The 576,716-nt window shown below is 40.9% G+C and overlaps 2 protein-coding genes and 2 long non-coding RNA genes across 16 annotated transcripts; 2 read left to right on the plus strand and 2 right to left on the minus strand.

Moving 5' to 3' along the window:
* The first annotated feature begins 1,787 nt into the window (after positions 1 to 1,787).
* LOC134348924 (uncharacterized) lies at positions 1,788 to 45,934 on the plus strand. The gene is made up of 3 exons (XR_010018523.1): positions 1,788 to 2,048; positions 42,382 to 43,238; positions 45,677 to 45,934. It is a non-coding gene; the product is annotated as an uncharacterized LOC134348924 (long non-coding RNA).
* A 141,982-nt stretch (positions 45,935 to 187,916) lies between these two features.
* Positions 187,917 to 239,866, minus strand: csnk1a1 (casein kinase 1, alpha 1). Of its 3 annotated transcripts, XM_063053489.1 has the most exons (11): positions 239,554 to 239,864; positions 239,302 to 239,408; positions 231,344 to 231,470; positions 228,377 to 228,475; positions 223,581 to 223,664; positions 207,377 to 207,516; positions 206,309 to 206,387; positions 205,143 to 205,217; positions 204,720 to 204,826; positions 203,285 to 203,433; positions 187,917 to 201,928 (listed from the first exon to the last, which is right to left on the minus strand). In XM_063053489.1, exons 1-11 carry the CDS (start codon positions 239,674 to 239,676, stop codon positions 201,921 to 201,923), a joined length of 1,098 nt encoding a protein of 365 aa, XP_062909559.1. In that variant the 5' UTR covers positions 239,677 to 239,864; the 3' UTR covers positions 187,917 to 201,920. The 3 variants fall into 3 exon arrangements, with proteins under 3 accessions (XP_062909559.1, XP_062909561.1, XP_062909560.1); XM_063053491.1 differs by lacking the exon at positions 223,581 to 223,664 and having other exon boundaries at positions 239,554 to 239,862; XM_063053490.1 differs by lacking the exon at positions 187,917 to 201,928 and having other exon boundaries at positions 203,280 to 203,433; positions 239,554 to 239,866.
* A 137-nt stretch (positions 239,867 to 240,003) lies between these two features.
* arhgef37 (Rho guanine nucleotide exchange factor (GEF) 37) lies at positions 240,004 to 440,104 on the plus strand. Of its 10 annotated transcripts, none has more exons than XM_063053480.1 (15): positions 240,004 to 240,166; positions 314,540 to 314,756; positions 316,580 to 316,773; positions 331,002 to 331,180; positions 336,869 to 336,992; positions 376,259 to 376,406; positions 387,726 to 387,925; positions 392,092 to 392,222; positions 398,015 to 398,119; positions 411,085 to 411,198; positions 415,541 to 415,870; positions 417,320 to 417,442; positions 419,198 to 419,384; positions 434,118 to 434,290; positions 437,534 to 440,093. In XM_063053480.1, exons 4-15 carry the CDS (start codon positions 331,013 to 331,015, stop codon positions 437,738 to 437,740), a joined length of 2,010 nt encoding a protein of 669 aa, XP_062909550.1. In that variant the 5' UTR covers positions 240,004 to 240,166; positions 314,540 to 314,756; positions 316,580 to 316,773; positions 331,002 to 331,012; the 3' UTR covers positions 437,741 to 440,093. The 10 variants fall into 10 exon arrangements, with proteins under 10 accessions (XP_062909550.1, XP_062909554.1, XP_062909557.1 ...); XM_063053484.1 differs by having other exon boundaries at positions 314,540 to 314,675; XM_063053487.1 differs by lacking the exon at positions 314,540 to 314,756.
* Positions 440,105 to 440,557: 453 nt separating this feature from the next.
* LOC134349337 (uncharacterized) lies at positions 440,558 to 469,728 on the minus strand. Of its 2 annotated transcripts, XR_010018648.1 has the most exons (4): positions 469,328 to 469,728; positions 461,026 to 461,123; positions 458,593 to 458,680; positions 449,513 to 450,314 (listed from the first exon to the last, which is right to left on the minus strand). It is a non-coding gene; the product is annotated as an uncharacterized LOC134349337 (long non-coding RNA). The 2 variants fall into 2 exon arrangements; XR_010018649.1 differs by lacking the exons at positions 449,513 to 450,314; positions 458,593 to 458,680 and adding an exon at positions 440,558 to 441,652.
* Between the last annotated feature and the right edge of the window lie 106,988 nt (positions 469,729 to 576,716).

The raw sequence follows: 576,716 nt of genomic DNA on the forward strand, positions 1-576,716 counted from the left end.
GCCCTGACTAATTATGAATCCATCAACCTCTGCCTTGATTCTGAGATACACCCTGCGGATGCGCTGGGACACATCATCAGTGATGTAACCTGGGGTCGTCAGGTGTTTCGGGTCTTTCAACATCATACACCCTGACCCAGGCGACCCAGCCCGGATTGATCAGACCCCAGCTTGTGTCCCAGCAGCACTGGCCCATGGATCACCCCTCCTGATCCATGGCCATCTGGAGGCTCTCTCAGCAGCCTCTGTGATGGTCCTGATAGCCCTCCTCTTGCCAGCCCCAGAGATGCCAAGTAGGGTGTAGACTCTGCAGAGTGAGTGGCCGGCAGAACCCCTGCACCCCACTTCGATGGGCTCGCAGCGAGCCCTCCAGCCTTGCCTCCAAGCACTGCTCCACCAGCTCCTGGTAACCTGGCCCACTTCTGCTCATTTTCCTCCTCAATGCGGTCCTCCCAGGGAACTGTCAACTCAATGAGGACAACCTGCTACGAGGACACTGAAGAAAGGACCACATCCGGCCTCAGTGAAGTTGTTGCTACATGGTCGGGAAACTTCAGCTGCCTCCCCGGGTCAACTTGAAGCAGCCCATCTGCTGCGGTGCTAAGCAGGCCCGATGATGACAGTAGTCTGGGCTGACGTAGGGTCTGTGCTCCAGCTCTGACAAAGGGGATGTTCTTCCTCTGACCACAATGTTTACTGGTGGTCATGGCCATTGCAATGCTCTCTGCCACTGCCTTCAACACCTGGTCATGACGCCACATAAAGACTTGGCTTCTACACCTGCCCATGACAAAGAATTCCACAGATTCACCACTCTTTGACTAAAGAAATTCCTCCTCATCTCCATTCTAAAAAGATGCCCCTCTGTTCTGAGTCTGTGTCCTTTGGTCTTAGATTCTCCCACCATAGGAAACATCCTCTTCACATCCACTCTATCAGATTTCGTTCTTAACACTCAGCATTAGATCTATAAAAAATTGAAATGAAATAATCTGACAGATGTCCAAAATCTCAGTTTGGGTTAAAGGTTATCATGTATCTGGACAGCAGTTTTAAAATGTGCAAATGTGAAAGGGCAAAGCAAGCCCGAATTACTCATTTCTCAGATATTTTCTCAAGCACAAGAATAACATTTGTGACATTGCTATTTAAAGAGATTGTCAATGCTGATTTCAAAGCATTTTCTTTGCTTTCCTATTATGTATAGTATACATTAAACTTTCAATTATAAAATAGCACTCCTGTAGCATCTAACATATGCAGCAGAGCTAGGGATTTCTGATTTGCCGTTATCTTCTAAACAAAGTCAGTTTCAGAAACTGTGGGTTTAAATCTGTTCCTCGTATGCATGTTGCACAAATAAAGTTTTATATATATATAATGAGAAAGTATTGTAACAAGAAAAGAACTATTTGGACTGTTTAAGATTCCAAAGCAAACTGGAATTCTATGTACTTGAGTAATTTAAAGCTTGCCAATCTGCTTTCCCTTTTTGTGGCTATAATCTCTAGATGCAGAGATTGTCCGCAGGGAGATGGAGGAAGTTAGTTGTTATAAACAATCTCTCAGGCAGTTCACTCATGTTCCCAGGCATAAAGCTGGCGCTAGTTACAGAGTCTCTCAATTTTAATGACTTCCACATGGATGAGGAGAGTCTCAAGCCAAGCCTACGATATCGTCAAAAACTCCAAATTTAGAAGAAACATGAAAATTGCCAAACACAGCTTCCTTAGTGGGTAAAAGAAGTCCTGTGCTGAACTGCCACAGGTCACAGCAGGGTACATATGACTTAGTGCAACCAATAGAATTCATTCAGTGCTCTGTCAGTTGTGGCATGTAGCAGTATTAACTCCTTTTCAGTTCATATAAGGTAATAGAAAAAGGTTTTCCAAAGGAAGCAGCACAGAAAACTATTCAAAAGGCCCACAACTAGAAATTTCTTGTGTTGTTTGGTTCTCAGCAACTGTATTTATATTCAGGAAGAGAGAAGTTCAGACTCTATCAACAGCTCCAACAGGTGTGATTCCAGAATGAAGCAACAGCAAGAGGTACGTACCGTTAATGCTTGTATTTGTTCTCTTGAAAGGAAATTTAAACTTTAATTATTAAAGCTTATAAGATATGCAAATTGCATTAATAATTTTAAACTACTTTTCTGAACATTATGCAAAAAATAGAGATTTTCTTTTCCTGCTTCTTTGGGATGATGCAATCTTACAATATGTCTACAGCAATATAACTCCGTCCTATTCAAATTTCACATACCCACAAGCTTTTATTGCAGTTTTTGTTCCAAGCCAATATAGAGTCATATTTTCCTCTGGTTTTGCACTTGAGAACTGCAAAAAAAAAAAAATTCTCTCTGATGATTCCCATCTGTTTTATGCATCACTTACACAAAGCAGAATTGCTTTTCTAAACCAAACCAGACAGACTATTGTACACTTTATTGCACAGCTTTATGTTATGATACTAGAGAGATTTAGATTTAAACCTACATCAAGCTCTGTCATAGTGTATAGGTTGACATGAAAATGTGCCTGAAATGTGGTAAAGTAACATTTTAGCTGAAATAGAATGGATGATTATTGCTAACTTTTATGCTAACAAAGAATGGAAAACACTGGGGTGGTTGTGTCTGGAACAGAATACTAATTCCAGATGCTTCCAGCTGTCTGCGGAAACAATTTCTGAATTTCAGCAAAGCCATTTAGCTTACTTTCTTATGTCAGTGAAAAACAATTTGTTTAATAAGTGTGATACCTTAATAGATACATGTCAGCTGATCCTTTAAAAGCAACTACATTTATTGCCAATATTTAAACTATGTTAAAATCAAATGGAAACAAAATAAGCAGCCCTGTTAGCAAACATCTCCAATCATACACATTGATCGCACATCTGAACATGGGTATCCTTAACTGAAAAATGAATTGATTTTCTGAGATTCATGAGCTGATGAAGGTGTAGATTACTGAATATACTCAATATGCACTTCCAGATCGAAGATTGTAATGATTATGTACTGGTCATAAATCTATTTGCAATCTGAATAACTATTATCTTTTTACTGTTTGCGTTTGAGTTAAATTTAATCACTTAAATTAAGCAACAAAACTATCCAGACTAATCTAGTTCTGGCTACCCAATCCTTTGTAACCAAGTTGTTCATTCTTCTATTGCCTCTGTTATACCAATCTTGCCTCAAATATGCCAAGCCAGTACAGATGGATAATGGCTATGGAGATTAAATGTTTAATACTTGCAGTTAAGACTGTATTAACAAAGGGATGCTTTTGGCATCTGGCATTGTCTTAAGCACAAGACATTTAAATCTCTCATTGCTTCTACTGGATGGGAATTTTGTAAAAATTGTTTTATTTCGGTTTGGAAATACCTACATAAATTGATTGATATCTAACTATCAGAAACCTCAAAAATAAACTCCAGAAGATGAAGGATAGACAAGGAGCATACCATTGAAGGCATTCACCTCAAATCCAAATGATAGTGCTTGTTTTTGACTAGGTGTACACTTTTTCAGATGGAATGTTAGGTAGAACTTACTACAGCATCAGATTATTTGTTTTTGTGGAAAGCAAAAATTTAGAACTACTAATTTGTTCAAAATGGAATATATAAAGATACGTGAGCTTAAGAAACAAGTCCACTTACAGAATATTCAGGCCTACTTCTCCACTGCTTAACTGATCAGCTACCTCAGTCTTACCTCTTTTCAGTGTCCAACATACAATGATCCCCTCTATTTACACAATGCTAACTCTCTCTCTCTATTGAATATATACAGACTCACAACATTAATATCCTTTTGAGTAAGAAAGTTTTAAAGACTCAAGACATTTTGACTGAAGAGATTTCTCCTTGTATAGGCTTTTAATTCTAAACTGATCCTAGACTCCCTGAGCCAGGGAACACAATCTTTGAGTGTCTGTGTGGTCAGGCTTCTTAAGAATGGTGTTTTTATATAAGAACACCCTTATTTTTCTGAACTCTAAGGAATAAAGACCTCATCAACTCAATCTCATATTTCAGGAACCTGTCTTGTCAACCTTCAGTGTTCTCGTTCTAGGACAAGATTATGTTTCCTTAAGTGAGCAATATATATTTGTACACAGTGTCATGTGTATGCTCTCACCAGAGTTCTATGTCATCGCCATGAGAATTCTTAACTCTATACCACAATCCTTTTATGATAGAAGGTAACATGACACTTAGTTTGTTAATTGCTGGAAGACGTTCAGGTTTGATTTAAGTTTAATTTCCTGATCTCTCATCAGAATCATATTTAATATCCCTGGCATATGTCGTGAAATTTGATAGCTTTATGGCAGCATTACGATGAAATATGTATATAATAAATAAATGTAGGGAGGAAAAAAACTGAACTACATTAAGTATATATACATCTATTAAATAGTGAAGTTAAAATAAGTGTTGCAAAATAACAGGAATAAAAAGTAGTGAGGTGGTGTTCATGGGTTTAATGTCCATTTAGAAATGGATGGCAGATTACAAATAATTAGATCATTGAAACAGTGGATTACATCACGTATCGCTTTGAAAGTTCTATCTGCCATATTCTTGATACATTCTTAATCATCTATATCATTCTGTGTTCTTCTCACAATAACAGCACTAAGGTACACATTCATACTCTGTTCACTTGTCTTTAAGAGGGTAACATACCGGCTGACTTTATAATAGCAGAGAGAGTAGGAATAAACATTATTCTTTTGGTTACAGTATGAAACTTCCCAGTTTTCAAAAACCCTTCAACTGACAAATAAGTAATCGATTTGTAGATATACGTGCTATTTCAAATCTGGTAACAATACTTACCATGCAACTAACTTATGGGAAAGACAACTGAAATAATTGTGCCTTTCCATGCAACTTTAAAGTGAAATAAACTTTCTCAAGTAATAAGTTAAAACAAGGAGAAATTGATACAAATTGGGTTTCTATCCTATCAGCTCAAAGATGACTGTACTATTATCTGTTTGAAATTCCTGCTAAAATTTTCATGCCAATCATTTCTCCTTTGCCACCAGCCCAAAACTACTGACTCCAGATCACTGAACACTTCAGTCCTGGCAAAGTCTTATCATTGCCTTCTCCAACCCACAGGGAATGTGGTCAGTCTATGTATCTGTACACCTAACTCATCTAAAGTAGGAATGAACATGTGATTTATTTTCGGTTATACACAAAACTAAGGAAAGTTAATGTTAATATAAAGTATATAGAAACAATTTTATAAATAATTTGAAGTAAAATAGAACCAGAGTGCTGGAAACATTCTGCAAGTCAGAGAGAAAGACTAATGATTGGTCAGAGCTGGGGAAAGTTACAGAGAAGATTGGGGAGGGGGGTATAGATGGGGCAAAGGGAATATATCTGAGAGGGTGAGATCAAGATTGCTGTGCTATCTCATATACAGTAGTTCATATTCATTTTCTCCCTCTCAAACTGTTCCTATTAACATATCTAGCAGAGATCTGTTCAACATATCTCCACTTCAATCCTGGTTTTACCCTATTCAAAGCCATCCTTTTTGTTCTATCCATCCTTCCCCACCTTCCTTGCAAATTAAAGCTAATTTTCTCTCTCCAGCTTTAATGAAGAGTCCTTGAACTGAAATGTTAATGCTATTTCTCTATCCACAGATGCTGTTTCACTTGATGAGTACTTATAGCACTTACTATATTTATTTCAGATTTCCTGCATTTCCAGTTCTGATTTTCTTTCCAAGAAAATGCATGTTTTCATGAGAATGAACTTGAATTATAATAGCTTTAATTACGTTTCCATGTTATGGAAGTACAGGATCATTGACATTATTTTGGAGGCAAGTATTAAGACAGTAAAAATCCCTGACTGCTATCTGTAGCTTCATATTGTTTTAAGGTTTAAATAAATAAACAATAAACATCTGCTGCACAGTCTAAAATACTTCATTTTCAAGAATGAAGCCAACATAGGGAAGTCAAATATTCCATTAGTGTACAACTTGTTTATGTCAGATGAAGTTATGAAGTTAGGAAACTTCAGACAACAACATACAATCTATACACAGTCCAAGAAGTTCCATCACTAAAATCCGTCATTAAACTACTGTTGTCAAACAATGAAATGAAACTGTAACATTTAAAGGAAGTTCAACATCGGGGCTCCTTATCTTTATCAAGCCTTTTTCTTTCTTTTGAATAAATCTAGCTTTGGAAAAGTCCAGACTGATTTGTAATTTTTAGCTTCAGTGGGAAATGAGCTGAATTCCAAAGAATGCTGTTGTAAAAGCAGGAAATGTGCTGGGAAACTGAAGAGGCCTCCTCCTGATTTAGTCTGATTCCTGTCTTGATGAATACAACAGATCAAACAGCAAGTTATACCTTAAAAGGCAATAGTTAGATCTATGTAGTAGTTTTGGTTTTATATGCCAGGCAATGTGTTTGAGCACAGATTAATTTGCCTTTCTCGGTTAATTATGATTTGTAATTACTAATCAAGTTCATTGACATTTTCCACATAAATTTAAATAAGTTTATTTTTCTCATAGATCTTACAATATCAATGTAGCCAGATGATAATATTAACAGTAAAACCTGCAAAAAGTGATAGGATTAAAAGAAATTTACCGACCTGAATATTTACTTGTTTTAATCATCTCATCTATTTAAGATAACTCTTTTTTTCTACCAATATTTTATTTGATGTTGAAAATGAGTAATAAATATCACCTCTAATAAATTTAAATTTTACAGACACTTTTTGATGGTTAGTATGTGGAATATTTATTGACTTATTCAAGAAGCATTTTATGCCTTCTCTCATTAAATTCTAAAACTTTGGTATCGACCTTGCTGATATGTTTTACTTTGAGAGGGTTAATTACAGGTTTAAGAATATTGGTCTGTGATCTAAAATCTATAGATTTTTAAAGTTGGTGCTAGATTATCTATTTGTACTTTGTGGCATTCTGATCTTGTAGGAGTAAGTACCAGAGATGGAGAATGACAATGTACAGCTGTGAGTGTTGGCCAATGATCAGCTCAAAATTCTACAGTCTCTTTCCAGTGAAACATTGACATGCAAGTGACCATATTTGGTGTCCTGTTGATGCTAACCATGCAACCCAATGGAACTACACACTAGCAGGGGCCAATATCATGGCTGTCTACCTCTAGTTAAAATCAGTCTGCAGTGCTTAAAGCTAGCCTGGCCATCTTAAAAAGCAGCAGAAGCTGGCATTAATATTAGAGGGGAATCTGATCCATGAAATACCATAAAGTGGCGTAACATGGGAAAGAAATGACTCCAAGATGTTAACTCATTTCTGTGACCTTGGTGGAAGAAATTGAAAGGAGGAATAAGATGAATGCACCTCCTTCCTTCCTTCCTCCCGTTACTACAATATACACTTACCCTCTGCCTTTAGGTGCCCCAACAGCAATCCAGCCGGGCAGCATGAGAACGGAAAGGGAGAGATGAAGAAGACATACTGACACTTGATTTTCACACTTGTAGGCATCAGCTCAGTTATTGATGTTTCATAGAGGAAAGTGTGGTGGTAGGGAGACCCTGGCCATGAGTAGTCTGCATCGAGGGGATGGGAAAGAATAGCTCCATCACACAGCACTAGAGTTCTGCAATGAGTACTTGCATGGTGCAAAGCACAGTAAGCACAATGTAATGTTTACATTGTGAAATCTCAGAAAGAACCTACATTCAGTCGTGAAGAGCATAGAGGTGTCTGACATGGATCCGATCACGATGCAAAATCAGAAGGATGAAGTTGTAGCTTTTGCCACAACACAAGCATCAGCCGCGAATGTGTCAGTGCTAATGTCGAAGCTCATTCTACATTCTTGCAAACTCTGACTTATACAAATGACTTACTGGTTCCTCAGCGGCATGTATTCCAACATTTTACTAAGGATTCTCTGGTGATGTTTTAGGAAAGAGGCAAGTTGCTGCCCTCCCACAGGGTAAACCTGGATATCCACCTCCATCAGTTCTTTGCCAGCTTCCTGCACATCAGCTGGGCCTGATAAGACAACCTTCACCCAGGTTGGGATGCTTGCAATCCATGTTCCAGGTCACATCTGTAGTCACGTGCACTTGGTCAGCAGCTTCCATTAATCTATGTTGCATTGAGATAGCACCGGTAATTATGGTTAGTAAAAAGGATGATTAGCATTGATAAAGACATCAGAAGGACATAAAAGGTTGCACAATGTTAATAAGTTGACTTTTATGTTGTGTTTGGCATGGTTAGATATATCAGTTTGGTTTAGAATGTCTATTTTCTCTTGCCCTTTGGTCCAGAGAGATGAACTTTGTGATGTTCAGCATTAGAGATGAGGGAAATTGCAGAACTCTGGTGAATGGGGAATTTGGACCTAGATCATGCCAATTATACAGTACATGTTAAATTGTTCATGATGGACTCTATACTTTGCCTCTATACTGTGCCGTTCACGCTGGTGACAAGAATTGAGTTGGCTGCTGGAAACCTTCACACCCTCTCGGTCAAGTACTGCAGGGCTCCTCCAGTCCAGTCCATGCAGCAAATCGATCAAATACATGATCACACGGCTTTCATTCTACACATGCTGAACAGGAGTATTTAACTTACACACTTGATTTGTCAGCCTTGACACCAGTCGGTTGCCCTTGTCCCCCAGCGGTCAACCTTCAGTTTGACAACTGCAACTGTCAGAGCTAGCTTCTACAGAACCAAAGACATAATTTGAGGTAATGACCTATAAAATTGACTGTCTATGGTCTTAAGATGTCACTTCTGGGACATGACAGAGTTGACAAGCTTTGCTCACTCATCACGCACGGAGTCAGCGGAACCCTGCATTGCACACATCTCATTATATCCACATAAAGCTGCTTTCTTTCTTCTCTTACTGGTTCTGGCACAAGGGGATAATTCGCAATTGTCTCTTTCAGGAAAAATAGCCTCATTGACCATGTTTACTCTGTAGCAGAAATTTAGTTGATGCATATTACAAATATCTCCAAATTTAGCTGTGACAGAGTCGAACGCATAAAATAAAAATCACTGTTATTGTTGCCTTTCAGTCCTTGCCCTGCTCCAAGAATAGAAGCTGGTGTCTATGAAAGATGGCCAGCTTCTGTGAAGATGTCCTTATTAAAGCAGAGTCGTTCTCTCTTACTATTCTTCCACGTAAGTTCAGAAAGAAGATTTCACTTAAGTTGCAGATAGTACATAGATTGGTGGTGCGGATGGCATAGATGATTGGCAAAGAATACAGTGGGATATAAACCAGTTGCAAATATGGGTGGAGAAATAGCAGATGCAGTTTAACCCGACAATTGTGAAGATTTGCACCTTATTAGGTCAAATACCGTAAAGAAACAGTGTGCTGTTAAGGGCAAGTCACTTAAGACTGTAAATGAGCAGAGGAATCTTGTGGTTCAAGTTCATTGTTCCCTGAATGTGGCTACGGGGGTTGATAGGGTGATTAAGAAGGTCTATGGCATGTTTGACTTTATTGGTCAAGGTGTGTTCGAAAGTCAGCAAGTTATGTCGCAGCTTTATACAACCCTAGTTAAGCTGCATCTGGAGTATTGCATACAGTTCTGGTCACCCCATTCTTAGGAAGGATTTTGAGGCCTTGGAGAGGGTGCTAAAGAGTTTTACTGGGATGCTGCCTGGATTAGAGGGCATATGCTATAAGGAGAGGTTGGACAAACTTGGGTTGTTTTCTCTGAGGGCAGCAGGGGCTGAAGGGAGGTTTGACAGAGTCTTATAACATTATGAGAGGCGTAGACAGAGTAGCCAGGCAGCATCTTTTTCCCAGGGTTGAAACATATAATACCAGAGAGCATGCATTTAAGATGAGGGAGGTCATTTTAAAGGAGACATGAAAGTCAAGTCTCTTACAGTTGGGTGTCTAGAAAGCGCTGACTGAGGTAGTGGTAGAGGCAGGTACATTAGGGCTTTTAAGAAGCATTTAGGTAGGCACATGAATGTGAGGAAAATGGAGGGATATGGACATCATGTAGGCAGAGGGGATCAGTTTAGTCGGACATTTGATTACTAATTTGTCTGGATTGTTACAACATTGTGAGCTGGAGGGCCTGTGCTGTACGTTTCTATGTTCTAATAGAGAAATCTATTTGGACATGATCTTCTCATCTCGTGCACCCTCCTTTTCCCCTTCTCTCACTTCCAGAAGTTTATACAACAGCACACCTTTTCTTATTACGCTCCTAGCTGCACTATTTCAACTGGAATGTCTACTAATTCCTTAATGTCTAGGGAAAAACTGGTTGTGCAGAACATTGGACGAGAGCAAAAGTTCCTTCAATGTCTGCCACACTATTCTTTATTGACTTTGTCAACTTGTTATAGTCGTATACAGTATAGACACTCGGAATGAGTTCAAGAAATCAAGTAGCAACCAACACGTAATTTGCCGAAAATTCCATGAACTGATGTCAGTGTAGCATCTTTCTTGTTGCTACTCCTGTATTTAGCTGTGCAAAGTGAAGCTGCTGTCTGGAAGCATTGCCATCAATCAATACTGTACACTGGTTTACAAGATGTTCTCCACTACCTGGTGATTGTGATGGTCTGTATTTGCACTATGGTTCCCTCATCATCAGAAACACAAGTTAGTACATGGACGATCAAATAAAAAATAAGAACAAATCCAAGTTCTTGCTGTATAATGAATATGTTTGCCAGGAAAATGAATATTGTTTTTCACAGAAAAACCTTGATTTAAAAAAAGACAAGTACCATTTTACTAACACTAGAGATTCCACAGATGCCAGAAACGCAGAGCAATACAAACAAAATGCTGGACGAACTCAACAGGTCAGGCAGCATCTTATTATTTAACATTTTATGTTGGAATTAATCTTGTATGGAAGCAAATGCCTCAGCTTTGACAAAATACAAGTACCAAAACAATTTCTGCTATAAAAGGTTTTAAATTATGTTCTCGTGCGTTGAGAAATTTAAAAATGTTTGGGAAAAAGTAGCATTGCTAGCATAAACCTGTTCCATTTTCATATTTGAATTTGTTTTTAAACATATTTTCATTGGACTTTTGAATGATTAAGAAGAATGCACTATTGGTTCTGAAAAAGTAATGTTTCACTATTGAGCAAAATTTTATGCAATAAATGTATGGAGAAAACGACCCTATGACTTGCACAACTGCACACAGGGATTCATATCTGGTAACATTAAAGAAAATAATACTTTTTTGTGCAGCTTAATTTATGCTACTTATTAGTTCCTTATTTTTGAGAAATCTGTTGCATTTCACAGAACCTAAAAAGTCTTATTTTAACCATTCTAAAGACACAAAAACCCAATGAAAATTATGTAAAATTGTACATCTTCGACAGCACCAAAGATCAAGGTTGATTGCCACGGTTGATGAAACTTTCCCTGTAACATTCTTGGAAAAGTGAAAAGACTAGGCAAGCACAAAGAGTTAAATGCAGTTTATTAAAAACTAAAATAAAAATGCATAACTGAAGATGAATATTTCAAACTGTTGGCTCCTTGAGAATAATTCTGGTTAATGTTAGGATGAATGTTTTTAACTTAACTGGTTATACATTTGGTCCAGAACATAGTTACTTTACAATGTAAATCAAGAAAAAATCAACTGTAACCATCACCCTCATTTCCCACCCCTTAACTTATTGACATTGTCCAAGCACACTTCTAGTCTAACGAAGCTAATTTGAAAACATAGTATCACACATGAACCCTGTGTTCTATTCAACTTTCTCCGTACAGACTTCTTTTTTGCTCTTCACTGCACAGTTGCATGCAAAGGACAATTAATTTTAAACTGCAGTAAACTTTTTTCATATATAATGTTATATGTTTCATAGTGAGGGGTCCCGGAAGGGAACTCACATCCCTTGGTCATCTTGTTTTCAAGTATTACCAATCAGTATTGGCTGTACATTGTTTAAGACAAATCCTTTCACATAAAATGCTGCATGTTTAATTGTGAGGGGCTCTCTGAAGGAAAATCATATTCCTTGGTCTTAATCATTTTGTTTTGAAGAATTACCAACCAATGTTTGCTGTATATTATTTGGGACAAATTTCTACAGTTCTACATATTTCCATTATATAATTGGCTGATATTCAAACCTCACATTTGTAAATCAGTGAAAAATTAAGTTCCTTACTCCCCCATCCTCTCTAGTTTAACATTTATGGTTACTTCCATTGGCACTTTGAGGGAAAAACGGAATATAAAATGGTATACAATAGATTGTATTGGAACAAACAAGTTAAGCTTTGATTCAATGGATGCATGTATTGTAAATCCTTAAGCAAATCATTCCAATTACATGAGGACAAATAGCATCCTACTTTTGAAATTTCTCAAGTTCAGATTCAGTTTATTGTCATTCAACTGTACACAACTATACTGCCAAATGAAACAATGTTCCTTTGGACCATTGTTTCCAACACAGTGCATATAACTCACACACACAACACATATTACTACAAATAAATTAACAAATAATAAGGCGTATTTATGGCACAAGTTAAAAAGTAAAGAGTATAATGTTACTGGCACTTCATACGTGATGAAACCTGGGTGTTGGCGGGGAGTTCAGTAGCCTCACAGCTGAGTGGTAAAAGCTGTTTCTCATCCTAACAGTCCTTGCCCTAATGCTACATTACCTACCCTCTACAGTAGGGGGTCAAAGAGATTGTTGGAGGGATGGGTGAAATCATTGACAATGCTAAGGGCTGTGCATATGTAGTGCAACGGATAAATATCTCGGATGGGTGGAAGAGAGATGGGTCCCTCTAAAGAAATGGCTTCCTATTATTGTAAAAATGCAACTGATAAGCAAATACTTACATGTGCAAACATTAAAGCTTTGTTCCCCAAACCAAATCCAAAAGTACAAGTCTGCTCTATAATGTTATATCAAAAGCAAAGTAAATGAACTCTGCATGGTGGACTCAACCAAAACTAGTAAATGACACAACCTAGCAAATTAGTCAACATATGCCGTGATATTTTAGATGTATCCTTTCAATGCATTAAAGAAACTACTGACTGCTTACTGAATACAGGTGTCCCCCGCTTTACGAAAGTTTGCTTTACGCCACTTCGCTCTTAAGAAAGACCTACATTAGTACCTGTTTTCATTAACCAAAAGAAATCCGAAGAGGATTTTCACTTTTACGAAAAAAGGCGCCCGCTTTAAACTCGTGTTTACCCCGAGAAAGACTACCATGACCGTGAAGCATTGCGCAGGCAGGTGTGTGCACATGTGTGTACATGCCAATTTTTTTCTACACATCAGTTTTGGCTAAATCTTCCCGATTCTGATAAGTGAAACCACACTGTACATACATTATTTCTACTTTATATAGGCCGTGTATTTATCATATTGTTCCTGCTTTTATTATATGTTAGTGTTATTTTAGGTTTTATGTGCTATTTGGTATGATTTGGTAGGTTATTTTTTGGGTCTGGGAATGCTCAAAAATTTTTCCCATATAAATTAATGGTAATTGCTTCTTTGCTTTACGCCATTTCGGCTTACGAAAGGTTTCATAGGAACGCTCTACCTTCGGATAGTGGGGGAACCTGTATTCTCACCTATTTTTGCCTTGGCAGTTGAGTAGTGCCAGTTTCAAATGGCAACTTGAAGTGAAAGAGATTTTCACTTATTAATAAATTATTAGCATTAGGTCTGATCTTAACCAGAGGCAAAGGACAGGCAGGCAGAAGAATCCGTCTACACTGTTTAACATTGCAGTGTATCCTCAACTAACTTCGCACAGCTTGAGCAATTTTGTAAGGAAGAATGGGCTAATCTTGCTCCCTCTCCTTGTACAAAGCTAATAGAGACATATCCAAAAAGACTACTGGTTGTAGTAGCTGTGAGAGGTGGTTCAACCAAGTACTGAGCAAAGGGGGGATGAATACTGTTGAACTGCTGGCATCTCAGTCTTGCAGTTTAGGTTTTCAAGCTTTACAATTTTCTCTGTTTTTTTGGGCTCTACTGTGGAAAAGAAAGGAGCATGTGATCATTAAATAAATATTGATCAAAATCTCTGGTTGTAATACTTACTTATGTAAACAAAGGGTTGGAGGCTGAATACTTTTTCAAGGCACTTTGTATTAAGTATACAAGTTCAATCTTTTGGGATCCTTTCTGAAAAAAAAGCTCCAGCACTGGTGAAGTAACTTCACAATACATCAAGAAGTGTATCAAATATAGTTTGTTGGTTCACTCTTAGCGAATTATGTTTATTTGTAGCCAGATATATATAAAAGTCTGTTTTGCTTAACTGTGGACGATATCATTGATATATATTTTTCAGACAAACGTATCAGATGATCTTTTCAAAGCTTAACCATTAAAGGTTGTTGTAATTTTATTTTAATATTCCGTCAGCTGGGATGATTTCTTTGTATCTCTTCCCTTTCCAGATATCTTTAAGACAATGCTGATATTTAATATTGCAATAGCCCTTCAAATAAGAAGAGTTTTTTCTTTCATTTCCATAATAATTACCTTGATTCTTCTAACAATAGAATTTTATCTATAAATTCATCTCTTGACATTTGTATGAAACCTAATAGATAATAGTGACCACACATTCTAACTCTGTCTATAACACCCTTTTTTTGAAAACAATAGGATGGATTTCTGGGGCAAAGCACAATGAAATGATGCTGCTAGTTAGTGTACTTTTAAAACCTTGAAATCTAACAATTCTTTAACTGATATTGTACAAAATGAAAAAAGATACAACATTCTAGGTGCCAATATGTATTAATGTCTTTATGCTATAAATTATGCAAACTTTTCCTCCACTTTTCTGAGCTCCAATATCTTTCTAATAACACGTAACTACAGTATATCCAGTTCTGTACTAATCTTTTGCATTTGCATTAAATGAATTTGCCTGTAATCATTTACCATTTATCATTTCATGAAGTTACCTATCAGCATTTTCACCTTTAAATATTACTGATAAAAGGTCACTGATCAGAAACATTGTCTGTTTCTCTTTTAATAAACGCTGCCTGATCTGTTGAGCGTTTCCAGTACATTCTTCCTTTCGTTTTTGTTCTTTCCGTTGCATTTTTACTCTCACTTTTACCCATCTCTTTTTTCACTCTGCTACAAATTCTTCTATTTGGCAAGTATTTCCACTTGTTTTGATGTAGTGGCTTCACAATTATCTACATCAACACACATCTGACTACCTTGCTGACTTGCCAGTGACTCCCTGCAACCTTCTCCCTTTGTTCTTAAGTCTGCCCCACTATTTTTAAGGAAAGTTCTATATCTTTAGTTTTGATAATAAGTCTAAACCCATCATTCCTAGTATCGTCAGTCAACAATTCCAGGACACAACCTACCTAATATGGACAAATCATCGTTCTACACATAAAGCCACTTCTCTTTAATTTTCATGCATGAAACAACATCAAATTCTCTCTATAATCCATATATTCAATATTCAATGGCGTGTATGTACACATGATTAATATCTGTAATTTTCATGAAATGTAATAACTATTATTTTATAATGTAAAATATAAAATTAATGAAATGTCAAATTTAACCTCAGTAAAAAGACTTCAGCTTTTGATATCAGTAGGTCCAAATTGCAAAGGAATTCTGACCAATGTTCTTCACTTTTATCACCAGTGAACTATTTTCCAGCCACAAATCCAATTACTTCATGCAGATGTTGTCTTATATTATGGACTAAACTTGGAGTTCAAATAACAGACCATAGCTGGAATGGCTAGACTGAAACTGATACCCTACACATCTTAGTTCTTAGCAACTCTAGTGGGAAGAGTATTAAAAGTTGGGCTAAATTCCTTCTTTAAAATATCTGGGTTTTAGTAGCATTGTAGATATTTAATTTTCACCGGTAATGCAAAGATAAATCTGTAAGATATGTCAGGTAGTTCTCTTTCGAGAAGGTTTACTTTTATGCAAAACACTGGATATGCCAGTGTTACACATTTAGAAAGAAATATTCGCCTATTTATTCTTCAATGATGTGCTCTGTCTGTCTGTATTTTTGGCTGTACCGTAGATATAATTGGTAAATATAAGAGTTCAAATCCATATCAAACATCATTTGGTTTGATCACAAGATTTGTATGATCTGAAACTATGCTCAGTAGAAAAATATACTGTTCCCTTTTAAAGTTAACAAAAAAGAGCAGCTGCGTTCCAAATAGTTGACCTTCAAGTTCATGTAAATAATTTAGTTTAGAAAGATTTAAACCATCTGGTTTACTGCACTTATTCTCTAAAATTCTTTTCATAGCTGGTTATAGAGTTCTTGATCTGTGCATTTTAAAACTAATCCTAAAATTTTGAAGTTGTTGATTGTGATGCAATGCTTTTCTGAAATAGTTGGATAATTTTCTTCCAAGTTTTTATTGTGGATAGGCCTTTCAAAAACACTTAATAATCATTAGGTTATAGTAATTATTCTTTCACGAAAATTTAAAAAAAAATTGAAACCCTGGAAATCTTTGACTTGAAACTTTTATTTTATCCACAGATGCTGCCTGACCTGCTGAGCATTTTTGATTTTGTTTTTTAATTCTATCTTTACTTCATGTTGATTATCACATTTTATTTTGTTCTAATACCTATTAATTGCACTACACCTGTGGATGTTGAACTTAAATAAAGGACGTGTTACACTTTGGGAAGTCTAATGTAAGGGAAAGGTGTACCTCTTATTTCTTAGTTAATGGCAGAGTTTAACAGCATTGATATATAGAGAGATCTTAGAGTTCAAGTCCATAACCTGCTGAAAGTGGTCAACCAAATATTTAGGGCGGAAAAGGAGATGTAAGTCTTGTTACAGCTATATAAAACTTCGGAGTATTGTGTGAGGTTTTGGTTGCACCATTACAAGTGTGGAGTTTTTGGAAAGGATGCAGAAGTTGTTTATCAGGATTCTGCCTGGATCGGAGTATGTGAGCCACAAGGAAAGGTTGGATAATCTCGAGTTGTTTTCTCTGGAGCACTGGAGGTCCAGGGCAGACCTGATAGAAGTCTGTGAGATTAAGTGAGGCATAGATAGAGTAGCCAATCAGAATTATTCTCCTGGGCTAGAAATGTCAAGTACTGAAGAATGCAAGGCAATTTTTAAAAAAATACATAAGAGAGTGTTAGGTGCCTAGAACGGGCTGCTAAGGGGAGTGGTGGAAGTAGTTATGATGGTGGTGTTTAAGAAGCTTAGATAGGCACATGAAAATGTAAGGAATGGAGGGATATGAACCTTGTACCAGCAGAAGAGAATTAGTTTAATTCTGTATTGTGCTCAGCACAGACATTGTGGCCCAAAAGGCCTTTTCCTGTGCTATAGTCCTCTGTGTTCTATTTTTATAAGTTTACTTTGTTTTTAATCTAGAAATGAGGACTTACATGAAGGATTTTTACAGAATATATCCTTTTCTATCAACCCCTTCTCATCTTTATCTTTGTTTCATTATAAATTGCAGGGATGTAGCTCATATCACCAACTGGAAGCCCAGTGCACAAACTCACATAGTCCAATGCTTTCCAAGAAGGTTATTTTCTAAAATCCGCTTAACTGATTCTTAGTTATTTAACTAGTAATGAATGGGAAAATAAATAGACAAATTTTTTCGTCAGTTTAAAGAAAGAAATCTATTTAAATACCATTGTAAGTAACTAAAGTTGATAGAAATTGTTCAGGATATTCAAGAATACTACCACTGGCAGTTTTATTACTACAGTATAGAACAGAGGTTCCCAAACTTTTTATAGGCCATGGACCAATACTGTTAAGCAAGAGGTCCGTGGACCCTAGGTTGGGAACCTCTGGTGTAGACGGAAAAGAGAAAGCTTCCAAGGACATAGAGAAATATAAGAATAGAAAATATGTAGCAGCAATTATAATGGTAGAGCAATCAAGATTGCAAGATGGGGCACAGACTCACTGAGACTGCAAGTGCTTGAGATACACTACACTCTTGGCCAGTGACACTAAGTGACAGCCAATTGTCTACTAAACACCATCAGTTATACTGAAGGTCACCGAATCCATTAGTTTTTGTACTCTAGCTACTTCTCACATTTCTACATCGATCACTATAATATCAACCACTTTGTAAATGTGCAGTTGATTTTTTTTTGCAATTAAAGATTGGCATGACAAGATATATTTTAAGGTATTGATTGAATTATATTTTTTATGCTTAAATATACATATATAACTGACTTAACCATTCAGTACTGATCAATTGCCGATGCTGCATCCATTCTCAATTGTGAAGTTACAAAGGAGTAAAATAAAATGATAATATATCTCAGTCTAATTTTAAATGGCCTGTATCAGTGCAAGAACATTTTTACTGCAGTGTTTTAAATGATGGTATTTATATATAAGTCAATCAGCTGCTCTGTGAAAGGCCACATCGTCTCACAGTGAGTAAGGCTGAGTCATGGGAATAATACCCATATATGTCTAACTGTTTACCAAGCTGTAAGAGGTTAGCCATTATTGTGGGTTAGAATTAGAATTCCAATGAAAGATAAAAACAAGGCCATATAGGCAAATACAATGTACTATAAGGTATCTGGAGAAAAGTTAGCTATATGACAGTATCAGTAAGAAATTTACACATGAATATTTTTACCCAGGACTCATCCTCCATTGTGCCAGGTACCTCATTGCACCAGTATGCCATGTTTCAGATAAGAACATATTACTGTCATATGATGATATTTAGTATTCTTCTGAAACCAGGCCCTCAAAGATCTCCATTTAACTCAGGAGTTGACATCGTTATGTGAAGTTATTCACCATCTCGTCTCATTATGAAAAGTTATCTGTAAAGTCAAAGTCAAGTTCACAGGATATGTGTCAGGAAACGTAGAGGCTTGACCCAAACATAGAGCAGTGGATATGATTTAGCGGTGAGCAAACACTTTAATAATAAACTGCAAAATAACAAGACATGAGAGTCCACAAAACAAAAGAGTACAGATATTTAACACAACAAGGCATTAACATAACTAAAGGCCAGGAGCAACTGGTTGAAGCTGTCTGGTCCAATGGGTGATCAAGAGAGCTGGACTTAAATAGGCTACAGGTGATGTGGTGGAAACGAGTGGTTGGTGATTCTTGTTAGCTGGTTGGAGACTGGGAGGTGTCTGCCGGTGCAGGCCTGACAAACCCCTGCCCCTGTCCTATGGCCGGCACCCAAAAGCCCAAGATGATCTGGGTGAGCCGTTGGAATTCCTCTATATATTTTAGTTCCCAGATGAAAGTGGACCAAGGCCTCACTTCCATGCCATACTCTTCCTGGTCAATGAAGGACTGCATACCCGTCCACAATGATGGAAACTCACCGACTGGACAGTGGGCCACCTTCCACTATCCTAGGTTCTGGAGGTGAAGGGTTAGGTGGGTTGAGTGGTCCATGGATAACAGACTTGAGGCAGGACGTGTGGAAGGGAGATGTTCTCCTGAGGGACTGTGGCTGCTGGAGACAATAAGTAACTGGATTGATGCAATGGGAAGGAACAGATGATCTAGGGTGAGAGCTGGTGGGAGTCGGTGCGCAGTGGCAGATCTCAGATGGACAGTAAGAAGTGGTCCCTAGGCTGGAGTAATTAGCCTGGTGGCAGCAGGCATTGTTGGCAGCTAGGATGGCCCTTGGTGCCCTCTATGAAGCATTCTAGCAGCCCTGGCAGACGGGATCTCCACTGTTGGTTCCTCTGTGGGGAACAACAGGGGTTGTTAGCTATAAAGCACCTCACTGGTGACATACCCCTAGCTGCGGAGGTGTGCAGACTGTAGGATGGTTCAGCCCAGAGCAGATACTTTGTCCAAGTGGAAGGTTTGGAGGTGGCGATGCATCACAGAAACTTGCCCACTTGCTGATCGGCTCATTCTGATTGACCATTGGGTCTGCGGATGATAGCCAGAGGAGAAGCTCACTGAGATTTGGAGGAGAGAGCAGAAGGCTTGCCAGAGGCAGGAGATGGATTGTGGGCTTAACACAGCATCCTGAGGGAAACCATGGAAACCATGGAAACCATAGAAACCATGAATGTGAATTACATGTTGGAGAACCAGGTCCAGCATCTCAGCGGCTGATGGAAGTTTGGGGATGGCAATGAACTGGGCCACCACTGTCAGGGTCACCATGACCTTATTGGAAGGTAGTAAACCCATGATGAAATCCATGGCATTGAGGGACCAGTAGGCACCACATGAACCCAGATGGCTACTAGTTGGAGGAAATGGAGTAGACACACTGAGGACAGATAGCAACAAACTGACACACATCTACAATTGTGGTGGGCCACCAAAACTGGCATCACAGAAAATCCAAAGTCTATCTTGCACCTGGACGATGGGAGAGGTGTGGGGAGTGGGCCCACTGGAATGCCTCAAGGTGTATGGCCGCCAGCACGTACACTTAGTTGTCAGGTGTGCTGGCCGGAGCAGGCTCCTGTTGTAGAGCGCCTGGCGGATCTGACTGTCATGATCCCATTTGATTGGTGTGAGGATCTGCAAGGATGGTGTGATGGGCTGAGAGTTGATCTCCGTTTCAGCTGGGTCAAACTGTCATGACAGGGCACCTAAATTAGGGCTTTTGCAGCTGGACTGGAGGTGAAACTTAATTGCTCGAGGAAAAGGGCCCAGTGAGCCTGAGGTGGGTTCAGCTGGCGAGGCTGTTGAATGGATATGAGGATCTGGTGGTCAGTCCAGATCAGGAAGGGCTCAGTGTTCCCCGTCAGCCAATGTCTCCATTCTTCCAAGTCCCAATTAATGGTGAGTAGCTCCCTGTCTCCTACTCCATAATGGCACTGTATACAGTTGAACATGCATGAGAAGGTGGAACAAGGGGGTGTCCTCTTGTCCAGTCCTCACTGGGAAATGATGGCCCCAGCTCCCATGTCAGATGCATTACCACGAAAGTTCTGAAGGGGTTCGGTGGCAGAAAATGGAAGTGTCTCTTCAGCTCCTCGAAACCGTCGTCCATGGCATCCCTGAGGTATGCGACTAGGTGAGAGAGGTGAGAGGAGCAGTGATTTGGCTGTAGTTTCTGATGAAATGGTGGTAGAAGCTGGAGAAGCCCAAGCAGCGTTGTATCTATTTGAGGGAGTGCGGTCAGGGCCATTCAATGATGGCGTGCACATTCTCTGGGTCTATGGTTATGCCTGGGGTGAAAGGTCGTAACCCAGGAAAGAAATAACTGGGGTGAGCAACTGGCATTTCTCTGACTTGCAGAAGAGTTGGTTTTCAATGAGGTGTTGAAGGACTGAACAGACATGACAGAAATGGTCTTAGGGGTCCTTGGAGAAGGTAAGGATGTCATTGAGGTCGATGAATACATACCTATTGTACATAGCATTTCTCAGAGGATCTCGTGAATAAAGGCTTGGAAAATGCCTGGACAATTGGAAAGTCCAAAAGGCATCACCAAGTATTCGTTGTAGCCAGTGGTTGTCATGAGCACAGTCTTCCACTCATGCCCCTGGAGGATACAGATCAGGTTGTACATGCTCTGAATATCCAGTTTGATGAGTATTGGTCTTCACAGATTTTTTTGAACGCACTATCTATCAAGGCAGAGTTTAGCAGTTCTTAATGGTGGTTTTGTTGAGTCCATGGTGGTCGATGTAGGGACAGAGATCCCATCTTTCTTTTTAATAAAGAAAAATACTGCACTGTCTGGGTACTAGGATAGTTGAATAAAGCTGTACCGTAGTGCACCAGCAATTCATGGCTTGGGTCTAAGGAGGAGGCGGAGAGAACAAATGACCTCCGGGAGGGATGGTGCCCAGGAGGATGTCGATCATGTGGTCTGTGAGGCAGCAGCATGCTGGCGTCCCTATTACTGAGGGTGATGGCTGAGTCATGGTATTCCTGTGGGAGTTTGGTGAGGTTGAGGGTTTCCTCTGTCACCATGGATTTAAGGGGCGTGCGCCAACTGAAGTTGCAGGCAGGTGGGTCCCCGACTCTGCAGTGAACTGGGTGACCAGGTGAAGTGAGGGTCATGAGTGGAGAGCCTGGGGTAAGCCAAGATGAGGGGAGTGTTGGGTGAGTCGATAAGGAGGACTAGATGGATTCGTATGCTCATGTGCACAGGCCGTGTGCATGCTCAGACCATCCCAGACCCCATGGGACATCCATCCATGGCTGTGGTGCAGGAGGGGTGAGAGACAGGCTCAGTAAGGAGACCAAGACGCATATTTAGGTCCATAAATTTCCCTGTTGCACCACAATCCACCGGAGCTTCCTGTATGCATAGAGCCATGGAGGAAGACAGAGAGAGTGAGGCGGTCTATGGTGCCGGTACAAGGGCCAGGGGCAGCTTACCTGATAGAAGGATCCCCTTCTCTATCTGGTGGTGCTGTTTTTCTGGAAACAGTGGGCATTTGATGCGTGGGTGATTAGCTGCTCTGCAGTCAGCGCACAGAGTGTTTCTCCACCAATGATTACACTCTTGGGGTGGAGGGCATGGGGTTAAGAGAGCTCTCCCTAACTGCTTGGGTTCAGGGGGCATTGCTGATGAGGTTAGTGCAGCCTGAAATGGTTCTGGGAACAGAACTGGGGTTCAGGCTGGTGATTGGGAGGGTTGTTCCATAAGATGTTGTTTGTCCACACGGAGGGCCAAAATGATGAGACTTTGGAAGTCAGTGTGCATCTCCCGGGTAAATAGTTCATCGTTCAAGTGCTCTGAGAGGCCTGATGACAATAGATCAGCAGCACTTCCACCCTCCAACTGCACTCCAGGGCACCAAATTCCACAGTATAATTCAGCAACGAACTTCAGCCTTGATGCCAGCGATGTAACTGATTCACTGCCTCCCTTCCACTTCCCCGGTAGTCAATGGTGAATCCCTCATATTTACTGGTGGTTGGCCCAGGGCAGAGCTCGCCCAGCCAAGAAACAGATGATGAAAGGAATCTTGGCTCAGTCTGTAGAATACAAAGGTGACTGCAGTTCAAAATGCAAGACGCGCTGGGGCAAGAAATTTTTGAAAAGGGATCGTGGATCCATCAAAACATTCAGGCATCAGAATTTGGGGCCCTGACGGAGGAGATGGACTGGCGCGGGGTTGCTGTAACAAGACGGAGAGTTATTTGAGAGTGGCAAGCAGACAGTCATTGGTTTTATGTTGATTGTGGATCATGTGCTCATGTCAACTGTTGATTTCATTAAGGCAAGCAAACTCTGCTATGTCAATCACTGGTTCACCTATCCTGTCAGGAAATGTACAGAGGGCTTGACCCGAATGCAGCACAATGGAGATGATTTAGTGGTGAGAGGTCACTTTAATAATAAATTGCAAAATAGCAAGCCACAAGGGGCCACAAAACAAGCAAGCATGGATACTTAACATGACAAAGCAACAAGGTAACAGAATGCCTGGAGCAACTGGTTGAAGGTGGCCGGTTGAATAGGTGGACAAGGACAGTGAATGCGAGTTGGGTTTAAATAGGCTGCAGGTGATGAGTTGGAAACAAGTAGCGGTGACTTCTGTTAGTGGAATAGAGACTGGGAAGTGCCTACCTGTACAGGCCTGACAATATCATCATGGATGTTAATAATTTTAAAAGTTTTATAGATCCTTGGAATAGACTTAGTCTATAATATGATAAGCATTAATATGATATTTTATATTAACACTGGACATGTCCTGCTATTACAAACATCCGTTAATATATTTCATACAAAGACATATTAATGCAATATGTAACTTCTGAAGCAGAATATGTTCAATTGATAGATTCAGTCACACAGTTATACAGCATTGAATCAGGCCATTTGGTCATGTCAATGCTATCCAATGAGAATTTACCTTTATTAACCCCATCCTCCAGCACTTGGCTCAGGGCCTTCTATGCCAAGGAAATTTAAATGCTCACCTAGACACTTTTTAAATGTTGTCAGTGTTTCCATGACTTGCTCAAGAAATGTATTCAAGGTACTCACTAGCCTCTGGGTGATCAAGGTCCCCATCAGATCATCTCTACATCTTTTACCCCTTACTCAAAAGTTATTTCCTGGAGTTTCATGTACCATTAGCACATAAAATATTTCTTTAAATTCCAGTGTCATTCAATTCTCCTTCTTAAAAGTCAAAACTATCTTGTGTCATAGTATATACAGTATTAGTTTTTTGAAAACTGCTTTTCCCTGCTAGCCTTTAAACATCATAAACATCATCGGGATTAGCAATAGTGTAACTAATTTAGATTGTGAAAACTAAATTAGTTACACTATGCCTGACGAAGGGTCTCGTCCTGAAACGTCGACTGCACCTCTTCCTACAGATGCTGCTTGGCCTGCTGCGTTCACCAGCAACTTTGATGTGTGTTGCTTTAGTTTGTGAAAATCCCTGTTTGGGAAGCACTAGCTGTATTTTACAGAGCATCATGTTTTTGTAACGCAACTTGGATATTCCTGCTACTGTTTCTAATATTGCTTATTATATTAATGATAATATTTCACTGTATCAATGTTACTTGTTAATGAAATACACACATTCAAACACATTAGATATTGCTAATTTGTTGCATTATTTATGCCTTGGCATTTCTGTATCATGGAATTCCTGCCAGATGCCCACAGGACCTCCAGTGTGTCCTATATTGCTGACATTTTGCTTGTTTCAATTTGAGTTATTCTTCCTCAAAGAAATTGCACCTACCAATGTATCTTTGGCTGATGGTAAACTAAACTTCTCAGACTTGTTAATTTTCCTTGTGCTGTGGAATCATTAACAGGTTTTTCTACATTTACATCAGTTCAACATCAATTAAATGTGTAACAGGCACTAAAGAATTGTTACCATGTGTATGACATACTTGGTAGAATATGACTGCTGAGATAGAGTAAAATGAATTACAGCAAATCAGCAGCGTGTTTTACATCTCTCCTGATTTTTAGTGTTCAAGTATAATTGGCTTTCAACTATTTTCACAATTACACACTATTAATATCTGCCTTGCTTTATCTTCTGTTCCTTGAGAAAATTACATTTCCAGTTAACCCTACAGAAAAAAATATCAATGGTATCATGCTACCATGCAAGTCATCAAAAACAAACATTTCATTTGTCTTTGAAAAAGATCCATGGAAAATACTGAAGCCCTGGAATGGACAAAGAAATCTATGATTTTTTTGTTCTTTTGTCAGTTCCAAGGACTAAATAGAAACATAGAAACATAGAAAATAGGTGCAGGAGTAGGCCATTCGGCCCCTCGAGCCTGCACCGCCATTTATTATGATCATGGCTGATCATCCAACTCAGAACCCAGCCTTCCCTCCATACCCCCTGACCCCTGTAGCCACAAGGGCCATATCTAACTTCCTTTTAAACATAGCTAATGAACTGGCCTCAACAGTTTGCTGTGGCAGAGAATTCCACAGATTCACCACTCTCTGTGTGAAGAAGTTTTTCCTAACCTCGGTCCTAAAAGGCTTCCCCTCTATCCTCAAACTGTGACCCCTCGTTCTAGACCTCCCCAACATCGGGAACAATCTTCCTGCATCTAGCCTGTCCAATCCCTTTAGGATCTTATACGTTTCAATCAGATCCCCCCTCAATCTTCTAAATTCCAACGAGTACAAGCCCAGTTCATCCAGTCTTTCTTCATATGAAAGACCTGCCATCCCAGGAATCAATCTGGTGAACCTTCTTTGTACTCCCTCTATGGCAAAGATGTCTTTCCTCAGATTAGGGGACCAAAACTGCACACAATACTCCAGGTGTGGTCTCACCAAGGCCTTGTACAACTGCAGTAGTACCTCCCTGCTCCTGTACTCGAATCCTCTCGCTATAAATGCCAGCATACCGTTCGCCTTTTTCACCGCCTGCTGTACCTGCATGCCCACTTTCAATGACTGGTGTATAATGACACCCAGGTCTCGTTGCACCTCCCCTTTTCCTAATCGGCCACCATTCAGATAATAATCTGTTTTCCTATTTTTGCCACCAAAGTGGATAACTTCACATTTATCCACATTAAATTGCATCTGCCATGAGTTTGCCCACTCACCCAACCTATCCAAGTCACCCTGCATCCTCTTAGCATCCTCCTCACTGCTAACACTGCCACCCAGCTTCGTGTCATCCGCAAACTTGGAGATGCTGCATTTAATTCCCTCATCCAAGTCATTAATATATATTGTAAACAACTGGGGTCCCAGCACTGAGCCTTGCGGTACCCCACTAGTCACCGCCTGCCATTCTGAAAAGGTCCCGTTTATTCCCACTCTTTGCTTCCTGTCTGCTAACCAATTCTCCACCCACACTAATACCTTACCCCCAATACCGTGTGCTTTAAGTTTGCACACTAATCTCCTATCTCCTCTAAATATTTTCTAAGCAAACTGTTTGAATTCATTCAAAACTGCTCTGCATGCAGTCCAACAATTTCAAAGAAAACAGAGTTTAAATGGGAAAAAAATATTCAGAGGAAAGGTATTGTCTGATTGCATCAAAAAAACTTTTCAAAATCAGACTGAGTTCTGTAAGTTTAACATGTTGTATGTTTTGCAAGTTGTGGTAATATAATTTATCCTTGTAAAAACCACAAATTCCTAGATCCTTTGGTAACTTTCCAATAACATGATTAAGGCACTCTGAATCATGGGTGCTAGAATCAGGCTTTTACCGTATATGGTACTGGTTTCTTACAGAGAATGGAAAATGTTATGGTATTTTTAGTTAACATTAAGCTTTGTATGAGATCATTAAATAATCTGCTTCGATATCAGAACCAGGTTCATTTTTATTGCATTTTTGTACAACTTGTCCATTTCTGTTGCAACATAGCATACACTGCATACTTAATAAACTAAGACTATAAAATGCTTTTCATCTTTTCTAATGAACATAAAAGAGAATTAAATGTGTTCTTTTACCAATTAAGGATATATAAACATAAGCGGCTCAGCCTTGTTCGGCAAAGTATTACTTAGAAGCAGACATGTATATTAAAAGACAAGACTGCCAATATAATTACTATTTAAGGAAGAGAAACTAAGGCTTGGAAAGAATTTGTAAATGAAAAGGAATTTGTTTATCTAGGATCAAGATTGAGTGCATTTTGATTTTGCTGTATCTGAATTGCATGTAGAACATATAATTGCAGTTTAATAAAATTAATTTCACAGTAAATTCCATGTGTAGATTTCAAGTTGGATGATTAACTTTGATTGGGAAACTATTAAATGAACACAATAAGTAACACATTTATTGAAAAAAGTTGAAGGCTTTGAACACAAACTATTTGGCTTAAAATTTGACTTTGTAATGTTCTGCGTTGGTATTAGTTTCAGACTAAAATACTTTACAGATGTTGCATAATAGAAAACATATTCTGCAAGCTACACAAAGTTTCAAGATTCAGTGGATGATTGGTTAAACTGTTAATAATTCTGGTATGTACCAAAGGAAGCTGGAGTCCCATGGACTCATATATGAACTACAATTTAAAAGAAAGAAGTTATTACTTATTGAATCTATCAAGAGAAAAAAAAACTCCCCAATCTTGGAATACAGAATGCTAACCACTGTACAGAGCAGTGGTTAAAGCATATAGAACTATGTAAGATCAAGTGCTCGAAAACTGTGATTTTTACAGATCTACGGGGATCATATACAGTAGAGCCGCAAAACACATGCGGTGATTACATTTTTTTACAAATTCTAACAACTTGTTTTCTACCTATCATTTATAAATATTATTAAGGCAAGTTCAAAACTATTTTTACTCAAAAGTTTTGAGCCATCTGCTCTGTACAGTGGTTATTGTGGATATCAATTGCTACCGTCAGTTTTAAGTAATTTTCTTGATATTGACTAAATATAGGATAAAATAGCCAGGCTCATATTTGAGATGCATTTGGATTCCTACACATATTAGAAATAAATCTCCACTTAGGATGCCAATTTAGACCTAGTAATACAGTCTCTGCTTGCTAAGATGCCTGATGTTGGACATATACTCGGAAATGGGATTAAGATTACTGATTTAGACATTTCTCTGTCTGATTGCAAGTACTGCACAAAGTGTGATTAGTATCTGCGCGTTACCTTTCACTCAGAGATATCCAAAGTGGGGTTTCAACCATCTATTCTAAGTTTGACATCATCTGAGGCAATATCTTTTTTTCCCTCTCAAAAGCCTAGCAATAAACGAACAAACTTCTTTCATGAAGATGTGATATTGTCTCAGCAGAATACATATATTTTCAGCAGAGCAGGAATTGTGGCAAAAGCTAGACAGGATGATAATTACACCATTCGGAGTTCTTCAGAAACAGCTGAGTGACATTCAAACAATTACTAAAAATGTGATACTAGTTGTCCACTTAGAAAACTGTTCCTACAATAGGCAAAAGTGCAACAAATTCTGAAAATCTGAAATTAAAAACAAAAGGTGCAGGAAATAGATTTAGCAGCATGTGTGTGTGTGTGTGTGTGTATATATATATTAGAGAGAGAGGGTGGAAGGAGGGAGGAGGGGAGAGGAGGAAAAGGGAGAAACAGTGATCTGAAACCTTAACTCTGCTTCTTTCTCCTCATTTGCTGCCTGAAGATGTCCAGAATGTTCTGTTTTAATGCCTTCAGAATTTCCCTTTATGTAAATACTGAAGATAGTGCAGGGATCCTGAAAGCTTGAAAGATGTTGAGTTAATGAAGAAGAAAGCAAATGGCAAAGACTCGGTTTTCATCCACACAATTAAGTGCTCTACAGACATTTCAACACAAAGAGGCAGAGAATTTTCAGATATTTCATCTCTAGAGAGTAAAATAAACTTTTATATTATTTACAACAAAAATGAACTTTGATCATTCATTATCTCAACATTTCTCCTTTCTCCTTTGGAATTCAAACCATAGATAAAAGTTGGAAAAATCTATTAATCCAACATTAAAAAATAGTGTTACAATAACAACAGCAAATGACATGTTCATCAAGACATGGTTCCTGCACACAGTTTACATATTGTAGCCCTGTTGGGTGTGTACAACCCATTTGCAATGATTCTGCAAAAGATCTTTAACAGTTTCCTCTAGGAAACAGGAATCCTAATTATCAGAGATGATTGCATTTAATTAGGAAACTTCACAATAATTGGCACATAATGACATATTATAGATAGTTTATCAGAAGCGAAAATGTATCTCCAAACATCCTTCCTGACAAACTGGGACTGGCATAAAAATCATACAGCATCTGAAAACCTAAAAGATAATTTTTAAACAAAGTATTCCCTTGTATATAAACATCCTGTGATCAACTCCCAGTGTCATGATTATTAAGAAAATTATTTCTAGATACTTTGTAGATATCTGAAATGTAGAGATGACAGAGACTTTCAAGTTCTATTGGTTAGATGTAAATATAACCAATACCTTCCCTGGTCCAACCCCATAGATGCTATGGTCTAGAAAGCACACTATCACACTAGTTGTGATCTTCAGAAGGCTAAGGAATTTCGACATATCTCCTATGACAGCTACCAGTTTCAACAGATGCACCATAGAAAACTTCCTATCAGGATGCACCACAGCTGGTTATGGCAACTGCTCAGCCGAAGACTGCCAGTGCAAGGGATCGCAGAGAGTTGTGAATGCAGCCCCAGTCTGTCACAAAAACCAGACTCCCTTCCATTAACTTTGTCTCAGGTAAGTAGCCAACATGATCAAAGCCCCCTCCTACTCCAGCCATTCTTCCTTCTGTCCATTTCCACCAGACAGAAGATACTAAAGCATATCATCAGATTCAAGGACAGCTTCCATCTATTGTTAAAAAAACTCTTGAATGGACAAATTGTATGATAAAGACAAATTCTTGAACTATCAGTCTAACTTGTTATGGCCCTTTCGCCTTATTTATCTAACTACAATGCACTTTCTCTGCAATTGTAATATTATATTCTTCAGTCTTCTATTGCTTTTTATTTTTAATTCTACCACGGTATAATTATATTTGAAATGATCTGTTTGAATGGCATATAAAGCAAAGATTTTCACTCATGTCTGTCCATAGGGTAATCCTGTAGCAGCTCGTAACAACGATGATCTTCTTTACTTTTGCAACGAATAATCAAAATATGCTGTTCTTTGGCTGTCTTGTAATAACTGATGAAATCTTTCCCAGGGAACAAAAGTTATCCAACTGAAAAAATATATTTAAATTGAAAATTCAAGACTCAAGGTTGTTTAATGCCATTTCCTGTACGTAGGTGTAAAGAGAACAAAATAATTGTTATTCTGCATCTGATGCAGCACAAAAAAAAGCCACAAAAGATAACATAATAATAATGTGTTGATTGTCCGTCCTTTCTGGTGATGATGTAACCTGCCCAGAAGGAGTTTTATAGTGCAGTTCCACTCTCTCCACCTCAAAAATCTAGGTCTACTGGTCTAAAAATCATCATGACTGGTGACTTCCTGAGCTGCAGTGGATAGTCGTGATACCTTCTGTACCTTGTCTTGCACTGCTCTCTCCTTGCGGCATTGCGGTACCACCTTCTTGGCCGTTGGACCTTGCAGGCAGATGAGCTGCCCCTGGGCGAAGCAGGACAGGCCCATCATCAGAGGTGCTACCCCTCCCTGGACACGGCATAAACCGCACACAACCCACACGGTAATAATAATAAAACACACAATAAATATAAAACAGTGCTGTGCATATGTCTTAGGAGTGGATATATAGCTAAGGTGCCTAAGACTTATGCACAGTACAGTAATAATTTTATATATTGCACTGTACTGCTTCCATAGAAAAAGATAAATTTCTTGACATATGCGAATGATGATAAACCTGATTCTGATATGCATCTCTATTGTGGACTGAGAGTGGGAAGGGGGCACGGAGAGGAGAATCGTGGTTGGGGAAAAGGGAAGGGAGAGGGAAAGGAGCTCAAATCACCAGAGAGACATTCTGTAATGATCAATAAACCAATTGTTCGGAATCAAATAACCTTGCTTGGTGTCTCAGAGCTGGTTTTGTCTGCACCCATGACACCACCCACACATGGCATTCCATCTCTGCCAACTGTCCCACACCTCTACCATAGTGCTCCGCCTCACCTTTACAAACAACCTTTGCTCCTGCCAGATTTACAAACTCGCTCTCCTCTCGAGATTGACAAATTGAGCACTCTGCAAAAGTTTTAGGCACACTATCTACATATATATGTGCCCAAGACTTTTGCACAGTACTGTGCATAAGAAAGCTTATATACATTGATTGATTGTGTGATGAATACATACTTCCATCATAAATGTACTTTGAAACTTTGAAAAAGAAGTGATTCTGGCACCTCTGTTTATATATCCTTGATAGCGGGTAGGCTGGTACCAGTGATGCCTTGGGCAATTTTGACTACTCACTATAGAACCTTCTTGTCTGCCACAGGACAGTTTCTGCATGAAGCAGTGATGCACTTGTTAGGATGCTCTCTACTACACATCTGTAGAATGACATGAGTATGGATGTGCAAGACCCAGCTCTCTTCAGCCTTCTCAGAAAGTAAAGGAGCTATTGAGCTTTCCTGACTGTGTAGGACGTCTTCTGGGACCATAAGAGGTTGTGTGTGAAGTGCACTCCCAGAAGTTTGAAGGCGCTTGCAGTTTCACTGCTGTGCTGCTGATGTAAGGGGGAGTGGGGGATGTGTGAGTGGTGTAAGTTCTCCTTTGTCTTAGTGAATAAAATTCATATTTCTTCCAATTGTTTGTGGCCTTTATCCAGATTCTTCTGAGGCAGACCTTTAAAATCAAGGATGGCATGGAGTTCTGTGTTCAGGAGAAGGCTGCTGAGGCAAATGTGGTCTTTCTACATTTTGAAGCTTGATGATTGAAATTGGGGTGATCTTACTTCTGGAATGGAGCTGACATTGGTTGACTAGTTTCCCACTTGTCCTGAAAAGATTGAGAAAGTTATTTGCCTTCTGGTGGTTAAAGTCAGGGCTTGCATACTATTGTGAATCTGGTGATAGATGGAAATGATTTTTTATGGGCAAATAAATCCAAAGACTTGCAATTAAAAAAAGAGGTTGTGTGGTACTGCTGCCTGCATTTCTCTTGGAGTTAAAATGTGATAAACCTCATTTCCATTGGGCCTCCAGATGAACTGAATCCCTACTGAGATTCAATGAGTAGGTGTTCACTAATTGGACAAGTGTAATTGAGCTGGACCATGGTAATGATTTATCCTGTGGCAGACAGCATTGAAATGACTCTGTAATTTCCATAATCTGATCTGTCTCCTCTTTTGAACGTGGTTATAATTCAAGTCCCCAGGCATGTCTTCCTCTTCCTAGATGTGAGAAATTTATGACTGAAGTTCCTTTTCATTGATAGGATTCTGTTGCCAAGTCCTTATTGCTAGTCGATGGTTATTTTAAAATTTTCTCAGTCAGGTTGATGGTGAGACCAACTTTTTCTCTGTGGAAAGAAGTCAAGGGATTTCATCTCAGATGAGGAATTCTTTGAAGTGTTCGTTCCAGAATGCATGAACTGCCATCTTGTTTTTGATAAGTTTATCTTTTTTCTTGGCACTCTTGAGGCTTTGACTGATGGTATTAACACCACTAAAGATTCCATACACGTTATGGTTATCAGCAAGTTGATGGATCTCTTGTGCTGTCTCCATCCAGCACCTGTAATTCAGGTCATGGGATTTCATCTGCCTTCAGGTGCCTATAGAGTTGCTTCTTGGAGGATATTCCATTCTGCCTGGTAAGAGATTGGAAGGATCTCTATGTCACAAGTACTGGATTCTCTCCGATTTGGTGCTGAAATAGCTGCATTTTCTCATGTGAAAATTAGTACTCCGTTCGTCACCTTTAATCATGGCAGAGATGTCTAAAATTGGGGAGCATAGGTTTATGGTAAGGGGAAAAATATTTGCGGGCATCTGAGGAGGAACTTCATTTACCCAGAGGACAGCAAATGGAAATTACTACCTGGGGGGTTAAAGGCAGGTACTTGCAAAATTTAAGTATCAAAGCACTTCAATTACTGGGACATAGAATACATTGGATAAACTGCAAGAAAATGGATTAAAACAGATGAGTATTTGATGGTTAACTTGGATATAGTGAGCCAAAGAGCCTTATTCTGTGCTGCATAACTCCTAAACTCTAATGGTGAAGGTTTCAATGATCCTTCAGATGAGCTTCACATGGGTAGCAACCAAATGGAGACTCGAAGCATTTGAATTACCTTGAAGTTCACCATAATTAAGACCTTCGAAGAGGCTCTTGGCTTCTCCACCAGAAAGCACCAAAACTGGTTCGAAAAGAAAGTTAAGGAGACCCTGGGGCTAAATAACCAAAAATGCGAGCACTCTTGACTAGATGCTCTTTGCTTTATCTGCGTACTGTTCTCAACACAACAAAGATATGACACATCCCAGCCCACTTATTACAGACAGAATGCACAAATTAACTGTGGGAAAGTAGGAAAGATGTCTGGAATTGGAGACTGGAATAAAGAATAACATGAACTCTTGAGCAGTTCGAAAGTAAAGCATTTCCTTTCATGGTATTGAAATTTACTATGTCTGGGTTTATATATGAAAAAGGGGTTGGCCTTCACTGACAGCTGCTGCTCTTTCTCACTGCAGATGGTTTACAAATGCTTAGTCCCATAAATCTCAACAAATGTTCCAGATAAATTACCTTCCTCTCTGTCTTTTAAAAGTTCAAAAGAAATTGATGTGCTTTTTCTCATAACAGTCAATTTTACAATTCAAGAAGTATGTGTTAGGAAAATTTTTTTTTCAATGCGCCTGATACACATCTTACTCAATTTTCATAATATAAATAAAGGATCTGTTGTAATACTCTACTGCTCTCTAATTTTTCTCCTTTTCTTTATGACTTTGGGAGAAAAGGTTACCATTCTTTTACCCTCGAGCTTAGCTCACAAATGAGATGGTTGTCATCAGTTTGCTGCATATATTTTGTGAGTTATTTTTTTGGATTCATACTAGGCTGTTGCATTCACATGAAAAGATACGAAATGTATTAGGAAGGCTTCTTCTTCAATCTACATGCCTTTATTTGCTATGACATGTAAAATCTCAGGTATACATATGCAATAAAAGCAGAGTGCCTCATCAAACTTGTATGACCAAAGCCATCACAATATCTTAGCTTTATTTCCTTGACACATTGTACTAACAGCATCTATATAATTTTGACAATCATTCATAGTCTTTCCTGGCTTGAGCCTCATGTCCCAGTAGGAACACCTGCACAATTCTCTTAAAAATGTAGCATAACTCCAGCTTTTTTCTGCATAACCACTGAAGTACTGATGCCTATAAAACACTGTGCAACTTCCCTAATCAGACCAATATCAAATTAATAGCCTATTATTTTGTTATTTCACATCAAATGCTTTGAAATAACCTGTATGATTTTCAGTTTATTTGAAACTCAGAAGAAAATTTCCCTGGAAGGTTAATAATATTATTTTCCTCTCCTTTTCTTCTCCCCTGAGAGTGAGAATGACTTGCTTTGACTCAAGTTCCGAAGAGAGAAAATCTTACGATGTGTTTCAATTCTCTACATAGTGGTGGCTGCTGCACAAAAGCTACCATCAATTTTAAGGGACTGAGGTCTTGGTCTCGTTGTAAGGAGACCCAGGATGATAGGAGGCCAAGTTTTGCTGCATGGTCATAGTACATTCACACATACAGTACATAGGGGATACATGGTTGTAAATTCTTGCCTGAGTCCCTTTCTTTAGCACCCACCTCATGAAAATCATCCCTGCCATGTGTCAAGATCTATGCATTAAAAGGATAAGCTAAGAAGGCCAAATCACAGACCTATTTGTCTTAAATTCATTACACTTTCACTTACAGTGGATTCTGGTTATTTGAGCCATTCGTTAATCAGGACAGCCATTTATTTGGGACAACTCTTAAAGAACAAAAACTAATTAAGGAAATAGCTGGGATTCCCTTCATTTATTTGGGACTCTATGCCGCTTAATTGGGGCAGGAGACTGCTTCTGAACAGTTTCTAACTACATTCAGATGTGTGCACTTGTGTGGCTGTTAGACACTACAGCATGCCTGGAACAGTTTTAAAATAGCATCAGTTGCGTGTGCTTGTGTTCAGAAAGCAGTGATTTCTTTCACTGATAGCTGCCGAGAAATAAGCAGTAAGACAATGCAGAACTGCTTTTTACCTCTACTTCCCAATCCTGAAGAAGGGTCTTTAACCCAAGCATGATGCTTATTTTTCTTTCACAGATGTTGCCTCACGTGCTGAGTATTTCCAGCATCTTCTCCACATTTCAGATTTCCAGTACTACAGTCTTTTTTAGATTTGAATGTATTAATAGAACTTTTTTGTATATTTATTAGTATTAGGAACAATCATGCACACAATGGTCTATAAATCAGGAAAGTTAACTCGCCAATATTTGTTCAACTGAGAGCCCACCCCTGCATCCTCTCCAGATTTTTTACAATAAAATAAACAGTGTCTCATCATCCTTGGCTATTGTTCATCAATTCTGTGCAGTGGTACAGGAGAGGGGGAAGAAACAGGAATAAAACCTGAAAATGGTGCAAATACTTAGCCAGCCAAATCAGCAGGTGTGGAAAAAGGAGAAGCAGTAATTTTTTTTGATGTTCATAAAATAATTGAATAGTGCTCTTTTTACATGGATGGAACCAAGGATCTCTTTATGCGTATACTGTATATACTTAGGAGCCTGGAGTCACTGGCAAGGCTAGCATTCCATTACTAATCCTCTACTGTTCCTGAGAAAGTGATGGAAACTGATCTTGTAATGATGCAGTCCAGAAAAAGAGATTCTTACAGTGTTGAATAGAGAGTTCAAGGATTTAAACCCAGTTGTAAAGTTTGTAACTCTTTGCATGTAAGGTACACTCATTTTTATCGAATGATTCAAAGTAGTTATTAAAGATAACATCGAAGTGGCAGAATGGCAATAGATGGGCCTTCTTATGTTTAAAGTCACTGATGTGATGAATTACTCAGCTACATTATTTTGTTATTTCAGATACTGAATGTAAATACAGGAAAACTTTGATTACAGTTGAGATTCCAATGTGCCGGTTTCATGAAACACAGTTTATAGTTAAAATGACTGTCAGTCATCATGTATTTATATAATGAGCACGAGTACTTAGTGGCCAAGTAAAAATATGTGTAAAGAACAGTAATTTATTTAACACGTCTAGGTAAGACAAATGGCCTGATCTGTTAAAACACTCTGGCAGTAATTATATAAGTACAATATGTATCAAGTCCAGTCTGTCTATTTTACTTGCAAGCCTTTTTAGAAGAGCAAATATTTAACATCTGGGTTTGTGTGAATACAAAAGCACTGGAAAATTTAGGTGACTTACTCGAACAATAAGACTTTGCAACATATTTTAATATCAGAAGAGAAATATCTCATGCTAGCCGAAGAAGGAAACTATACACTGTAAACTGTAGATAAAAAGGATCGACCAGAGTGACTACTGCTGGTTTTCAAGTTAGCTACATCGAATAACCAGAGATGGATACAATAAGAAAGAAAAGGATTGAAGTTATTGACCATGGTCCAGGTTACAATTTCAAAACAACTATGTAGCTTATAATATTTAGGAGAAATGGATTTAGGGTTTTTAGATAAGATTGCAACAATTAGGTCATGCTATTAAAAGGTCATCTTGTAAGCTGGTCTTATGGCTTGAGATTGAAGAATAACCCTTAATAAATATGCAATGCCGTTAGTCGCCAAAAACCATCTGTTCCCCATTGACTCCTTTCTATTAGAAGGGCATGATTTGTCAGCAAGAAATTAAAAAGCTTAGCCTTTATTTGGAATATGCAATTGAGGTGAAGTGTCAAACAGATCAAGAAATATGACCGACACGTTGAAGGGCAACAAAAGTGACCTTTAATCACATAAGTGAAGCGTCAAACTGAACAAGAAATATGACGAACATGTTCTAGTACAATGAAGGCCAGCTTGAATCACAATGACATTCTAACATAAAAATGGCTCCAGGCATGTAATCATAATGTCAATTGATGTGGAACCCACATTTGACATTGTGACTGCAACACTGGATTTTGAAAACACAACTGAAAGTTATGCTGGGTCTTGATCTTGAAAACAGATGACAATAGAAGAAAGCAGGTTGGCTTGGGAGTGCCTTACCTGCACCATTGAAGATAATAGAAATACTGGGGCCAGAGCACCGAACACAAAATGCTGGATTTAAGCATTTATGGAGCCAATGGGACCAGATTGCTTATCATTTGGCATCTGAGTCTTCTGGCTTGTTTTTGATGACTGTCTATTTCCGATATCCAGCCAAAGTTGGAGAGGCAGATTACTTACTGCCACATCAGCCCTGACACTCTTCAATATTTCCAGCAATGAGTCTCATTAAGAACTGCTGCCTGAAACACTCCAACCTACTGGGATATCCTGCAATTAATTCCCATATTCCCTTATGATTCAAAGGGCTGCACTTGTGCCCATTGGCAGCACGCCAAGTCTGAGGACACTCCTACTAGTCCCATTCACCCGCCTATTATCACAGGACATTTTTCTTCACATGGTCACAACACCACTTTGATTTCTCTGCCACCCACCCATGCCAGGGGCAAATTCTAGCAGCTAGTTGGCCTGCCAGCGTGTCTTTAAGGGTGCAGGAGGAAACTGAAGAAAACCTATACAGGTAGAGGGAAAACGTGCAAAACCTCACAGAGACACCACCCAAAGGAGTTGGTTCTGGGTCAACAGTTTCCTAAGTATGTTTGCATGCAGTACAACACTGAGCTAAAAGACAGGAACCGCATTAGGCATTTTGTATAATGGTTTACATCCTCTCAGAAGGAAGGATAAACATTGCTTTAAATGTCAATATTTCCAAACAAGAAGAGATGCAGATTAGGGATTAGGAAAAGCAGTGTAGAATCAAAGAGTATTCGATATCCTTGAAACAAGAATGTAATTGATTGGCGATGCAAGTGGATTCAAAAGAAGAGATACAAACATTAAATGCTGGAGCTCAGTAGGTCAGGTAGCATCAATGGAAATGAATGAACAGCTGATGTTTCACACTGAGACCCTTCATCAGTACTAGAAAGGAAGGGGGAAGAAGCCAGAATAATAAAGTTGGGGGGTGGTAGTAAATCAAGCTGATGGGTGAAGCCTGGTGGGTGGTGGAGGGGTGAAGTAAGAAGCTCAAAGGTGATAGGTGAAAAAGGTAAGTAGCTTGAAAAGAAGAAATCTGATAGGAGAGGAGAGTGAGCCATGGGAGAAGAGGATGGAGAAGGGGCACCAGAGGGAGGTGATAGGCAGGTGAGGAGAAGATAAGTGAAGAGAAGAGGTAAGAAGGTGCCAAAGTGGAGAACTGAAAAAGAGGGAAGGTTGAGGGAGAAAAATTATTTGAAGTTGGAGAAATCAATGTTCATGCCATCAGCTTGGAGGCTACCCTCTCCTCCAACCTGAGAGTGGCTTCATCATGGCGGTAGAGAAGGCCATGGATCGACATGTCAAAATGGGAATGGGGATTGAAATTAAAATGGTTGGCCACCAGGAAATCCTGCTTTTTGCAGATAAAGTGAAGGTGCCCAACAAAGCAGTCCCCCAATCAATGTTGGATCTTACCAATGTAGAGGAGGCAGCATTGGGAGCACCGGATACTGTAAATGACCCCAACGGTTTCAAAGGTGAAGTGTTGCCTGAACTGAAAGGACTGTTTTGGGCCCTGAATGGAGGTAAATGGGCAGGTGGGCATTTCTGTTGCTTACAGGGATATATGTCAAGAGGGCAATTAGTGAGGAGGGATGAATGGACAAGTGAATCATGGAGGGAGCAATCCCTGAGGAAAGTGAAGAGTGGTTAGTAAAGATGTGTTTGGTGGTAGGGACTGTTGGAAGATGGCAGTAGTTTCTCAGAATAATCTGCTGAATGCAGTGGCACTTGAAGAGGTAGGTGAGGACAAAAGGAACACTATTCCTGTTAAGATGGTGGGAAGATGGGGTGAGGGTGGATGTTTGGGAAATGGAGGAGATGCCGGAGAGGGCAACAGCAATAGTGGAGCAAGGGAATCCCTGTTTCTGATGAAGGAAGACATCTCTGATACCCTGGGAACAGATGTGGCAGAGTTGAAGACATTGAGAAAAGGGAATGTCTATTTTCAGGAAATAAGGTGGGAAAAGGTAATGACAAGATAGCTGTGTGGGAGTTGGTAGGTTTATAAAATATAAGGGGTACACAGTTTGTCACCAGAAATGGAGACAGAGAGACTGAGAAAGGGGAAGAAGGTGTCAAAAATGCACCAAATGAATTTAAGGGCAGGATGGAAGTTGGAGGCAAATTTAATGAAATTTATGAGCTCAACATGGTTGCATGAAGCAGAACAAAGGCAGTCGTCAATGCATTGCAGAAAGAGTTGGGGAATATAAAGTTTTAGAGTCACAGAGTCATAGAACTCTACAGCACAGAAACGGACTCTTTAGCCCATCTAGTTCATGCTGAATCATAAATCTAACTAGAAGCATCGACCAACACCTAAACCATAGCCCCTCCATACCCTCCCATTAATGTACCTATCCAATCTTCTTTTCAATTTTAAAATCGAACCCCCATCCACCATTTGTGCTGGCAGCTCATCACGTGAAGAATGTCTCCCTCATGTTCCCCTTAAATATTTCACCTTTCACCCTTAATCCATGACCTCTAGCTCCAGTCTCACCCAACCTCAGCGGAAAAAGTCTGCTTGCATTTACCTTATCTATACCTCTCAAAATGTTGTATACCTCTCTCAAATATTCTTTTGATCTTCTACCTTCTAGGAAATAAAGTCCTAACCTATTCAACCCTTCCCTGTAACTCAGGTCTTCGATTCCCAGCAAAATTCTTGTAAATTTTCTCTGCACTCTTTCAATCTTTTTTACATCTTTCCAGTAGGTAGGTGAACAAAATTGCACGCAATACCCTAAATAAGGCCTTGCTAACATCTTATACAATTTCAACATAACATCCTAACTCCTGTGTTCAATACATAAGTTTATGAAGGCCAACGTACCAAAAGCTTTCTTCACGACCCTATCCACCCGTGATGCTACTTTCATGGAATTATGGATCTGTATTCCCATGTTCCCTCTGTTCTACCACACTCCTCAATGCCCTAATGCTCACCATGTAAGACCTACCCTGGTTGGTCTAAAGTGCAGCACCTAACACTTATGTGCATTTAATTTCATCTGCCATTTTTCAGCCTATTTTTCCAGTTGGTCTAGATCCCGCTGCAAGTTTTGATAGTCTCCCTCACTGTCCACAACGCCCCCAATCTTGCTGTCCGCAAATTTGTTGATCCAGTTTACCACATTATCATCCAGGTCATTGATATAGATGACCAACAACAAGCCCAGCACCGATCCCTGTGGCACAGAACTAGTCACAGGCCTCCAGTCAGAGAGGCAACCATCTACTACCACTCTCTGGATTCTTCCATGAATCCAATTTACTACCTCATTTTGAATGCCAAGCGAATTAACCTCCTTCACCAACCTCCCGTATGGGGCCTTGTCAAAGGCCTTGCTATAGACCATACATATTGCCTTGCCTCCATCAACTTTCCTGGTGACTTTCTCAAAAACTCTGTAAGATTGGTTAGACATGACTTAACATACGCAAAGCCATGTCGACTATCTCAAACCAGTCCCCGTCTATCTCAATACAGTGGATTTTGGTTAATTGGGACACATTTGTACCAGAACATTTTGGCCCAGTTAAGCTGTTGCCCAATTAGCCAACATTTTACAGAAATAGTTAAAAATATATAACAAGGAAAAACTGTAATTTAACTGAGTAACAAATTTTGTATTTATCTGAAATACAGAACAATCTAGAACACTGCCAATCCTGCTGATGGTTACTTGTCATATCTGACAAAGACAGTAAACCTGTGCAGGAGGGCTTTAAAGTGGAAAAACCATTGCACTGGTGTAGTTACACTCTCTCGACTTCGAAAGTCTGTCCAGTGGTATTAGTAGTCATCACAGTTGAGTTCTTCCTTATTTGCAATAGAAGACCATGACTTCTTCTGTGCCTCGTCGTGCCCTTCACTCTCCATAGCGCATTGCAAAACTTCCTTCCTGGCTGTTGGATCTCACTATAGATCTCTTCCAACCTGTCCACTGGAACTGACCTTACATCCAGAATTTCTTCTCAGTTTCATGTGATAAATCTCTGGTACAAAACACTTGCTTCAAAGAAAGAATATTTTGACATTGGAGAAAGAAAAAAGTGTCTTTAGTCAAAGGATAATATGTGTAGTGTTCATTGGTTCCTTGACAATGCAGTTTTCACTCAACTAACAGCTTACAACAGAACACACTTTATAGTATATGCTTCCAACTAACAGCAGCATCAGTTAGTTAACTCTGCCTACAGGTGAACTTATACCCATATATCCTACAGTGCATCTTCAAAATGCTTTACCTCAAAATATTTGAGTACATTCAAGATTAGGATTGATTTTTACTTCAAAAGAATTGGGGAAAGGCATAGGGTGGGAAAATGGAATTGGTGGAAAAATGTAGCCAAGATCTCATTAAATGACAAAGCTGTGACTTAATCACATTCCAACTTTGTATTTCTATGTCATGAGAATCGTATTCTTTCTATTTAGCTAAGAACTTGGGAAAAATACTTCTTAAGGGTTGACAACTTAGCTTAAACCATCTGGTCAACAAAATAGCTAACTCCTGGGAGAAATGCTAAATCTCACATGGGAAAAATGGTGCTTTGCTCCTGCAAGACAAAAAAAGATCATGACGCAGAAGTGTGGGAATGGAAGGGGAAAAGCTGCAGCACAACACTAAATAAGCAGAACTATGAATTTAAAAAAGGACATGAAAGGAGCAATATATATACTTGAAAAGGATTACCTATAGCTGTAACTCGTATGGTCACTTTTGTAACTGTGATTACTTGATTCATTATGATAGTTGAGGAATATTGAATTGCTCTGAAATATGGACGTTAGCAATCATCATATTATTTTCAGGATAATACATTGTTTTAGCATCTTTATATGTTATCAATATTAACCATAAATCAATTTTAATACTGACATTTATTCACTCCTAAATGCTTTAATTGATATAATTTAACTTTGAAATAATACTAATATTCAGTTGAAAAAGCTGAATCCCTTAACATGGCAAATTCAATTATTTTCCAACAAATTAAATATGCACTTAATTTCATTTAGAGTAGAAATTTAAGTGTTTTCCCTTTTGTTTCATGAAGGTGTGACCACCCACGATTGTGCACGATTGCACAAGGAGACAAGACATTCTCAGTGGACAGCCAACGCAAATACAAGGCGAAAGGTCATCAAATGTGAAACACTGGGACAAAATATCCGGCTAGATGCTAATTTCATTATTTCCACAAGTTGCTTTTGCTATTTTACATTTGAGCAGGAAGTAAAGTTTTGAAAATTTAATACCGGCCAGATTGCACTAGTGAATCACACTCATTGCCTCAGGGTTTTCTCCATTTGCTTGTTTGAATTGAAGGAGAACTATAAATTTAACATGCTATTTTTGTTTCAAATATTCAATCATTCACAAAGTGCTGGAGAAACAAAAGAAATCTTAATTGTGTAAAATGTTTTGGCCAAAAAGATCAGCAGAAAGGAGAAACAGTCTGAAAATTTTCCAATGAAAGGAAGATTTATGATTTATGCTTATTTTCTCTGAAAGGCACAAGTAAAAGCAATGCATTTTTTGTGGGACCCAAATAATTATTCGTGTTCCTCACTATCCAGGAAAAGATGACAAGAAAATTTAAAGGGCTTTCCCTGGGCTCCACGGTAGCATAGTGGTTAGCACAACATTGTTACAGCTCAGGGTGTCAGAGTTGAGAGTCATCAACAGTTATCTCACTCAACAGCAAAGGGCACAGGCCTCCACAGTGTGGGCTTCCAGAATGAACAATTAAACTTGAGGCCTGACATGTGAATCAGCCAGAGGTGCAGTGCTGCATCTCTGGTCAGTTGTGAGTCTGAGATGAAGCACTGTAGCTCTGGAGGATGGACACTGCAGCAATGGCCTTGAACGAAGAGCGGGACAGCAACACACAGCCTGGAGGGAATGTCATCTGTAAGTTTGCTTATTGCATCTATAAAAAGATAATTGATGAGTTTTCCTTCTTTTGAGGCAAACACTATAATATGTTTATTGTTGAATAATAAAATATATATTTAAAGTCATAACTTTTTCAAAGTAATCAGGTGAATTTTATTTACTAAAAGAAAATCTTACTGTAAAAGTTGAGTAGTAAAGACAAAATGCACATATGAAGATACAAAAGAAATTGTCTAACGACAGCTTAGATTTTCAGATTCTAAAAGCACTGTGAATTAGATAGTTTTGTACTAAGGAGGGAGGAGGTGCAGCTTTTCTTGTTACACACAAATTCATTAAAAATTATCTCAACAACAGCCAGACTTCATTTGTGCAAACCCATGGGAACGTACAAAATGTTTCTTATCAGGAGGTCATCTTCTCATGGTTCCGGATCTTTTCCTGTCCATAATTGTGCTTCTGCTGAGACTACAAGAACAAAGTTGTTGAACAAAAATGCAAGGGCAACATCACATTGTGCAGTTGTCTAGTGAAAAGTATATTAATACACATAATATTATGGCATATTGTGATTTCATGCTTAAAAACAGTCTTTTTTAACTTGAAAAGGGTGCCATTTGTTACTGTCACAAGGTATTAGTAATTGGCAGCAATTAATCCTCAATGTTATTCTTTCCGCACTGACATTAGATTGCATGTTTTTCATCTCTTTAATTGTTGGTATAATATTTCAGAATTCAAACATAATTGCAAGATTCTTATCCAATCAAGGGTATTAGTTAGAGACTTTAAGTAGGGAGAGTTCATGAGTAAATACTCAAAACTTTTGTGAGCCTCCTTTTGTGAGGGGGCAACTCCCAATCCATTTCCTGCCCCCCTTCCGTGAAACTAACTCTAAATTAACAATTCACAGAAGTACTTTCAGTAGAGTTTCAAGTAAGATAAAATATTTCAGTAATGCACAATGGTCTAGAATTCACCCCAGTGTGTAGGCTCTTATAAAACAGCAACTGCATGTTCTACTCTAATTCTGAAATTTGCTTCTGTCAACTTCCACAGAACCAAATTTCAGAAGCTTAATAGAAAGAGTAGCTACTACTATACCATGACTTTAGTTCTATCTAGCAGGGCATGTAATTGGACAAGGTTTTGTTTGAAAGAAAAAGCAAATTTAAGAAAGAATAGCTCTGATTTACAAATTTCTCATCAAAGTAGTTACATGTTTGAATTTGGTAAAATACAACTAGATAAGCAATAACAACAGCAATAGTAATAACAATATTTCCTATTTATACTCAGTTTCCAGTGTGCAAAACAAAGATGCAAATAAAATTATTCAATTGTTGCTTTTGTGATTTTATGTTAGAGTTAAGGCCATCAAAGAGAGTGCTGAGGGACCTACTGTAAGCTTTGGGTTCATATCAGTTGGCTTCAAGAGCAATTGTAAGTTCCCCAGGTTCAGTTCAAATTGGACCAGGCTGGCAGTTTGTACTTAAGGATTGGAGAACAAGTGCTAAAAGTTGGACATGTTGACAAGGCTGCTGTGAACCTTCATTAGTCAGCTGGAGAAATGCTGGAATTGTGTTCCAGCAGGATTCTAGACAACGGATACTTTAGATAGCTGGCAATTTGGTGACTTTGGTCCTCAGGCACATTTAATTTGTAGCTGAACATACTTTTAATTGGAAATAATCAAATTCAAATCTATATTTTATATCCACTACAGATCAGATTTTATAAAGGAAAATTAACTTGGATGAATGATATTCAAGTGAAAGCCATGGGTATTGATAATCTGAAATAGAAGTAGGATAGTTGGGAGAATTAAGCAGTTAACAGCAGCTGAATAAGACACTTTGAGTAATATCTTAGATGGAAGCAATTATAAGAAAACAAAACAATTATATTCTTTCAGGTGTTGATAGACTTACTGATCAGCACTGGGTTATTAATTTAAGGATAAGAAGGTATATTTCATGGAACAAGAATCCTAGGGAAGGAACTTTAGGAAATAAGAGCGACAAAATGGATATGCAATTCAATATGTTTGATTCATTCTCCTTAAAAATCCCTGTAAGAACTTTATTCTTATGCCTGATTTTCTGATCCAGTCAAGCCCACAGAAGTCCCAGAGAATTTTCTCCACATATTAGAGTGTAGAATTCAGTATAGCTCATAAAACATTTAAGAGGGCAATATATATCTCTTGCCTTAGAGTTCCCAATCATAAATAATTCAATATGAACCTAAAATCATTAATAGATTTTACAGAATCCCCAAAGCACAGCTTGCATATTATATCAGCATTAAGGTATAAATCTATCTTAAATAAGATTTGTTTATGTGCTTCCAAAATAAATCTACAAAGTACTTCCAGATATTTTGTTCTGTTGGTGATGAAAGAAGGAATATAACATAATATTTCTCTTGGGAATGTTTTTCTTTATCCACAGGCGTTCATTTCCGATCTTCCATTGACCTTCTCCTCAGGGTCCAGTTTTCCCAGGAATCCCTTCAATAATGATAAGGGGATTCCTGGAAATACTGTTCTTGGGGGCAAGGCTTGGCAGCTATACAATGAGGAGACCACCAAAACTGCGTTCATGAAAGCTCCTGGATTATTGTGGAAAAAATGAATCCTTTAAATTCTATTTGTGAGAACATTCCCCCAATGTGAATTCTTAATGTAATAAACATAAATTAAAACAAATTATGAATCACTAAAATCTTAGTGTCTGATTCTATTTTCAAAAATTCATATGCACAATATATTTATGTCAGCAGATTATTGATTTCCAGACAAATGGAAAATAATTATTTAATATGGACCATTAATTTTAAAATTCTAACCCATCCTTACCACAAGTCAACTAATGGAATTTGAAGAGGTAAAGTACTACCAGCCTCCATGCTGAAGAACACTTTGGGTGTAACATTTTGTGATTTCAAAGTGCTCAGGTGATAGCAGATTTAGAATGAACAATTTAATCTCTGTCAAATTGCTACCGCAGCCCTTATATCATACTGACATCATTTATATTCTGCTATTTATTCATTCACAGGACATGCAGGTCACTAAAGATGGTAGCATCCATTATTAATCTCTAATTGTCCTAAATTGAAACATTGACGGGTCTGGAGTCTATGGGTAAGACTTGAAGATTTCCATTCGAGAAGGACATTAATGAACTGAATGGGGTTTTAGGATATAGTACTATGCAAGAAGTCTTGTCATGCATATATATAGATAAGGTGCATAAGTGCTGTATTAGTCTACGTGGAGCAGAGACTAAATCTATTAGGAGCAAAGGCTGTTGGGAATGGAGAGGATGGAATGTTATTGGAGGAATTTGGGCCAGGTGACAGAGAAGCAGTGCCAGGAGTGGGGTGGGTGGGGGTTGTTGGCAGCTTGGATGCAGATGTACCCAGTCCTGAAACACCAGGCAAGGTCTCTTGATTCCAAACAACTGGTTTATTGATCATTACAGAATTTTTCTGTGATACTTCCTGCTCCCTCCACTCTCCTTTCCCCTTTTCCCAACCATGATTCCCCTTGCACTGCCTCCTTTCCACTCCCTGTCCACAATAGAGACCCATGTCAGAATCAGGTTTATCTTCACTCACATATGTCATGAAATTTGTATTTTTTGTGGCAGCAGTATAGTGCAATAAATAAAATTACTTCAATACTGTAGAAAAGTCTTCAGCACCCTAGCTATATATGTATATGTGCCTAAGACTTTTACACAGTAGTGTAGTTTCATAATTAATGAAGCCAATGTTAGATTTACTTCCAGATGGTTAATTACCCAAACTTAAATTTCTCAGGTAGCTTTAGAACTCATATATCTGAATCAATGATCCAAAACTCTGACATTGATTGGCTCACAATATTTTATACTTAAAATGTATTGAATTGATTTGACTTGAATTGAATTGACGTTATTTTTTCTTATATCCGCCACATACATGAGGAGTAAAAATCTTCACATTACGTCTCCATCTGAATGTGCAATATGCAATTATAGTAATTTGCAATAAGTAATATGTACAGGAAGACATATAACAGAACAGTCAATATAGCTTAGAAATACAATTGTGTCAGTGTGAGTTAATCAGTCTGAAAACCTGGTGGAAGGAGCTGTCTTGAAGCCTGTTGGTCCCGGATTTAATGCTGTGGTACTGTTTCCCGGATGGTAGCAGCTGGAACAGTTTGTGGTTGGGGTGACTCGGGTCCCCAATGATCCTTCTTTTTACGCATTTGACACTGTAAATGTCCTGAATCATGGGAAGTTCAGAACTACAGATGCACTGGGCTATCCGCACCACTCTCTGCAGAGTCCTGTGATTGAGGGGAGTACAGTTCCCATACCAGGCAGTGATGCATCAAGTCAGGATGCTCTCAATTGTGCCCCCGTAGAAGGTCCTTAGGATTTGGAGACTCATGCCAAACTTCTTCAGCCATCTGAGGGGAAAAAGGCGCTTCTGTGCTTTTTTTCACCAGACAGCCGGTATGTACAGACCACATGAGATCCTTGGTGATGTGTATACTGAGGAACCTGAAGCTGTTCACCCTCTCAACCCCAGATCCATTGATGTCAACAGGGATGAGCCTGTCTTCGTTCCTTCTGTAGTCCAGAACCAGCTCCTTTGTTTTTGCGACATTGAGGGAGAGGCTGTTTTCTCATGTCAGGGTGATGACTTCTCTGTAGGCTGCCTCATTTATATTTGAGATAAGGCCAATCAATGTAGTATCACCTGCAAATTTAATTAGCAGATTGGAGCTCAGGGTGGCGACACAGTCATGGGTGTACTGAGAGTAAAAGAGGCGGCTTAGGACACAGCCTTGGGGGGGCTCCTGTGTTGAGGGTCAGAGGGGCAGAACTGAGGGAGCCCACTCTTACCACCTGCCAGTGATCAGACAGGAAATCCAGGCTCTAACTGCATAATATATGTTGCAGAAGCACATGCAAATCAAGAATGGGGAATAATGACAAGGAAGTAACCACTTATCATTCACAAGACATAGAAAACAACAAAACCAGCGAAACATCAACCTGGATTTATATACTGTTGTTACTATAATGGAGTGTCTCTAAGATGTCGGTGTGACTATTGTTGAATATACAAACTGACACCCAGCAATTGGTGACGGAAGACTTGGTCAGGGTACAGGTTCCAAAGCCCACCTTAAACAGTGAGAAAGATGGCTTGGCTTAAGAAAGGAATTTTAGAGCTTCAGGGTCAAGGCGCTGAATGCACAGTCACTAAAGATGGAACACTTGAAATGAGAATAGGCGAGAGGCCAGAAATAGAATGCAAAGTTACCTGAGGGCTGCTGATAGTAACTTGCATAGTGACGGCAAGACAGTGAGGTGTGGGATTTGCAAACAAGGAGGAGAGTTACACAATGATGATGGATCCAGAGCGAATTTAGGACAGCAAAGTCAGAAGCACTGAGCACCAGTCGAAGCAGGAGCACCAAAATTTTAGATGAACTTAGTTAATGAAAAATGGAAGATGGGAAGATGAGAGGCAAGCCAAGAAAACTTTAGACTAATAGGCTGAAGGTTTCTAGTGGAGATGAGCCAAGGTTCCTGAAAAGTCCTGATCAAAGCTTTTTTTGAAAGAAATACCAAACCGATATAAGTTTTGAATTTAGGCTAAAATAATTATTAAAGCTTATTTTGGCTTTCAATTTCGACTTAACTGACAAAGGTAGTGATTTCTGAGATGACAATATTTTTCAATAAAATCACAAGGAATTATTTTTAAAAATACCTATGATCAGGTATGTCTTTGTAAAGGTTTTCCTTGGAAGCTTGTAATGCAAAAATGAATTAGTCTTTCAATTCAACATTCCATAAAACTAATGCTGGAAATGATCAGTAGGCAAGAATGCAGTAAGTGTCTGTGACACTTAAACCAGCATCTCCCAGCACTTTCAATTAAATCAGTAACATTATGGGCTGGGTCACAATGCATACCAGGATTTCCTGTTTGTAATCTGAAATTCGCTTGTGCATGGAAAATTATAGAGAATAACCGCCCAGCTCTTAGAATGCCCTGTTTCATTAAGAATCCTGAGTAGTATTCCAAGCACGTTGAAAAGAGCATCTTCAAAAAGAAAGCTTATATTGATTAATGGTATTAAAAACAGCCCACTTAAATGGAGTGTAGCCCACATTACATGCGGCAACAATGGGCTTATGAAAATATAATAGTAGAAAGAAACAATGGAACAATGAATAATTTTACTGTCTAAATCCACTGTGATCAAGATCACATTGATCCAACTTTACTGATCAGTCCCAAATCACAGAAAGAGGTGTGTAGTGTGGAGATTGGTTCAGCTGGTCACGCACTTACTTTTGAATCTGTGAAGATCGGAGCAAAAGTAATAAGGAAAGCAAGTGCTGAAGGAGTGCTGTACCGCTGGAGACAGAGTTGTTTCTCCAACTGTCAGGACAAAAGCTCCTCTTGCTCTGTTAGGTCTAAGTGGAAGTTCCCATGGTTACTGTTTGAAGATTGGTAAGAGATCCAGTGTCCTAAATAATAGAGCACAACAGTGCTTATATTAAAGAAAGTCAATTGGTCACTGCTTTTCCCACAACTTTCCTCTGGGTAATTGGCTGCATGTACCTCGATTGCAACAGTGACTGCTCTCCTTGTTGGAGGTGAAGAACTTTGAGAGCTTCTGAAAAGTGATGTGGAAGGAGCTAGATAATTGCAAGTTTCTTTCTGCATTGTATCCTCATACTTCCCTAAATCTATTTTATAAGTAAGTCTTTCACAAATTTTAATATAATAATGCATAAATTTGGTTGACATTCATGATCAATTTTTAGAATTGTTAATTCTAAATACTGCTGAGCTTCAACATTAGGATATCTGCCAAGAATGCTTTTATTTGTACTCAAATATTGTGTCAAGAATTGAAGAAATGCATTAAAACATATTCATGGAAATGTTTCTCTTGGAGACTTTGTGGTCTGACATATTGTCTGTAGGCTCAATGCCCAGAAATTCCATTTGAAACAATTAGTGGAATTAGTGGATCTAAAAGAAAATGCTTTCGGTATCAACATCAATATATTTCCTGATATTAACTTGGAAACAGGAAATCTGAGTATACTACAGGCCCTGTTGAATATAACAGCAGAAGCTGATTAATATTTTTCCTCCACTTTGCAACTACAGTCAGCAAGCTGAGTAACTGACTGGACTTCTGATAATAAACCTTCGTCACAGACCGAGGAGCAATGAGGAAGAAGGAAGAGAAGGGGAAGGATGTGGGAGTAGGAATGGAAGGATCAGGAGATGGGAGAGGCCCAAAATGGGAATAATTACAATGGCTTTGATGGGGAACTGAATCATTTTCTAACTATTTTCAGGAAAATGGGTGTCACTAACAATTACCTATGAGAGATATGTTCTTAATATACCGTAGTCCTTCTGGTAACAGTTCTGCCTCAGTATTGTTGCGAAGGAAGTCCCAGGATTCAGATGCAGTGATAATGATTAATAACAATAATATACAGTATTACAAATTTGGATGGTATGTGACTGAGAGGGGAACCTGCAGATGGTGGATTTCCATGGATTTGCTTCCATCCTTCCTGATTGTAGATGTCATGGGATTGGGCAGTGTTGTTTGAGCCGCCCAGGTGAGTGACCATAGTGCATTTCATCGGTGGTACACTCTGCAGCAAGGATGCATCACTAGTGAAAGAAATGAATGTTCAGGAATGGAAAGAAGGGAATCAATCAAATGAGCTGCTTTGTCCTGTATGGTGTTGATCTACTTGAGCATATTCAGGCAACTGGAAAATATTCTTGAATTTGTGCCTTGCAAGAGGATGAAAAGCCTTGGGAGTATTGGATGGTGGTGAATATTGGTAGCTCGAGTTGAGACTTTTCATGTTGCGATGTTTGCAGAGCTTGACAATTTGCTTGCACACGTTTCATTGTCATTCGAGTTGACATCCTCAGTGCGCAGTTGTTGGTTTTTCTCTCTGGGACACTGTGGAGCTTCTGGCACAGGCAAACACGAAGCAGGCATGAGTAGTTTTAGGAGTGTGGTTCTCTTCTGATGACTTTCTAAACCAACATATTGAAATAGACGCCATCTGCGAACCCCGAAGAGCCAAGGAAACACGAGCCTATAGAATTCAAGGTCAACTGAAGGGGTGGCTAGTCAGGACTGAGGTAAGTGAACGGTGGCCTACATAAGCACAAGCGCTCCCAGAGAAAAACATCAACTCACACTGAGGATGCCGCCTTGACTGCGAAACGTGAAACTGTGAAACGTCTGCAAGCTATTTGCCAGGCTCAGCAAAAACTGTAGCATCAAAGGCCTTGGGAGTGTCTGGAAGTCAGTCTTTCACCACAGGATACAGACTTTGACCTGCTCTTATCACCACAGTAATTTTGAGGCTGGCCAACAAGATTCCGGTCAATGGTGATAACCAGGATTTTGATGGCGTGGGGTTTTCAGCAATGGTAATCTTTTAATATCAAGAGTGACAGGCTATTGATCTATTCTCAGTTGTTGGAGATGGCCATTGCATGACACTTTGCTGATGCAAATTTCATTTGCTATTTATCAGTCCTTTTGCTTCATATTGATAGGGGCTTCTTTATTTACACTCATAGTGGAGGATTGGTGATGGAGTTTAGAAATATGGTAGCATAGTAGTTAGCACAACACTTTACAATACAGTACCACTGAACTGGGTTCAATTCCCACCATGGCTTACAAGGAGTTTGTATGTTCTTCCTATGACTGCGTGGGTTTCCTCCAGCTGCTCTGGTTTCTTCCCACAGTCCAAAGACATACTGGTTAGTAGGTTAATTGGTCAACATAAATTGTCCCGTGATTAGGTTAGGATTAAATTGGGGATTGTTGGGTGATGTGGGTCGAAGGACTGGAAAGGCCTGTTCTTCACTGTATAGCAACAAATAAGTAAATAAACAAACATTGTTTTAATTGCACAGGGTTTTGGCAAGGCCTCAGCTAGAATACTATGTGTGGTTTCCCTGTTCTTATTGAGAAAGGATACACTAATATTGGAAAACGTCCAGGAGACATTCCCTTGGCAAAGTGCTGGGATATGAGGGTTGCCTTAACCACAACCGCTAGAAAGATTGATTTGTACTCTTTTAGAAGAATGAGAGGCAAGCTTATTAAAAGATATAAAATCCAAAGGGTACATGTAGAGATATTTTGCCAGTATCAGAATTTCAAATGAGATGATATAATCACTGGTAATCACTGTATAAGATAAAGGTGTTTGTCTTTTTTAAAAATGCCTCAGAATTTCTTCCTCCAGGGAGTGGTGAATTTCTGGAATTAATTAATTGGAGGACTGTGAGCCTGGATTATATGAGGTCTTTATTATGGAGGTATATTAATTTTTGAAGGATTGGGGAATTAAAATCAATGTTGAGTTGGCACAGGAAAGAGGGCGAGGCTGAGGAATCAGTTCTGATCAGAGTGAGTCGTGGGTATGCTAGGGGTTATGTTCTACTCCTACTTTGATGTTCTTGTATAATTTCAATATTTAAGAGACAAACCTACTTCCTGACACTGAAGTTGCTTCTCCCCTAGTTGGAATCAGGTTGGGGTTATGAGTGGAAGCTTTTAACTTATTTTGCATCCCATTAATTCATTCAACAGGGGTTTAAAACCTTCCACTGAGAATTATTCAGAATAAATTACTTTATTTTCCTCGTTTGTTTGCTGTTTAGAATAAAATGGAATCAGATTAATTGATGGCTGCAGTTAAATCGCTGCCCCATGTATCCACTTGTCAAGTTTAATCCAACTTTTAGTGATACAGTACCAGCCCCAAATTATTCTTCAATTTAATGGCACAAAGTGATTTGATTAGTGGGACTCGTTCATGCTCTTGTACACAGAGGATTTACCCCCCCCATTTGGATTTACGTACAGAAATTAACTTCGGGCAAAGGATGAGAATTAAAACCAGTGTGAATACTCGAAAATATTTAAGTGTCACAGCAATGAAAATGGCCGTCATATTCATTCATGTTACCACGTACTTAGAAACATAGAAACATAGAAAATAGGTGCAGGAGTAGGCCATTCGGCCCTTCGAGCCTGCACCACCATTTATTATGATCACGGCTGATCATCCAACTCAGAACCCAGCCTTCCCTCCATACCCCCTGACCCCCGTAGCCACAAGGGCCATATCTAACTCCCTCTTAAATATAGCCAATGAACTGGCCTCAACTGTTTCCTGTGGCAGAGAATTCCACAGATTCACCACTCTCTGTGTGAAGAAGTTTTTCCTAATCTCGGTCCTAAAAGGCTTCCCCTCTATCCTCAAACGGTGGCCCCTCATTTTGGACTTCCCCAACATTGGGAACAATCTTCCTGCATCTAGCCTGTCCAATCCCTTTAGGATCTTATACGTTTCAAAGTTATACGTTATGAGTTCTGCTTTTTGTTCAGATGCAGGAGGGTGAGGGCAGGGGGTGTAAGGCAGCAAGGTTGGAATGCAAATTTAAACTAAGTTTACAAAACTTGCAGAACATCTCCCATAGAAGTAATGTATAACTGTATGACAATTTTTTTGAATGGATATCATTCTTACCCTCGATGTTTTCTCCTTGGAGCAATGGAGGATGAGAGGTGACCTGATGGAGGTGTATAAGATGATGAGTGATATTGATCGTGTAGATAGTCAGAGGCTTTTCACCTGGGCTGGAATGGCTAGCGCAAGAGGGAAGAATTTTAAGGTGCTTGGAAGTAGGTACAGAGGAGATGTCAGGGGTAAGTTTTTTTATGCAGAGAGTGGGGAGTGCATGGAATGGGCTGCAGGTGACAGTGGTGGAGGCGGATATGACGGGGTCTTTTAAGAGACTCCTGGACAGGTACATGGAGCTCAGCAAAATAGAGGGCTATGGGTAACCCTAGGTAATTTCTAAGGTAAGGACATGCAACGGCACAGCTTTGTGGGCCGAAGGGCCTGTATTGTGCTGTAGGTTTTCTGTCTTTCTATGTATCATAATAGACTGACATTTAGAACTGGAAACTGGTCCATGTCATTTCATGTCAGCGTATGACTTTATGTTGACCTTGAGATTCCGGTTAATTTTCCATTTTTATGTACTTTTCAATAAAAATCTATATATTAAAGGAAGTGGAATATTTCTCCCTAATAGATAGATACTTTGTTGAGCCCAAAGGAAATTGCAATGTCACAGCAGCATTAGAAGAGCACAGATATACAAATATACAAAAATTAGAAGAGAAGCAAGAAAGAATAAAAAATGTTACCTCAAACAGTCTAACAGTCGAGGGTCATCTCTTCCCCAGCTATAGGCTGACTCATTAGAGAGCCTAATGGCTGAGTGTAAGAATGAATTCAAAAAGTGCTCTTTGGAGCAGTGCAGTTGTCTTAGTCTATTACTAAAAGCACTCCTTTTTTCAGCCAAGGTGGCACGCAGAGGGTGAGAAATATTGATCAGAATTGTAGGATTTTTCATAGGGTCCTTTGTTCTACCGCAGCCTCCATTGTGTCCTGTTTGATTCACGTAACAGAGTCAGCCTTTCTAATCAGTTTATTGAGCCTGTTGGCATCACTCATGTTGATGCTATTGCCCCAGCACACCACCATGTAGAAGATTGTACTCGTCACAACAAATTGGTAGAACATGTGAAGGAGAGGCCTGCAAAGGAGCTCAGTTTACTCAGGAAATATAGGTGACTCTGGTCCTTCTTGTACATAGTCTCTGTATTTATGCTCCACTCAAGTCCGTCATCCAGGTGCACCCCCAGGTACTGGTAGGTCCTCAACACATCTATGTCCTCACAATCAATTGTAACAGGGAGTAATGCAAGCTTAGTTTTCTTAAAGACCATCACTATCTCCTCTGCCTTCCTGATGTTGATCTGCAGATGGTTTAACTTGCAGTATTTGAGAAAGCCTTCCAGGGTCCTGTATTCATCCTCCCATCCTCCCTTTATACAACCGACTCTTACTGAGTCATCGGAGAATTTGTGCATATGGCATGATTCAGTGTTGCATCTAAAGTCTGAGGTATACAGGGTAAACAGGAAGAGAGATTGTGGGGCCCCAGTGCTGCTTATAGCCATGTCTGACACAGAGCTCCGAAGCCACACAAACTATCGTCTGCCAATCAGGTAGTCCATTATCTACAATACAATGGAAGTGCCAATCTGCATTGAACAGAGCTTGCTCCCCAGCAGTGAGGGCTATATGGTATTGAAGGCACTTGTGGTAAATTTGAGAAGTGACTATTATATTTTAATTCGAGTTTCTGAGACTGTATCTAATCTTAATGGCATGTTCCAAACTATCATAGTCTGCATTTTTATGTTTTATGGAGCAATCTGCTTCAGCAGAAAACATTTTAATGAAATGAATAACTTTTAACAAGAAACCAGTCTCAAGAGGGAGACAGAGTATGGCAGACTTTGCTGAGACTGAAAGACACTGAGCTGATAACGAATGCTACAATGGCATTTCATGAAGTTCTATTGCAAAAGTGAAAAATTGTTTAACCCTTCCCAGCACTTTTACTTGTCGGAGTGTAAGACCCCTAGTAAAGCCTTTAATTGCTTACAGAGCACATTGTATTGCTATTGGTCATCATTGATCATTTCCAAGTATGTGCTGTATTGAATGATCACGAAGTATAAGCAAGGAAATTGAGGTTTACGCAAAAGAGTGTTTTAATTAATAGACTATTAATCAGAAACACAAGGGCCGTCTCTCTCTCTCTCTCTCTAGCTCTGCGCCTTGAAAAAAAGCCATGAAAAAGACATCATCACGCACGCACGCACACTCAGATGCACACGCACAGATGCGCACACACAGAGTCTGCAAAAAAAAAATTCAGAAACACGAGTTCAAATCCTATTTGGCAGTTTAAAAATTAAAGAAATCTGGAATTAAATGGTCATGAGTAAATATTTGTAGAATGTCATCTGGTTCACCAATGTCCTGAGTAAGAGAACCTGCTACTCGGAACCTATCTGACACCAGACTCATCTACCCGGTTGGCTATTAACTGTGCTCTGAAATTGCCCAATATGACCAGAGTCACCTTTGATCAATCATGTGCCTGGAGTCAGAGTAGCTAGGGGAGGTCCTTAACGAATATTTTGTTTCAATATTCACCACTGACAAAGGTCTAGACAAATGTGAGGACAACGTAGAGCAGGCTAATATGCTGGAGTATGTCAACATTAAGAAAGGGGATAGATTAGACCCTCAGGCCAGACAGGATATACCTCAGGTTATTACAGGAAAAAATTGCTGTGCCTTTGGCAATGATCTTTGCATCCTCATTGGCATTATGAGTAGTACCAGACAACTGGAGGACGGGAAGTGTTATTCCTTTGATCAAAAATGTTAATATAGATAATCCTGGGACTTAAAAATCAGTGAGTCTTATGTCAATGGTGAACAACTGTGGGAGAGGTGGGCACACTATTGGAGAGGATTCTGAGAGACAGGATTCTAACCAATGACAATAGTCTGATTAGACATAGTCAGCAGGGCTTTGTTGGGGGGAGATCATGCCTCATGAGCCTGATTGAATTATCTAAGGAAGTGATGAAGCAAATTCATGAAGGTAAAGCGTAGATGTAGTGCATATAGATTTTAGTAAAGTGTTTGATAAGGTTCCCCACGGTAGGCTCACTCACAACATCAGTAAGCATGTGATCCAGAGAAGCTTTGCAGCAGGGATTCTGAATTGGCTTGCCACAGAAGGCAGAAGGTAGTAGCAGATGGAATGTATTCTCTCTGGAGGTTGGCGACCAGTGGTGACGCACAGGGTTTTGTTTTAGGACCACCGTTCTCTATGATATTGGTAAATGCCTTGGATGAGGAAGTGGAAGGATGGCTTCGTTCGGTGGGACTAGTGGAGGTCTGCAGATGGATGAAGGCTGTCAGAGTTGTGGTTAGTGAAAAAGGTTGCTATAGGTTAAATGGGACGTTGACAGAATGGAGAACTGTGCTGAGACGTGGCTGATGGGGTTCAGTCTGGATAAGTATGAAGTGATGCTCTTTAGAAGATTGAAAATGAAGGCAGAGTACAGAGTAAATGGTAGGATTCTTAGTGATATGGAGGAACAGAAGGATCTTGGGATCCATGTCCATAGCTGATAGGATGGTTGAAATGGAGTATGGTGTGTTTGCCTTCATTAGTCAAGGTCTGATTTCAGAGTCATGAAATAGGGACATTTAAGAGACTATTAGATAGACATAAGAATGAAATAAAAATAGAGGTTTATGCGGGAGGGAAGTGTTAGAATGATCTTGGAATAGGTTAAAAGGTTAGCACAACATTGTGGGCCAAAGGGCCTGTACTGTTCTATTTTCCAAGTCACAATCTCAGTGAATATAAAAGCTAGTAATGTTAATGATGTCTTTCTTTGTAACTTGCTATTACGTGTAAGCTGCAGGTTGTGTTCTCAGGAATGGGAAGATTTGCTCTTCAGTCACATGACTCACTTGTCAGTCTTATTTCTTTAGATGTCGAGTGATAAATTCCTCCTCACAGTTCAGAACTGTGAAGAAGGAAGTTAACATATTGGCCCACAGTTCGATGCTGGTGTGAAAATGAAGGCATCCATCACTGATTTCAGAAAGAGAGATGTTCACAAAGGTCCCACAAAGTTGGCTGTGGATGTGCCCTTTTCCAACATTAACCCCATTCTGGATCAACCAGTGAGAATCTCTATTGTCCAGCAATGATGATGCCATCAAGAAAGCTGAGAATGACCTCACTGAGGAATTTTCATAGACAGCCAAGTATGAAGTTAAAATCAATTAATTTTATGTAACACCTGAAGCACTTTACAGAGAGCACAATTAAAACTGTGATAAATACACAAGATTAAAGTCCAAATGAAACACTTACATTCGTACAGAGCACAAAATAATATAACAAAGAAACAGGCCCTTTAGCCATTGACAGCTTGACTTGTCATCAAAAGCTTTGACAAACTTCTGTAGATGCACAGTGGAGAGCATCCTGACTGGGTACATCATGGCCTGGTATGGAAATACCAATGCCCAAGAATAGAAAAGTCTACAAAATAGTAATGAATACAGCCCAGTCCATCACAGGAAAAACCCTCTCTACCATTAATCACATCTACAAAGAATGCTGCTACAAGAAAACAGAACCCATCATCAAGGACTCCACCATCCAAGCCATCCTCTCTTCTCACTGCTGCCATCAGTCAGGACACACAGGAGCCTTAGGTCCCACACCACCAGGCACAGGAACAGTTATAACCCCTCAACCATCAGGCTCTTGAACCTCAGAAGATAACTTCACTCAACTTCACTGGACCCATCACTGAAATGTTTCCACAACCTATGGACTCACTTACAAGGATTCTTCATCTCATGTTCTCCATATTTATTGCTTATTTATTTTTTTCTTTTTGTATTGGCACATTTTATTGTCGATTGCACACTATTTGAACACCCAAGTTGGTGTTGTCTTTCATTGATTCTATTATGGTTATTATTCTATTATGGAATTTATTGAATATGTTTAAAAGAAAATGAATCCTAGGGCTGTATATGCTGACATATGTGTACTTTGAACCTTGACCTTTGACATCTGATAGGGGGAGGAGACAGTGAAGTTGGAGCCAGCTAGAAGGGTGATTAGTGGGAAGGTGAAGGCTACCAGTGCTGGAATCTAATAAATCAGAACTGTAATAGTGGGAACCATAAGACAAAGTTGAAGGGAATAGGGAACCAAATAGCAGAAGTGCTTGATGGGTGAAATATGTCGATAACATTGCTGGAACCAGAGAGAGATGGGGATGAAAATATCTGATTGGAGCAGAGAGTGGCTGGGTGTGGACAAAACTAAGGGGACCAGACAATGTGGGATCGGGGGGGAAGTGACATACACTGAGCACAAGGACTATTTTGAGTTCAAAATTTCAATGTTGCAATTGCAAGCTGCAGTTCTCTGGTCTCCAGGTTAACGCATTATTCATACCAAAACTGATAAATGACATATTTTTCTGTTTACCCTCCAGCCCTCCAGTTAAATGGTTTGAACAACAAACATGCAACGAAACACACACACACACACACACACACACACACACACACACACACACACACACTTTGGAATTGAAAGAAAGGCTAAAAAAAACTAGAGTTCATTCAGGATTTAAAATCTTTAAGATCCAAAAATTTAAAAAGTAAATGTTTATAATATAGTTTCTCTACACAACATATCACAAAGTACTAAAAACTGACTAAAGACTTGTTAGTATTCAAAGCAAATATAAGGAACAAATGTGATGATGTTGTAAGCCATAAGTGACTGGGCAAGAGAGATGCAAGGATTTTCTCTGGCACATCTTTGATATCCTCTTGCCCACATTGTCTATCATCAATGCCTCTTTGCCCCGTCAAGTCTCTTGGAACTAAGGCAGCAGACCAACAGGATGGCAAGCTCACGTATTGACAGTTCCAAGGGATTCTATCCCATCACAGTGAAATTAAAACATACATTACAACAGCCAACACAGCTCTGCAGTAGCAAACAAGGTAGCATTTCTTTTTGGGTGCATATTGCATTAGCTCTCCAAAATGAAGCTTTAGTTCAGTCTTATGGAGAAACTCATGTCCATATTTTAAAGACAAAGTCTTCCATAAAACCATGCTATCCAGCAACTTTTCAGAAGACTGGAAGCAATTATTTATTTTTCCTTTACACTAACCTATACCTCTTCACATAATTGCTCATTAACCAGGTGTAATTTTCCTAATGCAGCTGAAAAAGAATAAAAACAGTAAAACTATGCTTACACTATTACCACGAAGAATAAATTTAAATGATTGAAAATGGACAACTTTCTAGTTTAAGTCATATCTTCCACTTGCTTGCAAAGTAAATGAAATACCTTTCATCTGCACTTGGAATTTTAGCAGCACTAACAAGTTATGTGTTTAATATTCTTCCCCAATTGTTTTTCAGTGGTTGCCATAGAGTCATAGACAGTACAGGACAGAAAAGTCCCTTTGGCCCATCTAGTCCAAGTCAAACTATTATTTAGTCCCATTGACCTGCACCTGGACCATACCCCCCATACCACTCTCATTCATGCACTTATCCAAACTTATCTTAAATGTTGAAATCAAATCTGCATCCGCCATTTCCACTGGCACCTTGTTCCACACTCTCACTACCATCTGAGTGAAGAAGTTTCCCCTCATAACCCAGTCTTTCAGATGAGGAGAGTCTGAGCCTACAGCTACTTACTGAATCATCTTTAAATTTTAAGAGTTACCTAATAACACCCTAGAAGCAAAAATAAATAACTTAACTGAGCTGCAAATAGCTGGAATTAGTGGAAACTTATTTATTAAATTGACGAATGCATTGAGAACCGACAGGCCCAGTTTCCGGCACAGTGCTTATGAGCAATATGAAAGGAGGCGGTAACTTGATTTGCACTTGAAATTCTTCATATCTTTTACATCCATTTGGCCAACATGGAAATAAAATTAAATAAAAAGAAATGTTTGCGTATGGTTTCATTTAGTGAAACCTAACATGAACATTTGAAGCATTCCAGCTGCCAAGTGAAGCAGATGTGCAGAAGATGCACTGAGATGATGAATACCCTCGAGAGTTAAAATAAACAATTCATAACATTTTTGATTTTAAGAAACAACTATAAATGTACCATGAAGAATAAATGAAGCAGACAGAAACAACACATTCTGCTCTAATTGACAATGTGCTAAGAATAATTTTATTCTCTCTAGTTCATGTTTTACAACTGAAAAACCATCATAGATTTCAAAGTACAAGAAAAATCCTCACTGCAAAATCCAATTTGCACATTAGTTCAAACACACAGCTTTTGTACTCACTTATTCAAAACTCACAAAAGCCACAAGTGCGGAGCTTTCACCTGTCCCTTCAATCTTGTTCCAATATTCATTAAGTTCTTTCTTATTTTCCTTAATTCAATTTTCCATTATATTATTCACAAACAAAAATGTAGCAAGCTCAGATTTTGAAATATTATTATAAAATGGCATTGAGTTGACTTTTCGTACTGGGGCGATGTGTAGAGTTTAGAAGGTAGTAACTTATACACCACAAAATGTAAACACAAAAGATTATGCAGCTGCTGGAAATCCAGAGCAACGCACACAAAATGCAGGAGGAGCACAACAGGTCACAAACCATCTATGGAGTAGAATAAACAGTCGATGTTTCAAGCCAAGGTCCTTCATCAGGACTGTAAAGGAAAGGGGAGGGAGCCAGAATAAGACGGTGGGGAGAGGGGAAGAAATACAAGTTGGCAGGCAAAAGAGAAATCAAGAGAGGTGGAAGGTGGGTGGGTGGGTGGGATGTGATAGGTGGAAAGTGCATAGGGCAGAAGAAGAAAGATTCTGATAGGAGAGAAGACTGGATCATGGGAGAAAGGCATCAGAAGTTGATAATGGCTAGGTGAGGAGAGAAGAGGTAAAAGAAAGATAGAAACGGGAATGGGAAAAGAGAAAAGGTGGATGTTAGGGAGGGGAATTACCAGAAGTTAGACATGTGCCAATGTTGATTTGCTATGAATGGAATAAATAGTGCTTCGAAACTTGACTCTGTTTTGTTTTAAACGTTATTGACATGAAACAAAGGGGAAAGAACTAAGATATTCTGAATCCCAGAAATGTGCTTTCCTAAAATATTAATTAATGACCATAGTTTAGGATTGCAGATTAAGGATAATATAACCAGAAAGGTTGCAACTACGAAAACAAACTCATAAATGTACTTGAGTCAAAGAGAAATGAGCTGAAGATTTGCAGAAATGTTTTTTTTTAAATCCTACAATCTAGAACTGAGCTGGCATTTCTTACTTCTTGTTACACATTTACACCCTTTGCACAAAGAGGTATTCAGTAACTTCCCCCAACTGCAATTTTATTGCCATAACCTCTTGTCCTGTACCCGCCCAGCATCAGCTTTTACCCGCATTGTCAATGATACACAGATTGGTCATTTTCTGTAACATGTGCCTGCTAACACCTTGGATGAATTATTGAAAGCTAGCATCTTTGAGATCAAGGATATATTTATTGTTCCTTTGTTCCTTCCCTATGATTTCAGATATTCATTTACTCAAAAAATGCTTCTGGGCACAAAGCTAATTCAGGTATGTTTTGACTGATCCATGAACCATTGTCAAACTGTGCAGAACAGTGGCAGAAAACACGGCAACAAGGTTAACTGTAGTTCCTCTGCTCCATTTTGGTTTTCAATATGCAGCAGAGTGGCAGAGAAAAACATTATCACATATAAACGCAGCCCAAATTCCAATGTTCACTCCCATTGCACTGAGGACACAAGAAAGGGGAATGCCATATGGGTATGCAGCAGAGAAAACCGGCACCCCTATAAGAGTTCTGTCCTTGTCCCCTTTTTCTTATGAATAACCCAGTCCACCGACAAAGACACAGTCTAGGATATAGGCATCCTGCATACTCTTTAAGTGACCTTCACGAGTAGCATCACTTCTGAATATTTGCATGAATTTGAAGTAATCTGATAAGGAGATTTTCTGTCACTACATCTTCAAAACAGCTACAGTTGGTGAAACCTTTATAAAGACTTACAGTTGTTCACTGAATAAATGTTACAAAACCTTTTAGTAATTAAAAGCACTATAGCAAAACACAAACAACTGTTGTTTACATTGTCGTTACCTGGTTACCTTTATACGCTTACAGCAATAAAACTCTATTAACAGGATCTATGAATCCTGGTGCTGGGTTTAATCTACCACGGGATATGTAATCACATAGCCCTGTATAAATACTAGAATCCAGGCATCGCTCAGCATGAACGATACTGACAGATTCACAGCTTGGAATCCATCAGCAAGTATGGGCCTTCCGTGTTTGTATACACATATAGTGAAGTCCAGATTTATATGGGGTAATCCCCACAGTTCATCATAAAGCTTTTGGCATTTTGGTAAGCAGACCATTGCTTCTTTACTTAAATAATTCAGTTCTGATGAAATACAGACACAGTTTGGAACCAATTAATGGAGGCTTTGATCCTGGAAAATGTTATGGGCAGTCTGTTGCAGAACATCTGCTCTAGAGCTGGCTTCATAACTGCTGGGAAAGTATACAATATCTTGAATGTCTTTTTTAATTCGCTCTTAACTTTTATAAAGCAATGATGTATGATCCTGCTCCTCAAACGCCTTTGATGGGGAAAAACTCCATTCCCCATTTAGCGTTTTAATTTTGTTTCCATCTCATCACATTAACTGCCATGATAGTTTTGTAAAATTAGTAAAAATCTAATATAATGTAATTATTAGGAAATTAATAGTGTACTTTTTCTGGTGCTTATTGACGAGTTTGATTTGATTCTGGCACGGTAGAGTTTTTGAAACTTTGCCAAAACCCTGTGGAGGAGAGGGAAGTGAGGAAGTAATAAAAACCAGGCACTCCGATCATTTCTGATCACTATTCTGCAATTCCCATAAACTGTTTACCACAGTGAACAATGTTAATTAATGGCCATAGTTTAGGACTGCAGATTAAGGATAATATAACCAGACAAGTTGCAGCTATGAAAACAAAGTCATAAACCTACTTGAGTCAAAGAGAAGTGAGCTGAAAATTTGCAGACGACAATTTTTTAAAAAAATCCTACAATCTTACATGCTTTGAATCACAGCCTCTCTTGCCTCGTTCTTTGGCAGACTGTGTTCATTGCATGAAGTGAATAATTTGAAACATTAGCAATTGATCACTGAGTAATTAGCTACTCTATCATGACCTACCACACATAAAATGCGGTAATCTTGCCAGGCACTTCACTCTGCCAACATTCTGGATGAAATTATTCCTTTTATGCAGGTTTTCTTTCTGCAGGGCGCCAATAACTAAAAGGATCACAGTCCAGCATTCTGACCCAACGGACACTGACATAATCAGCCCTGTGTAACTGCTACTAGGGTCTTTCACTGCTGCAATAACTATAGATGAAGTATTAGTGACATTGATATATTATTAGGGAATGTGTTGAATTGCATGCTATGCTGAATAAAAATGACATTTCTTGATTGTATTTTACTGGATAGATTCTGAAGAAAGTAAACTTTGGGAAATGGAGGTCAAAAAGAGTTTGCGAGATCTGGTAGCAGGAAATAGCTTTATGTTTAAGCACGTCAATACCGGACTAAAGACTCTGTCTCCAGCAACACCTCCCAAACAACCAGCGAAGCATTTGGATGATTCCACAGTATCTCACATACTGGTTTGATTTCTAGTCATGTCTTTTAAATGAAGAGTAAATAAAATTCAGGGAACAAGAGCAGATCCCAAAGTGGCTGCTCTGCTCTGTTCTACTGGTTTCTTGCAATTCTTCTCTTCCATTTTTTTTTTCCAGTGCTGATGTTCACTGCAGGTTTATATTTACGTTTACAAACTCCTGCTCTTCAGACGAAATACACCACTGTGCCAGTGGGTGTTGGACTTCTAACAAACAGACCTCAGAGAGTCAGGATGCACAACTGCTCCTCCTTCCCCACTGTCCTCAACACGGATGCCCCCAGGGCTGTGTGCTGAGCCCATTGCTGTACATTTTGCTCACACATGGCTGCACGACCAACACCCCGAGTAATCACATTGTGAGATTTGCAAATGACACATGATGAGATGGCCTATAGAGAGAAGGTAGAAGAGCTCAAGGCCTGGTACCAGGCAAATAGCCTCTTCCTCTGTGCCAGCAAGATAAAGGAGATTGTTATTGACTTCAGGAGTGTGGTAAACCATATATATATATGTTGTAACTGGGTTACCTGTCTGGACACGCCCCTCTGCTGAGTGCCCCTGTGGCTCCTCCCACAGATCCCTAAATTAAGGCGACTACGCCATTGCTCCTCCTTTCAGTCCAGGGGCAGACACTCAGCATGGTGGAGGTCACATTTTACTGCTAATAAAAGCCTTTCAGTATTTACTCTACTTCCAGTCTTTTGGAGTTATTGATGGTGCATCAGTTTTATTCGCAGTAATTTTAAAGCATGGAACGCACTCTGAGACCCGACAAGTTAGACCTTGACCCGCAAACACCTGAAGCTGGAAACACTTTCGAACTCTGGCTGGCTTGCTTCGAATCATACCTAGAGGAGATTCAAGTGACCGAGTCCACAGCAAAGCACAGAGTTCTCCTTTCCAGGGTCAGTCCACGGGTCTACTTGATGATCAGAGACCAGCCGAGCTACGGCGGCGTGATGAACACCCTCAAAAGACAATACCTGTGGCCGGTAAATACCGTCTATGCGCGACATCGCTTAGCGACGCGGGAGCAGTGGCTGGGAGAGTCAAGCGCTGAGTTTGTCCGGGCCCTACAGACACTCGTGCGGACCTGCGATTGCCGGGGGCTGAGGGCTGAACAGCATGCAGAGCTTCTAGTGAGAGACGCCTTCGTCACGGGGACCAGGTCAGTGTATATGCACCAGCGGCTGCTGGAACAAGCCGATGTTACCTTACGTTCGGCGATTGAGCTGGCCGACATGCTGGAGGCCGCTCTGCACAACACTGACGTTCTCCAGGCACACGATCTCCCAACGACCTCGTGGACGCCGCAGACCCCGCAACCCGCCGTTGAATCGACCACGGCTGCTGCTAGTGGCGAATCCATGAAGTGCTACTTCTGTGGACTCGAGAAGCACCCCCGGAAACGCTGCCCGGCCCGAGAAGCTACCTGCTTCAGCTGCGGAAAGAAGGGCCACTTCGCCAAGGCCTGTAAGTCCAAACCGCGAGTGGGATTGAGCAGTGCCGCGTGTGAGGCATGGGGGTCACTATCTTGCCTGCCACAATCTTGTTTTCACACCGCCACCACGTGCGAGACATGGGGGCGGCCATCTTGGTCGGCACCACCTCCCACTGCCTACAACCAACGGGTGCTCACAGGGCACCCCACCGCACCGGACCAAGACAGCGACCCAACCCTGGCCTCAGTGACCCTCAACCAAAGCGCTCCCCACCGGCTCACAAGATCAATGATGGACACGCTGGTGGAGAGGCGCAGGACAAGCTGCCTGTTTGACACAGGCAGCATGAGAGATTTATCCACCCGGACATGATGCAGCATTGCAGACTCGCAATACAGCCGGTAGGTCAGAGGGTAGCCATGGCTTCCGGGTAACATACAACAGACATCTGGGGGGGGGCGGGTGTGTAGTGACACTAGTGGTGCAGGGCACAGAATACCAAGACGTTACATTACTGGTCGTGCCTCAACTGTGTGCCCCTGTGCTATTGGGGCTCGACTTCCAGAGCCACCTGAAAAGCGTGACAATGAAGTATGACGGGCCCCTCCCACCAATCACTGTCATAAATCCCCTGTTTTGTAGAGATATGTCATGTACCCCGCTACTGACCACACACACACACCGACCCGTGCATCCCACCCAACATCATGCCAACTGCCACACTACCGACACCACTTGTGCCTCTCCACCCTCAAGATCCCTCCCCCACCACTGTTTTCCAACCTGACCCCTGACTGTAAACCTGTGGCAACTAAAGGCAGGAGGTACAGCGCGGGGGACAGAGCTTTCATTAAGTCGGAGGTGCAGCGGCTGCTCAGGGAGGGGGTCATTGAGGCAAGCACAAGTCCTTGGAGGGCGCAGGTGGTGGTTGTTCGGATCAGGGAGAAAAATAGGATGGTCATGGACTATAGCCAGACCGCCAATAGGTTCACGCAGCTCAACGCGTACCCTCTACTCTGCATCGCGGATATGGTCAATCAGATAGCACAGTACAAGGTGTACTCAACCATAGACCTAAAATCCGCTTACCATCAGCTCCCCATCCGCCAGGAGGACTGCCCTTACAGTGCCTTCGAGGCGGACGGCAGGCTTTATCACTTCCTGCGCGTCCCCTTCGGTGTCATGAATGGTGCGTCTGTCTTCCAGAGGGCAATGGACCGGATGGTGGACCAGTGCCAACCGAAGGCCACATTCCCATATCTGGATAACATCACCATCTGCGGTCACAACCTGCAGGATCATGACAACAACCTCCAAAAATTTCTCCAAGAGGCCAAAGCTTTCAATCTGACCTATAACAAGGACAAGTGTGTATTCAGGACCACCCAATTTGCTATCCTTGGGTGTGTCATGGAGAATGGAGTCATTGGCCCTGACCCCGACCGTATGCACCCCCTGTTGGAATTCCCTCTTCCCAACACCCTCAGAGCCCTCAAAAGGTGCCTGGGCTTCTTTTCATATTACGCCCAATGGGTCTCTAACTATGCAGACAAGGCCCACCCCCTGGTCAAGTCCACCACATTTCCCCTCTCAGCTGAGGCCCATGCAGCCTTCAGCTGCATTAAAGGAGACATTGCCAAAGCAGCAATGCATGGACGAGGCCATTCCCTTCCAAGTAGAGAGTGACGCCTCCGACTTCGCGCTGGCTGCTACCCTCAACCAGGCAGGAAGACCGGTGGCGTTCTTCTCCCGTACCCTTCAAGGCCCTGAAATTCGGCACTCTGCGGTAGAGAAAGAGGCCCAGGCCATAGTGGAAGCTATTAGGCACTGGAGGCACTATCTCGCCGGCAAAAAGTTCACCCTGCTGACTGACCAGCGCTCAGTCGCATTCATGTTTAATAACCAACAGCGGGGCAAAATCAAAAATGATAAGATTTTGAGGTGGAGAATCGAACTCTCCACCTACAACTATGACATCATGTACAGGCCTGGGAATCTCAACGAGGCCTCCAATGCCCTATCTCGGGGAACGTGCGCCAGCGCGCAGATTGACCGGCTATACGCCCTGCATGTAGATCTTTGCCACCCGGGGGTCACCCTGCTTTTCCACTTCGTGAAAGCCCAGACCCTGCCTTACTCCCTTGAGGAGATCAGGACGATGACCAGGGACTGCCAAGTCTACGCAGAGCGCAAACCGCACTTCTACCGAACCGAAAAGGCACAATTCATCAAGGCCACCCGCCCCTTTGAGCGATTGAGTGTTGACTTTAAGGGCCCCCTTCCCTCCACCAACCACAATGTGTACTTTCTTAACGTTATCGACGAGTACTCGCGGTTCCCCTTCGCCATCCTCAGCCCCGATACCACTACCACGTCAGTTATAAAAGCCCTGCGCAAATTCTTCACTCTGTTCGGATACCCATGCTATATCCACAGTGACAGAGGGTCCTCATTTATGAGTGACGAGCTGCGCCAATACCTACTGGCTAGGGGAATTGCAACTAGTAGGACCACGAGCTATAATCCCCGGGGGAATGGACAGGTGGAGAAGGAGAATGGCACAGTGTGGAAAGCCACACTCTTAGCCCTCAGATCAAAGGGACTGCCGGTCTCCCGCTGGCAGGAGGTCCTTCCCGAGGCACTCCACTCCATCCGCTCCCTGTTATGCATGGCCACCAATGCCACCCTTCATGAGCGGCTCTTTTCCTTTCCCAGAAAGTCGACCACTGGGACCACCCTACCAACTTGGCTGACATCTCCGGGGCCAGTGCTGCTCCGGAAACATGCGAGGAGCGATAATTACTCCCCGATGGTCGAGAGGGTTCACTTACTTCATGTGAACCCCCAGTATGCCTATGTGGTTTTACCTGAAGGGCGGGAGGACACGGTCTCCATCCGCCACCTGGCACCCGCAGGAGCACCAGTCCCCTACCCTGAACACTCCGTGGTGACTATTGACCCCATACCCACCAATGTATGTACCCACGGGACACCGCGCACTCCAAGCACTACACAGACACCACACGACACTCCCATAATGGGCGCAACGCACAAGCATGAGGAATTAACAACACCTAACATGCTGACACCTCAAGTCAGGCCGGAGCCAGCACAACCGCCATCGCCGGTGCTACGTAGATCACAGCGACGGACTCGACCGCCTGATAGACTTAACCTGCAAATATACTTCTTGTAAATATTGTCAGTCACTTCACCCCGCGGGACTCTTTTTAAAAAAAGAGGGGTAAATGTGGTAAACCATATATATATATATATATATATGTTGTAACTGGGTTACCTGTCTGGACACGCCCCTCTGCTGACTGCTCCTGTGGCTCCTCCCACAGACCCCTGAATAAAGGTGATTGTGCCATTGCTCCTCCTCTCAGTCCAGGGGCAGATACTCAGCATGGTGGAGGTCACATTTTACTGCTAATAAAAGCCTTTCAGTGTTTACTCTTCTTCCAGTCTTTTGGAGTAATTGGTAGTGCATCAAGGAGAACTCACACTACTCGCATACATAAGATCATAAGATGTTGGAGTAGAATTAGGCCATTTGGCCCATCAGGGTCTGCTCCACCATTTCATCATGGCTGATCCATTTCCCTCTCAGTCCCAATCTCCTGCCTTCTTCCCATTCTTTCTGTGCCCTGACTAATCAATAATCTACCAACCTCTGCCTTAAATATTCCCAGTGTCAAGTCAAGTCAAGTTTATTGTCATTTCAACCATAAGTATATTACACAGTAAAAATGAAACAACATTCCTCCAGGACCCTGGTCATGGCCTCTGCAGCCACTTATGGCAATGAATTGAACAGATCCACCACACTCTGGCTACAGAAATTCCTTCTCATATTTGTCCTAAATGGATATACATCAGAGGCTGTGTCCTCTGGTCTTAGACTCCCCCACCACAGGAAACATCATCTCTAAATCTACTATATCAAGGCCTTTCAACATTCAATACCATTTAATGAGATCGCCTCACATGCTTCTGAATTCAAGTGAGTATAGATCCAGAGCCATCATATGTTCTTCATATGATAAGCTTTTCAATCCCAGAATCATTTTCATCAATTTCCTTTGAACCCTTTCCAAAGTCAGCACTTTCTTAGATAAGGGGCACAAAACTTCTCACAGTACTCTAAATGAAGCCTCACCAGTGCTTTATAAAGCCTCAGTATTACACCCTTGCTTTTACATACTAATCCTCTTGAAATGAACGCTAACATTGCAAATGCTTTCTTCACCACTGACTCAATCTGCAAGTTAACCTAAATCCCTTTGCATCTCAGATTTTTGAATTTTCCCTCCATTTAGAAGATAATCTATGCTTTAAGTTCCTCTACCAAAATGCATCACCATACACATCCTGACACTATACTCCATCTGCCACTTCTTTGCCAATTCTTCTAATCTGTTTAAGTCCTCTGTAGACTTTCTGGTTCCTTAGCACTATCTACCCCTCCACCTATCTTCATATCATCTGCAAACTTGGCCACAAAGCCATCAATTCCATCATCCAAATCACTGACATATAATGTAAAAAGAAGTGGTCCCAACACAGACCCCTGTGGAACACCAATGGTCATTGGCAACCAACCAGAAAAGGCTTCCTTTATTCCCACTCTTTGCCTTCTGCCAACCAGCCAAAGTTCTATCCATGCTTGTATTTTTCTGTAATACCATGGGTTCTTGATAAGCAACCTCATGTGTGGCAACTTGTCAAAGACTTCTTGAAAATCCAAGTACACAACATCCACTGATTCTCCGTTGTCTATCCTGCTTGTCATTTCTTAAAGAATTCCAACAGATTTGTCAGATATGATTTTCCCCTTAAGGAAACCATGTTCACTTTGGTCTACTTAATCATGTGCCTCCAAATTCCCGAAACCACATCCTTAACAATTGACTGCAACATCTTCCCAACATGGAGGACAGATTAACTGGCCAATAGTTTCTTTCCTTCTGCCTCTCTCCCTTCTTGAGTGAATAACATTTACAACTTTCCAGTCTTCCGGAACCATTCCAGAATCTAGTGATTCTTGAAAAATCATTACTAATGCCTCCATAACCTCTTCAGCCACCTCTTTCAGATCTCTGGGGTGTACGCCATCTGGTCCAGGGGGCTTATCTACCCTCAGACCTTCCCAGGAACCTCCTCTTTGGTTATGATAACTTCACACACTTCATGGCCCTAAACCTGGAGTTTCCACCATACTCTCAGTGTCTTCCACAGTAAAAACTGACACAAAATACTTATTCAATTCTTCCACCTTTTCATTGTCCCACATTACTATCTCTCCAGCATAGTTTTCCAGTGGACTGAGATCCACATTCATCTCTCTTTTACATTTTATGTTTCTGAAGAAACTTTTGGTATCCTCTTTAATATTATTGGCCACTTCTGTTTCCCATCTTTACTTCCTTAATGACTTCTTTAGTTACCTTCTGTTGGTTTTTAAAAGTTTCCCAAACCTCTAGCTTCCCACTAATTTTTGCTCTATTATATGCCCTCTTTTTTGCTTTGATGTTGGCTTTGACTTCTCTTGTTAGCCACGGTTGTATTCCTTTAGAATACTTCTTTCACTTTGGGATGTATATATCCTGTGCCTTCCGAATTGTTTCCAAGAACTCCAGCCATTGCTGCTCTGCTGTCATCTCTGCCAGTGTTCTTTTCCATCAATTATGGCCAACTCCACTCTCATGCCTCTGTAATTCCCTTTACTCCACTGTAATACTGATACATCGGACTTAAGCTTCTTCTTCTTGAATTTCAGGGTGAATTCAATCATACTATGATCACTTGCCTCTAAGGGCTCTCTATCAATTATGCTTCATTGCAAAGCACCCAATCCAGAATAGCTGATCCCCTAGTGGGCTCAACCATGAGCTGCTCTAGAACGCCATCTTGTAGCACTCTAGAAATTCCCTCTTTTGGAATCCAGCACCAACCTGATTTTCCCAATCTACCCACATCAATAAGTCCCTCATGACTACTGTAACATTGCCTTTTTTGCATTCTAATTTGTAGGCCACATACTTACTACTGTCTGGGTGTCTGTATATAACTCCCATCAGGGTCTTTTTACCCTTGCAGTTACTTAGCTCTATCCACAATGATTCAACATCTCCCAACCTCGTGTCACCTCTATCTAATGATTTGATTTAATTTTTAACAGAGTAACACCTCCTTATCTGTCTTCCTGCCTGTCCTTTCAATATAATGTGTATCCTTGGACATTAAGCTCCCAGCTATAATCTTCTTCCAGCCATGATTCAGTGATGCCTACAACATCATACCTGCCAATATGTAACTGTGCTAGAAGCTCATCTACCTTATTCTGTATACTGCGCACGTTTAGGTACAGCCCCTTCAGTCCTGTATTCACCATTTTCAATTTTGTCCACCTTTTATATTGCAACTCATCCTGTTGACTGCAATTTTGCCCTATTAACAGCCTCTCCTCAGTACACATTGCCTCTGTTTGTAAACCAGATACCCCATCTTCAGCACTATTATCCACTTCTCTCATGATACTTCCTGCACTGAAATATAGGCAACTCAGGGCAACTTTTAGATTCCTATCTTTATGTGAGGTCTTAGCAACATCTGCATTCACAACTCCTCCACTAACTGTTCTGGAATTCTGATTCTCATCCCCCTGCAACTTTCAACCTTCCTGCTAGGATATTACCCCCCCCCCCCTTCAGTTCAGGTGCAAACTGTACAGGTTTCTGGTACAGGTCCCACCTACCTTGGAAGAGAGCCCAATGACCCAAAAATCTTGTGCCCTCCCTCCAACATTAATTCCTTAACCACTTATTAAACTATATAATCTTCCTAGTTCTGGTCTCAGTAGCACGTGGTACGGGTACCAATCCTGAGATCACAACCCTGGCAGTCCTGCCATTTAACTTAGCACCTAACTCCCTGAACTCCCTATGCAGAACCTCATCACTTGTCCTACCCACGTCATTGGTGCCTACATGGACCACGACTTCTGGCTGTTCACCCTCCCAATTAAGAATGCTGAGGACTCGATCAGATATATCCCTGACCCTGGCCCCCAGGAAGCAACATACCATCTGGGAATAAACATTCCCAGTTTATTGACAATAAACTGCACTGGTCAAAGAACACTGAGGCTGTCTACAAGAAGGGTCAGAGCCATCTCTATTTCCTGAGGAATCTGAGGTCCTTTAACATATGTCAGACAATGCTGAGGATGATCTATGAGTCTGTGGTGGCCAGTGCGGTCATGTTTGCTGTTGTGTGCTGGGGCAGCAGGCTGAGGGTAGCAGACACCAACAGAATTAACAAACTCATTCGTAAGGCCAGTGATGGTGTGGGGATGGAACTGGACTCTCTGACGGTGGTGTCTGAAAAGAGGATGCTGTCCAAGTTGCATGCCATCTTAGACAATGTCTCCCATCCACTACATAATGTACCGGTTGGGCACAGGAGTACATTCAGCCAGAGACTCATTCCACCGAGATGCAACACAGAGCGTCATAGGAAGTCATTCCTGCCTGTGGCCATCAAACTTTACAACTCCTCCCTTGGGGAGTCAGACACCCTGAGCCAATAAGGATAATTTCCTGGTAACGAAAACCAATTTCCCCCTGGATCAATAAAGTATGACTATGATTATGAATCTTGTTCTGGCCCACAGTCTAGTCCATTCACCTAATTAACTAAACCCCTTTTACCACAGCATGTCTCATCTCCTCCACCTTCCCTTCTGAGTCATAGGGGCAGACTCCGTGCCAGAGGTCCGACCACTCTGACTCTCATAGTCATGGTCATAGTCATACTTTATCGATCCCGGGGGAAATTGCTTTTCATTACAGTTGCACCATAAATAATAAATAGTAATAAAACCATAAATAGTTAAATAGTAATATTTAAATCATGCCAGGAAATAAGTCCAGGACCAGCCTATTGGCTCAAGGTGTCTGACCCTCCAGGGGAGGAGTTGTAAAGTTTGATGGCCACAGGCATGAATGACTTCCTATGATGCTCTGTGTTGCATCTCGGTGGAATGAGTCTCTGGCTGAATGTAATCCTGTGCCCACCCAGTACATTGTGTAGTGGATGGGAGACATTGTCTAAGACGGCATGCAACTTGGACAGCATCCTCTTTTCAGACACCACCGTCAGAGAGTCCAGAGACTCCTCTGTTGGGTCATTCTCCCCCTACCAAAGTTATTGATGGAGATGGCCACAGGGGTACTCTGCACTGGCTCCTTAACCCCTTTCTCTTTCCTGACTGTCACCCATTTTCCTGTGCCCTGCACCTTGGGTGTAACTACCTCTCTATATGTCCTATCTATCACCCTTCAGCCTCCTGAATGATCTTGAGTTCATCTAGTTCCAGCTCCAGTTTCTTAATATGAATTGTTGGAAGCTGAAGCTGGATGCACTTTTCACAGTTGTAGCTGTCAGGGATTCTGGAGGTCTCTTTGCCTTCCCACATCCCACAAAAGGAGCATTCAACTATTCTACTGTCCTAGCTGAGCAGATATAAAGAAGGGAAGGAAAAAAAACTTAACCCAGAGCTTTTCTTTTCTTCAGCCATGATTCAGTGGTGTCCACAACGTCATACCTGTCAATCTGTAACTCTGCTGCAAGTTCATCTAAATTATTTTATATACTGCGTACATTCAAATATAATACTTTCATCACCCTTTTCAACTTTGTCCCCACTTTTACATTGTAACTCATCCTGTTGACTGCAATTTTGCCCTATCATCAGCCTGTCCTTGACAGCGTTCTCACTACATGCTGCCTCTGGTTATAAACCAACTTCCCCAACCTCAGCCCTATCACTCTGGTTCCCATCCTCCTGCCAAATTAGTTTAAACCCTCTCAAACAGGTCCTTCAAACTTGCCTGCAAAGTATTGTTTCCTCTCGGCTTCAGGTATTACCCATTCTTTTCATACAGGTTGTGCGTTCCCTAGAAAAGATCCCAATGATCCATAAATCTGAAACCCTGCATCCTTCACCAGTTCTTCAGCCAGGCATTCATTAGCCAAGTCGTCCTATTCTTACCTCACACCCTCCTCCCTTACATCGGAAGCACAGTAGAGGAAATTGCAGACAGTTTCAATCTCCTGAGCGTGCACATCTTGCACAGCCTCTCATGGTCCCAGAACACATCCTACTCAGTCTGGAAAGCTCACCAAACCCTCTGCTTTCTGAGGAGGCGGAGGTGAACTCGACTATGCACCTCTATTCTCACATCATGCAAAGGGAGCATCCTAATATCCCGCATCACAGTATCATACGGAAACTGTACTATGGCAACAGAAAGGCTCAACAATGGATAGTCAAAACAGCCCAACACATCAGCGGCACTGGAATACCTGCCTTCAAGGAAGAAAAGAAATTTTATATATATAGAAAGGTGCCAGAAAAGGGCCAAAAACATCATGGAAGATCCCACCCACATATTCCCATCAGGGAAGAGGCTAAACAGTATCCGTGTCAGGACCACCAGAATCAAAAACAGTTACTTTTCCCAAGCATTAAGGCTGTTCAATACCTCCACTTATTAATCCATGTCTCCAACCACCACTATTTTAACATTTCCTATCAGTCACCTTACGTACAGACATTTCTGTTCCTGGCTGGCATCACTTTATATCATACAACCAGTCTATGCACATAAGCTATCTTATGCATTAATATTTATTGTGTTTTTCTCAGTAGTATTGTGTTATTTATCTTATTGTGTTTTTTTTATCCAGAGTAACAATTATCTTGTTCTCCTTTACACTTATGTACAGGAAATGGCATTAAACAATCTTGAATCTTGAATGTTGAACCACAAATCTTGAAGAAGAAAATGTGCATCATTGTCGACTACCTTGTTGGCCATTGAGCACAGTATTAATATTGTTGATTCCGGTAAATCTTCCTTTTCTCTGCACAAGTAATAATCTTATTAGCAAAACTGAAATGGCAATAGTTACATGCCAACTAGTCCATCTATATAGAAACTTACAGCAGAAGAGAATATGAAAAAGGTTTTTTTTAGGCTTTTGGAAGAGTATCTAGCACCCCCTTCTGGAGAGAATAATTATATCAAGCTAGAATTAGTTTAAAAACATTCTCCTGAAAGTTTCTGTGCTAACAAAAATACAATGTTTCCAGATGCCCTGTGGTACGTTAAATAAGAAGTTATTTTTCATGCTTCAGTTTAAGTGCAGAATAAGAGCAAAACTTTTTTATTTCCCCTCCCCTTCCCACACAAAGACCATTATGATACAACTTGAGGTCCTTCTCATCCACTGTCCATATTTATATATTTTCAAGGTCAAAGGATAAATTGTGGCTTATTTCCACAAAGCATTCCCAGGATAAAATAATATAAACTCTTTTATTCACACTCATAAAGTGTAATTATCTGTGGTTTGCTTTAAGGTTATTATTCTTATCTGGATCCTATGTTGTCCCCCAACAAAATAGACGTACTCTCATTCAAGGCTTGACCCAGTCAGAATAAACATTCAAAGGTGCAGAAGTGAACCTAACTCTGAGGGGTATAGAGAGGCTGGATGAAGTGGGATGGGAGGGAGGTCATTACCCTTGGAGAGGCCCAAGACATTTCTAATTGAGATGAGGACAAGATATCAGAGGGTGATGGGGATCTGTGAAATTCTCTACAAATGAAGGAGGTGGAGGGCAAGAAACTTATCAAATTTAATGATGAGATGAATATCTATCGAGACATAAAAGGAATCGAGCAGGAAAAATGTTATTGAGATTCTGGCTCATGCTGATCATACTAAATGGGTAGATAGAGTGCAAAGGACTGAATAAATTCCTCCAATATTCTGTGGGTAGAAATTAATTTGCGTACTTATGCATGGAAAATTCCCTAGAAGGGCATTGTGCCAGGAGTTCCTTTCATACAGGTCCCATCAGGGAATGATTTGGCATACCCAATGCATTAGCACAAGGTTAGTGGTATAATTTGGAGTCACGCATAACTATAAGTGGCACCCAAACCAAGGTAAATAAACATACGCTTGACAATATCTAGGGATATTAAAGTGATTGTCGTCAATCATAAATGACGTTGCAAGTTACTGCACTATGCTGGTTATAAAGGATCCCTCCCAAAGGATGTAAGTAATTGTTAATTTTTTAAGAAACACATAAATGGGGCTGTTTCTCTCTGAGACTTTTTCTGTGCATGACATGACATTATAATATATCAGGACCAATATATTATTAAAAATACATTGCATAACAATTGAAGTCACAGTTGCAAAACCAGCATCTTTTGGGTATATGCACGAACTATGCAATCAACGGTTTCATTGCAAACAATGTACCCAATAGCATTAATTATAATTAACAAACATTTCAGTCTTAGACTGCTTAAACACACACACACAATGATAATGAATGTCTAGGCCAAAATGCTTGGTGCACTGAAAATCAAGAACAAGCATGAGGTTTTAAGAATGCACTTTAAGGTTTCGTCTGTGTAATTAGGAAAGAGAGCAGATAAGAATAAACAGGAGAAAATACACATAAACTGCTGGAGGAATTCAGTAGGCCAGGCAGCATCTATGGAAAAGAGTAAACAGTCGACGTTTCAGGCTGAGACCCTTCATCAGAACTGGAGAAGAAAGATGAGAAGTCAGGATAAGAAGGTGGTGGAGGGAGGAAGAAATACAAGTTAGTAGGTGATAGGTGAAACCGAGAGGGGGGAGGGGTGGGGTGAAGTAAAGAGATAGCAAGTTGATTTGTGAAAAAAATAAAGGGCTGGAGAAGGGGGAATCTGATAGGAGAGGACAGAAGACCATGGAAGAAAGGAAAGGGGAGGAGCACCAGAGGGAGGAGATGGGCTGGTAAAGAGATAAGGTGAAAGAGGGAAATGGGAATGGGTAATGGTGAAGGGGGGAGGCATTACCAGAAGTTTGAGAAATCAATCATGCCATCAGGTTGGAGGCTATCCAAAATGTCATCCCTTTCTCTCAATTCCTCTATCTCCACTGCATCTACTCTCAGGATGAGGCTTTTCATTCCAGAACTAAGGAGATGTCCTCCATCTTCAAAGAAAGAGACTTCCCTTCCTCCACCATCAATGTTGCCCTCAACCTCTTTCATTTCATGCATGTCTGTCCTTACCCCATCCACCGACCACTCCAGCAGGGATAGGGTCCCTCTTGTCCTCACCTACCACATCTCCAATGGGATCCCACAAACAAGCACATCCTTCCCTCCCCCCACAACTTTCTGCATTCCGCAGGGATCACTTCCTATGTGAGTCCCTTGTCCATTTGTCCTTCCCCACTGATTTCCCTCCCGGCATTTATCCTTGCAAGCAGAACAAGTGCTACACCTGCCTCTACACCTCCTCCTTCACTACTATTCAGGGCCCCAAACAGTCCTTCCAGGTGAGGCATCTCTTCACTTATGAGTCTGCTGGGGTCATATACTGTATCCAGTGCTCCAGGTGTGGCCTCGTGTATATTGGTGAGACACAATGTAGATTGGGAGAGTGCTTCACCAAGCACCTACACTCCATCCACCAGAAAAAGTGGGATCTCCCAGTGGTCACCCATCTCAATTCTATTTTCCATCCCCATTCTGACATTTCAGTCCCCTCACTTCCCTTTCTTCCATGGCCTTCTGTCCTTTCCTATCAGATTCTCCCTTCTCCAGCCATTTATCTCTTTCACCAATTGACTTCCCAGCTCTTTACTTCAGCCCTCCCCCTTTCCCGATTTCACCTACCACCTACTACCTTGCATCACCCAGCTTCTTACTCTGACTTCTCATCTTTTCTCTCCACTCCTAATGAAGTGTCTTGGCCCAAAACGTCGACTGTTCGCTCTTTTCCTTAGATGCCGCCTGGCCTGCTGAGCTCCTCCAGCATTTTGTGTGCAGATTAGAATAAATTTACATCAGTCAACCCTATAGTGTTGTCATTGGAATGGGCCTTGATGCTTAAATTTCAGTTTTATAAACATAACTAAAACAAAATGCTAATAGGTATGTTATATGCAAATCCCCATTGCAATCCTGACCCAGATTTGCAGTCAGTGGCAAAGCAATGTGCCTGTTGCTAGCCTTGAAGAAAGGTCCTCGTAATAGTCAAGAGATCTCTGTGATGCGTAGGTCATCTTTACAGCACTCAACTTAAGCACTGCTGGTGGTCAAGCTGGCTGAGTAGACAATTAATTATTATTTTTAACTTTAATGCCACATGTTTCATTTATCCGACAGGATATTATTTCATTGTGCCTTTACACAATTCTTCATTAGCAGTAATTCAGCAATGCCAACAATATGAGAAACAGAACTGTTTCATCACATAAGACACAAATTAAATGAATCTAACTCCAAGTGAGTGACCAGTTTTAACCCATTACTCTCCAGCAACCAGTTCTTGTGCCATTCATCCTAGTAACATTAATAACATTTAAAACCTTACATGAAATTTTAACTAACACTGCAAAGAAGGCAAATGCACAGGATTTTGCAGTTATGGCCAGGAAGTAAACCAAATGCTATTAATACTGTATTTCGCTGACTTTATTGCCTGTATTAAGCCAGATTAAAATGCGCAGTGAAATCAAGAACTTTCATCAATTTACATTGACACGGGAATGGAATCTGATTATTTTCACGTTATAATACTCAAGTACAAATTTAAAGTAAGTGCAATACTATTAATACTCCCCTCAACCCCATGTCCTCCCTTCCTCACATGTCTAATCTCACGCCTTTCCCCCTACCCCCAACCCCTGGTATTACCCTTGTCATCACCTACCAACCCACAAGCCTCCACATCCAGCACATCATTCTCTGCAACTTGCAACTTCCCTCATCTCGAACTGCATCCTACCACCAGGCACATCTTTCCTTCCCCTACCCCACCACATCTCCCTCTGCTCCCTGCAGAGATCGGTCTTCATGTGACTTCCTTGTCTACTCATCCCTTCCTAGCACTTATTCCTATAACTATGACAAGTGCTACACCTGCCCCTATAACTCCTCGCTCACCACCGTTTAAGGCCCCGAACAGTTCTTCCAGGTGAGGTGGTGCTTCACCTGTGAGTCTGTCAGTGTCGTTTATTGTATCCAGTGCTCCTGGTGAGCCCTCCTCTACATCGATGAGACCCGACACAGGTTGGGCGAAAGCTCATCGTGCACCTTCGTAACAACCAGGACCTCCTGGTGGGAATGGAAAGTTAAACTTATATCTCCTATTTAAATTCAATTTCCTGTTTCCACAGCAACATGTCTGTCCACGGTCTCCCCTTCTGCCACCATGAGGCCAAGCGCTGGTTCAAGGAGCAAAACCTCATATTTTATCTCGGTAGTCTCCATCCTGATAGCATGAATATCAATTTCTCTAATTTCCAGTAGCCACTCCTTTCTCCTCCCCCTTTTTAGTTTATCCCACCCTGTTGACCCTCTCACCGATTCTCTGCTCTCTGCCCTTATGTCCTGCCCATCACCTGCCTCATTTTTGTTTGTTAGCCTAGATGATGAATATCAGGTACTGTAGTTAGTTGCAACATGCCCCATCTCCAATCTGTTACTAACAAATATCAGCACATTGCTTCTGTAACAATATTAAGAAATCAGGATAGTAGGTTAATTATGATACTGAGTCTAATATTCAGTCTTCTTTTCAGATCAGTGAAGAAAACCTGAAACTAGTAATTAAAATGTGGTACACTTCCATAGACAAACTATATAACTCAGTGTTCATGTTGTATGGCCCAGTGTATTTGAGAACAAGGAACATCTGATGATACTTCATTTTAATTTTATAAAGTAGGCCTAACTATTATTCAAGTATTCCCCTTAATGTACACATCACAAGTATACTTCGGAATGCAGTATCGTTCGTTGTATCTCATAAAAAATGGAATATAACTTTCAGCTAATCCTCAATGTTTGATTTTCTGTGCCAGGTGTATTAACTTACAAATCTCAGCTGTATATTCTGGTATAAGAATATGAAATAAATTACAATGCCTGGAATTATTTATTTCATAGTAATCAATATTTCATAATACTGATTTCTGTAGGACGTGCTCATTTTTGTAAAGTTTATATGAGACATGCTCCATACAACGAATTCTCCCAGTTTCATTCCAAATGCCATTCCTCTGTCTAACATGACAATATTGAGGCTGCTGCAAATCCAGTTCCAGAGTTTAGGCCTGTCAGTCTCCAAAGCCTTCTAGATATTTGCAGAGTCATCCCCAAAAGGCAGCAAAACAATGAGTCCTATTAACCAGCTGTGCTACCTGGGTGACTGCATTCATATTTAATCTGTGCCTTGTCCCATTGCTATATATGTACTGCATGAACAACCTCAAGGAGGAAGACAATTAAATAACCATAGGACCACTAGAAGTAATATTTGAAACTCCATGAAGCATTAACCTGCAGGTTCCATCAGAGTGTTTTTAATATTTGTTTTGTATTAATAGTTCACCTGGACTATTACCTGTTCACTTATCCTGTTTCAAAGACACAGCTCAAACACCATCCATAAATTCTGATGTTGGCAGGATATCAGATGGCAACAAGGAAGCGTACAAGAGTAAGATAGATCAGCTGGTGGAGTGGTATCACAGCATCAATCTTGCACTCACCACCTGGAAGAGCAAGGAACTGTTTGTGGACTGCAGGAAGGGGGAAAAGGATCGGGAGGACACACACCAGTCCTCAAGAAGAAGGAATGCCAGAAGCTCTACTTTGTTCGGAGTTTGACGAGATTTGGAATGTCACCAACTTTCTACAGTGGAGAGCATCCTGACTGATTGCTTCACAGTCTGGTATGGAGATTCCAGTGCACAGGATTGCAAGAGGCTGCAGTGGGTTGTACACTCAACCTGTTTCATCATGGGCACAGCTGTCTGCCATTGACAACATCGTCGAGAGGCAGTGCCTCAAAAAGTCAGCATCCATCGGTAAAGACTCGCGCTATCTGCGACATGCCCTCTGAACATTATTTTCATTGGGGAGTAGGTTCAGGAACCTGAAAACCAATACTCAAAGTTTTCAGAACAGAGGAGGAGGAGCTTGATGTCTTGAGACAAATTAGGTTCGATGAGTCCCCAAGGCCTGCTATGTCCCTTCAGACTTTGTGGGAGGCGAGTGCATCTTTGACCACAGATGACATGCCAGCGGATTGGAGGAGAGCTAATGTTGTTCAAGGAAAGCTCTAAGAATAAGCCAATAAATCATAGACCAGTGAGTCTAACATCAGTAGGCCTGTAATTACAGAGACTGGTGCTGGCTCTATTGTCATTTGTCACCTATATCAATGCGATAGAATGATAATGTGGATCAGTAAGCTTTTGGATGACACTAAGATTGGGGCCTAGTGGATAGTGAGGAAGACTATCAAAGTTTGCAGCCGGATGTGGACTAGCTGGGAAAATGGGCTGGAAAGTGGGAGGAGGGAGGAGAAGATGGCACCGCGACACAGCGTGCGCGGCCGTTCCGAATGAATATCGTATGTGTAACTAGGGGGCCATGCACAATCCGGATTTGATGGAGACAGCCGTAAGAAGCACGGAGGAACACCTGGAGTAACTTCTGAAATACCTGCTTCGCTGTCGCTGCTACTGTGCGATCGAGAATCTCTGGAGACGAAGCCCCAAATCCTCGGCTTTGCCTATTGCCTGTTGCCAGGGCTGGGGTCGAAGCGCTCGGCAGAGATGGTGCTCGGTGCTCGGTGTCGGAGAGCTGGTCAGAGGCTCAGAGTTTTCCGATGGACTTGGAGTCGGACTGTGGTCAGATGCTTCCAGTATGCTGCATCGGCAAGTTTGCAGCACTGGAGGTTTACCGTCTGCGTGAGATGATGGGATTTTCGAGAGACTTTAAAACTTTTACTGTGCCATGGTCTGTTCTTATCAAATTACGGTATTGCTTTGCACTGTTGTAACTATATGTTATAATTATGTGGTTTTTGTTAGTTTTTAAGTCGGTTTGTCATGTGTTTTCGTGATATCATTCTGGAAAAACATTATATCATTTCTTAATGCATGCATTACTAAATGACAATAAAAGAGGACTGCATGTCCTCATAATCCAATCTAAAGATGGCATATCGATTTTAATGCAGACAAATGTGAGGTGTTGAACTTTGGGAGGACAAACCAGGGTAGAATTTTCACAGTGAACAGAATGGCACTGAGGAGTGTGGTAGAACAGATGAATCTGAGAAAATGGATTTAGAATTCCTTGAAAGTGACAGAGACATAATATAAATATTTTTATTCTTCTTGTGTGTGAAGGATGTAAGAAATAAAGTAAATTCAATTCAATTCATTTCAATTCAATCACAGTTAGATAGGATAGTAAAGAGAGCTTTTGGCACATTGCCTTTATAAATCAGAGTATTGAGTACAGGAGTTAGTTGAGATTTTACATTGAAATGAAGTAAGGTGGTGGTGAGGGCAAATTTGAAGTATTGTGTGCAGTTCTAGTCACCTACGTACACAAGATGTTTCAATAAGACTTAAAAACTAGAGAGAAAATTTACAAGGCAGTTGCCAGGACTTGAGGACCTGAGATATTGGGAAAGGTTGAATAGACTAGATCTTTATTCACTGAAGCATAGGAGAATGAGGGGAGATTTGATAGAGGTATACAAAATTATGAGGAGTATAAAAAAGGCAAATGCAAGCAGGGTTTTTCCATTGAGGTTGGGTGAGACTACAACTGGAAGTCATAGGTTAAGGTGAAAGGGGAGATATTTAAGGAGAACCTGTGAGGACACTTCTTCACTTAGAAGGTGGCGTAAATGTGGAATGAGCTGACAGCAGAAGTCATGATTCTGGGTTTGATTGCAACACTTAAGAGAAGTTTGACTAAGTACATGAATGGGAGGGGTATGGAGGTCTGTGTCAGTGGGACTAGGCAGATAACAGTTCAGAACAGACCAGGGCATACCTATGTGCTGTGGTGCTCTATTGCACCCCGGAGAACTCTATGATCTATGATCTTCTTCCCCTCTGCCATCGGGTTTCTGAACGGTCCATAAACCCATGGCCACTACCTCATTATTAGTCTTTTGAGCTACTTATTGTAATTTCTTGTCATTTTTATGACTTGCACTGTACTAGTGCCTTAAACAATAGATTTCACAGCATATGTCAAGGAAAATAAACTTGATTCTGATTCTGATTCTCATTCAATATCATCACTTAAAAGAACAACAGAAGTTTCTGCAGTGCTGTTCAGGAGGGTTTTAGTTAGTTTGACAGGGGAATGGGAAACAGAGCACCAGGGCAGTATGTGAGCAAGATGTAAGCATCATATGCAGTAAGTCTGTAATGAAGGACAGGCAGGAGCAAGGGAATAGAGTAAGGTTGATGAACTTAGGGATGGACATGGGTAAGGCCCTAAATAAGAAATTTACATCAATATTTACCAAGGAGACAGATGTGTGGTTAGTGGGATCAGTGTGGAGCATTTTGAGATTAAGAATGAGGTAGTGTTTTGTCTCTTTAGCAACATTCCCAAGGACTAATAAAACATAGCCCAGGCTATTGAGAGAGACAAGGTCTTGACTAAAATCTTCATGACCTCTCTAGTTACAGAGGAAGGGCAAATAGCTAATGTTGTGCCATTATTTACAAAAGTAACTAAAGATTATCCTGGTAACTACAGACTGGTCAGTCTCCCATCATTGTTTGGGACGCTGCTGGAGGGATTTTTTAGGGAAACAATTGTGAGCATTTGCAGAACCATTACCCAATTAAGGACCATCATCTTGGCTTTTTATAGGGCAAGCCATGTCTTACTAACTTTACTGAGGTATTGAGGAGGTGATAAAAGTGATTGATGAGGATAGAACTGTGGATGTTGTCTACAAGGATTTCAGGAAAGTGTTTGCTAATCCCACATGGTATGCTCATTGAGAAAATGCATGGGATCCATGCTGAACTGGACATTTAGATTCATAATTGGCTTCATTGTAAAAGACAGAGGGTAGTGGTCAACGGGATTTATTCTGGCTCAAATTCTAGGTTAGTTGCAGATATGTGCAGAGAAATGACAGATGAGTTTAATCCAAGTGTGAAATGTTGCAGTTTGGGAGATCAAATGAGAAGTTACAACACGCAGTCAATGGTAGGACCCTTACCAGCATTGATTTACAAATGGATCTTGGAGTACAATTACATAGCTCCCTGAAAGTGGCTGCACAAGTTGATAGGGTAGTAAGGAAGGTGTCTCACAAACTTGCCTTTATTAGCTAAGGCATTCAGTTTAAGAGTCGGGAAGGTATGTTGCAGATTTACGAAACTCAGATTAGGCTACATCTCGACTATTGCATTCAGCTCTGGTCATCCCATCATAGGATGGATGTGGATGCTTTTGTGAGATGCAGAAGAGGTTTACCAGGAATAATAATTGGATTAGAAAGCATGTACTAGACAAGAAGTTGGACAAATATCAGTTATTTTCTCTGGAGCAACAGAGGCTGAGTGTAAACTGAAGATAAATTTAAAGTTGAAAATAATTTTATTATCAAAGTTCACATATATTACCATTTTCTACCCTGAACTTTATTTTCTTGCAGGAATTCACAGCAGATACAAGGACACACAATAGATGAAAAACAAAGACAGATAAAAGACCAATGTGCAAAAGGCAGAGTATTAGTTTTTGTTTAGTAATACTCATGAGAAGCTCTCTTAAACATTTCTGAATGGAAATGCATTTTATTGGTTTTGCTTTCCACATATATAGTGATATTTTGTTCCGTGCTCAGTGCCACATAAGCAAATAAGGAAGAAACTTACATTAATTTAATTTTTTTCATGATTTCAGGATATTCAAAGGACTATGTGGTGCTTTTGCCAAATGCAGGGAATTTATGAAATGTTCCAGACAGCACTAAACATTCCCACTGACAGCAATGGAAAAAATTACCAATCATTGTAATTGTGGTTTACTGGTTTGCTATCCTTTTCTTTTGAATTGTACAATTGGATTTTTATTGCCCAACAAGAGAGAACACAAAAAAAAATAGTCTTATCACATAGCATACAACTAACTAGAGAATAATTCTCAAAAATGCCCAAATATCCATCTTTAATCTTAGGTAAATCCCTGATTCCATTAATGCAAGCTGAATTTAGAAGTGTGTTTCAACCATAAATACAAATTAAAAGTTTTGGAAAAATAAAACATGTTCTTAGGCACCAGAGATTCTGCAGATGCTGAAAGTCTCAAGCAGAACACACAAAACATTGGAAAAACTCACCTATGGAGGAGAATGAACAGTCAATATTTTGAGCCGAGACTTTTCAATCAATCAGCACTGGAAAAGAGAAGGCAGAAGCCAGAATGATGGGGTGGGGAGAGGGGAAGCAGTGCAAACTTACAGGACATAGACAAGGCCAGCAGAGAGGGAAGGTGGGAGGGTGGATGAAGAAGCTGAGAGGTGATAGTTGGAAGAAGTAAAGGGCTGAAGGAAAAGGACTCTAATAGGAAAGGACAGTGGACCATGGAAGAAATGGAAGGAAAAGTGGAACCAGAGGGAGGTGATGGGCAGGTGAAGAGAAGTGAAGGGGTAACCAATATGAGGAATGGAAAAAAGAGAGAAGGAGGGAGGGAAATTAATGGAAGGTAGAGAAGTTGATGTTCATGCCATCAGGTTGGAGGCTATCCAGATGGAGTACAAGGTATAGAAACATAGAAACATAGAAAATAGGTGCAGGAGTAGGCCATTCGGCCCTTCGAGCCTGCACCGCCATTTATTATGATCATGGCTGATCATCCAACTCAGAACCCCACCCCAGCCTTCCCTCCATACCCCCTGACCCCCGTAGCCACAAGGGCCATATCTAACTCCCTCTTAAATATAGCCAATGAACTGGCCTCAACTGTTTCCTGTGGCAGAGAATTCCACAGATTCACCACTCTCTGTGTGAAGAAGTTTTTCCTAATCTCGGTCTTAAAAGGCTTCCCCACTATCCTCAAACTGTGACCCCTCGTTCTGGACTTGCCCAACATCGGGAGCAATCTTCCTACATCTAGCCTGTCCAATCTCTTTAGGATTTTATACGTTTCAATCAGATCCCCCCTCATTCTTCTAAATTCCAACGAGTACAAGCCCAGTTCATCCAGTCTTTCTTCATATGAAAGTCCTGCCATCCCAGGAATCAATCTGGTGAACCTTCTTTGTACTCCCTCTATGGCAAGGATGTCTTTCCTCAGATTAGGGGACCAAAACTGCACACAATACTCCAAGTGTGGTCTCACCAAGGACTTGTACAACTGCAGTAGTACCTCCCTGCTCCTGTACTCGAATCCTCTTGCTATAAATGCCAGCATACCATTCGCCTTTTTCACCGCCTGCTGTACCTGCATGCCCACTTTCAATGACTGGTGTATAATGACACCCAGGTCTCGTTGCACCTCCCCTTTTCCTAATCGGCCACCATTCAGATAATAATCTGTTTTCCTATTTTTGCCACCAAAGTGGATAACTTCACATTTATCCACATTAAATTGCATCTGCCATGAATTTGCCCACTCACCCAACCTATCCAAGTCACCCTGCATCCTCTTAGCATCCTCCTCACTGCTAACACTGCCACCCAGCTTCGTGTCATCCGCAAACTTGGAGATGCTGCATTTAATTCCCTCATCCAAGTCATTAATATATATTGTAAACAACTGAGGTCCCAGCGCTGAGCCTTGCGGTACCCCACTAGTCACCGCCTGCCATTCTGAAAAGGTCCCGTTTATTCCCACTCTTTGCTTCCTGTCTGCTAACCAATTCTCCATCCACATCAATACCTTACCCCCAATACCGTGTGCTTTAAGTTTGCACACCAATCTCCTGTGTGGGACCTTGTCAAAAGCCTTTTGAAAATCCAAATATACCACATCCACTGCTTCTCCCCTATCCACTCTACTAGTTACATCCTCAAAAAATTCTATGAGATTCGTCAGACATGATTTTCCTTTCACAAATCCATGCTGACTTTGACCGATGATTTCACCGCCTTCCAAATGTGCTGTTATCACATCTTTGATAACTGACTCCAGCAGTTTCCCCACCACCGACGTTAGGCTAACCGGTCTATAATTCCCTGGTTTCTCTCTCCCTCCTTTTTTAAAAAGTGGGGTTACATTAGCCACCCTCCAATCCTCAGAAACTAGTCCAGAATATAACGAGTTTTGAAAAATTATCACTAATGCATCCACTAATTCTTGGGCTACTTCCTTAAGCACTCTAGGATGCAGACCATCTGGCCCTGGGGATTTATCTGCCTTCAATCCCTTCAATTTACCTAACACCACTTCCCTACTAATATGTATTTCACTCAGTTCCTCCATCTCACTGGACCCTCTGTCCCCTACTATTTCTGGAAGATTATTTATGTCCTCCTTAGTGAAGACAGAACCAAAGTAATTATTCAATTGGTCTGCTATGTCCTTACTCCCCATAATCAATTCACCTGTTTCTGTCTGTAGGGGACCTACATTTGTCTTTACCAGTCTTTTCCTTTTTACATATCTATAAAAGCTTTTACAGTCCGTTTTTATGTTCCCTGCCAGTTTTCTCTCATAATCTTTTTTCCCCTTCCTAATTAAGCCCTTTGTCCTCCTCTGCTGAACTCTGAATTTCTCCCAGTCCTCAGGTGAGCCACTTCCTCTGGCTAATTTGTATGCTTCTTCTTTGGAATTGATACTATCCCTAATTTCTCTTGTCAGCCACGGGTGCACTACCTTCCTTGATTTATTCTTTTGTCAAACTGGGATGAACAATTGTTGTAGTTCATCCATGCAACCTTTAAATGCTTCCCATTGCATATCCACTGTCAATCCTTCAAGTGTCATTTGCCTGTCTATCTTAGCTAGTTCACGTCTCATACCTTCAAAGTTACCCCTCTTTAAGTTCAGAACCTTTGTTTCTGAATTAACTATGTCACTCTCCATCTTAATGAAGAATTCCACCATATTATGGTCACTCTTACCCAAGGGGCCTCTCACGACAAGATCGCAAATTAACCCTTCCTCATTGCTCAAAACCCAGTCCAGAATAGCCTGCTCTCTAGTTGGTTCCTTGACGTGTTGGTTCAAAAAGCCATCCCGCATACATTCCAAGAAATCCTCTTCCTCAGCACCTTTACCAATTTGGTTCACCCAATCTACATGTAGATTGAAGTCACCCATTCCAACTGCTGTTCCTTTATTGCACACATTTCTAATTTCCTGTTTAATACCATCTCCGACCTCACTACTACTGTTAGGTGGCCTGTACACAACTCCCACCAGCGTCTTCTGCCCCTTAGTGTTACGCAACTCTACCTATATCGATTCCACATCTTCCCGGCTTATGTCCTTCCTTTCTATTGCGTTAATCTCTTCTTTAACCAGCAACGCCACCCCACCTCCCCTTCCTTCATGTCTATCCCTCCTGAATATTGAATATCCCTGAACGTTGAGCTCCCATCCTTGGTCACCCTGGAGCCATGTCTCTGTGATCCCAACTATATCATAATCATTAATAACAATCTGCACTTTCAATTCATCCACCTTATTACGAATGCTCCTTGCATTGACTCACAAAGCCTTCAGACGCTCTTTTACGACTCTCTTAGCCCTTATACAATTATGTTGAAAAGTGGCCCTTTTTAATGCTTGCCCTGGATTTGTCGGCCTGCCACTTTTACTTTTCTCCTTAGTACTTTTTGCTTCTACCCTCACTTTTCACCCCTCTGTCTCTCTGCACTGGTTCCCATCCCCCTGTTGTGAACTAACCTCCTCACACCTAGCCTCTTTAATTTGATTCCCACCCCCCAACCATTCTAGTTTAAAGTCACCTCAGTAGCCCTCGCTAATCTCCCCGCCAGGATATTGGTCCCCCTAGGATTCAAGTGTAACCCGTCCTTTTTGTACAGGTCACACCTGCGCCAAAAGAGGTCCCAATGATCCAAAAACTTGAATCCCTGCCCCCTGCTCCAATCCCTCAGCCACGCATTTATCCTCCTTCAACCTGAGTTTGGCCTCATTGTGGCAATAGAGAAGGCCATGGACCGACGTGTTGGAAAGGGAATGGGAAGTCAAATTGAAATAAGTAGCCACCAGGAGGTTCTGCCTCTTGTGATGGACAGAGCAAAGATGTTCAGCAAATCAGCACCTCTAATCTGCATTAGGTATCACCGATGTAGAGGGGGCCACACCAGAAACACCGGATACAACTGGTTTTCTCGACAGATTAGCAGTTGAAGTGTTGCTTCACTTGGAAGGACTCTTCGGGGCCCTGAATGGTGGTGAGGGAGGAGATACAGGGGCAGGTGTAGTACTTCTCCCTGTCTGTTGGGATAAGTGATAGGGGGGAGATTGGCGGGGAGGGACAAGTAGACAACTGAGTGATGTAGACAGTGGTCCTTATGGAAAGTGGAGAGTGGAGGCGGCTGACGGAGGGGAAGATATGTTTATTGGTTGAATCCCATTGGAGATGGGAAGTTATGGAGAATGTATTGCTGGATATTCAGGATCGTGAGGTGGTAGGTAAGAACAAGGGAAACCCATTCCCTGTTATGATGGTTGGAGGATGGTGTGGGGGCGGATGTGTGGGGAATGGAGGAGATATGGGTGAGGGCATCATCAATGGTGGTGGAAAGAAAACTTTGACAGACGAGGATATCTCAGGTGTTCTAGAATGGAAAACACCATCCTGAAAACAATGTACAGGGAAAATATTTCATTTATACATCTGTAGTTAATACATCTCAAAATGCTTCACAGTGATGTAAGCAAAATAAATTGTATGTTCATTGCTGATTTCTGGCAGACATAAGTTTAACTTTGTAACATTGTTATATAACAACTTTACCTTGTTTATATTAAACAATATTGCAAAATAGTCTTTGTAGTGAATTTGTAAATCTGTCAGGATGTGCTGAGGAGCAAGTATGAAGCAGGAGTACCATGTGCTGCCTTTAGTTCATTGTTACATAATATTGTCAGGCCATGCCAGTGAGCTTTCCTTGCTTTCAGCATGCTATTTCTAAGATTAATGTATGTTTTGAACATATTAAAATATCTCAAAGATATTCAACATTTAAACATTAGCCTCTTTTGAAATTCTATTTTACAAAGGCATTTGTGCCTCTGATATTAACGTGTGAATCCATGCGTGTATTTTTTTAATTGAGCCTTGTCCATCTGCTGAGCTATATTTATTTTGCAAGAGTGTATTTAAGACCCATTGATGACCAGATTTAGTTGTAGCGTGTTATCTTTAATTAATATTCATGAATTCCATTACTAAATTCTACCACACAGATTCAGATCCCAGGAGAGTTTTCTTTGAGATCATTCAGATATAAATTTAAGAGACACAGAAGCCTGTCAGAATTATAAGCAGTCATCTCTGTATTACTGTAAATTCCACTGAAGTACTAATATTAGAGTTAATACCAGGGCAGATGGCCAAGCTCCTGAATGAATTGTTACCTTAAATGGAGTTATTCAAAGCTCTGTTCTGAATAAGGCAATTTCAATGTTCGTAAACAGTGTGAAAAGCAATCTATTAAATTTGAAGATACTTGTTCTCCAAGTACTAGATGAAAAGCAGATCAAACCTTTTACTGTATCTGTTTTAATGTCACCAAGGCTTCTGCTGGAAAACAAAACAGAGTAATCAAATCAGTCATAAATTTTAAGCCATATAACACATCAGAGATCTCACTTTATTTAATGTTAAGACATTTAATTATTCTCTCAACTCTCTCAAAGAAAATATGCTAGAACAAAATAACATGCTGTGTAAACATACACGTTAAAATCCACTGGAAACTATGCCAATATACACTTTTGCTTGGTCCAATAATCAATCATAATCAACTGGGCCTTTGTAAAAATTGAGCCCTGTGTTGGCAAGGAGAAGCAAGGGATACTACAACACAAGAGATGCTGGAAATCCATAGTAACGCAGACAAAAAGGAGGAGGAATTCAGCCAGTCAAGCAACATCTTTGGAAGGGAATAAACAGTCAATATTTCAGGCTGACATCCTTCATCAGGACTGCAAAGGAAGGGGGAAGAATCCAAAATAAGAAGATGGGGGAGGGGAAGGAGCACAAGCCAGAAGGTGATAGTGAAGCCAGCTGCATGGAGGGGGGGGGGGGTGAAGTGAGAAGCTGGGAAGTGATAGGTGGAAAAGGTAAAGGAATGAAGAAGAAGGAATATAATAGGAGAAGAGAGTGGACCATAGGAGAAAGGAAAGAAAAGGGGCACTAGGGGGAGATGATGTTCATGTCATCAGGTTGGAAGGTAACCAGACGAAATATGAGGTGTTGCTCCTCCAACCAGAGCGTGGCCTCATTGTGGCAGTAGAGAAAGCCACAAACTGACGTGTCAGGATGGGAATGGGGATTGGAATCAAAATGGCTGGTCATCTGGAAGCACTTCTTGTTGTGGATGGAGTGAAGATGCTCACAAAATTGTCCCCTAATCTATGTCTGGTAGCAGCAATGAAGAGGAGGCCACATCAGGAGTACCAGATACAGTAGAGGATCCTGACAGATTCACATGTGAGGTGTGGCTTCACCTGGCAGGACTGGTTATGGCCCTGAATGTAGGTGAGGAAGGAAGTGAACGTACATATAGAGCACTTCTTCCACTTGCAGGGAGAAGTGCTAGGAGGGAGATTAATGGGGAGGGACAAATGGACAAGTGAATACCAGCAAGAGAGAGCAATCCCTGCGGAAAGTGAAGAATGTGGAGGGGGAGATGTAAAATGTGTCGAGTGGTAGCAACCTGTTGCAGATGGCAGAAGGTGCAGAAAATGATGTGCTAGATGCAGAGGCTGATGGGAGGTGGGTAAGGACAAGGAGAACTATCACCTTTAAGGCAGTGGGAAGAGGGGATGTGGATGGATATCCAGGAAATGACAGAAATGCAGGACTAGGCAACCTCAATGCTGGAGGAAGGGAAACCCCGTTCTTTGAACTTAATTAATTTAAGTACTAATAAAAGTTTCAAAAACAAGCTATATACGTATTCCCATCCATTCACAAATATTTAATTTGACTTATTTAAAAAATAACTGCCAAACATTAAGATTTTTTTTCCTAATATCTAATTTTGTTTTCCTCCACATGGCTAACTTCCACTCAAACCTGATCATGACAGTTATATTTCTGATGTATTGACTTTGAGATACATCAAAGTTATAATAAAGGCACACCAGAAGTTATTTAAACTTATCCCCTCCAATCAGCCTATTCCTGTTTCAGATAATATGTCTCATTAACAATTCTTCATTCTGATTGGTTAAGAAGATACACTGTTGTTTCCTCTGTCACTTGGGTTCCAGAGCCCTACAGTTGACAGTTTATCGATCACAGGTAAGCTACAGCACAAAAAGAATATTTAAAGGTAAATGTGTGTATAATGCACAATTAACTGCCAGTGTTACCAGGGTATTTTGACTGAAATGGATAGGACTCTTTTTTCCATAGGACTTATGTTGCTTTGTATCTATTGTCTAATTGCAGCAACTCTGGAGAGAAAGCTATTAAAGCCAGATTTGCAGAACACAGCTATGAAGTATAATAGATCTCCTTAACACCTTTTAATTCCCTGCCCCTGACCACCTCATTTTCAACATGGATGTCCAGCCCATATACGCTTCTGTACCCTATCAAAAAGGCCTTTAAGCTCTCTGCTTCTTTCTCAACAAAAGAGCCAACTAGTTCCCTTCCACCACTACTTCATCCATCTAACAAAAATGGTCCTCACCCTCAACAATTTCCCCTTCAGTTCTTCCCACTTTCTCCAAACTCATGAGGTAACCATGAGCCTCAGGTCTGCTTTTTCATTGGCTACGTAGAACAGTCCATGTTCCAAGCCTTCTCCGATAATGCTCCCCAACTCACCCTGCACTACATTAATGACAACATTAGTGTTGCTTTGCTTCACCCATGCTGAGCTCGTTAAATTCCTCAACTTTTCCTCCAACGCCCGCCCTGCCCGTGGTCCATTTCTGACACTTTCCTCCCCCTTCTCAATCTCCTTATATACTGATATAATTTATCAATCTACTGATTCCCATGGCTATTTTGACTATACCTCTTCCCACCGTGTCTCCTGTAAAAATGCTAGTCCCCTTTCTCAGTTCTTCTTACTTCAAATAACAGGGTTTTTCCTTCCACTACCATAAATGCTGCCCTCACCTTCATCTTCTCCATTTACTGGCCATCAGCAGTCAGCCCATCTTCTCACTGTCTTAACAGAGATAGAGTTCCTCTTGTCCTCACCTACCACCTTATGAGCCTCCACATTCAACACATTATTCTCCACAATTTCTGCCATCTTCAATAGGATCCTATCAGCAAACACATCTTTACTCCCCCCCCACACTTTCTGTTTTCTGCAAGGATCACTCCCTCCATGATTCCCTTGTCCATTCGTCCCTCGCCACTAATCTCTCTCCTGCCACATACTCTTGAAAGTGAGAGAAATGTTATACATCCCCATTCACCTCCTCCCTTACCTGCACTCAAGGCACCAAATAGTCCTTCCAGTTGAGGTAACACCTCACTTGTAAATGTGTTGGGCTCATCTACTGTATCTGGTGTTCCAGGTGCTGCCTCCTTTATATTGGTGAAACACAACCTAAATTGGAGGACTGCTTTATCAAGCATATCCACTCCATCTGCCAAGCATGGAATTTCCCAGTGACCAGCAACTTTGATTTGTATCCCCATTCCCGTTCCAACATGTCCATCATGAAGCCACTCTCAGAGTGAAGGAGCAACATGTCATACTCCATCTGGTTAGTCTCCAACCTGATGGCATGAACATTGATTTCTCCTTCCAATAAAAAAAATTCCCACCCTCTTCGCTCTTCTGCTATCCCCCACCCTGACCTCTTACCTTTTCTCTTCACCTGCTTATCACCTCCCCCCGTGCCCCTCCTTTTTCCCTTTTTCCCATGGTCTACTCTTGTCTCTTATGAGATTCCTTCTTTTCCAGCCCTTTACCTTTCCCTCCCTCCTGACTTCATCTATCATCTTCTAGCTTGTCCTCCACTACCTCCACTAACCTTTTTTATTTTGGTGTCTTCCCACTTCCTTTCCAGTCCTGAAGGGGTTCTCAGCCCAAAATGTCAAGTGTTTATTCATTTCCATAGGTGCTACTTGACCTGCAGAATTGCTACATCTTTTCACGTGTGTTGCTCTGGATTTCCAGCGTCTGCAGAATCTCTTGTGTTTATGAAACTCAGTTAATAATCTGAATTTTTGGCGGGGGCGGATCAGATCACCTTAGCAGTGCTAGTAATGCTCATTATGGAAAGGCTATCAGATTGTCATTAATACCTCATCGGTTCTTCAGGAGAAGTAATCTGACATCTTTACCTGGTTGTGTCTAGAGATGCCTCCAGATCTGCCCTCTGTGTCATGGAGCCATATGTAAAGAGCATAAATACACACTTTGTCTCAGGCAGCCATTTTTACGCTAATCCTACTCCAACCCATTTTGTTTTACATCAAGTAGTTTCTCATCAAGTACCCTCCCTCCCCCAATTCTACCACTCGCCTGCACATTAGGAGTAACTTAGAGTAGCCAACTAACTTACCAACCCTCATATTTTTTAGATGTAGGAGGAAATGGAAACACCTTGCAGTCAGAGAGAAAATGTGGAATCTCCATACAAGCAGCATCAGAGCCAGGATTTAACACAGTCTGTTGAACTGTGAGGTAGCATATCTACTAGCTTTGCCATCATGCTCACTTTTACTGTCACTTAGTTGTCCCATTGTCATTACAGAGAAGAAATAAAACTGGATGGGGCATCAGGCACAATAAATTCACTCCTAGCCAGCTATCTTAAAAGGTCTTCCTCACAATACCTGGGGACTGCTCTCTAGGTTGGGTGAGTAATTCCACAAACAGTTCAACAAGTATTTGACATAATTGAAACTTACAGAGAGATTTCTCCGTCACAGTTCCTGGGTACATCATGGCCCACCAGCTGGACAGATGTAACAACACAGTATGATAAAAGCAGAAAGTAATTAACCTCAGCATTAACAACATTGACTCCAGACTTCCGTCTGATTATTTCTTAATGTTTTTCTTCTCATCCTCACATTGAAGAAGCATCTGAAGTACTCTGGATGGGAATCGTTAATGTCTATCACTACGAGTGGCTTGGTAACACCACTGCAGACTGAGCTGGGAAGTGCTGGAGGACTTTTGTGACAGATTGGTTATGAAGCAGGTCGTAAGTGAGCTAAGATGAGGGATGAATGTAAAGGTCTGGTTCTCACCAATCGAACTATGGCAGATACATTTGTCCAAGAAATTTACCACTGCACGGTCCACATGCAGGTCCTGCCTTCTCCTCAAGTACATCATCCATTGCCCACTGTACAGTGCGACACTATAAATGTACAAGTGTGAATAGATTTAAAGTAAATCTGATCACTCAAAAATGGGCATCCATATGGTGCTGTGGGTAATCAGCAGCAACAGATTTGAACACTGCTACAACTTGCAATCTCATGGTCTGCTATATCTCTCCCTCATCATTTCCATCTTGTTAAAAGATAACCCAGCTCCAAATAGGATTCTAGAAGGGTATTCTGGCTGCAGTGCCAAACACACCTGAAAGTGAAGAGATGTCAACTGAATGAGACTGCAATATAACGCTACCTGTATGTGCTAACTCTCAAAAACAGAATGCAGTAGATCTAAACTATCATACACCCACTGGGTTAATCCTGCCATATCTAGTCATGAATGGTGGTGCACAATTAAATAGCAAACACAAAGAGGAGGTTTCAAAAGTGTCCCCTTCCTCTCTAATGACTTGTCCAGCATGTGAGTGTTAAGGCATTCACAAGCTTGTTCAGCCAGATGGATGATCCATCTCAACTTCTCCCTGAGATGCCACCAACAGAAAATATCCCTCCAATATTTTAAAGGACTACTTAAAACATATGAATTTGTTTGAACAATGTCTGTTGAGCATTCTTATAATCAATTTCAGCAGAAATATTTCACTGTTTGCAATTTGTTCTTATCCATTTCAAGCCTGTGCTTCATTCCGTACCATTGCCATATAGGTTTTTATTCTCTTTTGAACCATTCCTGTGAATAACAGTGCCCAAAAAATCTAATTCCTCCAAGAATTTATTTTGTAGTCTTTTCCCAGTCCTCATGCGCTCCATTTAGCCACCTTCTACTCCCCTCCATTGTATTAGTGAAACCAAGAATTTTGCTCTTCATCAGACTATTTTTTGGAAAAGTTTACTTTGTCCTCCAAGAAATCAGCATGAATTTCCTTTTATTTGTAACATATTGTTTTTCAGTATTAATTCAACATTGTAAAGTCATTCAAAATATTCTTTCCTTTCTTTATTGCTCCTCAACTGGTCAACTATTTTGCATTTTACTTAAGAGTGAAATATTCATTAGTTGCCTTATTTTTAATAAAGCCTCAATATCTTGTTTCTCCTTTTCATTTATTTAAAGTAGAAGTCAACGTAAAATCCTTTGTGGCCAATATCAGATTTGACAAATCATTTTGGTTTCAGCAACGCTAAGAATAATTGCTGGTGCAATTCTATTTAAACAAGGACAATTTGAAGGAACTGACATCAGAAACAAGTATGACGATGTTATCAGGAGAAACATTTTTAATAGCAACAAGGAATGGATGTGTAACATCATCAAAAATGGCTCATTAATTAAAATCTTGCCAGAGTCCTGATTGGGTTGCCTTCACCATTCAAGATGCTGAAACATATACTTTTAAGTATCTTAACAAAGAGGGTATTTTAACAGTAAGAAAATCATTCAATATCTAAGTGCTGAAAGCAAAAAATACCTTGATGTTCTGGTCATCCAAAACATGGTAATGTAATCTGAAAGACTGTCAAAAATATGATAAAGTGGATATTTTACAGTGGGACTGACAGAATAGAAGGAACTTGCAATACAGTTGGCATTCATGGATGACCTGACAGAGTTATAACTACAATATATGAACTAATGGATTACTGGAAAGGTCTGAAGAGTTAATGAATTGTCAAGGAATAAACTTAAGCCAATAAGTATTAGAAATTCATCACTTAAGAGAAGCGTCTGCATCAGCTGATTTTTGTGGTTGGAGAGTGAAATATTCAGGCTGCTTTAGAAGCATTGAAATATGACAAATAGAGGCTATAGGATAAAGGTACAGTATGAAATCGTATATATAATAAGGGAAAACTAAAGAAGTGCAAGCACTTTATTGGACAAATGCAATTCATGTAGAAAATAAGCTTATCAGGAAGACATAAAGATATTTTTTTCAATTTGGCTTGCCACACTTTTTGGTGTCATAGAATTTTGAGAAAAGGGAGTAATTTTCTGCTTATAGTCAAGTTTGGGTGTCATAGTAAAGGAGTGGTTAGCGTGATGCTGCTAAAGCTTGGGGTGTCTAAGTTCAGAGTTCAATCCCTACGTCCTCTGTAGGGAGTCCGTATGTCCTCCCTGTAGAATATGTGTGTTTTCTCCAGGTGCTCAGGTTTCCCCTCAGTCCAAAGAAGTACTGGTTAGTAGGTTAATTGGTCATTGTAAATTGTCCTGTGATTAGTTTAGGTTTAAATCAGGGGTTTCTGGGTTAGAAGGACCTATTCTGTGCTGTATCTCTCAACTAAAAAAAAGTTATGCATATAAATTGCTCTATTGAAATGGATTTTTTGAAATGAATAGTTACAGTTGTTCCAGGAGCCAGATTTTCACTGGATCCTCTTTCACCATAATTTACTTGAAGAAAATGAAAATAATTGAGAGCGATTCTGGAATTAGTCAAATAGTATTGAGCATGATTATAGTGCCTGACATAAATTAGTAAAATGAAAGCAAGAACCTGTTGCAAGGAGCATGTTTCTTTACAAGTGTCATTACATCAGACATGATCTTTGATCAATAGGTTCTGTTAAAGAATATCTGTGATAAATTAGTAATTAACCTAAACCTGCCATGAGAGAGTTCTCAAAGTTCAGAATACAGGACCATGGAATGGCCAACTTGAAACACACAAACTGTAGGTTTTCTTTGGGAATTTGACATCAAAATCAGATCGCGAAGATTTTTTGGGCAATCATACATTGATGCTCCAGAAAATTAATCAATTAAAAATAGAAGGTTGAAAAGCAGGGGGCGAATCAGCCTGCAAAGTAACTAATTAAATCTGTTCATAGTTTGGATAGTCTCAGCTCTGCTCTGGTTAGAACAAGACTGGTGATCCCTAAGCAAACAAAAGACAAAGAAAACAAAAGATTAAACGTGAGTCGTAAAATGAGATCAGTGAGATATTTGTTGAGTTAGGGACTAGGGATTGGGAACTCGGAGAAAGTCTGGAGATGGAGGAAACACAAAGTGAATTAGATTGGAATTAAAGTTTACTAATATATTCAGAAAGTTATAATATACCCATGACCTGTTGGAGAGGCAACCTGACTTCATTAACTGCATCTTGTAGAAGTCTAAAATTCAACAGCAGCTAGAGTTTATATATTCATTCACAAACAAGAGAATGTCTTTTCTTTTTCTTTCTTTTCAAATCTTTTTATTGTTATATACAGGAAAAATAACATGAGTACATCGAAGTAACAACGTTTACAATGCCTCAAAAAAAATTATCTTAAAGATTGAAAACATTTTTGTGATAACAAAAAAAACCTACTAAGCAGAAAAGTGAGAAAAAAAAAGAACCCATTAGGTGTACAACCCCGGAGACATGCATCATACAAAAAGCTTCTAAAAATAAACATCAAACGGCCAGCAAGAAAAGAAAATATACTAAAAAACAATTTACAATTAGATGATGGAAAAATTATATCAATTAACTCAAATGATAATAACGAGCAAATGAGCCCCATCTTTTCTCAAAATCAAATGAAGGTTCAAAGGTTCGACTTCTACTTTTCTCCAAACTAAGACATAGCTTCACTTGAGAGAACCATTGTGACAAAGTGGGAGCTGATGTATCCTTCCACTTCAACAAAATGGCCCTCCAACAAGAGAATATCTGTAGATGCTGGGAATCCAAGCAACGCAAACAAAATGCTGGAGGAACTCAGCAGGCCAGGCAGCATCAGTGGAAAAGAGTATAGTTGACGTTTCGGGCCAAGAACCTTCATCAGGGTTGCTTTATATATTTGTTGTTCTTTTTGCTCCATAATATGCACGTAATTTAGTTTTACATTTTTAGTCAAAATAGAAAAGATTGATGCTAACTTTAGTTCCTTTTCAACTAGAATACATCCATAAGGAATATTCAATCGGAAACTGGATAAGTTTCACTTACTTTCCCAAGAGTTATACAAAATAAAAACCTCTGAGTATTCATCATCAGGAAATGTGAAAATGAGATACTTTTCTTGTTCAAACAACACCTGTCAAATGGTGAGCTAATCTGTATCTTAAACTCCATTCCATCCCAATAAGGAAACTACAATTGCTAAGAAAGCTGTACAATAATAGACACTAACCAGCTGCTCTTCCAAGTAGTTACTAATTTTAGTAGAAATGTCTAAGTGAGGCTTTTCTATTTATAACAGGAACTAAAATTAAGAATTCAAATAGCTTCAATTCAATTTAATTGTTGGTATAATTGTTCACTGTATAAATAAAAGAAAGCTTAGTTTTGAAATGTTGTTCATTATTTACATAACCAAATGAAGAATTCGTTGGCATGATGTATTGAAAATAATAAAGATCCTAAATTTGGAAAATCTTGGCTTTCATTGGGTTAAATACAAGCATTCTCAAACTTTACAACACCTTGTCTGAAAGTATATCATTGTTAATCTAATTCCTAAGCTAATAGGAATTTGATGAAAGGCAGAGTAAACTTCATGAAAGTCTTGTTAACTATTCTATTAAGCAACCTTGATATATACTTCAGTTAGCAGGAGATGATGCAAACCAGTAAAATTATTAGCAAATCTCTGCCCTTTAGATCAGAACTAATATATTGCGATACATCTCTATTATTAAGGCAATTTTCCCACACAATTTAGTATTATCAATACCAAGCAGATCTCTGGATAAATTAAAAAGCCAGTAGCCAATTTCAGTTGAATGCAGGGATATTGTATAGTTAAAGTGTAAAGACAAGTTCAATTAATGTTATGAATCATAGTCATAGAGCACTAGAGCATAGAAACAGGTCCTTTGACCCATCTAGGCTGTTGAACCATTAATCTGCCTAATCCCATTGACCTGCACCAGGACCAGAGACCTCCACACCACTTTCATCCATGTACCTTTCTAAATTTCTCTTAAATGTTGAAATTGACACTGCATTCACTACCTGCGCTGACAGCTTGTTCCACACTCTCACCCCCTCTGAGTGAAGAAGCTCCCCCTCTTGTTCCCTTTAGACATTTCACCTTTCGCTCTTAACCTCTGACCATTGGAAAAAGTCTGCCTGCATTTATCCTATCTATAATCACTCATAATTTTGTTTACCTCTATCAAATCTCTCAATCACCTATGTTCTAGGGAATGAAGTCCATGCCTCTTCAACCTTTTTCCTATAACTCAGATTCCTCAAGTACTGGCAACATCCTTGCATATTTTCACTGCAGTTTTTCCATCTTATTTACATTTTTCTTGTAGGTAGATGACCAAAACGGCACACAATGCTCCAAATTAGGCCTCAACAAAGTCTAAAACAATTTCAACATAACATCCCTACTCCTATACTAAATACTTCGACTTATGAGGGCAATGAGCCAAAAGCTTTCTTTACAAACCTATCTACTTGTGCTACCACTTTCAAAGAATTATGGACCTGTATACCCAAATCCCTCTGTTCTACCGCACTCCTCAGTGCCCTACCACTCAGCATGTAAGACCTACCCTAGCTGGTCCTCTAGAAGTGCAACACCTCACACTTGTCTGCATTAAGTTCCATCTGCCAGTTTTCAGTCTATTTTCCCAGGTGGTTCAGATTCTACTGCAAGCTTTGAAAGTCTTCGTCACTATCCACAACCTGCCCAATCAAAGAAACATAGAAGCATAGAAAATAGGTGCAGGAGTAGGCCATTCAGCCCTTCAAGCCTGCACCGCCATTCAATATGATCATGGCTGATCATCCAACTCAGAACCCTGTACCAGCCTTCCCTCCATACCCCCTGATCCCTTTAGCCACAAGGGCCATATCTAACTCCCTCTTAAATATAGCCAATGAACTGGCCTCAACTGTTTCTTGTGGCAGAGAATTCCACAGATTCACCACTCTCTGTGTGAAGAAATTTTTCCTAATCTCGGTCCTAAAAGGCTTCCCCTTTATCCTCAGACTGTGACCTCTCGTTCTGGACTTCCCCAACATCGGGAACAATCTTCCTGCATCTAGCCTGTCCAATCCCTTTAGGATTTTATACGTTTCAATAAGATCCCCCCTCAATCTTCTAAATTCCAATGAGTATAAGCCTAGTTGATCCAATCTTGGTGTCATCTGCAAATTTGCTGATCCATTTTACCCCATTGTTATCCAGATGACAAACAACAAAGTACCAGCTCCAATCCCTGTAGCACACCAGTAGTCACAGGCCTCCTGTCAGAGAGGCAACCATCCACAACCATTTTCTGGCTTCTTCTGCGAAGCTTATGTCTCATCCAGTTTACTACCTCATCTTGAATGCTATGTGACTGAACAATCTCCCATGCAAGACCTTGTCAAATGCCTTGCTAAAGTCCATGTAGGCAACATTTACTACCCTGCCTTCATCAACTTTCCTGGCAACTTCCTCAAAAAACTCTGTAAGATTGGATGGACATTTCTTATCACTCACAAAACCATGTTGACTATCCCTAGTCAGTCCCTGTCTATCCAAATATTTATATATCTGGTCTCTTAGCTTTAATAACTTTCCCACATCTGAGGTCAAGCTCACCGGCCTATAATTTCCTGCTTATTCTTAGAGCTTTTCTTAAACAACAAGATGACTTTAGATAATCTCCATCCTCCAGTACCTCGCTTATTGCTTAGCGAACACTTTGTCCGGCCCAGGAAATTTATCCACCCTAATTTTCCTCAAGACGCAAACACCTTCTCCTCTGTAATGAGAATGATCTGTCAGTACTGAAAGTCGTCAACCAAAGAGGAATTGTTGGAATTTCCTAACTCCAAAGACAATTAAGAATGTTTTCTGCTCAATCTGGACATAGTAGCCTTAATGCAAAAGCAAATGGGCACTCTTCACCAAACGGCATGATGTGTGAGATAACTGCCTCCACATCACAGGATGATGCGTCACAGGCCAACTGTATGGGTAATGACAGGTTGAAGTGCATGACTGCTTCAGATTATGACAAAACTGTTTTGGCTTTTTCACCACAATCTGTCAAGTGCCAGAGTGCTGATTTATTTAAAAGTTCATGAAGATCTTAATTGATTTACATTGTGTGATGATGGATCTTCTGTGATTGCCTTCAAATTTGATGGTGCCTAAGCCGTGAAGCCTTGAGTAGTTGATCACACGGCCCAAATATTCAATCAACGGTTGAAAGAACTCGTATTTTTTCTTCCAGACCCTTAGTCCATATTCCTTGAGTCTTTGTAATGTCACTTCCAAGTTTTGTAGGTGCTCATGCTCATTTTTCCCAGACAGCACTGCACCTGTCAACCTGAACAGGAACTGGTTCATTGTTTGCTGAAAAAGAGCAGGAATTGAGGGAATGTTAAACAGAAGTCTTCAGTACCTGAACATTCCTTTGTGAATCACTATGGTCAACGGTTCCTGTGACTGGCTCCACATGCATCTGCAAGTACAGTTGAAATAAGTCAATCTCGCTAAATTATTTGTCCTCCAGCTAGTCCTGCAAAAAGATCATCATTGAGGGGAAGTGGGTATTGCTCAGCCATAAGAACCAGGTTAATGGTTATCTTCAAGCCTCCACAAAGCCTTAAAGACCCATCCCTTTTTCGGACAGGGACCAGTGGAGTTGCCCATTTACTTACACACACTGGTTCTAATACACTACTCTGGTACAGTCTTTCCAATTCCGCTTCTACCTTTAGTGTGAGGGTGTACGGAACAGGTCTTGCCTTTAGGCATTTGGGTGTTGTATTGGGTTTATCGGCCATCTTAACAGTGATTCCTTCATACTGCCGAATTCTCTGTTGAATACGTCTGTGTGTCTCTTGTAGACCAGTACTGTTACCAGTCAAGTGCACTTTGTACCAGTTGAGTTTGAGCTCCTCCAACTATGAGCAGTCCAGGGGTGCTGGATAACTACCTTTGTCAACATACAGTGGAAGTTTCTTTCTCTGTTCATTAATCTACTCTGTAACATGTACTACTCCCCTCAGTGGAACAACCTCACCAGTGTAAGTCTTTAAAGTCAACCTTGCCCCTTCTGGGCTGAGATGCTATAATTTCTTCTTGTAAACTGTCTCTGTCACCATTGATACTGCAGCACCTGTGTCTACCTGTATCTTCACTGTAGCCCAATCTGAACATAAGAACATAAGAAATAGGAGCAGGAGTAGGCCATCCAGCCCATCGAGCCTGCCACGCCATACAATAAGATCATGGCTGATCTGTCCGTAAACTCAGCTCCACCTACCTGCCTTTTCCCCATAACCTTTAATTCCCTTACTATGTAAAAACCTATCTAACTGTTTCTTAAATATATTTAGTGAAGAAGCCTTAACTGCTTCCCTAGGCAGAGAATTCCACAGACTCACCACTCTCTGGGAAAAACAGCTTCTCCTCATCTCCGTCCTAAATCTTCTCCCCTGAATCTTGAGGCAATGTCCCCTAGTTTCCTTTTATATGCTCCATGTTGTTCATGTTTCTTTTTGTTTTTCCAAAAGTCATTTTTTTTTGTTTGTTTGTTTTTGGCTAATGGTGTATTTTTACTTTGTTCAATATATCCTTTTTTGCCACAGCTTTGGCACTCTACATCCTTTTTCCAGCACTCTGTTGCTGAATGCCCAGTCTTGCTACAATAGTAACACAGATGGCCAATAGGTGTCTTGTTCTTAAATCAGTAGAAACTTTATGAACTTGTGCTTAATAGCTGTGATTCTTTAGCTGCCATCTCCATAGACGCATGAATCACAATTGTCTTCTGTAATGTTAGCCTATCTTCTGTAAGCAAATATTTTTGAAGTGTGTCACTAAACAGACAAGCCTATCACATAACGTGTCATTCAGTGACTGCCAAAAAACAGTGTTCAGACAATTGCTTCAGCACTGCAACAAACTGAAATTGACTCGCCATCACCTTGATTCCTTTTATGAAATCTAAACCTCTCAGCAATAATCAAAGGTTTAGGTGAATAGTTGGCCTATAAGACTTTAACATAAGGCTTATCGCCAGGCTCAGCAGGTTGCACTGGACCGTTTAATAAATTAAACGTTTTTGCATACATCACAGTCAGAAAAGCTGGAGCATGAATATCATCTGATATTTGATTTGCCAGTGCAAAATATTCAGAGATTTCAGTATATGAACTCCATTGCTCTGCTGTTTTTTCATATGGCCCCATACTTCTAAACATTTTTGCCATTTCCAAACACAATCATGTTCTGGAAAAGTTAACTAGTCTTATCGGTGTCTCTCGCTCCCTCTATAAATTGTTTTATTTAAATATCCCATTTGTTGTAATGTGAGCATTATAAAAATAAATTAATACTAATTAGGATAATGGTAATATAGGAATACTCCCGCTAGTGGAAGCTGTTTGTAAAGAGAGACTGGTTCCGAGATTGGGGGCGGGGGGGGTTTACTTCCGTTTTCTTGTCCCGTGTGCACGTGTATAGCTTCTCTGCCATGCAGTACGGTTCAGTGAAAGCCTCTGCATGTAAATACCGGTTTTGCAGTCCCAGATAAAGTTGTTTCCTTTGGGCATGAAGCTGTCGAGTGGTCCTTTTCAAAGTAGAAGTTACCACACCATTCTCATTCTCTACCCTCAGATTTATCACTTCCTGTGGCGGTTTTCTTTTTCCTCACCCATATTACATCACGGTATACTGTCAGTGTTGAACATGGATTTTTTTTTCACTGAAGGAAGCTAAACAATAATTATCACAAGAGGATTTGCACCTTATCATTAGTTATTATTTTTGTGGTACTGGGGAGTGAGGTGGCTGTGAATAACACACACAAGACGGAAAACTGAGGAGCAAACATGCAGCTGTTTATTTTATTTGTAAGTCATTTACCCAGAACGCCTTCTCACCTTATGTCCAGTATGTAACACATAGGGACACTTGACAGCACAATACACATGAATACAGTACATAAATGTAAAAAAAAAACTTATTAGACACTTAATTAGAACCTCCACTTGTGCGTGCCCGAGCCTGTTGAGCCAAAGCCGGACCACTCTAGCACTGTCCACTCACACAATGGCTGCTCTACTTACGCTTTCTTTCATTATATTGGCTCAAGCAATGACTCGCTCCGATAAGGCTTGTTTTTAAATTGCTCTTGCCCTGCAAGATGTCGCTGTCTCATGCGCTACTTCAGACAGGAACAAAAATTACAGAGTTCACACTTCAGGCATGAGCATAGTACTCTCCATGATCAGTAAGTGCTGATGGAGCTCAAACTGATAAATAAACAGAAGTCAACATTCTTTTAATTGTTTATACCAAATGATATCACGCAGAGTGGAAGTAATCTGTATCATGCAACACACATAAAAGTTGCTGGTGAACGCAGCAGGCCAGGCAGCATCTCTAGGAAGAGGTACAGTTGACGCTTCGGGCCGAGACCCTTTGTCAGGACTAACTGAAAGAAGAGCTAGTATCTGTATCATGGTAATTCTTACATCCTCCAACACAACAATTTTATTAGCCATCTTACTTGATCTGTTTATCAAAAGTTTGTTACAGGAAAAGATTACAAAATATTTTAACACTAAGATTTATAGCAAACCAAATAACTAATGTTAAAAGGCAGAAAAACATAGAACATGTGGAGACTCACTCATACCATCTTGTGGTCAAATTTGCTTTTGACAATTGATGCAGGAAAATGTTAACATAAAAACTAATCTGGAATAGTATAAACATACTGCAGCTTGCTTAGAGAACTATTAAACAAAACTGTATTTTACATTTATTACTCAAATAGCAAACTCTGTTTCTTTAAGGTTTTTGTTTCCAAGTAATCAATAAGCTTATAATAATTAATGATCCCATCACAAAGGCATTTCACTTATGAAGAGGGGTTAGAAAAAGGAATGCCTGAGCTTTCAGTTTAATATTTGATGGAGTATAAAGTTACAAGTGCATGGACAGATTTTAGTAAAGAATGATTCTGTCTCCATCTGAATTTTTTTTTTTTTTTGCAGTCCAGAATCCATGACATTGTCAGGCAGTTCTGCCCCAAAGATTAATCTGAATCAGGTTTAATATCACTGATGTGAAATTTGTTGTTTTGCAGCAGCAGAACAGTGTAATATATAATAAAAAACTTTAAATTATGATATTGTAAATTACAATTAGAATAAAAAATATATAAAGTAAGTAGTATATACAAATGTATATATATAATGTAAATTAAATTGGTACAGAAAGAAAGAAGGAAAATTAGTGAGGTAGTGTACATGATTTCATTGTCCATTCAGAGGTCTGATGGTGGAGGGGAAGAAGCTGTTCCTAAAATGCTGAGAGTGTGTCTTCACACTCCTGTACCACCACCGTGATTTTGACAATGAGAAGAAGGCAGGTCTTGAGTGATGTGAGTCCTTAATGATGGGTGCTGCCTTTTTGAGGATTTTTGTTTTAGGAATTGTGCAGTTAAATAGAAATTGTGAAAAGAAAATGGATGTTAAAGTTAGCTCATGGGGTCTAGTAGCAGATCTCCCAGGCTCGAAATAGTGAAGTCTGTGGTAGATCACATGGATTTAACTGTTCATTTTAGTAGCCATTTGGCTTATTCTACTTGTTCTTCCATTGCATTGGATCATGGTTTATGATAGCAATCCATCACATAATTTAGTATTTCAAGTTCAAGTTTACTTTCAGATTTATTGCAATTTCAGCCGTATCTTTCACCTTGAAGGAGACTAGAGTTGAAACTGCAGGGGCCCTGGCAGAAATATTTAAAATGTCGCTGTCTACAGGTGAGGTGCCGGAGGATTGGAGAGTGGCTCATGTTGTTCCGTTGTTTAAAAAAGGATTGAAAAGTAATCCGGGAAATTATAGGCCGGTGAGTTTAACGTCGGTAGTAGGTAAGTTATTGGAGGGAGTACTAAGAGACAGAATCTACAAGCATTTGGATAGACGGGGGCTTATTAGGGAGAGTCAACATGGCTTTGTGCGTGGTAGGTCATGTTTGACCAATCTATTGGAGTTTTTCGAGGAGATTACCAGGAAGGTGGATGAAGGGAAGGCAGTGGATATTGTCTACATGGACTTCAGTAAGGCCGTTGACAAGGTCCCGCATGGGAGGTTAGTTAGGAAAATTCAGTCGCTAGGTATACATGGAGAAGTGGTAAATTGGATTAGACATTGGCTCAATGAAAGAAGCCAAAGAGTGGTAGTAGAGAATTGCTTCTCCGACTGGAGGCCTGTGACTAGTGGTGTGCCATAGGGATCAGTGCTGGGTCCATTGTTATTTGTCATCTATATCAATGATCTGGATGATAATGTGGTAAATTGGATCAGCAAATTTGCTGATGATACTAAGTTTGGAGGTGTAGTAGAGAGTGAGGAAGGTTTTCAGAGCCTGCAGAGGGACTTGGACCAGCTGGAAAAATGGACTGAAAAATGGCAGATGGAGTTTAATACAGACAAGTGTGAGGTATTGCACGTTAGAAGGACAAACCAAGGTAGAACATACTAAGTTAATGGTAAGGCACTGAGAAGTGCAGTGGAACAGAGGGATCTGGGAATACAGATACAAAATTCCCTAAAAGTGGCATCACAGGTAGATAGGGTCGTAAAGAGAGCTTTTGGTACATTGGCCTTTATTAATCAAAGTATTGAGTATAAGAGCTAGAATGTTATGATGAGATTGTATAAGGCATTGGTGAGGCCGAATCTGGAGTATTGTGTTCAGTTTTGGTCACCAAATTACAGGAAGGATATAAATAAGGTTGAAAGAGTGCAGAGAAGGTTTACAAGGATGTTGCCAGGACTTGAGAAGCTCAGTTACAGAGAAAGGTTGAATAGGTTAGGACTTTATTCCCTGGAGCATAGAAGAATGAGGGGAGATTTGATAGAGGTATATAAAATTATGATGGGTATAGATAGAGTGAATGCAAGCAGGCTTTTTCCACTGAGGCAAGGGGAGAAAGAAACCAGAGGACATGGGTTAAGGGTGAGGGGGGAAAAGTTTAAAGGGAACATTAGTGGGGGCTTCTTCACACAGAGAGTGGTGGGAGTATGGAATGAGCTGCCAGATGAGATGGTAAATGCGGGTTCTTTTTTAACATTTAAGAATAAATTGGACAGATACATGGATGGGAGGTATATGGAGGGATATGGTCCGTGTGCAGGTCAGTGGGATTAGGCAGAAAATGGTTCGGCACAGCCAAGAAGGGCCAAAAGGCCTGTTTCTGTGCTGTAGTTTCTATGGTTCTATGGTTCTATACATGTATACTGTCAAACAAAACAATGTTCTTCTGCTCCAAGGTGCACAATACAATACGCATAACTCACACACAACACCTAAAGTAATATTACCACAAATAAACTCACAAATAATAAGGTGCATTTTTGTCACAAGTTAAAAAATAAACAGTATAATGTTCCTGATGCTTCAAATGTAGTGAGACCTGGGTGGTGGCAAGGAGCTCAGTAGTCTCACGGCCTGTGGGAAGAAGCCGCTTCATATCCTGACAGCTCTTGTCCTAATGTTGCAGTACCTCCTGCATGATAGTAAGGAGTCAAGGAATCAGAATCAGAATCAGTTTAATATCACTGGCATATGTTGTGAAATCTGTTGCTTTTTGTTGCAACAGTATATGGCAATACAGAATATTAAAAACCTATAGATTCCATTATATATATATAAAATAATGCAAAAAGAGAGGAAAAGAAATAGTGACGGAGTGTTAATGGGTTCATTGTCCATTCAGACATCTGATGGTGGTGGGAAAGAAGCTGTTCCTAAGTTGATGAGTGTGCGTCTTCACACTCCTGTGTCTCCTCCCTGATGGTAGCAATGAGAAGAGGGCATGTCCTGAGTGATGGGTGTACTTATGATGGATGTCACCTTTTTGAGACCTTCTGTGAGGAAGTCCATTTGCAGATGAAGGTACAGGGGCCCATGTTTCGGAGCTTATTGATTAGAACTGAGGGTATGATTGTGCTGAATACTGAACTACAATCAACAAACAGCTGCCTGACATAGATGTTGCTAATATCTGTGTGATCCAAGGCCGAGAAGAGAGCCAGTGAGATTGCATCCTCTGTAGACTTATTATGGAGGTAGGCAAATTGCAGTGGGTCTAAGCCCTTGCTTATGCAAGAGTTGATTCTGGCCATTACCAACCTCTCATAATACTTCATCATAGTAGATATGAGTGCAACCAGGAAATAGTCATTAAGGCTGCTCACTCTGCTTTTTTGGGGCACTGGTATGATTGTCACTGATATGATTTCTGTTCAGAACTACTCCAGCTGAAGTCCACAGTCACTGCCATGCATAGTTCAGTAAGAAACATTGTTTTAAGACATTTAAGAACTTTATCGATACTCAAAATCAGCAGACCCCTGACTACAACTCAGGTTGTGAGTGAGTTCCCCTTTAAGAAAACGGAAGCATGGAAGGTGGTCTGGTCTACAAGTACAATTGAAACACAGAGACCTTGGACCCCTACTTCTGACTATCCTGCCAGCTAATGTACAGTTTCTGAAAAATAAAACTGAAGACCTCAGAACAAGATTGCAGTACCAGAGAGACATCAGGAACTGCTGTGTACTTTGCTTCATGGAAACATGGCTAACACACATCATTTACGATGGACAGCTGCAGCCTGATGGCTTCACCATTCTGCACAAAGACAGGACAGCTCAGTCTTTTAAATGTAGAGGAGGTGGAGTATGCTTTGTGATTAACTCATCATGGTGCACAGACGAGGTGATTCCGTCTTAATTCTACTTATCTGACCTGGAACATCCAGCAGTTAAATATCATCCATTTTATATGCTGAGGGAGTGGTGTGCATTCCACCTCTATTAAATAGTTAATTTAAAATAAATAGAGCAAAATAACAGAAATTTAAAAAATAGTGAGGTAGTGTTCATGGGTTCAATGTCCATTTATAAATCAGACGGCAGATGGGAAGGAGATGTTCCTGAATCACTGAGTGTGTACCTTTAGGCTTCTGTACCTCCTTCCTGATAGTAACAAAGAGAAGAGTGTATGCCCTGGGTGGTGGGGGTCCTTAATGATGGATGCCACCTTCCTGAGGCATCACTCCTTGAAAATGTCTTGGATACTACGGAGGCCGGTAACCATGATGGAGCTGACTAATTTTACAAGTTGCTGCAACTTATTTTGATTGTGTGCAGTAGCACCATTACCCTCCCCCCCACCCCCGCAGGGGACTGTCTTGTCTCCCTTTCTCTTCACCATTTACACCTCAGACTTCAACTACTGCACAGAGTCTTGTCATCTTCAGAAGTTTTCGGATGACTCTGTCATAGTTGGATGCATCAGCAAGGGAGATCATAGTCATAGTCATAGTCATAGTCATACTTTATTAATCCTGGGGGAAATTGGTTTTCGTTACAGTTGCTCCATAAATAATAACTAGTAATAGAACCATAAATAGTTAAATAGTAATATGTAAATTATGCCAGTAAATTATGAAATAAGTCCAGGACCAGCCTATTGGCTCAGGATGTCTGATCCTCCAAGGGAGGAGTTGTAAAGTTTGATAGCCACAAGCAGGAATGACTTCCTATGACACTCTGTGTTGCATCTCGGTGGAATGAGTCTCTGGCTGAATGTACTCCTGTGCCCAACCAGTACATTATGTAGTGGATGGGAGACATTGTCCAAGATGGCATGCAACTTAGACAGCATCCTCTTTTCAGACACCACCGTTAGAGAGTCCAGTTCCATCCCCATAACATCACTGGCCTTACGAATGAGTTTGTTGATTCTGTTGGTGTCTGCTACCCTCACCCTGCTGCCCCAGCACACAACAGCAAACATGATAGCATTGGCCACCACAGACTCATAGAACATCCTCAGCATCGTCCGGCAGATGTTAAAGGACCTCAGTTTCCTCAGGAAATAGAGACGGCTCTGGCCCTTCTTGTAGACAGCCTCACTGTTCTTTGACCAGTCCAGTTTATTGTCAATTCGTATCACCAGGTATTTGTAATCCTCCACCACGTCCACACTGACCCCCTGGATGGAAACAGGGGTCACCGGTACCTTAGCTCTCCTCAGGTCTATCACCAGCTCCTTAGTCTTTTTCACATTAAGCTGCAGATAATTCTGCTCACACCATGTGACAAAGTTTCCTACCGTAGCCCTGTACTCAGCCTCATCTTCCTTGCTGATGCATCCAACTATGGCAGAGTCATCCGAAAACTTCTGAAGGTGACAAGACTCTGTGCAGTAGTTGAAGTCCGAGTTGTAAATGGTGAAGAGAAAGGGAGACAAGACAGTCCCCTGTGGTGCCCCAGTGCTGCTGATCACTCTGTCGGACACACAGTGTTGCAAGCACACGTTCTGTGGTCTGCCAGTCAGGTAATCAAGAATCCATGACATCAGGGAAGCATCCACCTGCATCGCTGTCAGCTTCTCCCCCAGCAGAGCAGGGCGGATGTTGATGAACGCACTGGAGAAGTCAAAAAACATGACCCTCACAGTGCTTGCTGGCTTGTCCAGGTGGGCGTAGACACGGTTCAGCAGGAAAGACGATAGCATCCTCAACTCCTAGTCGGGGCTGGTAGGCAAACTGGAGGGGATCTAAGTGTGGCCTGACCATAGGCCGGAGCAGCTCCAGACCAAATCTCCCCAGGGTCATCATGATGTGGGAGGTCAATGTCACCGGTCTGTAGTCATTGAGGCTGCTGGGGCGCGGTGTCTTCGGCACAGGGACGAGGCAGGACGTCTTCCACAATACAGGAACCCTCCGGAGCCTCAGGCTTAGGTTGAATACATGGCGAAGTACTCCACATAGCTGAGGGGCACAGGCTTTGAGCACCCTGGTACTGACACCATCCGGTCCTGCAGCCTTGCTTGGGTTGAGACGTTTCAGCTGTCTTCTCACCTGTAGAGCTGTGAAACCCACCGTGGTGGTTTTGTGTGAGGAAGTGGTATAGTCATGAGAGCAGGGTGGGGGACTGTGAGGAGGGGTAGAAGGGGAAAGTGGAATATGTGTTGGTTGGGGGCCGACAACAGATGGCTCATGTGGGGGATGGGCAGGGGCAAACTGTCAAATCTGTTAAAGAACAGGTTAAGTTCATTGGCCCTGTCCACACTGCCTTCAGCTCCTCTGTTGCTAGTTTACCGGAACCCAGTGATGGTCCTCATCCCCCTACAGACCTCTCTCATGTTGTTCTGCTGGAGTTTCCACTCAAGCTTCCTCCTGTACCAGATGAGGCTGAGTACAGGGCTACGATAGGAAACTTTGTCACATGGTGTGAGCAGAATTATCTGCAGCTTAATGTAAAAAAGACTAAGGAGCTGGCGGTGGACCTGAGGAGAGCTAAGGTACCGGTGACCCCTGTTTCCAGCCAGGGGGTCAGTGTGGATATGGTGGAGGATTACAAATACCCGGGGATACGAATTGACAATAAACTGGACTGGTCAAAGAACACTGAGGCTGTCTACAAGAAGGGCCAGAGCCGTCTCTATTTCCTGAGGAGACTGAGGCCCTTTAACATCTGCCGGACGATGCTGAGGATGTTCTGCGAGTCTGTGGTGGCCAGTGCTATCGTATTTGCTGTTATGTGCTGGGGCAGCAGGCTGAGGATAGCAGACACCAGCAGAATAAACAAACTCATTCATAAGGCCAGTGATGTTGTGGGGATGGAACTGAACTCTCTGACAGTGGTGTCTGAAAAGAGGATGCGGTCCAAGTTGCATGCCATCTTGGACAATGTCTTCCATCCAAAACATGATGTACTGGTTGGGCACAGGAGTACATTCAGCCAGAGACTCATTCCATTGGGATGCAACACAGAGCGTCATAGGAAGTCATTCCTGCCTGTGGCCATCAAACTTTACAACTCCTCCCTTGGTGGGTCAGACACCCTGAGCCAATAGGCTGGTCCTGGACTTATTTCATAATTTACTGGCATAATTTACATATTACTATTTAACTATTTATGGTTCTATTACTAGTTATTATTTATGGTGCAACTGTAACGAAAACCAATTTTCCCCGGGATCAATAAAGTATGACTATGACTATACCAAACGATGATGCAACCAGTCAAAATACTCTGCATCACTGTCTGGTATGCAGGAGTATTGCATGAGATTTCCAGCATCTGCAGGACCTCTTGTGCCGATGTTGTAAATTAAGCAGCTGATTTGATCCTCTAAATGTTTCAATTGCCGTGAGAGATTACAATTAGTTTTATTTTCCATGTGCAAAAAAATGAACAGGAAATTTGGAACAAGGTGAAGCATTTCTTCCTTTGTCCTGAGCTCGCTGGTCATCTGCAAGTCCATAAGGCCATAAAACACAGGAGCAGAAACATGCCATTTGGTCCATTGAGTCTCCTTCGCCATTCAATCATGGCTGATCCTTTTCTCCACCACCCCCTCAACCCCAATCCCCGGCCTTCTCCCCGTAGGCTTTGATGCTGTGTGGAGAACCAATCCAGCTTTGCCTTAAAGAAGCAGGCAACAGAGTAGAGGGAGTCAGAGTAGGAGGGTTTAGGCTCAAAAGGGCTTCAGCGATAACCGGTCGAGGCGAGGTAAGTTATTGTGAAGAATAGGAATATGTACTGTACTGGGTGTCAGATGTGGGACGTCTGGAAGTCTGCGCTAGGTGCGTTGAGCTGCAGCTCCTTAGGGACCGGGTTAGGGAACTGGAGATGCAACTCGATGACCTTCATCTGGTCAGGGAAAGTGAGGAGGTGATAGAGAGGAGCTATAGGTAAATAGTCACACCAGGGCCTCGGGAGACAGGTAAGTGCATAACAGTCAGGAGAGTGAAGGGCAAGAGTCAGATACTAGAGAGTACCTCTGTGGCTGTCTCCTTTAACAATGTCCTCCTGTTTGAGTACCGTTGGGGTGGACAGCCTACCTGGGGAAAGCAACAGTGGCACGGAGTCTGACCCTGTGGCTCAGGAGGGTAGGGAAAGGAAGAGGATGACAGCAGTGATAGGGGACTCTATAGTTAAGGGGTCAGACAGGTGATTCTGTGGATGCAGGAAAGAAACGTGGATGGTAGTTTGCCTCCCAGGTGCCAGCGTCCGGGATGTTTCTGATCACTTCCACGATATCCTGAAGTGGGAAGTTGAACAGCCAGAGGCCGTGGTACATATTGCTACCAGCAACATAGGTAGGAAAAGGGAGGAGGTTCTGAAAACAGACTATAGGGAGGAAGTTGAGAAGCAGGACCTCAAAGGTAGTAATTTTGGAATTACGACGTGTGCCACATGACCATGAGTATAGGAATAGATTGAGGTGGACAATAAATGCATGGCTGAGGGATTGGAGCAGGGGTCAGGGCTTCAGATTTCTGGATCTTTGGGACTACTTTTAGGTCTGGCGTCAGCTGTACAAAAATGTCGGGTTGCACTTGAATCCCAGGGGGACCAATACCCTGGCAGGGAGGTTTGCTAAGGTTATTGGGGAGAGTTTAAACTAGAATTGCTGGGGGTGGGAACCGAACTGAAGAGACGGAGGAAGGGGAAGTTGGCTCACAAGTAGAGAAAGCTTGAAGACAGTGGGAGAGGGAGGATAGGCAGGTGATAGAGAAGGGATGCGCTCAGACTGATGATTGGACATGTGTCTATTTTAATGCAAGGAGTATCATGAACAAAGCGGATGTGCTTAGAGTGTGGGTTAGTACTTGGAGCCATGATGTTGTGGCCATTACAGAGACTTGATGGCTCAAGGCAGGAATGGCTACTTAGAGTGCCAGGCTTTAGATGTTTCAGAAAGGACAGGGAGGGAGGCAAAAGGGGAGGGGTTGTGGCACTGCTGATCAGAGATAGTGTCACGGCTACAGAAAAGGAGGAAGTCATGGAGGAATTGTCTACGGAGTCTCTGTGGGTGGAAGTTAAGAACAGGATGGGGTCAATAACTCTACTAGATGTTTTATTATGTAAATGTTTCTTCTTTTATGTTATTGCTCGGGTGAATGAAATGGCTTCTCTGTACTGTTAACTGCTGAGGGAGTGGTTCTCTATAGCAGCATGTCTGCGTTATAATCAATGATAACGGAACTTGTATTCATTTGCTAGCCAATTAGGATTGATGTTATTCTTTCTATCTGTGTGAAAGTCGTTAGTTTGCACAGGCTGGAGGGAGAAGGCGTGAGGAGGGTGAAGAGAGAAGATGTGGCTTGAGGAGACGGTTGCGGGAGCCCAGGGGTCAACGACGAGCGAAGGAGGATCAGTGAAAGGGAATCCGTGAGCTCCAACATTTGTGCACTGGACATGTTTATGAGATTATTGGCGCCTTTTATTTGTTTTCCTTTTCTTTTGTTTCTCCACTAACCCCACACTTAAATATAAAATCTGAATCGTTTAGCTGCACATTGTGGACTGAATGTTATTTTGGGGTACTGATGTTACACAGGGGACACAACACACAGCATCCACCCAAACCGGAGTGCTAAAGTTTGGCCGGGTAGGGAGTGCCACCCCTGAGATCATGTCACTCGGCAAAACGAGTCTTACGTATAAGCCTCCCAACAGTAACAGGGACATCGAGGAGCAGATAGAGAGACAGAATCTGGAAAGGTGTAATAATAACAGGGTTGTCATGGTGGGAGCAAAGGGTTTAGATGGCATGGAGTTTGTTATGTGTGTCAGGAGGGTTCCTGATGCAATACGTAGATAAGCCTACAAGAGGAGAGGCTGTACTTGATCTGGTATTGGGAAATGAACCTGGTCAGGTGTCAGATCTCTCAGTGGGAGAGCATTTTGCAGATAGTGATCACAATTCTATCTTCTTTACCATAGCATTGGAGAGGGATAGGAACAAATAAGTTAGGAAAGTGCTTAATTGAAGTAAAAGGAAATACAAAGTTATCAGGCAGGAACTTGGAAGTATAAATTGGAAACAGATTTTCTCAGGGAATTATACAGCAGAAAAGTGGCAAATGTTTGGGGGATATTTGCATGGCGTTCTGCGTAGGTATGTTCCAATTAGACAAGAAAAGGATGGTAAGGTACATGAACAAAGGCTGCCGAAAATCTAGTCAAGAGGAAAAGAAAAGCTTACAAAAGGTTCAAAAAACTAGGTAATGATAGAGATCTAGAAGATTATAAGGCTAGCAGGAAGGAGCTTAAGAATGAAATTAGGAGAGCCAGAAGCGGCAATGAGAAGGCCTTGGTGAGCAGGATTAAGGAAAACTCCAAGGCATTCTACAAGTATGTGAAGAGCAAGAGGCTAAGAAATGAGAGAATAGAACCAATCAAGTGTGACAGTGGAAAAGTGTGTATGGAACCGGAGGAGACAGCAGAGGTACTTAAAGAATGCCTTGCTTCAGTATTCACTACAGAAAAGGATCGCCAAGATTGTAGGGATGACTTACAGTGGACTAAAAAGCTTGAGCATATAGATATTAAGAACGCAGATGTGCTGGAGCCTTTGGAAAGCATCAAGTTGGATAATCCACCAGGACCGGATGAGATGTACCCCAGGCTACTGTGGGAGGAGAGGGAGGAGATTGCTGAGCCTCTGGCGATGATATTTGCATCTTCAATGGGGACGGGAGAGGTTCCGGAGGATTGAAGGGTTGCAGATGTTGTTCCCTTATTCAAGAAAGCGAGCAGAGATAGCCAGGAAATTATAGACAAGTGAGTCATACTTCAGTGGTTGGTAAGTTGATGGAAAAGATCCTGAGAGGCAGGAATTATGAACATTTGGAGATGCATAATATGATTCGGAATAGTCAGCATGGCTCTGTCAAAGGCAGGTCATGACTTACGAGCCTGACTGAATTTTTTGAGGATGTGACAAAACACATTGATGAAGATAGAGCAGTAGAAGTAGTGTATATGGATTTCAGCAAGGCATTTGATAAGGTACCCAATGGAGGGCTTATTGAGAAAGTAAGGAGGCATGGGACCTATGGGGACATTGCTTTGTGGATTGAGAATTGCCTTGCCCACAGAACGCAAAGAGTAGTTGTAGACGGGTCATATTCTGCAAGTGGTGTGCCTCAGAGATCTGTTCTGGGACCCCTTCTCTTCATGATTTTTATAAATGACCTGGATGAGGAAGTGGAGGGATGGGTTAGTAAATTTGCTGCTGACACAAAGGTTAGGGGTGTTGTGGATAGTGTGGAGGGCTGTCAGAGTTTGCAGCAGGACATTGATAGGATGCAAAACTGGGCTGAGAAGTGGCAGATGGAGTTCAACCCCCATAAGTGTGAAGTGGTTCATTTTGGTATGTCAAATATGATGGCAGAACATAGTATTAATGCTAAGACTCTTGGCAGTGTGGAGGATCAGAGGGATATTGGGGTCCAAGTCCATAGGACACTCAAAGCTGCTGCGCAGATTGACTTTGTGCTTAAGAAGGCATACAGTGCACTGGCTTTCATCAACCGTGGGATTGAGTTTAGAGCCGAGGTAATGTTGCAGCTATATAGGACGATGGTCTGTACTGTGGAGTACTGTGCTCAGTTCTGGTCACCTCACTACAGGAAGGGTGTGGAAATTATAGAACGGGTGCAGAGGAGATTTATAAGGATGTTGCCTGGATTGGGGAGCATGCCATATGAAAATAGGTTGAGTGAACTCGGCCTTTTCTCCTTGGAGCGACGGATGATGAGAGGTGACCTGATAGACATGTATAAGATGGTGGAGACATTGATCATGTGGATAATCAGAGGCTTTTTCCCAGGGCTGAAATGGCTAGCATGAGAAGGCACAGTTTAAGGTGCCTGGAAGTAGGTACAGAAGAGATATCAGGGGTAAGCTTTTTACGCAGAGAGTGGTGACTGTGTGGAATGGGCTGCTATTGACAGTGGTGGAAGTGGATATGATAGGGTCTTTTAAGAGACTCCTGGACAGGTATATGGAGCTTAGAAAAATAGAGGGCTATGGGTAACCCTAGGTAATTTCTCAGGTAAGGATATGTTCGGCACAGCTTTATGGGCCGAAGGGCCTGTATTTTGCTGTAGGTTTTCTTTGTTTCTATGTTTCCAACTGCCTCCTCAGGGTTCTCTTACTTTAAACTCCCTAATCACCTCCAGTTCATTACATAACACGCAATCCAGTATAGCTGATCCCCTAGTAGGCTCAACGACAAACTGCTCTAAAAAGCCACTCGCAGGCATTCAACAAACTCACTGTCTTGAGATCAATTACCAACTGATTTTCCCAATCGTCCTGCATGTTGAAATCTCCCATGACTATCCTGGCATTGCCTTTTTGACATGGCTTTTCTATTTCCCATTGTAATGTGTAGTGAACTTTCCAGTTACTGTTGGGAGGCCTGTATATAACAGCCATCAGGGTCCTTTTACCCTATAGTTTCTTAACTCAACCCACAAGGATTCAACATTCAACATCAGGTTAAATAACATGAGCTCAGCAGGCAGATCTCCCCAATGGAGAACTGCAAAATCTGTGGCAGTTCATATTGTCACTATGGACTGCTCGCCAAATTGGATCGTGTGGATGTTCTGTGGCTAGCGCTCTTCTGAGCGCAAGCCCCCACTTGGGAATTGCACAATTATGGAGTCATTAGCATGAAAGTAGACCATGTCCATGCCAGCCACCAGAACCCATCTATTCTAACCCCATTTCCCGCACTTGGAACCTGGCTTTCTACACCACAGTTTTTCTAATGCTCATCTAGATAACTTCATAGATGTGAGAATACATACTCACATTACTTCTCCTCAAATTATGTTGCAGTTTAAAAAACTTCGGTTAGACTGCACCTGGAATACTGCATTCAGTTCTGGACACCCGATTTCAGGAAGGATGCGGAGACTTTGGAGAGGGTGCAGAAGAGGAATACCAGAATGCTACCAGGATTAGAGTGGATATGCAATGAAGAGAGGTTGGACTTCCTCTGGAGCGACAGAGGCTGAGGGGAGAACCTGATCAAAGTTTATAAGATTGACAGGGTGATAGATAGAGTAGACGCCCAGTCTCTCTTCCTTGGGATCATAATGTGTCATACCAGAGGAAATGTATTTAGAGTGAGAGAGAAGTAAACCCAAAGGGGATGTACCTGATAAGAGTACTTAAACACAGAGAATGGTAGGAGCCCGGAATGTATTGCCAGGGATATCATCGGTGGTGCTCTGGTTTGGCAATTTTGCCAAACTCATATTCCTCTAACTTTAACACCTAATGGTCAAATACCATCCATTCTGTTTACCCAGGGAGTTCTTCTCCATAATCCTGATCACAGTTTACATACTGTACTATCAGCAGTCAACTATAATCACATGCTTCAGATACTGCATGATGCCATCTTCAAACGAGAAACAGTTCATCTTGAAGTATTTCAATTCATAGCTGGGGACTTCAGCTAGGCTTGTTTGGAGAAAATCTGCCCAATTACAATCGGTATATAACCTTTAGCACCAGAGGTCCCAACACACTAGACCACTGTTATACTAAGATAAGGAATGCCCACCATTCCATGCCTAGGCCGGATTTTGGTAAATCGGATCACTTGGCTGTCCTTCTCCTACCTGCATACAAGCAGAGGCTTAAGAGCAAAACCCAACAGATTAGGACAACAAAGAGGTGGTCACATGAGGCAGAGGAGTGGTTATGGGATTGCTTCAAGTCTGTGGACTGAGCTGTGTTTAAGGACTCATCTGTGGATCTGAATAAATACACCACAGTTCTCATGGACATTATTAAAACAGTTGTAGATGAGTGTATCCCCACAAAATCATTCAGAGTTGTTCCTAACAAGAAGCCCTGGATGAACCTTGAGATCAACAATCTGCTGAGGGCCAGATCAGAGGCATTAACGTCTGGTGACCAAGAAAGTTACAAGACATCCAGGGTATGATCTCTGGAAATCCATCTCACAGTCGAGGTGGCAGTTCTGGATTAAACTTGAATCAGTGAAGGTTGCTTGACAGTTATGGCAGGTCTTGAATAATACCACCTCTTATAAAGTTAAATCAGACCATAAGACCATAGGATATAGGAGCAGAATTAGGCCAGTCAAGTGACATAGTTGGTAACAGGGCTTCCCTTCCAGATGTGCTCGATGCCTTCTATGCTCATGTTGACCTTCAAAACATGGAGGAACCATCACAAACTCCTATTACTCCCAATGAACCTGTGATTCCAGTCTCTGAGGTCGAAGTGCGAGCAGCCTTCAGGAGGGTGAAGCCATGAAAAGCATCCGGCCTAGAGGGGTAACTGGCCAAAACTAAAAACCTGTGCTAATCAACTGGTTGGAGTCTTCACTAAGATCATTAACATCTCGCTTTGGCAGTCTGAAGTACCCACCTGCTTCAAGCAGGCTTCAGTTATACCAGTGCCTAAGAAGAATGTGGTAATCTGCATCAATGACTGTCATCTAGTAGCACTTACATCCACAGTGATGAATTGTTTTGAGAGGTTGGTGATGAAACATATCAACTCCTGCCTGAGAAACGACATGCAAATTGCCAACTGGAGCAACAATTCCACAGCAGGTGTCATCTCAGTGACTCTTCACTCAACCCTGAAACATCTGAATAGCAAAGATACATAAATCAGGATGCTCTTTATCAACTACAACTCACCATTCAATACCATCATCCCCTCAAAGCTAATCAATAAGCTTCAAGACCTTGGCCTCAATACCTCCTTGTGCAATTGTATCCTTGATTTCCTCACTTGCAGACCCCAGTCAGTTCGAATTGGCAACAACATCTCCATCAGCACAAGTGCACCACAAGGCTGTGTGCTTAGTCCTCTGCTCTCTTCACTGTACATTTATGATGTAGCTAAGCACAGCTCCAATGCCATATTCAAGTTTGATGGCAACACCACTGTTACAGGCCAAATCAAAGGAAATGATCAATCAGCATATAGAAAGAAGAATAAAAATTTGGTTAGTGGTGCCTTAACCTCTTACTCAATGTCAGCAAGACCAAGGAGCAGATTATTGACTTCAGGAGCAGTAAACCAGAGGTCCATGAGCAGGTCCTCATCAGAGGATCAGAGATGGAAACGGTCAGCAACTTTAAATGCCTTGGTGTTATTATTTCAAAGGACCTGTCCTGGGCCTCGCACATAAGTGCAATTATGAAGAAAGCACAGCAGCACCTCTACTTCCGTAGGAATTTGCAAAGATGTGTAGATCTATAGATGTGTAGTGGAGGGAATATTGACTGGCTGCATCACAGCCTGGCATGGAAACACCAATGCCCTTGAATGGAAAATCCTACAAAAAGTTCTGGATATGGCCCAGTCCATCATGGGTAAAGCCCTCCACATCATTGAGCACATTGACGCGAAGCATGGTCACAGGAAAGCAGCATCCATTATGAGGGACTCCCACTCCCAGGACATGCTGTCTTCACGCTACTGCCATCAGGAAGAAGGTACAGGAGCCACTAGGTTCAGGAACAGTTATTACCCCTCACCATCATTTATTTATGATTATTATTTATTTATTTTTGTATTGGCATAGTTTGTTGTCTTTTGCGCACTTGTTGAATGCCCAAATTAGTGTGATCTTTCATTGATTCTATTCTTCAGGTATAGATTTATTGAGTATGAAAATGAAACAGGGTTATATACGGTGACATATACATATGTGTTTTGATAATAAATTTACTTTGGCTTTGACTGTGTACTGTGCTAATACAGACATACCAATGCTCCAGCAAGTATCAATAAGTCTGTTAACAACACTGTAAAAGTGCTGTTACAACTATTTTGGTGATGGTATCCATGTTGGTGAGTGAAATATTAATATTCTTAAAGGAGAGATATGCTCTCAAACTCAAAATAGTGTCTTCATTTCATTGTACATCTGGACGGAGAAACAAAGATACGATATGTTGCACAAGAAAACAGAAGTGAGGGTTATTCCCTCCCAACATTGTCACAAGGATGAATGTTAATTCTGTAGGGATCTAGGGAGATGGACTGAGCAGAACTATATGCAGCAGCTTCCATTTGTTACACTCATATCCCATCACCTAAAAATAGCAATGAATGATATCCAGAGTTTTCCATTTTATCTATATTGTGAAACGCATGAAATTTAAAGACTCTGGAGGGAAGAAGGTGGTGGTGGGGCTATAGTTTGCAAAGAAAGAGAATTCAGCAATTGCTTTTTAAGGTCAGTATGACAGCATCGAGGAGAGCAAAAGTAGCTAACTTGGCAGCTGGGACAAAGAGTTGAGAGTTCAGTAAAATGCAAGTCTGAAGGAACAGGAAGAAGGCTCTATGAATAAGAGGACAGTTCAGAGAGGACAGCTAGGGCATTAGCAAAAAAAAAGTCAGAAAAAATACGTTTAGTAAATGACTTATAATACACAAAAGACTCCTGGAATTATATGTGCATCCCAGATAATCTTTGAATCATAAATAGACATTTGTTAGATGAGAGCCTGATGGCACTCACACAGATCTGGCACTTAAAGGGTAAACCAGTTAGAGTCTGTGTGCCTTGGTTGAATCCCCTGAATGAATATGCACATATACATGCATTACATAATAGACTGCTACAGGCCCACGTAGAACCACTCCACTATCTCATACAAGATTACATTTTGCTATGCACTGTCTGGTCAATTTAATTATCATGCTGCTGCAAGTGCTGCTACAATACCCACAGTGCCACTCAAGCACCACAATTAACATTATTGAAGCTGCTGGTAATCATCTTTAGTTGTCCAGGCACTCAAATCTAAAGCTATAGTCCTTTTTCATAAAAACAAATTGGCAACTATATGGACTATTAGAAGAATTTCCTGTATAGGAGATGTGAGGCAGCGTTAAACCACAGTACAGGCTTCAGAACTACTGATTTATTGAATGGATCATTATGATTTACAATGCTGTAAATGATGGTGGATGAGTTTTTTAGAAGCAGGCTGCTGCATAGTGTGCTGACAAAGAAGGAGGACATTCAGTCCATCAGCCTTAAAATCCAAAGGAACAATTTAAAAACCCTATAGTTTTAAAATAATTATCTGGATAAATCAGATGTGTGGGCATGATAGAGGCATCCGACTGGTAAGTTGCCTCCCAAGTGCTAGGGTCAGGTCAGGGGTGTCTTGGATCGGGTCCACGGTATTCTCAAGAGGGAGGGTGAGCAGCCAGAAGTAATGGTACACATGGGCATGAATGACATGGATAGGAAAGGTGAGACAATAGCTCCCCATGAATGAACCCAACAATGAACCTATCATCCAGGACATCTTTTGGATGTAGGAAGAAGGGAGAGAGGCAGAATAATGGAAATTATAGGGCAGTTATCCTGACCTCAGTGGTTAGGAAGATGGTGAAGTTGATTGTTAAGGATGTGGTTTCAGGGTACTTGGAGGCACTTGATAGAATAGGCCGTAGTCAGCATTATTTCCTCAAGGGAAAATCTTGCCTGATAAAGCTGTAGGAATTCTTTGAAGAAATAATCAGCACAATAGACGAAGGAGAATCAGTGGATGTTGTGTACTTGGATTTTCAGAAGGCCTTTGACAAGGTGCCACACATGAGGCTGCTTATGGTATGACAGGAAAGATACCAGCATGGATAAAGCAATGGCTGATTGGCAGGATGCAAAGAGTGAGAATAAAGGGAGTTTTCTCTGTCTGGATGCTGGGAATTAATGGCATCTTACAGCTGTCTGTGTTGAGATCACTTCTTTTTACCTTATATGTCAATCATTTGAATGATAGATTTAATGGCTTTGTGGCCAAGTTTGCAGATGATATGTAGATAAGTGAAGGGGAAGGTAGTGTTGAAAAAGTAGAGAGGCTATAGAAGAACTTAGACAAATTGGGAGAATGGGCAATGAATTGTCAGATGGAATATAGCGTCGGGAAATGTATGTTCATGCACTTTGGTAGAAGAAATAAAAGGATTGACTATTTTCTAAATGGAAAGAAAATTCAAAAGTCTGAGGTGCAAAGGGACTTGGGAGTTCTTGTGCAGGATTCCCTAAAGTTAGTCTGCAGGTTGAGTCGGTGGTGAGGAAGGCAAGTGCGAGGTTAGCATTAATTTTGAGAGGACTACAATAGAAAAGCAAGGATGTAATGTTAAAACGTTATAAAGCACTGGTGAAGCCTCACTTGGAGTATTGTGAGCATTCTGGGGTCCCTTACCTAACAAAGGATGTGTTGTCATTAGAGAGGGTTCAAAGGAGGTTCATGAAAATGATTCCAGGATTGAATAGCTTGTCAAATGAGGATCTTTTGATGGCCCTGGGCCTCTACTCACTGGAATTCAGAAGAATGAGGGTTGACCTATCAAATGTTGAAAGGCTTTGATAGAGTGGATGTGGAGAGGATGTTTCCTATGATGGGAGAGTCCAAGACCAAAGGATACAGCCTCAAAATAGAGAGGCATCCTTTTAGAACAGAAATGAGGAGGAATTTCTTTAACAAGAGTGTGGTGAATTTGTAGCATTTGTTGCCACAGGCAGCTGTGGAGACCAAGTCATTGGGTATATTTAAGGTAGAGGATAATAGATTCCTGATTAATCAGGACATAAATGATACAGGGAGAAGGCAGGAGATTGAGGTTAAGAAGTAAAATGGATCAGCTATAATGAATGGTGGAGCAGACTCCATGGGCCAAATGGCCTAATTTTGCTCCTATATCTTATGGTCTTCTGGACTTCATGCAAACAAAACTCTTTTTTAGGATCAGGAAGACTTAAACTGAGATTACAGTTTTGTATGCATTAAAAACTCAGTTATTCCTCTTTCATGCTCTCAAAATATTCTCTGCGCTTTATCTATATGGTTTAAAACAGTCAATTAATAGATAATGTTCTCATCATTTCATTCATTTTTGCAGATTACATTGGAAAGGACTGTAGCAGCACATTGTATTGAACAGGCTGAAGAAAGATTTGACAGTGGTGTACAACATACGATTGGTAAGTGGATGGAAGCTGTTACCATATAGTTCAAGGTCATGAGAAACATCTTTTAAATATTAGGCAATTAGTAAAGGAGGAGATGAAGCTTGAAATACTCTCCATCCTTGATTCATAAAAAGGGAATTGGCCAAACCTGCTGCTTCCTTTATCCACCCGAAACAAATGATTGGAGGAGAACATTTGCAGGTATTTATGAAAAGCAAAGCATTGGGCACAGGATGGGATGCACCCTTTTTGGTTAGATAACCTGTAAACATATTGATAGTTTAGGTTTACACCTGTAGGATAGCTGGGGTGATCTTGACCAGCCTCTGCTGAAGTATAAAATATATCCCAAAAGACACTCCCCTCCTTCAGAATGGAAGGAAGTAAAATAAAGAAGAAGATCGTTTTACTAATCCTTTCAGTCTGCTTGTACAGTATGGTCTAGTATTGCTCATTGTGAAGTATTTTTGATTCTGAAAGCTTCAATAATAGCCAACATACTCAATTACAAAAGAGCCGTTGTATCTTTAGATATTCCTAACTCTTGATTGTTTTGATTAATCTTGAAAGGATGCCAATAACTAAATGATATAAAATTTTAGTCCAGTTTCTTGGGAAAACAGGGTGTCTTGTCAGAATTAGAAGTGCAGTAAAAATTCAACCGCTGGAAAAAATTGTTAAAGAACTTGATCCATTAGGAAGTTGCTTTGGTGCCTATTATGTGGGTAAAAGTCACGAGCTTCATTTACTTTAAGCTGCTAAATCTGTTCACCTTATTCACTGGCAGCTTAGATTTGGGAGAAAGATGACGATCAACCATCAGTAATCTAACAGCCTATACTGCGCAAGTCAAGGTCCAGTTTGCTTGGATTCCTGTTAAGGCAGTTTTCATTATTGAAAGTGACACAAAGAATTGGTGTTGAAAAGTGTCCAACAATTTTAAATGCTGCATTGGAGACAATATAGTCAACCTAAAGAAAAGTGGAGAGCAGAATATCCCAAGACATAAATGGCATTAGTAGGAGCTGATGGACAAAGCAGATCACACCTGAGTCCTTGGTTGTACAGCTCGAACACCTAAGATCTTCATCTTCAAAGATCTGGTACAATGCATAATGCACCTGCTAAGCTTTGCAGTGCCTTTCTCCATACCCCAAGAATGAATGAAGAGCACCAGGATCTTATAATCACACAAAGATGATAGAGTTAGATTATTTTGTTGGGCTTGGTTACTCATTATTTATTACATTCACTACAAAACTTAAAAATCATACTTGAGACTATATATTCTCATGCAATGGATAATATAGGGTATTGTTAACACCCACAAATATATTGTGTCCATGAACGTAAAATCAGCCAACCAGCCAACTTTCAGAAATTATCAGCACTGCAGGAAAAAAATCTTTGATGCAGTTGAATAGCTTTTTGGAAAAACACTAAACAGCACTTTCGAATGCATTGCAAGGGGATTCACATTCTGGGAGATTGTTTTCTGCATTTTCACCTCCAGCCCTCCAGATGGCATCATTTCTCAGGTTTGCTGAGCAAGGAGCAACATTACAAGGAAGCAATTATTGGTGATGCCATTTTCTCATGATTAGGTGGATCACAAGTGAACTTTGTGGTTTCTGCTGAACAGCATTAAAAAGTGTACAGCTTGTTTTTAAAGTGTCAAACAATCTAAACTTTGTTTTAATCCTATTCAAGTGGAAAAGAACACAATTTGTTTACTGATGTTCTGGGTTTATTGTGAAAGGGCATGCAATTAAAAACAAAGTAGTAATGTTAATTTTTTTAGATTGTCAAGCAATTGAGCTTTGCTGCGGAGTTTGGAAAGCAAGCTTAACAGGTATTTCAAATCCCAATCTCCACCCTAGTGTTGAAGAATAAAACTGATGACTTAGTTCACCTGGGGCAGGCAGCATGAAAAGCACACACACCCTGCTTCTAAACTTGATGAAACTCACTGTGTGTGTCATTGTGAGCATAACAGACAAGTCAAAACAGGATCTCCACTCCCACTCACCTCATAAGACTTCAGTTTTCTTAATCAATACTCAGTGTTGGCAGACTTTAATGCACATCAGTGAAGAGCTTATTAATTAATTAATAAGCACAATAATAGGTCAGCAACAGGAAGTCTAAGTTTATATCTGCTGCATTTTAATTTTACCCATGTAAAACACTCTGAGGTTCCTCACATTTAAGTGAATTCAGTTGTTTGAATTGCTTGCCAAAGATACAGACACTTCATGAAATGAAAGGATTTTACCTCCACCAGTTACAGGATTCCCATGGAGAAGGGTAGCAACTTGACTTACTGTGAAATCTTTCTGAATGTATGTCAGACAATCCCACCCAAAAGAACACATCCACTTTCACAGCTTTAGGACATCCTAAAGTGCATCTTTGGCAATATTTTTAAGTGTAGTCAGTCAATAAGCTTTCAGGAAGCTTTCACAAAATAGCAATGGGAGAAATTAGTTTTAGAGATGCTGACTGAGTAAGAAATGTCAGTAAAGGTATTAAGGAGAATACCCCTAAACTTATTTTATGTAATGCCAAATGTGCTTACATTTACTCTTTAGACAGAATGCTAGTATCTTTGTTTAAAACTTGTTCAAAAGACAAAAACTTCAAATATGCAAGACTCAATACATTCAGTGTGATGGATATTTGTTTCCTAGGCCAAAGAGCCTCATGTTTCACCACAAAGGGCCTCATGCTACTAAACACAGCAGCTGCCGCTTGTAAGGTCAAACAGTTTCAAGTAAACTTACAACTAACATTGTTTAGCTTCTGCTTATAAATGGGAGTTGGTTTTCAGTTCTTAAAATATAAATGAAAAGTAGTAATCAGCTTGAAGTTAAAAAAAACACAGCTTTGCAAACAAGCTCTCTATGAAGCCACAGACACTGGCTCTTAGCATTCTGTCTAATTGCTACTCAAGAAGTGCAGTTTAAGACAATGGATCATTTAATTTGGCTTTTTTCAAAACAGACAAGCTGAATGAGTTGCTTAGTTCAAAGGTACTTGCAGATCAAATGGATAATATCATTTAGCAACACACATCAAAGTTGCTGGTGAACGCAGCAGGCCAGGCAGCATCTCTTGGAAGAGGTACAGTTGACGTTTCAGGCCGAGACCCTTCGTCAGGACTAACTGAAAGAAGAGCTAGTAAGAGATTTGAAAGTGGGAGGGGGAGGGGGAGATCCAAAATGATAGGAGAAGACAGGAGGGGGAGGGATGGAGCCAAGAGCTGGACAGTTGATTGGCAAAAGGGATATGAGAGGATCATGGGACAGGAGGCCCAGGGAGAATGAAAAGGGGGAGGGTGGGAAAACCCAGAGGATGGGCAAGGGGTATAGTGAGAAGGACAGAAGGAGAAAAAGGAGAGAGAGAGAGAAAGAATGTGTGTATATAAATAAACAATGGATGGGGTACGAGGGGGAGGTGGGGCATTAGCAGAAGTTTGAAAAGTCAATGTTCATGCCATCAGGTTGGAGGCTACCTAGATGAAATATAAGGAGTTGCTCCTCCAACCTGAGTGTGGTTTCATCTTTGCAGTAGAGGAGGCTATGGATAGACATATCAGAATGGGAATGGGATGTGGAATTAAAATGTGTGGCCACTGGGAGATCCTGCTTTCTCTGGCAGACAGAGCGTAAGTGTTCAGCGAAACGATCTCCCAGTCTGCGTTGGGTCTCGCCAATATATAGAAGGCCACATCGGGAGCGCCGGACACAGTATATCACCCCAGTCGACTCACAGGTGAAGTGTCGCCTCACCTGGAAGGACTGTCTGGGGCCCTGAATGGTGGTGAGGGAGGAAGTGTAAGGGCATGTGTAGCACTTGTTCCACTTACAAGGATAAGTGCCAGGAGGGAGATCAGTGGGGAGGGATGGGGGGGACGAATGGACAAGGGAGTCGCGTAGGGAGCGATCCCTGGGGAAAGCGGGGGGGAGGAGGGAAAGATATGCTTAGTAGTGGGATCCCGTTGGAGGTGGCGGAGTTATGGAGAATAATATGTTGGACCCGGAGGCTGGTGGGGTGGTAGGTGAGGACAAGGGGAACCATATTCCTAGTGGGGTGGCGGGAGGATGGAGTGAGAGTAGATGTGCGTGAAATGGGGGAGATGAATTTGAGAGCAGAGTTGATGGTGGAGGAAGGGAAGCCCCTTTCTTTAAAAAAGGAGGACATCTTTCCCTCCTCCCCCTCTGCTTTCTGCAGGGTTCACTCCCTATGCGACTCCCTTGTCCATTCGTCCCCCCCATCCCTCCCCACTGATCTAACTCCTGGAACTTATCCTTGTAAGCGGAACAAGTGCTACACATGCCCTTACACTTCCTCTCTTACCACCATTCAGGGCCCCAGACAGTCCTTCCAGGTGAGGTGACACTTCACCTGTGAGTCGGCTGGTGTGATATACTGTGTCCGGTGCTCCCGATGTGGCCTTCTATATATTGGCGAGACCCGACGGAGACTGGGAGATCGTTTCGCTGAACACCTACGCTCTGTCTGCCAGAGAAAGCAGGATCTCCCAGTGGCCACACATTTTAATTCCACGTCCCATTCCCATTCTGATATGTCTATCCACGGATTCCTCTACTGTAAATATGAAGCCACACTAAGGTTGGAGGAACAACACCTTATATTTCATCTGGGTAGCCTCCAACCTGATGGCATGAACATTGACTTTTCAAACTTCCGTTAATGCCCCACCTCCCCCTCATACTCCATCCATTATTTACTTATATACATACATTCTTTCTCTCTTTCTCCTTTTTCTCCCTCTGTCCCTCTCACTATACCCCTTGCCCATCCTCTGGGTTTTCCCACCCTCCCCCTTTTCATTCTCCCTGGGCCTCCTGTCCCATGATCCTCTCATATCCCTTTTGCCAATCAACTGTCCAGCTCTTGGCTCCATCCCTCCCCCTCCTGTCTTCTCCTATCATTTTGGATCTCACCCTCCCCCTCCCACTTTCAAATCTCTTACTAACTCTTCCTTCAGTTAGTCCTGACGAAGGGTCTCGCCTGAAATGTCGACTGTACCTCTTCCTAGAGATGCTGCCTGGCCTGCTGTGTTCACCAGCAACTTTGATGTGTGTTGCTTGAATTTCCAGCATCTGCAGAATTCCTCACGTTTGCATTTTTAAATATCATTTAGCATATCATTAACTGATTTGTTTATAGTTCAGAGTGTTATGTACTCATAGAAGTTAATTTTACAGCATTAATGGTGGGTAGTTGTTGTCTCTGTCTCCAAAAAGCTTTTAGACCTTTATATTAAAAGGGTATTTGAAAAAATATCATATGTGTCAAGTCATCCAAATAGCAGAAAAAAGGGGAAACATAGGGAGCAGTTCAAGCTGATTAGGAATGAGGTAAAGAACATTATGAAGAATGAAAGAAACATGGGGTGAACTAGAATCCATTACTCTGGTTTCAATTGCTGCAATGGACAAGTTATTCAACTGTGTCATTAGTACGGTATGTTTTCATAGAACTTGTATTTACTTGTATCTGTGTTTTGGAAATACTTTGTGCTTTGTGTTTTAGAAATATTTTGTAATTTGGAAATGCTTTTATAAGATAGAAACCTTCTGCGAGTTTTAAATGTATTTTAAAAAAATTGTTTGGATTTAAACATGTATCACTGAAAATAAATTAACTGTATATTAAACTACTTTGTTAGCTGGAAGTATCTTCTCCTTGGTAGGGAGAGGGGATGCACTGCTTGAATGGTAGGTATTGGCAGCCAAGCTCATCATGGAGAATAAGCAGGGAAGTGAACTAATCTTTGAACATTGGGTAGTTACAGTATAATCTCCCTTTAGTGAGAGTACTCATGTCTATTTATATCTGACTTCGTTTTAGTTTAGAACTTAGCAGTCAGCAAATCCAATGCCATCACATTAGCCAGTGGGTTCACAACAAAGTGAATTTTAGTGAAGATTTGGTCAAGCAAGGTGCACCATCACTTCTCTTAATCTTTCTTTCTGCGGTGACTCATTTTACCTCCAAGTTTCCTGCTGCAGAGTGGAGAAAATTAATGGGACCAATGAAAAACTATTCATACTACGTTACTTACATTCCATAACTAAGGTCATTCGAAATTCAGTCAGGGGTGTATGATGATACACCAAGCTCCATCATTGCCAACTTGTTTAGTTACTGAAGCACATTAAAGAATGGACATTACACCTAAAACTCCCTAAAACAAACTTCCTCTACCAACATGTCCCACAATTATCCTTACCTCAAAGCCATAAGACCAAAAGACTTAGGAGCAGAATTAGGCCATTCAGCCCATCAAGTCTGCTCTGCCATCCGATCTTGGCTAAATTTATTATTCCACTCAACTCAATTCTCCTGCCTTTTCACCATAACCTTTCACACCCTTACTAATCAGGAACTTATCAAACTCTGCTTTAATTATACCCAAATGTATTAGCCGCCACAGCTGTCTATGGCAATGAATTCCATAGATTCACCACCCCTCTAGCTAAAACTATATGGTAAAATCAGTCAGAGATATACCACAACTTTATTGGACTCCATTAGACCATAAGACAAAGGAGCAGAATTAGGCCATTTGGCCCATTGAGTCTGCGCTGCCATTTATTGGGCGGCATAGTAGTGCAGCAAGTACAATGATGCTATTTCAGCACCGATGGCCCAGGTTCAACTCCACTGCCATCTGTAAGGTGTTTGTACATTCTTTCCGTGACTGCATGAGTTTTCTCCAGGTGCTCTGGTTTCCTCCCACGTTCCAAAGATGTACAGGTTCATTGGTTAACTGGTCACATAGGCGTAAAAGGACACTGCAGGCTCATTGGTCCATAAAGGCCTGCTAGTGCTTTAAATAAATAAAAATAAACTTAAAAATTCCTCCTCATCCCCGTCCTAACAGAACATCCTTCTATTCTGAGGCTTTACTCTCTGATTCTAGGCTCTTTACCTCCCTGAAATATCCTCTCCACATCCACTCCATCGGCTGAGGCCTCCATCAGTCAGAGTCGACTATGGATGTTGTGTCCTTGCTGTCTAAATACGTAAGCCTGGATTATTCTCATAAACCTCCTCTGGACCCTCTCTAAAGCCAACACATCCTTCCTGCCACCTCTCAATGAAGGCAAACATTGATGAAGTTTATTGTCATCTTCAATACGTTAGCACAGCTGGTTGTCACTGGCGGAAAAACGCACTTGAGGATCAAGACTTCAAATGCAACAGACAGTTCAATACAAACTCAGCTGCCCTGTACTTTCCCAATGGAGTGGATTATTTACAGAGCTGCCTCAAACATTTGACTGTACCAGTAACCCCTCTCTCCCTGAGGCACTAAATAACTTCTATGCACACGTCGAGGCATGCAACACAACACCAGTCACAAATGCTAGCACCCTCCCTCCCACGTGAACAACAACTGTCTGTAACAGCAGCAGACGAGAGAAGGACTCTGCAGAGAGTCAATCCCCAGAAGGTGGCCGGGCCAGACACATCCCAGGCTGAGTATTCAGCAAGTGTGCATACCAGCTCACTGACATCTTCAAAGGTATCTTCAACACTTCATTCATCCAGACTGCTGTCCCCACATGCTTCAAATCAGCCACCCTTACCCCTGTACTAAAGAACTCTACACCCTCAGAACAAAATGACTACCACCCGGTAGCACTGATGCCAATCATCACAAAATGCATTGAATGGCTGATAATGGCACATATCAAATAATCTACTCCTGCCACATTGGACATTCAGCAGTTGTATGTTATGTGATATATATATATATTTATTATAATTGTGTGCTTTTTAAAATTTTTTTTCTGCATCGGATCTGAAGTAACAATTTTTTTGTTCTCCTTTACACATGTGTACAGGAGATGACAATAAACAATCGTGAATCAAAGCACTGAAGAGCTAAAACTAAAGCTGCCTCCACAAAATCCTCCAAATCTATTGGCAGAGAAAGTGAACCCGTGTCTACTCCCATCATTCAGGCCCTAATGACACTCAGTCAACTGCAGTGAGCAGGCCACATCCCTCACTTGCATGAGCAGACTCTATTTCAAGTTCTGTTACAGCCACGCATGCCCATCTGGATAGAGGAGCTGATTTAGTGATGCTCTTGAAGCTCTTTGGAAAAAGCTGAGCATTCCCACAGATGTGAAAATCCTTACAATACCACACCACTTTCTAAACTATCCTCTTTCCCTCCTCATCAAGAATCTTCCTTCCCACTTGCGATGGAATCCGCAGTTCACACAATGGCCTCGTCGACAACGTTAAGAGGGTAGAAGCAAGTCATTCTCGACCTAATGGACTGCCTCAGGTGAGACAAACTCACTGCTGCCATGGAATGCCAGTTGATATCATTTTTTTAAAGTTCCTAAAGCAGGACCAAAATTCTGTTAATTCAGTTCAAAGTATATCTAACTGTTCTTTGAACAATATGGAACATTGTCTCTGCATTTTCCAGAACTTCATCTAAAGAATCAGAATCAGAATCAGGTTTATTATCACCAGCATGTGACGAGAAATTTGTTAACTTAGCAGCAGCAGTTCAATGCAATACATAATCTAGCAGAAAAAGAAAAAATAATAACAAATAAAATAAAATATAATAATAAATAAACAAGTAAATCAATTGCGTGTATTGAATGGATTGTCTAAAATGTGCAAAAACAGAAATACTGTACATTTTTTTAAACATGAGGTAGTTTCCAAAGCTTCAAAGTCCATTCAGGAATCGGATGGCAGAGGGGAAGAAGCTGTTCCTGAATCGCTGAGTGTGTGCCTTCAGGCTTCTGTATCTCCTACCTGATGGTAACAGTGAGAAAAGGGCATGCCCTGGGTGCTGGAGGTCCTTAATAATGGATGCTGTCTTTCTGAGACACTGCTCCCTGAAGATGTCCCGGGTACTTTGTAAGCTAGTGCCCAAGATGGAGCTGACTAGATTTACAACCTTCTGCAGCTTCTTTCGGTCCTGTGCAGAAGTAATATACACAGCAGGAAAACATTTGGCGCATTGCTCTTTGGAAAAGCTGACTAATTAGCATAGTTCTAAAATTATTGGTTCAATGTTTTAACTTCTACAAATATAACTGTATCATTGTTTTTAATGCTATTAGTTATATTCACTTTCAGGATCTGGATATCAGCAACAAGGTGAAAATTTATTGCCCATCAAAATTTATTGCCCATCCCTAAATGTTGAGAGTGATCTGCTGCTTTGAACTCCTGTAATAACAATGATTTTTCTAAGTCGCATGACTTCAAACAAAGTTTGCAATATTAAGTTGATAACATGCACAAAGTAATCATTTGACGTGGCAGTTTCTGTTAGATTGCACTGTTGGGTGAATCAAATTGGTGATATTGTATTTCAAAACTGAAAAGGCAGGTTATGAGTGGAGCTCATTTTGCCTTGCTGTGAAAAGTTTCCCAGTTGTTTCTGCTCACAGAATCACACCAAGGTTCAGTTATAATTTATTTCAGAAGTTAATGGTGCACCAGCAGTCCTCAGTCCTGAATCGGTGTTGTCTTTCTAATCCAGGATGCCTTCTTTGTAAATTGATTGGAATTGGTCAAGTTAGGGAAATCATCAGAAAAAAATGGGTGTACCATATTAATCTCTTACATGACAGCCAATTTCCCATCAAAATACAGGACTTCCTGTACTGTAAGTGCCTGTGCCAAATCCATATCTAAACCAAAGAAAACAATTTCAAAAGCAAATTATGTTCAAGCAAATTAAAATTCTTTTGCAGACACAAGACAATGCAGATGCTAGTCCCTGGAACAATGAATAATCTGTTAGAGAAACACAACAGGTTGGGCAGCGTAAGACCATATGACATAGGAGCAGAATTAAGCCATTCCGCCATTCCATCACGGCTGATCCCGGATCCGATTCAACCCCATACACCTGCCTTCTCACCATTTCCTTTGATGCCCTGACAGATCAGGAAACGATGAACTTCCACCTTAAATATACTGTCAGACTTGGCCTCCACCGCGGTGTGCAGCAGAGCATTCCACATATTTACTACTTTCTGGCTAAAACAATTCCCCCTTACCTCCGTTCTAAAGTGTCACTCCTCAATTCTGAGGCTATGCCCTTTAGTTCTGGATACCCCCACCATAGTATCTGGAAGAAGGACAGGAATTGTTGACATTTCGGCTCGAAACATCAAACAGGATGGATGCAAAATTTTGGCCTGAGTGTTGACAATTCTCCTCCTCCCACACACGCTGCTCAACTTGTTGAGTTCCTCCAGCAAATTGTTTGTTGCTAAAGTCTTTTCACTCCATTTAAAAGCATCACCAGAAGTGGACATCAGTTACAGAATTGATAATGATATGGATCTAACTTACCCGGATGACATTTCGGCAGATAATGCACATTACCAAGTTTCAGAAGCTTGCAAAATCAACTATTTATTTGTGTGGTAAATCCCCAGAACCAGCTCACATTTACTTCTGGCTGCTATAGGAGGCAATGGAAAAGATTGCTGGGGCTCTGGCTGAGATTTTGAAATCTCTGACTGATGAAGGGTTCCGGCCTGAAACGTTGACTGATCATTTCCACAGATGCTGCACGACCTGCTGAGTTCCTCCAGCGTGTTGTGAGTGTTGCTTTGACCCCAGCATCTGCAGAGTATTTTGTGTTTCCTATACAGCTGTAACATTACCTCTCAGCTCTTAAACTCAATCCCACGGTTAATGAGGCCGATGCACCGTGTACATTCTTAACCACACAGTCAACCTGCACAGCAGGTTTGAGTGTCCTATGGACTCAGACCCCAAGATCTCTCTGATCCTCCACACTACCAAGAGTCTTACCATTAATAATATATTCTGCCATCATATTTGTCCTACAAAAATGAATCACCTCACACTTATCTGGGTTGAACTCCACCTGCCACTTCTCAATCCAGTTTTGCATCCTATCAATGTCTCCCTCTAACCTCTGATGGCCCTCCACACTATCCACAACACCCCAACCTTTGTGTCACCAGAAAATTTACTAACCCATCCCTTCACTTCCTCACCCAAGTCATTTATAATAATCATGAAGAGAAGGGGTCCCAGACCAGATCCCTGGTCACCGACCTCCATGCAGAATATGACCGGTCTACAACCACTTTTTGCCCTCTGTGGGTAAGCCAATTCTGGATCCACAAAGCAAGGTCACCTTGGACCCCATGCCTCCTTACTTTCTCAATAAGCCTTGTATGGGGTACCTTATCAAATGCCTTGCTGAAATTATTTTACACTACATCTAGATTGTTGTAAAAACTCTGAGGATTAATGATCACTTGGAAAGGCAGTGACTAATCAGAGATGGCCAGCATGGCTTGGTCAAAGGCTATCAAACCTGAATGAATTTTCTGAAGAGATATCAAAGTGCATTGATGAGGGCATGACAGATATGGTTTGTGCAGACTTCAGTAAAGCTTTGATTATGTCCCCTGTGGTTAGGACCCAGCAGATCCAGGGCAAGTTGGTAAATTGGATCCAAAATTGGCTTGTCAATAAGATGATTGATGATCATTTTGTGATTAGATTCTTCAGATTAGTCATGTCCCACAGGGAACAGTGTTGGGACCCTTGTTGTTGAAGGGTACAGAAAAAATTCACCAAAATGCTGCAGTCATCAGGAAAAACTGGACTCACATATGGTGGACTAGACGGTAAAAATAATATTTCTGTGATACATTTAACTTTCAGCCTTATGAATTCTATGCTCTCAATTATATCAAAAAATACATTTTATACAAGGGAAAGAAATGTATAAACAAATGTCTTCTATCCTACTGCCTGATTATGCAAGATAAGGTTAAAATGTAATTAAATTTGTGCAAAAATTTGGCCATTCTATCAAAATTTCAAGAACAATTTCTGATGGTAAAAATTCCATGCCAGTCCCTTCCACAATTGAGAGTTTTATTTTCAGTCTAATCTTATTGGGTTTGTCTTGCTTTCAGATTTTCTCTCAAATGGAAATCAGAAGAGAGATCCTGAGGTTCAGTGATGGGATAAGTAATTCATTTTGTTCTCATGGTGGTTAAAGGAGAACAGTATCATGAGTTCAAATGAAAAGATAGATGTTGCCTTGGTTCAATGTATCACACAACAAAAAGATATCGCTCAATACCACACCACTGCGTCAGTCCGGATTAAGTACTCACACTCCTGTAATTTTACTTCCGTCCTTATAACTATCTGACTCAGTGTTCAGGCTGCTACCTATTCATTTTCTAATTTAATCTGCTTTACTAATCTATTTAATCATGATCTACAATGCCAGTGTAAAGAAGGAAGAAATTGAGAAATTAAACATGGTAATTTTGCAGACACATGTCATAAAGCATTACAAGTTGTTGACCAATCTTCCTTATATACAGGTTGCCTTCAAGGGGCTTACTACTGCAGTATGAGTCATGTAGTACAACGGTACTGCAGTCTGAGTCACATGGCTTAAAAGCACCACAGATGAATTCATGATATGCAGTTGTAAATATCTCCTGTCAATGCCTAGTGTAAAAGCCAGTGAAGATATTGTTTATAAACGGGGAGGTTGCTACTCATATATTAGAAAGATTGGACTGTGTAATTGCACATACATATAGAAGCATTTTTCTAATTTGATACCAATGTTTGCAAACTGAATTTGAACTCAACGACCCTAATTGAACTGTATTTGGCCAGTCTTCCTGACCCACTGCTGTAACTGACTAAATCACTGGAGAAATTAGAGAAGTTGTACATACGAAAGTCTTTATTTATCACAATAAACAGGCATTCTCCTGAAAATACTCTCAGTAGGAGCTCACAAAACCAAATATACATCACATCTTTATACCCTTAAGATTAAAGGTAACACAGGTGATTCAATACAATCTCAATAGTTACAATGACATTGTTTATCACAATATTTTGGATTGACAATGCTTCCTTTGAATTACACATAAACAGTGGGGGACACCTCTGAATGTTCAAGCACCCATGTTGACACAAATAGTCTAAAGACTTCGGAAGACGGAGTGCCAGACGCCATGGTACACAGTAGACCAGCTATTGATTGCAACTATACCTATGACCATGTCTGACATGCTAAATGACAGTATCAGCCAGCTGCCAGCTTTCACTCATTCAAAATGGTGCAGATAACTTAGTCACATTGCCTGGTTTGATGCAAATCAATTAACATAACCCCATTAACGTTTGGCTGATGCAAACGTGATTCATCATCACCATTTTGTAAAGGTGTGCTTTTAACTTCTATTTATAATCTACAATAAGAACTGAAAACTGGTTCTCAACTGAATTAACATCTGCCATACTTACATAACTCCAAAATGCTCCCTAACACATCCTCCTCTTTGGCCCTGGACAGAAATCTGTCCTAGGAAGGCCAAACTTTAAGAAGGATCAAATTAAGAAGGGCAATGAATATGCCTTTTACTTTGGATCCCTTCCCCAGTTACTAACCTGCAATGTCCCCTTGTGTATTTACATCTACACTATCATCCCTAACTGGCTGTCTACAAGGCTAAGCAGAGATGGCATAAAATGCTCTAGAAATTTGATCACATCCTCTTTTTGGATATTTTTGTCTTCTCGGTTTCAATAGTCATTAAAATGCTGCTTTGTCATTCGTGTGCTTATTTCCTCCTTCCCTGCTGGCCCATTACAGTTTGATCACATCCTTATCTTCACCCCTTCATTCTCTGATAGCTAAAACTCAAAAGAGGCTATCAGTACTTATTCTGTGCATAGGGCACCAGCAGGGTAACTTTGTTTCAGGTTCATAGGCAACAACTAATACACCATGTCTGCATTCCCTCTATTTATTTTACAGCTACACAGATCAACCATTGGTTAGAGCAGGAAATTTTTACCTGGTGTGACACTTTAATTAGTGGATTACATTTACTATCACATAGTTAATTACAGGGCATTTCAAAATTATATTAAGATAACTTCAAAATTATATTAACATTTCAAAATTCTATTAACATTATATAAAAGAAAATCCCAGCTGCAATGCAGCAAAGACTATGTGCACAGAAGCATTTCAGTTACTGCACAGCCATACACCCGTTCACCTTAGAGAGAAGAGTGTTTCATGCTATGACAAAAGATTGACAGAATAATCGGACAACAAGTCTCTCAGACCCTTTGATAGATCTACAGGAAGGTTTTGGGTGGTTCCTATTTGAATAGCTGGAAGGACCACATCCCAGTGGCACCCTCTCCTAGATGTCCTTTCATTCGCTGACCCTACAGCTGAAAGGGCCCAGCACATTTGTGTTCACTGTCTATTCAGGCTGGGGAAGCTGACTTCAGACACTATGTGCAATTTCCTCTCTCGTAACCTGATGTCGGCCATAAACTCAGATCCCTCCCATCTACTTTCCCAATTTCTTTCGATTATGATCTATATTACTCATCATTTAACCAGCCTTCATTACAAATAACTGTTACCATTATATTTAACATGTTATCCACAGCTTGCTGTCCCACTCTCTCTCTATGTCTTCTGCATTCGCGTTCCTGTTCCTTTTCATTCACAGGTCTTCTTCAATCAGGGGGTTTTTAAGTTTCCTGTAATGAGATTGTTTTTGAGCTGATGCACTTGGTCTGCCTTCTTCCTCTTGCCCTATGGTCAGTAATGGTAAACTCTCATTTGCATTTTACTTGACACATGCTGGGCCTCAAGCACATTCTACATTTGCTTTCTAGGAGCAAAGAATGACCTGAAACCTGGCTACTTGTTTGCATTTTAATGAGACACATGCTGTGACTATATCTCAGCTTTACAAGGTTCTTTCCAAAAGAACTAAAGCTCAATCAGTGCATTGACAATCCCCGATACATATATTTTAACCTTATGAAACACTCTTGTTAAGTAAAGCAACATTTTGGATCACTCCCCAAGTGTTCCAATTTCTCTCCAAAAACAAGTTTCCACTTCACAATTTGAGCGTGTCCTTATATAATGTCAATTCACCAATTTTCCAAAATGCTAATTTCTTTCTAGATGTGGGAATCTCATATCCGGAATAGAGACACTCACATTTCCATCACCTTAACCTGGATTCCACATAGCCAGTTTGGAATCCGGGTCTCTCCTTCAATACCAATTTCAAAGCAAATAAGTAAATAGACACAAACATTAAACATAGATAGAACAAAAGAAAAATCTATGCGTACACTTTTCTTCCTTCTGATGCTTCACAAATAAACAGAAAAAAATTGAAATAAACATGTACAATAAACACATTCGAAAGTAAAAAGGAAAAGAAAAGATGGATGGATGGATGGGGCCCCCAAGCATGCACACACAATTCCTTAGAGACTTCTTAAGAAGACATCCTGCAAACTCACTTCACGTCATTTCCTCTTTGATTAATTCAAACATTCTCCCAATACAGATTTAACAAATACATGACAGACTTTGCACTCACTCACTCATACATCTCTCTCTCTCTTTCTCTCTCAAGTGAACTCATGTGGTCATACCTCACACAACATTTTTCAAATTCAAACCATTCCTGTTTTAGTTACATTCTCTCAAAGGCTGAATATTCATCAAAACATCTTAAACTGCACATTCACAACCACCTTCCAGAATTTTAGACCGTGAAGACTTTGAGACAAGTAATGCTGGAAATGATTGGTCATGGACAAGCAAAATTTAACCATCCCCACATCAACCAAAATTCCAACATCTGAGGTTTCTCAAATGCATATCTCTGATCTATAGAATTCTGATTATATGTCCTGTTTATAAGACCATAAGATATAGATGCAGAAGTAGGCCATTTGGCCCATGAAGTCTGCTCCATCATTCAATCATGGGTTGATCCAATACTTCCTGTCATCTCCATTCCCCTGCCTTCTTCCCATACCCTTTGATGCCCTGGCTAATCAAGAACCTAACTATCTCTGCCTTAAATGCACCCAATGACTTGGCTTCCACAGATGCTTGTGGCAACAAATTTCACAGATTTACCACCCTCTGACTGAAGCAATTTCTCTGCATATCTGCTCGAAATGGACATCCTTCAATCCTGAAGTCATGCCCTCTTGTCCTAAATTCCCCTACCATGGGAAATAACTTTACCACATCTAATCTGTTCAGGCCTTTTTACATTTGGAATGTTTCCATGAGATTCCGCGCCTCCCGTCCCTTTCTCCTGAACTCCAGGGAATACAGCCAAAGAGCTGCCAGACATTCCTCATATGCTAACCCTTTCATTCCTGGAATCTCTCTTGTGAATCTTCTCTGAACCCTCTCCAATGTCAGTATATCCTTTCTAAAATAAGGAGCCCAAAACTGCACACAATACTCCAAGTGTGGTCTCACAAGTGCCTGATAGACCCTCAACATCATATCCCTGCTCTTATATTCTATAACTCTAGAAATAAATGCGAACAATGCAGTCGCCTTCTGCAACACCCACTCAGCCTGATCTTACTGTCTTGGGTGACGTGTCCTGCTTTAGAACAACTTATGCTTGTAGGACCATTCTTTAGTCTAGACCCTTGCTTCCACTTATGTCTGGGATATGTGTGAGTGGGTTTTATATGGATCTACTCTAATTGGGTCTATTCTGACTGGTTCACAATCTTGTTTCTGTTCAACAATACCCCTGGGATCTCTTTGAGATAATCCAGAAACACCATCCTGGTTGCCATCCCTGATGATCAAGGCTGCTGTGGGCTAACCCTAACGTGTCCATGTTGAGGCTCAATTTTTCCTGCGCTCATTGTTTTCTCCTCTACACCTTTAAGATAAGTAGCCTCTCCAGCCATGGGCAAGGGTAGGTCAGTTATGCATTCTGAAGCCCCTTGTCCACTAACATATCACATTGCTGGTCTCCTATTAAAGCTCTTGTGTACATTTGTGGGTGACCAGTACTGGTAATGGGGGCTGCCAATAGCTGTTTGTCTGACTTGGATATTTTCTTTACTAGCTCTATAGCTGTCAATCTGGTCAGCGGTCAATGTGAGCAGAGAAGATTCTGCTGTGGTTTCTGCCTGTCTTGGTGGGTGGCCGTCACACCTTCTTTCTTTCTTTCTTGCAACATTGCGTCTAACAGTAGGCTGAGAGGGCACAGGTGTAATAAATCATTGTCTTTGCCCTTCTATGTCTGTTCTGGCAGTTCTTTGTTAGGTGCCTCTGTTAATATGCCCTGTGTCCTTGCAACAGCTATATCCACTACAGCCATATTACAATTTCTCTTTTGGTCTATTTCCACGGCCCATTAAACTATAATAGAGTAGGTGGATTTTGCAGTTATCCCCAAGTCTAAAACTTCCCAGTGGGCTGAACGCAACTGTTCCTTGAATATTTTCAGGAAGACTGGATCATCCCTCCCGAGATTGCCCAACCCTGAGTCTTCCTCATGGTGTTTTTATCCCGAGTAGTCCATGGCGGATTCATCAGTTCTGTGAATAACTAGCGTTTTCATTCCCCAGTGACTCTCACCTCCTCCTAGTCACTGCCTCACTTCCTGAACAAAGCGGATGAGCTTAGAGCATGGATCAGTACTTAGAGCTATGATGTTGTGGCCATTACAGAGACTAGGATGGCTCAGGGGCAGGGATGGTTACTTGGAGTGTCGAGCTTTAGAGGCTGCAGAAAGGACAGTGACGGAGGCAAAAGAGGTGGGGGTGTGGCACTGCTGATCAGAGATAGTGTCACAGCTGCAGAAAAGGAGGAAGTCGTGGAGGGATTGTCTACTGAGTCTCTGTGGGTGCAAGTTAGAAGCAGGAAGGGGTCAATAATTTGACTGGCTGTTCTTTATAGACCACCCAATAGTAACAGGGACATCGAGGAGCAGATATGGAGACAGATTCTGGAAAGGTGTAATAATAACAGGGTTGTTCTGGTGGGAGATTTTAACTTCCCAAATATTGATTGGCATCTCCCTAGAGCAAGGGGTTTAGATGTGGTAGAATTTGTTAAGTGTGTTCAGGAAGGTTTCCTGACACAATTTGTAGATAAGCCTACAAGAGGAGGGGCTGTACTTGATCTGGTATTGGGAAATGAACCTGGTCAGGTGTCAGGTCTCTCAGTGGAAGAGTTTTTTGGAGATAGTGATTGCAATTCTATCTCCTTTGCCATAATATTGGAGAGGGATAGGAACAGACGTTAGGAAAGCGTTTAAATGGAGTAAGGGGAAATATGAAGCTATCAGGTAGGAAGCATAAATTGGGAACAGCTGAAATGTGGCAAATGTTCAAGGGATATTTGCATGGTCAAGGACAAGAGGGCATATTTGCAAAAGGATAAGATGTGAGAGAATAGGACCGATCAAGTGTGACAGTTGAAAAGTGTGTATGGAACCGGAGGAGATAGCAGAGGTACTTAATGAATACTTTGCTGCAGTATTCACTACAGAAAAGGATCTTGGCCATTGGAGGGATGACTTGCAGTGGACTGAAAAGCTTGAGAATGTAGATATTAAGAAAGAGGATGTGCTGAAGCTTTTGGAAAGCATCAAGTTGGATAAGTCTCCGGGACCAGATGAAGTGTATCCCAGGCTACTGTGGGAGGTGAGGGAGAAGATTGCTGAGCCTTTGGCAATGATCTTTGCATCATCAATGGGGATGGGAGAGGTTCCAGAGGATTGGAGGGTAGTAGACATTGTTTCCTTATTCAAGAAAGGGAGTAGAGATAGCCCAGGAAATTATAGATCTGTGAGTCTTACTTCAGTGGTTGGTGAGTTGATGGAAAAGGTTCTGAGAGGCAGGATTTATGAACAGTTGGAGAGGTATAATATGATTATGAATAGTCAGCATGGCTTTGTCAAAGGCAGGTCGTGCCTTACGAACCTGATTGAATTTTTTGAGGATGTGACTAAACACTTTGATGATGGTAGAGCAGTAGATGTAGTGTATATGGATTTCAGCAAGGCATTTGATAATGTACCCCATGCAAGGCTTATTGAGAAAGTAAAGAGGCATGGGATCCAAGGGGACCTTGCTTTGTGGATCCAGAACTGGCTTGCCCACAGAAGGTAAAGAGTGGTTGTAGATGGGTCATATTCTGCATTGAATTTGGTGACCAGTGGTGTGCCTCAGGGATCTGTTCTGCGACCCCTTCTCTTCGTGATTTTTATAAATGACCTGGATGAGGAAGTGGAAGGATGGGTTAGTAAATTTGCAGATGATACAAAGGTTAGGGGTGCTATGGATAGTGTGGAAGGCTGTCAGATGTTACAACAGGACATCGATATGATGCAAAACTGGGCTGAGAAGTGGCAGATGGAGTTCAACCCAGATAAGTGTTTGGTGGTTCATTTTGGTGGGTCAAATATGATGGCAGAATATAGTATCAATGGTAAAACTCTTGGCAGTGTGGAGGATCAGAGGGATCTTGGGGTCTGAGTCCATAGGACACTCAAAGCTGCTGCGCAGGTTGACTCTGTGGTTAAGAAGGCATACGGTGCATTGGCCTTCATAAACCTTGGGATTGAATTTAAAAGCCGAGAGGTAATGTTACAGCTATATAGGACCCTGGTCAGGCCCCACTTGGAGTACTGTGTTCGTTTCTGGTCACCTCACTACAGAAAGGATTTGGAAACTATAGGAAACATGCAGAAGAGATTTACAAGGATGTTGCCTGGATTGGAGAGCATACCTTATGAGACTAGGTTGAGGGAACTCGGCCTTTTCTTCCTGGAGCGGCGGAGGATGAGAGGTGACCTGATAGAGGAGTATAAGATAACGAGAGGCATTGATCGTGTGGATAGTCAGAAGTTTTTTCCCTATACTGAAATGGCTAACATGAGAGGGCACAGTTTTAAGTTGCTTGGAAGTAGGTTCAGAAGAGATGTCAGGGGTAAGTTTTTACACAGAGAGTGGAATGGGCTGCCAGCGAATATGATAGGGTCTGATAAGAGACTCCTGGATAGGTACATGGATCTATGGGTAACCCCAGGTAATTTCTCAGGTAAGGACATGTTCGACGCAGCATCGTGGGCCAAAGGGCCTCGATTGTGCTCTAGGTTTTCTATGTTTCTATGTTTCCTTAAAGTGTCAATACCTCTTCTCATTGTAGGCATTAGTAGTCCATGTTCCATCCTGCAACCCTGTGGTCATATTATCCCTTACGTTTGTCTGGCCTTTCGCTTTAACCAATATGTGTTTATCTTTGCGGTGTATGTGGTGGACTTCAATCATTTCTTCTAACTTTCACCAAAATTCCACATTGCCTAAGTGAGGGCAGTTCAGATAGAATGTTCTGCTTTTCCCCTGGGGAGAAGGGCCTTTGGATGGTGGTGATGAGTGTGAGAGGCTGGCTGGAATCATTAGCATTTTGAGCTTGCCATAGCCTGGTGTCTATAGTTGCCATTCCACCAGACAGTACTGGATATAACCTCTTGACAGCATCTCAGTCTCGCACTTCCTTATTTACTTCATCATCTTCTTCAGCATTTATTCCCAAGGCTGTTACTCAAGAAACACCCACCTGCTGCATCTGTTCAGCCTAGTCTAGTAGATGGTCCCTTCTACAAAACCACAGAGACACACACACCACTACACTTTCACATCCACCTCTCCAACTCTGCCGTGTTCCTTGATACTTCACAACTCATAGACATTGCCCTAAGCAGATCTAAACAGGATGCATCATAGTCAGAAATGCTCAACCTCCTTAGACTGCTGAGGTTGCTAGCCATGTAATTTGGTCACAAACGTATCCTGGACAAGCCCCCCAACTGTTGTGACTGTGACTAAGTCACTGAAGAAACAGGACAAGTTGTAGATGCGAATATCATTATTTATCATGACAAACAAACATTCACCTGGAGGCATTCTCGGTAAAGGGTCATAAAATCAAAATAACATCACATTTTTATACCCCTAAGATCAAAGTTTACAGCAAGTGATTCAATACAATCACAATAGTTAAAATTAAATCGTTTACTTTGTAGTTGCGCTGATACACAACGAGTGAAAGCAACACATTGAGTTGAGCAGGGTCTGGTTGAACTGTTTACTGTTTCAATCCACGCATGCTTAAGTGCCTGCTCCCAGCATCTCCCACTCTTTGCGGGGCGAAAGTGACATCGGCTTCTCGCGGTTGCCGCTGGCTGCGGACTCGCCCGCGACTGCTGGAGCCGGTTCACTTGCTCTCCCCCCTCCCAAAACCAGAGCTAGGGGGTGCAGAGTCCACAGCCTGCACACTGTCAGTTCTTTTAGGTGGCCAGCCTCGTCGTCGTAGGGGTGGCACTGCAATCGGGCGTTCAAGGTCTAGATGCGCCGGTTTGAGACTGACAATGGTAAATTCTCTTCACGACCGCCGATGTTGAGAACGCAGGTCGTCCCATTATGGCGCACCACCTTGTAGGGTCCTTCGTATGGTCGCTGCAGGGGTGGTCTGTGCGTGCCTCGGCGAACGGAAACATACTTGCTCCGTTGTAGGTCCTTGGGCACGAAAGAGGGTGTTGTTCCGTGATGGGACATTGGGACTGGGGCAAGTGTTCCAAGCCGCTCCTGGAGTTTAGTTAGGACCGCCGTAGGTGTGCCCTCCTGGCCACAGGGTGCTGGCACAAGCTCACCGGGAACTGTGAGCGGGGCACCGTAAACCTGTTCGGCCGATGATGCGGCCAGGTCCTTCTTGGGTGCCGTGTGGATGCCAAGCAGCACCCAGGGGAGTTCGTTCACCCAGTCTGGCCCTTGGAGGTGCCATCAGAGCTGACTTCAAGTGCCTGTGGAAACGTTCCACCAGGCCGTTGGACTGCGGGTGGTAAGCAGTCGTTCGGTGGAGCTGGGTTCCGAGGAGTTGTACCAGCGCAGACCACAAAGCCGATGTGCACTGCACACCCCGGTTTGAAGTGACGTGGGCCGGGAGTCCGAACCGTGCCACCCAGGTGGTAATCAGGGCTCTGGCGCACGTCTCCGTGGCCGTGTCAGCGAGTGGGATAGCTTCCGGCCACCTCATGAACCTGTCCACCATGGTGAAAATGCATCCCGCTCCTCTCGAAACTGGCAGTGGGCCGACGATGTCCACGTGGACATGTTCAAACCTCCTATGTGTCGGCTGGAAGGGTTGCAGTGGGGCCCTCACGTGCCTCTGGATTTTGGAGGTTTTACAGTGTGTGTATGTCCTGGCCCAGTGCCCAACCTCCTTGCGTAGGCCATGTCACACAAACCTGTCTGCGATCAGCTGGATGGTCTCCCGGATGGAAGGGTGGGCTAAACCGTGCAAGGTGTCAAAAACGCGGTGCCTCCAAGCAGTTGGAACAATGGGTCGAGGTTGCCCGGTGGACACATCACAAAGGAGCTCATTACCTTCAGGCCCAATGGGTATGTCTTCGAGGCGGAGTCCTGAGACTGTGGTTCAGTATGCCAGCATCTCACTGTCCAGTTGTTGCGCCTTAGCTAACGCCGCATAATCCACCCCCAGAGACAGAGAGTGCACTGATTGGACGGAGGTGTGTGACAGCACGTTGTTCTTCCCGGAGATGTGCTTGACCATGGTGGTAAACTTCGAGATGTACGACAGGTGGCATTGCTGGCAACCTGACCATGGGTCTGACACTTCGGCAAACGCAAAAGTGAGGGGCTTGTGATCTGTGAAGACCGTGAACTCCCTCCCTTCCAGGAAATACCTGAAGTGCCAGATGGCAAGGTACAGGCCAGCAGCTCCCTATCAAAAGCGCTGTACTTAAGTTCCGGGGGTCGTAGGTGACAGCTGAAAAAAGCGAGCGGCTTCCACTGGCCTTCAATGAGCTGCTCAAGCACGCCGCCAACTGCCATGTTGGAGGCATCCACAGTGAGGGCAGTGGGGACGTCGACCCGGGGGTGTACCAGGAGCGTAGCGTTTGCTCGCATGTTCTTGGCTTGTTCAAAACCCGCCGTCACCTCCTCTGTCCAGGTGACTTCTTTGACCTTCCCAGACATCAAGCCGAAAAGAGGCCGCATGATCCGGGCCGCTGAGGGCAGGAAACGGTGATAAAGGTTAACCATCCCAACAAATTCCTGCAAGCCTTTAACAGTGCTGGGTCTGGCGAATTGGCGGATGGCTTCAACTTTTGCTGGCAGGGGCACAGCTCCATGGTGGTTGATCCGGTGTCCCAAGAAGTCGATGGCGGGTAGGCCGAACTGGCACTTGGCGGGGTTGATAGCCAGGCCGTAGTCGCTTCGGCTGCAGCAGAGCAGGCGTAGATGTGCCGGATGTTCCTGGGGGGAGTGGCTGGCGATAAGTATGTCATCCAGGTAGATGAACAGAAAGTCCAGATCTTGCCCTACTGCGTCCATCAGGCGTTGGAAAGTCTGCACTGCGTTTTTGAGCCCGAACGGCATCCTGAGGAATTCGAACAGGCCAAAGGGGGTAATGAGGGTCGTCTTAGGTACATCATCCGGGTGGACTGGGATCTGATGATACCCTCGGACCAGGTCAATCTTCAAAAAGGTGCAGGTTGGCCATAAAGTCCTGTATGTGCGGTACTGGACAGCGATCGGACGTGGTGGTGTCGTTCAGCCTCCAATAGTTGCCGCACGGTCTCCACCCTCCCGTGGACTTGGGCTCCATATGGAGTAGGGAGGCCCATGGGCTGTCGGAACGCCGCACAATCCCCATCTCCTCCATCTTGAATTCCTCCTTCGCGAGGCGGAGCTTGTCGGGCGGTAGCCTGCAGGCCCAGGCATGAAGGGGAGGTCCCTGTGTGGGGATTTGGTGCATCATGCCATGCTTGGGGTCTGTTGAGGAAAACTGCAGCGTGATGATAGATGGGAACTCCGATAACACTCTGGCAAACTCATTGTCGGAATAAGTGACGGAGTCCAGGTGCGGGGCCGGTAATCTGTCCTCACCGAGGGAGAAAGTCTGGAACATCTTCGCATTGACCAATCATCGTCCCTTCAAATCCACGAGCAGGCAGTGCATGCGGAGGAAGTCCGCACCCAGCAATGGCTGTGACACTGCAGCCAGCGTATGTATCCATGTAAAGCGGCTGGAACCGAACTGCAAGGGGATGGTTCTTGTGCCGAAGGTGCAGATGGTGCTGCTGTTAGCTGCCGTAAGTTCTGGTCCTGTTCTTCTAGTTCGGGTATCGTGGCTTGAGGGGGGTAGGACACTGATTTCTGCCCCCGTGTCCACTAGGAATCTACGACTGGAGTGCCTGTCCCAAACATAGAGGAGGCTATCATGGTAACCAGCCGCTGTATCCATCAGTGACGGCTGGTCATGGCATTTCCCTGGAACGAGCATGGCGGTTGGCAGCGGCAGGCCCGGGACCCCACCTTTGATGATAAAAACACCAAGACTCAGAAGTGGTGCCGTCCCTTGGCGTGGGTGTTACGTGCTCCGCTGCTGGGGTGTGGAAGGGCTGGACTTTTGGCCGTGCCGCAGCATTAATTTCGATGGTGGTTCCACCATTTCGTTTGGCATGCCAAAGCACGTTCGCGTGGGCAGCCACCCTGCGCAGGTCTCTGAAGTCTTCATCAGCTAGCAGGAGGCGGATGTCTTCTGGCATTTGCTCCAAGAAGATCTGTTCAAAAAGCAGGCAAGGCTTATGGCCGTCTGCCAGTGCTAGCATGTCGCTCATCAGGGCTGATGGTGCGCGGTCGCCCAGGCTGTCCATATGTAGTAATCGCGTGGCCGGTTCGTGGTGGGAGAGGCCAAACGTGTGGATTAACAGAGCCTTGAGTGCCTCATACCTGTCTATTGCTGGGGGCTGATGCAGAAAGTCGATAACGTGGCCCGCTGTCTCCTGGTCGAAGGCGCCCACCACGTAGTAATACCTGGTGGTGTCTGAGACAATTTGCCTGACCTGGAACTGGGCCTCTGCTTACTCGAACCAGACCAGGGGTTGAGTGATCCAGAAGGTTGGCAGTTTAAGGGAAACTGCATTCTGCAGAGCCGAGTCATTCATGCAGGGTCCAAATGCTGTTGGACCGTCGGGGTCATCAATGTAGTCGTGCTGATATGCAACAAGTGAAAGCAACACACTGAGTCGAGCAGGGTCTGGTTGAACTGTTTACTGTTTTAATCCACACGTGCTTAAGTGCCCGCTCCCAGCATCCCCTGCTCTTTGCCGGGCAGAAATGACGTCGGCTTCCGGGCCGAGGTCTGCCCCGCACTCAGAGCCCTCTCGGTTGCCGCTGGCTGCGGACTTGCCCGCGACTGCTGGAGCCGGTTTGCATGCCCCGTGGGCAAGCCACCACAACTTCAATGTTTGAGTTGACAATACGACCTTTGAATTACAGACTTACAGTGGGAGACACCTCTGAATGTTCATGTACCCCTGAAGAGAGCCAGACAGATGCTAGAGTACTCAATCGATCAGGTATTGATTGCAACTATACAGTATCTTTGACCACGTTTGATATGCTAAGTGAGAACATCAGCATGGTCTGCCAGCTAGAACACAGCCATGTGCCTGGTTTGATGCAAGCCAATTAACATAACACCATTGACTTAATGTTTGGTTGATGCATATGCAAACTTGATTCATAGTCACCAGTTTGCAAAGGAATGCTTTTAAATTTCAGGCGAGAACCCAAGATTAGTTTTCGTCTGAATTAACATCTCCCATATTCACAAAACTTTACGATACTCTGCCACTGCTACTTCTCTACCTCAGATGCAGATGTTCAATCCTACTGCCCATCTTTTACCTCGAAGATATCTTGTGAGGCGTAGAGAGGAGCCTGTTGAAGGCCTTTGCTTTGGATCAGCATGACAGCTCTTGATAGTTAGGAAACTGGATGTAGAGCTCTGTCCTAAACTGAGATTGTATTTTTTTTTAGAAAACTTTACAATAGATACAAATCATTAAATTTAAAATATTTAAACTATAGACCACATTTAAAACATGACACAACCAATGCATAATTCAAAAGTATAAATAATAAACAATCTCTTGCTGGGAATCCTGTTCAAGGCTAGATCTGAAGAATCCCAGCAACAGAGATTTACATTGTTGGACTACATTTAGAGTTGTACAGTGCAGAAACAGGGCCTTCAACCCACCACGTCTATGTCAATTTTCATACCAATCTATTCTAATCCATTTATGTAAATTTATATCCCTCTAGTCCTTTCAAGTATTTGTCCAGGTATCTCTTAAATCTCACCCACCGACCACCCCCCTCAGCTGGTTTCACCTATCATTTGCCAGCTTCTACTCCTTCCCCTCTCCCACCTTCTGACTCAGGCTTCTTTCCCTTTGCCTTCCAGTCTTGACGAAGGGTCCTGGCCTGAAACGTTGACTGTTTCTTCCTCCTCATAGATGCTGCCTGACCATCTGAGTTCCTCCGGCATTTTGTGTGTGTTGCTCATTCCAGATACGAACTGCACTTCGTAAGAAAGATTTACCCCTCAGAACCCTTTTAAAACGCCTCCCTCGTACATCAACATTTTTGCCCAGTTTTAGATAACCATACCTTGGGAAACAAATACTGGTTATCTACCCAATTTACTCCTCTCATAATCTTATACCTCTGTCATGTCAGCTCAGCTTTCTTTACTATAGGGTAAAAAGGCTCAGCCTACCCAATCTCCCCCAATATCTCAGGCTTTCCAATCCAGGCAATGTTTTTGAGACTCTTCTCTGCACCATCCCAAGCTAAGTCATGATTAAACTGCAGAGAGTGCAGAGGAGATCAATAAAGACGTTTCCTGGAAAAGTGTAACGATGAGGAAGGACTGGATAATCTTGGGTTAGTCTTTGAAATATATGAAGCTCTAGGGAGATGTAATTGTGATGTGTATAACATAAGGGGTGCACACAGAATAAATAGGAAGGATCTATTTTCTTTAATAAAAAAGTCCAAAATAAGGAGGAAAATAAAGTAATTTTTAGGGAGGGAATGAAGAAAATCTTTGCATCCTGAGCATGGTGGAGTTTGGGATTCACTGCTTGAATCAATGGTAGAGACAGAAATCTCATCATATTTAAATTGTATGTATACTTTACAAGCAAAGACCTTTTTTTAAAAAAAAATGTTCATTTACGGGATGGTGGGAGTCACCAGTTAAGCCAGCATTTGTTGTCCATCCCTAAGGCTGCAATGCTATCGCCTAAATATAGGAAACTGGGTAGATCCTGTTTGATTGGTTCAGGAAAAATGAGACAAGAGGCCCCTTGTATCTCAAGTTGTTTATAATTTCATGTTCTGTCACTCACAGATTCACAGTATAAGAAGATGAGAAAATGGGAACTGTAGTAAGCCAGTAGACGCCTCAATTGTGCTCAACAATTTAAACTTGGAAGAGTCGATGGGAATAGGCAGAGTAAGAGTTTGTCATGGACTAGGTGCACCAAAGGCCCTGTTTATGAGCTGTAGCATTCTATAGTGATCTTGGCTGACCTGCCCCAGGTCACATCTTTTCTCCTGTGCCTGTTCTCCTCGCTCTCAGTTTTCTGATCTTGATCTGTGATTATTTCCAATGACCAAACCTCCACATTCCTCTGAGATAGAGAAATCCAGAGACTCTCCACCCTCTGTGAGATGAAATTCCTGTATACGTCAGTGTTAAATGACCACCCCCTTATCTCATGACATATGTCGGTGATATGAAATCTAATTCTGATTCCTTATCTTGGAGCTATGTCCTTGTATTCAAGACCAATCACTAAAGGAAATATTTTAACATCTATCCTTTCATGTCCCCATGGGATTTTGTCTGGTTTGATAAGATTATCCATCCAGCAACGATATTTTCAAAGCAATTAAATTTTTCTCAAAATTCCCATGAAATGCATGACACATTTTGGCACAAAGGCACAACAAAAGAGTAAATCAGACAAGCAGACCTGGTGCTAAAAAAATAAAAGCATTATTGTAACTATCCAGAAAGACATCAAAGGGGCTTCATATTAGAAACGTCGAGAAGTCTAGCCACTCATTGAACCACATAAAATTTTATTATTATACGATTGTGATTAAGTAGGCTTAAAATGAATGTATTCACTTTATTTTAAACTCTGGGAACAATTTCTTTTGCTATAAAAGGAAAGCTTTGAGAAACAAATAGGATGTGTTGGAAACAAAACAGCAGGCCAGTCAATATCTGTGGAAAGAAAAACAGTCAATGTTAAGGGCTTATGACGCCTCTTCAGAATCGGGAAAGAGATACAAGTTAGTTGTCATCTGTACAGAATGTCTCACTGTTGGAGCAAATGAGCTAAAGATAAAATAACTGATAGAAAGGCTTCAGAGTTGTTGGGAGTATTTTGTGGCTTTATCAAGTGCTGAATTCAAAACGTTGCTAAAGTACAATGTATTGCATTCTGATTATGCACAGAAATTAATTTTTGATTTCAAAAAGGAGTTGGGAGAGGCTAGCCTGTAACAATTTGCATTAGGTGGTGACATAATCTCTCTTCCAATTTAACCTTCCTTTCCTGCACGCACTGATTCCTGGCTAGATTGTTCAAAGGTGAGTCAGGTTCCTGTGATTCTACACCCAGATATCCAGTATTTACAAATGAGCATGTACAGCAAACACTGCCACATTTGGCAATTCCATCCCTATCCTCACATGATTTACATACAAATTATCAGCAGGAGTAGGCCACCCGGCTTTCAACTCTGCTCTATTTCAATAATCTCATGACCAATCTGGTTGTAACCTCAACTCCATGTCTTCCCGGCTACCAGCTGACCTTTCACCGCCTTATCAAGAATCTCGCCATTTCTGCTTCAAATGTTTCCAAGGCTCTCTCTCCATTGCACTTGAGAAAAAGTTCAATTTACTCAGCTCTCTGAAGAAGCAAAGAGTCACCATTATCAATACACAAAGCCTTATTTTTACTGAGAATCCACAAAATGAAACATGTTCTCCATACCCATCCTGTCAACTTTTCAACGTCTCATAAAGGGCACTCCGGCTCTTCTAAATCCCAGTGGATTCAAGCCTAGCATGCCCGATTTTCCCTCTTAAGATAAATTCATAAGGTATCAGTTTGGTAAACCTGCTCTGAACTGCTTCCAACATACCTTTACTAGGGGAGGCTAATACTGGACGTGATATTCACAGATCTTACCATCGACCTGGATAATTGAACTTTCCTTAGCAATTATAGATAATTCATTAGAATTTTGAATTACTTGCTGAACCAAATTACGCACAAGGACAACTTATTCACTCTGCCTCAGAGTTCTGCAATCTCTTATTATTTGCATATATCTATTTTATTTTTCCTGTCAAAATAGACAATCTCATATTTTTCCATTTTATATTCCATATAAGTATGCCACTCCTTGAACCTATCAATGTTCCTTTGTCTCCTAATGTCCTCTTCACGACTAACTTTCCTACCTACATTTGCATCACCAAACTTAGAAACTGTATCTTTGATATCTTCCAAATCACTTCTATAAATTGTATATTGCTGAGTCCCCAACAACAATTGTGAGGCTCACCACTTGTTATATCTTGCCAATCAGAAAAAAGAAAACATTTATGCCTACTCTATTTCATGCCAGCCACACAATATTCTATCCACACCAATAATTCACCATGAACTTCCACGTAAATTTCCAAAACAATCTTAGATGGGACATCTTCTCAAACGTCTTCCAGAAATTCAAGTATCCACAAGATATGTTAGTTCTCCAAAGAATTCTTGTAAATTGGTGAAACATGATCCCCCTTTCTCAAAAGCATGTTGACTTCTTCAGTCAAAAACAAGAGATGCTGGAAAACAAGCAACACATACAAAATGGTGAAGGAACTGAGCAGGCCAAGCAGCATCTATGGAAAAGAGTTCAGTAGACATTTAGGGCTGAGACGCTTCAGCAGGACTAGAGAAAATAGGTGAGGATGAAAGGGTGAGGAGAGGGGAGGGAGAAACAAGATGAAAGTGGGAAGAGGGGAGGGGTGAAGTAAAGAGCTGGGAAGTTGATTAGTAAATGAGATACAAGGCTGCAGAAGGGAGCATCTGATAGGAGAGGACAGAAGACCATAGCAGAAAGAAAATGGAGAGAAGCACCAGAAGGAGGTGATAGGCAGGTAAGGATATAACGTGAAAGAGCGAAATGGGAATAGGGAATGGTGAAGGAGAGGGGTGGGGCCATTACTGGAAGTTCAAGAAAGCAACGTTCATAACATCTGTTTGGAAGCTACCCAGACGGTATATAAGGTAAACAACAGGAATTCTGCAGATGCTGGAAATTCAAGCAACTCACATAAAAGTTGCTGGTGAATGCAGCAGGCCAGGCAGCATCTCTAGGAAGAGGTACAGTCGATGTTTCAGGCTGAGACCCTTCGTCAGGACTAACTGAAGGAAGAGTGAGTAAGGGATTTGAAAGTTGGAGGGGGAGGGGGAGATCCAAAATGATAGGAGAAGACAGGAGGGGGAGGGATGGAGCCAAGAGCTGGACAGGTGATAGGCAAAAGGGATACGAGAGGATCATGGGACAGGAGGTCCGGGAAGAAAGACAAGGGGGGGGGACCCAAAGGATGGGCAAGGGGTATATTCAGAGGGACAGAGGGAGAAAAAGGAGAGAGAGAGAAAGAATGTGTGTATAAAAATAAATAACAGATGGGGTACGAGGGGGAGGTGGGGCATTAGCGGAAGTTAGAGAAGTCGATGTTCATGCCATCAGGTTGGAGGCTACCCAGACGGAATATAAGGTGTTGCTCCTCCAACCTGAGTGTGGCCTCATTGCAACAGTAGAGGAGGCCATACACTGACATATTGGAATGGGAATGGCAAGTGGAATTAAAATGAGTGGCCACAGAGAGATTCTGCTTTTTCTGGCAGACAGAATGTAGGTGCTTGGCAAAGCAATCTCCATCTCTCAATTTGCATCAGGTCTCCCTATTATCCAGGAAGCTTCCACCATCAACATTGCCCTCAACTACATCCTCCACTATCACTCTGCCCTCACCCACATCTCTTCCATTTTGCACACATCTGCCCTCACTCCATCTCCCCACCACCATACCAGGGAAAGGGGTCCTCTTGTCCTCACCTATCACCCTGTCAGTCTTCGCATCCAGCACATAGTTCTCCGTAACTTCTGCCTTCTCCAGCAGGGTCCCACCACCAAGTATATCTTCCCCTCCACCCCCCCCCACCCGCCACTTTCCGCTTTCCACAAGGACTGCTCACTATGCAACTCCCTTGTCCATTCATTTCTTCCCGCTAATCTTCCTCCTGGCACTTACCCTAGGCGATACACCTACCCCTACACCTTCTCCCTCACTATCATTCAGGGCCCGAAACAGTCCTTCCAGCTGAGGGGGCACTTCACCTGTGAGTCTGTTGGGGTCATCTACTGTATCCAGTCCTCCCAGTGTGGCCTCGCTGTATGTCGGTGAGATCCAACGCAGATCGGCTAGGCTCTGTGCAGGAAAAGTGGGATCTCCCTGTAGCCACCCATTTTAATTCCACTTTCCATTCCCATGCTGACATGTCCATCTATGGCCTCCTCCACTCTGACGATGAGGTTACACTCAGGTTGGAGGAGCAACACCTTATATTCTGTCTAGGTAGCCTCCAACCCGATGACATGAATATTGATTTATTGAACTTCCAGTAATGCCACCCCCCACCTCTCCTTCACCATTCCTTGCTCCCATTTCCCTCTCTCACCTTATCTCCTTCCCTGCCCATCACCTCCCTCTGGTGCTCCTCCCCCTTTTCTTTCTTCCATGGCCCCTCTCAGAAACCCCCTTTTCCAGCCCTGTATCTCTTTCACCACTCATCTTCCCAGCTCTTTACTTTACCCCTCCCCCCTGTCGCCCCCATTTCACCTCCAGCTTGTGATTCTTCCTCTCCCCCCGCCACACTTTCCTACTCTGTCTCCTCGTCTTTTTTCCCTGTCCTGATGAAGGGTCTCGGACTGAAATGTTGACTGCTCTCTTTTCCATAGATGCTGCCTTGCCTGCTGACTTCCTCCAGTATGTTGTGTGTGATCCTGGACCTTCTCAGATTATTTTTTCTCTAAGTTCCTTTCTATAGGATGTTAAAAATAGTATTTGACTTTTTCCCTATGGTAGGCTTTAAGCTAATTGACCTGGGGTTTCCTGCTTCCTGTCTTCTTCCCTTTGCAAACAAAGTAGCTGTTGTTCATTATTTGAAATGCTTGTACATTCAAATGTAAAGCCTTTTATATAACTAGCTTTATCTATTGAGTTATTCATAGACTTACAGGCTCTATACCTTCCTATCAAAGTTTGTTTGTCATTTTCCACTTATATTCATTTTTTTCCGGCTTTGCTTGCACTAATTTGATTGATTAACAGAAAGGCATGAGGAAATAGCAGGGAGAAATACGATTATATTTGTGTTCATATTTCTCCATTCTAGATGGCTTGGTTGCCTATATTACAGACCATATGACAAGTTCTCCAGAGGGGTCTCCCATCTGAACTAATATTACTTAATATTCAAGTAGAAATTGGCAAAGAGCATTCAATGGCTTTAAGCTTCACTATGCTTCCCTTAAATCAGTTTTCTACATCCTGACTTCTGACATTAATGCAGTAATGCCTCTGTTACTTGCCACCTCCTTTTCCACCAGATCAAAGGTCCCCTCACTATCTAGTTCACCATCTGTGAGTAATCTAATTTCTCTCACTTCTTTCAAAGGATCTAGCATCTCATCATCTAACTTTTCTATGAAACTGTTGACTACTCAACTAATTACTTTTAGGTTTTCAAGGGATATAAAAAAATAAGTTCTAAAATAAAATAGAACAAGGTGAACGAACATTCCTTCTGCCTATCATTTTTCCTAACCTCAACCAGCAGTCTTGATCTTGTATAAAGCGAGATCCAGAAAAAGCTCACCAGAATTGCCAGCTATTTCTCATGTCGTGCTCACATTTTTACCTGAATAAACAACAACGAAGATGTGAATGGAATTTTAACCTGTGACTGAATCAAGTTTCAGTGTACTTGTTTTAGGCTGGTGAAAACCAGGAAGGATCAGTTCCCACTCCCATTCAGATATGTCCATACATGGCCTCCTCTACTGCCATGATGAGGCTAAACTCAGGTTGGAGGAGCAACACCTCATATACCGTCTAGGTAGTCTCCAGCCCCTTGGTATGAACATAGAATTCTCCAACTTCCAGTAATTCCCTCCCCCTCCCTTCCCCTATCCCTATGTCACTCTGCCCCCTCCCCCAGCTACCTATCACCTCCCTCATGGTTCCGCCTCCTTCTACTACCCATTGCGTTTTCCCCTATTCTTTCCTCACCTTTCCTGCCTATCACCTCCCTGCCTCCCTTCCCCCACCCCTTTATCTTTCCCTTTACTGGTTTTTCACCTGGAACCTACCAGCCTTCTCCTTCCCACCCTCTTTATAGGGCCTCTGCCCCTTCCCTCTACAGTCCTGACGAAGAGTTCCGGCCCGAAACGTCGACCGATCTTTTCCATGGATGCTGCCCAACCTGCTGAGTTCCTCCAGCGTGTTGTGAGTGTTGCTTTGACCCCAGCATCTGCAGATTATTTTGTGTTCAGGATCAATTCTAAACCGCTGATGGGTCAATAAAAGAAAACAGGGTAAGTTACTATTTTATTAACAAGGATTGCTACAAAACAACAACTTTCATGACATAAGGCAGCGATAATAGATTCTGATTCTAAATGATTTAGTGCAAAGACAAAGTCTGACAGAAAATACCCTTACATACTGTTCGGGTCAAATTTGACCCATTTTGACATTTGACAGTAGTCAAAACACCCTAAATGCCATTTGTTAAAGCCAAAATGTGATGACTTTCCCTAAAATGACCCAAAATGTGCAAAAATGAAAAATTTTCGGCTTAAAAAAGTGGCATTTAGAGTGTTTTTACTGCTGTCAAATGTCAAAACGGGCCGAACAGTATATAAGGGTTAAGTAGAAAATGCTTGCTATGGACAAAATAAATCTCAATAAAATTAAGTTTAACTTTCTACTTTAGTATGTTTGAAGTGCAACATCAAGTACACGTCAAATAAATACACGCACAGGTGTCTTCGCTCTGTGGGCCACTTCTTCGGAACGAAGACCATCATCCTCAACCTCAAGGGATAGCCACAACAAGTAAGTTTGAAAACTTACTTTGAGATTTACAACGTATAGATGCAAACTTTTATCATCAGAATATCACCATTGAATTGAATTGAATGATCTTTATTGTCATTATACATAGGCACAATGAAACTCCGTTTGGCTTCCTCTCAGGCAATTAAATAAAGCAGTAGATTAAAAACAAGACAGTAATAGAAAAATTGTGGTAAATAGAAAAGTAACAGAAAATAAGTTGCAGCAGCACAAGAATATCACAGTAATGCACAAAGTGCCATTAGTGCAAGTATTTGAGTGCTTGTGTATGCTCACAGTTTCAGTCATTCTTCTTTGGGAGTGGTGTGATGGAGGCCACAGCTCTGGGATAGAAGCTGTTCCTCAGTCTATTTGTTCTGGCTTTTAGTGTCCTGAACCTTTTGCTGGATGGCAGCGGGTCAAACAGGGAGTGGCCGGGGTGTGTGGTGTTGAGGCAATTAATTACTCACTCTCAATGTAACTTGCAGGGCCTAACAAATGTGTGGGAACTGTGAGATAACTCATTGGCAGAAACCTCCTCAGACATAACTCGTACAACCAGTTTCTGACAATTAATCCACTTCTCAAATTGCATTCAAGACCTTTCACCCAGTAGCAACATACACCATTGTAACTTTCATAAAGATATGTTATCGAAAATTATGCTTTAAATCCAGAGATTTCAATAGCATTTACAACAAAGTGGCCCCTTGTCCTTAGAAACTACAATCTGGATATTACAAAACCAAATGGCAAGTTCATTATAAAGAAAACTCCCCACAAATTATTTGCCCGCAAAAGCTAAAACTCCATTCCATTTAAGCTGAACCAGTAGCAACAAGTTAAGTCCATGTAAGCTGTTCATTACTGATTCCACATAACAATCACAATTTAAACTAAAAAAAGTAGAAATTTAAACTCAGTTATGCACACACGAACAAATTTATGTTAGAGGAGTCAATTATATATGATGAAAAATATAACCTATAGACTTTGATAGCATGATTAAAATTACACATTTGCATAAACACTGGTATTGGACACTGCTGCTGAACCACATTAATAAGAAACATGATTGAATCCAGAGAAGAGACAAGTACATTATATTCAAGAATGCAAATTGAATGGAAAAGAGAATGGGCAGAAGAAAGGAGGTGGTGCAGCTTATATATTAAAGAGAAGAGACAAATTCAACTAAATAATAGTGATAAAAATAAAAAAGATGCTGCAGATGCTGAAAATAATGCTGACTAGCTGATTATATGATTAACATATAATCATAAATTTAGGGCATAAATGCATTCAGTAGGATGGATTGAAAGATGTTTACCATAACGCAACAAGTATCAAGAGCAAGGTTAATGAACTTAGAGCACGGATGAGTACAAGGAACTACGACATTGTGGCCATTACAGAGACTTGGCTGGTTAAAGAAATAGGAAGGGTGTGGAGAAGAGAATTTCAGCTTCACCCAAGCAAATACCAATCTGAGTCTCTACAGAAACCAAATGAGTTAAAACAGGCCAGCAATTCCAGCAGAATTTCCAGCAATTACAGAGCAAATAAAAACTTTATGCAGGGGACAAAAAGGTCAAAATATATGCAGTCACCTTATAGATGCAGTGCTTGGCGTCTCCTCATCTTCATCTCAGGTAGCCATGTTATGCAGATCTCCATTTGATCCAGTATTTGTTAACAATTTATGATCTACGTATACACATTGGAGCATCCCTTGGGACAATCTGACTATGGTGTGATTTGATGTCAAGATTACTAAAATTGACTTCTAAATTGTATCTCATAATCAGAACGTGCACTAGATCTAGTCTTGATTCCTCATATTAGCTGCCACACCTCTCTTTCTCCAGTAACCGTATTGTAAACATTCAGATAAAGATTAGCATTTGGCATATTTTGTTATGTCTGTTCCCATGGATTCTTTGCCTTAAATAGGTTCAGAAGTCAACTTAGGGAATTTCTCTATTCTCAGTCAGAGGTTTAGCTTCCCAAGGATTATGAAGTAAAGGACAAAAATCATACCACTGCCCAAGAAGAGCAGGGAGAGCTGCCTCAATGACTATCATCCAGTAGCACTCATGTCTACAGTGTTAAAGTACTTTGCAAGGCTGGTTATGGCTGGAATCAACTCCTGCCTAAGCAAGGATCTGGATTCACTGCAATAGCCTAATGGGCTACCGCGGATGTGATCTCATTGACTTTTAACGGGGCCTTGGATCACCTGCACAATACTAATACTTACATCAGGCTGCCGTTCATTGACTACAGCTCAGCATTTAACACAATCAATCCTATAGTTCTGATCAAAAAGCTCCAAAACCTAGACGTCTATACCTCCCTCTGCAACTGGATCCTCGACTGCCTCACAGGAAGTCCACAGTCAGTGCAAATCAGATAATCAACACTGGTGCACCTCGAGGGTGTGTGCTTAGCCCACTGCTCTACTCTTTCTGCACCCATGACTGTGCGGATAGGCAGAGCTCAAATACCATCTATAAATTTGCTGATGACACAACTCTTGATGGCAGAATTTCAGATGGTGATGAGGAGGCGTACAGGAGCGAGAGCATCAGCTGGGTGAGTGGTGCCACAGCAACAACCTTGCACTCAATGTCGGTAAGACCAAAGAATTGATTGTGGATTTCAGAAAGTGTAAGACGAGGGAACACATACCAGTCTTCATCAAGGGATCAGGAGTGGAAAGGGTGAGCAATTTCAAGTCCCTGTGTGACAACAACTTTGAGGATCTATCCTGGATCTATCAATGCCGTTACAAACAAGGCAATATTTCATTAGGAGTTTGAGGAGATTTGGTGTGTCACCAAAGACATTTGTAAATTTCTACAGAGGTATCGTGGAGAGCATTTTAACTGGCTGCATCACTGTCTGGTACGTAGGGAAGAGCGAGGGCACTGCACATGATGAAAATAAGCTGCACAAATTTGTAAACTCACTCAGCTCCATCATGGGCACTAGACCCCCCTCTCCCCTACCCCCCCCCCGCACCCCCATTCACGCAACAACAATGACAAATGCATGCTGTCTTGGATTTTTAAGGAAACTAGATTTCCAAACTTTTTAAGAAATATGGCATGCACCCAATTTATATTGAAGACCGTATGTGACTTGTGGAAGCATTAGGAAGCAAAGGCAACAATAGTGTAATCAATTATGCAATATGGAAAGTCAATATTTTTGTTAATTAGTAATCAAAACACTCTCACTGTGGGCAATATTTGGAAGTACGCAGGAAGTAAAGACATTAACTTGTGATAGTTTTGTAAAAGCAAAATGCGGTAAACCTGACTATCTGAAGCATAAAGAAAGCATGTACAGGGAGAGAACCAAGAATGGAAGCCAGGGCAGTGGTATGCTACTGCGACATGACATGGGAAGTCAGGGGTCCTCCAGTGTCCCTGATCACCACACCCATGAGAAGTGCATCCATTCTAACTGCTTCCTGACTGTGTTAGGGAACTAGAGCTAGAGCTGGAGCTGGATGACTGATGCAGCATTCAAGAGTTAATAGACATTCACACCTAAGTTGTGGGAAGTAGGTAACTTGGTGAGTGTTGGGAGAGGAAAAGGAAGTAGGTAGACAATGTACTGCATAATATACAAATTTACCACTTTGGATACTGTTGGGGGGGGGGGCAACCTACCAGGGAAGAGCAGCAGTGACCAGGTCTCTCACAATACGTCTGGCTCAGAAGGGAAGGGGAGAGCAGAGGAGAATGGTGATGATAGGGGATTCAGTAGTTAGGGGAAATGAAAGGAAATTCTATTGACATGATAGAGACTCCTGGTTGGTATGTTGCCTCCCAGGTCCCAGTGTCAGGGACATCGATATCGAGTACGCGTCATTCTTAAGGGGGAGGATGAGCAGCCAGAACTCGTGGTAGACATTGGCTCCAACGACATAGCTAGGAAATAAGATGAGGTGCTGAAGAGCAAGTACAGGGAGCTAAGGAGGAAGCTGAAAAGTTAGACATCAAGAGCAGTAATCTTCGGATTGCTGCCTCTCCCACATGCCAGTGAAGGTAAGAGTGGGATTTTATGGCAGATGAATGTGTGACTGCAGGCATTAAGATCTCAAGTTTGGGGATCATTAGGATCTTTTCTAGGGAAGGTACGACCTGTCTTGAAGGGATGGGTTACACCTGAACTCGAGAGGGACCAATGTCTTTGTGAGCAGATTTGCTCGAGCTGTTGGGTAGACTTAAAACTCGGGTGGCAGGGAGAGTAATAGGTAGATGGAGTATTTGGTGTAAAGTCAGATGCATTAAGTAGAAAGGCTGTGAGGAAGTATAGAGTGTGGATAGGGGAAGGATGCAGTCAGTTGGATAGACTGAAAGATGTTTTCCTTAATGCAACAAGTATCAAGAACAAGGATAATGAACTAACAGCATGGATCCGTACATGGAACTATGACATTGTGACCGCTACAGAGGCTTGGCTGTCACAAGAGCAGGGATGCCTACTGGATGTTCCAGGGTTTAGATTTTTCAATCTGGGGATTGAGATATAAGAGTGGGGGAGTGACATTGTTAATCAGGGATAATATCACTGCTGCAGAAAGAGAAGACCGTGGAAGGATTGTCTACTGAGTCAGTGTGGGTGAAAGTCAAAAGCAGGAAGGGAACATTCACTGTATTAGGAGTATTCTATGGACCACCAATAGTTACAGAGATACTGAGGAGCAGATCAGTGAACAGATTTTGGAAAGATAAAAAATTAACACGATTGTTATCATGGGTGACTTCAATTTCCCTAACATTGATTGGCACCTCCTTAGTACAAGATGTTTAGATGGGGGCAGAATTTGTTAGATGTGTCCACGAAGGATTGCAGACACAATATGTGGACAGGCTGACTAGAGGAGAGGCCATACAGAATCTAGTACTAGGCAATGAACCTTGTCAGGAAGAGACCTCTCAGTGACTGAGCGTTTTGGAGACCGTGACCACAACACCCTAACCTTTGCCATAGGCTTGGACACAGATAGTAGCAGAGAGTATGGGACAGATTTAATAGGGGAAAGGCTAATTATAATGTTAATAATCAGAACTTGGAATCATAAACTGGGAACAGATGTTCTCAGGGAAATGTACAACAGAAATGTGGAGGTGCATTGGGTTCTGAAAAAGTTTATCCCATTGAGGCAGGGAAAGGGCTATAGGGCGAAGGAACCATGGTTGACAAGTGTTGTGGAACATCTAGTCAAGAAGAAGAAGGAAGCATACTTAAGATTTAGGAAGCAAAGGTCAGACAGAGCTCTTGAGAGTTATAAAGAAGTCAGGAAGAAACTTAAGAAATTACTTAGAAGAGCTAGGAGAGGAAATGAGAATATATTGGCCAGTAGGAATAAGGAAAACCTCTGCATATTCTGCACATATGTGAAGAACAGTAGAAGGACTAGTGTGAGGGTAAAACCAATTAGGGATAAAAGAGGAAATGTGCCTGTAGTCAGAATAGGTAGGGGAGGTCCTTAAAGAACACTTTGCTTCAATGTTCACTAGTGAGAGGGATCGTGATGAATATAGGGTAGGCGTACAGCAGACTAATATACTGGACCATGTTGATGTTAAGAAAGAGGCAGTGTTGGAACTTTTGAAAAACATTAAGATAGATAAATCCCCAGGGCTGGACAAGATATACTCCAGGTTACGATGAGAAGCAACGGAAAAGATTGCTGCACCTTCGGCAATGCGTTTGCATCCTTACTGACCACAGTAATAGTATCAGAAGACTGGGAGATGGCAAATGTTATTCCTTTGTTCAAGAAAGATAATAGGAATAACTGGCAATTATAGATCAGTGTGTCTTACTTCAGTGGTGAACAAACTAATGGAGAGGATTGTTAGAGACAGGATTTAGGAGTATTTGCAGAAACATTGTCTGATTAGGGATAGTCTGCGTGGCTTTCTGCCTCTTCAGTCTGATCGACTTTTTTGAAAAAGTGATAAAACAAATTATGAATGTAGAGTGATGAATGTGGTGTATATGGATTTTATTAAGATGATTGACAAAGTTCACCATGGCAGTTTCCTTCAGAAAGTCAAGAGGCATGGGATCCAGGGAAACTTGGCTGCATGAATCTGGAATTGGCTTGCTCACAGAGGGCAGAGTGTAGTAGTAAATGGAGCATTTTTTGCCTGGACATCTATGACTAGTGGTGATCTAAGGGATATGTGGATAGTAACAAAGGTTGTCATAGGTTACAATGGGACATCGAAAGGATGCAGAACTGGGCTGAGAAGTGACAGATGGAGTTCAAACTGGAAAAGTGGTAAGTGATACACATTGCAAGGTTGAATTTCAAGGCAGAAAAGAAGGCAAAAGACAGGTTCTTGGCAGTCTGGAGGAACAGAGGGGTCTTGGGGGTCCACATTTATAGATCCTTCAAAGTTAGTGTGAAAGTTGATAGGGTGATTAAAAAGGCATATGGTATATTGGCCTTTATTAATTAAGGGAATTGAGTTCAAAATCCATGAGGTAATGTTGTAGTTCAGATAGACCACATTTGGAGTAATGTTCATTAAATCATTAAATGATCAAGAATCTTTCCTACAGATTCAGATAGTTTGTAAATTCAGCTGAAAGTGAAACTTTCAGTGATGGTTGCTGCATTATAGTAAATCTGTGGAAAGTTCAGAGAGAGTGCAGAGATTTATTAGGATGCTGTCTGGATTGGAGAGCATGTCAATGAGGAAGTTTTTCTGTGGGGTGAAGGAGGATGTGAGTCAAATTGATAGATGTGTACAAGATAAGAGGCACAGATAGAACGGATAGCTAGTGCCTTTTTTCCCCAGGGTGGGAATGGGCATTCTTTTAAGGTGATTGAAGGAAAGTACAGGGGAGATAAGTGGTAACACACTGCCTGGTGCGTAGGTAGAGACTGATATATTAGGGTGATTTAAAAGACTCTTAGATAGTCACATGGAGGAAAGAAAAATGAATGGCTATGTGGGGCACAGAAGTTGTAAGTCTTAGAATAGGTTAAAAGGTTGGTTGTATTGTTCCATGTCCCAGGTTTTTTTAAGTCATAAAATTATAGAAAACTACAGACAGAAACAGGATCTTCAGCCCATCTAGTCCATGCCAACCCATTTAAACTGCCTTGTCCCACCAATCTGCACCGGGAACATAGCCCTCCATGTCCCTCCCATCCATGTACCTATCCAAATTTCTCTTAAACATTGAAATCAAAATCACATCCCGCACTTGTGCAGGCAGCTCATTCCACACTCTCACCATCCTCTAAGTGAAGAATTTTCCCCTCATGTTCCCCTTAAACTTTTCACCTTTCACACTTAACTCATGACCTCTAGTTGTAGTCTCACCTCAGTGGAAAAAGCCTGCTTGCATTTACTCTTTCTATACCCCTCATAATTTTGTATACCTCTGTCATATCTCCCGTCAATCTCCTACGTTTTAGGGAATAAAGTTCTAATCCATTCAATCTTTCCTTATAACACAGATCCTCCAGTCCCAGCAACATCCTTCTAAATTTTCTCCAGGCACTTTCAATCTTATTTACATCTTTCCTGTAGGTAGGAGACCAAAACTGCACACAATACTCCAAATCAAGCTTCACCAACATCTTATACAACTTCAGTATAACATCCCAACTCCTCTACTCAATACTTTGACCTATGAAGGCCAATGTGCCAAAAGCTTTCTTTACGACCTTATCTACCTGTGACACCACTTTCAATGAATTACGGACCTGTATTTTCTGATCCCATTGTTCTATAGCACTCCTCAGTGTCCTACAGCGCACTATGTAAGACCTACCCTGGTTGGTCCTCCCAAAGTGTAATAGCGAACAGCTCACACTTGTCTGCATTACCATTTTTCTGCCAATTTTCCCTGCTGGTCCAGATCTCACTGCGTTCGATAAATCGATGTTAATGCTATTAGGTTGGAGGCTACCCAGACAGAATGTAAGTTTAGTTCCTTCACTCTGAGTGTAGCCTTATTGGACAGCAGAGGAGGCCGTGGATTGACAAATCAGAATGCAAATGGGAAGATTTTTCATGTTGTTTGTGAAGAGAGTCTAGGAATTAAGAAGTTTCAAAGGATGATACTTCTAGAATTAGTCCATTGGCATTTAAGTGCTTTGAGATAACCACATAATTCAAATTTTTCTTCATTACAAACAGCTCTTTGCTATCTTTATGCCAATGGCCCTTTGTTTCGCATCACACCAAATAGTTAACACTAACGTTGCTCTAAATGCTGATTTAAACCTGCATCAACTTGACGCCGTAGGTACGGCGTTGCCGCAAACCCTACGCAGAGCCTATGCGGATCCCTATGCTGTAGCCTGACGTGCACCTCTCCCAAAATGTGATTGCGCGTCAAGGGAACGCAGACCGCAACAACTGATTTTGGTCCGCCTGGTAGCATTGCATTTCCTCCTACGCTGCAATAGCTTCCCATTGGGCGACTGAAGGTCAGGGAAGGAACTCTGGCTGCAATGCTTTCCATAAAGCTATACAGACCTCCGAAATTATGGAGGACACATTTCACTTTTACGAAAAAAGACACTCGCTTTAAACTTGTTTACCCCAAGAAAGACTACCATGACCATGAAGCCTTGCGCGGGCAGGTGTGTGAACATGCGCGATGTGCCCGAATTGCAGAGAGGCGCAGACACACCAACGCACAAGTATTAATGCTGACAACGCACTTAAGGCCACTTGCGTAGGTTACGGCGTCGATTTGACTCAGAAGTATAAATCAGCTTTAAGTTCCTAACATCTTATCAGAAACCATAAGTGATTCATTTCACAATCAATATGCCATCAATTGAATCCTATTGACATACAACACTTTCCTGACCTGCTTCTATATTTAAGTGTGTATTCCTGAAATATAATATGATTGTAAAGTGATTCCTCATTCAGGAAAGTCTTCTGCTTGCCAACTTGATCATGTGCTGTCAAGACTAGCCCCATGACACTGGAAGTTTCAAAGAAATGTACTGCCTTTAATCTTACAAATACTCCAGACTAAACATTAATGCATAATGTGCATGGAAACAAAAGAAAGTACTGCAATAAATTTACATGCGTAGTAGAAAATTAGATGTTTTAGAGAGAAAAACTGAGGTGGGGAAATCAGAAGTGAAATTACTGGAAAGTTTCAAACTGGACCATTAAACACCTGCTAGCAATCATACCGGCAAAAATACTTACAAAACTAATAACATCAGCTGCCACTTTTGACACTGATTTCCAGAAATATTAGATCACCTTTTATGTTTACAGTTCCATATCTGTGTATGTACATTCGCTGAAAATTTCACAAATTTAATTATAATAATAACTTAACTAATTTACAAATTAAGAATTCTTCATTCAAACATGGGGAGTGGTTGCATTTGTGGGTGGAAGTTCATGTTTGGTAACTCTTTTGGAGCATTTCCATAGAGGTAACTAAGGAGATAGATGAAAGTCGGGCAGTGGATGCTGTCTATATGAACATTAGCAAGGCCTTTGACAATGTCGCATATGCAAGACTGATCTGGAAGGTTATGTCGCATGGAATTCGGGGGGAGCCGGCGAAGTGGATTCATAATTGGCTCAATGATAGAAAGCAAAGACTGATAGTTGAAGATCACTTCTCCTACTGAAAGGCCTGCGACTAATGGGGCACCCCAGAGAACCTGTGTTATTCATTATCATGAATATACATTGCACAATTAGCAAGTTTACTAATGATAATAAATTAGATAATCTTGTTGATTGTGAAGCAGTTTACAAAGATTTGCAAACAGATCTTGATCACTTAGGGAGATGGGTTGAGGAATAGCAAATAGATTTTAACACAGATAGAGGCAAGATGATGCACTTTACACTGTAAAACTGGGGTAGGACTTGGATAGTGACTAGTAAGGCTCTGACAACTGTTGTGGAACAAGTACTCAGTTTACTGAAAGTAGCTGGTAAAGAAAGCATTTAGCATGCTGGCCTTCATCAGTCAGGGCATCGACTTTAGGACTAGGGACATTATGTTCCAGTTATGTAAGTTGTTTATGATGCCACCCTTGGAGTATTGAGTACAGTTTTGGTTATCGAGTTATAGGAACTGAACTGTAGAGCTGGAGAGTGTGCAGGAGAGATTTGCAAGGATGTTGGATGGACATGAGGACCCAGGTTTTAGGAAGAGGTTTACAATGTTGGATATTTTTTCCGAGGAAAGAAGGAGAATAAGAATGTTTATAAAATTATGGTTATGGATAAGATGGATGGTTATAGTCTTTATCTCATGGTTTGGAGTCCAACTAGAGGGCTCAGATACAAAATAAGAGGGGTGAGATTTAAAGGAGACCTAAGACATAACTTTTTTAAGTAAAGGGTAGTGAATACCTAGAATGAGTTGCGAGAGGAAGTAGTTGAAGGAGGGATAACTGCAATATTTAAGGAGCATTTAAATAAGTACATGGAGGAGATGGACTTGAAGGGTTATGGGCAATGCAGCCAACTTGGACTAGAAGGGAGGATGCTGTGGTCAGCATTGCCCAGTCAGGCTAATGGACTTGTATTTGTGCTGTATTACTCCATGAAGAGGATTTAATACACACTGCTAACTGTTAAGAGAAGGCAGTGTTGAGTCACGGCAATACATGTTGGGAAGATACTGCCATGGGCAGTGAGTTGCATTAATGAAGGAGTTCTGAAATGTTTCTAAATCAGGAACGTTGAGCAACTAGTTATGGCATGGAAGGGGGCCATTGGGCCTGTCAAGTCCAGAACAGCTTTATGTGGCTGGTCCCCTTCTCCTGAACTCTCCCCACAGACATGCAAATTCTTTCCTTCCAGAGATTATCCAAGTCCATTGTGAACACCACAGCTGAATCTGTCTCCGCTACTAATCCTGCACCGCCCTCCAGATCCAAACCACTTGCTGATTAATACTGACCACTCTGCGGTCAATGTTGATTCTTTTCCCGATAGTGTGTCGGGACCCAAGGTGAGAGCCTATTTTGCTCATTCTCCGTGATGGTTGCTCCTCGACCGTGGCGCTGAGGTAATGAAGTCTCCCCAGTTGCAATGCTCTATGCCCAGTGATATGATGATTTGATATGCGAGGCTTTGGACCTACCCTAGGCTGCTCCAGTGTTCGGATTTGAAGTTTCAATTTGGTTCAGAATATTGTTTGCGTGATTTGTATTTTTTTTCTTTTTCTGAGCATCTAGTGTTGGTTTTCTTTTGGGTTCTTTCATGTTTCTTGTTTTGTGGTTATCTGTGATAAAACATATCTCAAGATTGTATAATTTATACATTCTTTGAAAATAAATGTATTTTGAATCTCTTTCATTATATGTCCTCTAGTTTCTAAGTCTTCTGCTGTGGCAAATTACTTGACCAGTACAATACTCATGGTACTAAATACCTCTGGTGTGTCCATTTTCAAAGAAAAACCATTGCTTCTCGAGTTTTCCACAAAAAAAAATCTCTCATTCTGATATCATTTGAATAAATCTCAAACACCCCTTAAAGCTTGCCCACCTTTTCAACTGGAACCAGATTCTGAGCTCCTGTCATGGCTGAATCACTATTTTATGACACTTCATCATGGCTCAATCACTCCACAATATTTATGTTTAGCAAATCCATGCCAGCTTATTTTCATCAATACATACTTGTCCAAGTGACTTCTATTTCTGCTGCTGTTTATTTCTAGGTTAAACTGATTTTTCTTGTAGAAAATGGATTTACTCCTGTATTCTTTTTGAACAAGATTTAAACATAATGCAATTTTGCCATCCTTAGGTACTGCAATTGAATGCAGATCTTTGGAAGATCACAGCCAGGACTTCTGCAATTTTCTTCATTACTTACTTCAGTGACTAATGATGCATTCTGCCTGGACCAGGTAACTCAACCTTTTTGAGTGCAGCTAGCTTTTCTAGATATTCTGTCTGATTTTAGTCCTTCCATAGACTTAGCACATTCCCTTGTTAAGCTTCAACAGATTTCTCCTTAGTAAAACCTAGTACATGTTAGTCATTTAGTACCTTAATCATGCCCTTTGCCTTCATGGGTATGTTTCCTTTAATGGTCTCTAGTCCGACTCACCTTTCCTCTTGCAATCCCTAATAGCATATTCTTGAATTGTCTTTTATGCTGTGACTTTTATCTTGTATTTCCCTTTTATCTTTCTTTAAACAGCTCATTCAGAACTCTTGTCACAATGTCTTCCCTTAATATATTTATTTAATTCTCTCAATCTCTCACCAGTGAGTTGTAGCTTTAAATTTCTACATCTCTCTTCTTGACAAGACTGTAGCTAAACATCTCCAACTTCTCCAGTTATGATTTTGACTGCCAAGTTTAGATTCCAGTTTATCTGAACCAGATCTTTTCTTGTCCATTTCAGTGGGATCTTTCTCTAAACAACATTTACCTCAGAGTTGTCCATTCCTTTGCACAGCACTTTATGTCATGCGCACCATTTCCTAAATGTTCCCCTACTGGTAATTGCTTTATTGACTTGGTTCATTCCCCATGACCTGCCCAAGGAATAACTGTTGGTGATATTACCATGCAGACAGTTTCCTTGTCCATCTCAGAGACAGAGTTCATGTATTCGCAAAATGCTGTCAGAAAATCTTTGGCAAGATGCCCCAGTTTATTTTGTGGAATGTACATCCTGTAACTACAATACGTCAGTGGTAAATTTCAGTAATTTTTTGGTCTAATTGGATTTTCTCAACTATTGTCGTTAGGCTTAAACAACTTAAAAGACTTAATTCCTCTCAGTCTTGATTGAGATGAATGGCAGAGCAGTCCCCGTAGCAGGACACATCTGGCGAGATTTTTCCAGGGGATTCCACATAGCAAGTGTTGGGTATTTGCTACAGCTGCAAATATTTGACCTGACTACAAGACTTGTGCACTTGTGCAGAAATTCTAAAGTTGCAAGCAGCTGCCAACATTCTCAATGGTTAGAAGTATTTCTCTACAAAATCCAGCCATGGAGCAGTTAAAAGTCAATTACATTTCTGTGGGTCTGACGTCATAGATAGGCCTGACTGGATAAGGTTTCTATTTCTAATGGGCATCAGAATTGTCCTTTAGACATATAATTTTAATTCATAATAAAACCTCGAAAGTGGAGACCTGCTTGCAAGAGGGACAGGAATGGATGCTTATTGTTCCAGGGTTTTGATGTCTTAAAAAAGATAAAGAAGGTTGAGACAGAGTGGGGAGTTGTACAATTGCATTCAGAGGTGAGATTATGGAGGGATATGGGTAGAACTGAAAATTAAGAAAGGCGCGATCACTCTGATGGGATTATATTGTAGACCCCTATCTCCCAAACCACCCAATAGCCACTGGGACATTGAGGAACAGATATGCAGGCAGATTAGGAATAGGTCTAAAAAGCAATAGGATTGTCGCAATTGATAATTTCTACTTCCCTAATATAAACTGGTACTTCCTTAGTGCAAGGTGTTTAAACAGGGCAAAATTTGTTAGGTGCATCATGGAGGGCTTCTTAAGTCAGTGGGTTGATTTTCAACAAGAGGAGGGGCCATACTGGACCTGGTGTTCGGTAATGAGCCTGGCCAGGTAACTGACCTTACCATGGAAGAAAAGTTTAGGAACAATGAGCACAACTCCTTAAGTTTTAAAATATATACCTATGGGAGAATAATAAACTGCAGCAGGGCAAATTACAAGAGTATTGGGCAGGAATTAAGGAGAGTTAATTGGGAACAGCTGTTGGGCAAGTCCACATCTGACAAGTAAAGCCCAACTACAGATTGCAGGATAGGCAGTTGACGTCAAGAGAGGAGATGAATTTACTCAAGGAAAAAAAACACATATGTAAGACTTAGGAAGCTAAGATCAATCAGACTTCTTGAAGAGTATAAAGAAGCCAGGAAAGAACTCACAAAGGGAATTAGAAAACCCGAACAGGGCCATGAAAAGTCCCCGGCAGGAGAATCTCAAGGCATTCTATTCTTATATCAATAGCAAGAGAATAACTAGGGAGTTAGGAGGACCACAAGGATGTAGGAGGGAACATGAGCTTGGAGGCAGGTGACATGAGTGAGGTCCTAAATTAAGTCATGGTATCAGTATTTACCAATGTAATGCCTTGGTTAAGATTTTTACTGCAATGCTGTAGGTATTTCATTTTAGCAGTTCTGAAAGAGCAGTCTGTTCTGTCTTTAGCATGTTTAGGTTTGAGCTAAACCTAGGGGGCTATGTTATTCAGGAATGTTGAAATAACCAATCAGGATGGTGGAACTGGGAGAAGGTTCCAGAGAATGCTGGACATAGAGGTTTTGGTGACGGACACTGGTGTGGGTCGAGGTCTTTTTGGCGGGAGCTGGGAGAAGACAGGAGGGAAGATGGCTGAGGATGCCATCCCTGTTGTACAAGGTGCTTCGTGAAGATGAATGGCTTCAAGGAGGAAGGACCAATACTCCTGTGGGGGAGTCCACTTGTTCGAGATGGATTTCGAGTGACATTCAGAAGGTGGTGTGAGCTTTCACACAATGGGTCCAGTGCGCGAGTTAACGACAACTTCAAGATGAGCTCCAAATTATATGCATATTTGGACTGCGTTAACTGTAATGGGCCCTTTTTATTTTTTTTCTTTTCCTACTGTTTGATAAAGCTGAAATTTTAACTACACTTTTTTATAATGATATGCAGTGTACTATCTGTTATTTCTTGCAACTGGACAGCATTTACACAGTATTCACTCGGATTGGAGTGCAGGTGGTCCAAACATCCTGGCTCTCCCAGTCTGGTGGGACCCAAGTCATATTGACCCTAGATGTACTGAGTTCAAGAAAGGTGGTTAAGACACAAAGTGGTGGTGCTTGGAATGTGATGCCAAAGATGGTGGAGACAAATGTGGTGGGAGTGATCAAGAGGCTCTTAGATAAGCACATGAATGGGAGGGAAATGGAAGGATATGGACATTGTGTAGTCAGAAAGGATCAGTTTAGTGGGGCATTTGATTACTGATTTAATTAGTTCAATACAACATTGAGGGCCAAAGGACCTGTCCCTGTGCTGTATTGTTCTCTGTTTTGTCATTTCTCCTTTCAACCTAATTTGCCTAGATGTACTGTATTATTAAAATATAGTCTCTCAGCTACCTAAAGCTATTTAAGCTCAAATTCAAACTCCTCCTTATCCACTTGCAAACCATTGCTTCAATTCCACCCAAAACATGGTTAAGGGGGTGGGTCCAGAAAACCAAATGGACTGAAAGCTTATGGGTAAAAACAAAACTTGGGGAATAAGAATCAAAGGCTAAGGAAGAAGTTGGAGGATCAGATGAGTGTCGTAGCTCTAGCATTTCCTACACAACCAAGAGCATCTGCTGCATGAAGAGAAAATGGTCCAGAGAGGAAAAAACTATAAAGGGATGAACACCACCTTTATATTCTGAGAAAATAGAGAAAGGTTTTTTTTAAAATACAAAATCAATGAGTGAACCTAATGAAAAGACGGACACAAATGAAGTCAACTTCAACTGTCTTATGCAACTCTTTCAGCAACTGTCTAAAGCATTGGCCAATCAAAATCCCCTACAAATCACAGAGTAGTGGATGTTGGCAGAGGATAACCAATCACAGCCCTTCCATTGAAAGTATCGGTTCCTTTAAAGGAAAAATATTCTCAGCACCATTGAGGTTATTCTGGAACTGCTAAGATATTTTAGGTCAGATATAATTGACTTGCCCATGCCTCGCATGTACTTTCCTGCAGCACACAATGTTTTTGCAGCCAGTCATGGTACTGATGGCCTTCATTCCAAAATCCTTCCAGGAATGCAAAACATTCCTTAAGAGTTATTTCACAAGGCCCAGCTGTTATGAGACGCACCTAACCACGCCAGCTTCCGGGGTTTAGACGCTCAAACTCCCTGGAGTATGGTTAACTAGCACGACTCCTTCAAGGTTTCAGGACCGTCCCGCTAATTGGCAATCATATTTTGGTGTCAACTTTAGTATTTAAGGAGCACCTGAACAGAGGTTCAGAGGTCAATTATAAATTCAAGTAGAAATATTGTCTGGCATTTTATTTTGTGCTCGGCTTTTGTTTCAGTTTGATACTGTGTCTCGATCCTTGCCTCAGGTATTCCAGCAGTTGAGAAATATTGTCTGGCATTTTATTTTGTGCTCGGTTCTCGTTTCAGTTTGATACTGTGTCTCGATCGTTGCCTCAGATACTCCAGCAGCTGGGTCCGAACCATCCTTCGTCAAAGTCTCTCATCACAGAGTGACTGAGCCAAAACATGGATCCAGCAGTTTCATCCACTGTGGCCAGGTACAGTGAGAGGCTTTCCAGACAGTGCCCGGAGATACAAAACCTCCAGGTCACAGTGTCAACTTTCGCAAGAAGGAAGCCAGAACCTGAGTCACTCGGGTGAACCTTTTGGTCACTCTGTGGAGCCAGTCCATCCTCTGACCCAGGAAATATTCAACGGTGACCGTGGCTTCCTCACCCAGTCCTCGTTAGTGTTTGAACCCCAGCCGTCCCAGTCCCCTTCAGAGCATCGAGGTGTGCATCCAGAACAAGGACCCCATACCAACCTCTTGGGTTCCTCCATCCTCTACCTGTTCTTGGCAGACCATGGGTGCAGATCTCCATGGACTTTGTCATGGGTCTTCTGCCTTCCAAGGGGAAGATCGTCACCATGGTAAATGTTGGTCAGTTTTCAAATCTCTGTAGTTTCATTGCCTTGGACAAACTACCATCTGCAGTGGAGACAGCTGAAATTTTCCTGGACTAGGTCTTCAGAATCCATGGTTTTCCAATGGACGTAGTCATGGATCATGGTCCTCAATTCACATCCTCTTTCTGGTGGTCATTCTGTAAACTGATTGAGATAACAGCAAGTCTCTTCTCTGGGTTTAACTCGCAGTCCAGTGGGTCAACCAAGATTTAGAACAAACCTTAAGATGCCTGGCGTCAGAAAGACCTGACGAATGGTGCAACCATTTGACGTGGGCAGTATTACAGTATTTGGCAGATGGGATGTTTTCATTCAAGTGCCAATTTGGGTATTCTCTGTCACTCTTCCCTGAGCAGGAGGCCAAGTATGAGGCTCCTGTGGCCAAAGATCTCATCCAATGCTGCAAGCAGTAATGGACAAGGGCAAGGGAGCTTTTACTGGCTTCTGCCCGGACAGTAGACCCCAAGGCTAATTGAAGAAGACAGGGACCTACCTTGCACCCTGGGCAATAGGTCTGGATATCTACTCATACTTGCCTCTCCTGGTGGAGTTTAGAAAGTTGGTGTCTAAGTTGCTCAGACCCTTCAAGGTTTTCAAAAAAGTAATCCCTTTGACTTATACCTTGCAGCTCCCCTAGACTCTGAAGATCAGTCTCACCCTCCACAACTCTAACTTAAAACCTGTCAGCACTAGCCCCTTTGCCCCACCCTTTAAGGGTTCAGGGCACCCCACCAATTGGCAATCATGTTTTGGCACCAACTTCGGTATTAAAGAAGCACATGAATGGAGGTTTAGTGCTCAGTCGTAAGCTCAACTAGAGATATTATCTAGCATTTTGCTTTGTGCTTGGTTCATACCGTGTCTTGATCCTTGCCTTGGACACTCCAGCGTTTTGGTCCTAACCATCCTTTCTCAAAGTCTCTCATCACATCAGCATCTCCTGCTGGCTTTTGATGGCTCACTGAATATTTCAATATTTTCAGAATACTATACTTCTGATATTCCACCATTTAAAAACCACCTAAAGACTAGTTTTAGGAATTACTAAAAAGTTGAATTTATTTTAAATTACATCAAATCATAAATTAATTAAAAGCCAGGTGCAAAGTACGCTCAGCTTCAATACATTTCAGAACTGGACTCGTCTGTCCTCCGGCAATCTTCCACTTCTCCACAGCAATCCACAGATACTGACATTAAAGGTGAGCTAAATATTAGGGCGACTATTCACATCAGGAAATAGTCCAGCCCATTGTCCAAATCACCTTTAAACATGATCTAAATCATTCATACCCATTTTCAAACAAAGAAAATGTTCTTCATGCAGATCTTGTGGGTCCCTCCAAATTGCCATTTCTACAAATTATTTAATTTGTAATTCTTCAATCTGTCCAGTTTCATTCTTTGAACTAATTCCAGGCCCTCATTTATTGGCTCCCTGGTATAGCTAGAAAACTCTTGAATGTATTGTTAAAAATGCTGTATCTTTTGCATTCACTATACCCCAATGAGCATTGGAGTATATTAAAAAAATCATCATTATCGTCTTTCCGTTTGTGCTCAACACTGAACAATCCTGAAACACACTCCTTGGCCTCCCAATCAGCAGGGATGGGTCTACAGATTGTACTCAGAAGCAATATGTTTCATTTAACCATTCATCTATTTTATTCCATATCAAACCAGCAAATTTTTTTCACCAAAATTTTAAAAAACTCACCTCTTTAATGTGAATCAAAAATAAACTTATATCTGAAATTAAATACATATGAAAATGTTGGAAACACTCAACAGCTCAGGGAGTATCTGTGGGAAGAGAAACAGTTGCTGTTTCAGGACAAAGTCCCCATCTATTTTGCATGAAAACACTAACTTGAAACAACTAGCAACCTCTTTTGACATGAAGGCAGGAAAAGCTACATGATCCATCCATGTACCTATCAATGCCCTTAACACATCTGCCTCCCATGCTTGGATTCTTGCATTGAAGCATTTGTAAGGACAGCTAATGGCTACGCAGAACCACAACACTGAAGTAGTTGGAATAAACATCCCAGGACAAGAATATAAACGTAATGTTGCTGCTGACAGGCTGAAATTTGGCTCCAGTATCATGTCCTCTCTTCTTTCCATGCAGTCCAATAGCTTTCTAAAGCAATATTAGGCTCCATGTTAAGGATTATTGGTGAAGGGGCAGACTGAAAGGTGGAAAAACTGTTTAAAAAATAAGATATTTGGCAGCATTGAGAAACAAGTCAGGGAATTGTGCATAAATGTTCAGCAGGAAGCAAGTAGTCATTATCGCAAAGCTGTCTATAAATTTAAAATTAACTTCAATTAAAGCTGCATATACAGCAAATACAAAGGCAATTTTTTCATCTTGACTGCTACTGTAAGTCAAGGAATCCACTGAATTTCTATATTGTTGACATGGCAGGGCGTGGGAAGATAACCAACCCAGTTATTGTTTTGCCTTCTGCCTGGTGCAGTAATATCATAAAGTAAGTAGATTTGTAAGAAATGCTGCCAGAATGAATCCATCCACACTTTTGAACAGGAAATGATTGACAAAGAAAGAAATGTATTGTAAGAATTAGAGAATAAATAGACTGATTTTGTAATTAACATTTAATTTATGTACAACTAAAATATAACATAGAAAGACTTCCAGCAAGTGTGAAAAATTCTGCCTTCAGGCTTTTTAACCCTGAAGGCAGAACTATACATTACAAGATGATACCAGTAATTTCATTTATGAAACAAGGTTAAAAGACTAAGTTGGGCAAGTCTGTGCTGGAAAAAGTCATGTAAACCTGTAAGGTTTTCAACATGAGAATTGCTATCGTTCATATCAAGACATCCAAAAAAAATTTGAAAATGAATTAAGTACAGTTTGTCAAACAGAAAAACGTTGACAAAAAGTTAAAATTCTTTTCAAGATGATATAAACAGTCTTTAAGAAAGAGGGAGGCGTTTCAAATACAGAGAGGTAATGTTGCAGCTATATAGGACCCTGGTCAGACCCCACTTGGAGTACTGTGCTCAATTCTGGTTGCCTCACTATAGAAAGGAAGGGGAAACAATAGAAAGGGTGCAGAGGAGATTCACAAGGATGTTGCCTGGATTGAATGAACTCAGCCTTTTCTCCTTGGAGCGACAGAGGATGAGACTTGATAGAGGTGTACAAAATAATAAGAGGCATTGCTTGTGTGGATAGTCAGAGGCTTTTCCCCCAGGCTGAATTGGCTAGCATGAAAGGGAATAGTTTTAAAGTGCTTGGAAGTAGGTACGGAGGTGGTGTCAGGGGTAAGTTTTTTTATGCAGAGAGTGGTGAGTGCGAGGAATGGGCTGCCGGCGGCGGTGGTGGAGGCGTAGATGATAGGGTCTTTTAAGAGACTCCTGGACGGCTACATGGAGCTTAGAAAAACAGAAGGCTAAAGCTTAGGTAGTTCTAAGACAGGGAAATGTTCGGCACAGCTTTGTGGGCTGAAGGGCCTGTATTGTGCTGTATGTTTTCTATGTTTCCATGTTACATGGAAGAATGCAAATTGGAGAATTAAAAATTTAAGGAAATTAACTGAATCAAGTTTTCCTCTGCAGCGATCCATGAAATATTTCAATACATTAATCCAGTTACAGAACCCTTTTAGGAATCACTTACAAATTGTGCAACCCATGCTTTGTTTAGATAGGAGTGATGTGGCTTACCTTATTTCATTACAAATGACCATTATACCATTATCTGAGGCCTCTCACCCCAAAAAGCAAACACTACATACAATAAGTATTTGGCTCAGATGCATATTCTATTTTTGGAGAGGCCTAGTTTCATATTACCACTTAGTGGTGAAGCTTGTTATTGATGTTGGAGTTCCTTCTCAGCAGTCTAACAGCTGTTCCCATAAAAGGATTTTTATCTCCAACAATCCACCAGCTCTACTTTCTGTATTTAAACAGCTCCATTATGCATCCCAGAGCTTCATGTTTTAATCTACTTGTTTCACACTGGGTTCTTCAAGTTTAGAGATACTATATAATTTTAAGTCTGTGGCTGAAATTGTGACTTTGAGAAGTATATCTCCACAAGATATCTCACAGAAGCAAAATCATGACAACCAAAACAGGAAACATCAAAAATTGTGACTATAAACCCAAAAGGATTTAGTTATAAAGAGTATTGAAATGGAGACAAAATAGATAATGGTTGATTTTTTTCCCCTCTCAACATCATTCCCCATAACCTTTGATGTACTTATTAATCAAGAACTTATCAACCTCCACTTTCAATATACCCAATGACTTGGTCCCCACATCCATTTGTGGCAATAAATTCCACAGATTCACCAAGCTCAAGTTAAAGAAATTCCTCCTCTTGTCTTTTCTACAGGGGAGTCCTTCTATTCTGATGCTGTGCTCTTGGCTTCTAGACTCCCCCACTAAAGGAAACCTCCTCTTTATATCCAGTCTATCTAGACCTTTCAACATTTTGTAGGTTTCAATATTTCGTATATTTTGAGATCGCATCCCCCCCACCACCCATTCTTCTAAACTCCAGTGAGTACAGTCCCTGAGTAATCATACATGCTCTGGATTATCCTCGTAAACCTCTTCTGGATCCTTTTCTTTCTTAGATGTGGAACCTAAAACTGTTCACAATACTCCAAATGGAGTCTGACCAATTTCTTATAAAGCCTCATTAGTATAACCTTGCTTTTGCATTCTAGTCTTCTTGAATTGGTTGCTAACATTGCATTTGCCTTCCTTATTACCAACCCATCCTGCAAGTTAACCTTTAGGGAATCCTGCACTAGGATTCCCTTTGCAGCTAAGATTTTTGAATTTTCTTCCTGTTTAGGAAATAGTCTCTGCCTCTTTTCCTTCTACAAAAGTGCATGACCATACTCTTTACAACATTGTATTCCATCTCAACCAACACATACAAAAATGCTGGTGAACGCAGCAGGCCAGGCAGCATCTATAAGAAGAGGGACAGTCGATGTTTCGGGTGGAGAACCTTTGTCAGGACTAACAGAATGAAGAGATAGTAAGAGATTTGAAAGTGAGATGGGGAGGGGGAGATCCAAAATGATAGGAGAAGACAGGAGGGGGAGGGATGGAGCCAAGAGCTGGAAAGTTGATTGGCAAAAGGGATATGAGGCTGGAGAAGGGAGAGGATCATGGGACAGGAGGGTTAGGAAGAGAGAAAGGGGGAAGGGGGAAGCCCAGAGGATGGGAAAGGAGTATAGTGAGAGGGACAGAGGGAGAAAAAAAGAGAAAGAAAAAAAAATGAATAATAAATAAATAAATAACAGATGGGGTACGAAGGGGAGGTGGGGCATTAACAGAAGTTAGAGAAGTCAATTTTCATGCCATTGGGTTGGAGGCTACCCAGACGGAATATAAGGTGTTGTTCCTCCAGCCTGAGAGTGGCTTCATCTTTACAGTAGAGGAGGCCGCGGATGGACATATCAGAATGGGAATGGGATGTGGAATTAAAATGTGTGGCCACTGGGAGATCCTGCTTTCTCTGGCGGACAGAGCATAGGTGTTCAGCGAAATGGTCTTCCAGGCTGCGTCGGGTCTTGCCAATATATAGAAGGCAGCACCGGACGCAGTATATCACACCAGCCGACTCACAGGTGAAGTGTCGCCTCACCTGGAAGGACTGTCTGGGGCCCTGAATGGTGGTAAGGGAGGAAGTGTAAGGGCATGGGTAGCACTTGTTTCGCTTACAAGGATAAGTGTCAGGAGGGAGATCGGTGGGGAAGGATGGGGGGGGACGGATGAATGGACAAGGGAGTCGCGTAGGGAATGATCCCTGTGGAAAGCAGGGGTGGCGGGGGGAGGGAAAGATGTGCTTCGTGGTGGGATCCCGTTGGAGATGGCGGAAGTTACGGAGAATATGTTGGATCCAGAGGCTGGTGGGGTGGTAGGTGAGGACAAGGGGAACCCTATTCCCAGTGGGGTGGTGGGAGGATGGGGGTGAGAGCAGATGTGTGTGAAATGGGGGAGATGCGTTTGAGAGCAGAGTTGAAGGTGGAGGAAGGAAAGCCCCTTTTTTTAAAAAAGGAGGACATATCCGTCATCCAAGAATGAAAAGCCTCATCCTGAGAGCAGATGCAGTGGAGACGGAGGAATTGTAAGAAGGGGATGGTATTTTTGCAAGAGACAGGGTGGGAAGAGGAATAGTCCAGGTAGCTGTGAGAGTCTGTAGGCTTATAGTAGACATCAGTAGGTAAACTGTCTCCAGAGATAGAGACAGAAAGATCAAGAAAGAGGAGGGAGTGTCAGAAATGGACCAGGTAAACTTGAGGGCAGGATGAAAGTTGAAGGCAAAGTTAATGAAGTCAATGAGCTCAGCAGGCGTACAGGAAGCAGCGCCAATGCAGTCATCGATGTAGCAGTAAAAGTGGGGGACAGATACCAATGTAGGCTTGGAACATGGATTGTTTCACAAAGCCAACAAAAAGGCAGGCATAGCTGCAGCCCATACGGGTGCCCACGGCTACACCTTTAGTTTGGAGGAAGTGGGAGGAGCCAAAGAGAAATTATTAAGAGTAGTGGTGGTAGAGGGGAACTGGTTAGGTCTGGAATCCAAAAAGAAACGGAGAGCTTTGAGACCTTCCTGGTGGGGGATGGAGGTATATAGGGACTGGACATCCATAGTGAAGATAAAGTGGTGGAGGCCAGGGAACTTAAAATCATCGAAAAAATTCAAAGCGTATTCCATCTGCCTGTTTTTTGTCCATTCTCCTAATCTGTAGGCTTCTTGGTTTTTCAACACCGCCTGCTCTACCACCTACTTTTGTATCATTGGCAAACTTGGAATAGAGGCAAAAGGAATTCTAGTGCTTTGAACAGGCCAGAGTTTTAAGGGCTAAAGCATTAGCAGAAATAGCATAAGGATATGAAATGTGACAAACATGGAATATACCCATAATGGGATAATTGATGTTAATTAAGTTCCAAATATTAAGCTAAGAATTTATATTTTAGATATGTCTGGAAATTGAAATAACAGATAAATAGTAAACCTGCACCATTTACAGGGGAGTAATTCACTGCTGTGGAAAAAAGATTGACTCAGTATAGCAGAAATCATAAATTATAATGCTGCATGCATTGATATGAACTGAAAAATCAGACTTCTCTCAGCACACTCTTAAAATTTTCAAACTGAAAATATTGCACAATTCCATTTTGAATATGGCTTCCATTGCTCTATAGCAATTAAGAAAACACTAATATTGTCTACAATTAATATACTGTATATTTCAGTCTGATATTTTCCTATAAGAATGAAAACAAAATGCTGTAACTGCTTAATGGGTCAGATAGCATCCATGTACTGAGAGAATCAATTATCTTTTCTGGTTGCAGACCCTTGACAAAAGGGAAAGTAGGTTATTCTTAATTTGAAGGGGAGGTGGAGAGTTATGATGGGCAGAGGTATGAGTTGCCATAGAAATTGTGGAATGGACAGGCTAATGGGCAGCAGCTTTAGGGGAAATGATTAAAGAGAGAGAATACAAACAAAGTACATCAAGCTTCAAAAATTACTCACCCATTAATGCACAAGAAGCATCAACACCATTAGTGGGTAGATCAATTTTTCCATAATAGGAACTTGCCCAAAAGTTTAGAATGAAGAGCTTTTATTTCTGTTGTACCAGCAGCCGTCTGCAGACTCTTCGTGTACAGAATGAACTGCATGATACAGTTGATTTTGGGCAGAAATTCAGTCTCGCTAGGAAGGCCTGATTATAGAAGATTTAAGAATGTAGATTCATAATTTATTGCAAGCTTATTTCCAAAAGCACCTTTCAGGGATGAGGTAAATGAAGAATCTCTGCACTTGACTGACTGCTTTTCACAAATGTCAGGACTGTTAGCTGAAGGTGAATTTCTCAGCAACTACACAAATGAATCACCCGCAGATGTTGATCCGGATGGCAGCATCTGCAGTCCCTTGTGTCTGCACTGAGGCATCTGCTTGCTGAACCTGCACCGAGAGTACATTCATTTGAATGGAGAAAAAGAACTGAGAAGAATATTAGATGATTTCAATTAGTTTTAACCATTTTGAAGTATGCAAGATTGGTTGCTTTTATTAGACTATTAAATAAATTACAAATTTAAATAATCAAAGTTTTTGGCAACAAACTACATTGGGAGCCATAGCTTAGCCAGACATCAGTTGGCTTCAGCTACGTCATGGGAAAAGCTTGTTCAGGTGCATCCATGTTATGGCATAATATTATGCAAGTCCTTGCTGCCACAGAGAGCCTGACTTTGAGGATCTGTATGGCTTGAAGGCACAATTTGTCTGTGTTGAATCAAGAAATATATTTACCACATAATGTAAGTTAGCAAAGACATAACTAAGAACAGGCAACATATTCTGGCCATGTACTTTAACCCTTGGAATGAATTTCAACATCTAATTTTAAAAGTTGTTGTTACTACTTAAGCATTTTGTTTAAATTTTGAAGTTTAAAAATGATTACTCCATCCCTGGTATTTTAAGACATGCCCACGTTCTGTGGTTACAAAACAAGTTGCCAACTTTGCGAGAAAGAGTAATTATATTTGCCAGTGAGATAGATACTCAGTTATGAAAAGTCTGCATGAGTCAATTGATTATGAATGATATACTTTTACGCAAGTATGTAGTACCAATTAAGGCTGGGATTGACTTTGGATTGCTATAGATCATGACACAGTTGAGTCACAGTATGTTCCACCCACATACTAAAATTATTTTAAAGTGACACCACCAGCATGATCCTTTCTCTAACAAGTAAGGTGGAATATAAGCTTTGAGCTTCAATGAGTTTAGATATTTTTCAAAATTAGTTTCCAGGTTGTTAAAATCACTTTTGTACTGGTAGTCCATATAGTTGTGTGCAATCATCATGATCTGCTGGTGAAGGACTATCATACTGATGATAGGAAGTCCCATCAAAAAAGAACAATTACACTCAAAAGTTAAATTCAGGCCAAATACGGTGTATGATCCCCTCAAGTACTATGCACAAAGGTAATTAACACATGGGTCAGGGAGTCATTCCTCAGCAATTCACACTGGTGTCTTTTGTGGATGAACAAGTCACTCACTGAAATACCTTTAGCAAGATAGTCAACGTTGAAATTGTTTAGCCAAATACAATTTGGTTACAGTTAAAAGTAAAAGTTATAGTGAAGAACCACATTAGTACAATACAATGTAAATGTATTGTTCCCTCATTCTGTCTTCAGTTACAAGAGAATCAGTCTTATCTATATTATACCACTTTTGCCAAAAAGGACACCATTTTAACAATGGATTTCCTGAATATGAGTTTTGGAAATATACAATGTAAGCATGTTAAATTTGCTAAGGTCGCCATATGTGACCCTGTAAAAACCGTCTGGTTTAACTGCAATTCATCTTTTAGTCAATAACTCCATTGGTCAAGAAAGATAGGAAACAATAAGTTTCTATGGAGTGCAACAGCTATCTAGATGATGCCACAAGTTAAAAAAATCTATATTTATCAAAATTACTAATTTTGTTTAAAATAAAATGTCACCTCATTCTGATGTTTGTTTAAGAGAGTTGGTATTGTGTAAACATTGTAACTGCAACCTTTGGGGAAAACTATGAGCACTTGCATCAAACTGACTAAATAAGACTAAAATGGGAATCAGTCATCTTTCATGTCATACTAAACAGTAAATTCTCTAGCGAAAATGTTCATTATCAGTGATCAGAAATTATTAAAAAACAAAATTAATTTCATTCATTTTTTTTATTAACACCACATCTGGTTTTCAATCACATTTGTCTGTGGAATGCATTGATCAGTGATGAAAACATTTCCTTTGTTCTATTCACCCCTCCTGCCACCTTCTCAGCAACTTAAAAATCATGTTTTGTTTAATATGTCTGCCAGTGTTGAAAAAGTCTTCATGCTGAAACATTAACAATTTCTCTGTTTACTCTCTGACCCAATGTGTTTCCAGCGGCTTCTATTATTTTAATTTTCCAATATGTGTAACTTTTCAGATATTTTTTAGAATATATTATGGGGCCTTGAAAACTGTTTATGATGTAAATTGAGGATGACAAGAAACAAAGTAGTCATTGTCCTTCATTAAAGTCCAAGACATTTCAATCCAGTTTTAAGGATCCTGTTTAAGTTCTATGATAAGAATGAAAATAGGAGAACTACAATAGCTGATAAACTTTTTGCAGTTGTGTTATTCCCTCGCTAGCTAGATTGATTTAAAAAAAGGCTGCTATAAGATTTGAAGTATATTTCTTCTGATTGTGCACGATGTTCTCCCAATTATGAGAAGTGTTAGTTAAGTGTGGCCTTCAGCTTTTCCTTGGGCAATGGATTTGTCACTTGTTTTGGAACTTTACTTAAGTATAGTACATGGCAGCATTACAGCTCAGGGTGTCAGGGATCAGAGTTCAATCCCAGTATCCTCTAAGGAGCTTGTATGTCCTCCCCAAGGAATGCATGGGTTTCACCCAGGTGCTCCTGCACCCTCTTCACAATCCAAAGACATACCAGTTAGTAGGTCAATTGGTCATTGCAAGTGGTCCTGTGGTGAGACCAGGGTTAAGCTGGTGGGTTGCTAATAGTAAGGCTCAGCGTCTATACCATGCTTTCTCTGAATAAAATAAAGTAAAAAATACACATTGGAGCAGAAGAGAGGCTCATCTGCAGGGATATATAATTTAACAGGAAAAGTGATCTTGCCAGTGAAAGTTGAAAGGGACCAAGGGTTAAGGGAGAAAGCAGGAACCAGGTTCTGAAATGAATAAATCAGTCATGATCTTGTTAAAATGACCAACTCTCAGTTTTCATTTCAGCTAATCCACATAGCATCTAATTATTGGTTCTGAAAAAAATGTGCATTTGGCTTTCCAGCTTAAGTGTGTACTAGAGATGGACATAAGCTTGAATCAATTAGATAGATATTTTATTGATCCCAAAGGAAATTACAGTGTCATAGTAGCATTACAAGTGCACAGATATACAGATATTAGAAGAGATGCAAGAATAAAAATGTTACCTTAAAGTAAAATGTACAAGATTTACAAGTCAAAGATGACAAGATTTCCAAGTTCACAGTAATAAGATGGTAGAACAAGAATTACTGTAATATTATACATTCACACTGTCCAGATAAGAAGTGATGGTAATATTGCACAGGATGTCCATGATAGCAGGGTGTAGTAAACAGAGGTTAATAACAGTCTAACAGGAGGGGGTCATCACTTCCCCAGCTATAGGTTGACTCATTATAGAGCCTAATGGCCCAGGGTAAGAATTACCTCATATAGCGCTCTTTGGAGTGCTGCAGTTGTCTTAGTCTATAACTAAGAGCGCTCCTCTGTTCAGCCAAGGTGGCATGCAGAGGGTGAGAAACATTGTCCAGAATTGCCAGGATTTCCTGTAGGGTCCTTTGTCCTAGCACACCTCCAGCATACACAGTTAGACTCCTATGAGAGAACCAGCAGTTCTAATCAGTTTATTGAGCCAGCTGGCATCACCCATGTTGATGCCATTGCCCCAGCACACCACCACATAGAAGATTGTACTGGTGACAACAGACTGGTAGAACATGTGAAGGAGAGGCCTGCATACTCCAGTCTCCTCAGGAAGTAGAGACGACTCTAGCCCTTCTTGTACACAGCCTGTACTGGTGTCATCCAGGTGCATGCTCAGGTACTCATAGGTCCTCACTACATCCACACCCTCACCCTGAATAGTAACAGGGAGCAGTACAGGCTTAACCTTCCTAAAATCCATCACCAACTCCTTTGTCTTACTGATGTTGAGTTACAGATAATTCAGCTTGCACCATTCACAAAGTCCTCCTCCTGTCCTCCCTTTATACACCCAAAGATTGCTGAGTCATCAGAGAACTTCTGCAGATGACATGACTCAGTGCTGTATCTAAAGTCTGAGGTATACAGGGTAAACAGCAAGTGAGCCAGTACAGTCCCCTGTGGGACTATGAAGGTTCCTCACCTGTCAACACTTAAGGTAAGATAGGAGGTATGGGCCACCTGAAATGTGAGCTTTCTCCACTGTTCAGTTAAATAACTTATAGAAACTTGGTCTTAATTTTGTGCCTTTTCCCCAAAACCCCTGTAGTCTAAGAACAGGGAAATTAGATGAAGCAATCCAATTTCAAAGTGAGTGTTATTTCAGATTAACATGCAACTCGTGCAACTGGGTTTTCCTCATACTTGGTGCAAAGACTGAAAAGCAGAAATTTTAGTCCCATGAATCTGAAAGGATTGAAGCATCATAAGTTTTTATTGTTCAATATTTGTCTGGTAGCAGACAATAAGACACTATGATCTCAGATCAATGGTTCATGTACATGCTATTGAGGTTTTCTGATTATCATTTAATCTATAGTTATTTTGCACTTAAAGGGGTTGTTGCAGGACTTTTCTCACTGCATCTCCCCACTTCAGATTTCACACACAACAAAGGCAGCATTCATTTTTTTACTAGTATTAGGTTCAAGTTATCAATGTCTGCTGTCATATCACATATATTTTAAATTAAGCACTACAATGGATTTTCAGTGCTGTTAATGTGGGATATCTGCACGTTAACATTGAAACATTTTTGGTAGAAATGTAGTGAATGATAAATAAGATAGGTTTAGTGTAATAACAGTGTTTGATGGATGGGGCAGAGTCAGAGGGCTATACATCTCTCTATGACTCATTGCTACAAAACCAATGAAATAAACAAGTTAATGTGAGCTTGAATTTAATTGCAGTTTAAAGAAATACTACAAGTTGAAGTAATTTAAATGGAGTCATATTCCAAGAAATATTCATTTTGCCACAGAGCTAAAAAAAGGAAAAATAAATGAAATACTCAAACTGTATATCCTGAAATCAACATCTCAACTTAAGAGGTATCTAAAGTTTAAAAAGCTATGTTTCGTACACTTTAACAATATTAGCAACTTAAAAGTCATTCACATCAACCACTTCTGCTAACTGTATTTTCTTCTCCATTAGCATGTAATTCTGAAGCTAAATATTAAAAAGCAGTGCAAAGTTCAATTCCATCTGAGCCCAGGTTGGTAAGAACTGCTTATTAATTAAGCCTACACCATGCCTCATTTATTTCAAATGGGCACCAAATTTGAATTTTGAGCAGGAAAGAAAAACAAACTGCTAGAGGAACATGGTAAGTCAGACAGGATCAGGATCCTGATGCAGGGTCTCAAACAAAACAAAACACCTCTTTGCGTCAAGAGTTGCTGTCCAACCTGCTGAGTTCCTTCAAGTTACTTTTTGCTCCAGATTACAGCATGTGCTGTCTCTCATGTTTCTTAGTCATTGACTTTGGTTTTTAAATTGTAATTGCAAATTTCATAAGTAATTCACTTTTCTTTACAGAATTGCTGTAAAAGGCATAGAAAGTGTCAAACGTATAATGCATAGTCCCCTGAAGCATTGTTGTAGGATTCAATCGGCTTCTTGCCTTCATCATTACAATAATAGTAGCAATTATCTGGATTCTGCCTGTACGGTAATTGAAGGAGACTCCTGCTTGGCTTCACCCCACACAACAATCAAATTGCTTCAAATAATTAAGTATTAAAATTGTCAGCAGATGTAATGTACATAAATGAATTTTTTGATTGGCAATATACAATTCTAGGCACAGAGGGTTACTGTTTGAAATTTGCTTTGAAGAGGATACTTGCATAATAGTTTCATCAGCAATTCAGCAAATGGCTTTGTCTGCACATAGTTCAGTCTGACGCTTCATCCTTTCTCAAACTTTGTAATGCAAATCAAGCAATAAAAGTAAACACAACAGTTACTACTCTGACTGGCTGTATTTTTGTCTGACAGTGCTGAAGAGCACTCAGCCCATTGTACTTGATCTAGGCCTTTGAAAGGTACACTAAATTAGTCCAACTTTCCCCATTTCATTAGCTTCCCTTCTTGCAACTTAGATTATTTTCTCAGAAACTGGTAAATAGAGGGGGTGGGAGAAGAGTGTTTACAAAATACAAAAATCCTTTTTATTTGGAAAACATCTAATTTTGGGCATGGCAACATAAACAACATGATCAGAGATAACCAATGCTTTCTAATGGTGGATGGTGTCATGAGATCTTAAATTTACAGCTGAACAAACTTAAGTTCATGATCTCATCTGACATAGCTGCTCTAACAATCCAGCATTGTTTCAGTATCGCACAATATCCTTCTCTAGCCCTTTTGAATAATCTGAGAGAATGTGTTCTTGCTTAATGTGACTACTTCTGCACAAGGAGAAACCATTCGGCCCAATGGGCCTACAGTATGTCTGCTCTAAATAGGGCAATCCCACCAGTCCCATTCATTGTCTCCATTTTCCTGTAGCTCTGCAACTTAATCTCTTACATACGCATCAGCTCTCCCATGATTCTTTTTGCCATTGAGGTAATTCATGGTAACTAATTAACCTATCTAGAGCATCCAAGGAATGTTGCAGGAAAGTGGAACATCCGGAAGAAACTCACACTGCTACAGGAAATGTACTAACTATACACAAACACCACCAGTGTCTGATCAGATGCAGTTCTAACTGTTGCACCATTACATTATCCATTTCATGTGCAGTGCCTATCAAAAGTATTCACCCCTTTCAAAATTTTCATGTTTTATTGTTTTACAAAATTGAATCACAGTGGATTTAATTTGGCTTTTTTGACACTGATCAATAGAAAAGGCCTCTTTTCTGCCAAAGTAAAAACAGATCTCTACAAAGTGATCTAAATTAATTACAAATATACAACACAAAATAATTAATTGCTTAAGTATTCATCCCCTTCAAGTCAGTATTTGGTAAATGCACCCTTGGCAGCAATTACAGCCTTGAGTCTGTGTGGATAGGTCTCTATCAGCTTTACACATCTCATCTGGACACTGCAATCCACCCCCAACCCCAATTGTTCTTTACAAAACTGCTCAAACTCTGTCGGATTGCATGGGGATTGTGAGTGAACAACCCTTTCCAAGTCCAGCCACAAACTCTCAATTGGATTGTGGTCTGGACCCTGACTTGGCCACTCCAAGACATTAACTTTGCTGTTTTTAAACCATTCCTATGTAGCACTGGCTTTATGCTTGGGGTCATTGTCTTGCTGGAAAACAAATCTTTTCGCAAGCTTCAGTTCTCTTGCAGACTGCATCAGGTTTTCTCCCAGGATTTCCCTGTAATTTGCTGCATTCATTTTACTCTATCTTCACAAGCCTTCCAGGGCCTGCTGCAATGAAGCAACCCCACAACATATTGCAGCCACCACACTACTTCTCAGTAGGGATGGTGTGTTTTTGATCATGTGAGGTGTTTGGCTTACACCTAAAAGCCAAAAAGTTCAATTTTGGTTTCATCAGATCAACGAACCTTCTTCCAGCTGACTTCAGTCTCCCACATGTCATCTAGCAAACTCTAGCTGAGATTTCATGTGAGTTGTTTTCAACAGTGGCTTTCTCTTTGGCACTCTCCCATATAAAGCTGTGACTGGTGAAGCAGCCGAGCAACAGTTGTTGTACGTGTATTCTCTCCCATCACAGCCACTGAAGCTTGTAATTTCTCCAGAGTTGTTATAGGTCTCTTGGTGGCCTGCCTTACTAGTGCCTTTCTTGCACAGTCACCCAGTTTTTAAGGATGTCTTGCAGATTTACAGCTGTGCCACATTCTTTCCATTTCTTGATGATTGACCTAACTGTACTCTAAGGGATATTCAGTGACTTGGAAATTTCCTTGTATCCATCTTCTGACTTCTTCTTTTCAAAAATCTTTTTGCGGATTTGCTTGGAGTGTTCCTTTGTCTTCATGGTGTAGTTTTTGCCAGGATATTGACTCACCAGCAGCTGGACCTTCCAGACACAGGCACTTTTTTACGACAATCAATTGACTGCACCAGTGATGATTTGGTGTGTAATATTAAGGGGAGGGGTGTGAATACTTATGCAATCAATTACTTTGTAGAAATCTGTTTGCACTTTGACACGTCTTTTTTTCTGTTGATCAGTGTCAAAAAAATCCGAATTAAATCCACTGTGATTCGATGTGGTAAAACAATAAAACATGAAAACTTCCAAGGTGGGTGAATATTTTTATTGACACCGTACATAACTACAAAGATTTACTCTTCCTCATTTAACATTTTTTCTCTCTACATGCTACATATCTGCAAAATTAGTTTTTTGAGTAATCAAGTTGAGCATATACACTCAGCTCTCATCATCAACCCATTTAGATCAGACTGATGTCATAGAATTGTCAGTTTAAGTAAAATCTAAAACCAGCAAGACTTTTCTTCAATCAAAAATGGGGAACACTGCAGTTTTCATCATTGATTTTTGCTATAAATTCAGTCTATGGTCATCCTTCCAGGCCAAGATACTGTCCTAAGCCATGGGAAAGTGCTTGTAAACTTGGCGCCATATGCAGCATAGAACTGAATTTTTACCATGCTTTATATGGCCACTTGCATCTCTTGCCATTGTCAGATGTGACCCAACCTTGGTAATTGATGCCGAAAGCCTGGCCCACCTGTCCAGGCCTCCACCCCTTCCTATTCACCCCTGAAACCCAAAACTCAACTAGTCAGGCTACTGAAATGCCCCTTTTGTGGCTGTCCTTAATTTGTTTGACACGTTATCCTTCGGATGATTATGATCTTTTCTCCTGTATTCACCATTACCGTATCTCTGTTTGCTGACTGTCTTGATCCTACAACACCATTTTAAAATCCTCAAAGCCACTTTATGATCTTAACTACTTACCCTCCTCCCCCACAACCGTATAGTGTCTCAACATAATCCAAATGGAGCCTTTTGCTCATCACTGGCAGTTGTGCCTCTGAGGTCTGAAATAATTCTGTACTCCACCAACTCTTCTCACCCCAAATCAAACATCTCCCACTTTCAAAGACTTCAAAATTGAATAAAATTCAAATTTAGCCTAGATATGGAAGGTTCAATTGAGCAAAGCAGCAAGTGTTGATATACATTGCAGACCTTTGGATGACCATTGGACAATGTTGGGTCGACATCCTGAACAAGGAAGTCCATTTGCACACATAATTAAAGCCTCTTCTTAAGGAATAGAGCTTTTGTGGTCTAAAGGTGCACTGGAAAATACTGGAGTGAAATAATGAGGAAATATAACACTGTAATATAAGTGAAGACTGGAATACAAAATGATTTGTTAACTTTGACAGTAAAAATGCAATACTAGACTAAATATTGACGCATAAATTTTAAATGTTTCAAGGATTAAGAAAATTACACACATCTTTGCAAGCCTCCAATTAGAACATTGAAAGACAAAGAATAAAAAGCATATGCTTCCAACAATAATGATTATGACGATTTCACCCTTTCTCAGTTCAGATATATTGGTACCATCTGTACCCCAAGAGAAATAGCTCAGCACATACTAGAAGTGGTGAATCAAGGCCTAATTTTGTCACTGCCTGAGTCTCCCAATGGCAAGGATTTAGAGTAATAGAAGGAAAAATACTTTTTACCATAAGCATTTGATGATTTAAAGGTTTGCCCAGATTAAGTACACCTGACTTTCACATAACCCATACATACGGTCAAATGTTTGGGAGACAGTGGAATGGATGTGCTGGCCACCAGGGCTGCAGCACCTGTTGTACATGGGAAGTCTCTTCACAGCTGCATTTTCTGACTTGTAAACTGTTCAGATTATGAGCAATTCACAGGAATAGAACCCAGTGTAACCTGGAGAGGGCCTATATCTGGAAAAATACAAGCAGAACCACATATTTCTATAAAAGTCAACGGATCCATTTGGATTGAAGATGATTTTGAGCCACATTACGTTTGGGTAAAAAAGGAAAATAGCTTGTATAGTATAATTAAACAGAGTTCAATAAAATGTCAGAGATTCCGTAATGCAGAAGTGAAGATTAGGGATACAAGGGGAAAATAAACTCTCACAAAGTGAACTTGAAAACATCTTTTGGAAACATATTTCTATGGCTACGAAACTCATTGTCTTGTCTATTTTAAATATTTTCAGTTTTTAGTTTTAACAATGATGGCTCTCTCCCTCCGAAGGGAAGATCACTTATTGCCCAACTTTAACAAAGGATGACTAGTTACTTTGCAAACTTTTATAAGTACAAATGGGCATACTGTAACCAAATGCATTTTTCAACAGTGAACTATTTCAGATATTAACAAGTGCAATACAGCTGATCTAGAGAATTAGCTGAAATGCTCTACACTTTAATGACAATAAATTTCATAAGGTCAAGAGATGGTTATTATAGCCTATTTGAAATTAAGAAAATTTTTGCTTTTTTGTATAACATTTGTATTTTACATATGAGGTTGCAAGTCATCTTACAATGTAGCAACTAATGTAAAATTTTTTAAGCTGTAAGTTTTCCAGATAAGCATTGCACTCCCTTCCACCAACCACTGCTCCTCATCCCACCCATTCATATCTTTCCAACAAAGCATTTTTTCTTTAAAGATTGACAAAACTAAATAATTTTATTTACACATCAATTAGGTCACCAGTACCAATTAAATTACACAAGATAGAGATGCCAGTTCTGTACAACTGATACTTATTAACTGAAAACTGCTTCAGATCTCCATCATGAAGAAGCTTTAAAGAAAAGAAGCCAGAAAACTCTAGCCTCAAGAATTAGGAACATAGCAAGTTAATTTGGGCCACAAATAGCTCACCATGTTCCCATTTCTGTAGAGTTTTGTCAAAACAAATAACAGCAGGATTACTCTATACTAGAAGAGCTACTTAATGTTTTCTAGCTTATCATTTGCAGAATTTGAATCTTAAAACTGCTGGAAATAAGATCAAGGGTCATTGCATTCCAGGTGTAAATGTTGGGCAAATCCAATTTCTTTGGCAAATGTATCAGAAGAAAAAAACTCTACACAATTATGGGCCAGAGCACAGAAAAAGTACCATCTAGCCTCCAGATCAGGATTACTTATAAAGTCCTTATGTTAATCAAGAGACTTAATTCAGCCTAAAAGAGCTGGCCAGCACAGTCAAGAGAAAAAGTATTCTTGGGTGTAAAATTTTCTACATTTGCCCTTCTAAATTTCCTGGCTCACTGAAGCTAGTAACTCTGATGTAGGATAAAGATTCCTGTTTGGGTGGGGAAGTGTCATAGTAGTATTGCAAATGGTGCAGCTGTCTCAGAACTCATGTCTCCAGTGCCATCTTGGTCGATTTTGCACATGGTGGGAACTAGAACAACCAGAGGAAATTACATGACAAATGTTCAGAATTCTATGGAGGTATCACTTAGTTCTAAAACAAGCTGTTTATTACAAACATATTAGCTACTGTACTACTGTAAGCCACCTTAACACAAGTGGATGGTAAGAGAATTGGGTTGAACAAGAATGAAAGACAGTTGGTTTAAGGAAATGTGGTGAAGAGTGGGGCAGGGTACTTAGTAAGCCTGATGGTATCCTACTGTGTACACCATAATGACATCTTGGGAATATAGCCAGTCAAGTAAAATATTACAGTTATTTCCAGATAATGCACTGGAATTACCATCAAGTTATTTCTATTCTACTAGAGGAATAAATGCTTACCACTTTAATGGAGCTATCCGAATCATCCACATGACTTAACTATACTAACTCTGCAATTCAAGCCAGAATCTGAATCAATGACTGCTGCTCTATCACACCTGGAATATCAGATATTTGATCTGCTTAAGTGAAAATATATATGAAAATACCTCATTAAATCATGGAGGATTTTGTTTTGTAAAACCGTTTATACTACAATTAGCATTTTGCTTCAGAGTATGATTTCTTCATTTTAGAGTACTGGATTATCATCAACTTTATCAACCTAACAAACAAAACAATCACGTTAAAATGTGCTGTTATGGCACTTTCAGAACAAAAAAAAACACTAATTCTGGATTAAACCTGGCTCCTTTAAAGTGATAAATTTACACAAGCTTTCAAGAGGTCATATAAAATGATAGTATTTACACTAATCTACATTATTAATCCAGTACTGCCATTCCTTCAAAATATTTTGGCTTAAAAATAAAATGCATTTATCTATGCTCTTCAAGCAAAAAAGTCAGAAAAAGCAGCAGTAAAACAACAGGACCAGTATTTTGGTTAACCTTTATAAGGGAAGACTTCCTGACATGTTACCTTGAAGCATCTTAATGTAACTTGCCCAATCACTCAATATTTGTTGAAAAGTGGATAATTTGCTGTTTTCTCACCTTACAATGCAGCTGTCATGTTCTGACCCTATCATTCTGGTCTCTTATCTGCTTGACACCTCTACACCTTACATCCTACATGACATAATTCCACCTAGTTTTGCATCATCAGGAAACCTGAAAATGTGACATTTGGCCTCTTCTGTCAATGATTAGCTGGGGCACAATTTGCAACCCTTGTGATACCCCAATAGTTAGAGCCTACTAAACTGAAAAGAATCCATTCATTTCAGCTTTGTCTAATAATCACTTCATGTCAATATATTATCTTTTAATTACTAACTGCTTCAATCTTGTTTATCAGCTGCTTATGTGGGACCACAAGCAAGCCTTCTGAAACTCCAAACACATTACATCCATGGATTAGACAGTAGGGAAATCAACCACATTCTCAAAGTACTTCAGAAATGAGTCAAATACATTTTTCCTTCATAAGTTTACTGGTTTTGCTCTAACCAATCTTTCATAAATATTCTATGACTTCAACTTTTACAAAGGCCAGAATCAGGTTTAGTATCACTGGCATGTTGTGAAATTTGTTATGCAGTCAGCAACTCCCCAATTTATCTCCCTTCTCTTGTAAACAGTGGGGTCATATTTGCCATTCTATTAAATTCTGGGGAAACCATTTGCAGTATTTCCTATCTTTATGGTCAGCTGTTTCAAAATTCTGGAATTGGCATTGACCAGGTTTTAGCGTACTCATTTTTTTTTAAACTTTTCTTCAGATTCTTATTCCCATTAGACTAGGTTCCCTGGTAGATTTTGGCAGTTTTTTTTGGGGGGGGCCTCACTTTGTGAAGACAAACTCAAAGTAGTTCATTCCCTTGCCATTTTATTATTCCCCATTTTGAAGTTGCTCATGCAAGATCCACATTTGCCTTCACTAGTCCTTTCCTTTAAGTGCTCTTGCAGTTCATTTTTGTAGTTTTCTGGATACAATCTTACTTTTTGTTTAAAATAAAAGAATTTCTTACCCGCTTTGCCGATCCCAACATGCTTTAAAGCCTCAGGTCTATTACTACTTCTGACAACTTCATAAGCCACTTCCTTGGAATTTGATGCAATGTTTAGTTTCGCCTGGCAGTCATGCTTGGATAAGTTGAAAATACAAGGACAGAACTAGATATGGTTCATGGGGAAAATACATTTAATCTAGTTTAATTCCAATGTGGATTTTTATTTCTAACTGATAGATTACTTTAAAATATAAGTAGTGAAATCTATGTATAAACCACCACAGGTTTTCATTAGATACAAATTAACATTTTAACTGCATTAAATTTCACATTTACACATTATATTACATTTCAACTATGCATTATCTTAGTAGGCATGTGGTTCAAGAAATGCATCCAAATACACATTCATTAATGCAGCTTCAGATTTCACTCTCTGTACAAACCTCAAGCTATTCAAAGCCAAAGTGGAGATCGAAAAGAGGTTGAAAATCAAAATCTGTATACATTTTCTAAAAATTGCAGGAATTCAGCAGTTTGCACAAAATGACGCACTATCATCTTTGATTATATGTTCATATTGTATCCATTGTTCTCAGAATTTTTTGTTGTCTGCCTTGTGTTTTGCCAAAGCTAGATGTGTATAATTCCTCTTCAGCTGGTCATTAGGTAATATTCACCGTATGAACCATGTGTACAGGTTATGATTTAAATTCTTTCATGTTAATTCAAAACAACTTGAATTTTATTTCAGAACTTTCAAATAGATGGAACAGAAGGAATACAGCCGTATCACACTTCAAAGATTGCATGCTGATTGGCAAACATTGCTGTCCCATCACTGGATGTCACAATATCCCGATATATACAGATATTTGATATAAAATCCATATAATTGAACTCTCACATTCTGAAAAACAATGATAAAAATAAGAACTAGAATAGAACAAAAGAAAAATGAATAAGAAAGCAGTAGCTTAGTCCTTCATGGACTATGATAAAAAAAAAGCAACTTTCCAGTATTACTATTAGATATTCAATACTTTAACAATTCATTGCACTGGCAAAAAAAAAAAGAAATCATGCCATCTTTTCTTAGATGTTATTTTGCATAGGACTCTGCACTTTTTAAAAAATATTCAATTGACAAAATGTCTTTCACTCTGGAGAGAGAATTGTATCCTTGGACACCAGCTACTTCCAAGTAGACATTTCAGCCACTGGTAAAATTCACTCCTGCCAGTCTATTATTAAGTTAATGAAAACAATTATCAAGAAATTAGTACAGGAAATTGGTGATAGTCTTGCATGTGTTTAACACCATGTGACCAATAGCACGTCACAGGTTTCTTTTACTTTTCACAGCTTTTGGTTAGAAAATTTAGGGAAATTTAAGCAGCAAAGAAATAATGGGCAAGTGTATTAAAAAGTATCCTCAACACAAATTTAACTTTGTGTGCATAGTGTTTTATAATAGTTTGTCTGATTCAAGAGGCAAAACAATTAATATTTTCAGCAACAGGCATGCATTTCTGATCACATCAACCTGCAGTCAAACTCAAGGGGCAAAATTAACTTTGTCTGCAGCGTTCAGTTGGAGCCAAACACATCAAGCTAATCACTGCTAATATTATTTTATACTACACTTCTTAATCTAGGTTAGGGTGTATTAAGCAGAAGCTTTGGTCAAGATTGGGAATAGACAAATCTCAAACAAGAGAATATGCTTTTGCAATTGTTATGCATACACATCTGAACATACGAACATAAAAGATAGGACTAATTTATTTAATGGGGAAGTTCTGGTTTGGACTTATTTTTCAAAAAGAGCTTGTCGTTATTTCACCAGGAAAATAATCATCCAGCTTCTTTTATACATTTTAGTGATTAAACAACTTAGAGCTGTATTTGAAGTATGCAGAATCAAAAATAACCATCAATTTTGTCTCCAGCAAGGAGCAATCAGTGTAGATTGTGCTTTAGCAGGGGAAACTCAAAATGAGGGTGCTTGCTCCCTGTAACAGAGAATTAAAAACAGAAGGACAAAGGCAATAATCTTCCTTCCAAATCTATTGCAAGAATAATATTTGGACAGATTATTGACAAATAAAAGTGCTATTTCATAGGCAGAAACCAAACCAATTCAAATTATGGTAACTGGATTATAGCGCATTTTGTTGGGGAATACAAACCTTGTACCTTTCTTATATATCTTGCATGATAAATTGTCAAAAATTAAGACTGGCCAGGTGATCAACAAGTAATTGTTTTTAATTTATTCTTACATGCTAAAAAGGAATAAATTACACTGTTAAAGTACTTCTAGCAATAAAAGATTTTAGCTGGGCCAGAATCACAGCCAGCAACAGTTGCCATTACTGCACTGTACACCTCGACTGCAAAACATGTTACTTATCATTCATTTTACCAAGACAAAAGTAAAAAAAAACCTCCAACACACTTTTAATATTTCAAAAGAAACTTCAATATTTAGCCACTGTTGAATACAATGGCATATGCTTAGTAGCTGCAGAGGCTCCATCATGGACACATTCTCTTTATAATAGGTTCACTGCAGTAAGACAAAGCTAATACCCCTGCAAATACAAAATATCCATTGTATTAATAAAAAAGAAAGGTACATCTGTCTACAAATCTAAAGCCATCTGTGAAGAAATGCAACATTTTAAAATAAACTGGCTGATGAAAGTTTAGTTTCTTTTAAAAAAGGTGAAAGGGTGAGAAGTTACAAAGCAAATAGGGAAGTTTAGCAGAGCATTACAAAATAACCCTATTCTTTTACACGAATCATATATTCTTATTCAGTTAACATGTAAACAAAAAAGCCAATATTCAAACACACTGTAAACCCCAAGTCAGAGTAGATGTGTACAGTGATTACAATGCTAACTAAGCCACAATTTCAGTCTTAAGTTGTTAGCTAAGCTTTGCGATGACTAAGCTTTTCTTTTAACCAAGTACAATATACTTAATGTGGAATTCTAGTTTTATCTAGTAGTCACTAGTTTTATCATTTCTTCACAAAAGATACCACTCTAGCACAAGACAGCAGGCAGAGTCCTTCCAACAGGAAACTTGGATTCTTTGGTTGCTATTGATTTACTACTGGCTGCAGGTGATTTAATAGAGAAATCCCAGCTTTAAGAGATTTACCATTTTTCTAGTTGGTAACAAGAGATTTGGAACACATTACAAGGGAGAAGATAGGTGAATGCAGTGCACCTTTCAAGTAAACGCTTGGGGCAAAATTCAGAGACTGCTTAAGGAGCAACTTCCATGTGCCACTATGAGACATCATTTAACTTCCAAGCAGTGCAGAAACAAAAAAATGAAGGAAAGATTGGCAAATTCACAACGTTAATTTTCTCTCCACTGTGTCAACCACATTCTTACATCCCATTTATTGAATAAAGAAAACTGTACACCAGCAAGTCTGCTTCAGTTGCTCTATTTTGAAAGATGAAACTGCGCTTTTCCAGGAATTAGTTTGATTAAAGGCTGCTACAGTTGCAGGTACAGTTTTTTTAATATGCTCTTCCCAGAGTCAGCTGTATCCAGTAGAGTTTAATTCACCAGTTTAAAGGTTGTCCACTGAACGGCTTGTACATGTGAAACAAAAACCAGAAGGGGAGTGACAAAAGGCAACCTGCTCTCACATGCTGCTTTGCTCCTTTGCTTCAACCTCGAGATCAGAAACCTGTTGAAAAAAGATTAGCCAATTAAGTGATGTATCTTTTAACTATTATATAACATAGTATTCAAAATGTTATGATGCTAAGATGCATCTGCAGTTACTGTTTTTACACTTTGGACTCACTTATACTCAATGTCATTCAGTAGGAAGTGTTCATTTAAGTATATACACCATATGACTTTAAATTATGCTCCATATACTTTTATCTGTGCAAAACTAAATGCTTTGGTGCAGAAGAACACAAGATAGAGCATAAGGAAGCTACTTGTCCCCTCAATCCTGCCCTGCTATTTATTATCATTGTTGATCAGCCACACGCCTCATTTTTTCTGCCAGCCGCTCATTACCTTTCAATTACTAGATCTTTCAAAATGTTTTTATTTACATCCTCTAAATAATTTCAACCATCTAACCAGAATGCAAATTCAAATTAAAGACAGAAACAGTGTGCCATATAGCAGGGGCCCCCAACCTTTTTTGCACCGTGGACCAGTTTAACGTTGACAAAATTCTTGCGGACCAGCCAACCGGGGGGGGGTTTCAAGTTCAACAGCGTGTGACAGGGAATGAGGAAAGGTGCAGCTGACTCATATCGTTTCATATCGCCTAATCATATCATTTCCTTGCGGCCCAGTGGTTGAGGACCACTGCCATATAGAAACCAGAGTAGAACATTGCTTCCATGCTCTACTTTATTTTTTTGCACACCGATCTGAAGTTAGGCCTTTCAAATTACAGTATAACAATGGATTAGCACCATTTCATTAGCAACTTTAAAGCAAAAGGATAGTCTGCACCAATTGTATGGATGGCATGACATTGTAGAGGTTAACATGATGCTTTATAGTGCCAACATTCATCAAACAGGGTTCAATTTGTATGTTCTCCCCATGACCACGTAGGTTTTCTCTGGGTGCTCCAGTTTCCTCCCACATCAAAGATTCACGATTAGGTCAGTGAGTCATGAGCATAGTATGTTGGTGCTAGAAGTGCTGTGACACTTTATTGGGATGTCCCTAGAACAACTCAAAGATCATCGACGCAACTGATGCATTCCACTCTATGCTTCGATATTTCCACACTGTAATAGCTTTTCCTATTCTTCTGAAGGCTCCATATTAAGTACACAAACTTAATCAAATTAAAAGCATTTCCGTGCAATGGAGGACTATAGTTAAATTAATCATACACATCCATTTCCAATCAACATAAAAGAATGAATCAGAGATTTGAGTGAGTGAAGCAGACATATTTGACTACCTGATTGATTTAACAAATGAACACTGTATGCAAGGTTTTTCAGTAAGCTGCATACATACAATTTTCTATATTACATGTCAAGTGGCTATAGTTACTAACCTTTCATGTTGCTTTTGGATTTTTCAGTTTGCTTGCCTGTGGGTGTTTGAGCCTGTTGCCCTTGGCCACTAGAAGAAGCTGCTTGTTGTGCTGCTTTTTGCTTCAACATTGTCCAGTCAAATGTATAGTCATACTGATGATTTAAGGTTCTAAATAAAGAATAAAAATTGCATGTTACGTCCTAAGAGACAAAATTTAAAATGTTATTTAAGTCATTTCCATACTTTGGGTGTTGATTACTAGATTCTGAAACATTGGTTTTTTTTTTGAAGTTAGTTCAACTCATTAATACATAAATGACCTCTGCCTCACCCATCTCTGCCCAGAAATGAACTAATACCTCTGCCGCTCTTCTACAAGCGCCAAATGTCATAACGATACAGCACTGAAACAGATGCTTCCACCTAACAAGTCTGTGCCAAACAACAACAAATTCTGCATTAATTCCAATTTACCCTCAGCAGTTCCGTAACGTGGCACATAATTGCACATATTACCATTTCTGATCTGACCTCTACATCCATACAATTGTACAGTATGAATGTTTGGCTGGGAGCTGAATTGAGACGTTATACATCTCAAGCTTAGATTCAGCAGGATTTCAAATAGGTGAAGTCCCTTAAAAGTATTCAGAATACTGATGAATAAACTTGAGATTTTTGGAGCGGTGAAACTAGTTCTTCAAAGGGCAAGAGATGGAAAGTGACCACAAGTGAGCTTACAGGATCAACTACTGAGGGAAAAGGCCAATTTGGAAGTGAAAAAGAACCAGGATAAATCATTTGTGGATAGCAGGAAGGGTTACCAAGTATCAGGATCAGCTGATACCAACAGAATAAAACAATGTTCAGAAACAGACATAATTGGATGGAAGACAAAGATAGGACCAAAAAGAATGAGTCATGTGCAAACACAACCCGAAAAAAAAATCACCTAAATGTCAGGTGATAGTGGCCACATGGGATTATGATGCAGTACTGATATTAAACATGGCTCAAAGGAAGTTTGGGAATTATACTCCTATTTATAGTTTTGAGGCAAGAACCCCACTGAAATATATAAAATTCTTTCAAATCTTGACAGAATAAATGCAAAACTGATCTCTCCTTTGGACAAGATGCCTCCTATCAAAAGTCAGGAATCAGCTATTCAGGAGATACTGAGCCTTTCAAATCTTGCAGCTACAAGACCTATGGAGTATGCATGGCTGAGTATATTCATTGCAAAGATTTATATTTTTAAGATATCAAGGGAATCTCGGAATATAACATTAGTGTAGAAAGTAGCACCAAGGTTAAAGATCAAGCACAATCTTTCTGAAAGTTGGAAAAAGCCCATGTTAATTTCTAAAATAAAGCACAAGAATTTTTCAGGTCAAGAATCAAATCTTACTGATTAGACATCTCAGAAAACAAATTATAGTTTCATAAGTCACCTGAAGAGAATGCGGAATAACTGTCGGAGATACATGTAATCTGGTGCTTCTTCAAAACGTAATCCACGACAGTAGTTCAGATACATTGCAAACTCAGCAGGGAATCCCTAATTAGGGAGAAAAGTCAAATGCATTTCTTTACTTAACATGAAACTCAGAATATACCCCTGAAAAATACTTTTAGTAAATGCTATTCATTAGTTTATTTTTGCTAGCCATCTGCTCTATAGTTATTGCATTACAAAGTCACCAGGAAGACATGAGTCAAAATATTTGCAAAATTGCACAATCACCCACCTCCATCAAATTTTCTAAAGGTTAAGTTGCTCTGATTAATGCACCAAATTAGATATGAGGCAGCTGCATGTAGTTAATATTTCAATGAATTAAACCAAATGTGAATAAAATATAATGAAAACATACCTTACACAAAACCTCAACTGGCGTGGACATCTTCTTCTCACTAATCTTTTCGTATTTCTGTTTCTTCGTGGCTGCCTGTTAAACAAGCATTTCATGACGGTTCAGCATGTGCATATATTGCAGAAGTTTATAAATTTTCAATAGAGAAATTAATGTGTACTTGAACGTTCTGTTTATTTTAGCACATTATTTAACTCCGTGATGCTAGTTTATCTTGGATATTAGGGGAGATTGCACAACGAAATGGAACAAGGAGCACATTCGAATATAACCCAAGTTCATAAAGTAAGGGAATTTTCAAGGGCTGAGCAGCCATAAATTAGAAAACATTGGAGATGCATATTACTGCCACTTCTATTAAGCAAATAACAGAGGGTACAAGGAAATAAGTAAGACAAGGTATAGGAATGTTTTGGATTGTGATTGCCAGAAAGACATATTTTGTCCACACGATTTAAAATTTTACACCCTTTCCCATATATAATGTTTATATATACATAGCTGTGGAAAATATGATCAAGTTTAAGGTAAATATCAGTGCAACATATGGAATTTCAAAAAACTATTCTTCAAATGATACATACTTAATTTTAATGGTCAAGTACTATTTAAGTAAATATATACAAGTCTATGCTGGAGGCTTCTGTTTACTTCTGCCAAGATATAGCACGATACTTTTGATATTCAAATACAAAGCACTCCAGCAGCATATTGTCTGGCAATGCATGAAAAAAAATTGCACCACAATAGCTTGGAAATGATGTGTGAAGCTACAATTTATCTTGAGATGTAAAAACTATACAGCAGGGAACAAGAATGTGAACTTAGTGAACCAATTTGACCCCTATATGGTCAACACTGCATCCCATGATGCTCAACATCTCAATACTTCTATATTGCTTCCTAAATAAGTACTCATGAGTTGCATTTTAATTTGCAACTTTGAGAAGCACATTTTTGTTTCACAAACTCAGAAGCACTTCTGCTGCTATAGGCAAAACACTATCTAAGTTATACTCACAAAAAAATTCTCTCATTCCCATCTACAGACTGAAAAGTTGATTACAAAATTTAACCCAAATGAGCAGATACTTAATTCAACTGATGCAATGTTAAGGCAGACTATGTTGCTACTGTATCACTACAAAAGGCCCCACTCAATTTACCTTCAGTCCTTGCCAAGGAAGGCTTGTCCTGTTGAAGTACATCAGTACATAGCCTAGTGATTCCATATCATCACGACGACTTGCAGGGAGGAAAAAAAATAGCAAAATCAAATATCTTACAAATATATAAAAAACTTTATTGCAGCAAAGGTCGAAATAAATTGCATCAACGTTTATAAAGCCTTTAACAATTACCATTTGTAGACACACCTCTTTTCGTGCCATCACATTTTTTTGTTTAAAGAGTAAAGATGCACATGTTAAACTGCACTTAGGAACCTCCATTTTCTGGAGACAATTTCTCAAAGAATTTTTAAATATACCTCGATTCTTTGAGCACATTCAAACACTGGAAAAGAAATTATGGAATAATAAAAACTACAAATTTAACCCATAATAATCTCTACCGTTATCACTATCTCAGCACATAGGCATTGAGGAAACATGTTTGTCATATTGTTTCCTCAATGCCTACCCATTCCACAGTTCTACTGTAACCCTTAAAATTAGAAAAAATTACGAACATCATTCAATCTATATTACCATCCCGTTTGGTATGGCTGCTCTTGCTTTCTTATCTCAGCACTGCTAAATGAGTGCACTTTGTTTGGTCTATGTCATAAATTTGAGCCAGGCTTCCGTACACAATGTTATATAGAGACTATATAGACCTTTGGATTACTTATGCTGTTAATGCTACCATTTCTCACTCTTCAACTACTGGCTAATGTTTTTGATTATTCACCTTTTAAAATAGCTTCTTGGGCTTGGTTTACTTTCTTTCAAGCCCAAATCTCTATTTCACTCAAGCTAATGAAATGTTTAAATGTGGCTTTACATTAAGTTTAACATGCAGAAACTGTACCTAGAGGTCAGGGTAAAGAGCAATTTACCGATGTAATTATTTCAAACTGAAGAAAATAAGGCAGCATTTGACGGAAAAATGCAACAACAACATGAGAAATTAGTTATTCAAATAAAGTTTTTCATTTTCAAGATCAGCTGTAAAAGCTGATAAGAAACATTGCAAATGAACATTAGATTTTAAGGTAATAAACAAACAGTTACCTCTGTTCGATACCTAGATGTGCATTGATGCTGGCATAACGGGCTGTCCCTGTAAGATTTTTGTCTTCTCTGTATGGTATATGTTGCCTTGTCCGATTGTCACGGTATTTTTTGGCCAAACCAAAGTCAATCAGAAACAGCTGTAATGTGAAGTACAAGATAAACACAGTATTAGTGCCGATGTTTGTAAAATCCCCAATCTATAAAGATTTAACCCTGTAAAACATCAAAAATCATCAGAAATACAGGCATACAAGCAGAAAATATTACAAAAAGACTTGGTGCTTAAAATTAATCTGATAAATTTTACACTTCACACAAACCACCACACACAACCTTTGATGGCTCTGCTCTTCTGCTACACAACTGCATCCCCAACCCAAACCACAGCCAGAAAGAGATGCAGCATGGAGACAGGCTGAATGAATCTGTGCTGACCATCAACCACCCACTTACACTCAACCCTGCAGTAATCCTGTCTTTTAAAAACTTCTCAGAACACGCACCCCCCCCACCCCGAGATTACCTACACAGTAGAGGTAATTTACAGCGGCCAATTAGCCAACCAACCCATGTGTCTCTGGGATGTGGGAGGAAACCAGAGCATCCAGAGAAAAATGTGTGAACTTCACACATACGGCAGGAAAGGTCAAGATTGAATCCATGTCTCTGCCGTTGTAAGGCAAAATACAAAGACTACTACTATAGAGGGCAGATAGAGGGATTTAGAGAAGGCTAGAAGTCAAGACTAGGGTTGGTGCTTCTGAAGCTGAAGCTATTTTAAGGTAAAAACAAGTTCTGGTACTCTGTAGTATACACATACCATTTTCAACGGTTCTTTCTTAAGTTCAAACACCGATATCTAATTAAAGTCCTCAAAGTAGCCATAATACTTATACATTAAGAGAAACATATATTCTAATAAACACCTCGAATTTAACTTTAATTTTGTATTGCATTCAAGATTATTGTAAACCTGGCAACACACATCAAAGTTGCTGGTGAACGCAGCAGGCCAAGCAGCATCTCTAGGAAGAGGTGCAGTCGACGTTTCAGGACGAAGGGTCTCGGCCTGAAACGTCGACTGCACCTCTTCCTACAGATGCTGCTTGGCCTGCTGCGTTCACCAGCAACTTTGATGTGTGTTGCTTGAATTTCCAGCATCTGCAGAATTCCTGTTGTTTTTGTTTTTATTGTAAACCTGAATCAGATTTCATAACAACACTCATACTTAAGATGGAAGAAATTGTGAACCCTTTGCAATTACCTGGTTTTCTGCATTAGTTACTCATAAACACAAACACATTCTACCTAAATTAATAGTACACAAACAAATGTACATTTCATGTCTTTATTGAACAGATTGTTTAATCACGGTCCAGCCTGGAAAAACTATGTGAACCCTTGTATTTAATAACTGGTAGAACCTCCTTTAGCAGCAATAACCTCTGCCAAACGTTTCCTGTAGCTACTACTGACCAGACTTGCACAATGCCAAGGAGGAACTTTAGACCATTCCTCAATATAAAACTCCTTGTTCATCAATATTTCTGGGATACCTTGCATGAACAGTGCTCTCAGGTCATGCCACAGCATTTCAATTGGGTTAAGGTTGGGACTATTCCAAAACACAACTTTATTCTTTTCAAACCATTCTGTTGTTGATTTACTCTTGTGTTCTGGATCATTGTCTTGTTGCATCATCCAGCTTATTTGAAGCTTCAGATGACAGACCACTACCTTGACATTCTCCTGTAAAAGGTCTTGATATAAATTTTGAATTTACTGCTCCCTTAATGATTGCAAGCTATCCAGGCCCTGAGCAGCAAAGCAGCCCCAAACCATGATGCTCCTTCCACCGTACTTCACAGCTGGGATGAGGTTTTGATGTTGGCGTGCAGTGCCCTTTCCCCTCCATACATAGCAGTGTGCATTTCTACCAAAAAGTTCAACTTTTGTATCATCTGTCCACAGAAAAATTGTCCTACGAGCATCATGGAACATCCAGACAGTCCTTTGCAAACTTAAGATGTGCAGCAAAATGTTTTTTTTTGGAGGGCAGTAGTTTCCTCTGTGTTGCCCACCCATAAACACCATTCTTGTTCAGTTTTTCTTATAGTAGACACACAAGAGACTATAGCAAGTTCTAGAGATTTCTGCAGGTCTTTTGCTGTTACCCTTGGGTTCTTTTTCAGCGTTGCACATTGTGCTCTTTGCAGGACACCCACTCCTAGGTAGAGTAGCAACAGTATTGAATTTCCTCGATTTGTAGGCAATTTCTATTGCTATGGACTGATGAACACTTGCGTCATTAGAAATGACTTTTAAGTCTTTTCCAGCTTCACGCATCTCTATAATTCTTCTTCAAAGGTCCTCTGAAAGCTGTTTCGATTGAGGCATGGTGCACACAAACAGATCTGTCTTGAGAAGAGCAGGCTCTGTCAGTAACCTGACTTTCTGTGCCTCTTTTTAAAAAAAAATATAAATAGGACAGGGCACCTCTACAACATCCCCCCCCCACCCCATTATACCATCAGGATTTAAAATTCATCTAAAATTCTGATGGTATAATGTAAAATCAGGAATTTCCGGATATTGTGTAAGCAAAATGTCCCTCATAGCTAGTTGACCAGGAAGATTAAGAAGCGTGGAATCCATGAATTGGCTTCCCACAGAGGACAGTGGGTAGTGGTAGAAGGGTGTTATTCTATTTGTAACTAATAGTGTTTGGAAGGATCAGAATTGCAACATCTACTATTTAAGGTTGGAAGGATTCAAAGTATATTTATTATCAAAGAACGTATAAATTATACAACCTTGAGATTTGTTTGCTTATAGGTAGCCATAAAGCAAGAAACCAAAAGATCCCAGTTTAAAGACCAATGTGCAAGAGAAAGGGGGTTAAAAAAAAACACAGATCATGCAAACAATTGAAACGAGCAACAGCATTCCGAACCAAACTGAGTCCTCAGATCCGAACCCTGAAGCAAGCCCAAAGCCTCAGTTATCAGTTTATCATATTAGTGGGCTCGGAGTACAGCAGCTGGGGCAGTCTTCATGGACTCAGTTTCATGGAGAGAGGAGTGATCACTGAAAGTGAACAAAATTGGTTCTCTCCTCTGATTCTTATCAGTCTATCTGGGCCAGCAGTTAAATTGACCAAACAATGGATCGTACCTCATAATGTACCCCAGGAATGTAGAGGGGTTGGCTACTAAGCTTGGAAACAAAAATCATTGCAGTTATGAGTGGAGAAATGGCAGATGGAGTTAACCTACGCAGGTGCAAGGTATTGCACTTGACAAAGTCAAACATAAAGGGAAAGTATATAGGTAATGGCAAGACCCTTAGCAGCAATGATTTAGAGATGCAACTTAGAGATGCAACTTAGGGTGCAACTTCATACATCCCTGAAATTGGCAATATAAACAGGTGGAGTGATAAAGGTGGCATATGGCATGCTGGTCTTCATGATAAGAGTACAAAGATCAGTATGTCATGTTCCAGTTGTATAAAACTTTGGTTAGGCAACACTTGAAGTATGGAAATATAGCATTCCTCCTGCACCCCCAACCCCCCCATGCTACTGTGGGAAGGATGAAGATTTGGAGAATGTTCAGAGGAGGCTTACCAGAATACTGCCTGGATTGGAAACTAGTAGGTATGGTTAGTTTTCTCTGGATCAGAGAATGAGAGGAAACATTGAAACATTGAAATGTAAAATATTGCTTCAAGGTTGCAGCAACAAAAAAAAATTACCTGTTTGACATGCTTGAAATACCTGTCCGTTCCTGTACCAAATACAGGAACTACTTATTTGGTTCAGATGTAAAGAATTCTTCCCCCAATGGAAAGGATATGATTACTGTACGGTCATAAAGCTACAAGAGGCAGAGATAGAGTAGAACCAGAATCTTTTTCCTTAGGATAGAAATGTTAAACACTGAATGGCACAGCTTTAAGAAGAGAGAAGGAAAATACAAGGGGATATGTGGGGCATTTTTGTGGTAGGTACATGCAACATCCTGCCAGGAGTGGCACTCGAGGTTTTCGATCTATTACATGAATATGAAGGGAATGGAGAGATATGTATCATGAAGACATTAGGTTAATTTGGTATCATCTTACATTACGGGTTGAAGGGTCCGTTCCTGTGCTATACTCGATACACTAAATAAATGTACAGCTACGTATCAGTACTCCCCCCCACCCTCCGCCAAATGATTTTCACCAATGGTTCAAAGCTTTAAAGTTCAGGCACAAAACAATGTTCTAGAGTTGTTTTATGTACATGCTTCCTGTTAATGGACTCAAAGCATGGAACACTAATCTACCATCAATGCATCTTTTCAGAAGCCACATATTCAGGCAATAGGCATCATCTATATTCTACTAAAACTCTCATGCTCTTGTCTGTCTGTGACCTCCAATTAGTGCAAGCGGTGCATTACAGCAGCACTTTTTTTGGCTAAATCGAATTAAAATGCGCTAACTTACAGAATGCAGGCAAAGTTCAGGGTTATATATTCGTATAAAATTGCTCATTTGCCAAAATAAACAGGTTCCCTTTTAACCCGAGACCCGATCTGCCATTATGGAAATCAGGACGCGACAGCCTGACGCATGTGCACAGCCAGCCTCAGCAGCAACACCTACCGGAGCAAAAGGGCAGGGCAGCTCTATTTCGAGGGGTCACATTCTGCTAATCACCATCAGCATGTACAGGATTGGGACAGATCTAACTGCCATCCATCAATAAGAGATAATTAAATCTTATTGTAATGACATACTTCGAGACACCCATAAAACCCTTTGCTGCAGTCAAAGGACAGCGGTGACTATATCACGTCCATTTAGGAGAGTGCCAACCACATCAAGAATAATCAGCATCCTTTGGTGTTACTGCTTCGTATCTTCTATCCAGCATTAGGGTAAAACAAATGATCAGCCTAATTATGCCACGTGGAAAGGGAAGGGGGACGTTATGGTCAAGAGATGACGCCAAACGTTGTCGGGAAGCAGCAAGGAGAGGGAGAGAACAAGAATCTGATGAGGCCAGGGCCGTACGACTCCAGGATCAAAGAGTCAGGACAAAAAAAGACAAGAGAAGAAGAGACAGAGGAGGAGAGGCATGCACGCCTCCAGGATCAGAGACAAACAACAAACAGCAGAAGAGATGAAGAGACAGGGGAATGAAAGGGCTGCATGTCTCCAGAATGACAACGAGAGGTACAAGGGTGGCAGAGCAACACTCACAACACGCTGGAGGAACTCAGCAGGTCAGGCAGCATCCGTAGAAATGATCAGTCAACGCTTTGGGCCAGAACCCTTCGTCAGGACTGAAAAGGGAGGAGGCAGAGGCCCTATAAAGGAGGTGGATGGGGGGGGGGGGGGGAAGAGAGTGGGAAGGAGAAGGCTGGTAGGTTCCAGGTGAAAAACCAGTAAGGGGAAAGATAAAGGGGTTGGGGAGGGCAAGTAGGGAGATGATAGGCAGGAAAGGTGAAGAAGGAATGGGGAAAGCACAATAGGTAGTAGGAGGAGGCAGAACCATGAGGGAGGTGATAGGCAGCTGGGGGAGGGGGCAGAGTGAAACAGGGATGGGGGTAAGGGAGCGGGAGGGAGTTACAGAAGTTGGAGAATTCAATGTTCATGCCCAGGGGCTGGAGACTACTCACGGTATATGAGGTGTTGCTCCTCCAACCTGAGTTTAGCGTCATCCTGGCAATAGAGGAGGCCATGTATGGACATATCTAAATGGGAGTGTGAAGTGGAGTTGCTGAAGTGGGTGGCAACTGGGAGATCCTGTCTGTTGTGGCGGACGGAATGGAGGTGCTCGACGAAGTGGTCCCCCAATCTGCGTCGGGTTTCACCGATGTAGAGGAGGCTGCACCAGGAGCACCGGATGCAATAGATCAGCGGTCCCCAAACACCGGGCCGCAAAGCATGTGCTACCAGACCGCAAGGAAACGATATGACTTGGCAATACGAGTCAGCTGCACCTTTCCTCATTCCCTGTCATGCCCACTGTTGAGCTTGAACACACGCGAGCTCATTATCTGCGCGTCATCCATGTCAGCGCGGGAAGGAGATCAACTCCTCCAGCTTGCAGATGACGGCAGGCTGAAAAGTATGTTTGACATAACATCTCTGCCGGCATTCTGGATCAAAGTCAAGGCTAAATATCCTGAGATAGCCAAGAAAGCACTGAAAACGTTGCTTCCATTGCCAACATATCTCTGCAATGAATGCAATGAGACCTAGCTTACGGACTAGACTGGACATAAGGAATCCCCTTCGAGTATCACTGTCTCCCGTCACCCTTCCATAGGACCGTGATGTTGCAGGTAAACAAGCCCAGGGCTCCCACTGATTCAGCGATATTGGTGCATTGCAATGATTTTATATGTTCATAAGGGGAAAATATGTGCTATGTGTTTAATATCCAATGTTACTTAAAATGTTATACTATTGACTTATATAACCATATAACAATTACAGCACAGAAACAGGCCATCTCTGCCCTTCTAGCCCGTGCTGAACGCTACTCTCACCTAGTCCCACCGACCTGAACTCAGCCCATAACCCTCCATTCCTTTCCTGTCTATATACCTATCCAGTTTTTCTTTAAATGATAATATCAAACCTGCCTCTACCACTTCTACTGCAAGTTCATTCAACACTTACTTCAAGCTCCCCTGTCCTCCCCTGATAATTGATTTATTGCTATATTCATGCCAGGAAAATATGCACTGTGTGTTTAATATTAAATTCGTTAGATAAACCCTTTTAGAAATGAAATTGAGTGTATTAGCCACTTATCCCCTATATTCCGGCCGTGATTAACACCACCCCCCCCCCGCCTGAACAGAATCTCCAAAAACGATTTGTAGAAAAAAAATCGGCACGTACACGCATGCGCACTGGTGCCCGCGTAAGGCTTCACGGTCATTGTAGTCTTTCTCGGGGAAAACCCAACGTATTTACTGCTACTCTTGTCCGTTGGCAACCCTCAACCCGCACCCCCCCCCCAACCCGGTCAGTCAGAATATTGTCAATATGAAACCGGTCCGCAGTGCAAAAAAGGTTGGGGACCCCTGCAATAGATGACTCCAACAGACTTGCAAGTGAAGTGTTGTCTCACCTGGAAGGACTGTTTGGGGCCCTGAATGGTGGCAAGAGAGGAGGTGTAGAGACAGGTGTAGCACCTACTCTTAAGGGATAAGTGCCGGGTGGGAGATCAGCAGGGAGGGACGTATGGACCAGGGAGTCGCGGACGGAACGATTACTGCGGAAAGTGGAGAGGGAAAGATGTGTTTAGCGGTGGGGTCCTGTTGAAGGTGGTGGAAGTTGCAGAGGATAATGTGCTGGATCTGGAGGCTGGTGGGGTGGTAGGTGAGGACAAGGGGAACTCTGTCCCTGTTGTGGTGACAGGAGGATGGGGTGAGGACCGAAGTGCGGGAAATGGAGGAGATGCGGGTGAGGGCATCATTGATGATGGCAGAAGGGAAACCATGATCCTTAAAGAAAGAGGACATTTGAGATGTCCTGGATGGCAAATGAGCCAGAAATGATGTCATCAAAAGTGTGCTTCGTTAAACGAGGAGGAGCTATATTTGCTTTGCTACTTGTCATTCTTCTTTAATAAACTGAGGTTACTACTTCAGTTTCCAAAGCAAAGCGATACCAATAGCATTCAGGAAAATTTAATGTTCATTCTGGTCACATCAGACGGCACTACCTTTCTCTCAAAGGGTGCCCCAACAGGTCACCCTGTTGTCTAGCTACTATCAAAATTTGCCATTAGCCATACAGCACTGCACTTCAATGCTTCAAGTATGCAGAATGAAACTTCAGCAAAGCAGACCCTTTGTTGAAGTGGAATGAAGATCACCTGTTACCATGCATGAAAAGTCCTCTCATTCCTTTTCCAAATATAGGAAGCATTCGTTTAGCTTCAGTTGTGAAATAGAATTCAGCCCCCACCCCCCTGGAGAGTGTATGAGTCTTGTATGGTCATTAATGCACAGCCTGGACTAGATCTGATATTAACCAATCATTGCTGCCTAATATTAAGCAGCATGAATTTTTGTTGAATCACATCTTTCTTTCTTTGACAGCAACGTTATCGAAGTGAGATTGCACTGTCGCACAAGACTGGATAATGCCTCAGCATTACGAAGCAGCATTAACAATAATTCCACACACCCAACACCACCTAAAGATTTAAGTTTGTATATTTAGTTTTAATCAAATTCCAGATGTTGTATAGGATAATATTAACAGCCATAAAATCTGAGCATATCAAGGACAAATTCCTAACTTCCACACTTGCATGACATCAGATTAAAGTTTTTCCAGTTGTCTTCTATATTTAACACTTACTTGTTTAAAATATGCTTAAGTTTCATTGATCTGAAAACATGCAAACTTGTTTCTGTCATCCTTTTGTATGCAGTTCAGTGATTAGACTAAACTGGAGCCAAAAAAATGCATTACATGTGCGTGTAAAGTGTACCTAGCAATGCCAGTCTGACAAGTTAACCAAGATATTTTAATCCATTTCACAAAGTTAACAACCCCATTGAACTATTATAAATGCTAGAATTTTTTTCTGATGAACGTCCAGATAATAATCAAGAGAATTATTTGTTCATCACATTATTGTATTTGGAATATAGTAATGAACAAATTAGATGCTACATTCCATGCACTAGCTGTGAATACCAGGAAAAGCCAAATGCAAGCAATTCTAGGTGGTGGATTATAGACTAATATCACAGATCTCTATTTTAGGCAATTTGACTGACCAGTCACACAAAAAAATTCCATGATAGCATCCAAAAACAAAAACCTGAATTGTTATTTCAGCCCCATCTATAAGACTACAATTTTGCATACATAAAGCACACACTGACATTAGCTTTATTTGAAAATAACATTCATATTTAAAGTAGCGTACCATACAAGCTTTCTGAATTATTAAATGAACATTGACAATTTACAACTTACTAATTCACAGTGGACAATGCACACAACTAATTTTAAATTTCTATGCTTTGATTTGAAACAAGAGGCATTTTACAATTGCAAATACTATGGTGGCACGTTTGCCTGGATTAGAGATTGATTTTGGGTTTCTTTTCCCAAGAGGACTAAAACTTTAAAACGGCAAGTTGATGCAAAGAAGCAGCTACATCTTTTTAGAAAAAGCATTCAAAGTCTCTTCAGATAGATATAGAAGAGTCTCTGGTTAAATTTCACTAAATCAAGCTTTCTCACAACTTATTTCATTTGCTACATGAACCTTACTGTACACTTAGTAACTCGCTCCCGCAGTATCTTGCCTTATCTGAATTTAAAAAAAATAAGCAGGGATTTAACATAAAAATGGCAACATACAATTTACTTTCCCAATTGGTTGTATTTATAGGATAACTTTCAGATTTGTTCACAAGGTCATCTAGTCCCTTCTGAATACAAACATCTTTCAATCTTTTGCTATCAGAGATCCATTTTCTATCTTTCCTTGTACTTCACCATAAAACTTTTCTACATTATAATCCATCTGCTAAGTCCACATCATTTACTTAGCCTGTCGATATCTCCTCTTCACCACCAAAATCACAATGCATCATCAGCACTCACTGTCACTCAGCAATGTTTCAACATCACGTCTGGACATCCAAATAATTTGTGGATTGCAAATACCTCGAGCCCTGATATTGGCCACTCCATAAATTACAGCTTTACAACCTGATTTTCTGTTCATTAATCAATTTCAATCTAACTAGTATATTTCTCTCAATCCCATATCTCCAACCTCATGTGGGGCTGTAAGGAAGGAACATTAATTTTAATTTTAAACAATTAAAATTAAAGTTCCTCAGTAATTGGTAAGTAAGAGCAACTGGAAAAAAACCCACAATATTTCTAACATATTAAGCAGCTTCTAGTTAATTGTGCCATTGGTTAATCAAGACAACCACATATTTAAGACAACTCTTAAAGAATACAAACGAATCAAGAAAAATTGCTGAGAGTGCCTTTGTTTATTTGGGACACTATGCTACTTAATTGAGACAGGAGACTGTTGCCGAATAGTTTCTAACTAGTGTCAGTTGTGTACATTTGTGTGGTTGCTAGACATTACACTATGCTTAGAGTGAGCAGTCTTTAAATAGTATCAGCTGCATGTGTTTGTGATCAAAAATCAGTGATTTTTTTTTCACTGAAAGTTGGCAAGAAATAAACATTAAGACAATTCAAAACTGTTTCAAGATTGACGCTTAGAGATGCCAGAAACAGCTGGGAGTGAGAATGAAGTAATTTCACTACTTAAGAACCAAGAATTTTAAGGTATTGACAATCATCTTGAACATTACAATGAAAATGAAGATTTGGAGGATGCAATCTTTCAATAGAATTGTACGGATATTCCATTATCTGCACTAGATGGCTACACTGATTTTGTTCACTGCATACAGTGCAAGAATTCCATCCATAACCATTAAGAACTAATACAGTTTTACAATACTGTAATACCATTGGTAGTGTTCCAACTTGTTCTGTATTTCATTTAAACACAAAACTTTTTATTCAGTTTTACTTTTTTAAAATATCTTTTCAAACTATTTCCATGAAACTTCTGCTAACTGGGTCAATATATACTGGCCCCGATGTGTCCCAATTAACCGGATCCACTGTATTGGAAAAATACCCATTGGCATATGATCTCTGAACAAGGAGAATAATACAGAATATTTGTTTACATTCTGGGCTAAAATATCTTTCAGCATTATTCTTTTTAATGTTAAAAGGTTATTCTTTCAAGTAATTCTTTCAACTAAGATATTAGCCATCAAATATTATGCTGTTCTTAGGAGGGTCTCTTAACTTCAAATGATTGAACTTCAAAGTATGAAGCATCTAGATATTCCTAGACACAATATTGTTTGCATGCATTGTCACACAGTGTGTATCCTTTAATTATAAATATCCTATGCAGCTACAGAATAGCTGAAGTACTGCATAATCAATGACAGGCCAGATCCCATCGATTGATCCTCAAATTTTGTTATTTTCTTTCAGATAGATGAAACCTGTCTGAAAGAAAATCAAAACTACAGATGCCGGAATGTGATACAAAAAGCACAAACCACTGAAAACAATCAAATAGCTGAGCAGATATGATGGGCTGAACACCCAAATTTTCCTCCTGTCTTATGGTCTGAACTCGACTGTCAATCTGACTTGTCAAGTGCTAAGGTCCCCCCCCCCCATCTATTTTAAGATTTCAATCAGCTTTTTAAAAATATATTTCTATTGGCTTCATCAGTTAGGACATCTGTATTTTCAAGTCTCAATTAAGTATCTTTATTATACTGGAATTAATATAATTAAAATACCCAGAAGGGGCATGGGAAAAATAAGATGACTGATTACAAGAAATAAGGGTTAAAAGTGCATTAAATCAAGAACAGGGCACTGAATCTTTAAACATCACCTATCTTTCTAAAAAGTGATATTCTGATACCAATGAATAATACACAAGTGGTATTTTTAATAGACAATCTATACCAACATAAATATGACACAAGTTAGGTTATTTGAAATTATTACTAATTGCTTCATTTAGGAGTACTGAAGTCTTCAATGTATGACAACTTAACATATCCAAATCTACTCTAACAGATTAAAGTTACATTATCACAGCATTTTAAATACTGCAATTTAACACTAACAAAAATACAGCTTATATATCCTCTTCAGTAATGCATTAACAAATGCTAAAGCTGTTAAAAGGTAACATACAAACAATAAAACCTATCTGATCATTATCCTTTTGAACAAGTCAAAAGGAACATGGACAGTGAAAAACAGAAGTCAAAATGTCTAGTAGATAAACGTTAAATTTAAGTTAAGACTATATTTAAGTTATAAACATATGACTAATCATGAATACGTAACTCATGCCCAAATGGAGTTGGAGCATTTTGTAAAAAATGCATTTCATCAACTCCCACCATCATCGTTTATATACTAGTTGAAACATGCTCAAAATTAAACAGTTTTGACAAATCTCCAGTTGGTAAAATGCAGTTCCAGGCAACAGGTAATTAAAGCTCACACTTCTGCATTTAAACCTCAAATGCTACACTAATATTTCATTTATCAGCAACAAACATATTAAACACAGGCTATTAAACTTTTCTACAGGGAGATTTCTTTCTCTCTGGTTTCCTGATGACCAATAGAACCTTTTCTTTTTCTACACTACACACTTGTTTTCCTGTCAAATGCCTGTTTTCATTGGAGATCTCAGTTCAAACTAATAAAAACCAAAGTAGAAGCAGCTAGTGGGCAAATTACCCAGAACAAACTAAAGTATTTAAGGCTGGAATTTGGCAATGAACATTCCACTTTATTGCCATAGATTGTCCCCAAATTGACTCTCCTCCCGCACCCATATTAAACTTGTAGGGGAGTGTCTAATCATTCCAGTTTCTAAAATCTCTGAGTTGGACAGCAAGACTCAAGCCCCAGTGTCAATTTGGCTTAAATCAGAACACTGCCGATTCCCACCCCTTTCAGAAGACAAAGTTAGGGCTTAGCTTCTTGTTAAATGTGTCTGATATTCAGAGACATACATGACACAGAAACGCATAAGACAAATTTCTTAGCAGGGTAACAAATATGTGATGTTGTCTGTATCCTTGTTTACCACAAATAAATCTAGAATACACTGCTGCATGCAAACTTGATGCAGACCCACTGTAAAATAAAATCTCATTCTTCATCTATACTGGTAAACAAAATTCAGCATTTCTGTAAGTAATTATCTTGATCCAATATTGTTTGGCCTTGATTATTTCTTTCCTAATTTGTGTTTAATGCTCAACTGTTTAATGCAACTTCAGTATGACCCCCTCACCTTCATTTTTTGCATATATGACACACCGTCTTGTACAAAAATACTCCATATTTTCTGAAATAATATCTTAAACTTGTTCCAAAAAAAAACACATACACATGTTCTATTCTTAGCAAATCTCTTCAAATGTTTGACATTACTACAAAACTGGCAACTCAACCCTACATTTCTATAAAGCCATGTGCTGCACTTACCAATCACTTCCATGATGGCTGGTTCAAACCCCCACTGAAGATCAACACTTCAATTTGCCATCCTGCCCTAACCCAACCTTTTCTTCTGCCAATTCTCACTGTGGAATCCTAACAAATCAGACTTCCAAGTCAGACATCTCCTACCTAGCTAGTTCTGAGAGCATCAATGCAAACATTCTGACAAATGTTCTTGTTTTCTCCTAACTAAAATTCTCCAGTAAAAGGCAGAATGAATGCACAGATATAGAAACATAGAAAATAGGTGCAGGAGTAGGCCATTCGGCCCTGCGAGCCTGCACTGCCATTTATTATGATCATGGCTGATCATCCAACTCAGAACCCAGCCTTCCCTCCATACCCCCTGACCCCCGTAGCCACAAGGGCCATAGCTAACTCCCTCTTAAACATAGCCAATGAACTGGCCTCAACAGTTTGCTGTGGCAGAGAATTCCACAGATTCACCACTCTCTGTGTGAAGAAGTTTTTCCTAATCTCGGTCCTAAAAGGCTTCCCCTCTATCCTCAAACTGTGACCCCTCGTTCTGGACCTCCCCAACATCGGGAACAATCTTCCCGCATCTAGCCTGTCCAATCCCTTTAGGATCTTATACGTTTCAATCAGATCCCCCCTCAATCTTCTAAATTCCAATGAGTACAAGCCCAGTTCATCCAGTCTTTCTTCATATGAAAGACCTGCCATCCCAGGAATCAATCTGGTGAACCTTCTTTGTACTCCCTCTATGGCAAAGATGTCTTTCCTCAGATTAGGGGACCAAAACTGCACACAATACTCCAGGTGTGGTCTCACCAAGGCCTTGTACAACTGCAGTAGTACCTCCCTGCTCCTGTACTCGAATCCTCTCGCTATAAATGCCAGCATATCGTTCGCCTTTTTCACCGCCTGCTGTACCTGCATGCCCACTTTCAATGACTGGTGTATAATGACACCCAGGTCTCGTTGCACCTCCCCTTTTCCTAATCGGCCACCATTCAGATAATATTCTGTTTTCCTATTTTTGCCACCAAAGTGGATAACTTCACATTTATCCACATTAAATTGCATCTGCCATGAGTTTGCCCACTCACCCAACCTATCCAAGTCACCCTGCATCCTCTTAGCATCCTCCTCACTGCTAACACTGCCACCCAGCTTCGTGTCATCCGCAAACTTGGAGATGCTGCATTTAATTCCCTCATCGATATCATTAATATATATTGTAAACAACTGGGGTCCCAGCACTGAGCCTTGCGGTACCCCACTAGTCACCGCCTGCCATTCTGAAAAGGTCCCGTTTATTCCCACTCTTTGCTTCCTGTCTACTAACCAATTCTCCACCCACACCAATACCTTACCCCCAATACCGTGTGCTTTAAGTTTGCACACTAATCTCCTGTGTGGGACCTTGTCAAAAGCCTTTTGAAAATCCAAATATACCACATCCACTGCTTCTCCCCTATCCACTCTGCTAGTTACATCCTCAAAAAATTCTATGAGATTCGTCAGACATGATTTTCCTTTCACAAATCCATGCTGACTTTGTCCGATCATTTCACCGCTTTCCAAATGTGCTGTTATCACATCCTTGATAACTGACTCCAGCAGTTTCCCCACCACCGACGTTAGGCTAACCGGCCTATAATTCCCCGGTTTCTCTCTCCCTCCTTTTTTAAAAAGTGGGGTTACATTAGCCACCCTCCAATCCTCAGGAACTAGTCCAGAATCTAACGCGTTTTGAAAAATTATCACTAATGCATCCACTATTTCTTGGGCTACCTCCTTAAGCACTCTAGGATGCAGACCATCTGGCCCTGGGGATTTATCTGCCTTCAATCCCTTCAATTTACCTAACACCACTTCCCTACTAATATGTATTTCACTCAGTTCCTCCATCTCACTGGACCCTCTGTCCCTTACTATTTCTGGAAGATTATTTATGTCCTCCTTAGTGAAGACAGAACCAAAGTAATTATTCAATTGGTCTGCCATGTCCTTGCTCCCCATAATCAATTCACCTGTTTCTGTCTGCAGGGGACCTACATTTGTCTTTATCAGTCTTTTCATTTTTACATATCTATAAAAGCTTTTACAGTCCGTTTTTATGTTCTCTGCCAGTTTTCTCTCATAATCTTTTTTCCCCTTCCTAATTAAGCCCTTTGTCCTCCTCTGCTGAACTCTGAATTTCTCCCAGTCCTCAGGTGAGCCACTTTCTCTGGCTAATTTGTATGCTACTTCTTTGGAATTGATACTATCCCTAATTTCTCTTGTCAGCCACGGGTGCACTACCTTCCTTGATTTATTCTTTTGCCAAACTGGGATGAACAATTGTTGTAGTTCATCCATGCAACCTTTAAATGCTTGCCATTGCATATCCACCGTCAATCCTTTAAGTGTCATTTGCCGGTCTATCTTAGCTAATTCACGTCTCATACCTTCAAAGTTACCCCTCTTTAAGTTCAGAACCTTTGTTTCTGAATTAACTATCTCACTGTCCATGTTAATGAAGAATTCCACCATATTATGGTCACTCTTACCCAAGGGGCCTCTCACGACAAGATCGCAAATTAACCCTTCCTCATTGCTCAAAACCCAGTCCAGAATAGCCTGCTCTCTAGTTGGTTCCTCGACATGTTGGTTCAAAAAACCATCCCGCATACATTCCAAGAAATCCTCTTCCTCAGCACCTTTACCAATTTGGTTCACCCAGTCTACATGTAGATTGAAGTCACCCATTATAACTGCTGTTCCTTTATTGCACACATTTCTAATTTCCTGTTTAATACCATCTCCGACCTCATTACTACTGTTAGGTGGCCTGTACACAACTCCCACCAGCGTCTTCTGCCCCTTATATTGAAGCATACAAGGTTACACAAAGCTGATAATACTACAGCTCAATTTTAATTGCACACCAGAGCTGGAAAAGAACGAGAAGAGCAATCGATAGTTAATAGAACAAGAAATTTTCAAGCAAGCAAACATGTTTACCATGTATGTCTGAATAATGCCAACATAGGTAGTGGTCTTAAATCTGATTGGAAAAATGAATTTGGGGTGGCTTGAGTAGGAGACAGTTTCAGACCTGATTTAATCCTGAGAAAGCTGGGTCGTGAGAAGGGCTAACAGTCATGCTTCTTTTCCTCTTCCCCACTGGAGATTCTAAACACTGAACAAATGAAGATTGTGGCAGTGCATGAACATTATTGCTGACATAGAAAGGCCAGCGCAGACAGGCAACACGGAGGCTTTTAAGAAGGGGTAGCCAAATGCCATCCATCTTCCCAACATCAGCTCTATCAATTTTGTGTTCAAATCTAAGCATTAAAAAAAAATCGAAACCACCACAGTGCTTTCAAAATGAAGTTAAAAGCATAGAAAAGCTTCTGGGATTGGTTTAAACACAATGGCTAATGAGGAGAGGGAGAAAGATCACATGGTTGCATTGGTTTAATCGTGTTAGGGTATAGCACAAATGGCAGTTAAAACTATGAGCACTGTGCTTATATCAGTACATTAGCTGACATTTGGCGAACTTAGTCAACTATGTCCCGTGGCCTTAGGTTATTAGCGTACAAAGCACCTAAACAAGGTCAAAATATGATCAATATCATGCAACTATATTAGGGCTGCAGATTTTGCAGACAATTCTGTACGTTCTGAAACTTGCAATCCTACCTAAGTTTTAATTACTTTGCTGCATCTCTAAGTTCAGAAAGCAATTTGAACGCAATGTTTTAATACAACCCCATGACATTCATAATGGCACTATGAATATAATAAATTACCAGCATACAGAAGAACCCATTTCATATAGAATTTAAAATTTCCAATGATAACAATGCTACATTAGTGCAAGGCCAAAATAGCATTGTGACTTATTAAAATGAAAATTCCTTCATATGCATTATGTAATGGATGACGTGTCCTTCAGTAAGGAAGAGGTAGAAGGCATTTAGGCAAAATAATGTTAAGTTTTTAATCATTAATATTGCATGCAACGCATGCTAAATTAGAATTTAAAAGAAATAACATTTCACTGGATTGAAGGTGTAAATTCCTCTCAATTAAACATTGATTTGATGCCATAATTTATAGCTCATACTTACAGAATTGTGTCTGCTCTTGCTTTAAATACAATTATTTTCACACAATTCTGAGCATAATGTTATGTCTACACAATATTTACAGTGCTTTTTGCTTATATTATCAATTCTCTCTACACATTTATTCATGCTTAGGAGATGAGCAAAGATTTTAAAACAGCATGACAACAGATTCTCTTGAATCAAATGCAAAGTTATCACTTAGTGCTGACCACTACAAATATTCTTACGAAAAGGATGCAAATATCTTTCTTCCTGTGCTTTGTAAATGCACTTTCGTCCACTTTTTCAAAAACACTAATTTTAACCTGGGACATTGCTCCCATGGGTAGTACTCTTCTAGTAAGACTTGTGCATCCATAAAGGGAATACCAGTTAATTCACTGGCAGCACCTCAAAAAGTCTTGTTCCAACACTCATCCTAAATCTGCATGTCCAGATATTCTTGGAGGGATCAAACAAAGAAACCTAGTATGATCTAGATTTTAAGGGAAACGCAATTCATGAAAATTAAACAAGGTAGAGAAATGAAAAAAGCTTTAAGAACAGTCAAGGTATAGGGCAATATTGTTAATTTATGGCTGTCTAGTTAACAAGATAGTGCAAATTTAATCTTGCAATAGAAAAATCAGAAGCCAGAAATCCAAGAATAATGCAAGTTAGTACTGTTATAAATATTTTTGTTATACCAGCTGGTGAATTGCATATTAGACATACAGTATGTATCAAACCCCGATTAATTTTTACACTCTGCTCAGAAGGTACGAATGCACTGTAATCTATTATGTAGAGCACAATGTATTATGCCAGTTTACTTACACCTGCTACTTATTAATAAAAGCATGGTCTTTACTGAAAGGAAGTCTGTCTGCCAGAACACAGTATAAACTTTTATACTGAGCTACCGCTTAGAATGAAGTACTTGCACTAATATTGTTGCAGTTAGAATAAATTAATACTCTTTGCAAGTATACCTTAAAAATAAGCAATGAGTCACACAATTCCAACGCCACAAATTCCATTTGACCCTTAGAAATTTTTAGGCAAAAGATATGTTGACAAAATCTACATACAAAACAAAACTTTGGAATCGTTCATTTAAGTGATACAAAATTATTTTGTCTTTCACCCTTCCTCATTCATTTTTAAATCTCTCAGAAACTGCAATCACATTCCCACAGTGATCGATTAACCACCAGTTCCTATAGCTGAATCATAGGGATTGCACCAAACACTCGTACATTTCCCAAAACCAGGAAGAAAAAATGTTAATGCATCCTTTTCACACAAATATGCAAAAAAACTTGGCAGAAAGATGCAAAACAGATCTTTGATCAGAAAAATGAACAAAGGAAAAAAAGTAATGGTTAGCAATTCTGCTGGTGATTACATTTTGTTAACAAGTATTACTGAGACATACAAAAAAAACAATGAAAATTTCGGCTTTAATCTCTGATCATTTTTGATTAATGTCAGAATGTGGGTAGACAGTGGGAGCAAAGACTCCCATAACTAGAGGATAAGGCAAAAAAAAAATCATGATTATCTACTATTATTCAGTAAGCCCTTCAGAAGAGGAGAATTCCAACATGGATGCATGAAGATAAAATAGGGGGTAGGGGAAATATGATGAACATTGTTTGCCACCACACTGTCCAGGATTACATGGAAACCTTCCCATTAAAGGTCTACCAATATCTACAAAACCGTTACCGTGGTACTGCTGATGACAATTGTTTTTAGAAGATATAAAATATTTCTAAAAATCTTTTTTTTTAAATGCCAAACAGACAGGAAAGGTCTCTATTAGAGAAGTGCAAAGACTTTGCATAATAAAAAAAATGCCTTTGAAGAGGCTGAAATAAAGAGAATGGTGCTTATTTCAGAGAGGAAAGCTTTTCTTGTGCAGACAATCTTCCTTTAAGGTTAAAGTTAATAGCCCCAAGTTGGCATTCATACAGGCAGACTGGTAAACACTTAAATGGGAATAGCAGCACCTAAAATGGGTGAGGTGGGGGAGGAGTACATGCTCTGGAGATATCATATCCAACTAGCAAAAAAGGAGTTTCTTTAAAAAAGGCTGTTTGGCACTCCAGAAGTTACATTACTGAAAACAGGTCCAAAATATCTTCAAATGCAGCATGCTTAATGTTGCCAATGCTGCCTGTCTGCTCAAGCTCAAAAATGACAAACTTCAATCAAGCACACAAACATAAAGGCTCAATTTTTTTTTCCGATGAAATAAAAGAGGAATTAACATCACAATTTATTCTAGTGCCAATAAACAGGCTTTTCAAGAATGATAAAAATTTACACATTTAACTTCTGGAACTTTCATACACAATTTAATTTTATCTAATATGAAAGCGGCAAGCAAGTACAACCATGTGAAATAAATGAACAGTTCGTCTAATTTACTTATCTGCTCTGATTTTGAGTTCCAATCTCAAAGAATTATCAGGAATGCATTAAATAAATAACTGGTGGTTAACATATAAAATCATACAGGCAATATCAATTAACTGCCATAAGCCACAAAAATGGAATTGAGATGTTTTGTTTAACAATTAGAGAAATATAAATAGAATACATCATAGATGCCATCATTCAAAAAGTCAAGAAGGATCTTAAACAAGTGGAGAAATGACAAATGAGAATTAATGCACGAAATGCAAAAGGTCTGAAATCAGATTGAGCCGGATCTTTTGCTGAATAGGAAAGTTAAGGTATCAGTGCAGCAAAAAAAAAGAAACATTGGAATAACGGCATGAGTCAGATTTAGTCAACACTGTTACTTTTTCTATAACTTTCTAATAATGCCCAAGCACCTAATAAGTCATTCTCTACCCTCACCCCCCACCCACATTTCCAAAAGGAAAAAAGTGGTTGGAGGGCAGATTATATAGTTCACTCTACAACTTAAAAATATGGGACTACCCATTGAAAAAAAGGACACGGGATACATTTCCACATGAGCATTTCTGACATAGAACTCAAGCACAGATGAAATGGAAGAGAGGCCAAGAAGAAACAATTATAATAAGGATGGTAAAATAATAAAAAAAAGACAATTAGTGGAAAAGCATAAAACTTGAATGGGTTTTAAATAGGCTGGTAAATGGAAATAAGTCCAACCAATAACTTTCTTCTACTAAAAACTGTTATTTATACTTCAAAAATCTGCAGATCACTTGATGCAAAAATTCATACATATAGGCAGGATCACTCAGCTGAATGTGGGACATAATTCAGCAACACAAAACCACTTTCAAAAATTAATGGCATTGGCCCTCTAATTGCAATTGTTTCTGTTCTAGTTCACTTTCTGTTGTTACATCAATTTTAAAACTACAATAAAAATTATAATGCAAGGGTACAGGGGAAAATGAAGAGAGGTACCTGTTCATTTATTTTACATGACCTATTGCAAACTGACCTTGAGATATAAGCTACTGAAAAAAGTTTATTCACTTTAAGAATGACCTTGTAATATCCAAATGATTTGTGCTTCCATTTAAATGACACTGGTAAGAAATAATTACATTTTAATTATTTTGGTTTTGAAGTTTGTATTTTAAATTTAACAACTTTCAGGTTCACATTTAAAAGTTCCAAAATTAAATGAAATGTGCTAATTTTCACAAAAAGAGCTATTTAATCTATTTAAAATGTTTCTTCTAAACAGTGAAGTCATTATAGCAATGAACTTCAGTGCAATTTTCTTTCTTCCTAAACTGTCCTTGATAACAATACATAGTTTAGAATGAATACTGACCTTATTACAATGACGTCCAATACCCATTAGAAAATTGTCCGGTTTGATATCTCTGTGAATAAAATTCTTTGTATGCACATACTCAATTCTGCTGATCATCTGAAAAACAAACAGATACAAATTTTCATACAAACAAAAAGTAATATGAGTAATATGAAACTCAAACTTCCTCATTCTCACTTGAGGAAATCATTAAAGTAACAACATTTTAATTAGCAAAACATGAATTACGATAACCTTGCCAACCTGTACTACAAGCATTTATTAAGCAAGCAGATATACAAACTATTGCTTAAGTATTCAACAGTAAGTATTTCTATATATTGGCTACTTTTGCTAAACGATCACTTTTGACATTTTTAAAGTTTTCAACTTGCATTAAAAAGCCTCCAGAAGGAAACAATGGCACAGGACAAACCAACTTCATGAGTTTAGAAAAATGAAGAGAGGTGTTATTAAAATGTATAAAACATTTGAAGTTGACAGGCTAGATCCTGAAAGTTGTTTCTCCTAGTTAAATCATCTACAATGAAGAGTTACAGGCTATCTGAAAAAGACTGAGATTAGGAATTTCTTCATTTGATTGTGAACCTTTGGAATTCTTCATCTCAGATGAGCAGAGATGCAAAGTCCCCCCCCACCCTTCCATAGACATGGTTAAACCCCAGTGATTCATACACACTAAAGAAATTGACCTTTTTGTCAGCTGTACTGAGATACAGTGAAAAGTTTTTATATGCATTTCATTTAGCACCAAAAAAGATCATTCCATATTGAAGTACAAGAGGAAAAAAAGCACAATGCAGAATAGAGCAACAGTTAGAGAAAGTGCCATGCATGTAGACAAATAAAATGCAAGAGCCATGAGAAAGTAGATTGCTTATGAATAAGATGAAATCTTGATCTCTCAATAAACCCTCGCTGACCAGTTAGTAAAAAGGCCAAAATCATTCCCACGAAAGCCATTTCCATTGTCATCAGCCCAAAACTGAAATTCCACATATGTGGAAATATTATTACAAAATAGTTTTACCTAGCTTCCACAAATGCAATTCAGTGTCAACATCAAAAACCTTGGACCTCCCTTACTAAGGTAACATCAGCACTTGAAAAGGCGGGTCAATGCAATAGCTTCGCCCCGATATTACTGAATGCTGAAGAGCCAAAAATTTTTCAATCCCACACCAACTCCTCTCAGCTTTGATAAAAGGTCATTGGTTCATTTATCAGCTGTTCAAGATTTTCAAACTAGAGCTTGAATTATCAGCACTCAATCTTTCCTCCAAAAGATAGAGCATTATTTCAATTATGATAGGTAATGCAGAACCTCAAGCTGCAACACAAAGTGCCAGAGGAACACAACAGGTCAGGCAGTATCTATGGAGGGAAATGGATAGTCATAGTCAGTGCTGCAGGTCGAGACCCTTATCTGATCCAGGTGAATACTCTTGACCCGAAATGCCAAATGTCCATCCCCTCCATAGATGCCGCCTGACCTGTTGAGTTCTTCCAGTGCTTTGCATTGACGCAGATCGCAGCATCTGTAGTCTCACGTCTCTATAATGGAAAAACTTTGTTCGGTCAGTAAATAGTGTTCACTTCAAGCCCTGCTATTTCATTTACTAAATCCAAACACAAGTGTCAACCTAAAAACAAACAGAATAGAATTCAACTACCACACATGCAAATTGGTTTATCAATCCCTAGTTCCAGCAACTTAACTACTGCCTCACTAGCACAGCACCATCTTTGAAATCTAACCCTAAAATTCAAGCAGCAACTGGTTGCGTCCTGTTACAGTCTATTCACAGCACAAACAGAACTGTTGGCTTTTACATACAAACCACAAACTAATCTATTAGAACATTCACTGGAAAATACAAACCCAACTCTTTGATAATGAAGAATATTCAGTCCAATAAATCCTTCACTACTTAAGCCAAAGCTGGCTTAATGTTTCTTTGAAAAAGATGCCAAAGTTGCAAGAATTAATTCTCATGTTTAGTAGATTCTGGTTAATGGGGACACATCAGGACCAGTACAATTTGGCCCAATTAAGTGGCCAATTAGCCAAAGTTTCATAGAAGTAGTTAAAAAGGTCAAAAAAAAAACAATCTATCATTCAACTGCATAACAAATTATATATTCAAATGAAATCAGAACAAATTAGAGTACTATAAAACAATATTAATTTCTAATAATTACCAATGGAAGAATTCATCCAGTGTATGTTGCCGCATACATAGCACATGCAACTCTTGCTTTTTAAGAGCCAGAGAAAATCTGGCAACATCTATGGAAAGGAGTAAACAGTTGATGATGACGAAGGGTCTCAGCCCGAAACTTTGACTGTTTACTCTTTTCCATGGATGCTGCCTGGCCTGCTGAGTTCCTCCAGCATTTTGTGCATGTTGCTATTTAAAAACTGTTCACTCCAAGTACAGTCTAGTGTCTAATGGCCACACAAGTGGCCGGCTGCATATGGCATTTCTGAACTAGAATCTGCAGTGAGCAAAACAATTCTGAATTGTCTGACTGCTTATTTCTCTCCAACTACAGTGACAAAAGTCACTGTTTTTTGAACACACATTCAATTAACCCCATTTAAAAACTACTCACTATCAGCACACAACTGTTCAGCAACAGTGTCCTGTTCCAATCAAGAGGCCTAGTGTCCCAAAAAATAATGAAGGGAATCCAGGCTATTTTCTCCATTGGTTTTTGGTTTTTTTTAAAAGAGTTGTCCCAAATAAGCGGCTGGCTAAATTAACCAGAATTCACTATATATTCTAATTACTACTAGAATAATAACATACAAGATCCATTCATCAATAACAAATATCCTGCCGAAGCTCTATCACTCAAATGAATGTCACACTATTCCAATGCATTGACTAAAGCTGTTACTAAACAGTTGTGTAGATCCACTTAGGAAGTATTGCACCTCCTCCCCACCATGGTTCTCACCTGATCAGCTAACATCAGAACAGTTTTCATCGTGAATCTGCGTGAACAGAAGTTAAAAAGATCTTCAAGGCTAGGTCCAAGCAAGTCCATGACTAGGACATTATAATCCTTTTCTTGTCCATACCACCTGCAAATAAAATAAAAATAATTCTCAGTGAACTTTACTTCTACATGCTGTGACATAACTATTCTGTACAATTTTTAAATAAAAAAAGTTAAAAAAATTATAATGTTCAGGGGATTTGACTACATACTCAATAAACATTATACAGCAACAGTTCACCGTTTGAAATAAGAATGTCAGTGTATTTGAAACCACATTAGAATTTGTACAATGCACAAGAGTAGCTATATCAACATAGTACTTCTAATAACGTTAACAGTATTTTAGTGTCTTACAAACTTGTAAATGAATACAAAACACTATTTTGCTCCCCCCATGGAAAAATAATTTCACAGCTCTAAATAGTAATTTATTCTTAAATAATGTGGTACCCACTGTGCAATGTTAAATATGTTGAGTAGTTTTAACCCTAAACTACAAATATTAAGGTCACAAATCATGTAAGTAACCACAGGCCATTCATTACAAGTGCAAACTATTCCAAGAAGATGCCAGAAAGTGTTATAGAAACATAGAAAATAGGTGCAGGAGTAGGCCATTCGGCCCTTCGAGCCTGCACTGCCATTTATTATGATCATGGCTGATCATCCAACTCAGAACCCCGCCCCAGCCTTCCCTCCATACCCCCTGACCCCCGTAGCCACAAGGGCCATATCTAACTCCCTCTTAAATATAGCCAATGAACTGGCCTCAACTGTTTCCTGTGGCAGAGAATTCCACAGATTCACCACTCTCTGTGTGAAGAAGTTTTTCCTAATCTCGGTCCTAAAAGGCTTCCCCTCTATCCTCAAACTGTGACCCCTCGTTCTGGACTTCCCCAACATCGGGAACAATCTTCCTGCATCTAGCCTGTCCAATCCCTTTAGGATTTTATACGTTTCAATCAGATCCCCCCTCAATCTTCTAAATTCCAACGAGTACAAGCCCAGTTCATCCAGTCTTTCTTCATATGAAAGTCCTGCCATCCCAGGAATCAATCTGGTGAACCTTCTTTGTACTCCCTCTATGGCAAGGATGTCTTTCCTCAGATTAGGGGACCAAAACTGCACACAATACTTGTTACGTACACATAGTACACTCAAAAATAACAGTTACAACTGGGAAAGAGAATTTCGAGTTGCAGTATACTCAGTTACAGGAATTGGGTTGAATTTCAGTTTAAACTGAATGAAAAGTTCATTTCATTAAAAGTGGAATCCATGTGCTTTGATATCCAAACCCAGTATCCATTAGGCAGTACATGACTTACCATACTAACTTCTAGTATGGAAAACGAAGACAAACATAACCCATTGAACACCAACCTTTTATTTCATACTCAGAATTATTTGACACAGGTCAAAGAATGCATCCGTCCTTGGAAGTGAAGATCCCTCTTCCCACATTTTGAAACTCTAAGGATATAAATACGTGCGTTTCTCTGGGTCCTCCAGTTTTCTCCCACAGTGCAGGGATGTACCAGGTGTCAACTGGTCATTGCAAATTGGCCTATGATTAGGTTAGGGTTAATTGAGTTTGTCGGGGGTTGTTGAGCAGGTTGCCTCGAAGGGCTGCAAGGGCCTACTCTATGATGTAACGCTGAGTAAATAAATTTTAAACATATTTCCAACAATTACCAAAAGGATTTTTTGCATGTACTAATGACAATCTGAGGATCTAATTAACAACCAGAAAGGACAAGCAAGCAAAGAACAAATTAAAGCAGTAGAGGCTACCTCAGTAAATATAAAGACAAGATTGGATTTTTTATGCATAAAAGGCAAATTAAGGGTTTTAGGGAAAAGGCAGGTTGGTGGAGTCCATGGCCAGATCAGCCTTTACCTTATTGATTGGCAGAACAGGCTCAATGGGGCAGACAGCCTACTCCTGCTTCTATTTCTGAAGTTCTTATGGTCTTAAACCGACAAAAATTAAATTTGCAAATTCTAATAGGATTTCTCAAAGGAGAGAATTTCAAATTAGAGGATTGAAAGACTGTTTCAGATATCGTTACTGCCTTGAAAAGTACAATTCCTCGATGAATTCTCACTAAAAATGATCAAGTGATGACCATAAGGTGCAGTGGTGTTAACAAATGGCTTGAGAATATTCACAAGCAGCCCATCAACATTTTTAGTTACAAGGAAAGAAATCACAGATGGTCTAACAGACAAAGCAAGATATTACATTGCCAAGCAACACACACAAAATGCTGGAGAAGCTCAGCAGGCCAGGCAGCATCTATGGAAAAGAGTACAGTCGACATTTGAGGTCAAGACCCTTGCTTGGGTCTTGGCCCAAAATATCGACTGTACTCTTTTACATATTGTGTGTGTTTGCAGCATTTTGTGTGTGTTGCTTGGATTTCCAGCATCTGCAGATTTTCTCGTTTGTGATTTGATATTACAGTGCCAGACAGAGTGCCCTATAGACTCGACAGAAACAACTACTAGGTACACTTTCTGTGTGCCAACCAATATCAGAACAGGCTTAGGAGAAATATTGGGAAATACATGGTAAAAGTGAATATTAACTGAGACAGCATTAGAAAAAGAGCCATTTCTGAAATGTTCAGGAGCTTTGTCAATCAGCACATTTCTATGAACAAGGAAGCATTGCTGGATTGAGTTCTATGGAATAAGGTGTGTCAATGAGGAAAAACTTTGGTAAGAGTTATTACTAGATCACAATTTAGATTAGACATGGAAAAGGTCCAGGAGTAATCTGGAATACGAGTAATTTTTCAGAATTGGATAAACTGATCTTTTGTGGTAAGAACAGAAATTAACCTGAATTACTCTTTAAAAAGCTGCCATCTACTTTATGAATCAAGTGGCTGTCTTCCACGTCTAAAAATTCTAGAAACAATATTAATCTGTCATTGTTCCAAACTACTGGCTTTTAAACAATGGCAACATTGTGCACAATTGATTTGAAGTCTGAAGCAACATAAAAGCAAAGTGACAACCCTTCAGTACCATGAAACAACTTAAGTTTGACAGGTCAAATCCAGAGATTGGAGTCAGGTTAAATTGGTAGTACTTGTATATTTGAAACAAAATTAAAACACCAATCACTCTATATTGGTATATCCAATTAATTTACATTTTGCTAGAACCCCCCCCCCACTTATTATAGTATTTAATCCATTACCATCAATCTTCACCACAGACTTATAGTGAAAAGACTCAAATGATGATATTGCATTTTCTAATCAGTTAGCCTATTTGATTGAAGGGTCTGCCATTGTACTTTCGCAGATTACCGACCTACATTGAATCTTACAAAGCCAGCTGCTCAGTATTTATGCATCTTACACAATACAATGATTCTCTCTATCAAAACTGCCATAAATTTCATGAGAAAGACACCTTTGGTGAAAAGTAAAAGTGCTTATTCAACTATCTTAGAAATTCCTACCAATACAGATAGATTTCTGTTCCACTAAACCAGAACCTATTGTTATTTTTCCCTCTCTTCCTTCAATACTGGCAGTCATATCACAAATGTGTGCACAAACCAGCTGCTACAAATGTGATGGCACCTACTTGCAAGTCACATTTAAACAGAGTTGACAATTCTTTCTTAGTCTAAAATCCTAACTCAGAGCAAATTTTTCAAATCAGCAGTTTCCTTTAGAAGAGACAGGTCATCAAATGACCCTCAGTCAGATGGTAAAGGAAATACAAATGCTAACTGTTTACTTTCCATCATTAGAATTACCACTGATCTGGGCCAATTTAAACAAATTCCACAGGAACATTCAATAATAAATGACAACCTTCCTCTACTTCCCACGTCCTCATCCAAGTTCCTCACCTAGTCATGTTAGATCAGTAACATGTTATAGTTGAATAAATCAAAATGACATCAAAACTTCAGGAAAACAAATACCACTTGGGAGACTACAAACTCCAAAGTAACAAAAATATAATTAAGTGTTGAAAGGATGCTTTCACTTTTTCCAAGTACCATTCATGCTTTTTGAGTCTATCCTAAAATATTTAATTCCAACCAAAATAATTCCCTAATTGAACAAGTTTGAACAAATCTGAACAAATCTTATAACAAAGTACAAACAACAGGAATTCTGCAGATGCTGGAAATTCAAGCAACACACATCAAAGTTGCTGGTGAACGCAGCAGGCCAGGCAGCATCTGTAGGAAGAGGTGCAGTCGACGTTTCAGGCCAAGACCCTTCGTCAGGACTAACTGAAGGAAGAGTGAGTAAGGGATTTGAAAGTTGGAGGGGGGGGGGGAGATCCAAAATGATAGAAGACAGGAGGGGGAGGGATAGAGCCAAGAGCTGGACAGGTGATGGGCAAAAGGGGATACGAGAGGATCATGGGACAGGAGGTCCGGGAAGAAAGACAAGGGGGGCGGGGGGCCCCAGAGGATGGGCAAGAGGTATATTCAGAGGGACAGAGGGAGAAAAAGGAGAGTGAGAGAAAGAATGTGTGCATAAAAATAAGTAACAGATGGGGTACGAGGGGGAGGTGGGGCCTTAGCAGAAGTTAGAGAAGTCGATGTTCATGCCATCAGGTTGGAGGCTACCCAGACAGAATATAAGGTGTTGTTCCTCCAACCTGAGTGTGGCTTCATCTTTACAGTAGAGGAGGCTGTGGATAGACATGTCAGAATGGGAATGGGATGTGGAATTAAAATGTGTGGCCACTGGGAGATCCTGCTTTCTCTGGCGGACAGAGCGTAGATGTTCAGCAAAGCGGTCTCCCAGTTCGCGTCGGGTCTCACCAATATATAAAAGGCCACATCGGGAGCACCGGACGCAGTACATCACCCCAGTCGACTCACAGGTGAAGTGTCACCTGTGAGTCGACTGGGGTGATATACTGTTCCTTACCACCATTCAGAGCCCCAAACAGTCCTTCCAGGTGAGGCAACACTTCACCTGTGAGTCGACTGGGGGAATATACTGCTCCCTTACCACCATTCAGGGCCCCAAACAGTCCTTCCAGGTGAGGCAACACTTCACCTGTGAGTCGACTGTGGTGATATACTGCGTCCGGTGCTCCCGATGTGGCCTTTTATATAATTGGTGAGACCCGACGCAGACTGGGAGATCGCTTTGCTGAACATCTACGCTCTGTCCGCCAGAGAAAGCAGGATCTCCCAGTGGCCACACATTTTAATTCCACATCCCATTCCCATTCTGACATGTCTATCCACGGCCTCCTCTACTGTAAAGATGAAGCCACACTCAGGTTGGAGGAACAACACCTCATATTCCGTCTGGGTAGCCTCCAACCTGATGGCATGAACATTGACTTCTCTAACTTCCGCTAAGGCCCCACCTCCCCCTCGTACCCCATCTGTTACTTATTTTTATGCACACATTCTTTGTCTCACTCTCCTTTTTCTCCCTCTGTCCCTCTGAATATACCTCTTGCCCATCATCTGGGTCCCCCCCCCACCTTGTCTTTCTTCCCGGACCTCCTGTCCCATGATACTCTCGTATCCCCTTTTGCCTATCACCTGTCCAGCTCTTGGCTCTATCCCTCCCCCTCCTGTCTTCTCCTATCATTTTGGATCTCCCGCTCCCCCTCCAACTTTCAAATCCCTTACTCACTCTTCCTTCTGTTAGTCCTGACGAAGGGTCTCGGCCTGAAACGTCGACTGCACCTCTTCCTACAGATGCTGCCTAGCCTGCTGCGTTCACCAGCAATTTTGATGTGTGTTGCTTATAACAAAGTACACAGCTTTTTATTCCAGCCCCCTGCAACAATGAAGGAACATAATAAACATAGAAAAATTGATCATTCAGCTTGATCGTAGAAAAATTGATCATTCAGCCGAGCAAGTTAATCCACTGGTTAACTGACTGGTTCATATTTAATTGGTAGAAGTTGCACTTCATTGATGTTCCAGATTTTTGTCAATGTTTGGGAACAATTTTCTGGTTTCACTCGAATTTCCTAACTGCATTTTACAATTATGCTGCTTGCTCAATGCCCTCAACACTTACATTTGAAATTAGATACATACTTTAGATTTTGCATTGAGAACTCAATATTCAATCTTCTGCACAAGCTCATTATTCCGTGCCCAATCACCATAGAATTCATTTTGATGTTTGATCACATTTTGTACTTGTTTTAGGTTATTTGGGCATTATTTTGCTTCATCATAGTTCTTGGAATCAAAGTAGGTCACAGTCACACCCAACACTGATTTTTTAAATCTTACCATATTTTAAAATTATCCAATTTAAAAATATAACTTTACCTTTAAATCATGGCCCTGGCTGGATAAACATTAGTCCCATAATAGCAATACACACAAATATAGTTCAACTTGGCATTACTACAGAAATCAATCCCCAAAATCAAATTGTTTTTTACTCCTTCCAAAGATCTTCTCTCAAAATAATGATAGGAAGTTATGAATTATGTACAGTCCACATAGCCCTTCAAGCTTCTCTGCCATAAGACATAACCAAACTGACTACAATCCCACCTACCCATAGCAACAGTGCTTAAAAAAAACTCCCTTTGCTTTTACTGCTGCTTAATGATGATTCCAAAGACTAGTTTTTCATTAATCATGGGAAAAACTGGTCAAAGCCATATGTGTTCACTTGCTCAGCACCATCTGAAAATTCTCACAGCTTACCAACTGATGTTAAACAGACAAGCCTCTCTCGATGTTCCACCTCCAGTTTAATAGCAAAATAATTTTCCAATCACACTTTATTTTCTTTTAACTTAGAAATTAAAATTTCTCTCATTAACGATTACAAGCGGGATCCTCCATTTTGAATTTCATTACTTTCTCTATTTTTAAACAAAATTAGATCCTCTAAAATCATTAAATTTTTAGATTTCCCAGAATTTTGGATTTTCTTCCTCAGATTTGAAAAGGCAAAACATAACAATATCTGACATTTTATAATTATCCACCTGCACTGCTACTGAATGAGTCCACCTCTTTCCCTTCCTTCAACCAACCCCAACGTCTCATTTCTTAAAAAAGCATGATACAACTCAAGATTCTGATTCAAAATTTTTGTACTGTTTTATACTATTCCGTTGTAATTTAGCAAGCACTTTATTCTTGATACTGCTTCTTACCTCATCTATTGACTTAAAAAGTGCACTTAGTTTCATTGTTCTTAAACAATAGTGAGGCACAGGTGAGCCATGCTAGTCCCTTAAACTTAGGCAAAAGTTGAACGGCATAGGAAAGACCTGCCAAGTTACAAATGAACCCCTGGTCTTTTCTCAATTCTGGCTGACATCGGTTATAAACGGGCATACTGATAGTCTCATTATTTCATAAATTTCTGACTACATAAAGAAATACAAAATCCTCGGGTGAAACTTGTTTCCAATCACGTCGATCCGCCATTTTATGACATGCCCGTACAAAACACAACAAAAGAGCAGCCATTCCACGAAGCCATTCCTATTGTATGCAAGAACACAATAAAAATCCTTGGGTATAGACATAAGTTTAGTGTCTAAAAATCACCTGCAATAAAAAAAAGTGTGATTTGTGATTGAGCGAAGTACAATGGAACAGAAATAAAGGACACCGTCAGTAGGCCATAGAGTGACTGCTTGAAGAGAAAGTGATTGGTAGAACGAAGTTTAGTCTTTATTTAAGAGCAAACAGTTCATTATACGCGATCAATTCGAGTAAAATTGAGTATGGGGGTGGGGGGAGAGGAGTGGGTGGAAAAATGAGGGACACAAATCAGTTTCCCAAAAGCCTTCAGATTCAGCTGAGGGAGGAGCGTGGGGGCAAAAGGGAGGGACCAGTTCGGCTCCAGCACAAACGCGAAGGGGTGGTGTGATGGGGAGCGGACACAGAAAACAAAGTTTTAACATGAACATACCGGATGTGCGGGATACCGACTCCTCCCTGCAAAATCTTGTACAGTTTACTCTCGTAGAGAAGCTGCGGATGCCTCGCTTTCTGTGATTCCAATTTCACGGCCACCTCCTAGAAACGTGATGGGAATGGGGAGGGGGGAGTGAGGGGAAGAAATGAAGGATGGAGGGTGGTGGGGAAAAAAAAGCTTCGTCAGCCGATGGAAGACAACGACAAGCGGACAGAGCGGCGATAAGGGGCGCAGAGGTGCACTCACCTCGCCGTTGGTGATGTTGATCGCCAGGTAGATATCCCCAAACGAGCCACTGCCGATCTTCCGGACCAGTTTGTATTTTCCACCGACGATAAATTCCGCTTTCGAACCACTGGCGCTGGCCATCCTCGGTCTTAGTTTCTCTCAACACAAAGACAGACGAAGCGCAAACATATAGAAGCCACCGAGATACGTCGCTTTCGCACTATAAATTATTCCGATCCGTTTCCTTTTGCCCCCCAGCCCGCCGTCTCTCCCTAATGCTCCATCTTATCACCGTCAAGTTCTTTCTTCTTTGCAAAGGCTTGTGGGGCGGGGAAACCTACGTCATCGCTTTTTACAATCATCATCTCGTTCTCGCGCTGGTTGCCATGGCGATGTGTCCGGCACCCCTCTCACGGTCATGACAATTGACAGTGACGTGAAGGGGGGGCGGAGCCATATGGCATTGTGGGTTATGTAGTCCGTAGTTCAACGGCGTGAAGACTATAAATTTCAGGAGGTCGGGCGATCGGTGCTTCTTAATATATTCGGAATGCAAAACCGCTGCAGCTTTTGGTGATTTGATTTAAGAGCGTTGGAAGTGGTCGGACGGCATCGTAAAAGAGAGGCAAAGGTGAATTTTTCATGTTAAAGGCCTTTCATCAGAATGGGCTAAGATCCAGTTTTGATTTTTTTTCCCACAAAGAAAAGGTGCACTCAGCTGTTTGGAAAGTGCAACTTGATCCTTTTTTTCACTGCGGCGTTTGTGATGATGTGATTAGTTCCACTCACCAGGCAAGCTAGAGATCAAGCAAGACATGATGGTTTCATTGAAAGGTGCTGCCTGATGTGTTGAGAGCAGGAACCTCGAAAGTACTCATCCTCTGAAGCTGATAGGAAGGGTTGAGGCCTTTTAATTTTTTTCAGAAATGTCTTAAAAATCAGGATGTTGTTAGAACAGGAGCAAAAGTAATAAATTAAGGGGTAATTCAAAGTTGTTAGAACGATGGTTGGTACAGCACAGTTTGTTATGAGCCTATATTCATTGCAGGTGCAGATACATGGGCCACAGTACGATAGTCTAATCTGACAGTTAAATACAGTACATGTTTACAGGACCTACGCAGGATCTCAGGATGTAAATAATGTCATCATTTATTTTATTTAGAATATGTAACTGCTCTTGAATTGCTGCAGCTATGTGTTAAAGGTCCTCACAGTAGATATTGGATAGAGTTTCCTAATTTGTCCCAACAATATTATTGATAACCCAAACCCAAACCAACTAAATCCGCATGGTGTGAACCCACTTGCAGGGTAATTTAAAGATGATGATATTCCAGGATACCAACTATCTTTATAATTCCAAGTGTCAGCAGATGTCAGTTGTAAGATACTATTGAAGAAACGTCCACATTTTGTAGCAATGTATCGTGTATTTGGTCCTGCACCCATTGTGCACCTGTAGTGAAGGAAATGAATGTGAAGTAGGTGGCTGATGTACCAATCAAAGAGAGTGCTTTATAATTTCCATTATGCTAGATCTGTATCAATTGGAGCAAGTGAAGTGTGTTGTTAAAGGGATCTGGTACATCAGGATTTAGGAATGGACTACTACATGATTTTTTTTCATCATATGATATGATTAAATAACTTTCAAACCTGATTATATGAAAGCTTTCTAGCTTTCTTCAATACGTAGTTTATGTCACCTGTTTCATTAGAACTATCAAAGGGTTTCAAACCTGAAATATTAATTTCTTCTCCCTTCCATATTCTCATACATCTTCCATCTTCTCATTGTTACCATCAGGAAGGAGGTACAGAAGCCTGAAGGCACGTACTCAGCAATTCAGGAACAGCTTCTTCCCCTCTGCCATCCGATTCCTAAATGGACATTGAGCCCATGAATACTACCTCACTTTTATTATTTCTGTTTTTGCACTATTTTAAATTTAATTATTTAATATACATACTGTAATTGATTTACTTTCTTTCTGTATTATTATGTATTGCATTGTACTGCTGCTGCTAAGTTAACAAATTTCACTTTTCATATTTGATATTAAACCTGATTCTGATTCGTATATGCTGCCTGTGCTGTTGAGTATTTCCAGCATGTTACTTTTTACCATTATAGCCTGCTTTGTGTCGCACAGAGTCAAGTTTCATGATATTTATTGGAGTTGTTGTCTCCAGGCAAATGAAGAGGATTCTATCATGTTTGTGATTTACCCCATAAATGTTGGAAAAGCTTTGAGTGAAAGGTTGTTCACTAAGTGGTACACAGTGTCGGTCGTGCTCTTGCAATGATGGCCATTATGTAGCTGATTTCAGACTTACAAGATGCGTTTAAGTGGGTGTTTTGCATAATATCTCATCCACACACTCTAAATGTTTGTTAATATATTAGTTCAGTGGCTGGGTTAAAGGTGCTCGAATACGTTAAGTGTGTGTGTGTTTTGAAGATGATCTCATGTCTCCCATTTACTGATCATTGACCCTTGCATCAGCATCCCCCACTTCCCCAGTTTTGCTCTGTGTATCAGGAAATTAAAAGTCTATCCAGAAAATTTCTGCATTAGTGGTAATAGACTGATACATCTGCCAGGTAATTAATAGGTCTAGCACCCTTTCATTAAACTAGCAATGGATTATTTCCTCTGGTTCAGTTCACATTAGGGGTTCCCATCCCGGGTCCATGTATTGCTCCATGGCATAAAAAAGTTTGGGAACCAGTGCTGTACATGTAATGAAAAGTCGCCTAATGATTTAAAGACAGTAACGATCCGAGACAAACCTCCTTTGAAAGGCATACATCAGGTCAGGGAATATCAGTAGTGAGACATAAGAAGAGTTAACATATCAGGTCTCTGACTCTTCTGACCATATGTAAACCTCAAGCTTATTTTGAAAATTTACCAGATTAAAGCATATTTCCAAATCCAAATATTAAAATTTGAGAAATTAATACAGTTTGAATATCAATATTTATCCAAAATGCTTAAGCCAAAAGTGTTTTAGATTTTTTTCAAATTTTGGAATATATAATGTGATGACTTGGGATTGTCACCATTGCCGATTCTGAATTTATGTGCTACTGGTAAGCTGCCTGTCTTTCACTTATTCATCACACGTATGTAATTAATGGTAAAAATTATTACATACCATTGATATTATCTGTGCAGGGTAACAAGAGCAGCACAGCAGCATCAGGAGAATACCTGAATCAGCTGTTGAACAGCAAACAACGGCTGGCTTTCAGTCTCCACCTTCAATGCTGTGTTTTGATTAAAAGGTTACAATACACAGTACACTGTACATTGTTTCCTCCAAACATAGCTGTGAGCATTTCTACCAAAAAGTTCAACTTTTGTCTCATTTGTTATAAGAATGTAAGAAACAGGAGCAGGAGTAGGCCATCTGGCCCATTGAGCCTGCTGTGTCATTCTATAAGATCATGGCCAATCTAACCATGGACTCGTCTCCACCTACTTGACTTTTCCGCATAACCCTTAATTCCCCTATGATGCAAAAATCTAACCAACCTTGTCTTAAATTTATTTACTGAAGTAGCTTCCACTGCTTCATTGGGCAGAGAATTCCACAGATTCACCACTCTCTGGAAAAAGCAGTTCCTCCTCCTCCTCATCCTTTATGTACTCCCCCAAATTTTGAGGCTATGTCCCCTAGATCGAGTCTCACCTACCTGTGGAAACAATTTTCCTGCCTCTATCTTATCTATCCCTTTCATAATTTTATATGTTTCTATAAGATCTCCTCTCATCCTTCTGAATTTCAGTGAGTACAGTCCCAGGCATCTCAATCTCTCCTCATAGTCTAACCCCCTCATCTCTGGAATCAACCTGCTGAACCTCCTCTGCACTGCCTCCATAGTCAGTATATCCTTTCTCCAGTAAGGAGACCAGAGCTGCATGCAGTACTCCAGATGTAGCCTCACCAGTGCCCTATACGGTTGCAGCATAACCCCCCTCCTCTTAAATTCAATCCCTCCAACAATGAAGGCCAACATTCCATTTGCCTTCTTGATAGCCCTCTGCACCTGCAAACCAACCTTTTGCAATTCATGCACAAGCGCTGCCAAGGTCTTCTGCAGAGCAGCTTGCTGCAATCTTTTACCATTTAACTAATAATCTGATCTTCCATTTTTCCTTCCAAAGTGGATGACCTCTCATTTACCAACATTGTACTCCATCTACCAGACCCTTGCCCGTTCAGTTAGCCTATCTATATTTTCACTTCCCAGAGATTCATTTTATTGCGAGCATTCACAGTAGAACAAAGAAATACCTAATTAATACCTAATGCCTAATAAATATCCAATATCTAATCTGAAACGTAAGTGGAAGCTCCTGGAAATAGTCAGCACATGATGCAAGGTCACCAACATGAAATTTTCTCTCTTTTGTATTTTCTCTCTTAACAGGTGCAGTTGACCTGCTGTGTGTTTCCAGATTGGTTCTATTTTTAATTTTTTTCTTCTCATACCTTTACTGAGACCTATTACATTTTTTGCACTGCCTGCTGGGTTTGATTGTAGCAGCTGAGTATAACATTTAGCCCTGGGTCTTACACAGGTAGATTTTTTTTAAAGGAAGAGAGAAAAAGGAGAATAATGTTATTTAAAAAACATAAAAGAAGCAAAATAATAATCTGAAATCTCAAATAAGATCAGGCTGTAACATTCTTTTCATTGTCACATAAGCCAACAAGCCAGATTGAAAATTAAGTGTGGACCTGAGGAGATTCTAAACTACTTGTAGAATAAAGGAGCAGTGGTCTGGATAATGTTCCTCATTAATCCTGAAAGAAAGAAAAACCTGGTTATTCATCTTGCTTTTCTGTTGTAGATCTTGTGTGTAAGGTTGTCTTACATTTGCCTCAAAATAGTAGTGATTACATAGCACAACTAATTGATGTTATCATAGAAACATAGAAACATAGAAAATAGGTGCAGGAGTAGGCCATTCGACCCTTCGAGCCTGCACCGCCATTTATTATGATCATGGCTGATCATCCAACTCAGAACCCCGCCCCAGCCTTCCCTCCATACCCCCTGACCCCTGTAGCCACAAGGGCCATATCTAACTTCCTTTTAAACATAGCTAATGAACTGGCCTCAACAGTTTGCTGTGGCAGAGAATTCCACAGATTCACCACTCTCTGTGTGAAGAAGTTTTTCCTAACCTCGGTCCTAAAAGGCTTCCCCTCTATCCTCAAACTGTGACCCCTCGTTCTAGACCTCCCCAACATCGGGAACAATCTTCCCGTATCTAGCCTGTCCAATCCCTTTAGGATCTTATACGTTTCAATCAGATCCCCCCTCAATCTTCTAAATTCCAACGAGTACAAGCCCAGTTCATCCAGTCTTTCTTCATATGAAAGACCTGCCATCCCAGGAATCAATCTGGTGAACCTTCTTTGTACTCCCTCTATGGCAAAGATGTATTTCCTCAGATTAGGGGACCAAAACTGCACACAATACTCCAGGTGTGGTCTCACCAAGGCCTTGTACAACTGCAGTAGTACCTCCCTGCTCCTGTACTCGAATCCTCTCGCTATAAATGCCAGCATACCGTTCGTCTTTTTCACCGCCTGCTGTACCTGCATGCCCACTTTCAATGACTGGTGTATAATGACACCCAGGTCTCGTTGCACCTCCCCTTTTCCTAATCGGCCACCATTCAGATAATAATCTGTTTTCCTATTTTTGCCACCAAAGTGGATAACTTCACATTTATCCACATTAAATTGCATCTGCCATGAATTTGCCCACTCACCCAACCTATCCAAGTCACCCTGCATCCTCTTAGCATCCTCCTCACTGCTAACACTGCCACCCAGCTTTGTGTCATCCGCAAACTTGGAGATGCTGCATTTAATTCCCTCATCCAAGTCATTAATATATATTGTAAACAACTGGGGTCCCAGCACTGAGCCTTGCGGTACCCCACTAGTCACCGCCTGCCATTCTGAAAAGGTCCCATTTATTCCCACTCTTTGCTTCCTGTCTGCTAACCAATTCTCCACCCACACCAATACCTTACCCCCAATACCGTGTGCTTTAAGTTTGCACACTAATCTCCTGTGTGGGACCTTGTCAAAAGCCTTTTGAAAATCCAAATATACCACATCCACTGGTTCTCCCCTATCCACTCTACTAGTTACATCCTCAAAAAATTCTATGAGATTCGTCAGACATGATTTTCCTTTCACAAATCCATGCTGACTTTGTCCGATCATTTCACCGCTTTCCAAATGTGCTGTTATCACATCCTTGATAACTGACTCCAGCAGTTTCCCCACCACTGACGTTAGGCTAACCGGCCTATAATTCCCCGGTTTCTCTCTCCCTCCTTTTTTAAAAAGTGGGGTTACATTAGCCATCCTCCAATCCTCAGGAACTAGTCCAGAATCTAACGAGTTTTGAAAAATTATCACTAATGCATCCACTATTTCTTGGGCCAATTCCTTAAGCACTCTGGGATGCAGACCATCTGGCCCTGGGGATTTATCTGCCTTCAATCCCTTCAATTTACCTAACACCACTTCCCTACTAACATGTATTTCGCTCAGTTCCTCCATCTCACTGGACCCTCTGTCCCTTACTATTTCTGGAAGATTATTTATGTCCTCCTTAGTGAAGACAGAACCAAAGTAATTATTCAATTGGTCTGCCATGTCCTTGCTCCCCATAATCAATTCACCTGTTTCTGTTTGCAGGGGACCTACATTTGTCTTTATCAGTCTTTTCCTTTTTACATATCTATAAAAGCTTTTACAGTCCGTTTTTATGTTCTCTGCCAGTTTTCTCTCATAATCTTTTTTCCCCTTCCTAATTAAGCCCTTTGTCCTCCTCTGCTGAACTCTGAATTTCTCCCAGTCCTCAGGTGAGCCACTTTCTCTGGCTAATTTGTATGCTACTTCTTTGGAATTGATACTATCCCTAATTTCTCTTGTCAGCCACGGGTGCACTACCTTCCTTGATTTATTCTTTTGCCAAACTGGGATGAACAATTGTTGTAGTTCATCCATGCAACCTTTAAATGCCTGCCATTGCATATCCACCGTCAATCCTTGAAGTGTCATTTGCCAGTCTATCTTAGCTAATTCACGTCTCATACCTTCAAAGTTACCCCTCTTTAAGTTCGGAACCTTTGTTTCTGAATTAACTACGTCACTCTCCATGTTAATGAAGAATTCCACCATATTATGGTCACTCTTACCCAAGGGGCCTCTCACGACAAGATCGCAAATTAACCCTTCCTCATTGCTCAAAACCCAGTCCAGAATAGCCTGCTCTCTAGTCGGTTCCTCGACATGTTGGTTCAAAAAACCATCCCGCATACATTCCAAGAAATCCTCTTCCTCAGCACCTTTACCAATTTGGTTCACCCAGTCTACATGTAGATTGAAGTCACCCATTATAACTGCTGTTCCTTTATTGCACACATTTCTAATTTCCTGTTTAATACCATCTCCGACCTCACTACTACTGTTAGGTGGCCTGTACACAACTCCCACCAGCGTCTTCTGCCCCTTAGTGTTACGCAGCTCTACCCATATCGATTCCACATCCAATGACACAATGAAGCGCTATGATTTTTTTTCTCATAAAAGGTGTAAAGTAAAACAGAGAAAGGGAAAGGACGAACATAGGAAATGCTGGAAATCAAAAATAAAAAGCACTAGGTACTGAGCATATTCAGTTGACCAGACAAGAGCTGGGGGAGTGAAATTGGGTACTTTGAAAAAACAGGGGGAGCAGCAATTCAGAGTAGGGAGGAATGAAATTAATTAGATGGGAAGTTTACTAATTTAGAAACAAACCCAATAACCGTAGTATAGCTATATATGATTTATCATAGGTGAATACGAGAATACACACAGGAACAGATTCCCTCGATGAAATATTGTAGTCACACTGCATGCCTGACATTTTTATTTCTGTTCTAACTATAATATTTGTAAGTAAGTTTTGTAAGTCTTGGAATTTCCAGCAGCTTAAGGGTGATACTGACTGCTTGCTCGAACAGATCATTACCTGTCCAGCGAATCTAAGGAATCTGAAAAGCTATCCCACAGCCCACCTACTTATCTAGTTTATATCCACAGCAATTGCTTAATCATACGATCATAAGACAAAGAAGCAGAATTAGGCCATTTGGCCCATTAAGTCTGCTCCACCATTCAATCATGGCTGATCTTGGTTTTCCCTCCTCAGCTTCACTCCCTGGGCTTCTCCCCTTAACCTTTGATGCTGTGTCCAATCAAGAACCTATCAATTTTTGCCATAAATATACCCAACAACCTGGCCTCTGCAGATGCCTATGGTAACAAATTCCACAAATTCATCACCCTCTGGCTGAAGAAATTTCTAAGCATCTTTTTTTTAAATGGGCACCCCTCTATCCTGAGGCTGTGTCCTCATCCTTTCCACATCTACTCTGTCTAGGCCTTTCAACATTCGAAAGGTTTTAATGAGATCCCCCCTTATCCTTCTAAATTCCAGTGGGTACAGACCCAGAGTTATCAACCGTTCCTGAAATGATAACTTTTTCATTCCTGGAATCATCCTTGTGAACATCCTCTAAACCCTTTCCAATGCCAGCACATCTTTTCTAAGATGAAGTGCCCAAAACTGTTCGCAATACTCAAGGTGAGGCCTCACCATTGCCTTATAAAGCCTCAGTATCACATCCCTGCTCTTGAGTTTCAGACCTCTTGAAATGAATGCTAACATTCATTTGCCTTCCTCACCATTAACCTTTAGGGTGCTCTGCACAAGGACTCCCAAGTACCTTTGCATCTCAGATTTTTAGATTTTCCTCCCAGTTTAGGAAGTAGTTTGCACATTTATTTCTACTACCAAAGTGCACGACCATGCTTTTGCCAACATTGCATTGCATTTGCCACTTTCTTGCCATTTCTCCTAATCTGTCCAAGTCTTTTTGCAGCCTTCCTGTTTCCTCAACACTACCTGCCCCTCTACCAATCTTCATATCAGCCGCAAACTTGGCAACAAAGCCATCTATTCCATCATCTAAATCATTGATATACAGCATAAAAAGAAGCGATCCCAACACCAAACCCTGTGGAACACCACTAGTCACTGGCAGCCAACCAGAAAAGGATCCTTCCATTCCCACTCGCTGATCCTACCCAATCAGCCAATGCACTAAACATGCCAGTAACTTTCTTGTAATACCATAGACTCTTAACTTGGTAAGCAGACTCAAGTGTGGCACCTTGTCAAAAGCCTTCTGAAAATCCAAATATACAACATCCACTGCACCCCTTTATTGATTCTACTTGTAATCTCCTCAAAGAATTCCAACAGGTTCATCAGGCATGACTTTCCTTTAAGGGAACCATGATGACCTTGTTCTATCTTGTCCTGTGTCACCAAATACTTCATAACCTCATCCTTAACAATTGACTCCAATATCTTCCCAACCACTGAGGTCAGGCTAACTGGACTATAATTTCCTTTCTACTGCCTTCCTTCTTTCTTAAAGAGTGGAATGATATTTACAAATTTCCAGTCTTCTGGCATCATGACACAGTCCAATGATTTTTGAAAGATCATTTTACTAATGCCTCCACAATCTCTACCGCTACCTCTTTCAGAACCCTAGGGTCCAGTTCATCTGGTCTGTGTGGCTGATGTACCCTTTGCTTTGGAGCTCCTTCTCCCTTGTAAGAGTAACTGCATTCAGTTCTCTTCCCCCACACACTTCAACATTTGGCTAGTGTCTTCCACAGTGAAGCCAGATGCAAAATACATATTTAGTTCAACTGCTATCTACTTGTCCCCGTTATTATTTCTCTGCCCTCATTTTCTAGCGTTTCTATATTCACTCTTGTCTCACTTTTATATTTTTACGTACTTGAAAAAACTTTTACTATCCACGTTGATATTGTTTGCTTGCTTTCCTATTTCATCTTTTCCCTCCTTATAATTCTTTTAGTTGCTCTCTGTAGGTTTTTAAAAGTTTCCTAATCCTCTATCTTTCTGCTAATTTTTGCTTTGTTGTAGGGCCTCTCTTTTGCTTTTACATTACCTCTGATTTCTTTTGTCAGCCACGATTGTACTATTTTGCCATTTGAGTATTCCTTCATTTTTGGAATACATCTGTCCTGTACGTTCCCCATCTTCCCAGAAATTCACACCATTGCTGCTCTGCTGCCATCCCTGCCAGCATTTCCATCCAATTTACTTTGTCCAACTCCTCTCTCATACCACTGTAATTTCCTTTACTCTACTAAACTGCTGCTATGTCATACTTTACTTTATCCCTATTAAATTTGAAGTTGAACTCAATCATGTTGTAACCACCGCCTCCTCAGCTCTCTAATCACATCTGGTTTATTACATTACACCCAATCCAGTATAGCTGATCCCCTGGTAGGCTGGACAACAAACTACACTAAAAAGCTATCTTGTAGGCATTCAACAAACACACTGTCTTGAGATCCATTATCAACCTGATTTTCCCAATCGACCTGCATGCTGATATCTTCCATGACTATTATAATATTGTCCTTTTGACACACCTTTTCTATTTCCCATTGTAATCTATGGTCCACATCCCAGCTACTGTTGGGAGGCCTGTATATAACCGCCATCAGGGTCCCTTTACCCTTGCAGTTTCTTAACTCAACCCACAAGGATTCAATATCTTCTGATCATATGTCACATCTTTCTACCAATTTCATGCCATTCTTTACCAGCAGAGCCAGACAACCACTTCTGCTTACCTTCCAATCCCTCTCATACAACGTGTAATTTTGGACATTCAGCTCCCAACTACAACCACCCTTCAGCCACGATTCCGTGATGGCCTCAACATCGTACCTGACAATCTGTAATAGTATAACAAGATCATCCACCTTATTTCTTATACTCTGTGCAATGAGATATAACACTTCGAGATCTGTATTTGCTACCCTTTTGCGTTCTGCATCCCTCGTGCATTGACAGACATCCCACCCTGCAAAAACTCATTTCAGGGAGGTAGCACCATCAATTTGCGGGAGACTTCCGGGAGAGATGGGATGCCTGCAATAGAGCAGCTCCTTAGGAGCCGGCCAGCTAGTCTAAATAACGTCAGCTATGCTAATGAACGAATGACACCTGTTAAACTCACCTCAACATGTCTTTTACAGTCTTAACCCACCATGGGCAATAGAAAACTTACTGTTGCAAACAGTGCAGCGAGCAACACTGTTGTTATTTTGACACCTGTTTGGCAGGGGTACCCTTTAGTGTAGTCTGGGGTGACGTACGTTTTATTTTTTTTTTGGAACACTCTGCCATGGCGCGCTCTCGCTCGCGCTCTCTCTCTCGTTGCTCGCGCGCTCTCAAGCGCTCTCGCTTGCTTTCTCTCTTGCTCTCTCGCACTCTCGCTTGCTTGCTGTCTCGCGCTCTCGCTTGCTTGCTCTCTCTCGCTTGCTTGCTCTCTCTCGCTTGATTTCTCTCTCGCTTGCTTGCTCTCGCTCTCTCTCTCATGCGCACGCTCTCTCTCGTGGTCGCTCTCGCGCTCTCTCTTGCTTTCTCTTGCTCGCTCTCAAAAAAATTGATCTCCGTGATTTTGTATATAATTTGCGGGCATCAGGGAGCCACTAATCATATGCGGGAGACTCCTGAACTTCCGGGAGAGATGGGATGTCTGCATTGATTCCCTGCTGGCTACAATTTTGTCCTATCATCTGCCTGCCCTTGCTGACAGTCTGACTGCACGCTATCTTTGCTTTTTTAGTATCCGTCCTATCCTGTGTCCCTTCACTCCAGTTCCCACTCCCCTGCCAAATTACTTTAAACCCTCCCCAAAAGTGTGAACATACCTGTGCACGAGAATATTGGTCCCCCTCGGGCTCAGATGTAATCTGTCACTTTTGTACAGGTCATACATCCCCCAGAAGAGATGCAATGATCCAAGAACCTGAAGCCCTGCTCCCCTGCACTAACTTCTCAGCCACCTATTAATCTGTTAAATCATCCTGTTTCTACCCTCACTGGCACTTGGCACTGAGAGCAATCCAGAAGTCACTACCCTAGATCCATCACCATTCAAAGCCTTCGCAATGTTCTTTATGACCTGGAAGCTTCCAGTGGCTTCCCTGAGGATATTTTATCCATACCGTGTGCCTCTCTCCCTTTGCACACCCGACCTACCAAAAATCGACAAGCATCTGCATCATTATTCACCACTCATCCCCTCCACAAACTCTGACTCTCACATGGCTCTCCTCTCTAATTCTCGACTGAGAATTGTATCAGACCTTTGTACCTATTAACCAGTTAATCTTTTGAGTCTGGGAAAATAATTCCAATGATAATTATTTCCTGTGCTCAATTGTGGCATGATCTGAGGAAAACCCGTAAGAACATAGGAGCAGAATTAGGCCATTTGACCCATTGACTCTGCTCTGACATTCCAACATGGCTTGTATATTATTCCTCTTATCCCTATTCTCTTGCCTTCTCTCCATAACCTTTGATACCTTGATTAATCAAGAGAATATCAACCTCTGCCTTAATTATACCCAATGACTTGGTCTGCACAACCATCTTGCCAATGTATACCACAAATTCACCACACTCCTGCTAAAGAAATTTTTCTTCATCTCTGTTCTGAATGGATGTTCTGAGGCTGTGCCCTCTGGTTCTAGACTCCCCTACCATAGGAAATATCATCTTCACATCACAATATCAATATTTGATAGGTTTCAATGGGAATCCCCCTCATTCTTCAAAACACCAGCAAGAGACATCAAATGCCCCTCATATAGTAAGCCTTTCATTCCTGGAATCATTCTCTTGAACCTCCTCTGCACTCTCTCCAATGCCAGCACATCTTTTTTTCGATAAAGGATCCAAAACTGCTCACAATACTCCAAGTGCGGTTTGATCAATGCCATATAAAGCCACAGCATTACATCCTTGCATCTGTATTCTAATTCTCTTGAAGTGAATGCTAACATTGCATTTGCCTTCCTTACCACCAACTCAACATGAAGATTAAACATTAGGAAATTCTGCACAAGGACTCCCAAGTCCCTTTGCACGTCTGATTTTTGAATATTCTCCCCATTTAGAAAATATTCCACACCTTTATACCAAAGTTCATGGCGATGCACTTCCCTGCACTATATTCCATCTGCCACCTCTTTGCCCATTCTCCCAATCTGTGTAAGTCCTTCTGCAGACTCCCTGCTTCCTCAACACTACCTGTCCCTCCCCTATCTTCATATCATCCACAAAGCCATCAATTCCTTCATTGAAATCATTGAGATATAACATGAAAAGCAGTCCCAACACTGACCCCTGCAGCACATCACTAATCACCAGCAACCAACCAGAAAAGGCCCCCTTTATTCACACTTTTCACCTCCTGCCAGTCAGCCAATCTTCTATCTATTCTAGAATCTTTCCTGTAACACCATGGGGCTCTTATCTTGTTAAAGAGCTTCATGTGCAGCACCTTGCCAAGGGCCTTCAGAGAATCCAAATAAGCAACATCCATCTCACTGTCCTCTGTCTATCCTCTAGGAATTATTTCCTCAAAGAATTCCAACAGATTTGTCAGGCAAGAATTCCCCTTAAGGAAACTTTGACTTTGGCCTTCTTTGTCACGTGCCTACAAGTACACCGAAGCCTCATCCTTCATAAAGACTCCAATGTCTTTCAAACCACTAACTGCCCTATAATTTTCTTCTGCCTCCCTCCCTTCTTAAAAAGTGGAGTGACATTTGCAATTTTCCAGTCCTCTGGAACCATTCCAGAATGTAGTAATTCTTGAAAGATCATTACTGGTGCCTCCACAACTCTTCAGCTCTTTCAGAATCCTAAGCTGTAGTTCATCTTGTCTAGGTGATTTATCTACCTTCAGACTTTTCAGCTTCCTAAGCAGCTTTTCCTGAGTAATAGCAATGCCACTTACTTCTGACCCCTGATACTCTTGCATTTCTGGCATTCTGCTAGTGTCTTCCACAGTGACAACTGACGCAAAATGCTTAAGTTCATGTGCCATTTCTATGTCTCCCAGTACTATAGTATCTATCTAGTATTGTTTTATAGCGATCTGATATCCACTCTCAGCTCTTTTACTCCTTATATATCTGAAAAAAAAATTTGGTATTCTCTTTTATATTATCGGTTAGCTTACATTCATATTTCATCTTTTCTCTCTTTATGGCTTTTTTAGTTGTCTTCTGTTGGTTTTCAAAATCTTCCAACCTTTCCTACTAATTTTTGATATATTATATGCCCCTCTTTTGATTTTATGATGTATTTACCTCCCCTTGTTAGATACGGTTGCCTCATCTTCCCTTTAGAATACTTCTTCACCTTTGCTCCCAGAAGCTCCAGCCATTGCTGTTCTACCGCCATCCCTGCTAATGTCCCCCTCCAGTCAACTTTTGCCAGCTCCTCTCTCAGGCCTCTGTAATTCCTTCACTCCACTGTATTACCGACACACCTGATTTTAGCTTCTCCTTCTCTAACTGCAAGGTGAATTCGTTCATATTATGATCACTTTCTCAGGATTCATTTACCTTAAGCTCCCTAATCAAACCTGGGTCAGTACATAACACCCAATTCAGAATTTCCATTCCTCTAGCGGGGTGAACCACAAACTGCTCTAAAAAGCCATCTTGTAGGCATTCTGCAAATTCCTTCTTATGATCCTGCACCAACCGGATTTTCCCAGTCTACCTGCATATTGAAATCCCTCATGACTATTGCATCATTGTCTTTTTTACATGCACTTTCTATCTTCCATTGTAATTTGTAGTCCACATCCTGGCTACTGTTTGGAGGCCCGTATGTAACTCCCATCAGGGTCCTTTTATTCTTGCAGTTTCATAACTCTACCCATTAGATTCTACATCTTCCAATCTTATGTCACCTCTTTCTAAGGATTTGGTTTCATTTTTACTAGCAGAGACACTCCACTCCTCTGTCTATGTGCCTTTCCTTCAATACAATGTGTATCCTTGGATGTTAAGTCCCAACTATGATCTTCTTTCAGCCAGGACTCAGCAATGCCTGCAACATTACCTGCCAATGTCTGACTGTGCTACAAGATCATCTACCTTATTCCATATACTGCATGCATTCAAATGTAACACCTTCCGTTGTGTATTCATCACCCTTTTCAATTTTGGCCCCCTATTACACTTTAACTCAACCAATGACTGCAATTTTGCCCTATCATCTGCCTGTTCTTCCTCACAGTCTCACTTTACATTGAGTTGTATACCAACTACTGCATCCTCAGCCCTATCACCCTGGATCCCAACCCACGCCAAATTAGTTTAAACCCTCCCCAATAGTTATAGCAAGGATATTGGTCCCCCTCAGGTTCAGCTGTAACCTGTCTTTTTGTACAGGCCAAAACTTCCCCTGAGGAGATCCCAATGATCCAGAAATCTGAAACTCTGCCCCCTGCTCCTATTCATTAGGCACACTTTCATCTGCCAAATCATCCTATTCTTACCCTCACTGGTACGTGGCACTGGAAACAATCCAGAAATAAATAGCTTGGTGGTCCTACTTTTCAGCTTTCTACCTAAATCCCTGTATTCTCTCCTCACGACTTCCTCCCTTTTCCCACCTATGTCATTGATACCACTATGTACCATGACTTCCGGCCGTTCACCCTTCCCCTGGAGAATACTATGGACCCATACAGCCCACACAATTGAGATTTTCAATTCCTTGACTGCTCACTTCTTTTCAACAAGTAAAATGGAATGTTTCAGGATAAGAAGTTTCCATAAGAACTCTAAACCTCTGAGAAAAATCTAGGTCTTACAGAACAAATGTAAGAAAGCAGCCTTTTCTACCTGTGTCAACTCCTTGCCCCATCCCCTTGCTCTTTATCAACCACCCTGAAATATATCCTATTGAAAGACAATTTCCATTTCGAAATACAGTATACAGCCTTATTAAACATGTACTTCTAATTTTAAAGTATATTGGCTGTTCAATTAAAAATTCTTTATACTCTTGTACATCAGGTAAAGCAGGTCACAACATCAAATATTATTATCTCTGGTTCTTTTGAACAGTTAGATATTGAATCAAAATGAGAAGTAAACTAAAATTAAAATAGACATTCATATTGTGAAAAAAAAACTGCATTATTGACTATTTTTCCTGAGGTTAAAGGACACAGGAAAATACAGCAATAGCTAGCAATCTTGTAAAGCAAAGGAAATTTTAATGATAGCAGAAGCAAGCATTCATAACTCCTCAATTGGTGCTGGAAGCAGAATCTTAGCAAAAACTAAAGGTAGATTTAGATAAATTGCTGATAAGCAATGTGATGAAAGATACTGTCAATTGACAGGAATGACAATTTGAGTCTAGAATCAGGTCATCTGTGATCTTATTAAATGGCAGAGAGGGCTTGAAGGTCCGGATAGCTTACTCTTGCTCTTAATTTGTATATTTGTAAGATCTTATTACAGAAATTCCTCTGGAAACACCCCTTTACCCAGCCACCTTCAAATGCTTTGTTAATAACATTTCCTCTTTCATGAACCAAAGCTCACAGTGGAGTACTTAACATTCAACTGGAATCAAAATACTGATTATATCCAGCAGCAAACCGTTGTTTTTAATATATCTGCCAATGGACTCTATATCCAATACTCTTCTGTTTTGACCTTATAATGTCAGCACATACAATTCACAGATTGTAGCAACTTTATGATTACTTCAGCAACACTCAGGGACTTCGCCTAGCAAAATTATGTCATGGGATGCAACAGCTTTGGTTTTCCACAAAGTTAAGCACAATCCTCATTTGGTCATACAGTATTTCTGCGTTACTGGCTGCTTAGTGGGTTCGTGGCTGAACTCTGCACAGAAATCCATAGCTTCAAAGCCCATTCTTGAGATGCGAACGTAAGTTTGGCTTCCATTCCTGTATAGCCTCCCATGGAACAAAGCAGTCACAAAACCATCGAGGTTTGTGGAGGTACTGAACACTAGCTTTGATTGAGGCTGCTTGGGATTGGAGATGATTTGAGAACTTGCACCCAGTTACTTGTTTAGCTGTTGTGGGAGTGAGACTTAGTTTTGGGGGGGGGGGGGTGCGTAGTTTGGATGATGGTTCAGGAATACAGTAGTTTGGTTAGATCAGTGATCAGATGAGGTCATGATCCAACAGAAAGTAGGGGAATTGAGGTCTGGGCAATTGGGATCAGGCCCAAGTATAAAAGAGTTAATACAATTGGGATGAAGGATGGCATCGTGGGCTGAGATCAGGAACTCCATCAGTAGCCTTAGCAAATGGGATGATCAGAGGAAATTTTAGAGATCAGAGAGTCAAGAAATTTAGGATAGGACCATTGTGGAACTGAATGGGGAAGTACAAGATAAAATCTGTGGTTGGGTACGTCAGTAACTGAGGGGTTGAGTCTGTTGAATAGAACGTAAGTGCAAGATTTTGGATCTCAGTCCTTCTTTGAACAAAGAAACAGTATTGTCTCAGGAGTGATCAATGAGATATGGTTGGCATTTAATGACGATTTAACGTGAAATCAAGTCAAATCCACAAATTTACTTCATATTGCAAATCATCCACCAAAATTTCTGGAGTGAAACAATGTCAGAAGAGAAGTTTTCATACTTCATGCTAAGATTTATTTTCAATGTCTTGGCTCATAAATAAATACTGCTATTGCAACCTGATTTCTGGGCCAATGTCAGGGAACACTTTGCATCTAGTTGCATCTAGTTTGTCAAGAAGGTTCAGTCACTGGGCATTCAAGATGAGATAGTAAAATTGGATTAGAAATTGACTTTGTTGGAGAAGCCAGAGAGTGGTAGTAGGTGGTTGCCTCTCTGACTGGAGGTCTGTGACTGGTGGTGTGCCGCAGGGATCAGGGCTGGGTCCTTTGTCGTAAATGAACTGAATGATAATATGTTTAACCAGATCAGCAAATTTGTGGATAACACCAAGATTGAGGGTGCAGTGGACAGTGAGGAAGGCTATCATGGCCTGCAGGGGGATCTGCATCAGCTGGAAAAATGGGTTGGAAAATGGCAGATGCTACTTAATGCAGACAAGTCCAAGGTTTTGCACTTTGGTAGGACCAACCAGGGTAGGTTTACACAGTGAACAGAAGGGCACTGAGGACTGTGATAGAATAAAGGGATTTGGAGATACAGGTCCAAAATTTGTTGAAAGTGGAACCACAGGTAGATGGGGTCATAAAGAAAGCTTTAGGCACATTGGCCTTCATAATCAGAGATGGGATGTTATATTGAAGTTGTATAAGACATTGGTGAGACCTAATTTGGAGTATTATGTGCAGTTTTGGTCACCTATCCACAGGAAGGATGTAAATAAGGTTGAAAGAGTACAGAGAAAATTCCAGGGATGTCCTCCTCTGGAGGACCTGAGTTATAAGGAAAGATTGAATAGGTTACGACTGTGTACCTTAAAACATAGAAGATGGAGAGGAGATTTGCTAGAGATTTGGACAGGTTGTTTGCAGGCAAAGATGTACTAGCTAAATCTTCAAAAGTGAAATTTTGGAAGTATTGAATTTGCATGTTACCGTCAGAATAAATGGCAACTATAACAGGTTTAGGGAACCTTGATTTTCAAGAAACAGTCCTGTCTGAATTCTATCAGCATGTTGACTTTGCTACCAGAGATGAGAATCATTAGATCTGATTTATACCAACATCCGGAGTACATATAACGCTCTTTCCTATCTTCACTTCGGTTTCTTTGACCACTAATTTGTTATGCTAATTTATGCATACCGACCACTGATTTAAATGAGTCAAACCAGTTCAAAGCGCAATAAAGACCAGAAGGAGCAAACTCATCATTAGTTACATTTTGAAAACACGGAACATGTTCAGGGAGGTGGCTACCTATGTAAATTACATTAATGTCGATGAATATGCAAGATCTGTGACTGGCTACATAGAGAAGTGCATTGAGGTCAACATCGTTATTCAACACATCTATGTGATGGCAAATTAGAAGTCGTGGCATGTCAGAGAGATCAGGATGTTGCTTTCTGATCGGGGGATAAAACACTCTCGGGTCAGCAAGAACTATGCTTTCTCATGCCATCAGGAAGACAGAATGGGATCATTCATGGAGAATATACAGCCATTTCTTTGACGCCAGAGACATGAGATGTATGTGGCGGGCATTCAGATCATAACAGACTATAAGTCCACCCTACGAGTCAGCAACAGTGATTCTTCTCTTCTTGATAGTCTGAATCTCTTTTATGTTTGTTTTGATACATGGAACAATGTGCCAGCAAGGAAGGCCTGTCTTCCCCTGAGGAGCAGATACTTTGGCCACAGCTGATGTGAGGAAGACCTTAGCCAGGGTCAACCTGTGTAAAGTTGCAGGGCCTGATAACGTATCTGGTAGGGTGCTGAGGGACTGCGCAGCCCAGTTAACAGAAATTCTAACATGCTTCTTCAACATCTCTCTGGAACAGTACGCTGTCCCCTTGGGCTTCAAGGCAGTCACCATCATCCCAGAGGGTGAATGTAACCTGCCTCAGAGATTACCATCCAGTGGCATTAACCACAACAATAATGAAGTGCTTGTGCCGGTGGGTAAGGATCACACTAAATCCCATCTTCCTGCTACATTGGACTTTGTCCAGTTCACTTTTCACTCAAGTTGATTGGCCCACTGATGATGCCATAGCACTCCACTCCAACCTGAACACCTGGAAAATGGTGCCTCATATGCCAGGATGCTGCTTATTGACTTCAGTTTGGCATTTAATATGATTATCCCTCAGAAGCTGGTGGGTAAACTGTCCTCTTTGGGTCTTAACACCTCTCCCTGTAACTGGATCATGGACCTTGGCAGAAAAGCCACAGTTAGTATGTTTTGGCAGAAGCATTTGAGCTCTGTCATGCTGATCTCCGGCACTCCTCAGGGCTGCAATCTCAGCCCATTGCTGTTCATACTGCTGATGCATGACTGCACTGCTCGATCCTGTTCAAACCAAATTATCAAGTTCACATATGACACAGCAGCGGCTGGCCTCATGAACGATGATGAGATGATGTATAGAGAGGAGGTAGAATGGTGCGATCGCAACGGCTTGATCCTCAATGTGATCAAGACCAAAGAGATGATTGAAGACCTTAGGAAGGTGCAGGCTCAATTTTCCTCACTGCGCATACACGGCTCCTCCATGGAGAGAGTTAGAAGTGCTAAGTTTCTGGAACTGCACATAACAGACAATCTTAACAGGTGCCTCAAAACCACCTCTTTGGTCAAGAAAGCACAGCAGCGTCTCCACTTCCTGATGAGATTGAGGTGAGTGAGTCTCCCCCCACCTCCATTTTAACCATATTTACAGGAGCACCATCAAGAGTATTCTGACCAGCTCCATCACCATCTGGCCCGGGAATTGCAAGGCATCAGAGCGCAAGTCCCTACAAAGGATTGCAAGGACCACTGAGAGTGTCATCAGGATCTCTCTGTCTCTCAACAGAGATTTATTATGAGTACTGTGCAAGCAGGGCTCTTAGCATTATCCCTCCAATCCATCCAGCAATCTCTTTAACCCCCTACCATCAGGCAGGGTTACCGTAGCACCAAGACAAGAACATTTAGGATGGGAAACAGCTTCTTCCTCCAGGACGCAAGACAACTGAGCTCCCTGCCACCACCCAGATCAAATCACGTATGAAGCGCCAGTAACATTATACTGTTTACTTTTTAAGTTGTGTCATATATGCACCTTATTATTTGTTAATTTATATTATGGTAATATTCTTTATGTGTTGTTTGTGAGTTATATGTCCTATGTTATACACCTTGGTCCAGAGGAATATTGTTTCGTTTGGCAGTATACATGTGTGTGGTTGAATGACAATAACCTGAGCTTGAACTTGAAGAGATATTGAGGTCCTGGTCAAGAAGAAGCAGGTATATAGCAGATATAAGTAGGAAGGAACAAATGAGCTACAGGAGTATAAAATGCAAGAAAATACTTAAGAAGGAAATCAGTAATGCTGAAAGAAGGCACGAGACAAGGTGAAGGAGACTCCCAAGGGATTCTGCAGATATATTAAGTGTAGAAGGATAGCAAGGGACAAAAATGGCCCTCTTGAAGATCAGAGTGGTCATCTATGCATGGAGCAAAAAAAAATGGGAGAAATCTGAAATGGATTTTATTGCTTCTGTATTTACATGGGAGACAGATACAGAGTCTATAGAAGTAAGGGAAAACAGCACTGAGCTCATAGACAGATTGCAGAGGAGGAGGTGTTCGCTACCTTGGGCTAGATTAGGGTGGATAAATCCCCAGGCACTAGCAAGGGACCCTTGAACTTTGTGGGAGGTTAGTGTGGAAATTGCAGGGGCCCTAACAGAGATAATTAAAATGTCCTAGCATCAGGTGAGATGCCAGAGGATAAGAGGATAGCTAATGTTGTTCTGTTGCTTAATAAAGGCTCTAAAATTAAGCTGGGAAATTTTAAGCTGGTGAGACTGACTTCAGTAGTGTGCAAGTTATTGGAAGGTATTCTAAGGGACCAGATAACGAGAGGCATTGATCGTGTAGACAGTCAGAGGCTTTTTCCCAGGGCTGAAATGGCTAGCATGAGAGGGCATAGTTTTCAGGTGCTAGGAAGTAGGTACAGAGGAGATGTCAGGGGTAAGTTTTTAACGCAGAGAGCAGTGAGTGTGTGGAATGGGCTGCCGGCGGCAGTGGTGGAGACAGAAATGATAGGGTCTTTTAAGAGACTCCTGGATGGATACATGGAACTTAGAAAAATAGAGGGCTATGGGTAAGCCTAGGTAGTTCTAAGGTAAGGACATGTTCGGCACAGTTTTGTGGGCTGAAGTGCCTGTTACCAATTTAATAGGTTTTTGAGGAAATTACCAGAAAAGTTGATGAAGGCAAGGCAGTGGGGCGGAGGGGGGGAGTTGATCAAGAGGGTTCGGTCACTTGGCAATCAGGATGAGGTAGCATACTGGATGAGACATTGGCCAGAGACCAGCAGTAGATGGTTGCCTCTTTGACTGGACACCTGTGATTGGTGATGCGCTGCAGGGATCAGTGCTGGATCCCTTGTAGTTTATCATCTATATCATCGATCTGGATGATAATGTAGTAAACTGGATCAGCAAATTTGTGGATGACATCAAAGATGGGTTCACATAGTGGACAGTGAGGAAGGCTATCAGTGAGGAAGGGATCTGGACCAGCTAGAAAAATGGGTTGAAAATGGCAGAGGCGGAAACGGTAGGGTCTTTTAGGGACTCCTGGATAGGTACATGGAGCTTAGAAAAATAGAGGGTTATGGTAACCCTAGGTAATTCTAAGGTAATGACGTGTTTGGCGCAGCTTTGTGGGCTGAAGGGCCTGTGTTGTGCTATAGGTTTTCTATGTTCTATGAAGAACTCTTAACAGATTTGTCAGGCAAGATTTCCCTTTACAGAAACCATGCTGACTTTGACTTATTTTATCATTAGTCTCCAAATACTCTGAAGCCTTGTCCTTAATAATGGACTCCAACACTTTCCAACCACTGAGGTTAGGCTAACGGGCCTGTAATTTCCTCTTTTTTTTGTCTTCCTCCCTTCCTAGAGTGGAGTGACATTTGCAATTTTCGAGTCCTCTGGCACCGTGCCAGAATCAAGTGATTCTTGAAAGATCAAGACCAATGCAGAGAGCTATTTCAAGAGCAAAGACACTATTCTGGGTGGAGTTGGAGGCGGCATTGGATGCAAGTCAACTCTGGCAGGGTTTGAGGACAAATGAAGACCAACATCATGAATGGTAGACGAGCTTAACGCTTTTTATGCCTGCTTTGAAAAGGGGAATACAACTACAATTGTGAGGATCTCTGCTGACACATAGTGACCCTGTGATCTCTGTCTCAGAGCCTGATGTCAGGCTGTCCTTCAGAAGGGTGAACCCTCGAAGGTAGCAGGCCATGATGGAGTACCCATTACGGCGGTGAAAACTTGTGCCAACCAAATGGCAGGTATATTCAAAGACATTTTCAACTTCTCACTGCTACAGTTGGAAGTTTTCACCTACTTAAAAGGGCAAAATCAGTGCCCAAGAAGAGGAGTATGAGCTGTCTTAATGACTATCATCCAGTAGCAATCTCAGCTATGATGATGAAATGCTTTGATAGGTTGATCATGGCTAGAATGAACTCCTGCCTCAACAAGGACCTGGACCCACTACGATTTACCTCTTGCCATAATAGGTCTATGGCAGACACAAATTCAATGGCTCTTCATGCGGCCTTAGATCAGCTGGACAATATGAACATCTATGTTAGGATGTTGTTCATTGACTATGGCTCAGTGTTTAACGCCATCATTCCTACAGTCCTGATTGAAAAGATAGAGAACCTGGGCCTCTGTACAACCCTCTGCAAATGGATCTTTGACTTCATAACCGGAAGACCACAATCTGTGCTGATTTATAATAACATCTTCTTGCTGACGATCAACACTGGCGCACCTCAGGGATGTGTGCTTAGCCCACTGCTGTACTCTGTACCAATGACTGTGTGGCTAGTCATAGGTCAAATGCCCTCTATAAATTTACTGATGATACAACCAGTGCAGAATCTTGGATGGAGATGAGAGGGTGTATAGGAGTGAGATATACCAGCTAGTTGAGTGGTGCCGCAGCAATAACCTTGCACTCAACATCAGTAAGACCAAAGAGCTGATTGTGGACTTCAGGAGGGTTATGATGAGGAAACATGAACCAATCCTCATAGAAGTGGATGAGTGAGCAATTTCAAGTTCCTGAGTGTCAATATCTCTGAGGATCTAACCTGGTCCAAACATATCAATGCAGCTATAAAAAAAACAGGACAGCAGCTATATTTCATTAGGAGTTTGAGGAGATTTGGTTTGTCACCCAAAACATTTGAAAACTTCTACAGACCATTCTGACAGGCTGCATCACTCTCTGGTATGGGCAGGACTACTGCACAGGATCATAAGAAGTGACAGAAAGTTGTAAAATTAGCTCCATCTTGGTTATTAGCCTCTGTAGTATTGAAGACACCTTCAAGGAGCAGTGCCTCAGGAAAGGGGCATCCATTATTAAGGACCCTCATCACCCCAGGACATGCCCTCGCCTCATTGTTACTATTAGGAAGGAGGTTCAGAAGCCTGAAGGCACACACTCAGTGATTCAGGAACAGCTCCTTCCCCTCTGCCATCTGATTTCTAAATGGACTTTGAGCCCATGACCACTACCTCACTTTTTTTTTTTGTTTTTGCACTTTTTAATTTAATTATTTAATATTTACTTTATTTATCCATATTTTTCTAGACTTATCATATATTTCATTGAACTGCTGCCGCTAAGTTGATAAATTTCACAACATATGCCGGTAATGTTAAACCTGATTCTGATTCTGATTCTTTGTTCCCTGGAGCATGGGAGAATGAGGGGAGCTTTGATAGTGATATATAAAATTATGAGGAGTATAGATAGGGTAAATGTAAGCAGCTTTTTCCACTGAGGTTAGGTGAGACTAAAACTAAAGGTCATGGGTTAAAAATGAAAGGTGAAATGTTTAAGGGGAACATGAGGGGGAACTTCTCCACTCAGAGGGTGGTGCAAGTGTGGAACGAGCTGCCACTGGAAGTGGAGAATATGGATTAGGTTTCAACATTTAAGAGAAATTTGGATAGGAAAGTGGATGGTAGGTCTATGGAGGTTTAGGTTCTGGATACAGGTCGATGGCACTAGGCAGATTGATAGTTAGGGATGGACCAGATGGACCAAAGGGCCTATTTCTGTGCTGTAGTGTTCAGTCACTCTATTCCAGAACATTTGAGATGTCCTCTTTTTTTTCCAGAAAGTGGTGTTGCCCTTCGATTACCATCAATGCCGCCCTCACTCACATTTCTTCCATTTTCCACACATCTGTGCTCACCCCGTCTTCCACCCCCCGCCTCGATTCAACAGGTAGAGAGTTCCCCTTGTCTTCACCTACCACCCCATGAGCCTCTGCATCCAGCACATCAGTCAGCATAGTTTCTGCCATCTCCAAATGGATTCTACCATTAGGGACATATTTCCTCCCCCACCCTCCTGCACTTCCCACAGGAATCGCTCTCTATGTTGACTTCCTTGTCCAATTGTCCCTCCCCAGAGTCTCTTTGCTGGCACTTATCTCTGTTACTGTGGAAAAAACATTACAACTACTAGTACAGCTCCTCTGTCACCACCATTCAGGGCCCTTCCAAATGAAGCAGTGGTTCATCAGAGTCTGTCACTATCATTTATTGTAGTCTCTTCTACAATGGTAAGATCTGATGCAGATTGGGGGACTGCTTGGTCGAGCACCTTCACTTTGTCAGCCTCACCAATCAGAATCTGCTAGTGACAACCGTTTTCATTTCACCTTCCCATTCCCACACCGACATGTCTGTACATGCCTTTCTCCACTGCCACCATGAGGCCAAACACAGACTGCAGGAGCAACACCTCATTTTTCACATTGCACACAAAATGCTGGAGGAACTCAGCTAGTCAGGCAGCATTTCTTAAGGGGAGTAACAGTCGACTTTCAGGGCCGAGAACCTTCATCAGGACTCGTATTCATCTGGGTAATCTCCAATCTGAAGACATTTACATTGATTTCTATAACTTCCAGCAAATACTCCTTTCTGTTCTCTCTTCTTCCCTCCTCCCCCAACTTTTTTTGTTTTTCCCCATTCTGGTGGCTCTCTCACCTCTTCTTCACTCCCTCATGACCTGCCTATCGTCTCTCTCTGGTTCCCCACCTCCTCCCTTTCATTCCATGGTCCATTGTCCTCTACTTTGGCTCTTTCCCTTTTCCACTTATCACCCTCAAATCTTCTCACATTACCCCCACCTCCCCTACTCACCCACTCTCTCCTCATCTGGTGTCACCTATCACCTGTCAGCTTGTGCTCCTTCACCTCCCCCCACAAGCTTATTCTGGCTTCTTCCCCCTATCTAGTCCTGGTAAAGGGTCACAGCCCAGAACATTGACTGTTTATTTTCCTCCATAGAGGTCCTGCTGAGTTCCTCCAGAATTGAACCTAGAATCTAGAATAGCACAGCAAAGTACAGGCCTTTTGGCCAATGATGTGCCCACTTATTAACCTACACCAAGATCAATCTAACAAAGGGGTCCCCAATCTTTTTTGCACCACGGACCGTTTTATTATTGACAATATTCTTGCAGACCGGCTGATCCCGGGGGTGGGTGGGGCGGGGGGGGGGGAGGGTTGCCAACGGACAAGAGTAGCAGTCAAATATGTTGTGTTTACCCTGAGAAAGACTACCATGACCATGAAGCCTTGCGTGTGTACCTGTGTGCGCATGCGTAACTTGCGTATGCGTGTATGTGCCGATTTTTTTCTACAAATCGTTTTCGGCGATTCTGTACGGGGGTGGTGTTAATCACGACTGGAATATAGGTGATAAGTGGCTAATACACTCAATTTCATTTCTAAAAGGGTTTATCTAACGAATTTAATATTAAACACACAGTGCATATTTTCCTCGCATGAATATAGTGATAAGTCAATTATCAGGGGAGAACAGGGGAACTTGAAGTAAGTGTTGAACAAAATTCCAGTAGAAGTGGTAGAGCCAGGTTCGATATTATCATTTAACAAAAAATTGGACAGGTATACGGGCAGGAAAGGAATGGAGGTTTATGGGCTGAGTGTATGTCAATGGGACTAGGTGAGAGTAGCGTTCGGCACGGACTAGAAGAGCAGAGGTGACTTGGTTCCATGCTGTAATTGTTATATGGTTATATAAGTCACTTATAAGTCAATAGCATAATAACATTTTAAGTAACGTTTGGATATTAGACACACAGCACATATTTTCCCCGTATGAACATATAAAATCATTGCAACACACCAATATCGCTGAATCAGTGGGAGCCCTGGGCTTGTTTCCCTGCAACAACACGGTGCCATCGAGGGGTGATGGGAGACAGCGATACTCGAAGGGGGTTCCTTATGTCCAGTCTATTCCGCAATTTAGTTTTTGTTGCATTCATTGCAGAGATATGTTGGAAATGGAAGCAACGTTTTCAGTGCTTTCGTAGCTATCTCAAGATATTTAGCCTTGACTTTGATCCAAAATGCCGGCAGAGATGTTATGTCAAACATACTTTTCAGCCTGTCGTCATTTGCTCAAGGAGTTGATCTTAATCCCGCGTTGACATTGATGACGCGTGGGTAATGACCTCGCGTGCGTTCAAGCTCAACAGTGGGCGTGACAGGGAATGAGGAAAGGTACAGCTGACTCATATCGCCAAATCATATCGTTTCCTCACGGCCTGGTAGCACATGCTTTGCGGCCCGGTACCAGTCCGCCGCCCGGTGGTTGGGGACCGCTGATCTAACAGTTTCCTGTCTCCCACATAAACATATCTAAGTGTCTCTTAAATATCCCTAATGTACCTGCCTCTATCACCACCCTGGCAGTGTGTTCCACTCTGTGTTTTTAAAAAACCTATTACTTCCCCCCCACCCTTTACTCTTCCCTCGATCACCTTAAAATTATGCCTTCTCATATTAGTCATTGCTATTCTTGGGAATAAGGCACCAGCTATCTACTCTATCTGTTTTTATCTTGTTATACACCTCTATCAAGTCACCTCAAAGATTCAAAAGATTCAAAGTAAATTTATTATCAAAGTATGTATGCAGTATACAACCTTGAGATTTGTCTTCCCACACACAGCCACGAAACAAAGGGAACCATGGGACCTGTTCAAAGAAAAAGCATCAAACCCCCAAGTGCAAAAAAAAACAAACCACGCCAACAGCAAAAACGAACGAAGAACCCAGAATATAAAACAACAAACCACAAAGTAATTGAAACAGCTCAGCAATTTGCAGTTCAGCTCAGATCAGTTCAATTTAGCGCTGTGTCGGTCGTTGACTGCAGGCTATTGCACCAGTCCACTGCGATCAGAAGCGCACAAAATGGCAAGAAAAAAGGAGCAAGCAGAAAGCAGAATCACTTGATAATATTATCTACAGTGTCCATTCCTCCACTCCGGCACCATCGAGCGAGAGGGAGAGGGTCTGCGTGGCCTCCAGGCCACACATTTCCCTCGATATCTCAACAGACTCCCTTGGAGACAGCAAAGCACCAGACTGCTCAATCACCATCAAAATGTAGATCACAGGCTCCAACAGTAGCAGAATCATGGTTGAAAGAAGCAGTAGGAAAAGAAGTGAAAGAAATAGTTTTGTGAACTGCCTGATAGATGGTCATATTGTTCACTGGTGCCATCTTCTTCAACCACCTCTCATCCTCCTTCACTTCAAAGTGAGAAGCTCTAGCTCACTCAACTTTTCCACAGAAGACATGCTTCTAATCCAGGTAGCAGCCTAATAAATTTCCTCGGCACCCTCTCGAAGGTTTCCAATCCTCCCTATAGTGATGTGTCCAGAACTGAACACGATCCTCCAAATGTGGTCAGAGTTTTATAAGAGCTGCAAAGTTACTCTGTGGCTCCTGAACTCAGTCCCATGCCATGCACATTCTTAACCACCTTGTCGAATTGCGTGGTAACTTTGAAGGATCTGTGGACGTGGGCCGCCAGATCCCTCTGTTCTTTAAAATTTCCAATGTCTGTAGGATCTCTTGTACCTTTAACAAACTTATTGTGACTCTCCTTGATTAATCTGTGGCTTTCCAAATGAAGGTCTTTTCTGCCCCTTAGAAATAAAGTTGTCAACCAAAGTTGACTATTAGCAGTCCTTCAACATTTTGTCCAGAGTAAATTGAAAAATTTAATCACAACCTTTACCAGGTAATAAGGTGGAATGCTAAGCTCCCAAATGCAAACCAATTCAACTCCCTTTCCCACTCACCTGTGTGTTGTTGGTCTCTTTCACTGGCAAATTAGAGGGAAAGTATCTCTTATTCAGCCTTAGCAGTCAACAATCCAGCAGTATAAACATTGAATTTTGGCTAACCTATACCTCCTCTTTCTTTCTTTTTTGTCTGATCTACTGAGGCCTTATTTCATGTCTCTTTCTTCAACCCTCAACTCCTAATCCCCTATAACCTTTTTCTTTCCTCTCCCCTACTTGGTTCCATTGCTCTATCATCCATATGCTCTTCCTAATTGGTTCCAAATTGTAAGTAAATTTATTATCAAAATACATAAACGTCACCATATACAACCCCGAGATTCGTCTTCTTGCGGGCATACTCAATAAATCCCTAATAGCATAATAACCATAATAGAATCAGTGAAAGACCACATCACATAGGTGTTAAACCAGTTTGCAAAAGACAATAATCATTGCTTTTCCTGCTTCTTCTTTCAAATATGATTCTGCTACTGTTGGAGCCTGTGATCTGCATTTTGAAGGTGTGCAAATACAAAAAGAAAGAAATAATAATAGATAAATGAGAAATAAATATCGAGAACATGAGACAAGGAGTCTCCTAACTGCTCCCTTCTCCCCAAAGTTCCCATCCTCCCCTTATCTGGTTTGACTCAACAATTCCCTTTCTTATCAGATTTCAGCTCTTTGATGCCTCCACTAATCACCTCATTATCTCCCTTCCCTATCTGCCTCCACCTGCTCATCTTGCAAAGTATTGATCCAAACCATTGACTACTCCTTTGCCTTCACAGGTTCTTATCAGAATCAGGTTTAATGTCACCAGCATATGTTGTGAAATTTGTTGTTTTACGGCAGAGTACGTTGCAGTACATAGTAATAAAAACGTTAAATCGCAATAAGTATATATAAAAATAAGTTAAGTAAGCAGTGCAAAAAGAGAGGGAAAAAGAGAAGGTGTCCCGGTGCTGGGGAGGCTAGTGCCCATGATGGAGGTGGCTGAGTTTACAACTTCCTGCAGCTTTTTCAGATCCTGTGCAGTGGTCCCACCATACCGGACAGTTATGCAACCAGTTAGAATGTTCTGCAGAAATTTGCAAGTGTGTTTGGTGACATACAAATTCTCCTCATACTCCTAATTAAAATATAGCTACTGTCGTGCCATCTTTGTATTTGCGTCAATATGTTGGACCCAGGATAGATCTTCAGAGATGTTGACACCCAGGAACTTGAAACTGCTCACTCTTTCCACTTCTGATCCCTCAATGAGGACTGGTTTTCGTTCCCTTGACTTTCCCTTCCTTGGTTTTACTGATGGCGAGCGCAAGATTATTGCTGCTACACCACTCAATCAGCTGATCTATCACACTCCTGTTTTGTCTGCCCCACTGATATTTCTAGCAGTTTGTTTTGTTTTTGCTTATTTTAAAGTCCTATTGCTATACTTCCTTTCTCCACTCTCCACAAGCGCCAAAATGCTGTAACAGATATTGTCTTCCTCAACACAACTTGTATGCTCACTACCTTTATGTAACCCCAAAAGTTAGTATTGAGAACTACCTCCTTGCTTGCAAATCTTTCCATTGGCTCGTCCATCCTATGTTAGTAACTGTGTGTTCCAGCACATGCTCACCATCAGAAAATTCTTCATTCATTGCCCCCACTCTTCTCCGATATAATCCAAGTTTTTAGCCACTCTGTCTCCATGTTCTGAGTTCTCTGCAGCAAAATTTCCATATCTCTCTTCAAATACTTTGTTAATACAATTCTTAACAATCTCTGCACCATGATCATAGCTGTATCACTTATTTGTCTTGCCTATGCTTTGTCTTTCTCCAGCAAATTATCGTCAGTCATCATTTTTTACTTGTGTGGTATTATATAACATTACATTTGAATTTATTTTTCCTCCTGGGTTGACATAACAACTGATTTGAGAGAAAAAAAAACAGCTTACTTAAGTTTCAGTCGAAACTAATGGCCTGGTTGAACTGATTTTCAAAATGTAATGTTTTAAATTGATCACTATAGTGAAGATTTCTACTGTAATTATTTGAACAAATTTGTAAAACTGTATGTTTATTATAATGGGAGTATTATACAATGCAGCAACAACAATCATGTTCCGTGTTCCATCTTGCTGCTTTATTCACTCCACACATTAATGTTCTTCTCAAGATTATGCAGGCTAGCTCCTAGATTTATATATTATAATTTTACTTAAATTAGTTTCAGTTGTTATCTTCTTATATTAAGTTGACCACATATTATGATAAATAATGCATAAGATTAGCATTAAAAGCAGAAAGTCAGAAAGTTATATATTCAAGCACCAATTCAGAAGCTCAAGTACATAATCCGTATGATTTGTCAATGTTATACTGAGAGATTTCATGCATTGTCAAAATGGTAGGCTTTCAGGTGCTTGCCTTCTCAGGAAGGCTGAAAAACCCATGGTTATATTTTTTTAAAAAGCAGGAGAGTTCTCACAGATATCCTGATCAACATACAGTTATATCCCATAATCTGGATGTTTTCAAACTTCTTTGGCTGTGCCCTGCTTTAGAGACTTTCTTTTCTCTCTGTTGTCATTCCATTGTAATCATAAACATTAAATAAAATCTACATGCAACAGACAAAAGAAATGCTGGTGAACACAGCAGGCCAGGCAGCATCTATAGGAAGAGGTACAGTCGATGTTTCGGGCCGAGACCCTTTGTCAGGACTAACTAAAAGAAGAGATAGAGATTTGAAAGTGGGGGGGGGGGGAGAGCTGAAATGATAGCAGAAGACAGGAGGGGGAGGGATGGAGCTAAGAGCTAGAAAGTTGATTGCCAAAAGGGATAAAAGGCTGGAGAAGGGAGAGGACTATGGGATGGGAGGCCCAGGGAGAAAGAAAGGGGAGGGGAGCCCAGAGGATGGGCAAGGAGTTATAGTGAGAGGGAGAGAGAGAGAGATAAAGATAAATAAGGGATGGGGTACGAAGGGGGAGGCAGGGCACCAACGGAAGCTAGAGAAGTTAATGCTCATGCCATCAGGCTGGAGGCTACCCAGACGGAATATAAGGTGTTGTTCCTCCAACCTGAGTGTGGCTCCATCTTGACAGTAGAGGAGGCCGTGGACAGACATATCAGAATGGGAATGGGACGTGGAACCAAAATGTGCGGCCACTGGGAGATCCTGCCCTCTCTGGTGGACAGAGCGTAGGTGTCCTGTGAAACGGTCTCCCAGCCTGCGTTGGGTCTTGCCAATATATAGAAGGCTGCACCGGGAGCACCAGACGCAGTATATCACCCCAGCCAACCTACAGGTGAAGTGTCGCCTCACCTGGAAGGACTGTCTGGGGCCCTGAATGGTGGTGAGGGAGGAAGTGTAAGGGCATATGTAGCACTTGTTCCGCTTACAAGGATAAGTGCCGGGAGGGAGATCGGTGGGAAGGGATGGAGAGGATGAATGGATAAGGGAATCGCGTAGGGAGTGATCCCTGTGGAAAGCAGAAAGGTGGGGGGGGGAGGGAAAGATGTGCATGGTGGTGGGATCCCGTTGAAGGTGGCGGAAGTTACGGAGAATAATATGTTGGACCCGGAGGCTGATGGGGTGGTAGGTGAGGACAAGGTGAACCCTATTCCTAATGGAGTGGCGGGAGGATGGTGTGAGAGCAGATGTGTGTGAAATGGGAGAGATGTCTTTGAGAGCAGAGTTGGTGGTGGAGGAAGGGAAGCCCCTTTCTTTAAAAAAGGACATCTCCTTCGTCCTGGAATGAAAAGCCTCATCCTGAGAGCAGATGCGGCAGAGACGGAGGAATTGCGAGAAGAGGATGGGATTTTTGCAAGAGACAGAGTGGGAAGAGGAATAGTCCAGGTAGCTGTGAGAGTCTGTAGGCTTATAGTAGACATCTATATGTTCACAGAACCACTCTCCTCATAACTCTGACTTAGCCTCCAGTTTGAAAATCTAGATTTTAATTATCATTGCCAAAACAAATTATTTGGTTGTTAATATGCTAGTGTTTGGAGGAATTCATATGCAAATTGATTGTCATGTTCCCATATTGCAATAGTGTCTTCACCTCAAGAGTGCCAAATTAAACATAAATAGGCTTAAAAAAGTTGGAATTATTTTTTATTTCCTTTTTGCATGTGCCTTCCTTAATAGTGTAGACTAGCCAGCTGAGATCCACAATTTACCACAAGGAAAATTAATGCCACCTTGAAATCCAAAGTACATTCACGGATGTTTATAAATATTTCTCTTTCAGTGAATTCTGTTATGGTAAATAAGTCTAACTCCATTCTTAATTTAATAATTTGTTGCTTATTTTACTTTGATCACAAAAGTGATTATCACTAATAGTCTTAATTGTATCTTTCCTTCTTTCTATAATCTATAAAGATTTTCATAGAATACCTTCATTTAATTTACATATGTCATTGTTACATTTATCCAGAATTCATTCCCAGGTTTCTGACCCAATCTAAGTGGTGCTTCATACAGGAAATTTCCAGCTCTTTTTGTTTTTCATTCAGATCAAACAGGCTAAGTGAAGTGGGATCAGATTGGGGCATTAAGGGTTGAGTCAAGGATCAAAGGCTAGAGTCATGAGTTGATTGGAGAGTTGGACAGGAAGGAAGGTCTTTTGCTGAAAGTGAAAGTTAACAGAGCAGTGGAACATTCTGTAGTTAAGGAAGACCACAGAATGAAGCTCTCAGGCTTTTTGGGGACCTGCTTATGGAGTAGAACTATTAAAGCTTTATTGTTAATTTCGCTCAATATGGGGTGCATCTCAGAACAGTGCCTCATAATTTTGCTGGAAAAGCTTTAAAGGGGCAGAATATAATTTGAGCACCACTATTTGAATAAACTGGCCTTTGGCAAACTATACACTTTCCATATCTGTAGAAAGAAATCTGTTAGTGTGGGTGATTTGTGTATCTGTCAGGAAAGCAACAAAAGAGGCTTTAGCAATCCTTTGAGAGTATTAAAACAGGATACTTCTCACTTTGGATATGGTCAGACCACATTTGGATTATTCTGAGCTGTTTTGGGTCCATATCTAAGAAAGGATGTCCTGGCATTGGAGAGGGTCCAGAGAAAGTTTACAAGAATGATCGTGGGAATGAAGTAGTTAATGTATGAGGGGTGCTTGATGGCTCTGGGCCTGTACTCACTGGGGTTTAGAGGCATGAAGCATTTCTGATTGAAACTTACTGAAAGACCTGGATAGAGTGGATGTGGAGAGAATATTTCTAATAGTGGGAGAGTCTAAGACCAGAGGGCACATCCTCAGAATAGGACATCCTTTTAGAAAAGAGATAAGAAGGAATTTCTTTCGTCAGTGGATGGTGAATCCATGGAATGCATTGCCACAGGCAGCTTTGAAGACCACATCACTGTGTGTATTTAAAGCGGAGGTTGATAGGTTCTTGATTGAAAGAACATCAAAGATTATGGGGAGAAGACGGGAGAACAGGGTACAGAGGGAAAATAAATCAGCCATGATTGAATGGTGGAGCAGTAATGATGGGTCGAAAGGTCTAATTCTACTCCTATGTCTTCTGGTCTTATTACTCAGAGAACTACACAATCCATTAGCGTAAGTAGGTTCACAAATTTCTGAAGCGACATAGTTTAAGCAGGAAATCAATGTGATTGTGTCCCATTCTGTTAATAACTAAGCTCAAAAATAACTATCACATGCGAACTTTTAAACCTATATTTACTTAAAAGCTGTTCTAAGCTGCCTTCACATAACTTCAAATTAAAATATTTCACATTACAGAGCTGCTATGGTCCTTAGGAAAATGCTTTCCTTGCAGTCAAAGAACATTTCATCTGCGACCTTGTCAGTAAATCATTACTGTAGAACTATATGTTGCTGAATAAGCCTTGTAGTTTCCATATAATCCTATCTAATAGTCATAAACAAATGAAATCATCCATTTGATACAATCATTATTTTAATTAAATTTCTTGACCCCTTCTGTCTCGATCATTAGTTCATTTAGTTTGTTAGCATTAGAAATCAATGATGCGTCACCACAATTTACTTGGCGTGTGAAGAATGATCAAGTATGTTGATTCCTAATGATTTTATACAGATTTATGATTATGAAAGAAAACCCTGGTAGCATATGGTGTCCTGATGAAGAGTCTCAGCTCAAAACATTACCTATTCATTTCCCTCCGTAGATGCTGCCTAACTTGCAGAGTTCCTCCAGTTTTTTGTGTGTTGATTCAGATTTACAGCATCTTCGGTCTCCCTCGTGTCACTGGTAACATTTTCTAACTGTTTCATTCTTTATGCTTCATATTTTCAATAGGCAGATAATAATTTGTTTTACTATCTGTGGTCCCTGTGTGTTTTTGTCAACTTGGATTTTAACAATTTGCACATTTCTTTTACCTTTTTTTGCTCGTCTATCTTGTATACCTTCAATGAATAAGAAAGTGAATTAATTCAAATTCTTCTTATTGTTTCCCCACAGAGCAAAACTATATTTGTTGCTATTGGTGTTATTGACCTGAAACATTAATTATAGTTTTCTTCCCATACTTGGTGTCTGACTTGCTGATTATTTCCAGCAATTTCTGTTTTTATTTGAAATTTCCAACACTTTCGGGTTCTGTTTTAATTTTTGGAGTAGGCCTTTTCAGTTGGAGATTAAAATTATCTGTGCTCTCAGTTTTCAGATTTTCCATCTGAAAGGCTGCTCCATAAGTGAAATGGTATGCTATTGATATGTACAGGCATGTGCTATCGTGCAACTTCATGCCTGCCTTTGTGGAATTTCTGGCCTCAAAGTATGAGAATGTTCACATAACTACTTCTATGAAAGTTTACTGTTTCAAGGTCAAACATGAAGAAATGAATCTTAGTACTGTTCTGAAATTAATCTATTTACACACATTAAATTATGGAATAGAGTTAAATATTTAATGATGCAAAATTCTTGGCATAAAGAGGACAATATTAAATTTTGTTTAAGGAAGTGAAGCAACAGTCCCCAAGCGACACACAACATGCTGCAAAAACTCAGCAGGTCTGGCAGCATCTATGGAAATGAATAACCAGTCGATGTTTTGGGCTGAGACCCTTTTTCAGGACTGGAAAGGAAGGGGGAAGGTAGCAGAATAAAAAGGTGGGGGCAAGGGAAGGAGGATAGCTGGAAGGTGATAGGTAAAGCCAGGTGGGTGGGAAAGGTCAAGGGTTGGAGAAGAAAGAATCTGATAGGGGAGGAGAGTGGACCATCAGAAAAAGGGAAGGAATGGGACCCAGGGAGAAGTAATGTGCGGGTGAGAAGAAATAAAAGGACAGAGTGGGGATTAGAGGTGGTGGTGGGGTGGGGGATAGAGCTTGTTTACTGGAAGAAGAAATTGACATTCATGCAACAATATTAATAACAGTACTTGTATGTTACATTTATATTGTTGATATAAAGTGATTGTGGTTTAATTTGTGATTGAGTGTGCAGCACAGTTTCCTTAGACATTCACTCCAGTGATATATCCAATGTTTTCATGAAATTACAGCATTTAGTATGGATAGCTTTCTGCTGGAGTATAAATTATGCATTAAAACTCAGATTGACTTTGAAAGGGAAGAGACATCATCAACCATCAGGAAGTTTAATTCTTGTTCACACAGCTGCAAGATCAAACCATGATTCCAGAATCAAACTGCAGATATAGTGTAACCATAACATTGCAAAACAATGAAGCTCCTTTTGACCACCCTTATAGTTGTAGTGTGAAAACACTATTAGGTTCACATAGTGACATTTCATTGTTTTGTTCAAAGACCCTTAAACTTGTGCCTTATAATATGGAAGAACTTGATATAGAGTTCAATCAGTAGCTTGCCAGTCTCCCAATGGTCAATGCAATATCCACATTTTCTTTTTAGTATGCTTCCAGTTAATACCTGCCGTCCAGCCTTATAAAAGAAGTATATATTACATTAAATCATACATAAGTGCTATCACTTGCAGGTTGATACCTCAGAGTTAATTTACAAGACATAATGCACAAAATGAGAAGTATTACACGACAATGAAAAAGGATCTGGTGCTTTCCTGGAGTATATGACAAATAAACTCTTCTCAGGCTTCCAGCTGGGTACAGGTATCGATTATAACTGTGTTTCAATGACAACTCTGCCATCTTCATCTTAGATGATGCCTGGGCATGTCTAGCTTACTGCTATCTTATACCCCTGTAGCCCTTTCCTCCTGATTGGTTAGTCTTCATCCAATCAGTTTTCCGCTGTGCCTCCTTGTTTACAATTGAATTCCAGTTCTTAAAGCGAGACCTTAATCTTTGTTAAAATTCATTCTCTCTAGTTTTATTTCAATAGCTTCCTTCACCGGGTGGTCCCAGAACTACTATGCTGCAGCAGTGGCTTTTGGGACTGCCCAGTAAAGGAAGCCATTGAAATAAAACGAGAAGAAAAGAATGAGAAGTTTCTTCATTACATGACAATGTTTGAAGGACTTTCACCACTTGCAGGTTAATAGCTCACAAACAGATCATCCAATCACATGAAACCTTCCATCAGCAGTGGTGAAAATCGCCACTCTTGTGACTAACCACAGTGAACTTTATCGCTGTAGTGTGCTAATAATGGACAGAATGATGTTAAGGATAATGGATAGGGTGCTAAACAAATGGACTGCATTTTTCTGGATGGTATTGAAAAAGTACTCATCAGAATCCAGCTGAAGTCTCATGCAGGGAAAGATATGAGGTGTCAGGATGATTGCACAGGTTATTCTGTGCTGTTACTGTACTGAAAACTCAGGACAAGTTACTCAGCACCTGAACTCCACAATCATCACCAGCACAGGAGCACCACAAGGCTGAGTACTTAGTCCCCTGCTCTACTCCCTTTATACTTATGACTGTAAGGCTAAGCACAACTCCAATACCATATTTAAGTTTGCTGACGACACTCCTGTCGTAGGCTGACTCAAAGGTGGTGATGACTCAGCATACATGAGGGAAATTGAAAATCTGTCTGAGCGGTGCCATAGCAACAACCTCTTACTCATTGTCAGCAAAACCAAGGAGGAGGGAACCAGAGATCCATGAATCAGTTTTCATCAGCAGTGAAGAGGATCAGCAACTTTCAATTCCTAGGTGTTACTATTTTGGAAGACCCAGCGCATAGGTGCAATTACAAAGCAAGCACACCAGCACCTCTGCTTCCTCAGGATTTTGAGGAGATTCGGCATGTCATCTAAAATTTTGTCAAACATCTGTAGATGCATGGTGGAGAGTATACTGACTGTTTGCATCATGGCCTGGTATGGAAGCACCAATGACTTTGAAAGGAAAGGCCTAGAAGTAGTGGATACAGTTCAGTCCATCACAGGTAAAAGCCTCTCCACCACTGAGCATATTTACAAGGAACACTGTTGCAGAAAAGCAATATCCATTATCAAGGACATCCCCCGCCCACCAGCCAGGTCATCCTGACTTCTTACTGCTACCATTAGGAAGGATGTACGGGAGTCTCAAGTTCCGCACCACCAGGCACCAGGTTCAGGGACGGTTATTACCACTCAATTATTAGGCTTTTGAACCAGAGGGGATAACTTCACTCACCAAGACACTGAACTGATTCCACACACTATGGACCCACTTTCAAAGACTCTCCAACTCATGTTCTCTATATTTATTATTTATTTTGGTATTTTTTCTTATACTTGTACAATTTTTTGTCTCTTGCACATTGCTTGTTTGTCCGTCTTTGTTGTGTGCAGTTTTTCTTTGATTCTATGTTGCTTTGTATTTACTGCGAATGTCTGCAAGAAAATGAATCTCAGGGTAGTAAATGGTGACATATATGTACTTTGATAATTTTCTTTGGACTTTGAACTGTATTTGTGGTTGCAATATTTGTGGTCATCCTATTTGAATTTCTGGTCAGTTGTATTGTCAGAATTTGATGATGGGGCTTAGTTCTTTACAAAGATACGTGGTTAGACTCTCATTTGTTGGAATAGTGATTACTTGGCACACCTGTGGTGTGATTGTTATCTGCTTCTTATCAGCCAATGCCTGAGTGCCATCTACGTCAAGGATGTTGAACCTATGGCACGTGTGCTTGGGATGGCATCTGGGAAAAAGATGTCAGCACATGGCACACAGTGCCACCTCTCAATTCTTTAAACCCCACTTATAATGGAAAAGATACATAATGACTTTCTTTCCTTCCAGAGGAAGCAGAAAGTGTTTTTTCACAACCGGAGAACAAGGAGGTGTTTTCACGGGAATTATCTCATGCCATCTTGATGCCAGTTAGATGATTGCGAGAGCATGTGACGTTGGATGATAGGTTTTGAATTCCTTGCCGACCTGGTGTGCACATCAGTATTTGAAAAGTAAACAGTTGGGTCAGTTGGCATTGGGTTTGCTCTGCTTATATTTAATCGTAACAGTAAATACTATACGTAGTTTACAACTTCCATGAATATTTATTTTTCAATTATATTTTTAAAAGATTAAAATATATGCTTAAAAACTATTAATATTAAAATGCTTAACTTATTTCAATCTGTCTATAAATTTGCTGATGACACGACTATTGTTGGCAGAATTTCATATGGTGACAAGGAGGTGTATAGGGGTGAGATAGATCAGCTGGTTGAGAGCTGTCACAACCACAACCTTGTACTCAATGTCAGTAAGACAAAAAAGTTAATTGACTTCAGGAAGGGGAAGTTGAGGGAACACACGTCCATCCTCATTGAGGGAACAGTAGTGGAAAGGGTGAGCATTTTCAAGTTCCTGGGTATCAGCATCTCTGAGGATCTATCCTGGGCCCAATACATAGATGCAATTACAACAGTGGCTATATTTCATTAGGAGTTTGAGGAGAATTGGCATGTCACCATAAACACTTGCAAATTTCTGCAGATGTACCATGGGGAGCATTCTAACTGGTTGCATCACAGGCTGATATAGAGGAGCCACAGTACAGGAACAGAAAAAGCTGCAGAACATTATAAACTCAGCTAGCTCCATCATGGGCACTAGCCTCTCCAGCATTCAGGACACCTTCAAAAGGCCATGTCTCAAAAATATGCCATCCATTGTTAAGGAGCCCCATGATACAGGACATGCCCTCTTCTCATTGCTACCATCAAGGAGGACATAGAGAAGCCTGAAGACACACACTCATTGTTTCAGGAACGGCTTCTTTCTCTCCGCTATATTATATCTGAATGAACTCGTTAACACTACCTCACTATTTTTTGTTCTCTTTTTGCACTATTTGCTTAATTTGATTTTTTTATATATATTTATTGTACTTTATAGCTGTACAATATTGTACTTTATTATGTATTGCAATGTACTACTGCTGCAAAACAACAAATTTTGCAACATATGCCAGAGATATTAAACCTGATTCTGATTATACTTCTATTAATAGGAAAACAAGAAACATACAATAATCTTGTTTTGCGTGAGATACAGTATGACTTCAGTCATCAGAGGAAGAGTTTGCCACCCACTAATGGGTGAAATCAAATTCTCATTAAGCTGGATGCCTTGAGGGAGGAATGCATTTTGTTATGGGCATGTGCCAGAGGTTCCAAAGATCCTTAGATTGTGTTTCACTGACCTGTTTTCTTAATGTTATCTCAATCTAATGAGGCCAAAGTGCACCCTAAGAGGCTGAAACCAATTATAGCTGAATTGCAAATGTTGAAGAATATCCAAAGATTTTCCAAAGAAGGTCATTGGCGATGGCTATACAACTCTAACCAAGGTGGCAGGAAAAAGAAAAGGTTCAGTCATTTCACTCAGTGAATGTTCAGAAGATCTGTTAAGTTGTTCACTAACCCAAGAGGGGTTCTGCAGATGCTGGAAATCCAGAGCAACACACACACAAAATGGTGAAGGAACTCATCAGGCCAGGCACACTTATGGAAGTGAATAAGCAGTCGATGTTTCCAGCCGAGACCCTTCTGACCATTCTCAGGTCCTGAAAAATGGTCTTCGTCCAAAATGTCAACTATTTATTCATTTCCATAGATGCTGCCTGACCTGCTGAGTTCCTCCAGCGTTTTGTGTGTGTGGTATGGTTTATTTATAGTTTTGTATTGTTAAGGTAACAACTGTAGCATGGGGTGTGAGATTTTTTTTATGTATGAAGCCTGTTTAGAGAACTGAATCTGCCATTTGCCAGAACAAGCGGGATCTCCCAGTGGCAACCCATTTTAATTTCACTTCCCATTCCTATTCCGATATGTCCATCCATCGCCTCCTCCACTGTCATGATGAGGCTACATTTAGGCTGGAGGAACAACACCTTGTATTCCGTTTGGGTAGCCTCCAACCTGATGGCATGAGCATCAATTTCTCAAACTTCTGGCAATGCCCTCTCCAACCCCATTCCCTTCTCCATTTCCCATCCTTTTTCCCTCTCTCACGTTTATCTCCTTGCCCGCCCATCACCTCCTTCTGGTGCTTCTTCCCCCTTTTTCTTTCTTCCATGGCCTTCTGTCTCTTTCACCAATCAAATTCCCAGCTCTTACTTCACTCCCCCCCCCGCCACCGTCCAAGTTCCACCTATCACCTTCTGTTTCTCTCTCCCCTCCTCCCACCTTTTAAAATCTACTCCGCAGCTTTTATTCTCCAGTCCTGTCAAAAGGTTTCGGCCCAAAACGTCGACTGTACTTTTTCCATAGATGCTGCCTGGCCTGAATTCTTCCAGCAGTTTGTGTGTGTTGCTCGGATTTCCAGCATCTGCAGATTTTCTTTTGTTTGTGATTGGAGAAAGCAGTGTGAGGTTGCTTTCAAAAAGGTAAAGAAATAATGTGTCAGACCCTGTATTCACACATTATGATCCACATCATCCTGTGAAGCTTGTCTGTGACGCCTTATGGTATAGGTGCAGTCATGACGCATGTGAAGGAAGTGAACGCCCCATAGCCTTTGCATCATGTTCCTTTACCACTGCAGAGAAAAATTACACATAAATTCAATCTGGTTTGGGATGTAAAACGTTTGAACCTGTGCTTGTATGGGAGAGTGTTTATCCTTGATGCTGACCATCAACAACTAATGTCCATTTCCAATCCACAGAAGGGTGTTCCACTCAGAGCAGCAGAATGAACGTAGAGATGGGTTTGGGTTCTGGTTCTTGGAGGACACATTTATAAGATTGAGTTCAAGAGTACTACTAATCTTGGAAATGATGATGGACTGTCCCATTTACCCTGGAAAAAGGAAATATCTGAAAAATTTATAAAAGTAGACACTCCTCTTGATGTATTCCCCCGAATGCAAATTAAAATTCTCCTTATTGTGACAGAGATTATTCAAAGGGAAACTGGAAAAGACCCCATACTGTTTCAGGTCTACGTGGCCACCCAAAATGGCTGGAATGTGCAACAGAAATCCCAGTTCCCCCATTTTTACCAGCTCCAGAATGAACTTGCCCTTGATGGAGGTTATCTGATGTGGGGATTGAGAACTGTTGTACCATCCAAGCTGAGAACTAAAGTGTTAGAGGAGCTACATGGTGATCAGCTAAGCATGGTGCAAATGTAACCATTGGCTTTCAGTTTTACCTGGTGGTCTGGAACAGATCAGCAGATCGAGCAGCTTACCATTCACTGTTCAGGATGCCAACATGTCCAGAGGATACCAAGAGCAGTGCCTCTTCATCCCTGGGAATGGCCTGCGACAGTGCGTAAAAAGAGCCTGAAGGATCATTGGAGACCTGAGTCACCCCTAATCACAAACTGTTCCAGCTGCTACCATCCGGGAAACAGTACTGCGGCATTAAAGCCCGGACCAACAGGCTCCGGGACAGCTTCTTCCACCAGACCATCAGACTGATTAATTCATGTTGACACAATTGTATTTCTAAGCTATATTCGACTGTTTTGTTGTATATCTTACTGTTTATACTATTAATTACAAACTACTATAATTTGCACATTGCACATTCAGATGGAGACATAACAAAGTTTTTTACTCGTCATGTATGCGAAGGATATAAAGTCAATTCAATTCAATTAATTCCCTTGGCAGAAAATTCACATCGATTTTGCTGGACAATTCATGGGCACAAATTTCTTGGGAGTAGCGGATGCAGCTACAAAGTGGCCAGACGTGTTCCCAATAGCCTTGACTACAGCGTCTCAGATTGCTGATTTGTTGCAAAGCATCTTCTCAAGGACTGGCGTTCCAGAACACTTAAGTCAGTAACAGTAGAGCACAGTTTGTTGCAGAACAGTTTCAATCATTCCTGAAAATGAATGGAATAAGGCATATTACATCTGCCCATATCACCCAGCTACAAATGGCTTGGTGGAAAGGTTTGTTCAGAGTCTAAAGAATGCACTGCGAGCAATGTCAGCAGAACACACTACACTGACACTGAATCAGAAACTCACTAATTCCCTACTTGTATATCACAATGCAGTGCACTCCACAACTAGCAACACACCAGCTATGCTGTTCCTGGGTCATCCCTTGCGTTCACGCTTGGATCTCCTCAAACCCAGTTTCAGAGTTATGCAGGACAAACAGCTGAGACTAACTGAAGGCTTTTTAATGTTTGATGTTTCACTCCTGGGTAAGCAGTCCTGGTGAGAGACGACAGAGGTGATCAAAAGTGGGTACTCGGAAAAGTTAAGGATAGAATTGGACCACTCTCCTACCCAGTGGATATTGCGTCTGATGTCATCGAGAGATGACACATCGACCAGTTGAGGAGAGCAGCGTCAATTATTAGGGAAGAAAGGTGGCTAGAGCTGTCAGAACCACTTGCTGAAGTCCCAGAATCAACTACTACAACCATCACAGAGGAGCCTCAGAACCTGAGATTGTTTCACAGTCACATGTCTCACCTGCCAAGCAGAGTGATCCCCGTTGTCAGGAAAGATGCGATCCCGCAAGAGTAAGAAAGCCTCCACAGTCACAGAATGGGACAATTTATAATTTACTATGTTGTGGGTGTCTGTATAGTAGTTGTATTATATAGTATGTTGTGTATATATTTGAGATGCATTGTAAATTGAGTTGGAGTTTATAGTCAAGCAGAGAGGAGTGTTGTGTATTGATATTTCAGTAACGTTTGAGTCATATTGTAAATATTGTTTGATTAAGCATTCTTGTTCATTTGAAAAATTCATTATGGTCATATGTATGAAGTACATGAGTAGCATACATCATCATACCACCACGCGACTCGTGTGCACCTCGCTTAAAGTAAAAATGAATTAAGATGTTTTCCTATGCTCCTGACCTTTTTTGCTTTCAATCCATTTAATGTTTTAGAATTCCAAAACATAATAGTTAAATCTAAAAACTATATATACAGTCAACTGCTGATGTAATTTTAAATATTAAGGATACTAATATGTGTAAATATGAATGTATCTTTTAAACTGTGCAGCATTTAATAATTTTTGACACGTTATATAAGCCACTGCTATAAGTTGAATAATATATGTAAAGGACTTTTCATTGGTAGTTCTATACTTTTTTGTTGAAGTACACATCATAATAGAGCTGATGGATCTTATAAAAACCCTCCCCAGTGATTTCCTTCCTGCAAGCAGAATTGCATTATCCTTTCATGATCCTTATCCTTGCAAGTGGAATAAGTGCTACACCTGCCCCTACACCTCCTCCCTCACTACCATTCAGGGCCCCAAACAGTCCTTCCAGGTGAGGCGACACTTCAACTGTGAGACTTGTTGGGGTCATCTACTGTATCCAGTGCTCCCAGTGTGTTGATAAGTGCGTTGATCCTGTATATTGATAGGACCCGACGTAGATTGGAGACCGTTTCGCTGAGCAGCTATGATCCCTCTGACAGAAAAAGCAGGATCTCTCAGTGGGCCATCCATTTCAATTCCACTTCCCATTCCTATTCTGATATGTCAGTCCATGGTCTCCTCTACTGCAGCGATGAGGCCACACTAAGGTTGGAGGAGCAATACCTTGTATTCCATCTGGGTAGTCTCCAACCTTATGGCATGAACATCGATTTCTCGAACTTCCAGTAATGTCCCTCCCCTTCACCATTCCCCATTCCCATTTCTCTCTCTCACCTGCCCACCACCTTCCTCTGGTGCTCCACCCCTTTCCCTTTCTTCCATGCTTTTCTACCCTCTCCTATCAGATTCCCCCTTCTCCAAGCCTTTGTCTGTTTCACCAATCGAATTCCCAGCTCTTTACTTCACCCCGCCCACCTCCCGGTTTCACCTATCACCTTTCACCTTGTATTTCTTTCTCCCCTCCCTCCACTTTCTTATTCTGACTTCTCAGCTTTTTTTCTCCAGTCCTGATGAAGGGTCTTGGCCCAAGAAATTGACTGTCTTCTCTTTTCCATAGATGCTGCCTAGCCTATTGTATCTGAGAGGTAGCTTTAAATATTATTTGATTTAGTTATACAAGTCTGCCCTCATGTGGCATTTAACTTTGTTGCACTCACATTTATCCAGTATTTCTTTATTTTCTATTTTATATGTGTGTTTTTGTGTAAGTAGGTGTATATGCACATATGCACTCCATTCATATGTGTTACATTTCGATAGAGAACATTGACCATTTATTGGTTTAATAAATATTCTTTCAATACTTCTAACATATTGATAAACAACACACACAAAATGCTGGTGGAACGCAGCAGGCCAGGCAGCATCTATAGGAGGAGGTACAGTCAACGTTTTGGGTTGAGACCCTTTGTCAGGAAGGGCTTAAAGGCAATACCCTAATCAAGTGCTTGACTGGTCAGTGGACATGACCAGGGCATTTGATGATACCAAACAATCTCTTTCTAATGCGACCCTACTGGCACACTCACGTCCCAATGCATCCATAGCCTTTACAACTGATGCCTCTGACTGTGCCGTGGGTGCTGTGCACTGATTGGAGGCATTTGGCAGCCAGTCACCTTCTTCAGTCATAAGCTCCATCCCCCCGAAAGGAAGTACAACGCGTTTGACCTTGAGCCTCCTGTTCTCTATCTGGTTGTCCGTCATTTTGGCTTTCCTTTAGAGGGTTGCAATTTCACAGCATTTGTTGAGCACAAACCACTCATGAACGTGATGAGTGAAATGTCAGACCTTTGGTCTGCACGGTAGCAATGCCACCTGGCCTACAAATCCGAGTTCACAATGGATATACAGTACAACATAACGAGGGGAAAAATAATGCCATGGCCAATTGCCTCTCATGGCCAGTCGTTGAAGCTATATACATAGGGCTTGATTATGCTGGCATGACTTCTGACAAGCTACGGACTCAGAGATTCCGGCTTACCAAATAGCAGCCACGGTCCTGAGGTTGGCTGACATTAAGTTTGGGGAAGCTGGGGTTTCTCTCCTGTGTGATGTCTCAACCAGACACAATCACCCCATCGTGCCTGCAATCTCGGGACGGACTGTTTTTGACTCCATACTTGGCCCCTCCCATCCGGGTTGGAAGGCACCACAGAAACTGGTTGGACAGAAAGTTTGTTTGGCACGGCCTCAGAAAGGACGTGCATGATTGGACAACACACATAAAAGTTGCTGGTGAACGCAGCAGGCCAGGCAGCATCTCCAGGAAGAGGTACAGTCGACATTTTGGGCCGAGACCCTTCATCAGGACTAACTGAAAGAAGAGCTAGTAAGAGATTTGAACGTGGGAGGGGGAGGGGGAGGGGGAGATCTGAAATGATTGGAGAAGACAGGAGGGGGAGGGATGGAGCTAAGAGCTGGACAGTTGATTGGCAAAAGGGATACAAGGCTGGAGAAGGGAGAGGATCATGGGACGGGAGGCCTAGGGAGAAAGAAAGAGGGAGGGGAGTACCAGAGGAAGATGTAGTGAGAGAGAAAAAAGAGAGAAAGAAAGGGAAAAAAATAATAAGGGATGGGGTAAGAAGGGGAGGAGGGGCATTAACGGAAGTTAGAGAAGTCAATGTTCATACCATCAGGTTGGAGGCTACCCAGACAGAATATAAGGTGTTATTCCTCCAACCTGAGTGTGGCTTCATCTTGACAGTAGAGGAGGCCGTGGGTACATATATCAGAATGGGAATGGGACGTGGAGTTAAAATGTGTGGCCACTGGGAGATCCTGCTTTCTCTGGCGGACAGAACATAGGTGTTCATCGAAACGGTCTCCCAGTCTGCGTCGGGTCTCGCCAATATATAGAAGGCTGCACCGGGAGCACCAGATGCAGTATATCACCCCAGCTGACTCACAGGTGAAGTGTTGCCTCACCTGGAAGGACCGTCTGGGGCCCTGAATGGTGGTGAGGGAGGAAGTGTAAGGGCATGTGTAGCACTTGTTCCGCTTACAAGGATAAGTGCCAGGAGGGAGATCGGTGGGAAGCAATTGGGGGGGACGAATGGACAAGGGAGTCGCGTAGGGAGCGATCCCTGCAGAAAACAGAAGGCGGGGGAGGAAAAGATGTGCTTGGTGGTGGGATCCCGTTGGAGGTGGTGGAAGTTACGGAGAATATATGTTGGACCTGGAGGCTAGTGGGGTGGTAGGTGAGGACAAGGGGAACCCTATTCCTAGTGGGGTGGTGGGAGGATGAGGTGAGAGCAGATGTGCGTGAAATGGGAGAGATGCGTCTGAGAGCAGAGTTGATGGTGGAGGAAGGAAAGCCCCTTTCTTTAAAAAAGGAGGACATCTCCTTTGTCCTGGAATGAAAAACCTCATCCTGAGAGCAGATGCGGTGGAGACAGAGGAATTGCGAGAAGGGGATAGCATTTTTGCAAGAGATAGGGTGGGAAGAGGACTAGGCCAGGTAGCTGTGAGAGTCCGTAGGCTTATAGTAGACATCAGTAGATAAGCTGTCTCCAGAGACAGAGACAGAAAGATCAAGAAAGGGGAGGGAGGTGTCGGAAATGGACCAGATAAATGTGAGGGCAGGGTGAAAGTTGGACCCAAAGTTAATGAAGTCAACGAGCTCAGCATGCATGCAGGAAGCAGTGCCAATGCAGTTGTTGATGTAGCAAAGGAAAAGTGGGGGACGGATACCAGTATAGGCTTGGAACATGGATTGTTCCACAAAGCCAACAAAAATATATTGATAAATATTGTTTACTTTAGTCATGGTTGTGTCAAAATGGTAGGATGCTAATTTCCTCCCATGATTTCATATAAAACACTTTTAACGATATAACAATTACAGCACGGAAACAGGCCATCTTGACTCTTGTAGTCCATGCCTGGTCCCACCGACCTGCACTCAGCCCATAACCCTCTGTTCTTTTCCTGTCCATATAGCTGTCCAATTTAACTTTAAACGACAACATCGAACTTGCCTCAACCAGTTCTGCCGGAAGCTCGTTCCACACAGCTACCACTCTCCGAGTAAAGAAGTTCCCCCTCATGTTACCCCTAAACATTTGCCTTTTAACTCTCAACTCATGTCCTCTTGTTTGAATCTCCCCCACTCTCAATAGAAAAAGCCTATCCATGTCAACTCTATCAATCCCCCTCATAATTTTAAATACCTCTATCAAGTCCCCCCTCAACCTTCTGTGCTCCAAAATATAAAGACCCAACTTGTTCAACTTTTCTCTGTAACTCAGGTGATGAAACCCAGGTAACATTCTAGTAAATCTTCTCTGTACTTTCTCTATTTTGTTGACATCTTTCCTATAATTCGGTGACCAAAACTGTACACAATACTCCAAATTTGGCCTCACCAATGCCTTGTACATTTCAACATTACATCCAAGCTCCTATACTCAATGCTCTGATTTATAAAGGCCAGCATACCAAAAGCTTTCTTCACCACCCTATCCACATGAGATTCCACCTTCAGGGAACTATGCACCATTATTCCTAGATCCCTCTGTTCTACTGCATTCTTCAGTGTCCTACCATTTACCATGTATGTCCTATTTTGATTAGTCCTACCAAAATGTAGCACCTCACATTTATCAGCATTAAACTCCATCTGCCACCTTTCAGCCCAGTCTTCTAACCGTCCTAAATCTCTCTGCAAGCTTTGAAAACCTACTTCATTATCCACAACTCCACCTGTCTTAGTATCATCTGCATACTTACTCATCCAATTTACCACCCCATCATCCAGATCATTAATGTATATGACAAACAACACTGGACCCAGTACAGATCCCTGAGGCACGACACTAGTCATCAGCCTCCAATCTGACAAACAGTTATCCACCACCACTCTCTGGCGTCTCCCATCCAGCCACTGCTGAATCCATTTTACTACTTCAATTTTAATACCTAACGATTGAACCTTCCTAACCAGCTTTCCGTGTGGAACCTTGTCAGAGGCCTTACTGAAGTCCACATAGATAACATCCACCACTTTACCCTCGTAAACTTTCCTAGTAACCTCTTCAAAAAATTCAATAAGGTTTGTCAAACATGACCTTCCACTGTTACGTACCCCGTAACTGGGTTGCCAAACCAGCAGAAATGGACCACTCAGTTGGAGTCTGGATTACTGGAACTAAGAAAGTTTTATTAAAGAAATAAGCAACACAGTACTCTAATAGTAAGGATATAAATGCAACAGGTTAGCAATGAATAAACACACATGTACACAGAACTGGGATAATAGGATCAATCAAGCTCTATCGCAGTCTAGGGGTAAATGACCAGTTTCAAGTGACACAAAGTTCAGTTCAATTGAGTTCAGTTCAGTTCGCAGTAATCACTGTTGTGCCGTTGGGCGGGGTAAAGGAGAGATAGCGAAAGCGAATGAATATTCAAAACGGATTCCACACAGACCTTCAGTATTCCTCGCAGTTAGCTTTCGGGCGAGTCCTTGGTAATGTCTTCTGAGGTCACCGACTGTGACCCCTCCATTCCAGACACGATCGTTCTTCAGCAGTGAACCCGGCACCCAGGCAAGGGCGGACACACACCAGGTTCCCGTCAACCGTATCTTTCCACCCTGTGCGTCTATGGCTGGTCCCGCGATCAGACCTCCAAAACTCCCACCGACTTTTGGGGGCACACCGCTTCCAGGGTCTCGTTACCTTGTGGTGTTGTGTGCGGTGTCTTAGCGAACCTGCCCCTTTTTATCCCCCTGCTGGGGTATCGCCTGTCCGTCACACTTCAAACAGTTCAGGGTTCAAAAGGAGCCGGTCTTGACAATATTCAGACCGGTGTCTCCTTCCGTTAAACTCTCTCATTTCTTCATTAACATTTCCAAATGCTGCTCCATTGTCTTACTTATCTCTCTCTCCTGAAGACAGGTGGCAGATCAACTGTTGATCCCACTGGTGCTAGCACAGGACAGTTAACATCTTAGTCTAGGTGTACTTTTGTAACCCTCTTTCGTCACACCACGCACAAATCCACGTTGACTGTTCCTAATCAGACCCTGTCTATCCAGATAATTATATGTACCATCTCTAAGAATACTTTCCATTAATTTACCCACCACTGATGTCAAACTCACAGGCCGATAATTGCCAGGTTTACTCTTAGAACCCTTTTTAAACAATAGAACAACATGAGCAATACGTCAATCCTCCGGCACCATCCCCATTTCGAATGACATTTGAAATATTTCTGTCAGAGCCCCTGCTATATCTGCACTAACTTCCCTCAAGGTCCTAGGGAATATCCTGTCAGGACCCGGAGACTTATCCACTTTTATATTCCTTAAAAGTTCCAGTACTTCCTCTTCTTTAATCATCATAGTTTCCATAACCTCCCTACCTGTTTCCCTTATTTTACACAATTCAATATCCTTCTCCTTAGTGAATACCGAAGAAAAGAAATTGTTCAGAATCTTCCCCATCTCTTTTGGCTCCATACATAGCTGTCCACTCTGATTCCCTAAGGGACCAATTTTATCCCTCAATATCCTTTTGCTATTAATATAATGGTAGAAACCCTTGAGATTTATTTTCACTTTACTTGCCAAAGCAACTTCATATCTTCTTTTAGCTTTTCTAATTTCTTTAAGATTCTTTTTACGTTCTTTATATTCCTGGAGCACCTTATTTACTCCAGGCTGCCTTTATTTATTGTAGATATCTCTCTTTACCATTGCTCTCTCGAACTTTTAACCTTTCCTTTCAACCTAACAGGAACATAAAGATTCTGTACTCTAAAAATTTCACCTTTAAATGACCTCCATTTCTCTATTACATTCTTCCCATAAAACAATTTGTCCCAATCCAATCCCTAATCATAATCTTAGATCCACAAAAACTGGTTTGCTTAGTGACAAGGACACAAAAAGTACTGCAGATGCTGGAAATCTAGAGCAACACTCAACTTGCTCTTGATTTCAGTCAATATTTTGAAGGGTGACAGGTAGAAAGAAATTAATTGTCATGGTGTAAGTGTGGAACAGTGTGAAACAGAAGCAGTAAGTTTCTATCAATTGCCATGCATTTTTGTATGGTTCTGCACAGAATAGGCTTGAGAGACTAGAGTGAGCTGCCTGCTTGTCTTTTCTTGGATCACCAACTTTATCCAGAAATTCTTGGAAAAATTAATTGTCAACTTAATGTCTTGTTTTAGCAAATAACATGACAAATGTATGTGTCTGCACACGTGTGTGTGTGTGTGTGTGTGTGTGTGTGTGTGTGTGTGTGTGTGTGTGTGTGTTATGTCTGTTGGATATTTGAACTACCAGAGAATCAAGGATTAATGACATCATCATCATCCTTGTGTGCCATGTTGTATGACGTGGGTGATCATGGTCTTTTGACCATGATTGTTCTTGGCAAATTTTTCTATGGAAATGGTTTTTTCCATTGCCGCCTTCTGGGCAGTGTCTTTACAAGACCTCAGCCATTATTGATACTATTCAGAGATTGTCTGCCTGGTCATATAACCAGGTCTTGTGATGTGCACCAGCTGTTCATACGACATCCACCACCTGTTCCTGTAGCTTCACTTGACACTGATCAGGGGGTTCAGCAGGTGCCCTTGTCTAAGGCTGACCTTCAAGCTAGTGGATTGAAGGAACGCCTTACACCTCCTTTGGTAGAGAAGTCTCTCCAGCCTGCCACCCAGGATTCTGGGCATTGAACAGAAAATTAGAATGAAGTACAGAGATCATATTAGCCATGATCTTTCTAAAGAACATCTGGCAGCTCTTGGGCTGTATTCCTGAAGTTCAGGAGAATGGTGGGGCGGGGGGGGGGGGAATCTCATAGAAACATTCCAAATGTTAAAAGGCCTGAACAGATTAGATATGGCAAAGTTATTCCCATGGCAAGGGAGTCTAAGACAAGAGGGCACGACTTCAGGATTGAAGGACGTCCATTTAGAACAGAGATGCGGAGAAATTACTTTAGTCAGAGGGTGGTAAATCTGTGAAATTTGTTGCCACGAGCGGCTGTGGAGGACAAGTCATTGGGTGCATTTAAGGCAGAGATAGATAGATTCTTGATTAGCCAGGGCATCAAAGGGTATGGGGAAAAGGCATACCCTGGCAGAGCAGACTTGATGGGGCGAATGGCCTACTTCTGCTCCTATATCTTATGGTCTTATGGTCTTATAATGGTTGAATAGTTGAGGAGGCCGTAGAAATTATATTATCTAAATGTTCTATTGCACATTTAAATAGAGCTGTGTAAAGAAATAAGCATTTTCCGATTTCTCATTCAGCTACAATCCACAATGTTTGAGGCATTGATTGTGTGTATAGTCAGAGGCGTTTTCCCCAGAGCTGAAATGGCTAGCATGAGAGGACACAGCTTTAAGGTGCTTGGAAGTAGGTACAGAGGAGATGTCAGGGGTAAGTTTTTTACGCAGAGAGTAGTGAGTGCGTGAAAAGGGCTGCTGGCGATGGTGGTGGAGGCGGATACGATAGGGTCTTTTAAGAGACCCCTGAACGGGTACATGGAGCTCAGAAAAATAGAGGGCTATGGGTGACTCCAGGTAATTTCTAAGGTAAGGACATGTTCAGCACAGCTTTGTGGGCTGAAGGGCCTGTACTGTGCTTAGGTTTTCAATGTTTCTATGTTACAATTGATCACAACTTTTAATATTTGTACCAAACAAGACATATACCATATTCTTAAAAATACTGGTACAGCTTGATTGTTTTGGCAGTGGGCTGATTTACTGTTCCAGCCACATAGGATTAATTGTGACCCCTGGAGATGCGCCTGAGTGAAGTGTTCAGATTCAAGCTTAAATAGTAAGTTCCTCACTGAGCAAAAAGCAAAATACCACCTTTTTTCATACACGTAGGAGTGACTAAAATGCTATGTTTGAAGGGCTATTTTCATGCTGGATAGAAGATAGGGAGTTAAAAGAGCCTTCCCTAGTAAAACCTCTACAAACCAGATGTGAGACTGAATACTGAGATAAGCTTAATTTCCGGGTTTATATTATCATATCCTGATTGAGCATCAAAGTGCGGTGCATGCCAAATTTCAAGTGTTGTTCTACTATTGTAGATGTGGCTCAAGAGCCAGGAAATCAGAAACAGAATTGGGTTTAATATCGTTAATATATGTCGTTAAATTTGCTGTTTTGTAGCTACAGTACAGTGCAAGATGATAAATAGTGCAAAAGAGGAATATTGAGTAGTTTTCATGGATTCATGGACTTTCTACTGGATGTCTCTGATAGACTGTTTTATAAAAGATAATTAAATGTGGAAATATGAAATTAGATTTGAATTTGAAACGTAAAGAAATACATTTCGGTTCCTTGTGATTAAGTGACTGCTGAGTACAGTTTGAAGATTTCTGAACATTTTATTTTATCCTCTGGGGCTTAGCTGAAAAAAAGGAACATTGATGAATATTGAAACAAACCACTGATCCTTGTCAATAACAATAGCTGTTAACTATTACCAGTATTGGCTGGTAGATAGTTGTATCTACCTATAACAAGATAGATGTAATGCTCACAGTCTCAAATGAAGGTCGGAAGCTATGAAGTCAATAAATCCTGTAGATTCTTAAAGTCATTCAAGTTTTAATCTGACATATTATTGCATCTTTCAGGCTTGTGACCCTGTGTCCTGCTTCGTACACTGATCAAGGTGACTGAGGATGGTGATTGTTGCAGGAGGTCACCAGTATTAAAATACTTTATACATTGTCAATTGTGCTCACAAGGCTGCCAAGTAGCAATTTAAAGATCCTGTCCTCTTTGCTGCAAAGAAACCTTTTTTTTCATGTTATCATTTATTAAGGATGCTTATTAAGTGACAATAGGATATGTTATGGAACATAACACACACTTTTAGCAATATGAATAGTAGTAATAATAGGGACAACTTTCCAAGTTATAAGAAAAAAATAATTGGGTGAAATGAATATTTTGCTGTTGATGCCTTCACTTTGAACACAAAGGAAAGCTAGAGGAATCTTATTAAAGCACTTAGTAATGAATATGATGGTTTCTTTTTACTTTAGTCTCTACTGGGAAAAAGGATCATTTGCTGTTGGGTTCAATTTAAATAGTATACTACTTCCAAGATCCAGTGTAATGCAATATGCATGAATTGCAGAGGGAGGAACTTAATTTTGTAATAACATAGGAATTATGGTACGTTAGCAAATGGATTCTTAATACATTTGTTTATTGGCATGCTGCCTCATATTTCTAGAGCAGCAAATATTATTTTTTGGAAAACACAGGTTAATGACACCTTCAGAGTAACTGAGGAAGTAATGTCAATGTATTGAGGACTTAAGTATTACCAGTTTTGTACTTTTGTGTTGAATTATTTATTATACATTGCTTTTGCACAGATGGCTATGACACTGCCTAACTTAACCTATAACTGGTTCGCAACATCAGGCTAAGTTGCAGGATAAGAATTTGATCTTCCATTATAGAACTCAGATGTTGTGTGGTTTTTGCTTGTTTTGCTGTGCAAGCTGAGCTATCATCTATCAGGCATTGCATTTTGGATGTATCAGCGTGGTCATGGGATGCTGGAACGAATGAACTCCAAGGAGCACCTGCTAGCATCTCTCATGTAGCTTAACACTACATATTTGCTTTATGGCCCATCAACCAGTTCACCAGGAATTTATTTATGTATTGTCATCAGTCTTCTCACTCTGGTTTTACGTAGCACCACACGTGTATAATGTTGCCCTCCAGAAGTGCTGAATGGCACTCTCATCTCTATTGTCTGGCTGCAAGTTATATCAAGTGATTCACCAAAGTCCATTTCCAATTACTGTCTATTGGAAGTTGTTTCATATTCATATGCATCTTTCTACCACATCTCACTCTCCTGCAACATGCTTACTTTCCATTTTTTCAAATTCTGATTATGTTTGCAGATAGCTTGAGAATTGGTAGAGTTGTGGAAAGTGAGGAAAGTTGTCAAAGGATACAACATAGTCTAGATTAGTTGGAAATTTGGCAGAGAAATGACAGATGGAGTTCAATCCAGACAAGTGAGAGGTGATGCATTTTGGAGGGCAAATGCAAGAGCAAAGTACTGTATACAGTAAATGGCAGGACCCATAGGAGAACTGATATACAGGGAGACCTTGTGGTGCAGTCCATAGTTTCATGAAAGTGACAATACAAGTAGATAGGAAGGTTAAGAAGTTGTATGCCATGCTTGCTTGCCTTCATCAGTGAGGATTTTGAATACAAAAATTACGAGGTCATCTGGCAGCTGTATGAAACTTCAATTACATTTGAAGTATTGTGTGCAGTTACTAAATTATAGGAAAGATGTGGGGACGCTGGAGAGAGTGCAGAGTGGTTCACCAGGATGTTGTATGGATAATCTGGTCTCCAATGGATATTATTCATTTATAGTAGTAATGTTAAAGATCATTAGGAATCTGGGTCAGCACAATTAAGGACAATTAAGCCACATAGACCGATCAGACACTACCTTGTTTTGGATTGGAGAATAGATAATAAAACTTCTGTGCATTGATATACTTGTTTAACCTCATGTTCCAAAGGGTATATAAAAATACTTTACTTTGTACTGTTAGTGAGTATTCTGGAGTTAGGGTATATAGCAAATGTCAATTTCAACACAACCAATCTTCAGATTTAAATGTGGATTGTAGGTTGAATTTAAAATGTAGTTCTGAACAATATTATTCCTGGAGTTACAGATTGGGGCTGATTGGAAACCAGGAAACACCCATTCACTTGATACCTGCATATGCCTGAATCCAAAAGGAGAGTCATTGCTAATTATTACTCAGTTTGGGTGCCTGGAGTGTGGCTATGAAGAAGGAGGTGTTTGAAAATTATCATCATCATCATCATCATCATCAGATGCCATGCCCAGTTTGAGCTTTGACTGCCATGGCCCACACACTCCTGTTTCGGGTCAAGTGGATCAGTTCATTGGTATTCGTTTCCAATTCTCTGGCTGCTGTCTCCATCATCATTTGTCTTTGTCTTCCTCTTGCTCTCTTCCCTTCAATCTTTCCCATAATTACCATGCATTCTAACTCCTCTTTCTAATCACATGTCCAATGAATTTACGTTGCCTTTTCATGATCACATACATTATTTCTCTTTTTGTGTTTGCTCTGTTTATGACATCCTCGTTTCTGGACTTATCTCTGTTGCAGCAGCTAATATAATACTTATCTGTTTAATCTGATTACACACTCATGCAAGTGTTTATTTTCGTCCGTTACAAGAAGCAGGGCAAAATGTGATTAGTTAAACATGACAGTTTTACAAAAGAAGAATTAGATATGACCAATTAATTTTAGAATGTTTAACTAGCAGGGTAGAAATGGAAAGAAAAGTAGAGGTGGTCTGTTAGAGTTACACATAGATTTGTCATTTAACGTGAGCAGGTGGATTAGGGGGCCAATATACAAGAATAGGTTGATGATTACTACATTAAAGTAATGTAGTACCTTAGAGAGGGGAGGAGAAGATGGCGGCGTGACGCAACGTGCGTGGCCGCTCGGAAATGATATTGGTATTTGTAAGTAGGTACCATGCACAACCCTGATTTGATGGGGACAGACGTGAGAAGCGTGGAGGAACATCTGGAGAAACTTCTGAAATCCCTACTTCGCTGCCGCTGCTACTGTGCGATCGAGAATCTCCAGAGGAGAAGGCCCTGAATCCTTGGCTTTGCCTATTGCCTGTTGCTGGGGCCGGGGTCGAAGCGCTCGGCAGAGATGGTGCTCAGTGCTTGGTGCTCGGTATCGGAGGGCTGGTCAGAGGCTCGAAATTTTCGGACGGACTCGAGAGTCGGCAGTGGTCGGGTGCTTCCAGGGTGCTGCATCGGCAAGTTTGCAGCGCTGGAGGTTCATGGCAGGGAGAATTTTTTTTCTTCTACCATCTGCGTGAGATGATGGGACTTTTGAGAGACTTTGAGACTTTTTTTTTACCGTGCCCATGGTCTGTTCTTTATCAAATTACAGTACTGTTTTGCACTGTTGTAACTATATGTTATAATTATGTGGTTTTTGTCAGTTTTTCAGTCTTGATTTGTCTTGTGTTTCTGTGATATCATTCTGGAGGAACATTGTATGATTTCTTAATGCATGCATTACTAAATGACAATAAAAGAGGACTGTGTGTCCTCATAATCTAATCTAATCCAGCAATTTACATTAACGAGTTTCCCCCGCCATCTGAAGGTAGAGCGTTCCTATGAAATGGTTCGTAAGCCGAAATGTCGTAAAGCGGAGAAGCAATTACCATTTATTTATATGGGAAAAATTTGAGAGCATTTGCAGACCCAAAAATAACCTACCAAATCATGCCAAATAACAGATAAAACCTAAAATAACAGTAACATATAGTAAAAGCAGGAATAATATGATAAATACACAGCCTATATAAAGTAGAAATACTTTTCCGCAATCATTACTGTACTGTTCTCCATAGTAAAAATCTCGTGCAAGCGCCGTCGGCAGAAAATCTCACACAGGCGCTGTTGGCAAAAACACGTCGCAAGCGCTCTCCAGTAACCTTTAAGCTATGAAGCTGCCAAATCATGCCAAATCATACCAAATAACACGTAAAAATACACAGCTGATGTAAAGTAGAAATAATGTATGTACAGTGTAGTATCACTTACCGGAATTGGTTCAGCGCCGAGCACACTGATGATGGTGTGTTAGACTGAGTCGTCGCAGGTTGGGTGGTGCAGTGGCCCCACCCTCCAGGCCACCGACAGATACCGTACCACAAAGCACGCAGGGGTGCAGCGGTAGCCGGGAGGCACCCAGCACATCTTTAAGAAAAAAGCTGAAACAAACATGCAAATTAATCAGGTGCCTCCCGGCACGTAATTGTCGGCCCAGATCAGTGCCGATTTCCGTTGCGTCGTCTCTGATCCTGGCCAACAATTACGTGTCGGGCAGCACCTAATTAATTAGCACGTTTATTTTGGCTTTTTTCTTAAAGATGTGCTGTGTGCCTCCCGACTACCGCTGCATTCTCCATGAATCGCGGGGTGGTGGGACACTGGGGTGTCATCTAGTCGTCTGTTTCCATTAGAGCAGGCAGCTCATCTTCTCCTATGACTGCCCACCTCGATGTCGAAGGTCGAGGTTCGTCGTCTGCTGTGACTGATGTGAAAGGCTTGCTTGACTGCTGAGCCTCGCGCATTTTTCTATCATACAGTTCTTTGTAAGGACTCAAACCATCCTGCAAATATCCCCTAAACCTATGTACCCTTTCAAAATTAAAGTCATACTTTATCATTGCAGCGAAAATCTCATGCAGTTGCTTCACGTTCAGTTCCTGGACGACTTCACTTTCGGTCCGTTCGCTACTGCATTCAGTTTCAATTGTTATCCTTTCCTCTTCCAATTGCATCAGCTCTTCATCCATCAGTTCTTGGTCATGGTTTGCCAAAACCTCTTCAACATCACGTTCGTCAGCTTCCACAAGCCAAACTCACTTTGCCCTTACTTCGTTCACCACGATCGAAACGCTTAATTATGTCTAGTTTTATGCTAAGTGTAACACCCTTACGAGCTCTTTTAGGCTTTTCCGATACCATAGAACTCATCTCGCAAACGGCTGCTCACAGGCACGCATTAAAGCAATGCCGGCGAGAATGCCGTTCCGAATCCGGGAAGAGGGCCTGCTCAGGGCACACGCTGATTTTTTCGCGCACTGATTTTCCCCGCGCGCTGCTTTTTTTTCGTAACAGTGAAAACACCTTCTGAAAGCGAAAACGGGGTACTAATGTAGGTCTTTCGTAACAGTGAGGTTTCATAAAGCGAACGTTCGAAAAGCGGGGGACACCTGTATACGAATGACCAATGAGAGGGCAAAATTCAAATAGCTAAGTTTTGTGATGATACAGTGATAAAAGGTAAATGAACTAGTGAAGAAAACAACAAGTTATGATAGATTAGTGACTGGTCAAAACGTTGACAGAATATGAGAAAATGGGAATTTATCCACTTCAGTATTAGTAATGGGGGGAAAAGACTTATTTTGGAAAGGCGGATGACTAGTAAAGGTTCTTAGAAGGATTTAAGTATACAGAACCATAAATTGTGTAATAATTAATTAGGAAAGCAAATGTATTTTTATGCTGTACTTTGATGCAAGGGAATTGGAGTGCAAGGATGTATAAAAAAAAGTTCTTCTGCAGCTATGTGAAAAGCCATGATGTAACCACACATGGAGCACTAGGTACTATTTGCTCACTTCACCTACGTCAAAATATACTTGCCAAGCAATAAAAATTTTGCAATGAGGATCTTAGTATCAGGAAGGATTGAATAAACTGGGTCCAAAGTTTTGCCGAGTTCAGGATAATCAATTATCATTGAAGCTTGGATTTTCTTTTTGATGGTTTGAAATGCAAGTACGGAGAGTGTTTTTCCCTTGGCCAGGGAGTCCATTCCAGGATGTGTACAAATATTTAGGATCAAGATGAAGAGAAATCTGTTCAATCTGTGGGATCTGCATCATGGGAACTCTGTACTTCACAATGTTGTAAATGTGCAGATAAAGAGTGTATTCAGGTTTGAGACTAACAGATTTTAAGATACTATGCAATATGTAGATAGGATAGGGAAGTGGAATCCATGCAACATGCAGACATCTTCTTATGAACGGCTCGAAGGCTACAAATTCTTATCTTTAATTACTTTTGTTTAATTCACGATTGAATTGCAAAATGAGAAATACAGATATAAATCCTTGGATTTTAAATATTAGTTGCCAATTAATGTTTCTATTAATTGGCAATAATAACTAAAATCATTGAAATCTAAATGTTCAGTTAAAGGAAAACAAATGGCAGCATCTATAACATATTGATGTGAATATTTCTACAGAATAATAAACCAATTGTGCTACTTAGTTCGTACTTCCAGCTTTGCACTGAGCGTGAAGATGTAGTGTAGCCTGAACACAATTAAATCAAAGATAGATAAATAGAGCAGGATATGCCATAAGTTGTTTAATTTTACACTGCCTCCATTTCAACTGTAGCTAGTGAAAATCAACTTATAAACGCCCCGGAAGCAGTCATATATGAATTAAATATTATCCAATATTGAACTAGTAGTAGCTTTGTGCAGTTTTATTAACAGCACTTACTGAGTTTTCTGTAGTCAGGCCACAACATGATATTGACAAGGTTATTTGAAACTGGCTACTCTACATCTCTCTCAACTGATATTCATCTTACACTAATATCTATTATCCTATGATAGATAATCTAAGACTGGAAGACAAAATATTAATATGTGATTAGAATCTAAAATGAAGAGGTTTGAATTTCCAGTCATAAAACACAAGAAAGAAGGTCATTTTACATTAAATGGGGAATTTTATTTTATCCTTATCCTAGTTTTTTTTGTTAGTAAAGGAAACCAGCCCACTTATTTGGTTTAAATTTTGATGGTGCGATTGAACATTTGTGTTAACATTATATTTTTGGAATCACATTGTGTTACAATACTTTGAAACAACTAAAAAGTTATTGGTGTTATTGCTTATTGATTTCAGCAAGTTTAGAGGATGCACTAAAATGCCTTAGATGAGGCATTCATTATTGGCTTAGAAGCAGAGGCAGGTTCCAATGATTTGTATAGCTTATATCATCAATATAGTTTTGAATAACAGTTTATGAGAATGCCAGTAGCAGCTTTTAATTCATAATTATTGACACCTTTTTTTGAAGATAAAAAATTTTAGTGCTGATGGTTATTTCTTTCCCTTAGTTTAAAAACAGGAAGTTGGCATTTTAACCAGGAGCCAGATTTCAATTTCTATAGCCTAACTCTTGTGTTGGAGCTGGAATTAATTTCTAATCCTACATTTACTGTTACATCCTCATTCAGTTCACAGACAAAATTGTTAAAAGCCCCACAGAAAGAAATGTTTTCTTAAGCCTATAACATAACTTGCTTCCTGGTATTTGGTACTTTGTAGATTTTTTTTTCATTAAAAAGACTATTGGAATTGTGTAATATACTAAATGGCCCAGACAGTTAAAACTATTTACGAGCCTTTGGAGGGGAATTCCATTTCAAGAAATTAGAATTTTTGTTAAACAGAAACCAGTAAAATCAACTTTGTAGCCACGCTAGTTAATATAGTACAGTCAATGAAGTCACCTGTCACCATTTCCCCTTAATATGTACAGGAATTTACAATTATTTGAGTTGGATATGATCTGCAATTGGACTAGATAGTTCTTTGCTATATTTAACTAAATAATACATACACAATGATACCTCAATTATCATTATATCAAATATCAAGTACCAAAGTAACTCAAGGATGTGTGCTTAGTCCACTGCTCTACCCTCTACAGTCATGATTTTATGGCTAGGCACAGCTCAAATGTCATCTATAAATTTGCCGATGATGCAATTATTGATGGCAGAATTTCAGATGATAATGAGAAGGTGTACAGGAGTGAGATGGATCAGTTGCTTGAGTGGTGTTGCAACAATAACATTGCATTCAACGTCAGTATGACCAAAGAATTGATTGTAGACTTCAGGAATGGGAAGTTGAGGGAACACATACAGTCCGCACTTAGGGATCAGCAGTGGAAAGGGTGAGCAGATCCAAATTCTTGGGTGTCAACATTTCTGAAAATCTACCCTGGACCTAACATATTGAGGCAATTACAAAGAAGGCACAACAGTGGAGATATTTCATTAGGAGTTTAAGATGGCTTGGTATATCACCAAAAACTCAAGCAAATTTCTGCAGACATACCATGGAGAGCATTCTGTCTGGTTGCATCACTGTGTCTGGTATGGAGAGGCCACTATACAGGATCAGGAAAAAGTAGCAGAAAGTTGGAAATTCAGCCATCTCCATCATGGGGTCTGGCCTCCCCAGCACTGAGAACATCTTCAAAATGCAATGCCTAAGAGGGCAGCATTCATCATTAAGGACCCCCATCACCCAAGACACGCTCTCTTCTCATTGCTACCACCAAGGATGTGGTACAGGTGCATGAAAACACACTCTCAGCATTTTAGGAACAGCTTCTTCCCCTCTGCCATGATATTTTTGAATGGACAACAAACCTATGTACATTAAATGACTATTTTTTTCTCACAATGCACCCAAAGAACGCCGGTGAACGCAGCAGGCCAGGCAGCATCTATAGGAAGAGATACAGTCGACGTTTCAGGCCGGGACCCTTCGCCAGGACTCACTGAAAGAAGAGATAGTAAGAGATTTGAAAGGGGGAGGGGGAGGGGGAGATCCAAAATGATAGGAGAAGACAGGAGGGGAGGGGTGGATCTAAGAGCTGGAAAGTTGATTGGCAAAGGGGATACTAGGCAGGAGAAGGGAGAGGATCATGGGACTGGAAGCCTGGGGAGAAAGAGAAGGGGGGAAGGGAGCCAGAGGGTGGAGAGCAGGCAAGGAGTTATAGTGAGAGGGACGGAGGGAGAAAAAAGAGAGAGAAAAAAAAATATTAAAAATATATTAAATAAATAAATAAGGGATGGGGTGTGAAGGGGAGGAGGGGCATTGACAGAAGTTAGAGAAGTCAATATTCATACCATCAGGTTGGAGGCTACCCAGACGGAATATAAGGTGTTCCTCCAACCTGAGTGTGGCTTCATCTTGACAGCAGAGAGGGCCGAGGATAGACATATCAGGAATGGGAATGGGACCTGGAATTCAGGATAGACATATCAGAATGGGAATGGGACGTGGAATTCAAAATTTTTTCTCTCCCTTTTTGCACCACATAATTGTGTTGGTGCGTGGCCAAGTGGTTAAGGTATTTGTCTAGTGATTTGAAGGTCACTAGCTCGAGCCTTGGCTGAGGCAGCGTGTGTGTCTCTGCGATGACACCGGTGTCCAAGCTGTATGGGTCCTAATGTCCTTCCCTTGGACAACATCGGTGGCGTGGAGAGGGGAGGCTTGCAGCATGGGCAACTGCTGGTCTTCCATACAACCTTGCCCAGGTCTGCGCCCTGGAAACTTTCCAAGGCACAAATCCATGGTCTCATGAGACTAATGGATGCCTATAGAAAAAAAATTATATTACAATAAGAACTTTTTTGTGTGTGTGTATTATGTGTTTTTATTATATGTTGTACTGTGCTGCTACAAAACAACAAGACTCATGACATATGCCAGTACTAGTAAAAAAAACAGATAATGCCTCATGCAAGTTACTTTGGTTAGAGAATTAATTATTTGCATAGGTGACTGACATGAAATCTTAATCAAACCCTGAAAGGACATGGCTTTTTCTTCTTCTTCTCTGTTACTGGTGTTGAATGCTACATGGAGTTTGTACCCAAACAGAGCAGCCATTTCTGGATGTTGAGGCCACTACAAATCTAGTATGTTGTCTTTTTCATGATTTTACTCATTCTATGATAATGGGAAAGGACACCTAAGGGTATATCTTCCAAAAAGATTAGGATCAGTACATCTTCCTTCTCAGCAAAAAGCTGAAAAATTGTGCTTGAATTTCTTTGGAACACCATTCATTTTCCAAAAATTTGCAACCTATTACACAGATTGTTCCCCTACTCAAGTAAGTGCTATCTACAATATTATTAATGATTGAATTCCCAGGTTCTAAATCACAATGGGAGAGACATAATTTACATCCATTTTGCCTTTCCAGATTTGGCAACCATTGGTTTAATACACGTTGTTTATCCTGGGTGTTATATGAAACAAAGATATCATACATTTATAATCCACCCTGTTGTCCCTTATGACTTCTGTCATAAATGATTTCTAACAATAGGTAGTATGTGTACACAACGTTCCTGTATCAAGCTTCAAGTTCCTTGGTGTCCACATTTCCGAGGATCTCACCTGGTCCCTGAACTCCTCCATCCTGATCAAAAAGGCGCAACAGCTCCTTTATTTCCTGCGAAGCATCAAGAAGGCTCACCTCTGTCCCAGGATACTGACGGACTTTTACCGCTGTACCATTGAGAGCATACTCACCAACTGCATCTCAGTGTGGTATGGCAATTGTCCCGTATCAGACCGCAAAGCACTCCAGTGTGTGGTGAAAACTGCCCAGCGGATTATCGGCACCCGATTGCCCACCATTGAGAACATCTACCATAAACGCTGCCTGGGCAGGGCGAAAAGCATTATCAGGGATACATCTCACCCTAACCATGGACTTTTTACTCTCCTCCCATCCAGCAGGTGCTACAGGAACCTTCGCTCCCGCACCAGCAGGCACAGGAAGAGTTTCTTCCCTGAGGCTGTGACACGGCTGAACCTCTCATCACAGCACTAAGCAGTATTACATCTGTATTGTACTGTCTCAGCATTTTTATATTTGTGTGCTGTAGCATTTTTCTTATTCGCAGTTATTTTGTAAGTAACACTATTCTTTGAGTTTCTGGTCAGAGGCTAAATACATTGGCTTTCTATCTCTACTCGACACAATGACAATAAAGTTGAATCTAATCTAATCTGCGAATATGATAGCTGAAACTTGCTATTATGGTTATTATAACTGTAAATGATTAAATGTTAAAGGTAAAGAACAAAGCAAGCATCAGAATTCAAAGTAATCAGCTTTTCTCCTTGAGATTGGGTAGGTATGCACACCTGAAGCAATCAAAGTATTTCACTTGGGTTTTAATGTTGGAAAGAGACCAATTTAGAAACCAGGAATTATGACACCCACACAGTAATGGGTTGTCTCTAAGATCCAAAAAAGTGAGAGTGTATATGGTTAACATAATTACCGACAACTCTCAGAAGTTGCAAATTGGTTAGCCTTGAATGAATTAGACCAACTTCTTTTAAGATGAAGTTCAATCAGGGCTGGCAAATGCTGAAACAGACTGGGACTAATGGATTTGAAGGGATTATTGCCCAGGTCAAGAAATATTTGGTGTATAATATAACTGAGGGTAATATTCCTTGCATAAAGTTCTTTCAAAGAATTTAAATCTTCTAAGAAATTTGAAGTAATTTTCTTTAGTCCAATCCTTGCCTGGCTGTGTATGGTGAGATGACACAAGAAGTAAACCAGCCTTGTCCTGCTTGTGTGAAGAAGCAGAGGAGAGATGGTTACCAAATAGTTGAAGTTCTGTCAAGAATTGAATCGCGGCTGAAGGATGGTTGTAGTTGGGAGCTGAATGTCCAAGGTTACACGTTATATCAGAGGGATAAGAAGGTAGACAGAGGGGGCGGTGTGGCTCTACTGGTAAAGAATGGCATCAAATCAGTAGAAAGATGTGACATAGGATTGGAAGATGTTGAATCCTTTTGGGTTGAGTTAAGAAACTGCAAGGGTAAAAGGATGTTGATGGCATTTATATACAGGCCTCCCAACAGTGGCTGGGAGATGGACCACAGGTTACAACAGGAAATAGAAAAGGCGAGTCAAAAGGGCAATGTTATGGTAGTCACGGGAGATTTAAAAATGCAGGTCAATATGAAAATCAGGCTGGTAATGGATCTCAAGAGAGTGAGTTTGTTGAATGCCTAAGAGATAGCTTTTTAAGGCAGTTTGTCATTGAGCCTACTAGGGGATCAGTTATACTTGTTTGGGTGTTATGTGATGAACCGGAGGCCATTAAAAGTTTAAGGTAAAAGAACCCTTAGGAACCAGTGATCACAATATGATTGTGTTCAACTTGAAACTTGATAGGGAGAAAGTAAAGTCTGATGTAGCATTATTTCAGCGGAGTAATGGAAATTACAGTGGTATGAGAGCGGTATGAGTGGCCAAAGTAAATTGGAAGGAGATGCTGGCAAGGATGTCAGCAAAGCAGCAATGGCTTGTGTTTCTGGGAAAAATGAGGAAGGTGCAGGCTGTATGTAGTCCAAAAATGAAGAAATACTCAAATGGTAAAATAGTACAACCGTGGCTGACAAAAGAAGGCAAAGCTATTGTAAAAGCAAAAGAAAGGGCATACAACAAAGCTGGAGGATTGGGAAGTTTTTAAAAACCTACAGAGAGCAACTAAAAAATCATTAGAAAGGAAAAGATGAAATATGAAAACAAGGTAGCAAATAATATCAAAGTGGATAATAAAAAATTTTTCAAGTATGTAAGAAATAAAACAGAAATGAGAGTGGATATAGGACCGTTAGAAAATGAGGCAGGGGAAATAATAACGGGGGACAAGGAGATGGCTGATGAACTAAATGAGTACTTTGCATCAGTAGTCACTGTGGAAGACACTAGTGGTATGCCTGATGCTGTAGTGTGTGAAGGAAGAGAAGTGGGTGCAGTTACTGTTACATGAGAGAAGGTGCTCAAAAAACTGGAAGACCTAAAAGTACCTAAGTCACCCAGACCAGAGGAACTAGGGTTTTGAAAGAGGTAGCATTACAGATTGTGGTGGCATTAGAAATGATCTTTCAAACGTCATTGGCATGGTGCCAGAGGACTGGAAAATTGCAAATGTCACTCCACTCTTTAAGAAAGGAGGAAGGCAGCAGAAAGGAAATTATAGACCAGTTTGCCTGACCTCAGTGGTTGAGAAGATGTTAGAGTCAATTGTTAAGGATGAAGTGATGGAGTACTTGGTGACACAGGACAAGGTAGTACAAAGTCAGCATGGTTTCCTTCAGGGAAAATCCTGCCTGATGAACCTGTTGGAATTCTTTGAGTAGATTACAAGTAGGATAGATAAAGGGGATGCAGTGAATGTTGTATATTTGGACTTTCAGAAGGCCTTTGACAAGGTGCCACACATGAGGCGGCTTACCAAGTTAAGAGCCCATGGTATAACAGGAAAGTTACTAATATGGTTAGAGCATTGGCTGATTGGTGGAAGGCAGCAAATGGGAATAAAAGGATCCTTTTCTGGTTGGCTGCTGATGACTAGTGGTGTTTTGCAGGGGTTGGTGTTGGGACCACTTCTTTTTATGCTGTATATAAATGATTTAGGTGATGGGATAGATGGCTTTGTTGCAATGTTTGCAGATGATACGAAGAGTGGTGGAGTGGCAGGTAGTCTTGGGGAAACAAGTAGGATGCAGAGGACTTAGACACAGTAGGAGAATGGGCAAGAAAGTGGCAAATGAAATACAATGTTGGAAAATGCATGGTCATGCACTTTGGTAGTAGAAATAAATGTGCGGACTATTTTCTAAACGGGGAGAAAATCCAAAAATCCAAGATGCAGAGGGACTTCAGAGTGTTTGTGCAGATCATGCTGAAGGTTAACTTGCAGGTTGAGTCAGTGGTGAGGAAGGCAAATGCCATGTTAGCATTCATTTCAAGAGGTCTAGAATACAAGAGCAAGGATGTGATGCTGAGGCTTTGTAAGGCACTGGTGAAGCCTCACTGAGTACTGTGAACAGTTTTGGATCCCTCATCTTAGAAAAGATGTGCTGGCATTGGAGAGGGTCCAGAGGAGGTTCACAAGGATGATTCCAGGAATAAAAGGGTTATCATACATGGATCGTTTGATGGATCTGGGTCTGTATTTACTGGAATTCAGATGGATATGGGGGGGATCTCATTGAAACCTTTCAAATGTTGAAAGGCCTAGACAGAGTAGATGTGGAAAGGATGTTTCCCATGGTGGGAGATTCTAGGACAAGAGGGCACACCCTCAGGATAGAGGGGCATCCATTTAAAACAGAGACACTTAGAAATTTCTTCAGCCAGAGGGTGGTGAATTTGTGAAACTTGTTACTGCAGGTATCTGTGGAGGCCAGGTCATTGGGTATATTTAAAACAAAAATTGATAGGTTCTTGATTGGACACAGCATCAAAAGTTAAGGGGAGAAGGCCGGGGAGTGGGGCTGAGGAGGGGAAAAAAAGATCAGCCATGATTGAATGGGCCAAATGGCCTAATTCTACTCCTTTGTCTTATGATTGTATGATTAAGCAATTGCTGTGGATATAAACTAGATAAGTAGGTGGGCTGTGGGATAGCTTTTCAGATTCATTAGATTCGCTGGACAGGTAGTGATCTGTTCGAACAAGCAATTAGTATCACCCTTTAGCTGCTAGAAATTCCAAGACTTACAAAAAGGATCTGCTAGGATTGAATAGTGGAGCAGACTTGATGGGCCAGATGGTCTAATTCTGCTCCTGTGTGTTTATGGTTTTATGGTCTAATTCAGCTCCTGAAAACACATTATGCCTCAGAATATCGGCTGTGAGTTTGCTTCAAATTAGATATCCTGTGAAAATTTCCCTCATTCAGATTGGAAATCTGATTATCAATCAAGTTAAGGTGCCGTAGATTCTGCAGACGGCTGAATGTGTGTTTCTCAATAGAATTCAGTTTGTTGCATCTGAGATTAAGAATGTACAACCTCTTCAAATCTGAATGGAAGTCTGCTATTGGAACAGATCATTGTTCCCTCACCATAGTTCCCTTAATTGAGAAGGCAAAAAAAAAGAAAATGAATGTGAGGTGTTTAGTATGTTCAGTGATAAATTTAATTGTTCTAAATTAAGGCACAAGGAAAACGTGTTAATATTTAAAGCTCAAGCTATTTCTTCTCAGATATAGGACTGTTAAGTTCTTATATAAATTGCAGACTTCCAGTAGGAGGGGATCTGTGGTCCTCAACTGCAAGTTATTTAGTTGAATACGTTTCAGTGAGTGACTGTTAGATTTGTAAGGAGTGCCAGCATCCTGTGATTGTTCATGAATCTCTCTTAAAGCTAACCTTTTACCCCTTTTTAAAACAATGTATCTTCAACGTGCAATACAAGCGATTCCTTAGCTTTTACATATGAAAGGTCCACGGAGACGAGGTTGGCAAGTACAGTACTGTCGATGTTGCATCGAAGACGACGGAAGGATTTTTTATAGATCCAGATCCCTGGGTTGTTGGTACATGAGAAATATTCTGCGTGGCAAAATCATTGTCTCTTAAATGTAGGTTTTCCAAACTTACAGCATTAAATATGACTTCCTTCTGCCATTCTATATAACCTGTTAGGGGTTAAATTAATTGTTTTTACATACACTAAGCTGACAAACGCTTCAGCATCAACCCTCTCAATAACATTATTGTTCAGTAAGAGAACGGTGAGTTTTCCTAAACCATCTAACAGGTGCCGTGATAATGTCAGTTACTGTAGCCAAGATTCAAGTCCAAATGTCTCCTGTGCAACATTATTAATACTGTTCTTTGGAGTATTCAATATTTGCAGTTGCATTACGCGCTTGAAGCTAGATTTATGCAGACTCACTATTCTGTTTTTAGATAAATCCAGGTTTTATATATTTTTCGTAATCTATTTTGAGACATTCATCTTGTAACATAAGACGTTTCAATTTCCAACGCGTACTTGGCAACCGTGAAGCGAGAAACTTATTACTCACTGTTCTAAATAATGACTTAAAGAAGCTAAAACTAGTTTAAGATTTTTAAAATGCACGGTTATTGCTTAAGAGCGAAGAAAGAATTTCTAATGAACTTTGGCATTTGGAAGGAAACCACACCCAACTTTTTCAATTTGTTAATGTTCCTTCCTGTCAAGTCTTACGTATTTAATGAATGAAGGAGATGTTAGACTTCAGATTCTGTGCCTTCAACACTCAACCAGTTATTGCTTGTAATTATAGGGAGCACAGAGAAAGCCTTAATATTAACATTTAAAAAAACATTTAATCTAGGTCAGTATCTCCCGAGTGAAGGTGATTTCCTTTAGTAAATTGTGCTCTGCCGTGTATGAATTCTTTTAATATGGGGCAGCTGATAAATACCAGTTAATGCAAGTACTTGACAAGGTAACAAGACTGATAACCATAGGAATTATTCTCACTATACACAGATACATGATTTTCACATATAGTGTTTGCATAGACACAAACATACTCACTGCTCCTTGCCACATCCCACTCTAGAAACCTAAGTATTTCTTTGGTTGAAGAGTGATGTGGTGTGCAGATCAAACTAATTTAAGAGCATCACTAGTATCCTGAACCATCCCATGGGTTTTGCTATTGAGGTTACAGGGAGAAAATGCAAACTCCACATATACAGCACCAGATTTGTAGATGCTATTTGTACATGTTCAATCTCTTTGTTTGGCCTTCTTTGCTAGAGGGACTGAATTCAAGAGCAGGGAGGTCATGCTGCAACTACACAGGGTACTGGTGAAGCCGCACCAGGAGTACTGTGTGCAGTTCTGGTCTCCATACTCGAGGAAGGATATACTGGCTTTGGAGGCAGTGCAGAGGAGGTTCACCAGGTTGATTCCAGGGATGAAGGGGTTAACCTATGAGGAGAGATTGAGTTGCCTGGGACTATACTCTCTGGAGTTCAGAAGAATGAGAGGGGATCTTATAGAAACATACAAAATTTTGAAAGGAATATACAAGATAGAAGTAGGAAACTTGTTTCCATTGGTAGATGAGACTAGAACTAGGGAACGTTGCCTCAAGATTTAGGGGAGAAGATTTAGGACAGAGATGAGGAGAAACTGTTTTTCCCAGAGAGTGGTGAATCTGTGGAATTCTCTGCCCAGGTAAGCGGTTGAGGCTTCCTCACTAAGTATATTTAAGAAACAGTTAGATAGTTTGTTTACATAGTAGGGGAATTATGGGTTATGGGGAAAAGGCAGGTAGATGGAGCTGAATTTACGGACCAATCAGCCATGAGCTTATTGAATGGCGGGGCAGGCTCGATGGGCCAGTTGGCCCACTCCTGCTCCTATTTCTTATGTTCTTATGTTTTGGGGTGCAAGCTGAATTAGAGTAGTGACACTAATTGACCTAATTTTCTTACTAAAGATCTAATCACATTACCAGAATAAGAGTCAGGTTTATTATCACTGACATACATCATGAAATTTGTTGTTTGTTTTGTGATAGCAGCACAGTGCACATAAAATACTATAAATTACAAAGTAAATAAATAGTGCAAATGAAGTAGTTCATGGGCTCATAGACCATGCAGAAATCTAATGGCAAAGCAGAAGAAGCCGTCTAAGTCCTTGAGTGTGGGTCTAAAGGCTTCTGTGCCTCTTCCCTAGTGCTATTCATGAGAAGAAGGCATGTGTCAGAAGGTGAGGGTCTTTAGTGATGGATGCCACCTTCTTGAGGCTCGCTTCTTTCAGGTGTCCTCTATGGTGGCAGGCTTGTCCCATGATGGAGCTGGCTGAATTCACAACCTTCTGTTGCCTCTTTCGATTCTGTGCATTGGAGCCTCCACACCTGATTGTAATGCAACCTGTCAGAATGGTCTTCACCATATATCTGTAGAAATATGCAGGAGTATTTAGTGACATATCAAATATCTTCAAACTTCAAATGAAGTACATGATTGCATCAATGTGATAGGCCAAGGATAGATCCTCAGACGTGACACTCAGGAGCTTGAAGCTGATCCACTGATGACCGCTCAATGAGGACTGACTTCACCTTCTTGAATCCAGAATCAACTTCTTAGTATCGTTGACACTATGAGTTTGTTGCAACATGCCTCAACCAGCTGATCTATCTTACTCTATACATCTCCTTGTCATGATCTTAGATTCAATCAACATCATTGTGTCATCAGCAAATTTATTGATGGTGTTTGAGCTGTGCTCAGCCATACAGTCATGAGAGTAGAGCAAAGGAGTAAGCACACATCCTTGCAGTGCACCTATGCTGAATGGCAGCAATGAGTAGATGTTACTTCCAGTCTACTCTGACTGTGTGTAACAATAAGGAAGTTGAGGATCCAGTTGCAGAGGGAAGTACAGAGGCCCAGTTTGGAGCCGGACATTTTGCAAGGGTTCACCCTCATTATGGATGTTCCGACGCTGGCCTCTGAGATAGAGATCACTGTGTCACTGGATGCTGTAGGGATATGCAAAGCTGTGGTGTTATCCTTTCTTTCAAAGCATACATAAAAGGCATTACGCTCATCATGGAGTGCTGCATCACTGCTATTTATGCTGTTAAGTTTCACTTAATAGGAAGTAATAGCATGTGAAGTCTGGCACAGCTGCTGTGCATCCATTATATCTTTAATTACATATAGGATTCCCTTTTTGCCTTGTGTAGGTCATACCTGGACTTGCAGAGTTCTGGATTGCTAATCTTGAACACCATAGATCTAACTCTCAGCAGGCTGAATCTCCTGGCTCCTTCAGGGCTTCTGGTTTCAGAAAAATCAATATGTTTTTATAGGGGGGCACTCATCCATGCAGGTCTTGAGGAAGTAGGTGATGGCTGTGACATGTTTATTCAGATCGGAAGATAAGTCCCTGAATATGGTCCAGATGACTGATTCAACTCTCCTCTGTCTCTGTCTATATGCTGGCAGAAGAAGTACAGTTGATCAGATTTGCCAAGCTACAAGAGGACATTGATGGTGGTATAATGTTGTGACTATGCATTCCCTGCAGATAGTCAGTGGAAATAACTAGTTAGGTCAAACATATCCCCATCTTGGAATCAAGGATGACATGGAATTATAGGATTGGAAGTATGCAGAAGATGGCCATTTGGCTTATCATGTCCATGCTAGGTCTCCAGTTTACCTTCCCATCCTTTGTAGCCTTGCAAAGTACAAGACCAGAAGATATAAGAGTAGAATCAGGCCATTTGGCTCTTTGAGTCTGCTTTTGATTTAGTCATCATTGTTTTATTTCTACTTCTCACAGTCCCATTCTCCCATTTTCTCCTTGTAACCCTTAACTCTCTCACCAATCAATCTCTTAAATGACCCAATGACACCATGGTGATGAGTTCCACAGATTCACCACCCTTTGGCTGCAGAAGTTCTTCCACATCTCAGTTCTAAAGGTATGTCCATTTATTGTGGAGCTGTGCCCTTGGATCCAGACTTTCCTACTAATGAAAACATCCTCGCCATGTCCAGTCTGTTCAGGCCTTTCAGTATTTGGTAGACTTCAATGAGATTCCTTCACTTTTCTTCTGAACTCCACTGGGTACAGGTCCAACCATCAAATGCTCCTGATACTCCAAGACTACCGGTCCAGATGGCCACAGTATGTGAAATTGCAGAGCTATGTATCAGATACTGTGGTTAGCAGCACAGGGGACATCTCAGGGGACTGTCCTGTCCCCCTTCCTGTTCACTGTCTACACCTTTGACTTCAGATACAACTCTGATTCCTGCCACCTGCAGAAGTTTTTGGATGATTCGGTAGTTATGGACTGTATCACCAAGGGTCAAGAGGCTAAGTATAGAGGAGTGATGGACAACATTGTTGAGTGCTATTGGCTAAATCACCTGCAGCTCAACATCACTAAGACAAAGGAGTTGGTGGTGGACTTCAGGAAGGTGGAAACACCCTGCATTTCCATCTCCATCAATGGAGTGAATGTGGAAGTCATCTGGGACTACAATACTTGGGAACTCACCTGGACAATAAACTGAACTGTACCAAAAATACAGGGGCTCTGTACAAGAAGGAACAGAGCCGACTGTACTTCCTGAGGTGGCTCAGGTCATTCAATGTCTGCAGTGCTATGCTGCAGATGTTCTACGGCTCAGTGGTGGCCAACATTCTACTCTACGCTATAGTCTGCTGGGGCAGCAGGGCGAGAATAGTTGATGCCTAGAAGATCAATAAGCTTGTCAGGAAGGCTGGTTCTGTTCTGAGGGGTGGAACTGGATTCCCTGGTGTCTGAGAGAAGGATGCTGCAGAAGCTACAGAGCATTATGGACAATCCCTCTCGCCCTCCATGATAATCAGAGGAGCACCTTCAGTAACAGACTGATTCTACCAAGGTGCACCACTGAATGCCACAGGAGATCGTTCCTCCCTGTGGCTCTAAGACTCTACAACTCCTCAAGTATTTAAGTGCACAGTTTAATTGCACATCTATATTTTACACTATTACTTTTTAATGCACATTTTGTATTCGTTTTTGTACCTCAATGCTTATATATTGTATTTTAAAGTATATATTTCTGACTGAGCAACCTTACAACAATAATATCCTTTGGGATAAATAAAATTTAATCTTATATTAAGTATTGTATTCCTGAGATCATTCATGTGAACTTCATCTGGACCCTCTCCAGGGTTTACACAACTTTCGTAAGACTGGGCCTCAAAATTGCTCACAATATTCCAAGTGCCATTGGATCAATGTCTTATAAATCCTCAGCAGTACATCTTTGCTCTTATATTCCAGTCCTCTTGAAATTAATGCTGACATTACATTTGCTTTCCTTACTACCAACTCAGTGTGCATGTTAACCTTAAGAGAGTCCTGAACTAGACCATTGCAGTTCTGATTTCTTCATTCTGTCTCCATTTAGAAAGTAGTCTGCACCATATCCTTCCTACCAAAGACCTTAAACTTCTGTATGTTGTATTCCATTTGCCACTTCTTTGCCTACTCTCATAAACCATCCAAATCCTTATGCAGACTCCCTGCCCACAATGCTACCTGTCCCTCCACTTATTTTTGTATACCATCTCAAATCCTCCTTCATACTGTGTGAGGGACAGGCGGAGATTTTGAGGTGTTGATGCAAAAGTTACACTCTTATTGAGGTTTTGAGAAGATTCTTGAACGTTTTCAATTGTTCATCTAGTAATCTCTTGTAAGTAAGCTTGGAATAGCATAATTGTTTCAGGAGTCTAATTTTGTGATGCCATTTTGAGCATAACTAGAGCATTGGTGTGAACAATATGTCCCAGAAGAGTATACTGACATAACTAATATCTCCCATAGATTTTACACAGACAGTATTGATGGTGTCTTTCCAATGTCATTAATGCCTACTGTAGGTAGTTCCAGAAACATACGGAAAGCAAAGATCACTGCAGGGTGTCAGATTAAGTTTTATGCTGAATTTGAGGTTTTGATTTTCATCCTTTGTTTTTCTCAGATGTTCAGAGACTGTTTCGGCACGGTGAAGGTGGAAGTGAATTTCATCAGGTCTGCCTTTACTGAATCGTGGCACCTGAGATATCGGAAGTAATCCAGGTTTTCCAGGAGCATACCATGGACTTTTACTATTGAAAGTTAGTGTTGCACAGTGGAGATCAAATTGACAGAAGGCTTTCGTGGATGTTAAGTACAAGACCCATATTCCCATATCCTTGGTAAACAAGTTGACATTGATTTGCAGAATAGTTTGCACAATCATGCATATGCATGTGTTATCTATGTTATGCAGCTCAATGGCTGAGGGTGAAGGCAGTCTACGTCTGGACAGGAGATGATATATGCTGAAAGTTTTCTTATTAGTCTTGTAAGTTGGTCCCATTCCCTCTGAAAGCTTATTGGTACAGGATAGTGGAAAGAAAGATTGAAAAAGGTTTTGCATGTAGCCTTGCTAGACACAAGTCTACACTAAGTTGGGATGCTACGGTTAGAATAACAGATTGTATCCTATTATAAAGCAAATTGAGTATATGGATAAATTTCCGCTGACAGCCAAATTTAATGATGATGCACCATAGCGTTTCCCGAAAAAAGATTGAAGGCTTTAGTGAGGTAGAAAAGGCCATGTATCGTGTTTGATGATGCTTCTTGCATTTCTCTTGGTTGTTGAAACTTTTCTTTGTGTGTGTGTGTGTGTGTGTGTGTGTGTGTGTGTGTTCAATCTGTTTCTTCAGTTGGATAACTGTGTTTATGTAAAATTAACATACAAATGTATGAATTAGAATCAAGAGTAGGCTAATTTTTTCTTGTCTATTCCACGATGTAATAAGATCCAATTGTAAACTTAACTTTGCATTCCCACCTACTTGTGGTAAGCTTTCACTCCTTGCTTACCAAAGATCTGTTCTAACATAGTCTTATAAATATTCAGATCCTTTCCTTCCACTGCCAAACAAGGAAACAAGGGATCAATAGATAAATATGGATGGGTAAATGTAAGGATGACAAGGATCACAGCTATTGAAATAAGTGGTAGTCTTGGCATTTGGAAAAAAATTTTAAATATGGAAATTGACATAAAAAGATATGAAATTTACAGATGCTCCATGAAGGGTGAGGTATATGACATGAGAGGGATATCATCTATGGTTCAGTATGGACAACAGTACTGTAAGCTGGAATATAACGTGCAAGATGCACATCAGGGATATACAAGGTTATACAAAATATGCAATTATAATGTACTATCTCTTCATCAAACTCGGTGGGAAATTAAGATGTAGGGTGAATGTAAAGAGACTGCAGATAATATTGATAGCTCAAGTGATTGGGCAAAAAAAAGCCCGTGGATTAGAATAAGCAGAAAAATAAGGAAAAGTATTTTCTTATATTTTTAATAAAGTGAAAAATGTTGAATTTGGTAGCAATCTATCTGGCTTTATTTACAAATTATGGTAGAATACACACAACTGTAGCAAACTATTGTGAAATCAAAAATCATATTATTCTATATAAAGAGGTATTTGAATATTGGAGTAAAGATGTTTTATGGTAAAAATGAGGAGATATGGTGAGAGGATGCCTAGTGTGCTGTATATAACATAAGTCCTGAGATAAGAATCTTTGAAATCATTGCACTAATAGGTCATTAAACTGATTCCAAGAAATGTCAACTGTGTTATAAAGAGGAACAGAGTAAATCAGAGCCATATCCTGTGGTTTAGAAGTATGAAATATTACCATAAATGAAACTTACAATGTGTTGGCAGAAAGTTACCCTGATTGAGGAATTAGATTTAGTGGTCAGACTCTTAGAAGAGTAGTTGAACATATGGGATTGAGATGAAGAGCAATATCTTTATTTAAATGATGCTGAATCTTTGGAGTTCTTACTCAAATAGCTATGAATGCACAGCCAAAACTTATATTTAACACTGAACATGGCAGGTTTATGGAAAATATATCTGAAGATTGAATTGAGATGAATATAGGGGCCAGGCTTGAAGGACTGAAGATCTTATTCCTGCTTCTCCTTTTTCAGTTCTTGCTATTGACCACTCATGCAAGGCTAAGTACAGAAATCTGGAAGTTGGCTTTCAAATACACTTTGCTTCCTCTAACATCTTCATTAATGCCACACCAATGGACTTGGTGCTGAAATAACTCAGACATAAGAATCTGCAGTTCTAATATGCGGACTACCAGCTACCTGCTTCTGTACAGAAGGAAGTATTCGTGAGTATTGCTTAATATGTGCACATTTTTAACAACTTGAAGTAAGATCTAATTATTATTTCACAACATTTTTAATGCTTTTTTTTGCAGGTGTAGCGTCTCATTTCCTGGTAGGATGTTTCTATTTCATACTACAGTAAAATCTTTAGATCTTCCTAATGAGTGTCCAGTTCTACGATCATTTCATTCTGTCACCTCAGTTATTTCACAGAGGTCACAGTGGAATTTCTGTTGTGAATGCCATTCTCTCTGTGCCTTTTGGAGGATGAAGGGAAAAAGAGGGCATGAGGGGAAAATGCTGGAGAAACTGAGCAGGTCAGGCTATTTCTATGGAGAGGAATGAACAGTTAATGTTTTGTGACAAGATCCTTTATCAGGACTTTATAGGTTTGTGTAATGTCTCAATAATAACACTTACCTTTACAACAACCCAATAAGACGGAACTTGAGTGCCTGACTTTTGGACCTGAATAGGTAATGTAAGGTATCAGCTCAATAATATATTCAAATTATGTTTCAGGTAACTTGAGAAAAACCTGTTAAGCAACATAACTTGCTAGAAGAATGTGGTATTTAATGTTGTCACTCTAAAAGTGGTTTCAATTTGTTGAAATGCTTGAAGTGTTCATCCAAAGTTTGTTATTAACTGTAAGAAGCAAGCACAAGATACATGTGCTGTGGTGAAATCAAATCTTGATCATAACGGTAAGATATTTTTGTCTGTATGTTTTGTGTGAGCCTGACAATTTTGTGCAATTCTTGTTTTTTCTAATACAGTATTACTGCTACCATAATGGATTTCACAAATATATGTTTTATATACTTGTTAGATTCTTCTTGAAAGAATGAAATAGCCAACAGATTGTTTGCACATCTCGTGAGCTCTTTATTTATTGAAGTAGATTAAATAGTAACTTGAAACCTATTCGCAGGTCACTCTATCTTTCAAAGTCTGCATTAGTTTTTTCTCTGCAATCTCTGGAAAAATGCCTGTAAAATCCGAATCAGACTATTCTGTTTAGACACCTCTGGGGGGGGGGTGAAAAAACTTCTAAAAACTTCCAACTATTTCATTGTTCACTTTTTTTATGTGTGGTTATGCTGGACATTTGTGAAGACAGCCTTTTCCAGGCTCCTTTCAATGTTGTTTATGTGTGTGCTGCTTGTTTGTACGTGGTTACGGCTGACTTGAATAAATGCCCAGGAACAGAAAATGGCTGATTAAGAGAATGCCTGACTTAAGTTTTATGGGCTCAGTTCACCATAGTGCTGCATTAGCTGAAATACTTATTTCAAATCAGAGCATTTGTTGATTCAAGAAGCATTTTGTAACAATATGATCAATTAATTTTCCAGAGTTCATGATTGTCAATTGATAACTTTGATTTCATTTTAAAGGTGATAGTCTGGTCTTTTTAACTGGTTACACGTAAAGTGACCATATTTTGGTCACCCTGCCAAACGGATTAGAATCATAACCTACTTTACTAAAACTATAGATGCTATCAAGTTCTGAGTTAGCAGTTCAGGTTTCAAGCTCCATTGTAGTGTGCTGAACATAAAATCTAAGCTAACGTTTCAGTAAATTACCGATGTGAGTGCTGCATAGTTAAATCTGCCAATTCAAAGGGATGTTGAGCGACAGTCTTGCATGCGTTCTCAGGTGAATATAAAAAGTTCCAAGATACTGTTTTGATCAGCAGGGGTTTTCTTTTGAAGTTGTGATCATTTTTTATCCCTTAACTAAAAACATACATTGTCAAAGCAGTCAGGAGCAAGTTTTCAACTCTCCTGAGATTCTTGCCACTTGCATGTTGTTTCCTGTAGAGTGGTTCAGAGCTGCGTCTCCCACGGGATAGTGATGCACAGTGGCTCTCGTAGGATGGGGCTGACATGAACAGAATAACTTTGATGGCTGGTGAGGCCCTGCTCCCAGCACTGTACTTTACAAAACCTTGACTATTTGTGAATGCCTTTGATATTCAAACATGATCGAAACTACTGCAGACCTCCTCAAAACAAAAATAATATTCCAAAAAAATTAAAAGGTAAGCACACACTTAAATTAGATATCTAGACTGATTTAATAATGGACATAATAGTTGAGCAGCTCATATTTTCAATCTAAGCCTCATCTCTCTGTTTCATCTTCTTTGTGCCTTGGCGGATTCATCCAAGTGGAATTTTGAGGAACTGAATATGTAGTATGAAATACATGTGGAGTCAAACAATGCACAAACAGACAATTTAGCCTATTATGTTCATGCTGATCATCATTCTGATCATCATTCAGGCTGTGTGGTACGAGCTTCCAGCAGAGTGGTTGAGGCAGGTTCAATGTTGTCGTTTAAAGTTAAACTGGACAGCTATATGGACAGGAAAGGAACGGAGGGTTATGGGCTGAGTGCAGGTCGGTGGGGCTAGGTGAGAGTAAGAGTTCGGCATGGACTAGAAGGGGCCGAGATGGCCTGTTTCCGTGCTGTAATTGTTATATGGTTATATCAAGCACAAGTTAATAATAGTTTCATTTATCAGCACTTGGCCTGTAGCCTTCTAACCTTGTCCTCGCCCAAGTACTACTTAAATGTTGAGAAAGCATCGCCTACATCACCCATTAAAAAAAAATCATTGCAACCATCCATCTGAGTGAAATATTCTTCCTTAGCTCTCCTGTTAAATTTCTACTCATTCTCTTAAACCTATGCATTATAGTTTTAGGTAAGTCTGTTTTACTATTTTGAAAAGACCAGTGTCATTGAAATCTGGTTTGACCATAAAACATAGGAGCAGAATTAGGCCATTTGGCCCACAGATTCTGTTTGACCATTCCATCATGGCTGATTTATTATCCCTCTCAAACCCATTCTCCTGCCTTCTCTCCATTTGAAGATCTTTGGAAGATTTTATTGGGCAGGAAGGATGATAATGGCTCAGGAAAAGATTTCAGGTGTATGGATATGGAAATAGAGAATGGAAAGTTGAACATTATAGGAATTAGAATCATGGAACTTAAAGGCAAGGAAGGAGGTCACTATGCTGTCATTTACATACTGGTTGAAAAGGGGCTTGTTCTGTTCTTGACCTTTGTGTATATCCCGATGTTTAAAATGTGGTGAAGATTTCCTCTGAGCTTCATCCACCTACCCATCCACTCTTTTTCAAGCTGTGAATTGCAGACTCCATTATCTGGTTGAAGCTTCATTTCTCTTCATCTCCTATATTACTAATTAATTTGAATGAATGTCACAGTAAAGTTATCCTTTTAATCCCTTCCTAATACAGGACTTTTATACTTTTGCCCTCCTAGCTGCTCAGTTCCAAAGAAAAACTCACGCAACCTTTCTACATAACCAAAATTCTTCATTTCTGTTAATATTCTTGCAAATGGCTTTGTCCTTACTTCCTATAATGTGGTGAAGAGGAATGTACACAATACTCCATTTGTGGTTTAGCTGGTAGCTTTATATGTCATCACCCTGCCTTTTTGTTCCGTTTCTTTGTTAGTCCAACAAAGCACTCTATACCTATCCCTCACCTTCAGTAATCTCAGTGTGTGCACCCAGTCAAACTTCCCAACATTTCTTGGGGAGTTTATGTTAAGCAAGACATTTAGGGAAATACACAATTTACATGGTTCCTGGTATCAATACTACAACTCTCTCCTCTTAGTCTGATAAACACACAATCATAAACAATGAGAAGCCAACAGCTAAAGCCTAGGGGATTACGTTAGGTTCCTGTTCTATTGAGACCAGTTCTGAAGCAGATGAGCCCAGTACAAGCCAGATGTGTTAACCCAAAACAAATTCAGGGCTAATATTGTAACAAGGAAGTGATTATAGGTGAGGGTTTTAAACCAGCTTGAGAGAAGGATAAAATTAGAGAAGTATTTATTTAGTTATTTAGAGATACAGAGCAGAACAGGTCCTTGTGGCCCACTGAACTGTGCTGGCCAGCAACCCACCAATTTAACCCAATGCAAGGCAGAAAGTCAGTGTTTGGAAGGTAAAAGAAATAAACCTTGGAAAATGGTCAACAAACAAACTTAACACTGCCTTATGAAATATACTTCAATGTGAGAAGGCTTTATTTCAATAAAGGAAATGAGCACAGTCTAATACGTGAAAGTTTGTTATGGCTGTTACTGAAAAATAGGATTAAGAAACTTCGGAATAACTTTGCAATATTTGCAGTTGTTTTTCAGATAATAGCAAAGGCAATAACCAAGAAAAGTGTCTCAGAGGTTAATAATCTCTAACCACTACTAGCTAAGAACTCATTTTGCATAGCATTAGTAACAACTGGGAATTTACAAATTTTGAAGTGCAAAAAAAATGATGCAGGGCAGGTCATGAATGAAGTCCTCCTTTTGAAGCTTCTCAGATAACCTGTATAATGTAAATCTGTTGACAATATGGTAGACTTTGATGAGGCAATACATTTTCCTGTCGAATTTTTAAACTCTGTCTCCACCACGTATGCTGGATCATAATCAGATTTGTTTATCACGTATGCTTTGAAACATACATTGAATATGTTGTTTGTGTTAACAGCCAACACAATCTAAGGATGTGCTGGCGGCAGAGTCTGCAAGCGTCAACATACACTCTGATGGCAATAAAGTATCCATAATATTCAGCGGACAAACACACGTAGCAACAGCAACAACAACAAAACAAAACAACAGCAGCAAAACAAGCCCCTTTAAACACCCTACCACTGGGCCTCTGACTCCAGACACACTGACCCACCGTCTCTGACTTTTGAGCTTTGACCTCCGAATTCGCTGATTCTGGTCTTTCACTTTTGGGCTTTGGCCTCCAGTATTGATCCCAGACATGACTTCTTTTTGCTCTCCAGATTTCTTTCTTAAGAGTTCTTTTGCATTTCTTATACTCCATAACTATCTCATTTATTGCCTTCTGCCTGTACCTGCCGTGCACCTTACTTTTCCTCTTAACCAAGGCCTCAATATTTCTGAAAACCAAGGTTCCCTAAACCTATTGTCTTTACCTTTAATTCTGATAGGCACATGCAAGATTTGTACTCTCAAAATTTCACTTTTGAAGGCCTCCCACTTAGCAAGTAAACCTTTCCCAGAAATCAGCCAGACCCATCCTCCTGCCATCCTACCAGGGATAGGGTTCCTCTTGTCCTCACCTACCATCCTACTAGCCTCCATGGTCAGCACATAGTTCTCCAGAACTTTCGCCATCTCCATCAGGATCCCACCACTAAATGCATCCTTACCTCCCCCACCTCACATTCTGCAGGGATTGCTCACTACGCGACACCCTTGTCTGTTTGCCGCTCTCCACTGATCTTTCTCCTGGCACTTATCCTTGCAAGTAGAACAAGTGCTAACTTGCCCCTACACCTCCACCTTCACTACCATTCAGGGCCCTAAACAGTATTTCCAGATGAGGTGACAGTTCACCTGTGAGTCTGTTGGTGTCATATACTCTGTCTGGTGCTCTGGGTGGGGCCTCCTGTGTATCAGTGAGACCCAACGTAGATTGTGAGACCGTTTCACTGAGCACCTACCTTCCGTCTATCAGAAGAAGCGGGATCTCCCATTTTAATTCCACTTCCCATTTCCATTCCGATATGTCAATCTATGGCTTCTTCCACTGTCATGATAAGGTCACACTCAGGTTGGAGGAACAAAAACTTATTTTCCGTCTGGATAGCCTCCAACCTATTGGCAAGAATATTGATTTCTCGAACTTCCAGTAATGGACCCCCCACCTCTCCTTCACCAATCCCCATCTCTCATTTTATCTCCTTGCCCACCCATCACCTACTTTGGGTACTCCTCCCCCTTTTCTTTCTTCCATGGCCTTCTGTCCTCTCCTATTGGACTTCCCCTTTTCCAGCCCTGTATCTGTTTCACCAATCGAATTCCCAGCTCTTTACTTCATCCCTCCCCCTTCCGGTTTCACCTATCATCTTGTGTTTCTCTTTCCTCTCCTCCACCTTTTAAATCTAATCTTCATCTTTTTTTCTTCAGTCCTTCCAAAAGGTCTCGGCCCGAAATGTTGATTATACTTTTTTTCCATAGATGCTGCCTGGCCTGCTGAGTTCCTCCAGCATTTTGTGTGTTCACCCAATCCACACTTGCCAAATCCTTTCTGATAGCATCCAAATTGGTCTTTCTCCAATTAAGAATCTCAACCTGAGGACCGGACCTACTTTTCCATATTAACTTTGCATCTCATGATCAGAATTCCATTAGTTTCAAAGTTCCCCTACACAAATTTCTGTCAGCTGCATAGTCTAATCTCCTTCCCAAAGAGCAGATCAAGTATCGCAAACTCTCTCATTGGGACTTCTATGTCATGATTAAGGAAGCTTTTGTGAAAACATTAGACAAATTCTATCCCATCTAGTGCTTTTATAGTATGAGAGTCCCAGTCAATATGTGGAAAGTTATCACAACTTTATGTTTCTTGCAACAGTTTGCAATCTCTCTACAAGTTTGTTCCTCTAAATCCCATGGACCGTTGGGTGGTCTGTAATATATATAGTCTCATTAAAGTGCCCATACTTTTCTTATTCCTCAGTTCCACTCATAAAGCCTCACTGGATGATTTCTCTAGTCTGCCCTGTCTGAGCACTGCTGTGACATTTTCCCTGACTAGTAACGTCACCCCTCTTCCTTTAATCCCTCCCGCTCTGACATCTCAAAAACAATGGTGTTGTGTATGTGGCCTGGTTACACAACAGTGCTATTAATAAAAACGCTGGAGACAGGAGCTACGTTTCATGGTTCTTTACTGGCATCATCTGAACTTGGCACACACGTAAAGATCAATACGCACCTAATAACGCATGCTCAATACGCACCTAATAGCGCATGCAACAACGTGTTACTAAAACATAAAGTAGTCCCTTATTATAATGTAGGCTATATGGTACACTCCTCCCCTTTTATTTTAATAGTTTATCAACTTTTTTTTACTGGGGCATTGTGCTAAACAAATATGTTTACCCTTAACATACAAATTCCTACCATTTGTTTACTTAGCAACTTAATAATATCAAATTATAACAAAGTAATATAATAATATTGAATTATAACAAAGTAACGTAATAATATCAAATTATAACACGCCATTTTTTATTTACTCAACCAACACACATCAAAGTTGCTGGTGAATGCAGCAGTCCAGACAGCATTTGTAGGAAGAGGTGCAGTCGACGTTTCAGGCCGAGACCCTTCGTCAGGACTAACTGAATGAAGAGTGAGTAAGGGATTTGAAAGTTGGAGGGGGAGGGGGAGATCCAAAATGATAGGAGAAGACAGGAGGGGGAGGGATAGAGCCAAGAGCTGGACAGGTGATAGGCAAAAGGGGATACGAGAGGATCATGGGACAGGAGGTCCGGGAAGAAAGACAAGGGGGAGGGGGGACCCAGAGGATGGGCAAGAGGTATATTCAGAGGGACAGAGGGAGAAAAAGGAGAGTGAGAGAAAGAATGTGCGCATAAAAATAAGTAACAGATGGGGTACGAGGGGGAGGTGGGGCCTTAGCGGAAGTTAGAGAAGTCGATGTTCATGCCGTCAGGTTGGAGGCTACCCAGACGGAATATAAGGTGTTGTTCCTCCAACCTGAGCGTGGCTTCATCTTTAGAGTAGAGGAGGCCGTGGATAGACATGTCAGAATGGGAATAGGATGTGGATTTAATATGTGTGGCTACTGGGAGATCCTGCCTTCTCTGGCGGACAGAGCGTAGATGTTCAGCAAAGCGGTCTCCCAGTCTGCATCGGGTCTCGCCAATATATAAAAGGCCACATCGGGAGCACCGGACGCAGTATATCACCCCAGTCGACTCACAGGTGAAGTGTTGCCTCACCTGGAAGGACTGTTTGGGGCCCTGAATGGTGGTAAGGGAGGAAATGTAAGGGCATGTGTAGCACTTGTTCCACTTACACGGATAAGTGCCAGGAGGGAGATCAGTGGGGAGGGATGGGGGGGACGAATGGACAAGGGAGTTGCGTAGACAGCGATCCCTGCAGAATGCAGAGAGAGGGGGGAAGGGAAAGATGTGCTTAGTGGTGGGATCCCGTTGGAGGTGGCGGAAGTTATGGAGAATAATATGTTGGACCCGGAGGCTGGTGGGGTGGTAGGTGAGGACCAGGGGAACCCCATTCCTAGTGGGGTGGCGGGAGGATGGAGTGAGAGCAGATGTACGTGAAATGGGGGAGATGCGTTTAAGAGCAGAGTTGATAGTGGAGGAAGGGAAGCCCCTTTCTTTAAAAAAGGAAGACATCTTCCTTGTCCTAGAATGAAAAGCCTCATCCTGAGAGCAGATGCGGAGGAGACGGAGGAATTGCGAGAAGGGGATGGCGTTTTTGCAAGAGACAGGGTGAGAAGAGGAATAGTCCAGATAGCTGTGAGAGTCAGTAGGCTTATAGTAGACATCAGTGGATAAGCTGTCTCCAGAGACAGAGACAGAAAGATCTAGAAAGGGGAGGGAGGTGTCAGAAATGGACCAGGTAAACTTGAAGGCAGGGTGAAAGTTGGAGGCAAAGTTAATAAAGTCAATGAGTTCTGCATGCGTGCAGGAAGCAGCGCCAATGCAGTCGTCGATGTAGCGAAGGAAAAGTGGGGGACAGATACCAGAATAGGCACGGAACATAGATTGTTCCACAAACCCAACAAAAAGGCAGGCATAGCTAGGACCTATACGGGTGCCCATAGCTACACCTTTAGTTTGGAGGAAGTGAGAGGAGCCAAAGGAGAAATTATTAAGAGTAAGGACTATTTCCGCTAGACGGAGCAGAGTGGTGGTAGAGGGGAACTGATTAGGTCTGGAATCCAAAAAGAAGCGTAGAGCTTTGAGACCTTCCTGATAGGGGATGGAAGTATATAAGGACTGGACATCCATGGTGAAAATAAAGTGGTGGGGGCCAGGGAAACTTAAAATCATCGAAAAGTTTAAGAGCATGAGAAGTGTCACGAACATAAGTCGGAAGGGATTGAACAAGGGGTGATAAAACCATGTCGAGGTATGCAGAAACGAGTTCGGTGGGGCAGGAGCAAGCTGAGACAATAGGTCGGCCAGGACAGGCAGGTTTGTGGATCTTGGGTGGGAGGTAGAAACGGGAAGTGCGGGGTGTGGGAACTATAAGGTTGGTAGCAGTGGATGGGAGATCCCCTGAGCGGATAAAGTTGGTGATGGTGTGGGAGACAATGGCCTGGTGCTCCTTAGTGGGGTCACGATCGAGGGGTAAATAAGAGGAGGTATCCGCGAGTTGTCGCTGTGCCTCGGCAAGGTAGAGGTCAGTACGCCAGACTACAACAGCACCCCCCTTATCGGCGGGTTTAATAATAAGGTTAGGATTAGTGCGGAGGGAGTGGAGAGCAGAGCGTTCCGAAGGAGTGAGGTTGGAATGGGGACAAGGTGCGGTGAAGTCGAGACGGTTGATGTCCCATCGGCAATTAGCGATAAAGAGATCCAGAGCAGGCAAAAGACCAGAGCGGGGTGTCCATGAAGAAGAGGAAGGTTGAAGACGGGAGAAGGGGTCATCGGTGAGGGTGGAAGAGTCCTTGCCGAAGAAGTAGGCTCGGAGACGGAGACGGCGGAAGAAAAGTTCTGCATCATGGCGAACATGGAACTCGCTGAGGTGTGGGCGAAGGGGGACAAACGTGAGGCCCTTACTGAGAACAGAGCGTTCTGCCTCCGACAGTTGAAGGTCGGAGGGGATGGTAAAGACCCGGCACGGATGAGAGCTGGGATCAGAGGGGGGAGGGGGGAGGCTGGGTGTGTCAATGGAGAGGGGAGGGATGGGGTGAGAGGAAGATGGAGCCTCCGAGGGCCCAGGAGCTGACGGTGGGATCTGAGGGAGACGGGGCTGCGGAGTGGTGGTTTTTTACTTTTTTACTTTTTTTTTACTTTTGGTCTAAGACCCATTTATAACTCAAGTCTGGGGGGGGGGGCGGTTCTTCTCTGCCTGTCTGGGTAATGTCTCAATAATGGCTACAGAGTCAGAATTCAGTGTTTGGATCCATTCCCTGAACTCATCTGCCTTTCCTACAATACTTTTGCATTGAAGTATATGCAGCTCAGAACATTAGTCACACCATGCTCAGCTTTTTGATTCCTGACTTTGTTTGTGGTCTTAACAGTATCTGTCTCCACAACCTCTCTACTACCTGTTTTGATACTCTGGTTACCATACCCTTCCAACTCTAGTTAACCCCCTCCCCCCACTCCTACCCGTGCAGCACTAGCAAACCTTCCTGCTAGGTTGTCTGTCCCCTCCAGTTCAGGTGCAAACTATCTCTTCTGTACAAGTCTCACTTTCCTTGCAAGAGAGCCAATGATCCAAAAATCTGACATCCTCTCTCCTATGCAAACTCCTTAGCCACGTGTTAAATTGTATGATCTTCCTATTTCTGGCCTCACTAGCACCTTGCACGGCTGGCAATCCTGAGATCACATTCAGTGATCCAAACAGTATGCCTGTTGTTCAGGGCAATGGCATAGGGGTACTCTGCACTGGCTGTTTAATTCCTTTCTCCTTCCTGATTGTCACCTGGTTTCCTGTACCCCACACCTTGGGTGTAACTACCTCTCTATATCTTCTGTATATCACCTCCTCAGCCTCCTGAATGATCTGGAGTTCATCCAGTTCCAGCTGCAACTCCTTGTCACGGGGTGTTAGAAGCTGCAGGTATGGTCGTCAGGGACACTGAAGGTCTCCCTGTCTTCCCCCATTCTGTAAGAGGAGTATTCGACTATCTTACCTTGCAACTCTATTGGGCTAACTGCACAAAATTAAAGAAGCAAATCAATAAATAAACTGGGGAGCAAAAAGATCTACCAACAGCCTTGAAGAGCTAAAGCCTCAAATAACCACTCAAACACTGCCCAATCCAACAATGGCCATTCCACTTGCCCCTGCTTTATTTTTATTTGTTCTTCCTAATCACTTCAGATCACTGATAGGCCACTGAGCTAAACACCTAAATAAGGGGAATTACAGCTGTAATTACAACCAAACGTGAGCAAAGGAGAAAACATTGGAATGCGTTATTGTAGCACTGTACTTGCAGTAGTTACAGCCCAATGAAACAACAATGGGATGAGGGAAGAGATGGCTAGCATAGATTGGAAACACATGCTTTACAATGGGATAGTAGAGAAACAGTGGAAGATTTTCAAGAGATTCATCATGGTGCTCAACTTTCCAGTTAAGGACCATAAGGATGGAAAGAGCCAGTCTTGGATAACTAAGGAAATAAAAGAAGGCATCAAACTAAAAGCTCATACATACAAAAGAGGCAATGTGCTGAAAGAAATAGCTGAACTTATAGCAGACATGTTTGTGATGATATTTAGATGAGTGATAGAACCTGGAGAGATTTGATTGGAATATGGTGAGAATAAAATAGATTAGTGCAGGGATACTCAGTAATGCTGTGTTGTTAAATGATATGGAGCTAGTGCAGAAATGAGTAGCCCAGGCAAAAGATCTGCCATTAACTTACTGATTGACAGACCTGTGGAGTCAGATGACCTACTTCTAATTCTTGTGCTTTTATATTCTTTAGACCACATGACCTGATCTAATCCTACAGCTGGCTCTCTTTCTTTAGGTTTCCCAGGAAGAAACCTATTTTTGGTTATAAAATGATTTATTAAATTTGTTTATAATAAGGTAGATGGAGTAGATTGTAAAGACTGTTAGGAAAGCGCAATGGCAAAATTACATGAGAAAGTCTACAGATGCTGGAAATCCAAAGCAACACACACAAAATGCTGGAGGAACTCAGCAGGTCAGGCAGCATCTTTGGAAATAAATAAACAGCAGATATTTCTGGATGAGACCTTTATTCAGAACTGCAAAGGAAGGGGTAAAATGCCAGAATAAAAAGGTTGGGGGAGGGGAAGGAGGCGAGCTAGAAGGTGATAGGTGAAGCCAGGTGGACAGTTGGAGTAGAAGGAATCTGATAGAGGAGGATAGTGGACCATGGAAGAAAGGGAAGGATAGGATCCAGGGGTAAGTGATAGGCATGTGAGAGTGGGGAATAGAAGGGGGGGCGGTGAGGAAATTTCTTTTTACTAGAAGGAGAAATCAACATTCATACCATCATGTTGCAGCTACCCGGATGGAATGCAAGGTGTTGCTCCTCCACCCTGAGGGTGGTCTCATCTTGGTACAAGAGGTGGCCAAGGACAGACATATCGGAATGGGAATGGGGAGTAAAATGTTGGGACACCCGGAAGTCCTGCTTTTGGCACATGGAACGGAGGTGCTCAACGAAGCCATTCCCCCAACTGATGATGGGTCTCACGGATAGACGAGGCTGTATTGGGAGCATCAGACACAATAGACGACTTCATCAGGTGCGCTGCTGAAGTTGGGGACTGTTCGGGGCCCTTAATTGCGGCGAGGAAGGAGGTGAATGAGCAAGTGCCGCACTTATGCTGTTTGCCCCTGCTTTATTTTAAGTACTGGAGGGAGATTAGTGGGGAGGAATGAATGGACAAGGGAATCATAGAGGGATCAAACCCTGCAGAAATTGGGGGGGTGGTAAAGTAAAGATATTTTTAATGGTAGGATCTCTTTGGAGATGGCAGAAGTTATGGAGTATGATATGTTGGATGTAGAAGCTCATGGGGTAGTAGGTAAGGACAAGAGCAACTTTATCACTCTAGAGGTGGCGGGAAAATTGGGGGAGCGCAGATATTCGTAAAATGGAGGAGTTATGGGTGGGGACAGCATCAATTCTGGAGGAAGGGAAATAATGTCCTTTGAAGGAGGGGTCAATTCTGCTATCTTGGAAACTGATGTGGTGGAGGAAAAGGGACTGAGAAAAGGGAATAGCATTTTTACAGGCAATAGGGTGGGAAGACAATATTACACTGTGGAATTAGCTGTAGGCTGGAGTCACATTCCATTCTCTGAAGAATCTATAGTATTTTGCAAAGTTGCAGTGTGACATTCTTGGCACATTTTGCAGAATTATGCAATGCACAAATAGTATACCAACAGGTTTTCAATTCTACTCTAAACTTTATTCCTGGTTTGTGATATGTGAAGCAATAATGAGGAGTGGTCAAAATAGCATTGCTATGAATGGTAATTTTGAATGATTACATCAACTCAAACAGAATGTTCCTTTTGATTTTCCTGAGATTCAAAGTTCTATTTATAATTAACTATACTTGGAGATAAAGTTGGGTTTGATCCAAGGAGACACGACTACGCCTCCCGCACACATAAACGCTCACTCACACCCTTCGCAATTATTTCCAGTAAAGTAAATATGGAGTTTTCTAACTGCTTTAAAGCATCTCTTGTTTTGCTTTTGGAACTGTCGGGTTCTGAATAAAGTTAGCCAATGAGAGTGCAGTTGCAGCCCATTTTGGCAGACTCAGCAAGCACTGAGCTGTAACAGTACTTCACAGGCAATGTGAGTTTCACTTCCAAGTATTTGCTGTTCATTGAAAAAGAAGTTCATAGTTGGAAAGCTGAAATATTTTAAAAATGTAAGCATGTGGTTAAGGAATTATTAGCAATTAGTTTTTTGAAAAAAGGTTGGATCTGGATACTGAAAATAATGATGGCTTATGAAGGTGTTAACCAGAATGTTCCATGATGGCCTGCAGTAAGCAAACAGATTGTTTATGTTGTTACGTTAGTCAGGCTTGTTTGGCTGCCTTAACTTCCGACTAATAGAAATTGTTTAGGATTCATGTTATTAGCAACAAAGCAAGAAGGAGGAGAATATTTCAGGGATTAGAGAATATTAGTTATAAGTACAGTGACATATTGAAAAGGTTAGTGTTTTAACAGCCAGAGTTCTGAACAGAGGTGTGCATTCAAATTTCATCATGGTAACTGGTAAAATTAAAATTAAATTGATCTTGAGTTTTATAAAGAATATGCTTGCAGTCATGGCAATTCTGAAGTTGCCGGATTGTGTGGTCAAAACCCTTCTAGTTCTCTGTCTATAACAAAGGTAATCTGTTGCCCCCTACCCCCCACACCCAGTGTGGCCCCTTTTTGACTCCATACCTAGCCATTTCTCCTCAGTTCAGGTAGAATTAGGGGTACACAATAAATATCTACATTGCCAAAAATGTGCATTTTTTGGTAATGAAAAATATAATGTTAGATTATTTAAGTCTTAAGAGCGGTGTTTCAATTTTCAGGAGAGCTTAAGTAAAGACTACTGACAGTCATTTAATCAGCTATCTATTTGTGTTTCCTGCAGATACCGTTGCCATGGACGATTTGTCTTTTTATGAGGAAGTTGACAATTTCCCATCAACCAGCAGAATGGAACAAAAACAAAGAAAAGCAATTGAGGAGCTGGTTACATCGGAAAAGCGCTATCTTACTTTACTTCAATTGTGTGCAACAGATATTCGGGATCATTTGCAATCCAAACAGGTAATACCACTAAAAAATTACACATAAATTGAGAAAAAATATGAGAAGGTATGTTTCACTTACCCAAATGCTTGATCTCATTCAGGAATGGGAAGAATGCAGGAGGAAGAGTTTCTTGGTAACATAGGCATTAACGTTGAGATACATCTATTAGAACATCTTGGAGTTCATTTTATTTTCAGATTTTCATGTTGTTGCAGTCTCATTCAACATAGGAGGAGGTCAATCATTCCACGGTGTCTATGCAGGTTCTTAGAGTGTTCCCATTCCCTCTGATGTCCCCACAATCAGTTCTGTCCTGATTTTCATGCGATCCAACTTTGCTGGGAGTAATTTAGAGCCCCAAAATAACCTACAGCCTACCAGTGTGCTACACCTTGCCGCATAATCATGACATGAAAAATCTTGTATTTGTATTGTCCTTTTAATAAAGCAATGTGTCTAAAGGCACCTAAATGATTAATATCATTTTGACATCAAATGACCTGGGTAGAAATTAGGATAGATGATTAAAAATCTGGTTAAAAATAGGTGAGAGGGAGCTTCTAAAAGAAAAGAAAACAGTGAAATGGAGAGCTTTAGAGGGGTGGGTACAAGGTAGTTGACAGCTCAAATATTTGTGTTTAAGGATTTAAAATCAGGATGTCCAGGAGGCCAGACATAGAAGTGCAGGGAGTATTATGTAAAGAGTAGCATGGTGGCATAGTGGTTAGCACAACGCTTTACAGTACCGGTGACCCTTGTTCATTTCCTGCTGCTGTCTGTAACGAGTTTGTACATTCTCCTGGTGACTGCGTGGGTTTTCTCTGGGTGCTCCAGTTTCCTCCCTCAATCCAAAGACCTACCAGTTGGTAGTTTAATAGGTCACTGTAAATTGTCCCGTGACTAGGGTAGGATTTATTCAAGGGATTGCTGGGCACTGACTTGTGGATCCGGAGGGGCCTATTCTGCATTGTATCTCAATAAATAATAAATAAATATAACACTGGGAGTGATGACAGAGGCATGGACGTGGAAAAAGCCCCAGAAGAATGAGAAGGGTGCTTATTTTAAAACTGTGGAATTGCAAGACCAATCAGTCACAGATACAATGTTAATGAATGTGGTATGGTGGGACTTAAAAGATCTTGAAGTTCATTTGAATAACACAGTTTAAAAAAAATGCTCACAATAGCTTTCTTATATAAAATTAGTGATGTGGCAGAAATGCTGTCTGTGAATGGCCACATCGATGTACATGGAGAACTCAGAGAACTGATAGAATTAGCAAAGGTGATGTCAATACATGTGAAAAGCAAATGGCAGCTCCCCTTCAAACTGAAATTTGAACGTATAATCAGTATGATGTAAGGATAGTGAAACAAAACTAGACGGTAAGGACATGTCCTATACTTGTACTAATTGCATAAACCGTCAATTACATGGAAAGTTCGTTGAGCAGTCAGCTGGAGTTCTGCTTGCATCATTGTACGAGGCAGTCAAATGCAGAGAGGGTTTTGAACATATAAACTAGCCCCCACAAACCTGCCACAGCATTTAATAAGGCCTTGGCTAATCTGATTGCAAACTCAATCCACATTCTTATTTACTCCCAGTAACCACTCACCCATTTGCTTATCAAGAATCTACTGGTTTTTTCCTTAAAAATATTCAAATTCTTTCCTTCCACTGCCTTTGAGGAAGAGTTCCAAACACACTATGATTCATTGAGAGAGATAGTTTTACCTTGTTTTTGTTATGTTTTGAAACCACAAAACATAAAACTAATTATAAGGTAAAAACACAGAGCCGAGAATAACATGTCTACCGCATTCTTTTCTTTAGTGAGGCGTGCACTTATGATGTGGTAGCACCATTATGTATGCCGATCATGGACTTTTACATATAGCCCATAATGAATTATTTAAACAAACAAAGAATGCTTAATAAAACAATATATTTACCATGTTACTGAAATATTCATGTATATTCATGCTCTGTTGCTGCTGTAACCCATCCATTTTAAGGTTCGACATGCTGTGTGTTCAGAGATGCTCTTCTGCACACAACTGTTGAAACGTGAGGTTATTTGAGGTACCGTCACTCTCCTGTCAGCTTGAACCAATTCGGCCATTCTCCTTTGGCCTCTCTCATTAGCAGAAGTACCGCTCACTGGATTTTTTTTTGGTTTTCACACCTTTCTCTGTAAAGTCTAGAGACTGATCTGTGTGAAAATCCCAGATTAACAGTTTCTGAGATAATCAAACCACCCCATCTGGAACGAGCAGTTGTTCCATAGTCAAAGTCACTTAAATCGCATTTCTTCCCCATTTTGGTGTATGGTCTGAACAACAACAACAAACCTCTTGACTGTTATGTTTTGTAAGTTCAAAGCATTAATCAAAGGAAAACCAAAATGTGCAAGGTAATACCTTTGCTGTTTTACAATCTAATGACACCTTTGCCAGGTCTTGTGAATTTTGTAAAATTAAAACCAATGTATCATCCAGCTCAAAAGCTATTTCTTTTTATGACCCCAGAATGAAGTCCTTCACAACTGTTAGATCTGCTAGGCGGCCACTGTAAAGACTTGCTTAGGACCACCTCTTTAGTAATGGTATTTTTCCTGAGTTCCTCCCTCCCTTCCAATTCCTGATTTACAGCTGTTTCTTGCTTTGTAGTGCTGCCAATGTGACAAGCAAGAATAGAAGCAAAAGAATAAGTGATAAAGGGGAAAAAAACAACTTGCTAAAGGTGTCTAAATGAGGAGAGGGAAAAGAGTTCTCACTAAGTTAAACTATTACCGATAGATTTTTTAAAAAGCTATGTTCTACTTGTACTTTATTGAGGTTCAATTTACTAAGGCATTGGTGCCAGAAATCTAATGTTTTCTGAAGTTAGGCATCCTGAGAAATGCTTCTGCTTGGACTGTCTTGTTGCTTACAGTGAAGTTTGTTGTCATCCTAATTCTCGGCAACATCTGGATCATTTAGCTGTTAGGAGCTGATCTATGCTTCTTTTCAGTTATCAGCTGATCACTACATAAGTAACATCAGAGTTGTCCTCTGCTCAAGAATGTGTAAACTCATGGTGGGCGGTAGGGGTTAATGCTTTTGCTGTTGCTTGTGCGTGGAGGGAGGGGGGCTTTGGGGTTCTAATGTTTTCTTTCATTCATTGTTTCCGTTTTTTTCCATTTTGTGAATGTCTACAAAGAGTAGGGATTTCAGGTTGTATACTATATACATTCTCCAGTATTAAATTGAACCACTGGATACTGTTCCCTCCCTCATTCAAATTTATCGTTATCTTTTCTCTTTCCTAAAAACAACACTTGTCCTGATAAAAGTCATGATAAAGTCATGATAAAATCCAAAGTCATGATAAAAATGCACTTTTGTTTTAATTTTCGTTTACTCCAAGTTAGATTTATAATTGCCTCTGTGCTTATTAGGTTATTTTGGCTCCCAACTGTTCGTAAATACCACTCTGTAATCTCTGCCAGACCAATAATCCTCTGAGTTAATTTGAGCTCCTTGATTTCTAGCTCTGTCTCATGGTTATTTTGATACAATTGACAGGTGTACCTGGTGCCATAGCTTGGAAGTGCCAGCGATGATTTAAATTATATGCAGTGGATGAGCTAGTATTATAAAATTCTCTGCAGTCAGATTTGAAATAGGAATATTGCTAGCGGTATGCAAGTAGAAATCTGTTGCACTGACATTGTCTATTTCAAGTTCTCAAAGAAAGATTTGGCTTTATTTCTTTATATTCAATCCATATTAGTACCTTGCTGTTCCCAGAAATATTGTTTGAGTGGAACCTGTAACTTCAATAGTATCATTTGGACACATTGCAATGAGCTGCATTTTTCTTCCTTAGCAAAACAACAGGGTATTGTTCATTGTGCCTGCAATCAAACATCATCTTCACCCCAGTGTAGTTACTAATAAACAAACTGGACACATGGAACTCAGTCTGAGCAATGGTTCTTACTCAACTCCTGCTAATCACTGTGACATTCTGAAAGTTTTTCTTAAGTCATTGAAATTGATTGAAATAGTTCGAAATCACAAAAAGAAAAAAAGTGAGTGCATTTTGTTCCCCTTGAGTTAATTAAAACACGACTATACAATATAACTATGGAGAAGTGAAAAAGCAGGGTAAAATATTATTTTCAAGGACATTGGTGACCATAATCAACTGAGTAGTTGTATTCCAGTGGTGATGAAGGAGCTCAGATGCAATGATTCCCAACTTCTGCCATGTTTCTGTCTTCCAGACTACATTGTTCAATTGATAGATATGCAGACATTATGAAGGAAAGCAGCACACAGAATAAAAAACAAGCTGACAAAAATTGCAGATAGTTATCAACAATAGAAGTTGATTGTCTCTGTAATAATCCCTGGCAACTATAAACATTAATCTATTGAGTGATATTTTGCTTTGCAATAAAATTGGCTGTCACAGATTATTGTAGTTCTGCTTTTGCCCTACGGTTTAAAATGGCCATTAGATTAGAATATGAGGACACACAGTCCTCTTTTATTGTCATTTAGTAATGCATGCATTAAGAAATGATACAATATTCCTCCAGAATGATATCACAGACACACAAGACAAACCAAGACTAAAAAACTGACAAAAACCACATAATTATAACATATAGTTACAACAGTGCAAAGCAATACCGTAATTTGATAAAGAACAGACCATGGGCACAGTAAAGAGAAGTATCAAAGTCTCTCGAAAGTCCCATCACCTCACGCAGACGGTAGAAGGAAGAAACATTCTCCCTGCCATGAACTTCCAGTGCCGCAAACTTGCCGATGCAGCACCCTGGAAGCACCCGACCACAGCCGACTCTTGAGTCTGTCCAAAAACTTTGAGCTTCCAACCAACCCTCCGACACTGAGCACCGAACACAATCTCTGCCTGGCGCTTCGACCCCAGCCCCGGTAACAGGCAATAGGCAAAGCCGAGGATTTGGGGCTTTCCCCTCTGGAGATTCTCGATTGCACAGTAGCAGCGGCAGCGAAGCGGGCATTTCAGTAGTTTCTCCAGGAGCATGCAAGAGAGGAAAGGGAACAGTAACCAGTGCAAGAGATGATCTAACCTAATGGAAAGCTTAACAACTTTGAATGAGTTGGCAACAACTTTAATTGCCTCCATCCATCTTAACAGGCAAAAGAACAAATTCTCTTTGCATTCCCATGTGATTTACAAGTCACACTGGTCTCTCCCTAGTGCTATCCTAAATTATATTTACATTTTTTCTGCTTCAACAAATTCTGTCAATTGCTCTTTTTTTTGGCAAAAATGTTTCAGCTTCAAAATTTTATCTGAATATGTAAACATAGCAAATATATGGAGTATATGAAATATATGGAGACTCATCGTTAATTAATAGAGAAATAAAAATCTTAGCATTTGGCTAAAGAACAGGTAATCAATTAAGATCCTCAAAATGTTATAAAAAATTTCCAAAGTACTCTACCAAATGCATTACTTCATTTTTATTTTAATCAGATGCTGGCAGAGCAGATAGTCATGTGTTTTCTATTTTGTATTATCAGCATTCAATTCGTCTTGGTCTATTTCTTTTAACTTTGGTATAAAACATAACCTTCATAACCAACTGATTATGGCTGAAGTAGTATGAAGTACTAAAATCTCTCACAGCAGTTACATTCTCTCTTTTCGTAGGTGCCAGATCTAGATCTGGAAGGCTTGTTTGGAAATATTGATGATGTAATACCAGTATCCTCCAACCTACTCAAACATCTGGAAGAAACAGCTACTGGAAAATCTGACCAACTTCTCCTGATAAGTAATTTTTCTTTTAATGTTTACTTAGCATTAGCTTTGGGGAGAGGATTTGCATATTCACTCTAAGAAAGTTGGTAACGTTTTTTGTCGAGATCTGAATTCTTTTTTGGTTTTTGTGCATTTTCCTCTGAATATTTTTTATCTCTATTTATGGGACACGGACATCATGTCTTATAAGTCGTCAGTGGCGGTTGCTAGCCTTGGATTAATGGATTTCAAAGGTTTGCATTATTTGTCATATACATTGAAACATACAGTGAAATACATAGCTAGCGGCAGCGACCAACATAGTTGGGATATACTGGGCGCAGCCCACGAGTGTTGCCATGCTTTTGGCACCAACATAGCATGCCTCCAACTTATTAACCTTAACCTGTACGTCTTTGGCATGTGGGAGGAAAGCAGAGCACTGTTTGAAACCCTCTCGTTCATGGGAAGAATGTATAACCTTCTTACAGACAGTGGTGGGAATTGATCTCCGATCTTACAGCTGGTGTTGTAAAGTGTTACGTTAACCACTATGCTACTGCGCTGCCCTAAAAGTTCTTTTAAAAAGAAAAAAAAAATAAGAGGATTAGATCTTTTGGCTCCTCATATCTATTTCACCATTGCAGAGAGTCAGAACTGATGTTTTACCTCAGTGCCACTAACACTATATTCCTTGATTCCCTTAATATATTTCTACTTCCGCATACTACTAATTGACTATTTCCTTGTCATATTGTATGAGAATTAAAATAACCCCATGTCCCCTCTATAACCACTGAACAAAATTCATAAGTGGATTTCAAGATGAGATCCATCATTCTGTGTAAGATAATTCTTTAAAATCGTACTTTTAAAAATGATTTTTGGGCAATTTCCATTTTTTCTTACTAACTTAACAAAGAAGTTCCAAATGTTCGATGGCAGTATCTTTTTGATACATTCAAGATTCTTTGGTGTTGCTAACATGCAGCTAGCATTACTGGGGCAACAAACAATAGCTGCAGGAACTCAGTGGGAGGAGCTGCATCTGTGGGAGGAAAGGAATTGTTAACATTTCAGGTCAAAGCCCTGCCTCAGAACTGGGCTTTGTTTTACACAATACAGATGGATTATTAAAAGTCTGTTGATGCTTTGTAGACATCATATAACGGAAATTAGTAACTTACATCATTGTTTATCACAGTGTAGTTCACAATACTCATGGCATTCATTATATTTCTTTCGCCGTAGTTGCTAAGTCTATACTTGAAAGGGACATTTTACAATACAGATATTTACATGTGTACTGAATGTGAAAGTTACCTTTTTATTTTGCAAATTCAAAATTAGTGGTTTACTATTAATTACTTGGTGCATTTGCAGGCACTTGCATAGGTTAAGATCTGTCAACTTTCATAACTTTCTAGAAGCCTAGACTTTTTGTGCATAGCACTTGGTTGTCAGGTGATAAACAGATGGTAAAGGTTCTAGTGATACTCAATCTGTGCCAGGAATGGTCCATATAGATTATGTTTTCTGTAGTCATCAGGTTCCTTATCTAAAACTGCCATCAGGCCCATTGCCAATGATAATATCTGCTTCAGGCTCCAGTCTACTATTGGCTCAGGACTGGTTTCAGCTTGTGTTGTGCATGTTGCAGCCAGCTTTCCAATTGTCCAAAAAGAACAGGAGTTTCTCCTTCAGACTAGAAATATGCTGCAGTCTCAGGCACAGTTGATGCACCATCAATAACTCCAAAAGACTGGAAGTAGAGTAAATACTGTAAGGCTTTTATTAGCAGTAAAATGTGACCTCGACCATGCTGAGTATCTGCCCTGGACTGAGAGGAGGAGCAATGGCGCAATCACCTTTATTCAGGGTTATGTGGGAGAAGTCACAGGGGCAGTCAGCAGAGGGGTGTGTCCAGACAGTTAACCCAGTTACAACATATATATATGGTTTACCACATTCACCCCTCCTTTTTTTAAAAAGAATCCCGCAGGGTGAAGTGACTGACAATATTTAAAACAAGTATATTTACAGGTCAAGTCTATCAGGCGGTCGAGTCCGTCGCTGTGATCTACATACACTGGTGGTAATTGCACCAGTGACGGTGGTTGTGCTGGCTCTGGCCTGACTTGAAGTGTCAGCACGTTAGGCGTCGGTAATCCCTCGTGCGTGTGCGTCGTACCTGGTATGGGAGTGTCGTGTGGTGTCTGTGTAGGGCTTGGAGTGCGTGGTGTCTCGTGAGTATTTCTATCAGTGGATACGGGGTTAATAGTCACCATGGAGTGTTCAGGGTAGGGGCCCGGTGCTCCTGCGGGCGCCAGGTTGCGGATGGAGACCGTGTCCTCCCGCTCATCAGGTAAAATCACATAGGCATACTGGGGGTTCGCATGAAGTAAGTGAACTCTCTCAGCCACCAGGGAGTATTTATTGCTCCTGGCATGTTTCCGGAGCAGGACTGGCCCTGGGGACGTCAGCCAAGTTGGTAGGGTGGTCCCAGTGGTTGACTTTCTGGGAAAAGAAAAGAGTTGCTCATGGGGGGTGGCATTGATGGACGTGCATAACAGGGAGCGGATGGAGTGGAGTGCCTCAGGGAGGACCTCCTGCCAGCGGAGACTGGCATCCCCTTTGACCTGAGGGCTAAGAGTGTGGCTTTCTACACTGTGGCATTCTCCTTCTCCACCTGTCCATTCCCCCGGGGATTATAGCTCTTGGTCCTACTAGTTGCAATACCCCTAGCCAACAGGTATTGGCACAGCTCGTCACTCATAAACGAGGACCCTCGTTTATGACTGACGTGGTAGTGGTATCGGGGCAGGGGATGGCGAAGGGGAACCGCGAGTACTCTTCGATAATGTTAAGAAAGTACACATTGCAGTCGGTGGAGGGAAGGGGGCCCTTAAAGTCAACACTCAGTCACTCAAAGGGGCGGGTGGCCTTGATTAGTTGTGCCTTTTCGGGTCGGTAGAAGTGCGGTTTGCACTGTGCACAGACTTGGCAGTCCCTGGTCATCATCCTGATCTCCTCAAGGGAGTAAGGCAAGTGCTGGGCTTTCACGAAGTGGAAAAGCTGGGTAACCCCCGGGTGGCAAAGATCTATATGTAGGGCGTATAGCCAGTCGATCTGTGCGCTGGCGCATGTTCCCCAGGATAGGGCATCGGAGGGCTCGTTGAGCTTCCCAGGCCTGTACATGATGTCATAGTTGAAGGTGGAGAGTTCGATTCTCCACCTCAGAATTGTATCATTTTTGATTTTGCCCCGCTGTTGGTTACTAAACATGAATGCGACTGAGCGCTGCTCAGTCAGCAGGGTAAACTTTTTGCCGGCGAGATAGTGCCTCCAGTGCCTAATAGCTTCCACTATGGCCTGGGCCTCTTTCTCCACTGCGGAGTGCCGAACTTCAGAGCCTTGAAGAGTACGGGAGAAGAACGCCACCGGTCTTCCCGCCTGGTTGAGGGTAGCAGCCAGTGCAAAGTCGGAGGCGTCACTCTCTACTTGGGAGGGAATGGCCTCGTCCACCATATGCATTGCTGCTTTGGCAATGTCCCCTTTAATGCGGCTGAAGGCCGTGCGACCCTCGGCAGAGAGGAGGAATGTGGTGGACTTGACCGGGGGCGGGCCTTGTCTGCGTAGTTAGAGACCCATTGGGCGTAATATGAAAAGAAGCCCAGGCACCTTTAGAGGGCTCTGAGAGTGTTGGGAAGAGGGAATTCCAACAGGGGGCGCATACGGTCGGGGTCAAAGCCAATGACTCCGTTCTCCATGACACACCCAAGGATAGCAAGTTGGGTGGTCCCGAATACACACTTGTCCTTGTTATAGGTGAGGTTGAAAGCTTTGGCTGCTTGGAGAAATTTTTGGAGGTTGTTGTCATGATTCTGCCAGTCGTGACCGCAGATGGTGATGTTATCCAGATATGGGAATGTGGCCTTCAGTTGGCACTGGTCCACCATCCGGTCCATTTCCCTCTGGAAGACAGGTACACCATTCGTGACACTGAAGGGGATGCGCAGGAAGTGATAAAGCCTGCCGTCTGCCTCGAAGGCGGTGTAAGGGCGGTCCTCCCGGCGGATGGGGAGCTGATGGTAAGCGGATTTTAGGTCTATGGTCAAGTACTCCTTGTACTGTGCTATCTGATTGACCATATCCACGATGCGGGGTAGAGGGTACGCGTCGAGCTGCGTGAACATATTGATGGCCTGGCTATAGTCCACGACCATCCCATTTTTCTCCCGGATCCGAACTACAACCACCTGCGCCCTCCAAGAACTTGTGCTTGCCTCAATGACCCCCTCCCTGAGCAGCCGCTGCACCTCCGACTTAATGAAAGCTCTGTCTCCCGCGCTGTATCTCCTGCTTTTAGTTGCCACAGGTTTACAGTCGGGGGTCAGGTTGGCGAACAGCGGTGGGGGAGGGATCCTGAGGGTGGAGAGGCTGCAAGTGGTGTCGGTAGTGTGGCAGTTGGCATGGTGTTGGGTGGGATGTACAGGTCGATGTGTGTGTGTGGTCAGTAGCGGGGTATGTGACATATCCCTACAAAACTGGGGATTTATGACAGTGATTGGTGGGAGGGGCCCGTCATACTCCATTGTCACGCTTTTCAGGTGGCTCTGGAAGTCGAGCCCCAATAGCACAGGGGCATACAGTTGAGGCACGACCAGTATTGTAAAGTCTTGATATTCTGTGCCCTGCACCACTAGCATTGCTACACAACCCCCCCCCGGATGTCTGTTGTATGCGACCTGGAAGCCATGGCAACCCTTTGACTTACCGGCTGTATCGCAAGTCCGCAATACTGCACTGTGTCCGGGTGGATAAAACTCTCAAACAGGCAGCTTGTCCTGTGCCCCTCCACCAGGATGTCCATCATTGACCTTGCGAGCTGGTGGGGAGCGCTTTGGTCGAGGATCACCGAGGCCAGGGTTGAGACGCTCTCTTGGTCCAGCGCGGTTGTGTGCCCCATGAGCACCCGTGGGTCGTAAGATGGCTACCCCCATGTCTCACACATGGTGGCGGTGTGCAGGCAAGATGACGATCCCCATGCCTCGCACGTGGCGCTGCTAGATCCCGCTCGCAGTTTGGATTTACAGGTCTTGGCGAAGTGGCCCTTCTTTCCGCAGCTGGAGCAGGTAGCTTCTCGGGCCGGGCAGCGTTTCTGGGGGTGCTTCTCGAGTCCACAGAAGTAGCACTTCGCAGACTTGTGACTGGCAGCAACCGTTGTCGATTCGCCGGCGGGTTGCGGGGATTGCGGTGTCCATGAGGCCATTAGGGGATTGCGTGCCCGGAGAACCTCAGAGTTGTGCAGAGCGGCCTCCAGCGTGTCGGCCAGCTCAGTTGCCGAACGTAAGGTAAGATCAGCTTGTTCCAGTAGCCGCTGGCGCACATACACTGACCCGGTCCCCGTGACGAAGGCGTCTCTTACTAGGAGCTCTGCATGCTGTTCAGCCGTCAGCCCCCGGCAATCGCAGGTCCGCACGAGTGTCTGTAGGGCCCGGATGAACTCAGTGCTTGTATTTCTGGGCTGCTGCTGCCGTGTCGCAAAGCGATGCCGCGCGTAGATGGTATTTACCGGCCGCAGGTATTGTCTTTTGAGGGTGTTCATCACGCCGTCGTAGCTCGGCTGGTCTCTGATCATCAAGTAGACCCGTGGACTGACCCTGGAGAGGAGAACCCTGCGCTTTGCTGTGGACTCGGTCACTTGAATCTCCTCTAGGTATGATTCGAAGCAGGCCAGCCAGAGTTCGAAAGCATTTCCAGCTTCAGGTGTTTGAGGGTTGAGGTCTAACTTGTCGGGTCTCAGGACGTGTTCTATGCTTTAAAATTATTGCTAATAAAATTGATGCACCATCAATAACTCTAAAAGACTGGAAGTAGAGTAAATATTGAAAGGCTTTTATTAGCAGTAAAATGTGACCTCCACCATGCTGAGTATCTGCCCCTGGACTGAGAGGAGGGGCAATGGCGCAATCGCCTTTATTTAGGGGTCTGTGGGAGGAGCCACAGGAGCAGTCAACAGAGGGGCGTGTCCAGACAGGTAACCCAGTTACAACATATATATATGGTTTACCACAACAGTAAAACATCTTAAATGTATCATAACACTTAATGTGTATTATTTATTCTGAAAATATCTGTCACAACACCCTCATGACTATTGGAAACTAGTACTTTACAAACATACACCCAAGGTCATTCATTTTTGTAATTTGAATTCCAGTTACGATTAGAATTTTATAAGTGTTGTGATTGCAGTGATAGGATCATTATATATTTACTGATAATTCATTTTCTAAATTGCAGAAAGCGCAAGGTTCATTATATTTTTAGCTCAGTAATTTGGAAATGAATATGATCCCAGATTAAATCCAATCTTCAGCTCCATGTTTTATTTTTCTAAATCTCATGTTGTGCCTAGCATATAAAACATAGAGCTGTATAGCATGGTGCAGGTCCTTATGCCCATGATGTTGTGTTGACCCTTTAACCTACTATAAGATCAATCTAACACTTCTGTCCCAAATAGCCCCTGCTTCCATCCAGGGGGTCAGTGTGGACACGGTGGAGGATTACTGGGGATACTATGAATTGACAATAAACTGGACTGGTCAAAGAACACTGAGGCTGTCTACAAGAAGGGTCAGAGCCGTCTCTATTTCCTGAGGAGACTGAGGTCCTTTAACATCTGTCGGACGATGCTGAGGATGTTCTACGAGTCTGTGGTGGCCAGTGCTATCATGTTTGCTGTTGTGTGCTGGGGAACCAGGCTGAGGGTAGCAGACACCAACAGAATCAACAAACTCATTCGTCAGGCCAGTGGTGTTGTGGGGATGGAACTGGACTCTCTGACGGCGGTGTCTGAAAAGAGGATGCGGTCCAAGTTGCATGCCATCTTGGATAATGTCTTCCATCCACAACATGATGTACTGGTTGGGCACAGGAGTACATTCAGCCAGAGACTCATTCCACCGAGATGCAACACTGAGCATCATAGGAAGCCATTCCTGCCTGTGGCCATCAAACTTTGCAACTCCTTCCTTGGAGGGTCAGACACCCTGAGCCAATAGGCTGGTCCTGGACTTATTTCCTGGCATAATTTACATATTATTATTTAATTATGGTTTTATATTGCTATATTTATACTCTATTCTTGGTTGGTGCAACTGTAACGAAACCCACTTTCCCTCGGGATCAATAAAGTCTGACTATGACTATTTTTCTTTCATCCATGTGTCTATGAGTCTCATAATGTTTCTAAGGTACTTCTTCTGCCACCACCTTTGCCGTGCTTTCCACACATCTACCACTCTATTTAAAAAAAACTACCTCTGCCATCTCCCCTATTCTTTCCTCTAAACACCTTAAAGTTATGCGGCTCATATTAACAATTTCTACCTTGGGAAAAAGTCTGTGGCTGTATCCTCTACCTATGCCTCATATCATCTTGTATGCCTTTATCAAACCGCCTTTCATATTCCTTCACTCTAAAGAGAAAAGCACCAGCTTGCTCAACCTATCCTTATAAGACATGATCACTAATTCAGACAGAATCATGGTTAATCTCCTTTGCACCCCTTTTAATGTTTCCTCAGCCTTCCTATCATGAGGTAACCAGAAATGAACACATTACTCCAGTTATGGTCTAACCACAGTTTTATTGATCTACAACATTATATCATGGACGTGGACCCAAGATCCCTTCGTTTCTCCACACTGTTAAGAATCCTGCCACTAACCCTGTACTCTGCTTTCAAGTTTGACCTTCCAAAGTGAATCACAAGGAGTTGTGGTCATTGTCTCCAGAATGCTCACCCACTAAGAGATCTGTCACCTGACCAGGTTCATTGCTTAGTACCAGATTCAGTATAGCCTCTCCTCCAGTCAATTTGTCTACATATTCTGTCAAGAATCCTTCCTGGATATACCTGACAAATTCCACCACATCTGAACTTTTTGCACCAAGGAAGTGACAATCAAAATTAGGGAAGTTGAAGTCACTCATGATAATAACTCTGTTATTTTTTCACCTTTCCAAATTTTGCCTTACGATCTGCACCCCATTGTGATTAGGAGATCTGTTGAATACTCCCAAATTGCTCCCTTCCTGTTTCTAATTTCCATTGATCCCTCCATGACATTCTCCCTTTCTGCAGCCATGATACTATCCTTGATTAGCATTGTCTCCCCCCATCTTTTACCTCTCTCCCAGTCCGTTTTGAAATATCTAAACCCTGGAACATCCAGTAGTCATTCCTGCCCTTGTGACAGCCAAGTCTCTGTAATGGCCCCAAATGTTGTATTTTAATGTACTTATTTGTGTTCTAAGTTCATTGCCCTTGTTCCTGATACTTCTTGCACTAAATTGGCACCTTTCAATCCACTGAATGGACTGTAATTATGCCCTACCTATCGCCTATCCTTCCTCATGGTCTCTCTACACTTGTCAATTATCTTCACTCTAACTGACCCATCCTCTAATCTATCCCTTTGTGTCCCTTCTCCCTGTCAAACTAGTTTGAATCTTCTCAAACAGCTCGAGCAAACCTGTCTATAAGGATATTGGCCCCTCAGGTTCTGATTTATTCTGTTCCTTTTTTACGAGTCATGCCCTCCCTAATGATCCACAAAGCAGAAACCCTGCATGCAGCACCAGTTCTTCAGCCATACATTTGTCTGCCAAATTATCATATTCTTACTCTCACTGGCTCATTTCAAGCAGCCATCCAGAGATTACCAATCTTCAGGTTCTGCTTTTCAGCTTCCTACCTGGCTCCCTACATTGTCTCTTTAGGAGGTCATCATTTTACCTACTGATGTCTTTGGTACCAATATAAATCATGAGTTCTAACTACTCACAAGAATGATGTGGACCCAGTCGGAATCCCCCTTACCTTGGCATCTGAGAGGCAGCATACCATCCAGGAGCTCTTTCACGTCCACAGAATCTCTTGTCTGTTCCGTAACAATGGAGTCCCCTATTACCACCCACTTTCCTCTTCTCCCCACCTCCCTTCTGAGCCATAGAGCTAGACTGTGCCAGAGACCTGGTCATGCAGTTTTTCCTGAATATGTATATATGTATAATTTCTGGATAATATGAATGTGTATTTTTTTTCCTCACTTAATGAAGAACACAAAGTCCTATACAAGCAGGAATTTATAATTTTTAAGATTCATTCTTTGACAAATACCATCTCATATATATTAACATTCAATTGGCAAGTCACTCTTCCAGAAGCTGAAAAACTACTGGTGACAGTATTAATATACAAATGGTTAACCTGCTGTGCCTATAAAATTTTCCTCCTTGGACAATTTTATGTTTTATTGTTCTACAACATTGAATCACAGTGGCCTTTTTGACACTGATCAACAGAAAAGACTCTTTTGTGTCAAAGTGAAAACAAATTTCTACAAATTGGTCTAAATTTATTACAATTATTAAACATAAAATAATTGACTGAATAATTACTCCCCCTCTTCAAGTCAGTAGTAGCTGCACCTTTGGCAGCAACTACAGCCTTGAGTGTGTGAATACGTCTCTATTAGCTTTGCACATCTGGACACTGCAATTTTTCCCCATTCATCTTTACAAAACTGCTCAAGCTCTTTCAGATTGCATGGGGATCATGAGTGAACAGCCCTTTTCAAGTCCAGCCACAAATTCTCAATTTGTTTGAGATCTGGACTCAGACTTGGTTACTCAGGACATGAACTTTGTTGTCTTTAAGCCATTTCTGTGTAGCTTTAGCTTTCTGCTTAGGGTCATTGTCTTGCTGGAAACAAATCTCCCAAGTCGTAGTTCTCTTGCAGACTGCAGCAGGTTTTCCTCCAGGATCTCTCTGCATTTTGCTGCATTCATTTTACTCTACTTTCACAAGCCTTCCAGGGCCTGCTGCAGTGAAGCATCCCCACAGCATAATGCAGCCACCACAATGGTTCACAGTAGGGATGGTGTGTTTTTGATCATGTGAGGCGTTTGGCTTACGCGAAACATAGTGTTTAGTTTGATGGCCAAAAAGCTCAATTTTGTTTTCATCAGACCATAGAACCTTTTTCCAGCCGATTTCAGAATCTTCCCACATGCCTTCTGGCAAGCTCTAGCCAAGATTTCACGTGAGTACTTTTCAACAGTGGCTTTCTCTTTGCCACTTCCCTATAAAGCTGCAATTGGTGAAGCACCCGGGCAACAGTTGTTATATGCGCATTCTCTCCCATCTCAGCCACGGAAGCTTGCAAGTCCTCCAGAGTTGTCATCGGTCTCTTGGTGACCTGCCTTACTAGTGCCCTTCTTGCATGGTTGCTTTGTTTTTAAGGACAGCTTGCTTTACAGCTGTGCCGTATTTTTTCCAATTCTTAATGATTGACTTGACTGTACTCCAAGGGATATTCAGTGTGTAGCCCCCCTGGCCAGCCTCAGGGTCGTTCAGCTCGCTGTCGTCTAGGGAAACAGCCCTCGGCCCCGCCAAACTGGGTAATTAGTTTGTGTGGATGCTGTGTGATGTACTGCACCCCGCCCAAATAACAGACAATACACCAGATACGATTAAATGATTTACCATTTATAGATATTACTGGAACTATATAATTAATAGAGGATAAAATATAAAAGGAAAATAAAAGGTACCACACTTATCAAAGTTCAATCTCTTCGGCACAAACAGTTGGAGCTCAGGACCCTTCTTCTTCACCCTGCGACCCCTCGGACCACCTCGACCGGCCGCCTGGGACCAACAACAGTGGTCGACCAGACGCTCCACATGAGTCCGTCTCCGTCTCCTCTCCTCGCCGAACGCCCTCCTCGGGGTCCGACCCCGTTAGCGGACTCAACACGTGGTCCATCCTCTGTCTCTCTCTCTCGCCTTCTTTCCCAAAACCCCACGCATACAATATCTTCAAATACACCAAAAACAAAACAACTATTCCAATTGGTTCGTAACATATTCTTATCACACTCTAACCCAAAACAAGCTGCTAGCGCAAAAACTTTCTCAGCGTTTAACATAACAAAGAAGCATTCCCAAGTATAACATAACAAAGAAGCCATTTTAATTAGCCTACACAGTAACATAAGAGACGAAACCCCCCCTTACAAGTGATTTGGAAATTTTCTTGCATTCATCTCCTGGATTTTTGCTTTTCAATAACCTTTTTGTGGAGTTCTTTGGAGTGTTCTTTTGTCTTCATGATGTAGGTTTGCCAGGATACTGACTCACCAACAGATGGACCTTCCAGATACAGGTGTATTTTTACTAAAATAAATTGAAGCCTTGTCTGCAAACAGTGATCTCCATTTATCTAATTATGTGACTTCTAAAACCAATTGGCTACACCAGTTGATTTGGTGTGTCATATTAAAGGGGGATGAATACTTATGCAATCTATCATTTTGTGTACAGTGTATTATATTTGAAATTAATTTGAACTTTGTAGGGATCTATTTTCACTTTGACACAAAAGAGTCTTTTTCTGTTGATCAGTGTCAATAAAAGCTGAATGAAATCCACTGATATTCAACATTGTGAGGCAATAAAATATGAAATCTTACGGAGGGCTGGTGAATCCTTTTATTTGTATTTTTGTTAGCTATTTTAACAGTGAATATATTGTAGCTAGCTATTGGGTTATTTCCTACAACTCATTCTGTGATTCAGCAGACCTGCAGTGGAAGTGCTTGAGTTTAGTAGCATGAGGAAGATTGTATTGAGCTGAAGGGTCAGTAGGAATGTCTAATTTCTGGAGCATGGTATAAGGCAGATGAAGGTTTTTCATATGTGTAGATACGAAGAGAATCTCATCAGTATAATCTTCCTGCCTTTAAGTAAGGCAGGAGAATAGTTTTTGTTTAGTAACATGCTTTTTGGGGAGTGAGGGGAGAAGGAATGGGACTGGAAGTGTCTGGTTTCTATCCAGTTTCTAAACATTAACATTTTCTGCCTTAAAATTCATCTTCTGTTGGTAATGCAAATTGTGCAATATAGTGGCAATTATTAAAGCTGGAAAGCATGGCAAAATGACAAAACTGAAGTGTCTTTAACTGAACTCATGCTATATTCATAACAATTGGGAAACTACATGAAAGCTATGACATAAGCAGGCAATGAATAACATTTAAAGAATTATTGTATGTTTTATAAGTAATATATAGTCATCTCTGGCAAAAAAAATCAAGAAAAATGGTCCAGAAATAGTTTTCAAGGTGAGGTAAAAATAACATCAGGTCAAATGAAAAGACTAATAAGGCCTGTAACATTGGCATGAAAAGCAGGAGGCCCGAGGAACTGTGTTTCACAAAGCAGGATCAAGGCTTTGATAAAGAAATTGAAAACCAGTGGGTTGGTGCAAAATATATACAGACAATCAGTGGCAGGGGCCTGGGGAATGTTGTATAACAGAAGTCAAGGGTACAAGTCCCCAAAAGTGGCAACACAGGCAGTGAAGAAAGCATAAGGTGTACAAGCCATGATCGGTTGGGGCATTGAGTAAGTCATGTTATGGAATTGGTAAGTCATGTTATAGTTGTACAAGAAATTGATGAGATCACATTTGCAGCATTGTGTGTAGTTGGGTCACTGTACTATAGGTAGGATGTGATTAGGCTTGAGGTAGTGCAGAAAGAGGATGTTGCTGGGACTAGAGGGCTTGAGTTATAACGAGAAATTGGATTAGATGGGAGTCCTTCCCCTGGAATGAAGGATGCTGAGGGGTGACCTCATTGAGGAGCAACCATTATAAAGTGCATGGTCACACTCCATTTTTCACAACCAGGCTAGGGGAGTCTAAAATTAGAAAACGTGGATTTAAGGTGATAGGGAAAAGATTTAAAGCGGATCTGATGGCATATTTTTCACACAGACAGTGGTGGATGTATGAAACCAGCTGCCGGAGGAATTGGTACAGGAAGGTGCAATTACATTTGAAAGATATGTGGACTAGTACATGGATAGGAAAGATTTAGAGAGAGGTGGGTCAAATGCAGGCAAATGAGATGAGTTCAGGTAGGTGCTTTGGTCAGGAACGACGTTAGGCTGAAGGGCCTGTTTCTGTTCTGTATATCTCTAAGAGCTTCTATAAATATGTAAAAAGCACAATAGCTCAAGTTTAAGAAGCATTTCTACAGATTCAAACAGAAAATATGGCTGTGGAATAAAGAAATAGAACTTAAACAAATATTTTATGTGCCGTCACAAAAGAAAATGCTGTAAGATTTCTAAAATTGCAAAGAACTATACGTGTAGAGTGAAGGAGAAGCTCAGAAAAAAATCGTAAAGTATTTCAAGAAGTTAATTGGACTGAAAGGCAGGATCTGATGTTCTATATCTTAAAATTTTAAAGCAAGTGGTCATGGAGATATGGCTAGACTAGTTGTCATATTTCAAAATTTCACAGTTACCACAAATTTTGTACCATGCTTTCCGTATATGCTTCTCTGTGATTCTGCCCCGATTTTTTTTCTTTCTCTCTCTCTTTGTATTTCATGTATTTTTTAAATATATCAATGGTCTTTCTAGATAAAATCAAAAACCAAGATGATAATTTGGTGTTCCATGTCCTAACTCATTGATTTCTTTTTAAATTCTGTATGACTTGTGCTTCCATGTCTATGACAATATGCATATTAAGGAAGCTGCCAAGCATACTCATTAATGCCAAATCAGGTGCAACTGAGGTTTTGAAACCACTTATACAAAGGTATTCTGCCCATGTGTGCTTGAATGAGAGAACTCAAATGATGTGAGTCTATCACACTAAAGCAGGTCATAACTTGTGGGTACTAGTTTCAAGAGTTCCAACCTTGGTCTACTCACAAGGTGTCTAAGACATCAAGATGTAATCATTCCCTCCTCCTCTGCTCCTGATATCCTCAGGCCTCCCCATGATTAACACTCCAGCCATCACCATTCTACCCATTTTTCTCCTCCAGACATCTATGAACCCTGCAAGATTTTCTTTGTAAACCCTCTTCTGATCCAGTATCTCTCTGTCCTACATCTTCACCACCTCAATCCTTTCAATAACCAGCCCAAACCCTCCAAATACTCAACTGTTTGCAAAGTAGGAGGAGAAGATGGTGACGTGACGCAGCGCGCAGCGGCCATTCCAGTGAATGATATCTGCTATCTGTCAAATAGGGTGCCGTGCATAATCCTGATTTGATGGAGACAGACGTGAGAGCATGGAGGAACATCTGGAGAAACTTCTGAAATGCCTTCTTCGCTGCCACTGCCACTGTGTGATCCAGAATATCCGGAGGAGAAGGCCCCGAGTCCTCAGCTTTGCTTGTTGCTCGGCGACCAGGGCGGGGTCGAAGCGCTCGGCAGAGATGGTGCTCGGTGTCAGAGGGCTGGACGGAGGCTCAAGGTTTTCTGACGAACTCAGAGTCGGCTGTGGTCGGGTGCTTCCAATGCATCGGCAGTTGTCGGCGCCTGAAAGTTTATGGCAGGGAGAGTTTATCCCTTTTGCCGCTGGCTATTGGGACTATCATAGTAGGATGCTTATAGACAAAAGCAATTTGAACACTCAAATTGTGCAATACCTGGTCCATTGCCATCAATTCCTGAGACATCAGCAGAATTATGTGGTAGTGACCCTTGTAGGAAATTGGAAAAGAATACTATTCAGTATCAGTTTAACCTACCTTTTTAGAGGTAATACTATTTGTGTTGGGATGTATTTTGTATGGGCTTTTAGGGCCTTTGAATGCTACTGAGCTAAGAATGAAGCTCATAAGAATTATTTTACTTCACCTTCAGATAAAATGACTCATTTTAGTTGTTGGGTTAAAAAAGTCATGTTTTTCTATGTTGTATTCATTTTAGGGGTACAGATCAATACATGATCTGCTGAGTGATGCATGAGTAACCTCTTTCTATCAATTATTTACACACAGAACACATTCCTGGGAATTAAAAGCTTTTTTTTTATAAATTGTGCAAATTAAATTCTGTGTCCCTGTCTGTATTTCTAATAAGTAGCATTCCATATGGTGTACAGAGGCAGAATACTTATTAACATAGGATCATGGAATAATGACCTAGAGATTGTGAGCTTCAAACCTGCCAGAGTGGTGTAAGAAATTAACCTCAATTAATTTAAATATAAAACTAGAAATTTACAATGGAGACCATGTAATTTTTAGAAAAATCCACCTGGTTCATTCCTGTCCTTTATGGATGTTTTTCTCCCCCTTCTGCCTAATACGTGATTTCAGGCCCATGGTAACATAGCTGAATATTAACTGTCCTTTGAAATGACCCACAAAGCCATTCAGTTCAAAGGATAATAAGGGTTGGGCAATCATTTTTGTTTTAGATAGCAATGCCTATATCCCATGAATGATTTAAAAAAAACAGAAACATAATGTAAAGCTGTAGCAAAATATAGAAGCTACGTTTTGATTCCATGAGTCATCAGCTTATCCCTCAGATCCTGCTGCCCACCTCTGAGTTGGAACTTTGGCTCATACAAGATAACCTGGTTTCAGGATTTTGAAAGCCTTGCTTTCAACTTGGCTGCTAAAAGGCACATCAGAATTACAATGCCTATTTGCTTTATCACTTCCATTTTTTTTTGAACATACCTTCCACTTTAAGCCCCTGGCTAAAATCAGTTATTCTTTCTGGAGCAAAGTGACACATGTCAAACCAGCATAGTAAAGCAAAGTAGTACCTCAATAATGGAATACTTCAGTGCTGTTTTAAACATCAATTAACCCTTCACAGTTATAGCTGCTAAGAAATTTGAACGCGGTGTATTGGTAAACTGTATTGACTTGTTGTGTACATTATTGGAGATGTGCTTATATATTATAGAAGAAGAAGAAGAATAGCCCTTAACTCGGCAGTGGAGTTATCGGGGCACTGGCATGACGGTGTTTCCGTAGCAAGCTATTCTTGTTTTTACGAGGCCGAGTTGCTTGCTCGACGCTCAACCTGACTTGGATTCGAACTCGGGAACCTTCGCTCCGGAGTCTGGCGCTGATATTATTGCGCCACCAAGCGGGACCTTATAAATTATACCTCTACTATCAAAGAGTATTTTTTTAATATTTCATGATTATTTTAGTAAAATTATGTGCAAGTAGCATCAGCTATATTCACACTAGTTTTTAAGCTGGTCTTATCTAAGTACTATAATTTATTCAGCAGAAATAAGTTTCTTCTCTTCTGGTGATGATTTAAAAAGAAATCTAAAGATTCTTTTCTTTGAATAATTCATTGTTAGTGTGTACAGTATATAGTGGAGGAAAATATCGGGAATGGACTCGCAGGCACAAGAGATTCAACAGATACTTGACAACCTTGAGTAACACGTACAAAATGCTGAAGGAACTCAGCAAGTCGGGCAACATCAATGGAGGAGAATAAACAATCAATGTTTTGGGTTGGGACTTTTCATCGGGAAAGAAGGATAAAGCCAAAGTAAGGAGGTAGTAGGAGGAGAAAAAGTACAAGCTGGCGGGTGATAAGTGAGGAGGAAGGTGAGTGGATGGGGAAAGGGGGATAAAGGTGGAAGGGCTGAAGAAGAAGGAACCTGATAGGAGAGGATGATGGACCATGGGAGAAAGGGAAGGCGAGGAGCACCAGAGGGAGGTGCTAGGCAGGTAAGGAGACAAGAAGGGGTGAGAGGGGATTCCGAATGGGAAGTGGAAAGTGATAATGGGAGGGGGAAGAAATTATCAGAGGTTAGAGAAATCAATGTTCATACAGTCAGGTTGGAGGCTACACAGATGGAACAGGAGTTTTGCTCTTCCTTGAGCGTGGCTTCATTTGGACAGTAGAGGAGGCCATAGACCAGCATGTTGAAATAGGAATGGAAAGTTGGATTGAAATGGGTGGCCACTGGGAAATTCTATCTTTTGTGGTATACAGAACGAAGGTGCTTAGGAAGTGGTCGCCCAATCTATGCCAGGACTCATTGATGTAGAGGAGGCTGCACCGGGAGCTCCAGGTACAGTAGAGGACCCCTATAGACTCACAGGTGAAGTGTCATCTCACCTGGAAGGACTGTTTCGGGTCCTGAACGGTAGTGAAGGAGGAAGTGCAGGTAAAGCACTTGTCTCACTTGCAGGGATGAGTGCCAGGAGGGAGATCAGTGGGAAGGGGTAAGTGGGCAAGGAAGGAATGATCCCTGTTGAAAGTGGAGAATGGGGAGGGAAAGATGTACCTAGCTGTATGGTCCCATATTAGATGACCAAAATTACACAGAATGATGTGCTGGAAATGAAGGCTCAGGGAGTGGCATGTAGGACAAAGAGAATCCTACCCTGTTGTGGCGACAGGAGAATGGGCTGAGAGCAGATGTGCAGGAAATGGAGGAGATGCCAGTATCAATGATGGTAGAAAGGAAACATCTCAGATGTTCTAGAATGGAAAACCTCATCCTGAGAACAGATACAGCAGGGACAAAGGAACTGGGAAAAGGGAAAAAACTGAATAGCAGTTTTTTTTCGTGTGACTGGGTAGGATGAGGTATAGTAAGGATAGCTGTGAGATTCAGCAGGTTTATCAAAGATACCAATAGATAGCTTGTCTCCAGAGATGAAAATAGGGACATCGAGAAAGAAGAGAGAGGTATCAGAAATATTCCAAGTAAATTTGAGAGTGGAATGGAACTCGAAGGCAAAGTTGATGTAATTGATGCAGGAATCAGCACCAATGCAGACATCAATGTAGCATAGGAAAAGTTGGGGAGCAGCACCCGTGCATCCTACCACTAAACATATCTTTCCCCTACTTCACTCTCTGCTTTCTAAAGGAATTGTTCCCTATGTGACTCCTTTTTCCACTTGTCCTCCCCACAGTTCTCTTTTCAGTCACGTAATCCTGCAAGAGGGATACTTAATATACTGACCTACACCTCCTCCATTCAAGGCCCTAAACAGTCCTTCCAGGTGAGATGACACTTCACAAGTGAGTCTATCTGGGTCTTCCACTATATCCGATGCTCCCAGTGTAGACTCTTCTACATTGGTGAAACCAACATAAATTGGGTGATCACCTTTGCTCCGCCCGCTACAAAAGGAAAAATTTCCTGGAGGCCACCCATTTCAATTTGACTTCCTAATCCCATTGTGACATCTTGGTCTGTGGCCTTCTCTATTGCCATTTTATATATCGTATTATCTTTGAACAAGTAATGAATTTATGTCAAATAGGAAATGAAGCAAGCCATTAAACTGTAAGCTGCCATTCAGTTGTGACATGGCTGGTTTATACTTCAGGTCCACTTTGTTCCAATTCTCTTCTGATCTTCTGTGCTCTCAGCCTTGAAAGTATTAATCTATTTATCACCATCTATTTAGATGAAACATGGAACTCATGCCACTACCTGCTTGGCATGGACATGTCAGAGATATGGATATTATGTAGGATGAAGGGAATAATTAAGTTCGGCTTTTAATTACTAGTTTAATTTGTTTGGCACAAAAAGCTGATGGGCCTTTTCCTATGTTGTACCATTCTATGTTTAAATAACTATTCCAGATTTTAGTCCTTAATAGACTGGCTCCAATTTCGAGTTTGTGGCTTATTGATCTAGGGTCTTTCACCAGAAGAAAAATACTTTGCTATCTCTATTCTACTGAATTACTTTGTTATTTCAAAAACATACGATAAATCTATAATAATCCAGGCAGAAAACACAAAATAACATGCTTCTCATATTGTATCTCTGAAACTGGTAAACTTCTGGTGAATTGGCATCATTTCTGTGTTAATGCCACATTTTTCTTGAGATTGAAGAGCCCAGAATCTTACGTGTTTCGCCAAATTGAATCTGATTAAGTCGTCACACAAATTATGCATCACTTAATCACCTTTAATCTTTAAAATGCTATTTTCACGCACATGCTTTCAATTTTAATGATTTATGGATTAATGCTGACATGTGAAACTCTACTCACCTTTATGATTTTTTGCCTCTCTGATCATGAAAGTAACTTTTTAGAATTGTCTGATTTTAGATATTTCTTTATGGTTGAAAATGATATGGGTACTTAAATGGCTAATGAGAAAATGGGTGATCTCATATCAAACTACTGTGAGGCAGGATGTGTTTTGGTGGGGAGGGTGGGAAGTGTGAGAAACTTTCCACTCCTCATTTAACTAGCTTTCTGCTCCTCATATCACTAGATTCTTGTGTGCAAAAAAAAAAATGACTCTATAAACTGACGCTGGCACTGAGTCTGACCCTGTGGTGCAGAAGGGTGGGATGGAGAAGAGGAGACTGTCGTCATTGGAGACTCTATAATCAGGGGAGCAGACAGGAGATTTTGTGGACATGAGAAGGACACCCGCGTGGTTTGTTGCCTCTCGGGTGCCAGGGTCCAGGATGTCTCTGACTGGGTGCACAACATCCTGGTATGAGAGGGAAAGCAACCAGAAGTCGTGATACATGTTGGCACCAACACCATGTTGGCACCAACGGAAGAGGGATGAGGTCCTGAAGTGTGAGTTTCGGGAACTAGGCAGAAGGCTAAAGAACAGGACCTCAAGGGTGGCGTTCTCAGGATTGCTGCCAGTGCTAAGTGATAGTGCTGGTAAGAATTGGAGGAGATGGCAGTTGAATGCGTGGCTGAGGGATTGGTGCAGTGGGCAGGGTTTTAGATTTTTGGATCATTGGGATCTCTTCTGGGGAAGGTGGGACCTGTACAGATTGGATGGGTTGCACCCGAATTCGAGAGGGAGCAATATCCTTACAGGTAGGTTTGCTAGCATGGTTCAGGAGGGTTTAAACTAATTTGCAAGGGGGATGGGATCCGGAGCGATAGAGCAGTGATAGATCATGGAGTAAAGCCAGATCTAACATATAGAGAGGCTTTGAGGAAAGAGAAGCAGAATAAATCAGAGAATATATAACAGCGGCGCTCTGGCAGGATAGATTAGTGGACTCGTCTAGGGAGGTTATTTGGATGGAATTGAGGAATAGGAAAGGTGTTGTGACACTTATAGGGATGTATTATAGACTACCTCATGGGGACCGAGAACTGGAGGAGCAAATTTGTAAGGAGATAGCAGATATTTGTAGCAAGCACAAGGTTGTGATTGTGGGAGATTTTAATTTTCCACACATAGACTGGGAAGCTCATTCTGTAAAAGGGCTGGATGGTTTGGAGTTTGTCAAATGTGTGCAAGATAGTTTTTTGGAGCAATACATAGAGGTACCAACTAGAGAAGGGGCAGTGTTGGATCTCCTGTTAGGGAATGAGACAGAGCAGATGACAGAGGTATGTGTTGGGGAGCACTTCGGGTCAAGTGATCACAATACCATTAGTTTCAGTGTAATTATGCAGAAGGATAGGACTGGACCTAGGATTGAGATTTTTGATTGGAGAAAGGCAAACTTTGAGGAGATGCAAAAGGATTTAGAAGGAGTGGATTGGGACAATTTGTTTCATGGGAAGGATGTAATAGAGAAATGGAGGTCATTTAAAGGTGAAATTTTGAAGGTTCATAATCTTTATGTTCCTGTTAGGTTGAAAGGAAAGGTTAAAAGTTTGAGAGAGCCATCATTTTCAAGGGATATTGGAAAATTGGTTCGGAAAAAGAGAGGGATCTTCAATAAATATAGGCAGCTTGGAGTTAATGAGTTGTTCGAGGAATATAAAGAATGTAAAAAGAATCTTAAGAAAGAATTTAGAAAAACTAAAAGAAGATACGAAGCTGCTTTGGCAAGTAAGGTGAAAATAAATCCATAGGGTTTCTACAGTTATGTTAGTGGCAAAAGGATAGTGAGGGATAAAATTGGTCCCTTGGAGAATCAGAGTGGATGGCTGTGTGCGGAGCCAAAAGAGATGGGAGAGATTTTGAACAATTTCTTTACTTTGGTATTCACTAAGGGGAAGGATATTGAATTATGTAAGGTAAAGGAAGCAAGAAAGGTAGTTATGGAAAGTATGACAATTAAAGAAGAGGAAGTACTGGCGCTTTTAAGGAATATAAAAGTGGATAAGTCTCCGGGTCCGGACAAGATATCCCCTAGGACCTTGAGGGAAGTTAGTGTAGAAATAGCAGTGGCACTGACCAAAATATTTCAAATGTCATTAGAAACGGGGATGGTGCTGGAGGATTGGTGTATTGCTCATGTGGTTCCATTGTTTAAAAAGGGTTCTGAGAGAAAACCCGGCAATTATCGGCCTGTGAGTTTGACGTCAGTGGTGGGTAAATTGATGGAAAGTATTCTTAGAGATGGTATATATAATTAACTAGATAGACAGAGTCTGATTAGGAACAGTCAACATGGATTTGTGCGTGGAAGGTCATGTTTGACAAATCTTATTGAATTTTTTGATGAGGTTACTAAGAAAGCTGATGAGGGTAAAATGGTGGATGTTGTCTATATGGACTTCAGTAAGGCCTTTTACAAGGTTCCACATGGAAGGTTAGTTAGGAAGGTTCAGTCTTTAGGCATTAATATGGAAGTAGTAAAATGGATTCAGCAGTGGCTAGATGGGAGACGCCAGAGAGTAGTGGTGGATAACTGTGTGTCAGATTGGAGGACGGTGTATAGTGGTGTGCCTCAGGGATCTGTACTGGGTCCAATGCTGTTTGTCATATATATTAATGATCTGGATGATGGGGTGGTAAATTGGATTAGTAAGTATGCAGATGATACTAAGATAGGTGGCGTTGTGGATGATGAGGTAGGTTTCCAAAGCTTGCAGAGAGATTTAGGACAGTTAGAAGAGTGGGCTGAAAGATGGCAGATGGAGTTTAATGCTGTTAAATGTGAGGTGCTACATTTTGGTAGGACTAATCAAAATAGGACATACATGGTAAATGGTAGGGCATTGAAGAATGCTGTAGAACAGAGGGATCTAGGAATAATGGTGCGTAGTTCCCTGAAGGTGGAACCTCATGTGGATAGGGTGGTGAAGAAAGCTTTTGGTTTGCTTGCATTTATTAATCAGAGCATTGAGTATAGGAGTTGGGATATAATGTTGAACTTGTATGGGGCATTGGTAAGGCCAAATTTGGAGTATTGTGTACAGTTCTGGTCACCGAATTATAGGAAAGATGTCAATAAAATTGAGAGAGTACAGAGGAGGTTTACTAAAATGTTGTCTGGGTTTCATCTCCTAAGTTACAGAGAAAGGTTGAACAAGTTAGGTCTTTATTCTTTGGAGCATAGAAGGTTGAGGGGGGACTTGATAAAGGTGTTTAAAATTATGAGGGGGATTGATAGAGTTGACGTGGATAGGCTTTTTCCATTGAGAGTGGGGAAGATTCAAACAAGAGTACATGAGTTGAGAATTAAAGGGCAAAAGTTTAGGGGTAACATGAGGGGGAACTTCTTTATTCAGAGAGTGGTAGCTGTGTGGAACGAGCTTCCAGCAGAAGTGGTTGAGGCAGGTTCGATGTTGTCGTTTAAAGTTAAATTGGATAGGTATATGGACAGGAAAGGAATGGAGGGTTATGGGCTGAGTGCAGGTCGGTGGGACTAGGTGAGAGTAATAGTTCGGCACGGACTAGAAGGTCCGAGATGGCCTGTTTCCATGCTGTAATTGTTATGTGGTTAAAGGGTGTAAAGGTAGGAAGGCAGAAAGGCTAAAGTGTGTGTACTTCAATGCAACAAGCATCAGGAACAAAGATGATGAACTGAGAGCTTGGATACATACATGGAATTATGATGTAGTGGCCATTACAGAGACTTGGCTGGCACCAGGGCAGGAATGGATTCTCAATATTCCTGGATTTCAGTGCTTTAAAAGGGATAGAGGGGGGGGAAAAGGGAAGGAGGGGTGGCACTACTGGTCAGGGATACTATTACAGCTACAGAAAGGGTGGGTAATGTAGCAGGATCCTCTTTTGAGTCAGTATGGGTGGAAGTCAGGAACAGGAAGGGAGCAGTTACTCTGTTGGGGGTATTCTATAGGCCCCCTGGTAGCAGCAGAGATACAGAGGAGCAGATTAGGAGGCAGATTTTGGAAAGGTGCAAAAATAACAGGGTTGTTATCATGGGTGACTTTAACTTCCCTAATATTGATTGGCACCTGAATAGTTCCAAGGGTTTGGACGGGGCAGAGTTTGTTAAGTGTGTCCAGGACAGATTCCTGTCACAGTATATTGATAGGCCAACTGGGGGGAATGCCATTCTAGATCTAGTATTAGGTAACGAACCGGGTCAGGTCAGAGATCTCTCAGTGGGTGTGCATCTGGGGGACAGTGACCACCACTCCCTGGCCTTTAGCATTATCATGGAAAAGGATAGAATCAGAGAGGGCAGGAAAGTTTTTAATTGGGGAAGGGCAAATTATGAGGCTATAAGGCTAGAACTTGCGGGTGTGAATTGGGATGATGTTTTTTGCAGGGAAATGTACTATGGACATGTGATCGATGTTTAGAGATCTCTTGCAGGATGTTAGGGATAAATTTGTCCCGGTGAGGAAGAGAAGAATGGTAGGGTGAAGGAGCCATGGGTGACAAGTGAGGTGGAAAATATAGTCAGGTGGAAGAAGGCAGCATACATGAGGTTTAGGAAGCAAGCATCAGATGGGTCTATTGAGGAATATAGGGTGGCAAGAAAGGAGCTTAAGAAGGGGCTGAGAAGAGCAAGAAGGGGGCTTGAGAAGGCCTTGGTGAGTAGGGTAAAGGAAAACCCCAAGGCATTCTTCAATTATGTGAAGAACAAAAGGATGACAGGAGTGAAGGTAGGACCAATTAGAGATAAAGGTGGGAAGATATGCCTGGAGGTTGTGGAAGTGAGCGAGGCCCTCAATGAATACTTCTCTTCGGTATTCACCAATGAGAGGGAACTTGATGACGGTGAGGACAATATGATTGAGGTTGATGTTCTGGAGCATGCTGATATTAAGGGAGAGGAGGTATTGGAGTTATTAAAATACATTAGGATGGATAAGTCCCCGGGGCCTGATGGAATATTCCCCAGGCTGCTCCATGAAGCGAGGGAAGAGATTGCTGAGCCTCTGGCTAGGATCTTTAAGTCCTTGTTGTCTACAGGAATGGTATTGGAGGACTGGAGGGAGGCAAATGTTGTCCCCTTGTTCAAAAAATGTAGTAGGGATAGTCCGGGTAATTATAGACCAGTGAGACTTACGTCTGTGGTGGGAAAGCTGTTGGAAAAGATTCTTAGAGATAGGATCTATAGGAGAGAATCATGGTCTGATCAGGGACAGTCAGCATGGCTTTGTGAAGGGCAGATGGTGTCTAACAAGCCTGATAGAGTTCTTTGAGGAGGTGACCAGACATGTAGATGAGGGTAGTGTAGTGGATGTGATCATCATGGATTTTAGTAAGGCATTTGACAAGGTTGCACACGGTAGGCTTATTCAGAAAGTCAGGAGGCATAGGATCCAGGGAAGTTTGGCCAGGTGGATTCAGAATTGGCTTGCCTGTAGAAGGCAGAGGGTCGTGGTGGAGGGAATACATTCGGATTGGAGGGTTGTGATTAGTGGTGTCCCACAAGGATCTGTTCTGGGACCTCTACTTTTCGTGATTTTTATTAATGACCTGGATGTGGGGTTAGAAGGGTGGGTTGGCAAGTTTGCAGACAACACAAAGGTTGGTGGTGTTGTAGATACTGTAGAGGATTGTTGAAGATTGCAGAGAGACATTGATAGGTTGCAGAAGTGGGCTGAGAAGTGGCAGATGGAGTTCAACCTGGAGAAGTGTGAGGTGGTACACTTTGGAAGGACAAACTCCAAGGCAGAGTACAAAGTAAGTGGCAGGATACTTGGTAGTGTGGAGGAACAGAGGGATATGGGGGTACATGTCCACAGATCCCTGACAGTTGCCTCACAGGTAGATAGGGTAATTAAGAAAGCTTATGGGGTGTTAGCTTTCATAAATCGAGGGATAGAGTTTAAGAGTCGCGGGGTAATGATGCAGCTCTATAAAACTCTGGTTAGGCCACACTTGGAGTACTGTGTCCATTTCTGGTCGCCTCACTATAGGAAGGATGTGGAAGCACTGGAAAGGGTACAGAGGAGATTTACCAGGATGCTGCCTGGTTTAGAGAGCATGCATTATGCTAGGGCTTTATTCTTTGGAGAGAAGGAGGATGAGAGGAGACATGATAGAGGTATACAAGATATTAAGAGGAATAGATAGAGTGGATAGCCAGTGCCTCTTCCCCAAGGCACCACTGCTCAATACAAGAGGACATGGCTTTAAGGTAAGGGATGGGAAGTTCACAGGGGATATTAGAGGAAGGTTTTTTACTCAGAGAGTGGTTGGTGCGTGGAATGCACTGCCTGAGTCCGTGGTGGAGGCAGATACACGAGTGAAATTTAAGAGACCACTAGACAGGTATATGGAGGAATTTAAGGTGGGGGGGGTTATATGGGAGGCAGGGTTTGAGGGTCGGCACAACAATGTGGGCCAAAGGGCCTGCTATTCCATGTTCTATGTGAAAAATGATTCTCAGCTATTGGTTCCATCTTGGATGTTTTTCTATTATGAACAATTAATGGCCAGGGAATCACAGGAATCATTTGGAATCAAAACATTACACATTTTCAACAAGGCTTAGAGAACATACTTGAATCCTTTTCTCTGTCCTCCTAGAATCTTTTTTTTTGCTATAACGAAGTTAGTAGCAGTGTTTGCCTGTTTTGGGAGTCTGATGACTGGAATGTTAATGAGATGGCCCATCCATTGAAGCTGACAGAGAGTAATTGGAGACTTGAAAGTGAGAATATTGGCCTGAGGATCAACATTGACATCACTTTCTTTCTGCTTGTGGATTTAGAGTATTTTCTGGAGACCTCTTAATAGTACCTCTCCATGTGACATGCTATTCCTGCTGTATGTGGCTCAAATCTCAGAAGAATACAGGAGGACTAGGATAATTCTGCCAGGTGTTTGAGGTTTTGATCTCTAAATGCTTGTTCTTTTCCTCAGATGGGTAAAGTCTTTGCTGAAATACTAGGGATGTGGTGAATATTCATATTCATATTGATTGAAGGGTGGATGCTAAGATAAGGGAATCGTGTGTGTATTCCAGGGTCCCATTGTGGACTCTTACTATTTGATGGCCGGGTTGTGCACTGGTGCAGGTTGGTAGAGGGCCTTTGTTTTGAGCATGTTTGGTGTAAAACGTTTACTCTTGCATACTTAAGTAAATGAGTTATTGATTTGGTGGAGTTTGGCCTCAAAATGTGTGTGTACACCAGCATCATCTATGAATTGCAGCTCAGTAACTTGGATTCAAATGATATTAACTCTGGTGTGAAGTCAGTATAGGCTGAACAATTATTCAATTGCTTTGCAGATTAGCTCCTGTCCGATGGAGAGCTAGTAGGAGTGTAGCACTAGAAGCAATTGGGGATTATTGGTATTTGAATTCCTGCTTTGAACTTCTTTGCCAATTGTATAAGATATGACCTCATCCCTTAGCTCTTTCTTTGGTCTCCAATTTTGTATCAAAGGCTTGTGTTGCCTCTTATATGTTATAAATTAGGTGTGAACACCAAATACAGTTGGCATTACATAACAATGTTTCTTAATGCTAACTCTTAAGCAAGAAAAAAATGCCTTTTGAAACAGTAGTTCCTGCATATTGAACCCTAAACTCACAGATGTCAAATGCACAATGTGGCCTTTCATAGCCAAGCATTGCCTTGGTTACCACTGCTGTGAACAACTGCTATATAAGAGGACTGAGTGTTCTCATAATCTGTAAAAATTCAATTGTTCTCCTTTTTATACTCTTCATATCTGTGATTCCAAACTATTACCAGGAGACAATAGAATCTGTATTCCTGCTTCAGGTAATATCTCAGAATATCACTTTTATTTAACTTTCTTTGAAAATACATGAAATGGCACTCTAATTATTTGCACAGAGCCATGTGATTTATGCACAATAAATATAGCAAATCTCCTACAGGAGACTTGGGTTTTCAGTGGTCAGATTTTGCTGTCACATTTTCCTGTCAATGTTGAAATTCTACTGGAGATCTGAAATTAAGTTATCAAAAGCAGCCCAAGGTTCTGGAGTAAGAAATAACTAGAGATGTTGGAACTCCAAAACAAAAATTGAAAATGCTGGAAGCACTCAGCTGATCGATTAGCATTCATGTGGAGAAAAAGAGTTCAAAGCTTCAGGTCAAAGATCTTTCTTTATACATGGAATGTTTTTAAAAATGGGACACCTTTCCCAAAATACTGGATTGTTTTCTTGTAGCGAATAGAGGTATCATTCAACGCAGAACAGCACAGCTGTTGTCCATTCAAAGCAGTTGAATTTAAGTTGGCCATTTGACCTTGCCTTATTTCAAGATTCAGGATTAAGATTTATTTATCACATGTGCATTAAAACATGCAGTGAAATGCGGCATCTGTATTAACAACCAGCATGTTCAAGGGTGTGCTAGGGGCAGCCCACAAGTGTCAGCACACGTCCTGGCAGCAACATAAGCATGCCCACTATGTTTGGTTACTTGGTTGTTTGGCTATCCTGGAATAGTTTCAGTTGACCACTTCACGGTGCCTGAATTTTGTTGAATGACCTTTCACCTAGAATCTGGAGTCATGTTTAATGGGACCTCTAATCTATCAGGGACTCTTCTCAGCCATCTTCTAAAAGTTTTGGTAGAACTGCAAGCACTCACTTAATATTGATAGTGAGCAGGTTCCTGAATCAGATTCCTTGATTGTTGGAACCTGATGCATTCTTTCTGGTTGTTGGGAATGCATTCATCTTCACACATGGGGGTGGAGATGTTGTGACAAGTTATACCTCAACCATGAATGGAATTCTTTAGTTCTACAGACACTTGAAGATGTGGTCCACCAGGCATCCCATGACCTATAGAAAAGATGGTGGGTGGAAGGATTGCAGGAAATGCAGCAACTTTCTAATAACCAACACATGCTTTCTCCAACACTGTCAGCATTATCTATGACCCAAACATCTTGCATCAATGACTACGTGGGCTCTTTTACCAAGCAATTGTCAATCATCTGTGACTTCTCTAATTAAACTGCCCTCAGAAATTCTTTTCCATTAAACATTTGGTACACCACAAATGGCCAAACAGGAATTTTACCAATAATTCTGTCACAGAACTTATCCCAGAATTGGCTGTGGTCTAGAAAAGTTGTGTTATTGCTTCAACATCATTTAACCTGTAATATCACACTTCACTCCAACAAACTTCCTGCTGGAGTGGGAATTTGCTCATCCTGTTACTCCTCATTCTGAAATCAAGGTCATTTTATCGTCAGTCATCAAGTTGGAGAGTGCAGATCAAGTTGCAGAGTTCAGATCAAGTTGCAGAGTGCAGATAACGCTTGCATATATGCATATCCAGAGGCCAAGCTCCAATCATCACTAACTCATTCACTGAAGGGTATGTAAGGATGTGTCTTTCAATAAACATCCACAAAACAAAGGTTCTCAACCAAACTACACCTGCTGTACAATATTCCCCTGACAACGTAGGTGCACAGTGAGACTGTGAAAAGCATAAAACACTTTCCAATCTTGAGAGCCATCTTTCAGCAGAAACTCTGAGCACCATCTCCAGTTTCAAGACCAAGAGCACGACCTCAAATCTTGAAAAGGGTCCTGGTGTATCAGGGAACCATGATCCCTACTGTCCCATGGACTATCTGGGCAAAATATTGGAGAAGTACCACAATGTCTCTGTAAAATCCTTTTAATTCACTGACAAGAAAAGCAAACAAACACTATTGATGTCTGAAAAGGCAAATCTCAGCCAGCATCGATACATTTCTAGATACATATTCTTAAAAGGAGAAAATAAACCTCTCATAGGACACTTGTGGGAAAATTATTAGGTAAGAAGTTTAGACTGCATTGTTCTGTGTCATACTAACATGTCTATCTTGTGACTGATGAGGGACAGGGAAAAAGTAAGCTAATATCAAAGACAAAACTATTCAAATCAGAAGTAACAGTTAAGGCCGACCTGACAAGATAATGAAGATGAAGCAAATTGTACATACATTAATTAATGTATTAGGACAGCCTGGCCTTGGGAAAATGGAGAACTGATCACATGGTTAGTCATGAGCCTACAACTAAGGAAAGTTAGAAGAGAGGTCATTGGGACTGCAGGCAAAAATAGTCAGAGGAGATGTCGATTTAAGCAGCTGTTTTTTTTTATGAAGTTCCTTTGACCCTGACTAAGCAAAGTTCTTTCTTTTTCAATATTTTTATTAATTTCTATAGAAGAATACAGAGTACACGAAGATATATATTATGTCAAAAAAAGATAAAATAATACTGAATACATTGTATTTGAGTCACACTTGCAATCTTTTTACCCTATATTCATGTAAATTTAATTTAATTTACATGAATATAGCAAAGTTCAAAATAAATTTATTATCATATTTGTCACCATGTACAGCCCTGGGATTCATTTTCTTACTAAGATACTCAATAAATCTATAATGGAATAATAACCATAAGACAATCAATAAAAGACTGAATCCACTTGGGTGATCAACCAGTGTGCAAAAGACAACAAACTGTGCAAGTACAAAATAAATGAAATAATAATAATAAATAAATAAATAAATAAATAATAAATATCGAGAACGTGAAATGAGTCCTTGGCAGTGAGTCCATAGATTGCGGGAATATTTTAATGATGGGGCAAGTGAAGCTGAATGAAGTTATCCCCTTTGGTTCAACAGCCTGATGCTAGAGGGGTGATAACTGTTATTGGACTTGATGGTGTAAGTCCTGAGGCTCCTGTGCCTTCTTCCTGATGGCAGCAGTAAGAAGAGAGCATGTCCTGGGTGGTGGGGGTCCTGATGATGCATGCTGCTTTCCTATGACATGTAGATGTCCTCAATGGTGGGGAGGGCTTTTTCCATGATGGACTGGGTCATTTACACCACATTTTGTAGGATTTTCCATTCAAGGGCATTGGTGTTTCCATACCAGGGTATGATGCAGCCAGTCAATATACCCTTCACCACACATCATTAGAAGTTTGTCAAAGTGTTAGATGTCATGCCAAACCTTTGTAAACTTCTAAGGAAGCAGAGACAGTGCAGTGCTTTCTTCGTAATTGCACTTACATACTGGGCTGAGGACAGGTCTTCCAAAATAATAACACTGAAGTATTTGAAGATGCTGACCCTCTCCACCTCTGATCCTCTAATGAGGACTGGCTGATGGAGCTCTGGTTTCCTTCTCCTGAAGTCAATAATCGGCTCCTTGGTCTTGCTGGCATTGAGTAAGAGCTTGTTGTTATGCCACCACTTAGATTTTCAATCTCCTGCCTATATGCTGATACATCGCCTCCTTTGATTTGGCCTATGACATTCCGCATCACATGAAGAATGTTCATGGTCATTATTTGGGGATCTGAAAGCGAAATTGCTTAAGTGATTTGATATAATGCATTGATAATATTTGTAGAAGGTATAACATGATATTTGAATAATGCAATTTGGTTAAGGCATCCTAGATATCGGCCTTATCACAAAGTCAACCTTCTTTAAGAGACAAAAGATTCGTAAGACTCTGGTCCTAAGGCTGGCTTTGCTGCTTGCTTGCCCAACACTCCACCGCTGAATCAGGTATCATGCTCTGAGTTGCGAATCCTTCCAACCAAAAGGTTAGAAGACATTCTTCAAAGATTCTTCTCCAATAGCGTGCCCACCCCGACATAAAACTTAACTGTCCTATAATTCCCAGTGTTATCCCTATTACCTTTCTTGAAGAAAGGAATAACTTTTGCCACCTTCCAGTCCTCTGGCACTATTCCTGTAGCCAGTGAGGATACAAAGACTTTAAATTTTAGTCTCTCAAAATGACTCTCCTTTACAACATTCATCATAACTGTAACTGTAAGCTGTGTTTAAGTGATGAGAAAGATCTAGCGGACTGCAGCAATGTTTTGAGTGAAACTGACAGACTCCATTGAGTGGCTTTGACTGCTGGGAGTTACCCTGTCCCCCTCTGCTCTCACAAGAGGCTCATCAGCTTTCATTTCTGAGCAGCATTGGAGAATGCAGTCATGGTACAAGAGAAGTGTCGCGCTGTTGTTATGTTCAGGGAAAGCTTGTATCTCACAAGATGGAGCAAGGAAACCACCATTTAAGATAAAAAGGGTGCATGTTATCACACAAAGAAACACTTGGCAGTGTTATTGAACTGCAAAGGAAGACGGTAGTAAGACCATGATGCTGACTAATAATGTGCATATAGTTATTGAGTTTAGTTTAAATTTAAAGTCTTTGTATTCTCACTGGCCAAAGGAGAAGTGCCAGAGTACTGGAATGTGGCAAAAGTTATTCCTTTCTTCAAGAATTGTATGAAGGAACTTTTCACAAGACTAAATATTCCCTCATGGCTGAGATGGAGCTGTTTGCAGCTGGTGAATACCAGTGACAGACTGCAAACCTACTAACATGTGAATTAGAAGTAGAAATAAGCTATTCAGTTCCTTGACCCTGCTCCAATATTAAATAAAATCACTGCTGATCTGATTGTAACTCAAATCTATGTTCCTATTTAGCTGTGAGACTCTTTCATTCCATTGCTTATCTATCCTTGCTTTGAACATATTCAAAGATTCTTCTCTTTATAGGACTAACAACTCTGAGAAAACATTCATCTCTGTCTTAAACGTGCAATAAAAATTTTAAAAAGTAGGAAATATGATCTGTACATCTACTATGTCAAGATTTCCATTTATGTTTCAATCAAGTTTCTTCATGATCTTCCCAATTGCAGCGGCTACAAGTCTAGTCTGATCAATTCTCCCTCATAGGACAATGTGTTCTTATTAGTATTAGTCTAGTAGATCTTCTTTGAAGTGTTTCTAATGCATTAACCTTCTTCTTTAGATACTGTACACAGTGATCCAGATATGGAGCTCCATCTCACATCACAGTGATCCATCTCTCACTGCCCTACATAACTGAAGCATGACCTCCCTACTTCTGAATTCAGTTCCCCTACGGCAATAAAGTATAACATTTTGTTTGTTTTTCTATTTGCAGTACTAGTATAATAGCCTCTTGTGAATCATATACTGGGGCACACAGATTACTCTACACATCAGAACTCTGCAGTCTCTCATTGCTTACCTAATGAGCTTCATTTTAATTTGCTTTGCAAAATGGACAATTTTATATTTTCTATAGTATACGCCATTTGTTTGATCTTCTCCCTCTCACTTAGCCTTTGTAATCCTTTTGTAGTCTCCTTGCATCTTCTTCGCAACTAACTTCCCCATCTATCTTGATATTTGTTGTGACTGTGATCAAAGTCACTGGAGAGACACTGAAGCTGGTGATGTAGAAGTTTTTATTCATCACAACAAGCAGGCATCATTCTGGAGACACTTTTGGTAGAGGCTCGCACAGCCAGAGGTTCATCACATTTCTATGCCCTTTAGATCAAAGTTAACAGGAGGTGATTCAATACAACTTCAATAGTTACAATGACATTGTTTACTTCAATACTTCGGGTTGACAAATGATTTCTTTGAAATACATAGTGGAAGCACATTGTAATTGATAAAACACATCTGAAGGTCCAAACTCTTTTAGGAGAAGCTAATTAACACAAATATTCTAAAAGCTTTTGATGGCAGAGAGATAGACACCCAAAATCAATTTTGTCATGGCTGTCTCTGAGTACACAAATATCGGAAGTACACAAGAGCTATTGATTGCCTATACGTGTGATCATGTTTGATATGCTAAGTGACAACATCCATCTGGTCTGCCAACTTCAACTAAAGTCACAATAATGCAAATAACTTAGCCGTGTTGCCTGGTTGGATGCAAGCCGATTGACACAATTCCATTGTTTTAACGTTTGAACTCATGCATATGCAGACGTCTCATGGTCACCATTTTGCAAACCATATCTTAGTCTGTGGGCTTTTAAATTCAGCTTACAGCTTGCAATTTACAATAAAAACGAAGGCTGGTTCTTGCTTTAATTAGTATTTGCTATATTCACATAACTTCAGAATACTGTCTAAATCAGAAATCTGTTCCAGGAAGGCTAAGCTTTAAGGAGGATCTAATCAAGTTGAGCAGCAAAAATGCCTTTCACTTTGGATCCCTTCCCTAATTACTATCCTATCCTATCACAAACAAGAGAGAATCTGCAGATGCTGAAATCAAAGCAACACACACAAAATGCTGGAAAAAGGGTCTTGGCCTGTAATGCTGGTTGTACTCTTTTCCATAGATGCTGCCCGACCTGCTGAGTTCCTCCAGCATTTTGTGTGTGTAACTAACCTATCATGTCTTTCTGTGTACCTATATCTGAACTATCACCTCTAACTGGCTATCTAGAAGTCTAAACAGAGATGCCAATAAAACATTCCCAAAATTTGATTGCATCCTGTTCTTAGACACTTCTGTCCTCTCAAAGTCAACCAATCATGAAAATGCAGCTTTGTCATTCATGTGTTTATTGCCTCATTTGCTGCTGGTCCATTGCGGTTTATGTCTCCTTATCTTTGCCCCTTCAACATCTGATAGCTAAAACTCAGCAGTGTCTTTGAGTAATTACTCTGCGGGCAGGGCACAGTATGGTAATACTGTAGCAAGTTCACTGGCAACAGTTCACATTCCATGCCATGACAGTGGATTGTCAGAATAATCTAACAAGGCTCTCAATGCCTTTGATCGATGTACGAGAGTGGTCGCTATTCAGGTGGCTGCAACTATCTCATGCCAGTGGTATCCACTCCCAGACTGTCCTTTTGATCACTGACCCAACCACTGAAATGGCCCAGCTCATTTCTGTTCACTCCCAGCCAAGCTGGGGTGGCTGCCTTCAGATGCTGTGTGCAATTTCTTCTCGTTCTTGGTCCGCCTTGTAATCAAGGTTGTGGAACTTGAAGTCTGTCATAACTTTAATCCTTTCCAATCTATTTCTAATATCTTTCTATTTTTATCTATCTATATAAATGATTATCTGTCTCAGAGAACAGGCCTTTATTACAAAGTACCATTACCATAATTCTTCATGCACTTTTCATGGCTTGCTGACATGCTCACTGTATGTCTTCTGCATTCACATTCCTGTTCTCTTCCATCTGTGGGTCTACTTCCATCAGGAGTGGTCAGATGTGACGCAGCAGGCTGGTATTCTTCACTTAAATTCTCTGTAATGGCATTGTTGCTGAGCAGACTTGATTGTTTGTTCTGTCTGTGGGGGTGACAAGAAGGAAAGTCATACAGTTTAACCTGAGTCCAATGTTTCTACAGGCTGTTTCGCAGGTGTTATTTGTCTAAAGAGCTATGTGTGGTCTAATCCACCTGGGAGCAAACCCTACCTTTTTAGACTGCTCCCTTACCTCGCCATGACTTGGTCACATGGCTGTGGGAGGACTATCTTCTCTCCCTCTGACATTTTCTGATTAGCAATACGTTGCTGCTATTTTGCTTGGTCCCTCAATGCATTAATCCAGTTACAATAGTCCTTCACATCTCCATATGATCTTACTAAATTGGCTCCAGTCATTTCTTCTTCCTTATTTGCAGTGTCTGTTTACTCACATTCCTTTTTTCCCTTTGTCCCATCATTTCCACACTCATTTCCTTTCTCTCCCCTTGTTGGTGTGTTTTCAATTGCTGCTACCTCTGCAGGAAGCTGCACTACTTCTAACAGTTCTTGACTGTTTTTGACCTTTTTGGACCTCCTGTCATGATTCCCACACATTGTCCTGTCTTCCCTCCTTGCTTGGGGCTGCTGTCTCCCTATGGGCTATGTTGTCTGCTCTGAGGGTCATGCATGCTGTCTGTCCTGTGTTGTCCACATTATTTCTCCCTTTCTTGAGTCTTGCCTTACTTAGTGTGTCTACCCGCAGGATAGAGTTTGGGAACACCCAAAAATCCGCAGTAAGATGCATTTCCTGAGTCTCAAGTACCTGACGCTCACTTCTCTCTAGCCACATTTTTTACCCCCTACACTGTAAATTTGTTTCTCCACTCATGGGCAGGGGTAGACCAGTTATTGTTATTGATAATCCTGTGTCTACTAACATATCACATCGCTGGACCATTAATATACCTTCTGTGTACATCCATCAGTAATCAGTACTAGCAATAGATGTTGCCACCAGTTGTTTGTATGACCTGGATGCTGTCTTCACTAGCTATGTAATTTGATTAGCAATCGAATCGGACAGAGATGGTTCTGGCCTCCTCCATCTGGTAGAACTAGTCCTCACCCTCAAAAATTTTCCTTCGGCTCCTCTCACTTTTTCCACACTTGAGGTGTAGTGATGGGAACAACTATGGGCCCCAGCTATGCCTGCCTTTTCGTTGGCTAAATGTTCCAAGCCTTCCCCTGTAATGCTCCCCAACTCTTCCTCTGCTACATTGATGACTGCATTGGTGCTGCTTCATGCACCCATGCTGAGCTTGTCAATTTCCAACTTGCACCCTGCCCTTAAATTCACGGTCCATTTCTGACACATTTCTTCCCTATCTCGATCTCACTGTTTCCATCTCTGGAGACAAATGTCGACCAACATCTTTTATAAGCCTACTGATTCCCAGTTATCTTGACTATACCTCTTCTCAATCTGTCTCCTGTAAAAATGCTATTCCGTTTTCTCAGGTCTTTCATTTCCATTGCATCTACTCCCAGAATGAGGCTTTCCTTTCCAGGACATCAGCGATACCACCTTTCTTCAATGAAGGGATTTCCCTTCCTCCACTATTAGTTCATCCACATCTCCTCCATTTCCCAAACATCTGCACTCACCCCATCCTTCTGCCGAATTAACAGTGATAGAGTTCCTCTTGTCCTTACCTACCATCCCATGAGCCTCTGTTTCCAACATGTCATTCTCAGCAATTTCCACCATCTCCAAAGGAATCCTACCCCTCCCCCAACCGCCCACTTTCCTCAGGGCTCCCTCCACGATTCCCATGTCCATTCATGCCTCCCCACTTATCCCTCTCCTGGCACTTATCCGTACAAGCAGCCAAAGTGCTACCTGCTCATTCACCTCCTCCCCCACCTCCATTACTGGCCACAAACAGTCCCTGCAGGTAAGGCAACACTTTACCTGAGAATCTGCTGGAGTCGCCTATAGTGCCCTGTGCTCCAGATGTGGCCTCCTCTACATTGCTGAAACATGCCGTAAATTGGGGGACCACTTCATTGAGCGCCTCCGTTTCATCCACCAAAAGCAGAAATTTTCAGTGGCCAAGTATTTTAATTCCAATTCCCATGCCTGTCCAGACATTTCGGCCATGGCCTCCTCTTGTGCCATGATGAGGCCACACTCAGGGTGGAGGACCAACACCTTGTATTCCATCTGGGTAGCCTCCAACCTGATGGCATGAATATCAATTTCTGCTTCCAGTAAAAAACATTTCCACCCCTCTCTCTTCTTCTATTCGCCAATTTGGCCTCTTACTGCTTCTCACCTGCATTTACCTCCCCCTGTGTCCCCTCCTCCTTCCCTTTCAACGATGGTTCACACTCCTTTCCTATCAAGTTCCTATTGTCCAGTCCTTTAACTTTCCTACCCACCTGGCTTCACGTATCACCTTCTAGCTATACTGTTTCCCTCCCTCAACCTTTTTTAATCTGCATGTCTACCCCCTTCCTTTCCAGTCTGAAGAAGGGTCCCAGCCCGAAACATTGACTGTTTATTAATTTCCACAGGTGCTTCGTGACCTGCTGAGTTTCTCTAGCATTTTGTGTGTGTTGCTCTGATTTCTGCCTGTTTTGGTGAGTGATTCTCTGACTGCCTACCCTTTTTAGGACGCTGCTTCCAAACATGGCCTGAGAGACCACAGCTGTAGCATATCATCTCCTTTACTCTCTATGTTTATTCCAGCAGTATCTTGCTAGGTGCCCTGATTACTGGCACACAGACCAAGTCCCTTGTGTCTTCACAGCAGCTACATCCACTATAATTGCTTTCTGACTTCTCGTTCCCCTCCTTCGGTCTGTCTCTCTGGCCCATGATTCTATCGCTGGGTAGGTCGATTCCTCTACTCTCCCCAAATCTAAAACTTCCTGGTGGGCTGAGATCAGGCCTTCTTTCTGCATTTTCAGGAAAACTGGATCATCCTACCTTAGATTGTCCAACCCTGAACACTCCTCATATGCTTGATATTTATGCTCTGCATAATTTATGGCAGGCTTATCAGTTCTCTGAACCATGGACATTATCGTTCCCCAATTACTCTCATCTCCCCTTAGTTGCTGCCTCACTTCTCCCTTAAAGAAGCGATATCTATCTTCATTACTGGTATTACCGGTAGTTGTTCATGTACCATGCTGCACTCCCTGAGGCATACTATCTCACATATTCCTCGGGCATTTCACTTTAACCAACTCATGTATACCTTCGGGGTGCATCTAGCTAATTTCAATCATTTTCTCGAGCTTGCACCAAAATTCTGAATTCCTATAAGCAGCTTTAAGTGAGGGCAGCTCAGACAAAATGCTCTGCTTCTCTTCAGGGGTGAGGGGCGTGTGAATGGTAGTAATCAGTGACGAGACCTGGCTGCAGTCATCAAGTTTCTCCACCTGCTAGAGTCTGACCTCAAAAGGTGTCATCCTAATATCCTGTCCCTCAAATATCTTCACAATAATTCCCATCCTAAGCAAAGTTTAAAAAAAAGATTAAAATTATACAATACTTAATTTAAAACTTGGAGAATGTCCTCTGCAATCTTCAGCTTTTGTGCCACTAAACTCATGATGCCTATTGTATTCCCTTGCATTTAAGACTCTTGTTACCAAGGTTTTAGACTTATTCTAAAGCACACAAACACACTCTCAAGCAAGTATGCTACTATACTGTTACCCAAATGAGTATACACACACTCCTCTGGCATCCTGAACCGTCAGGAACCATCTTCTACAACTACCCAAAAATATCCGGTCCCTTACATAAACACACATACACACACACACCTTGTATATCTACCAGTTCAGCTCTCTGCTGTATTTTTTGATGCTTCAGGATCTGAACAGATGTAAATGTGGGTGCTACTCATAAAAACACTTGCCCTCCCCTTATGCTGCTTAAGTCACTGGTCACACAGTGGGCGATGGACTTATCCTAGATGAGCCCCCAAATACGTCACATTTTTATACTCTGAAGATCAAAGTTAACATTAGGTGATTCAATATAACTTCAACAGTTACAATGACATTGTTTACTTCAATACTTTAGGTTGACAAATGATTCCTTTGAGATACATAGTGGAAGCACATTGTAATTGCTAAGACACATCTAAGGGTCCAAGTGCTTTTAGCAGAAACTAATTAACACAAATATTTTAAAAACTTTTGATGACCAAGAGACAGACACCCAAAATCTATGTTGTCAGGGCTGTCTCTGAGTACACAAATATCATAAGTACACAAAAATCATTGATTGCCTATACGTGTGATCATGTTTGATATGCTAAGTGACAACATCTGCCTGGTCTGCCAGCTTGAACTACGTTTGTAAAGTCACAATAGTGTAAGTAACTTAAAGCTGTGTTGTCTGGTTGGATGCAAGCCAATTAACACAACCCCATTGTCTTAAAGTTTGAACTCATGCATCTGCAGACATCTCATGGTCAGCATATCTTAGTCTGTGGGATTTTAACTTCAATTTACTGCTTGCAATTTATAACGTAAAAATGAAGGCTGATTCTTGCTTTAATTAATATTTGCTATATTGACATAACTCCAGAATACTCCAAAACAATCCAAATTTAGCAACCATTTACTTAGTGCCTTCATTCATTATTTATATAAATCGTAAAAAATTTGAGGCATCAACACCAATTCCAGTAACACACCTCTCATTACAGCCAAGAAAAAAAGACCTATTTATGCCTCCTGTATGTTCCCTTTAAGTTGGCCAATTGTATATTCATGTTGATATATTATCTCCTGCATTATGAACATTTATTATCAACCATAACCTTTGATATAGACCTGAGCAAATGTCTCTAGGAATCCAATTATGTTAAATTCATGGGTGTTCCTTTATTCACAGCATGTTATTTCTTTAAAGAGCTCCAATAAATTGGTAATACATGATTTAGTATAAAATAAAATCAAGTCTGCACCACTGAAGTCCAAATATTGTGAGCAATTCTGAACTATTGCATAATAAATGTTTTAGAAAAGTAATAGAACTTTAACTGTACAAAAATGTATGTATTTTTTAAGTGTCACGTTAGAAATGTCTAGAACATAAGACTCATTAGGTCCAATATATTCTAAGCAATTTTTTTTGTTAATTTCAATACCTGCTCTTCTTTCTCTACTTTAAACAGCAATCTAAAATGCTCCATTAAGGTTGCAGGAGTCTTTGAAAATATACTGTACATGTTTTTATTCCGAAAGGTAATGTGTTCCTCACCTTTAAACAAGAACTGGAAGATGCATATAAAGTGTATTGTGTCAACTATGACAATATCCTCCAACTGGAATCAATGTATAAGAAGAATGAACATATTTGGAAAGAAGTTCTAGAAACTCTGACCGCAGTAAGGTAAGAAACTTGAAAATTCTTATCTAGTTATATTTGTGAAGATTTAATTTTTAAAATATGTATATGTAGAAATGCATTAATTCAAAGTTCAAAGTAAATTTATTATCAAAATACATATATGTCACCATATACAACCTTGAGATTCATTTTCTTGCAGGCATACTGGATAAATCCAATAACCATAATAGAATCAATGAAAGACCGCTCCCAATAGAGTGGATGACCAGTGTGCAAAAAACAGCAAACTGTGCAGATACAAAAGAAAAAGAAAGAAATAATATGATAAATAAATAAGCAATAAATATTGAGAACATTAGAAGAAGAGTTCTTGAAAATGTGTGCAGAGGTTGTGAGAATAGTTCAGTGATGGGGCAAGTGAAATTGAGTGTAGTTATCCCCTCTGGTTCAAGAAGCTGATGGCTGAGGTTTAATAACTGTTCCTGAACCTGGTGGAATGAGGAAGCTCCTGTACCTTCAGCCTGATGCCAAAACAAGAAGAGAGTGATGGGACATATGTACAGTGCTCCTTCAGTTAGCATCTTCTGGATGTATCATGAAACCATATATTTCACTTCTTTTATGTCCCTTATGTGTGTTTTTTCATCTTGAATGTGATTCTGGATCTGTTGGAGCTTGTGAGTTGCAGTTTGGAGATTGTTTGCAGTCTTCAAAATGATTCTGGGAGGTAGAGACAGCGTGAATGAACATCATTGTGGGAAGGCTGTGGGGTGGCACGTGAACCAAAGCTTGACTCTATTTTGCCAATTAAATCTTCCATTGTTCACCGATTAAAGCGACCAGGGAGATTGAAACATTGAGATGAATGAGCAAGATGAGTGTCAGCTGCCCGCCTTTTGATCGCTGGTGGGTTCACTCTGCTACGGAGGGGGAGACTGCCATTTTATCGCTGGTGGGATCACTCTGCTACGGAGAGGGGAGACTGCCATTTGATCGCTGGTGGAATCACTCTGCTACGGAGAGGGGAGGCTGCCTTTTGATCGCTGGTGGGATCACTCTGCTACGGAGAGGGGAGACGGCCATTTGATCGCTGGTGGGATCACTCTGCTACGGAGAGGAGACTGTCGTTTGATCGCTGGTGAGATCGCTCTGCTACAGAGAGGGAAAGGTCTGCTGCTGGGCCCGGAGAATGTTACCCAGGTTTTCTGCGTTTTGGATATGGACTTGGTCTATGGACTTTTTTCTGTTTTATTGTTTTTTTAATATATTCTGTGTTTTTTGCTGGATCCTTCTTGTTTTTTTTGTGTGTGGGGGAAAGGGATTTGGGAGTCAATGTGCCTGTTCCATTTTTGTTCAGTTTTGTGCAGGGAGGAGGGATTTGGAAGTTGATGATCATGCGCAGTTCTTTTCTTGGTTTCATGGCTATCTGGAGAAGAAGAATTTCAGAGTTGTATGCTTTGATAATAATAAGATGATCCTTTGATAACCTGGGTGGTGGTGGATGATGGATGCTGCTTTCGTTCAACAACACTCCATATAGATGTGCTCATTGGTGGGGAGGACTTTACCCCCGTGATGGACTGGGCCATATCCTCTACTTTTTGTAGGATTTTGCATTTATGGCTATTAGTGTATCCATACCAGACTCTGATGCATCCCTTCAATATACTCTCCACCACACATCTATACAAGTGCATCAAAGTTTTAGATATCAAGCCGAATCTATACAAACTTTTAAGGAAATAAGGATGATGCTGTGCTTTTTTTTTTGTAATAGCACTTAACATACTGGGCCCAGGACAGGTCCTCTGAAATGATAACACTGAGGAATGTAAAACTGCTGACCCTCTCCACCTCTGATCCCCTGATGAGGACTGGTTTTCTCCTTCTGAAGTCAATAATCAGCTCCTTGGTCTTGCTGATATTGAGTGAGAGAGGTTATTGTTATGACACCACTCTGCCAGATTTTCAATCTCCCTCCAATTATGCTGATTCAGCCTACAGCAGTGGTGACATCAGTAAACTTGAAAATGGCATTGGAGCTGTGCTTAGCCTCACAGTCAATATAAACCGAGCAGAGCTCGGGGCTAAGCACACAGTCTTGTGGTGCACCTGTGCTGATGGAGATCATGGAGGAGATGTTGTTGCCAATCTGAACTGACTGGGGTCTGCAAATGAGGAAATAGAGGATCCAATTGCACAAGAAGGTGTTGAGGCCAAGACCACCAAAGTGAGAGGTTAAAAATCTCAGTGAAAGCTCCAGTCATTTGATCAACACAGGTCTTTAGTACTCGGCCAGGTACCCCTTCTAGGCTGGGATATTTTCCAAGGGTTCTCCCTCCTGAAGGATGGGCTCACATCAGCTTCAGAGACTGAAATCACAGGGTCATCAGAGGCTGTAGGAGTTTGCGATGGTTTCTTCATGTTTTTATGGGCAAAGTGAGCATAGAAAGTACTGTGCTCATCTGAGAGCAAAGCCCCTGAGATAGATTGGCTGGTTGAGTATTGTTGCAACAACAGCCTTGCATGCAACATCGGTCAGACCAAGGAACCAACTGTGGAATTCAGGAAGGGAAAGTCAGTAGAACATCCACCGGTCCTCATTGAGGAGTCAGCGGTGGAAAGGATGAGGAGCTTCAAATTCATGGGTGTCAACATTGCACAGGATCTATCCTGGGCCCAGTGCTTTGATGCAGTCATGAAGAAGGCATACCTTGATTGGCACCCCTTCCACCATCCCACTTTTTGCACCAGCAGTGCACCATGAGAACAATATGTATCATCTAGGTGCACTGCAGCTTATTATGTCAAGTATTGTGAAAACACCTCCCTAATTCCTGACCTTTACCATCAAGAAGGACAAGCAAAGCACGTCTATGAAAACTGTCATCACCATGGGGCCTCTTCTTGATGCAGGAAGATAAAAATTACTGGGCCTGCCAATGAAACCTAAATCCTGTAAATGAATGAATGTGTGGAAAAAATATCCCACTCCTATGTTTTTGATCCTGTTAAATTCTATAAATTAAGCACAATTCCACACAGTAGCCACTGGGTGGCTCTTTGAGACAAAGGTTTAACTCCACTAGTTATTTGGTCATCTTTTACTCGATTTTGTGCTTTTATTAAATATGACTGACTTTTTTGAATCTCTAAGATTGTGCTTGCTTATCTAAACTCCAGTGTATTCCTTCTTCTGCAGACTTCAGAGATCCTTTCTTTTCTGAATACTTTAAAATGGAGAGACAGATTAAACTTCTCTATATTAATTAAACTCTCTCCTGATGTTATTCTAGTGGTGCATAAACATAACAGGAAGTATAATGAATATTTTGTTAAATAATATTTAGCTACAAATTAATCAGTTTGAATTGAATGTTAAATCATATGATACCATCAGTTTGAAAATGTCTGAAAAGAAATCAACATTACAAAGTCTGACATAGGGAAATACAGTTTCCTTATTTAAATCATAGTTCATAGTTGTTTACTGTTCATTTATTACCATTAATGGCATTCAATTTTCATCACTTTCAAATATATATAATGCGGGTTACAGCTAACCTTATCACTATATGACATTGAATGGAAACACTGGGCTTTTATCAACAAGCAGGTGCCTCATTGTCTAAAAGTATTTTGCTAACTCTGGAGGATACACGCAGAGAAGACCAGTTTTGATGAACAAGTACATGTACTTCAGTCCACCACATTTCCACTGTTGCTGATCCGTAATCCCTTATATTCTTTTGGAATCTAGGTGCTGCTGACAAACTCAGCAATTATTGTCCAAAAACAATTTCCCCAGAGGAGGTGCTGGTGAGTTATCTTCTTGAGCTGCCACTTTGCTTTTGGTGGAGGTTCTGTCCCATGTGTGGAATCCCAGGGTTTTAAACCCAACAACAATGAAGGACTGGTGATAAATTTCCAATTCAGGGTACTGAATGTCTTGGAAAGGAACTTGCAGGTGAAGTGTTGTCATGTCAGCTGCCCTTGCCTTTGCTGTCAGAGCCGCAGAATTGGGAGGTATCAGCAGAGTGATTTGAAGTAGCTGCTGAGAATTTCAAAGGTGGAACGTGTTAGAGTCACAAAGGTAGAGAAAACTCATGTTCAGAGTGATTGATGTTGTTTCTTGCACAATGTCAAACTCTTTGAGAATTAAACACTCATTCAGGTGAGTGAGGAGAATTTCATCATACTCCTAATTTATGCCTTGTAGATGGTGAAGAGGTATTGGGTGTTAGGAAGTGAGCTTTTCCATTGGATACCCAGTCTCCGATTTGCTCTTGTAACCAGAGTATTTATGTAGTTGGTCCTGCTGTGTTTATGGTGATAACCCAAAATGTTGATTGTGGGTGAGTTGGCAATGGTACTTCAGATTCTGATTTTTTTAAAATCATGTGCATGGAGACATAGACTGAAATGTGCCTTTTGTGTTAACAACCATCACTCCTAAGGATGTGCTGGGACAGCCTGCAAGTGTTAGCACATACTCTGGTGCTAACATAGCATGCCCATGATGCCTGACAAAATGACATAGGACACAACAAAACAACAGCAAAACAAGCCCATTTCCTCTATCCTACCACCCACCCACACAACTCCAACTCCAGAACCGGCCTCCCATCTTGAATGTCCAGGCTTCAGCCACTGGGCTCTTGACTTCTGGACTTCTGATGGACTTTCATGCTTTGATTTTCAGTATCAACTTCTGGATTAGCTGATGACAGGAACCAGATCATCATGCCTTGTTCTCTGGGCCTACTGACTCCGGTCTGACCTCCAACTCCTCCACATCCCTGTCTTTAAACTCCAACTTGACCCCTAACTTTCCCCTCACTGTCCCCAAACCTATCCCTCGGAACTTCAAAAACAACCAAGTCTGAGCCATGATCTCAATGGAGACCACAGCTCGGTGGCATTTTACTATTGAAGATTAATGGTTGGTAGTCAGAAATTCCTTTTATTGGAGCTGATGATTGACCAACATTTCTGTGGCATGAAAGGTGCTTGCCACTTTTAAATCATGATTAAATGTTGTCTAGGTTAGCTGCAAGCAGGAATGGGCTGCTTTTTTCTTGGGCAATTGTGCACTGTTCAATATCACTATTATTAGCAATCATCATCACTCCTAACCTTATGATAGAAGGATCAGCTGAAATTGCTTGGTCTTAGAATACTGCATTGGTGCCCTGGTTTTGGGATAAAGAACCTTTCACAACCACAATTTTTAAAATTTATTTCTAAAACCACTAGTGTTTTTCCCTTTGATGCCATTGACAAGTTTTACCAGAGCAACTCAGTGCCTTTTTCAGCTAAATACTGTCTTGAAATTAAAGGTAATTACTTTCACCTCAGCTCAGGAATTCACTCTTTGGTTTCTGTTTAATCTAAGGATGTGATAAGGTCCTACACCAAATGGTCCTGGCACAATCCAAACTAGGCATCAGTTATTAAGTGGTAATGAGGTTGTTAACTTATCAGATTCTTTGTTTTGTGAGTGCCTGCAAGAAGATGAATGCAAGGTTGCATACAGTACACACACTTTAATAATAAATTTGAACTTTGAACTTTAGTAATCCAACATCTTAGAATTTGAAAGAAGTTTATTTAAAATGGGCATACCTACAAGTACTAGCAGGTTGCCCTCGTAATGTTAATGAATATTGGGACCCAGATTTGCTTTGGCTTTGGACTTCCAAGTTTGTGGACTACTGATAACAAAGATCCATTATGTGTCTGTAAAATGATCATAACCTGTTTCAATCCTCAAAAGATTGAGTCTACCCCATTGCCCCATTATCACCATGATATTATGGTGAGAAGGCGGGGGAGTGGGACTAAATGGGAGAATGGATCAGCTCATGATAAAATGGCGGAGCAGACTCAATGGGCTGAATGGCCGACTTCTGCTCCTTTGTCTTATGGTCTTATGGATATTTGTTTCAAGGTCTGAGCTGCTGATTAGTCATTGAAGAAATGTTAATCTACTGAGGATCAATGTTAGTTTATGGTTGACATGCCTTCTGTTAAATCATAAAATTCAGTTATGTTATCTTGGATGGAGAGCAACAAAAAAGTCCATGAGAGACAGAAATCATGATTGATCGCAGTTGATAAACAGATACAATTATGTGTGGAGGGAGAGACAGAATAAATATAAAGCAAGTGAAGATTTGTGAAAAGCTCAGTAACACTACAGGATACTTTCATTTTGCAGTTGATTTGTATTTGTGAAACATCAGTAACAGCCCACAATTGTGATGCAAAAAGGATTTTGTTAAAATGATTTTTTAATATCAGTTATGAGACCTGACTAAAATGTCAGAGTAAGTTCTCTCCACTTTCTCTTTTAGGTGGTTTTACTTAAACAGTGGCAGCAGATACCTCACTCATGTTACTGATGCTAGAAAAAATAATGACATTCCTTACATTAGTATGATAGAACAGAAAAGCTAGTGGTATTTTTTCACTGTTGACATTTTCAAATGAAATAACAGAAAATAAACCTTTTATTGTTCTTTACAATTTGCAACATTTCTAGAAAGCAATTGATTTCCACATTCTTGTCCTTCTGCTGAAACTGTTAACTCATGCTGAGTTTTATCTCTTGGACATAACTAGACCTTCAGACATTCATTGGTCTATTCTCCATAAACACTAAAAGTGAGTTATCTGCTATCACAATTTAACATGCTCTTTTCGACACACCCACATTTCTACAAGTCAAGAGAGCCACCAGGATCAGAGAAATAGCTGATTGTTATGTCAGTGGTTGTTTGGTGGAATAATACCACCCTAAATATTATGTCAAGCTCAAAAGTCCAATGTTTCTATTACAGGTCTGTTATTCTAGAAATATGCTGTTCAAATCCTGCCAAAGTACTAGCAAATATTAGTTTAGTTAATTAAATAAATTAACTGCAATATTAACTGTTAAACTACAGATAATGGCAAACAATACACCGCTTGCCTCCCTTCAGGAAAGGAAAGCTGATACTCTTACAGGGAAAACAACAGAAATTCTGCAGATGCTGGAAATTCAAGCAACACACATAAAAGTTGCTGGTGAACGCAGCAGGCCAGGCAGCATCTCTAGGAAGAGGTGCAGTTGACGTTTCAGGCCGAGAACCTTTCGTCAGGACGAAGGGCCTTCCTGATGAAGGGTCTCAGCCTGAAACGTCGACTGCACCTCTTCCTAGAGATGCTGCCTGGCCTGCTGCGTTCACCAGCAACTTTTATGTGTGACTCTTACAGGGAATACTGTTTTTGACATACTAGTTTACAAATGAAATGCTGTCCTGCCTCTGTGCTGCTTCATGACCCATTGAATCAACTGTACTAATATTATTTCAGACCTACGTTACATTTAAAGGGCTATCAGTAGTGAAGTTTCATAAAAAATATTAAAATTACTAAATGAAACAATACTCTTTCAGTTCACAGTACTGTGCAGGACTCTTAGGGACATACTGTGCCTATGAGGAGTACCAACCCCTTAGAAGATTTCATATTTTATTGTTTTACAATATTGAATCACAGTGGATTTAATTTCGCTATTTTGACACTGATCAACAGAAAAGACACTTTCATGAAAACAAATTTCTACAAATTGGTCTAAGTTTATGACAATTATTAAACACAATAATTGCATAATTACTCCCCCTTTCAAGTCAGTACTTAATGAATGCACCTTTGACATTAATTACAGTCTTGAGTCTGTGCAGATAGGTCTCGATCAGCTTTGCACATCTGGACACTGCAATTTTTCCCCATAATTTTGTACAACACTGCTCAAGCTCTGTCAGATCGCATGGTGATTGTGAGTGAACAGGTCTCTTCAAGTCCAGCCACAAATTCTCAATTGGATTGAGGTCTTGACTGTGACTTGGCCACTCCAGAACATTAACTTTGTTGCTTTTAAGCCATTCCCGTGTAGCTCTGGCTTTATGCTTCAGTTCATAAGTGGTGATAGCGGTATCCACATGGTGTGTTGCCTCCCAGGTGCCATGGTACGGGATGTCTTGGATTGGGTGCAGAGTACAGAAGGGAGAGGGTGACCAGCCAGAAGTCTTTGTACATGTTGGTACCAATGACATAGGTAGAAAAAGGGAGGAGGTCCTGAAGAGAGAATTCAGGGAGTTAGGTAGGAAGCTGAAAGGCAGGACTTCTAGGGTAGTAATCTCAGGATTGCTGCCCATGCCATATGCTAACGAGCGCAAGAATAGGATGATCAGGCGTATTGATGTGTGGCTGAGAGACTGGTGTACGGGGCAGGGCTTCAGATTCCTGGATCATTGGGGCCTCTTCTGGGGGAGGTATGACCTGTACAAAGAGGACGGGTTACATCTGAACCCAAAGGGGTCCAATATCCTAGCGGGCACATTTAATAAAGCTGTTAGTGGGGCTTAAACTTATTTGGCAGGGGGATGGGTACCAGAGTGATAGGACTGAGGAAGGGGAAAACAGAAATAAATCAAACATAGCATGCAACAGAGATTATAGAAAGAACAGGCAGAAGATGAGGCTTAATCAAAGCCAATGGCATGAGTTACAGGGCAATAGAAGCATGGTGCAGTTAAAACAGAAAGCAACAGATACTGGACTGAGAGTGTTGTATTTGAATGCACACAGCATAAGGAATAAGATGGACCATCTTGAAATTCAGCTACAGATTGGCAAATAATATGTTGTGTCCACCTCTGAAATTTGGCTAAAGGCTGGCTGCCATTGGAAGCTGAACGTCCAAGGATATATGATATATCAGAAAGATAGGTTAGTAAGCAGAGGGGTGGTGTGGCTCTGTGTATAAGAAATAATGTTAAATCATTGAAAAGAGATGACATAGGATTGGAAAGTGTAGAGTCTTTATGGGTTGAGTCCCTATAAACCTCCATCCCCCATCAAGAGGGCCTTAAGGCTCCCTGCTTCTTTCTGGACAATAGATCCAACTACTTCCCCTCCACCACCACTCTCCTCCATCTGGCAGAACAGGTCCTCACCCAGAACAATTTTTCCTTCGGCTCCTCCCAATACCTTCAAACCTCGCATGGGTCTTAGCTACGTCTGCCTTTTTGTCGGCTACATGGAACAGTCCATGTTCTAAGCCTATACCGGCGCGGCTCCCCAACTTTTCCTCTGCTACATCAATGATTGCATTGGTTCTGTTTCCTTCACCCATGCTGAGCTCATCAACTTCATCAACTTTGCCTCCACCTTCCACCCTGCCCTCAAATTTACTTTTTCTGACACCTCTCTCCCTTTTATCGATCTCTCTGCTTACATCTCTGGCAACAGTCTATCTACTGATATCATTTATAAACCCACTGAATTCTCACAGCTAACTGAACAATACCTCTGTCACTTGTAAAAAAAAATGCCATTCCCTTCTCTCAGTTCCTCTGTCTCGCATCTGCTTTCAGGATAAGGCTTTTCATTGCAGAACAACTGAGATGTCCTCCTTCTTCAAATAAAGGAACTTCCCTTCCTCCATATCAATGCTTCCCTCACTCCAATCTCTTCCATTCCATGTATATCTGCCCTCACTCCATCCTCCTACTGCCATACCAGGGATAGGGCTCCTCTTGTCCTCACGTACCATACCACTAGCCTCTGCATCCAGCACATAATTCTCTGTAACTTCCGCCATCTCCATCTGGATCCCACCACCAAGCACATCTTTTCCTCCCCCCCCCCAAACTTTCAACTTTCCCCGGGGATTGGTCCTTACACGACTCCCTTGTCCGCTTGTCCCCACTGATCTCCCTTGTGGTACTTATCCTTGCAAGCCGAACAAGTAACAAGTGCCACACCTGTCCCTACACTTCCTTTCTCACTATCATTCAGGGCCCCAAACAGTCCTTCCAGATGAGGTGACACTTCACCTGCAAGTCTGTTGGAGTCATCCAGTGCTCCTGGTGTGGCCTCCTGTATATCTGTGAGACCCAACATAGATTGGGAGACCACTTTGCCAAGCACCTATGCTCCATTCGCCAGAAAAACCAGGATCCCCAGTGGCCACCCATTTCAATTCTACTTCCCATTCCTGATCCCATTCCGACATGTCAGTCCATGGCCTCCTCTATTGCGGTAATGAGGCCACACTCAGGTTGGAGGAGCGACACCTTATATTCTGACCGGGTAGCCTCTAATCTGATGGCTCAAACTCACTGATTTCTCAAACTCCTGGTAATTGCTCGCCCCACCTTCTCCTTCACCTTTCCCCATTCCTCTTTCCCTCTCTCACCATATCTCCTTACCTGTCCGTCAGCTCCCTCTGGTGCTCCTCCTTTTTCTCTTTCTTCCATGGTCTTCTATCCACTCCTATCAGATACCCCCTTCTCCAGCCCTTTATCTCTTTCACCCAATCACCTTCCCAGATCTACTTCGCCCCTCTCCTTCTCCCAGTTTCACCTATCGCCCACCACCTTGTACTTCTTCCTCCTCTCCCCTCACTTTCTTACTCGACTTCTCCCCTTCCTTTCCAGTCCGAAACGTTCTTGGCCTGAAACATTGACTGTTTACTCTTTTTCATAGATACTGCCTAGTCTGTTGACATTTTGTGTATATTGCTACCAATAGCATAATGCTCTTGATTAATAAATTTAAACTGCAGTTAGTATATTGAATGGTTCAGATTGAATATATAGCTGATGATTTGCATCCATCAGCTATAGAATATTTTTTGAAGCATGTCACTCTTCTGCTGCCTCAACCATAAAAGACGATTTCTTCCTCAATAGTTAATTAATATTGTTACTATTTACCATTACGGCAAATTTACTCCTTAAAATGAATTAATTGATTAAGAGGTATTATTATGTCCCATGGTTGAGAATTGTACAATAGAAATTCAGGTCCTTTCTTTTGATTAAAGTTCTACCAAGCAAATTTATAAGTTAATATTTTAAGTATTCATTTAAGGATGAAAAATAAACATGCAATTAAACAATTTTATGGGTCCTGCTCCAGGCCTGTAGAGGCCAAAGAAGGAGCATGTTTGTTAGTGTGGAGATAAATTGGTTTCTCCTTAACTGTTGAGCCAAATGTAATCCAACATATTAAAAGCAAAGTTAATCGCATATTAAGTTTTCAAATTTGCCAGTGGCTTGGCTTATTGCACAGACTCCTATTGAATAGTAATAGCCAAAGCTTTTCTTAGCAATTGCCTTGGCAGTGTTTTCTCTGTGTGATTTCTCAGCATCATAGATGTAATCTTATTTGACAGTTTATCTTTTGGAATTTTTTGGAAGTAGTATAAGAAAGGTGATATTAAGATGGGGTATTTTAAGCGGTTAGATGCCATCTTCATGTATAAAGAATAACCAAATATAAAATATAATTTCTATCTTTTCCCAATAGGTCAGACACCGGTGCCATGGAATTGACTTTCTACTTGGTGATGCCAGTCCAGAGGATATTGAAATATCAACTGCTTTTAGAAACTATCTTGAAAAATACACCACAATCAGATGAAGGTTATGCTGCACTAGAGAAAGCTATCAGAGCCATGCAAGAAGTTAATATTAATATCAATGAATACAAGGGACAACAAGAAGTAGGTATGAACCACCCTCTATTCTTTCAGCACATTTGCCTCCTCCTAAAGGTTTCCACATCACCACTTTTTCTTGTTGTGGTTATAGGTAAAGTTAGAAGCAGATCATTGCATTGATAATATTGCCAGTGCACTTTGCAAGTAAGCCATAAAAGGAGAAATTTGTCCTCGGTTCAAATAGCATAAGTCATTAAGATTATACCAAGGAAGTGGAGAAGCTTCATGTTTTGTCAAATGCAATTTTTGTATTCATTTTTGGAAGGTGCTAGGTTGTACTGTAAGGCTCACAAGAGTGCAGGCATTCATAAACGACACATACACACGTCTGTACAAATACCCACCTGGCAATTTCCAGACATTAGTGCCCTTTGAGCAATGAAACTACCACCAGTGAGGATTGTTATTCAGATGTCTGTGCAGTTTCCACTGGACTTCTGGGAAAACTCTGCTACATCTCCTCCATTTAATACATTGTGCAGTCATTCTCCTTGGCAGTAACTGAAAATGTAATGCGTCATGATCCTTTAAGGGCTGCTTCCTAAGGTCAGAGTCATATTACCAGTGACCTCTATGCTTCTCAGAGTAGTGTTACTTGAGATAGCATACTAGCTTTGTTTTGGAATTGGTGCTAATTAATTTCATATTTTTGTACCAGTAATGGAGAGATTATTATCAATAAATCCATAAATGGTATGCCTAAGTTCTTACTGTTTTGGATTGCATGATTAACAGCAGAAGCTGCTGTTGCAAGGTTTATATTACTGTTTTTTTCCACTCTCCCCCACCACTTCTCCTTTGCTCTTTGATTGTAGCTTCAGAGAGCATGAGGTTCTGCCAAGTGGAACAATCATGAATGAAATCCTCTCAAGACTGTGCAGGCCAGTGATAAAGCATGCCTGTTTGTGTGCAGTAGAATTTCTAATTTAGACTCTTCTCACAGAGTGTGAGGGTGACCTGGATTTTGACTTTGAGAGCTGTACAAGCATTTCTTTTTCTTTGCCCTTAGAGATTTGTCAAGCAAGGCCCCAGTACAAATCCTTTGGGAAGCACCAGTTGCTTCCAAATTGAAGTAATACCCAGTATCTATTCCATCTGTCTTCTACTACCTAACTAATGAACAACAAATTACTTTAAATTCTTTGAGTTTATTTTTTTTATCAAATGTTCCTTGTGTGGAGGGCTTTGCAAGCCTTTTCTTCAAACAAAGCAAGATCCTAAAGAGATTTACAAAGAAGAACATTTTGAAACCAGTGACATGAGGGCCTAGTATACTAGATAAAGAATGACAAAATCTACACCTTCAATCACAGACAACATGAGTATAAATTTGTTTGAAGTAATATTGATACCAAGGATGTTATAGAAGTCAACTTGAAAAATAGTCAAGAGGCGATGAAGAAAATTGTGGTGGTGGCACTTCTATGGACTTCAGAGAGAGTTTATGAGAGAAAGAAAATGGAAGTTAAAGTGACAAAATAAGAGAAACCTTTCAAAAGTGAAGAATTGGAGCTCAGTTTTGAGGGAAAGGAGTCTTTGATTATAGAGTCATAAGCTATACAGCATGGAAACAGGCCCATTGGCCAACTCATCATGTGGGCCAATGTATTTACCTAAGGTAGTTCCATCTGCCTTTGTTAGTCCTATACTTTTGTAAATTCTTTCTATCCATGTACTTGTTCAAATAACATTTAAACGTAATAATTTAACCCATCTTTACCATTCCCTGTGGTAAAGGCAGGTTAAATTATATACGAATTTTGACAAGGTTCCCCATTATGGGTTTACCCAGAAAGTTGTGATGCATGGGACCTAAGGAAACTTGGCTACATGGATTTGGAATTGGCTTCCCCACAGAAGTCAGAGGGTGGTAGAAGATAGAGCATATTCTACTTGGAGGTTGGCAAACAGTGGTGTTCCACAGGGACCCCCATTCTTTCTGATAAATTATTTGGATGAGGAAGTGGAAAGGTGGTTTACTAAATTTGCAAGTGGTATGTAATTGGTGATGTTGTGGATAGTCATAGGTTACAACAGACAGGATGGAGAGCTAGGCTGAGAAGTAGCAGATGGAGTTCATTTTGGAAAAGTGAAATGATTCACTTTGGAATTTCAAACTTGAAGGCAGAGTATAAGGTTAATGGCAGCAGAATTCTTAGCAGTGTGAGGAACAGAGAGATATTGGGATCCAAGTCCGTAGATCCTTCAAAGTTGCTGTGCAAGTTGATAGAGTGGTTAAGGCTGCATATGGTATGTTAGTCTTCATTAGTCAGGTGATTGAATTTAAGAGCCATAACGTAATGTTGTAGCTCTATAAAACTCTGGTTAGACCACACTTGGAATATTGTATTCTTTTCTGCTCACCTCATAATAGGAAAGGTGTGGAAGCATTAGAGGAGTTGCCAAGGAGATTTACCAAAATGCTGCTTAGATTAGGGAAAATATCCTATAAGAAACGCCTGAGTGAGATAGGGCTTTTCTCCTTGGAGCAAAGCAGATGTGAGATTACTTGACAGAGGTGTACAAGATGATGAGAGGCATAGATAGAATGGACAGCTTGTGCCTAACTCCAGGACAGTAATGGCCAATACCAGAGATATCCAATTAAAGTGGATGCAAGAAAGTTGAGAGGAAGTATCAGAAGTATATATATATATATTTTACACAGTGGTATGTGCCTGGAGTGCACTACCAAGGATGGAGGTAGAGGCGGGTACACTAGCAACATTTAAGAAACACTTAAATAGGCAGTAGGATGTAAGAAAAATGGAGGGTTATAGGCTATGTAGGAGAGAAGGGTTAGATTGATTGTGTAGCAGGTTTACATTGCTCAGTACAACTTTGTGGGCCAAAGGGCCATACTGTGCTATATTGTTCTATATTCTATACCCACCATTGTATGTGTGGAAAAACTTGCTGATAAGCTTTCCTTTAAATCTGTCCCTTCTTACCTTTAACCTATGCCCTCTAGTTTTAGATTCCCTTTCTATTGGATAATGGTGGTGAAAATCTGCCTTGCCTGTGCATCTCATGATTTTTTAAAGCTCTGTAAGATCACAATTCAGCCTTCTTTGATCTAGGAAACACAGTTCCAGCCTAGCCAGTCTCTCCTTTTCATCAATATCCTTGTGAATCTTTTCTACACCCTCTCTAACTTAATCATATCTTTCCTAGAATCCAGTGACCAGAACTACACTCAGTATTCCAGGTGCGCTCTCACCAATGATTTGGTGACCGAACATCGACTCTTGTGTACCATACCTATTAAAGGCAAATGGGCCGAACACCACCTTTACCGTCATGTTTGCCTGGCATCATCCTCAGGGAACAAAACATCTGTACCCCTGGTTCTCCTTGTTCTGCTGTGCTCACCAGTGTCCTGTCATTCACGTTGTAGGTCCTGATAACACGAACTGAGAAGCTGCTTATCTTTGCAATATAGAATTGAGGAAAAATTCAGCTAGAAAGGAAGAGCCATCAAGAAACAGGCATTGAAAATTCTGTAGAAGGAAAGACAGCACAGTGGTGTATCTAGTGGAACTGCTGGCCCTAGGATCAGAACACAGGTTCAGTCCTGACTCTGGCTACTTGGAGTTTGCATGTTATCCTTCTGATTGCAAGGGGTTTCTTTGCTGAGTTCTGCTTTCCTCTACATCCCAAAGATGTACAGGTTAGTAGGCTAATTGGCCTCTATAAGTTGCCCCCAGTGCATAGGTAAGGAGAAGAAACTGGATCTGGCGGGAGCTGATGTAAATAAGGAGTTTTTTAAAAATGGGAATAGTAGAGGCAAGTGGCTGATAGTTAGCATCAACAAAATGGTCTGAAGGACCTGCTTTCATTCTGTAACACCCTGATTACATGAATTAATGGCAGATAATGTTTGCAAATATGTAAGGATATTGAATTTATAACTTAGGAAATCTGGCATCTGCTCAGTTTCTAATTGCTATTGAATATACTCGCCGTAGAAATGAGCTAGACCTGGCACAGTAGAACCTGGCAGTGTGGGAGTCAAATTGACATGGGTGAAGTTCTAATGATATCCTGCAATATTCTGATAGCAGATGTTATATCTGGCAAGCAGTTGTCTTTAGCTGGGTATTAGATCAGTGAAAGGCAAATGCTAGGAACTGTTTTGTTGTTAATGTTTTATGTTTCTTCCAATTCCAACAGCAAGCAAATATATCAAAGCAGAAAATCTTTCTATAAAGGATTCAATATGCAGAATAAACACACATTCCATAGTAAAGAAGGCATGCAGACTCAGTCAAGTTATTAAACATGAAGCTGGAATTCTTCCAAAAGTAAGTTGTTTGCCAGCATAAAGAAATACATATTTTTGCAGTGCATACAAAACCTGTGGTGATCTTCATTAGTAGCATTGGAATATACTCTGAATAAGCTGCTTGATGAACCTGTTTTTACGATAATGAATTAAATCTTTTCAGAATAACAGGAATCTGATTCAATTTAGCCTTGATAGAGTTTGGACTTCTGTGCTTTTCCAAAGGAGGCAAGTGACGTATGCAATACTTTGAACATTAGCTGATGTGTGATATGATTCCACTTAAATATTTCTGTATTGTTTGTATGTTTCAAAAATAACTGGAAACAAAGTCAAATTCCAAATTCATGAACTACACTGCTTCAATAGCATGCATACATTTTGTATACTGTGCATCAGTGACGGAGAAGATAAGAATGTATAACCTTTTACTGCCGATGCATATATACTTAAAGAGATAGCTAATAAATAACTTAAAATCTGGTCACAATTTATTTTTGTTTGGCAACAAGATATGAAATTCTGTACCTTGACTATGAAGCTTGAATCCTCATCTCTATTATTTATCATTTGAAACAGTTTATGAAAATGACAAACAGCATTACTGAATAATTCTTGGCCCAGATGTACAGGGGACAAATCCACAACATGAAGTGCTAAAATGGAAGCATAGAAAACAAAATAGTGTTCATAGCAAAACTGCATGTCTCTCCGTGTTTTCCATGATTGCTGGTTTAAGTCATTTGCTAATATTCTGATTTTGAGAAGTATTATTAAGATTATTGAGTGTCTTGATTGTTGTGATTTAGTATAGTAATGATGTTACCATACGCTTTATCTAAATAAGTTTTTGTAATCTTTTGAGTAATGCAAGTGCATTATGGTGATAGAGAAGAATGATAGATAATTGTGAGTACAAGTTGTTCTATCAAGGGAATATATGGTAACTAATTCATGTTAAATAAACAAGAGAAAACCTGCAGATGCTGGAAATCCAAGCAACACACACAAAATGCTGGAGGAACTCAGCAGGCCAGGCAGCATCAATGGGAAAAAAGTACAGTGAGGTTTTGGGCTGTAACTCTTCTGCAGGACTGGAGAAAAAGTCCTGAGGGCTAGATTTAAAAGGTGGGGGAGGGGAGAGAGAAACACCAGGTGATAGGTGAAACCGAGAGGGGAAGGGATGAAGTTAATATGGGAAGTTGATTGGTGAAGGGGATACAGGGCTAGAGAAGGGTGAGTCTGATAGGTGAGGATAGAAGGCCATGGAAGAAAGAAAAGGAGGGAGGAGCACCAGAGGGAGGCAATAGGCAGGCAAGGAGATGAGGTGAATGAGGGAAAGGGGATGGGGACTGGTGAAGGAGAGGGTGGGGGGGGCATTACTAGAAGTTCGAGAAATCAATGTTCATGTCATCAGGCTGCAGGCTACCCAAACGAAATATAAGGTTTCGTTCCTCCAACCTGAGTGTGGCCTCATCGTGACAGTAGAGGAGGCCATAGATTGACAAATCGGAATCTGGATGGGAAATGGAATTGAAATGAGTGGCCACTGGAGGATCCTGCTTCTGGCGGATGGAGCATAAATACTTGGCAGAAGTCTTGCAATCTACGTCGGTTCTCACCGATATACAGGAGGCTACACCGGGAGCACTAGACACAGTATTTGAGGGTGGAGTTGTAGGGGCAGATGTAGCACTTGTTCCGCTTGCAAGGATAAGTGCCAGGCGGGAGATCGGTTCCGCTTGTAAGGATAAGTGCCTCTCTTCCATTTCACGCATGTCTGCTCTTACCCCATCCTCCTGCCACCCTACTAGAGTTCTTCTTGTCCTCACCTGCCACCTCACCAGCCTTCGTGTCCAGCACATAATTCCCTATAACTTCCGCCATCTCCAACAGGATCCCAACATCAAGTACCACCCCCCACAACTTTCTGCTTTCCATAGGGATCACTCCCTATGTGACTCCCTTGCCCATTCATCCCTCCCCACTGATCTCCCTCCTAGCACTTATCCTTGCAAATGAAACAAGTGCTGCACCTACCCCTACAACTCCTCCCTCACTACCATTCAGGGCCCTAAATAGTCCTTCCAGGTGAGGTGAAACTTCATCTGTGAGTCTATTGGGGTCATATACTGTGTCCAGTGATTCCGGCATAGCCTCCTGTATATCGGTGACTCGACATAGATTGGGAGACTTCCATGTGTTACGTACCCCGTAACTGGGTTGCCAAACCAGCAGAAATGGATCACTTAGTTGGAGTCTGGATTACTGGAACTATGAAAGTTTTATTAAAGAAATAAGCAACACAGTACTCTAATCAAAAGGATAATAAATGCAACAGTTCAGCAATGATAAACACACATGTACACAGAACTAGGATAATAGGATCAATCAAGCTCTATCGCCGTCTAGGGGTAAATGACCAGTTTCAAGTGATGCAAAGTTCAGTTCAATTGAGTTCAGTTCAATTCACAGTAATCACTGTCGTGCCGTTGGGGGTGGGGGGGGGTGGGGAGAGAGAGAGAACGAATGAATATTCAAATCGGATTCCAAACAGACCTTCGATATCCTCGCAGTCAGCTTTTGGGCGAGCCCTTTGTAATGTCTCCTGAGGTCACCGACTGTGACCCCTCCATTCCAGATACGATCGTTCTTCTGCGGTGAACCCGGCAGCCTGGCAAGGGTGGACACACACATCAGGTTCCCACTGATCCGTACCTTTCTATCCTGTGCGTCTATGGCTGGTCCCGCGATCAGACCTCCAAAAACTCCCACCAACTAGTGGGAGGGCACACCACTTTCAGGGTCTCGTTACCTCGTGGAGTCGTGTGTCTGTTGCCTTAGCGAACCTGTCCCTTTTTATCCCCCTGCTGGGGTATCGCCTGTCCATCACATTTCAAACAGTTCAGGGTTCAAAGCCCCCGGTCTCTGACAATACTCGGAACTGTGTCTCCTTTCCGTTAATCCCTCTCGTCTCTCATTAACATCTCTGAAGGTTCCCCCATTGTCCTCTTATCGGCATCAATCTTCTGATAACTGGCTATTTTTGTCACACATGCCAATGGATATAATGCACATGGCTCATCATTGTGACTTTAAAATAGCATGTTGAGTTGGTTCGATGCTTTAACACCTAATGATTACAATTCCAATGTGTGAGGCTTCCCGTACTCCTGTTTCCGACAAGCGAAATTTCATCAACATAGGTGCTGGCCAGTCCTGTTCCCCCTAGACTGTACTAGTTTCCTATTTTGATTCAGCAAGGTGAATAAAAATCAAAGTCTTGTTTTTTAATCATATTCTGGTATAAAATATCAATGAAATACAGTATTGTGCAAAAGTCATAGGGATATGTGAAACAATTCTGTAAAGTGAAAAAGCATTCACATATAATGAAATGAAAAGTTTATAAATATCAACAAATTTACTATAAGGAGCTGTAAACAGTAAAAAATTAAATCAAATCAATATTTGGTGTGACTACTCTTTGCCTTTAAAGCTGCGTCAATTCTCTTAGGTATACTGTCATGCAGTTTTATAAGAAAATCGGCTGGTAGGTTGTTCCAAGCATCTTGGAGAACTTGCCACAGTTCTTCTGCAGACTTCGGGTTCTTGCTTGCTTCTGTCTTTCCAGGTAATCCTAGACAGCCTGGATGATGTTGGGATCAAGGCTTTGTGGAATTCATACCATCTATTACAGAATGCCCTGGTTTACTTTTTGCCAAAGATAGTTCTTTATGACTTTTGCCATGTGTTTGGGTTCATTGACCTGCAGCAGAATGAAGTTGAGATCAATCAGATGCCTCCCTGGTATTGTGAGACGGGTGAAGAATCTGCTGGTACTTCTCAGCCTTGAGGATTCTATTAATTCTGACCAGATCACCAACTCCATTTGCAGAAATGCAGCCCAAACCTGTAGGGAGCTTCTGCCATGCTTCACTGTTGGCTGCAGACACTCATTCATGTAGCAGTCTCCAGCTCTTCTAGGGACACACTGCCTCCTGTAAGAGCCAAAAATTTCAAATTTTCACCCATCAGTCCAGAGCACTTGCTCCCACTGTTCTTTTTGTGTGTAGGTGAGTCTCTTGCCTTTGTTTCCACTTCAGAGGAAACCTTTGCTTTCTGGCAGCAACTCTTCCATGAAGACCACTTCTGACAAGCCTTCTCCAGACTATAGGGGGTTGTAAAAGGGTTCCAGTGGTTTCTGTGAACTCAGAGCTGAGAGCTGTGCTGGACTTCTTCCGATTTAGAAGGGACATCAGCTGCACTCAGTTTCCATGGCCAACCACTGTATTTCTAGTTCTCAACCTTGCCTGTTCTTTGTAACACACAAAATACTGGAGGAACTCTGCAGGCCTGGCAGCATCTGTGGAAAAGAGTACAGTCAACGTTTCGGGCCGAGACCCCTCAGCAGCACTGGAGAAAAAAAGATGAGGAGTAGACTTAAAAGGTGGGCGAGGAGAGAGAGAAACACAAGGTGATAGGTGAAACTGGGAGAGGTGAGGGGCGGGATGAAGTAAATAGCTGGGAAATAGATTGGTGAAAGAGATACAGGGCTGGAGAAGGGGGAGTCTGATAGAAGCGGATAGAAGGCCATGGAAGAAAGAAAAGGGGGGACTGGTGAAGGTGAGGGCAGGGGTGGCCATTACCGGAAGTTCGAGAAATCGATCTTCATGCCATCAGGTTGGATGCCACCTAGATAGAATATAAGGTGTTCTTCCGCCAACCTGAGTGTGGTCTCATCGCAGCAGGAGAGGAGGCCATGGATTAACACATTGGAATGGGAAATGGAATGAAAATGGGGGGCCACCGGGAGATCCTGCTTCTTTTGGGAATAGAGCGTAGATGCTCAGCAAAGCAGTATCCCAATCTACATCAGGTCTCACCGATATACAGGAGGCCACACTGGGAGCAACAGACACAGTATATGACCCCAACAGACTCACAGGTGAAGTGTCACCTCACCCAGAAGGATTGTTTGGGGCCCTGAATGGTAGTGAATGAAGACGTGTAGGGGCAGGTGTCGCACTTGTTCCTCTGGCAGGGCTAAGTTTTTTTGTGATACTTGGGAAAAACTTAGACAGCAGATCTTGAAACTCTAGTCTGCCTTGAAATTTCTACTAGGGAGAGACCTAGCTGCTGCAGGATGGTTTTCTTCTTTTTATGATAGACTAAAGACAAAGATTATGATGATTTGCTATGCTCATTCTTGCCATGGTATAAGAATTGATGATTTGAAGGTTAAACAGTCATATCTGCCACGTTCTCACCTTTTAGCTTGGTTGTCCTTTGCTCAGTTTGATTCCTTCTACAACTGTTTCTGTTTCAGTTAATCAGTTTAGTTCGTTCAACTCATTATGCCATTGATCATTAGCATCTGTTTCTTATCTTTGTTTAATCATGCACTGGGCTGTATATCTACAAAATAATCAGGTTTTCATTTGAAAAGTAGTCTATTACTTAATATGTTACTTTCTTTAGCGAAATACTATTTCTCTGTAATGTTAAATGTTAATTTTTTTGGAAATGAATGTTTCGAAATCTAAAATTTGCTCTTTTATACTGACACACTAATGCAGAAGACAAAAAATGAACATCTAAAACAATATTTATATTAAAAATCTCAGAGCCTAAGACTTTTACACAGTAATGTATATACTTGTCTAGAAACTGGCTACGTAATTCGATATTGTTGAGTGGACTAACCAATTAATCTGATATATAGTTCTTTGACAACATATAGTGGAAAACATGTAATGAGAAACAGCTGTTTTATTTTATAATTTAATGGTTTTCTTCTGTTTATGATAGACTAAAGACAAAGATTATGATGATTTGGTGACGCTTTTCAACATAATGCGAAAAGATGTAACAACATTGAAGAAAAATACAGGGACTTACATAACAAATGTAGAGGTAAGAAAACAAATTTCTTTATATATTTCTTTTCTGACTTCTTATGCTATTTTCATGTTTGCTTCCATCCTTTTTGCCTTTTACCTTTAGAACCATAGAACCATAGAACATTACAGCACAGAAACAGGCCTTTTGGCCCTTCTTGGCTGTGCCAATCCATTTTTCTGCCTAGTCCCACTGACCTGCACGTGGACCATATACTTCCATACACCACTCATCCATGTAGCTGTCCACGTTTTTCTTAAATGTTAAAAGTGAGCCCGCATTTACCACTTCATCTGGCAGCTCATTCCACACTCCCACCACTCTTTGTGTGAAGAAGCCCACCCCAATGTTCCCTTGAAACCTTCACCCTTAACCCGTGTCCTCTGTTTTTTTTCTCCCCTAGCCTCAGTGGAAAAAGCCTGCTTGCATTCACTCTATCTCTACCCATCATAATTTCATATATCTCTATCAAATCTCCCCTCAATCTTCTACGCTCCAGGGAATAAAGTCCTAACCTATTCAATCTTTCTCTGTAACTGAGTTTCTCAAGTCCCGGCAACATCCTTGTAAACCTTCTCTGCACTCTTTCAACCTTATTTATATCCTTCCTATAATTTGGTGACCAAAATTGCACACAATATATTTGGTCCTTTCTTTCATTTTGTTTCTGTTATGTTCTTTGTTGACATGAAGGCTGCATTTGACCTTTTAAGAATTACATTTATTTTCTCAGTGCCCAAGTCTACCCTTGCAGAATCAATCAAAATGATGCCTTCCAAATTGGTGATCTCTTTTCTTTGATAGAATATCCAAATGCCACTAGAGGCAATACCCAATCTTTTGTATCCCACTGTCTTTCACCTTATATGCTACCTTCTGGCTTGATGATCCATCCTCAACTCTAGGTCCTGTGTTCTGTAATAATTTGTTTTGTTGGCTACAGAATTGAGAACATCTACAATTCTCATGCTTTGATAACAAAAGTGTCTTCATATGTCTTGTCACAAATGAGAAAATCTGCAGATCCTGAAAATCCACGCAACACACAAAATGCTGGAGGAACTCAGCAGGCCAGGCAGCATCTATGGAAAAAAGTGAACAGTCAACGTTTCAGGCAGAGACCCTCTCTCTCTCTCCGTCTTGTTTTACGGCAGTTGACATCCAGTTTAATGGTGCATTACCGCCACCTACTGCTCCGGAGTGTGCAACAGACTTGCGTTCTAATTCCCTTCACCCAATCACACACCCACAAATACCCTAACCTACATTTAATCCTCCCATCTTTGCCCATCCTAGTACCCTATTCCTGTTTATCTGTCATATCCTATAGAAACCCCCTGTACCCCTTACAAAAGCTAAAAATACCCCAACCTGTGCTCTCTCATTCATGCCCAGCAACCCTTTTAATGTGAATTCCTGCACCCCCAATTCCCTTAGTTTAATTCTCTTCATCTCTCTCTGTATCCCATACTTCCTGCAACTCAGAACTACATGTTCTACTGACTCCTCTTCCTGACATTCCTCACACAATCCTGTCTGGTGTTTCCCTATCATTTTCAATGTTTTGTTTACTGCACAGTGTCCCAGCCTTAACCTAGTCCACACAATTTCCTCTCTTCTGTTTCCATTACCTACCCTAGTACCTGCAACACTCTTTTGTATTTGACATAAATGTCTCCCTTTTCCCTCCCTGTCTCATCTTTCTTGCCACATTTGGTTGATTTTTTTCCCAGATTATGCACTTAAACTCTGCTTTACTGATACTAATGTGCATTTCTATATTTTCTTTCTTTAACGCCCTCTTTGCCAACTCATCCATCTTCTCATCCCCCTTCACCCCTACATGTGCTGGAACCCATAGAAATTTTACCCAGCCTCCCTGATTTGCAATTCTTGTGACTAACTGAAGGACTTCATAAAGTACATCTTGCCGATTGTTTGAGTGAAAAGACCTTAAACTTGCTAAAACTGAGGATGAATCTGAGCATATCAACACTTTGACTTGTCTAGCTTTCTCCACCCATTGCAACGCAACCAACACTGCCAGCATCTCCACGGTATACATCCCTAACTTATTAGATGTTCTTCTGCTGATTCCAATTTCTTTTGCTTGTATAGCCACCCCAAACCCTGTCACTCTTGTTTCAGTTTCCTTAGCACCATCCATATAAATCTGAGTATAATCACTATACTTTTCCATCACATGACAGTTAAATGCACTTACCAAATCAGTTTTATATTTTCCTTTCCTTTTTACCTTTAACGAATGCCAGTCTATGTCAGGTCATACAAGCTTCCATGGAGCTACAACCGGATAAACTACTGAAAGACTTATCCTTATACTTTATACTTTATTGTCGCCAAACAATTGATACTAGAACATACAATCATCACAGCGATATTTGATTCTGTGCTTCCCGCTCCCTGGATGACAGATCGATAGTAAATATTAAAAATTTAAATTATAACTCATAAATAGAAAATAGAAAAATGGAAAGTAAGGTAGTGCAAAAAAACCGAGAGGCAGGTCTGGATATTTGGAGGGTATGGCCCAGATCTGGGTCAGGATCTGTTCAGCAGTCTTATCACAGTTGGAAAGAAGCTGTTCCCAAGCACTCCACATTCTTTAGCAATATCATTCCCTACCCGACTAAAGTTATCCCTCTGAAACCTCCCATTTTCCCAGGACTCCTGCAACACACCTTTAGCAGGGTGAGAATCATTGTGCCCCTGCAAATTAGCCCAGTAGTTTGCTATCAATTGCATCCTTCTTAGTTCCAAAGGCATTACTCCCATTTCTACCTGTAGGGCTGACACTGGTGATGTTTTAAAAGACCCACTGCACACTCTCGAAGCCTGAGCCTGAATCACATCCAGTTTTCTTATAAGAGACCTAGCTGCTGATCCATATGCTATATTTCCATAGCCCAACACAGATCTAACTAAAGCCACATACATTCTCTTCAACACTGAACAACTTTCTCCCCACTCCCTGCCAGTCAAACATCTCATCACATTTATTACTTTTTTCCATTTCTCCTCAACTTTCCTGATATGGTCAGGCCATGTTAATCGTGAATCAAATATAACTCCCAGAAATTTAAATGATCCAACCCTTTCTAATTCAATCCCATACATCCTTAAATTCTTCCCTACCTCAATTTTTTTCCTGGTGAAAAATACAGTTTGAGTATTTTCTACTGAAAATCTACATCACCGATCATAACCCCACTCCACCACTTCATCAATTGCTCCTTGTAGTTTCCTGATTATATGCTCCATGTTTCTGCCTCTTTTCCACAAGGCCCCATCATCCGCAAACAGTGACCTACCTATATCCACCGGTACCTTTGTGAAGACATCATTGATCATAATGATGAAAAGTAACAGGCTAATCACACTACCTTGAGGTGTGCCATTTCCCACTATGTATTGTTTTGATAATTCTGATCCAATCTGAACTTGAATTTTTCTACCAAACAAAAAATCTTTAATCCAGTTAAAAACTCTCCCACCAACCCCATCTTGTGCAGTTTAATTAATAATCCTTCTTTCCACATTATATCATAGGCTTCTTCAATGTCAAAAAACACTGCAACTACAGATTCTTTATTTGCCTGGGCTTTTCTTATTTCAGTCTCTAACCTTATCACTGAGTCCATGGAATTCCTTCCCTTCCTAAAACCACTCTGATAACTTGCCAGCATTCCCCTCTTCTCAAGCTCATACGATAACCTTTCTGTTATCATCCTTTCCATTATCTTACATAAATTTGATGTTAATGCTATTGGTCTGTGGCTAGTGTGTTTTGACAGATCCTTGCCAGGTTTCCTTATTGGAATTACTACTGCTTCTTTCCATGCACTTGGTAATCATCCCTCCTCCCACACTCTGTTATAAAAATGCAGCAACTTCAAGAGTGCTCCTTCTCCTAGATTTTTTAGCATAACATAGCATATCAGATCTTTCCCTGGGGAGGTTGGTCTCGATCTCTTTATTGCTCTCACCATTTCTGCCAACGTAAATGGATCATCAATTATATCATCTGTTTCTTCCCTCCTGTTTAACACACCTGGGTGTTGACTCATTGTTCTTTCCCTTCTCCTTCTCCCTTCTTCAGACAAATTTTCTGAACTGTGTATCTGTACAAAGGACTTGGCCATGATCTCTGTCTTATCCCTACCGGAGACTGCTGTTTTCCCCTCAGATATCATTACTGGATATTCCCATTCCCTTCTATCTCCCCACCATCCTCTTAATCATTCTTCATACCTCTTCCACAGGTGTTGTTCTTCCTATTTTGTTGCAAAAACTCCTCCAGCTTGCCCTTTTAGCTTGACATATAGTTCTTCTCACCACTGCCTGTGCCTTCTTATATTGAATCAAATGCTGCATATTATGGGTTCTTTTAAATAGCCTGAATGCTCTATTTCCATTTTTTACAGCCTTACAACATTCCTCTGTCCACCATGGTACCAGTTTTCTATTCATCCTACTTTTATTCCTGGGTATAGATCCTTCTGCTGCCATAATAATTGCTGAAATCACTTGACTGTTTAATTCATCTATATTTCCAGAAATGTCAATCTTTGTCAATGCTTCTTCACTCAACTTCTGGAACTTACCCAATCTGCTTTTCCAAACACCCACTTTGGGATTCCACCACCTGATCTTACTTCTACTCCTTCACCCACTGAACATAAAACTGGGTAGTGATCACTGCCTTCTATTGAAGCAGTCCAAACTCCCCAGTTACAAATGCCGAGGTATTAGACACTAACGTAATATCTAACACTGACTCAGTTCCTGTTGTTATGTCTATCCTTGTTCCTCTACCATCATTCATATACACCAACTCTCCTTCTTCCATCAAATCTTCAATTACCTTTCCATTTGAATCTGTAATCTGATCCCCCCCATATTGTGCTGTGAGCATTGAAATCTGCACACCACACTACTTTATGTCTGTTTTGTCCTTGTATTCTTAATAGGCTGTCCAAATCCAACCTTTTACATGGATTGTAGTAGTTAATTATAACCACTCCCTCCCCTCTCTCCCACACTTCCACCACTATATACTCCTGATCATCTTCTTTTCCCAGTACCCTATATGGTATACCTTGCTTGATTAACATAGCACAACCCCCTCCTCCCCCTAGATTTCTATCTTTCCTTATCATTGTATACCCATGTAGCACAAAGTCTAAAGTTGCTTTCAACCAAATTTCCTGAATACACACTACATCCGGTTTTAAAACCATTTCTTTTATAAAGTGCTTGAATTCCTGGCTATTGGCCAGTAAGCTCCCTTGCATTCCATTGCAAAAAAATCACCATAATTAGTATTAACCAACTCATGACACTTCCTGGCTTGACTGATTAGTGAGGTTCTCCCTCACTTCTTCCCATGTCAGTCCTACTAACCCTAAATGGCTTACTGCTGCTTTGACCATCAGCTGAATTTTGTCACTTTTTGACTTTACCTCAGCCGTACTATTAATCATTCCTGCAATGAATGTTACTAGAGCCTTTTTGTCCACATAAATCCTGTCATTTGTTCTTTGCTGCAGCTCTCACATCCCTATTGCTCCCTGTTCATTAGGAGCATTATTCTGTTCTCTTGACATTCTTACAGCTTCTGCATAAGTGATCTTTCTTTTCACTCTTATTCTCCCATCTCGTAACCTCACACCCACTATATGCCACAGTATGAGCTCCTCCACAATTGCAGCATTTTGGTTGCACTCCTGTTCCACACTTTCTATATTCACAATCACCCCCACATCTCGCACATCTCCTCTGCCTTTTACAGTTTTTAGTTATGTGTTCAAACCTTTGACAATTATAGCACCTCAATGGCTTTGGCACATACACCCTTACTGGGTAACTCATGAAACCCAGGAACACCTTCCTTGGCACTCTTTCTTCTTCAAACTCAATCGATACTGTTTCACTTTCCTTTTTCACTCACTCCTTTGTTGTTTTCAATCTTTGAACATTCATTACTTTTCCTCCTTTGATATTCCTCTTTATCTCCTCCATATTTATACTCATTGGTATCCCTGTGATCACTGCTTTACAACCACCATGTTGTGCTCCCACCCTCCCTGTGTATTCCACCTTGCATTTTCCTATCTCTTTTAGCTTGAGTGCTTTCTCAAGTTGTTCCTCATTCGCACATCTTACCAATAGGTTGCCACCATTAAAGGTTTTTGCAAATACTATTTCCTCTATCTTATTTGCCAGAGTTGTTGTTAGCACAAATGGGTTAATTTTCTTCATGTGTCCCTGAACCTTCTCATTAAACCTAATTATGACAGCACCTTCTCTCTGAACTTGTACATCTTCCTCACTTTCAGAGCTCTCGCCACTGTCATTTCTTATTCCTTTATTCCCTTTGTCTCAGTTTTCATTCATCTGTCCCCTCACTATCTCTTCATTCCCTTTATTTCTTCCTTCACAATAATCCATCTCTCCCCAGCTGCCTACCTCTGATCCCAAATCCCTATCCCGCTCCTTCTCCACTCTGTTTCCCTCAACCCGCCATTACCAGACCCGCGCGACCCCCTCCCAGCAATTTCCACTCCTTCTCCACTCTCTTTCCCTCAGCAAGTTCCAAACCACATTCACGCATGCACCCACTCCGAAGTCAGCCTCTCCAGCCAGCCACTCCAGCCAGCCACTCCAGCCAAGCTCAATAGTTCAGCCCAGCCAGTCAGCCCGCCAGCCAGCCAGCCCAGCAACTCAGCAACTCAGCGCCCCCAGGCAGAGACCCTTCATCAGGACAGGAGAAAAAGATGAGGTCAGAGTAAGAAGGTGAGGGGAGGGGAAGAACAAATACAAGGTAGTAGGTGATAGGTGAAACCAGGAGAGGGGGAGGGATGAAGTAAAGAGCTGGGAACTGGATTGGTGAAAGAGATAAAGGGCTGGAGAAAGGGGAATCTGATAGGAGAGACAGAAGGCCATTCCCATTCTGATATGTCAACCCATGGCCTCCTCTACTGCTGCAATGAGGCCACACTCAGGTTGGAGGAGCAACACCTTTTATCCTTTCTGAGTAGCCTCCAACCTGATGGCATGAACATTGGTTTCTCAAAATTTTGGTAATGACCCTGGCCCCCCTTCACCATTCCCCATTCCCACTTCCCTCTCTTACCTTATCGCTTTACCTGCCCATCACCTCCCTCTAGTGGTCCTCCCCGTTCCCTTTCTTCCATGGCCTTCTGTTCTCTCCTATCAGATTCCCCCTTCTCCAGCCCTGTATCTCCTCCACCAATCGACTTCCCAGCTCTTTCCTTCACTCCTCCCAATTTCACCTATCACCTATTACCTTGTATTTCTTCCTCCCATCCCACCATCTTCTTATTCTGACCTCTTCTTTTTTTTCTCCAGCCTTGATGAAGGGTCTTGGACCAAAACGTCAGCTGTTTACTCTTTTCCATTGATGCTGCCTGGCCTGCTGAGTTCCTTCAGAATTTTGTGTATGTTGTTTCATGTGCCCTGTAATGTGGAGGTATAAATTACCTGCTAGTTGAAATCTACTTCCACTGTGCTGGTTGCTAATGGGCTGCGTTGAAAGACGTGGCAACTCTTTCCCATTGGCTGGCTTTCACACCACAGCACCAGCTTCTTGTTTCAGGCACCCCAGGGGTATAAGAATAGTGTGGGCGGGTCTCTTTATCGCTAGGAGTTCCTTCAGACTGGGTCGCAACCAAGCTGAAGAATCATTGGGAAAGTGTGCTATAGCTAAGTAGTTTGTTGAAATTTTAATGTTGTAGTTGTGTAACACGAGACTTAATAAAGTATCTGTTTGAGTTATAAGTATTACTGTATGTTTAGTGCTGGAGATTTTGTAACTCTTGGGGGCTTAGATAAGTACTTGTTTGCCTTAGATGCTTGGTTGAATGATTCACTGTTTGTTTGTAAATAAATGCTTAATGTCCTTACTTGCAATCAGTGCCTTCTGTCTCGCTTACCAGTTGTGTGACTCTGCTTCCATGAAGCATGCCCTCAAAGCTAAAGCAAATCTTTGAACTCATGAGGGAATCATTTGAAGCACTGACTTCATTTCATGGAAAAGAGTAGTCAGGAGCTTGTTTTTGAAATAGTGGCTGGTAGAATGGTGTGGGCACAAGTTGAATCTCTACATAGATAAGACCAAAGAGATGATTATGAACTTTAGGAAGGTGGATGCTGACCACTCCTCACTGCACATAAATGGCTCCTCTGCGGAGAGAGTTAAGAGCATGAAATTTCTCAAGTGCACACAATGGATGATCTCACCAGGTCCCTCAACCTCTTTAGTCAAGGAAGGACAGGAGCATCTCCACTTCCTGAGGAAATTGGCAAGTGAGAATCCACCCCCCCCCCCAACGTTCTAACTGTGTTCTACAGAACGACAGAAGAACCACTGAGCGTCCTGGTGATCTGCAACACTATTTGGTATAGGAATTGCAAGGCATCTGACTAAGTGAATCATTGGAGTCTCTCTTCCACCTAGGGTCCTTGGCATCATCAGTGAGCACTCCCATCCATCCAACAACATCTTAGTCAATTAGGCAGGAGGTACCATAGCATTAAGACAAGAACTGTTAGGATGGGAAGCAGCTTCTACTACCCCTAGGCCATAAGACTACTGAATTCCCTTGCCATCATTGCATATGAAGCACCAGAGGCATTATAAAGTTTACTCTTTAACTTGGATTAACTTGTATGCACCTTATTGTTTGTTAATTTATTTGTAGTAATATTACTTTATGTGCTATGTGTTTGAGTTATATGTACTGTCTTGTCCACCTTGGTCTGGAGGAACATTGTTTCATTTGACAGTATACACATGTGCAGTTGAATGACAATAAACTGAACTTGAATATAGATGGTTAAGTGACATCCAAAATTATACTTATGGAACTGGGATTCCATGCATGATTTCTGGCCCTTCTTTATCCAGCTGGGAGTACTTTTTCTCTGCTGCATTTAGCTTTCTGGATATAAATTCTTATCCATTCAGAACCATCTTCCATCAGTGGGAGAACACAGCACCACACTGTATAATGAAACACAAGAAAAGGTGAACTCTCTGTGTGTTGAGTCATGGACTAGCATATCATCAGTTTTTTTTTCTGGAATGCACATATGTCTTTATTTGAAACTGAGTCCACCTTCATTTCACATCCTTTTTATAATAATTTGTGCAGTGGAGCAAAAGAACATTGCTGAGTTGGAAAAAGATATATATTATAGTAATCCAATATCACCAGATATGTCTTGAGTTTAGTTATGTTCGGTGGGATAGGAGCATTGCTAATTGTTTTTATCTTCTCTTGAAGTGGCTGTAACCCCTTACCATCTACATGGTGGTTCCAATCAAACCTACTGTGGTGAATTTGTTTAAAGTACACAGATGTTGGACTTTCCTTCTTCGTATGTTTTCTCTTTTTTAAAAGAAGTGTTTTCCTTGGTCCTATATGATTTTGAAAAAAAAATTCCTTGTCACCAATATATCACATATTTACATACTAAGAATGTAGAGACTGAGTATCATTCTTCAGGCAGTTTAATTATTTTCTTCAAGCCTAATGAGTGCATGCATCTGCAGGTTAAGCCTTTAGTTAAGATTGTTTAATGTCATTTTGTGTACACAAGGAAATTAAATACTTGTAACCCAGATCTGATACAGCACAAAAAAACACAAAAGATAAAGATCACAATAATAGTAAAAAACACACTAAATATAAATGCATAAAATAACTTATATACATAGATTGATTTATGTCCTTAAAATGACGTTAGGCAGAGGAGTGCCTGTACTGACTGAGTGGTTGGGGCCTGGAGGGGTGGTTAGTGGATGGAAGTGTTCCTCAGCCTTACTGCTTGGGGAAAGTAAATGTTTTTTGGAAAAAAACATGACAACAGCTGCAGATGGTGGAAATCCAAAGCAACACACATAAAATGCTTGAGGAACTCAGCAGGCCAGGCAGCATCTTTTGAGTCTGGTTGTCCTGGAGTGGATGCTATGTAGCCTTCTCCCTTATGTGAATGGGACAAATGGTCCATGAGCAGGGTGGGTGGGATCTTTCATGACCTTACTGGCCCTTTTCTGGAACCTTCCTGAATATATGTCCTTGATCGCAGGTAGACTAGCACTGGTGATGAACTAGGCAGTTTTGTGTACCCATTGTAGAGCCTTACTGTCCACCGCAATGCAGTTTCCATACCAAGCATCAATGCAGCTCGTTAGGGATGCTCTCTACTGTGCACTTGTAGAATGACATGAGTATGAATGTGCAAAGTCCAACTCCCTTCAGCCTCCTCAGAAAGTAGAGGCATATTTGAGCTTTCCTGACTGTGTAAACTGTGTTCTAGGACCATGAGAGGTTGTGTATGACGTGTACTCTCAGGAGTTTGAAACTGCTTGCAGTTTCCACTGCTATGCTGCCGATGTGAAGTAAAGTGTGAGTGGTCTGAGTTGCCCTGAAGTTGATAATCATCTCCTTTGTCTTGTTGACATTAAGGAAGAGGCTACTTGCCTAGCATCACCTACTCTCTGAAGACTGTCTCATCATCGTTGGTGTTGAGCCCCACTAATGTCATGTCACCAGCAAACTTGACAGTGTAATTACTCAGGTGTTTGGCTGTGTAGTCATGTGTGAGCTGAGTGTACAGAAATGTTCTCAGCACACAGCCCTGTGACATCTGTGTTGAGGATAATGGGGAGGGAGGAACAGTTGTGCATCTTGGCTATCTGAGGTCTGTTGGTGAAGAAGTCAAATACCCAGTTTCACAATGGTGTTTAAGATGTTGGAAAAGATTTGTAGCTCGGGTTGAAGATGTTGTTGTTCAGTGGCTCCCCGAACTGGCTTGTTAGCTTGCAGACGTTTCATTACCCAGCTAGGCAACTTCAACAGTGCAACTTTGAATGAAATGTTGGTAACTGTTTGTTTTTTAATTGTCCTGTGATTAGTCCATGTGTGTGTGTGTGTGTGTGGTGTGTGTGGGGGGGGGGCGGCGCGGGGTTGGTATACGTGCCATTTCTATTGGTTACCGAATAAGTAATGCACAATGGTGTATTTAGACTGAGGAGAAGGTGCCAAAATGGTGAGACAAGACAAACTTCCAAATACACTATCACCCCTGCTGTCTTGGAAGAGAACTACTGACTATACACTATCTATCTAATCATTCATACTATTACATTTCTATTTAGTTCTATTGTGTCTTTTAGCCTTTTTTCTGAATATCTATCTACTTTTCTCTTTTCTATATCACTACTTTTCTCGTTTCACTGTAATCAAATGCCCAACTGTATTCATCCCTTCTGCCTACACAATGTCCATATCCTTCCATTTTCAGCATACTAATGTGCCTGTCTGAGCACCTCTTGAATACCCCTGTTGCACTTGGCTCCACCACCACCCTTGGCAGTGCATTCCAGGTACCCACCATTCTGTGCAAAATAAAAACTTGCCCTCACATCTCCTTTGATCTTACCGCCTCTCACCTTAAACACATACCCTCTGGTATTAGACATTTCAATGCCGGGGAAAAGTGCCAGCTATCAATCGATGCCTCTCATAATCTTACATAATAAACTGCCACTCCCAGCCTACACCACATCAGAGAAAACAACTCAAATTTGTCCAGCCTTTCCTTACAGCACATGGTCTGTAATCTAGGCAGCATTCTGGTAAACCTCTTCTGTACCCTCTCCAAAGCTTGACATCTTCCTGTAATGGAGCATCTAGATCCTAATTTAAGATAACCTGTATCCTAATTTAACTAAAAGCAAAAGAAAACTAGGTATTTATTATTAAATAGAGTGCTGATTTTATATTTGATGCAGTCTTTAAGATAATTTACAGTGAGATTCCCAATTAGCTTTAGTGTTCATACGTTTTCTTCTTATTACATTATAATCAAATACTTTGTGAGTAAATTAATTAAAATATATCATTCTGCCACTCTTTTCCAATGTTTATATACAGTACAGTTGGACTCCTGACATGTTGGCTTCTTTTATTATTATAACTTTTCAAACCAACATCGCTTAGTGAGTTGGGTAGACATTTACAGTCTTAGCCCATTTGGAATAAATGGGTTAATTCATCACAACATTAGTAGCTTATACACTACTATACCACAAAATAATTTCATAGCCTAAAGTACTTTATCTTTTCATATGATTTTCTTTTTGTTTAATCACAAAATTTTATGAAGATGGAACACAGCATTTATCTAAAAGTAAGTTTCATCATAGAGAATTTATTAAATAGAAATTGTTTGTTACATCATGAGATAATGTTAACAGTGCTTTTCACTGCCCTATGTTATCATTATTTTGCAGTTCAGAAACCACTATTTTTGTGTAAATGATGGTCACAAAAATACTCTCATCTAAATGTTCCATTTCTATGTCAACTCATGCAAAAAATTCAGCATTGGATTATAATGTTCTAGAATCAGTTCCAAAATTAGGAAGATAAATCTTCTTTTAATACTTTTGTCTTTTCCTATATTTCACTTGTAGTTGTGACATGACAATTTATAAAATATATTTAGAAGCTTTTTTTTAATGTGTTCTCATTGTGCACAGGAATGGACACAAAAGTCAGCTCCATCTGAAGGAATGGAAGAAAATACATGACTAGTACATTTAAATATTACTTTTTAATATCTTTAATATATATTCATTAACATTCTTAAGTAGTAGTTTGCCTGGGATGATCTGCACTCGAGGCATCGGGTGCAAGCCATCTGACAGGCAATGCATCTGGAAGCTAAGTATTTTCTAGCAACTGGAGAGAGAAATCTGTCACCTTCTGCAGGCAGCAATGCTACCATCATATTGCGTGACTGCTCTGCTTCTTGTAGCGACAGTCCCTGTCACTCTGAACTAAGAGAGTCCCAGGCAATGTTGTTAATGTCACCTATTTCACTACACTTGACCCTTTTTCAATCATTTTCTTTTTAATTTTGCACAGCATTTTCAATATTTAAACCCATACCAAGACTTTCCTGATCTAGTGGATGAAAATGATGCTGCCTGCTATCGGCCATTTATTGAAAAACTGTATGAGCAAGTAATTCCTGAATTTGTAAGTAAAGTTATAAAATTTATAAACTGAATAAACTGATTTTTAGATTCAGTAGTGTTTAAAGAAGTAATCTTATAGAAACTTTCAAAATTAATGATGTAGAAATTGGAAGTGGGCTGAAAATCAACACAATAGGTCACAGTTTCAAAATAAAGAATCAACCGTATTTAAAGAGGAGACATTTCCACCAAAGGATTGTGAATCTAGAATTCTCTACTCTAGAGAGCTATGGATGCTGACTGGTTGGTATAAGCAAGAAAGTATTCAATAGGTTTCTGCATACTAATAGAAATAATGATTTATGGGGTATAACACAGGAAAGTGCATTGTAATGAAATATCTTTATTGTCATTGCGTAGTACAATTTGTCATGCACCAATACAGCAAAAATGAGTTTGCAACTTTCATACTCAATGCTATAAAACAACAAATAAAATAAATAAACAATAAATAAAATCAAGTAACCAGCCAGTACAAGCAATGTCCAGCAGTACAAAAGCGCAACTCAGATGCATGACAGCCATAAAACCACTAGTAAAGTAGCAATATAACAAATTTATGGATGATGCTTGATCGATTGGTTCAGAGCAATTATAGCTCTGGGGAAAAACCTATTTTTCAGGCTGGAAGTGCGGGCATAGAAAATCTTATAACGTCTGCCAGATGGAAGAAATTCAAACAGATGATTGCATGGGTGTGCGTTGTCCTTACAGATGCTTGTAGCCTTCCATAGGCAGCAAGAGCTATAGGTGTCCTCCAGGGCTGGGAGCTGTGTCCCGATGATCTTCTGTGCGCTAGAGACTATTAGTCATTATCTTGTGGAATGGTGGTGTAGATTTGAAGGATCAAATAACCGATTCCCATTTTTATTTGAGATGTTCATTAAGAATTATAGATGTATAGGAGCATGCCCTTTGCCCACCATTTTAATGCTAACCTCCACGTGTTTTTCTATACTAATCCTTTAAACTAGAATGGTTGGGGGGTGAGAATCAAATTAAAGAGGCTAGGCGTGAGGAGGTTAGTTCACAACAGAGGGATGGGAACCAGTGCAGAGAGACAGAGGGGTGTAAAGTGAGGGTAGATGCAAAAAGTACAAAGGAGAAAAGTAAAAGTGGCAGGCCGACAAATCCAGGGCAAGCATTAAAAAGGGCCACTTTTCAACATAATTGTATAAGGTCTAAGAGAGTTGTAAAAGAGCGCCTGAAGGCTTTATGTGTCAATGCGAGGAGCATTCGTAATAAGGTGGATGAATTGAAAGTGCAGATTGTTAATAATGATTATGATATAGTTGGGATCACAGAGACATGGCTCCAGGGTGACCAGGGATGGGAGCTCAATGTTCAGGGATATTCAATATTCAGGAGGGATAGACATGAAGGAAGGGGAGGTGGGGTGGCGTTGCTGGTTAAAGAAGAGATTAACGCAATAGAAAGGAAAGACATAAGCCGGGAAGATGTGGAATCGATATGGGTAGAGCTGCGTAACACTAAGGGGCAGAAGACGCTGGTGGGAGTTGTGTACAGGCCACCTAACAGTAGTAGTGAGGTCGGAGATGGTATTAAACAGGAAATTAGAAATGTGTGCAATAAAGGAACAGCAGTTATAATGGGTGACTTCAATCTACATGTAGACTGGGTGAACCAAATTGGTAAAGGTGCTGAGGAAGAGGATTTCTTGGAATGTATGCGGGATGGTTTTTTGAACCAACATGTCGAGGAACCAACTAGAGAGCAGGCTATTCTGGACTGGGTTTTGAGCAATGAGGAAGGGTTAATTAGCAATCTTGTCGTGAGAGGCCCCTTGGGTAAGAGTGACCATAATATGATGGAATTCTTCATTAAAATGGAGAGTGACATAGTTAATTCAGAAACAAAGGTTCTGAACTTAAAGAGGGGTAACTTTGAAGGTATGAGACGTGAATTAGCTAAGATAGACTGGCAAATGACACTTAAAGGATTGACGGTGGATATGCAATGGCAAGCATTTAAAGGTTGCATGGATGAACTACAACAATTGTTCATCCCAGTTTGGCAAAAGAATAAATCAAGGAAGGAAGGCTGACAAGAGAAATTAGGGATAGTATCAATTCCAAAGGAGAAGCATACAAATTAGCCAGAGAAAGTGGCTCACCTGAGGACTGGGAGAAATTCAGAGTTCAGCAGAGGAGGACAAAGGGCTTAATTAGGAAGGGGAAAAAAGATTATGAGAGAAAACTGGCAGGGAACATAAAAACAGACTGTAAAAGCTTTTATAGATATGTAAAAAGGAAAAGACTGGTAAAGACAAATGTAGGTCCCCTGCAGACAGAAACAGGTGAATTGATTATGGGGAGCAAGGACATGGCAGACCAATTGAATAATTACTTTGGTTCTGTCTTCACTAAGGAGGACATAAATAATCTTCCAGAAATAGTAAGGGACAGAGGGTCCAGTGAGATGGAGGAACTGAGCGAAATACATGTTATTAGGGAAGCGGTGTTAGGTAAATTGAAGGGATTGAAGGCAGATAAATCCCCAGGGCCAGATGGTCTGCATCCTAGAGTGCTTAAGGAAGTAGCCCAAGAAATAGTGGATGCATTAGTGATAATTTTTCAAAACTCGTTAGATTCCGGACTAGTTCCTGAGGATTGGAGGGTGGCTAATGTAACCCCACTTTTTAAAAAAGGAGGGAGAGAGAAACCGGGGAATTATAGACCGGTTAGCCTAACGTCGGTGGTGGGGAAACTGCTGGAGTCAGTTATCAAGGATGTGATAACAGCACATTTGGAAAGCGGTGAAATGATCGGACAAAGTCAGCATGGATTTGTGAAAGGAAAATCATGTCTGACAAATCTCATAGAATTTTTTGAGGATGTAACTAGCAGAGTGGATAGGGGAGAAGCAGTGGATGTGGTATATTTGGATTTTCAAAAGGCTTTTGACAAGGTCCCACACAGGAGATTAGTGTGCAAACTTAAAGCACACGGTATTGGGGGTAAGGTATTGGTGTTGGTGGAGAATTGGTTAGCAGACAGGAAGCAAAGAGTGGGAATAAACGGGACCTTTTCAGAATGGCAGGCGGTGAATAGTGGGGTACCGCAAGGCTCAGTGCTGGGACCCCAGTTGTTTACAATATATATTAATGACTTGGATGAGGGAATTAAATGCAGCATCTCCAAGTTTGCGGATGACACGAAGCTGGGTGGCAGTGTTAGCAGTGAGGAGGATGCAGGGTGACTTGGATAGGTTGGGTGAGTGGGCAAATTCATGGCAGATGCAATTTAATGTGGATAAATGTGAAGTTATCCACTTTGGTGGCAAAAATAGGAAAACAGATTATTATCTGAATGGTGGCCGATTAGGAAAAGGGGAGGTGCAACGAGACCTGGGTGTCATTATACACCAGTCATTGAAAGTGGGCATGCAGATACAGCAGGGCGTGAAAAAGGCGAATGGTATGCTGGCATTTATAGCGAGAGGATTCGAGTACAGGAGCAGGGAGGTACTACTGCAGTTGTACAAGGCCTTGGTGAGACCACACCTGGAGTATTGTGTGCAGTTTTGGTCCCCTAATCTGAGGAAAGACATCTTTGCCGTAGAGGGAGTACAAAGAAGGTTCACCAGATTGATTCCTGGGATGGCAGGACTTTCATATGAAGAAAGACTGGATGAACTGGGCTTGTACTCGTTGGAATTTAGAAGATTGAGGGGGGATCTGATTGAAACGTATAAGATCCTAAAGGGATTGGACAGGCTAGGTGCAGGAAGATTGTTCCCGATGTTGGGGAAGTCCAGAACGAGGGGTCACAGTTTGAGGATAGAGGGGAAGCCTTTTAGGACCAAGATTAGGAAAAACTTCTTCACACAGAGAGTGGTGAATCTGTGGAATTCTCTGCCACAGGAAACTGTTGAGGCCAGTTCATTGGCTATATTTAAGAGGGAGTTAGATATGGCCCTTGTGGCTACGGGGGTCAGGGGGTATGGAGGGAAGGCTGGGGCGGGGTTCTGAGTTGGATGATCAGCCATGATCATAATAAATGGCGGTGCAGGCTCGAAGGGCCGAATGGCCTACTCCTGCACCTATTTTCTATGTTTCTATGTTTCTAATCCCTTTTACCAGCACTTGGTCTGTAGCCTTCCATGTGTTGGTGCTTATTTAGATACTACTTAAGTGTCAAGAATCTCTGCCTTCATCACCTATTCAGCCAGTGCATTCCAGATTCTAACCACATTTTGGGTGAAAAAGTTCTTCAGATTTCCTGTAAACCTCTTACCCTAGATATGTACCCTTCAGTTTTAGGTAGAGTTCTTGTGCTTATAAACATGAATGACTATACATGAGAATGTCTTTGTCACAACAGAAGAGAAGATTGGAGTCCATCGTTTATGAACCACTCTGTGCCCTTGCAAGTTTGTTCAGTGGTCCACAACAACTGGTTAGAAAGCATAAAGATAAAATGTTAGACTATGAAAAAGTTCAGGAGAAAATAAAGCAAGAAGGTGGTGCATCTTATGACGAGAAGGCTGTTGAGAAGACATATGAAACACTGCATTCTTTATTACTCTCTGAATTGCCTAGATTTAACAGAATTGTACTACAGCTACAAGCTCAGGTTCTACAAACAATCATCTATGTCCATTATGACTTGGCCAACAACATCCTTAAATTAATCAGTCAACATCTGCATGAGGTAACAATGTCTTGAACTATTACATACAATATATTGAAGACAATGAATGTAAATTGTTAATATTATTTTATTTTTCGGAAGCTGGATTCAAATTCAGCTCACTTGTGTGAAAAGTACAATTTCCTTGATGCAGTTTAGAAGTATTTTAATCCAACAGAAGTGAATATAGTGGAAAATGCTCTGATCTCCCATCTCAAGCATGATTTTATCTTAAAATCACCCCCTTGCTTAGGGAACTAACTGCAGCATTAGGTCCTGAGATGTAATTAAATAAATGTAAAACCCTGCTAATTAAGCAGGGATGCCTGACCCTCCCGTAATATGCTGCAGAACACAGTGAAAAGAAGGGTTTGGTGAGCAAGGGTCTCTCCAGTAGATGGGAAAGTACAAATAGGAATTAATGCATGATTCTATGGCAAGTGACGATGGTACGGTATAATACCAATGTAGAACACAGCTGAAATGAGCACTCAACAATGAAATATGGTTGACAGCAAACCATAAGCCGAGTAGTTCTACTTTGAAAAGTACAGGAATGCACAGTGTTAAAAAGACTAACGAATAAGCTACCAATGCAGAAGTAAAAGGTTTTTCTTTAATCCTGCTGTTCCCACATCTGAGCTGCATGTTTTACACAAGCAAACAGTTATAAAAATCAAGACAATAATGGGGATAAAAAGGCAGCTGATATATGGAAAAGAATATTGACCTGAATGACTGATTGTTGGAGTATACTTACATACATAGGAACAGTCCTTCAGTACCTTGGCCAAATGTTCATATGAGTATTGGCTGACATTTAAAGATAGAGCACATCATACTGTGATGTATGATACTGCTGCTCAATATTAAATTTGCTGAGCTGCCAAGAGAAAAATTGGATTTGTATATCTATTTAAATTATCTGTTCTGTCAAGATGATCTACTCTGTTAGTATTACTTCGTACAAATTACTTCATCAATTTAATTTTCAGCTAAATAACTATTTTGACAAGTTACAACCAACTTCAAGCATATAATAAAAAAAGTTGTTAAAATGTACATTTTCAGACTGGGACAGAATAATTTAAAAAAAGATAAATATAAACAGTTTAATGGGAAAGCCCAATGAGCTGTTTCAATTAAATCTAAGTGCAAGGTGGTTATATTCCTGTGACTGGAAAGCAAAAGGATCTCTTGAACAGTCTGAATATGATCCAGATCAGGCCACCTGTAAATAGAACCAGAGCTGACCAGTTATTCTCTGCTCTACTGTGTGAGCATTAAATCAGCAACTGAGATAAACAGCATCTGTATGTACAGTGAAAACCAATACTGATAAAATGAACAAACCTATAAAATGTAGTGCAGATACTAATGATCAAATATGTGAACTATTATTTCCTCACCTTCCTTGATCATGAGATAATGTTTTATAAAGCAACTTCTTAAATTACTTTTGTCTCTCAGTTTCCATCGAGCCACAAAGTCAACTTCTGGCAACAAACAGAAGAAACATTGCAGAAGTCAAATGTAAAGCTAGAAGAATTCTGCCAGATATTTGAATCAATTTTGGAACACATCATTGAACAGGTATATTACATGCACAGCAATTTAAAAAGTAATATGAATTTTCTGTAGTTACTTCATGATTATGTGTCCAGGAAAATGACTGCACACAGAAGACTTGTGAAAACAGGTCAAAAAAAGTTCTGACAAAATGTGGATTAAAAGCAAACTTGAAATGGCACTTTTCTCTTGGGGGAGGAAAAAAGGCTAGAGAAGCTGTTCAATTATTTTATGACCAAGATTTTGACAATGCTACTGATCAAGTGAAATGGTACTCTAACCTTATGGCAGAATATGATTGGTAATCACTCTCGAAAAGATGATTCTCACTAATGCTTGTGCTGTTTTTTTTATTCCATGTCCCCTTAATAAGGCAATGTTACCGGAATAGTGCGTGTTGTGGGTTACGTAATGAATGACCAGATACAATTGCCAATACTAGAAACAAAACTAAGATATAATTGATTATATTTCAACATATTTTTTTACAATTACCTATTGAAGATTTTTATGTATATTAGCATACCCTATTTTTGTTGCTACAAAAAGATCAGTTTAAAATAACAATGACCATTATAACTTCTGTCGTGCTGGAAATTTGACAATAGTGGAATTAAACTTATAGTCTTGGATCTGGTGCCATGTGTGGACATTTGGTAAATGGATAATCAAGCAGAAGACACATGCAAAATTAAGTGTAATTATTTCTATGGAAACAGGACCAGGAAAATCCCTCTTAACTGAAGGAGAAGATTTTGGGCAGTGCCCAAGAGAAGGGGAGCAGCATAGCAACATCTTTTCCAAACATGTATGTTGCAGTATGTGTATTAATGAGAGGCATCCAACAAAATGAGCTCCTGGTGAAGCTGTTGAGTGGCTGCCTACGTGGTCCATCAACAGAAACTAAGTGTTTAAAATCCACATGACAAATTCATGTATATCACAATTATAGAGTTATCTAGAATTATCTAGAGTTGCTGCAAATTTCTGGCTTCATTAAGCATATTTTTTACAATCGCAAGCCTCTGTTGGACATTAAGAACATAAAGTACTTCAAGTCTACACCATCAGCAAGTTGCTCGTTGACGGAGAAACTGAAGGAGCTGGACTTGGTGTGAATCATGCTACTGCCTGCATCAGAGAGGTGTCGGAGAAGTCGGTACGCAAATGTGGTGTGCAGTCCAACAGCGAGTGATCATCTTACTCTCTTTCCTTGTAATTGCAAGACCTGTTGGACATTGTTAATGTGGAATGTGCAAGTCCAGTTCACTGATTTATTGGTGGACGGCAGGGGAGCTGCGTGGCCTCAGCTGTAGCGAGGACTCAACCTCAAGTCATGGTGTTGCCTGTTCACATCCACCCAGGAGATGGGTGATGCAGTTGGTGCGCTCCACCAGAGACAATACATGGCATCAAAGCTGGATTCGGTGCTGTTTCCAGTGTTCACCCAACAGAAGACAAGTTGTATTGTGTTGCAACATTTATGGAATCAGAGCTTGGACTGTATTTTACTGGTATCTTGTGTGTGCTTGCTATCTTATATGTTCCATATGTGCTTTGTGCTATGTGTGACTGTTGGTACTGCGTTTTGTACCTTGGTCCCAGAGTAATGCTGATTTGTTTGGCTGTATTAATGGGTATTTATATATGGCTGAAAGACAACTAAACTTGAACTTGAAATCAGAGTATTTGATTATGAATTATGTAAATTGTCTTTAGTATCATTACTTTGCTAAGTTATGAGTAATTTTACCAGTTGATTTTTAATTTATTTTTCAGCCTGTTAATCAAGAAAAACTAGACAGTCTTTTGAAAAAATACAGTCCCAGTAAGATATACCTGGTTACCAGCAATATTTCTGGAAACAAAGATCTTGATCTGACACTTCAAAGGGGTGATTTAGTAGCAGTTCTTCAAAGTACAGATACTAAAGGAAAGACGAACAGATGGCTTGTGGATTCAGGAGGTAATAGTTTAATTGTCATCTTTGGGACAAAATGTGTAATGTGTATATGAATAATCTAATTTTCTTTCCACTCTCACTCAATTTTCATCTCTGATTCTGAAATAGCTACCTTCATGCTTAAACTAAACCAATTAGTAACAGGATAGCTGCCAAATGTGGGACATCACAACTAATTGTCTTGTTATCCTAGGAAGAGGAAATGTTGAAACTTTGCTGATTTTTCTCCTTCCTTAGTTTAGGGACACTGAAGATCTTATAATATAACTGTTGGAATCCCTCATCAGCAATAGTAGACTGACAATTAAATCCAAGACCTTCTGGTCAGTTTTTTTTTATTAATTAACTAGAAACAGTTCAGAAAAATAGTGACTACAAGAGCAAGTTAGAAACTAATGGGTGGTGGAAAGACTTTGGGGAATTGGGAAATTCCCCAAAGTCCACCATCTATAAGGCACAAATCAGGAGGATACTTCACTTACAGCTGGAACAGAATTCAACACCATCCAGAACAACAGTCCTTCATTGATTCCTCATTCATAATCTATAGTACATTTATTTGTTAGGATACCTGGTAAGAACTACACTATGTTCCATGACTTTGATACATGATTGTTCTACTTGCTGCTGTTCAGTTAATGCTACTGCTGCCTTCAGTAAAGCATGTTCCAGTGGTATCTCCACCTCTCCTTATCTGGTAAGGAAATATACATCAGCAATGAGTATCTAGAAACCACAGACGATGTAGAGCACAGACGATGATTACAGAGAATATGGCACATATGTCGAGAAGCTAGAGGTACATTATGTGAATGCCCTGTGAATGTAACAAGTGATATTCTCACCATGATGGGTACTGACAAGGTCCCAGTATAGGATGTAGAATGAAGTGATAGACAAGAAGGAGAAGACAGTATCATTGCTGGAGGAAATACTGAGGACTTAATAGTAAGTCTATTAACACCATGAACTGCAGATGCAGTTTCATTCAAGGGCTTAAAGAAAATCTTCAAGGAGCATTTTTATCTGACTCTTGAGAATTTCAAGAACTAAAGACTTAACTAAAGATTGGGTAACCGAAGAAATAGTTGGCAAACACTGAGAGTACTGGCAAAGATATACAAATTTCATGACTTTTTTAGATAGAACATTCTTTGGTCATTTGTTCATGTGGTCTCATAGATGAGATAATTCATGTGAGATCACTTAATTTCACATGACTTAATGCTTAAGTTTGCATATAGAACACAGAAGTGCCACTTAAGAATGCATGGCATGATTCCAGGGTGCACGCAGCTAAAAGTCACAGTTAAAGTCAGAATGACATGGTTTCATTCTTCGTACCAAGTCACATGGATGCTGTTAGTGTATTTGGTGGAAAACTGATAGATCACATGAAGAGAAAAGGTAGGGAATATTACCATGAATGTCATGTGAGTCTGTCCCATCTGTATTCCTTATAATTTTATGTGCTGTACCTTAATCAGGATCCCTTTAGCCTTCTCTGCTCCAAGGAAAACAAACCAATTCTATCCAGTCCCTTCTCATAGCCCAAACAACATCCTGGTTAAGGTGCAGGCCTCTGCACTTTCTCCAGTCCAGTAACATCCTTTCTGTAATGTAGTGACCAGAACTGCACAATGGTTGTGGTATTTTTTGTGTCTGATAACAGAGGAATCCAGCTGTGGCCTGTAACACAAGATACGGAGAAGCAAGTGCATGGAATAATCCATTGGGATACCACTGACACAGTGAAGCCAGATAACGAAATGATGAAATTTATTGCATACCTGAGGAGATTAATCAGTGCTGTACATTTAAGGCTACTTAATTAACTGAAATGGCAACTATAAATATGTGCAACAGACTGTCAATAAAAATTGTATCTGAAACACTGTCCATTATTTTCCATTGGAGTGGAGGAAATAGTGCAGGGCACATATGTAGAAGGAATTTATCAGAGAAGTGAACTGTTGAGTTTCTCAAAGAGCTAGATGGCACCAGTTGCCTGGTACAGTTATGGGCCATGGGCGTGCAGCAGTGATCACTGGAGTAGACTGGACTGAGCTACTCATAGCCTGTACATTTAGACAGATTAACAGCAAACCATAAGTAAGTCCAGAAGCCAGTTGGCCAGTGGTGATGTGGAAACCGCCAAAGGATTTACAGCTAGCAGACGCTGGTGGGCTGTGGTTACAAATTACAGCTTCAGTGAGGTATCTGTAGAAAATAGTAGTTTAATGGTGGTTGTCATTTGTGCCCGACAATGATAGGAAACTTATGCGGTAGAGTTTTTAAAGTGACAAAGCTATTGCACTGAGACAGTTCCACTCTCCTGACCTCAGAAGTCCAAGTCCAGTGGTACGAACAAGCGCCACAAACTGGGGTCTTCCTTGGTTGCAGTGGATGACCATGGCATCTTCTGTGCCTTGTCACGTCCGTTTGCTCTCCACAGTCTGTTGCGGTACCGCCTTCCTGGTCATTGGATATCACTATAGATCTCATCCACCCATTTTGCCAGAGCTGACTTCACATGCTGGGACAGGCATGTCCCTAACTCACCAGGGTATGAGGCCGCTGGCTACCCTCACCTGCCGAAGCAGTATACCAAGGTGTGGCCACTGTCACATGCAAACAGCTACTTGGAGCCATATGTGAGAGCTGAGTGTCCGATGAGGACCAAAGGTGAGTGAGCTGCCCCAGAATGGACACAAGAAGCCCTTTCACCAGTGACGCTACCCCTCCCTCTATACCCCATATATCCAAGTAATTCAATGGCTACTACTGTAATGAAGCAGTGCAGCAGTGAACATTAATGTGATATCACCTTTAATAGGTTTGAATTGAGCATAAACAAAGGAACAAAGGGTGTATCTTCCGAACTGTAGGTCAAGCTGAGGGCATACTTCAAGATTCATAGATTTGCAGTGTTGACTGTTTGGATATCTGCCAATAACAGTTGAATATGGATCTATTTTGCAGTAGTTCATCAGATAAAGCTTGCATTGCATCATTTTGGCAGAGAAATACAAGGAGAGGACATGTTGATTACAGGTGTACCAGAGGAGGCAGACTTGCAAAGCAAAGTTTAAAAACTGACTAGAGAAGTGAACCAGTGAAGTGATCTAGGGGAAAGGATATGCAACTATCTGGAATTGTTGTTCCTTTTCATGCCTTATGGTGTATCGAGCAGCAATTTTGCCATTTCCATAGCATTTGACTGTTCTTTTTTTATGAGACCAAGATATTAGCTCGACGCTCAACCCAATACGGATGGAAAGTGTGCAAGGAGCCAACCGGATTTGAACTTGGAACCATTTGCGTTGAAGTCCAGTGCTGATACCACTACTCCACCGGCTGGCTTAACTATCTAGAATAGTGGGAAAAAATACAATCTGAAATGAGTATTGAGCTAATTACAGAAAATTCTCTCCATAAAGTATGTGTTGTGATTAAGGGTGTGGATAACAATATCCTGGTAGCATGCCAGATGGTATTTGACGACAGCCCATCTGACAAGGCTTCCCTCAGAGGAGGTGGGACAGTATTTTGCCAGAAGCACTTTGAGTTGTGCATCAAGATAATTGAAGGAGAGACACACAGCACAGAGTCATAGACTGTGATGAAGCAGCGTGGCAGTGAAGGTGAATGTGAAATCACCTTAAATAAGTTTGCATTGAGCATAGATAATATAAACAAAGGCTGTATCTTCTGAGCTGTAGGTCATGCTGAGGGCATGCTTCGTGATTCATGGATTTGCAGTGTTGACTGTTTGGATGTCTGCCAATAATGGTTGAATATGGATCTATTTCACAGTAGTTCATCAAATAAAGCATGCATTGCATCATCTTTGTGTGGAAATACAAGGAGAGGAGGTGTTGATTACAGGTGCACCAGTGGAGGCCATCACAAGTTTAAGAAGCAGTCTTGCAAAGCAAAGTTAAAAACTGACTAGAGAAGAATCTGTGAAGTGATCGAGGGGAAAAGATAATCTGTTCCCAAGGCCAGTGGAAGATAGTCCATTGTATGTATTCCTAGTCAATTTCAGGACAATGAGACCTAGTAATTTCAGAACAAGTCAAGTTTAATGTCATTTAACTATATACATATATACCGTCAAACAAGGCATTTCTCTGAACCACGGTGCAAAGCACAGTAATACACAAAACACACACATAACACACAATAACTTATGAAAGTAAGGATAAAATCTACAGATGAATCACACATTAAAAAAAAACAAGCTAAAGTGCATAAATTAAATAGTGTAAGGTACAGAACAGATTAGCCAGTGAATCTTTGAATGCAATGTGGCAAGGAATTCAGAAGCCAAATGGCCGGAGGGCAGAAACTGTTTCCCATCTTGACCATTCCTGTTTTTAAGCATTGGAATCCTCAGCCTGATGGTAGAAAGTAAGAGAGGATGCTGGATGGACGGATGGGTGGAATCTTTAATAATATTAAGAGCCCTGCATAGGCAATGCACCTGATAACTATACCCAATGGATAGTCATTTGATTTAATTCTGGTAAATCCTCAATCCTGCTATCTTCAAATAATTCTGAGATGTACTCAACCCATCTGTCCATGATCTCTTCTTTTTCATAGCATGGATTACCACTACCATCTTCAATACACCCAGTTGATGACACGGTCCTCTTTAATCTTGTCATATCCTTTACCTTTTGACGAAGGCCTCTATAATCATGACTTTGTTCATACTGCTCAATTTCTTCACACTGTTCATTCATCCAATTCTCTTTCACTTCCTTATATTTTCTTTGAATCAAGTGGTGTAGGGCTTTGTAGAGTTCCTTATCCCGATGTTTTACCTTTCTTCTTTCTTCAGTTAACTTTCTCAACTCATCAGTGAACCCCAAGGGTTATGCCTTTGCTCTTTTTCCGATAACGCAAAGTCTTTTCTGCAACTTCTGAGACTGTTGTTTTAAACTCTTCCCAGACGTTCTCCACTGCCATATTGCTACCCTCATCATCCAAGACTGAAAATCTGTTCTCTGTTTTGACCAAATATTCAATCTTTTTTGCTTCATCTGTAATGAGAAAATCAAAGTCTATCTTATTTGATGGTTTGGCCTTTCTCATCTTCTTCAAATGCACACTCATGTCCAATACCACAGGGTTGTGATCTGTGTAACAGTCAGTACCAGGGTACGTTTTCACCTGCTTCACTCCATTCCTGAACCGATTGGGTACTAAAATATAGTCAATTTGTTTTTTTACTGAACCATCAGGACTGGTCCACATGTACAGTCTCCATTTTGGCAGGTGTTCGCAATCATTAGCTTGTTAGCTTTTGCAAATTTAACCAGTCTTTCTCCGCGGTCATTTCTTTCCCTAAGCCCGAGGGGTCCTACAGTCAAAAATTCTCTTGCGCTGCCAACTTTGGCATTAAAATCAACAAGAATCACAGTTACTTCGTTGTTTTTAGTCTTTTTCATTAGCTTTTCAACTTCTCCGTAGACCATATCGACTTCGTCATCGTCATAGTCTGTGGTTGGCATATAGACCCGTATGACATTAATGACAAATGGTTTAGCGGAGATTTTAATCATCATCACTCTTTCATTAATGGATTCACTGCCTTTGATAGTTCTCACTGTTTCCTTGTCTACCAAGATTACAATTCCGTGCTTACGTTCACTTCCTCCTGGATAGATCAGTTGGTATCTGTCATCCCTTTTGAGCCATCTCCCCTCTGTCCATCTCGTTTCACATAGTCCGAGTATGTTTATTTTCAGTCTTTTCATTTCCATAAGGACATTTTCTAGTTTACCTCGTATAAGAAGAGGTAAACGTAGCTACCCTGACATGAGGTTTTCGCTTGATGACGACCCTGGTAGCCTCATTCCTACCGTTGCCAGACGCGACTCCACTGCTCTTATTCATGGTTCTGTTAACGTTGTTGTTGTGATCCTTTATTGAGACTGACATATTGGGAAATCATGTACTTGGCAGGTTACAGCAGTGGTTTGCCTTTGCCTTCTGCCAGGTGAGCTTAAAGAGATCACCACCTCTCTTCTTGGTAGATCATCTGCTTGCAAAGCAACCATTGTCTTCCAAGATGGTAGCTCTTCCGCCTTCCCACTAGTCTTCTGCTGGGTTCGCCATCTGCAGATAATATGAAGATAAGTGGCTGTGCATGCAGTGCTGAGGAAGCAATACGATTGCATAAGGACTTAGAAAAATTGGAAGAATGAGCAAAAAAATGGCAGATGGAATAGTGTTGGGAAATGTGTGATAATGCATTTTGGTGAATAGTGTTATCTAAATGGGGAGAAAATTCAAACATCAGAGGTGCAGAGGGACTTAGGAGTCCTCATGCAAGAATCGCAGAAGGTTAATTAACAGGTTGAGTCTGTGGTAAAGAAGGCAAATGCAATGTTGGCATTTATTTCAAGGGGAATAGAATATAAAAACAAGGAGATAATGATGAAGCTTCATAAGACACTAATCAGGCAACAGTTTTGGGCCCCTTATCTCAGAAGGGATTTATTGTCATCGGAGCGGGTCTAGAGGAGGTTCACAAGGATTATTCTGGGACTGAAGGGGTTAACACATGAGGAGCATTTGGCAACTTTGGGCCTCTAGTCACTGGAATTTAGGAGAATGCGGAGGGATCTCATTGAAACCTACCAAATGTTGAGTGGACTAGATAAGATGGATGTAGAGAGAATGTTTCCTCTGGTGGGGGTATCCATAACTAGAGGGCACAGCCTCAAAACTGAGGGATGATCTTTTAGAACAGAAGTAAGGAGGAATTTTTTCTAGCCAAAGAGTGGTGAATCTGTGGAATACACTGTCACAGACTGCGGTGGAGGCCAAGTCCATGGGTATATTCAAAGCAGAAGTTGATAGATTCCTGATTGGTCGGGACATGAAGGGATATGGTGAGAGGACAGGTGTATGGAGTTGAATGGGACATGGGATCAGCCATGATGAAATTGCGAGGTGGAATGAATTGGCTGGATTGTCTAATTCTGCTCTTATGTCTTATGGTCTTATCTGGCATGAAGAGCACATAACAGCTATTTAAGCAACACTAATTACCCCTGACGCAGTGAGAAAAAAAGGGAAACTGAACAGAAATTTACCCAGACAACTAACCCAAAGCCATTATCTTTTCCCAGCCAAAGCCTCCTTTGAGACAAAGCTAAACAGTCCCCCCTTACCATTGGCCCATTCCCAATAATGGCCACTTCACTTGCCCATTCTAAACTTTTATTTACTCATCTCTGCACTGCTCCTGCCACACTGATTGGGCCACTGGAATGACACTGAACACCAGCAAAGTTCTCCTTTTATAAGAGCGCCTGTAATTTGTGAGAAACCTCCTTGCTCCTTGTAGACACGGTTTGAGCTGAATCCTGTGACACACTCATTCATCACCGGTGCAGAGGTTCTTATGAGTCCTCGTGCAAGACTCCCAGAAGGTTAATGTACAGGTTAAGTCTGTGGTAAAAAAGGCAAATGCAATGTTAGCATTTATTTCAAGGGGTATAGAATATAAAAACAAGGAGGTAATACTGAGGATGTATAAGACACTAGTAAGGCTGCACTTGGAGTATTGTCAATAATTCTGGGCCCCATATCTCAGAAAGGATGTGTTGTCATTGGAGGAGGTTCACCAGAATGATTCCGGGAATGTACTCACTGGAATTTAGAAGAATGCGGCGGGGTGGGGGTGGGGGGGGGGGAAGGATGAATATCATTGATATCTACTGAATGTTGAAAGGACGAGATAGGGTGGATTTGGAGAGGATGTTTCCAATGATGCGGGTGTCCAGAATTTGAGGACCCAGGCTCAAAATTGAGGGGTAACCTTTTAGAACTGAGGTAAGGAGGAATTTGTTTAGCCAGAGAGGGCAGGTGTGTGTGGTTGAATGGGACCCGGGATCAGCTATGATAGAATGGCGGAGCAAACTCGATGGCCTGAATGGCCTAAATCTGCTCCTGTGTCTTATGGTTTTATCAGCAGTGTGAACTGCAACGGGATGAGCACACAGAGACTGTGAGACTATTTACAAAATCAAAGAGCAGGCAGATCAGAAGAAGTGAGGAGAGAAGCAGAATTATCAGCCTGAGGTATAGTTGATTAAGTCTGTCAAAGATGACACCAGAGTATAAGGTTCTGGGGAAAGGTTCATTGCCTACAAGTTAATTATTAATTGGCCTGAGTTGGAAGTGTTAAGTGAGTACTACATTGCGATGTTGATTAAGTTCAAAAGCTCTGACAATTAATTGAAGTGTGTTATAACAAGCATGGACTTACTAATGTCATGCCAATATTGCAAAGCTAGAATGCCACAGGAAAGACTGCAGACAGGCATGTTGGAATTGAAAGTTTTGGAGATAAACTACAAAATGTAGTACAACATATTCTGAGTTGTATAGACAATTGTGTTGAAACAATAGCTGTAGAACAGAGTGGAAGCTATATTTGTGGTCTGGAACGAAAATAGAGAATACTGGAAATAGAATATCTAAGAAGAGGTTCAGAGTTAACATTTCTAGTTCATGCTGAAGTTAGGTTGTCATGGCCATACGTATCCAGAGTATAAATAGCATGAAAGTCAGCTTTATGCAGCAGCAACACTGTACATCACAAATATGACAAACACAAACTAAACATAACTTGCATGACAAAATAAACAAAGGGAAACATAATGATATTAGTGACATTGAAAGAGAGAGAAGTGAAATGTAGACAAGGTAGCACTGGGAATTTTCAAGCTGATTCAAGAACCTGATGGCAGTGAGGAAAAAGTTTGAGATGTGGTTCTTTCAATTCATCAGGAAGGTTAGAAATCATTCATGCTAAATCTTGCAGCGAAGGGGAACAAGTGTACAGACAAAGGGGCACGTATTTGATCAGGTAGGGACCAACAGAGACTGAAAGCTATTGAAGTGGTGCGGGCTAGAAGAGGTTTATCAACCTTTCTCCTTTCCTGTTATGGTGTATACTTTTATTTCTGAAGAAATTATCCAAAGAAATTCAATGATTGAAGTGAATACTTTGTGTTATTAGCTGTAAATTGTAGTGAAGAGTTTGTGAATTGAGCCAAAGGAAAAATCCCTCACCTGTAGTTACTGTATATTATAATATGATATGACTGTTACTGAGACCTCCTTCAAATAGCAGATAAATCTCCATTGACATCATTGGAGCCAATCTCTTATCTTGATAAAGTCACAGCTTAGAAGTAGTGATATCTTGCTCATCACGAAAAATTATTGGCAAGGGGACTCAGTGGTGGGAGAATAAAAAGAAGTCTAATCAGGCAAGTTCCCAGGTCAATAGAAAGAGTGTTGAAGGCTGGCACTACCATGCACCCTCTCGTGACAGGGTGGAATAATAACCTTTTGCTTGGTTCTACTCACATCAGTGATCTCCTACCTCATACTGACTTACCAGTTGTTTTGCTCAGGATCAGCTATTGGCATTTCACAGGTGCCAGTAGAAATGGATACAGTGGAGCAATTAATGTTCAGCCCACAATGCAACACAGTGAGAGGTAAAGCCCAAATCTTCAGGTACGGTACTATACTTACCCTCTAGGCAATTAGCTCCCTTTTTGCCTTAACAGGGGCAGACTGCATATCCAGGTGAGTGTGTGTCTCTGTTTAGTACCCAAAATTAAACCTAAATACCTGAATGTTGAAATGAACTTTAACCTCTTCCAGCTTTACTTTTTAACTTCATGCCAACAGCTCTCAAGATTTAGTTGAAAGGCATAAGGAAAAAAGGGAAGCCTTTTGCTTCTTTGTTAATTGCATTATCCTGCTGATACATGTTTAGCAGTTTCTACCATGTACTTCTGCTGCTATTCTTCCTGTGCCAATTCACATGCCCTCTCCAGGTTTCTTGTCACCAGTTTGATACCGAGCAGTCTGTCAGTGATTTTCAAGGTCACCCCTGTGTGGTAGCTGAGCTTAGTGAAATCAGTGACAAGTGCTGTTCTGCAGGAGTAAAAAGTTTCATCATTTTGTAGAAGTAGCATGATAAGGTTTTAGTATTCTGCAATATTCTCACTAACAGTTAGCATATGAAGAACTCTGTAACTCCAGGTAATCCTGGATAACACAAATATAATAAATAACCTGCTGGAGGAACTGAGTGGGTGGAAAGGCATCTATGGCAGGACATGTATCAGCATTTCAAACCAAAACCTTGCATCAGAAGTGTTAATATGAAACCCTGCATTAGGACTACACAATTCCTTTCTACCCACAGATGCTGCTTGACTTGCTGAGCTCCTCCAGCAGACTGTTAGTTGCTCTAGATTTCAATCTCTTGTGTCCGTAGATGGGCCACATATCAGATCTCACTCAAATAAATCTGTGGCCTTTAATTGAGCAAATATTTGGTATTGATAATGGTTTTTAATTGTCACATGTACCAAGCTATGGAGAAAAATTTGACCTGCATATTGTCTATATAGATCAAATCATTATACAGTTCATTGAGTTAGAATAAGGTAAAAAATGACACTGCAGAACCAATCCTCATAGAGGGATCAGAAGTGGAGAGAATGAGAAAATTCAAGTTTCTTGGTGTCAAGATTTCTGAGGATCTAACCTGATCCCAACATAATGGTGCAGCTATAAAGAAGGCAATGCAGTGGCTATATTTCATTAGGATTTTGAAGAGATTTGGTTTGTCCCCTAAAATACTCGAAAACTTCTATAGATGTACCATGGAGAGCATTCTGACAAGCTGCATCACTCGATGGTATGCAGATGGTGGGAGAGCTACTGCACAGGACTGAAAGAAGCTACAGAAAGTTGTAAAATTAGTGAGCTCCATATTGGGTACTAGCCTCCATAGTATCCAAGACATCTACAAGGAGCAGTGCCTCAGAAAGACAACGTCCATTATTAAGTTCCCCCATCACCCAAGGCACGCCCTCTGCTCATTGCTACAGTCTGGAAGGAAGTACAGAAGCCTGAAGGCACACACTCAGTGATTCAGGAACAGCTTCTTCCCCTCTGCCATCCGATTCCTAAATAGACATTGAACCTGTGAACATTACCTCACTGTTTTTCAATATATATATTATTTCTGTTTTTGCACTTTTTTTTAATCTATTCAATCTGCATATACTGTATATACTTACTATAATGGATTTACTTATTTATTTATTGCCTTCTATATGATCATGTATTGCTTTGTACTGCAGCTGCCAATTCTGATTCTGAATAAAGTATAAAAGATACTGAAAAAGTGTAGTGCTAAAGAATAAAGAGCAATATCATAGTGAGGTAGATTATGAAGCCAAAAGTCCATCTTATCATACAAGAGGTCCCTCCAAGTGTCTGATATCAGTGGAATAGGAGCAGCCCTTGAGCCTTGTGGTATGAGCTTTTAGGCTTTTATAATTTCTGCCCAATGGGAGAGGAGAGAAGAGAGAATATCTGGGGTGGATGGGTCTTTGATTATATTGGCTGTTTTACAGAGTCAGTGAGAAGTATAGACAGAGTCCATAGAGGGAGGTTGATTCCCATCTGTAGTCCTGGTGGTCACATGCAGAGCAGTTCTCATACCAAGGTGCTATGTATCCAGACACAATGCTTTCAATGTTGCATCTATAAAAGGTAGTAAGAGTTGACAGGGATATGCCAAATTTCTTCAGCCTCCTCAGGAAATGGAGGCATTGGTGAGCTTTCTTGGCCAAGACAACAACATGATTGGACCAGAACAGGTTACTTGTAATGTTCATACCTAGCAACATGAAACTCACAATCCTCTCAGCCTGTGAAAATTAGTGCTTTTCTATTAAGCTTTCCTCTTGTCTGATACAAAATGGAAGTTCTTGTAGTGTATTCCAACTATCTGTCTTAAACCCAAAATCAACAATAATCCATCATTGCATGTGCATGACCTGTCCATTATAAACTAGATTAAACTTGTTGAAACACATTCAAATAGACCTTTAATGTTCAGCAATTGGAATGAAATAAGATGGGGGTGGATTTTAACATCAAACACACTGGAGAACTTTATCTTTCCTTTAAAGAGCCACGCTAAACTATTTAACATAATTTGCCATGATGTCAAAACATACAGCTCATTTTAATATTTTTGCATGACCTTTAACATTAATTTTATTTTAGTTTTATTTTAATCATATAAATGCTTAATAACAATTTTTAAACTCTACTGCCGAAGGTATTTCATTTATCATGGTTAAAATGGTGCTTAAATTGTGGACCAAAACACTTGTCAAGCTTTCCTAAAAGCTAAAGGTAGCTACAGTATATGGATAACACACTATTTTCTTGTAAACTTTTAAAATGTCATAACAACCCTTAATTAAATAGATTTGCACTTCAAATCAAGATAGCCTGTTGCATACAAATAATGTATTACAAATGTTTGGATAATCTGTATGCAGATATAACATCATGGATTGTGAGGATAGAGATGTGTTGCCCAGTGATCTGGATAAGTATATATTCAGCTAAGTACTTGTTTTGAAAGTGCAGAATGTATTTTTAGTGAATTTGCTAATTTTAGCATTGGAGGGATTAAAATCTTGTTCCTCACTTGAAATTCATGCCTAAAGTCATAAGTTACCAAAAAAGAACATGACTAATTTTTTTTTCAAATTTCAACTGTTTTTAGAAAATAACCACAAATTCACTCTTCTAATTATCTGTAATTAAGAGAGCATATGTGGGAACTTACACATTTCACTGCAGGAACAAGATGGAATAATACATTGGAGTGTCCTTCCTTAACCTAGATCCAGAACTGGCTTGCCCACAGAAGGCAAAGAGTGGTTGTAGACAGGTCATATTCTGCATGGAGGTCGGTCACTAGTCGTGTGCCTCAGGGATCTGTTCTGGGACCCCTATTCTTCATGATTTTTATGACCTGGATGAGGAAATGGAGGGATGGGTTAGTAAATTTGCTGATGACACAAAGGTTGGAGGTGTTGTGGATAGTGTGGAGGGCTGTCAGAGGTTACAGCGGGACATTGATAGGATATAAAACTAGGCTGAGAAGTGGAGATGGAGTTCAACCCAGATAAGTGTGAGGTGGTTCTTTTCGTTAGGTCAAATATGATGGCAGAATATACAAATGTAATACTGTACTAATGGTAAGACTCTTGGAAGTGTGGAGGATCAGAGGGATTTTGGGGTCCAAGTCCATAGGACTCTCAAAGCTGCTGCCCAGCTTGACTCTGTGGTTAAGAAAGCATATGGTGCATTAGCCTTCATCAATCGTGGGATTGAGTTTAGGAGCCGAGAGGTAATGTTGCAGCTATATAGGCCCATGGTCAGACCCCACTTGGAGCTCAGTTCTGGTTGCCTCACTATAGGAAGGATGTGGAAACCATAGAAAAGGTGCAGAGGAGATTTGCAAGGATGTTGCCTGGATTGGGGAGCATACCTTATGCGAATAGATTGAGTGAACTCGGCCTTTTTTCTTTGGAGCGATGGAGGATGAGAGGTGACCAGATCGAGGTATATAAGATGATGAGAGAAATTGATCATGTGGATAGTCAGAGGCTTTTTCCCAGGGCTAAAATGGCTAGCATGAGACGGCACAGTTTTAAGGTGCTTGGAAATAGGTACACAGGAGATGTCAGGGGTAAGTTTTTTTTATGCAGAGAGTGGTGAGTGTGTGGAATGGGCTGCCACTGGCGGTGGTGGAGGTGGATACGATAGAGTCTTTTAAGAGACTTCTGGACAGGTACATGGAGCTCAGAAAAATGGAGGGCTATGGGTAAACCTAGGTAATTTCTAAGGTAAGAACATGTTCAGCACAGCTTTGTGGGCCAAAGGGCCTATATTGTGCGGTAGATTTTCTATGTTTCTGAAATGTTTCTAACTTCCTATAATTAAAGGTCAAAACAGTGGCATTTATGTATTAGCAGAAATTAGTAATATTTATAGTGAACTTATAAAACTTAAATCAACAGACCAAAGAATCATTTAAAATTAGTGTCACAATAACCAGAACCTGAGAAAGCAAACGACTAATTTTACAACTTGGCAATGATTTTCTATGGTAAAGACCTTCTTAAAGTGAATTTCAAATGGACATATGCTCCTTCTTTTACATTCCCTATGCACAAAAGTCAACAACCCGTACTATATAACAGCAATCAGTTTAGAGTCAGTGCCAGGATGCCACATTACATTAACCCATGAAGGGTTTGCTGCCACAATCACAACTGCTTTCCCGACACAGAATACCCACGAGCTATGCCAAGGGAGAGTGATAGTTTCAAATAAAATTATCTATGAAAACAAAGCATTGGAAATCAGGGGATGTTGGGAAGTCGCAGTCATTTTGAGTGAGTTCCCCCGTGGATTAGGAAAAAGGATGAAAACAATCAAATTAGCAAATTAAACTTGCATTAACCTGCGAGAAATTAAATCTAGATTTGATGAAAAATGGAACCAGGTTTAGAATATGCATGTGCAGTTCAGCTGAAGTTTTGTACAATCTTTCTGAGCAGATTTATCTTGGTTCTGGTTGGTTTGAGATAGGAAAAAACAATCTAGAGTAAATTCTATGCAACTCCATGAATGTCTTGTCTATACCTTTAATAATTTAGTTTGTATAACAAAACAATAAATACTTTAGGTAATTTATCTGCATTGCTAACTGTTAGTTTGTGCTTCAATTTTAACAAAAAATCTGTATTTAAATCACAAAATTAAAACAATTGCTCTGTTTGAAGTTATAAATCTTTGTTTTGTAAGGTCAAAGAGGATTTGTACCTGCAGGAAAATTGAGCCTGTATCAATCCAAAAATGAACCTGGGGGAAATAAAGAGTTACTTGGTTCATCACTTGTTGATGTTGGTGATGGAACAAATTCCAGAAGAAGTTCTTGTCATTTGCCTGTTGTTCCTCCACCATCAATACAGTATCAAGTAAGGACTTTATATTTAATGGTCCATCTAATGATGTTGTTCTAAAACTTATGTGGATTTTTAAATTTAATGTGCTAAACTGCTCGAGAGGATGATTAATATTAACTTGATATACTACTGGATAATATGCTGAAAAAAATCTTTAAAATGTATGACTTATGAAACTAACTATAAACACTAAAATAAAATATCCTGAATATAGCACCCTAAATTTTAATATAAAGTACAGGTGCAGAATTAGGCCATTTAGCCCATTGAGTCGGCTCTACCATTTCATCATGGCTGATCCATATTCCCTCTCAGCCCCAATCTCCTGCCTTCTCCAAATATCCTTTCATGTCCTGACTAATCAAGAATCTATCAATCTCTGCCTTAAATATGCCCAATAACTTGGTCTCCACAGCTACCTGTGGCAATAAATTCCACAGATTCACCACTCTCTGACTAAAGAAATTCCTCCACATCTCCGTTTAAAGTTTCAAAGGTACATTTAATGTTAGAGAAATGTATACAGTATACATCCTGAACTTCTTTTCTTCGCAAACATCCACGAAAACAGAGGAGTGCCCCAAAGAATGAATGACAGTTAAATGTTAGAACCCCAAAGTGCCCCTCCAGCTCCCCCCTCCCACAGGTAAACAGCAGTAAAGCAATTATCCCCCCTCCTCCACCAGCAAAAAAAAGCATCCGTGCTCCCCCCCCCACCGAGCACTTAAGCGTGCAACAAAGCATTGATAAAGTCACATCCTTTCTTTTATATTCCAGTCCTCTCGAAATGAATGCTAACATCACATTTGCCTTCCTCACCACCGACTCAATCTGCAAACGAACCTTTAGGGAATCCCGCACGAGGACTCCCAAGTCCCTTTGCAGCTCAGACCTTTGAATTTTCTCTTCATTTAGAAAATAGTCTACCCTTTTATTTCTTCCACCAAAGTGTATGACCATACACTTCCCGACACTATTCCATCTGCCACTTCTTTGCCCATTCTGCTAATCTGTTTAAGTCCTTCTGTTGCCTATCTACTTCCTCAAAACTACCTGCCCCTTCACCTATCTCCGTATCATCCACAAACTTGGCTATAAAGCTGTTAATTCTGTCATCCAAGTTATTAACATATAACATAAAAAGAAACTGTCCAAACACACACTCTTGGCAGCCAACCAGAAAAGGCACCTTGTCAAAGGCCTTCTGAAAATCAAGTATGCAACTTCCACTGATGCTTCTTTGTTTATCCTGCTTGTTATTTCTTGAAAGTATTCAAACAAATCTGTCAGGGAAGATTTTCCCTTAAGGATACCATGCTGACTACAGCCTATTTTATAATGTGCCTCCAAGTATCCCAAGACGACAACCTTAACAATCGACTCCAACATTTTCTCAACCACTGAGGTCAGACTAATTTGCATATAATTTCCTTTCTTCTGCATTTCTTGAAGAGTGGGGTGACATTTTCCATTCCTCTGGAACCAGGCCAGAATCAATTGGTGCTTGAAAGATCATTATTAATACCTCCGTAATCTCTTCAGCCACCTCTTTCAGAATTCTGGGGTATATACCAACTGGTCCAGGTGATTTATCCACCTTCAGATCTTTCTGTTCTCCAAGAACCTTCTCCCTAGTAATGGCAACTTCACACACTTCTGCCCCTTGACACTGTCAAACTGCTGGCATGCTGTTAGTGTCATCCACAGTGAAGACTGATGCAAAATACTTATTCAGTTTGTCTGCCATTTCCTTGTCCCCCATTACTAGCTTTCCAGCATCATTTTCCTGTGGTCCAATACCTACTTTCTTTTACATTTTATGAACCTGAAGAAACTTTGTATCCTTTTTAATATTATTGGCTAGCTTACCTTCATTGACTGTACCCTTTTCCACAGAGGCTACCTGGCATGCTGAGTTCCTCCAGAACTTTGCATGTGTTGCTTGTACCTTTGAATTCCATCTTTTCCTTCTTTATTACTTTTTTTTTAGTTGCCTTATGTTGGTTATAAAACTTCCCAATCTTCTTACTTCCCTTTATTTTTTTGCCCTATTATATGCCCTCTCTTTGGCTTTTATGTTGTCTTTGACTTCACTTAGCAGCCACAGATGTGTCATCCTCCCTTTAGAATACTTCTTCTTTGGGAGATATATATATACACACACACACCCTGTGGCTTCTGAATTGCTCCCAGAAGTTCCAGCCGTTATTGCTCTGCCATTAACCCTGCCAGTGTTCTTTTCCAATCAATTTTGACCAGCTCCTCTCTCATGCCTCTGTAATTCCATTTGCTCTACTGTAACATTGATACATCTGACTTTAGCTTTTCATTCCCAAATTACAGGGTAACGCTATCATATTATGATCATTTCATGGTTTCTTTACCTTAAGTTCTATAATCAATTCTGGCTCATTGCACAGGTCCTGATAAGTCAAAACACTGTTGCTAATTATGAACCTTAGAAATTCTTGTTAAAATTGTTTGCAGACTTCTGGCTTAAAAATTGAAATAAGTATCATGAAACTATAATACAAGAATTCTGCTAATACTCTATATTAAGTAATTATGTGACCCTTTTCTACCCTTTCCCATTGAAGTTTCACTGACAGATCATGTCACATTTTGTATTTTTTCCCTCTGTTGATACTAGGAGGGGATAGAACATTTAGTTTTACAGCCGCATTGCCAATTCACTTAACTCATTTGGAAGATCATAGTTTTTTGCTATCTTCTTCCTCTATTATGACTGCCATTTCATGATAGTCTTTTTTCCCAGTCAAAAAAAAAGGCAAGGTTTTAATAGTGAATATATCAGAAGGTAAAAGCTCCAAATAAAATAGAACAGTTATTGCTTCAATGGGGATATGAGCAAAGTAAATAAAATTTATTATTAAAATACATATATGTTACCATATGCAACTGTGAGCATACACAATAAAATCAAGAAGCATAATAGAATCAATGAAAGTTCACACCTAACAGGACAAACAAGCAATGTGCAAAAGTGTACAAGTTAAGCTTTTCTCTCTATTTCTTTGCAAATGGGTTTATCTTGTTAACACAATCAGAAAGAAAACTTCCCCGTAATGTAATTTCAGACTGGAGGGTGTGAGAATGAATGCAACTTTTCACTGCATCTAACTAGTAATGAATATTAAACAGCTCCAAGATCCAATTCTGTGATTACTGGAATGTGATATAGGTGTTACAAAAAGAAAGACTTTGCTCATTTATGATATTTTGCTGTACGTTCAGGTTATTGCAGCATACCATTTTGCTGCAAGAGGACCCCAGGAAGCCAATTTACAGCCTGGAGATGCAGTAACCATACTGGAAGCTCATGATAAGAGAGGAAATACAGAATGGTATCTCATAGAAGTAAATGGACAAAGAGGATATGTACCTTCAAATTACTTGGTGAAAGTGCCTGTGACTGGAGTGAGGAAATCATTTGCACTATAATACTTACTATTTTAGAATGATTTTGAAGTTGCACTAAATTGCCTTGAATGCAATTGTTGTAGCAAGAGTCATGAAGAATTGTGAATTACTACATTTGATGTGCTATGTGTATGACAATATGAGAATATTTTAGATAGTAAAAAATGTTTTGTGACATATATATTTTAAAGAAACTAGTTTTGTTTATTTTGAGAAATGTAATTACAAATAATTATCAGAGTAGTTGTATATTTTAGGAATTTTCAGTCAGATTTAAAATTGTATTATCTCCCATAGGTTAATTTTAGTGTTTAAATATGGCACCCTGGAATGTGAAATGCTCATTTGACTTGTGCACTTTTAAACTTATGTTCAGAATAAATAGAGAAAAGTCTAGGCAGATTTGTTTATGATCATACAAATGCTTACTGCTCAGTTTCAAATAAATTATTCTACATTTGTTAACTTTCAGCAGGGTATTTTACAAAACCTAGCTGGATAGCGCCCTGAATCTTCAGAGAAATTCCTGAATAGTTCACATGAAGAAATTATTCCTAGAAAGCTGAAGTGCCACACTTGTTAAAATAACATAGTAGAAGCTTTCCTTTTTAAACTAAATTGTGTTATTAGGAGCCAGGGTAGGCTTTATGCTTTTATTACTTAAGGTTTTAAGTGCTGCATTTCTAAATACTGGCATATTGGAATTTAATGAATAAAATAAGTTCTTCTAAGAAGGTCATTAGCCAATTGAAGTATTGTATTTATGATCAATATGAAGTATTTTCCTGTATGTATCTGTATGCTTGCACTTAATTATGTTTATAAATTAACTGTAAAAGGATATTATGTAGAACACATTTGTACTTGAAAGTATTGATTGTTGTTAAAATTAGAGGATGAGAAAAGAACTATATGCTGTTGGAATCAAATAGTAATTGAAAAGTGAAGGCAAGTAAACGTTGGAAATCTGAAATGAAAATGTAAATGCAGGAGGCCAGACAGCATAAGTGGAAAGAGACACAGAATGGATCCCTGACACTGTCAGGAATATGAAGTTCAATCTGAAATGTTAATTCAGTATCTACCTCCACAGACATCTCCTGAGCTGCTGAGAATCTCCACTTTCTGTTGCAGTTCAAAACTCCATTTTAGTAATTTCAAAAAAAAAAGACTACTATATGATAAATTAACCATTTCCATGTTGTACACTTACCTTGGAAAAAATCTCTACTAATTATGGTCAATCATAACGCAATAACCTTTTATAAAAGACAGGCTTATTCTGAACAGTATATTTGTAAGTCATGAACTCACTTTTTTGCTTAATTTGACCAAATATTCCTACAATCTGCTTCACCAACTCTGACCATCCCCCTTAAATATTTCCCATCTTTTATTTTAAATATCTGATGACCATTTTACTTTATTTTTTCTTTGCTTTAAATATTTTTATGATAAATGTGGCTGTTTGTTACATTACCATAGATTATCATTGATAAATGCGATTATTTATCTTTCAAGTTAATTTTTTTATTACTGTATTGACTTCAGTATAAAACTGTTTATGAATAATTTGCACTTTCTCTTTTGTTTGAATGGTGGATCAGTAGTAATTTATTTCCAGAATTTGCAGTGATAATAGTGAAACCATTAATACTCTTTATTATAATGGGAGAAATCTGATAGCAAGTTCTGGAGTTTGCACATGAACAGTCAAACACACACCTCGAATTTCAGGCTCTTCTCCAATTGCACTTGTTTTATCTGTATATAATTTGCGATTTGACAAGATTTTCAATAGTCACCAAATAGACACAGTGTAATAAAGTGAAAATGACATGTCTCTTTCACTGAGGTATTGCTGAGTAATTAAGTTAAAAATTATAAAGTGCTATAGCCCATTATGAAGTTTTATAATGATCGGATTGCTATTCCTTCAGAATTCTATGGTTTTCGAAGTCAAAAGTAAGTGCATAGCATGTGTTTAAAAGAGTCCAAAATATGGTAATACAAATGTTCCAATATTTATTTTGTTCACTAAATAAAAAGTAATGCTCGCTATCACCCTACTTGATTGTATGTGAGAATTCTTGAGTGTGATTTGCTTTTAATCTAGGTATCTGTTAGAGTAGGTACCAGACAGAAGGTGGGATGGGGAAAGAGGTGTTCTGAAAACCATATATTGTAGGCAGTCCTCTGTGAGGTGAATGGCAAAACAACTAAAATTTGATGGGCCAGTAATCAAATCATTGCATTTTGATGCAAATTGATGTAATTAATTGGTAATATAGATGCACTTTGTTAAATCGGTTGAAGTCTTGACTTTTATTACTGTATTTTAAGAGGTCAATTGGAACAATTTGGAAGAACATTAGGAGCAATTTGCTCCTGTGCAATAAAAATGTAAACCAATACAGCAAATGAAAACAATCTCAGGCATCACAAACTTCACTGAAAAACCATATAAATGCTATTCCTCTGAAATCTGAAAAATTTATTAAAGTGTAAAATTACCATACAGAATTTGTAGTGTTTTATGATATATATCACATAAAATAGAGTGGAAATCAGGATTTAAATCAACAGAATGAATCAATTGCTTGAGAAACATACAAAAATGTTGTAGGAACTCATCAAGTTAGCATCAGTGGAGGGGAGTAAACAGTCAATATTTTGGGCCAAGATGCTTTATCAGGACTGTAGGGTAGCCCTGAGGTCTTGCCTGAAACTTCGACTGTTTGCTCCTCTCCATAGAGGCTGCCTGACTTGATAGGTTCCTCCAACAGTTTTGTATGTTTCTCAAGCAGTTGATTCATTCTGTGGATTTAAATCATGATTTCCATTCTATTTTATATGAGTAAATGTGTGTTGCTCAAGATTTCCAGCATCTGCAGAATCTCTTGTGTTCAGCAATTGCTTGAAATCTCACTACCCTGACACTAGAAAGTTGAAAAATGCATCAAGTTCCTGAAACAAATGTTTAGTTAATCTTTCTTTGCAATCTCTATTCAGCTGTACAACAACTGTATCAACTATTGCAGTTGGTGTTATGAACAACCTTGGATTGGGGGTAAGAGGATGAGTGATTAGATGCTAGATGGAGAACTACTGTGAAAAATGAGTATTTTGTTAAATTTAAAATGGATACTCCTAAAGCCAGTTGTCAGCACTGGAATTTGTAGCCTAGTCCCTTTTCAACTGTTCTAGATAAAGTCTCACGTGCCATGCTAAAGCCAGGTTCTGCAGTAGATTTTATAGGGAGGGTGTGACATCAGTTAGCATAGTAGTAGGCAGTGAAAATGCGTTTCAAGGTACATTGCAAAATGTATGTCACTGCTAATACCCGGACAGCTTCATGTATTAGAACCACAGATGCAAATATGATCCAGAGTGAAGAAACCCTGACTACAAAGGCGGCATTAAGTCTTGGATGATGCTTCACAATCAAAGAACTTTAAATAAACTTTGAACTACATGATAAATTTAGCTGACATTTTTGAATGAGAGCTTTTTCAACATATGGTTATGGTTTGAAGAGGTTAGATTCAGACAGAACAATAGGTGTAATCAAGCTGGATTGAGGGAAGAATTTTTTCATATGATTTTCTAACTTGAATTAAAAAAAATGGAAGTACAGTTGTACCCAATGGAGAATCAAAGATAAATATTGGAAAAAATGCTGTGGTGAGCCATCACAAAATCTCCAAACAGGTTAAATAGGATGAGAAAGGAACTTAATTCATGTGCCCTTCCTCTTCCTTTTCAGTTTTGATGGTGTGTCTCAGCCTGAAGCATCAACTGTTCATTCACTTCCATAGATGCTGCCTGACCTGCTGAGTTCCTCCAGCATTTTGTGTGTGTTGCTGCAAAAGGAAGGCTTCCCACGGTTGTTGTTACAGAAAATGTCAGCTTTTAATTTGATGGTGCAGTGACCTGGATTGAAGAGAATTAAACAAGTAATTAAGCACTGAATTGAGAGGTGGCAAACTGTTCTAGACTTTGAGTAAAAGATCATTGGAAACTAGATAGTAGCCATAAAGAAGAAAGACTGGTTTGGATCTGTTGAAGAGATCAAAGTCAAAGAAAATTTATTAACCAAGTATGTATACTATGTGTCACCATGGGATTCAATTTCTTGCAGGCATTTACGAGAAAATAAAGAAACACAATAGAATTAATGAAATCTATACATAAACAAGGGCTGATAAGCAACCAATGTGCAAAAGACAACAAATTGTGCAAACACATAAATAAATAAAGCTGAGAATATGAGTTATAGAGTCCTTGAAAGTGAGTCTGTAGATTGTAAAATCATTTCACAGTTGAGGTGAGTGAAGTTATCCACGCTGGTTTAGGAGCCTCATGGTTTTAGGGTTAATATCTATTCCTAAGCCTAGTGGTGTGGGACCTCAGGCTCCCGTACTTCAGGACTGAGAAGGAGGACTATAGTACCAAGAAGAGTACATGGTATGGATGGTGAGGGTCCTTGGAAATAGATTTTGCTTTCTTGTGGCTGCACTCCGTGTAAGTGAGCTGTGGAGGGTTTTACTTGTGATAGGTGTTACGTTAGATTTTACAGAGATTGTGAGTTTGATGCATCTCCTGGACAGATTAAGCTTGGAGAACAAAAGAAAACAATGAGAGACTTGAGAAAGTCAAAAAAAAAAGTGAGATAGTAGTTGTGTCAAGGTAACAACCTTAAACATTTTTCTGACAAGTAGAGGAAGAGATAGAAGCAGCCAAGATGGCTGATCAGATGCTGTTAATCATAAATATTTATCTTTTTACTGAGTGAAAATATAAAGTTTCCTTAGAAGACAGAATTATGCTTTCATTTATTAATAAAGTTTGTTTTCTAAAGCTTTGCAACATGTTATGTGTCAAAGTAGTTGTAAAGACACTTTTTGTTGAACCTTTACAATTACAACTAGACACTACATTTAAAACTGAAGGAAAATAAGTACACAGTGCAAGATCTTACAAGACCATTTCTCACTTTTATTCCAAGAAACAACTGTTAAGGTTTGAAAAATATATTTTGGTCTTCAAATTTGCAAGTTAAGATGATATCACATTATTTATCAATTGGTTCTTCTGCTTTATAATACAATTATCAAGAGCAGTATAAAAGGAATATTGTTCAACTGAAATTTTGGACAGCAAATCTAAAAGTGATCTGTTTGCCAGACAGAAGTACAGTATGGAACTGAAGCAATGTGTCTACTGTTTAGAGATTGCTTGGAGCAATGTACCCATGCCAGCAGTTATCGTATCTTTCATGGTGATTCTAGAAAATTGACAGAACATACTGTTGCAATGAACGAGGCGAACCCAAATGCAGGACACAGGCACGGAGATTGAGTTAGGATGCAGACGCGGGCGTGAGCATTGAACGGCGAACAGGAGGGAGTGCAGGAAAACAGGAGGCAGGCAGGACTTATCTTGACACGGAGCGTAGAAGGGAAAAATGTCAGACAAAACTTTTCTTAGCACAGAGAGATGGAGTTACAGAGGTAAACCTCGGTGCTGAAGTAAAACTTAGAATACTTATCTTGACACGGAGAGACTGAGTTTCACAAGTAGATCTCGGTACTGAAGCAAAACTTAGAACACACAATCCTAAGCAGCCGGGAAACGTTAGTTATCACATTGGCAAAACCAACGATATGGCAACTAGTGGGTGCAAAGCCGGGGTTCTTATGCTGCAGGTCCTGATGAAAACCAGGTGTGCAGCCATCAAAGGAAATTAGGAGGAAATGGGGAATTAACAGTCCGGACCGTGATAGTACCCGGCCCCAACGGGAGTCTCCAGGCAAACCACCCGGCCTGTCTGGATTGTCTCGATGGAAATCTCAGATGAGTGAAGGGTTCAGGATGAAGGAGTGGGGAATCCAGGTGCACTCCTCAGGACCGTATCCCTCCCACTCAACCAGGTACTGGAGACCCCTGCCTCGGCGGCGCACATCCAGTATTCACCAGACGGTGTACGCTGGGTAGTCGTCAATGACCCGGGTGGGTGGAAAAGGTTCAGCAGGAGGGCACAAAGGGCTGACAGACACAGGTTTCATTTGGGAGATGTGGAACGTGGGATGAATGTGCATGGATCTGGGCAGTTTAAGTTTGACCACCGAGGGGTTGATGATGCTCTCGATTTCGAAAGGTCCGAGGTAAGGAGCGGCGAGTTTCTTGGGTTCATTCTTGAGGGGGATGTCTTTTGAAAAGAGCCAAACTTTCTGACCAGGCCGATAGTTGGGTGTAGGAATTCGATGGTGATCAGCAATCCTCCGGTTATGGTCAGCTGAGTGGAGCAGGGCCACGTGTGCATCCTTCCAGACCTCGCGGCACCGGTGGAGATGAGCCTGAACTGAAGGCACGGTGATGTTGTCTTCATGGGCAGGAAACAGAGGGGGTTGATAACTGAGGGAGCATTTGAAGGGAGATGTTCAGGTGGTGGTGCTGACCAGGGAGTTGTGGGCGTACTCCACCCAAGTGAGATGGGTGCTCCAGGATGACAGGTTGTTGGTGGATATGCAGTGCAGTGCAGCTTCCAAATCCTGGTTTGCTCATTCCGTTTGACCATTAGTCTGTGGATGGAAACCAGAAGACAGACTTACTGGGCTCCAAGGGCTTGACAGAAGGATCTCCAGACTTGAGAGATGAATTGGGGGCCCCGGTCAGAAACAATATCAGAGGGAATTCCATGAAGGCGGAAGACGTGATGGACAAGGAGGTTGGCTGTTTCATGGGCTGTAGGGAGTTTGGGAAGGGCTATGAAGTGCACAGCTTTGGAGAAATGGTCCACCACCGTGAGTACATCAGTGTTACCATGTGAAGGGGGTAGTCCAGTGATGAAATCCAGAGCAATGTGGGACCAAAGGCGGCCAGGGACAGGTAGGGGATGAAGCAACCCAGCAGGTGGTCAATGGGAGGCTTTTCCACGGGCACACACAGAACAGGCAGAGACGAAGGAGAGAGTGTCAGCATCCATGGTGGGCCACCAGAAATGTCGCTTCAGAAGGGACAGAGTTCGATCGATTCCAGGATGGTAGGCGAAACGAGAAGTATGTCCCCACTGGAGAACCTGAGACCGGACAGAGTCAGGCAAGAAGAGGTGATTGGGGCGGGGGGGGGGGGTGTCCATCGCCTGGGTCAGGTTGGGTCCGTTGAGCCTCTTTGACTATGGATTTGATCTCCCAGGTGAGGGCAGCCACAACACAGGATGGTGGCAGGATGGTATTGGGGTTGGGAAGGGCTCCTCGGAGACATATTGACGAGAGAGAGCATCTGGCTTCACGTTCTTGGAACCAGAACGATAGTTGAGGGTGAATTTGAAATGGCCAAAAAATAATGCCCAGCGGGCTTGGTGGGAACTAAGGCGTTTAGCTGTTTAGATGAATGTCAGGTTCTTATGGTCTGTTCAGATGATGAGTGGATGTTCAGCTCCCTCCAGCGGGTGCCTCCACACCTCCAAGGTGTGTTGGGCTGCCAGCAACTCCTGGTTCTCAACGTCATAGTTCTGTTCAGTGGGAGATAGACGGCAAGAGAAGAAGGCGCAGGGATGGAGCTTTTGGTCTGGGACGGAGTGTTAGGACAGGATCGCTCCCACCCCAGAGTTGGAGGCGTCGACTTCCACAATGAATTGGCGAGAGGGGTCAGGTTGGACCAGGATGGGAGCGGAGGTGAAACGCCTCTTCAGCTCCGAGAAGGCTGAGTCTGCTTCGGGGGTCCAGTGGAAGGGGGTCGCAGGAGAGGTGAGTTGAGTAAGGGATGCTGCCACCCAGCTGTAGTCCCTGATGAAGCAATGGTAGAAGTTTGTGAACCCCAGAAATCGCTGGAGTTGTTTGAGTGTCGTGGGTTTTGACCACTCTGCCACCGCCCGGATCTTTTCGGGATCCACCCTCACTTGCCTGCTCTCGATGATGTACCCCAGGAGACTGACGGAACGGGCATGGAACTCACACTTCTCTGCCTTAACAAATAGCTTGTTCTCCAAAAGCCTCTGAAGAACCTGATGGACACGGTGGGTGCCTTCCTGAAGACTGCGGGAGAAGATTAGGATGTCGTGCAAATAAACAAAAACAAAACGGTTAATAAGGCCCCTAAGGACGTTGTTTACCGGGGCTTGGAAGATGGCGGAGGGCATTGGTGAGACTGAATGGCATGACCAGATATTCGAAATGACCGAGGGGGGTCTTAAAAGCTGTTTTCCATTCACCTCCCTCCCTTTTCCTGACCAGGTGATAGGCATTCCGCAGGTCCAACTAGAGAAAATTGTGGCCCCGTGAAGAGGCTCGAATGCAGAGTTGACAAGGGGCAGGGGATACTTATTCTTTATGGTGATGTTGTTCAGGCCACAGTAGTCAATGCAGGGGCGTAGTGAGCCATCTTTCTTCCCCACAAAGAAGAAACCTGCGCCTACAGGGGAAGATGAGGGTCGGATAATGCCAGCCACGGGAGAGTCACTCAGGTAAGCCTCCATTGCTTCCCTTTCTGGTTGGGACAGGTTGTACAGCTGACTGGTGAGTAGAGAGGCTCCAGGGAGAAGGTCAATTGTGCAATCGTAAGGGCGATGTGGAGGCAGGGAAAGAGCCCGTTGCTTGCTGAACACCTCTCCCAGATCATGATACTCTACTGGAACCTTGGATTAGTCGGGGGGTTCAGAGGCAGACAAGATCGCGTTGACCTCCACTGGGGAAAGGGCTGATTGTAGACAAGTGGAATGGCAGAACGAACTCCAGCTGACTTTCTTCCCAGTGGACCAGTCGATGTGAGGGTTATAACGGCTTAACCAGGGGTAACCAAGAACTATAGGGGCTTGAGGAGAGGAAATTAAATTGAATCGTACCTGTTCCCGATGGTTTCCGAAGAGACGGAGAGGCGGGGGTTCTGTGTAATGTGTGACTCGGGCCAGTAGTCTACCGTCCAGTGCCTGCGCGTCCAGGTGGGCACTCAATGGCTCATAAGGAAGTCCGGCTTGGAAGGCTAAGTTTCCATCCATAAAGTTTCCCTCAGCGCTGGAATCCACTAGTGCCAACAGAGGCAAGGACTGTTGGTTGTAACACAAAGTGGCTTGAAGCTGCATCTGGGGTCGGAAGGGAATGTTGTCTGACTCAGCAGGGTTCCCCCTGTTACTGGTGAGCTTTCCCTTTTGGCCGAAGGGACAGGTAGCAAGGAAGTGGCAGGACTGGCCGCAATGTAGACACTCACCCGCTCTCATTCTCCGGAGTCGTTCTGTGGGGGAAATGCGGTTCCGTCCCAGCTGCATGGGTTCCTCTCCTGGGGCGGTGGAAACGATGGGGCTGGGACCTACCCCAGGAGCAGTAGGAGGAGAGAGGCTTGTTCTGGCGGGAGGCGGTAATGAGTGCCGAGCAGTGGCCAAAGGTGGTGGACGATCTGTTCTTTCTCTGAGGCATTCTCGGAGGCGACTGTCCAACCTGGTGGCTAGGGAGATCAGGAAATCCAGGCTGTCGGTGTCCTCTCTTGCCGCCAACTCGTCTTTCACCAAGTTGCTGGGACCATTCCGAAATACCCCTTGGAATGCCTCATCATTCCACCCCGAGTCGGCCGCTAACGTCCGGAACTCCACGGAATATTCGGCAACACTGCGTGAGCCCTGGCGGAGAGAGAGTAGAGGCTTGGCGGCGTCTTTACCACGGACAGGGTGGTCAGATCGTTCTTATTTCTGCCATAAAAGTGGCGAAAGAAGAGCAGATATTCGGTTGGTAGTCCAAACAGCTGTGGCCCACGCTAATGCACTTCCCCGTAACAACCCCATGCTATAAGCAATCTTTGACCTATCCGTAGAGAACGTGGACGACTGCTGTTTGAACACCAAGGAGCACTGAAAAAGGAAGGCCCGGCACTTCCCCAAATCTCCAGCATAGTCCTCTGGTTCAGATACGTGAGGCTCTCTTGGCAGGGGTGTTGCTGACACATGGAGGTTGCCACCACAGGCTGTCTGGGCTGGCTTGGCTGACTTCCAGGAGTGGGTTGAGTGAAAAGAGTGGGGACATGGTCCACCTGGTTACCGATCTGCGTGATGTGAGCAGACAGGGAATGGAGGTTCTCTATGACCTCCCGGAGGAGTTGGTCATGCTCTCCCTGTATAGTACCCTGGCTGGAGAGGGCTTGTTGAAGGGTATTCGTGTCCACTGGATCCTTGGTGGCCAGGTCGTTCTGTTGCAAGGAACGAGGCGAACCAAAACACAGGACACTGGCACAGAGATAGAGTTAGGATGCAGACGCGGGCGTGAGCATTGAACGGCAAACAGCAGGGAGTGCAGGAAAGCAGGAGGCAAGCAGCACTTATCTTGACACGGAGCATAGAAGGGAAAACGGCAGGCAAAACTTTTCTTAGCACGGAAAGACGGAGTTACACAGGTAAAACTCAGTGCGGAAGTAAAACTTAGAATACTTATCTTGACACTGGGAGACTGGGTTTCACAGGTAAATCTCGGTACTGAAGCAAAACTTAAGGCTGATTTATACTTCTGTGTCAACTCGACGCTGCAGGTACGGCGTCACCGCGAACCTTACACAGAGCCTACGCAGATATCTACACCGTAGCCTGACGCACACCTCTCCCAAAATGTAACTACACGTCACGGCAACGTAGACCGAACAACTGTGATTAATCCGCTTGGTAGCATCGCATATCCTCCTGCGCTGCAATAACTTCCCATTGGGTGACTGAAGGGCAGGGAAGGAACTCTGGCTGCAATGCTTTCCATAAAGCCTTACAGACCTCCAAAATTATGGAGGACACATTTCGCTTTTACGAAAAAAGACGCTCGCTTTAAACTTGTTTACCCCGAAAAGACTACCATGACCATGAAGCCTTGCGTGGGCAGACGTGTGTGCATGCATGACGTGCCCGCATTGCAGAGAGATGCAGATACACCAACACACAACTATAAATGCTCACAACGCACGCAGGCCACTTGCGTAGGCTGCGGCGTCCATTTGACGCACAAGTATAAATCAGCCTTTAGAACACACAATCCTCAGTGGCCGGGAAACGTTAATTACCACACTGGCAAAACCAACGACCTGGCAACTAGTGGGTGCAAAGCCGGGGTTCTTATGCTGCAGGTGTTGATGAAAACCAGGTGTGTCGCCATCAAAGGAAATTAGGAGAAAACGGGGAATTAACGGTCAGAACCGTGACACATACTCTATTACAAAACCTCAAAAAATAGATAGGATGAAGCAAAGTATCAAAAATATGTTGGCACAATCTTTCTTGTCAACACAGCACTGTATCTGGACTCAAGCTTAAGTTTGGCAATGGCATTTATACATTCCAGACGTACTAAAACAAAAAGACACAGCAAGCAAAAATTCTGTTATGTTAATTCTAATTTAACATTCTACAGGTATTTGCCACATTTGTAGTGGACTACTCAACCCATCCATCTGTTTGCTCATTAATGCACTGAAAGTCTAGTTAATGACCTGTCCACATAAAATGGAATGTTATTATAATGCAATCTGACATGTGTAAAATCAGTAGGTGGGACGTACTATCAGACATGGAAAGGATATACAGTACATAGCTAACATCAGTGTAAAACTAGATTAATTCAACATTTTAAATAGGAAAATAGTTAAAATGAAACTTTAGCTGATCAAACATTTCTATGACAAGCATTTTAAATACAGTGTAAATGGCCCATTAGCTGAAACATAGACCTAATATGTTTGTAGTATAAAAAAGTACTTCATCCATGCATTGATTTTCTGAATACATGATACAACAATAAGTATCCATACATTTTATTAATCTGAATAAAGTGATGAACTTGAAAGACAATTATTGTCATACATTTAGTGATGGATGCATTACAAATTTGTACTTTTTTCTAATTAATACAATAAACAATAATAATAGCTAACTGGGTGAATAATTTGTCATATTTTTAAGGTTAAAGTTGATGCAAGTTGATGGAAAATAGAGCAATTTGCAAAGATGCATACATTCACAGGTTTCAATGATGTGTTTGACTGTAGTACATAGCAATTTAAGGAAGACTTTTATTTCGAGACAATCATACTTCTCACATTACCATAAATGTAATAGTCGAGTGACATTTCTTAAATACTCTGTTTATGTGCACATCGAACATTTATCTTTCTCATTGAAAAAATGATGAGCACTCTTGTCCATTTTTGTAGGAAACTAGGAATGCTTCAATTCCCTCTCCAGAATATTAACAGAGAGCAGTCACATTCTTACAATGTTCCTTTTCTAAGGTGGTATGATATCAAACATTTTGCTCTAAGGAGATGCCTTAATTTCACAGTTGACCTTAACAGACATTTTACAACATTTTAGTTGCATCTACCAAAAGACTAATTGAATGTTCCAGTCCAGTGATTTCAGGTTACTGACAAAATGAATAACTACCTGGTTGCAATTTTTCAGCCTATCTTCTTCTCCTTTCATTGCCACAAATTATTGTTGCACAATAGTTTTGTGTAATCTCACTTAGTGTCACCAAGATTTTTATCAATGGAAATGAAAATATTTACTATTTCATCATCGAGTAGTCCTCTGAAGTTGTACCACAAAACAGACCTTTATCTTGCAACTGGCCTATTATGGAAACATGACAGTTTAATATCATAGAAATTGCAGCATAGCACAATGTTTTTCTTAATAAATATAAACATTAGCAGAAAAGCAAATGACAATATGAACTAGTATGAACAAGTTCAAAGTATATTTATTATCAAAGTGTACATATTCTACCTTGAGATTCATTTTCTTGCAAGCATTTTCTTGCATTTCAAAAATAGAATACAATAGAATTTTACAAAAAACTATGCATAATCAAATGCTGACAAACAAGCAATGTGCAAAAGTAGACAAACTATGAAAATAAAAACAATACAGAGAACATGAGTTATAAAAGAGTCCTTGAAATTGAGCCTGTGGGTCATAGAATCTGTTCAGAGACAATATCCATGCTGGTTCTAAGTTTGATGGTTGCAGAACTGTAGTGTAAAGTCAAGAAATACATCAATTATGTGTAGACATAGATAATAACTTTAAAAGATGTTCTTTTGTAACCTCACTGTTATTAGATTATTGAATAGTTCCCTGGTAAAGTAAGATGGACTGTTGACTATAAAATCGACATCCATATGACCTTGCACATTATTGTTTACCTGCACTACACTTTTTTCTGTAGCTCTTTCCTCATTCTGTTATTGACCTTCTAACTTCAACATACATGTCCTCTGTTTTATCATTGATACGGTAACATTCACCATGGTCTTAGTGTGTTCAAGCCCTTTAATAAAGGTGGTGAAGACTGAGAGTCATTGGCATGGTCAGAAGAAATAATCTACCTATATTTTTAAACCAATTGTGATTAACAATAATGAAATGTGTCTCGAATTTTATTTCAGATATGAATAGTGTATTTCCAATCCATCTTGACAAAACTAAAAGAAATATTAACTACAGTATTGAGAGAGACAAGATAGTTTCCTTGAGTGTTAAAATTTGGTTCTTCCCAGGTGGGGAGATAGGAATTTTTTGAGTCCACTTTCTTCTTTATAGTCAGAATATGAATAGAGGCAGTAAACTGCACCCTTTGCCAAAAAATTGCTTTACTACATGGTAATAGCTTTGAGATAGCACTGGGAGTTACTGTAACATTATAAAGGTCCCATAAATCTTTATTTGTGAGGTTCACCGAACAATATTGTCAGCTTTGGTATGCAATGCTCAGTTGAATCAGTTTCATATAGAGTATTATATTGATCAATTACAAGTGCCTACTCCGACAGTTTACCCTAAAAGTTGGGATTTTGGCAGACAGCTCAAAGGGACATACAGTACTGGAATACAAGATGCAAATATTTAGCTCTAAGGAAATAATGTTCCTTTAATGAATGAAAGCTGAAATGATCATAAGACAATAAGACATAGGAGCAGAATTACATCATTTGGCCCATTGAGTCTGCTCTGCCATTCAATCATGGCAGATCCTTTTATCTTCTCCTCAGCACCACTCCCCAGACTTCTCCCAGTAACCTTTGATTCCTTGGCTAATCCAGAACCTATCAATCTCTGCCTTAAATACACCCAACATCTTGGCCTACACAGCTGCCTATGGTAACAAATAACAAAAATTCACCACCCTTTGGCTAAAGAAATTTCTCTTCATCTCTGTCTTAAATAGATGCTCCTCTATCCTGAGGCTGTGCCTTCTTATACTAGACTGGGAGTCACTATGGGAAACATCCTTTCAACAATATCTAGGCCTTTCAACAATCAAAAGGTTTCAATGAGACCCACATCATCCTCCTAAATTCCTGCGAATACAGGCCCAGAGCCATCAAACGTCCCTCATATGATAACCTTTCATTCCCAGAATCATCCTTGTGAACCTCCTCTGAACCCTCTCTAGCGATAGCACATCCTTTCTTAGATAAGGAGCCCAAAACTGTTCACAATACTCAAGCTGAGGCCTACTAGTGCCTAATGAAGCCTCAGCATCACATCCCTACTCTTATATTCTAGACCTCTTGAAATTAATGCTAGGATTGCATTTGCCTTCCTCTCCACCGACTCAACCTGCAAGTTAACCTTGAGGGTGTTCTGCACAAGGACTCCCAAGTCCCTTTGCATCTTAGGTTTTTGGATTTTTCCCTGTTTAGAAAATAGTCTGCACATTTATTTCTTCTACCGAAGTGCATAAAAATGCATTTTCCAACATTGTATTTAATTTGCCACTTCCTTGCCTATTCTGCTAATCTGTCTAAGTCCTTCTGCAGCCTTCCTGTTTTCTCAACAGTACCAGCCCTCCAGCAATCTTTGTGTCATCTGAAAACTTGGCAATAAAGCCATCTATTCCATCAGCTACATCGTTGATATACAGCATGAATAGAATTGGTCCCAGTAACGACCCCTGAAGAACACTGCTAGTCACTGACAGCCAACCTGAAAAGGATCTTATTATTCACACTCACTGCCTCCTACCAATCAGCCAATGCTCTAACCATGCAAATAACTTTTCAGTAATACCACAAGTTCCTAACTTGGTAAGCAGACTCATGTGTGGCACCTTGTCAAAGGCATTCTGAAAAATCAAAATATACAACTCCCACTACATCCCCCTTTATCTATCCTACTTGTAATCTCCTCAAAGAATTCCAACAGGTTCGCCAGGCAAGGTTTTCCCTTAAAAACCATGTTGACTTTGTGCTATCTTGTCCTGTGTCACCAAGTACTCAATAACCTCATCCTTAACAATTGATACCAACATCTTTCCAACCACTGAGGTCAGGCTAGCTCATCTATAATTTCCTTTCCACTACTTCCCTCCTTTGTTAAAGAGTGGAGTGACATTTGTAATTTTCTAGTCTTCTGGAACCAGGCCAGAGTGCAATGATTCTTGAAAGATCATTACTAATACCTCCACTATCTCTACCACTACCTCTTTCAGAACTCAAGGGTGCAGTTCATTCGGTCTGAGTGACTTATGTACCTTTAGGTCTTTCAGCTTTTTGAGGACCTTCTCCCTTGAAATAGTAACTGTACCCTCTTCTCTTCCCTCGCATCCTTCAACACTTGGCACACTGTTAGTTCCTTCCAAGCGAAGACTGATGCAAAATACCGATTTAGTTCATCTGTCATCTCCTTGTCCTCCGTTATTATTTCTCCAGCCTCATTTTCTAGTGGTTCTATATCTACTCTCATCTCTCTTTATTTTTCCCATACTTGAAAAAGCTTTTTCTACCCACTTTGATATTGTTTGCTAGCTTGCTTTCATATTTTATCTTTTCCTTCCCAATGATCCTTTTAGTTGCTTTATGCTGGTTTTTAAAAGCTTCCGAATCCTCCATCTTCCTGCTAATTTTTGTTTTGTTGGATATCTTCTCTTTTGCTTTGACATTAGCTTTGACATTCCTGTCAGCCATCATCGTACTATTTTGCTATTTGGGTATTTCTTTGTTTTTGGAATACATCTGTCCCGCACCTTCCTCATTTTTTTCCCAGAAATTCACACCATTGCTCAATGTCTCCTTCCAATTTACTTTGGCCAACTTCTCTTTCATACCACTACTATTTCCTTTACTCCAATGAAATACTGCTACAGCAGACTTTACTTTCTCTCTATCAAGTTTCAAGTTGAACACAATCGTAGTGTGATCACAGTCTCCCAAGGATTCTTTTACCTTAAGTTCCCTAATCATTTCCAGTTCATTAAATAACACCCAATCTAGTGTTGCTAATCCCCTAGAAAAGTCAAATGGCAAACTGCTCCAAAAATCCATCTCGCAGACATTCTAGAAATGATGGATATGTACTGGGAATCTGCTCAGTAGTATCAATGGAATCTGGGCAGATTGCTGAAGTCAAGTGCCTGCAGGTGGCAGTTTCTTTGTGCAAAGGCCATCTTGAAAAACATTCAAGTCTACATCCAGGTGCACCTTGTCAGGAAGTTGCCATGAAGGTTTTGTTTCAGAGTAATGTTACAACACTGCAGCCAAATGCCCATACCTGCTCACCTTACTCCTGTGAGAGAAAGGAAGTTCCCATAAGATTCTCTCCCTGAGTATGAAGTTTGTCACCTGAACAGGATACTATGAGAATACTAGACCAGTGGCAGAAACCTGGAATGATCCCCAGTCTAAGAAACTTAGAGCAGCCACGACTTTGACCTTCATGTGAAATGCAATCCAGGCACATTGCTGAGGCTGTTTTTTACATTGCAGGACATCATTGATCTTAGTGAAGTCAATGAATGGAATTTGAGTATTAACCGTTTAAACAGTGGAAAGTCAGAGTTGGTAATTACTGGTTGTTCTGTGAGGAACAAAAGGGTCTTCTTAGAAACTGGATCCATTTCCAGCTCACTGATCTGTTGCTTAGCCAACTGTTCACGTTGGTTTGGATCCAATTATAGCTCGAGAGATAATTCAGTTCAGTGATACTGGGAGATGCAAAGTGGTTAATGGAAATACCCAGACATAGTACAGAGTATCTTGTCGCTCCTCCCATGTTTTTTCCCCACCTCTACTTGCAGCTCCAATACTGGCTCACTTTCCAGCAGTCTGCCTGCCTGCCCGCGAAGCTATAGGTTTCACAGTAGACATGACCAGATACATTTTGATACATGAGTTTGTGTGTTAAATTATGGGAACAATATGTTGCTTTCATTTATTTTATCTAATTTTGCAATTGTTTCAGGAGATATTTGAAAAGCGTGTAACACTTCAAGATGTTGAAGCAACACACATCAAAGTTGCTAGTGAACGCAGCAGGTCAGGCAGCATCTCTGGGAAGAGGTACAGTGACGTTTCGGGCCGAGACCCTTCGTCAGGACTTCGTCAAGATGTTGAGCTCCAGTTTTAAGGCAGCCATTTTTCAGTGTTGAAAATCACGATTAAAGCAAAGATTGAGTGTTATATTAGTATTGACATCATTTGGGAGGGTTTATGTTGGAGAAAGCGAGATCTGTACAGGCCAAGATATCTGGATGCAAGTGTAATTTTATCTTACACAGTGCTCTTGTTTTAATTATTTGATGGAATTTCTTGACCATTATTTGCTGCTACCTGTAACGGGTAGCTGGAGAGCTGCTTTGTCATAAGATATGGGTCACTTCTCTTTATTCATTGTCAGTTACAATATATAGACAATAAAAAAGCATGTTGGCATGTTGATCAATTGCATTAGTTTTACAGAAAATGCATCCATTGTGGAGACAAACAAGAGACAAATTATTTCTATGAAATATAGAATATAATAGATTACATTTCACAAACTTAAATACCCCAACTGTTTTGTGCTGAATTGAGAGTTTATGAAAGTTGAGGTTAAATTCTTGAATTTCATCCAAAATAATAGGTTAAGAAAATACATTGTAGACCTGATAAAAGAACAGGTTGCTTTAGATATGATCCTATGGAAGGAGATAAAATTCATTAGTAATCTTAACAGAAAGAATAATTCTGAGGAACGTACCATGATATGACAGAATTTCACATTCATCTTGAAAATGACAAACTGAACTTTAGTTATAAGGTTGAATTAAAATAATTAAATAGATATGAGTTGGCTCAGGTAAATTTGGAAATTTTGATTAAAAGGCACAGTGATAGATAAGTTGTGGCAGACAATACAGAAATACGTTGTTATTCTCAAAGAATGTATGTTTCATTGAGAAATAAAGACTTCATGGGAAAAGCCATCTGTCCGTGGCCAGCAAAGAACATGATAGATTATATTAAATTGAAAGAGGAAGCCTAGGACCTGAAAGTTGGGAGGACGATTTTAGAAACAAAATCTTAATCAAAAATGATAGTAAGGAAACTGAAAAAATATACAAAAGGGGATATCAAAAGACCTTCAATAAGTACATGAAACAGATAAAATAATCCCTTTGAAGTTGGGACAAGAAAATGATAATAATATAGAATAAGGAAATGACAGCAACATTAAACAAGTATTTATGGCTGTTTTCACAGCAAACAACTTTGAAAGCAATGAAAAATAGTAGGTACTCGGTGGCCAAAAGCAAGATGAAGCTTAAACAATCAATATTCCTAGACTAGAAGTATAATTTTGAGATAAAAGGCAAACTAATGGGACTAAAGATGACAAGACTTGTGAACCTAGTGGGCTGCATTCTACAGTTCCAAAGTAAATGGCTGTAGAAGTAATGGTTGCATTGGCTGTGATCTTATAAAATTTCAGGTTTCATGGAAAAGTCCCAGCAATTTGGAAAACAGCAAAGTTCAGTACACTACTATTTAAGAAAGGAGGAGAGAAAAATGGGAGCTATAGAAATGTTAGCCTTACATTTGCAATCCAGCAGTGCTGGAGTTAAAACATAACACCCCAAAAATTATGATGTGATTAGGTAGAGAGAGTATAGCTTCAAGAAGGGGAAATAAGGTTTGACAAATTTATTGATAATTCGGAATTGTAACTGACAGGAGGGATGAAGTGGAACTAATTAATGAGTATTTGCTTTTCAGAAAGTGTTTGATAAGATGCCAAGTAAAAAGTTATTGTAAAAGGTAAAGGCACATGGTATTGAGGGGAATATGGACAGATAATTGGTTAACTGTCTGAAACAGAGAATATGGAAAAATATGTCATTTTAATGCTGGCACGATTAACTAGTGGAGTACATCAGAAATTAGTGATGTAATCTCCGCAGTTATGAAAGGGAAATTATATTTAACAAATAGCTTGGAGCTGTTAGGTACTGTATCGAGTGAATTAGTTGAGGGGACATAAGTGGATGTGGAGTACTTAGATTTTCAGAAGGCTATTAATTAGGCCTGATGTGGGAGTTTACTATTAGCATTTGTGTGAATTGACAGCTGGATAACAAGCAGGAAACAGGGCCTCTAACCCAACCATTCATAATTTACATCAATGACACAGCTCAGTGGATCACCTACAATACATAAAAAAGCTGAAGATGCAGCAAGTCACAAATAAAAAGAGAAAACACTGGAAACACTAAGCAGGTGAGGCAGCATCTGTGAAAAAAGTTGTTAATTTTCAGGTTGAAGAACCTTTATTAAAATTTCACCTTTGACCTGAAATATTGAGTTTCCAGCATTTTTAGCTTTTATTTTAGTTTCAAGAACAGCATTCCCAAATTTCCTGATGACATGAATGTGAACAATAATGTGACCTTAATATTCAATAATGTGAATGATAATGGAAGCAACAAGGCTTGAAGTAGCTGGAGATATGTTAAGGGAGGCAAGTAATATGGAAGATGAAATATACTGTGCAAGATGTGAGATTGTCCATTTCTGTAAGATAAAACACAAATGCTGAGTAACATTTTTTTTAAATGATGAGAGATTGGGAAACATTGATGTTTAAAGGGATCTGGGCATTCCTGTATACAAGGAAGGCTAACCTCCAGCGGGCAATTAGGAAGACAAATGTTATTGCAAAAATAAGGATGTTTCTTTGCAATTATGTTGGATTTTGGAAAGACTCACCTGGACTATTGTGTACAGTTTTGTTCTCCCTTTGTGAATGCAACAAAAATTCACCTGATGTCTCCTGATGTATTCTCGGAATGGAAACAATATCTCATGAGAAATTAAATGGGCTGGCCATCTATTCTCTGGGGTTAAGAAGAATGAGATATGGCCTCAATGAAACATAAAAGATCGTTAGAGAGCTGTGCAGTGGGAGAGGTGGATGTTTCTTGTGGCTAAAGATTATAAAACCAGAAGTCACAAACAACCAGGCAATTTATAACTGAAATGAGGAGAAATTTCTCAGATGGTGGTGAATCCTTGAAATTCTCTACCCCAACGTCTTGTGGAGGCTTAGTCATTGATTACATCAAAATAAAGATAAGTTTCTAGGTATTAAAGGTTTATAAGCATAGGGCATGAAAAGCATATTTAAGACAGAAGATCTTGATGAATAGCGGACAGGTTTGAGTAAATGAATGGTCCAGTGCTGATCCTATTTCTTATTTACAATTAACATAAGGGGAAAATGCACAGTGCATCCAAGAGAAATAGGCAAGCAAGTTGTGAGGAGGACACCAGTCATCGACAAAGGGATATAAATAAGTGCATGAATAAAAATACAGCATTTGGACAACAATGTGGAAATATATATGCACTCTTGTAACAGGTATAAAAAGTTGAGCATCATCTAAATAAGTGAAATTGTTAAACATGAATTTTCAGGAAGATCGAGATGTCCTTCTACAAGAAATTAACATGCAATCGTGCAGCATTTCTGAAGGTGCATAGCAAAATTGGAAGTTATTAGAAAGAGATTTAAGTACAAAACAATTAAAGTCTGTTCAGGCCTTTAATAAGAAAAAACTTGGTTTCTTTATTTCAACTGAGGATATTCTTACCTTGGATGTGGTACAGGGAAGTTCACCAGATAGACCCCAGAGGGAGTTATCTTATGAAACAAGGCTGAGCAAATTGGGTCAATGTTCTCTGTACGTTTGAAGAATGAGAAGATATATTATTGAAATGCATAGATTTAGAAGGAGCTTAACAAGGTAGATGGATCTTGTCTCCGATTAAGGGTTTAGCCATTTAAGGTAGGAAAATGGAGAAATTTCTCTCAGAGGGTGATAAATTGCAAATATTCCATCCGGTAAGCCATTAAATAAATACAAATCTGAGAGATTTTTGGATGTTAAGGAAATCAACTGTTAAGGGGATTGGGCAGGAAATTGGAATTGAGGCCAAGCTGTGATCAGCCAAGATTTAATTGAATGGCAGAGCAGGCTCAAGATCCTGTTTGACCTACTTCTGCTCTTATTGAAGCTCTTTCATCAGAGGCGTTATGGTGTCAAATACACAATATAAACCAATGAATTGTCATAAAGGATTAAACCCTCACAAATTGCTCCTGAAGCTTAATTTCGCCAAAAAAAAACTGTTGCATATATACATTACAGAGTCAATAAGTACAGTTAAAGTAACATTTTTGTTAGGTGAAAAGCACTTCTAAGCACTACAATGTAACACATTCTTATTCACTGCCATCAACAATGCTAAATGCAGCTTTCTGGCTGTCAGATGTCATGTCTTTGCGGAATAACATTACTTACTACCTGAAAGCTGTTATTACTCTGGTATTTATTACTGTAGCCATAGAAACCGATCCTAGTCAAAGCTGCCATTATCTACATTTCCACTTTCTAATTTTAGTAAACTGATGCCTCTTGCTTTGTAAAGTATTTTCTCCACTTCCCCCTAACTTCTTAAACAATCCAGATCGCCCACTTCAACTTAATTTTACCATCCACTAGTGGTCTCTATTTCTGCAATCTCATGTCTTCCCATTTCCTCCACTTATATACAGTACACTCAATATTTCTTTCCATGGCCCAGAACTTTATGAAAATATAACTTTCATATTTTATTTCAATTACCATCTTGATTTTTGTGTCAAAAGGAAAATTTTTTAATCCAGTTTTGAAATCCACAGCTTCATTGTCACTGAGTAAGCTATTGATGGCTCATCTGTCAACTAGGATTTTACTAATAAAGCAATGTTTACTCAGTCTGTCATCTGTTTCATTAAACTTTCACCTAGACTGCTTTACTAAGTATCCTGCTTCATTATTACAAATAGAGAGTGTATTTTTGATTTCAATATACCAGCTTACTACACATTTAAAATAGATAATGTTTGCAATAAAATTTGAGAGGCTGGAAGTTAGTTGGCATGTGTACAAGTAAGCTTACTGGTCTCTGCACAACTCAACAATAAGTATTTTGTTTATTGGCCAACCTCTTGGAAAACCATTTGTATCTGGTGACCAGGAAAAAAAAACTCACGAGAGAGCACAGGCCATCAACTCTTTGCTGTTGATGCTTCTGTAGCAGGCATTTTCTTTTTTTAACGAGGTTGAGTTGCTAGCTCGACGCTCGACCCAGCACGGATGGAAAACGTGTCTGAGGAGCCGGCTGGGTTCGAACATGGGAGCCTTCACTTCGAAGTCCGGCGCTGATGCCACTACGCCACCAGCCAGCTTATCTGGCGACCAGAGTTCCTGAATTGGCTTGACATGAGGGATGGACTTTGCCCTGTTTACTGCTACAATGTGACACCTACAAAAATGATCAGGTATCTAAGGTCATTGTTAGGGTCAGGGGATCATAAGAGAGAGGACTGGGTGGGAAGGACCTGCAACTAATGGTGATGCCAGTCGGTGTGGAGGTGGGGACTATAATTGCCAGTTTAGAGTTGTGGAAGCAGAAAAGAAGATAATCAGAGATTGTTGGTTTGCAGAGGGGATGATGTTGAATGATTGGTGAGGAAAGATGTTTTTCTGTTACATCAAGGTACAAGTTTATTTGGGAGTTGGTAAGCAGGAGATGTATGCAAGCCAATGGAGAGCTGATAAGTAACCAGTTATGAAGAATTCCCAGAGCTGATTCGTGCTCTGTTCAGGGAGGTCACACAAGCCCCTTTGAGTCATGCAGTAGAGGGAGTCATACACACTCTGAAAGCCTGTTACTGCAGTTTCAGCCTGGACTCTCATTGTAGGCACCTCTACTCTTCTCCATTGCTTTGTATGTACTTTACAACTAAATATATTAAATACAATTTGGATTGGACAGTTGTTACACGAGCATGGCGGTGGACAAACCCAAGTGCAGAACATGGGTGCGGGGAACAGAGTCGGGAGTTGTTATCACTGTAGCGAGCGTAGAATCAGTTTCCAGCAGAGTCTTTACCTGAAGTCTTGGGATTGGAGAGAATCCAGGAGCAATGCTAGACTTAGAACTGATAGTCTTAAGAATTATGAAACGAGATTACTTACACCAGAGTTGACCAACGAACTGGCAGCTCCTTGTTGTGATCACAGGGTCTTTATCCTGCATTTTCTGATGGGAAGCAGGTGTGTGTAGTTAATGGAACCTGGGAATGATTGGAAATTAAATGAGGGGATTAAGGCCCAATTCCTGAGGTAAATAGCAAGGTGGGGGAATTGCCAGAAGGGACAATGACAACAGTGTTGTATCTGTACAAATACATGTCAATTAAATAAAAGCATGCACATGGAGGTGGGCTTTAACTGGTATAGTCACATTGCAGACAGAGAGAGAACAGATCATTGCACATGCATAGTTATCAATCAATAATCAGCGCTAAGGCGAGGAGGGTCATTGCACTAAAAGAAATAGATCTATACATTACACTTCCTCCCCCTTTAGATTAATGCAACACTAAATGATATACGTAACAAAACATTCAATTTCCCTGTCATAAAACATATTCAAATAAACATGCCTTCACAATAACAGTCCATAACTAACTTCACTATACTAAAGATTCAGTCTCTTGGGTGCTGCTCTGTTTCTTTCGGGATAGCTCGTCTGGACCAATGGAGTGGCATCGCATTTGGCAGATGTCTTGTCAGAGACACCTTTCTATGTTGCAGGTGTTATGCTGCTGTCAGTGACATGATCATCACTGAGAGCTAAGTCCAGTGGCTGTAATGCATCTGTCTTCTTGGATAAAGATGACTCAGGTGTGTTTTTTGGCTGATCATCCAGTATCTGGTCCATATGACGTCTCCATGTAGGAGCTCCAACATCCACTGTGAGCATCATTGGTCCAGTTCTTCAGCTATCCTATCGGGTGTCCACTTGTCTTCTTGGTAATCACGCGCTAGGACTGATTGTCCAACCTCCAAGTTCCTTGCTGATTTACTTGGTAACTGGCAGAACTGTTTACTCTGCACTTCCCTTCAGCGATGTGGTTTCAGGAGGTCTATGTGAGTCTCAGATTCCTGTTCATGAACAGCATTGCAGGTGTTTGATTTGTCATTGCATGACCAGAGTTCCAATACACAGAAAGGAAGTTGTCCACCTTGTGCTGTAGAGAAATGTTCTTCTTGTCCAAAGCTTTAATAGATTTCTTGACGACTTGGACAAACCTTTCAGCTAATCCATTCATTGCTGGGTGGTGAGGAGCTGACTTGAAATGTTTGAGGCCATTTTTCCTCATGAACAGTCTAAACCCTTCTAACATGTATTGTTGTTCATTGTCACTCAAAATTTGTTCAGGCAGGTCATTTCTAGTGAAAATAGTCCTCAGAGTGAAGACAGTCTTTTCTGAGGTCATTTATTTCATTGGTGTGACCTCAGGCTACTTTGAATGAGCATCCACAGCAATCAAAAGTATGTTCATGAATGGCTCAGCAAAGTCAATATGTACTCTTTGCCATGGTGAAGATGGCCATTCCAATGGGTGTAATGGTGCCCGTATGGGTGCATTTTGAACCTTGTAGATCCCAAACAGCTTTTGGTGAAGTCTTCAATCTGTCAATCTATTCCCAGCCACCAGACAAGGCTCCGGACAAGATTCTTCATTTTGCCTATACCCAAGAGTTCTTCGTGCAGATTCTCTAACACCCTGGAGCATAGTTTAGAGGGAACTACAACACGAGATCCACACATCAGAGTTCTTTGACAGACAGTTAGTCTCATCTCACCAGGAACTCTGGAAACATAAGATTACCACAAGCTGGCCATCTTTGCATGCTGATTTCATAGACTTTTGACAATGTCAGGTAACTCCTTGTTCCTCTTCATATTTCAGAATTTGTTACTGGCAACTGGTCCACCAGTACTGTGTGGAACAACTCTACCGGGTCACAGAATGAAGACTTTTCATCTTCCGTTGTCAACAGTGGAAGACGTGACAAGCTGTCAGCACTGCTGTGTTGCTTGGTACATTTGAGCTCTATGTCATAAGAATGGGCTCCTAGAAAAAGTGCCCAACATTGTAACAGGTAACAGACACGTCTGGGATTGAAAATGGACGCAGTGGTCTGGTGATCTGTCATTAGTATATATATTTGTCCATAGAGATAGTGGTAGAATTTAGTAATTCCCCATGCTAGACTAAGGGCCTTTCAGTCAATCTGTGCATAATTGCATTCCGAGCTTGTCAGTGATCTTGAAGCAAATGTAATCAGCCATTCAGATCCATCTTTTATAATGTGAGACAAAATGGCACTAATGCCATAAGTAGACATGTTGCATGCCAGTCTAATGGACAGAGACGGGTCATAATGGGTGAGCAGTTCCTCTGTTGTTAATAGTCTCTTTGTTTCCTTTAATGCTCTTTCATATCTTTTTGACCATTCCCACTTTGCTCCTGGTCTGCAACAATGCATTCAATGGGTGCAGCATTGTAGCAATGTTTGGAAGAAACTGGTGGTAGTAGTTTGCAAGGCTCAAGTATAACCTGAGTTGTGACACATTTTTCTGTTTGGGTACTTGTAGCACTGCTTCAGTCTTTTCTTGTGATTTATGTATGCCATGCTTGTCAATGAAAGGTCCACAATATGAGATTTCATTCTTGAAAAACCCACATTTCTATTTGTGGCAGGGGATACTGCACTGTACACAGCACAGGGTTGATGCTCAATTTGAAGCCCCTGCATACGCGAACAGCTCTGGCCTTCCCTTTCTTGATCATCGGGACAATGGGCATGACCCAATTGCTCCAGTCAACCTTGGAGAGAATGCGAGACACCTCCAAGCTCTGAATTTCAGCATCCACTTTAGGATGTAGTGCGTAAGGCACTGGACGCGCTTTATGGACTCTTGCTGTTGCTGCTTCATCCAGTTCAATTCTGGCCTTCATGCCTTTGAATTTACCAATACCCTGCTCATTAGTATTAAGCAGTTATAACAGTCTCTGGCTAGTGTTACCATTTGGGTTGCAGTTGCCTGTTGATGACACATTGAGAGCTTTAATTGTGTGCCAGTATAGTTGGATTTATCTCTACCATTCATGTCCGAAAGCTGCTGGCCCACCACTTTTCAGCACAAAGCTCTAACTGCAGTGTTTTCCTCCATACTTCACATTCACTTTCAGTTTGCCTTTGCGAGATACTTCTTCATTCATGTAGATCTTTAGCTTCACTGAGGTCTTTTCTAAAGGTAGCTTAGAAAACAGTCTGTTGTAGACTGCCTCAGGACTTACAAACAAAGCTGACGCTGTAACCAGCTCCATTTTCAGTTTTACACCAGACACATCAGTTGTGATCCGTATGATTTCACAATCTGCTTCTGTAATGCTATGCAGTTCTAGGCGTGGCAGCTCACCTTTGTCAGAGACTCTGTTGTCTGATTCAGTTTCACATTCAGTCACTTTATGCTTTACTTTAGTTTTGTGTTTGGAATTTTTCACTCTGTTCTTTGGTTGTGCTTTTTGTCTGACCTCCACAATCTCTCTATGTGACCTTGTCTATGACACCTTCTGCAAACTTTTTCTTTGAACCAACAGTCATTTGCATTATAGAATAATTTGCCACATCACTAACAGCAAGAGTGAATTTATAAGGATCCACCATGGATGTTAACAAAGGGACACTGCATAGTACACAGCGAAAGACGCACAACCAACAAAGTTAAAGTGAAAGTAACCTGACGATGGCCTTAGTTGGGAAAGCTGATGAATTTGATAGTGCTAATGAGGACTGGCTTTTTGCACCATTCAGGGACATTTTTTTGCCTTTCACATTCTAAATACTTTTTCAGTAGTTCTGCTGTATCCTTTGCAGCAGTGTCTAATGATGTTGCAATGGTCAATGCCCATTCTAAGATTAGTCCTCTTTGTGACAGTAGTCTCTCTTGACTGCTTGGACTATGCATGCCACACACAAGCCTGTCCTTTAATGCATCAGAAAACCCATTCCTAAACTCACAGTACTGAGAAAGTTTGCACAGTTCTGTAATGTATTCAGAAATGTTTTCATCCTTTGACTGGTTCCCTTTGTAAAATCTAAATCTCTCAGCTATTTCTAGTGGTTTAGGGCTCAAATGATTTTGTAAAATTGCAACAATTTTGTCAAATATCTTGCTTGTAGGTTTTTCAAGAGTTACTAAGTTTGTAAAAAACAGTACATTCTAGCACCCATTAAGCTAAGAAGCAGGGAGACTTTATTTTCCTCATCCACGTCGTTCACATTACAATACTGTTCAAACCCTCTTCATATGCAATTTCCAGTCCTCATTAGCACCATCAAGTTCATCAACTTTCCCAACTAAGGCCATCCTCACATTATTTTCACTTCAACTTTGCTAGTTGTACATCTTTCACTGTGTACTAAGCAGTTAGTCATGTGTCCCTTTGTTAGCATCCGTGACAAGTCCATATGAATTCACTCTTTCCTCTTGCTGTCTCTCTCCTTCCCTCCGAAGTCTGTCGTCCCATATCTATTGGCGCAGTTGCTGATACTTGCTGACATTTAGGTTTGAACTTGTTGCCAATTTGTTGTGTCTGTACATCTACCTATCAATTAAATAGAAGCACAGATGTGGAGGTGGCTTTAACTCATGTATTCACATTGTAGAGAGAGAGAGAGAACAAATCAATGCACATGCATAGTTATCAGTCAATATTCAGTACTAAGGGGAGTCATTGTGCTAGGAGAAATAGATCCATACATTAGAGACAGCACACAAAAATCTGGCAAATCTAATTTAAACGTGGCAGGCTCATTTTAAGACTAGTTGTTCACTTATTACCTTGACAATCATTCACTTGGCTGCAGAAATATCTGAAGTGAATGGACCAGAAGATACAGCCAGTGGCCACTTTATTAAGTACACCTGTAAACCTGCTCATTAATGCAAATATCTAACCAGCCAATCATGCGGCAGCAACCCAATGCGTAAAAGCATGCAGACATGGTCAAGAGGTTCAGCTGTTGTTCAGAGCAAACATTAGAATCTGAAGAAATGTCATCTCAGTGACTGACGGTGGAATGATTGTTGGTGCCGGATAGGGTGGTTTGAGTATCTCAAAAATTGCTGACCTCCTGGGGTTCTCATGTACAACAGTCTCCAGTGTTTACTGAGAATGCTGTGAAAACCAAAAAAAAATCCAGTGAGCGATAGTTCTGTGGGCGAAAACAACTCATTAATAAGAGAGGTCAGAGAAGTATAGTCAATCAGGTTCAAGTTAACAAGAAGGTGACAGTAACTCATAACCACACTTTACAAAAGTGCTGTTCAGAAGAGTATTTCTGAATGCAGAATGCATCAGACCTTGAAGTGGATAGGCTACAGCAGCAGAAATCCATGAGCATACAGAAGAATGTCCAATGGTCACTTTATTAGGTACAGGAGGTGTGGTTCTGAAACCTCTATAATTGGTAGGGTATCATGTGAAAATTATTGCAACTATTTTGCATTCTTAAGTACTTCCATGGCTGCAAGAAAAGGCAGCTGGAACCATGTTTGATGATATTTTGGGAAGAACATGGAACAGCACAAAGGGAAGCTTGATCCCTGAAGTAAAATTTTGATCCAGAGCCAATGTGGAGCAGAAGGAATTCACCTCATATGTTAGAAGTTAAGGTACTCTCAACTGCAGTTGTGTCTAGTAGAAATTAATCATTGAAACGTTTGCAGATTAAGAGATTGGAATGTTGATTTGGAATCCCATTACTGCAGCCTAATGAATAACTGCAAGGTTTCCAAAGAATAATTAAACAAATCATTTGGTAAGAAATTGGTTTACTCTCAAATGAGTGTAAAGCAGGGGACAGAGGTTCCCATTGTTGCTTGGGGACCTGTTAAGATAGGTCATAGGTAAAATAATGCTAAAGCAGACCTGACAAACACCAAGAAAGCCTGCTTCTGCAATTATATATGCATATCTGATAAAAACATCCAAAAAATGGTGGCTGGGTATATTATAAGCTCTTGGGTGTCACTGCTACAGTTTAAGTTCCTCCAACATATTACCAGATCAGAAAGTGTGGTCCTAATGTAGATAAATGGGATTAATGTAGATGGATGTAAAGGATGGCAGAGAAATGGAAAGGCCTGTTCTGTGCTGTACAAATCCATGTTTGTAAGACTCTGAATTAGAGAGAAAATGGCAAACTCAGCAACTCATTAAGTCCCCAATTTTTCTTTACATTTTAATGTTTCGATTAAACTGAAGCATGTGATGAAAAATCAGGAACCATTAATGCTAACTTCTGGGGACTGGTATTTTATTTCAGTCACACTCAATTGGTACCTGAGCATCTCTTGGTTAAGAATGAAATTATTTATTTACCTTTATGAAAGTGTCATATTTCTGGAATTTTGCTCCCTTTTCTACAAAATTGTTTAGATAAGTAATGTTAGTTGGAATTTCAAACGTATGATTTGAGTTCTTCAATTGTTCCACTCTCTGCAGTACATCAGACAGGTTTGAAGAAAAGAGCAAGATACTAATGAAGTAGCTAGCGTGATGATTTCTTATACTCAATAAAATAATCATTTTGCTCAAATGCCTTGCTTTGAAAAGAAAATTATCACATTGGAAAGTCTGTATTGTCACATCGGGAAGTAGTAATCTATCTTTTATGTATCACTAGAAAAATAGAAGATAGAATTTAAGAAAAGAGACTAACACCTGAGTTTTTTTTTACATTAGCTTCAGTTGTTTTAAAAAAAGCTAGAGGAGCCTTGCAAAAATCAATTTCTCATAAATGCCAAGGGAACAGTTAACCCTCGTTCTCTTCTCACAGAAGTGGCATGACCTGCTGAAAATTTACAGCATTTTCTGTTCTTTTTGTAATTGATAGTTAACCATTGACTGATGAGTGGTCAAAGTTTTGAACTTACTGGACATGGAATTTGCCAAGATTCAACATGGAGTCCAATAACCAGTTCACTCTTGCTGAGATTTCCCAGCATTTGTACTGAGAAATATCCTCCTGGATCCTGCATCAAATCTGACTTCATGCAGTATACACTATTATCTGTTATTCTATCAAGTGCTGCAGAGGAGAAAATCAAGGGGAAATATGCTTCTTTTTATCATCTACATTCAATGTTTCTAAATTAAGGGATTTAGCTAAAACAAAATTAACTAATTAATATAGTTTAATTATGTTTTATTTTATAATTGCAAGTTTTGAATTGAAATAATGTAATTCATTGATACATAACTGGTTTCATCTCACAACTATTTCCCAAGTCCATTTTTAAAGAGACTGAAGAATTAAATGTACAGTATTAGAATTATACCAAAGAAAAAATATATACGGACATCTCTGGCAACCTCTGGCAAGTAAAAGGTTCAGACCAATTGACGAAGCAATTGATGCTGAAGTGGAAAATACTGTACAGCAGTGCTAGACAAGTATATAACTGTGATAAAAGAACATCTTAGAACTCGATTGTGAAAATGCTAATACCAGCCGAAGATTGTGGTCTGAGGCACAACAAAATATTTGAATCATTCAATTCACTGTCAACTGGGTATGTTACATAATTTGTGCTCCTGGTCCTGCTTTTCAAGAATGCCTGGCATTGACACTTGCAAGGAGATGCCAGTAATCAGTTATGTTCTAATGGCTCTTGTAATAATCACCCTAAATCTTTTTTTCAGCATCCTTCTTGTGCTTAAACACTGTCATATAGTTCTGCTTAATATTGAGAGTGCTTTCTTTAGCATGGAAGCAATATTTCATTAAAATACATCTTCAGAATCACATGGTTCAGTTGCACAAATTTGTTTTTTAAATATCAAAGCTATTTTGTATTAACCTCTGACTTACTGCAATTAGAAGTATGAAATAAAACACTTGAGTACTCCTGTTCTATTCGTATTTATGCGAGAGATCTCTGCAATGCACCACAGTGTAATCATGATTGTGGACAAGAATGTACTGCTGGAGCAGCCTACTGAGTTAGTAGATCTTACCATCTCCCTACTGTAACAACGAGTTTTTTTTAATGACTTAGGTTCTCTATTGTAAATTTTGGTCTGTTAATATATTAGATGACAACTAAAAATTGCAATTTATTTAATAGTGTTTGATATATGTGGTACAGCTTTGTATGACAAAGATGTAAGCTCTGGTCAATGTCATGGCACTAAACATTGAAGCTCAAGGTATACTTATGTTGCTTACTGACAGCTATTTTTATGGGTCACTGCCTATTGAGGATGGAATGGGCATTTAATTGCCCAGCACAGAAATTACTAATCATTCCAGCCAACCGTTCCCGTTCAGAAGCCTTTCCACAATCTCTAATTAAAAAGATGCAGTAAAACAACAAATAAGCTAAAATTTAGTTCAGTAATGTCAATCTTACCTCAGATAAGAAGATTTCAGTTACCAGTACTCATCCAAAGATTTGACTACAAATTGCATGCTGTTGAATGAAAGCTGCCTTCTTTATTTGGGATATTAATCAGAGGTCCAATTTAAGAAGATGCAAAAGACTCAATGGCATTATTCAAAGATGAAAGGTGATCTTCCTCTATCCTAACCAGCAGTTACCTCTTCAATTCAGTGCAAACAGATTATGATCATTAGTTCATTGAGATTTGTGTGATCTTGATGCAGGCAAAACATTGCTCTGATAGAACAATGATTACAGGTCAAAATATTCATTGGCTTTACAGTGACTTAGCCCTTCCAGATTTATAAAACGGACCTTAAATGCTTTCTTTTCCATCCCAGAAACTGAGTCACTAAACAAATCAGGTTCAGTGTTCTGGGCTGGCTTACAGAGTTAATTGTCCATCTCATTGTGGTTAATCAGTCAAACTAGGATATTAATGGATACCCAAAGGTCGCCCCCACCCCCCACCCCTTGGCAAGTAGTAATGAAAAGGTGGTCAGATTGCCAGCTGACTGTATTGGCCTGCAGCCATGCAGCAACAGATTCACTGAAAGCTATCAGACCAAGAAGTTAAAGTGGACGAATACTGGCATAATTTACCAAAGGAAAGCACATAGCAATAACAAGATTATAATTACATACATTATTGGTTTTACTGAGTTTCTATAATGAACTGAAATGCAAAAAGAAGCTGACACCAATGTTCATAGTTGTATTTCAATTTTCATTCCAACTTGCATCGTCTGAAGGAAAAACATCATTTCCCTTGTGGTATTGGATGAAGAAAATGCAGATAATGGCTACATTCTGTGCTTTCTAAGTGGTGCCACAAATAACTTCAGAGGATGCTGTCCTTGGATATAATCCCAATTTAAACTGAAATTACCCCAAAGGATCTATTCTTGCATTCCTACATTTTCAAACTACATGAGCCCTACAATGACATAGCCTGAGAACGCACCACCATATAATATGCTGGTAAACCCTGCCAAGTCTCAATAACCCCTGACCCTCCACAGTTTCTCCATTGTTATATCCTGAACTGAAGGAGCAGAATTTTCTTTCAAGTAAATATTGTAAAGATCAAACCAATTTCTTTAGCTTTACCACAAATGTTTCAGATGGCAGTTCATGGTCAGAAGCTCTGTTTGACAGATAAGGCAAATTGGCAATTTAATCATGCAAGATAATGATCAAAAATTTAATTGATGAAATGTTCATTTCTCCAGGGTAGCAAGTAACTCCCAGCATCACTGAAGAATCCTTTAAAATCAAAGGAAATAAAATTCATTGGAGTTGTAAAAGGTCATCTGTGATCACCAAATGACAAATGCTGATTTGTTATCAACACTTTCCCAAATTACCCCCAGTGTCTTTCCTTGTGATGTAGTAGAAGTCTTGTTATTAACAATGTCCCACAGAGACATTCTGGGAAATGCCACTCTCTTCATAAATACGACATGACAATAACTCTCCCTCAGAGTGTGCTGCACTGAATTTCATTGGACTCTGCGGTTCTGACACCTGGGCACAATGCCTACATTAACACTATGCCATAACTTGTTCACTAACATCTAGTTTGGGTCTGGTGTGATTATTTGGCTCCAGGTTCATTGATCTTAGATTCAAACATGGTCCAAAGATCTTAAATGCAAAGGCGTGATGTGAGTGACAGGCCTTAATGTAAAGACAGCATTTGACTATGACATCAAGGGGATTTCAATGATTAGTGACATAACTCACACCAAGGAAAATAGCTTTAGTTGTTGGAACCAATCATCCTAGCTCCAATATCTCATTGTAGACGTTTCTCTGGGTTGTGTTGTAGTCCTAAACATCTTCAGTTGTTCCATTTATAATCTTCCTTACACTATAAGGTCAGAAATGAGAATGTTTAGTGCTGATTGCCTAATGTTCAATTCTTTTGTAATTCTTCAGCAAATGAATCATGTAGCAACATGTAGTGGTGAGTAAATTTGTACCACTAATGTGCCAGAAAATGACCACCTCCAATAAGAGGGAGTCCAACTATTTATCGCTGAGATTTACTTGAATTACAATTACCATTAACCTGGGAACCATTATTAAGAAAAAACTCAACAGAACCACCCTCATAAATTAGGTATCTTGCAGTCAGTTACTCCAAAGCCTTTCCAGCACAAATCAGAAGTGCTATAGAAAACTCTTCATTTATCTGAAGAAGTGGAACTCCAACAGCATCCAAGAAGCTTGAAGGACAGTCCAGGACAAATTAGCAATTTGCATTCATAGTGAAATCACCAGTCTAAAGAATTATTTGCTCCGTCGCCGATTTATATTTGCTGCAGCGTGTATCATCCACAAAGTACACTGCAGTTACTCATCCAAATTACTCCAATGGAATTTCTTAAAGCCACAAACAATACCACCAAGAAGAATAAGGACTTGAAATGTACTCTCAGTGGCCATTTTATTAGGTACCTCCTATACCTTATAAAGTGGCCACTGAGAGTATGTTCATGATCTTTTGCTGCTGAAGCCCATCCACTTCAAGGTTCGATGTGTTCTGCTTTCGGAGATGCTCTTCAGCACACCGCTGTTGTAATGTGTGGTTATTTGAATTACTATCACCTGCCTGACAGCTTGAACCATTCTGGCCATACTCCTTACAGCTTTCTCATTAACAAGTCATCTTTGTCTACAGAACTGGATGTTTTTTTTTTTGTTTACTTTGCACACCATTCTCTGTAAATTTGAGAGACTGTGGTGCCTGAAAATCCCAGATCAGCAGTTTCTGAGATACTCAAAATACCCCGTCTGGCACCAACAAGCATTATGTGGTCAAAGTCCCTTAGTTCACATTTCTTCTCCATTCTGATGTTTGGCTTCAACAATAACTGAACCTCTTGACCATGTCTGTGTGCTTTTACGCAGTGAGTTACTGCCACATGATTGGCTGGTTAGCTATTTGCATTAATGGTGTACCTCATAAAGTGGCCACTAAGTGTATAAAAGTGCTACCACCGGCAGTTCCTCTACAAGGTGTACATCATCTTGATTTGAAAGCATATCACTGTCCCTTTATCTTTATCCTTTATCTTTCCGTATTGTGGAAATCCCTGCCCAGTAATACCGTGGGAATACTGTCACTGTGCAACACTGTAGAAGTGACGTCATTCAAAATGCTCCTGTGGTTCAAGGAACCAGCTCATCATCTTCTGAGGAGCCATTACAGATAGAACAATACATGTTGTCTCTGCCACCGATGTCAAGAACCTAGAAAAAATGGATATATGTAAAATAAAACTTCTGTGTGAATATGATGCTGCACACCATTTGATTCATGATGTGACTATTATGATAATGGACAGCTACTCTTTTACAGGGAATGGCATTTCTGAATCTTCTGTTCTTCAATATCATGCTCCATTTACAAGCATTCATTGTGACTTGGTGACTCACCAAGTGCCAGCTCATCATCAGTTACCCTTTGTGAGTGCTGTGGGCCGACTGAAAAGTAAGAGGTGAGTGGGCGATGTTCTGCATCATGTCCAGCTGCCAGTGGGTCTGACATCTGGTATTCAACACCTCCATTATTTTATTAGCTAATTTGATTTGCAAATCAATAATTTTCATAGGTCTATTGACATCAACTTTACATTTATGTCATTCTCAATATTGTACCACTGATGCTATTGCTATTTCTTAATCATTAGGTAATGTTTAGGAAATGCCAACAGCATTTGTGCAGTTTCATTTGAATCAGAGACTGGACTTTAAATTATAGAGTGAAGAGGAGTTAGACAATTAGTTTGAAAGGGAGAGCAATGTGCTAATAAAGACAGATGGATGTGAGTGCATGAAACACTATAAATTATTACAAAGATGGTGAAGGGATGGGAAGGAGGTGAGGGAATCTGAATCTGAATCAGAATCAGGTTTAATATCATTGGCATATTTTGTGAAATTTGTTAACCTAGCGGCAACAGTACAATGCAATACATGATAAAATATAGAAAAAAAATTAAATGAATTACAGTAAGTATATATATATATATTAAATAGTTAAATTTTAAAATAGTAGTACAAAACAGTAAGGTAGTGTCCATTTAGGAATCGGATGGCCGAGGGGAAGAAGGTATTCCTGAATAGCTGAGTGTGCATCTTCAGGCTTCTTTACCTCCTTCCTGATGGGAACAATGACAAGAGGGCATGTCCTGCACGATGGGGTCTTTAATAATGGATGCTGCCTTTCTGAGGCACCGCTCCTTGAAGACGTCTTGAATGCTTTGGAAGCTAGTACCCATGATGGAGCTTATTTACAACTTTTTTAGCTTCTTTCAATCCTGGGCAGTAGCACCCCCCCCCCCCCATATCTGATGGTGATACAGTCTTTCAGAATGCTCTCTACAGTACATCTGTAGAAGTTTTCAAGTGTTTTACAATTACAGGGTCTTCAGTTCAATCCAGAGAGGAGAAATGGAGAGGTGCTCCAGGTGTCCCAGTTTAGGCTCAAATAGATTGAAAACATTAGCTGAACCTGTTGAGTGAAAACCTCTCTGATAGTGCCTTTTAAGGAGAAGAGTTTTTTTTTCTCCTGTGTGCAAGAGAACCAGGCACAGTGTACATTGCTCATTCAATATTCAGTCCAGTGAATGTTATCAGACGGCTACATCAATGGGTTTAACCTATTTTCAGTGCTTTGGATAATTACTGGACACTAATTAGAGTTCAGCACACCCACCAATGTCTTGAGAAGGAGATGGGTGGAATTTTTAATGAGTATGTCTCCCAACATTCCTTCTAAATTTACTTTTACAGCTGCGCAGACCAACCATTGCTCTAAGCAGGGAATTTTTAGACGGCCCTTAAAACTGTGCAGCACTTCAATAAAACATTATATAAAATAAAATTTCTGCTGTGTGGAAACAAAGGCTGTGTGCACGGGAGCATTTCAGTTACAGTCCAGCTGCGCACCCGTGCAGCCTAGAGGAAACAGTGACATCTCCTTTGTGTTTACTGAGAGAGAAATTAATCTTTGCTCAAGAGATAAGGAAACAAGTGGAGATGTTGTGGAGAACATTCATATTACCTGGGAGTAGGCACTTGCAGCCTTGCAGTACATTAAGATGGCTTGACCGAATGCATCTTCAGATATTGTGGGAAGCTAGAAGAGAAATTGTGGAGGTCCTTGCAAAGATATTTACTTCATCGTTAGCCACTGCTGAAGTTTCTGAACACTGACAGGCGGCTAATGTTGTTATTTTATTTACAAGGGGCAGCAAGGGCAAGTCAGGAAACTTGTCAACTTGCTGTTAGTAGTGGAGAAATTACTAGAGTGGATTCTGACGGACAGGATCTACCAACATCTGGATAGACAGAGTCTTATTAAAATACGTCAACATGGCTTCGTGGATGGAAAGTCATGTTAGACAAAGCTTTTAGAGTTTTTGTGGAAGAGGCAACCAAAAAGGGTAGAGCAGAGGATGTAATCTACTTGGACTTTAGCAAGGCCTTGGATAAGGTCTGGCATGGTAGACTGGTGTGCCATGAAATCCAGGGAGAGCTAGTTAAGTGGAGTCAAAGTTGGCCATAGGTAGGAATCAGAGGATGCTGGTTGGAGATTGTTTCTCAGAATGGAAGCCAGTGACTAGCGATCTGCCATATGCTATTTATTATTTTATACTGTAAATGAACTGGATGTGAATGTACAAGGCTTGATCAGTAAGTTTGTAGATGATGCAAAATAAAAAGGAGTTATTGATAGTGAAGAAGATGATTGTACATTACTAGGGTTACTTGATCAGTTAAGGAAGTGGGCTATAGAATGGCAAATAGATTTCAATACAAATACATGTGATGTGATGCATGCTAGTGAGTTAAGGCAGTGTTGGGACATACTGTGGCATATTTTGAATGGTGGGGCACTAGGGAGTGTAATGGAACAGAGGGCCTTCGGAGTATAAGTGCACAGTTCATTGAAAGCGACACCATGGGTAGACAGAGTGGTGAAAAGAAAATGTTTAGCATGCTCCCTTCATCATTAGGGGACTGAATATAGCAATTGGGACATTATGATGTATCAGTCATTGGTGAGGCTGAACTTAGAGTACAGTGTACAGTTTTGACCACCCTGTCAGAAAAGATCTGATTAATCTGGAAAGAGTGCAGAAAAGATTTACTGGGATGTTGCCAGGATTAGATGAATTGAGCTGTAGGAAGAGGTTGGCCAGGCTAGGTCATTATTCCTTGGAGTGTAGGAATAAGGGATGATCTTATAAGAGGGGCATAAATGGTAGCAGTCTTTTCCCCAGATAAGCAGAGGCTGAAAGGGTGAGAGGCGAAAGATTTAGGAGAGAGGTAACAGAGGCTTGGAGGATAGCCAAAGTTGTTCCGCAGTTTAAAAAAAGGTTCTAAACAGAAACTAGGAAAATATAGGCTGGTGAGTCTGATAGGGGGTATGGAGGGAAGGCTGGGTTCTGAGTTGGATGATCAGCCATGATCATAATAAATGGCAGTGCAGGCTCGAAGGGCCGAATGGCCTACTCCTGCACATATTTTCTATGTTTCTATGTTTCTATATCAGTTGTGGGAAAGTTACTGGAAGGAAGCTTAGAAAGTTATTCTAAGGGACTGTAGATATAAATATTTAGATATACATGGACTGATTATTGATAGTCCACATGGCTTCATGCATGGAAGGTCATGTCTAACCAATCTTATAGAGTTTTTCAAGAAAGTTACCAGGAAAGTGGATGAAGCTAAAGCAGGGGATGTTGTCTATATTGCATTTAGTAAGACATTGGACAACATCCCACATGGGAAGGTGGTCAAGGAGGTTCAGCCACCCGGCATTCAGGATGAGGTAATAAATTGGATTGGACATTGGCTTTGTGGGAGAAGCCAGAGAGTGATGGTAGAGGGTTGCCTCTCTGACTGGAGGTCAGTGACTAGTGGTGTGCCGCGGAGATCAGTGCTAGGTCCTTTGTTGTTTGTCATCTATATCAATGATCTGGATAATATCAATATCAATGATAACTATATCAATGATATGGTTAATTGGATCAAGAAGTTTGTGGATGACACCAAGATTGGGGGTGTAGTAGACAGTGAGGAAAGCTATCATGGCTTACAGAGGCATCTGCATCAACTTGAGAAATAGACTGAAAAATGACAGATGAAATTTAACGCAGACAAGTGCGAGGTTTTGCACTTTGGTAGGGCCAACCAGGGATAAATCTTACACAGTGAAAGGCAGAGCACTGAGGAGAGTGGTTGAATAAAGGAATCTGGGAACATAGGTCCCTTGTTGAAAGTGCCGTCACAGGTAGATAAGTGTGTAAAGATAGCTTTTGGCACATTGGCCTTCAAAAATCAATGTATTGAGTACAGAAGATGGGATATTATGATGAAGTTGTATAAGACATTGGTGAGGCCTAATTTGGAGTATTGTGCACAGTTTTGGTCACCCCTCTTAAGGAAGGATGTAAACTAGGTTGAAAGAATACAGAGAAAATTTACAAGGAGGTTGCCGTGTCTGGAGGACCTGAGTTATTAGGAAAGATTGAATTAGTTAGGGCTGTATTCTTAGAACATAGAATATTAAGAGGAGATTTGATAGAGGTATACAAAATTATGATGGTTACAGATAGGGTAAATGCAAGCAGGCATTTTCCATTGAGGTTGGGTGGTATCACAGTGAGAGTGTCACAATGGTGGTGGGGCGGGTGGCGCTGGGAGTGCACCCAATGCAAAACACAAAAACATTATGTGAGGTAAACTAAATTGAGTTTATTGCTCGTGGCAAGGAGAGCAAAGCAGAAGCAGGAAATAGTGTAATGGACAAGGAACAGGCCCTGGACTAGGGCTGGGACACAGGGACTGTGCTAAAGTTAAGAATGGGGAAGTGGGACCAGATCAAGGAACTGGGAACTAGGAACCTGGACAAGGACTCCGAGCTAAAAACTGAACAGGGACCCAGAACCTAGGTCTCGACTCGGGCTTGGACCCCAGATCCAGGTGAAGACAAGACGTGGCTAGGCTACAGGACAAGACACATGGACAGGACACAGACTAGGAGCAGGGACAGGAACACAGACTTGGGCTTAGGGATGGGACATGGAACTCGAGACCCAGACATGGGCTTGATACATGGAACTTCCAGGGCCAGGACTTGATACTTGGAACCTCCAGAGCCAGCCAGGGACTCCTCTTATTCACGGGACAGACTCAGACACAAGACATAAAACATTGAACTGGGAATCCTCCTTAGACACAGGATGGAGTCATGACTCTCCTTGACACAGGACAGACTCAGACACAGGACGTAAAACACTGAGCCGGGAATCCTCCTTAGACACCGGACGGAGTCAGGACTCTTCTTGACACAGGACCCTTCCAGGGTACAGGGCCGGGACCCCTTTTAGACACAGGACATGGATACGGAGACCACACGATGATGGACAGAAATATAACTGGGCCCCAAGTACGCTCCAAGCAGCAGCAAGCTCTTGACTCACCCTGGTGGGTTAACTTTGACTGACCTGCTCTGACAAGGGAAGGCGGCTTGTTGGCACTTGCTTCAGGAGGAGACTAGGCTTGCTTCGGCCAGAAGACATTGGCTCGCAGTACCTTTGGTGACTTTGTTAACGCTCTCGCGCCGAATGGCTGAAAGCCGGAGACTTATAAACTGCCGGTTAGCCGAGAGTAAATTGCCTCCAATCACCAAGCCCAAGGGACATGGGAAAACAGGGAACCAAAGGGAAACAGGGAGTTAACACTAACAAAGTAAATTTAAAGGGAACCCGATCCGGACCATGACAGAGAGGTCATGGGTTAAGGGTGAAAGGTGAGAAGTTTAAGGGGAACAAGAGAGAAACTTCTTCACTCGGAAGGCCATGGGAGTGTGGAATGAGCTGCCAGCACAAGTGGTGCCTTACTCACTCTTCCTTCAGTTAGTCCTGACGAAGGGTCTCGGCCTGAAACGTCGACTGCACCTCTTCCTAGAGATGCTGCCTGGCCTGCTGCGTTCACCAGCAACTTTTATGTGTGTTGCTTGAATTTCCAGCATCTGCAGAATTCCTGTTGTTGGTGCATGTGAGCTTGATTTCAATGTTCAAGAGAAATTTGGAGAGGAATATATATGGCGAGCTACTATCCCTCTGCAGGTCAATGGAGGTAGGCAATTCATATGGTTTCTGCCTGGAATAGAGGAGCCAAAGGGCCTGTTCTGTGTTGTACTTCTCTGTGACTTTGTTTGAAAAGAACTAGAGGGGTACCTTTTTCCACACAGATGGTTGTGAGAATATGGAATGAGCTGCCATACGAAGTGGTTAGGACAGATACGTTGGTGTCATTTAAGCAGCACTTGGATAGGTACATGCAGGATCTGGGTATAGAGGTATATTGGCTGAATGGAGGAAATTGAGACTACATGGGTGGACACCATGGTTGGCATGAACTCATTGGGACAAAGGGCCTCTATCTGTGTTGTATTGCCCTGTGACTCTTTGATTGTCCAGGAATAAAACTGCTATCAGAGCATGGCTCCTTTCTGACATTTAAAATGAGCATGTGAAATTGTGAGATGTTTTCTGCAATGAAGTTAAGAGCTGTGACATCTGTAATAGCTGTTGTCACCCAACGCTCAACGCTTCATTTACTGAGTCGACTCCAATTTGGTATGTCACCAGAAACACTCACAAATTTCTGCAGATGTACTGTGGAGTGCATTCTAGCTGGATGCATCACTGTCTGGTATGATGGTGGGGGCACTGCACGGGATCCAAATAAGCTGTAGAAATTTGTAAACTCAGTCAGCTCCATCAGGGGTACTAGCCTCCCCAGCATGCAGGACACCTTTAAGGAACGATGCCCCAAAAAGGTGGCATCCATCATTAAGAACTCCCATCACCCAGGACATGCCCTCTCCTCATTACTACCATCAGGGAGGAGATGCAGGATCCTGAAAGCACACACTCAAAAATTCAGGACCAGATTCTTCCCTTCTGCCATCAAATTTCTGAATGGACATTGAATCCTTGAACAGCACCTCACTACTTATTCCTGATGATTGTGCCCAGATGAAGAGTATTGGCCTGAAACATCGACTGCACTCTTTTCCGTAGATGCCTCCTGGCCTGCTGAGGTCCTCCAGCATTTTGAGTGTGCTACTTGGATTTCCTGCCTCTGCAGATTTACTCTTGTTTGTGATTTTTCACTGAAAACAACCAGTTTGTTCAAAAGCCTCGAATTCAAATCAGTATCATCCACAAACTAAATATCTATCTCTTGGAGTTTCTTTAATTTGCCAAAGTCTCAACACCAGCAGGCATTCTAGAATTAGACTACAGTGACTAAAATATTTTAAATAGACTGAAGATTTCAGATAATCCATTTATGTAATGTTATCAGGGTTGCTATGGGTTTCTCCAGTGACAGAACACTTAGTCTGAGTGTTGGTCCAAATGAGTACCCATGACTCAAATCTTTATTGCATACTGCTTTCATAATCTTCCCACTCAATGCACTTCCACAGACATTAACTACACACCCCATGGATGCCGTGTCTAACAAGGCGGCCATTGCCACTGTTTTGGAACTATGACAGGACCCATGTTTACTACAGTTCTAATTGTCCAATTGCACTGCCAGTACAGACCCAGAACAGCCTAGATGCATGTTGTATTGCTCTATAGCTGGTATAAAGTGCCACACCGCTAGTACAGACCACGCACACATATGTTACAACCACAGTTTGAAGCTTGAAATGTTAATTCCAAAAATAAGGCATTTCAAGTCTGTAATTTTTTCTGATTCCTTTGCTTTATCTAGATTGCAAAGTTAGTCTCCTCTATATTCCATATCTTCCAATTATTGAAATATCATAGAGACACAACAGACTGCAGATGCTAGACTCTGGAGCAAAACAAAATGCTGGAGGAACGCGGCAGGTCAGGTAGCACCTGTGGAGGGAAAGGGACAGATGATATTTCAAGCTGAGACCCTTAATTGGGACTTATTTATCATATCCTCTTACATGTTTTATAGGTATCGTGCTATGATACACATCCAACCGGGGTTTAGACCCTCCAATTTCCCAGAATATGGCTAGCTGGAGCGGTCCCTTTAAAGATTCAGGCCTGCTCTGCTAATTGGCGGCCAAGTTTTGGCACCAATATTTTAATATTTAAAAAGCACATGAACTGAAGTTCAGTGCTCAATCATCAGCTCAACTTTGGACTCTTGTCTAGAGTCTACTTTAGAACCCTGTCTTCATTTCAGTCCCATAACATGTCTTGATTCTAGTCTCGGATACTCCAGCACTTGGTTGATAACCATTCCCACCCAGGTCTCTCGTCACTGTACAACTGAGCCTAACATGGACCCAGCGGGGTATCGAGGCCTCTCATCAGCTGTGGCCAGACACAGCGAGGACACTTCCAGACAGAGCCTGGTGATACATGACCTCCAGGTCGCCGTCTGCCAATGATTACAAGGAAGAAGCACCAGTCGCTTGGGTGAGGCAGTTTGTCGCTCAGCGCCCCTGCTCCACCTTCCAACCCCAGGGAGATTCAGCGGTGACCTGGGCTCTCGTCGCAGCTTCCTCAATTGATGTTCAGTAGTGTTCCAGCAGAGCACAGAAAGGTGGCCTTCATGATCTCTCTCCTGAGAGAGCACAGAAAGGTGGCCTGCAGAGTTCCCTGCAGAGCACAGAAAGGTGGTCTTCATGATCTCTCTCCTGATTGTGAAAGCCCTGGCCTGGGCCATCGCATATTGAGAGCAGAGGTTGGAGATTTGCTCAGATTCATAGGAGGGTGTCCCATCATCCCACCAGACCAAACAGAGCCCCAGACCCTCTGATGAAGGTGCATCAAGGTAGTCGGACTTTGAATTTTGGACTTTGGGAGAGGAGAGTGGCTGCAATGGGGAGGCCTTGGCCACTCTCTACTGACACGGACCCCGAGACGAATTAACGGATTCCCTTGCGTTGGGAGAGCTGGTTGAGGACTTAGAGTCGCCGGTTGATCAGTCCATCTGGCTCAATAATCGCCTGGCAGTGCGAAGGTTGGAGTATCTCAAGAGGTCAAAGAGGCCTAGCCCAAGCTCAGCCTCAATGCATTACAGTTTGACTTCCCAACTTCAAACTAAGACCAACCCGCTTCCTGCTCCCGATCCTGCCAAGCCTATGCAGATCAGCTGCACGAGACTCTCAGCTAATGAGAGGTCCCAGCGTCAGGGTCAAGGCTACTGAGCCGTCGGGAGACCCAGCCCTGTCGTCAAGGACAGACAAGTCGGCTCTGGCCAAGCATGAGGGATCCAGTTGCCAGGTCCCGTTTAAGGGAAAGGCTCCGAAACGTAGACCCTTGGAGCCCAGTCCCAGGAACACAAGGATCATTTGAAGTGCCTCACAGCCCATTTCTGAGAATGCAGCTGAGGACTTGGACTCTGATTTGGCCTTGGTTTCAACTAAAGACCCTAGTGAACCTGTGAAGGAGACTTGGAAGTCTACCAAATCACCCCTACTACCTAAGAGCCTCAGCAGTCATCCTCGGAGTAATGTTCGGGGGTAGTTACAACACCCAAGCTGTTTGAAACTTGGAAGACGACTTCAGCAAGGGAAAGGTCTCAAGTGCTTTACTGCACCAAACCTATAAGTATCACAACCACAGATTTGGCAGCACAGTATGTACAAAAATTGTGCTTGAGAATATGCACGTGCCAGCTAATTATTATTTAATCATGATAGTATTTATCTCCATACTTGTTGTTGTAGTGCTTGTCGAGACTTGGACAGAGCACAGCAGCACTTCGCTGCCTGTTTGCATTCGGCCTTCCCTGAGAAGTTGGATTTTCGAGTCAACTGACTCTGAAGACTGGTGATATTCGTTGAACGTTCTTTTCTGCCGCAGTGTAGGCTTCGTTTTCCATTTAAGCATTTTAGTTAATGGCCCTGTTTGGCCTAGCATTTATTGTTTTTATTTTCCCTTTAACACTGTTCACATTAAAGTCTGTGAACTATCGTCTGGCTTCAGTGTCTCTCATTCTGCACTTGGGCCATATCCGAATCTGGTAACAGCCTTCTACAGGATGGGAGCCTATGGCCTGGAATTGATTATAGAGGGCTGAACTGTATAAAGGCTATACCCCCTTCCACTCATGAACACCACCATATAATGGTCCGCATAAAAGAGGGGATGTGAAAAAATGCACCAACAGGGCATTATGAGTACCTGGTCATGCTCTCCAGCCTTACAAACACTCCATCAGTTTTACAGGCCTTTATAAGTATGCCTTCATCTACTTTATGATATCCTAATCATCTCGAAGTCTGTGGAGGAGCATGTCGCTGACGTCAGAGATATCTTAAAGAGGATTCTAGATCATGGACTTTGTGTCAAGCTGGAGAAATCCAGATTTCATGTAATCACCATTTCATTTTTAGGTTCTATGGCAATTTCAAGATGGACCCTACTAAGACACAGGCAGTCAAAGATTGGCCACAACCATCCAATGGGAAACAACTCCAATGATTCCAGGGATTTGGCAACTTTTACAGAAGGTTCACCAGGAACTTCGGCTCAATGGTGGCTCTACTGACAGCACTAAGAGATCCATGGGTCCTTTTGTTTGGACTACCGAAGCAGAGGCTGCTTTTGCTGAGCTCAAACGGCAGTTCACAACAGCTCCCATTTTGATTTCCCCTAACCTGAACCTTCCCTTCATCGTGCAGGTGGACACCTTGGACATTGGAGTGGGTGCAATGTTGTCCCCTTGGACACCTTTGGACAAGAAACTGCACCAATGAGCATTCTTCTCCAGGCGGCTATCCCCAGCAGAGGGAAACTACGACATCAGAAATAGAGAGTTGCTCATGGTCAATTTGGCTTTGGAGGAATGGCGTCACTGGCTTGAGGGACCAAGAATCCCTTTATTGTATGGTCAGACTACGAGAACCTGGCCTATATTCAGAAGGCCAAAAGACTGACCTCCCAGCAGGCCAGGTGGTCTCTTTTCTTTAACCACTTCAATTCCATCCTGACCTATTGACTGGGGTCTAAGTATCAGAAACTGGATGCCTTGTCTCGTTATTTCGATGAACCCAAAAGAGAGGAGCAGCCTACCACCATTTTGCCCCTGGTTCAAGTGATAGCACCAATTCATTGGGGAATTAAAGTACTTGCTCACAGGCACAAGGGGAGATTCCCAAGAATGGACTGCCGGGTCGTCTGTTCAATCCAGGTTCCATTCAGTCTCAGGTACTTCAATGGGGACAGTCATCAAGAATGACCGCTCACCCAGGGATTGCCAGGATCCTCAAGTTCCTTAAGAGAAGATATTGGTGGCCTGTGATGGCAAGACAAGTCTGACAAACATGCAAACATGTGAAGTGTGCGCCTGGAACAAGGAGGCCTCTACCCAACCACAAGGGCTCCTTCACCCACTATCTGCTCCGGACAGACCATGGGCACACATCTCCATGGACCTTGTCATGGGTCTTCTGGTGGAAGACTGTCATCATGGTAATTGTACATCATTTTTTGAAGGCCTGCAAATTCACTGCCTTGGACAAATTACCATCTGCGGTGGAGACAGCTGAAATTGTTCTGCACCAGGTCTCCAGGACCAACGGATTTCTGGTGGGCATTGTGTCAGATCACAGTCCGCAATTTGCATCATGATATTGGAGGGCATTCTGTATGCTGACTGGGGAAACAGCAAGTCGTTCCTCTGGGTTTCACCTGCAGACAAATGGCGAGACAGGGTGGGTGAACCAGGATATGGAATGAACCCTATGATGCCTGGCCTGAGGTTGCCCACAAAACTTCACAGCACTCTGCACACTGGATGTCCCCATTCAAATGCCAATTCAGGTATTCTCCACCACTCTTCCCTGAGCAGGAGGCCAAGGTTGGGGTTCCAGTGGCCCAAGAGCTTGTCTGATACTGCAAGGAAAAATTGACTAGGGGAAAAAAGATTGTGTTGGCCTCTACCCAGAAGGCTGATATAAAGGCCAACCACAAGAGAAGACAATGACCAATTTGCATCCTGGGCAACAGGTCTGGTTGTCTCCTCAGGATTTGCCTCTCAATGTAGAGTCGAGGATATTGGTGCACAACTTCATCGGACCCTTCAAGGTTCTCAAGAAAGTTAACCCAGTGGCTTACACCTTGCAGCTCCCAAAGACCCTCAAGATCAATCCCACTTCCCACATTTCCAAATTAAAACCTCTAAGTACCAGTCCTTCAGCCCCACCACCATCAGGCCTGCCGCCACCCAGGTTTGTTGATGGGGAACAGATCTTCACTGTATAAAGAATTCTGGATTCATGAATGGCTCAGGATGCTCGGAAGTTCCTCGTGGATTGGGAAAGATTTGGGCCCAAGGGACAATGCTGGGTTCCAGAAAAGGACATCTTGGATCTGGCCCACATCAATGACAACTGTTATCATCTCTCCGAGCAGTCAGGGCCATCAGGAGTTGGCTGCAGGGGAGGGGATCCTGTTGCAATACGCACCCAATTGTGCCAATACCCGATTGGCATTTGAATGGGGACATCTCTTGCGCACAGTGCTGTGAAGTGTTCTGGGCTATTCCTCAGAATATGGCTAGCTGGTACAGCTCCTTTACAGATTCAGGCCCACCCTACTAATTGGCAGCCCTGTTTTGGCACCAGGACTTTAATATTTAAAGAACACCTGAACTGCGGAGCTCAGTCATCAGCTCAACTTTGGATTCTTGACTAGTGTCTTGTTTAAAACCCTGTCTTCATTTCAGTCTCTTACTACGTCTTGCTTCTAGTCTCGGATACTCCAGCACTCGGGTCTTAACCATCCTTGCCTAAGTCTCTAGTCACACATCACTTGTCCGAACTCATTGCTTAATACTGAACAATGCTATTTGTCTTAAGTAGATTGGTAACACCGCCTCAGGATCTGTTATCTAAACATGCATGCTTTACTATCATTCCTTTAAAAAATCATTGCCAGAACAACAAAGAAAATGTTACATGAATCACACACTTCACCACTGTGTTTTGAAGGGCAGGTACGGTTGGCAAGTTCCCAGTGCTGCCTGACCCACTGAGTTCCTCCAGCATTTTGTGGGTGTTGCTATTGTTGGCAATGCTAGACCCGCCAAGAACACAAACATCCCACGAATCAATAAAGAAGCACTCGATGTGTTGGTTTTCAGATTTGGAATGCCAATGCTAATGCTTGAAATGAATGCCCAGCTAGAGGCCTATTTCTCAGGCAAACTAACTTTTCAGTTACTTTTTCTAACCTATATAAACATATACAGGTAGTTGCAAGTGATTAGCAAAGGATACATGAGTGATACTCCAGGGCCTTTATGTTTAGTGAATGTCTGCCTGAAGAGTGAGCAAGTTTAAGTTTCTGGGTGTCAATATCAGTGAGGACCTATCCTGGGCTCAAGATACATCGATGTACCTACAAGGAAGGCATGACACTGGTTATATTTAGTTAGGAGTTTGAGGAGATTTGTATATCACCAAAGACACACAGATTTCTACAGATGTACCCTGGAGAGCACTTTAACTGGCTGCATCCCCATTTGGTACCGTGGGAGGGATGGGGGTGTTGGATACAGAACAGGATCAAAATAAGCTGCAGAGAATTGTAAACTCAGTTGACTCCATCATGGGCACTAACCTCCATAGTATCCAGGACATCTTCAAGGAGCAATGGCTCAAAAAGGTGGCCCCCATCATTCAGGTTCTCATTGCTACCATCAGGGAGGAGGTACAGAAGTCTGAAGGAACACACTCAATGATTCAGGAACAGCTCCTTCCCCTCTTCCGTCAGATTTCTGAATAGACATTGAACACATGAATACTACCTCACTACTTTTTTTTTATCAGAATCTGATTTTGATTCTGATTTCATAACTAGGGAGAAGGTTCTTGGGAAACTGAAAAGTCTGAAGGCAGATGAGTCACCTGGACCAGATGGAGAAAGAGGTAGCTGAAGAGATCATGGAGGCAGTAGTATTAAGCTTTCAAGGATCATTACGTCCTGGAATGGTTCCGGAAGATTGGAAAATTGCAAATGTCACTCCACGCTTCAAGAAGGGAGAGAGGCAGAAGGAAGGAAACTATAAGCCAGTTCGTCAGACCTCATTGGTTGGGAAGCTGCTGGAGTCGATTAGTAAGGATGAGGTCTCAGTGTACTTGGAAGCACATGATAAAATAGGCCATTTTCAGCATGGTTTCTTCAAGAGAAAATCTTGCCTGACAAATCTGTTGGAATTCTTGAAGAAATAACAAGCAAGATAGACAAAGGAGAATCTGTTTATGTTGTGGTTTTGGATTTTCAGAAGGCACTTGACAAGGTGCCACACATGAGGTTGCTTAACAAGCTACGAGCCCATGGTATTACAAGAAAGATTCCAGCATGGATAAAGTAGTGGCTGATTGGCAGGAAGTAAAAAGTAGGAATAAAGAGAACCTTTTCTGGTTGGCTACCAGTGACTAGGGGAGTTTCACAGGGGTCTGTGTAGGGACTAATTATTTTTACGATATATGTCAATGATTTGTATGATGGAATTGATGGCTTTGTTGCAAAGTTTGCAGAAGATATGAAGATGAGTGGAGGGGCAGATAGTTTTGAGGAAGTAGAGAGGCTACAGAAGGACTTAGCTAGATTAGGAGAATGGGCAAAGAAATAGCAGATGTAATTCAGTGTCAGCAAATGTATGGTCATGCACTTCACCAGAAGAAATGAAAAGGTTGACTATTTTCTAATTGGAGAGAAAATGCATAAAGCTGAGGTGCAAAGAGGCTTGGGAGTACTTGTGTAGGATTCCCTAAAGACTAATTTGCAGGTTGATTCTGTGGTGAGGAAGGCAAATGCAATGTTCTCATTCATTTCAAGAGGACTAGAATATAAAAGCAAGGATGTAATGTTGAAACTTTTTAAAGCACTAGTGAGGTCCCACTTCGAGTATTGTGAGCAGGTTTGGGCCCCTTATCTTAGAAAGGATGTGCTGAAACTGGAGAGGGTACAAAGGAGGTCCATAAAAATGATTCCAGGATTGAATGGCTTGTCGTATGAAGAGCATTTGAGGGTTCTGGGCCTGTATTCACTAGAATTCACAAGAATAAGGAGTGACCTCATTGAAACCTATCAAATGATGAAAAGCCTTGATAGAGTGGATGCGGAGAGGATGTTTCCTATGGTGGGAGAGTCTAAGACCAGAGGACACAGCCTCAGAATAGAAGGAAGTCCTTTTATAAAGGAGATGAGGAAGAATTTATTTAGCCAGAGAGTGGTGATTCTGTGGAATTATTTGCCACAGGCAGTGGTGGGGGCCAAGTCTTTATGTATATTTAAGGCAGAGGTTGATAGATTCTTGATTGGTCAGGGCATGAAGGGATATGGGGAGAAGACAGGAGATTGGTGCTGAGAGGAAAACTGGATCAGCCATGATGAAATGGAACAGCAGACTCAATGGGCCAAATGGCCTAATCCTGCTCCTATATCTTATGGTCTTATGATCATGCTGCACTATATTGCTGGAATATGTCAGTGCCTAAGTTCATCCTTCACAGGAGGTGCATGGCATCGATTGAAAATGAACCACATTTGGCCTGATGAAGAATTGACAGTGTGCAAATAGAATAACAAATTTACATATTGTGTCAGAACTACATAAATCTGATCTATAACTATCCAAACAAAAAGATTTCCTTATTTGCAGACCCCAGTCAGTTTGGATTGGCAACAACATCTCCTCCATAATCTCCACCACACAGGTGCACCACAAGGCTGTGTGCTTAGTCCCCTGCTCTATTCGCTTTACACTAATGACTCTGTGGTTAAGCACAGCTCCCATGCCATGTTCAAGTTTGCTAATGACACCACTGTTGAGGGCCAAATGAAAGGTGGTGATGAATCAGCATAAAGGAGGGAGATTGAAAATTTGGCTGAGTGGTGTCATAGCAACAGCCTCTCTCTTATTGTCAGCAAGACCAAGGAACTGATTGTAGACTTTAGGAGAGGGAAACTAGAGGTCCATGAGCCAGTCATCATCAGAAGATCAGAGGTAGATAGGGTCTCTAGCTTTAAATTCCTGGGTGTTACTATTTCTGAGAACCTGTTTTGGACACAGCACGTAAGTACAATTGCGAAGAAAGCATGGCAGTGCCTCTACTTCCTTAAGAGTCTCAGAGATATGGCATGACATCTAAAACTTTGACAAACTTCAATAGATGTATACTGGAGATATCTTGACTGGCCGCATCATGGCCTAGTATGGAAACACCAATGACTTAGAACAGAAAATCATACAAAAGGTGATGGATTCGGCCAGTTACATCACGGGTAAAGCCCTCCCAACCACTGAGCTCATCTACATGAAGAGCTGGCACAGGAAAGCAGCATTTATCATCAGAGGTTCCCCCCACCCAGGTCCCAGGTCATGCTCTCTTCTTGCTGCTGCCATCAAGTAGAAGATACAGGAGTCTCGGTATTCACACCACCAGGTTCAAGAACAGTTACTACCCCTTAATTGTCAGGCTCTTGAATAAAAGGGGATAACTACACTCACTTGCTCCATCATTGAAATGTTCCTACAACCAAACATCTCGCTTTAAGATCTCTTTATCCCATTATCTCATGTTCACATTGTTTATTGCTATTCATTTATATTTGGATTTGAACAGTTTTTTGTCTTTTGCACTCTGGTTGGTCTTTCACTGATCCTATCATATTTACTATTCCAGAAATTTGCAGAGAATGCCCACAAAAAATGAATCTCAGGGTTGTATATAGTGATATACTATGTATGTACTTTGTTATTAAATTTACTTTGAACATTGAGAAAGATAGAAAAACAGTCCAGGATGCAGCAGGATGAAGGAAGAGGGAATTTAAATCTTTTCACTGTAGAAGGCTAAGGTTACCATTAAATATCTCGCTTTATCAAGCATAAATTGAGGAACACTTCACAGATGTCTGTCAATAAGTGAAAACACGTGCGTTATGCGAGGCAGAACCCAGCCTGGTGGAAGTTTACCATTTAAGGACTCTTTTTATAGATGAAATACATAGCAACTCTGAATTGCCAGCTGCCATTAAAGAGATGTGCGAACATTCTTCTGGACTGGTACTGAACATAATGACATGGCCACGCAATGCCTGGCATCCAGAGCTGCAAACAAAACATGTTCTTGCATTCTGTATAAACAACTAGCTTAAAAAGGGACTCAGTATATATCAATTGATTATGCTCCATCCACTTGGGAGTACTGAAATATCAGGTACTCAGAATTCTTTTTGACAGACTCAATTGGGACCTGTTGAGTGGGAACATGTAGATGAGAAATAGAAGGGAATCTAAGGACTGATCACTGAGAACTCAGTGTAAGGTCACCAGAGAGGTGAAAAACACTATTACAGGTAATTTCCAGCGTAGTTTGAAATGGAATCAGCTGAGTGCAGTCCACACAGCTGGACAGAGGATATACTTTGGAGATTAGTAAATGTCAGTAGATATTTGGAAAAGGCCAAACAGAGATGGTTTACTGTGTTCGCAGTCAGAGAATGACCTTGATAGTTTGGGAAAGAATTGCTTCTGCTTTGTGTCAGGACCTTGATAGTTTGGGAAAGAATTGCTTCTGCTTTGTGTCAGGTATAAAAATAGATTGAGTGAATTGATAGGATCTGCACTCATTGACAATACACAGACAACCTCTCAACCATGCAGTGAGTGACTCGTTGGCCTGGACGTGCCAGGGAAGTAAGCATTAGCATCAAATTCATGGTATCTTGTTGTACTGGAGGGATAGTGATTCTACACCAGGTTCCCTGCTTTACAGCAGGTAGGACAAGGATTCATGCCAGATTCCTAGTATTCTCAGTAACTCACCTGTACTGACATCTTTTACCACTGATACAATTACCATTTTCATACCTGGGAACACCTGTCAGATGCCAGTACATTGGCTAAGATGACTAAATGTCATGAAGACATAAAAAAAGTGGATGGTGAGGTTTTCCACTTCAGCCAGTACATCGGTTCAGGTGGGAAACCAGATGGAAATTAACAAAAACATGGATGAGGCTATCAGTGGCTGACGGGGCAGGTGAAGTCGACAACAGGGTTGAGTTCCTTCAGCATTTTGTGTGCGTTGCATTGGATTTTCAACATCTGCAGAATTCCCCGTGTTTGTGACAACAGGGTGGAGCTGGGATTAGGCATTTTAATGATTAAAATGCTCAAATAGACTGAAAAGTTTTCAAAAAGGCTTTTTCAGCCTCAATTAGCAAGGAAGCAGGTAGGGTTCGTGGTTGAGGAGCACCGTATGCAGTAATGGTATTGGATGTAAAAATCACCAGAATATGGAGAATGTTATGGTGGTAAGGTAAAATGAGTCATAGAATGTAGAAACAGGCCCTTTGGCCCATCAAGTCCATGCAGACGATTGAGCACTCTCTCACACTAATCGTACACATAACCTATTTAATTCTGCCTGCATTTCCTTTAACTTCCTCAGATTCTATCACTCACCTGTGAAGTAGGAGCAATTTTCAACGGCCAATTAATCCACCAAATCGCACATCCCTGGGGCGTGGGATGAAAACAGAAAATCAATAAAAGACATTTGGACTGATACATGGACTGGAAGGGTTTAGAAGGATATTGGCCAAATGTAGGCAGATGGGACCAGCTCAGGTAGGTAGTTTGGTTGGCATGGATAAGTTAGGCTGAAAGGCCTGTTTCTTGGCTGTATAACTCTATGGCTCTATGCAGCCTATGTTGTCATAAGTAGAGCATGCAAACTCCACACGGACAGCTCATAAGGCTAAGATTCAGCTCAGGTCTCTGGAACTTTGAGGCAGCAGCTCTATTAGCTGCACCACTCTGCCTGTAGAATCAGTGTACTTATAACATAATTTTTTTTGATTTTGCCCTCAGTTGCAATTAGAGACTGAGATAATTTTGCAGATAGGTTGGTGAGTTTTAAGAAATACATGGTGCAGGTTTTAACAGCTTGGGATTTCTGGTTAAGCCACTGGGGCTTTCGCCTAATAATACTTTATATTTTAAGATGCCTATGCCTGGTAACTAGCTTGTTCATTAGGTTTGACATCTGTTACTCAGACAACAGTGCAAAACTGTAAACAGAAGCTGTAGCCCAAACACAATAGATTTCACACAATAGTGCTCAGGTTGGCATTGGAGAGAATTCAAATGATGGTGAAGATTGGGAGAGATTAAGAGGGAATATTGGGACTGGACTCAGCAATGCAAGAGAGTAGTGGAGAAATAATAGAGGATGTTGAGAGAAATCTACAGGAGTGATTAAATGGTTAGAGCAATCATGGGGAGAGAGGGAGGTTTTGGAGAGAATAGGAGTTTCAATGGACAGAAGGCAGAGAAAAAAATAAGAAAAAGAAGGGAAAATGAGGATTTGTGAGAGATTTGAGATAAAGATGCAAGTCAAAGTGGTTTAAGAGAGATTAAAGAGATAGACGGAGTAACTTGTGCAAGATTAAAGCAGAAGGACAGTGTTTTGATGGCAACACACATCAAAGTTGCTGGTGAACGCAGCAGGCCAGGCAACATCTCTAGGAAGAGGTAGAGTCGACGTTTCAGGCCGAGACCCTTCGTCAGGACTAACTGAAGGAAGCCGATGGTTGTGAGGCCCTGAGAGTGCGTCCATTTCCTCAAAGAGCCAAACTCCAGGTCAGGGTCTTCAAAAGAACCTCAAAAGGGGAAAAAAGAGATATCAAAGATAGAGCTGTTTCCAAAAACGCAAGCAAAGCAGTCGCTGTTAGGCACCAACATCCTCCTAAGCCCCACCCACATTAAACAGAAGTTGTAGGGTCCTCATATAGAGGGATGGGGTGGATAGTTTTAAGGAAAAAATGTAAGTCAAGGAGAGAAACTGAAGAGAAAGGGAGGAGCAATTGAGGGCCAATTGGAGTGAGATATAGGAAAGTGGTAAGTGTTTTACAAGTTGTTTGGTGTTCTGAAGAAGATGGCGCCAGTGAACAACGTGACCAAAGGCGACATCATTCAGACAGTTAACAAAACTATTTCTTTTACTTCTTTTTCTCTCAAATATGATTTTGCTACTATTAGAACCTGCGATTTACATTTCGATGGTGTATTTTTTAGGCTGATTGAGCAATCTGGTGCTTCGCTGTCTCCGAAAGAGGTCAATGAGGTTTCGAGTGGAGTGTGCAGCTTTGAAACCAAGAAGGCAGGAGACAGGCACAAGCCCATGATTGACTCCATTTTGCGCTGATCTTGCTGATTAAAACGTCAAGCAAGATTGGAATCAATGAGCTTGAGAGGGAAGGTGAGCGGGTGTTCAGTGCCATCTGCCTGTATATGACCGGTCTCTCCCTCCCTCTTCCTCAAGGTGCCTGTGTTTGACCAGTCTCCCTCTCTCTCTCTCTCTCTCTCTCTCTATGCTATGATTTGTTTCTGGTTACTCCTTTTTTATTGCTATTTTCTGTGATTTAGATCAGGGTGGATTGGCTCTGTGATCTGCAGTCAGCAAATGCCGCAGCTCTAAATCGAACTGAGCTGAACATTCCTAGACTGTTTCAATGACATTGTGGTTTGACGTTTTATGTTCTGCAGTTTTCGCTTGTATTTTGCTGTTTGCATAAAGCAATTTGTTTTTTTTTGCACATTAGGTGTTTGATGTTTTTCTTTGAATGGGTTCGAAGGTCCAACTTAACATCAGAGAAAGGTATACAATATACATCCTGTAATTCTTTTCCTTTAAAAACAGAGAAGTGCCCCAAAGACTGAACAACAGTTAAACGTGAGAACCCCAAAGTCCTCTCCCCCAGCTCCCCTCTCCCACGAGTGAGCGGCACCATGCAACAATACCCCCTCAGCAAAAAAAAAACGCATCCGCTATCAAGCACAAGTGTGAGCTAGGCAATAGCAAAGGCACAGACTTGCAGTTACCCCAAAGACTATTGCACTTCATCCGGCATTCGACAACCCACAAGTTTTCTCTCTCCGTAATAAGAAGAGAGGGAGGTGTCCCCCCATTTTACTTTACTTTACTTTATTGTCGCCAGACAATTGATACTAGAGCGTACAATCATCACAGCGATATTTGATTCTGCACCTCGCGCTCCCTGGAGTACAAATCAACAGTAAATAGTAAAAATTTAAATTATAAATAATTAATAGAAAATAGAAAAGGGAAAGTAAGGTAGTGCAAAAAAACTGAGAGGCAGGTCAGGATATTTGGAGGATATGGCCCAGATCCGGGTCAGGATCCTTTCAGCAGTCTTATCACAGTTGGAAAGAAGCTGTTCCCAAACCTAGCCGTACGAGTCTTCAAGCTCCTGAGCTTTCTCCCGGAGGGAAGAGGGACGAAAAGTGTGTTGGCTGGGTGGGTCGTGTCCTTGATTATCCTGGCAGCACTGCTCCGACAGCATGCGGTGTAAACTGAGTCCAAGGACGGAAGATTGGTTTGTGTGATGTGCTGGGCTGTGTTCATTATCTTCTGCAGCTTCTTCTGGTCTTGGACAGGACAACTTCCATACCAGGTTGTGATACACCCTAGAAGAATGCTTTCTATGGTGCATCTATAAAAATTAGTGAGGGTTTTAGGGGACAGGCCAAATTTCTTTAGCTTTCTCAGGAAGTAAAGGCGCTGGTGGGCCTTCTTGGCAGTGGACTCTGCTTGGTTGGACCAAGTCAGGTCATTTGTGATATTGACCCCGAAGAGCTTAAAGCTTTTGACCTGTTCCACTTGTGCACCGATGTAAATTGGGTCGTGCTGTCTGCTACTCCTTCTGAAGTCAACAACCAATTCCTTCGTCTTGCTGACGTTGAGGGATAGGTTATTGTCTTCGCACCATGCCACCAGGTTCTTAATTTCCTCTCTGTACTCAAACGCATCATTACCCGAGATACGGCCTACAATTGTTGTGTCATCAGCAAACTTATATATTGAGTTTGATGGAAGCTTGGCTACACAATCATGGGTGTACAGTGAGTACAGCAGGGGGCTGAGTACACAGCCTTGTGGAGCACTGGTGCTCAGAGTGATTGGAGAGGAGAGCTCGTCCCCTATTTTTACAGCCTGGATCCTGTCTGTGAGGAAGTTGAAGATCCAGCTGCAGATCTGAGTGCTAAGGCCCAGGTTCCGGAGCTTAGGAATCGGTTTATTTGGAATAAAGCTGTAGTCAATAAAGAGGAACCTTACATATGCGTCTTTATTCTCCAGGTGGTCTAAGGAGGAATGTAGGGCCAGAGAGATGGCATCTGCTGTTGACCTGTTGCTCCGGTAGGTGAACTGCAAAGCGTCAAGGTTGACCGGTAGGCTGTGGTTGATGTGTACCATAACCAATCTCTCGAAGCACTTCATAGCAATTGATGTCAGAGCCACAGGTCGATAGTCATTCAGGCGTGCCACCTTGCTCTTCTTTTCACAGCGAGTGGGAGACATAACAACAACCCGTTGGTTTACAATGTTAAAAGGCCCATTTCGTCACTTTTTACAAGCTCTGTGCCTGAAGATCGCAAAGATCTCAGGTCTTCAGGCCCACAGCAAAAGATTTTCCGGCCTCCCCAACGAAGCCCAAGTCTTCTGCTGCGACACCTAGCCTCGATCCACCCATCTCCAGAGCACCGAGATCTTGGGCTTCCAAATACGAGCAAGACTTTCAGGCTGAAACCCTTTGCATGCTGAGCAACAACGGCCGGTCCTGAAACCCAGAGGACATGTTCCATTCCCGAAAAGAACCGAAGTCTGAGTGTAACTCCAGGTCAGAGTCTTCAAAAGAACCCTGAAAGGGAAAAAATAAAGATATTAAAGATGGATCCGTGGTGTTTCCTTGTTGCATGGCTATCTGTAGGAAGATAAATCTCAGGGTTGTATACTGAATACATACTTTGATCATAAATGTACTTTGCATCTTCAAACCTGACCGAAAGTGAATGTGACAAGGTGTTGGCCATTATGTGACTGAAATGTTTGCAGATTTGTTTACTAGATCAAGATTGGGATTGAGGATCAGGTGTGTTGAGGAGGTGGGAGCTGAGAGTTTGAAGCATTTTTGCTTCTCCTGACTGACAACAGTTCAAGTAAAACACTTTTTTTCCAAACCAGGCCCAGTACCTACCTTTATCCCACTTTAGTTGCTGGGCTTTCCTGTGCTGAGACATCAACGGAGAGCTCGCTGAACAGATAAGATTTTAGATAAGCTTTCTCGTTTCAATAGCTAAATGAGACCTGTCTCCTGACACCAGGTTTAATTGCATCCCTCTCGTCAGCATCTCTTCCTTACTCTACACCACGTCAGACCTTTATCAGAGCCACTCATGGGTAGGTTTCCATGGAAATCATATTGTGCCACGTTTGAAATTTCCAGTCATTCCAAATCCATCCATTAATGAAGGTTAAAGAAGTTAAAATTTCCATTATTTTGTCAGAAATTGGAAAATTGCTAACACCTGGCTGAGATACATAATCATTTTATTCTGATCTTGCAGAAAGCTAAAAAGCTCTTTGAGCAACAATATAAGAGCAGGGCAGTTTCAGCCTTAATCAAAATGATATTATCACGATCTTAAATGCTTTAGCTTTCATATGTTCAAACAGACTGGAAATTCCATCTAGTTAAATTTTCCACTTGCGAATTGTTCCATAGTAAATTGGTGATACACATTTAATTTACTTAACTCACTCCCACCAACTTCCTTAAATTAGCATGAGTGAGACAGCACAAAGAATGGACATGCACAAAAAATGCATATTGTAAGAATGAGCAACGATTAAGTACTGACGTTCAGCTTCTCATAGAGTATGACTGAGTTACTCAAGTAATGATTTGGCAATTCTGAGGTATGATGCCAAAAGTTGTTGCATAATTCTGGACATTGAGAGATAAAATTAAATTATTGCCATTAAAAATATATACCTGTAACCATGATTTTAAAAAAAAACTGTTAAAATTCAGATGACTTTATAGTCTTAAAAGTGATACATTACCAACTGCACAACCCATTGAATTTCAGGTTTGAATTGCTGAGCTGAGTCATAATGATCAAAGCTTTCTAGATGGGTTCCATTTATCATTTTGCAGCAGGCATAACACAAAAATGATACCTTCAATGTCCAAAAAGGTTGGTGTCTTCTCATGCTTGGACTTAATCTAATTCCAAGTCAAAATTGATGGTCATCATGAAAAAAGACACCAAACTATAACAGCAATTGTAGTAATGGTATGTTTATGATTTTGTTGCCCTTTGCAAACTCTTGAGTTCTTATTTCCCATCAACTGAAATAGATTTAGCAGAATGATTTTGCTTTATTATAAGTTGGATTGTCACATCCTCCATTACTGGACTTAGTATTGATTACACCTGAAGCAGCAGTGTTTACATTACCTGTGGAAAAAATTGGTTTACAGCTCATATATTCCAACTTTGCAGTAAAACCACAATTGTTAACATTGAACAATAGGGAGTAGAACATTAATTGATAAAGTGGTAAGCTGTTTCAAGACCTTTAATTGTTTTAAGGTAATACCTAAACATATAAGCAGAACGCCAACTCAGAAATCAACATAAAATTCTCTACTTGCAGTAGCATCTTGCACTGTAATTTACAATGCTTGCAACTTATCTTCAGATTCGCTCTCTGTCACCAGTATAGGATGGCTGGCATGTGGACAAGAAGACTGCTGTGTGTTTTCTCACTGATTGAAAGCAGAGAGGAAGCCATTGGATGTTCCGACTAGCTCTTATTGCTGATGTGGTACATCAATTCATTGGATTTCTCTGGGGGTCACTGGTATCTTGTGACCTCTTGCACTAACTCCACTGCCCTAATACCCCTGATACCATTTTCTCCTGCCTTACTCCACTGTCCTATTTCACTGCACATTAGTAAGTTTGGCATTCCCTTCCACCTTGGCTGTATGTTGATTTTTGGCTGGATGGAATTTTCATATTCTTTGCATCCCATGCTCTCAATATTTCTAAAATTAACATTCTGTCATCACTTTGCTGATTTTATTGGAATGTTGTTTCTCCCACACTTGTGCTTCAGCACCTCAAATTTCAATTCAGTTCTCCCTCCCAATATAGAATTATTTCTGAGCATCAAAGGAGGCCTGACCTAAACTCAGAGCAGCAGAGACGATTTAGTGGTGAGCAATCACTTTAATATTAACTTGCAAAATAACAAGCCAATGAGGGGCCACAAAACAAGAGAAAATGGATACTTATCATGATAAGGCAACAAGGTTAGGAAGAACTGGCGGATGCTGACTGGTTTGATGGGTGAACAACGACTGTAGATGAGAGCAGGGTTGAAATAGGCTGCAGGTGATGAGCTGGAAATGAGTGGCTAGTGACTCCTGTTAGCTGTGTGGAGACAGGGAGGTGTCTGCCTGTGCAGTCCTGGTAGGTCCCCTCCCACTCATGACTGGCATCCAATGGCCCAGGACGTTCTTGGTCCAGTGAAACTCCTTGATGATCAATGGATCCAAGATGTAACTGGATGGCACCCAAGACTTCTCCCCGAGGCTGTATCCTTCCCAGTCAACCAGGTACTGCATACCCATCCACAACGATGGGAACTCATCAATGGGGGAACCGTGTACAATGGACCACCTTCCTCCATCCTAGATTCCAGAGGTCCAGGCTCAGGTGGGTTGAGTCGTCCGTGGACAACAGGCTTGAGGCAGGACACGTGGACAGTAGGTGTGATCCTGAGGGATGGTGGCAGCCGGAGAAGGAAAGTGACTGGATTAATGCGACCGGTGATCTCTTGAAAGGACTGATGAACTGAGGAGAGAGCTTGTGGGAGTCGAAGCACGGTGGCAGATCTTAGGTGGACAGCCAGACACAGTCCCCAGACCAGAGTAGCCAAGCTGGTTTTGGTTTGGCAGCAGTGGGCATGGTTGGCAGTGAGGATGGCCCTCCATGACCTCTTCCAAGTATTCCTGCAGTGATGAATCAGGGCCCTGGCAAATGGGACCTCCACTGTTGGCTCCCTTGCAGGGAAAAATGGGGTTGGTAGCTATGAAGCACTTCAAAGGTTAAAATACCTGTGGCTGGGGAAGTGTGTAGATTGTATGACAGTTTGGCTAAGAGCAGATATTTCTTCCATGTGGAATGATTAGAGGGGGTGAAGCATAGCAGAAACTTCTTCACTTGCAGATTGGCTAGTTCTGACTGACCGTTGGTCTATGGATGATGGCTAGAGGACAAACTCATGGAAATGCAGAGGAGGTAGGAGGAGAGGATGGCCCCAGTACCCATGTCAGATGCATCCATCTCCACCACAAAAGGTTTGGAGGGGTTCAGATGGCAGAGAATAGGAACGGTGGTAAAGGATATTTTGAGCTCTTCAAAGCATGATCTCCACCAGCAGATCAGTTTATCTGTAAAGTAGGTGATATAGTAAAGGAGTTGAGAGGAGAGGTGATCAAATAACAAATAAGAGGAAATCTACAGATGCTGGAAATCCGAGTAACACACACAAAATGTCAAAACATCAACTGTACTTTTTTCCATAGATGTTGCCTGGCCTGCTGATTTCCTCCAGCATTTTGTGCGCATTGAGAGGAGAGGTGATTTGGATTTAGTTCCTGAAGAAATGGCAGTAGAGGTTGGAGAAGCCCTGGTGCTGTAGCTGGTTGAGAGAGTGTAGTCAGAGCCATTCAACAATGGGGCACGCGTTCTCTGGGCCCATGTTTACACCTGGGGGTGAAAGGGCATTACCCTGGAAGGGAATGACTGGGGTGTGTACCTGGAATTTCGTTAACTTGCAGTGCAGTTGGTTTTTGAGGAGGTGCTGAAGGACTGAACAGATGTGACAAACATGGTTTGGGGTTCCTTAGAGAAGATGAGAATATCATCAAGGTAGACTATATATACTTGGGCAGCGTGTCTCAGAAGATCTCATGAATGAAGACTTGGAAAATGACTGGAGTGTTGGAAAGTCTGAAAGGCATCACCAAATAGCCGTAGTGGCCAATAGTTGTTTTGAACGCGTCTTCCACTCATTCTCCAGCAGATACAGATCAAGTTCAAGTTCAAACTTAATTGCCATTCAATCATACATGAACACAGCCAAACAAAACAATTTTTCCCAGGGGCCAAGGTACAAAACATAGTACCAACCATTATACACAGCACAAGGCACATATTGCGCATATAAGATATCGATAAAATACAGTCACTTAAAAAAAATAGCAGATTGTAGGTACTCCATAGATCCAGTTTAGTGAAGATGTGGAGTGCTTCAAATGCGCTATCCATCAAAGGGAGAGGGTAGAGGTTCTCAATGGTGATTTTGAGTCCACGGTAGTCAATGCAGGGGGGGAGACCCATCCCTCCATCTTTCTTTTTGACAAGGAAAAATCCTGCACTGGCTGGGGACTGGTACAGTTGAATGACGCTGTGCTGTAGTACTTCAGTGATGTAGTCATTAATGGCTTGGGTCTCGGGTCAGGAGCAAGAGAACCGATGACCTTGGCGATGGATGGTGGCTGGGAGGAGGTTAATGGTGTGGTCCGCGAGGCAGCAGGATGATGGCTTCTCTTTTACTGAAGGTGATGGCTAAACGAAGGTATTCCTGCGGGAGTTTGGTGGAGTCGGTGAGGTCGAGGGTTTCCTCTGTCTCCATGGATTTACGGGATAAAGTCAATTGAGGTTGCAGGCAGGTGGTCCAGCATGTGGGTCCCCAACTCAGGAGTGAACTGGATGACCAGGTAAAGTGAGGGTCAGGAGTGAAGAGCCAGGGATAAACTGAGATGAGAGGAGCATTGGGTGAGTCAATCAGGATGAATTGGATGGACTCACGGTGCTCTCCAATGCTCACGTGCTTCATCAGTGTGCACGCAATGACTGTCTTAGACCCCAAGGGCTGTTTGTCGATGACTGTGTTTCAGAAGGGGTGATAGATAGACTTGGTAGGGAGTCCAAGCTACACACCAGAGTGTAGTCCAGAATGTTGCCTGCCGCACCAGAATCCATCTGTGCTCATAGAGCTGTTGGGGTGTGGAGGAATACAAGAGCAAGTTGGGCTACGGTGCTGGAACAAGGGGCCAAGAGGAGCTTACCAGATAGAAAGCCCCTCGTCTCTACCTGTTGGTGCCGTTTTCCCAGACGGAGTGAGCAATTGATGTGTGGGTGATCAGCTGTTACACAGTAAGTGCACAAGTTTCACCATTGATGCTTACATTCTTCAGCTTAAGGGAGCTCTCCCTAACCGCACGGGTTTTGGAGGCTTTCTGCTGAAGGACCTGCAGCCTAAGATGGTTCTGGGAACGGAACTCTGGTTCTGGCTGGTGATCTGGAAAGTCCTTCCATAAGATGCTTGTCAACATGGAGGGTCAGCGTGTTGAGGCTTTCAAAGTGGATGGGCATCTCCTGGGCAGACAGCTCGTCTTTCTAGTGCTCCGAGAGGCTGTGGGGATCCTGAATTCCACTGTGTAATCCAGCACCAAGTGGAAAATCCAATCCACTGCCTCCCTTCCACTTCCCTGATGGTCAAAAACCCTCAGTGCCTCAGCAATGAATTACTCATAATTATTGTACTGTAGATGGTGGCCTTATTTTCCCCATTAGTAGTGGCTCTGATCAGAACTCACCCAGTCAAAAGAGAGATGATGAAAGCAATCTTGGCTCAGTCCATAGAATACAGAGATGGCTGTAGCTTGAAGTGCAAGATGCAATGGGACAGGAAGTTGTAGCATCCTTCTAAGTGTTTGGGCACCAGAAACTGGAGCTCTGAGGGAGCAGGTTGACTGTAACAAGACAGAGAGTTGGTTGAGGATGGCGAGCCAATGACAAATGGTTTCCTTCTGTTTCTGGATCATGTACTCATGTTAGCAGACGACTTCCTTTCAGCAAGGAAACTCTGCTGGGTCAATCACTGGTTGCCCCATCCTGTCAGGAAATGTAGAGGAGTCTTAACTCCAGCTCAGAGCAGCAGAGATGATTTATCAGAGAGCGATCACTTTAACAATAAACTGCAAAATAACAGAGCGTGAGGAGACACAAGACAAGAGAGAACAGATACTTGACAACAAGCAAACTGAAATCTAGGAGCCACTAGTAGAGGCTAACTGTATTAAAAGGTGAACAAGGACTGTGGATGAGAGCTGGGTTGAAGTTGGCTGCTGATGATGAAGTGGCAGGTGACTCCTGTTAGCTGGGTGGAGACTGGGACATGTCTGCCGGGCAGGCCTGACACTGAGTTTGTGTTCATTATGACTCTGATTTTTTTTTAATTAAGATTTTTTTTAGAAACAGCCTGTTGCTGATCTAAAGCTATAATGTGATTATTCTAAATTGGCCTTTATTCTAAGAGGATTTGAGTACATGAAAAGAGAAGTCTTATTGCAATTATGCAATCAAGATCTCTTCAACCATTTGGTTCTTGAACTAATTTGCACAATCCTAATCACTACCTCAGTCCAGCAACATGAGAATATATTGCACTACAATGAATTTTATTTCTGTTGTAATTGTGTTGTTTCTTGTACAATTAATGTTCAAATTATGTTTTCTTGTGAGTATCGTATCTCTAATTCCCTGTGCTTGTCATACCACTGTAAGTAAATTTTTCATTGCTGTGTGCATACATGTACTTGTGTGTGTGACAGTAAACTCTACTTGACTTATGTAAGGCCTAGGGTGAGACTACAGAATATACTGAGTGCTTGAACCCTCCCCCCCTCCCCCCGCCATCTCCTTCACCATTCCACATTCCTATTTCCCTCTCTCATCCTATCTCCTTACCTGCCCATTTCCTCCCTCTGGTGCTCCTCCCCCTTCCCTTTCTTCCATGGTCTTCTGTCCTCTTCTATCAGATTCCCACTTCTTCAGGCCTTTATCTCTTTCACCAGTTGACCTCCCAGCTCTTTACTTCACCCCTCCCTCTCTCCCAGTTTCACCTATCACCTACTACCTTGTATTTCTTCCTCCCCTCTCCCCACCTTCTAACTGACTTCTCATCTTTTCTCTCCAGTGCTGATGAAGGGTCTTGGCCTGAAACATCGACTGTTTACTCTTTTCTATAGGTGCTGCCTGGCCTGCTGAGCTCCTCCAGCATTCTGGGTGTATTGCTTGGAGTATACTGCACAGTCTTGTTCTCCTTGCCTAGGAATAACATTGAGGGAAATTCATTAGAATGGTTCCTGGAATGACAAGTTGGAGAGAGATTGAGAGCTCCTGGATGTTTTCTCAAGAGTTTAGAAGAATAAGAAAAGGTATCTCACAGAAATGTGAAAGATTCAGACGGGGTTGGCCAGGCTGAATTTGGAGATGACACTCTGAGTCTGAGGAGTCCAGGACCAGAATTAGGGAAAAGCCATTTACATCTAATATAGAGAGAGCTTCTGTATTCAAATGGATGAAATCTTGGAAGTCTCCACTTTTAAGGACCCTGGAGGTTCTTCTAACAAGTTCATCCAAAACAGAATGACAGATCTCGGAATGTAAGGGAATCAAAAGGACGGTATAGGAAAATGTAGCTGAGGTAGAAGATCAGCCATGATCTTGGTGAATGGTGTTGCCGGTTTGAAGTGCCATATTTCTGTGTACCCATCTTAGAGATAAAGCCACATTTATGAATTGATAGATAATCTAATGTGAAAACTGGAGAGTATTGTGACCAGAGCAAACAGTAAACCTCATACTGCTAATTCACTTGTCAATGATTTGCTGTCAAAGCAACAACCAAGCTAATAGCATTTGCCATTATTTATCCACTGTTATTTCATGCAAGAACTGATCAACAGTCAAACAACATCCATGACCAAGACGTGACAGCACACAGCAGCTTCAAAAACAGATATAAAAGCATTTCTCAACCTGGCTCATCACTGCAATATAAGCAATAGCAAGATATCTTTGTATTTGTGCAGTAGCTATGATCTCACCTGTCATAGAAAGGTAAGCCTTGTACACACCTTCTTAATGATACAAAGTCAAATGCTGCTAAGCAATATCTCCATCACAAAATTAAAGAATAATTTAACTGTCATTCTTACTCCTTTAAGTTTTACTTCTGCTTTAGAGATTCAAAACAACTGTATTTGTAGTTTTGTCTAAATCATAGCCATATTTATTTCTCTTTCTGTATTCAATTTGAAATAAATTTAGTACAGTATCTGTGTTTCTCAGACCTAAGCATTTAAGTTTCTGTGTAGTTAATTTCACAGTCTTTTATCTATTTAGTCTAGACTGGGCTACTAACACTTATTTTGAAAGTATAACTTAAAGCACAAATTATGATTCAGGAATAAGAAACAATAAATATTAATAGAATCAACAGAGTGATGGGAGTGGGAAATGAAATCATAAATTCAGCTTCAAGGTAAAATATCCTAATGGTTTGGTAATTTCTCATAAATTGAAGCAGACATTGTGAGAAGAAGCTTTAATGAAACAGTGAGATGTATTAAATTGAACATAATCCTGGAGGCATGATCACATGTCTCTCATTTGCAATTGCTCTAACCTTTTCCATGCCAGGTTCTAATCTCCAATATTTTTAAGTATATAAATATCATCCGACGGCTCAACCTAATGCAAATCAGAGGATTTTCATTGATAATAGTAGACTACAAGCAAGAACATAAAAGTTAGCTATTAAAAGATAAACTTGAGAAACTGTTAGTCACCATAGTAAAATTGCTTAAGTAAGTAGACGTGCCATATTTATGTTTGCTGATGACACCGGAGTTGTTGGCTAAACGAAAGGTGGTGATGAATTGGCATTTCAGATGCAGCTGAAAATCTGGTTGAATGGTGAATCTCACTCAATATCAGCAAAACCAAAGAGTTGATTAATGACTACAGGAGATGGATGCCGGAGGTCCATGAGCCAGTCATCATCAGGGAATTGGAGATGGAGAGGGTCGGTAACTTTAAATTACTCGGCATTATCATTTCAGAGGATCTATCCTGGGACCAGCACGTAAGTGCAATTGCAAGGAAGGCACAACTGTGCCTCTAATTTCTTAGAAGTTTGTGCAAATTCATCATGTGCTCTAAAACTTTGACAAATGTCACAGTGGAGAGTGTCCCGACTGGTTGCATCACAACCTTGTATGTAAACACCACTGCCCATGAATGCAAACGCCTGTAAAAAGTAGTGGATACAGCCCAGTCATCACAGAAAAAGCCAACCTGCCAAAAGAAAGTAGCATCTATCATCAAGGGACCCCACCATCCAAGCTATGTTCTTGCTGCTGCCATTGGGAAAGAAGAACGGGAAATTTAGGTCCCACATCACCAGGTTCAGGAATAATTATTACATCAGGAACTAGCGTGGGTAATTTCACTCACCTCTACAATAAACTGATTGCACTCACTTTCAAGGACTCTACAACTAATGTTCTCAATAGTCATTTATTTATTTGTTTGTTTGTTTATTTATTTAGTTATATATTTTTGTTGTTTCTTTCTGTATTTGCCCAGATAGTTGTCTTTTGCACATTGGTTGTTCATCCGTATTTGTGTATAGCTTTTCACTGTTTCCATTGTGTTTCCTTGTATCTACAGTGAATGCCTTCAAGAAAATAAATTTCAGGGTGGTACATGGTGACCTATATTTCAATAATAACTTTACTTTGACTGTTGAAGTGTATATAAACACCTAAGCACGTTGCTAAAATTTTAATGTTCAGGAACACTACTTTCAACCTGTCCACTTCTATATTTAGAGAAAGGTTACATTAAGGGCATACCCATTGATCAATGAAGTATGAGGTCAGTACCTTTGAACTTAAACTGCTTTACCCAGCTTAACAATGACCTGTAAGGTTTCTCATATCTCATAAAGTACTGCAGCAGAAGCAAGGAGATGGCAGCTTTGGAGCGAAGGCTACAGAATAGAAGATCAATGACAACTCAATGCAATTTTTCAAAACAAAAATTGAAGTTGTGGGAATGTCCTTCCAATGGACAATTGACCAATTCCATATTGAGCACAATCAATAGGTCAAAAACACCAGATCTGCTTCCAAGGGCAGTCAAATTTTCTGTATCTCTACTGGACCTTATAAAGATCCCACCTACATAACTCCACTCTTAATGGCTATACAATGGTTTCCAAAGATAATGTTCTCACATTTCCTTACACATTTGGATGAAAGCAGGACAAAAATAGCATAATTTTTGGAAGCCATTGGCAGAAGTTTTTGCAAAGCATGGGCCACTCTGGTGTTATGGCTGATGTTGCATAGGATCAGCACTGATTTGTTAAAAACTTTGTATGAGATTTTTAAGTTAATCTATTCAAAAAAGTTCAAAGTACAGAGTAAATTTATTATCAAAGTACATAATGTCACAATATGCAACCCTGAGATTCATTTTCTTGTGGGCATATTCAATAAATGCAAAAATCATAACAAAATCAATGAAAGACCACACCAACAGGGCAACCAGTGTGCAAAAGACAACAAGTTGTGTAAATACAAAAACAAGGATAATAATAATAATAATAACAACTCAATCTGATTATTTACACAGGCACAATCAAGTGGCAAACATCATTCATCAAAAGTGTGCTTTAAAATACAAACCCTTTAATGAAGTCATACCTTACTATAAATATAAGCCTGATTCAGTTTAAGAGTCAGAATATCACAAATTACATTATGACTGTCCAGTTATTACAGATTATATAGTCCATAGTAACTGTCCAGATATAATAATGCAAGATAAACAAGCAGGGACTACTTATTCAATAGATAATCGCCATTCCAAATACTCATAACTTACAGAAATCAATAAGTGAAAAACACCAGAAATATGCTGAATTAAAAGAGGAAATTGAAAGACTTTGGAACATGAACAAAGTTTACATTGTCTCAATAGTAATATCTACTACTGGTATCATCCTAGGGGCACTACGCACGAGCATTAAACAGTTAGGACCACACAGTAGTATCTATGTAAAGCTTCAGAAAGCCACAATATTAAACACCACTAGAATAGTCTGAAAGTTCCTATGAATTGAGCAAGAAGTGTGCTTGGCTATACCTGTACCTCAGGTTTTCCCAGCTTGAGCTGAGATTAAATAAATAAAACTAATAATAAATAAGCAATAAATATTGAGAAGATGAGATGGGAAAAAGCCTTCTGTTTCTAGAAATTGCATAGTGGCACAACAATTAATACTGTGATTTCACAGCTGCAGGAACTTGGGTTCAATCCCTACCTTAGGAGCTGTTTGCACAGAGTTTTCACATTCTTTCTCTAACTGTGTTGGTTTTCTCTGGTTTTCTCCCACATCCCAAAAAATTGCTGCCGCATTCATTGTTTCCAATAAATAATCACTCAGGGTAGATAAATGACAAAATGAATCAAATAGGAGATGATGGTTTGAAAAGTAATAACTATTTCAGCAGGTAGCATTTCAGTGAGTATTTACATCCCAGCAGGCCAGGTTAAAAAGAAAGACTCCCAGTTTATTTCAGGTTCCAAGTAACTTCAATAAACATCCATGTCTTTCGTCCACAACCTAAAGTAGCTGCATAAAATTGTCACTGATTTTATATCCCATGTCCTTGTAATATATTTTGATTTCTTACTTCACAGACCATCGGTTATGAAACTTGAATATTTAACCGTAATGTCCTTCATCAGTTCGTATGGCTTTTCAAACTATTTCCACTGGTTTATTGCTTTGTGACTGGAATGGAATTTTCATAGATTGCAGGAAAAGTTATGATATTTGTTATTGACTTCTAAAAGTTAAATATACTATGTGCGCGTAAAATAGGGTATATTAAGCACAATGACATGAAAAATCACACTGTCAGGATGATACTAAACTACAAGATGAACTTTGAAAGGCTGGAGCCATATTAATGACAAGATATACAAAGCTGCCTAAAAGATAAATGTGCTTTTAACTGTATATTTATTTCTGTGGGTAAAACCAGCTTAAAACTTATTACAAACATTATAGTTTAAAACATTTAATATATGCAATTAACTCATGCCTGGTGTGTTTCACTTTAGTCACTGTTATTTTGATTTCCAATACATACCGCTCAGGACAATGAAGCACACACCTCTGATTCAGGGACATGATTAATATGGTTTTCAGATTCTGCTATATAAAAATGGTGAATCTGAGATCTGAGGTCAAATACTCAGATGACGAGCCCTGGGAATTGCCAGAAGAGAAGTCCAGAGCACTGAAGTGATTGTGATTAAGGCCAAAGATTGAATTAGAAGGTGTGCAACTCTGCTGTTCCTTCTTAGTGTTTTGCATATGGCATTTTATGAGGTAAAGACACGTGGCTCTTATGAAGAATAGCTGTGTGTGTGAAATACCATTTGAAATCATTTTTTTATCTTAATTCAGGCTAGGTCATTAAATTTCTTCCAATATTGTGGTTGTATGCTGTGATAAGCTTTCAGCTGAAAGGAGTTCAGTGGTTTCTTCCTGCATGTGGATTAACCTGTTCACCATTAGGGGGAGCCAGAGGGTAAATATGATGCCTTGCCACCGCCTGCACTATAGATTTTGGTGCAACATGTGAGAACTTCGGAGTCCAATAACAACCATTTCTTCAGAGCTAACTTTCTTCTGCTCTGCAGGTAAAATATTTCTCCCTTGTTACGATGTTGGTGACAATACTGTGACATGAGCCAGTAATCATTGGAGGATCAGAGGTGGAGAGGGTCAGTAACTTTAAATTCCTGGGTGTCACCATCTCAAATGACCTGTCCTGGACCCATCATAGAAATATAATTGTGAAGAAATCACAGCAGTGCCTCTACTTCTCGTGAATCTGTGGAGATTTGGCATGTCATCAACAACCCTGGCAAATTTCTATAGATGTGTGCTGGAAGGTGAACTGACTGGCTGCATTACAGCCTGGCATGGAAACACCAATGCCTTTGAGCTGAAAATACTACATAAGGTAGTGGATTTGGCCTGATACCTCTCGGGTAAAACCCTCCCAAACATTGAGCACATCTGCATGATACATTACCATAAGAAAGCAGCGTTTATTATCAAGGATCCTCACCACCCGAGCCATGCTCTTTTCTGACTACTGCCATCAGGTAGAAGGTACAAATGCCTCAGGACTGTCATCACCAGGTTCAAGAATAGTTACTACCACTCAACCATCAGGCTTTTGAACAAAAAGGGATAACTACACGTTTAAGGGTTCTTTTATCTTGTTATTTCATGCTCATTATTTATTGCTAATTATTTATATTTGCATTTGCACACTTTGTTGTCCATTGATCATGTTTACAGTTACTGTTCTATAGATTTACTAAGGATGCCCACAGAAAAAGAATCTCAGTATTATATATGGTGACACGTATGTACTCTGATAATAAATTTTACTTTGACAATTTGACAATTTTTCTGCCTTTCCTAAATGGGGCAAGTGCTTCCCCTCTCAAAGGAGACAAGAACTAAGGGTCTTGTTGAAAATGGATAGACACTTTCTTCTCTCAGATAGTGGTGATTATCTATCCCAGAGGACCATGGAAGTTCCATGGCTAAGTTAATTTAAAAAAGAGATCAATAGATTTCAAGAGAGATCAATAGATTTCAAGAGACTTTAAGGAATATGGGGAGAGGGAGGCAACTAGCAATGATTTGGAAAATCAGCCATGATTTAGAAAAATAAAGGTCGAGGCTCATAACCTAGATAGCCTTCTCCTTACTGTATGTTCTTATACAGCCAGTGTGTAGCGTGGATGAACGTGGTTATGTTAGGATATTCTGGCTGAATACACGTTGTATAGTTTGAGAGTAACCACCAGCAACTGTGTGAGCAAACATTTATGGGTCTGAGAAGACTCCTTGACTCCAAAGCAAGAGAAAAAAACAGAGATTGGAGGGAACATAAATATGATTTAAGAAGTTATTTAAATTACTGGTATTGACATGGCAATAACCCATTTTCAGCTTCTATTTTACACATTATTGGGTTATGTGCAATTGTGTATTTCTATTCTTCCTTCCAAAATGAATTGTACTTGACATCAGCTTCATGCAGTTCATCCGTAGTAGTTTATTTTAATTAACTTCATGGCTTCTCCTCCTGAACCAGCTAATCAATACACCATGACAACAAAATCCATGATGTATTGAGGTCATGATTGTCCTCCACGGGTTAACAAATCCCAATTATTGGTGTTGTACAAATTTCATTAAGCAATGGCATTCCTTCCCCAATCAAACTAGTGGTTTGTGAAATTTTGCCTATCATGACACTCTAGCCTATAACTGAAATCAGCAAACAATTCTGGGACAGTAGCACATTGGTAAACCACTCAAGCTTTGCTCTTGCTGCTCTCGATACTAACTCAGCCACAAATATACATATGCACTAGGCACCATGCAAACTCAGGCATTTTGTTGCTCATTATATTAAGTTACATGAGTGGTTTGTGTCTACTTCAAAACACAATTGTTAGGTGTCCTGTGTTTTTGTGGTCTCAAGTTTCCATTAGCTCATTCAACCAATAACAGTCTCATACAAAAGAAAACATTAAACCGTTTGAATGATTTTATGTGACAAAGTTTGGAACTGCAAAGCAATTTCCATATAAAAGTGTCTTTTCCCAAGTTACAAAGACACAACTTCAGCCTGTTGAATAGGAAATTAACCCAGTTGCTAACTGTAGACTTAGTGATCAGAACTCATATCATGTGTGCTCAACACTGCTCATTTACTACATGTAACAGTGGTTAGTATCTGAGAAAACATTGCATTGCATCCAGCTGGACTGAAAGAAGAAAACATAAAATCAAATATATGTTTAATTTGTGTTACATCTTTTCAGAATTTTGCATTTGTTCCATAGAATGGAATATACCCATCACATTCTCATTAATGGAGAAATTATCATCCTTAGTACAATGTCTGTCCAGCTCTAGTATTTTAATAACTTGCACCACAACTTCAACGACTATGACAGTGATAAGTGGAAAATATAGGCACGTTAGTTGGTCCTTCTCCCAGAGGAATTGGTTCAGACGTTCATCCATTTGTTTCAACTGACCCCATGGCATTAAATTTCTTTACTTCCTCTGTGTAACTTGTGAACCAAATGTCTGAGGTTTATAGGAGGTATTCCCATGTGCTTGATTTCTAATATATATTATTAACAATTCATTTCACTTAATTACATCCATCTGAAACTAAATTGTTCTGGTTCAGTGGAACAAAATAAAGTTTTACAGATGTCACAATAACAAATTTGTTCTGAAATTAGCTTGCTGCTTAATTCTATTTCTGACAGAAGCTGACTTCTTTCTGTTCATCACAAGCTGCATGGTATGCATTGTAAAAATAAATATTTCAAGACTGTGGGAGACACCTTAGTCATAGAGCCATACAGCATGTGAAAAAGGTATTTCTGCCCAAGTCTCCCATGTTTTCCTGAGCTAGTCCCATTTAAATGCATTTGGCCCATATCCCACTAAACCTTTCCTATCTATGTATCATTTCCTCTGGCAGCTTATTCAATATACACACCACTCCCTGCAAAAAAAAAAAAATCACCCCTCACTGCCCCATTGAAGTCTTGTTTCTCACAAATTGAACCTATGTTCTCCAGTTTTAGAGTCCCATATCATGGGAAAGAGACAGACCATCCACCTTTTCTAGTCCACTCATGATTTTATAAATCTTTATAAGGTTGCCACTCAGCCTTCTTCATGGCAAGGAAAACAGTGCCAGTTTTTCAGTCTCTCTCTATCACTCAAGCTCCTCAGTCCTGGGAAAATCCTTGTGAATCTTTCCTGCATCCTTTCTGACTTAATCACATCCTTCCTATAGCATGATGAGCAGAACTGCACACAATACTCCAAATATGGCCTCACAAGCATCTTGTACAGTTACAGCATGACATCCCAAATTTAACTCAATGCCCTAACTGATGAAGGTAAGAAAGCTGTATACCCTCTTCACTATCGTGTCTATGAATATCATCGTTTTCATAGAACTAAGAGCTTGTACGCCAAGTCAACCCCAAGGGCCTTGCCATTCACTGTCTTTGCCCTGCTGTTGTTTAACTTCTCAAAATGCATTACTGCACTTATCCAAGTTAAATTCCATCTGCCACCCCTTTGTGCACTTTTTCAGTTGATCTGGATCAGGGGAACCCAGCCTGGGTTCTACAGATCCTTTGCTTAATGGCATTGGTCCATGGCATAAAAATGATTGGGAACATCTGATCTGGATCCTGTTGTAACCTCAGACGACTTTCTTCAGTGTACGTGATACTACCAATTTTGGTGTCATTAACAATCATAGCATCATGCCTCCTACATTCTCATTAAAATCATGACAAACAAATACAGACAGAGGTCTGCATCCCTATGGCATGCTACTGGTCATAAATCTCCAGCCAGGAAAGCTACCATCTACTTGCCTCTTTCCTTATAGCTAAAATTTTTCAGTCCTAGCATTATCACTTTCCATTGCAATCTCATCTTCTGTGTAATGTGCCATAAGTATGATACAGGCCTAACAAAAGTTAGATGTTCCAAATTTATTCCGATGCTACATTTTATAATTGAACTAAGCTGTTGTTGATTACCTCTTGGAAACCAAAAGCTCAAAGGTGGAAGTATACAAAACTAAATTGGAAGTTTAATGTGGAACAAGACAAAGGGAAATGGGACTGATTTACTCTGCTAGGATCCAGTCTGCACTCAATAAACTGAATGTTCTTCGTAATAATAACAATCATTTTTGTTACGGCAGCATGTACATTTCCAAGACAGCTCCCTTGCTCCTACATTCTATGCACTGGCAAATAATGGAAACCATTTTTTTATTTATCTTCTAAACCTGATTTGCTATTCATTGGTATTTGTTTTAGAGATACAGCAAGGTAACAGGTTCTCTCGGCTCAGTAAGCTCACACTGCCCAATTACAGCCATGTGACCAACAAACCTACTAACTCATGCGTCTTTGTAATGTGGGAAGAAACTGAGGCACTGGGAGGAAACCCACATGGTCTCAGGAGAATGTACAAACTCCTTACAGACAAAGTCAGGAATTAAACTCAGGTCACTGGTGCTGTAATTTTTATGCTACCGTGCTGCCTTAATCTGTGGATTCATTCTCTAAGATCCTCTTTTCTTCCATTCACTTCAATATTTCTTCATTTATTGTGTAATCTTATCTTTGTTGCATCTTCTGAAGTGCTTTACACCAAATTTCTTTGGATTAAATTCCATTTACCACTTTACCACCCGATCGATCAGACCGTCTTTACCTCCTATCTCTTTCTTCCTCCCTGTGAACCAAAAGGCAGTTTTTTTGTATCATCTAAATATTTTATTCTCAAGCTACCTATATCTTAATCCATATCAGTAATATATGCACAACAAAAAGCAAGCGAATGAGTACTGAGCTTAGTGGAGCCACACTTCCAGTCACAAAAATCCTCAGCATGACCTGCAGAGCATTGTCAAGGCATTTCATGAAATCTGTGATGATACATTCATTTCCAGTGTGCCTGGAGCTTTATCATTAAACTTCTTTGGCCTTAGCCTCATTTAATTGCCTTCTGTATTTTGATCAGAATTTCTATAACTATGCGGTAGATTCATGAAAGTAGGTCTCTGTCTCCTTTGTGTTGCTTAGTGATTTATCGAGAACCCCAAATGAAGACTGTTGATGGAGATAAAAGGAATGATGATGTCTATGGAAATGAAGTGGATTAAAATAATAACAATTCTTCTCTACTTTCTGTGTCAATATTTACCAGTTGCTCATTCAGTGTTGCATACAAAGGAGATGGCTCATGTAAAATACAAAGTCTTATTCATACTGAAACATTTAATAGGAGCAGTCATCAAGGGCAAAGTTGCTTGAACAGAATAGGTACCTTAATGAAACTCACCATCACTTTGTCTTACAAAAGCAGGAAACAAGAAGATCAGTTAAGACTTGGCATTTAACCAAAAGATCTAGGGAAAGGCGCCTCAGTAGTTGAAATGGTGTCTATACAATATATACAGAACTAACTAACCCTGATTGGTCATATTCGGTCCGTTGATTTATTTGCAATTGGCCCAGATAACAAAAACCAATCAGGGTAAGAGCATCATGACATTTGGATACAGAAATCAAAGTAAATTTATTATGAAAGTACTTATTTGTCACTATATACAACTCTATGATTCATTTTTTTGCAGGCATACTAAATAAACGTAATAGAATAATAACCATTATAGAATTAATGAAAGACCTCATCAATTTTGGCATTCAACCAGTGTGCAAAATATAACAAACTGCAAATACAAAAAGAAAGCAATAATAATTAAATAAACAATAAATATAAAGAACAAGTGATGAAGAGTCCTTGAAAGTGAGTCATAGGCTATGGAAACATTTCAATGATGGGGCAAGTGAAATTGAGTGAAGTTATAACGCTTGGTTCAAAAGCATGAAAATTAAAGGGTTAGAACTGGTCCTGAACCTGGTGGTGTGAGTCCTGAGGCTCCTATACTTGCTTCCTGATGACAGCAGTGAGAAGAGAATATGACCTGGGTGGCAGGGATCCATGATAATGTATGCTGCTTCCCTGTGACAACACTTCATGTAGACATGCTCAATAGTGGGGAGGGCTTTACCTATGATGGACTTTGCTATATCCATTATTTTTTGTAGGATATTCCATTCAAGGGCATTGGTGTTTCCATACCAGGCTGTGATGCAGCCCCTCAATATTCTCTGCACTACACATCTATAGAAGTTTGTCAAAGTTTTAGATGTCACGCCAAATCTTCACAAACTCCAAAGTAAGTAGCAGTGCTGCCATGCTTTCTTCATAATTGTGCTTAAGTGTACTTAGGTACTGGACTAAGGACAGGTCCTCCAAAATAACAACACCAAGAAATTGAAAGTTATTGACCCTCCCCAACTTTGATCCTCCAATGAGGACTAGCTCATGGATCTCTGGTTTCCTCCTCCTAAATTCAATAATCAGCTCCCTGGTCCTGCTGATATTGAGTGAGAGGTTTTTGTTGTGGCACCACTCAGCCGGATTTTCAATCTCCCTCCTTTCTGCTGATTTAAACCTTTGGTTTAACCAATGACAGTGGTGTCATCAGCAAACTTGAATATGGCGTTGGAGCTGTGATTAGCCACACTGTCATAAGTATAATGCGAGTAGAGCCGGGGGTTAATCATACAATTGTGATGCAGCTGTGCGGATGGAGATGGTGGAGGAGATGTCTTTGCCAATCCAAAATGATTGGGGTTTGCAAGTGAGGATATTGAGGTTCCAATTGCATGAGGAGGTATTGAGACCAAGGAGCTTATTAATTAGTTTAAAGGGGATGATGCTGAGCTGTAGTCAATAAAGAGCATCTTGATGTATGCATCCTTGCTGTCCAGATGTTCCAGAGTTGAGTGAAGTGCTAATACGATGGTATGTGCAGTGGACCTGTTTTCACAGTAGGCAAATTAGAACAGACCCAAGTCGCTTCCCAGGCAGGAGTTGATTAGGTTCATCACTGTAAATGTAAGTGCTTCTGGGCAATACTCATTGATGCAGGTCACAATGTTCTTCTTGGGCACCGGTATAATTGAAGCTTGCTTGAAGCAGGTGCGTTCCACACACTGCCTAAGCAAGAGTTTGCTGACCTTAGTGAACACTCCAACCAGTTGATCTTCACAGGTCTTTAATAGGCGGCCACATGCCCCATCTGGGCCATTTGCTCTTTAGTCAAGTCAAGTCATGTCAAGTTTATTGTCATTTCGACCATAAGCTGCTGGTACTGTACACAGTAAAAATGAAACAACCTTCCTCCAGGACCCTGGTACTACATGACACAACAGAAAACTACACTAGACTGTGTGAGACAGCAGAAGGCTATACATAGAACAACATAATAACTGCACTAGACCACAGATCTGCACAGGACTACATAAAGTGCACAAAACAGTGCAGGGCAGTACAATAATTAATAAACAAGACAATAGGCACAGTAGAGGACAAATTACAATATAATAATAAATGATGTAGATGTCAGTCTAGAGTCTGAGTATTGAGGAGTCTGATGGCTTGAGGGAAGAAACTGTTGCACAATCTGGTCGTGAGAGCCCGAATGCTTCGGTACCTTTTGCCAGATGGCAAGAGGGAGAAGAGTTTGTATGAAGAGTGCGTGGGGTCCTTCACAATACTGTTAGCTTTGCGGGTGCAGCGTGTGGTGTAAATGTCTGTAGTAGCAGGAAGAGAGACCCCGATGATCTTCTCAGCTGACCTCACCATCCGCTGCAGGGTTTTGCGATCCGAGATGGTGCAATTTCCAAACCAGGCAGTGATGCAGCTGCTCAGGATGCTCTCAGTACAACCTCTGTAGAATGTGGTGAGGATGGGGGGTGGAAGATGGACTTCACAGAAAGTAGAGGCGCTGCTGGGCTTTCTTGGCTATGGAGCTGGTCTTGAGGGACCAGGTGAGATTCTCCGCCAGGTGAACACCAAGAAGTTTGGTGCTCTTAACGATTTCAACGGAGGAGCTGTCAATGTTCAGCGGAGAGTGGTCGCTCCGTGCTCTCCTGAAGTCAACAACCATCTCTTTTGTTTTATTCACATTCAGAGACAGGTTGTTGGCTCTGCACCACTCCGTTAGCAGCTGTACCTCCTCTCTGTATGCTGACTCATCGTTCTTGCGGATGAGACCCACCAAGTCGTGTCATCGGCAAACTTGATGATGTGGTTCGAGCTGTAAGTGAACAGCCGTGGACTGAGCACACAGCCCTGGAGGGCCCCTGTGCTCAGTGTGATGGTTTTGGAGATGCTGCTTCCAATCCGGACTGACTGAGGTCTCCCAGTCAGGAAGTCTAGGATCCAGTTGTAGAGGGAGGTGATCAGGCCCAGTAGGCTCAGCTTTCCAATCAGGTGCTGAGGAATGATTGTGTTGAATGCTGAACTGAAGTCTATGAACAACATTCGAACGTATGTATCTTTTTTGTCCAAGTGAGTGAGGCCCAGCTGGAGGGTGGTGGTAATGGTGTCGTCTGTTGAGTGGTTGGGACGATACGCGAACTGCAGGGGGCCCAGTGAGGGGGGCAGCAGGGTCCTGATGTGCCTCATGACGAGCCTCTCGAAACATTTCATGATGATGGATGTGAGAGCAACAGGACGGTATGGCCTCACCCTCCTGAAGGCTGCTCACACGTCAGCTTCAGTGACTGAAATCATAGGGTCATCAGGGGCTGTGGGAGTTTGTGATGGTTCCTCCAAGTGTTGATGATCAAAACAAGCATAGAAGGCTTTGAGCTCATCTGGAAGCAAATCCAATGTCACTTGATTTAACTTTATAAGAGGTGATAATATTTGAGCCCTGCCACAGCTGTTGAGCATCCTTCATTGATTAAGTTTGCTCTGGAATTGTCACTTCACTTGTGAGATGGTTTTCCCGAGATTGTAGCTGGACCTCTTGTAAATGTCTTGGCCATCAGAATTGAATGCCTCGGATCTAGTTCTTAGCAGATTTCGAATCTCATGGTTCATCCAAGGTTTCTGACTGGAGAATCATCTGAATGCATTTGTGGGGACACATTCATCTACTGCTGTTTTAACAAAGTCCATTACAACTATGATGCATTCATTCAGATTCCCAGATGAGTCCTTGAACACGGCCCTGTCCAATGACTCAAAGCAATCCCACAGCTGTTCCTCTGCCTCCCGTGACCACTGCTTTGTTTTCCTAATTTCTGGAGCTTTGCTCTTTCTCTTCTGCCTGGATTCAGGTGGGAGAAGGACAACCAAATAATCCAATAGGAAAAAGTGGTCTGGGCATGGAATGGTGGGCATTCTTTATCTTAATATAACAGTGGTCTAGTGTGTTGGGACCTCTGGTACTACAGATTATATGCAGATGACCATAAGATATAGGAGCAGAATTAGGCCATTTGGCCCATTTAGTCTGCTCTGCCTTTTCAGCATGGCTAACCAATTTCCCTCTCAGACCCCAATCTCCTCCCTTCACCCCATAACCCTTCATGCACTTACTAATCAAAAACCTATCAACTCTGCCTTAAATATACCCAATGACTTGGCCTCCACAGCTGCCTGTGACATCGAATTCCACAGATTCAGTACTCTCTGGCTAAAGAAATTCCTCCTCATCTCAGTTCTAAATGGACATTCCTCTATTCTGATGCTGTGTCCTCTGGTCTTAGACCCCCACACCATAGGAAACATCCTCTCCACATCCACCCTATTGAGGCCCTTCCAATATTCGATAGGTTTCAATGAGGTCACCTCTCATTCTGCTGAATTCCAGTCAGTACAGGCCCAGAGCTATCAAATGCACCTGATATGATAAACTTTCCAATCCTAGAATCATTTTCATGATCTTCCTTTGATCCCTTTCAATATCAACATGTCTAAGATAAGGGCCCCAAAACGGCTCACTATATTCCAAGTGAGGCCTCACCAGTACCTTATAAAGCTTCAACATTACATCCTTGTTTTTATATTGTTAAAGTCTGTCCCGAGCCTTGTGGCCCATCAGGCCGGTGCTTATGCTGGATTCTGTGGCGTGAAACTACTGAGAGTACAAGACTGCCCCCCCACCCCCAGATAGGATGCCCGTCTATCACGAGATTAACCCCCAGCATTTGCCAGTACCCATTTTCAGCTGGGTGGACTGAAGTAGTGTGCAGTTAAGTGCCTTGTTCAAAGACACAACACGCTGCCTTGGCTGAGACTCAAACCCATGACCTTCAGGTCGTGAGCCCAACGCCCTGACCACTTGGCCATGCGCCACACGCTTTTATATTGTAGTCCTCTCAAAATCAATATTAGCATCACATTAGCCTTCTTCACCACTGATTCAACTTGTAAATCAACCTTTCGGGAATCCTGCACAAGGACTCCTAAGTCTCTCTGCACCTTAGAGTTCTGATTTTTTTCTCCACTTAGAAAATAGTCTACAATTTTATTTATTCTACCAAAGTGTATGACCATACACTTCTCAACATTGTATTCCACCTGCCACTTCTTTGCCCATTCTCCTCATCTATCTAAGTCCTCCTGAAGCTTCCCTGCTTTCTCAACACTACTTTCCCCTCTACCTCTCTTCATACCTTCTGCAAACTTGGCCACAAAGCCATGAATCTCATCGAAATAATTGACATATAATGCAAAAAGAAGTAGTTCTATCACAGACCCCTGTTGAACACTACTAGTCACTGGCAGCTAACCAGATAAGCCTCCATTTATTCCCACTTTTTGCCTCCTGCCTATCAGCCAATACTCTATACATGTTAATGGCTCTCCTACAATGCCATAGGCTCATAATTTAAGTTACTTGATGTCTGGCACTTTGTCAAAGCCCTTCTGAGAATCCATGTACATAACATCCACCAATTCTCCTTCATCTTTCCAACTGATTTGTCAGGCAAGATTTTCCCTTATGGAAACCATGCTGACTATGGCCAATTTTATTATGCCCCCAAGTACCCCGAAACCACATCCTTAACAATTGACTCTAACATCCTCTCAACAACTGAGGTCAGACTAACTGGCTTATAATTCCTTTCTTCTGCTCTCTCTTTCTTGAAGAGTGGAGTGATATTTGCAATTGGAACCCTGCCAGAATCTACTGATTATTGAAAAATCATTACTAATGCTTCCACGATCTCTTCAGCCACTTCTTTCAGATCCCTGGGGTGTGCACCATCTGGTCCAGGTGACCCACCGACCTTCAAACCTTTCAGTTTCCCAAGCACCTTCTCCTTAGTAATGGCAACTTCGTTCACTTCTACCCCACGACACTCTTGAACTTCCAGCTAGTGTCTTCTGCAGTGAAGACTGATGCCAAATACTTATTCACTGCATCCACCATTTCCGTGCCCTCTATTACTGCCTCTCCACACCATTTTGCAGCAGTCTGATATCTATTCTCACCTCTCTTTTACTCTTTATATATCTGAAGAAACTTTTGATATTCTCTTTAATATTATTGACTAGTTTTACTTCGTATTCTATCTTTTCTTCCTTTATGACTTTTTAGTACCTTCTGTTGGTTTTTAAAAGCTTCCCAATCCTCTAACTTCCAACTATTTTTTGCTCTATTATGTGCCATCTCTTTGGCTTTTATGTTGGCTTTGACTTCCCTCGTCAGCCATGGCTGCGTCATCCTGCTTTTAGAATAAATCTTCTTTGGAATGTATCTATCCTGCACCTTCTGAATAGCTCCTAGTAATTCCAACATTGCTGCTCTGCCCTCATCCCTGCAAGCATCTCCTTTCAATCAACTTTGACCAGCTCTCCTCTCACGCCCCTGTAATTCTCTTTACTCCACTATAATACCGATACATCTGACTTTATCTTTTCCTTCTTAAACTGCAGGATGAATTCAATCATATTATGCTCAGTGGCCTTTAAGGTTTCCATTACCGTTGTTATCAACCCAAGCCTGAATCTTGTCTCAATCTTACTGAAAACAGACATGCTTCACTTCATTATCTGAGGAACTGCAACAGAAATAATCACCACCAGTGGACAATCCCACTTCTGATCTTAATGTGGAGAAAAAAATTATTGAAGAAACAGAAAACATTCTGGTCTTAGATTCACCCTTGAGATAGTCTTTTCCAATATACTAAGACCATGATGATTTGCCTCTAATAGCCATAAATATCTTTCTTAAGATGGATTTGATTCTAACTAGTGGAAAGTTTTCAGTCCTATTTCTATAGCCTTACATATTGCTAAACATTTTTTTTTCACAGAAATGTTTGCACATGAGACTTAGGATCAGCAACAGGCCCCTCAGACATTTGATCCTACTCTACTATTTAGGACAACCATGGTCATCCTGCTTATAAGCTGAACTCTACATTCTCATCTACCTAGAGTAATATTAAAACTCTCTGCTGATATAGAATCCATATATCTCTGCTTTAAAAATACTCAAAGAACCTGCATCCTCCTCCCCTAGAGGAAGAGCTTTCCAAAAACTCAAGGATTCCTCAAAGACAATTTTTCACCTTATCCCTGTCCTAAATGTTGATTACTTATTTTTTTTTAGAAGTGAGCCTTCTAGTTTCAGCATTCTCCACAGCTTCCCTTCCTTATTTATCCCACTAAGATTCCTCAGGATCTCATATTTTAACCAAGTCCCCGCTGACTCTTCTGAACTCCAGTGAATGTGCATGTCCAATCTTTCCTCACAAGACAACTCATATTTTCAATGTAATCCCAGGTGTTAAACTAGTAAACCATTTTTCTGCTTCCAACGTTTTAAAGATTCAGACATTCAAGATCATCGAAGTATATATGCAGTATGCAACTCGAAGGTTCGTCTTCCCCACAGACGGCCATGAAACAAAGAAGAACCATGGAACCCCTTTAAAGAAAAAGAAACTTTAACCCTCCTGCCTCACATGTGCAAAAAAACTAATCCTGCAAATGGCTACAAAAAAAAATGAGCAAACACAACATAATATAAAACACAAGATCAAAGGCATATTCCATCAGCTCAGTATTTGTTATCTACAGGCCGCCCCAGTTCAAAATCGACCAAACTAGCAACAAAAAAGGAGCGACCAGAGAAACTAGAAACACATCTTATATGATTTGGAGTCTACAATCCACAAACCATATCAATGAATCACCAATTAACCATCAATTGACCTCCCTCTGACAGCACTGAGAGAGAGAGAGAGATCATGTGAACTCATGGACCTTCCATTGGGAGCAGTGAGCGAGAAGGACAGAGAGAGACCATCAAGAAGGAGAGTGAGACCATCACACACAGACACCTTCCTCCTGCAGCGGTGAGTGAGAGACTGAACGCTCGCTCGTCCTCTGCACCCGCCTCGGCGATTTCAGTCTTCCTCGGCATTTTAATCGGTGAGATCGGTGAGAGATGGAGTCGATCATGGGCTCATGCGCCATCTCCTGGTTTTCTGGCCTCCTTGCCGCACGCTTTGCTTGCTGCCTCATGGAACCCTCTCGGACACAGCAAAGCACCAGGTCACCCTGTTGGCCCAAAAACACACTGCCAGAGTGTAGATAATAGGCTCTAACAGTAACAGAACCACATCTGGAATAAAAGTATGTAAAAAGAAGTGAAAGGAGTTACTCTGTGACACATTTTGGGGACATTGCCTTTGATAGTATTGGCAAAGACTCTTCATCTGCACCAGATGCTGCCTGGTATCTGCTGCATTTTGTTTTTTTTGTTCCCAGGTTATGCTTCATTTAGATAGGGTATTTGGGAGATTTGTTCACAAAAACTTACATAAATGAAGTAGAATCTTCCTATTTTATCTTTTGTTCCCCTCACTTAAAGGATAACATTTTGTTGGTTTTACAATCCATTTGCTGAAGCTTCATGGTAACATTTTGCAAATGATGCATTAGCTGACCCAGAACCCTCTGTCTCCCTGAACTCTGCTTTTTCTCACCATTCAGATAATATGTCTCCTTAATTTTTCCCTTCAAAATTATAATTTCACCTTTACCCACATTATAGTCCATTTGCCAGATCTTTGCTGACTCAGTCTACCCTTATCTATTTGTAGCTTACTTATGTTTTCTTCGCACTTAGTTCCTTATCTATCTTTGTGCTATCAGCAAATGTAGCAACTGTACTTTTATTGAAATCATTTATAGAAATTGTTAAAGGCTGAGGTCCCAGTCTGTTAGAATTGTCCATTTATGTCGGCCAGTCTTCTGTCCATTCCAGTACATCATCTCTTAGTTAGCAATTTCTTTTTGTAGCTCATTACATAGCAGTTTATCAAATAACTTCTGGAAATCTAAGTATATAAGTTCATTGGTCCTCCTTGAAATACATGTTATTTTTTTGACATCACAATCAAATGTTGCCTGGAGGTGAAGAGCGACCCACTTCTGAAACATATTTCTTTGAGCCATTTTTGAGGATATATATACTTCTCCAATCAGTTGCACTCTATGATCCCTTTCTTAGCCACTAAAGCCTACTTATTTGTCATCATAGGAACAGTCAATTGAGTTAAAAGTAATTATCTTATGGTTTTTATAAATTAATATTTGAAATTTAACAACAGGAATGTATTCTCATCAAGCAAAACATTGCAAATGCAGAAAATCTAAGATAAAACAAAGACAAAATGCTAGAAAAACACGGCAAGTTAGGTAGCATTTATAGAGAAGGAAACAGTTAATATTTCATGTTGTTAATTTTCATCAGCACTCAATGACCTGACATAGCAGCGCTCCTACTGTCCATAGTAATGCTGCATGATTTGCTGAATATTTTCAATATTTTCTGTTTATAAGTTCCTTTTTTGAAATCCTTTCTTTAAATTGGGCTCTTTCTTTCTTGACTAAAGAGCAAGTTTCTCTAATCTTTACTTAAAGCATTTCAATCCCTCTTATTAGTGTAATGTAGTGTTCATTCTGGTTTATTAATACTTGAGCTTTAACTCCCATTGAATCAGAAGGATGAGACAGTTGCAGGCCAGTAGAGGACCAACAACTAAATGGTTAGCTCTTCGTGGTCAGTAACCTTTCAACTGAATATTCATAAACTGTAATACTAACTTCATTTCGCTCTTTTTGATTGACACAGGATCTGAATTTTCTCAATTTTTATTTCAGACTTCCAGCAAGCTGTAATTTGCTTTTCAATTTTTTAAAGCCAGCCTGCAAGCTCAAAAAGACCATGTGATTGTTCAAGGCCTACAAAGAAACATAGTCCTTCCTGTTGTTGCATGAATGAAGTCACCGGAGAAAAGTACTGGTAGCTATGAAGCAGCCTCTTTATTCGACAAAATAAGATACAGTAGGTGTCATATTGGAGACCCTTTCAGTGGGAAAAAGAAGGTCTGCCTGACTGACCCAACACTACACTACACTTTATGTGCTAAAGATCAAAGGGAATTCAGGACAATTCAAAGAAATTCATATTTACAATGCCTACTTTGAGCTTCATATGTGACAACTTTAAATATCTGCATCTTCCCACCATCACACCCAGAATAAGTGTTAATTACTGCCATATCCATGCAATGGGATGTTGCTTGGATTCATGCAGACATTCAGTTAAGTGTCATGTTTTCGATGTCCTCTGCTTTCGTGTTTGCTGTGGGTGTGCTTCCATCAACACTTCCCTTGCTTTAGGCTTCTCAACTACTGACCAGGGTTCCCTCTAGAGATCCTGACTAGTGCAGAGAACTCTGCTCAAGGGAAGCTAATACCAGGCTGACTTTGACCCCTTTGGTCAGGAAGACAGTAAGTAGCCTGTTAATGAACACAGGCAATTAATTGTAATAACTGGCCTCTTTGCCACGTGTCCCAAAGGAGCATGCCACTCTGTCATGGTCCAGTCCAGGAGTCCTGGGAAACTCACTGCCTCCCACAACTTAAATTTCCCTTTGCCTTCATAAATTTTCCTTGATCCTAAAGCTGCACACTATGCTTGAATATTACTTAAGAGAACTCTACACTTTCCGCAAGGTGTTTTGTGATCATAATTAGCTTAACTATTTAAGACAGCATTCTAATTCTCTAGTTGATTGCTGGTGTGGGAATGAATTTTATTGCCAAATTTGATAACAATCCTGGATTTCCATCAATGTTAACTTTAGCTAGATCTATTTGAAGAGTATGTGTTTTGCCCAATATTCTTCTTTTTATAACATGCACTTATACTGAATTTTATCTGCACTTCTTGCATCCCTAATGATAATGAGACAAGGCACTGGAAATTGTGTATAAAATACAAGGTAGTTAGACAATTAAACTGAAACGTTATACCAAATGATTTTAAAATAGTGGATGGAATAATTTTGAGGCACCAAACATAACTGGTCAGTGAAGAATAATCTGGCACTCTCTAATGTGAATTCTCCATTCTTGTGCTCAGATAATGTGGGAATGTTGAAAATTCAAGCACATGGGGATCAGTTCCTATGGAACCTCCAGGTTAAGAATGCTGACACACTGGAGTGCCCATTGGAGGGCCACAAAGCTGAGTAAATTTGTGAACATTTCTCTCAGTTTTGGATTAAAAGAAATGCATAGTTTACAATGTTTTATTTCTTCTGCCCTGGGAATATACTTAAGAACACCAATCCTACCACTTAATTTTACCCCATTTTAAAAATGAATTCGTTTCATGCTTGGGAAGTTAAAAATAACATGCAGAAGTTCTTTTAACTAGAGAAGAACGTAGTAGCCCAAAATTTTAGAAAACTGGTCCTGAAAGAAGTCCATCAACCTTGCAGCAATTCTCTTTATGAGATACGAGTTCTTTCCTTACACTATTTTCAAGATTCAAGGTTGAAGACACCTTATCAAAGTATCCATGCTGCATACAACTTTGAGATTCAGCTTACATTTTTGTTTTCAAATATTAGTCCAAATGCATCTTAGATGCCAGTTGAAAATAGTGTTCAAGCACAGGTCATGGTATTTCCATGCGCCCTTGGTTTGGGAGTATGGGTAGAGGTTAAGTTACATTCAGTTCAGTTGGTGCCCACAGAGCCACAAGATGTAAGTGCAGCTTCAGAATTTGGGAAATAGGCGGGGTAGGTGAGGAAGTAGGATGTGGTGAATGAACACATGCAGTGGGGCAAATCAGGAAGATGGTGGAGTGATTAGTGGTTTGGCCAGCAGAGCTCCTCAAGTCTAGCTCAAGGCTGTTCCATTGAATCCTATATCCATCTATGCATGCAGATGGGGTCAAGGTTCAAAATTTGGTTGGAGAAAGACGCCATGGTAAGCAGCAGTCCCTCAGCAACATGGATTCAGATCCAGGTTATGAAAATGCTGATCTCTATTGCACAGGTTGTCCAGCCACCAGCATTCATTTCCTCAACAACTGCACTTCCTTCTTTGCCCGTTCTTCTCTCAGTTTTTTTCACACCCTCTCTCTTTAGCTCAGCTGCACGTCGTGAGCTGCTTTGAAACTCTTTTTCAAAGCCAGTAATTATAATTGCATTAGGGGAGATTGCTGATGGTCTGTTGACTCATTCTCTGATTCATTTTATCACTTGCTGCAAGAGATTCTTCATACCAAATCCTACTTTTGACACCTCCCACTGCTGAAAGGCAAAAAAAAATACAATCTTAAAAACAAATAAGAGCCTCAAAAAATACAGGTGCAAAAATGTAGCTAAATCATTAACTGGACACAGATATTCAGTAACTGATGAGAATGTGAACTTTTTGTGTTCAAAATCATTTCTCACCCATCCTTTCATAGTGAGATGGAATGGATTTTGAGACTAACAAAGAACTTAGAGCTAGCTATATGTAACTTACCACCAGCATCATCTTACATATCATTCGTGGAGCAAATACTGTTAGCTATCTAAAATAACAGTGTGTTTCATAAAAATTTATTCCAAAATTTCAAGTGAAAAGGCAAGGAGTCTAGCTGTAATCAGATTTTGGGTTGCCACAACCAGGACGGGTGCCAGGATAAGCAGGAGTGCAGCTAGAATCTAAAGTAGGAGTTTAAGTACTGTGCATTCACAATGCTGTTCCATGATTGACAGCACGAGATATATCTGCCAAGTACAGCAACCAAATGGTTCTATTCTGACAAAACACTTGGTATAAAACACTTTTTCCTCCTTCACATCTTGCACTTTGAGAAACCTTTCCTCAAACACGACCGAAGGATATTAGTCAGTTTCTCGCGGATACACTTTCCTCACATTTTGCTGAATTTTCTCTCTATTTCTCACTTCTTCCTTTCGATTACAAATCAACAATTAAATACAAGAACAGAATGATTGAGGTAGTACCTCTGATCTTGGAGAGTGCAGGTTACACTCACTAAATTTCATCTACCTTCAACCTGCAGGAACTCGTAAACGTGGGTGTACAAATCAAATTACAATCTATAAACAAATTTGATTGCTAGCCTAAAACAAGTGAAACCAACCAACAGTGAACAGAACTGCTCAGTCTTCATGGTGGGTGGTAATTGCATGAGCCTTTCAATGACAGCTGAGTCATAACAGTAAAATGCCGACAACTGTGAAAAGGACATTAGTAAAACCAATGGGACGTTTTTTTTTCCCTCTCATGTCACTTAGAGAACGTATTGATTGACATATTTGAAAATAGAGAGGGGCACAAAAAAGATCGTGACCATGAGGTCAAAAAAATTAATTCCATTCATTAACTTTTCATCAAAATATAAGATATTTTCCATTGACTAAGATGCTTTTCGAAAACATTTAGGGGAAATGTGCCACATTCTTATACATTCATTTCTTACATATTCTTCACTCCACAGATATTTTCAAGGTGTCTAATTTCAACCAAGTAATGAATAAATAACCTGCACACCTATGCAATGTTTGCTATTGAATCAAATCACTGGCTGCTGGAAGTAAAAAACCAGTTTTAAAGTCAGCTTTTCGTATTTCAGTTTAAAGTATGTAAGCTGTGCTCTTAGTGGCAAATAAAAGAAATACTAGAGGCTAAGATTTAAAATAAAAGGGGAGAGATTTAAAAGAGAGCTGAGGGGTAACTTGGTTACATAGAGGGTAGAGAGTACCTGGAATAAGTTGCCTGTGTGTGTGGTTGGGGCAGGTACAATTCAATATTTTTGATGCATTTTGACAGGTACATGGAAAGGAGAGGTTTGCAGAGTTTTGGGCCAAACACAGGCATCCAGGACGAGACGGGAGAATGTTATGGTTAGCATGGACCTGTTGGGCCGAGCAGCCTGTTCCCAAGTTGTATTGCTCCATGACTCTAACCTTTTCACTCCACAGTTCAAGCTCCCCTATCAGGAGAATGACACTGATACCAGGATGAAAAATGGTTAGCCAGCAAACTTAACATGGATAAAGAAATAATTATAATTAAAGAACAAATCTCTTGAGTGTAATATTTCCAAATGCTATTTGCAGCCTTTTACTACTTACATTTCCAAAACATAAAGACATGTAATTATGTTTAACTGTCTCAAAATCAACTTCAATCTAGTGGTATGTAGCTTTGTTTAAGGCTCACCCAACACAGTTAGCTTTACAGTTTCATTCTAGGATATTCTGCCACAGGAAGATAATTTGATGACTTCAAATACATACAGTAACTTAAATTACAAGCCAAAATTACTTAAGGGAATCAACAAAATTAGGGGCAAGTCTGATATTGAATCAAACCACTGGCTGCTGGAAGTAGGGACAAGTTGCCATTGATGCTTGTCAATTCCAATTTATTTCCAAAATGAATATTTTCTTCAATTTTTTAACAAGTAGGTAAGCAACTAAAACAAAATTGTGTTCAGGACATCTACAGTCCCATGACAGAATACGTAGGCAGGAGGGGCATATTCTTACAGATCTAACGAATGGTTGCAGACCCCAAAATTGGCTGTTATTCTTTCCGTAGATACAGTCTTACTGAGTTTTTTCCAGAATATCTATCTATATATATTTCTACTTTACTACTGTTCCTCTTGTAATGACAAGGTTTGTAGAGTAAGATCCTCTTATTTAAAAAGTGATGGGGCCCACACTCTGTAGCAGTACAGTGAACACACTGTGGGGAGGGCTTGGAGAGGGCTCGTTTTAGTATCAGTTCCATATTGGAATAATGTGTTATTTCCCTAACTATTGCACAACTGCTGTTTTTCAACTTAGTTGTTGTTTTCAGGGAGCCTTGATCCAATCCTTTTCTAAGATTCCAAATTCACTAGTTTTACTCAATCACCTGCAATGCTTGTCCTCACGAGAAATAACACAACTGAGAATTCCAGGTACTTCCTGAAATGTTGGGAAACAAGAATTTGTAATTTGGAGAGCCTTGAACAAGGCAAATAGATATTTCAGGCCAAGGAGGTCACAGCAGAAATTCCTATCCAATTGCAAATAATGTAACAATGAAAGTAGTTCGACGCAATAGTAACTGCAAGCGGAGGCTGGAATATTTATAGTGCCTGTTCTCTGACCATTGCTAATACTTTTAAGTGTCTTTCTGGTACCCTATTGCTACTGATTAAAAGATAATCACTTTGGCTTTTAAATTAACAATTATGCTTTAATTGAGTTTGTGAAGTTTGTTTTATTTGCAAAGGGTAATAGTAAAGGTTGAGAATATGCAAACAATTCTGGTCTTGAATCTTTCCACAGAGCAAACTCTTAGAAAGCCAAGTAAGTAAAAACATTCCAGTCTTCATACTTCTGTTTTTATATAAATTTGTAATTTATCTTCATTCAATTTGATTTCTGGATGACAGACCGTATTGACAAGTGCAGCGTGGTTATGTATTTTTGCAGCTCTGTTTAGGCGACTAGCAGCTGAGAATGGTAAGATAAATAAGCAGCTCAGTGCTGAGCATGGGGATCCATCTGTTGGTTCCACACAGTCTACTCAGGGGACCACATAAAAGGCAGTAGGAGGGAATAGCAATCAACAAACGTGTGGAGATGCTGACAGTGGATGTACCATCTCATTTGCCAGCAGGAACAGGGAATTTGCTATACTTATGTTGAAGGTTCTGAACTCACAAATAGCTGTTTGGTAACATACTTAATGCTTCCACTAACCTAACTCTAGCGGGAACATTTAAGAACTGTTGGAAAGTAAGCTAGGTCCTGGAAAAGATGGGAACTTCTGATGAAGAAGCAGGCAACCAAAGCCAACATTGTTATCAAGTTCATGCATGGGGGAAACATTAGTCGGCTCCATCTTGGGCACTAGCCTACAAAGTACCCAGGACATCTTCAGGGAACGGTGTCTCAGAAAGGCAGCTTCCATTATTAAAGACCTCCAGCACTTTTCTCACTGTTACCATCAGGTAGGAGATACAGAAGCCTGAAGGCACACTCTCAGCAATTCAGGAACAACTTCCTCCCCTCTGCCATCCGATTCCTAAATGGACTTTGAAGCTTTTGACACTACCTCACTTTTTTAATCTACAGTATTTCTGTTTTTGCACATTTTAAAATCATCTATTCAATATACGTAATTGATCTACTTGTTTATTTATTATGTTTTATTTATTATTTTTTTCTCTCTCTGTTAGATTATTTATTGCATTGAACTGCTGCTGCTAAGTTAACAAATTTCACATCACATGCTGGAGATAATAAACCTGATTCTGATGTCAAAAATAATATGAAATATTCATCTTACTGTTTCAAGTTAGTTACCTTTCCGAACCATCACAAACTTCCACAGCTGCCGATGATCCTATGATTTCGGTGTCTGAGGCTTATGAGGGGTGAGCCTTCAGGAGGGTGAACGCATGAAAAAAATATGGCCCTGACAGGTTACCTGCCCAAATACTAAAGACCAGGCTGATGAACTGGCTGGAGTGTTCAATAAGTTCTTTAACTTCTCGCTTCGGCAGTCTAAGGTACCCACCTGCTTCAAGCGGGCTTCAATTATACCAGCGCCCAAGAAGAACATGGTGACCTGCCTCATTGACTATTGTCTAGTAGCACTTACATCCACTGTGATGAAGTTTTTGAAAGGATGGTGATGAAACGTATCAACTCCTGCCTGAGAAGCGACTTAGATCTGGTCCAATTTATCTACCTGAGCAACAGGTCCACAGCAGAGGCCATTTCATTGGCTCTTCACTCAAACCTGGGACATCTGGACAGCAAAGATGCATCAGGATGTTCTTTATCGAGTACAGCTCAACATTCAATACCATTATACCCTCAAAACTAATCAATGAACTCCAAGACCTCGGTCTCAAAACCTCCTTGTGCAATTGGATCCTGGATTTCCTCACTTGCAGACACTAGTCAGTTCATATTGGCAGCAACATCTCCTCCATGATCTCCATCACACAGGTGCACCAAAAGACTGTGTGCGTAGTCCCCTGCTCTACTCACCTTACACTTAACACTGTGTGGCTAAGTACAGCTCCAATACCATATTAAAGTTTGCTGACAACACCACTGTCATAAGCTGAATCAAAGGTGGTAACGGATCAGCATATAGGAGGGAGATTGAAAATGTGGCTGAGTTGTGCCACAACAACAACCTCTCACTCAATGTCAGCAAGACCAAGGAGCTGAATATTGAAGTCAGGAGGAGGAAACCAGAGGTGCATGAGCTAGTCCGCATTGGAGGGTCAGAGGTGGAGAGTGTTGGCAACTTTAGATTCCTCAGTGTTATTATGTCGAAGGACCTGTCCTTAGTCCAGCACATAAATGCAATTACAAAGAAAGCATGGCAGCACCTCCACCTACAGGAGTTTGCAAAGATTCAGCATGACATCTAAAACTTTGGAAAACTTCTATAGATGTGTGATACAGAGTATATTGACTGGCTGAATCACAGCCTGCTATAGAAACACCAATACCTTTGAAAGGAAAAAGCCTACAAAAGGTAGTGGATATGCCCCAGTCCATCACAGGTAAAGCCCTCCCCACCATTGAGCACATCTACATGAAATGCTGTCACAGCAAAGCAGCATTCATCATCAGGAGCCCCCAGCACCCAGGACATGATCTCTTCTTGCTGCTGCCATCAGAAAGAAGGTACAGGAGCCTCAGGACTCACACCACTAGGTTCAGGAACATTTACTACCCCTTAACCATTAGGCTCTTGAACCAAATGAGATATTGTCACTCAATCTCATTTGCCCCATCATTGGTCCACAACCAATGTACTCACTTTTAAGGACTCTTCATCTTATGTTCTTAATATTTTTTGCTTATTTATTTATTATTATTTCTTTCTTTTTGTATTTGTACAGTTTATTGTCTTTTGTATATTGGTTAAACACCCAAGTTGGTGCGGTCTTTCATTGATTCTGTTATGGTTATTATTCTATAGTTATTCTATATTAAGTATGCCTACAAGAAAATTAATCTCGGGGTTGTATATGGTGACATATTTGTACTTTGATAATAAATAAACTTTGATCTTTGAATCATTTAGAATGCAGTGATGCTTGAACTTTCAGAGTAGGGGAACGATATTGCTCAGGGACACCTATGTAGAGAGCAATGTGCAGGTTATTGGAAGTTGGCATTAATGTCTAATGTTTAGGACTGGGGATAAAAGCTGGGCAGTCAGACCAACCTGTTTGCGCTAATCAGTTTACTACAATATAATCCAAGAATCCACAGGATTCTTGAGTAGAGTTCAGCTTATCAGCCAGTGATTCCTCACCATGCCTCGCTGGTTGGCCTGGCATCAAACTACAACACTTCTCTTTCTCCTCTGGTTTCAAACCTTCAGGCTGGATTGCTGTCCTTCCAAAATGATAAATCATGCAATATTAAATCAAATAATGATTTTTTTTTTAGGGTCAAAGGCCAGGGTACTGGCTGGTTGGTTTTAACAACAAAAACTGGTTATAGAAAGGATAAAAATTAATCTTCCTGTTCCCCACTTTTAACTTTCACATTTTTGGATTTGTGACAATTTGACACAGAAAGGATTTCATGTCTTTAGTTTAACACCTTTTCAATTAGAATACAGTCTTTAAGGTTGATAAGTTCTTGATTAGTCAGGGCATGGAAGGATATGAGGAGATTGGGGCTGAGAGGAATTTGCCATGATGAAATGGCAGAGCAGACTCCATGGGCCAAAATGACCTAATTCTACTCCTATGTCTTATGGTCTTATGGTCTTGGAACTTTGTTAATTCACAGAGATTTGTTACTTTGACAAAGGAGACCTGATCATTAAGGCAGAAAGTGGTTAAAAATACATGTGTTCATGGAAGTCAGTTAGCTAATTATTTAAACTGTTATCTTTATCCGATTAGTTGTTGCTTTCAGATGATTCGAAGAAACATCCATTTAAGTTATATCCAAACAGTTACATTGCCTATCAGCCCATAGGAATAGTTTAGCAGGTCTATTTCGAGGCAGAGGGTATTTGTTTCACAGAGAGTATTCCCAGCCAGTTTCCAGACCATAAAAAAGTCAGAAGTAATACTGCTCATTTTCCAAACAATAGAGCACAAAAGGAGGTCAGGGCAATTCTCCAAGGTGTGAGAAACAAGCCCAAAATTCTCACATGACTAAGCTTAGAGTCAGAAAAATGCTGAGCTGAAGTGAATAGGCTTGAGTGGATAGCATGCATAGTTTGATAGCATTTTTTCTATGTCAGGAGGAAGGTCAGAGTTTTTTTAATATATTCATCTTGTGCGGTCTAGCACTTTCATACCTTGGGTTGTATCTTCCAGAGCGGCACCTGCTCATCTAAGCATCAGTCTGTAAAATTCTCTTTGACTTCCTTCTTATTACCAAGGGTATCTGGACTTCCAACTTAGAAAGCCCCAGACCCCTTTCTCCTGCCCTCAACTACAAGAACTCATTTTTAATAAAACGAGAGAAGTGTAAAAACTCCTGAACAAAATTCCTTAAACTTCATCTAACTTAAAGTAGTTTGATTGAAATTAAAGAATAATGAAAACAATGACAAAATACTCTAAAAATCCAAAGTTTTTACACAAGTAAATGTCCCCTTCTGAATGAAGTGACTGCTTCATCAGCTCAGAGACAATTTCTGACCTATTTCTACCCACAGAACTTCATTTCACTGTATGGACTTCCCTTAAAACTCAATGACTAGGATCAGACTACATCTGTTGACCTTTGGTTACTGGATCTCATTTTACAAGAATTTGTTTTAATTTTATTTCATATTTCAAGTTTATTTTATAAGGTTTGTCAGAAATGTGATTCTGTATCTTGTCTTTGTCATTCAGTAATTTGAAGCTGAATATGTCAGGAATTCACCAATAGTACACAATAATACTCAATGAATCTCTTTTGACAAAAGGGTCACAGACCTGAAACATTGCATGTTTTTCTCTTTCAACAGATGCTGCCTGACCTACTGAATTTCTCCAGCATTTTTTGTTTTTGTCACATGTGTAATGAAGTTATTTGATGTGCAATTGACTCAGTGGGAAGTACCGTATTTCACTGAATATCAGGATGCAAGGGAAACAAATTTAGTAGTTAAGTTCCTGCTGAGAAATACAAATTTTAATCTACAAGTTGTTGAAATGAACAATTTAATATCAAAAATTTATATCTCCTGAAGTAAGCTGTATTGAATTTCCAGGCTAACATTGGTAGGACAATTCTGTGTTACTGAAAATAGGTCTGTGTAGAGTAAAAACGAACCCATTTCTTAGCTTCGTAGTTCCTGACTTTCATCAGGATTTTTGTTGATTCTAGAACCTTAGATTCATAGACACACAGCACAGAAATTTGCCTTTATGACCAAATTCATGCATCAAACCGTAATGCCTATATGCATTAATCTAGTTTACCTGCATTGGGCCTGCATATCCCTCACACCTTTTCCTATACAAGTACCTGTCCAAATGCTTTTTAAATGTTCTGACTGTATCAGCCTCCCCCACCTCTGACTGTTTGTTCCAGATATTCACTACCCTATGTGTGAAAAACCTACCTCTCAGATCTCCTTTAAATTTCTTACCCTTCACATTGACTCTTCTGCGCAAGAAAAGAAAAAGATTTTGACAATCTATCCTGTCTATGCCCCTCATAAGTTTGTAAGCCTCCATGAGATCACCCTCGGGCTCCGATATTCCAGTGAGATGAAATCCTGCTGATGTAATCTCTCTTCAGAAGTATAACCCTACATTCCTGGCAACATCCTGGCAAATGCCATCTCGCTCTGGTGAAACTCAGACATTCTTTTCTCTGGAATGGCAGAGACTGACCAGATACCTGAGAGCAGTGCAAAGTAGTGTAAAACCCTATATTTAACAATGTTTTCATGATTTTCTGTGAAGTGTTAATTCATAAAGCACCCAGCTTTTGGGAACTCTGCTTCTTCTTCTGAGGCTGATGCTCAGGCTGTATTCGCCATCTGGCTGCCCTATAGTCTATCTGCTTTCCCCATACTCTGATCACACTAAACACTGCCTTCCTTGCATTTTCAACAATGTCTCTGCATTGAAAGCTGACTTACGGTGGGAATTTGTCTACACAGAATACTTATTTTGCTAAATGATGAACTAAAGACATCAGCAGAATTGCAGGCAGCCATGGGGGTCATATGGGTGGAAGTGATAGGACATTGCCTAATGTCCTATCAATCCAGAATTCAGAGGGACGTGTGCTCATAGTTGGACCTCACTGAGAAGCAATCCCTGTGCAGGCTAGGCTACATCAAGATGAATTTATTGAGATTTGTGTCTGCAACCATCTTCACACATAGATCACACCCACACATGCAGTGTTCTCACAATCAGAGTCAAGTTCACAGTCACCCTTGGCTTCCTCGCCTCAGCATTATTCGTCTACGCTCAGCCATGGCGTTGAAGTTCATTTACATAGTGTTGTTTATTCTATCACTTCAGCTGAAATTTGACTTAATCTGAAGTGAAATGCAGTATCTGTCATTTCTGGGCTGTGTTCTACTACTTCCCACTGCATCAGAATTTAATTAGATGTACCTCCAATGGCATAATTTCCCATTGTAATGATCTCATTGATGCTCTTTTGCACATCTCATGGTTTGCCGCACCAGGGAAGTTTCCCAGACTCTGTACTCCAGCAAAGAATAATTATCTATTTCTTCAGCTCACAGTTGAACAAGCAGAAACTGAACAGGATTTGCTATGACAAAGTACATTTTTTTGGTATTTTTTTACAGATGAGCTCTGACATAATCCGACTGAGAGCACTGAGCTGTAGACCTTCATGCTGTCCGTGACCGAGGTGGGTATTGCTCTCTACCAGACTATCCTGGACCCTTTCTGAGACCCGAACGTCAATCTCAGTCATTACTCTCATCTTTGCCTCAGGCATCCTTGAAAAAGTAATGCCGATTATATCAGAGGTAAGGACAGGAAAGCAGGGGTCATGGGAGCTATGGACTGCCGAGTTGGTGGACTGGATCATGTTCAAGGACTCATCAGAGGAAACTAAATGAATTTGCCACAGTTGTCATGGACCTTATAATGACTCACATGGGCGTGTGTCCCCACAAAATCAATCAGAGTCTTCTCCAATTAGAAGCCCTGGATGAACCAAGTGAATCGCAATCTGCTGAAGACTAGATTGACGGTGTTTAGGACTGGTGATCCAGTAAAGTACAAGTGATTCACGTATAACCTCTGGAATGCCTACTCATATGCAAATTTGTAACTCTGGACTAAACATGAATCACAACTATGACTCACGGATAGTCTTGGATGAGGTCACAGCTCAACAAATATGGCAGAACGTAAGTGCCATCACCTCCTTTAAGGCAAAGTTAAGCAACATAAATTCCAACAAAGTTTCACTCCCAGATGAGCTCAATGCTTTTTATGCTCACTTTGATTGATAGAACAGAGAGGCACCTTCATGAGTCCCTACAGCCCCAATGACTCTACATTCCCAGTCATTGAGACCAAAGTGAGAGCGCCCTTCAGAAGGGTGAATCCATAGAAAGTATCAGTACCATACTGCGTACCTGCTAGAGAGCTTACAGACATCTTCAAAGTCTTACTCCAGCAGTCTGAAGTACCCACCTGCTTCAAGCAGGCAGCAATCAAACCAATGCCCAAGAAGAATCATCCACAGCACTTACATCTACTGTGATGAAGTGCTCTGAGAGGACGGTCATGAAGCTTAATTTCCTACCTTCACAACAGGTAGAAAAAATTATTGGCCATTCACTCAGTTCTGGAACACCTAGACAATGAAGATGCATACATCTGGATGCTCTTCAGTGCCTACAGCTCATCATTCAACACTAACATCCTCTTGAAACACATGACTATACTCCAAGACCTGTTCCTTGATACCTCACTGTGCAAATAGATCCTCAATTTCCTCCCTGACAGATCCAGTTTAGTATGGATTGGTGGCAAAATCTCCTCCACACTCACCATCGGTACAGGTGCACCATAGGGCTGTGCTTAGGCCGCTGTTCTTCTCACTTTATACTTTTAATTGTGTGGCTAAGAATGGCTCCAATGCCATATTAACATTAATTGTTGACACCACTGTTGCTGGCCAAATCAAGCGTGAAGACAAATTGGAATTATAGGAAAGAGATTGCAAATCTGCTTGAGGGGTGCCACAACAATCACATCTCATTCAGCGCTAGCAAACCAAAGGGTTGATCTTCAACTGCAGAAGACAGAAGCGGAGTTCCATGAGGCAGTCTTCATTAGAGCATCAGAGGTGGAGAATGCCAGTAGCTTTAAATTCCTTGGAGTTGACATATCAGGGGAACTGTCCTGTGACCAGCACATAGTTGTCATCACAAAGAAGCACCTCTTCTTTCTTAAAAGTTTGCATAGATTTAACATGTCACTAAAAACTTTGACAAACCTCTACAGTTGCACAGTAGAGAGAATCCTAACTGGTTGCATCATGGCCTGGGATGGAAACACCAATGTCTAAGAATGAAAAAGACTACAGACCATTGGTGGGGGTCTTGGATGAGGTCATATCCTCTTCTCACTCCTACCACTGGGCAGAAGGTACAGAAGCCTTAAATCCCACACTATCAGGTTCTGGAGTAATTATTACTCTAGAATCATGTAGATCCTGAATCGGTGTGGATACATTCATTCACTACTACTCTGACTAATTCTGTGACCTACAGACTCACTTTCAAGGACTCACTCGTGTTTTCTAGATTAGTTTTATTTGCACAGTTTGTCTTCTTTGCACATTTGTTCTTTGTCAGCGTTTGTCTGTTTTTCATAAAATTCTGTTGTTTTTCACTGCAAATGCCAGCAGGAAAATAAATTTCAAGATCATACATGCTAGCATAATTACTTTGATAACAAATTTGCTTTGAACCTTGAGCTTTAGGACTTGCAAGGCCAGGCAAGAGTAAGTGTCTCTTGTTGATCAAAGGAATAATGTACTGAAATGGAAATAACATGTTGTTACATCAGAGAACATGCTATCTGAATGCAGTGCAAAATTGTGACCTTATTGTTCCTCGTATTTCTTGTCTAACTACTTGGATCATTCAAATCATTATAGAACTTTTTATTTTCCGTTGTATTTCACCATGGTGACAAAATCTGAGCAGATATCAAAGACGCTGCATTGACTGACTTAATATCTGACGCTTCTAAACCAGATCTATGATATAAATATTTAGATGTGTTTGGCAGCTTAAGAAATTTGATATGATCACTGAAAGAACATTTTGCTTCATCAGCGGTCTTGCCACTGGACTTGGTCGTCTTTTTCCAACATTGAGGTCGTATGTTTGTGAGATAAGTAACACCACAGACCGAACCTACATCAACAGCAGCACAAGCTGTAACTTGCTGAAAGACAAAAATGATGACATCATTGGAAAACCATCACATTTCAGTTATGCAATATTCTACCTGCATATATATCATTGCTCGTAGAAATCATTCATTTATCACTGCCAGTGCACACCGTGACACCTTCCCACCTTAATGTACTCGTGCCAATAGTTAATTAGCCAGCCACATGAACTTCTCCATGCGGTTTCCTCTTAGACAAAATGGAAACTTAAGCATAATGCGGTGATGAGGAAACTTTATTTAAACAAGCAAATCATTCTAACTACTGAAGTATATATTATCTTTCAAGATTAGTTAAATGACTCGGTTTAGTCCAATCTAAATGACTCTGATTCGCTGTAGAAGAGATGGATGAAGTGTATCACTAGTTGAACAATGACTTACTGCCCAACTTAACTGTCTGAACTGGCTTTCTCAATCACTACTTATATTCATTTTGCCCCTGGGTCTTAACAACTTCAATGGTAGGTGTTTGATGCAAATCTACACTCAACCCATACTTGCATCTTTCAACTGACAGACTAAAATCATCAGAAGAACTGGTGAAATGATTCACTTTAAAGTAATTTGAGTGCAGTGAGTGATACCATTATTGAGTGTTATCTTCACCAAAGTGTTGTCTGCTATTACTAGCATTTACATTGATATCTGAGCTCCAAGAGCCAGCCTTTTATTTTTTTTCAAAAGTAGAATAGTCTTTCACTTTATATAGACAGTTTTTTTTTATATTTACGTAGGCTGCAAAGGAATTTTCTTATGAATGCCAAATGCACAGACATAGAAACCATAGAAAACTACAGCCCAGAAACATGCCTTTTGGCCCTTCTTGGCTGTGCTGAACGATTTTCTGCCTAGTCCCACTGACCTGCACGTGGACCATATCCTTCCATACACCTTCCATCCATGTATCTGTCCAATTTATTCTTAAATGTTAAAAAAGAACACGCATTTACCACCTCATCTGGCAGCTCATTCCATACTCCCACCACTCTCTGTGTGAAGAAGCCCCCCCCCCAGTGTTCCCGTTAAACTTTTCCCCCCTCACCCTTAACCCATGTCCTCTGGTTTCTTTCTCCCCTTGCCTCAGTGGAAAAAGCCTGCTTGCATTCACTCTATCTATACCCATCATAATTTTATAAACCTCTATCAAATCTCCCCTCATTCTTCTACACTCCAGGGAATAAAGTCCTAACCTATTCAACCTTTCTCTGTCACTGAGTTTCTCAAGTCCCGGCAACATCCTTGTAAACCTTCTCTGTACTCTTTCAACCTTATTTATATCCTTCCTGTAATTTGGTGACCAAAACTGAACACAATACTCCAGGTTCGGCCTCGCCAATGCCTTATACAACCTCATCATAACATTCCAGCTCTTATACTCAATACTTTGTTTAATAAAGGCCAATGTACCAAAAGCTCTCTTTACAACCCTATCTACCTGTGATGCCACTTTTAGGGAATTTTGTATCTATATTCCTAGATCCCTCTGTTCTACTGCACTCCTCAGTGCCTTACCGTTAACCCTGTATGTTCTACCATGGTTTGTCCTTCCAACATGCAATACCTCACACTTGTCTGTATTAAACTCCATCTGCCATTTTTCAGCCCATTTTTCCAGCTGGTCCAAGTCCCTCTGCAGGCTCTGAAAACCTTCCTCACTGTCTACTACACCTCCAATCTTTGTATCATCAGCAAATTTGATGATCTAATTTACCACATTATCATCCAGATCATTGATATAGATGACAAATAATAATGGACCCAGCACTGATCCCTGTGGCACACCACCGTATCACATGTATCATAAGTTCTTTTTGTTGCTGAATTCCAGCTTATCACATATTAAAGAATTTTTTCTCTCTTATGAACACTTCCTTCTGAACTATATACCAGGGTGCTACAAAGGGTGCCATCACTGGAGGTGCACCTTAGTGTTATCAAGACCCATTCAAACACCTTGAAAAACTGGAATGGAAAATTTAATTGCCTGCATAGATCAGCTCTTAAAAATGCTGCCAAGATAGTCACTTAAAGTGTAATTGCTTTTCAAACTTATTCATAATCTTGAGATCTAAAATGATCTATAAATGTTGATTAAAATTGAGTCTAGAACTACCAATTGCTTCATTTACGTTCTTCGACAAGCACCATTTCTCCTTAGCTCACGCCTTCTATGACTATCATGCCTGGAACTGTGAGAGGTGTTTCCTCATGCAAGCCAAACTATGCAGTTAGTAAGAACTGTTGTAAATTTGGTTTCTTATTCCAAGTTTACAGGGAAGCCACTGTACCTCTTTTAATGTCAGAGACTGTACGTGAAAATGTATCTTGGTGCCTAGTTTACATTCTCTATTTTGTACAACTGGAGAACTGTACATCATGCAAGTATTGTTTTGGTGACATTACAAGCCTTTTTTTGAGGCAGCCACAAATTTTAAAATGATGAGAAAAGTTATGTGTGGAAAAATTAAATGATGATGTGGGTGATTTCCAAACTCCATTGTCAATATTACAAATCAAACATTATTAAACTGATAAGAGCCACTTTTATTAATGATCAGTTTTATATCTCTGGACACGAGAAAACATGGAACTATTCATCATCCTAATTAATAAGCATGTAAAATAACGTTAATTCATTTTGAGCAGGATGCTGCCCTAATGGAGAAGCCAGATGATTGTTTTGGTTTTCCCGTACTAACCTGAAGTCAAAATTAATCAAAGGCAGCAAATTTCAGAAATAAAGTGAGCTGCTAGCATGCGTTATGTGGCACATCACTTCTTTCAGTAGTTCCATTTTATTTTATGCTTTACTGGTGTATTTATCAATATTTTGTAGCTCTATTGGTGGAAGTTTTTTGAAAGTCTAATATTATCTCTTTATCAAAAGATTCCCTTGTCAATTTTAATCTCACTTTTCCTTTCTTGGCTTCCTATTATTGTTGTAATATTAAAGCAATGTTTTTTTTTAATCTATTTTCCTGTATTTCTGCAGTCTTTTGAGGAATGCCTACACTTTAGAAATACAGCTTAGTCTCCAATCAGGAAAAGCCATCAGAGTCCACAAAGCCTGTTGTAAATCAATCCTATGAATACCAGCAGGGATAAAGCCAAACGGGAAGTCTATTGGAACACCAATAACCTCAGGCAAATACAAAGAATTAAATGAGTATAAAGGAGTTTCAAGATATACTAAAGAATTACAGCAGTTGTAATCTAAGATTGTAAAAGAAATCAATCCTGTTTCACAATGTCAGTCAGCATCTTTGGCAAGAAAAGCAAAACCAGCATTTTGGGTGTAAACCTTTTCTATGAATGGAAAATGTTACAGTTGAGCAAGCAAGAACGAAGAAATAAATGGGATAAGATCAAACACCAACAGAAGCATACAGAAGTTTGTACCTTACACAGAGATTTAATATTTAAAATAAAATACAAAGTAGTACAAATTCAGCTTGAGAGGAAAATGATCATCAGTCAGAAGAAGCAAGGTAAATGTTTCTGACATTTACACCATTTTAAATCTGATAAATTATTTCCTTTGTTTCCTCTTTTATTTTAATTGAAGTATCTAAACAACAAATGTAGGCAAGCACAATGAAGGTAATCAAGGCAAATTAAGACAATTATAAGAGCACAGGAAAAAGTAGAGACTAGAAATTAAGAGGTTGCCACACATCAGTCTTCTTCTTCATGTGCCTTGTGTGTTACACACTTGGGCGATCATGGCTCTTCACAACGAATGATCCTTCGCAGCGTCAATGATATCTCGCACATTTAGATCTGTCAGTTCTTTCACAGTGTCCATATATTTTCTTCTTTGCCTTCCTCTTCCACATTTCCCAGGCATACGGCCTTGTAATGTAAGGCAAACAACAGGAATTCTGCAGATGCTGGAAATTCAAGCAACACACATCAAAGTTGCTGGTGAACGCAGCAGGCCAGGCAGCATCTATAGGAAGAGGCGCAGTCGACGTTTCAGGCCGACTGAAACGTCGACTGCGCCTCTTCCTATAGATGCTGCCTGGCCTGCTGCGTTCACCAGCAACTTTGATGTGTGTTGCTTGTAATGTAAGGCATTCTATTTCTCCCTTTCTGATAACATGGCCCAGGAAATTAAGTTTCCTCTCATTTAATGTTCTCATTAAAGATCTTTTTGTATAGGCACACTGGAGTACTGTCTCATTAGTTACTCTATCTCTATATGATATTTTCTGCGTTCTTCTAAGAAACCATGTTTCTGTTGCTTCTAAGTTTATTTGGAGTTCTGATGTTATAGTCCATGTTTCAGAAGCATACAGCGAAATTGATCAGATGTAACATTTTAGTAGCCTAAGCCTTGTTGTCAAAGAAATGTGTCTGTTGGTAAAAATAGGTTTCATTTTTTGGAAGTTGGTTTTGGCAATGGCAATTCTTCTTTTTATTTCTACTTTACTTCTAGCATCTTGTGATATAAAGCTACCAAGGTAATTAAAGCTGGTCTTTTGTTCAATCTCTTGGTTACTGATTACACATCAGTACTGTACCAAAATGTTGAGATACATCCCAGGATGTGCAGCGACACATCAGTGAGTAACCTGGGGTCAGTGGGTTTTTGGGGTCATTGGGTTTTTGGGGTCTTTCAGCATCAGACACTCTCCCAGGTGGCCCAGCCAGGGTTGATCAGACCTTGGATTGAATTGAATTGACTTTATTACTTACATCCTACATAAACATAAGTAAAACTCATTACATTACATTTCCATTCAAATGTGCAATTATAATAATATTATGTACAACAGGACAGTCAATATAACATAGAAATACAGTTGCATCAGCATGAATTAAGCAGTCTGATGGCCTAGTGGAAGAAGCTGTCCCAGAGCCTGCTGGTCCTGGCTTTTATGCTGCGGTACTGTGTCCTGGATGGTAGCAGCTGGAACAGTTTGTGGTTGGGGTGACTCGGGTCTCTAATGATCCTTCAGGCCCTTTTTACACACCTGTCCTTGTAAATGTCCTGAATAGTGGGAAGTTCACATCTACAGATGTGCTGGGCTGTCCGCACCACTCTCTGCAGAGTCCTGCGATTGAGGGAAGTACAGTTCCCATACCAGGCAGTGACGCAGCCAGTCAGGATGCTCTCAATTGTGCCCCTGTAGAAAGTTCTTAGAATCTGGGGGGGCCATACCAAACTTCTTCACCGTCTGAGGTGAAAGAGACACTGTTGTGCCTTTTTCACCACACAGCCAGTATGTACAGACCATGTGAGATCCTTGGTGATGTTTATGCAGTATTGGTTACGGGTTTTACCTCTTGATCCATAGCCATCTGGAGGCTCAGTCAGCAACCTCTGTGATGGCTCTTTTCTTTGCAGCCCCCCGTAATGCCAAGGAGAGAGTAGGTTCTGCACAGCGAGCAGCCAGAAGAACCTCTACACGCCACGTTTATAGGCTCACAATGAGCCCTCCACCCCTGTCTCTGGCCCTGCTGTACCAGATCCTCTGTATTTGGCTTCTTATGCTCAAACATCTCCTCAATCAGGTCTTCAAAAGGAGCTGTCAGCTCTGCCATGACCACATGCTTTGAGGTTCCTGTCAAGGTGACCATGTCAGACCTCAGTGGTGATGATGTGATGAAGTCTGATCACAGTCTCCCTCAGCTGATCTCATTAAGTTAATTTATTCTGTTATTTTTGTGTGAACTTACACAACTTCTGATGCATCGCATACAACTTTATACCGTAAGATTTGCAAATGTATGGTTTTGCATTCTAGCACTATTACACTCACCTGCCATTGTTCAGCAACATGAGAATCCTGTCCAAGTTATTCTTTCTTTTCTAAGTTATCTCTACCAATTCTATTTCCTCTCACAGTTTGGTATCATCTGGATATTTATTTATTGAGATTCAGTACTGTTGTGGCCCTTCTGGTCCTTTGAGCCAGCAATCCCCCAATTTAATGCTAGCTTAATCACAGGATAATTTACAACAACCAATTAGCCTACCAACTGGTCCATCTTTGGACTTTAGGAGGAACCTGGAGCACCCAGAGGAAACCCACATGGTCACAGGGAGAATGTACAAACTCCTTATAGGCAGTGACTAGAATTGAACCCAGATTGCTTGTAAAGTAAAGCGTTGTGCTAACCACTATGCTACCATGCCACTATGCTATTCATTTCAGAATCTACATAAAATATCTATCTTAGGGTAGATAATGATCTCGCCATTGAGTCCTGAGGTGATTCCAAACTCTTATGTAATTCCTCTGCAGTGTACCTGATATTTAACCATCACTAAACCCCAATCTCATGAACATTCTAATCAATTCCTAGTGGTTGATTCCAAGTTTAATTAATACCCTTCATATTCTTCAAGACTGGCTGACTGTCAGGAGGCAAAGAGTGGGAATAAAGGGGTCCTTTTCTGGTTGGCTGTTGGTGACTAATGGGGTTCTACAGGTTATGCGACTACAGGTATTAGAAGATATGTGGATGGGCAGGTAGTGTTGAGGAAACTGGGAGTCTGCAGAAGGACTTAGTCAGATTAGGAGATTGGGCAAGCAAATGGCAGATGGAATATAGTATAGGGCAGTGTATAGTCATGCACTTTGGTAGAAGGAATAAAAGCATAGACAACTTTTTAAATGGGGTGAAAATTCAGAAATTAGAGGGGCAAAGGGACTTGAGAGACTTCTGGCAGGATCTCCTACAGGTTAACTTGCAGGTTGAGTCAGTGGTAAGGAAGGCAAATGCAATGTTAGCATACAATGATAGATTCATGATTAGTAAGGGCATGAAAAGGTTTTCGGGAAGAACGCTGGAGAATGCAGTTGAGAGGGATAATAAATCTGCCATGATTGAATGGCACAGCAGACTTGATAGGCCAAATGATATAATTCTGCTCCTATGTCTTATGGTCTTATTGAACATGAACAAAAAACTTTTAAAAATCAAGTTTCACTACAATATATGTACCTTCGAGCTTTTTAGCAATCAACTTTTGTGGTCATTTCCTTATAAATGTAGAACAATTTCATCAAGAATTAACCAGTTTTTTCTTCTAAGTAAACTAAGCACATGTTGTAGTAAAGCCTAGAGCACTTATCACTTAACTGAAATCTCATTCATAAACAGATTTTTAACTGACATTTTACTTGTATTTTAAAAAATACACAAATTCTTCAGAGCAGTAATTTCAAAATGTTCATTGCTTGACTTCATCACAATGTCAGGCAAAAGAGAATTAAAAGTAGGATCTTATGTTTACCTTATCACATTATAATGGTATTCCATTTTCAGCTTTTAAGCTAATGCAGTGCTTATGTGGAGCTTATAAATAATTCTTACTTGACAATGCAGATTATAACTTTAGCAAAACATTGCTTCTCAGATAAGTCTCTGGTATTATGGTTGCCTGATTGTGATATTTTACCTATTTCCTTACTCAATCCAAAAATGTATTGGTTTGAAATGTATTTTGATATCACAGGTTTATTTCTGGAATTAAAATGTTATATAAAAAACAGACATTACAGACTACTGATTATCATACCACGGTGTTTCTTTCTATAACAGGAATTCTACATTATGTTATGGTTTATCTTTCAATTATCCTGTTCAATTATTGAAAGTGAAAATATATGTACCTGAAATTGAGCTGAATTGAAATGCTGAATTGTATCACACAAACAAGTCTGCTGGAATATCATCTGGGCATGTGTTGGCCTACCTAAAATCAGAAAAAATGTTGCTGCTGTATCTGTAGGGGAAGCTTTGCAATGATTTAGGATTTACATTTCATCTCTGTTTTTATGCCACCTGGAAATATTTCCTAACCCCAGTGATGATATGACAGAATTTGGTTTCTAATACCAAAGAAGTCATCATGACCAACTGATCACAAAGGTCAAAAGAAGGTGAGAAGACAAAGTAAATGTACACACACAAAATGCTGAAGGAACTCAGCAGGTCAGGTAGCACCTATGGAAGTGAACCAACAGTCAACGTTTTGGAATGAGACCCTCCTTCAAGACTGGAAAGGAAGGGCGACAGTGCTAGAATAAAAACGTGTGTGGGGGGAGGGAAAGATGATAGCTAGAAGGTGAGGGGTGAAGACAGGCAGTTGAGAAAAGTAAAGGGATAGAAAGGAAGGAAGGAATCTGATAGGAGAGGAGTGTGGACCATAGGATAAAGAGAAGAAGGTGCACCAGTAGGAGGTGACAGGCAGGTGAAAAGTGATAAGAGGCCAGAGTGGGGAATAGAAGAAGAGGGGAGGGAGAGGGAATTTTTTTTTAACCAGAAATCAGTATTCATGCCATCAGTCTGGAGGCCACCCAGACAGAATATAAAGTGTTGCACCTCCATCTTGTGGGTAGTTTCTTTGTGACCCAAAAGGAGGCCATGGACCAACATGTCAGAATGGGAATGGGAAGCAAAATTAAAATGTTTAGCCACTGGGAAGTTCCACTTTAGGCAGATGGAGTGGAGCAGCCTGACGAAGTGGTCCCCAATTTACATCAGGTCCTACCAATATAATGAGTCTGCATTGGGAGCGCTGGATACAATAGACAACCCCAGCAGATTCACAGGTGAAGTGTTGCCTCACCTGGAAGGACTGTTTGGGATCCTGAATGGAGGTGAGGGAGGAGGTGAATGGGCAGGTCTAGCACTTTGACCACTTGCAGTGATAATTCCCATGATGGATATTATTGGTAAGGAAGGAATGAATGGACAGGGGAATTATGGTGGGACTGATCCCTGAAGAAAGTAGAGAGTGAGGGGGAGGAAAAATGTTTTTGGTGGTAGGATTCCTTTGGAGATGGCAGAAATTGCAGAGAATTATTTGTTGGATGCACAGGCTCATGAGTTAGGTAAGAAGAGAAGGAATTCTATCACTGTTAAGGCAGCGAGAAGATGTGATGAGCGTGAATGTTTAGGAAATGGAAGAGATGTGGGTGAGGGCAGCATCAATAGTGGAGGAAGGGGAACCCATTCTGTGAAGAAGGAGGTAATTTCTGATCTCCTGAAAGTGAAAGCCTCATCATGGGAACTGATGTGGTGGAGATGAAAGAACTGAGAAAATGGAATAACATTTTTATAGAAAACAGGGTGGGAAGAAGTATAGTCAAGATATACATGAGAAAATGCTGGAAATATTTGGGAGGTCACTTTTTTTTGTGGATAGAGTCACAGAATTTTTGTTTCTTCAGCTTTGAAAAGGCTGGGCATAAAAATTTGAAGGGGAGAAGGGAAGGAAAGGCAAAAATAATAATGTTTGCTAAGATACTCTAGTCCCAGGAGAAAATGTGGAGAGGATAAGAAAGGAAAGTGTGAAGCAAGAAAAACGAAATGGCAATAAGGATAGTAATACAAGACAAAGTGGGTAACAAAGGGAGAAGTAGAGAAACATAAGATGCACCTAGGAGATGCAAACAAATTGAAGAAAGGCTGGACAGGATATCCCAGAAACTTGGGGGCATCCAAATGTATTGGACTTCAGTGTTCAGCAAAAGAATTTCTCCATTATTGGAGAGACCCAGTCATGAGGAGTGAAACAGAGAGTTAACACAAGGGAATGGGTTAATAAACTATATAGCTTGCCTTTATGAGTCAGAGCACTGATTAAAAAGGCTGGGAGCTCATGCTGCAGCTGTATAAAGCTCTAGTTACACAACATTTGGAGTATTGTGTGCTGTCTGATCACCTCATTACAGGAACGATGTGGAGGTTTTGGAGAAGACATTCACTAGGACATTGCAAGGATTGGAGAGTGTTATCATGGAGAGGTTTACAACATTGGATTGTTTTCTCTCATGGAGGACGAGCGGAGACCTGCTCAAAATTGATAGAACTATGGGAGGCATAGATAAAACAGAAATTCAGAGTCTTACTTCCATGCTGGAAATGCACATTATTAGAGGGTGTATACATAAGAGGGGATTATGGTTCATTTTTTAAAATATTAGTGGTCAGTGCCTAGAACATGCTGCCGTGGAGGTTGTGGAAGCAGATAAGATAGTGATGTTTAAGGGGTATTAGACAAGCAGTTAAACAGGCAGTAAATGCAGGGATACTCCTTAACAGCTTCTACCCACAAGCAGTGAAATGTATAATATCTCCTTCCCTTCTCCTGCCCCCCTCCTAAGACGGCGGCAGCTAAATGCATCACACGTCCAGGAATGGCAGGTGTGCAATAGTCCTACCCCCCCAATAATATATTATTAATTTTGGACTACACTCCTAAGGTTTTAGAGTTTATTTTATGTATATATTCTTTGTCATGTTGCAAAATGTTGAGCTGCTAAACTGTGTTTCATTGCTCCACAACAATGACAATAAAGATATTCTTCTTCTTCTTCTTTTCCATCGGATGGGATTAGTTAATTGGTATCGTGGTCTGTACAGATATTGTGGGCCAAAAGGGCGGCTCCTGGGCAGTACTATTCAAATTTCTATGCAAAACTTGCAAAAGCATTGTGAGGGAGGGTGCCATGCTTAGAAAAGAGTGATGTCATAGAAGCTGAGAGAATGAAATGGCCAGAATCCTTTTTCCAAAATTCAGATGGAGAAGTTGAGGAAGTTAATCTGAGGAAAAAGAGAAAATCGCCCATAAGCTTGATTACTTTATTCACTTTATGTCACAGTGGCGGGGGCATTGGGAGCAAGGATGGACCCAAATGCAAGACACATCTTGTGAGGTTAATTAAATTTAGTTTATTGTTCGAAACCAGGAGAGCAAGACAGAAACAGGAATAGCGAACAGGATTAGGACTCAGGACTACAAATAGGCTGGGACCAAGGGTCTGGGCTTGGACTCGGAATCGGCTCCCAGAACTAGAGGAGACATGAAGAGGCTAGGGTATGGACTCCGAGCCCGAGACTGGGCAAGGACCCAGTACCTGGGTCTTGCCTCGGGCTCGGACCCCAGAACCAGGCAAGGACATGACATGGGCTAGGGAGAGGAGGAATATGGGAACACAGAGCCTCAGTCTCGGGAGAGCAGGTACATGGAACCATGGACACATACACAGAACACAGAGTCGGGACCCCTTCTTGGGTACAGGACATAGGGCCAGGACTCGCACACAGAACAGAGAGCCGGGACCCCTCCTTGGGTACAGGACATAGGGCCGGGACTCATGACCCTCCGCGGGGCAATGGCAAGACGGCCTGACTTACCCCACGGAGGCGAGGACAGGACAAGATAAGACATGACCCCCCGCGGGGCAACGGCAAGACGGCCTGACCTACCCCATGGAGGCGAGGACAAGACAAGACAAGACCAACATGAATGGACACCAGACAGTACCCATCTAGCTCCAGTGATGGAACTATACCGAAGTGCAGGCGGGGGCTGCAGACAAGGGCTAGAGGCGAGAGGGGCAGAGAAGGGTTTCAGACAAAGGGGTAGGAAAGGAATCACAGACCTCCAGGGCCAGGACATGACTCAGAACTGGGAAGCCGCCAGGGCCAGAACTAGACATGGTACTTGAACGCCGCCAGGGCCAGGACGTGGACGTGGTACTTGAATGTTGCCGGAGACAGGATGTGGTGCTTGGAGCCTCCGGGTAGTGCCGAGCTCTCGACTCGGCCCAGGAACAGTAGACAGCGGCTCTTGATTCTCTCCGGCAGGTTAACTGATGGACCCACCTTGATGAGGAAACTTTGCAGGCTCGCTTCGGCGAGGTAACTGGACAGGGTTGCTCCAGTGAGGAAAGGTGAATTACCTGCACTCGCTTCGGGTGGAGACAAGACTTGCTCCCGCCAGATGACATTGGCACGCCGTGACTTTGCAGACGCTCCCGCACCGAACGGCTGAAAGCCGGAGAATATAAACCACCGGTTCAGCCGAGTGTTAATTGCCTCTAATCACCAAAGTTGAAGGACACGGGAAAACAGGGAATCAACTGTCCGTATCGTAACATAAACAAGGTAAATTTAAAGGGACCCCGATCCGGACCATGACAGTTTAAGATAAGAGCTTGAAATTACACTGAGAAAACCATCAGCTCACTGGAAAATAAGGTGAAAGGAAAGACTTTGGTAGGATAGGAATAGAATTTGTTCTATATTTTCCATGTAAGGAAATGTTATGACCCAATCAACTTCCCACAGCAGCAACATTTCTTTGAGACGGAGGAGGCAGGTGCTGGATGGCAAATTGGTTGGCATCTGTTGAAGGAAAAAGGGGGTTAGCATGGGGCTCAGAGAGTTGAGAAATTGTCCTGAATGCAATGAGGAAGAAACATTGTATAGAATGGAATCAGTAGCACTTCAAAAATAATCAAGAAAATGCTAAATCATTTTAATGTTGTTGGAATTTTTGATAAAAGCAGATAGGCCTCCATAGGTCAGGGTTGACCACAGATGTGGCATCCTAGCTATCTGGATATGCAAGCCTGGGCAGTATGATATGGGGAGCAAGCTGTTGCCCATGTATCAGGCTCCCATTCTCCATGCATCTGATGAAGCCAAAGGAACAGCAGAGACCAATTCAGTTTGGCACCAGTGGCATCACAGGAGTTGCCAGTCAGCACTGAATTCAACATGGGACTGTCTTAGGGACTCCAGCTCCAGATTTATTCCTCAGGGTTTGCTCTCGACTCCTTCCCATTGAGTGGGTATGGCCGCAAGGCAGCGCAAGTTTCAGAGTTTTCCTTTTCCTAGATGAGCTGCAACCCACGGCTGATGAACCACATCTGCCTGAAGTGATTGGTTTTAAGGTGCCAGTAACACGCCTTTGCCCCTTCTCCTATCAGTAGAAACATTCTGCTGGGCTTAAAAGCAAATTAATCTGAATATGACAGGGGCAGGATTTCTGTCTTCACTTTCAATAGTAAATGGATGGCATGCCTATTATATGTTATGCTATTTGCATTGTGTAACTGGCAGACAATCCATTCCACCAGTTTAATGGCCTGGACATAAGAAGCGAAATATACCCCAATATGCCAAGCGCTACTTTAATATAGAGTTTACCTCCAAAGTCTTGAGAGACATGTGTATAATTTCACTGATTTTTCCTCTAGAAAGCAGCTATGACTGGGCACCCATTCTTGGATTTGTAGGGAATTCAACTGATAACGATAGCTCCTTGAAATAGAATAACATTGGCTAAGGGAATTCATTACCACAATTTTGGAACTGGTTCTAAAACATTTTGTGATTGTGTTTCATTAGAACATTAAAACAGCATGAGGAAGATTGCTAACATTCTAATACTGGAAAAATGGCAAAGATAAATTTCTCTGTCTTTGTCTTCAATAATATAGTATAACTGTATCTAATGAATCACCCAGATGGAAAGCTACCTCCAGATATTTTCTAAAAATAGATTAATACCAATGGTGTATCTGCTTTGCCAATGCCAATAATCTACAAATGTAATAGTGTATGTCTGTCTATATATATATATCTATATATATGATTGAATTCATTATCATGCAGGAAAAATTCTGCATAACACAATTTTAAAAGATCAGTAACATAATGTATTTAATTGTGTGTGTATATGTGCTGTTTAATTAGCTCTATGAGTTGCCCTTTCCTCTATTAACCATTTGATTTATACATAGTTCAAAGGAAGAGGGGAGGTGGTTAGTTTTGCAGAGAAGGTGCTCTTTATCTGCTATCCTACAAATTGATCTTTTATAAGCCAAGGCTGGTAGAGAGATGCAAATGAGTAATGAAGTTAAGCATATTCACCAAGGGAGTAGGAAGCAAAAGAAACTTTCCAACACAGCGAGGTTTGTTTTATGTGCAGAGGGCTGCGAACAAGGTGACACTGGTTTCAGATAATTGGCAAAAGGACTAGGAAAAAAGTGAAAAAATATTTTAAGACCGTAAGATATAGGAGCAGAATCAGGCCATTTGGCCCATTGAGTCCACTCTGCTATTTCATCATAGCTGATACATGTCTCTTTTCAGTTCCAATCTCCTGCCTTCCCCCTGTATCCCTTCATACTCTGGCCCATCAGGAATCTATCAACCTATATACGTAAAGACTTGGCCTCCACAATGAATTCCACAGATTCACCACTCTCTAGCTAAAGAAATTCCTTCTCATCTCCTTTCCAAAAGGACACCCCTTTATTTGAGACTGTGTTCTCTAGTCCTAGACTCTCCCATCATAGGAAACATCTTCTCCACAGCCACTCTATTGAGACCTTTCACCATGTGATAGATTTCAATTAGGTCACCCCTCATTCTTCTGAATTACATTGAACACAGGTTCAGAGCCATCAAATACTTTTCATTTGACAAGCCATTCAATCCTAGAATCATCTTTGTGAAGCTCCTTTGAACCCTCTCCATAATAATCCTTAATAACCATCTTTTCTAAGATAAAGGGCCCAAAACAGCTCACAATACTCCAAGTGAGGCCTCACCAGTGTTTTATAAAGTCTCAACATCACATCCTTGCTTTTATATTCTAGTCGTCATGAAATGAATACTAATATTACCACAGGCCTTCCTCACCACAGACTCAAACTACAAATTAACCTTGAGAGAATCCTGCACAAGGACTCCCAAGTGCCTTTGTGCCTCAGTTTTTTGTATTTTTTCTCCATTTAGAAAATAGTCAACCCTTTCATTTCTTCTACCAAAGAGCATGACTATACACTTCCTGACACTGTCATCTCTTTGCCTATTCTCCTAATCTGTCTAAGTCCTCTTGTAGCCTCTCTACTTACTCAAAGCTACCTGCCCCTCCACCTATCCTCATATTATCTGTAATGTTTGCAACAAAAACCATCAATTCCATCGTCCAGATCATTGGCATATGATGTAAAAATAATCTTTTCCAACACAGACCCTTGTGGAACACCACTAGTCACCGGCAGCCAACCAGAAAAGGCTCTCTTTATTCCCATTCTTTGCATCCTGCCCATCAGCCATTGCTTTATCCATGCTGGAATCTTTCCAGTAATACCATGGGCTCTTAGCTTGTTAAACAGCCTCATGTGTGGCACCTTGTCAAAGGCTTTCTGAAAATCCATGTACACAACGTCAACCAGTTCTCCTTTGTCTATCTTGCTTGTTATTTCTTCAAAGAATTTTAGCAGATTTGCCAGGGAAGATTTTCCCTTGAGAAAACCGTGTTGACTACGGCTTATTTTATCATGTGCTTCCAAGTATCCTTGATAATCGACTCCAACATCTTCCCAACCACTGAGATCAGACTAATTGGCCTACAGTTCCATTTCTTCTGCCTCACTCCCTTCTTGAACAGTAGAATGACATTTGCAATTTTTCAGTCTTCCGGAACCATTCCAAAATCTAATGTTTCTTGAAAGATAATTTCTAACTCCTCCACAATCTCTTCTGCTACCTCTTTCAGAACCATGGGGTGTACATCATCTGGTACCGGTGACTTATCTACCTTCAGACTTTTCAATTTCCCATGAACCTTCTCCCTAGTTACGGTAACTTCACATGCTTCATGACCCCTGACACCCGGAACTTCTACCACACTGCTGGTGTCTTCCTCTTTTTGATGTATATATCCTATGCCTTCCAAATTGCTTCCAGAATTTCCAGCCATTACTGCTCTGCCGTCATCACTGCCAGTGTTCTTTTCCAATCAATTCTGGCCAACTCCTCTCTCATGCCTCTGTAATTCCCTTTACTTCACCATAATACTGATATCTCTGACTATAGCATTCCCTTCGCAAATTGCAGGGTGAATTTGTTCATTTTACCCTGAGGATTCTTTTACCTTAAGCTCTCTAATCAATTCCAGTTCATTGCTCAACACTCAATCGAGAATAGCTGATCCCCAAGTGGGCTCAACCACAAGCTACACTAAAAAAACCATCTCATAGGCACTCAAGAAATTCCCCCTCTACAGAGAGTAAATAGATAGATAGATAGACATACTTTATTGATCCTGAGGGAAATTGGGTTTCGTTACAGTTGCGCCAACCAAGAACAAAGTACGAACATAGCAACACAAAACCACAATCAAATACTAATACGTAAACCATGCCAGACAGAAATAAGTCCAGGAGCAGCCCATTGGCCCAGGGTGTCCGACCCTCCAAGGGAGGAGCTGCAAAGTTTGATGACCATAGGCAGGAATGACTTCCCATGATGCTCAGTGCTCCTAGTTTATCCATGGTTTTTTGATTTTGGAAAACTGTGTGAGGTTTTGAAGGCACTCTCTCATCTACACAGGGCTTGATGAAGTCAATGATAGTCATGGCATACTTATTCAGATTCAAAGATGGATCCCTGAATATAGTTCAATCCACCAATTCAAATCAGTCCTGTAAGCATTCCTCCAGCTCCCTTGACCATTCTTCATGGTCCATTCCACTGGTGCTGCGGACCAATCTCTGCTCGTATGCCAGGAGTAGAAGTACAGTCAGGCAATCTGATTGCTTAAATGCAGGAGTGGGATGGACCCATCAGAGATCTTGATGAAAGTGTAACAGTGATCAAGTGTGTTGGCCCTTCTGGTTCTGCAGGTGACATCTTGTTGGCAGCTTGTCAGAAACTTCTTCAAGCTGGCCTAGGTAAAGCCCCCACTATGACTGTGAAGACATTAGGGTGCACTCTCTCATGACTGTTAACAAAGTGAATGGACGACACTTGCCTGCCATATGTACAAGAATTCACCCTTCTCCAGTGCCATTTTTATGTCCGGTTTAAAAAGGTGCAGAGTGTTGAAATCAGAAATAAAAGCAAAATATTCTGTAGACAATCATCAGGTCAGTCAGTGAGTGTGAAAAGGGGAGAGGTATTGTTTCGGGCCAATAAATGTTTATGCGAGACTGTTTATGCCTCTCCATAAGTGCTGCCTGACTTGCTGCAGTCCTCCAATATTGTGTGTGTGTTGCTCTAGATTTCCAGCACCTGCATAACCTCTTGTGTTTATGAGAAACTTAGACTTCTGTCAGTCTCAATTTGTTTTTAATTCTGAGATTGATAGTACCTGTTGTTGATAAATAAAACGAAAGAATCTATGGCAAGAGCGAGAATGCAGAACTCAGAGGTAGTTCACCTTTGCTTTCTTTATTTCGTGACCCCCTGTTTGGTTGGTCCCCTATTCACTCATTCCATATACTTCATACTTGGTTTTAGCAACCACAGAACAGCCAACATAACCAAATTAACCAAAAGCAAAAGTGAGATTTGCCCATATTCAAGCTTTAGTTCATCGAAAGCTTTCTTCTGCTTTCAATAATGCTTTCAATAATCCTTCAATAAGTAAGAAGGATTTTAGCAGGATAATTTTTTTCTTCAAGATTCAAGGTTCAAATTTATTTATCACGTGTACATGAAAACATGCAGTGAAATGTGTCATTTGTTTGAGCAACCAACACACCCAAGGAGGTGCTGGGGGCAGCCTACAAAAGTCACAACACATTCTGGCATCAGAATGCCCGACAGAACACAATAAGAAACAGAACAACAAAAGCAAAACAAGGCCCATTCCTCCATCCTACCCACACATGCACACAGTTTGTTAACCCCAGGACAGGCCTTCAGCCTTCAGCCTCCAGCGGACTCAGGCCTGCAGGCCTGCAGACAGTGGGCTTCAACTTTCCCAGCAGACTTCCAGAGATTCGCAGACTTGGCTCCAGCCAATGGGCTTTGATTTCCAAACTTCCAGTTTGACCCTTGGGCCTTGCAGATGATGGGACTCCCAACACTAGGCCTTAAACTCCAGTCTTACTTATTCGCAAACCAAGGGGGTCAATAGAATTCATTCCTCCTGCCCACATGGAACTTTGACTCTGGAACCCTCCAACAACTTGCTGACCTGGAGGGCCCTCCTCCACTCTCTGCCAACCTGACATCCAACATCCAACCATGGATGTCTCACGTTCATGTTACCTGCCTTCAAACGTGGATCGGAGACAAACTCTGGCCTGACTCTAATTCCCCCGCGTCCTTGTCTCCAAACAATAACTTGACCCCTAACTTCCTTCTCTGATCCCAAATCCATCAGTAATAACTTAAAATAAATGTAAAAAACAACTAAATCTGAGCAGTGACTAGTGGAGTTCGCAGCTTGGCGCCATCTTTGTTTTTTCCAGTGTCAGCTGGAAACATTCCAAAGCCATAATGGCCAATATCAGGCTTTTGACAAGAAGGCTGAACTTAGAATGAGAGTCTTCATTCTGCCTAAATTAGACTGAGTTCCCTACATTCTGCTTTGATAATGATCTCAGAACTGTTCTTAGTTTTGCTAATTCTCGCACTGAATATGTTGTGCCGAATTATGGACAATTTTCTGCTATGGATTCTTTTGTTGTTGGATTGAAGCAGTTTAAATTCATTATTTCAGGCCCTTAGCATGAACAGAAGTTTTTTTTTATTTCATCACATGGGGCTACTTCAATTTTTAACGAAGGAAAGATGCAAACAAGGTCATTTTCATTTTCTAATAAGAGTGCCACAGAATGCCATGCATATGAGCAACTTAATATTTATTCACCAGCATGAAACCTCTCTTTATAAGACTGATTAGAATAACTGAAAAGCTTAGCCCTTGAACTGTACACTGCTGGATGAAATTGTAAATGTTAATTTAATTACTGAGCTCTGCTACTTTTGTTCTGTTGAAGTGTTGGGAGGAATTGCCACAGATCCCAATTGTACTTAAAATGGAAACACTCTTGCAAAGGATTGCATTAAAATTGATCAAAATTCTCACTGCATTTAAGAGAGTCAATGCCATCTTTATTCACAATTCTGAGATCAATCTTGAAAAGCAGGCTGTAATAGTCAAAGTGGGTTGTTAAAAAATGTTTAACTATTTTTGTGAAACAAAGCAGTTTCATCCCCAAAATCAATTTGAGAGACAAGAATGCTAACCATTGTGTAGGAGCTTTTAATGTGCAAGTAATGCAGTTATTGTTATTTGGTAGACACATTTCAGAGAGCAGGTCCATCAAGTATCTAGCTAACAATCCAGTTTATTGTTGTATATGCAAGTATCTGTGTTTGCAAAGGAGGCAGCCACTCCTATGAAAAGAGGAAGTTATCATATCCCGCTTTTGTCAGTGTGAAGCAATGGACCAACTTCCTGATTTTTGATCCAAGACTTGATACCTGAAGGCCAGTATAAAAGAGTATCTTTTGTTGGTGAAGAAAGAGTAATGACTGAGGTGATGATGGTGATATACTGCTAGCACTGTTTCAAATATGCCATCGGTAATGAATTAGTAATAGCTGTCCAAATATCTTATGTTTTACTAACTGTAATGTGCATGATACTGAAATATCTTGAGTCACACACCTATTGATTGTGATAAAATCATACCAAATTATATTATCCAGCCTTGTCCCACTGGAATCTGAAGGATCAACAACAAGGAACTCACTTCCACAGGCTGGTTGGCACAAGCACCAAATACTTACTCATAGCTGCTGGTAGTACCGACATTCACATCTCCAGGAGATTAATTGGCTGCCTAAGTCTTGTCAAAGTCCAGATTATTATCTTACATACAGAATGCCCTGAGAAAATAATGGAGTTGTCAAACTTACTCACAGTTGAAAGTTGGTATAGGCCTATAGGTTTAAAAGATCTGCTCATATTCTGTAAAATGTTAAGATAGTGTGTTAATTATCCAACACACACAAAAAATGCTGGTGAACACAGCAGGCCAGGCAGCATGTATAGGAAGAAGTACAGTCAACGTTTTGGGCCGAGACCCTTCGTCAGGACTAACTGAAAGAAGAGATAGTAAGAGATTTGAAAGGGGGAGGGCTGGGAGACCGTTTCACTGAACACCTATGCTCTGTCTGCCAGAGGAAGCAGGATCACCCAATGGCCACACATTTTAATTCCACGTCCCATTCCCATTCTGATATGTCTATCCATGGCCTCCTCTACTGTCCAGATGAAGCCATGCTCAGGTTGGAGGTATAACACTATATATTCCTTTTGTACAAGGCCCTGGTGAGACCCCACCTGGAATATTGTGTACAGTTTTGGTCTCCAAATTTGAGGAAAGACATTCTTGCTATGGAGGGAGTGCAGTGTAGGTTCACTGGGTTAATTCCAGGAATGGAAGGAATGTCATATGTTGAAACATTGGAGCAACTGGGCTTGTAAACACAGAAAATTAGAATGATGAGAGGGGATCTGATTGAAACATATCTAAGATTATAAAGGGATTGGATATGCTAGAGGCAGGAAACAGGTTCCTGATGTTGGGGGAGTTCAGAACCAGAGGCCACAAAGGGGTAGACCATTTAGAACGGAGTTGAGGAAAAACTTTTTCACACAGAGGGTTGTGGGTCTGTGGAATGCTCTGCCTCAGAAGGCAGTGGAGGCCAATTCTCTTGATTCTTTCAAGAAAGAGTTAGACAGAGCACTTAAAGATAGCAGAGTGAAGGGATATGGGGAGAAGGCAGGAACAGGGTACTGATTGTGGATGATCAGCCATGATCACAGTGAATGGCGGTGCTGGCTCAAAGGGCCGATTGGCCTACACCTGCACCTATTGTCTATTGTCTATTCCGTCTGGATAGCCTCCAACCTGATGGTATGAACATTGACTTCTCTAACCTCCGTTAATGCCCCACCTCCCCTTCGTACCCCTTCCCATATTTATTTATTGATTTATTTATTTATTTATTTATTTTTCTTTTCCCTTTTTTTCTCTCTTTTTTCTCCCTCTGGCCCTCTCACTATAACTCCTTGCCCATCCTCTGGGCTCCCCCACTCCTCCTTTCTTTCTCCCTAGGCCTCCCGTCCCATGATCCTCTCCCTTCTCCAGCCTCGTATCCCTTTTGCCAATCAACTTTCCAGCTCTTTTCTCCATCCCTCCCCCTCCTGTCTTCTCCTATCATTTCGGATCTCCCCCTCCCCCTCCCACTTTCAAATCTCTTACTATCTCTTCTTTCAGTTAGTCCTGACGAAGGGTCAGGGCCCAAAACATCGACCACTCCTCTTCCTATAGATGCTGCCTGGCCTGCTGCGTTCGCCAGTATTTTTTGTGTGTGTTGCTTGAACTTTCCAGCATCTACAGATTTCCTCGTGTTTGTGTTAATTATCCAAACCGGTTGCTTGACTGGACCTCGTAAGTTGAGCACACAAGTATCGAATTAAGGCACAAGAAGACATAAAAGGAAAGGTAATGGAGTCATGCCATTATGAACTGCAGTATGTGATTCTGAAACAGTTGTTAAATCCCTATTTTGTAATTTTAGTTACAGAGCAAAATTACAGCTTAAAATGAAATAAAGTAAGTGTTTCAAAATATAAATGACTTTTGTACACAATCTGCCTGCTAGTATTGTAATGAGAACTGTATGCTTAGAGTTTTCCATTATAGATAAAACATTTCTAATCAAGGAAGTTGACACAAATGCTGTGAAAACAAGAAGTCAGTTTATGTCATTTTTATCTTATTATTGATATGGAATAGTTTTATTTTACTGTTCTATCAATAGATACTTTTCACATGATTTACTGTCAAATTTTTCAATGAAAGTTGGACAAAAGGCAAACACAATTTAAAGAAAACTGCTGATTAGTAATGACTAAGGTATGTTCAAGTTAATTTTTAAACATGTCTATTGATTTTGCTAAATATTACTGCTTGTATCAGATGAATGTTGACTAGAATGAAACAAAGTCAATGGGATTAGAGAGGAACATTTTTATTTCAAATGGTGAATCTATATTTGCTCCAAATATAAAATGTATCATGGCAAAAGTATTATTTATTTGTAGTTTGTAATTTAATTTCCTTGAAAAATATTCCAAGGTTAATAATAAACAGTAAAGCTCCAATAATCCAATATCAGACCACTTAGAAATCCTAATCACCGAATGATATTTACCATGCATTCTTTTTACTCACCCAGGCCCTGGTTTCCTGATTTCCTCTTAACTCAGTGGGCTGCCTAGTTCTAATAATCCCTTTAATCTTGCCTGGATTCTCATAAAATTTATTACAATGCTCCAGAAGTTCTACAAAAAGAAAACTTAATATGAGTTAGGCTGTTAATAGTCCAGTTAAAGAACAAGTCTGTCACCACCAAATTCCTGACCATGTCAGGTCAGAGTTTTACTGTAAATTGTAAAATTTAAAAAGATCTGGCGCTGTGTTTCTTAGACAACAAATTTAGAATTAGAGTAGTTCACAGAAGCAAGGAAGAATGCTCAGGATGGACAAGTATAATAAAATGCTCAGGGTGGGAAGCTACAGAGGTCAGATAGGCAATATTTTGCAGCAAAATAGGCACATAATAACTTGAGTCAATGACTTTCTTTCTCCATTTCAAAACAAAGCATGGTAAATTGGAAAGGCAGGAGGAAAGGCACTGGGAAGTGATGGAAAAACATGGTTACTTAGACAAGTTAGTAGGATAATTATCTCCTATAAGTCATCACTTAATGTAAACTCATGGCAAACAGTATCAAAGGGAAATAGATTGGCAAGATTGATGGAGAATGAATCTCAGGGTGCACAGAAATAAGAAAAGGGGGGTTGAAATGATTTCTCTCCTGGATGTCAGCATGGATATTTAGAGCTGGGCAGCCTTCCCTTGTGTTTTAAGATAAGATATAGTAGAGTATCTGTGGAGACAATGATGTAAGCTTAACTTTCATCAGCTATTCCATAGATGTTTTCTGGTACACTGATTCTACCCAGTCTTTTTCCTTTTCTTTCAGTATGCTGGGATCTGCAGTATTTTTCTTATCATAGAAGTCCTGTGTGGAACAGATGAGGTTAGAGTGTAGTCTTCATCAGCAGTGAGGCTAATGAAAAAGGTAAGATGCAAAGCATTTTGGAGCTGGAAGGTGATTATCCCGATGACAATGGAGATTGAGCAAGTCAGAAAGATCCTACAGCAACATACTGAGGTGAAGTATACGTCCACCAGGAAGAATAAATCTGAATCTCAAGCTGTACAGCATTACCCAAGAGTCCAACAAATCAAGAGAAAACACCACAGGAGAACTAATACATTAATCATTAGGGTATCTTTGAAAAGTATTTCCATTATATCATTGATGGAGCAACTGAGTGCAGAACACCAACAGTGTAAGGTAGAGGAATGGTCTGAGTAAGGAGAACATAAGCCATTGAAGATAAAAGCAGAAGCTGCTGGGAGTACTCACGGATGAAGCAGTGTTTGTGGAGAGAGAAACCAAGGTGTAACTCTAAAATTAGGTGTGAATTTCAGGAATGGGTTGAACATGCAGTCATTACCATGAAGTACTTTTAGCATAACGGATCAGGGACCCCTGGACAATGGTTCCCAGCTGCTTGGTTTCTATCAGCATTAGAAAACATACATCTCGGATGCTCATCGGCACTCAATCTCAAACCATTCCTGCTCTGACCCTGCCTATCCCATCCTCTGTCACTTACAGTATATTCTGAAAATAAAGTTCATTCTAGACTTGAGGAACAGCATCTCAAATTTCAAAATATCAGCTTTTACCTCTGGACCCGAGAATGACTTAACTATTTCAAACTCTTCTGCTCCCAGTTATGCCTCCCTAATCATCTCTCTTGTTTCTTTACATATAAACTTCCCTCTCTTTTTGCCCTATCCTATCATTCCTTCCGTCATTCAATATTCCCTTTCAACCTTCACCAGACTTCAACTCTCTTCATTTTCTTCTTAAAACATGTTTATCTCTAAATGAAGGCAGAAGATATTGCAACTCTTCGGAAAGCCAGGTAGCATCTCTTAAATGAGAAACAGTCAGCATTTCAAGACAATGAGCTTATATCAGAACACAGGTCATGATTTGAATGGTTAACTCTGATTCCTTCTGTGATGAAGTGCTTGAGAGGTTGGTCATGGCTAGAATGGACTCCAGCCTGACCCAGGAGCAGGACTTGCGGCAATTTTCCTACTGCCACAACATATCAACAGTTTCATTTGACAAGGTTCCACGTGGTAAGCTTATTCAGAAAGTCAAAAGGCATGGGATCCAGGGAAGTTTGGCCAGGTGGATTCAGAATTGGCTTGCCTGCAGAAGGCAGAGGGTCGTGGTAGAGGGAGTACATTCGGATTGGAGGGTTGTGACTAGTTGTGTCCCACAAGGATCGGTTCTGGGACCTCTACTTTTTATGATTTTTATTAACGACCTGGATGTGGGGGTAGAAGGGTGGATTGGCAAGTTTGCAGACGACACAAAGGTTGGCGGTGTAGTAGATAGCGTAGAGAATTGTCAAGGATTGCAGAGAGACATTGATAGGATGCAGAAGTGGGCTGAGAAGTGGCAGATGAAGTTCAACCCAGAGAAGTGTGAGGTGGTACACTTTGGAAGGACAAACTCCAAGACAGAGTACAAAGTAAGTGGCAGGTTACTTGGTAGTGTGGAGGAGCAGAGGGATCTGGGGGTACATGTCCACAGATCTCTGAAAGTTGCCTCACGGGTAGATAGGGTAGTTAAGAAAGCTTATGGGGTGTAAGCTTTCATAAGTCAAGGGATAGAGTTTAAGAGTTGTGAGGTAATGATGCAGCTCTATAAAACTCTGGTTAGGCCACACTTGGAGTACTGTGTCCAGCTCTGGTTGCCTCACTATAGGAAGGATGTGGAAGCATTGGAAAGGGTACAGAGGAGATTTACCAGGATGCTGCCTGGTTTAGAGAGTATGGATTATGATCAGAGATTAAGTGAGCTAGGGCTTTACTCTTTGGAGAGAAGAAGGACAAGAGGAGACATGATAGAGGTATACAAGATATTAAGAGGAAGAGAAAGAGTGGATAGCCAGTGCCTCCTCCCCAGGGCACCACTGCTCAATACAAGGGAACATGGGTTTAAGGTAAAGGGTGGGAAGTTCAAGGGGGATACGAGAAGAAGGTTTTTTACTCAGAGAGTGGTTGGTGCGTGGAATACACTGCCTGAGTCAGTGGTGGAGGCAGATACACAGGTGAAATTTAAGAGATTACTAGACAAGTATATGGAGGAATTTAAGGTGGGGGGTTATATGGGAGGCAGGGTTTGAGGGTCGGCACAACATTGAGGGCCTGTACTGTGCTGTACTATTCCACGTTCTATGTTCTACATGAAATTTCACTGGCTGCTCATTTGGCATTGGACCACCTGCACTCAGCAATCCTGTGTCAGGCTGCTGTTAATTGATTACAGCTCAGCATTCAACATAATCAAATCCTCAGTATGATTAACAAGCATCAAAACATGGGCCTCTGTACCTCCTTTTCCAACTGGATCTTTGACTTCCTCATTGGAACTAGTCAGTGCAATTCGAAAGTAACTTCACTTCCTCTCTATCAATCAATACAGATGCACCACTACGTGCTTAGCCCACTGCTCTATTCTTTCTACACTCACAACTATATGGCCCAACACAGCTGAAATGTCATTTATAAATTTGAAGATTATACAACTGTTGTTGCCAGAATCTCGGATGGCGGCGAAGAGCCGTACAGGAGTGAAATAAATTGAGTGGTTGAGTGGTGTCATAACAACATCAGCACTCAATATCAGTAAGACCAAGGAATTGATTATGGACTTCAGGAAGAGAAATTCGGAAGGACACACTCCAGTCCTCTTCAAGGGGCCAACAGATTTATCCTGGCACCACATGTTGAAGCAGTCATGAAGGAGGTACACCTACAACTATGCTTCATTAGGAAGTTGAGGAGATTTGGTATGTCACCAAAGACTTCCGCAAATTTCTACAGAGATACCATGGAGAGCATTCTGAGTGGTTGCATCATCACCTGGTACGGAGTTTCCATTGCACAGGATTGACAAAAATCTGCAGAAGATTTAGGTTCAGCCAGCTCCATCATGGGCGCTAGCCTTCCCACCATCGAAGACATCTTCAGAAGGTGGTGCATCTATGATTAAGGACCCTCACTATCCAGGACATGCCCGCTTCTCATTACTGCTATCAGGGATGACATGCAGGTGCCTGCAAATGCACACGCAAAATTTTAGTCACAGCTTTTATCCCTCCTCCATATGATTTCTGAATGGTCCATGAACTGATGAACAGTACCTCAGTATTTTGCCCTCTTTTTGAACAATTTATTTTTATATTTTTATTGTAGCTTATTTGCTGTACTTACTTAATTGTTTATGTACTGCCATTGCAAAAACCCAATATATTTTATGACATATGACAGTGATAATAAACCTGATTCTTATTCTGAGACCAGCATCCAGATTTGACATTTACATGGTGATTGAGGAGTTAAATGGCAGCAACCACTAACATATATAATTCATCTTTCACTGGCTTAATTTCATTGAGTGAAGTCCCAGCTCACTAAATATATTGACATAATTACATCAGTAATATTTTTTTTATTTTGTAATCACACTAAAAATTAGATTAGGTTAGATTAGATTATAAGGACATGCAGTCCTCTTTTATTGTCATTTAGTAATGCATGCATTAAGAAATGATACCATGTTCCTCTCGTGTGATATCACAGAAACACAGGACAGACCAAGACTGAAAAACTGACAAAAACCACATAATTATAACATATAGTTGCAACAGTGCAAAGCAATACCGTAATTTGATAAAGAACAGACCATGGGTACGGTAAAAAAAAGTCTCAAAGTCTCTCGAAAGTCCCATCATCTCGCGCAGACGGTATAAGGAAGAGAAACTCTCTTCCTGCCATGAACCTCCAGCGCCGCAAACTTGCCGATGCAGCACCCTGGAAGCACCCGACCACAGCCGACTCTTGAGTCCGTCCGAAAACTTCGAGCCTCCAACCAGCCCTCCGACACCGAGCACCGAGCACCATCACTGCCGAGCGCTTCGACCCCGTCCCCGGCAACCAAGCAACAGGCAAAGCCGAGGATTTGGGGCCTTCCTCTCCGGAGGTTCTCGATCTCACAGTAGCAGCGGCAGCGAAGCGGGCATTTCAGAAGTTTCTCCAGATGTTCCTCCATGCTTCTCATGTCTGTCTCCATCAAATCAGGATTGTGCACGGTACCCTAATTAACAAATACAGATATCATTCCGGAGCGGCTGCGGGCGCTGCGTCACGCCACCATCTTCTCCTCTCCTCAAAATCAAGTATCTTTTAAACAGTACTTAAGTGTATGTTCAATTACAGAATATATAACCTAATTTAACCAACATGCTGAATATATAAACAACAGGAATTCTGCAGATGCTGGAAATTCGAGCAACACACATAAAAGTTGCTGGTGAACGCAGCAGGCCAGGCAGCATCTCTAGGAAGAGGTGCAGTCGACGTTTCAGGCCGAGACCCTTCGTCAGGACTAACTGAAGGAAGAGTGAGTAAGGGATTTGAAAGTTGGAGGGGGAGGGGGAGATCCAAAATGATAGGAGAAGACAGGAGGGGGAGGGATGGAGCCAAGAGCTGGACAGGTGATAGGCAAAAGGGATACGAGAGGATCATGGGACAGGAGGTCCGGGAAGAAAGACAAGGGGGAGGGGGGACCCAGAGGATGGGCAAGAGGTATATTCAGAGGGACAGAGGGAGAAAAAGGAGAGTGAGAGAAAGAATGTGTGTATAAAAATAAGTAACAGATGGGGTACGAGGGAGAGGTGGGGCATTAGCGGAAGTTAGAGAAGTCGATGTTCATGCCATCAGGTTGGAGGCTACCCAGACGGAATATAAGGTGTTGTTCCTCCAACCTGAGCGTGGCTTCATCTTTACAGTATAGGAGGCCGTGGATAGACATGTCAGAATGGGAATGGGATGTGGAATTAAAATGTGTGGCCACTGGGAGATCCTGCTTTCTCTGGTGGACAGAACGTAGGTGTTCAGCAAAGCGGTCTCAACGCAGACTGGGAGATCGCTTTGCTGAACACCTACGTTCTGTCCGCCAGAGAAAGCAGGATCTCCCAGTGGCCACAAATTTTAATTCCACATCCCATTCCCATTCTGACATGTCTATCCACGGCCTCCTATACTGTAAAGATGAAGCCACACTCAGGTTGGAGGAACAACACCTTATATTCCGTCTGGGTAGCCTCCAACCTGATGGCATGAACATCGACTTCTCTAACTTCCACTAATGCCCCACCTCTCCCTCGTACCCCATCTGTTACTTATTTTTATACACACATTCTTTCTCTCACTCTCCTTTTTCTCCCTGTGTCCCTCTGAATATACCCCTTGCCCATCCTCTGGGTCCCCCCCCCCCTTGTCTTTCTTCCCGGACCTCCTGTCCCATGATCCTCTCTTATCCCTTTTGCCAATCACCTGTCCAGCTCTTGGCTCCATCCCTCCCCCTCCTGTCTTCTCCTATCATTTTGGATCTCCCCCTCCCCCTCCAACTTTCAAATCCCTTACTCGCTCTTCCTTCAGTTAGTCCTGACGAAGGGTCTTGGCCTGAAACGTCGACTGCACCTCTTCCTAGAGATGCTGCCTGGCCTGCTGCGTTCACCAGCAACTTTTATGTGTGTTGCTGAATATATAATTTCATTACAAAGTTTAACGATTACCTTCAGCAAGAAGTAATGGGTGAGAAGAAATTCTGATCCCAATTTTTACAAGAGACTGTGAGTATAACTTCCCTCATATTCCCACATGACCTCATCAGATCCATAAACTAGCCAGCTGTCAGATGTAGGACTTAATGGCAAAGAGCCAGAGCTAAAGACCAGTAGAATTAATTCTCACAATCCATTAAGAGTTGGGGGTGTGGGTGTCATGTGAAAAGGATCCAAGTTTTCTTCTGCAATGCTGACAGAATGCATTTCCTCCTCCTGGCACATGAAGAAATAAAGTTTAAGCACTTATCAACTTGAGCCTCTTCATGTTCACCATTCTCTTCCATATCTGTACAAGTTAATGGGACTATGTCAATTAATATTTGAGACCTGCTACTAATAATTAGTCAGGAGCCAATCTGTATATTTATGGAGGTTCCAGTGGGTACCTGCATGTCTCCTGCTTGCTTGTTTGAAGGAAGTGTATAGCTGGATGTCATGAGGAAGTTGTGACACTGTGTTGCAATAAGATGTCTCCCTCAGTCTAGTTGTTCATTTAGCAAGTTTCTGATACTGTCAGAAACAAGTTTATCCCATCTTCAGTAATGACATTGAGTTGATGTTCAGATAACAAGAATTGAATATTTCTGAAAAACCTTCCTAAATTTTTTTCAATTGACAGCCCAATGTACAAACGTTGTATTTAAGATAGCATGGAACCTTCACTATCTTTGATGTCTTGTGAATTATATGCAACAGTGTAATTGTTAAAAAGTTTGTGTTTTAAATAACAACTCTAAGGATAGTTAATACGTATTAAATGTAATTTCCTTGGCAAAATGAGAATGCCTTCTCTTTGCATGTATATAATCATTGCAATGACATGGAACTCATGGCCGGCGGGCTACAAACCATTGAAGAATTGAGAGCAGAAGATTGATAGGACAGAGGAAGGAAGCATCCATGTAGATTTCCTGAGGAGCTACCATATTACTAGGCACCGGACTTCTACGAGTGGCCACCAGGATATAGTGTAATGCAACAAATAGTGGAAAGGAGGAGGTGCCTGTCATCATGAGAACACCTGCTTGGGAAAAAGATCATGATTAAAATAAATGCAGTAAACAGAAAGAAAGCAAGAAGAAGGCCATCAGAAGACAAAACAAGTTTAAAACAGAGAGAAAACTTCCAAGGGGAATAAATCTTCGAACAAGCAGCATTGAAGATCCTGAACTTCAGCTGTAGTCCTGCTATACTGCCTGTCCATTTCTTTCTGCTGTAGATTTTCAGTTTTCCCCTGATAGGCCTCTGGGTGAGATGCTCCAATACACTTAAATGATGCCAAGATATAAAGTTCAGGAAAGATGTGTTTTGGAGATCAGAATTCTTGCAACTGCTGAAAACTGAATTTAAGTCAGACAAACCCTAGGGTGCAGGTAGTTCTGCTTCTGCAGTGAGATTTCCCTAGAGGTCATGCTGAAAGAAATGTAGTGGACTGATGCCAACAGAGGCAGTCTCCTCAACAGAATCCACCAGTGCTAGTGAGAAGAAATAATTATGTAGATGAATACAGTCTCTGAAGTAGATGATAACCTTTTAGATAAGAACAATTGACCTTAGAAGTCTTGTTAAAGTATGTGGGCACCTTCGTTATCTTTTTATGGTGATGAACAAAGTCAGGCCTAAAATGCAGACAATATATTTTCACTTTAATCAGTTTTATATTGCCTGCGATCCCCTCATTGATAACAGGTAGACCCATTGAAGACTGCTTCATTATATTTTAAATGTTGGCCATTCTTGCTTTCTCGTCTAGGAAAGCACAGTTCTGTATCACCCAATTTGATAAGCATCAGACAACAGTCAATCGGTTATTGACGAATTCTTATCAGAGGCCAGACAATTGTTCAGCAGGATTCTCCTATTGTTGATAGACATTCAGAAACCAGCCACAGGCATTAATGCTGATTCCCCTTCAGATTGCTAAGGAGCAAACTACATCATAGGGACCACTTGGGAACCTTCATCAGCCGACTCTTTCTCCCCGAACTAGGACAACACTTAGAAGGAACACTGCCTTAAAAACTCAATGGGCTTTCATTCTGTTACACTTTCTTAAATCTGGTGTTAGAATTCATTACTTTTAATATCGTAATATCAAAAAAATGACTTGCGTATATTCTACGCAGCACACATAAAAATTGCTGGTGAACACAGCAGGCCAGGCAGTATCTATAGGAAGAGGTACAGTCGACGTTTCGGGCTGAGACCATTCGTCAGGACTAACTGAAAGAAGAGATAGTAAGAGATTTGAAAATGTGAGGGGGGAGGGGCAGATCTGAAATGATAGGAGAAGACAGGAGGGGGAGGGATGGAGCTAAGAGCTGGAAAGTTGATTGGCAAAAGGGATATGAGAGGATCATGGGACGGGAGGCCTAGGGAGAAAGAAAGGGGGAAGGGTGAAGCCCAGAGGATGGGCAAGGGGTATAGTGAGAGGGACAGAAGGAGAAAAAGGAGAGAGACAGAGAGAGAGAGAGAGAGAGAGAGAGAGAGAGAGAGAGAGAGAGAGAGAGAGAGAGAAATAAATAAGGGATGGGGCACGAAGGGGAGGTGGGGCATTAACGGAAGTTAGAGAAGTCAATGTTCATACCATCAGGCTGGAGGCTACCCAGACGGAATATAAGGTGTTGTTCCTCCAGCCTGAGTGTGGCTTCATCTTGACAGTAGGTGTCCTCCTTTTTTATACAGAAAGGGGCTTCCCTTCCTCCACCATCAACTCTGCTCTCAAACGCATCTCTCTGATTTCATGCACATCTGCTCTCACCCCATCCTTCCACCACCCCACTAGGAATATGGTTCCCCTTGTCCTCACCTACCACCCCACCAGCCTCAGGGTCCAACATATTATTCTCCGTAACTTCCGCCACCTCCAATGGGATTCCACCACTAAGCACATCTTTCCCTCCCGCCCCCCCCCCCGCTTTCCACAGGGATCACTCCCTACGCGACTCCCTTGTCCATTTGTCTGCCCCACCCCTTCCCACCGATCTCCCTCCTGGCACTTATCCTTGTAAAGGAACAAATGCCACACATGCCCTTACACTTCCTCCCTCACCACCATTCAGGGCCCCAAACAGTCCTTCCAGGTGAGGCAACACTTCACCTGTGAGTCAGCTGGGGTGATATACTGTGTCCAGTGCTCCCGATGTGGCCTTCTATATATTGGCGAGACCCGACGCAGACTGGGAGACCGTTTCGCTGAACACCTATGCTCTGTCCACTAGAGAAAGCAGGATCTCCTAGTGGCCACACATTTTAATTTCACATCCCATTCTCATTCTGAACGAGCTTCCAGCAGAAGTGGTTGAGGCAGGTTCGATGTTGTCGTTTAAAGTTAAATCAGATAGATATATGGACAGGAAAGGAATGGAGGGTTACGGGCCGAATGCAGGTCGGTGGGACCAGGTGAGAGTAAGAGTTCGGCACGGACTAGAAGGGTCGAGATGGCCTGTTTCCATGCTGTAATTGTTATATGGTTATATGTTTATATGGTTATATGATATGTCTATCCACAGACTCCTCTACTGTCAAGGTGAAGCCACACTCAGGTTGGAGGAACAACACCTTATATTCCATCTGGGTAGCCTCCAACCTGATGGCATGAACATTGACTTCTCTGACTTCCGTTAATGCCCCACCTCCCCTTCGTACCCCATCCGTTATTTGTTTATTTCTTCTTATTATTATTTTTTTCTCTCTCTCCTTTTTCTCCCTCTGTCCGTCGCACTATACTCCTTGCCCATCCTCTGGGCTTCACCCTTCCCCCTTTCTTTCTCCTTAGGCCTCCTATCCCATGATCCTCTCTTATCCCTTTTGCCAATCAACTTTCCAGCTCTTGGCTCCATCCCTCCGCCTCTTGTCTTCTCCTATCATTTTGGACCTCTCCCTCCCCCTCCCACTTTCAAATCTCTTACTACCTCTTCTTTCAGTTAGTCCTGATGAAGGGTCTCAGCCTGAAACGTCGACTGCACCTCTTCCTAGAGATGCTGCCTGGCCTGCTGCGTTCACCAGCAATTTTACTGTGTGTTGCTTGAAATTCCAGCATCTGCAGATTTCCTCGTGCTTGCGGATATTCTACAGTAGGTGTGTAATCAATTTCATATGATATGGATCTCAGACTGAAGTAGAATATTAAATTTATTTTCAGCTTTATCCAATACTGTAGACCAAGGAAAGCAGCAAAGAATTCAAAAAAAAGCACCTCATCACCCAAGGTCAGTTTTGTGGATATTGCGATTTGCGTCTTCTTCAGGAGAGTCTACAGCTGTCAGGTTACAATAGCAGAGGAGAATCTGAGGTCTGGTATAGAACATGTTCATTCTGGCCTGACATTTGCTATTCGGAAGAGCTTCTTCAGGACGGAATAGCTTTAAATAAACTGGGACCATGCAAATTTTTATAGATTTCAAAATATTCACAAAATGATTTCAAATACAGCAAAGATGTACGTGGCAGAAGTACAAGTCATCGAATTACATCCACCCTAATTAGAACATTTAATCTCATTACAATCTCAATGCAATGCAGAGACTAGGTTGGAACTGATAACATAGAGACACAAAGCGCAACACAATGAGGGATTGGTGCCAGTTTATTCCAGGACTATAGGGTGGAATTTTCTTACATGCAAGGTGAATGAAAATATGTGCATGTAAGTAGTTCATTTCTTGGGCCTGCAGCACCATGCAAACCATGCAAAATTGCAGGAGACGTGCAGGAGGGCACAACTTCACTTGCCCCATCATTGGAATGTTCCCACACTTATGGATTCACTTTCAAGGACTCTTCATCTCATGTTCTCGATATTTATTGCTCTTTTACTTATTATTATTATTATTTATTTTGTTCTGTATTTGCACAGCTTGTTGTATTTTGCACAGTGGTTGAATGCCAAGTTTGTGTGGTCTTTCATTGATACTATTATGGTTATTATTCTATGGATTTATTGAGTATAGACAGAGAGCTGGATGCTTAATTGATCCCACAGGAAATTACAATGCCACAGTAGCATTACGAGTGCACAGATATAAATATTAGAAGAGAAGCAGGAAGAATAAAAAAATAAGTTACCACAATCTAACAGGAGGGGTCATCACTTCCCTGGCTATAGGTTAACTCATTATTGTGCCTAATGGCAGAGGGTAATAGTGAACTCATATAGCGCTTTTTGGAGCAGTGCAGTTGTCTTAGTCTATTACTGAAAGTGCTCCTCTGTTCCTCTGTTCAGCCAAGGTGACATACAGTGGGTGAGAAATATTGTCCAGAATTTCCAGGATTTTCCATAGGGTCCTTTGTTCTACCGCAGCCTGCAGTGTGTTCTGTTTGACTCCTATAACAGAGCCAGTCTTTCTAATCAGTTTCTTAAGCCTATTGGCATCACCCATGTTGATGCCATTGCCCCAGCACACCACTGCATAAAAGACTGTATTGGTGACAACAGACTAATAGAACATGTGAAGGAGATGCCGGCATACTCCAAAGGACCTCAGTCTTCTCAAGAAGTAGAGGCGACTCCGACCCTCCTTGTACACTGCCTCTGTGTTCATTCTCCACTCGAGCCTGTCATCCAGGTGCTCCCCCAGGTTCCTGTAGATTCACACCACATCCACGTCCTCACCATCATAGAAACAGGGCGCAATGCAGGCTTAGTCTTCCTAAAGTCCATCACCATCTCCTTTGTCTTACTGACAGTGAGTTGTAGATGATTCAGCTTGCAACTTTTGACAAAGTCCTCTACCCTGTGTTCATCCTCCCATCCTCCCTTTATACACCCAACTATTGCTGAGTCATCAGAGAATTTCTGCAGATGACATGATTCAGTGTTGTACTTAAAGTCCAAGATATACAGGGTAATCAGGAAGGGAGCCAATACAGCCCCAGTGTCACTTGTAGCCATGTCTGACACACAGCTGTGAAGCCACACATACTGTGGTCTTCCAGTCAGGTTGTCCATTATCCAGGATACAATGGAAGTGCAAATCTGCATTGAACTGAGCTTTTCTCCCAGTATCGAGGGCTGTATGGTATCAAAGGTAGCTGAGAAATCAATAAACATAATCCTCACAGTGCTGCTCTGCTTATCCAAATGGAAGTAGGCTCTGTTCAGCAGGTAGATGACAGCATCATTGACTCCAGTGTGCTCCTAGTAGGCAAACCGCAAGGGATTGAAGGCTGATCTGACCAGGGGTCGGAGGTGAGTCAGGACCAACCTCTCTATGGTCTTCATGGTGTGTGAGGTCAGGGCTACAGGACGGTAGTCGTACAAGACTTTCGTTGGCCCTTCTTCGGTACTGGGAGCACAAATGATGTTTTCCACACAGTCGGGACCCTTTCCAGGCTGAGAGTCAGATTGAATGTGCAGTGGAAAACTTCACACAGCTGCTCAGCACACTCCTTCAGGACCCTGGGGTTCACACCATCCGGTCCCAATGCTTTACCATGTCTGAATTTCCCCAGAGCCCTTCCCACCTGCTCAGTAGTGAAGGTGAGTCCGTGATGACAGGGAAGTTGATGGATGGAAGGTATTTCTGTAAGACAATGAATGAATCTCAAGGTTGTATATGGTGACCAAAAAAAAAAATCACCAGGCTGGGAATAAAACTAATACCTATGTACTTTGATAATAAATTCACTTTGAACTTTGAACTTTTGAATTTTGAAGAGGGAACATGTACCTATACGTTTGCCTACAGTAAGAAGAGCTCTTAAAGCTGTAGTTGCAGAGAATAGACAACCTATCATGAGGAATGGTGGGACAGAGTCAGGAACTAAAGCCGTAGTTATCTGATACAGTATTGTTTGTCATGGTGATGGATGTGTAGAGCTGGAGCAAAGATCAAGAATGATGTTTTCCACCTCCTTAGCTTTGGGCTTTGTCCCAAAAAGACATTAATGGGATGTTGAACATATTGGAGAAACCGTCTTGCAATTTCATAGGCATCTGAGGTAACGACCGATACCTTTTCATGGCTATAGCCTACTGTTAAGAACTACACTGCAGCCAACACTGTTTTTACATCATATATCTGTATTTCAATGCTGTAGCAGTAATCTGCAATGTACGTTATGTACCAACTAATATCATTGCTGAGGTATAGGTATATCATATGCTCAGAAACCAGCAGCTACACTTTACAATGCGTACCAAGTACCTTATAAGTGGTGATAGACTCCAGCAGTGATAGGTGAAGCCAAGCGGGTGGGAAAGGTAAAGGGGTGGAGAAGAAGGGAGCTAATAGGAGAGGAGAGTGGACTATGGGGGAAAGGGAAGGAGGAGGGGGCCCAGGGGGTGGTGATAGGTGAAAAAAGGTAAGAGGCCAGATTGGGGAATAGAAGAAGAGGGAAGGGGGAGAGGTTTTTTTTACCAGAAGGAGAAATCGATAATCATGCCTACAGGTTACAGGCTACTCAGACAGAATATAAGGTGTTGCTCCTTCACCCTGAGGATGGCCTCATCCTTATCTTGAAAACTAGATGTCTAGATGTGGATTAAGTTTAGAGGAGTATTTTTCAGCAAAATAATACGCGAAAATCAATTAATAAAATTCATAATTTAGGATGTAATAGAATTTACAATATGAAATGGCCATAGCTCTTCTCCCCAAACTACAATTTCCTTTTAATGTATCATTGTTTCTCTCTCGATTTAGTTTAAAGCTAATACCAGTTTGAAGTTAAGGATGAGGTCTCAGGGTACTTGGAGGCGCATGATTAAATAGGCTGTAGTCAGCAAGGTTCCTGAAGGCCTCAGAATAGAAGGATGTCCTCTTAGAATGGAAATGAGAAGGATTTTTTTTAGCCAGAGAGTGGTGAATCTATGGAATTCTTTGCTGCACGCAGATATGGAGACCAAGTCTTTTTGTATATTTAAGGCAGAGGTTGATAGATTCTTGATTGGTCAGGGCATGAAGGGATATGGGGCTTAGCGTAAAGTTGGATTAACCAAGAGGAAATTGCAGAGCAAACTATGGGCCAAATGGCCTAATCCTGCTCTTATATCTTATGGTCTTATGGCCATGTTTGGTTTGGGATCTCTCATGTAATTGGAATAAGAGGGCTAAGTTTTCCAGTTTCTGTTTATTTTTTTCTGGATCTGGAAAATTGTTTTCCATTTGTAATTGCCCTTGGGAAAGTGCTGGTAGCCACATACTTGTACCACTGAACACCTTCTGTGAAGGCAGTCCCATGGTGTTGTTAGTTAGGGAACTCCAGGATTTAAACTTAGTGACAAAGTGTGACACTGGTGAGGAACGAAAACTTTGCGTGATGTGAAGGGGAACCTGTACATGATTTGGTTCCCGCGCACCTGCTGCCCTCGAACCCCTTGGTGCTAACGTTTGCTTGGTTGGGAGGAACTGTCTGAGTAGTATGGTTCAGTCACTACAGTGCATTTTGTACTAATGCCTGATGGTGCAGGGATTGTCTGGTTAAGGTGTGGATGCGGTGGCAATCCAAGACTTGTTGGATAAAAAGTGGAATGTATTCTGGGTGGAGGAAAATGCAGCATTTCGCAGTTGTCATTCTGGAATTGTTAACATTTTTTTAAAGATTTCTCTGCTCTGTCATTATATCAATGGGATTTCTGTGGCTCTTCCAGGTGCATTTCTAATCAATGGAAAGCTGCAAGGATGTTGATAATGGGTTATTTGACAATGGGAATTCTGTTAAATGTCAAGAGTTAATGGTTAAAAATCTCATTGTTAGAAATGGCCATTGCCTGGTACAATTATGGTATGAATTTTATTTCCCACTTATCAACCCATGACCAGGTCTTGCTGCATGCATGTATGGACTGATTACTTTGCGGATGAGTTGTTAATGAATTTGAACAATCATCAGTGAGCACATTCACTTCTGATGTTAATAGGTGGCAGCATTGTACAGCGATTGGTGCTGCTGCCACTCAGATCCAGCAACCTATGTTTGCTCCTGGCTGTGCAGAGTTTGACAATGGGTGCATGGGTATCCGCCAGGTGACCCGGTTTCCTTCCACTTTCCCAAGTGGAACTGATAAGCTAATTAGCAACTGTAAATTGTTCCTAGTACACGGGGCTGGCAGGAGAATTGGGGAAAGGTGAAAGGCACATGAAAGAGCAAAGGTTACAGAGAAATAAGTGAGCAAATATGACTGATGGAATGCTCCAAGACTTAGTGTAGAATGAGCTGAATGATCTCCTGATACATTGTAAGAGAACACAAGGTGGAAGGAAAGCCATAAAAGAAGCAGTTGAAGATGCCTTTTTTTAGCCTAGGATACTCTTCTGTGGAACTCCTGCAGAGATGTCTTGGCAATTGATGTTCAGCAACCATGTCCATCTTCTTCTGTGTGAGGTGTGTTGAGCCAGGATGTCTCAGAGTGCAATGATCTAGATTCCTGCTGCTAGTAATGGCCCAGAATACTTAATGGACACCCTTCTTAAGGCTGCAAATCCATATATGGAGTCAAGATTTGGCAGCTATAAACTGATTTTGTTTTCAGAGGAATGTGTGATGATCGTATCTAACAGTATTATCCTGTACAGATTTATCTGCCATTGCTAGATAGGTGAAAAAAGTCAATTACTTTTTTTCTCATTACATGGAAGGCACCTTGCATGGCAGCATCATCGTTCAAGATCAGACGACAATACTACCAAAACACCCTTGGCAATAGTCATTAAATTCCTCCACCCAGAAGACAGTCTATATTCTTGCTTCTTCCAAATATTGTTCAACAAGGAGAAGAACTGGTGTATCAGTTCAAGAAGTCAAAGTTGAAGATTTCAAGAGCCTCTCCCACTATAGGCTACTGTGTAACTGCTCTAATGAGTCTGTACTGCTGGTCAAATAAGAAATAACTAAGGATTTTAATAGAGGAGCATGGATATTGTCGGCGATATGATTCTGTAAATATGACTATGTCAAGCTGTTGATTGGCTAGTCCATAGTACATTCTTCTCAATTTAGAGATCATTATCCACATGTTTATCAGAGCAGCTGAGCATATTGTTCCATATTGTTAACAGAATTCTGTAAGCACAATGGCAGGATTGGAACATGGAACTATGAGTTGTTCTTCCCGATTTCATGAACAATAGTCCAGTAATTTAAACATTGTACCACTGCTGTACCTTTAAGTATCATTTAAGTATTTCTTAAAATTTTGCAGTGAGTAGACTAAAGTGTTGCTAGTTCAATAACAAAGTCTAATGGTAATAGAACATAGAATAGTACAGCACAGTACAGGCCCTTCAGCCCACAATGTTGTGCCAACCCTCAAACGCTGCCTCCCATATAAGCCCCCACCTTAAATTCCTCCATATACCTGTCTAGTAGTGTCTTAAACTTCACTAGTGTATCTGCCTCCACCACTGACTCACTAATATTCTAAACTATGGCATCAACATGTGGCATTTGATCATTGCATTGCATTGAAATCTTCCTTTCCACTTTCCCATACTCATCTTTGAATTAGAGGATTGCGTGCCTGTTATTTCTTTGAGAGTTGAAACAGCTGATCTTGAAGCCGCACCACAGGGAATTCTGCACAATTGGGGAATATAAATTTTCAAGTGAAATGTTAAACTGAGTCTTTGAAAAACTAAAAAGCTGCAGTGCTTTTCCTGATATTCAAAATCAGGAGCAGTTTATCATTATTTATTTACATTTCAGAACATTTAATTTATTTTCTTTCACCTTCAGGTATTAACTTTGTTCTGAGCAGTTGAATCTTGCGAGGAAATTGAAAGGACAATGCCTCTTATCATCCTAAAGCAC

The sequence above is a fragment of the Mobula hypostoma genome, chromosome 7, assembly GCF_963921235.1.
Source record: "Mobula hypostoma chromosome 7, sMobHyp1.1, whole genome shotgun sequence".
Classification (NCBI taxonomy): domain Eukaryota; kingdom Metazoa; phylum Chordata; class Chondrichthyes; order Myliobatiformes; family Myliobatidae; genus Mobula; species Mobula hypostoma.

What these genes read in the sequence shown, in the direction of transcription:
- csnk1a1 (XM_063053489.1), bottom strand. Translation starts at nt 239,676, where the DNA reads ATGGCCAGCGCCAGTGGTTCGAAAGCGGAATTTATCGTCGGTGGAAAA. An exon ending in TCAACATCACCAACGGCGAG is followed by an intron (nt 239,409 to 239,553) that starts GTGAGTGCACCT and finishes TCACGTTTCTAG; the next exon opens with GAGGTGGCCGTGAAATTGGA. An exon ending in TTCTGATGTTAGCTGATCAG is followed by an intron (nt 228,476 to 231,343) that starts GTGAGAACCATG and finishes TTTGTTTTTCAG; the next exon opens with ATGATCAGCAGAATTGAGTA.
- arhgef37 (XM_063053478.1), top strand. An exon ending in TGACCAACTTCTCCTGATAA is followed by an intron (nt 336,993 to 376,258) that starts GTAATTTTTCTT and finishes TTATTCCGAAAG; the next exon opens with GTAATGTGTTCCTCACCTTT. An exon ending in TCAGTCAACATCTGCATGAG is followed by an intron (nt 415,871 to 417,319) that starts GTAACAATGTCT and finishes TTTGTCTCTCAG; the next exon opens with TTTCCATCGAGCCACAAAGT.